Consider the following 489,514-nt stretch of genomic DNA (forward strand, 5'->3'; position numbering starts at 1 on the left):
CTCTGTCTAGCTTCCTACATTCTCAGTTTATATACTCTATGCTATCATTCTCTCTTTCCACAATACAAACATCTACCCTTTGTCCTGTGCAGTTTTCTCTCTCTCTCTCTCTCTCTCTCTCTCTCTCTCTCTCTCATTACCTTTATTTGTATTTTCTCCTTCCTCGCTGTCTAGGCATTGGGCATGTGCCTCTTCTTAGCCTGTGATTTTTGTCTTGGGACTGATGATAAATTATTTCCAGATTCAACCACGTAGCCCTGGTCCTACCCCAGTCCAGTCAGAAGTATGCTGGTGGGAATCAACCTGATCCTGGCCCATTCTTCTTCTCCATTTTCATTCTTAATCCCTCTCAGCAGATCTTCACAAGCAGTTTACTTATTGCTCATGTATCTTTAGGTCTTTGCCTTCCAAGCACTGTACAGAATACTTTGTGGTTCCTTTTTAGTCTGCCATTTCGTGGAGCAGTGAAGCGTGCTCAGAGAAATAATCAGCTGAACAGAGAAATCCACCTGTGGATTTATATCAGCTAAATACTAATAATTGATTTTGTTTGATTTGCCCATAATTTTAAAAGCTGCAATATAATATAATGAGAGACCACAGGTAATTTATCCTGTCATTTGTTTTGGCTAGATGGGGGTGGGGAAGTAATTGCTTACAATTTTGCCATTACACATTAAACTCTCTATAATAATTTTGTTTGGGGCTTGCTACCTGTTGACGTGTTTCAGCTGAACTGGCAGGCAATTGGAGTTGATTTAAATGAAAAGATTATTTAGCAAATCTATACTATGAAAAGAAACATTCACTTAATTGAAATGTATTTTTTCCTTCTATTACTAGATTCACCTAAACATTTACTCTTGACACCATCTGTTCATGATACTGAATAGGCAGTCCATGTAAGAGATATCAGTGGACCTAAAGAAGCCAGCTTATAGGTGTTAATTTATTAAACAGAGTGCAAAGCCCTTGGAAATGTCACTGCTTGGCACTGCCATATGGAATGCCAAAATTTCCAATGACTTTTCTTTATAAGTTATCTGAAAGGGGTTTGAGCAAGTAAGAGGTTATGCCAAAATGTCTCCAATGTATGGTCCTGTAATATATTGCAGCTTGAAGCCAATGATCCCTTAAGACTTGTATACAACTAATGCATGTTTTGATTGAATTTTGCATTTCCCATGTGTGGTAAGTTCTTCAAAATGTTTTTGATCACCTTTTTGTGCCATTAAACTTGTACAGAAAATGATTTTATGGCCATTTTCAAAGGGAGAAAGTTTAAAATGGAAACAGCCCACCCTTTCTGCCCTGTAGCTGTAGTTAGAATTGAGTAACTGTAGCAAAACAGCTGTAATTGGTGGTTGTAGTGTTAGAGGCGTTAGCTTGTTAGTGACTAGCTTTGGAGAGTAAATGCATGGTATTGTACATGACATTTCTTAAATAACTCATTTTAACCTCTGAAAAGAATATATTCTTCTTTGTAGTCCTTCTTCCTACCCCTCTTGCCCTCTCCCTCCCCCTGCTCCCAGGTGTCTTACGGTTGTAAATATCTGATTTGAGGCCCAATAATTCTTGCCAAGTAAAGTCAGCAAACAACGAACAAACCACAATGTGGGGAAAAGGCATTTCTCAACCATCTCTCAGCAGTTAATCGATCATTTCTCAAGGAACAACATTGTGATCAAAGACTCAACTTCTCTTTACATAAAACTCAGTGGCAAATTGGGGTTGTATTTGGCCGTTTGATTACATGTAATCCAAAGACAGTAGGTAGTGATGTTCCTTATCCCTACAGCAGTTTCGAGGTATTTGGAGAACTCAGAAGATCCTGCTTAACCAGTGACCAATAATAATTTGGAAAAAAAAAAAAAAAGGAAAAAAGGAGAGAAATACAACAGATATTTAATGATTTTAACCACATTTTTAGAATAGTTACAGCCAGATAAAAAAACAAGGGCTTGAGTTTAAATGCGTTACTATCAGTGTCCCAGGCAATGCCTAACCTACTCTGAGGCTGTGATTTAAAAGCAGTCTTTCAAAAGGCATTCTCCTTTTTGGTTTGCTGTCCCCACGTGGACTGGTAGGTTTAGTGAGGCCCCCATAAACCAGCTGGAGCAGACCCTTTTCATCTCCTTTGCCTGTAATATCCCTTTTCCCTCATCCCCTCTGCAATTCAATGAGGGCTTTCTTGGATCAGAGGACTGCAAGGTTGTCTAGAGAAGTTCACCATGTGTGTAAGGTGCTGTGAATTGTGAATGCTGAAGATTTGCAGCATTCAATACCGGGCAGCCAAAGAGCTGCTCTTGCAATCATTTTGGCTCTCAAGCTCTGTTCTTCATTGCATTCTCATTTCTGTGTACATTTGCAAGATGTGTGTAATGTCATTTTCCAAAAATAAAATTTGATTTCAATATTTCTGGCTGACATTCTCTCTCTCTCTTTTTTTTTTTAAATAAAACCATGACCCAATAATCATATAACCACAAAATGTCCAAGCTGGCAGGAAACTTAGACATTATTTTGTCCAACCTCTTAATTTTATAGATGAGGAAGCTGAGAATTAATGTGTGATAGAAACACCATTAATTATCAGTACAGCACATTTGCAACAAATGAGATCTCAAATCTCCCTCCAGAGTTTAGCAGGAATAATGTGACCCCTTTTTATGCATAAGATGCTTTGGCCAATGTCAGTCTGTGTCATCAGGTAGTGACTTCTAGTATCGTGTTTTCAGAGGCCCAAGAAAGACTCCATGTCTCCCAAAATACCTCTACCTGTTTCATGCAATTTCCTTAACAGTGTGGCTGTTCTTCCTCAATAGGCTGACAGTGCAGCTATTCTCTATGAGAGGAAACACATAGATGTATTTACCCTCAGACATAAATGACTGATTACGGAGTTTCCTCAGATCAGGTTTTAATGGGCTAGCAAACACAAAGCACTGGGTTTGGGAAGAGGTTGATGGAGAGGGAGGGAGAAAAGGACATAGAAAACAGGAGGCTGAGGCTGGGTGTGGTGGTTCACACCTGTAATCCCAGCACTTTGGGAGGCTGAGATGGGTGGATCACCTGAGGTCAGGAGTTCGAGACCAGCCTGGCCAATATGGTGAAACACTGTCTCTTCTAAAAATACAAAAATTTGCTGGGCATGGTGGCACATGCCTGTAATCCCAGCTACTTGGGGGGGCTGAGGCAGGAGAATCACTTGAACCAGGGAGGCAGAGGTTGTAGTGAGCCAAGATAGCACCACTGCACTCCAGCCTGCGTGACAGAGCAAGACTCTATCTCAGAAACAAACAAACAAACAAAAACCAGATGGCTGAGATTCTAGGAAACAGTTTGACCAACATCACAATTAGGTGAGGGCCAACTCTGCAGCTCCCAGCTGACCCATTTTTGGAGAAGCAATGATGCCAGTATCCCCTAGGCACTCCCAAGGACCAAGATGATTACTTATCCTTCATCTCAGCAGTATTTTACGAACTGGCTCCATGACCATCACTCTAGTGGAGACAAAGGAAGTAGATGGAAATGGGACATCTTGGTGTTTCTAATCCAAAGAGAGGCTGGATACAACAATCAGATGGCTAGACCTCTTGCTGACAGTTTTTAACCCCATTACCATCAGGTTCTCCTTGTCCCTGACTTCTCATGACGTCGTTTTCATCCACCTTGGTCTATCCTGAACTCCCCTGCAAGTAAACTCTTTCTAAAAGATCGTTTTGGTCACAAAAGGACAAATACTGTAGGATCTGCTCACATGAAGTATCTAATATATTGAAAATCATAGAAACAAAAAGTAGAAAAGTGGTTACCAAGGGTTTGGGGAGAGTAAAGGGAGAAGCAGTATTTAGTGGGTATAGAGTTTGTGTTACAGGATGGAAAAGTTCTAGAGATCTTTTGCATGTTGCACAACCATGAAAGTATACTTAAACAGAATTGAACTGTACACTTAAAAACAGTGAAGATGGTAAATTCAATGTTATGTCTTTCACTACAATTAAAAAAAAAAAAAATTCAATTGTCTCATTTCTTTGACCATGAAATCAAGTCCAACTCCACTTCATGGTTTTGATTAAGACATCTCTACAGCAGTATGTTCTAGGTACTCTGCCAATTGCTAGACTTTAGACCTAGGCCTCTAGGAGCTCCAGCCTAGTGAAGACAGGCCTGTAAATAAATGAGTCCAGTACAAAAAAACAAGTGCTACGAGAATACCAATGAAGGAATAACGATTGCTCCAGGAAGATGAAGTCCAGCAAAACTTCATGGAGCATTTGAGAACCGATTAAAAACTTTCCAGGTGGGCAGTGAGCACTCTAAATAGAGGCAATAGCATGAAAGGTGGCCCCCAAAGCAAGAGTCTCTCTGAAAACTAATGATCACCTGAGGCGGCTAAGTTAAAGAGTCAGCACACACAGTTCTGAGAGGAAAACAGAAGTGCAGTCATCTGGGAATGACACTTTGGGTGCTGTAGCTCAGTGGTTCCCAAATGCTGTAATAATGTTTTCACCAGACTATGGTACAAAGAGAAAACTAAGGACAATATAGTATGCTTTTTTTCATAGAAGTAAACGTATTCATTTAAATAACTATCTTTACAGATCATATACTTTTACTTTTGGTAAAAATGTTCGGCCTTATATGAAATTTTGGTCATGGTAGAAGATAGGTATTTGTTTTTGAATGTCCTAACTAGGCAAAGTTTAAAGTGACAAATCCTAGGAGGGGCCTCAAATAACATCTATATTCCTTTGTTTTCTTTTTTAATTCTCATGTTCTGTGAGGTCAATATGTTTAGCAAGCACTGGTTTAGACTACAAGAAATGGGGAAATCGAGAAACCACTATGGTTTGAGTCATAAGAAAAAAAGGTGTTTGACATTTGAAGGAAGTTCCCCCTGAAAGCATTCAGTTTTCTCTGCATCTGCCTTCTCTCCCCTCAGCTGTGCCCCTCCCCTTCCTCAGCCTCTCTTCCTTTGTCCTCCTTCAGTCCACACATCAGCATCACCTAGAAACTTGTCAGAAATGCACATCCTTGGCCACACACACCCCTGCCCCACACCACATACTGGATCAGAAACTCTGTGTGTGCCATTCAGTGATTCCTGTGTTAGCAAGCTCTTCAAGAGGCAGCTGAGACCCTCTCTAGTTTGAGACCCCTCTGCTCTTGCGAATTCCACTTCCTTTTCAGTGAGGACTCAGTGAGAATTTAAGCAGCATATGTGATCTCTGGCCATTTGGGTAAGAGTTTGTATCTCTCCCAGGAGAAAAACGAAAAAAAGACTCTAGAGACTGTTAATTTCAGTAAGGTCTCTATACATTTAGTTTCCGTAGAGAAAGCCGTTTCAAACTTGAGAAGAAACTTGCACCGGTAAAGACGTGCTGGAAAGGGTCTTCACAGCTGTTGCAAGCTGTCCAGATAGAGACAAAAGCAGATTAGAAATTAAGGCCAGAGCAGTGGTGGTAGAGAGGAGGAATAAGAGCAAGGAGTTGTCCATATAGGAGTGTCAGAATCTGAGGTACACATTGGATGTAGGGAGGAAATGGTAAGAAGAGAAAACCCTGACTTGAGCAACTTGGCCTGAGTTTTCCTGTTCCCAGACCTGGGCCTCTGCTCTGGACAGCCCAGTAGCTTCTCATGCACCTCCTCCTATGACTTCAGCTCTTGCTATGCAATGCTCATTCACACTTCACTCTTGCTGACAGAGTCTACCCTTCTTTCCCTGCCTAGAAAAATACCCTCTGAATGCCTTCCACATTCTCTCCACCTGTCTAAATCTCAGATGTCGCCAAAACCTACCAGCAATGGAACTTAGGGCATATTTATAAGAAAAACAAACCCAAACATGGAGAAAAACTGGCAACTTTCTATCCTGAACTTTTCAGGGCAGTCCTGATCTTATGTAACTTATGTAATTTTTTACCTTTTCCAAATAAAGGTGATTTGTTAAGCATATAACTATATGTAATTTAGTTTTTATGTCTTCCTAAAAAAAGGAATTTATATAAATACACTCACAAATCGGAAAACATCCATTTTCAGGCCAGGCATTCACATCGAGGGCTTGGAAAATAGGATTTCTTTCAGGGAGAGGCTTTCTCCAGGTTTCCTTGTCAAATTGTCTGGACCTCCTCTCCTGGATTCCCTTGTTACTGTGGGAATGGTGTTGCACCCGCTACTTCTAATATCCCCTTTTCAACACCCAAAAAGGTCTTTCAGATCATCTGATTACATCAAGTTTGAATGCTTCAGAGAGAGGCTTGAGTAAGCAGATGATTTCTCTTTGAATCCCAGAGGCTGTTGATTCTCTCCAATCAAGAAGACTTGGCTTGATTTGTTGCAATCCCTCTTCCTTTTCCCCACCGGCACAGCCCTGGGTGATTTAAAAAAAATATCTACCCCATAGAAGAGAGGGGTAACTCCCAGAATTCTAAATTAGGTATCATTATTTACTATCCTTGGTAATGAAAAAGTGCATATAGAATTGCAGAATGTCAAAGGTGGAAGGGCCTTTATAAACCACTTGTCTAACATTTCACAAACTTCTCCTGGGATGTGAATCACTTCAGATACTTGTTACAAATAAAACTTCTGGGACCCCATCCCAGTTCCACTTCATTAGAGTCTCCAGGAAACTGGCCTGGGAAGCTGCATGTTTAACGAGAGACTTAGTAAATCTTTCATCTGCGAAGCTTGCAGAGCTTCCTAAACTTTATTGTGGATAGACTCACCTGGGGATCTTGCTAAAATGCAGTCTGGTTTCGGAGATTTGGTGTGCGACTCAGATTCTGTGTTTTTGACAAGCTGCCTACTCGTACTCCATGCTCCTGGTGTGTGGACGACACTTTAAAATAACAAAACACAAATATCAAGTCCCTCATTGTTCAGAAAAAGAGTAAATGGAGGCCCAGGGAAAGAAAGGAAGTTTCCCACGTTCAGACCCTTGGTTAGAGGCAGAGATAGGCTTGCACTCCTGGGCCAGTGCTCTTTCCATATGGTCAGGCAGCCCATCACCAGCAGGCATTAAAAGCAGCCCAGCTGCAATGGTACTGTTTCCAATCAAAGGCTAATTGGAAAAAATGATGCCTCCTGAAAGGGAAGCAGCCCTGGCTTGTCTCAGTAATGAGTGGGCACACTGGAAGAAAAAAAAAAAAGACAAAGCAGGGGGAGGGTACAGAATTTATGTTTCATTTTAATTGAAGAAATGAGACTAAGTTCCCCTTACAAGAGGCCAGCAAGGGGTGGGGAGTGGGTAAGGTCATGAAATGTCCTCCTACCTCATTCAGGAGAAAATCCTAAACTAAACAAACAACATCCATCCCCTGAAGCCTCGAGGAAGTGCTATGTTGGAGGTGCTGTAAAGAGCTGAGAGATCCCAGAGGAGGGGCAGTGTAACTGCTAGGGTGGGGTGATGAAGCCTGCTAGATATTGGATTTGGTATAATAAAGCATTAATAATGACGAATGAGCTAAGAATTATCCTACCTAGAATAAATCTTTATTTTAATGCTCCCCTTCAAGCACAGGCTTCACTGAGGAGGTGAAACTTGAGCTGAGGCTTAAACAAGTTGGAGTTTGTTAGGGAAAGAGGGGAGGGGCAGAGGGGAAGAAGGAAAGACAGGGGCCTTCCAGCCAGAAAGACCATATGAACAAAGGTAAAGCGGTATGATCCATGCCCAACACATCTGGAGATCAGAAAGGCTTCCAGTGAGGTAAGAGCCTAAGACGTAGAGTATGGGGGAGTGAGTACATGCAGACGACATTGGAAAGGGAAAATGCGATTCATTTGTTTGACGGATGTGCAACATGCTATGTACCAGGTGCTGTGTTGGCTCTAGGAGATAAATAGACACGGTCCCTCACCTCATAGAGCTCCAAGTGTAGCTAAGGTAGACTGTAATTACACACAGCATGTCCACTGCTGTGACATGAGGAAGCACAAAATGGCCCCATGGCACACGTAATTCAACTTGAGGGATGTTAGGAAAGCCTTCCCAGAGGAAGTGACATATCAGCTGAACTTAAAGGTGAGTAAAAGGTGGCTGTTCCAGATTAGGGGAAGTGAACATGTGGAAAAAACAAGACCATTTGTAGAAGCCACTGAAAGCCATCCAATGTGGCTGAAGCATGGAGTAGAGGTGGTGAGAGATGACCGGAGAGAGGTAGACAGAGGCCACCACGAGGGGTCTTTGAGCCACATGAAGATATTTGAATTTCCCCCTGAAGAGCACTCAGAGAGTCGTTAAAGAGTTTTAAGCAGGGGAGTGTGATGAGCAGATAAAAGTTGTAAATAGATCACTCTTGTTGCAAACTTGTGGAGACTGGACCGGAGGGACACAAGAATAAGAGGTAAGGCATGCAATGGGGGCTGATGTCATGATCCAGGTGAGAACTGATAGCAGCTTGGACAAGGGTGGTGGCAGTATAATCAGGAAGGAGGTGACAAATTGGAGAAACTTTCAGGAGGTAGAATCAATAGAGTTCAGTGAAGTATGAAATCTGTGACAGGGTGATGGAAAAAAGTTTTAAGTTCTGCCTGGAGGGAAGTGAGTCAGAGGTTAGGAAGAACTCCAGGCCGGGAAGATCTGAAGGCCACTGAAAGATGTCACCAAGGGATGGACATTTGGAAGCCTCCTTCTTGGCAATGGCAGGCTCTCACAGAACCCGGGCTGTGAGGACGGAGATACTAGAAGTGAGAAACTGATGAGGGATGTCTTAGTTCATTTTTTGATGCTTACAACAGAATATCTTAAATTGGGTCGTTTATAAAGAAAAGGATTTTTTACAGTTTATGGAGGCTGGGAAGTCCAGGGTTGAAGGCTACATCTCATGAGAGCCTTCTTGCTAGTGGGGACTTTCTGCAGTGTCCCAAGGTGGAGGAAGGTATCACATGGCAAGGGGGCTGAGCATGTTAATGTGCTAGCTCGGGTCTCTCGACCTCTTTAATTTTTTTTTATTTTTAAACAGGGTCTTGTTCTGTTGCTCAGAGGCTGCAGCACAGTGATGCAATCACTGCACACTGCAACCTTGACTTCTCAAGCACAAGTGATTCTCTACCTCAGCCTTCCTAGTAGCTGGGACCACAGGTGAGCATTACTATGCCCAGCTACTTAAAAAAATTGTAGAGATGAGGTCTCACTATGTTGCCCAAACTGGTCTTGAACTCCTGGGCTCAAGGGATCTTCCTGCCTCAGCCTCCCAAGTGTTTGGATTACAGGTGTGAGTCACTGCATCTGACCTCTCTTTTCTTATAAAGCCATCAGTTCCCCACCCATGATAAACCATTAATCCATGAATGGATCAATCTATTCCTTAGGGCAGAGAACTCATTATCCAATCACCTCTTAAAGACCCTACCTCTCAATAGTGCCACATTGGGCATTAAATTTCAACATGAGTTTTAAAGGAAACATTCAAAACATAGCGGTGGGCTTCTCCTGTTCCTGCCCTTCAGTGCTGTGCTGCCTCTGAGTAGAATGGGCCTTGGCTGGGCATGCTTTGCTCTGGCTGAAACGTCCAGGCCCAGTGGAAGGACTTACCAATAGTTGAGCTCTCCTGTGGTGTGCCAGGTACCACACACACTTTCTCCTGAATAAACCTCACCAAACCCCAGCAGAATGGGGTGGGGTTATCCTGATGTTTTCAGAAAGGAAACGGGAGCTTGGAGAGGTGAAATGATCTGTCAACTATTGCAGAGCAAGAATGTTATGGTCAGATAGTCTTTTCATTAGACCAACTTGCCTCTGCAAAAATTTTGGTATATCTAAGTCCTGCCATTATGGCTCTCTTAAAATTAGAGTTTAGCCTCTTCCCTTGCTGGAACAGCAAAGGGGTTGCAACTAGATTTGAGACTGCCATCTGAAGATGCTGTCGTCTGTAAAGGTAGATTGCATAGGTATGGAGAAAGCAATAAAAAAGTTGTGGTTGTTAAAGATGTTACTTATAAAGTGGCCCATTCTCCGTAGAAGCAGCTGGGAGCTAATAGTGTAAAGACAAAGGGGTGCTCCAAAAGCTTTGGAGGGGCTCTGGAGGAGCATCCCCAGGAGGGCTGGAACTCAAGAACAGAGATTCCAAAGGACATGGAGAAATCATCTACTCTGGCCCCTGGTGTAGGAGCATCATTCTTGCCGGGTTTGTTGTTCATTTTAGCACATTTTTCTTGTCTTTAAAAATGTGAGCTGGTGTTGGTGTTTCCACTATACACAAAAAAGTAAGCATGAGAGATAATGTATATGATAATTAGTTTGATTTCGCTGATTTTACAATTCCACAGTGTATACACATTCAAAACATATTGTACACCATAAATATATACAATTCAACTTGTCTTTTGTCAATTAACAATATTTTAAATGGAGGCTAGAGCACCAGAAGACACAATCAACGCACTGAACAGGTAACCTATGGAATGAGAGAACTATTTACAAACCATATATGAGATAAGGGATTAATATCCAGAATATATAAACAATTCCGCAATCCAATAACAAAACAAATAATCTTATCAAAAGTGGGCAAACAACTTGAATAGACATTTCTCTAAAGAAGATACGCAAACGGCCAACAAGTACATAAAAAGATGTTCAGTATCACTAGTCTCCAGTAAAAGGCAAATCAAAACCAAAATGTGATATTAACTCTTATCTATTAGGAAAGCTACTATCATAAAAATTATTTGATAGCACAGTAGAGTGACTATAGTCAATAATAATTGTACATTTAAAAATAACTAAAAGAGTATAATTGGATCCTTTGTAATACAAAGGATAAGTGCTTGAGGAGATGGATACCTTATTTACCCTGATGTGATTATTATGCATTGCATGCCTCTATCAAAACATCTCATGTACCCCATAAATATATATACCTACTATGTACCCATAAAAACTAAAATTAAAAATTAAAAAAACAAAAAATAAGAAATGCTGACAAGCATATAGAGAAACTGGAGCCTTTGTGCACCGTTGGTGGGAATGTAAAATGGTGCAGCTGCTATGGAAAATAGTATGGTGGTTCCTCAAAAAATTAAAAATAGAATTGGCATACAATTCTGCGATCCCACTTCTGGGTATATGTCAAAAAGAATTCAAAGCAAGATCTCGAAGAGATATCTGTACAACCATGTTCATCACATTATTCACAATAGCCCAAAGGTGGAATCAACCCAAGTGTTTATTGGCAGATGAATGAATAAGCAAAATGTGATATTTACATACGATGGAATACTATTCAGCTTTTTAAAGGAAGGGACTTCTGACACATGTTACAACGGGGATGAAAGTTGAGGCCATTATGCTAAGTGAAATAAGCCTGTCACAAAAAGACAAATACTGTATGACTCTACATATATAAGGTGTTTAAAGTAGTAAAACTCAAGGAAACAGCAAGTAGAGTGGCGGTTACCAGAGGCTGAGGGGACGGGAAAACATGGAGTTATTTAATGAATACAGTGTTTCAGTTTTGCAAAATAAAAAAGTTCTGCAGATCTGTTTACAACAATGTCATTATCCTTAACATTACTGAACTGTATGCTTAAAAAGAGTTAAGACAGTAAATTTTATCTTATGTGTATTTTATCACCATTAAATAAAAAATTTGTTTTAAAATGTGGGCTAGGATAAATGCTCCTGGAAGTCCCTTTTCTCTCCAGAAACCTCAGGCCCCCTCTTCAGTTTTCCTGAGTTCTCCTTCTAAGCCTACTGCAGAAAGCTTTTTCAGTCAATGCAAAGAGTGAGAATAATTCTCTAACCAGGCTCCTTCAAACCTCCTTCCTCACTCCCTAGCCTGCAGAACCCCTCCTTCTTTGCTTATACCCAATGGATATTCTTAGTCTATTTTGCGTGTGTACATGGAATGTGCGTTGTCAGAGGTACTGGATGAAGGCTGTCAATGAGAAGGAGAAAGGTGTGGACAGCTTGTTCCAGCTCTGTAAGTTATAAGGAGCTCTGTGCTTGTCTGGCAATAGCATAGCTTTGTAGATTTTAGGCAAGCCTGTGCTTCCTCTGAAACATTCTTTCACTGCAGGTACAAAAACACAGTAAACCGCGATCCAAAAAAAACCTGTCCACTCGTGAATGGTGCTTTGTAAGCCAGTTAATGTATAACACTTTAGAAAGCTGGGCAGGGAACATGTTTGCTTTTCCAACAGGAACCACATCAGGGGTGTCAGATGCCAATAATCCTGGGATTCTGTGGTCATAGACTTTGAATCTGCAGCCAAACTTTGGCATCCAGACGTGGAGGCCAGTGATTTCCAACCTTTTCACCACCAAGGATCCCTTTTATTATTTTTCCCCTGTGGCCTCCACATTTGGAAAAATTTTTATCTAGCAAAGCTGCATTTATTATGGAATAATTCATTTTCCCAATTTTTTGCTCACTTGGGGCTTCTGATCCACATGAGCTAGCCACACCAAAGCTAATATAATTTCATTCAAAAGCAAAGAAACATGATACTGTACTTAGCTCTCTGTGGCTTTGTCTTGGCCGAATGTACAATTTCTATAATTTTTTTTAATATTGAAAAATAGCTTAAGGGCATCAGTTGCTGCCTTTAGAGACCCCCAGATTGAGACCTGCCCATACAAGGTAATGGGGCATTGACAGGATAACTGTCAGTTTAAGAAGCTCCAGGGTCCATGAACCACAAGTAGAACAGAATCTGTTGATCAGGATGCCTCCCTGTTTCATTTCAGTAACATTTCACCAACTTAAGTTTATTTCTCATCTGTAAAGGGGATGATGAAAAAAATGGTTCCCCAAACAAGAATAACAAATGTTTACCAAGCACCTAGGTAAACAATTTTTAGTCTTGTTTTGGGTACCATCTCTTTCATCATGGTACAGTGACAATACAACTCTCAGACACAGGGATCTGCCTCCCTCAAGGCTGATTCTTCCCAAATTTAAGGGATACTCCCTCTAGATCAGGGATCTTGTGTCAGAAGGTATGCACCTCTGCATACCACAGACCAGTGCAGGATGGTGCCTGACACTCAGCAAGTGCTAGTGAAATAAATGACAGTGAGTTCTAGGCCGAATGAACAGTTGAATTACTGGGAACAGAAACTAGACTGTGATGTGAGCTCCTTGAGGGGAGACAGCGTCTTATTTGTGTCTGTGTTTCCAGTGTCCACACAGTGTGGCCACTCAACAAGTGCCTGAGGGAATGAATAAATGAATGAGTCATTATCAAAGAGTTGGCTGGATACCTAGGGGTGACCCATAGACCAGTTATTACAGGCACACAGGTCAGAAACCACAGGTAGAACCTTTTCCTCACCGTTTATTTTTGTAAGTTGGCACCCAGAGGTTCTCTGTCTCTGGCTGATAGTTGGCCACTGTATCTCCTTCTGCAAGAGTCACTATAACTCCCTCTTTGCTTCCTACCTCACCACCCTCCCACCTTGCCATTGTTTGCATACATAAGTTCACACACACTAGTCCTATAAAAGAACATGGGTCAGAACCCTGGAACCCCATTTTGGAAAGGTTGCCAACCCCTACTCTAAAAGAAGCTCAGAAAGGCCTGAGAATGAAGGCAGCCTAGACATGTCTCTCTCTATGGTGTCACTGGATGCGATTTAAGCAGAGGCATTCCTGCAGTTGTTACACCCAGGCAAGTGTGGGGAATGAAACAGTTGTCTGTGACTGATTTAAACTGGTTTTTGACAACTGTGCCCTGGATTGAAGTGTCCCATCTGTTAATTTTAGTGTTCAAGGGAGCTGTGAACTTGGCTCCAATAGCAGCAGCTACAGTTCTGTGGGGTACTTGACAACTCAAGAAAAGTTTCTATCCCCAAACCAAATTGGGCATTTTCTCTGTATCTAAATGCTGTTTAATTAATACAATTATTTCTGGTAGGATCCTGGAATGCAGGAACAAGGTAGGGAGAATATGGAGGGGGCAGTGAGGGGAATGGAGGGAAGCCTCTTTTCAAATATTTAAGAAACAAGCAAGACTATCTTTATGCGAAGGTCATGAAAAGGTCCCCTTTTCAAATTCCTGTCCCTACCCTATCCTCACCCCGTCACCATCCCCCCTTTCTCTAAGCCTACAATCTCATGGCAACCCAGGATTTCAGCAAAAGCGTTGCAGGCTCCCATTCAAATTTGAACATTATTAAGACCTTATCAAACCATTAACATTTACTGTGAATTTGTCTAATCAGGTTTGTGCCGGTAACATGATGGAGCCCTAAGAAAAAGTGCTATGATTTGGATGGAGGAAGAAAAGAACTATTACTGAGAGAAGAAGATCCTTCCTAAAGAAGGTGGTTCTGGTCGAGACTCTGCCAGTGACAGAAAGCGAGGGCACTGTGTGCAGAAGGGCAAGATGGAACTATTGAAATCCAAAGAGAAGGGAGGGTGGAAAATGGAGGTGAAGGAACCCAAGGCACACAGTTTCACCATTGGTGGGCCAGTGCTCACCATTTCCATTTCAGAGGATGTAGGCATGAAAGAAGTTTCAATTATATTACCCACCCCCAGTGGCAGTCTTCCCAGCTGCCCCAATCAACTAATCCGCGACTGTCTCTACAGCTATATTTGTCTAGGCAGGCTCCTGTGTCTACACATACCAGCTTGCAGAACTCACGTAAACTCCTAACTCCTCTGCATTTAGACTCTATCCAGTCTCATCTCCCACTATTTGCCAATATGAACTCTGAAGCCCAACCCCACTAGCCTTCCTCACTGTTCTTCCCTCAAGACCATTCCAACACATACCACATTTCCTCCTGCTCAAGACCTTAAGATCTATTGATCACTCTACCTTATATCCCAAATACCTGCTTTGTCTCAAAGCACTACTATTCTTTCAGGCCCAGCTCAATTCTCTCCTATTCCACAAAGAGTTTCCTTTGGCAACCTTCCAGAGGAGCCTTTGTATCCGGGTAAAAATGTCATACCAATCTTGGAATTATTTGTGGATGTCCCATTCCAGAGAGTGTCCATGCTCTTCTGCATGGGGTATCTCAGGATTAGGAGCTTATAGAGAGGGAGAAAAGTAACGAAGGAAGGAAGGAAATAGCTCACTAAGAATATCTCCAGATCCCAAACTTGTGTCTGCCTAGCTAACCATGGCAGCATGGCACGAGGAAAGTAACCAGGCTTTGTCATCATCAGAAAACTTTGATATTAATCTGTTTTGCCCCCGAGACATCCATCTTACTATTGTGAAAGCTAAGAAAGACAATTTTACAGGAAGCACATTGTACATGATCAGTGCTTAGTTGAAATTAGCCGAATCAGAAGTGCGAAGGAAGAGTTGTTTCCTGTGCTTGGAATATCAGCTTATTTGGTGGCAGTGTGCCTGTGTTCATTCTCTAAACCTGTCACTCCCAGTGCTTTCCAGCAGTTCAAAACTTCCATCATTCTTTAACCCTTTCCCTTTGTTACATGCTTAAAGGAGCCAAGATTTATCCAGACATCAGGGTAGGAGCAATCCTCAGGGTGGGAGCAGACCTCCTATGCACATGAAGTGGGTGTCAGGTTTGCACCCTCTGGGGTTTGGTCTTCTCACTGTCTGGGGAATGTAGTGTGTTCCATTATCTTTTCCCACTCTCATCCCTTAGCTACTCCTCCCTACTCTTCACATTATCAAAGCCTTCAAGATCCAATTCAATTCTCTCATCTCATGAATCCTCTGCCCATGTTCTAACATTTGTAATACATCCTCCACATATTCACACTTAATTCTACTACAAACTGGGTTGTACAGAATGGGAATGTTTCACTTCTGTTTCTCTTGCTTCCCACAAGGAGAATGGAAGCATCTCAGAGCTAGGGACAATTATGCCATCTCTCTTTTCTGCATCCTTGCATTCCTTCAAGAAGTAAGCACTGTGCTAGGCACTAGGGATGCAGAGATCAACTCAACATAATCTCTGCTCTTAAAATGAGACAAACAACTCAAATAAAGATTTAAAAGGAGTGCTATGCCGTTTGAGGTTGCTGGCTGGGGGAGGGTATTCCAGGTAGAGAAAAGGGCATATAAAAAGGTCTGGAAAAAGAAAAAGGCATGCCATATTCTGGGGCTGATTAGAGTGCAGGGTAGTGGGGGCTTGAGCACATGGCAGGAAATAAGGATGGAAGGGGAGCGAGGCCACCTCTAAAGGGCCTGGAAGCAATGGAAAACCAAGGGAGGTTTCTCTATCAAAGCAGTTATCACAGTTTATATCAACTATTTGTCCACTTTTCAGTTTACCCTACAACAGTGATTCTTAACTGGGTGTGCTTTTGCCTACCAGGAGACATTGGCCATGCGTGTAGACATTTTTGGTTGTCACAACTTGGAAGAAAGAAGTTACTGCCTTCTAGGGGTACAGGCCAGAGATGTTGCTAAGCATTGTACAATGCACAGAACATCACCCACTCCCAACACACACAACAAAGAATTATTCAGTCCCCAGTGTCAACAGTATTGTGGTTAAGTAACCCTGTCCTACAAGAACACTATTTGTTCCTTGAAGGCAGGAACTGTATCTCCAAGGCTGAGCAGGTTCTTAGACATTGTGTGTACTTAAGTGATTAATAAATATCGAGGGAATGAAAGGGTGGCTGATGTAAGATCCTTTTCTGGGAAAAGCATGTGTCTAAATAAATACTGCTCTGTTTAGTTACCCTCTTTCTCAACACATGCCCTGTATGTCTATCTCTGCCTATTAGAATATAGCTTCATGAGGCAGAGACTCTAGCTTGTCCACTGTTGTCTCATTAGCAGTGAGGTGAATAGCTAGCAAATATTAGGTGCTCATGAATGTTTGTTGAATGAATGAATGATAGGCTTGACGGTTAAACCTGGGAAAGCCAGGGTTTCAAGTTCATAGGGCTTGCCCTTCCTCCCTGCTATGATGCAGAAAGGGGGGACTGACAGCCCTGAAGATCTTCTGTACTGAATTCCCCAAATCCATGGGGTGGCAGAGAGTGATCTCTTTTGGACCATGACTTCTAATTTTTAGATGTATAATTATGGTGGGTTTTGGTATGGATTTCTTTGAATTTATTCTGTTTCAGGTCACTAAGCTTCTTGAAGTTTTAGGTTTATGTTGTGACAAATTTGGAAAATTCATAGCCAGGACTTCTTCAAATATATTTTAGCCCTACACTTTTTACTCTCTACTTCCAGAACTCCAATGATACAAATATTAACACTTTTGTTATTATCTCACAGATCCCTGGGTCCCTGTCCATGTTTATTCAGTCTATTTTCTCTTTTTTCCACATTGGGTAAATGTTAATTAGCCTATCTTCAAGTTCACCGATTCTACCCTCATTATCTCTACCATTGGACCCATTCAGTGAGTATTTTTTGTTTCAGTTATTGTGTTTTAGGTGATATAATTTCCCTTTGGTTCTTGTTAACATTTTCTATTTCTTTGCTGAGATTTTCCACTTTTTCCTTTGTTTCCAGATAATTAGTAATTGCTTGTTGAAACCAACTAGCTCCACCTCACATCACCTTGTTTAGTCTCTGCTGCTTGCTGGTAGTGGAGACTCAGCTCACTGCTAAGCTGACACTACTCTGACGGGGGAACAAGAGCAGGAACTGTTTCTGCCAGACAGGGGATAGAATATCAGTTCTCCGCTCAGCCCCACTGAAACCCCAGAGGAGTGGTATGCAGTCGTGCCATTGATGTTTAGTTGGAATAGTGTGAGTATTGCCAAGAAAAGTTTTCTATTGTTAAGTAACCTTTTCCCCAGTCCTGTGGCTACAGTGAACAGGCTTTCCTTGAAACACTCTCTGTGCTTGTGGGAAGTTTCAGGCTGAAGTCTTCTACGACATCCTATCTGAGGTATATGGGAGGAAAAACAAAAACTCAGAGCATTCAAGTTTGTCTTGTTTCTCAGGTACTGAGGTGCTTAGGTTGTCTGCCTTCTTATTCCTACATTTCAGCCTTCCTATGCTTGTTCATTGTGTTATAGCCAGCATTTTTTAGTTGTAAAAGGGAGGACTGGGAGTGAGGGTGGGGACTGGGACTCCTCTATCTTGGCCAGAACTAAAAGTCTTGGCCATGCATTTTAACCTTACTTCTTATTTCAGGCCTCCAGATCAGGCCAGCTACCACCTGCTAGCAGAGGCTTAGGGATGCGTATGTAATGGTCAGACTGGTGGTCATTCTAAGATGTCTTACATTTCTACTCGCATGAGAGTTTTCATAGTGCTTTCATATCCATGACTATATTTGATCCTCATGACAATCCAATGAGAAAAGTGCTATTGTTATGATCTCCATTTCACAGATGAGGAAACTGACACACCCAGAAATTAATTATCTCAAGGGTGGCAAAGCTGGCATTTTAACCCAGGTCTCCAGGCTGTAATTTAGTGCTCCATCCATTGTACGCTATCTGAATGACCATCAGCCTGATTTGCTTCTCATCAGCCTGCCTTTTGACAATGGTCACTAGAGTTTTCCAGCATGCCTTCTGCCTCTGGGTTCTGCCTTCTCTTGCTCTATATCTGGTCTATGCAGCAGCAGTCAGCAGGGATTTACCAATGCCCAGAACCGTGACTACAAAGTGAATGAATCCCAAAGGGCCACTTGGGCCCCTGTCATCTCAGTCAATTCAGATTAGCGGGAAGGGGCTGGAAAGGGGATGATGGTCTGTGTTCTGCAGATGTTGCAACTGTGGGGATTTAGCAGAAATATTAACTTGGGCCAGGACCTGTGTAGCTGCATAGTATTCTGTGCTTGGTGGGGCCCCACACCTGGTTTAATATTCTTCAGTGGCTGTCTTGAAATTCCTAATACACTTTGAACAAGAGGCCCCACATTTGCATTTTGCACTAGGCCCAGCAAATTATGTAGCTGGTTCTAGCTGGGGCCCATTATAACTAGGCCTCTGGGAACAGAGTTTATTCTCTCAGCAAATAGCTGAGGAACCTGAAAAGTTATGGCCTTGAATGAAGGGCCCCCAAGCGTGAAATCTACTCCTTCAAATTTCACACCACACTCCCATTCCGTTGCACTCAGTCAGGCTCAGTGACCTGTGCTGTTCCCTGTGGAATGATTTCCCTGAGCTGGAAGTCCCACCACCTTGTTTCCAAGTCTTGGCTGAACTACTCAAATCTAAAAGACTATTGTAATGTCATCTTTCAAAAGGGACTTCTGTCAGATCAGAGAGAATACACTTGAGATATATATATATATATATATATATATATATATATAATATTTATTATAACATTATGTATTATAAATATTTTTATTTATTTGTTATATATATTCCCACTACATATTATCTCCTTTTTCACTGAATTTTTAAAAAGATTATTGTATATTCTCAGGCAGTTGTAAGAAATAGTACAGAAAGATTTTGTTTACCTTTTCTCAGCTTTCTCCAATAATATTTTGCAAAACTCTATCATAATATCAAAACTAGGATATTGACATTGATACAATTCATCAATCTTATTCCAAGTTCTCATTTTACTCATATTCATCTGTGTGTATATATTTAATTCTATATAAAATTTAAACACATTAGGTTCATGTATCTACCATCAGAGTCAAAATACTGAACAGTGCCATCGCCTCAAAGATCCTTCTTGGTATTGCCTTTTTATAACCAGACCCACCACCCTCCTGCGACACAGCTTCCCCCCAACCCCAAACCCTGGCAAATGCTAATCCATTTTCCACTTCTAAAACTAGGACATCTGGGCTATTTCCAGTTTTTGTCTATTATGAATATAACCTCTGTTTTTGAACATGTGTTCTTCTCAGGAATTCACAGCCACTTAAATGATTAATAAAGCAATATTTGTTAAGAAAAATCTTTGAGTCCCCTATTAGTCAATGGTTATTTTCAATTTAGGGGCAACATGGTCCAGGTGACAGCAGGAGGTCTTTAGAGTTGGAAGAATTGTTTTTTAGAAGCAGCGGCTTCACGATTTCCTTCTTGTGCAGCCTTAGCCTGGTTACTTAACATACCCCAAGCATCCAGCAGGTTCCCCACTCCGTTAACCAAGAAAAACACTGTCTCTGCTACAGGGTTGTTTCTCTGAAGATTAAGTGAGATAGCACAGGGAAACTTCCAGTACTTTGAGGCTTTCCATACCTGCTTAGTCTCCGCTTTTTTTGGTACCAATTGAAAAGAGAAGGAGAAGAAGGAGTCTAAGATAGTGAAAAGTCAGAATTATACATTTTTAGCATAGTTTTAATGCTCGAAAGTATGTATCATAAAGGAGAAAATGGACAGGAATGACCAGGACTTACAAGTAGTTTAATGAGGTTTCTAAAGAGCTCTAGGAGGGAACTGGGAAAACTGTTAACTAAGTCAAACAAGATCTTTCCCTATCCCCCACTGTCTCTCCCATCATGGAGGTGGCTTAATTAATTTAGCAGCTCTTTTTATTTCAAGATCTGGCTATAACAATCTACAGCCTCTCTTAGTCTGATTTTTCAAAAATCACAAATTAGTGGATGCCAGATGAATGACATATTATGGGGATTGAAAAATAGTCCTTTCCCTCCATGTTAGAAATTTTTCATATTTCTGTTTCTTCTAACCCTCTCCCTATCTTTATTTCACCCTGAGACTTAATTACAACTCAAGTCTACCTCCTCCCATTTTGTTTTAATTCTATAAGCTTTTCCAGCTCTCAAAGAGCTGTTTATGCATACATAGCTCTGACAAAGGGAAACTATAATACCATTCTTTCTGATTTCCACATTTAGGACAGTTTTACTTGGTTTTCTAAGCACGTGTGTGTGTGTGTGTGTGTGTGTGTGTGTGTGTGTGTGTACACGCGCTCATGTTTGTGATGGGCTCACTGCAGGTCTCTTGCTAATTTGCTACTGACTTCCATTCTGAGTATCTCTGAATTCCTTGCCAAGTATTTACTGCCCACTTACTTGGTGCCTGGCTCTGTGCTTCACACTGAGGGAAGTGTAGAAGTACAAAAACTAGAGCTGCTGTCCTCAAGGAGCCTGTAGTCTGAGGAAATCCAAACCTGTACATGAAACATTGGAGAATATTAACTAGAACCCTATGTGATATGATACTGATTCAAAGTGAAATAATTATTCAGAAAGAGTGGAGATGACTCAGGGAGGGAGAAGCCTTCATGGAGAAAGTAAGGTTGGAGAATCAAAAAATAAGCAAGACCTGGGTAGATGGAAGGGTGAGAAAGAACAGTCACAGTGGGGGCACTTCTTGAGTAAAACTGTGGTGATAGGGTTGAATCATGCTGCGACTCCAACCCCATTTAGAATGAGTACCTTATCTGTGGCTTTGTTCTTAGCTGTTGCCTCGCATTATTTGACTTCATCCCACATTGCACAATACTTCCTGACCTGTAAGTTTTGGATCACCTAAATTCCTGATTTCTTGCCTTATTGTCTGTCTGTGGCCTTGCTCACTCTCACCTGGTACCCTAGGCTCAATTCTCCAGGGCTGACCCTTTCTCAGCTACAATTTATGCCTAAGACTTGGATAACATCTGTATCTAAAGCATCACCCTCAACCCAGCCTTTTCCAGCCCTGAGCACCATCCCAGTGGTAGTTATGTTCCTGAGAGTTTTGTTCGGCCCCCAAAAATGGAACACAAAGGCCAGCTAGACTAGTGCCAAGTAGTGGTGAAACCAAGCTTTTGGTGGGGAAAGAGGTTTGATGACCAAGCAGAAGGGTATGGATTTGATATAGTCAAAGATCAGCAACCACTGTAACCATTTATTTCAATAACTAGGGACAGAGGTTTCCTTTGACTAATACTGAGAAACTGGAGCCCTTTTGTTGACAAGGCAAATGAGTTGCTTCCCCTGATTAAAAAAAGGTCTGCTGACTGCCCAGCGAAGCATATTTTTGTGTTAACCAGGCCAACAGAAAAGACATCCAACTTACCCCCTCCCAAAGTCCTGGTTGAACTCCACCCCACATTGGCCCAAGGCTATTTGGTTTGGAAGCTGACAGTCCATCCTCTTCCGTGGCTTCTGTTCACACTTACGCTGGCCTTGGGGGATTGCAAACTAAAAAGAGGCAAGGAGTATAGTTAGCTGACCAAAACCAAATGGCACTGCCCCACACAGCTGAGCCATACTATAGAAATGTACAGCACCCCCCTCCCCCGGCCCTGCCACCCACTTGGCTTACCAGCTGCAGTTGTCTTTTTTCTCCCCAGGAAACTAAGTTCTACAATCTAGGGAGGGAAAATGACCAATATAGGGGAAAATATTGGGCTGGGAATGAGGCTAGAGAAAGCCAAAGAACAGAATCCAAGACTTTGGTGAAAGCTGAGATGGAATTAACCAGAATCTATAGCATCTTGGAGAGAACAGTCACCCACTTGCTCCACAAATCCTAGACTACCATATCAAAAGCTTCCTTACCACTATCCCCACAAGCTTTTAAAACAGGTCATTTTAAGATAAGCAAAATGTGCCTTGTTACCCAGATAATGGAACAAAATAGTAGTACAGACCGAAAACTTCCACAAAGCAAATCCATGGCTGATTTTTAACTTATTGACGGTGAGATCATGTTTCTTATTATAGCCTGCCGTTATAATTCCAGCATCTAGCATAGTCTCTGGTATATAGTAGGAGCTCAGTAAATGCTTATTGAATGAATAAGTAAATCACTGTAATGATAACAATAACAGCAAGTAATATTTGTTGAGCATCAGTACTATGCCAGGCACTGCTCCAGGTATTTTATATGCATTAACTAGCTCATTTAATCTTCACAACAACCCTCTAAAATAAAACTATTTTTATTCCTATTTTGTAGAGCATGAAACCAAGGAGCAGAAGGACTGTGCCTTGCCTAGGATATAAAAGTAGCAAGCATCAGAGCATTAATAAACATTTATTAAGGGAAGGCAGGAAAACTCTGGCTATATCTTGTCCATTTGTGGCATCTTAGTGTTCATAATGACTAACCAAATAGACTATGAGGCATACCAAGGTAGCAATTCTTATCCTTTATTATTCATTGCTATTTACCCTGACTGGGATGCCATCCTCAGTCTCTTCCCTGATTCCTACCAACATATGCACACATCATTATTTTCTTCCTATTGGGATCCTACTCATTATTTAAGATACAGTTCAAATTTCACCTCTTTCATAAAGTCTGCCTTGACTACTCTTATTAAAAGAGATCTCTCCCATTTTGGAACTCATACAACACCCATGGGCCATACCACTCATTTGGTGTTTGAAATCATATAGCATTCTGGTTAAGAGCCAGTCTTCAGAGTCAAACAGAGCTTGATTTAAATCCCAGCTCTGCCAATTTGCTAGGTGTGTGGTTGTGGGCAAGTTACTTAACCTCTCCATCAAGGAGCATGATCTTTGAACTGGAAAGAGAATTAAAGCCCAAGATAGATGAGGAGATAATAACAGAGTACTTAGCTGCCTTCACTGAGTTTAAGTTTCCAGGCCCACACAAATTACATTTGAGGCTGCTGAGAGAATGTGCAGATGTGATCACAGAGCCAGTCTTGGTTACCTTTGAGAAATCGTGGCAAAGAGAAGACATGAGGGGTGCAAAGAGGCAAGCAAATATCCCAATTTTTAGTGAAGGTAGGTGGTGGTGGTGTAGTGTGCAAAATATAGATCCTGAAAACTCAAGACCAATGAGCACGGTGTTTACTCTTGGCAAAGTGTAGAATGCACTATTAAGTAGATCATTTATGAGGCTTTAGAAAGGGAGCGGAAATCACTAGGGGTAAGCATGCAATCACTAAAAGCAAGTCATGCCTAACTAAGTTCATTTCCTTTTTGAAAAGGGTATCTAAAAGGATAGATCACTGGGATAGCATAGCATAATGTATCTGGATTTCACCAACACATTTGAAAAAGTCTTATATCTTCATGAAGAAGATGGAAAAGTAGGAGCTGGGTGATAGCACAAGTTATATGGATGCTTCAAGTTAGAACAACCTTATCAAAAGGGGAGGGCTCTAAGGTTATGCTGCAGTATTCGATCCTGGACCCTCTCATTCAATATTTTCATCAGTCTGGCTGATCAAATATGCATATAAAACATTTATTGGTATAGAGCATGCATTCTCAGTGGGGGCTATATTGCCTCCAAGAGGGCAAAAATTGATTCTTGAAGAGTGAAATAAATTCTTTTTTACATGAAACACGGATATAGATACAGCAAATAAACAGATAGACAGCGTATCTGCAGTATTAAAATTTCATGGAGATTGGGAAAAAAATCTAAATTTTTACTAAATATCACACTCTTTAGAAGTGTGATAATGATAAAAAATGATTGAGAAACATTGCTATGGAGAATATGATATTGTATATGAGACTCAAAGAAATATCTTAAGGAGATAGATTGAAATAAGTAAGTCAATAGTTTTTGAGAATGAATACAAAGCCCAGCATCTAGGTAAAATTAAAAGTCAATTATACAAACATAGAATCAGGCACATAGTAGTAGTTTATGCAAAAAACAACAGAGGATTTCAACTAAGCTACGAGCTACACACTGAGTAGATTTATGCTCAAAAGAAAACTAGAGTGGCAAAAAGCCTGGAAACCGTGTCCTATGAGGCATAGTTTGAAATAACTGAGGATATTTATCCAAGAAGATGAAGAACTTGGGGTGACATGCTAGATATTTTAAAGGGCTGTCATTTGAAAGAGGAATTAGAAATTGTTTGTGTGAAGCTAATTTTTCCTCAACTGAAGGAAGACTCTTTTAACAATTAGGAAATGATCAAATGTGGAATAAGCTGTTTTGCAGAGAGGTGAGTTTCTCAGACTTTCAGGAGGATGTATTTGCACTGAGCAAAAGGATAGATACGGATTCTAAGGTTCCTTCTAATTCCCAGGTTCTGTGATTCCCTGCTAGGTTTATAATTACAAAGGTGGAAAAGGTGGCTAAAGAAGATAAGCCCAGACAAAACATTCTCCCTTGATTTCAAAACCAAAATTCCACAACATCAAAGGTATTTGCTGGAGGAATATCTCACTGTCTAGCTGACTTGGTTGCCAGTATTCAGAGCCATAATTCTTCTAGGCCCCTGTTTTCTTATGCCCTGCCTCTAGCTCAATTTCCATCTTGGCATAGAAGTTACAGAGGGAGTCATATGGAAATACCAAGGGGGATCTCAGAGACCAGAGTTACAGAAATGCTCAGAGTTGTTTTATGAAAATATTGGTATGGGCCCACTGAGTGGAGAGAGAACATGCTTCCTTTCCTTGTGGGGCTCTATGTTGCTCACTTGTTATCCCCAACCCTCTCCCCCTTATCTCTTAGATCTTCAACTAGCCAGAAGGAGGGTTTGTGCAGAAGGAGGGGCAGAAGATAGTAATTTCAGGTTCAAGGGTTGACAGTACACTCGTCAGGAAAGCTGAGGAATGAGATGAGGAGCAATGAAACGAACAAAACAACTTGAGAATCATGTTCCTGGAATTGTGTCCAAATGAATGTCTCAGGTTGAAGGGACCAGGATTTTAACTGTGATGCAGCACCGTATTTACATGGGTCTTGCTTTGCCTTTCAGAGCAAAAACAGTTATTTGCTCTCCTTTCACCTAACACTGCTGGGCAGACTCTCCGCACCCTGGTTGCTAGAAATTAGGGTTCTTAAAGCTGCCATGGAATCAAACTCCGTTCACTTTCCTCGTAACACTCCCTTCTCTCTGTCCTTGGCCAAATGTTACCTGTTGTTTCACAAAGTGACTTTTCTGCATTGCACCCCATTAGCTGCTCTTTCACTCTCAGTCACTTCCTGAAGTCCTCATCACCGTCACAGATCTGCCTACCAGGGCCATGTCTGCAGCGTAGCCCACATTAACTTTGCCAACACTTCACCATTTTTCTCTGCATGTCTTCTCTCCAGTAATGTTCATGTCTCTGATATTAACCCTGGGACAGAAACGTAAGAAATCTATCACAATTCTCCCTGAAAGTGCTATTTCTCCTTGAAGCCGAAAGAGCTTCCAAACGTGGCTTCCTGAGTTTTTCAGTTTGCTGGTGCGTGGGTCTGGAGTGGGCATCCCGTCTGCACATCTGGTAGAGGCGCTTTCCAGATTTTCCTCATGACTCAGGATCAGTTTCTGACTGCTGGGCGGGGCAAAGCCTCCTGAAGTTGCTGCAAGGCACCTCCCCCTGTGAGCAGAGCTTGGTACAGCCCAAATAGTTTTCAGGTTAAGAAAGCCAGAAGCTTTGTTCAGCCGCACTGACTGAACAGACTTTTGGTGGAGTTACCTGGCTAACTGCAGCAGCAGCAGCAGCAAAAGCAGCAGGGCTCCTGGGATAACTCAGGTGAGTAGAGAGGGAATTCACAAACTTATCCTGGAGTTTTATTTCCTGGATAACTTAGTGTCTAAGAAGGATGAAGAAACTTCAACTTTATAGTTAACCAAACTCCATAGCTGTATTTTATGGCTTGTCTGGATCAAATATGTGCCTGTTAATAGCAGTTTGGGAACTTCAAAAATAATGGAGTTTTTAGTTGGTTATTTTGAGGGGTGTGTGGGGTGATGATTGTGGTTTTCTGGCAATGAAACTTTTCTGGGGATATCAGGTAGGTTTCATGTGTGTGTGCGCACATGCATGCGTTCGCATGTGCTTGCCTTCTGCCACCCAAAATACCTGGTAAGTGAGGAAAAATCACAGGGGATGGTGTTAGAGGGGAGAAACATGGCTCCTGTCAGGGCTTCCTTCTAGCTTCTGCTGGCCCACAGCTGTGGCCAAATTATTGAAATGCAGGCAAAATCTTGGAGCCACACTCTGTGCAAAAGGCCTGTGAACTTTGGTAGGGGGGTGAGCAGGCTGTGCACTGTTGCACAGGAGGAAGAGGTGGGCAAGGCTATCTTAATTCCCTGTCTGCACAGCCAGTGGTCTTCCTGCCTCGGTGACAGGTTGATGATCTTGGCTTCTCCATTTTCAGCCTCTGGCCTGGTTTTGTTCCCCTCTGATTCCATCTTTGATTTAAACTTTAATTTGAAGATGGGGCTCCATCCTCCACCCCAAGCCAGCTACACTGTTCTAGGGTCTGCACTGGGCTACTTGATCAGAGCTGGCTATGGGTAGGGGACAGGAAAAAGGAGTGGTGCATTACAACGGAAACAATTGGTTATGAGGATTTGGAACTGTTAAGTTTGCTGAAAAGTACATAGAAAAACTCAACAAATTCTGCTGTCCTGACAATTACTTCCGGCTTTAGGATAAAGCATCCTGGCTTGTATTAATAGTGTCTTGAAATTCAGCTAATGCCTCATTTGCTAATCTTTATTGTGGAAGTAAGGACGCTTTATAGTCCGAAGTCATAAACAAACAAACAAAAAAAATTCTTTGTGAACTGCTAATTAACTCTTTCATTCCTCTGGAAATTTGTGTGTGTGTGAGCATGCTTATGTGCACGTTTGTGCCTGAGTGTGTTTGTGAGAATACTTTGTATTTGAATAGTGTTCTTTATTGTCCTTAGAATCCCTAGCAGTCTAGGGAAAAGTCTAAACACTTATATGGTCAGGAACAGGTTAAAAAGTAGGCCTTCCATGTCCTTGGGAGTTTTCAGTTCCTAAATTAAAAGCAGAAAAAGCCCCTTTGTGACTCCCGAACAGTGTTTCCTTGATTAGCCTTGATTGGAAATCATCTCACTTTCTGACAGCTTGCAATACAAAAACAACATTTCTAAGTGCATTATTGTGAGAAGAGGACAATATGAATTTTAAAAAGCATTGTCTTGCTTGAGGTATTCTGTCTTCATGTTTGCCCTTCTCCCCACCTTAAAACAAACTGTGGTAACAACAACAACAAACAGTCAGCGGTTCCCAGTTCTAGCGTGGGCTCTGTCACTAACTACGCAACCCTGGGCATATCCCTTTACCTTACAACAAAAGAAAGAAGTTGTACTAAGTGATTTCTAAAAGTATTTCCAACATAACATTCTATAAAAATCAGAATTTGATTCTTGAAAGGCTGGAAAAGTAGACATATAGGATCGGCTTATTCAACCAAAAAGGCAAGTCAGCCAAAAAAGGAGAGGTGAAATAGGGAGGAATAGAGAATGGTGGAGGGGCGATTTTATATGAGTCTTTTAATTGTTGGTGCACGTCTTATTTAAAGCATGTGATCAAATTTCATCAGTTTCCCCTAAAGACAGAAAAGAAATTTAATTTGCTAAAAACGAGTGCTTCCTAATACTACTGCCCTGCTTTAGCCTTATCTTTAACAATTAAAGAGCATGTTCACATACATAATTTCATTCCATTCTCCCAATAACACCCTGAAGTAGACAGGGAAGCTAACATATTCCCACTGTGCTATGGGGAAACTGAGGGACTGAGAAGTTATGTATATCAAATGGTGACATTATGGATTTGGTTCTGAACCTTGCGGCCACTTGCACTCTTTCTTATAATTTTGAATGGCTTTTTATTTATTGATAGAGTTATTGAGCAATGGAATTAAATAAAATTTTGTCCTTTTTTGTTTGTTTGTTTTACTTTGAGTGGCTTTGAACAGAGTCTTCTCTCTGAGCAGAGTAGGCTCATCCTATATAAGGCAGTGGGCTGGATCAGAGGATCTCTGTGGTCTCTTTTAGACCCAGAATATCTGGCCAGAAGTTTGAATCTGAACAGACATACATAAGTCCCGTGATTAAATGCGTGTCCATAGACGTAAGCTATGACTCTACCTGTGTACATATGAAAAGCACTATTCTCTGTATACCATGTGAATACTGAATTTGTATTACTTCTTCCTATCCAAGTCCCTTTTTTTTTATCACCATACCACCCCCGGTGGGGAGATAAGGGATGTGAATTGTGGGTAAAGTGGTGCCTACTTCAGGGCAGGGCAGAATTGGGTCTTCTGTATTCAATTTGTCTGAAAACTCTTATTGATTTTATCTTGATTCTTGCTCCAAGTACAGAACAGGGAGGAAACTGAGGAAAAGGAGAAATTAGCCAGGAACAATGCCTCAGCCATGCCCTTTCTCCCTTTCCCCATTAAGTTCCCTCATGGTCTCTCCCACTCACCTAAATCCAAAGTGGCTTGTGAAGTACAGACAGGATGTATTTTATCAGATTTTGTTTAGACCAAATTACGCTTTTTCCTCTAAGGCTAACCCACAGGTAAAGAAGCAAGAGATTTTGCTTTCAGAGCGTGCCTAGCTTCCTCAAGCTTTCCAGTCCAATGAGTAGAAAAAAAAATACCTCCCTCTTTTAACTGCAACGTTGTATTTTACGTGGCAGTCTCCCTCAACTTCCCATGGCAATTCTCCACTTTCTGCACTCTGGGCCCGCTCCTATCCCTTCCCTTGGCAAAGATGGTTTTCCTCATATTCTTTCTCAAAGTGGTGGGTCTGAATTAAAATAATATTGCCTAAGACCATTACCTCAGTGCTAAGCCCTACACTCTGCCTCACTCAACCACTCATTCCACTAGCCCTCAGTCCACGAGGTCCCTCTTCTTAAATGTCCACATTGTCTTTGTTAGCTGGAGGCTCTCCGTGGTTTATACTCAAATCCCTAGTTTTATACTCAAAGCCCTAACTTTAACTTGTCTCCTGACTTTCCTAATATGTGATCTTTAACTTAAGGGCTCTCCCCTCTTTATCGCCCAGGGGTCCAATAGAACAGAAAGCAGGGAGCATTCCTTTCTCCACACTCATCTGTTCCAACAGAGAAAGTTGTCTATGACAAACCCAAACTTAACAAATTTCTGGGTTTCCAAAAGTTTTCTGAGGGTTAAATGATGACCCCTCTGATGTAAGGGGTTCAGATTCTCCCATGATCATCAAACCATGAGAATAAAGAAACTTTTCAATAACTACCATGGCAATAAATTCTAGGCAGAATGCCTCAACGTTGGGTATCATGTTTACTTTGGAGGGTTTTCTCATTCGAACTAAAAAATTATTTCTCTAAGAAGGCAATTACCGAAAGAGGCAGTGTGGTGTGAAGGAAACCTGCACACTAAATCTGGCATTGCACAGAACCTGGGTTTGAGTTAGCACTGCCAGTTTCTAGCTGCTGCTTCGCTGAGCTACCATTTCTGCAGATACAAAATGAAGGACGCAGATAATCTCTTTAAACATGACTGCTATGATAAGAACCCAAACTAAAATGTAAATTTCTTGCAAACAAGAAATTGCGATACAAACATTAATTATCTACATAAGAGATTTATCTGTTCAACAAATATTTTCTGAACAATGTTTGTGTGCCCAGCTATGTGCCACGCAATGAGTGGGCTTAAGTGTAAATCTTACATTTATGGATCACTTTCTACTTATTCAAAATTACTTTCACACCAACCATCTCATTAGGTACACGTATGGTGTAAGAGGGGCAGGGTAGATAACCTCACTCTCCTGATGAGAAAATTGAGGCACAAAGAGAACCAAGTCACAGACCAAATGGATCACAGTTCTATTACCCAGTCATAAAAGAGGGTCACGCCGGGCGCAGTGGCTCAAGCCTGTAATCCCAGCACTTTGGGAGGCCGAGGCGGGTGGATCACGAGGTCGAGAGATCGAGACCATCCTGGTCAACAAGGTGAAACCCCGTCTCTACTAAAAATACAAAATATTAGCTGGGCATGGTGGCACGTGCCTGTAATCCCAGCTACTCGGGAGGCTGAGGCAGGAGAATTGCCTGAACCCAGGAGGCGGAGGTTGCGGTGAGCCGAGATCGCGCCATTGCACTCCAGCCTGGGTAACAAGAGCGAAACTCCGTCTCAAAAAAAAAAAAAAAAAAAAAAAAAGGGTCACTTCTCCTCTGCAAGTCCGAGAGGAATTGGGACTACATTTGTACTGTAGTGAAAGTTGCCTATTTATTCTTATTTATTGTGTGCCCTCAAAACACAGGCATCCCAACCCAAAAGGTATTCTGTCAAGCTGTAATCTATCCATATGAGCTGTACGTTCTGCCTCTGAAAGGGTCTACTGGGCTCACATGGGCTTTAAAAATTAAACCTGATTTTCTTTTCAATTGATGCTGCTTCTGCCTGTACACAGGCTCTCTTTGTAAAGGGATTCCTTTTTCAGGATCTTGCCTGCCTGGGCATTTGACTGAGTAGTAAGGAAGACCTTTGAAGGCACAACAGGAAATACTCATTTATCCAGAATGTCCAGGGACTAGGAGATTCTGGCAAACTAAATATTCTAATTGCCCCAGACTATTCCACATTTACAGTCCCCAGGCTCTGGTAATTCACCAAACCTTCTAGGGAAAGCAAGAGGCACAGTAGTGTTTGTTATAAGTTTGAGCACACAAGAAAATTGGGATCCATTTGCAACAGCCTCCAGAAAAAAGTCTGGGCAAACATTCAGGTTGGCTCTGATGCTGCATAACTAAAAATTATTATTGATACAATCCATGCTTTCAAATACAATGAAGTACACTTTAATATTTAAGACACGTGAGCAGACAAATCTGATGAAAAAAGGGACATCAGTATTTTGCAGTGCCCCATAGCTCTCCATTTTAAAAGCAATTGCCAATAAATAAGGCTATGAAAAAAATGTTGTTATTCTCAGCTTCTTTTCCTTAGATTCACAGAAAGGGTAAGTTTGTTGTACATAGATTGCAAATAACATTGTAATAACGTTGCAAACATTTAAATTAAAAATTGTTATGGTTTTCAAATGGGGAATCTTCTTTACCAGTGAAGCATTTCAATGTGATACTGAAAGGACATAAAATGAACTATTAGAGAGGTCTGATCAATATTTCACTTTTTATACAATAGTGACTGCCTCATAGATACACCACACAGATACTCTTTAAAGTGCTAACATAGTCTCCTTATTTTTTAGCAGACATTCTGAAGCTTAGGTTTCTTTGTTTCAACACTCCTGTAATCATAGAATATAGACAGTTATTTCTTAAATACATTTTGAAATAGTTGACACCATGTAAATTTCACAATCTCATTCTTATTTACTGTTGAATGCCAGGAGAGGATCATTAAAATCATTACAAATCTATCTTTGTGAATCAAGAAAAAGCTTTGAAAACCCTATTATCACCCCAAAGCTATTGAAAATCAAATCTGCCTTTCAAATTATCTTCCTAAAAACCAGTTGTTAAGGGCACTTGAGTGTGGGGCACTCTGATAGACATTGCTTGAAGAGCCACTATATTAATTCTTTGTTTAGCCATGTGAGGTTTTTCCCTCCTTTCTTGTTTTTTAAAGAAAAGAAAGCAGCAGTGTATTGCCATGGGATAAGAATCTATAGCACACCAAATTAGTGTAATTGAATTTCAGAGTCTGCCTTTTATCACAGGCAAAGGATTATACATTAGACTTTTAAGAATAAAGACCATACAATCTTTCTATCTTTCCTTGTCTTTGGAGGCCATCTGCTGAGCTGTTTTTTGCAGTAGCCTTCCTGGCCAATAATGAAAAATGCAAAGCTCTTTAAATGACAAGAGGGAAGGAATTGTGTAAAAAAGACTTGTTGGAATGGAAAGGGGCTGCTTTTCCCCTCATGCACAGTGTGTGACTCTCCAGGGCACCAACTTATTCTGACTATAGTAAAGTGATTTTCCCTTATCTTCAAGTTGTATTTTACCTTGAGCTACTGGTTTAAATGGAAGACTTCCCTTTAAATTATAATGACTTACATTTAACTCACAATCTTTACTTTTATTATGGATTTTTTCCCAATAAAATTAAGACCCACATCACTCCATTTGACAGATATAGAAAGTGAGACCCCAAAATGGTTAGGTGCCTTACCCAAGGCCCCATACTAATTGGTCGCCAAGTGTGGACCCTTCTTTCTTTGAAAATGGTGACGTTTCCTTTAAAGCCAAACTAGAATTACCTAGTTCTGGGAAGAAGTCACCGGGATGGTGGCTGTTTGTCTAATCTCAGGTAACCCCTAAAAGACCTGATAAATTCTTCCTTCAAAGACAACAATTTTCCTCATTCTAGGCATAGTTCAACACTATGGGTCCTCCTCTGAAGCTCTTCAAAAACCAGAAATACCAGGAACTGAAGCAAGAATGTACCAAAGACAGTAGACTTTTCTGTGATCCAACATTTCTTCCTGAGAATGATTCTCTGTTCTACAATCGACTGCTTCCTGGAAAGGTGGTATGGAAACGTCCCCAGGTAACTTTCTAATTTACATGTTCTGTCCCCTTGACGTCCTTCATCATACCTCCACTTGATCCACTGTTTCACTTATATGGCTTACTGTGTAGACCAATTTAGAAGTAAACTATCTTTCTTTCTTTCTTTTTCTTTCTTTTTTCTCTTTCTTTCTTTCTCTTTCACTTTATTGAAATATAATTAACAAATAAAAATTGTATATATTTATGGTGTGCAATGTGATGTTTTGATATACATATACATTGTGAAATAATTGCCACAATCAAGTTAATTAACGTAGTCATCACCTCACATAAAGAAAACTTTACAATGAAAGCTCCATGAATCTGTGCTCCTAACTCTAGCTTGGAGTTATGAATTTTAGTCAAATTTTGACAGATTTAGTAATTTAGAAAGAACAACAAAAAAAGATATGCTGTAACTTTTTGAGATTAGCTATCTAACCTTAAGCAAATTAACCTAAGCTCCATTCAAGGTGTTCTGTGTATCAATAGTTGTTTTATTTTTATAGGTAAGTAGTAATTTATGATACGGATATACCACAATTTGTTTCTTCATCTAGTCACCCACTAAAGGGCATTGGGGTTATTTCTGGTATTTTTTACTGTTACACATAAAGATGCTATGAGTATTTTTGCACAAAAAGAGAGAGACATGCCATCCTTATTTTCTTTTGGAAGTTCTTTTGAGTAAATAAGGTAACTCAAAAAACAACTACGTTCTTGCCTCCTTACTGAGTTACCTATCATAGCAATTTGAATATAATTTCAGACCAGTGAGGAGAAAAACTCCTTATACAGTGAACATAAATGACATGAATTTTGAAGGGAGAAGATGAATTTTGCATGGGGAAAAGAAGGCTTCTTTGCTGCTCTATGGATACCATCACCTGTATCATCCCATAACTGGACAAGTGGGCTTCAAGCAGAATTGCAGGTCTTTCACTATCTATTAGTAGTAGCTATTAATTGTTGTTATGGTTCTCTGTGCATTATCTGTATGTTGTTTCTCTAAAGGAAGTTTCAGAACCCTTTCACTAGCCCATGAGCAGGAGCTCAATATATAAAACGATAGGATGATGGAGTCTGTAGAACAAATAGCAACCATGCTATATCTAAAGCTTATAACTGAATAGAAGTATATTGTACCTAAGCTCCTTCTCAATGTAGGTGATGAGGTGTATAGGGCACAGAGGGATGCTCTGAAATGCAAGTTCTTGGACGTTTATAATATCCTGAAGACATTCAGGTCCTATTTCTGTGTACTATTATGGAACTATCTTGAGCATTACCTCAATGTTTGCCTCCTTCAGTGAGCAAACTATCACTTTTAGTTGCAATTTCCACAGCTTAAATTCCTAAATGGAGTTATGCCAAGTGCTACTTCAGTTGATGCGCATTGCTACCATGTGGTGTCAAGATACACCAGTTACATCAAGACTTGTTTTCTATGAAACTCAAAGGACATCTCCTAGTTTTTGCCTATAAAGAATGATAACAATCGAAAGTATGAGACTGGGAGAAGTTCTCTCCGTCTGAAGGAAAATTACACTCCTCGTGCCTTTCTGCATCTCCAGTTATTGACATTCCAGTGGATCACATTGCTGACCTGCAAAAAAATCTAAGAAATGAGCAGAATTTACTAACCAGTACAGTACTTTGGTATGTAGACAGGCTTTTTTTTTTTTCTTTTGCAAAAGTACATGGAGAAAATAGAGATACATTGTCTGGGAGCCACTCTTATGAATGGATGGTGATAAAACCACTCTAATGAATGGATGGTGATAAAGAGAGGGCATCCCTCTTTTCTGATGCCTGGATATGAAGGAAAGGATGCCAATAGGGCAAAAGTAGCTAAAAAGGAAACAAGAAATTAAGAGAAGTGTGTTGGGTAGGTGTCTTTTAAAACAAAATAGACTTGAACATATTTATAGGCTAAGGAGTAGATGGTAAAGAAGACGAGATTGAAGACAAAGAAGAGAAAAGAGATAATTGATAGGGGTTAGGTGGATGAGGTGGGAGGGGATCTTGTGGGTGGCAAAATTTGCAAGCCAACATGAAACCATTCTCCAGATGTGCACCAAGCAGACAGTGCTTCCTGTACTGGATGTCTTTAGACACACCCTTCCCCCTCTATCTTGGCTCAGTCCATGTCCTTTGCCTGCATCGTCCAAATTCTGTGGATTGAATCCTAGATGGATTAGCCAGGAAGGAAAAAGTCTTAACAACCATGGCATTTTGCCTCAGAGGCAAACAATACCCCTTCTAAGGTGAAAGAAAATCAGACAGAGAGGCTGAACAGTGGGGATGGGTAGGAAAAAGAATCAACAGTCATCACATGCCTACTATGGGCCGGATACTGTGTTTGAAGTGTTCTATGCATTATTTAACTTCACCCACATTTACCACCCTTATTTACTTCACCTTATATTGCCTGAGACCATGTGCTCCTGGCTTAGCAAAGTGGGGATGTTAAAAGTTACTTTGATGCAATTTGTTTTCCTAGTTTAAATAATAGCAGTAGATATATCCCCAAGCTAGAATTTGCATTCGGGTTTGACTGCAAAGCCTACATGACTTTTTCACTCTATCATGCTGTCATATCAGGGAGACAGAGTTGTTTGTGTCTCATGTTTTTACGAAAAAAGGTAGCTTCCCTCCAGTCAGTTCTTCACTGTATTGATACCACACTTCCATTAATTGATCCACACTCTCCTATTTGAGAGAATGGTGTTTGCTTAGTCTTATTCAGCCCAAAGGGAGAATCACTAGAGAAATATTTACTGAACAACTACTCTATGCCAGCCTTGGTGCAAGACACAGACATGGCCTGTGGTGAGGCACTCCCATTCCAGCTGGGGAGATGGATAGTGAGCTATCAAAGAGTTAAAAAAAATGAATGTTGAATGTATGAAATGCTATTTTCAGGCATATGGACAGTAAATCATGCAGAATTTTTGAAGTAGGAGAGATTACCATAGATTGGAAGGGTTGGGGAAGAGGCCTTTTGTGGGGAGTAGGAGGGAAAAAAAACAAGGTTCTGGACCACCATCTGAGCCTCCTCAAAAAGCTGTGGATTCCTTCCCAGCCAGAATGGAGGCCAAGCCTGTGGTCAAGAACCATGTCAGAATTCTCTGGCCTCCCATCAGGAAAGCTGAGAGACAGAGCTGGGCCTCTCTGAACTGGCTCAGGAAGACCAGATGAGTCGCTGGCCTCCCCCACCTCGTTGGCAAGGTTGAGATCCTGGTATGCAGGGAAGCTTACAGACATCTTGTCCCTTGGCATGCCATGTAGCTGCACACTTAATAGGGGCTGTTTTCTGAAGTTTCCAAAATGGCAGCAGCATGATTAACCTAATATTTTCTTTTTCCTTTCTCATGTTGAGGGCTTCTGCCTTCATCAGCCCCCATGCCTGTAAATACCACTGATAGTTGAACAAACTGACTCCCGTCAAGCTCTGCCCCACCCCCCATTCTGGGGCAGGATTGACTTTCCCTCCTTTCCACTTGCACTTCCTTGCTGTGCTTTAAGGAGCCTCTTTAAATGGCAGGAATTATGAGTGTTTTTGCATGTGTTCAATGCCAGATCATCTGCCCATACCCTCCAAAGTTCTTCTTATTTTCTCCAGCAGTCCATTGGCCCCAGCTCTCATCCTAGTTTTGTGAGTACAGATGTATGTTGCCTGAGACCATGTGCTCCTAGGCTTTCCTGTCCTCCTGGGGCTCAACATGTACAGTCTTCAAACATTATAAGGTCTAAGTTATACTGAGTTACAGTGTGATCATAAGACTGCAGGTAGGATTTTTAGGCTAAAATCTGCCTGCCAAATTCCCACAGAAAATCTCTTCCCCAGCTCCCTCCAGCCACTCTCCCCTCCTACCCTCCGCTGGCTTTTTTCCTTACCGACTTGTATCTACCTACAATAGTGTCTTAAAGACAGATACATCTAATCCGTGACTAAAAAGCAGCAAAACCTCATGGGAATTTGCACTGTCAGCTGTGAGGGGGAAAAGGGCGCCCGCACAAGGTCTTCTGTCAGCTCTCTTGTCAAGTTTTAAATTCAGCCTATGCTACCATTGCCGTTTCGCAGTCTTCCCTTCGAGAATACATTCCCCTGGGGTCATTTTACTACATTTTCTGGTTGGGAGTGGGAGGGTGATGAGGCTTGTATTAAATCTATCATGGTAGGAACAGAAGGGAAAGGCAGATGAGGGGAAACATTAGAAGCAGAATATACAGGCTTGGGTGGTAGATGGCATATGAGGGAATCATAAAGAAAGAAACACTTTTCTCTCTGTGCTAATAGAAATTTCCAGCCACCAGCTAAATGCAACACCTAGGTATGGTAGTTTTGGACTAGCCTGTTCATGAATTTCCTTTTATTCCTAGAGACTGTATCACCCCATGTGAGTAGTCCTAAGTGTTTTCCGCTGTTTACACAATTGAAGAGAGTTGAATAGGCCCATAGTCTTTCTCTCCAACTGTCCTATTTATTTTAAATTATGCGTTAACAAACTTTAATAGCTTTATCGAAGTGCAATTTATATACTGTGACACTCACCTGTTTTAAGTGTACAAAGCAATGATTTTTAGTAAATTTAAAGTTGTGCAAACATTACTACAACCCAATTGTAGAAGAATTGCATCACTTCAATAAAATCCCTTGTGCACATTTGCAGGGAGTAATCCCTCCACCCTACCCCCACCCCCTGCTGCAGGCCACCACTAATCTACTTTTGGTTTCTATCCAGAACTGCCTATTCTGTACATTTCACTTAAAATGGAATCATAAAAGTAACTGGCTTCTTTTTCTTAGCATAATGTTTTCAAGAGTCACCAATGTTGCAGCATGTATGAGTTTGTTCTTTCTTATTGCTGAACAGTATTTAATTGCATAGATATATAAATTATTCTCCAAAAAGTAGTTTGGGACCTATACCTTGAGTTTCCTAGCAGAATTCTGAAGGTTGAAGTGAGAAAATGGTGATACAGTGATTTGGTGGCCTAGTTTGGAAGTGGAAGCTGGGCCTAAGACCCTATTCTATTCTCCATGTTGAGTTTTCTTTGGATGGGTTAGTAAGGAAGAGAATATTTTACTGATAACAAAATCTTCATGCAGAATTAAAACTCCCCTGCAGAAAAAATGGACGCCTTGAGAGGCTTGTGCAATGTTGGTTCCTGAGCCTAAGTCCACCTACAAATGCTCCATCTGGAGGATGGTTCAATTTTCTAAGTAAAATAATGGCTACTTGGAGTAGTTCACAAAGCCCTCAGTTCCTGAATAGCAGTTCTGTGCAAATTACCCCTGAGCCTGCTGGGACTATTTAGACCCTGAACTTATTCATAATGTACCTACTACAGGGCTGGCCTCACTTGTAGGCGTCCACACCCCTACCCCCTCAGTAATGCATGATTGCACGTAGCACTTTTTAAAGTGTTTCCACTCTTCTGGCTGCTGGTTTCTGGGCAGCTTTTCATTTTACTGTGGTTCTTGAGGTTTACTCTGGACCTCAATGTTTATTGTCAGCAAATTTCACCTGTGTAAAAAAAAATGCTGAATTTGGATGTGGTAGGTGCAAAGGGAGTCACACAGAGTGCCTTGTGCAGGGTTACAGGACTTGTAATTGTATGCCCCCTCCTGCTCAGAGGTCTCTGAGAAGGAGGATGAAGTAAGGACAATGAGAAGTCCCTTAAGACTAAGCTAAGAGAACATACTTCCTAGAGAAGCTGCTTTGCTTAATGGAAGGTTTTGGCTCGGATGTGGGGTCATGTGGGGACCATTTCAGTTTTACTCTTGGTACTTAACTTCCCAGTTGTGTGTTTCTTCCTAAGAAATAATTTTGCTGTGATAAACAGCCCAGTTCAAGGATCATTGCAACTGTGCCAACACAGCTGGGAGCCATTAGGGGCTCAGCATCTCTCCTCACTCCTAAGCCACCCAAATATTGTGAATATGTGAGCTGTGACCTCTTCTCCAACCCCATTCCTACCACTCCAGCATGGCTCAATCTGAAATGTCCCATCTGCACTCTGCATCTCAGCTTTGAGTTACAAAAAAATTTCCCAAGTCTTACATCCTTAACCCCAGCAGGAAGATATCCAGTGTGTCCAAAACTAGGGGAAAAGTCAACAGTCATTTTGTTGTTTTCAAATTTGTCAACAAAAAGTCTGCTTGGCTGCTAGATTTACATTGGCTTCACCCTTTATCCATGTCTACTTTCTAGTCTTTTAATGCCTCATGTCCTTAAAGAGGTAGAAGGTATGGCTTAATAAAGGATTTATTCTCCACGTTTCATGTCACCATGCTTATATATAGTAAGAGTTTGATTCATATTTGGTGGATTTAATTGAGCAGATTAATGCCTATTGGTGATATTTATCCTGGAACCAAAAGCTAAGAGATAAGTAAATTTTCCAAAAGAGTGAAGAGTGTTTAGGTGGGTTTTAAGCAGAGGCATAAAACATTGGGATGAATGACTGAAAGAGGTGGTAGCATCTCTGTCCTGAGAAGCTGCACAATTTTATCCCATATGTGGTGTCCATTGTTGAGCCTAAAGGCACAGGGATGGATGGCTGAGATCTTAAGTTTCCTTCTCTAAACATATGTGGTTCTGAAAAATCAAAAACTTTAGATCTAGGTCTTCTGCTTACTATCTAGATGATCAGAGTGGCATGTTATTGCCTCTCTCTGAGGTCACTCCCTCAAGTGAAAAATAAAAAGCTTTACTAGTCTCCAAAATCCATTCCAGTTTTGACATTCTATGACTGTTAACTTGTCATGTTTTAAATCTATTATTAAATAGCCGTCATATATGAAGAGGGGTAAAGAATAATTGGAGAATGGGCCAGTTTATAAGAGGAAATGGAACATGGAGGGGGGTTCCCAAGTTTACATACTCTCATGAATTTAACACAGCTTTTAATATGTACATTATATGTAAACACATACATATATACATAGACACACACATATAATATATAATAATCATATCCATCTTGGGTTTACAAGAGAATAATTACCCCATTACTCAATTTGAATTCTGTTTATATGTCTTTTCACTCACTTATGTGACCCTTTATGTCTTCAATAGAAGTTCACATGCCAAAAGTGTTGACTAAGCCTAGATCCCTACTGTGAAATGAAAATCTTATGGAAATTTAAGACAGCATGATCTAACTCCAACCACTAACAACTCTATGTAAAGCTAGCAAATAATTTGCTTTACTAATCTAAAAGTGCACTTTTTCATATATCACTGTTCACTTTACTTTTCCATGCTAGAAACTATAATATGTATTATCTAGGTTCAAGTAATCATTTTATACTTTTGCATCTTGCTCCAAATAAAATGAAAACACTTGAACTGGGGAATAAGAACTGTGCTTAGTTTCATTTTAGAAATGGCAAAGAAACAATAATAAGAAAAAAAAACATCAGAGTTTAACTCACCCAACATACCTACTCTATGTTCAATAAGTGAAAACAAAGGCAGTTTGCAACCCATAAAAAATATTTTTTTAAGATAGAAAATTCTCCCAAAACAAAAAGTAGTTGTAGATACCAGACATGCATCTAAAAAAAAAAAAAAAAGCCTGAAAATCCAAAGCTGACAAGCCATCTAGCCATCTCCTTTTGGCAGAGGAATGCCCAATTAATCTTCAGCTTGGACTTGTCTTTGCCCAGAATTCCTATTTCTTTCCAGAGTTATTTTGGCTTTTAAAGAATATATGGAATGTTTCATTCTGTAGACCAGACCCTTCATCAAGGAGAATTATGTCCATTAAAAAATTGAGGTTTGAGGATCAGAAAAATATAGCTGTCTCTAATACTTTTTAAAAGGTTATATGTCTAGATTCCATTTGAGATAAAGATTTATTTCTGCTGGGTAAGCAGAATGTCAAGGCTCTGGCCAATGGCCTCCTCTTGAAGCTTTCTCCATCTAGTCAAGAATGTATTGGTATTTCCTGCCTTTGAACTCTGCAAGTGCTGATACTCTGCGTCACCCAATTATGTCTTCAACTATGTAGTGTCATGTATGCTGCTATGTCTTTGTCCATGCCTTTCTCTCTACCTGTTATGCCACCGTACTCCTCTCCACTGTAAGCACCACTGTGATTCCTATTCTGACTATGATCAGGAGAATTATGGGGATTCCTCCTTTAGACACAAAGTATGCTTTGAAAATGACTCTACTGTGTCCAATCACTTTGTGTTATAACTGTATTATTTGGCTGTCATTTTCCTACTCACAGTGGGAAAAGCACAGCTAATATGTCGGGGGGAAGACACACACATACATTTCAAACAAATACTGTCCCCACTCTGCCCAGATCCCCTCAGGACCTTCACTGGGAAGAGTGTCGGTTGAAGTGCTCCTGTGAGTGGATTATTACCACCAGCTATTAATGCTGCTGCCATCTATATTCATCCAAAAATGTAGAAAAATCTGGTTGCTATGGATACCACTGTTGCCTTTGACTTATGTTAGAAAAGGGCTTCCTATAAGGTCTCCTAATTGATTTTCTTAGAGGAGGAGATGAATTAATGTTCACCTTTATTAGACCTTGTCTCTTTAATACAACTTCCCTTTCAAGCACAGGTGCTTCCGAAAATCTCATCCTGACAAAATAGAATCAGAATGTAATGTGCTAATTCCTACCTAGTTTGTTTGTTTGTTTGTTTTTGCAAAGTTCACTTGTGTGGTGAAAACTCTCCCAAGCCCTAGTGATAGCTATGTCTAAGAGCCCTCACCACCACATGGCACCCAATCTCATCACATCCCCTCCTTTCCCCTCCTTTCATTTCTCCTGCTATTTCCCCGCATGGGGCTAGATAATCAACTGTTTTCTGGTTTTCTTTAGGATCCCCTCAGCCTTCCCTTCATCCCATCTATGGAAATCCTAGTCATTTTTCAACCTTAACCTTATCTCCTCTATGAAGTCTGTCCTGCCTAGTTCAGCTCACAGCGACTCTTGCAAAACTCTTCCCAGACTCTTGTATAACCAATTATTGTATCCATAGGACATCTGTGATGATCCCCATCTGATTGTGGGCAACATTAGCCACCACCAGCTGACCCAGGGGAGACTGGGACACAAGCCAATGGTTTCTGCATTTTCCTGTTTGGCTGTTCAAGAGTCTCACTGGACAAAGGTATTATCTCTTCTGTGGGACCTCATTCAGTTTCCACTTTCTTGTCTTCTTTAATAACTTTAGGAAAAAATCAGCTCATAACATTCTTAGATTGTTATATTTCTTGAAAGCAGAGGTATTAACTAGGTGACTTTCCTCCATTTCATTATAAGAAGTTTTACAAACACAGAGAAGTTGAAAGAATTTTATAGTGAACACCTACATATACCCACCTAGATTCTACAATTATCTTTTTTACTCTACTTGCTTTGTCATATATGCCCATTGATCTTTGGTTATCATTTGCCGTGCATTGACCCAGTATCTCTGCATACTTATATTCTCTGTACCTACTGGGGTATAAAGCCAGTGGAAGTTAGGAAGTCACTAATATATATTAGTAACAGAAAAGGTGAGAAAGAAGTTGGACTTTGAAAAGGTTCTGATAAATTATTAGTAGTACAAAAATTCCTTTAGTATTCAGGTAGAGTTCAAGGCAATGAAATGTTAACTTGACTTGGGACAACATTAAAACATTTTCCTCAAAAAGTAATTTTAAAATATTAATGTGTAGGTGTTATATAAAAAAGAATATCCTAAACATGATTTTATTCAAAATGCAAATGAAATCTATATTAAATAGAATGGATACAAAATCTCTAGAATGGATATTTAGGAAACAAACACAGTGGGCCTTGATTTTGATTGATTTTGCTTTTAAAAATGCCTTGCCTTTTAAACATTCAATCATGAATATGTTCATATAGTCCTCTTCTCAACATCCAGTTTATAGATTATTTGCCAAAAGCATTTAACCACTGACTGCTTGCCCCAGCCACCCTGTGTACTCCTGTGTGCATTTAGGCAGGCATGGTGATATCATCCTCAGCAAAACTGAACTGAGAAAGCAGAAGTTGTGACCAAAATGCCATACCTAGGATTTTCCAATCCAGACTCAAATCAGGTGTATATGGCATGCTTCCTGCTGCCATGTGGATTTACCAGGAGTAAATTTTAATTTCAGTTTCTGGATGTGGTCTGGGAGTAACACTTGATTAAATGTTCTTACATTTCTAGACAATTCCCAACCATAAGGAACAGGAATGGGACCCTCAAAAAACAGATAAATATGCTGGGATATTTCGCTTTCGTTTCTGGCATTTTGGAGAATGGACTGAAGTGGTGATTGATGACTTGTTGCCCACCATCAACGGAGATCTGGTCTTCTCTTTCTCTACTTCCATGAACGAGTTTTGGAATGCTCTGCTGGAAAAAGCTTATGCAAAGTAAGGAGGGGATTGACTAGTCTGCTGTCAGGGTACATGAGGAAAGGAAAGCCACATTTGTCTTTGGGAGCTCATTCCCTCCCAGCCCAACCCTGGAGTTTAAGTTGGGTAAGATATCAGTCAGAACCAAGGCATTGCTTTGCACTTGGGCTTGGCTCTCAGAAATCTTAGATGAGAGAGAAATCAGAGGTCCTTGCTTCCATTTAAACTTTTACCTGCTCCCAGGTACCCTTTCCTGCTGCTATCTGCAGCTTACATAGCATTATAAATTCAGTTTTTTCTTATCTAATATCTCCCCATAGAAAGAAGTTTCTGCATAGACTGTCCTTGATCAACATAGCCTAAGCCTAGAAATTTCTGAATATAATTTCAAAACATCTCTCATTTCATACCTAGAGAAAAGCCATCTGGTAAAGTCTAGGCAGGGAATGTTCTGATTCTTTAGAGTATGATGTTCTTGACCTGAAAAACAATTGTATAAAGATAACCTTGCATATTTGCCCTCAGGCTCCTAGGCTGTTATGAGGCCCTGGATGGTTTGACCATCACTGATATTATTGTGGACTTCACGGGCACATTGGCTGAAACTGTTGACATGCAGAAAGGAAGATACACTGAGCTTGTTGAGGAGAAGTACAAGCTGTTCGGAGAACTGTACAAAACATTTACCAAAGGTGGTCTGATCTGCTGTTCCATTGAGGTTTGTACTCATGAAAAACAACCACATTATATTCATTCCTGGCAGAAGAAATTACAAAATTTAGTAGGGAAAATCGCCCTTAACCTGAAGACCCATGAAAAAAACCTTAATGAGACTTGGAAAGCTAACATACACATTTTGTCCTTGACTGGAGGCTGAGGTGCTTTAACTTTTTAGCCTTTTGTACCGGACATTCCACATGGAACCAATGCAATCCAGGCTGATGTCAGTAGCCTCTGCTAAATTATTCCTCCTGTTTCTGCTTCTAGATCTTGAGGTGATGACTGCTTGCTCAATAAATGAATCTGCTCCACCTAAGTTTATGGCAGTTCATATTAGTGTACTACAGTGGACAGTTTGAATCTGACTTGTTTGTTATATTACATTCTTTATTTTTTTTCCTCTACTGTGTTTGTGTCAAGTTGGGTGTCTGGATGAAATTCCCATCTGTGTGAGAACTAGCTTCAATTCTACTGGGTTAATCCAATCAATGAAGAAAGGTAGCCAGGAGTGGGCGTCCCATTTCCTGTGCCTTATATCTCTTTCTTTGCTCTCAGTCTCCCAATCAGGAGGAGCAAGAAGTTGAAACGGATTGGGGTCTGCTGAAGGGCCATACCTATACCATGACTGATATTCGCAAAATTCGTCTGGGAGAGAGACTTGTGGAAGTCTTCAGTGCTGAGAAGCTGTATATGGTTCGCCTGAGAAACCCCTTGGGAAGACAGGAATGGAGTGGCCCCTGGAGTGAAATGTGAGTTGCATTCCACTTTCACAGCTGTTATCTCCAAAGCCCTGTAGTTCTCCCAGACCCATCCATCCAAGCTGCTAGTGAGCTGCTCTCAATGCTCAGTGACGTCTGTGGGTTGTTGTCAGGCATGGAGTCTGTGACCCAGCCACAGATGAAATAAAGCAGAACTGATCCTCGTGCATTCTGTTTCTCTGGCATCCTGCTTACTACAAGAAGTCAATAGCAAATACAATGGGTTTTTTTTTTTTTCTATTTGCTTTTAGTTCTGAAGAGTGGCAGCAACTGACTGCAGCAGATCGCAAGAACCTGGGGCTTGTTATGTCTGATGATGGAGAGTTTTGGTGAGGAGAGGTTTCTGTACCAAGGGAATTGGGGCTTCTACATGGAGCTACAGTGGTAAGTATTGAAGATTATCTTTATTTTTTTCCTGCACTCCTTCCATTCAGGATGAGCTTGGAGGAGTTTTGCCGCAACTTTCACAAACTGAATGTCTGCCGCAATGTGAACAACCCTATTTTTGGCCGAAAGGAGCTGGAATCAGTGTTGGGATGCTGGACTGTAGATGATGATCCCCTGATGAACCGCTCAGGAGGCTGCTATAACAACCGTGATACCTTCCTGCAGAATCCCCAGGTTTGAGTCAATTACTTTATTTGCCTCCAAGTTATCCAGTCAATAGGAATTCAGATCTCACTTTGGTCCTCTCAGGAGTATTTCTTTAGCATCAAGTCTTCTATTTGCAGCTATTGTGTAATATTCATCAACCAGGATCCCTAGGGATTGGCTCAGGTGCTTGTAAAACACAGCAGCCTTGGCAGCATTATCAAATCTGAATCACCTCCTCTGGCTGCCTCTCTTCTGGCCATATTGCCTGGTATGGCTCTTTGACAATCCCTGCTTCCCTGTGATGGTCCCACATTGGAGAAAGAAGATCTGCTTTGAGATGCTGTCTCGACTCTTCCTCATTTCTCTTTACTGCCCAGCTGTTCTCTGGGGTGCACATTTACTATCTTATTCATCTTTCTAATGAAAATGGCTATTCTGAACCCCATCATTATGCCTCCATTTTCTCAACTAGATCCAGGTCATTTTTCCCAGGATTTAAATCATTGCCCTGTCAATGGCTCCATCCCATCCATCTCCCATTATAGTGCTATTCCAGGTGACATAGCAGGGTCAGTTCCAAGTACACTCTGGAGTAAAAAATCCAAACATCCAAAGCCTGAATCTATAGTAACCTGAATGGTTTGAGTCTATAATAACCTGAATTCTTGTTTTCTATGGGTTACCTCATCAGCACATTTTGAGATGAAGTTTCATCATAATATAATAGAATATAATAACCTGAATTCTTGTTTTCTATGGGTTACCTCATCAGCACATTTCGAGATGAAGTTTCATCTCGAAATGTGCTGATGAGGTAACCCATAGAAAACAAGAATTCTGTCCATATTGCTGCCTCACTGCCCATGGACATGTCTTTTATTTCCATGGATCTCATTGGTCAGGCATTTAGGAGGATACCAAGACTACTGGATTGATTCACCTAACTCATACTGTTCTTCCACCCTTTCCATCTTAATGGTTCCTAAATAAAAGAAATGTCCTACCCTCCCCCCATACACCACCTCACCCCCATTTACAACTGTGGAAAGGTTTCAAATATTAGGCACATATACTAAGCTGGGGAAATAGCTTCACGCTATATGTATGTACAGCACTGAACTTAGGGGCCTTGGTTCTGGATCTGTTTTCCCTCCCTTCCCTTCCCCTCCCCGCTTCCTTTCCCTTCCCCTCCCCTCCCCTTCTCTTACCTTCCTTTCCTTCCCCCCTTCCTTCCTTCATTCTTTCCTTTTAGAGATGAGGTCTCCCTTTTTTGCCCAGGCTGGAGTGCACTGGCATAATCACAGTTCACTGCACCCTTGAATTCCTGGGCTCAAGGGATCCTTCTGCCTTAGCCTCCCAAGTAGCTGTTTTATGTTTCTTTCTGAAGGGAGAGAAGAATGGAGACAGAGACAGACAGAAAACTCTGATGTTTTTCAGTTTTATCTCCCAATAGCACCATGATTCCCCAGATAATGTTTGGAGAGTCTCTTACACAGGCTTCTAGCTTCCTTAAAGTGGCGGTAGCAAAACATCAATTCTCCAAGGAACTGGATCCAGCCCTTTCACAGGCCATATGTCTTACTGGCAATAGGCGGCTAGCCCAGGGTGATGCTGTAGTGTCAGGTTGAGTCAAATAAGAACCCTTTCTGTCTTTATGAATTCTAAACTCTTTCTATATATGGCATTTAAATACAAAGGAATAATAATAACAACAATAATAATAATGCAATAATTTACCAAGAACTTATTAGAACAAAGCATCTCCTCTTTGGCATCAAAGGCTAAGAATGAAGTAGTCCCTCAACTTATTCTGAATGGCATAGAAAGAAGCAAGTGTTAATGATTTACACTTAGCAAGTCTATGACTTCTCCAAGACCTTGTTGGCTGATCAATATCAAAGCCCAGAGAATAACTCAAGGCTCTACTTCCCAATGACAAGCTTTCTTCCCGGAAATTTAAGCTGGCTTATCTGAAATGGGAATGATAACTCACCTCCTTGGTGGCCTCTTTCCCTTAGTACATCTTCACCGTGCCTGAGGATGGGCACAAGGTCATTATGTCACTGCAGCAGAAGGACCTGCGCACTTACCGCCGAATGGGAAGACCTGACAACTACATCATCGGCTTTGAGCTCTTCAAGGTAAAAATGGGCATTTGGAGCAAAGAGAATGAAGACAGAGTTAAAATTATGATGAATTTAGGGGTAGGGGAAGAATGAAAGGCCTAGGGATAAAGAAGACAGAGGACACAAACGCCATGATTGGAGTAGAATTAAATATTTTACCCTATTTTATTTCCAGGTGGAGATGAACCGGAAATTTCGCCTCCACCACCTCTACATCCAGGAGCGTGCTGGGACTTCCACCTATATTGATACCCGCACAGTGTTTCTGAGCAAGTACCTGAAGAAGGGCAACTATGTGCTTGTCCCAACCATGTTCCAGCATGGTCGCACCAGCGAGTTTCTCCTAAGAATCTTCTCTGAAGTGCCTGTCCAGCTCAGGTTCAGTTTGCTTCACAAGCCCTCAAACTCCTGTTCTTTGCTTTACCTCCAATCCTAAATCCCTTCACCTGTCTCCCCTCTTCAGACATTCAAGGGGACAACTTGTTTAAATCAGACTCGATTCACTGAAATGGTGGTAAAAATATTTCTCAAAAAGGGATTGGGAGAAATTCCCCAGTGAAGGTCTGGACTTCGGAGCTCTGAGCTACCCTTGAAGAGGAACAGGCCTATAGTCTACGTTCTTCCACATCTATTTTATCTTCTGTTTTCTGGCCGATGCCCTCTCTTCTTGAGCAGCTGGCACTCCTCCCTGCTCTTCCATTATGATCTGAGTACTGGGTCACCAAAGCTACCTTTTCGTTCCATTCTTGCCTACTTTGATCTTTATCTCCTGGCCCTTAAAGAAAGGCGAAAGGAAAGCATGCTCAAAATATAAGCCATATCTGAGGAGGAATGGGCTAAGTCACACAATGTCTCATGCTTTTCAGCAATAATGTCTGCTTTGGTGGGCTTATTTCATCAAAGGATATTTATCATATGATGACAATATTTTATTTTTGATGTTCTAGGGAACTGACTCTGGACATGCCCAAAATGTCCTGCTGGAACCTGGCTCGTGGCTACCCAAAAGTAGTTACTCAGATCACTGTTCACAGTGCTGAGGACCTGGAGAAGAAGTATGCCAATGAAAGTAAGAATGGCAGGGATTCTGGGGAAGTGAAAATTCAGTTGCATTTATAGCACATAAATTAGAAAACCTGATCACAAATGATTTTCTCCAGTGATATTTTCAGTCTAGAGAAGTGGGATGGATGGCAACCATGGCAGAAGATGGGATGTCAACTTCACATAAGGCCTACATTAGATTCATTTTCATATTTCTATGTAAAATATGGAAAAGTAAAGGGAAGTGGGAACAAAAGTGTTGAATCTCATTCATTCTCGTGCTCAGGTGCTATGCTGAAAGTCCCAGAATTGGCATAGCGAGATACCTTCTTGCCTATCTAGAAAAGGAACTTTAATCACTGTGTTAAAACCATATGTCACTTTGTTCCAGCTGTAAACCCGTATTTGATCATTAAGTGTGGAAAGGAAGAAGTCCGTTCTCCTGTCCAGAAGAACACTGTTCATGCCATTTTTGACACCCAGGCCATTTTCTACAGAAGGACCACTGACATTCCTATTATAATACAGGTAAGAGTGTATACGGGGGTCCCCAGAAAGTCTCATATTCTGTACCAGATACTAGATTATTCCAAGAACCTTACATATGTTTAGGATGCAGAGCAAGAATTACCCTATTTTTGTGGTTTGTTTTATACTCAAAAACTCTTCTCACCAAGCATGGACCCTGACTTCCTTATTACAGTCCATCCTAAATCTCCTTTCTTTGACTTATTTCACTGTGGGCAAAAGTCCACATTTTCACCAGTACACGTGTTAACACACGTATCATAAAATCCCATGGAAGGAAGCATATGCCAGTTCAGAGGACCCTTACATGGTTAGGTCAGGATGGATCACTGTAGTCTGGCAGTTATTTGGACTCACTACACCTGACCAGCTGCCTTTAGGTCACCATCCCACAGATCAAGAACAACCTGGAGCTCTGTTTTCTGGCTTTTCATCTATATTTTTTTGAGGAATCCTCCCCTCAGCTGATGGGCTATCAGGAAATAACAGAATGGTTTCTTTGTTTTGAAACAAATCTTTTGAAGCTCAGCGTTAGGTCTGGACGTCACTGGGCAAAGGGTAATCTCACTGAGGGCTGCTCATCTTCTCTCCCTTCATTTGTTTTTCTAGGTCTGGAACAGCCGAAAATTCTGTGATCAGTTCTTGGGGCAGGTTACTCTGGATGCTGACCCCAGCGATTGCCGTGATCTGAAGTCTCTGTACCTGCGTAAGAAGGGTGGTCCCACTGCCAAAATCAAGCAAGGCCACATCAGTTTCAAAGTTATTTCCAGTGATGATCTCACTGAGCTCTAAATCTCCAGTCCCAGAGAATCCTGACAGAGCTTGCCACCCTTTTATTTTTCGTCAGGTGCCAGGTCTTAGTTAAGATGCGAAATCTTTAGAAAGAATGAGATTCACAATAATTAACTTTTCCTCTCTTCTAATAAGTTCCCCATACCTCCCAATCCAAGTAGCATCAGTAGCTACATAACCTATATACCTCCAGCAGCTGGACAGGGGGAGGTGACAGTCATATCTAGACATCATACATGTTTGCCAAGAAAGGATATTGGCAACGATCCTTTTAAAGGGGTGAGATTCAAGCAGGACAATAACAAGAGGCTGGACACCCTACAGATGTCTTTGATGTTTTCAGTTGTTTAATATATCTCCCCTGTAGGGCATGTTGAGGAAGGAGGAGGGCTGATCAAGGCCAAGCTGGTCTAGCCTGACATCCTAGCTCCTGACTGAACACTATAGACTTCCCAGCAGCATTTCACCCAGCAGCCAGAGCCAACTTTAAGTCCCCAACTGTTACAGCCAGCACTGCCACCACCGGCAACCACGACCACCACCACCACCACAACCACCACCATCACTCACCACCATCACCACCTCTGGAAAGTGTAGTGCTGCCCTAATCCAAGTCACCTCCCACAGTAAGTTTTACCTTCATGTTGAGAAAGCTTCCTAGGTGCTTAATCAAGAGCTGGAGTTCAATGAGTCCTAGACAGTGAGAAGGGCCTGAGCTTCAGCTCAGTGGAAACAAGCTGTGTGCCACAAGACGAAAAAGTGGAAGAAGCTGTGGTGGGAGACAAAGCCTCGGTCCCCCACCCATCCACACACACCTACACTCACACACGCGCACCTGGGCGCGCACGAACTACCGTTCAGGCAGTCAGTGGGCAAGAGGAAAGATGAGTAAGTACCACACACACCTAAAAGATGACAGGATTCATCCAGACGTAGTACAGCCAGTTTGGGGCCCCTGACTGCAATGTGAAACCTCTCGCTGCTGCTAGGTTTACAAACAAGCCCATTGTCCTGTGCCTCCTAATATCATTTGTACTGAAGACCCCATCTGGGGACTTGAGACTTTGGTCCCAGCCCAGATGCCTCAGACTTTTTTCTCACTTGGGATGCTTCACTCGCTGGGGGTGTTTGTTTGCCCTCTCATTTTTCAGTACTGCTACATAATTTTCTCTAGACTCAATTATTATGAAATGTTCTTCCCTTCATCCTGACCTATCAATGTTCTTCTCCTCCTTCAAGGCCCAGTATAAATGCCACCTTCTCCCTGAAGCCTTTCCTAATTCCACCCCAAGCCCCCACCTTCAACAATATTTCAATGCTTCTGCAATGATGAAAAAGAAATATAGTTGTAGTACTTAGCCTAGTCCAGCAAGCATTCATTTTTAGCTCGCTCATTTCTTATCATGTTTTTCAGTCTGTGTAACTTCTGCAGTGCCTTTACTACACTGCCTTACATAAAGCAAATCACAATAAAGTTCATATTAAATGCAGTGACCAGTCTTGACTTGAATTGATGGTATGGGATGGATGGCAAAATTGACCATCTGTTAAGATTTGTTTCAAAGCCACTGGAGGTGGGGGTTGGAGTACTTCATGAAATCTGAGCCCAGGTAAAAGTGTGATGGATTCAAAGGCCCTGGCTGCACTCTGATGGTACAGTTATTTGCATGGTAGGGTAGTTGGAAGAATGAAGAGTGGCCTTTATTTCACATTTAGGGACAGTTGGGTGTTATTCGGGGTTACTCAATTTTGAAAATCCTATTTGGGATTGGACAAGGCCAAAGGTACAGTAGCCAAATCTTTCAAGGACAGATGTCTCAACAAGACAAAATACCAACTCCCCTCTCTGAGCATCTTTCTTAGAGCCAAATGAATGTGTGAAGACTTCCCTCATTTGCTTATACAGTCTGCCATCTGTCCGTCTTAGAGTAGGTGATGGGGAAAACTCTTCTTATTTTTCCTCTTGACATAAAAAAGTGCCTAACTAGAGGAGGGATCTCCAAAGGAGTAGCTCAGGAGTACAGTTCTCAAGTACAGCCCTCACTGTCTGTCCTTATAACACTAACCCAGAACACACTAGAGATTTACATGTTGTAGATTTTTGTCAGATGTGAAATATCCCATGTAGATAATGTAATCATTCCATATGGTCACCAGATGGCACTATGATGTTACAATTAAGCTCAAAGATGCTACTGCTTTTTTTTCCAAGGATGATAATTTTTCCCCAGATAAAAAAGGGTAGAATACCCTCTCTCACCACTCTTATTCATAGTACTGGCAGTTCTGGCAGGGGCAATCAGGCAAGAGAAAGAAGTAAAGGGTATTCAAAGAGGAAGGGAGGATGTCAGATTGTCTCTGTTTGCAGATGACATGATTGTATATTTAGAAAACCCCATGATCTTAGCCCAAAAACTCTTTAAGCTGATAAGCAACTTCAGCAAAGTTTCAGGATACAAAATTAATGTGCAAAATTCACAAGCATTCCTATACACCAATAATAGACAAGCAGAGAGCCAAATCAGGAGTGAACTCCCTTTCACAATTGCTGAATAAAATCCGTAGGAATACAACTTAGAAGGTACATGAAAGACCTTTTTAAGGATAACGACAAACCACTGCTCAAGGAAATAAGAGAGGACACAAAGAAATGGAAAACAAAATCCATGCTCATGGATAGGAAGAAACAATATTGTGAAAATTTATAAATTTATAAAACAATATTGCCATAATTTATAAATTCAATGCTATTTACATCAAGCTACCATTAACTTTCTTCACAGAATTAGAAAAAAAAATAACTACTTTAAATTTCATATGGAACCAAAAAAGACCCTGTATAGCCAAGACAATCCTAAGCAAAAAGAACAAAGCTGGAGGCATCATGGTACCTGACTTCAAACTATAAACAAGGATACAGTAACCAAAACATCATGTTATTGGTACCAAAATAGATAAATAGGCTAATGGAAAAGAGCAGAGGCCTCAGAAGTAATACCACACATCTACAACCATCCGATCTTCGACAAACGCAAGCAATGGGGAAATGATTCCCTATTTAATAAATAGTGTTGGGAAAACAAGCTAGCCATATGCAGAAAGCTGAAACTGGATCCCTTCCTTATGATTTATACAAAAATTAACTCAAGATGTATTAAAGACTTAAACTTACAACCTAAAACCATAAAAACCCTAGAACAAAACATAGGCAATATCATTCAGGACATAAGCATGGGCAAAGACTTCATGACTAAAACACCAAAAGCAATGGCAACAAAAGCCAAAATTGACAAATGAGATCTAATTAAACTAAAGAGCTTCTGCACAGCAAAAGAACTATCATCAGAGAGAACAGGCACCATACAGAACGGGAGAAAATTTTTGCAATCTATCCATCTGACAAAGGTCTAATATGCAGAATCTACAAGGAACTTAAACAAATTTACAACAAACAAACAAACAATCCCATCAAAAAGTGGGAGAAGGATATGAACAGACACTTCTCAAAAGAAGACATTTATGAGACCAAAAAACATATGAAAAAAAGCTTATCATCCCTGGTCATTACAGAAATGCAAATCAAAACCACAACGAGACACCATCTCACATTAGTTAGAATGGCGATCATTAAAAAGTCAGGAAACAACAGATGCTGGCGAAGATGTGGAGAAATAGAAATTCTTTTACACTGTTGGTGGGAGTGTAAATCAATTCAACCATTGTAGAAGACAGTGTGGTGATTCCTCAAGGACCCTGAGCCAGAAATTCCATTTGACCCAGCAATGCCATTACTGGGTATATACACAAAGGATTGTAAATCATTCTACTATAAAGACACAGGCACATGTATGTTTACTGCAGCACTTTCTACAATAGCAAAGACTTGGAACCATGGAATACTATGGTTCTACTATGGAATACTATGCAGCCATACGCAAGAACATGTTCATGCCCTTTGCAGGGACATGCATGAAGCTGGAAACCATCATTCTCCGCAAACTAACACAAAACAGAAAACCGAACATCACACTTTCTCACTCGTAAGTGGGAGTTGAACAATGAGAACACATGGACAGAGGGAGGGGAACATCATGCACTGGGGCCTGTTGGGTGGTGGGGGGAAAGGGGAGGGAGAGCATTAGGACAAATACCTAATGCATGCAGTGCTTAAAACCTAGATGATGGGTTGATAGGTGCAGCAAACCACTATGGCACATTTATACCTATGTAAAAAACCTGCACATTCTGCACATGTATCCCAGAACTTAAAGTAAAATTTAAAAAACAATTTTAAAAGGGTAGAAAAGAAAAAGAACTAACATTTTGAATTATCTGCTGTGTGTCAAATTCCAAATTCAATGCTTTACATATGTGATCTCATTTTAGTGCCCATAAAAACCAAATGAAGTGCTGTTATTTTCCCTGGTTTTGAAAGATGAGAAATTTAAAGAAAAGAGAGGCAAAATAACTTGATCTTGGATGCTCAGCCACTAACAGATGGCTTTGGTATAATTGTTTTCATTTAACTCTGAAACTTTGGCATTTTCCATGGACATATGCCATCTGCCAGAAAGTAGTGACATCTAACCTTGGTACAGTGTGTATCCACAGCAGTGTACCAATAACTGTGTAGGAAACATACCAAATGCTTTTTCTCAGAATCTTTATCTCTAACTTACACTTCAGGCATGTATGTCATCTGTAGGTAGGCTTGGTCTTCCCAAAAGAAATCAGTGCAATTAAATATATATATATATATTTAATAATAAATAAATATATATATATATATATATATATATGTCTTTGATGCACACAACATAAATGAATCTCAAAGTAATTATGCTGGGTGAGAGAAGCCAGACAAAAAAGGATACATACTGCTTGATTTCATTCATATAAAATCTAGAAAATGTAAAGTACCCTATAGTGTCAGAAAACATATTATTGGTTGCCTGGGGCGGTGGAAAGGGAAGAGAAGAAAGGAATACAAAGGGGCCCAAGGAAACTTTTGGGGGTAATGACTATGCTCATTATCTAGAAACTGCTTGGTATCTTGATTGCTGTGTTGGTTAAATAACTGAATATGTTTTTTCAAAATTCAACTGAGTTTTACTGTAAATAAACATTTTTTAAGTGAAGCCTTATAACCACTTTACGATCCCCCACTGATCTTTTAAAGTTTACACATATCTATATCTAAATACACATACAAATACATATGTCTAAATACATTTAAAACTCCTCAAGTAAATGTTATAATTTGTGCTTTCAACAGTAGTACATATTTAAAAGAACTTGAGGAGAAAACTAGTTTTTAAAATATTTACTCAGATATTTACTATTTCTGTTTCTCTTTCTTCATTCCTGACATTCCAAAATTCTCTCTGGTGTCATTTATGCTCAGCCTGAAGAACTTTTTTTAGTATTTCTTTTAGAGCTGTCAATTAGTTCTCTTAGTTTTTCATCATCTAACAATGTCGGATTTCCCTGCATTCCTGAAGGATATTTTCACTGGATATAGAATTCTGGCTTGGCAGTTATCTTAATCCATCAATTTAAAGGCATTATTTCTCTGCTTTCTGCTCTCCATGGTTTCTGATGAGAAATTCACAGTATTCCAAATTACTGTTAACCATGTATATTGTGTATCATTTTTCTGTAGGTACTTCAAAGATGTTTCTTTCTTTGGTATTGTTTAGAAATCTGTCTAGAAATGATTTTCTTTAAGTTTACCCAGTTTGAAGTTCACTGATTTCTCGAATCTGTAAATTCATGCCTTTGATCAAACTTTGTGATGTTCTCTGCAATTATTTATGCAAAAATTACTTTCTGCACCAATTTCTTTTTCTGCTCTTTCTGGAACTTTAGTGATATAAACGTTAGACCTTTTGATATTGCACCAGAGATCTTTGAGGCACTGTCCAAATTTTTTTTCCATTTTTAGCTGCATAATTTTTTAATTCTAATTTTTAATTTTTAAAATGTGCATACAGTGAATTATGTCATGAAATAAGCACAAGGAAATATTAGACACCAAGAAGGTACAGCTCGTACCAGGGGTTGGGGAAAATTTTATGGAGGAGATGATACCTAGGCCAAATCATGATGCATGAGTACAAGTAACAAAATGAAGAAATGAGGGAACAACAGCCACAACACCTGAAAATACTGTGTGCAAATGTATGGACTTGAAGGAGAGTATGGAATGCTTGCAGGAAAAGTTTTCTGTAGTTGGAACAAATGGTGCCAACTCGGGAGCGATTGAAAGATGATATTGGAGAAATAATGGGAAAAATCATGCGAAGTCTTTCATTTCAGGATGAGGATTTTTGACATAATCAGTCCTAAAGACAAGTGGGAAACATAGAAAAAGTTTTTTAAAAATGTGAATGGAGCTGGGCACAATGACTCACACCTATAATTCCAGCACTTTGGGAGGCTGAGGTGGGAGGATTGCTTAAGGTCAGGAGTTTGAGACCAGTCTTGGCAACATAAGAAGACCCTGTCTCTACAAAAAATGTAAAAATTTACCAGGCATGGTGGCATGTGCCTGTAGTACTAGACACTCAAAAGGCTGAGGTGGGGGGATCACTTGAGCTGAGAAGTTTGGGCCTGTAGTGAGTAATGGTTGTGCCTGGACAACAGAGTGAGACCCTGGCTCTTAAAAAAAAAAAAAAAAGAAAAAGAAAAGAAAAGAAAAGAAAAGAAAACGTGTTTGGTCACATCCTTTGCTCATTTTTTAAATTGGATTGTTTTTTGCTTGTTGATTTGTTTAAGTTCCTTGTAAATTCTAGATATTAGACCTCTGTTTGATTCATAGTTTGGGAATATTGTCTCCAATTCTGTAAGCTGTTGTTTACTATGTTGATAATTTCTTTTGCTGTGCAGAGGCTCTTTCACTTAATTAAGTCTCACTTGTCAATTTTTGTTTTTCTTACAATTGCTTTTGGGTTTACCCATAAATAATTTGCTAACGCTGATGTCAGGAAGGTTATTTCTTAGGTTTTCTTCAAGGATTTTTATAGTTAGATGTCTTCTATTTAAATCTTCAGTTCAGCTTGAGTTAATTTTTGTATATGGTGAAAAGTAGGGATCCAGTTTCATTCTCCTGCATATGGCTAGCCAGCCAGTTGCCCTAACACCATTATTGAATAAGGAGTCTCTTCCTCATTGTTTATTTCCGTTAACTTGGTCAAAGATCAGATGGTTGTGGGTGTGTGGCTTTATTTCTGGGTTCTCTATTCCATTGCATTGGTCTATGTGTCTGTTTTTGTAATGGTACCGTGCTTTTTGGTTATTATACCCCTGTAGTATAGTTTGAAGTCAAGTTTTGTTATGTCTCTGGCTTCTTTCTTTTTACTTAAGACTGCTTTGGCTGTTTGAGCTCTTTTTTGTCCCATATGAATTTTATAATAGATTTTTAATTATGTGAAAAATGTCACTGGTATTTTGATAGGAATAACATTGAATCTGTAAATTGCTTTGGGCGGGAGGGCCATTTTAACAATATTGAGTCTTCCAGTTGAGGAACATAGGTTAGTTTTTATTCTTTGTGTCATCTGTGATTACTTTCAGCAGTGTTTTGTAGTTCTCCTTGTAGTGATGTTTCACCTCCTTGGATTAATGTATTCCTAGGTATTTCATTTTTTGGGTGTGGCTACTGTAAATGAGATTGTGTCTAGATTTGGTTATTAGCTATAACATTAGTGGTGTACAGAAGTGCTGCTGATTCTTGTACATTGATTTTGTATCCTGAAATTTTACTGAAGTTTTTTTATCAGCTCTAGGAAGCTTTCAGCAGAGTCTTTAGGGTTTTCTAGGTATAGAATCATATTGTCAGTGAGGAGAGATAGTTATTCTTCTTTTCCTATTTGGATGCCTTTTATTTATTTCTCTTGGCTTATTGCTTTGGCTAGGACTTCCAATACTATACAAGCAGCCAATAAACAGGAAAAAATGCTCATCATCAGTAATCATCAGAGAAATCACATCAATACCACAATGAGATCTCATCTCACGCCAGTCAGAATGGCTATTAATAAAATAAAATAAAAAAACAATAGATGCTGGTGAGGCAGTGAAGGAAAGAGAATGCTTATACTCTGTTGGTGGGAATGTAAATTAGTTTATCCACCAATAGCCAAAGCAATCCTAAGAAAAATGAATGAAACCAAAAGAATACAATTTGGGCCTTTCTTAAATAACTAAAAGTAGAACACCATTCAAATCAGCTGTCCTATTACTGGGTATATACCCAAAGGAAAGTAAGCCTTTCCATCAAAAATACACATTCTCTTATATGTTTATTGGAGCACTATTCACAATAGCATAAACATGGAATCAACATAGGTGTGCATCAACAGTGGATTGGATAAATAAAATATGGTGTATATGCACTATGGAATACTATAAAGCCATAAAAAAGAACAGCATCATGTCTTTTTTGCAGCAACACGGATGCAGTTGGAGACCATTATCCTAAGTGAATTAACACAGGAACAGAAAACCAAATACTGCATGTTTTCACTTGTAAGTGGGAGCTAAACATTGAGTATGCGTGGCCAAAAAAAAAGTAACAATACACACTGGGGACTATTAGAGGACAGAAGGAGGGAGGGGGTCATGGGATAAAAAAACCACCCATTGGTTACCATACTCAGTACCTGGGTGACAGGATCATTTGTACCCCAAACCTCAGCATCATGCACATATCCATGTAATAAACCTGCACATTTATCCCTTGAATCCAACATAAAAGTTGAAATAAAAAAGAAAAAGAAAAAGTTAAAGTGAAAGGAGTTTCCTTTTCTTCCTTTCACATCTCTGAATTTCTTCACAGTTTTATAAGGAACATGTGTTGTCTTTTATTATTATAGCTTTATTGAAATACAATCCATATACCATGTAATGCTCCAATTTAAAGTGCGAAATTCAGTGCTTTTTGGCATATTAACAGATGTGCAACCAACACCACAGTCAATTTAATAACAATTTTATCACCTCCAAAAAGGAATATTTTTTCCTTTGTCATGCTCTACTTCCTCCCAACCCGTTTTCTTCCTCACTAAGAAAATAATAATCTAATTTCTTCTCTATAGATTGGCCTATTCTAGACATTCTTGTAAATGGAATTATACAACATATAGACTTTTGTGTCTGTTGTCTTTCAGTTAGCAGAGTGTTTTCAAGATTTTTCCATACATACTAGCATAAGGCAGTATTTCATTTGTTTTTATTGCTAGATAATAGTCCATTGTATGAATATACCACATTTTATTTATTGATTCTCCAGTCGATGGAAATGGATTATTTTTACTTTTTGGCTATTATGAATAATGGTGCTATGAACATTCATGTGCATGTTTTTGTATGAACATGTGCTTTCAGTTCTCTTGGGTATATATCTAGGAGTGGAATTGCTAGATCCCATGGCAATTCTGTGTTTAACTGTTACAGTAACTGGAACTAGAATGTTATTTAAAATAGCTGCACAATTTTGCATTCCCTCCTGTAGTATATGAGGCTTTGAAATTCTCCACATCCTTGCCAATACTGATTATTAGCTGTTGCTTTTATTCTTCCATCTTGGTGTGAAATGATATCTCATAGTGTTTTTATTTTTTAAGATAAAATTATATTTATCTTATACATCATATTACATAACACGGTTTGATATACATATACATGGTGAAATGATTACTACAGTCGAGCAAATTAACATATCCATATCCTCTCATAGTCACTTTTTTGGTGACAGAAAACGAAATGAACTTTTAGAAAATTTTCAATATATAATATATTATTAATGCTTGTCATCATATTGTACATTAAATGTCTAGACTTATTTATTATGTTAAGTAAAATACACTAGAAACAGAAAGAAAAATACTGCATGATCTCACTTATATGTGAAATCTAAACAAGTCAAATGTGGGATTCAGTCAGGCTGGTGGGAAAAATTTTAGTTATAAGAGCCACAAACCCTCTTGGAAGATTCAAGGGGTTTGCATAAGCTCCATTAATAAATCTAGCTGAAGACAGCTAGAGCCTTTTTGCAGGAGCCAGAGAGATTAGGGCACAAATACAAAGGAATGTAGAGTACTTTATGTAGCTAGCTTGTTTACTCATGTGATCCTAAGACCAACCTTTGATTTACCAGGGGTGCTTAATTACTTTCTACTAGCGAAGTCCACAATGTCAATTAACCCCTAGTGGTGTTGACTGGAGCCTTTGTCAATTAAACTTTAATGAATAAACGCTGATCTCACTGGCTGGTGAGGGCCGGTGGTTGCAACTGTTCATAGCACTCTACAGGGAGTCTGTAAGCAGCCCAGACACTCAGTGGAACTGGTAAAGTATAATATCTGTGTCAGTGTACTTTATTCATCCACCGTTGAGTCAGGGTCTGCAGGACAGACCCCTGCAGGTGGTAACCCCAACAGCCAAACACCAAACACATAGAAACAGAGAGTAGAATGCTGGCTACAAGGGCTGAGGAGGTCGGGGAAATGTTGAAATATTGGTCAACGGGTATAAAGTTATAGCTATGTAGGATGAATATATATCATTGTGTTTTTGCTTTGTGTTTCTCGGATGACTAATAATGTTGAGCATGTATTTATGCCCTTATTAGAAATTTTTACATCTTACTCAGAAAGATGTCTATTCAGATCCTTTGCCCATTTTAAAAATGAGTTGTCCTTTTTAATTGAGTTGTAGATGTTATATATATATTCTGGATGTAAATATATATATATATATATATATATATATATATATATATTCTGGCAAATATTTTCTGCCATTTTCTGGGTTGGTCTTTCTATTTCTTGATAATGTCCTTTGATGCACAAACATTTTCAATTCTGATGTTGTCCAATTTATCTATTTGTTCTTTTGTTGCTTGTGGTATTGATGTAACAGCTTAAACCATTGCTTAATCCATTGTTTAAATCATTGTTTAATCTAGTGTTACAAATATTTATGCCTATGTATGCTCCTAAGAGATTTGTTGTTTTAGCTTTTACCTTAAGTACTTTAATCCATTTTGAGTTAATTTTTGTGTATGATGTACTGCAAGAATTCAAATTTGTTTCTTTGCGTGTAGAAATCATTGTGCAAATGGTTTATTTCATTTGTTTGAAAAGACCATTCTTTATCCATTGAATAGTGTTGGCACTCTTGTTGAAAACCAATGGGCCACAAATATGTGGATTTATTTTTGGATTTTCAGTTATATTCTATTATCTGTGTCCATCATATGCCACTACCATGCTGTTTTGATTGCTATGGTTTTGCAGTAAATTTTAAAACTAGAAAATGTGGGCCCTCCAACTGTGTCCTTATCTTTGAATAATTTTTGTTATTTTGGGTCAGCTTGTCAATTGTTATCAATTTCTGCAAAGAAGCCAGCTAGGATTTTGATAGGCATTGCATTGAATCTGTATATTAATTTGGGGAATATTGCCATCTTAACAATATTACAGGGCATTTAACTTATCAACATTAAAAGGAGCATAGGGTGTGTATTACTTTTTAGATAACAGTAAAACAGATATTGTTCAATTAGAAAATAATGTACTAGTCCCTTTTTAAGGCCTCCTTCTTAACAAGGGTCACATCTCCATCTTACATTGTTTCCAGATGGTCCTTCAAAGACAGAAACAAAGACCTTGCTGTGAGAACTGGTCAGTTCTAAAAGGGACAGCTTTGATCTTGAGAATTCTTGGTTATGCTGGCTCACTCTTCATGCAGTCTAAGTCTGGGTAAGGGAAGATGAAAACTCATTTATCAAGAGAGTATTATTTGCTAAGCCTTATGCCTTGCATTTTCCATTACATAGTCCCACTCACTCTTTGCAATAACCTTTTACGTGGGCATAACAATTCCAGTTTGCAGATGAGGAAGCAAAAGCCTGTGAAGGTTAAGAACTTGAACTTGCAGAGCTTTTAGGTGGCAGAGGTAGGATTTGAATCAAGGCTGGTCTCACTCCAGATACTGTTCCCATACTCTGAGACCACTCCCAATATAAAAACATCTGTTCAAACTTCTGTCCAGATCTGGCAGAGGAGCCTCATCTTTCTTTGGACTGTAGTAGCTGCTGAGTTGTTCCAAGATGCTCCTTCCAGATGTTGAGGTTAACAAGGAAAATCCAAAGTCTGTAACAGAGTGTGTATCCAAGCTGACTTGTGCCCTGGCACAGTTCATCTCTCCAGAGGAGCTCTGCTCAGAAAGAGGCATTTCCTCTTATTCCAGGGCAGGACACCGAGCCAAACCAAAAGTTTTATGCTTTGAATTTCAGTGGAGATCTCCTCTCCTAGTAAACCATTTGAGATGTAGCTCTCAGTGAAAATCTCAATGACGAAAACTCATTTTATTGCAAAATAATAGATCTTTGTGTGTTTAGCTCTAGTCTATTAGACAGTAATTTCCAAGAATGTTAAATATATCAAACCCATTCAAATAATTTACCAGTGACTGTGCCTTCCCGAGCAAGTTGGATAGAGATTGACCCACAACAACTGAAATAACAAATTCAAGCTCCATGGGACGGGGAGCATTGTGGGATTATTCTGTATGATGGGCAGTGGAAAAATACCTCCTCATCCTTCTCCTCATATGTTTGTGATTTTTCAGTCTCGGGACTAATTACATCATTGGGTTTATGTGCTTTTGTATAGAATTATCACACAGGAAGAGGTTGCAGTCAAAAACTACAGCCAATGTTCTTCACTATCTTTTTTCACTCCCTACTGGCTTATAGATCATCGATTTTGACTTTTTGATGTGATTTTCATAGGTGGTTCCTATATCTCTCCATGGATCTGTAAGTAGGGTTCATGTTTTAGCTTCATAAAGCATTAGACAAGCTTTTGTAACCAAGAGAACTTGGTAACTGAGGAAATAGTATGGGTGAATAAGATGAGGGGAAATTTAAGGATGATGCCTAGAATTCTGACTTGAGTGATGACAAAAGAGAGAATATGAGGAGAGGCTCTGATATGACAAATATAAAAGAACACATTCAGTTTGGGACAACTTGAGTATCGAGTGCATTTGAAACACAGTAGTGGAGATTTTGAGTAGATAGGTAGATTTACAATAAGTGTCTAGAGCTCAGAGTTAATAAATGTGGGCTTGAGATATTAATTTGGAAGTTATGATGAGGTGGGGGCTAGAGACATGGTTGTGAACAAAATACACCAGGAAAGAGTCCTTGGGAGCATCCACATATAAAGGATGGCTAGAAACAGGAATTTGAAAAGGAATTGGAGAAGTGGCAACCAGAAAGGTAGGAAAATGATCAGAAGAGATTGGTTGCAGAGCCAAAAGAAAACAGAATTTCAAGAAGAAAGGAACAGTCAACATTCATTCAGTCAACTAAGGTTTATTGAATGACTACTGTGTGCCTGGAGATGCCTTCATGGAACTAAAAAGGAAAAACGCCTGCTCTGGTAGAACTAACATTGAACTGGAAGAAGTCAAACAATACACATAATAAATAAATGAACAATAAAGTATGAAAGAAGTTGACAGATGTTGTGAGAAAAAGGACCAGGGAATGCAGATCAGGAGTTCCAGTCAGAGAAGTTCAGTTTAAATGAGGTGATCAGGATAGCACTCGCTGAAAAAGAGAAACTTGAACATAGACTTGAGGTGAAAGGTGAAGATGTGAATATCTGAGAGAAGGGTGTTTCATCAGAAGGAACAGCCACCATAGAGGCTCTGAGGTAAACACCTGCCTGATATGTTTGTGGAATAGCAAAGAACCATTCTGCATTGAGCAGAATCAGTGAAGGGAAGAATAGAAGGGAATGAAGTGAGAAGGTAAGAACGTGGTACACACAGTGGAGGGCCATGTATGATGTCATTACAAACACTTTGTCTTTACTCTGAGAGGAGTATGGAACCATTGAAGAGTTTTAATATATGTTGAATGCTGTGTTGAGATTATGGTTAGGTGTGCAAGTGTAGAAGCAATTGCAAAAATCCAACAGCAGTGAATATGGCTTGAATCAGATGGGTTGCAGTAAAGGTGGTAACAAACGGTCAAATTGCACATATATACAACAGCACGCACATACACTCATATTGCTTTTAAGTTTCAGCTTCATTGAAGTATAAATACAATAAAATTGCCTCATTTTAATTACAAAATTTAATTATGGGTCAATCAGATTTTATATGGATGCTATAATGTCTTCTGCAAAAACAAATGGAAATAGCTGGATTTTCCTCCCAGGAGTATTGTCTTATGGTTTTAAAAGTATTACACAATGGTTTGTGTAATATAAGAGGAAAAAATACTTGAGAACTATTAAAGAACTGGCTATTTCTGCCTAAGATGGATGAGGGCTTGACATACAAATGTGAGGCATGGGCTTGCTTTGCACAGGACAAGGCCTGGCCAATACAGAAAGCACAGCTGGATGCTATCCCCACAAGCAAGAGAGTGGTGTTAGTGAGAAAAGATTTCTTGCCTTTGGATATAGATGGGGAAAATTGGGATGCATGCTAATGGTGTCCACACATTACACTAAGCAGGGCCCACGTAGGCTTGTCCTGCTCGGGACCAGAAGGTCTCTAACAATGGGTATAGTGTTGTGGAAGAGCCACTTGTCTGCATTTGGATTGCTGGCCAAAGTTAACTTGGGGGAGTGGTTACTATTGAAGGTGTTCCAAATGACCATAAATTTTTTTAAAGGTGAATAATAATAATGGCTACTATTTATTGAGTATCTGCTGTATAGCAGGATAAGTATTACGATATGTTAACTATTTATTCTTCACAACCTCTGATGTATTTTTACACTGTTGTTAAAATGGGGGAAACTCATGCTTAGAGAGACATAAAATGCAGTTCTACCTCTGAAATCTAAACTCTTAATCCCATATTACTGTAAAAGGGATCTATAATTTCAGCGATTCCACTAACTTGACAGCATGTGATTGAGTCAAATTGAAGCAAGAGCAAAACAGGTGGTAGGGGAATCAGATTGAGCATTTTTGGTACTGGGCTACCACTCTACTGGGAATGATAATTTTACTCAATTTTATTTTTGGTGGGAAATCCCATTGACCAGAGACTTCCTCTAAAAGGGAGGAAGTAAGAGGTGTGGAGATTTAGGAAGCTGATAAAATATGTAGCTAAACCAATGTAGAAACGACTAAAAACATACAGGTTGGCCCCCAAGGTATTTTGCAACAACCTCAAATGATATAAACACTATTACATTGTTAGAGTATGATGATGGGAGCTGCATGGAGAGGTGCTGAGTTTCCACTGAATGATTGAGGGCCTCCCTGGGGAGTCCAAAATGGTTGTCTTGTTTATGGGGCAAGAAAAAAATGGGTGACCCTATCACAGTGGACCACAGTGTATAATCTAGCCAACAGGAAATTAAAGAAAAGTCACCAGGCCACCATCCATATGTTTGCCAGAAAAGTAAGTACCCCTCCAGAACTCCTTTAATTCTCACTTACAGGCTGGGGAGTCAAACTTGTACTTAACCTTGCTCCTGCAGCAGTGGGAACCACCTCAGCTGTAGCGAGGGACCATTACAATGATGAAGGACAACATGATTGGAAATCATGCATGACAGGGTGGGGTTGGTGGCTTCTTCAACTGCTATGCCATGATGGTTGGAGAAAAGCTGGTGGAAAACCTGAAGATCTGAAAAAGTGAGGTGTGCTCAGTTGGGTACATGGCATTTTACGAATCATTAAGCTTACAAATACGTGCTGAGCCTTACTTTTCCCACCAGAGGAACAGTGACTTCTAGAAGGTCATAGTGGGCACATTGGCCCAGCACAACTAACACTGCATCCTTTATGGTACAGATGTTAGTGAAAATAATATTAAGGCTTTAGTTTCTTTAGTAACATATAATGTTGCAGTTGATATACAATTTAAAAGAGTGGATAAGTTTGGTGTTAATAATCCTCAAAATTATACAGTTAATGAGTTAAAAATGATCAAGGAGTTCACCATGCAGCTAACAAAAAAGGGTTTCTTTGATCCTGGAATTGATGCCTTTGCTCCTCATATACACACTGAAGAAAGGAATATCCTAGATTATAGATGCTTATCCTGATATTATAGGCTATTTTGATATTAATCCACATGCCTACATCATTGGTTAAGAGATCAGTCCAAGTGGCATCCATGTAACTCTGCCATTGGGAGTTATCCTGCATGGATTTGAAAAGTTCATAAATGCTGCTTCTTGCATGAACTTTACGGTATTGTCTCCCAATGTGGGGGAATAAAACCTTTATCATTCAGGATTTGGTAATATGATCCGTCACACAATGAAGTAGGTTTATATCATTTTGATGCTAGATGTGTTGGTGTTGGTGAGATTGATGAAATCATATGGAATCCAGATAATGTTTACCCAAAGGAGTTAGAAAACTCTAAATTACCGACTGAGACCATTATTGTCTTTTCTACAGTTAAACCTTATGGTAGAAATATCCTGAAAGCAGATTATGATACATGCACTTCTGGTTAAGGTGAAAAACAGCTTACCAAGCACAATACATCCAAAATCAAAACAAAAATCACTGCTGAAAGCGGGATTGGACCAATAGTAGCAGGGATTAAGATCTTCGTTATGGGGAATAGATTGGTAATCCCCGTTTTCTACTGGAATGCTAGAGGAGTAACTATCTTATTTAAATACTTTAAAAATATCTGAATTATGTCAGCTACAAATATTTAAATATAAAAGGAATTTTAACTCCATTTACTACTGTCTGTTCAAGAAAGTTTAGGATAAAAATGTGGAAAGCCTAGTGGGGCTATTTATTTATTCCTACTGCAGGGTTTCAGTGTACAATGTAAAGAGTCTTATTTTATAACATTAGAACATGGCATAGCCCTCTCGTTTTGTAAAGCAAAGCAATTTGGCTTTGCATGTGGTAAAATTAAAATTTGTTTTTTATGAATTTTATTTTCCTGCAATACTATAGGCCGAGAAGCCAGTCAATTCATGTCCACAGGGAAGAACTTAAAAGTAATGATATTTGAATTCCCTGCATCCCCAGGGAGGAATCAAAAGTGGCTGAAGAGAAAGTGAGACATCCTATTAAGGTGGATGGGACTGGTGACAGGTGGAATTAATTTAGTAAGGAATTTCTTGATACCCATGTAACAGGTATTTGGAGGTATAAGTGGGCTGGGCCATGATACCCATCCTATCTCATTACCATGACCTCTGAAATGTCGTAAACAAAGATGCCATGCAGTCCATTGGTTTTCTTATTGCAAATATTGTTGAGATAGTTGTAATTACATTTAATTGTAAGAATGAAGAGAGATCATGTGTACTTTTTACCTGTTTACCCTCAGTGGTAATATAGCCTTGCTTCTTAATTTGAAGAAATGTTTATCTCTAGGAAATAGGACCAGGGTTCTCTAGGTAAAAGACTAAGGTACACATATAATAGGGCCACATTGCCAATTTCCTTTTTATCCCAAGGTCAGCTGCTTGAGAGAACATGTGTAAGTATGTATAAAGCAATGGCTATAGCAAAGACTTCAGATTAACCTCTACTGTAGGCAGCAGGCCTAGAATATGCAAAAGTTGACCTGACAAGCCCCAATAAAGGAGAGAGGAAAAACCAAGACCATATTTGCTCCCTGGTTCAGTGAGGTGCCAAAAACTGAAAAAGAACTATCAAGATAGGTCCAAAGATGTAGTGGAATAATTTTATTCCATGAGAAGGGTTTCTGCCATCAGGTATGGCAAACAAAAAAAAAAAAAAGTAATCAGCTGCAATATTGCAAAGTGGTTGAGTCATCTCAGTGGCCTACCCAGAGATCTGTCAGCATCAGGGACTGCTGTGTACATTGCAGATATAGGTAAGTAGAATGGCAAACACAGGAGAAGTTGTAGAGTGACACAGGTACAGGATTAGCAGAGGGAGGTGGTAGTAGTGGTGCTTCCCACAGGTACGTGGGAAGCCAGCAGATGCCACCCAAGTGCTTGGGGGCAAAGACCTCATGGGATGTGGAGAACAACTATAATCTGTGGGACATTTCAGGTATTAGCCCCTCTTCACTTCAGTAGGAGGTAAGGAACTTGGATAAGACTAGAATTCCAGCAATCATGCTTATAAGGCTGAGCTGTGGAATAATATATTTGTCATTATTTGGGCCCTGCTCCTCCAAATCATTGTGACAAAGGAAAATGCCTTCAAATTTTATTTTTTGATAGAAGATATTGGTAATTTGCTAACTTACAAACAGTATTTCTACTTTACTTAATAATAGGAAAATAGATGGAGCAAACCTGGCAAGAAAGGCTGGAAAGGTGTGAGGATTGTTAGCTAGTTAGCAGGAGCTTGTTAGTAAGAAGTCAATGCAGTAATTGTGCACATGGACAGTAGATAACTTGGCTAAATCCTAGCTACTGGAATTCTCATTCACTTGCCCACTCATATTTATAGAAAATGTCTTTTTGGCTTTCAATATGAAGAGTTTAAGTGAGAAAATTAAAGCTTGCATGTAAGTACAGTGAACTAGAAAACAACCAAATAACATTTGGTAAGATATGTAATCCATCTGTAGGGAATATAGTACCATTGTGTATGCACTTACACAAAAATACAAAATTATATACACATGCACTAGAAGGAGTACTATGTCCACTGCACAAGTAATACTAGTGGAACAAACGTCTAGTTTATCAAGGACACCAGTTTTGCTGGTGTCCTTGTCTTGAGTCTTGAGTCTTGAGGACTCAAAAGAGCCTCTGACAAACTGGTACGTCTAGCAGCTTTTAACAAGCTTTACTGGCATTTAGTCACATTTAAGAGTAATTTTTCAAAGAAAAGTTATCTTTAATAGAAATGTCTACAGTGTCTGATATGTCGCAGGCGCTCAATAAATGCTTTCTAATGCATGAGCACATTAGTGAATGAAGGTTTTCAGTAATGTTGGTTGGAATGCCTCCTGTGACCTCTGGACTTTGGTATCAGATATAAGACAAAACTAAACATTGTGCAGATGGTTTTGCATGCTCAGAATTTTCCAAGTGGAAAGATGATCAAAACAAATTATTTACTACAAGTGATTTCTTTTGGTGGGTTTTCTTCATCTACATTTGTGATCTATAAGGCTTTTGACCTGCATTGATTATACACATTTGTCTCTCTGAGCTACTCCATGTAAACATCAGATGGAGAATCTGTGTCTGAGTTATTTAGTAGCAGAATTTTCAGGGCATTTCCTGTATTGGTCACAAGGCTGGGCATTTCCCTGCCTCCAGACCTATGAGACAGTGATATACCCTCCAACGTGTGAAGTAGGTAAAATGGTCAATGCTAAGGGGGTGGATGGGAAGGTGACAGAAGACAGAAACACTAGCTCATTGATGTTTGTCATTTTTATTTGCAATACTTTAGGTCCAAGTTTCAAACTGCAATATTTTTACACTCAAGACACAGTCATGCACAATCCATATTTCAATTTTCTATTGCTTCAACCACATTTTAAAATAACAATATTGGAAACAAAAATCCTTAAGAAGATTGGATGCTGAGGCCAAAAGGATGGAACCATCAGCAGGTCTAGAAAAGAAATAACTTACTTAAAAATCAACAAACAAAAGACCATAAATACCTTTAATCCAAAGTTACAGAAGAATTTCACTACACATGGTTTACAGATAACACATTTCGACAAAAGTAATGCACAGCCAAATGAGATACGATTCTGATAAACAATGAAAATGTGGATCCTCAACTTGTTTTGCGTAGATGTCGTAAGTATAAACCCAGTAGACATCACTATCCTTGTGATCTGGCTCCTCCTGGCTGATATACTGAGATTTAAAACTCAATGCATTAATAGTTACATGATTCTGTGAAGATCTTATCATCAATAATCAATATAGTATTTGCAGGCCCATAAAGCACACCATACACAAGCACACACACTAAACTTGAATTTTGCACTCAGGGCTGGTTGGCACTCTGCTGTAGGCAGGGCATTGGGACCATCCACTAACTCCCAGTTTACCCTCTTTCCAGCAGTGTACTCATCACACAACTGGCCAATCACTGTGGGAGTTGTCATCAGAAATGCTATCGTTGGTTCCCAACAAATGAATTTGTCAACACTTCTGACTGCTAAGAGCATGTAATTACTTTTACATTTCTCTCTGCAACTTGTAAGTGTTTAGGTTTACTCTTAGTAGTCTCAGCCATTAAGATGCATGGGCTCTGCCATCTTGTGCCGCTTGAGAATTAAACTCTATAAAGCCCAGCACTAATTCACAGGAAAGGAGAAGCCCAAGTGCAGTTATATTCTAGCAAGTGTGACAGTGTATTTCTGTTGTAGTGGCAAATACTGGCTGCAGCTTAATGAAAACCAGACTTTACATACAGAGTGTATGGAAAATGAAAACTGGGAACAGTCAACAGAAAATGGACATTAAAACAAAAACAAAACGAAACAACTATGAATGAATTGAAAGGCTGCCACAAGTTTTATCAACATCCCCTATTATTATGAACTTCATTTGCTTGAGTTTTTAAAATCATCTTACACAGTTCTTTTCTTTAACTGCAACATAAGAGACTCAGGCTTGAGTATGTGATATTTGCCATCACTATAGCAGGTTGAATTTGCAAGGCAACCTATAATACAGTAGAATGTTAGAGCTTTTGGAAAGACCCTAAGGATCATCTAGTCCAATACACTTATTTTACAGATGAGGAAACAGTCATGGAAAGGATAAGTGACTTGCCCAAGGTCTCACAGCAATTAGTAATAAAGCTCATATTAGACTCCAGGGCTCCTTCTTCCTAGGCTAGTATTTATTCCACTACATCTGACTCATTCTCTATTATTGCTATTGATTTCCTCTTGGGTACTAAATATGGTGAACAGATGGATGCCTGCCTTATTGCTGGTATTACGGGATAGCATTTACCTGATGGCAGCTTCTAAAGGAGACTCTGATGACACTAACCAGTTTCTAAAAGTTTATCTTGCAAGTTCAACCCAATTAAGTGGCAGTAAATGCAACAAGTTATATAGAATACTTGTACACACAGGTGTGCACATGAAGGTGATATACCTCAGTTCCCACCTTTGCAGATTCAGTCGGACATTGCTTAATATTAAACACATTCCCAATGCATGTTGGTTTATATTCATTTGGTTACTTAAAGGAGTGTGGATCAGAAAAGGAATGAAAAAACCTAAAAGCTAACCAACAGAAAAATTATATCAGAAACAAACCTTTTATGAAAAATTCTTTCATAGGAGAAATATTTCCATTATTTCCAAGTTACCATCTATTTCCTTCCCAGTCCACATACAAATATATGTTGAGAATTGTGAGCTGAGTTCACTCCAAATCCCAGGCCTATTAAACTGTCAGTTTACAATGCTGAATTTCAGTCTTCTTGTTCAGAGCTCAGAGACTGGGAGATAGTTGCATTGTTGGTCATGCCTTTGTTAAACTGAATATTAAGTGCAAATAGGTCAGATGAAGACCAAGAGATTCCACCGGGAATGGCAGGGTTAAGACTCCCCTAAGTATTTTTGCAATGCAAAGGACCAATAAAAAGCCAGTGAGTGCTCCAGTTGAGGGTCTGCTTTTAGTGAAACTAAGTAACATATCTGAGGTGACTACCTCATTATTAAAGTTCTCACCTAAAATTTCTTTGGTGAGTGAGAAGGAAATTATTCTCCTTTGGTTAGATGGTCTCCCTTGCTCTTTAAAAATCACAACTACTGCATACAACCTATAATCAGGCAAAACAAAAGCACATCTCAAGTCAAAATTAACAGAACTATAACTGAATGCCAACAGGCAGAGATGGTCTTTCATGTTTGTTTAATGGTTTCAAAGGCAGCTTTAGTCTAACTTCTATTGAAATCAATGGGACTTGCCATCTTGGTTATTAAAAGAAGAATTCTACTTGCATGATATACAGTAATATCCTGTTGGACGAGAAGATGGTAGGAGCTGGGGATTTTCTCCTTCTATTCCTCCAAAATTCAACCTGAAAGTCTGTTAAAACGTTCTAGAAAGGCAGTATCTGCAACAGATGTTATTAAGGGGGCTAAAAATGGTCACCCCTTCAGTCTAAGGCAACCACAAAACAGACACCCAAATACCGTACCAAAGCAGAGGGCAGACAGCCTGTTTTAAAGCAGAAGAGTGTGTTTGGAGTTCTAATAGTGACATCTCCCTAGCTTTAACTTATTGATAATAGTCTCCTAAGAAAGCACATGCCATACCCGAGCGTGTGCCAACCTCAGCACCCAGGCAAGTATAAAGCCTATGGAATTATTGTAACTAGCAAATATCTGTGCCCTGCATGCTCTGGGCTCTGGCCAGAAGGCATCTGCTTCCGGCATCTTTTCTATATGTCTATAGTTCCCTTTCTGCTGTTTATTACAAAGCAATTATTGTAACATCAAAGAAAATTTTTAAATGAAAAAAAAATTTTTCACATAATTCCAAAACCCTAACACAACTGATTTCAATTATCCGTGTTCCCAGTCTTTGTCCATATGCATTTCTTTTTACATAGTTGTAATCCCTGTTTATGTTATTTAAAAGTGATATTATAGAATCAGAACTGGCAGCTTCATTAGAAACAAACAACCCATTAAGCAAAGGAATATAATTATTTACACGATCTTTGAGCTGAGAAATATCATTTATAGACAAACATCTCAAACTATCAAAACAGTTATACAGACAACAGGAAGCAATTTCATATTTCTTTTTCTTTTAGCAATGGAATGTGCTTCACCGGGGAGGGATAGATGTAAGGATCAGGTGGTTAAACTCAAACATTGAGGTGCAGTTCACAAGCCTGAAAGAAATCTGAATAACATAAAGAATAAATACTTGAGTTAAATTTTCTTACATGACTTGGCCATCCAGTAGCCAAAATGGAACATGGACGCACAAATATTTACAATGACACATACACGAGATCAGCAAGAACGAAGTCATTACCCAACATGGTGACGGATTTGAGAGGATTGTGTCATTCGACAATCTTCATGGGATTATGACAACGCACTGGATCCTTGCTAACAACATTAACGTTCTTTTCTTTCTTAAATAAATAATCTCTACTGTGCTTCTCACCCTTTCCTGACTTTCCCACTGCCCTATTCCTATCTCAGGACATTTTGGAATCAACATTCGAGGATGTGCCCTTGTTATCTCAGGGCACACTAGTAACATTAAAGATTTGGATAGACTCACCTGTGTCAAGATGAGCTAAAAAAATCTGGGGAAAGAGAATAAACTGTTAACAATCTGGAGTCCAAATTGCTCAATTGTACCAAATGTGAATCCTTCAGCATCATTGTGGCATGAGAAACAGCTTCTCTCTAATACTTATTAGAAATATTCACAACTCTCCAACACAAGGAAGGGGTTTTAGAAGCTGTTCTCATTTGAAAATTTACCTAAGTACAAATTTATAAAAGTAATGCCTCCTGGGATATATTATTATCAAATCTTGGTACAAAGTGGTAGCAAAGAAGTACTTCGCTCCTCGTTTTCAATATGCTAAACTAAAAGCGTAAAAGAGAAGCCATTTCTCTGCCTACAGTGATCTGAAGGATCACTGCTCCAAGTTCTCCAAAATAACAACAAAAAAGGCCCCAACGTATAAGGGATGCTAACTGATGAACAGGGCTTCCTAACCAGGTTTTGGGCTCTCTCCACTGGCAAGACATGGTCACCAATGTACTGGTTTTTATTTGCATCCCAGGATTTTATTGACTTTCCTGGCACTATGAGTGAAAAAACTTAAATGAAATCAAAATTAAGGCCTCTCTCTCATTAGAGCAGTGTAGCACTAAAAATTACAGTCCCAGATGCCTTTTTGCAAGGTATAACATAGTATGCTTCTAATTAATATTACCATTTCGTTTTCTTTCCACATTTGTTGTTTTATCCCAATGTGGACGTTTTCAAGGGGAGGAGGTCAAGCCCCTCCCAAATTTTACAGTCAAAGAAAACAATAGGGAAAATAGGAAACACACCGGTGGGGTCACCTCCTAAGCATAAAGATGTACACTAAATGTTTTGCTGAAACTCTAAAGAAAGTGCTTTCCTTTTAAGGAATGAATACATGGATGGTTAAATGGATAGATGTACCTTTGCGAAGAAGGAGAGAGGCCTAAGTAACTAATCTCTTTCCCCTTCTTGCTGAATGTTTATAGGTTCTGTTTAGATTCTTTGAATACTATAAATTAAGAAGCCTTCTATAACACAAATAGTTAGCTTTTCAAAGGCTTAGAGAAACAACTTTCTGTAATTTATAAAATTGTCAATACACTCAAAAGAGAAGCATATCCTTTTCTACACAGACACCCTCCAGATATTTTTCTGTTCTCAGAAGATTCAGGAAGTGCCAGCTGTTGAATTTTTAATTAATAGATGTATGGTAAAATAATAGTCAAGTTTTGTTATTTTCCTGAAGCCATAAAAGGAATTCCATTGGACTGACATTTCTTGAAATATGATTGTAAGTTAAAATTATTTTCCACTGAAGAGCATTTGAAGATCTTTATGAATATGCTTTTGATATTCAAAAGCCCAAATAATTAAGTATGAACATACCATATTCTGAAACAGAAACAGGTGATACATAGGGAAAATGGGAACGAGTACTTAGAGCCAAATATTGATTGGGATGTAGCTGTCACTGGCCTCCCATTTCTTACAGAGTTGAATGTTTACTATATCACTGTTCTCTAGATCTTTAAAAAACTTTTGTAAATGTTATAAATTTTCAAAATAAATAATTTGTGTTATAAGGAAATGTTGGTTAATGGAACTATTTCCTCCTGGTATGCCTATTTTACAGTGCATATGTTTTATAAGCACAAGAGAGGATTAATTTAGGTATCATTACCTTTGTTTACTCAATGTCCAACGAGGATTTCAGTATTCTACATTTATCTGGTTTTGGTTCTCAGAGAATGTCCCATCTTTGTTTAAATGTGGTTTCTCCTAATCAGGATTTCCTAGGTTCAGAACCTGAACTCACCTAGCAGGATGTCACAGTTTCAGTGTGTCCTTTTCCAGGTACTAAGAAGATTAACAACCTGGTTTATTCAACTAGCTTTTAAGCATGATTGTGAAAATGTGACAGGACTTCACCGTTTGAGCTTTATTTAGATATACACTTTTTAAAAGCCCTTCCTGAACACACATATTCCTCTCCACTTTTGGAAAATGTCTTAAAAGAAATCTTTTCCAACACAAATGCAGAAAAATAGGTACACAAACCAAGTCACCACTATAGAAGAAGAATAAAAAATTGCAACTCTATTAGGGCATGGACTTCCACATGTTCACACAGTACTTGCTCTTTTTTTTTGTTTACTTTTTAATTTTTTTTTTTTTTTTTGCGTTTTTGCTTTCTTTTTTTTAGAAAAACATTTTGACATCTTTTTTCCGGACATCTAATGACAATGCAAGTGAAAAACATCACATTGGGTAAGGAGTTTTGAAGGAGGTTCGAATGCAAGAGGGACTACTCTCTAACTTAAAAACAAACACAACACTATGAAGAGGGAGTGTGCATCTTTGAGAAAGCTTTTTCTTCAAAGTGAATGCACAAAATGAGGGGATTCACTACTGGCTCTTTCGCTTCACGGTGGAAGTGACTGCTTTATGGTCACTTCAACATTGCTGCCCTGTTTGGGCTGCGATTCAGGCTTACAAATAAATTACATAATCTGAGGGAGTAGGAAAAAGGCTTATAAGAAGTTTCTATTCATTTGAAAGATAAAGAACCCCCACCCCATTTGACTGTCTTTTTTTCCATCTTTCCTGCAGCAGAGTTTTATTTCAGTCTTACTCATGAGGGAGATGGTGAGGTGTAAGGCTTGCAGTCTTAGCGGCTGCTGTTCTTAATTGCTTCCTTTGCAGCGATAATCAGAGGAGTCAGACTGGAGAGAGGCTTGGCTAATTTTAAAAATGGATGCTGCAAAAGGAAGAAAAAAGAGGAATTATTGGAATTCATTCCTCCAACAAGTATATTACTTTACATTTTCAAGCAGCCCTTTTAAATTAAGATATATTTTGAACACCCAGTTAAATATCATTTAATTAAAAATGGTGCCAGCTTTTGTCCTTCAGATGTTTTTGTACTTCACTGTCATGAAATCTTCTGGAAGTTGACTGGCATAGTGAGAAACTCTAAGGGATCTCATAAAATCTCACTGTGTTTGCAACAGTCTGACTCTTTGATTTTCTTAAACTGATGAATTTATCTAGAGAAGCTGTCATTCTGGAAAAAGTGTCTTTAGTTAACCATTAAAGAACTGTATCCTGAAACCAGTGGCTTACTAACTGCTAAACCCAATAGCTGTGCCTCTACCATTTCTCTTTTTGCCCCCTGCAGTACTTAATAAAAGGGAATATCCCTTCCTTCTTTGAAATTTATTTGTTTATTTAGCCTTAGGAGCCTGTGACATTTCTACCATATTGGGTCTCTTCCATGCGCATGTGCACTGAATATTCCAGCTCCATTTTCTTCCCTGGTTTCACTTCCTCCTCCTGCCTTTTGCTCATGAGAACTTGGCTGTCATCATCTTCTTTTTCTAATTTAATTTCTTACAGATCTCATTCTCCTTCATGGTTTCAACCTACCATCTGCCTTGTGGAGATGACTCCTAAATCTATAGTGTGTGACCTGATCTCTTTCCTTAACTCTGGTCCTAGTTTTCCTGCTGGATATTTCCTATGGGATGTTCTTACGTCACCTTAAATTCAACATTTAAAATGTTACGTAACAGTCGCACAGACAGGGCAATCTTGTATAATGTAAGCTATAGGGGCTTTGAGTCAGAGCACTTAGGTTAAATCTGTTTATTAAAATGGTTAAATGAGGTAAGTGGCAGTCCCTTATAAGTTACATAGGGTCACGAAATGTTAGCTATTGTATTATCTTCCATCACTTGTCCTCTTTTGTCTTTCTCTTCTTTATGTTCTAAATGCAATAAGCTACCGGGTACTTTCTTTTCAACATCTCTTACATTTATCTCTTGCTTCTTTTTTTTTTTTTCTTTCTTTCTTTCTTTTTTTTTCTTTGAGACGGAGAGACGGAGTCCTGCTCTGTGGCTCAGGCTGGAGTGCAGTGGTGTGATCTTGGCTTACTGCAACATCTGCCTCCTGGGTTCAGGTGATTCTCCTGCCTCAGCCTCCTGGATAGCCAGGATCACAGGTGCATGCCACCATGCCCAACTAATTTTTGTATTTTTAGTAAAGACAGGGTTTCACCATGTTGGCTAGGCTGGTCTTGAACTCCTGATCTCAGGCAATCCAGCCACCTCAGCCTCCCCAAGTGTTGGGATTACAGATGTGAGCCACCACACCAGACTATCTCTTGCTTTTTCTAATTCAGTCCGAATCAACTTAATCCCAAACTATAATAACTCCCCTTTGGTCTCCCTGCCTCCATTTTTTCCTGTTGCTAATTCTTACTACATACTACCAGATTAATCTTCCTAATCAAAGCTGTCATTATGCTTGTCCCTCAGACATCTTCAATGTTTCCCCACTGCCTACAGCCCCAACTCTTAAGCCTGATATTCAAGGTCCAACACAGTTTTATCTCCTGTAGCTTCTTTACTTGCACTCTTTACTTCAGCTACACTTTCTAGATTCTGTTCCCATAGACTCTGTCCATATATCTTTGGTTATACTCTAACACTTCCATCTCAAATCCCTTCCCCTATTTTCTTCAACTTATCTAAAGCTGATCACTTCTTCAAGGCTCAACAGACCTCTTTCCTGTTTGCAGACATTTTCTGGTCACCCTAGCTTACAGAAGTATTTCTCTAATCAACCATGTCATTTACTATTTGAACAGCTTTTTGGTTTGAATGAATCACTAAACAGCTTTGCATTACCTTTTTCATGTGCTCAAGAAGATTGTGAACTTCTTAAATGAAGGAATTATGCCTTTTAATAGGTTTGTATCACTCACTGCACTTAACGCTTTATGAATAGAAATTGCTCAATAAATATCAATTGATGGACAGAGTCTTAGTCTTAGCTCATACAGAAAGACACACAAATATTCAAGACCTGTGTCTTTTCTCCAGCCTTCCAGTGGGGTGAATGTCATGCATCTCTCCCCTTTCTAATTTTGAAAATGGCAATAATAGGCTAGAGTCAGAGAATGGAGTTGCATGGACTCATGAAGATATACAGGTTATTGCTTACATTTATAAAATGAAAAGACGTGCTAAACTATTCAATTTAGACTCAAAATACTGTTTTGCATCAGTTATCTAACTGGTTCATATAAAAAAAGTATTGTTAGGGAATGAATTAACTAGATAATTGATTAAATGATCTATTTAGCTGGATATCCACATTAAAAGAACCTACATCTTCAATTATCCTTACAAGAAGACATAAGAGGAATGTTTATCAAAATGTGTATGTAGAGTGGTGGGAGGAATGAAAAGATATGAAAATGAAGCACTCAAAAGCTGACTTTTCATCTGTAATTTGAGGCTGGGTTAATTAGAGGATTAACAAAGGGCTATTTCAGATTTGACATTTTAGGACCCTATGATAACCTGTGAAATGCTTGCAGGTAGCAGAAAAGAGAAGATGTAGTCTCTTCAATTTCTCCAAATAGGTTTATCCCAGGTATGATCTGAGTTAGGGTGGGATATTTTTTGCCTGGGTGTGGCTCTGTCTCTAGAGGGAGTTCAGAAGCAACAGGAACACATTTTTCTTTCAGGAGGTAGGCTAGAACAATCTGTGGTTAATGTGTTGTATAACCAAGTGTTGCACCTTCTGTTTAATTGGCTTATGTGTTCAGAGTTACAAAGTCATTGTTCTTAGATGTTAAATGTCTTCACACATGTCCCTGAGAAACACTCCCCAGAAGTGAATCTATGTATATAATCCTGGGCATGTACTGCTTTATCAAATGAAGACTTTTTTATATAAATTGGTTTTTGTGTGATGTGTGGTGGAAAGTCAGATGATTCAGGGCTCATATCCCAGCTCTACCATTCAAGAGCTGTGAGCCTCAATTTTTACATCTATCAAATGCCTATCTTATAGAGTTGTTGTAAAAATGAAATAATTTATTGACATAATTTGGTACATAGTAAGTATTATTTCTCATCATATATACTAATCCCTGAGAGCCATGAAAAGGACAAATGGTTACAGAGGCACTCACCACTGGATGGTACTCACCCAGGCAAGCAGGTGCCTGCCAATTGGCATCACAAGCAAAGGGGCTTTGACCAGTAAAGCATTAGAGTAGCAAATGCCACGGAAATAATTGCATAGTTATGTAGAGAATTACCTCCGGCCAAGAGCACCTGCATACAACATCCAGGGGCACAAGTAAAGTTTAGAACAAAACACCAACACCAGAGGGTCACATTGTTTTTTTTTTTTTTTTTTTTCCTTGCAAAATAAGACTCCAGGAAGAACAAAAGAGATTTATAGGTTACACTGCCAACTTCTCAGAAGAAAGGCAACATGTCAATCAATCATGTATTAGATGCATGCCTATAGTTATGTGCCTGTGGTCTAAAATAAAATGGTAATAGCCTAACTCTAGACATCTCTTGACAGAGCTCTCTAACTGTCACACATTGAGATGGAAAAGCTCAATATAATGCCTCTCTTTGTAATTGTCCTAGTTTATTTTCACCTGCAAAAGCTCCTTGGCAGATCCTCGCCTATCCACATCCATCTCAAGACAGCGATTTAAAAAGTCACGGAATACAGCCGACAGTCTCTCAGGATTCTGGAGCTCTGGGGTTCCATTAGTGGCTATCAGATATAATGCCTGTAGAAAAAAATAGAAAAATCCATTCAGCACATACATATTAAGATCATGGGTTGGCACAGAAGTCACAAATCCGGTTTTTGCTGGTTTACATTCTGGGTCTTAATAATTCCACTTTAGAGAATGACACATATATTTCAAAGTTTCTGTAACATTTAGAAATGATTAATCTTGGTCGGGCGTGGTGGCTCATGACTGTAATCCTAGCACTTTGGGAGGTCAACGTGGGCAGATCACAAGGTCAAGAGATCGAGATCATCCTGGCCAACATGGTGAAAGCCCGTCTCTATTAAAAATAAAGAAAATTAGCTGAATGTGGCGTTATGGGCCTGTAGTCCCAGCTACTCAGGAGGCAGGAGAGTAGTTCAAGCAAGAGAATTGTGTGAACCTGGGAGGTCGAGGTTGCAGTGAGCAGAGATCACGCCACTGAACTCCAGCCTGGTGACAGAGCGAGACTCTCAAAAAAATAAATAAAAATAAAAACCTTGGCAGTAAAGAGATGACAGCGAAGTGTCCTACCTTCCAAAAACTTAAAAATAAGGTTATACAGTTGTCCTCTGAGAGTTAAGCCAGTAAAAATCTATATATAATGAATATGTGATTAAGTATCTAGGAAATTAAACCAAAGGATTGCCTATAAATCTGTTACTCTAAAGACTTGGGGAACACACAAACATCCATTCATTTTAACCTGAGTATAACCTTGGAAAAGTGCAATGGAAGGTAACTGTAAATTACTAAGTGCCTCTCTTGTTTGAAGAGTGTTTGTGTGTAGATGTGGAATGAAGAGAGTACATTATAGAATTAGGAAAGTACAAAGAACCAGAAGATGCCAGCGCCTGGATGAGAGGCAAGCTGTGGGCCCCAAGAACTCAAATACTTTTACGCTGTGGCAGCTGAATCCCTACTGATTTTAATTAGATTTCCCATGTAGGTACACCCACAAGGAGAGTAAATATGAAAAAAGTTGACAATGGTAGTCTTGGCACCTGACAATTGTCATGGTAAAATAGTAAGTTGCTAATAATTATATAGTTCTCTGAGAACTTTGTGGTATAAGGCCACCATTAAGAGACATCAAGTCATGATGTCCTGAGAGAATCAAGGTCTTTAATTTTTCAGAGAGTTGAACCCAGGACTATGATTAATTCACAAAGGTAAATCCATGTTTTGAATTTTCTTCTTCTTCTTCTTTTTTTTTTTTTTTTTTGAGATGGAGTCTCACTCTGTTGCCCAGGCTAGAGTGCAGTGGCACGATCTTGGCTGACTGCAACCGCCGCCTCCCAGATTTAAGTGATTCTCCCACCTTAGCCTCTGTAGCAGCTGGGATTACAGGCGCATGCCACTATGTTAGTAGAGACAGGTTTCAACATGTTGGCCAGTCTGGTATCAAACTCCTGACCTCAAATGATCCACCCATCTTGGCCTCCCGATTGGGTGGGATTATCGGTGTGCGCCACTAAGCCCAGCTGAAGGTTCTTAATACAAGAAAGCTGGCCATTCCTGATGCCTCCTCTAAACAAACAATTTAAGAACATTTAGTATGCACCAGATAATGTATTAGATACTGGAGACCTAAGGATGAATAAAATAGTGATCTTTCTTTGAAGGATCACACAATTTAGTGAGGAAGAGAGAAATATATAGAGCTACAACACAGTGAGCCAAGAGCTAATTAAGGAAACTAGAAAGCACTAAGTAAATACAAGGATTAAGCAGTTTACACCAGAGCTCAGAGAACGCTTCACAGAGGAGGTTGACATTTTAAAAGGGTATTGAAAAATAAGTAGGAGTTTGCTTGCAGGTACTGTCAGGGTTTTACCAGTCCATACAACAAACCCCCTAACTCTTATGAAGACATGTTTCCTGCAGAACTTGCCTGGGTTTTGCAGCAAATTATCATCCACTTTCCCCTTTCTCTACTCTTGCTTCTTTTATTATTATTATTATTATTGTTGTTATTGTTATTTCTATAAAAGTCCTTTTGCAGGGTAGTTTTCACCAGCTCTTGAAGACATCTCTTTTTTTTAGAAACTCCCACAGATGCACTTTAGAAAGGGTCAGGAACAACTGCTTAATCTAGTTGTTGTCAACTTTATAGCATGCATCGGAATCATCCAGAGGGTTTGTTAAAACATAGGTTCATGAGCCTCCTCTAGAGCTTCTGATTCAGTAAATATGGGGTTAGGGCAAGAATTTACATTCAAATAAGTGTCCTGTGAAGCTGAAGCTGCTGGTTCCAGGACAACACTTTAAGAACAATTACTTGGGTTTAATCCACCCAAGTAATTAAGCAATGGGCTAACCCAGAGGGTCCCAGACTTGTCTACACATTAGAGTCACTTGGGGACACTTAGAAAATCCCCATGCCCAGTTCTTACTCCCAGAAAAATTAAGTAAAAACCTCTTGGAGCAGAACTTAGGCGCCAATATTTTTAAGCTCTCCAGGTGATTTCAATTTCCAGCCAACAATGAGAAACCCTGGCTGAGAAACTGGAGCCCACTCCACACATAATAACTCAGAATCTCTGCATCGTATGTACACCAAACGTTAAGAGCCACAGAATTCCATAGGAGATTCTCTTGCATAGTGATGTATGAGAATTACAATGCCATATGCTTCTCTAGAGTGCACAGAAACATGTGGGTTTTCCTCCTAGTACTGTACACTTAAAAACCCACATGTAAATACATCCCTCACCCCTACGAAATGAATATCTTCCTTTCTTCCAACTCTCATTCCTTTGTAATTTTCAATACCTTTATTGATGAACAGGAAATGCAGGTGGCAGCTATTAGGACTCCCATGCCAAAATACAAGTCACTGACAAATCCAGTTTTGATCAAAAGGAGACGGGATGCTTTTGGGAAATCACTAATTGGGTTAAATCGAATAGTGCACAATCATAGCAGATATAGTCAATTAAGTTCAAACTGTTTTTGTTCTTGGATGATTAGTGCTTGAAGCACCTGTCCCCACAAATATTTTTATTCCTTAAAAGAAAATCAGTTAATACAAATTGCATTCACTGCCTCCTACTAAAACCCTTTTATTTCAGCTGGCTATAACATCTCCAACGTCACTGTTGCTTTTCTTCCTGCTCTGTAACCAAGCCTAGACCTAAGCAAACACACCTCTTTCCTCCCTTTCCCATACTCATTTCTGCTCTCTGTAGATCTGTATTCATGTTATACTGTTTCATTTTCTCACTTTTCTTTCACCATTCTTAGCTTAATACATTCTGTTCCACATAATTTTCTTCTTCTACATACACATCTTCTCTATCCAAGTCCTTCTCATCTCTCTTCAATCTATGCATAATTACCTAAGGAAATACATGGCCCTTTTCCCATTCCACTTATGAATCCAAAAAATTATCTTAGTAGTTTTTAAGCCTGAGTAGTGCCAGTGAGACAGTATATCAAGGGAGAAGAAAGCCCTGTAATTTGAAGGAAAGTCAGAAATAATGAGGAGCCAGTGCTACAAACTTCCATATTACTTCGAATAACCCTCATGTCCTCCTCAGAACTTCAACAAAACGTCTGGCTGTAGTTTTTGCTAGGGGGCGGGTCTGTTAGTAGGAGATGTTGATTGGTGTCCTAACAGCAGACTCCTGCCCTGGTTGATTAGCGTTGATCTGCTTATACTCCCTCAACCCTAAACAGGTATCAAATGCATGGTTACCTTTTGCCCAATACCATATCATAAATATTCTTTGATGTTTTAAAAATTCTTCATAAACATCATTTTAAGAGCTGCATAATAGTTCATCATGTGAATGCATCATAATTATTATTGGTGAACTGATTTTAAAAATGCATGCAGTAAGAAAAAGGTTGAAATGCCAATTTGTGAACACTGGTTCTCTCTGGATGGCAGGATTGTTGGTGACTTAATTGAAAAAATTTTTTTTTAAATTTTCCAAATTTTCTGCAATGAACATAGTTGCTTTTATTATTTTGAAAACCTCCAAAATATTATTTAGAAAATACAGTATTAAAACTGCAGTGTCCAATTACCACAAAAATCCTCATCTATGTCTCTTTGTCTTCCTAGGATTAAACCTGCTTTTCTTCAAGCCCTACCCTTTCAGGGAAACAAAGACCCAGACCATTTCTTTTGTGACTATTGTTTTCATTTTAATTGCAACAGTATTATTTCCAACTGATTTCCATTGCAAAAATCCACACTTTCAGTTACATATGGGCTAAACTGGCTTTTGTGGACTGGCCTGGGAAGCTAATTACTATGTATAACACCACTTCTATGGGAAAATGCACTCTGAGGTCCAAATAATTAACTTAAAAATGTACTTTTGGAACACATCCTGTGAGTAAGCTGGGGACTCTCTTAGTAAAAAAAGAAAATTGCTACCCACTGCCTTGCTAATGAGAGACAAATACAGTTGTAGCCAATACAACAATGACAGCAAAAAGGGTTTTACTAGCAAAGTCAAGTATTAGATGAATAAAGATTAAGGACAATAGATCCAGGCCTGAGTGATATAACATGTTGGTTTTATCTGAGCTAGTGAAAACTCAAAGAAAATAAGCTAGTTATTAGAAATTAGACTAGAGATTTCCCATATATTGGTTGGTTGCTTTTAATGTTAAGTAAGAAACCATATAATCATCTTTTACCCCTTCTTCCTCAGCCAACAATCTTTCCCTCTCTACACCCTTATTATAAATCGTCTACCACGTTCTGTTAACGAAGCCTTTAGAAATGTCTTTCATATCCACCCACTTCTCTCTATGCCTATTGTCTTTGCTTAAGGTCAGGTTTCTTTCAGATAGTTCCAAGGTTACAAAAACCTCCTAACTGGTTTTCCATTACTCAAGCCTTTTTATTCTTCAGTCCATCCTCCTTAACAATCTTATCTCATCACAGGTCTCATGTCATTCACTTCCCTGCTTTAAAATTTTTGGTTACTCTCCATGGTCCACAGATGTGGTTTTCAAATTGCGCTCTCCAAAATTCCTCTTAAGAGCAACTAAGAGGGTAAAGAAGAGAGAGGAGGAGAGATTCTAAGACTCTCCCCCAACACATACCTTTTTCTTTTATGAGACAAAGTCTTGCTCTGTCGCCAGGCTGGAGTGCAGTGGCGCAATCTTGGCTCACTGCAGTCTCTACCTCCTGGGTTTAAGCGATTATCCTGTCCCATCCTCCTGAGTAGCAGAGATTACAGGTGTGCACCACCACACCCAGATAATTTTTGTATTTTTAGTAGAGGTGGGGTTTCATCATATTGGCCAAGATGGTCTTGATCTCCTGACCTCATGATCTGCCCACCTCAGCCTCCCAAATTGTTGGGATTACAGGCATTAGCCACCATGCCTAGCCCACATACTTCTCTCAATCAATCAGAAAATGTGTCCATTTTTCTCCATTTGTTTATGCTTCCAAACAAGGATTCACTGGAATCGGAGAATCATTACAGTTGTTTGATAACCACTGATTCGCAGGACATAGTAAAGATTCTTTAGGAAGTCCTGTATGATTTGGCCCCTGCCCACCTTTCTAGTTCCAGTTTCCATCTGTTCTCTCACCCTAGGGCCCACCCCCCAACTCCTCTCCCACCCCACCACAAACATACACATTGGCTGAAGCTCACATACTACTCACACCAATTTGTTCATCATTCCCTGAACTGGAAATGCTTTGTTTTTCATCACTGCCTAAAATGCTATCCTCATCTCCGTTAAGTGCCTAGTAAAGTTGCTTTTCAAGCTTTGGTTAAAATGGCATCTCCTCTTTAAAGTCTTCTCCATCTCTCCCACGTAGGTACACATGGTGACCAACCACCCTGGTTTTCTGGAGACTATCCTGAGTTTTAGTACTGAAGGTTTTGTGTCCCTCAATCTCAAGCAAAACAGGATAGTTGGTCACTCTGCAGATGGAGTTAGCCATTTCCTTCTTTGAACTCCAACAGTTCTTGGTTTATGTGTATATTTTTACATTGTATTATGTCTGAATACTTATTTGTTTACAGGTCTGCCTTCCTGAATTGGGAGTTCCTACCATGGAAAGTAGGAACTGTGTAATAACCAGCTATGAATTTTGTGACAACGTGCTCAAAATAGGTGTTCAATAAATGCTTTTGTTGCTGAATGAAATAGCCAAAATGTGTAAATTTAACTGAGCTGAGACTATAACAGACTTATATACATAAGTATTAAAGCTCAGAACATAAAAGTCACTTATTAAAATCTAAGAATACATGCAGAAAATGAAAAATAACACCTTTTCTGAGCTGAACAGGACTGGCATGTGATAACTTCTGATGTCCCACTGTTCAGTGCGGGAGAAGGAAGAGAGCTGTATGAATAGCGTATATAAGGAGATGTCATCATCAAAGAGAGGGAAAGCCAGAAAAAAGACCACAACATGGCCAACGCAGAAAGATCCATAGAGAAAAGGAAGAAAACAAGTGTCCTCTGGAATTTGAAACATAGTTCAGAACATTATCTTCTCTGGCTGTTCTAGAACAGAGAAGGTAGTCTTGATTACTCTACTAGATCATTTAACAAAATCTGTTTCCTTCCTGAGGTGAGGCAATATAGGCTCCATAATCTATGGACCTTATTTATAATGTTAGAAATACAACCTTTGGCCAGAAAAATGGTGGCTTTCTTCCTTGTGATATACACATTACCTAGAAATTTCTGACGTTCTCGAATTCTTCATAGTAACTCTAAATATCTTGGTAATAAAACACAAACATCAAAGTTTTCACTAACACTGATGTGCAACTGAATTTACCTAAGTACTAAGAAAAAACTAGGTTAGTAAGTTGAAGGAATAATCCAATTTACCCTACTAACAATTTCCTCAGTTAAAAAAGATCAAAGCAGTCATCATAGAAGTTACCATATTTCTCCAAAGAAGTCCCCATACAATCCATATGTGCTCAATCAATTGTCATTAAGGCAGTTTTGCAACAGGACTAACCACTTAATTACAAAGCTTTAGTTCGTGACTTCAGTTCATTATAACACTTTATAAAGTTTAACTTAAAAGTTAGAAAACAAACCAGAGGACTTACATGGAAATGTGTTAGCAACCATGAGATGCCCCAGCACCAATATAAAGACTACAAAGAGGACAGGGTGTGGTACAAACATTTCTTTGTAGGCTGAATATTTGAGATGCAAAACACATTTCACCGTGGAAATCATATTAAATATATGGTATGAGAGAGCTCCAGCCTGGCCCCAAAAGTCTACTTAACATACAATGCAACTGAACTATAAGAGTAAAAGGGCTATTCATTGATATATCTGTATCTGTATAAATATTATATCCATGGAAAGTATTAATAAATAACGTTTATTGAATGATTACTATTAGCTTGTGCAATTAACAAACCTCTGACGTTTATTATAGACTATTTATAATAAATTTTATTTTGATCTCCAATTGAGAAGAAACTGAGGCTTGTGGAGATAAGAAGAACTTGCCCAATGTCACACAACTAGTAATGGGAAAATCAGTATTTGAATCCAGGGAATATGAGTCCAGAGTTAATGCTCTTCACCACTGCACAATACCACCTCTCACTGTTCCCAGTCTCTAGGATGGGAGTGCTCCTAGAAAAGGCAAACAAGAGCTCTTCAAGAAGTGAAGCATACTGTGCATAAGCTACTGGTTTAATTGATCCACTTCTGCCTCTACAGAGGAAATGGGCCCTCTTAAGGTCAGTCACTCTCTACCTGTTTGGAAGTGAGGAATAAAGGGCAGGTACTCACTCAGAGAGGTAGAGGAATTTCATACAGTATTATATATTGCCCAGTGGCTAGTACACACACACACACACACACACACACACACACACACACACACGCATGCACACATACACATACATCATTCCTCGGTATCCATGCGGGATTGGTTCCAGGAACCCCTTTAGATACCAACATCTAATGGATACTCAAGTTCCTCATATAAAATCTATGCACAGACTCCCGTATACTTTAAATCATCCCTGGATTATTTATGATACCTAATACCATGCAAATATCATGTAAATACAGCCATGCATTGCTTAATGATGGGGAATACATTCTGAGAAATGCATGATTAGGCAATTTCGTCGTTTTGTCAACATCATAGAGTGTACTTACACAAACCTAGATTGAATAGCCTAATACACACCTAGGCTCTATGGTACAGCCTATTGCTCCTAGGCTATAAATCTGTACAGCACGTGACTGTACTGAATACTGCAGGTGACTAATGCAGTGTGTTTGTGTATCTAAGCATAAAAAAAGCACTGTAAAAATATGATATAAAAGATAAACATGGTACAGCTGAGTAGAGCACTCACTATGAATGGAGCTTGCAGGACCACAAGTTGCTCAGGGTGAGCCTAGAATATTACTATACACTGCCATAGGCTTTATAAACACTATAAACTTAGGCTACACTAAATTTATTTAAAAATTTTCTTGCCTCAGTAATAAATTAAGCTTACTGAAAAAATTTTCATAAATTTATGTTTTTAAGTTTTTGACTCTTTTGCAACAGTTTAAAACACATTGTAGAGCTGTAGAAAAATATTTTCTTTTTAAATATCCTTATTCTATAAACATTTTCTATCTTAAAAATGTTTTCCTTTTATCATTTTAAACTTTTTTGTTAAAAACTAAGAAACAGGATGGGCGTGGTGGCTCATGCCTGTAATCCCAGCACTTTGGGAGGCCGAGGTGGGCAGATCACCTGAGGTCAGGCGTTCAAGATCAGTCTGGGTAACATGGCGAAACCTCATTTCTTTCTTTCTTTGACCTCAGGTGATCCACCCACCTCGGCCTTCCAAAGTGCTAGGATTACAGGCATGAGCCACCATGAGCTGGGTGTGGTGGCAGGTGCCTGCAATCTCAGCTACAATACCTTCTTTGCAAATGCCTCCTGAAGGACCTGCCTGAGGCACTTCTTGAGGAGTAGGTTTGCTTATAGCATCATCACTACAAACGCGTGAGTAATGCGTTGAATTAGGACATTATGTCATCATTAGGTGATAGAAAATTTTCAGCTCCATTATAATCTTATGGGACCACCACTATATATTCAGTCCATCACTCACAAAACATTGTTATGCACCACGTGACTGTAGTTGTCATACTGTATTGTTTAGAGAATAACTACAAGAAAAAAATGTCTGTCCATGTTTAGTACAAATGAAACCATCATTTTCAGAAATACTTTTGATTTGTGGTTGGTTGAATCCATGGGTGTCAAATATATACATATATATGTATTTCTGTATACACACACACACACACACACACACACATATATATATATATATATATATATGTTGAAGGTTTATATACAGCTGATTGTTGCCTGCAACTGACTCCTGCTGTGATTCTTTTGTCATTTTAGAATTTTCAACTAACTTTGAGTGCTTTATGAGAGACATTTGGCAACAACTGACTCAATACCTTATGAGTTAGTTTACTCATGACCTGGGATTTCAGAGGTTAAAAGCCAGAGTATATTGCTGCCTCTGATGTGTTTATGAATATCATGAAAGAGTCTGCCATTTCTTTCTAAGAAGAGAGTAAATGGGGCCAAATATACAAAAAGAAATCAACACATTATAATGAACATTATATTCCATACACGGGCTTACTCAACCTAACACTTCAGTGTGATAGCTGAATGAGCAATCTAGTCTCATTTAGCTTCCTACTTGTCTTGCATAGAAGTTCTCATTGGTCACCAAACTGTGACGGACATTTGTTATTGTTGTTTTGTTGTTTAATCCTTAAAAGGCCATTTAAAATGAATCTATTATAGATGTATCCCCTTATAGGTTGATAGTAAAAGGTATTTAGGTAGGGCTGACTCATTGGGTGTTAGCCTGGCCCAAATGTGCTCCTTTCAAGCACAGAGGACTGACCAATGCCATAAAATAAATTATTGATGACTCCGACAATACATGTGCTAATTCTCAGAACTAAAAATGCTTACTAAGAACTGCAAAGAGGGCTGCTTGTGTTTATGAAGCAACCCTGGGCACACAAAGCAGTACCCAAAATTTGGAATTATAGGGCATTTGGAAGTAGGGATGTGGGTAGGTACAAAGCTAGGAAAGGAGGGCAAGCGAAATGGTGCAAAAGACAGAGGAAAGAAGCTGTGAGAAGCAGAGGAAGCAAAACAAAAAATTAGGGCAAAAACGGGGGCCAAAGGCCAATGGGAGGAGAAGATTGCTGGTGGAGTGAGGGCAAAGAGACATGAAGAGAGATAATGGCTAGAAAATCTGGGAGACCAAGGGGGCCTGGATCCTAGGTCCCATTCTGCTCCATTTCTCCCAGTCCTTTTCCCACAAAACTTCTCACAATATTGTGTATACATGTAGATCAACTTCCTCACCTTCCCATTTTCTCTTTAACACACAACTAATTTCTAGTCCTACGGTACTATTTAACATTATACATTTGTTCATGTTTTATTTCAGAATATTAGTGCAGGAAGGAGCTAGCACTCTGATTCTTTCAGGCTTTTCCAAATTACCATATTAGGATTAAAACAGGCTGACTGTGATATGATCTGTGAAACATGCATTACTACCCACGTAAACTGATTTCAACTTCTATTTTTAAATGCAGTTAATCAGCTGAACAGGTCCATACATAATAATATACAATTCTTTTAATCATACTCCAGAGTGAGGAATCTTGTGCCCTTATAATAGCTTTATTACTGCAGTGTTCTTCACTGGCTTCTTCCCGAGATTATTAGAACAAAGTTACCAAATCTCATATAAAGTATGTTTCACATCAGGATCAAGTGTCTTTGCTTGATGGGGAAAGGAGATTTTTCAATTCTGTGGGATACAGATTTACTCCAGTGATGATGAGATAAATGTCTCTGAGCTGCTTTCTGAAGACCACTCCTTTGAAAGAGGAGACTCATAGAGACAACACACACTCCAACTATCACCCTTTCAGACTCACGAGTCTTTAGCCTTACTTAAGTAAATCTCATGTGACAGCCCAAGGTAGAAAAGGAATTTAAAAAGGAACTATTGTGGTGGAACCAAGAGCACTACCCAGGTGACCTCCCTCTTGGCTCCTTCAATATCCCCAAGGAACTCTATGGTATTTGAGGGCATTGTGTAGCCTACTGGTAAACAATAATCTAGTGAAATTCCACTCCAGATCAGCAAGAAGAAACCCGTACAAGGTCATGAAGTTCCTGACTGACAGACATGGGAATACAATTCACTCGTCAACCCTCATAATGTAAACATTTGGTAGAGACACTAGAAAGTTCCGTGTCTAGATCTCTCATAGTCATTGGCCCCTGCTAGATTAAAAAAAAAAAAAAAGTGCTGATGAACTTTGCCATCTGAGCAAGAGGCTAATTCTTTACAAAAAAACAAAGCAAAGGAAAGAAGAAAAGAAAGATACAGCAAAAGAAAAGAAAGAAAAAAGCTACAACAGAAAGGTCAGTTTGATTATTGGGATAATGTTAGAACTCTGGCCCTCCCAGCTACAAAGCTTACAGTGCCTTAATTGATTTAACTTTCCCTGCAGAATGTCTTATCTAAGATACCTCAGTATACTGTTTTATCAGAATGCAAAGGGTTATCTACCATGATGTTGGAACCTGGTTGGAAAAGGTATCAATTAAAATGACAATAAAGGTCAAAAATTAGCTTAATCATTTTAAAAAAACTCCAACTTTCTTTGTAAGTAATTTCTCATTGGCAAAAATACAGATTTTAAAAGCAATAGGATAAAACATGTGCATGGGCATTTCAGTGGGCAAATGCCTATCATCACACTCGGTGATTTATCTCTTTAGAATTCACTTTGATCTGGAGGGACTTAGCTATTTAGTTGTCAGTATGGTACCTATTAGGGCAATCAGTATATCCATCCTTGGTTTACTCCCAAGCCATGCTATAAGGATTCCGAGAAATGATAAGATAATAGTAGCATAATCTTTTATTCTCTCATTTTCTCTTGGTGGATTTTAGTTTGCTATGGAATCAGTTTCTCCTTTGGCCGTTTTCTGGGTCATAATTCATCAGTTTGAGATGTCTGCTTCTGAATTACATTCTAAATGAGACTTGCAGCTTTCCTATGGCTAAGTCCCATTTTCCTTTGCTGAATTCCTGACAACCAATGACTCTTAAGAGCTGTTTATCTTTTGACAGACGAACCCTGTTATTCTTCTGTAATTATTTTAGTTGTAGTGATCCCAACATCCCCCTCCTTTTAAGCATAGGTTTGCCCTCAAAACAGGAGTGTCAACAAACTATCAATAAACTTTGCTGTTCATTGTGGCTCATGGAAAAAGAAGGGAATATTCCCAGCTCTTCCTGAAATACATTCAAAACAATATTGACTGAGTGCTAGCTAAGTATGCTTGCTTCTCTGGCACTCAGGAAGTTTATGTCTGACTTTAATTCCAAATGAGCACGTGCCATCAAACCCAGACATTCCAATCCACAGCAAAGTCCCAGTGCCTGGAGGGATCTAGAAACAGTTTAGCCTTTACTTGCTTTTCAGTTACTAAAGATTCTCTTATTCTGCTTACCTCTCTTCTCTAGCCATACAAGCCAACTATAATTTCCCCGTTCCTACAATAAGAAATAAGAACAGCTAACATTTCCTGCCTTAAGTGCAGGAAAGGGGAGGTGGGAAGCCTACTAGTGTAGATAAGAAGTCTAAATTTAATTTCTGTCCTCCTCCGTTGCCATATAGGTAATGCATTCCTAATTATGAGTAGTCAGACTGATGGTTTTATTACACACCAATATATGCTAGGTACTCAGTCAGCAGCTAGGTACTCAGTTCATTTTAATAATGAACTCCATTTTCAGAAGAAGCAAAATTGCAAAAGAAAATAGCATATCATGGAGGCATATGCTGAACTAATGTCATTTCTTTTTGGATAGTGCTACTCAATTGGTAAATCAGAGAGTGACATAAAGCACATCAGGATTTCAATTAGGCTTTGGTAGTATTACTCATAAATATTTTAGACAAAATGGATAAATGTGAGTAGAATGATAGTGTTATCTTTTGGTTGGATGACCATGTTCAAAGAGGGCTGATGAAGAATTGTTGTCCAGGCTGGACAGTGTTCGATAAAGTGTTTGACACATTTATATTTGACCTTTTCCTGATTGCCATTTTCCCCTGAGGATGGAGCCCTAGAATCACTGGTTCTTAAAGCTCCACAGATGACTCCAATGTGCAACCAAAAAGATCCCCTGGTATAGGATCTGTGGTTCACATACTATACTACATATTGCTTTTAGCAGTAATACCAATAAATATCTTCCAGTGATCCAATTTTTGATACAGCTTCATAGATGTTTAAAGTAAGGGGTAGAAAGAGAACACTTAAAGTTTAACTTGGACAAAGATTTGGAAAATTACCATAAAATATGTGTCAAAGGGTCTAGTAGGGACTTCAAGTGGAGGTCATTGAGACATTTCACAAATAACAAATTCCTTCAAAACCTGTTGATAAGAATAGCCCCATTACATGTACAAGAAAAGTTAATAAAGGGGCACACTCTGGGTGCTGAGAAAATAGATCAAAGTTTTGTTTTACAAAAATGATTGTGTCTCCTTACTTAGAATCAGTTCATTATAATAACAGCTCTTTGAAATCTTCAGTTAACAAAAAAGTTAAGGATCAGCAGAACAGTAATACTTGATTTGTATATTCACAGGGAAAGTTAGATTTTTAATTCCAGTCACTTTGGAAAAGAGAAGGAGCAACGTACTTAATCATTGGAGGCTGAACTAAAACTGTCTATAGTTCACAGAACAACATGTCCAAGGCCAATTATGTTGAGTACAAAGACTTCAGGCAGTGGGGGGACAGTAAGAAGCTTTTGTTCTCTTCTCTTTGGAAGGGTACCAACCTCATAACATCGGTATAGTTAATAACGCTCTGATCTTTAAAAGGCATTTTAAGAACAAATTAGGTCAATTAGTACAGAAAAATTTACATTAAAGAATCTCAACCACTTTCTAACTAGGGGGAAAAATATTAATTCCTTGCATCAACAGTATGTTAATAAACAATATTCACAAAGGGTCTGCTCAGCTGGAACTGATACAACAAAGACACATAAAAACCCACAGTGAAACATAAACGACCTTGAAATGTATAGTCCCAGACTTCACCTCAAACTTCTTCTGTTCAGTGTTACCTCTCCATGGTAATTTTACTGAACTGTGCAAAACCCTCCACTCTTTGAGTAGATGGGGGATGCTACTCTCATGAAGGGTAAGTTCTTGGAAGAGTGCTGAATCCAACCTTCCTTCATGAGTGGGTATAAAAAAAAACAACACTCTAAACATCCTTTCTCTGTTTTCCTATCTTACTACTTTACTATTCATATGTAAATTTTCATATATATACATATTTCCTACAATGAACTGGATACTGTGCTAGGTGATTTGCATACATTATTCATTTAGTTTTCATGCTAACTCTGTAAGATCGATGTGGTCCTCATTTTACAGATAGGAAGCAGACTTAGAAAGGTTTTAAGTAACTTGCAGAAGGTCACAGAGCTTGCAGGTTTGAGAACCAGGACACATCCAGATCTGCCTGACTACAGGATCAAAATTTTTCACATCAACATGCCACCCTGTACTCTACCATTCTGTCTTTCTTCCACTTATTTCACTTCCTTCCTTATATTTGTTTCCACTTCAAAGCACAAAACAGTGGCTGGGTTGTAGTATTGGAAGGATCTTAAAGAAAGATTAATCTGGCAGTCTTTTATACTTCTCCTAAAGCTCTGGGTTATTTTCTATTTCCGCACATATGGCCTGGGCATCAGGATCCCAGAAAACGCTGCTCCCTATAGACTCATGTTAGATCTTTTTTCTCTCCAATCTCCCCATGGCTTCAGCAACTACATTTTTAAAATTCCAAATAAAGGCATATAGCCTGAGACATTGTGTTTCCTTCAAGAGAACATTAGGAAAGCTTAGTTGAAATTGAAACCAAAAAAAGTACTCCTGATACCTAGAAGAGACAGGATCAGAATAGGGCTAGCTCAGTATGGGCTTGTTGATTGATTAATTGAAGGCTAATCACACACACAGAGAGTAATGAGCAAAGTTAGAGTAAATCCTTATCAGTGGAATTCAACAGGGTGGTCTTTCTGACAGGTCTTTTTGTTGGAGACTTAATATAGGCTTCCTGAACCTTGTGGTTTGTTAATCTGCAAGTACTTGTTTAGACATAAGGCAGTGGAATCTAAGATACAAGCTGTTAATTATGAGTTCTAATCCCAGGCTAGAAGATGCCTATAAAGATTAAAAGTTGTTTCCTTTTTTCTAACAATTAGCAGCCTAGCTAAAGAGAGATCAGTTGTAATTGGGGAACTGAAGAAGGTAATAAATCCATTACCGAGACTAGTTGTTTTACAGAGCCATTTGTTTAATCCTTAAAATTTGCAGGTTGTAAATTACTCATTAGAAGGCAGAAAGCAAAATAGCCATAATCCGTTTAGTGCCTCCAAACTCCAAAGACTTAGGAGAGGAAATCCATGGAAACAAGAGGTCGGATGTGCTCTTTCACTACAAGTTCTTAATGGGCAAAGGTGGTTAAACAATAAGGAAAAGCCCATGTAATTATCCTGATGTGCTGGACCATAGGTCAGGGGTGGACTTGATTAAATCCATGGAGGGCTAACCCACAAACGGTGGGAAAATGCCCCTTCTTTTCCACTCAGCCCTGAAGGCAGCTAATCAATGTGCACATCTCATTTCCAGATTGTTTCATGAGAACAGAGCAATAGCCTATAGCACTCATTAGGGCATTCCCTCATATCTATTGTTTTCTAATTAGCACAGGTAATAAGACAAGAGGCCAAGTACCAGACAGGACTTAGGAGAAAGCCAGGAGGAAGTTGTCCTCCTCTCCATACATAGGGAATGCAGCTCTCAGCTACAAAATGTTCAACTGCAAAAACTACACAGTTTATAGGTCTCTTTACATGCATAGAAAGCCATATACATTTGGTTTGAATATGGATTTTACAAGCTTTATGTGAAAACACTTAATCATTTACTAAGAACAATGGGGTTTTTTTTGCATACGAAGGGTACAACTCAATTTTAGACTCCTAGTGGTCAATATTCAAGACGCCTATGATACTAGCACTGTGCATAAATTTTGAGAGTAGAATTTGAATCCGTGCATATTTTCTTTTTTTCAACAATGTGATGCCTGTTATATATACAAAACACAGCTTCTGTTAATAGTTCACTGTCGGGCTACATACAGCAAAACAGCTACGGCTCCCTTCTGCACTGAGCAAGCATTTCTTTCATACCTCTTTCATTTTCTCCAAATGAAAAGGAAACAGCGCACCTCTGAAATAAGATGGTAGGGTTAGGTTGTGAAATGGAGTTTTTCTCTTTGCAGGGATAACAAGACAACATGAAGATCCAATCTTTGATTTTGCAGCAGCAAAATGAGTTACCAAACACAAACTGTTTCCATTCATTTTCTACTTGACAATCTAATTATGTTTGTGATTTCACCAGGCTGGCATTATGTCTATCTCTGTGTTCCACTCAATACCCACCAGGCTGTTGTTAATCAATAAACCATTACTAATAAGGAAAATCCAATTTAAAAATTACAGCTGTTCTGGAAATGCATTTATGTGTTTTGTAAAGTAATTATAAAGCAAGTGTTTTTTAGATTGATCATTTAACCATGTCATGTAATAAAAATACTTTCTCCCCACATCTCACTTAAAAAAAAAAAAGCTACATGTATTTTACATTAGAAAGCTATACTGAGGAATCTTAAAGACCCTAGTCATTAAAAATACTATCAAAGCATGTTAGAAAAATGTTGGAAGTCCTAACCACAGAAATCAGGCAAGAGAAATAAACAACATCCAAACAGGAGGAGAAGAAATCAAACTATCTCTCTCCCCAGATGAGATGATTCTATACCTAGAAAACCCCATAGTCTCTGCCAAAAGGCTCCTAAATCTAACAAATGACTTTGGCAAAGTTTTAGGATACAAAATCAATGCTAAAAAACTTAGTAGCATTTCTATACACCAACAACGTCCAACTAAAAGCTAAATCAATAACACAATCCCATTCACAACCCTAAAAAATAAAATACCTAGGAGTACAGCTAACCAGGAAGGTGAAAGATCTCTACAGCAAGAACTACAAAACACTGATGAAAGAAATCAGAGATGATAAAAACAAATGGAAAAATATCCCACGCTCTTGGATAGAAAGAATCAGTATTTTTTAAATGGCCATGCTGCCCAAAACAATTTACAGATTCAATACCATTCATATCAAAATACCAATGACATTTTTCACAGAATTAGAAAAAAACTATTCTAAAATTCATGGGGAACCAAAAACACCCCAATAGCCAAAGCAATTCCAAGCAAAAATAACAAAGATGGAGGCATCAGACTACCCAACTTCAAACTATACGACAAGCCAAAGTAACTAAAATAGCATGATACTGGTACAAAAATAGACACATAGACGAATAGGACAGGCAAGAGAACCCAGAAATAAAGCCGCACACCCACAACCATCTGATTTTTGACCAAGTTGACAATAATAGACAAGGGGAAAAGACTACCTGGTCAATAAATGGTGCTGGGATAACTGATTAGCCATATACAGAAGATTGAAACTGGATCCTTTCCTTTTATCATATGCAAAAATCAACTCAAAATGGAATAAATACTTAAATGTAAAATCTAAAGCTATAAAAAAACCCTAGAAGAAAACCTAGGAAATACCATTCTAGACATGGGCCCTGGCAAAGATTTCATGATGAAGACTCCAAAAGCAATTGCAACAAAAACAAAAATTGACACATGGAACCTCATTTAACTGAAGAGCTTCTCACAGCAAAAGAAACAATCAACAGTGTAAACAGACAACCTACAGAATGGGAGAAAATATTTGCAAACTAAAATATCCAGCCTCTATAAGGAATTTAATTAACAAGCAAAAATCAAACAATCCCATTTAAAAAATGGGCAAAGGACATGAACAGACACTTCTCAAAAAAAGACATACATGTGCCCAACAAGCATATGAAAAAATGCTCCATATCACTAATCATTAGAGCAATGCAAGTCAAAACCACAATGAATACCATCTTACACCAGTTAGAATGATTATTATCAAAAAGTCAAAAAGTGGCCAGGTGTGGTGGCTCATGCCTGTAATCCCAGCAGTTTGGGAGGCCGAGGTGGGTGGATCACTTGAGGCCAGGAGTTTGAGACCAGCCTGGCCAACACAGTGAAGTTCCATCTTTACCAAAAATACAAAAAATTATCCATGCATGGTAGTGCACACCTGTAATCCCAACTACTTGGGAGGCTGAGGCATAAATTGCTTGAACCTAGGGGGTGGAGGTGGCAGTGAGCCAAGATCATGATCATGCCACTGCACTCCAGCCTGGGCAACACAGCAAGACTCTGTCTCAAAAAAAAAAGTCAAAAAATAACAGATACTGGTGAGGTTGAGGAGAAATGGGAATGTTTATACACTGCTGGAGGGAATGTAAATTAGTTCAGCCATTGTGAAAAGCAGTTTGGAGATTTCTCAAAGAACTTAGAACTATTATTCAGCTCAATAATCCCATTACTGGGTATATACCCAAAGGAATATAAATTGTCCTACAATAAAGACATACACACATGTATGTTCATCACAGCATTATTCACAGTAGCAAAGACATGGAGTTAATTTAGATGTCCATCAACAATGGATTGGATAATGCAAATGTGGAACATATACACCATGGAATACTATGCGGCCATAAAAAGAATGAAATAATGTCCTTTGCAGCAACATGGATGCAGCTGGAGACCATTACTAGAAGCAAATTAATGTGGAAACAGAAAACCAAATATTGCATGTTCACTCATAAGTGGGAGCTAAACATTGAGTACACATGGACTCAAAGAAGGGAACAATTGACACTGGGGCCTATTTGAGAGTGGAGGGTGGGAGGAGTCTGAGGATTTAAAAACTACCTATTGGGTACTACACTCATTACCTGGGAGATGAAATAATCTGTACACCAAACCCCCACAGCATGCAATTTACCCATGTAATAAATCTGCACATGTACCCACTGAACCTAAAATGAAAATTGGAAGGAAAAAAGAATTAACTGAAGAAAAGAAAAAAAAATGGGTAGTTAACACTATTTCCCCTAAAAAATTTTTAAAAAAAGGAAAGGAAAAGGAAAATTGTTGAGACATTGTAAAATAAACTTTAAAAAGCTTACAATAAATTTGAAAATTATAACTTGGTGCTTCTATGTTAATTGTCTCAGGAAAGAGCCCATTCTGGTCACTTTTTGTGGAAGCCAGAAATGATATTTGGCCTTTCCCCTTTCCTCGGAATAAAGTACCTGACTTCTCTTCTGACTTACCCTGAGTGGATTTTCATTAAGGTAAGGGGGTTCACCTTCCACCATTTCAATTGCCATAATTCCCAGAGACCAGATATCAACTTTTGGACCATAAGCTTTTCGAGTCACCACCTCAGGTGCCATCCAGTATGGGGTTCCCACCATAGTGCTTCGTTTACTTTGCTCAGGAGTGATCTGGGCACAGAACCCAAAGTCAGCTGCAGAGAAGAAAAGCCAGTTAAAATAAGTCCAAATTATTTTCCTTTTACAATACATCACTTCCAGATATGGCTGTACCTTCCTTTGTTACACACTGAGCTTCCACAACTGCTTAGCTCATATTCTTTTGTTAACTGACCTCTCAGCTGGTTCTGATTTTAAGAAGGTCTGAAATAATTGACTGATGTGATGTCATTTTTACTAGACTTCAGTCTAATTCCCTCTTCATCACTCTTTTCTCAAACTTACAGAATTTTTCAGTTTCCTAACTAGGTATTTGTGATTCATTCATTCTAGAAGTCACTAGAAATTCTGAAATATTAAATCCAAAATGTGTGGTCACAATATTCAGGAATACAGTGTTAGAAAAATTATTTACTTCAAACTGGGCTGTAACTGCTTTCAAATAAAACACTTTCAGTGACAATTATCTTCTTAAGATATACAATAAAAGAACAGAAATTCCCTGATATTCTAACACCATCTGAACCAAAATACCTACTCAATTTAACAGAGCCATCCATCCCGAGAAGAATATTGTCACTCTTTATATCTCTATGGATCACCTGGTTTGAGTGCAAGAAATCCAAAGCTTGCAGGCACTATTAAATCAGAAAAAAAAGTTCTAATTATATCACAAATAATTTTTTAATACTAAGTTTTATTTCTAGGTAAGTTTTGGGTAGGGGTATAACTTATACTGTCAAGTGACATTGATTACTGAATGCTTTAACAACACCACTTTGAAATCACATTACCATTTACATCAATTATGCCACTTAGCATTATACATGATAAGTATAATGGCTGCCATGTCAGACTAGGACATGAAGAGTGATAATGTGATAAACAGCAACAATTGTTAATACAGCCAAACTAACCAATTAATATCCTTTGGCCTGGTTATCTGGAGGATTCAGCTTTGTCTTATATAACTATGGTACGCTTCATTGTATATGGTATGATTTGATTCGGAAGTTCTGGAATGAAACCCAGGAGTCTTCACTTAAAACAAGTGCCCCAAACTATTTCTAACGGGTAGCCAGGTTTGGGAAACCACTCCTAGGCTATGAAGTAACTATAGGCACTTGTTTGGAAATGCCTTTGCAGTGTAATAATGGAAGATGGAAACCACAGGCTCAGGATAGGAAGTTTGATTTATTGCATGAATAGAAAGCATATATGTTTGGTGGATGTGTGGGGTGGGGGAAATGATAATGAGAGGAGAGCAAGGAAGAAGGAAGTTTAAGCGAATTTTATATATATATATATATATATATATATATATATATACACACACACACACATATATGGCGTATATATATACATATATATGGTGTATATATATACACACACATATATGGCATATATATATATACACACACATATATGGCATGCATATATATATATATATATATATATATGGCAAAGATTAGCTGATATCACTTAGTTTTGTTTCCCTGTCATTGGTTTTCAAGTTTCAGTGAGTCAGAGTTCCTACTTTTGTTGATAGAAAACCTCACTACAATACATGGGGTAGATTATAATGCCTAAGATGAGACTCCAATGAAGAGTGTGTGTTTTAATATTCAACAAAATAAATATAATAACGTATCTTTAATTTAGTTTGAAACCCCTCAGGGGTATGACACTTACTGGAAAAGAGACAGATCCTCAGGCCCACTGAGGGGGGGCTGTAAGGGATGTGTAGACTGTACTGTGAAAGCAACTGCTTTCTGGGCTGAGGGCAGACCTTGTTTAAACTGCCTTCTAAAAAATGATGAAGATATAATGTATTTTGCATGGCTCATATTACACATGCAGAATAAAATAAGTATCATGTAAAAACTTCCCTGAATTAGAAAGAAGTGCTAAGCCAATATCACTGTTTCCCATGTTCACAGAAACTACAGCATGTGGGCTTAGATATGACACTTTGCAAACGGCATAATGGAACTACAAATATCCACAAAAAGCAGCTAAGAAAAACAAGGGGCTCAGGAGGGTGATGCTGGGGAGTGCTATTAGGAACACAATTTAAATTGAAGTTGGCCTCTCCAATTGTTTTCAGTGGAAAAATTCTACTATTGTTACTTTGATGATATAAACATTCTGAATAATCAGAAATGAAGAACTGCCAATTTTGGCATTCTAATCAGTTAGAAATGCTCTATCTGCTTACCTCTCTGCAGACAGCTGCTATCTGTCCTTCATCCATACAGGTCTCCGTGACCACATCAGTCAGAGAGCCACCAGCCAAGTATTCCATGACTACCCATAGTTCATCACCCACTAAGTAGCTATAATAAGAAAAGAAAAGACTTTGCCTTATGACACTAAGAAACTGGGGACTCTAATATTCCCAGGCCTCAGTTCTGACAGAAGTTAACTGTAAGTTGTGCCATGCCCGTTATATTTGGGAAGGTACTGAGGGACATGCCCCAATCAAATATGGGGCCAAGGTTCATCAGAGCCCTATAGTTCAGGTAAAGAAAGCATGAGGTTATTCAAATCACCCAACATCATCTGAAGGCACTTTAGCAGTATAATCAGGTCTCTGAAACCCTGCTTAGCAAGAAAGATGAATTATAGGAAATGGAATGACCCCAATGTTTCCACCCTGCCCTAAGACCCATATCAATGTGAAGCAAGATTTTCTATCCAGTGGTGTTTAAAGTTTGGTGTCCATAAAATTCACCTGGGAAGGCTGTTAAAAATAAAAATTCACAGTCCTCATCTTATTATTTAACCTAATGTAGATGACGGGGGATGGGTGCAGCAAGCCACCATGGCATGTGTGTACCTATGTAACAATCCTGCACGATCTGCACATGTACCTCTGAACCTAAAGTATAGTAAAATAAATAAATAAATACACAAAAGTTTTAAAAAAGAATTCTGCATTTTTTACATGTGCAAATGTAATTTTTTTTTGTGCAAAATTACAAACACAGAATAACTTTAGGTTACTCTGCTGCAGATGGTTCCTAAATTACACTTTATGAGACACTGATGAAGACTGTAAAATTTGTGGCTGGGTGCAGTGGCTCATGTCTGTAATCCCAACACTTTGGGAGGCCAAGGAGGGTGGATCATCTGAGGCCAGGAGTTTGAGACCAGCCTGGCCAACATGGTGAAACCCTATCTCTACTAAAAATATAAAAAATTAGCCGGGCATGGTGGTGCATTCCTGTAATCCCAGCTACTTGGGAGGCTAAGGCAGGAGAATTGCCTGAACCCAGGAGGCAGAAGTTGCAGTGAGCTGAGATCGTGCCACTGCACTCCAGCCTGGGCAACAGCAAGATTTCATTTAAAAATAAAAATAAAAAAAATTTAAAAAAAAAAAAAAAGACTGAAATTTGACCCTTCTTTTTTCCTCCCACTTTTTCCTTCTTCCTTATCATTGGTCTACCTGGCCCAGAACACAGAAAACAGTATCTTAAGCTTATTGAAGTTGAAAATCTAGATTTCGTTTATTTGTATCCCCTCCAGAGAACACAGCACAGTGGTACTAAACAAATTCTTTCTGAAATTGAATGAGACAGATGTTAACCACAAGTGAAGAGTTAGTGTTGTCCTTACATATCTATTTATAACACACTGTTAATACCAATGATGAAAGAGATATTAATTACCTGGTTTAGGAAAAAGGTTTGAGATTAAAATCTGAATTCCCTAGACCTCACTGTCAGTTAATCACAAAGCACCCATTAAAGCCATTGTAGAGGGCCATTGTAGTCAGCCTTCTTCACTTAGACTCCCAGAAACTGTACTGGCTCCAAACACTTGATACAATGTTTAAAACACCACTGCTCCTTCCTATATGCAATAGTCTATTTTCTGCCAAAATGGAGCTATGATTCTCAACACGAAATTACACAAACTTCCTATGTTTGCAACCAAGATCATAAAATGTTTCTTCAAGTGTCTGATATGTGGACAGAGCTAAATGAGAACAAATTTAGCAACAGACCTAATGCTCTACAGTACTGTAGCATTTGAGAAATATTTGCAGAATGACTGTTAAATGAACGAATCCCAAATAGTTTTCCAAAAAAAAATGACGTCCCACAAAGAATACAAGTACACAATGAGACAAAACACTTACCTATCTAAATAATTAACAATATTAGGGTTCTTATTTTCCCTCATGACCAGAATTTCATTAATAATTAATTCCTTTTTGGGTTGCTGTTGAAGGTTCATCTGCTTTATGGCCACCTGAATGGCAATTAAAATACAAGAATAAATGACAGCCATTACAATAAACATGAATATTCATATTTTTGGGGACACAAAGTGAAACATACACATTCTTTATCTACTAAGCGCTTTGTGCCACAAACTCACACCCCCTCTTTTTTTGGTCAATCATGGGTAAACCACTAACTTCAGAGGCTCTGGGCACCAATGAAGTAAACTCCTTTCTCAACCCAGTGCTACATATTTTTTTTTTTTTAGGCAAAGTTACCATCAAAGAAGATACCTGATAAATATGAACAAAAGAAATAAAAATCAGGATTGAACGTTAGCACTTACCTCTTGTCCTGTTGCAATGTCTAGTGCTGTATAAACAGTACCTGATGCCCTGTGAAGGTGAATATTATCAAATGAATAAAGGATCAAGCTGTTACCAATATATTTTACTTGAAATAAAGTGTAATTATTTTCAGGGGAGGAAAATTAGCAAACTCAAAATATGAAGTAAAAAAAGGAGGAACACCTTTTAAAAAATTATTATTGTGATAAACAATAACACTTCACAGGAGATCTACCCTCTTAACAAATTTTTAAGTGTATAATATTGGAACAATCTTTTTATACAGTGGATGCACCTGAAACAATCACAATGTTATCACTTGTAGTGGGTTAAGAACTCCAGTCAGACTTTCTGGCACCAGTCTGAGTGCCATGTACTATGCAGTAATAAATTGAACAAAATGGCCTTGCTTCTTTTAGGAAACTCCTGGAATCTCCTGAATATTTCCTGAATCTTGTAATAGCCAACATTGCAGGCCTCTGATTAAACTAAAGAATAGTTTAGGAGAGAATATATCATCTTTTGCTTAGGCAAGTATAAATTAACCTTCACTTTTAATATAGAAATAGAATGGCTCTTTTCATATATTTCCAATTTTTAAGATTATCTTCATCGAAAGAATCAATCTCTCTGTGCTGTACTGTACCATAGCTACACGAAACAATAGCAACATGACTTTACTAATAAGCTCTTGTTTTCTTATTTTCACTAAATTTCTCAACAACTTCTACTATGAAGTCCCACTCCAACCCAATATTTTTTTTAAAATCTGTCATTTCTGGGTCTGGTGCAATAGCTTACTCCTGTAATCCCAAAACTTTGTGAGGCTGAGGCGGGAGGGTTGCTTGAGCCCAGGAGTCTGAGATCAGACTGGACATCATAGTGAGATCCAGTCTCTATGAAAAACTTAAAAATTAGCCAGGTGTGCTGGCACATGCCTGTAGTCCCTGCTACTCAGGAGGCTGAGATAGGAGGATGACTTGAGCCCAGGAGATTGAGGTTGCAGTGAGATGTGATTGTACCACTGCACTCCAGCAGTGGTATCTGGGTGATACAGCCAGACCATGTCTCAAAAAAAATTAATAATCTATTATTCCTTACATCTTAGTAGTACTGTTGCTTCCATTCTAACTTCAATTATGGAGTTCCCTTGCTTTGCAAATAGAAATTGTATAGTAAGCTGAATTCACAGTAACTTTCTATGAATCACAAATGTGTTCTAAACCACCTCCCACCACCATCCTCAAGAAAAAGAAAAAATAGTCACTTTTGCTTTTAGTGAATAAAGGAGTTAGAATAGAGCTCACTCCTGTGGTTGACTATGCATTGTAATGCTCCAGCATTGGTATGTAAACTTTCTGATAATTACTTCTCTCTTGTTCTCTATTTCACCCTTGCTGTTTTGTTTTCTGAGTCCAGAAATTATTTTCTTATGTCAGGTACTTCCTTGTAATTCTTTTCCCTTCTCTTCCCTTCTCTTTGGATTAGCCCAGATATTTCTCACAGGTCCAGGAAGTGTATATTACCTGGCTCTCAGGTAGTAAACTCGGTGTGTAGTATAAGGCATATCGGACTATTAGGGGAGATCTGAGTTCTCATATTTGCCCTAACATCATCAAGCTACGTCACGTTGGGCTAGCCACTTCCTTTCACTGAATTTCAGTCCCTTCACATGGAAAACAGGTACCACAAAAACAGTAGACATGTACTGAGCATGTTGTATATGTTAGACATTATGCTAAAAACTTTAGATAATTTATCTTATGTAATTCTTACCATATTTTTATAAGGCAGATTGTATTATTCCCATGTTATATATGATGAACTGAGGCTCAGAGAGGTTGAGTTACCTGCCCAAGTTTACACAGTTAACAACCCAAGTCTGTCTGACTCTCTTACCTCTAAAGTACAGGAAATAAGCTACTTCATTTCTAACATTCTTTAATTCGATACTACCCTCCTCCAGAGTGCTGCTTGGGTATCTAAATATCGATTGGAACTAGGCTGAAAAATCACACTTAATCAATAAGTGCCACCTAAACCAGGATTTGATAATTCTAGAAATTTCTTAGGCTTGAGGTTTATATCAAACAAATCATTTCCTCATTTCTGCAAATTTGAGATTCTGGGCTCAGAGCTCATAGTTAGTACCCAATAAATATTTGTTGAATGAACAAATTAATAAAAATCATTTAAAGCAAACATGCAATGGCAATATGACCTTTCCTTTCTGTGAAGAAAACATTTCCTCACTTAAATCTACATAAAGCACTTTGCTCTTGGAATAAGCAAACAGACATTTCTGACTTCAGAGCCCAGTATGTGATTTGCCCTTCTGAACTTATTTGAGTTCAAATAGATCACCTCAACTTGGTGTACATTTCAGCTGCTATTAGTCCTGAAAAACTACTTAAATCTAATTATAAAATATGATTTTAAAATGCCTTTTGACATACAGACAGCTAGCAAATACATGAAAAATGCTCCACATCAATAATCGTCACAGAAATGCAAATCAAAACCACAAAGAGACACCATCTCTCACCAGTCAGAATGGCAATTATTAAAGAGTCAAAAAAACAACAGATGTTGGCAAGGCTGCTGAGAAAAGAGAACACTTACACACTGCTGGAGGAAATGTAAATCAGGTTGGCCACTGTGGAAACCAGTTTGGAGAGTTCTCAAAGAACTTAAAATGGAACTACCATTTTGACCCAGCAATCCTATTACTTTATCCAAAAGACACATGCACTTGCATGTTCATTGCAGCACTATTCACAATAGCAGAGACATGGAATTAACCTACGAGCCAATCAATGGGTGGACTGGATAAAGAAAATTGTGATACATGTACATCATGGAATATTATGCAACCATAAAAAGCATGAGATCATGTCCTTTGCAGTAACATGGATGGAGGTGGAGGCCATTATTCTAAGTGAACTAAAGCGGGAATAGAAAACCAAATACCACATGTTCTCATCTAAGTGGGAGCTAAAATTGAGTACTCACGGACATAAAGATGGCAACAATAGGCATTGGGGGGACTACTAGAGGGAGAGGGAGAGAGGAGGGTAAGGGTTGAAAAACTAACTACTGGGTACTATGCTCACTCCTGGGTGATGGACTCATCCATACCCCAAACTTCAGCATTAGGCAATATACCCAGGTAACACACCTGCACATGTACTCCCTAAATCTAAAATAAAATTTAAATAAATAGACTGTTTAGTTTATTCCCATGTATTTAGGCCATGTGCATAATTGCTTTAGATACAAAAGAGTAAGACTATCTGCAAAATGAGATAATAGTACCTATTTCACAGGGCAGTGGAGAATCGCATGGCACAATCTATGTAATCATTTATCCCTGTGTCAGATTAGAGTTGATGCCTATGTGTTAATCGCTATTATCATCATTTGTTGTTGATGCTGTTGTTATTGGTTTCACAGCAGGGGATGACTGATACACTAAACGATTGGTTGGCCCTTCCCAACCTCCCAGCCAAAGCATCTTTGCTAATATCTGCCCCTATTTCCAAAAAGGACAGAAGCTGAGGTAAACTATTGGAATACTTTTTAGAAGCTCCACATCCTGGCCGGGCATGGTGGCTCACACCTGTAATCCAAGCACTTTGGAGGCCAAGGCGGGCGGATCACTTGAGGTCAGGAGTTCAAGACCAGCCTGACCAACGTGGTGAAACCCCGTCTTTAAAAATAAATAAATAAATAAATAAATAAATAAAAATAAGAAGAAAAAAAAAGAAGTTCCACATCCTTTCTCCCACCCAGGGAAGTGGTTTTACCCTTTTCTTTGAAAGTTGGAATGTCTTTATCAAATGGAACTGTATGAAAAAACCCTCAACATATTAAACAAATAAATTGGGAGCTGCCCCAGTTAAAGCTAGGGAAGGAGACCCAAAATGCCTGCCCAGGTGGCCTTTCCATTATTCAACACCCCTGTCCCCCAACCCCCAACCCCATTTCCACTGTCCTAAGGGCTAAAATTGTGATTGACTTGGAATACAATGGGGGTTTATGTTTAACATTTACAGAGCTTTACCTTTCACATTCTTGGGGTTTTGGTCCTCCAGCACCCTCAGCATTTCATTGTATTAAAATTGCTAGAGTTCTAGCCCTGAAATCTCAATATCCTGGGATTTATGGCATACAGGGTTACAAAATTGCTACAAATTCCTAATCCACAGAGGTTTAAAGATCCTGAAACACGAGAGCACCAGCTGCTTACTAAAAATGAGCCTTTCTCCTCCCCTGCCCTCTCCCCTTACTGCATATATCAATTATGTAATGTGTATATATATGAATTTCCCTATCCTGTACCCTGGTTCTCTTGTCATAAAACAGTAATATCCTCTCCTACCCCACTTACCAATCCCCTCAAACCAAACATGTTGTTAGGTGGTTGGAACTCCCTGTTCTGACCAATATTGGTTTGTACAACTTCTAGCCTTTGCACAATCTTCCACTCAAATGTACAAATTCAGGTACTAACCTGCAAATTAAAATTTAGTACCTTATCCCCAGCTATATCTTAGCAACCTCAACATTTTTCTGCACCCCAGTTCCGATGCTTTTCTATAGTCTAACAATTTAAAATTTAACAGATATAAATATGATTCTCTTCTTCAAGAGATCTCAGCTTCCTTCAACAGTCATCTATTAAAGCTCTCTCATTGTTCACTGCTGGGTTCAGAACAGTAGTTCTCACTCATATTCACTCAAACCTCCTCTGGTTCAAGTCCTACTAGTTCCTAGTTGTCAAATTCTGGTTAAGGAATTTAATTTCTTTGTGATTTAGGATTAAAGGAAAATTAACTGTATATAGTTCTGGAATATAGTGATTTCCCAATAAATATTAGCAATAATGATAATTATTATTTGGTTATTTCCTAATATATTCATTAAGTTCTCAAATTCTAGTATGTGAATCACAAGGAAGCTCTATAAGTGGGAGTTTTCAAAATATTTGATGTTTCAAAATTCCTAACAAAAAAATTAACAATTACCTGAGAACAAGTAATTCAAGTATCACATACACTTCCTTTTAGCTAGAATTCTGTCAACTTGTAATTATGTTAAATATCAAATGATGCTTAAAAGCTTCAATTAGCAGTTATATGTGTTTTTTGCTTAATAAAGTACAATAAACTATTAATAAATACAGTTCAACAATCAAAACTATAAACCTGAAGTTTATAATTTTTTATAAACTTCAGGTTTATAACTTTGTAAACCTGAAGTTTACAAAGACAAATAATTGAAGGAATCTTGAAGTTGGGAAGCACTCTTCTTACAATAATTGAAGTACAGTAGTGCATATTCCCAAAGAAGTACACATTACTACTATAATAATTGAATTACAGTAGTGTATATTCCCAATCTTCATGCCAACAGTGTTGCACTGATTTACAAAGATGAGCTTTGCAACGGCGTGGGGTATATCAAAATATCTCCATGCATGTATATACAAAATTAAACTTTAATTCACTTTAATTTTAAAAAGTCGGTGTCTTTTTTGGTTCCATCAGAACTTTAGTTTTTTCCCTAATTCTGTGAAGAAAGCCAATTGTAGCTTGATGAGGTTAGCATTGAATGTATAAGTTACTTTGGACAGTATGGCCATTTTTATGATATAGATTCTTCCTAAACATGAGCATAGAATGTTTTTCCTTTGTTTGTGTCCTCTCTTATTTCCTTGAGTAGTGGTTTGTAGTTCTCCTTGAAGACGTCTTTCATATCCCTTGTAAGCTGTACCCCTAGGTATTTTATTATCTTTGTAGCAATTGTGAATGGGAGTTCACTCACAATTTGGCTCTGTGTTTGTCTATTTTTGGTGTATAAGAATGCTTGTGATTCTTGCACATTAATTTTGTATCCCGAGACTTTGCTGAAGTTGCTTATCACCTTAAGGAGATTTTGGATTGAGATGATGGGGTTTTCTAAATACGAAATCATGTCATCTGCAAACACAGACCATTTGACATCCTCTCTTCCTCTTTGAATACCCTTTATTCTTTCTCTTGCCTGGCTGCCCTGGCCAGAACTTCCAATCCTACGTTGAATAGGAGTGGTGAGAGAGGGCATGCTTGTCTTGCACCAGTTTTCAAAGGGAATGTTTCCACCTTTTGCCCATTCAGTGTATTGGCTGTGGGTGTGTCATAAATACCTTTATTGTTTGAAATATGTTCTATCAATACCTAGTTTATTGAGAGTTTTTTAGCATCAGGGGGTGTTGAATTTAATCAAAGGCCTTTTCTCCATCTATTGAGATAATCATATGGTTTTGTCATCTGTTCTGTTTATGTGATGGATTACATTTATTGATTTCCATATGTTGAACCAGCTTTGTATCCAAGGGATGTAGCCAACTTGATAATGGTGGATAAGCTTTTTAATGTGCTGCTGGATTTGGTTTGCCGGCATTTTACTGGGGATTTTCGCATTGATGTCCATCAGTGATATTGGCCTGAAATCTTCTTTAGCCAAGACAATCCTAAGCCAAAAGAACAAAGCTGGAGGCATCACACTACCTGACTTCAAACAATACTACAAGGCTACAGTAACTAAAACAGCATAGTACTGGTACTAAAACAGATGTATAGACCAAAGATATATAGATGTATAGAACAGAGGCCTCAGAAATAATGCCAAACATCTACAACCATCTGGTCTTTGACAAACCTGACAAAAAGAAGCAATGGGGAAGGGATTCCCTATTTAATAAATAGTGTTGGGAAAACGGGCTAGCCACATGCAGAAAACTGAAACTGGATCCCTTCCTTACACCTTATACAAAAATTAACTCAAGATGGATTAAAGACTTCAACATAGACCTAAAACCATAAAAACCCTAGAAGAACACTTAGGCAATACCATTCAGGACATAGGTACGAGCAAAAATGCCATGACTAAAACACCAAAAGCAATGCCAACAAAAGCCAAAATTAATAAATGGGTTCTAATTAAACTAAAGAGCTTCTGCACAACAAAAGAAACTATCATCAGAGTGAACAGGCAACATTCAGAATGGGAGAAAAAATTTGCAATCTATCCATCTGACTAAGGGCTAATATCCAGAATCTACAGGGAACTTAAACAGATTTACAAGAAAAAAATGAACAATCCCATCAAAAAGTAGGTGAAGGATATGAACAGACACTTCGCAAAAGAAGACACTTATGCAGCCAAAAAACATGAAAAAAAGCTTATCATCACTGGTCATTAAAGAAATGTAAATAAAAATGGCAATGAGATGCCATCTCATGCCAGTTAGAATGGTGGTCATTAAAAGTCAGGAAATGGCTGGGCGCAGTGGTTCATACCTGTGATCCCAGAACCTTTGGAAGTTGAGGCAGGCGGATCATGAGGTCAGGAGTTTGAGAGCAGCCTGGCCAACATGGTGAAACCCTGTTTCTACCAAAGATACAAAAAATTAGCCAGGCATGATGGTGTGCACCTGTAATCCCAGCTACTTGGGTGCTTGAAGCAGGAGAATTGCTTGAACCTGGGAGGCAGAGGTTGCAGTGAGCCAAGATTACACCATTGTTCTCCAGCTTAGGTGACAGGGTGGGACTCAATCTCAAAAAAAAAAAAAAAAAAAAAAAAGGTCAGAAAACAACAGATGCTGGAGGAAATGTGGAGAAATAGGAACATTTTTGCACTTTTGGTGGGAGTGTAAATTAGTTCAATCATTGTGGAAGATAGTGTGGTGATTCCTCAAGGATCTAGATCCAGAAATAGCATTTGACCCAGCAATCCCATTACTAGGTATGTACCCAAAGGATTATAAATCATTCTACTATAAAAACATATGCACATGTGTGTTTTTTGCAGCACTATTCACAATAGTAAAGATTTGGATCCAACCCAAATGCCTATCAATGATAGACTAGATAAAGAAAATGTGGCACATATACACCACGAAATACTATGCAGCCATGAAAAAGGATGAGTTCATGTCCTTTGCAGGGACATGGATGAAGCTGAAAACTGTCATTCTCAGCAAACTAACACAGGTACAGAAAACCAAACATTATATGTTCTCACTTATAAGTGGGGGTTGAACAATGAGAACACATGGACACAGGGAGGGGAACATCACACACTGGGGCCTGTCAGCAGGTGCAGGGCTAGGGAAGGGAGAGCATTAGGAGAAATACCTAATGTAGATGACGAGTTGATGGGTGCAGCAAACCACCTATGTGTATACCTATGTAACAAACCTGCACATTCTGCACATGTATCCCAGAACTTAAAAAAAAAAAAAATTCAGTGTCATGTAGCACTTTAGGATGTAAGGATGTCAAAACTATCAAAGTTAGGGGTTAAAACTCCTAATTCTCTGGTATATTGGGGCTGGTGTTCTCAAACGGGCAACACTGCCAATTTGATTTTTATGCTAAACATTTAATTACATTGAGCCCTATTATCCCTCCACTGCAGTTATATTAAAGCCAGCTTCCTGTAGGAAGTACATTTTTTTTTATGATAGAGATTGTTTTTTATTTCAAATATCAGTCCCTCAGATAGCACAAAGTAATCATGCATTATCAGAACTCAAAGGAAAATAGAGAACATCCAGTTTAACTTTCTCATTACAGAAGAGAAATCTGAAGCCCAGAGAGCAGGAAGGACAGGCCCATAATAACAACAGATTTCTCAATCATTGGGACTCATCATCAATTAAAATGTGATAAGTACTGCTGGTTTCTTGGCATCACATTAGATGCTTTATCAACAGTCTCTCCCTGACATGGCCAAGCGCTTACTACTCAAATGGAAACACTGGCATCTAGCCTAAAGGGTCCAGAAAGAAACAAACAATCTAAAATTCTGGCTTTTCCTCATAAAGCAAGTCAGTTTCATTATCAGGAATCTTCACCAGGTTTTGATGTTTCCCACCAAGAGCCAATGTCAAGCCATGATCATAAGTAGCTGTAAAAGCAGCAACATGGTAGGACTAATAATTTATATACGTCACTTTGATTTCAGCATGGACACGGATTAGAGGAAAAGAAGGGCAAAGACGTGAGCCTAGGAATAAGCTCATAGACTGGGAGAAAACGAAAAGGGCAAGAGGTCCAGAGCAGGCGTCCCCAGACTTTTTACACAGGGGGTCAGTTCACTGTCCCTCAGACCGTTGGAGGGCCGCCACATACTGTGCTCCTTTCACTGACCACCAATGAAAGAGGTGCCCCTTCCTGAAGTGCGGCGGGGGGCCGGATAAATGGCCTCAGGGAGCCGCATGCGGCCTGCGGGGCGTAGTTTGGGGACGCCTGGCTAGAGGGCTCAATGAAGTACAGGAAGAGTCTGGTAGGAATAAGAATGAGGGAGCCAGAAAGATAGGCAAAATTCCTATTAAGGTTTTACAAGTATAAATCTGGTGCTAATGAGGTCAGAGTCAGGGATTAAAACCCATATAGGATCATTATTTGTTACATTTACTCCTATTGCTGCTGCTATAGAAAGGCTGTTTCACTTATTGAGCCATACTCTCTGCAGCTCTCTGTAAAGGAATGATCTCACTTAATATCTACCTTGTACAACTCTATGAGATAAATTGGATTGTCTTCACTGTACAAAGGAGAACACTGAAACTAAGAAATGGTAAGTAGGTTGCCCAAGGCTTCACAATCAGCAGCTGAGCTTAAAAATGCATTACTTTGTCTCCACAGCCCATGCTCTTCATCACCATTTCATGTTTTTCTATAGATTCTTAGCATTTTTACCTCAGTGCTAAGTGCAAGTGTGGTACTTCCCAAAGCTCGTGTTTGTACCCGTTATGCTAAGCTGCCTCCCCAAAATGTTTATCTTGCATTTAATTTTCTACTCACTTAGCCCACAAGCCATTTAGGTTGCCCCAGGACATGGTATGTTTTATTCCTTCGGTATAACCACACACAGGTGGTTGTTTCGTTTGCCGACTCAATTAAGATTGGTCATGCAGCTGCAAATGAACTGGGGTTGGTTTTTTGGAAGAGACTTTATCTTTTGCTGAGTATTTAAAAAGTTACTACTTGTAGGCTCCTATCTACATATTGTCTCACTATATTAATTACCATATAGTTGCTTATTGTCTAGATAGGATATTGTCTCACTAACTACTGTACAGTTACTTGTTTTGTTGAGAGATGTGTCGTTTAGGGCTCAGGAATGGTGTTACCATTACATGCAATAACTTTTCCAATGAGAGTTCTGGTGTTGTCCTTTGTGTAATTTACCTCTAAAAAATGCATCTCTAAATTTGAAAAATAAAATTATGTAAAAATCAAGTTATCTCAGTACTGCTCTAAGTATACAGAATGTAGCTGGGTCCAGATGGTATAGTCTTTAATTACTAAGATTATAAATCAGAACAGGGAATTTTCTGTTCTTTAGCTAGGGCAGGATTTTTCTCAGAGTATTCATGGTCATCTATTTTTAAATAGAACTGTAACACATTATGGGTGTGGGGCCAGGGAGCTCAGTGGGTTATAGTCCAGTGATGATGAGGCCACAATTACAAGGCTTAATCCCTGGAAAGGCCAGATAACTCTGGCTACTCACTCCAACATTAAGTCTAAGCAGCTGCTTCACAGTGTGTGCTATTGGTTTCAAGAGGGCCTGGACAGGAAAAGGGGGCAGGTGACTTAAAACAAGCTCATTACTATGGCTGGAAAAAACAACGAATGTGCATACTCTGCTAATGGTGTTTGATTGACTGGCATCATTCTTTACAAGGGATAGCACACAACATAGTGCACTTAAGAGCATTAAGTGGAACAAAGAGCATCTTCCATTGCTCCATAAACATTGTTCTTCACAAATGCTAATGTATTTCCAATCTCCTACATCACAAAGCCTTTTATAAAGCTCAGACTACATCTATTTAGCGCTTCATAGCAGTGTTCTACCTTGTGTGGCCCAAAATAGATCGGATGAAGAGGCAAATACTTTTGGAGTGGGTGGTCCTACCCAAAGAATCACTTCTATAAGCACACTAGACACCACTCTTACCCATAGTTTCCTGAACAACCACCACCCACCCCCCAAAAATGTAAGAGGTTTTATTCTCAGTACTCTGAGTTCTATGCTATACACTGCTTTGTCAGGTTCTCTAAACCACATTGTTATTCATCAGGTCTTTTAAGAAGTAAGTTTCAATGCTATTCATCTTCAATATGAGACTTTTATGTTAGAGTAAGAAGAAAGGGACTTCTCACTGAGCAGCAGAGATAAGTCTGAAAAATACCTAACAGTACATACTTAGTTTCTGAAGTCTTAAAACTAAAACTAATTTAGAGAGACAGGGACTGTGGGCTTGATTATACATGAACTAGTAGTAAAATTTGTTTGCAATTATTGATGAATTGAGCATATCATCATTCTACATAATGATATGATTGGCAAAGATCCAGAGGTTAGACAAAATTTCTTTGGCCAGATGCATATCTATGTGTAAGAGAAAAGTGATTTCAAGGAATGCTCTCGTTGTCACTTCCTTTCGAACATAGCTGGATAGCTAATCTAATATATGGAGAGATATAACATGTAATAAAGATACTTTGGTATCATAAAGACATGGACTACACTGGCTAATGAATTCTTCAGGATAGCCTTTTGTTTTGCCACGTGCTTTCTTGTTAGAGTTCCTTTCTTATTTATTTTCCTTTCAAAAAAATCAGTGTTTTTATTATAGTAATATAATCCCAAAGAAATGAATACAGCTGTGTTGACAAAGGTGTGGGCAAACCAGCACTCTCATACATTGTTGATGGTGTGTTAAACAAAAAACACCTCTACGGAGGGTAACTCAGAAAAAGAAAATGCACATATCCTTTTACATAACAATTCCACTGTTAGGAATTTATCCGAATGATAAATTTGTATAAAATGGCTTATTTGTAAGGATCTGCACAGAAGTCTTGTTTATAATAGCAAAACATCAAAAACAAATTAAATATCTATATCCATGGGGGCCTAGTTCAATAAATTATGGTATATCCAAACGAAACACTGTGTATCTGTTTAAAAGGTATAAGGTACAAATATAGAACCATCTCTAAAACACAGAAACATAATAGAAAAGTAGATATATAGTATGTTACCATTTGTGCTAAAAATATACCTACAACAAACACCCAGGCATGCACAGAAATGCACCATATATACCCAAATACAGGATAAGGATTTCCCCCCAATTTTTTCTCATTAAAATGGGGCTGTCTTATATTCAAATTCTTATAAAAATCTTTCATGTAATTGATACTTGTCCATATTCATTTATTTTTAACTATAAAATACAGTTCAGAAAGGACATATTAGGTTGATATCTTCTCAATTAATGCTGCTTTTGAACACTCATAGAGAGTGCCTGTCAGAATTACAAAGAAGGATGTGAATAAGCTCTTTCAGAGGTTATGACTGCATAACTGCAAATGCTGGATGTCATAAACAAGCTATTAAAAGACCTCTGTCAAAACTTAGCCAAAGATGGAATAGTTTGACCACCATAAACAATAATGAATGCAACTCAGTGAAACATATTGAACATATAAAATTTTAAGACTTTATAAAGATATTTAATAAAATTCCCCTACTAAAAAATCAAAATGCCCCTTATTGAACACTTTGGTTAAGTAACTCCGTGCTAATTCTTTACACTGAAATTTGGCAATTTAAAAATCAAGCATTTGGCCAGGCATGGTGGCTCTCACATGTAATCCCAGCCCACTCTGGGAGGCTGAGGTGGGTGGATAACTTGAGGTCAGGAGTTCAAGTCCAGCCTGGCCAACATGGTGAAATCCTGTCCCTACTAAAAATACAAAATTAGGTGGGCATGGTGACAAATGCTTGTAATCCCAGTTACTGGGGAGGCAGAGGCAGAAGAATCCCTTGAATCCTGGAGATGGAAGTTGCAGTGAGCTGAGATGGCGCCACTGCACTCCAGCTTAGGTGACAGAGTGAGACTCCATCTCAGGAAAAAAAAGAAAAAGAAAAACTTAAGCATTTATTTTGACTTTCCTATATGAACTGTATTTCAGGATAACCAGAGTCTTAGCTGATGAGGTAAAATTCTTTTTAACAAAAGCATTCTAGTTAAGAAGTGTGAAAAAAAATTACAGACTTAGAAAATCACTATTCTGTCCCTAATGAAATAATTTATTTGAACAAAAACCATCGATAGATGAAATCATTGGATGAAAAGCTGACGGAAAATTTTACATAGGTGGAGATAGACAGTCACCCATTGAATTTTCTGACCAATCTACTTATTACTAAACTATGGGACAATCAGATAGTGTGTGTATCCTGGTGTGGTGTGCAATATGAAACATACAGTACCACCTATGAAAAAATGTTACAAAAGTTGAACCTGAATCTAAGCCTCTACAGGTAACTTCCAATTATAGAAAATACAGGGAATCACGTGGCATGGTGGCTCATGCCTGTAATTCCAGCACTTTGGGAGGCTGAGGTGGGTGGATCACGAGGTCAAGAGATTGACACCATCCTGGTCAACATAGTGAAACCCCGTCTCTACTAAAAATACAAAAATTAGCTGGGCATGGTGGCGCAGCCTGTAGTCCCAGCTATTCGGGAGGCTGAAGTAGGAGAATTGCTTGAACCCAGGAGGCGGAGGTTGCCGTGAGCCGAGATGGCGCCATTGCACTCCAGCCTGGGTAATAAGAGCGAAACTCCGTCTCAAAAAAAAAAAAAAAAAAAAAAAAAGAAAAGAAAAGAAAATACAGGGAATAAAGGAGCAAGTTAAATGACAGCAAATGAAACTAACAGACAAATTCAGAAAGTGCCACATTTTACAAGACAACAACTAGTTTCTTCAACAAGATAATGATAGTGGAAAAAGAAAGGAGACTGTTTCAGGGTATATAGACATAATATACACAACAAATGCAATGTGTATATCTCCTTTGGATGTTGATTTGAACAAATTAATTATAAAAATAGCATTTTGTGACAAGTGGAGAATTCTGATTATAGACTGGGAGTTAAATGATATAAAGCAATTGTTAATTGTTTGTAGATGTTATAAGGGCATTGCGATTTTACTAAAAATTGTTGAAAAATGTTTAATCTGAGTGATAAAAATACAGAAGTTCCTGTGTTATGTTCCTACTTGTGTAAGTATGACAATTTGTAATAGAAATTTTTAAAAGTCATATAGTAAATAGTAGATACATGTTGTGAAAGCCTAAATATACATCTACAGGACAAGTTCAGAAAACAAAAATCTTAATGTTATATAAATGGATAATTGTGACTAGGAATAAATATCCAGGAACAGAATTCTATGTGGGTTCAAAGTCTCAATTATCTTAGATGGAAGTCAGGCAATATATTTGAATAACTGCTAAAGACTCAAAAATAATCTCTAGTGATTACAAAAAGAATGACACGTAAGGAGATTTTGAATTATACCATTCATAAAATATGAGAGTAGAAAAATATCTACAAAATAATAGTTTATAAAATATGTGGTTTTAAATATGTAAATGAAAGTAAATTAACAAATTAAACATCATAATAGACTTTCAACCATATATACATATATATATATATATATATATATATACACATTTAACAGTTCATATCTTATTATGTTATCTTATATTTCAGCGTATATGCTGGGGCAGTGATGCAGTCCTTAGAGACACCAAAGTGAATGAAACCTACAGTCTGAAATAAGTACTCGTTCAAACAAAACTTCCTATGACCCCTACTCATTAAATTCCTATACCCTCTAAAGCAGGTGTCCCCAAACTACGGCCGGCCCCTGGGCCGCATGCGGCCCCCTGAGGCCATCTATCTGGCCCCCCTGCCGCACTTCAGGAAGGGGCACCTCTTTCATTGGTGGTCAGTGAGAGGAGCACAGTATGTGGCGGCCCTCCAACGGTCTGAGGGACAGTGAACTGGCCCCCTGTATAAAAAGTTTGGGGACGCCTGTGCTAAAGTCACTCTCAAGTGTACCCTCCTCTAAGAATCCATCATACCCCCTCTTTGGCTGTAAATAATTTGTCCCTCCTCTCTGTCCACAGAGCTTTTTGTAATTTCATCACAATACTTAATATATTCTGTTCTATATGATAGCAAGATATGAATGTGCATTTCATCCCTAATAATAACTAGCATTTACTGAGCAATTAACTGTGTGTCATGTACTGTGCTAAGGACTTTAAATGCCTTCTCTTAGTTGTTTTTACAACCTTATGAGATGTGTGCATTCTACTTACTATGAATGAGAAAACTGATGGTTAAAGAAATTATTTATCTACAGCCCTGAGTTCAGAATCCTCTTTATTTTTCTTCAAGTTTTTCAAAAATTCTCCCTTTATTTCTCCACATTCCTCAAAGTTTGAAGCAATTTTACATGCCTAGACAAGCTACAATATAAGTGGTGAATACATGCTGACACAGATATAATCTGTAGGATTCAGAAAAACGAAAGACAGCAAAGGTCAACTAGGACCAGGGCAGCCAAAGAAGTATTCATGTGAGAGATGACAGTGAAGATGAGTGTGTAAATAAAATATAGGGGAAAGGTACATTATTGGGGGTAGGTGCTCATCTTATTTCTTGATACAACTCTTCTTTTCTCCCTGTCGAATACTCAGAGGGACAACAAATATAAAGGTCACTGTGAACTCCCAGAACCTGATTCTTAACTGTAACTCTAATGTAACTCTACATTACACATAGTAGGCACTCATTAAAGGTTCACTGATGTTAAAAAGTTACTTGTTAAACTGGATCCTCTGAGCTCCTTCCTCAAAAATATTTTTCTACTATAATGTTGAAAAGACAATATGAACCTGAAAGAGAAAAAAGGCCTGTTTTTCAGTGCATTCTCATTTAAGGAAAGTTCCTAACATGAATTCTAATACATTAATGAGAAATCTGAAGGCAGCTGCCAACGTTAGTAAATTCAGCCCTCTGTTACAAAGCTATTGCTTATTCAGGAATTACACAGGGTTGCCAATGATAGCCGCTGACTAAAAATAAATATTTGATTTTGTTGTCTCACTCTACCTCATTTATTAAACAATTTATTTTATACAAGTATTCTAGAAAGTGAAGATTCTCAAGTCTGTACCAGATATATTTCTGACAAACTCATGTTGTTGAGTTAATGATCCTTTTGGGGTACCTGACATTTTTTCTTTCTTTCTTTCTTTTTTTAACTTTGCATAAATTTGCTCAAAATGTCTGGATTTGGTGGCCAATTATAGAAGATTTTTCACAGCAAACCCAGTGAAACAATGTCATTTTTAGCCTTCAACTCACAGCTATGGCCTCAAATGATTAGACATGTGATTCTGAACTTGATTTATGGAAGATGGAGCCCAGTTCTCTGGCCCCAGGCCTGAATGCTGGGATGGCAGAAACCCACGCTGGAGAAAAATTTAGTTTACCAAGTAAATCAGGGTGATTAATGGAGAAGCTCTTCTCAAATCCAGCTCCTGAAAATGAATGAACTGTTGTGCTCTTTGGAGCTGAGAATAGAATACTGGAGCTGATTATCCCTAACACCAAATGATTATTGACAACGATTTTGAATGTCACTATAATGACGGGTAAGGCAAAAGCAATTAAAAACACAGATTTAATTTTAAAACTCTACATATTGAGAGTAGAGACTAGTTTATATAACTTAGGGCAGTAATTTATGGAAACATCAGCTGTAAGCCACTTAAATAAAAAGAAAGTTAATATTAAGTGGGATGTGGGTTTATTTGTTTTTGGTCCAGAAAGAAAGAAATGAATATTTTGCTTATTTGCCTTAACAATTAAGAATGAGAGAAAACAATCCGCTAAGATCAAAAAATAAAATTAGCAAATTAAATAAATGATAAAATCGTAGTAAATAGATTTAAGATAGTAGATTATATCTTAAATACATCTTGATTTTATATCATTCTGACCATTTGGGTTGTGGGGTGTGTGTGAAAACAGGCAGCAGAATGTGAGGCCAACATGCATGAAGAAGACAGACATCAGCACACACAAATACCCAGAGAATAAAGGAATCACATGTGGTGAGGCCGAGCAAGTCATTGTGAAAGGCAAAGATATAAAGACACGTTAAGGAAAAACAGGGAAAGACAGAAACAGGAGGAGCAAGATAGACATGTATATCCACATGCAAATACACAGGACTGAGGAAAGGGACAGCTAGAAAGACAAACATTTTCTTTTTTTTTTTTTTTTTAAAAATTACTTTAAGTTCTGGGTTACAGGTGAAGAAGGTGCAGGTTTGTTACATAGGTATACGTGTGCCATGGTGGTTTGCTGCACCTCTCAACTCGTCATCTAGGTTTTAACCCCTGCATGCAATTAGCTATTTGTCCTAATATTCTCACTTCCCTTACCCCCCACCTCCCGTCTGGCCCTTCCCGGGAGTATGCTGCTCCTCTCCATATCCATATGATCTCATTGTTCAATGCTCACTTATGAATAAGAAGATGCGGTGGAAAGACAAACATTTTCATTAGCTCAACAAATATTTATTGAGGCAAAAACAGAAACAGAAAGATAGATTTGGCAGACAACTTCGCAGTTCTTTGTAGCCAGCCAAAGTGAACCAGCTGTTGGCCATAACCGTACAAAATTGTTTTAGAGGGCCTACTAAGTGCACAAGCACTGTACTAAACACTAATGAAGACAAAAGTAGGAATAAAATAGCCTCCCTGCCCTTTAAGGACATTAAAAAGCCATGTTGGGCCTAGGAGTGAACTATCCACTACTTTATCATTCTTTAAAATGTTGAACTCGCTGGGAATTTAAAATAGACCTTTTGGCAGTGGTAAGCAGGATTTATGCTTTGATTTTTCATTTTAGATTATGAAGACTGTAGAAAGAGACTCAGAGATAGAAAACTTTCCTTTTCATCTTTAAAAGTCACAGGCATAAATAATAGCCAAGAGAGGAAATCTCTTTGTTACACAACATTGCTTGGTGGCCTGATTTTTGTTCTTGGCAAAATTAGTCTTGCTTTATTACCTAGTATCTGGGAGATACGTGAAACCATTTTGTATTTTTTTCCTTTTAAAATTCAGTGCTATTTTTAGCTCAGTTGGCTTTTATTTGAACAATCAAAACAAAATTATAACATTTCCCACTCTTCGAAAAACAACCACAGAAAACCACTTTACAAATTCCTAAACAAATAATTCCCAATTTAAGGCTACAACTAGAAATTACTGCCTATTAGAAATATAACATGAGCCATGAGCCATATTTTAAATTTCTTAGAGCTACATATTTAAAGGTTTTTAAAATGTTAATTTTCATAATATATTTTCTTTAATCCAATGCATGGCAAAATATCTCAACATGTAGTCAATAAAAAACGTATTAATTAGATATTTTATATTCTTTTTCACACTAAGATTTTGAAATCATGTGTACTTTATACTTACAGTACATCTCCATTTGGACTAGCCACATTTGAAGTGCTCAGTGGCCAAATGTGGTTACTGGCCACCATACTGGACAACAATGATTTGGAGTGCTACTTCTAAGTGGACTGAACATCCCTTCTCCTCTTGTTGTTAGCTCTACCAGAGACTCAACCAGATGAAAATAAAATCTAAAAGCCAACTTTTGTTTTCTGGGTCCCCTTAGTACATAACACTGTGTTTTTGCAACTTGCCTGGTGATATTTAACCTTTACGCATGGAGAAGGGGAGTTGAGGTTGACATACGGACTTGGGAAGGTATAGCTTTCTTATTTAAGTAAAACAAACAGTCCACCGGAGGTAGACAGGGAAAATTTCCAGTGGGAGATAATGGCTGTAGAAGCCAGCCCTGCTCTGCACTTGGGTGAATTGAGTAAGCTTGCTTCAAGGTTCTTCTGGTACCCTGTATTTTCCTGTCAAGCAGTTACCAGTGTAAACTGTAAGTTCCTTGAGGGCTCACACCATCATTACCCATCTCTGTCTCTCTAGCACTTAGCATAGTGCCCGTAACATAGTTGGTGTTCAAGAAATATCTGCTAAACAAATAAATGATTTCACATAAATTCAGTTTCTTATGTGCACTAGCCACATCCCAAGTGCCCCATAGCCACACGTAGTCAGTGGCTACCATGTTGGACAGCACAGATATAGAACATCTCTATCATCACAGTAAGTTCTGTTGCTTATCACTGTTTTAGAACAATGAGTAGAAATATTAATTTGACCCATTGGGTGACAGGGAGCTTCTAGAGATCACAAAACTATTCGTTTTTGTGAGCAAGTAAGAATACCAGTGATATTAAGTAACAAAGAAAGAAGCAAAAGCAATAATAGGTACATATTTTAGCCTGCTGAAAAGTTCAAATACAATGTCATTATGGTTTTGACTGGAAAAATAAACTTGGCCATACATTTTTTCCTGAGTTTCTTTCTCCCTTAGAGTCTTCTCATCTTGATTCTCACCAGGCACAATTTCTACGAGTGCCTCACCTACTCTCTAGCCCAAATGTATAATGAATGCTTTTCCTTATTTCCTGAGATATACTGGCAATTTCAAAAGAAACTTTAGTACAAAAGCTAGGGGGGATAAACAAATAAAATATAAAATTATGAAAAATAATCAAGCTTATATATGACATATTTTTTTTTAAACCTAAGTACTCCAGGAAAAGCAGTGAGGTTCTTAAACAAATTCTATCTTCTCTTACTCTAAATAATTAGATTCTAATGGCTGATGGGCTAGCACAATTTTGCAAGCATACTGGATGTAACCTTTTTTTTTTTTTTTTTGAGACGGAGTTTTACTCTTATTACCCAGGCTGGAGTGCAATGGCGCGATCTCGGCTCACTGCAACCTCCGCCCCCTGGGTTCAGGCAGTTCTCCTGCCTCAGCCTCCTGAGTAGCTGGGATTACAGGCATGCGCCACCATGCCCAGCTAATTTTTTGTATTTTTAGTAGAGACGGGGTTTCACCATGTTGACCAGGATGGTCTTGATCTCTTGACCTCGTGATCCACCCTCCTTGGCCTCCCAAAGTGCTGGGATTACAGGCGTGAGCCACCGTGCCCTATACTTGGACGTAACCCTTTATCTTCAGCCCCTTGACTTAGCCAGGAGAAGTCTGAGGTGCCTGTTGATTTCTGACATACAGTAGTTGGTATACCTGAATATACATCTTACTCCTCATTTAAGGATGTCCCTTAAGATTCCACTTTCCTTTAAATACAACTTCACACTGTTAAATATGCTGTTGCCTGCTCAGACTCACCTGCCTAGTTTCGCGTTGAGGCCTGAGAGACATGCATAATTACGGTTGACTTGCAGAACTGGTGACTTCTGCCTTCAGCTTTAGTGAATAATCTAATGCAATGGTTCCCATGTCTTGCCGATTATAAGGATTATCTGAGGAACTTTTGCAAAGTTCAGATCAAGCAACCCCACTCCAGACTTCTAAATCAAATCTTTGGCAGTGGAGCCTGGGAATCTTTATCTTTAACAAGTATAGTAACTGAAAATGATGCACTAGGTCTCATTTAGGGATTATTGTCTGTTTCCTCCATACTCAGACAACTCGGCCTACCTCCAGATCATTCCATAAGGACGTTCGCCACCCTCAGTTTGTCACTTTACATTCTGACAATAAAACAGGATCTTAATCATACCATCCATGTAGCTGAAGGGGAAAATGGGATAAAAGGGGTTTTTACATAAGCTAGAAATTTCCATAACACTACTGCTTTTTCTAGAGAAATCTGTTCGAATCTTTTAACTACATGGGATCGAAATGTCCCCACAGAAGTTACTGTCAGCCCACCAATAATGAAGATTTCAGCAGGATGTGCTCCTAGATTAATGAACAGTCAGCCTTCCAGCTGAAAGGTCAACACTGAGAATGCAAGACACAAATATAATCCAGGAAATAAGAAGCATAATTTACCAGAAACCCAAGCTCTTACTGAATTTTAATTTTAACGTATGTTGCTCATACACATCTTTTTATATTTCAAATAACAATCACTTACCCTTGACCAATTTTTTCAAATCTTGTGTATTTTTTCTTTGGGTCCCCAACACTCACAATGCTTCCTAAGAGACGGGTGGGGAGAGAAAGAGAGAGGAGGAGGTTTAGGAGAGAGGGAGAGACAGAGAGAAAGAGAGAGAGAGAAATGGAAATTGATTGACTGTTTTTTAAATTTAATAATGAAAATTAAGATGCCAGAGTCAGTGATAAATAAAACATTAGACAAATACTCCCATGTGACTTCTATAATTTATATGGAAAGATACTTTCTATTTATTAAAATAATGAATAGTTTTATATTAATTAAAGTAGTAATATAACCCATTTTTCTTATATTCTATAAAAAGTTCTCATGATATTATATATTAGGAGATTTAAAAAAACCACCTAAGACAGGGATGGAGCTGGAGGCTATAATCCTAAGCAAACTAATGCAAGAAAAGAAAACCAAATATTACATGTTGTCACTTATAAGTGGGAGCTAAACATTGAATACACGCAAGTGTAAAGATAGGAACAATAAACACTGGGGATCACTAGACAGGGGAAGATGGGGAGGAGGGCTGAAGAAATACCTATTGCCTACTATGCTTAATGCCTGGGTGAAGGCGTCATTAGAATTCCAAGCGTCAGCATCACACAATTTACCCATGTAACAAACCTGCATGTGTACCCACTGTAACAAAAGTTGAAGTTAAATAAAATACAAAAATGTTCTCAGCCTCACAATATTCCAGAAAATACACATTAAAACCAGAATGAGTTCACACTACAGACCTATCAGAGTGGCTAAAATTAAAAAGGTTGTCAATATCAAATGCTATCAATGATGTAGAGCAACTGGAACCCTTGTTCACTGATACTGGGTACATAAATTGGTATAATAGCTAAAAAAAAAAAAAACGTCTAAGAACTTATCCACACCATTTAGTAAAATCACTATCTTCTCTGAATTGAACTTAGGCACTATACTACATCTAATTCTGCAGGACAAATATCTATAGAGTAATTACTATGTACCTAGTACAGTGCTAAGGGTGGGGAATGGAAATGAGTCTAATGAAGAACAAAGTTTTGATTATAAAGTAATGATACCCATGTGTTTTAATTTAAAACTATTTCTGAACCTAGGACACTGCTAGTTCTCAGATTTACTGACATACGACTTACACAACGAAGTTCAACCACCTAGAGTATACAATTGAATGTTTTTAACATATTTATTGTGTTCTGTAAACGTCATCATGATCTAATTTTAGAATATTTTCATTATTCCAGAAAGAAACCTTGTACCTGTTACCTGTTAGCAGTTACTCCCATCCTCCTTTAGCTTCCCAAAACATACCTAGGCAATGACTAATCTACTTTCTGTTTCTACAGATTGCTCCAAATATTTCTTAGTAAGTTTATAAGCTACATAAGGAAACCATTAATTTATCATGTTTGGCTCTTTAAAAATATTAGTTTTGCTATTTCAAAAAATCCAATGCATCACTGAGAGGATGAATACTTGCTATCACTCAGAATAAATACCACAGAAGTAGCACTGACTCTTCAGTGCAGTGTTCAAAAAGGTCCAGAAAAAAGTTGGGGTTATAGAACCATCATGGGAATAAGGGTGCAGCTTTTCAAGGGTAGTACTTTAAAGGGCATCATTTATTTGGATGCCTCTGGCCTTCCTTTCTTTTTGGAAGCAAACATGTCAGTATTATTACCTTTGAGTTATATCTTACTAACACATGGTACAAAGAAGTGTTCAGTTGATAAGACGAGATTTTCACATATGAACTAATCAAGAGAAGATCTTAGCTTCCAGTTTCTAGTTGTCACTCTTATTCATCCTCTTCTCTCTATGCCCATGGCTGCTGCTACTGTTCAGGCCTTCAGTACCTCTTATCCAAACAATCGTGCCAGTCATAACCTACTTAGAGATTCTGCTTTCTCTAGTTCCTCTTACTCCATGCCTTTGGAAAAGGGAACAATATTATTCATAAAAATGAGACTGTCCTGGACAGACTAAGATGTACAATAATCCTCTATCAGAGTGATTTTGCTCCATTGGTCATAATTCCTCAAACACTCCTTTCCACTACAGGATTAAATCCAAAATCTGTATTTAGACAGAAAAGTCCCTTCACCATTCAGCATCACCTGACTTTTATCTAACCAGTCTAGCTTTATATTATTCTTCTTTTTCTCCACTGTTACTACTTTATATCTTTTTTTAATTTTAATTTTAATTTTTTATTTTTTTTATTGCATTTTAGGTTTTGGGGTACATGTGAAGAACATGCAATCACTGGTCATCAGAGAAATGCAAATCAAAACCACATTGAGATACCATCTCACACCAGTTAGAATGGCGATCATTAAAAAATCTGGAAACAACAGATGCTGGAGAGGATGTGGAGAAATAGGAACACTACTTTATATCTTAGTAATGCTATCACTATCTAGTGCAGGCGTCCCGAAACTACGGCCCCGCGGGCCGCATGCGGCCCCCTGAGGCCATTTATCCGGCCCCCTGCCGCACTTCAGGAAGGGGCACCTCTTTCTTTTTTTTTTTTCTTTTCTTTTTTTTTTTTTTTGAGACGGAGTTTCGCTCTTGTTACCCAGGCTGGAGTGCAATGGCGCGATCTCGGCTCACCGCAACCTCTGCCTCCCGGGTTCAAGCAATTCACCTGCCTCAGCCTCCTGAGTAGCTGGGATTACAGGCACGCGCCACCATGCCCAGCTAATCTTTTGTATCTTTAGTAGAGACGGGGTTTCACCATGTTGACCAGGTTGGTCTCGATCTCTCGACCTCGTGATCCGCCCGCCTCGGCCTCCCAAAGTGCTGGGATTACAGGCTTGAGCCACCGCGCCCAGCGGGGCACCTCTTTCATTGGTGGTCAGTGAGAGGAGCACAGTATGTGGCGGCCCTCCAACGGTCTGAGGGACAGTGAACTGGCCCCCTGTGTAAAAAGTTTAAGGACGCCTGCTCTAGTGCTTAGGTCTTTGCACATTGTGTTCCCCCTTTCCCTTTCCTATCTAACCCATGAATTCTTATTTATCATTTCAATAAAATCTCAAATTATCCAGCTTCTCTGATCCTTCTACTGAGATTTACATGCTGCTTCTTGGGGGCAGGAACTTTGTCTTTTCATCCCTGTAACTTTCGAGCCTAGAACAGTGGCTGATACTAAACAAATATTTGTTGATTATATGAATAAGAACAAGAAAATATGTATTCAAGTGCTCAGTTATGTGCCACAGATAATAAATACTTCATGAAAATTTACACAACAGTCTATTTTCTGGGCTAGTAGATAACTTAATTTAGACCTAACAATAGATAGTGTATCTTGGGAAAAATAATCAGTTCATTTCACTCATGGATTACTCATGAAGTTGTTGGTTTTTTTGTTTCTTTTGTTTTTGTTTTTGTAATGAAAGCACACTTTTCAATTAAGTTGAATAAGACTTCACTAATATATGGGTTGTTACATTACTTTTTCTTTTGTATTTCCAATGTCAGTCAGTAGTATGCCAATCCATCTATTCAGAAGCCTGAGTCAGAAATCTGTGAGTCATCATTGACTCTTACTTTGTCTCTTACTTTCACTTCCCACATGCAGTTGTCCACCAAGGGCCTATATCTTGGTGGACAAGATATCTCCTAGACACCTTTTGAATGTATCCCTTCTTCATTACTGCTGTTTTGGTTGGGGTCTCATCATCTTTTTCCTGGATCCTCCTAACTAGACTTCTGGTTTCTAGCTGCTGCCCTCTCTAGTCAAGGCTCTACATTTCATCAGGATCCTCTAAGTGCAGAGCTGATGATGTGATTCTCTGGTTCAGGATTACTTGATAGCTCCCTCATACCTACATACGAAAGCCAAAACTCCTTGGCAATGCAAGGTTCCTAATCTTGCTCCTGCTTCATTCTCTTCTCATATTTTACCACTTCCCCACTAGAACTTTATGCTCTGAGCATAACAAACTAATGGTAGCTCATGATCAGCACCTGCTTATTCCTACAACTCCAGTATCACCATCCACTGCCAATTCTTTATTTAAGTAACACTTAATAAGTCAGAGTTCCCAGACATAAACCTTGAAGTCTTCTTTCACGCATTCTCTGCCTGAAATGTCCTTCCCATATTTTCTCTGTGGCAAGTTCCTATTTATTCGTAAAAACTCAGCTTAGATGTTGCCTCTTCTCAAAAGGATTTTCTGATTAATTTGAATAATTAACAACTTCCCTTTTCTGTGTTACTAATGTATCTTCTATCTATCTATCTATCTATGTAGTCCTTGCTTTCTCTTTCTCTGTGCTTAATACTTCAGAGGTCTATATCTATCTATTTGGAACTTAGAATTGTAAGGATTAGAACTGAAGGGTTCCATAATCATCTGGCATCCATTCAGTGTTGTATCCATGGCTAGAAAAGTACATTATCTACATGATAGGAATTCCACAGTTCTTCCTGGTTCATTTAAGGTCTTGGTCACAGTGTAACACTTGTGCTGAATTACTCTGTGAAGTAAGCAGCCATCTGCATAGGTTCCTTTGTGTGTGCATGGTATTTGATATCATGGTATTTGATATCGCCTTTTAGACTATGTCTTAAGGACAGGAGCCATGTCTTATTCATCTCTGTATCTTCAGTGCCTCCTCACACAATGCTGTGTATAGAATATATTGAATACTCAATAAATATTTGCTGAATTAAAATAAAATACAATTAGTTATTTCCTTTTGTAAATGGTCCGTAGTTTAAGGCAAGGTTGGAGAATATATTTTACTTGAGCTATATCTATAGAATGCCACCAATTTAGCAATTTCTAAGTTGGTATTTTGTTTTTTAACTTGTCTAACAGATTTCCATATAACTGAGAGCCATCCTTATTCAAGTTAGCTATTAATGAGTAAGGGCCTGGACTTTTTTTTATTTTAATGAAATGATGATTTTGAAGTCACTTGAAACCATAATTTTATTAAGCAGTTTATAGTCTTCTAAAAAAGTTTTACTATTAAGTTGCAGAGCAAACTCGTTTCTTATAGAAAAAGCAAATAATCTTCAGCCCAAGCCACTTTCTGAATTATGACCCATTCCAATCGGTGGAGTTCAGTTAATGGGGCTTTATGGTAGTAAATTATTCAACCTTTATTTCCATGGCATGCAGGGGAAAAAAACTGGAAATAAATCTTTTCATGAGGATTACCAAAAGACAACCATTTTGATAAGCTGCTGAACTGAACTGCTATTCAAATAAAATGGCTTCTCCACATCCATTGCCCTTCACAGGAGAGTGTGTGCTGCCATCTACTGTTGTTAGGCAACTATACAAGAGACCTTGCTTACCATTTTCAATTACAAAACAAGATTTTAAAGTGATCTTTTCCATTAGTTATTATAATTTGTTTTTGCAAATTACAATAAAGAAAAAACACTGTGACACAATAAGGAGAATCTTTTTAAAATCAGCAAATCGAAATCAAAAGAATAAAAAAAGCAATACCAGAACAATTTCCTACCAGAACTTCCTAAATAAGAAAGAAACCATTCGTTTGAAAGTACAAGTTTTAAGAAATCACTAAATACTTGCATGTTCTTCCTATGTACCCCCAAACCTAAAATGCAATTAAAAAAATACTTGTAATTGAAAATAGCATTCATGATATGGGTTCAGTGACAGTGACAGAAAATCCTATCAATATATTTTCTGACATATTAAGCGAAGGTGAACTCCTGCCATTAAAAGATTATCCTTTTAGCATAATGAATATTTTTATTTCTGAGAAAAATGAAAATATTTCTCTAAATTAATACCAGTTCTATATGAGGGTGAATTAGGAAAAAGGGTTTTGAGTGAGGAATGCTGTGGAAGGTGAGAAACGAGGAATAGGTGATGGTGGGGCCCAGAGGAAGGAGGTTGAAGACAAATTTCCTGTATTACACAATTTTACTGACAGTCAATGGCTTTTAAAATTTGTCACTAAAATGTGGGGGTTTCTCTATTTTCAATCAGATCTGGACAGACCACAGTGAACAAGCCTGACTCAGGCTATTTGTCTGTGTAAAACTGAAAGATGATCTGTTCATTTCAGCCATTAATGATCTCTTGGTCTGGCTACCACAATCTATCTGCATTGGAAGATGAATAGCTCTGTGGTCTGCTCTGCCCACCTCTTAGTAACCAGAACACTGATGCTGAAGGTGAGGATGGTTTAGTAGAGGGTGCCATCTATTCTTCATCATGCTTATCAGGTCCACTCTACTATGGGATGTTGGCCACCTTTCTACCTCCCTGTTTCCCTTTTTCCTCTCTTTTACCTCTCAGTCTCTCAGCACAGCCTCCTCTACTCTTTTCCCAAGCTCCAATGATGCCCTTGAGTCCAAGACACTTGACGGCTTCTGCACAGTGATCATACATCTGGGATTATTAGACTTCAATCATTCTGTCCCACTGTAAAACCCATACCCCCATTTGTATGCTGAAAATTATGAGCACTCTCACTCTGTAAAAATAGCATAATAATTTTATATTACTGTTTACTGTGATAGATGTCTTATATACTTTAACTAATTTAGTCCTCACATAACCCCTATTATATAGGTACTATTATTATCTCTATCTTTCAGATAAAGAAACTGATGTTCAGACATGTTAGGTTACTTGACTAAAGACATACAGCTAGTATAAGTATATGACTGATACCCAGTGACGACTTATTTCAAAGCTTGACCCACTGTATTATCTTATTAAGGCTTCATACTCATGTAATAATAACTACCACTTATTGAGCACCTATGATGTGCTTGATACTGTTTCTGAGGTTTTTACATTATCATTATCCCCACTTTTTAAATGAGAAAATGGAGGACCCCCAAATTTAAATAACTGGCCCTAGGTGACACAACTAATAGCAATGGATCTATTATTTAAATGTAGATCCTTCTGGCTCTAATATCTGCTCTCTTAACCATAGGATGAACTCCCTAGGCTTGGTGGCTCCTGCCTGTAATCCCAGTATATTGGGAGGTTGAGGCAGGAGGACTGCTTGAGGTCAGGAGTTCAATACCAGTCTGGTCAACACAGCAAGGCCCCATCTGTACAAAAAAATAAAAAATTAGCTGGGCATGGTGGTGCACACCTAAAATTCTGCTACTTGGGAGGCTGAGGTGGATCGTTTGAGCCCACGAGGTCAAGGTTGCAGTGGCTATGATTGTCCCAGTACACTCCAACCTGGGTTACAGAGCCAGACTTGTCTCTAACAAAAATGTAGTTATGATTCTTATCTCCACAGATTAAAAGCTGAGGCTCAGAGGAGTTAAGTGACTTGTCTGAAGTTATCCTTAGACAAAGGTGTAATGGCAGAGAGAAGGCACAGAGAGTGTAATGGTGAAGCAGGAGCAAGAAAGTCTGACTTTTTAGACTTTGGACTATAGTTCACTGGATCTGCTTCATGAGAAGCACTGTTCCATTTCTCGGCAGGTTCGCTTTGCCAAAATCTACAAGTCCAATGAAAGGTTGGCAGTCACAGGTGGCCTTCTGGCTAGAGGGAAAATGATTCTTTCTATGCCCAAGCATGAAGTCCAGTACAGAAAAAACAAAACAAAACAAAACAAAACAAAACAAAAAACCAAACACATACTTCTTAATTAAAATGTAATCAAAGTTAGCTTCCCCTTCTTCACCACGTTGCTCAGTGTAGAGCAGAATAAACAACAAATAATAAGGGCACAGCTCTAGCACCAGTACAGTATACAAACAAAGCAAAATTTTGGCCCAATAAAATAATGCTTGTTTCTTTGTCAGCTAACTTAACAAAACTATACAAGCATTTTTGCTGTAATAAACCTATTGCAATTTCAAATGGATACCAAATAACAATCATTTTATTAGAGCAAGTTAGATTTTTAAAATCTAATATAATCACATAGGTCATGTCTACATATGCAAAATAAAGGAAAACATTGTGGCAATTGTCTGAATAATTGAAATTAAATTATCCAGGCAATTCTTTCATTTCATCCTTCCTTTTTACAAAAATATGCAGAAACAAAGTGGGTAGGTAATGGAAAATGTGAAAGCTTTGAAGGTAAACAGGTCTCAGTTCAAACTTCGGCTGTGCCACACATTGGTTTGGTGACTTGGTCACTTAAGCTTTTTAAAGCTTACTTCATTCACTGATCTCTAAACTGAGGATATTAAGATCAGCTGCAAGGAATTACTGTGAAAATAAACTATGATAATGTATGTAAAGTGGCCCATACAGAAGATGCCCAATAAATGAGAATTATTTCTGCTGTTATTACAGCAAATTGTTAGTATTAGTGCTAGTGGCATATTTACTCATGAATAGTAAAGTAAGTTAGCAAAAATCTAGCAATTGTAGTTCTGAGTGCTCACTGACAGCTGCAACTCCGACCTTTGCCTTTCCAAATGCTTCTAACTCAAATGTCTCAGTCTCAGCGCTGTTGACATTTTGGACTGAATAATTCTTTATTGTAAGGCAGGTGGAGGGTAGCTGTCCTGTGCACTGTAAGATGTTTAAAAGCATCCTTAGCCTCTACCCACTAGATGCTACTAGCAATCTGTGAATCATGACAATAAAAACACTCTCCACACATTGCTAAATGTCCTTTGGAGGGCAAAATCATCCTACAACCACCTCTGCAGAGCCTCCCTGTGGCCTGTAGTGGGAATTACTCTCTTGTTTTTCTGAGGTCTTTTTTTTTTAGTTGAAATGAGATTCTTTTATTCTCTAATTGTATCACACTATTAAATCGTATTTTCCAAAAAAGATTAAGTTTCTTGATGACAGGAAAGTTTCATTCTATTGTGTCCTCCAAAATTTCTTGTATAGAACAGGCAAATAGGAACTCAGGAAAGATGTATTTGTTTAAATATATTTTTTTTTGATTCATTCACTCAATAAGCATTTGTTGTAAGCCTTTATGTCATAGGCATGGACTAGGAGTTGGACATATAGGGAAAAAAAGACACAGTCCCTGTCCTTGAGAAGCTCACAATCTAGTGAAGAAGTCAAACTAATATGGTGTGATATGCTCTCCAATAAAAATGGTAAAGAAGAGAAGCCCTTAACTTGGACTGGGAGAGACAAGCAACAGTTTTCTGAGGAGGCAACTTTTGAGCTGAGTTTTGAAGGATGAGTAGGAGTTAGTCAAACTGGGGGTTGGGGGGCACTGATTGCTGATATCTAGCAATTTGTTAGATGCTTTTGTAGTATGATGCTTTATTTTTTGTAGTTTAATGAATACGCTTTACAAACCTTTAACTTTTCAGCAGAGAATATATATATATATATATATTTTTTATCTTCTTGACCCAGAAAAGTAACTAGAAGGTAAGTGTTTTATAAACTGGGGCAACAAGTGTGTACACACGAGCATGTACACACTAATTAAACTGTGGAAGGAACTACTAGCATTTGCTGGTTCTGTCTCTCCTGCCACATAGAAATGCTTCTGAATTAAGGGGAAAACTACATTATTTGTGGTTCTAAGTTTTGACTGACTGTTGGGCTTTGAGGTTGACATATTTATCATCACTGATTAGTTGAAGGTCCTTGGGTTATGATCGTAACATATTTTATCAGACTGTTCTATATCTTTTGCAGATATAATCTTAAAACTTGCTACTTAATTTGCCTTATCAAGTTTTCACCTCAATTGATTCCTTCAAGTAAAAATAGTTAACTCCTGTCAAATTAGGAATGGAAGGGAGGAAGTATCTGGCATATGCAGTGAGTCCCAAAGTTTTCATCTCATGATTTTGGGAAGCCTGAAGTTAATATAAGCAGATTAAAAGCTCCAAAGGATCAATTCCCATTTTAAATGGCTTATGAGAAACACTCCCATGAAGAAAATAATCATGACAAAACTACTCACTTAGTTTCTCTAAGATCTCCTCATCTGTCATCTTGGATTTTTTTCTTTGCCGATCTGTGTTTCTGTACAAAGTACTGGAATTGGCATTCTCAGCAGAGGGTGGTGTGACCTCTTTATTTGGTGCTGCTGGTGAAGCAATGGATTCAACCACAGAACGAGTGTAGATCTAAAAAAAACAAAACAAAAACAAAAACAAAAATTAAAACAGCAGGCCAAGGAAAGAGCATGGAGTCAAGGTATTGTCATATCAATGAATTATTTAAGTGGTATTTTCTTAAAAAGAAATAAAAAAAGGACTTTAAGTAGCTGAAAGTACAACACCCTTGAAAGATCATGGCAGCTAGTCTTTGGACATCCCTATACATGCCCTGCTAATTCTGATCTGGGGACCTCTGTTTATGCAATTCTTCCTATCTGGTTTACATAGCTTTCCTTCCTTATCTTAACTTCTCCAACAGTTTTATAATTTAGCAGTTATTTATCTGTTGTTTGTTATTATTCTCTAGTTGTTTAATGTGCTAATCTTATATCCTCAAACAATATCCTCAAAACCTTGGTTATATCTTATACTCTAGTTCTTAGAACATCAACGATGTTTAATAGGTACTAGTTGTTCAACTGTATTCTAACTCCATGACTATTTCAAAGGGCATTTGTTGACTCACTTGAAAATAGTCACTTGTGACTTACTGATTTTGTATGCTCTGGTCTTGGTGCAATAACTGGTGGGGGCTCATTGTCATCTTCTTCTTCCTCCTCTTCTTCATCTTCTTCTTCAGACACAGGAGGGGCCAATGGAGGTTCAGATGCTGTTTTTGTACTCTTGTGACAAAAACAAAGTTTAAAGACAAGTCATTAACTCCTCATTGCTTTTCTACAGAAATAAAACAAGGGAAATGAAATATTTGTGTAGCGATAGGAGGAAACTACATCTTTCACAAATGATCAGAATCATCAACAATTTGGTGGCCAGGACCTGCTCACCCGAATGCAATCTCTGAACTTATTCAGAGATTAATTCATGTCATGGTTTAAAGAACCATAAAGTCTAATAATTAAAAAAAATTGTTCATTGAATTCAAAAACAGTAGACTATTATTCACTTAATATAATAAAGTTCAATGTTTTTGAAACACATTAAAAATCAAATTAATTGTTCTTAGAGCCTTGAACCTATACTGGACAGATTATCAATTTATTGATCAACAGTTTGCCAACTGGAACGATTTTCTACCTGAGGATCAGAGCATGCATATGGATATGGTATTAATACAGCTCTGTAAATACTCACTAAGAACAAGCAAGCCAATAAACGTCTCTTCCCTGTCCAGCCTCCTGGAAAGAAGCACTCAGAGAGTAATAGACATGAAGATCTAAGGAATATTCATCCATATGAATAATTACTCAATAGTAACCATAATGTAAATGATAATTTGCAAGGTTTATAAACTGCAATAATACAACAATATTGTGGTAAAATAGTGACAATACCTAGGGTCAGTTCTTGATCATTCATGTTAATATAGTGTAAAATGATTCTGAAGTTGGATTTTGAAAGAACTATAGCCATAGGTCTTAAAGTGAGATTCCCAGATCAGCAACATTAGCATCATCAAAGAACTTGTTAGAAATGTAAATTTTCAGGCTCCATCCAGACCTATGAATCAGAAACGCTGGAAGTGGGGCTCAGCAATCTGTGTTATAACAGGCCTTCCAGGTGATCCTGATGCATGCTCAAGTTTAAAAACCATGAACTATGGCTTAGGTCTGCACTGCTTAATATGGCAGCAACTTGCCACATAAGGCTACAGAACAATTAAAATGTGGCTAGTCTGAATTGAGATGTGTTTCAAGTGTAAATTACATGCCAGATATTGTATACTTAATATTAAAAAATTGTAACATATTAGATTAATGCTTCTTAAATTGATTATATGTTGACATGCTGATATTTTGAATCTATTGGGCTAATAAATATATTACTAAAATTTATTTCACCTATTTTTTACCTTTAAATATGTGGTTACTAGAAAATTTGAAGTTACAAATATAGTTTACATTTCTGTTGGACATTGCTATTATAGGTGGTTTTTGTTTTGGTTTTATGTATTTATTTTGTTTTTGTTTATGCCGTTGGGTATACTGGCCTAACATATTCCAACAATAAATTTTCGTTCCTTGAGGACAAAGCTCCTGAGGCAGTTATAGGCAGCCCATTATATCAAACGACCTCAGTCGTGATTAAAAATTCAATGTTGCTTTTCTACATTCATGTATAAACCTATGGTGAAGTAATAAGGTGTAATCATAAATCTGATAGGAGCCAGAAAGAGTTATCGATTGTGAGAAGAAAGACAACACAGAATTTGTAAACACATATTTGAAAGAATATTTGATTGCTCTGATATAGATGCTAAGTGGTTTATAGATTGAAGTTTGTATGTTTACTGGACATCAGTTTATGCACCTAGATTTATTCTAATTTAGCCATAACTACTGGACTATTATTATATTGTATAGTCATGTCGATAGCAACATATGCTAATGACATTAATTTTCCAGATTAAAAAAAAAATCACTTTCTTCTTGCAAAACACTAATTCTTCAGGACACTTCAGTGGGCACAGGGAGAAATGGCCTTTGGGTTATTGAAATTTGCTTTGATATTATGTTCCAGAAAGTTTTGCCCTATATTATACCAGCTGGGTTCAGTAATATACCTAATCACTGACTCTTTGTAGAAAGGTGGAAGCTGAGTACTTTTTTATATGGAAAATGGTGCTATTTTATCCATATTAGGCAATATGAACCGTGCCCAGGGTTGATAAGTATTATGTGAGCCTATGAAAGTGTTTGACATCAGAAATAAAGCATCAGCTCCAAAAAGCCACAAGAAAACTATAAAGTCTAAATTAATGTCTAATTAAATGTCTGTTAATATAATAATGTGCCAACTCAACTAGTCACTTATATTTAGCATTTATAGAAATTTCATTATATTAAATATAAATTTTAGGTTAGAGTTTCTTATTTAGCAACAATTCTTGAGTATTTACAATGATTTAACAAGAAATTATACCTAACCACACATTCTAAAAGTTAGTTGTAAGTAAATAATTTCAAAATTATTATTTCAAAAATCATTTCAAAAATTTATAGCAAAAATATAAAGTGAAGTATGGGGGCCCCTTATTATGTTTGAAGTAATGCATGATGTGACCCCTACAAGTGAGAGTATATACAGTCTAGTAAGCTCTAAAAATGGCCCTAGAGGCAAAAAGAATGATTCAAGGTCTATTCTTCTTGGATCAACCCTTAAACTGGTACAAAGACCAATCAATGCCTACTGGGCAAGGGATAAACTTACACATCTTAAGTCTTAATACTTCACTAGATAAGATCCACTTGCAAGATTTCACTGACTGTTAACATTCATTACTATCTTCACTGCTAATTTCAAATAGAAATTCCCCAACTCCAAGGAATGACTTAAGGGACTATCAGAAAACCTGAAGGTTTTTATCCTCTGAAGGTTTGTGAGAAAAGAAAAAGACAGACATTTCTGTTTAGTTTGGACCAAACAGTATCCTGCCATATTGGTTGGTTGACTGGAAAGAATATGTGGCATTGAGGGGATAGTATGTTTTGAATTATGGTTGGGCCAGAGAGCATTAAATCCCCAGCAATCCACCAAGGATACAAGTCTTTGGTACTGAGAACTGAGATGATTACAGGCATGGGCCATCATGCCCAGCTAATTTTGTATTTTTATTAGAGATGGGGGTTTCTCCATGTTGGTCAGGCTGGTCTCGAACTCCCAACCTCAGGTGATCTGTCCATCTCAGCCTCCCAAAGTGCTGGGATTACAGGTGTGAGCCATAGCGCCCAGCCGGGAATGTAGTTCTTAAGCTAAGTTGGGTCCTGGGCTCTTAGGGTTTGATCTATCTCCCCAGAAAAAATACAGGTAGATACATGCTTTTACATAACTTCAACAGTTCATATATCTGAAGCCCACTTACAGACTCTAAGTTCTGAACGTTGCTCTAGAGACTACACCAGCTAGAGTAGCTACCTTAGGAAATTCCATTTTCTCTGAGCTTAATTTTTAAAGGTCAAAGAACTTAGAGGTAAGGACTTTGGAGGCTTTAGATAACATAAAATATTGTTTGGGGGCCACTTTTGGTGATTGTTTATGTAGATTTTAGGGTTCTATTCCAGATCTACTCTGGGAGTGGAGCCCTGGAATCTGCAATCTAACAGAATCCCCAGGAAATTCTGATACACATTGAAGTAAAAGAACTACTAAACTATGTTTAAAAAAAATTTAACCAGTACTGCAAATCACAAACGAGCAATCTGTCAACTGCACACCCAGTTTCTCTAGGCACAGATAATGGCATGTTCAATATGACAACACAATAATGACATATTATTGCTGTTACCTTCCACTTGGAATACTATCTTAGGATTCTATATATGTGATTTGTTTTCAACCATATCATAAACATGAAATTTTAAAATTAGCCTCAAACAGTGGGTCCCTGAACAGTATTTGAAATTGAATGTACTAATTTCAAAGATATTGAATGTCTAGAATGAGTTAAGATATTCACAAATAAGCAATAAAGAAGGTGTTATATGACTATGAGATTTATCCCTGAGTTCAATATTAATTACAGAATCATAAGTTTAAAACACTTAGAGAATACAATATTGCTTCTGTGTTAATTCTCACCCAGGCTACTAAACGATGCCAAAACTTGTAATCAGTTCAGGCTATGTCTACAAGGGATAATCAGTCCCATTAAATCAGATTCTGTAGATAGCCAGCTCTACTGGGAGTTTTTATGATGCAAAAAGACATACACATTACAAAGCGTACTCTCCTCTAGAACTATGAGGAAAATATAGGGTGCAGTTATCCATTCCTAAGGAGCTGAGTCCCACTGAAGTGACCCAAATAGAATATCAGGGTCCAATTCAGTTCATTCAATCAATAGAAACCTAGCCTTCATCAAGCAGTCAACCCATTCTCTTCACCTCAAAGTCCTGCCAGCCTTTCAAACTCAAACTGACCAATAAAGAACTCAGCATCTTCCCACAGAAATTGGTTTCTCCTGAAAGACAGTGTCATTATATTTTTACTCACCCAACTCAGTTTAAGCCTGTATTCATCTTTGACCTCACCCTTTCCTCCAACATCCAATTAATAATCTAAATATCTCTAGAATTTGAATGTAATCTCCCCATTCCTACTGTTACTATCTCATTTCTGGCTCTGATTACTTGGATGCTTGCAATATTGTCCCTACTTGTCTCTTTTCATCCAGTCTAACCTTTTGTCCTTAACTCATTCTAGATATTTGCTATCAGATTACTCTTCCCGAGGTAAAAGCGTTAATCACTTAACCTTCCTACTTCAAAAAACTTCAAAAGCTTCCCACTGGATACTGGAATAGCCAGATTCCTTGGAATACCATTTAAGAGCCTGTATGATTTGGTTCTACCTTAACCTTCAAGATTTATTTCCTGATTCCCTTTCTTGCATCCCAGTCTTCATTCAACCCCATATTCCTTGTTTCCCTGCTCTACTCACCAACATGCCCTTTCTTATGCTTTTGTTTGTTTGTTTTTGAGACAGAGTCTCAGTCTGTTGCCCAGGCTGGAGTGCAGTCACATGATCTCGACTCACTACAACCTCCACCTCCAGGGTTCAAGCGAGTCTTCTGCCTCAGCCTCCGAGTAGCTGGGATTACAGGTGCATGCCACCATGCCTGGCTAATTTTTGTATTTTCGTAGAGATGGGGTTTCACCATATTGGCCAGGCTGGTAACAAACTCCTGACCTCGTTACCCGCCTGCTTTGGCCTCCCAAAATGCTGAAATTACAGGCATGAACCACTGCACCCAGCCTATGCTTTTCTTTGTACTTAAAATGCCCTTCCCATCTCCAAAGATCCAAATCTCACCTGACCTTTAAGGTCTAGCTCAAATGCCAACTTTTTATGAAGCATTTTCTAATGTAACAATCAACAAATACATATCAAGTATCTATTTGGTATCACCCACTGAGCTTCAGCCCTTAGAGAAAAGGGCTTGCTTCCCTTTCCCTTCCCAGCTAAAAGCAATCTGTTTCTCTGAAATATAGCACATGGACATATTTTAAGATATGTAATACTATCCATATTGTTGGGTTTTTGTTTTCTTTTTTGAGACAATTTGCTCTGTCACCAGGCTAGAATGCAGTGACATGATTACAGCTCACTGCAGCCTCCACCTCCAGGGCTCAAGTGATCCTCCCACCTCAGCCTCCAAAGCAGTTGGGACTACAGCATGTTACAGAGGTTGGTCTTAAACCCCTGGGCTGAAGCAATCTGCCCACCTCGACCCCCAACAATGCTGGGATCACAGGCATGAGCCACTGTGCTTGATCATTATTCATATTGTATTGTACTTTTTTTTTTTTTTTTTGAGACAGAGTTTTGCTCTTGTTGCTCAGGCTGGAGTGCAATGGCACGATCTCGGCTCACCACAATCTCCACCTGCCGGGTTCAAGTGATTCTCTTGCCTCAGCCTCCGGAGTAGCTGGGATTACAGGCCTATGCCACCATGCCCAGCTAATTTTGCATTTTTAGTAGAGATGGAGTTTCTCAGGCTGGTGTATTGTAATTTTTTATGTTTATGTTTACCTTCCCCTACCAGTCTGAGATCCAAACTTCCTAGAGCTTAAAGGATACAGTTGGTAAATATATGCTAAATAAGTAAAAATCTATTTGTTTTATATCTAGACAGTGAGATTATTATTTTTTCTAACTTAATGGAATATTTTAGCCATTATATCAGCTTTGTTTTAATTCTACAAGCAAAACCAATAGAGCCAATTTCAAAAGAACAGTTAATATCTTAGGAGAAGACAAAAACCAATACACAGACTATCCTAGCAAGTTGGTGTTTCAAAAGCTGACCAACCTAAAAAATTAACTATTTTTTTTGCCAGAATACCCAGTCAAGATTACACAAGCATGATATTACTGAAATCAAAAGAGGTAAAATATGCATTGATCATGGAAGGTTGTCATTTTTGTTATTCCCATTTTCCTACTACCTCCCTACATGTTGTTTACCTACATGTTGTTTTCATTGTGGCTCAGGAAGCTGTCATAGCAAAGAAGGAGGAAGAGGGGAAATGACTAGTCAGATAAGAGGGCCATATTCTGTTCTGTTTTGGGGAATCTGAGCAAAGTGCAAGTACAAGCTTCATGTGCAAAGAGAGTGAGTTTTTCCTATTGCAGCCATGTAAAAATAATAGTTTACATATAATAAACACATATTGTGTGCCAGGTGCTATGCTAAGTACTTTCTATGCATTATCACATTTAATATTCACACAGGATCTAGGAGGTAAGTACTATTATTATTCCTTCTTATGGCTAAGGAAAGAAGCTCAGAGAAGCTAAGCTACTTTCCCAAAGTGACATACTTAGTAAATGGAGAAATTAGATTAAATATCTATGTCCAGAGTCTTCACTCTTTTTTTCATTTTATTTTTAATTGTAGTAAAATATATATAACATAAAATTTGCCATCTTAACCATTTTTAGGTATACATTTCAGTACTGTTGAGGGCACTGTTGTATAATCATCACTGCCATTCATCTCCAGAATTCTTTTCTCTCTTGCAAAACTGAAACTCTGTACCCATTAAACAACTCCCCACTTCCCCTCCCCCCAGCTCCTGGTAACTAGTATTCTACTTTCTGTCTCTATAAATTTGACTCCTCTAGGTACCTCATATAAGTGGAATCATATAGTATTTGGCCTTTTGTGATTGGCTTATTTCACTTAGCATAATGTCCTCATGGTTCATCCATGTTTTAATGTGTCAGAATTATCTTCTTTTTAAGGCTTCATAATGTTCTACTGTTTATATATACCATCTTCTGTTTAACCCTTCATCTGTTGGTGGAGACTCAGGTTGCTTCCACCATTTGCCTACTGTCAATATTGCTGCAATAAATATCAGTGTATAAATATCTCCTGGAGACCCTGTTTTCAATTATGGGTATACACCCAGAAGTGGAATAGATCATATGGTTAATACCATTTTTAATTTTTGAGAAACTGATATACTATTTCAGAGCCTTTACTCTTTACAACTAAAAAAGGTCTAGTGGGGTCATACTGGCTACCTAGGGTGATGTCAAGCAGACAAGCATTTGTCTGCTATAAAAGGAAGAAGAATCAGCTTGGTCATCAATTACTGTTTGAATAAATGGTTAACAGACTTTCAGTAATGTAAATTATTTCACCCCTAGAAAAGCAAATGGGGCAAGAAGTAATTTCTATCAGGACATCAAAATGAAAATCACAGAAAGGGAAGCCTTATCTGAGATTATTTTCTCTCTAATGTGCACAAATACTCTTTCAGAAACTATAGCACTTCCAACGAGTTGGTTACTTATTTTCCAGTCATTTTTCTGATAAAAACTATCTATGTGGCTTTGGCCGAAGTCACTTCCCTCACTGTACCTCAGTTTGTTGGAACAAGTGACATACAAAACGCATACTGTTAAAACCTTAGAGAAGCGATTTAGTTTCTCAAAACCTCAGTTTCCTCATCTGTAAAATGGGGACAATGGTAAGACTTAATTAGGCTGTAGGAAAGATTAAGTACATGTAAAAATAAAATTATCTTACAGTTTACATTGTAAGTGTACACTTTAGGTGTTCAGAGAAATTTCTATTAACATGATTATTATTCTCAAGGTTCTACATGTAAATCTTTAACACTGTCAATATAAAGGCCCTGTAAAAGAATGTTCCTAGTAGCTTTATTTGTAATAGCTAGCAACTGAAAATAGACTAGAGAGCCTTCAGAGTACGAATGGTTAAACAAACAATGGTACAATCATATTCTGGAATGCGCAGAGATAAAAAGGAACACAAATTACTGATATACCCAACAACTTGGGTGAATCGTAAAAGAATTAAACTGAGTACAAAAAGCCAATCCCCAAAAGTCACATGCTGTATTATTTCATTTACATGAAATATCCAGAAAGCCAAATCCATAAAGGCAGAATCCATGTTAGTTCTTGCCTATGACTAGGGTGGGGTGGGTAGAGTTAACTGTAAGCAGGTATGAAGGATTTTACTGGGGTAAAATCCATGTTTACATGTTCTAAAACGCAATTGTGCTGATGGTAGCACAGGTACATTTATCAAAACTCATTGAACTGTTTACCTGAAAATAGGTAAATTTTATATACCGAATTATACCTTAAAATTGTTTTTAAAAGACTCTATATCTAATAACTGGACCTGTGCAGTTACATTCTCTTAAATATCTGGAAACACCAATTATATGAAACAGTTTTCAATTTTTCACTTACCGAAGGATGGGCTGCTATGTATCCATGTGCACTTTTATCTGCAAAGTGAGATTACAGAGGTCATCTTTGTTTCATAAAGACTGTTTTATTTAGAGACCATACCAGAAAAATAAAAATGAAAAACTGCATGATTTTAACTAGAAGGACATGCTCCAATTTAGCATTAACTAGATATTATGACTAATGACATAGTTTTTCTTAAAATAGCTTACAACATTACATCCTCACCATATTCTCACCAGGTCATTTTACAGATATTAATGAAGGCCTTTAGTGAATCTCATTTATGTTCAAGAATGACAAGATTACCTACTCTTAACTGGTATGATTCTATACATTTATAGTAGTCCCCCTTATCTGAAGTTTCACTTTTTGTGCTTTCAGCTATCTGTGGTCAACTGTGGTCCAAGAATATTAAATCCAAAATCACTGAAATAACCAATTCATAAGTTTCAAAGTGCATGCCATTTCAAGTATGATAAAATCTCATGCCAGTCTGCCCCATTCCACCTGAGACATGAATAATCCCTTTGCCCACTGTACCCACTTTGTTTACACTACCAGCCTATTAGTCACTTAATAGCCAGTTTGGTTATCAGAACAACTGTGGAGATACCACAATGCTTGTAGTCAAGTACCCCTTATTTTACTTCCTAATAGCCCCAAAGAGCAAATGTAGTGATCCTGGCATATTGTTATAATTATTCTATTTTATTATTACTTATTGTTGTTTATCTCTTACTGTGCCTATTCATAACTTTATCATAGGTAAGTATGTACAGAAAAAAAAATAGTATACATAAGGTTCCATACTATCCATGGTTCCAGTCATCCACTGGAGGTCTTAGAACACATTCCACATGGGTAAGTGAGGAACTACTGTATATCTAGGATTTTTCCCACTTTCCTCTCTCCCTACCTCCTTTCCATTCTTTCCTTTCACCTTCCTGTGCTATCTCCATCTTCTCCTCCTCTTCTCCTCTGCTATTAGTCAGTCCCAACACCAGAGCATTCAGAAAACCTATGATAAGGTACACTCAGCTCAGTACAGTACAACTGTACAGTGGAGTTTTAATATAGTTGTCCGGATTTCATCTTTGTAAGTTGAGAGAAATCTGGCATATAAAACTAAGTGTTAAATAGCAATGGCTATTTGGAGTAAAGAACAAACTCTGAGACTCTAAAGTGTATTCGTGGTTACACTGAAATGATTTCTTGAATACATTTTCAGTTCTGGTTGCCTATGGTTCTAACTTGGAGCACAGCTCTTGATTTTCTCACATAAAACATTTTTTTGATGTGTCACCAGGATCTCTTATTTTATTCTATGTGGAAGCTTAAATATAGTAAAAAGTTTTCCTTGATGGCTTTCTTTTTAGGTTTTCAACATTGGATAACAGCAGTTAAGCAATCTTCTCATTTTAAAAAAGTCCAATTTAGCATGTAAATTGTCATAGGCATTCAAATTTGGGCTTTGATATTTGATATGGCCAAATCAGACACTCTTCCCCTTCCAAGGGTATCCTTGGATCATTCTCAAAGAAACTTAAAGGCTGCCTAATACTAAATCCAGTGCCAAGAGGTAGGGGCTCTTTATAGCTGGAATACTAATGATAATACTCCCTTCATCCTTTAGATGTTAAATAATAAGTTAATAAATTATTGTAGACAGAACTCAAGTCATCTATCTCAAAATGTGAAAGTATTATTTGGTATATACATTTCAGTTGCTGATATGGTTTGCCGGTGTCCCCATCCAAATCTCAACTTAAATTGTATCTCCCAGAATTCCCACGTTGTGGGAGAGACCCAGCAGGAGGTAATATAGTCATGGTGGCTGGTCTTTCCCGTGGCTATTCTCAAGGTAGTGAATAAGTCTCACAAGATCTGATGTGTTTATCACAGGTTTCTGCTTTTGATTCTTTCTCATTTTCTCTTGCTGCTGCCATATACAAAAAAGCTTTTTGCCTCCCACCATGATTCTGAGGCCCCCCTAGCCATATGGAACTGTACGTCCAATTAAACCTCTTTTTCTTCCCAGTCTTGGGTATATTTTTATCAGCCGCATGAAAATGGACTAATACACTAAATTGGTACCAGTAAAGTGGGGTGTTGCTAAAAAGATACTGAAAATGTGGAAGTGACCTTGGAATTGGGTAACAGGCAGAGACTGAAGCAGTGTGAAAGGGCTCAGAAGAAGACATAAAAATGTGGGGAAGTTTGGAACTTCACAGAGGCTTGTTGAATGACTTTGTCCAAAACGCTGATAGCAATATGGACAATAAAATTCAGACTGAGGTAGTCTCAGATGGTGATGAGGAGCTTGTTGGGAACTGGAGCAAAAGCAACTCTTGTTATGTTTTAGCAAAGAGACTGGTGGCATTTTGTCTCTGCCCTAGAGATTTGTGGAACTTTGAACTTCAGAGAGATTATTTAGGGCAGGCATCCCCGAACTACTACGGCCCGTGGGGCCGCATGCAGCCCCCTGAGGCCATTTATCCGCCCCCCCGCCCCCCGCCGCACTTCAGGGAGGGGCACCTCTTTCATTGATGGTCAGTGAGAGGAGCACAGTATGTGGCGGCCCTCCAAGGGTCTGAGGGACAGTGAACTGGCCCCCTGTGTAAAAAGTTTGGGGACGCCTGATTTAGGGTATCTGGTGGAAGATATTTCTAAGCAGCAAGGCATTCAAGAGGAAACTTGGGTGCTGTTAAAGCTATGCAGTTTTATAAGGCAAACAGAGCATACAAGTTTGGAAAATTTGCAGCCTCAATATGTGATAGAAAAGAATAACTTATTTTCTGGGGAGAAATTAAATTTGGCTGCAGAAATTTGCATAAGTAGCAAGGAGCCTAATGTCAATCTCAAAGACCATAAGAAAAATGTCTCCAGGCCATATCAGAACTTCGCAGCAGCCCTTCTCATGACAGGCCCAGAGGTCCAAGAGGAAAATATGATTTTGTGGACCAGGTCCAGGGTCCCCATGCTGTGTGCCGTCTAGAGACTTGGAGCCCTCTGTGCCAGCTGCTCCAGCTGTGTCTGAAAGGGATCAACATACAGCTCGAGCTGTGACTTCAGAGGGTGGAAGCCCCAAGCCTTGGCAGCTTCCACATGGTGTTGAGCTTGTGCATACCCAGAAGTCAAGAATTGAGGTTTGGGGACCTATGCCTTGATTTCAGAAGATGTATGGAAATGCCTAGATGCTCAGGCACTGCAGGGGTGGGGCCCTCATGGAGAACCTCTGTAAGGGCAGTGTAGAAGGAAAATGCAGGGTCAGAGCCCACACACGGTGTACCTACTGGGGCACTGCCCAGTGGAGTTGTGAGAAGAGGGCCACCATCCTCCAGACCCCAGAATGGTAGATTCACTGACAGCTTACACTGTGCACGTGGAAAAGCTGCAGACACTGAACAGCAGCCTGTAAAAGCAGCCTGGAAGGAGTCTGTACTCTGCAAAGTCACAGGGGCAGAGCTGCCCAAGACCATGGAAACTCACCTCTTGTGTTAGTTTGACCTAGATGTGAGTCCTACAGTCAAAGGAGATCACTTTAGAGCTTTAAGATTTGACTGCCCCACTGGATTTTGGACTTGCATGGGCCCTGTAACGCCTTTGTTTTGGCCAATTTCTCCCATGTGGAATGACTGTATTCACCCAATGCCTGTACCCCTATTGTATCTAGGAAGTAACTAGCTTCATTTTGATTTTACAGGCTCATAGGCAAAAGGGACTTGCTTTGTCTAAGATGAGACTTTGGACTATGGACTTCTGGATTAATGCTGAAGTAAATTAAGACTTTGGGGGACTGTTGGGAAGGAATGATTTGTTCTGAAATGTGAGGACACGAGATTTGGAGGGGCCAGGGGCAGAATGATATGGTTTTGCTGTGTCCCCACCCAAATATCAACTTGAACTGCATCTCCCAGAATTCCCACATGTTGTGGGAGGGACCCATGGGGAGCTAATTGAAACATGGGAGCCGGTCTTCCCCATGCTATTCTCATGATAGTGAATAAGTCTCATGAAATCTGATGGGTTTATCGGGGTTTTCCACTTTTGCTTCTTTCTCATATCCTCTTGCCGCTGACACGTAAGAAGTGCCTTTCTCCTCCCACCATGATTCTGAGGCCTCCCCAGCCACTTTGAACTGTAAGTCCAATTAAATCTCTTTTTCTTCCCAGTCTCAGATATGTCTTTACAGGCAGCATAAACACGGACTAGTACGGCTGCTTATAGTGCAAATTTGAACATCAAAGCTCCAAATAAAGGCTAAATCTACACACTAGCAAATGAGGTAAAGATTTGGCAAATAACATGGATATTTCGGTTTCTAAAAATAGTAAGACATAGTTTCCCCTTTTCAGTCTGATTTCGGGGTCTTATCAAAATAACCTGACACCAAAAAAATGTATGCTGTGTCATCATGGTACAAATCAATGAATCTGAGGGAGAAATTAAATTTCCAGAGACCACAGCTTCACGCATACAACTCTTACTTCATGAACATATCACAAGGCCTGATAAATGACTGTCTTTATGCCAGTAAAGAAACAACAATTGACTGTTAATTCAAGCTCAGAACTACAACTTCACTAAATAATTACCTTATTTGGATTCTAAAAATACTTGAGTTATATAATTTAGCATCAACCTCAAATTCCAACTCATTTTTGGTTTCCTTATGCTGACACCGTATGAAGGTACTAGAACTGACTTCAAATGTCCTACAGACATTTTGTTCTTAATGCAACACTCTGAGATTGTCCTACAGACATTTTGTTCTTAACATGATGCTCTTTACCTTTGATACCATAGACTTCCTCTTACCTCCTGATGTAAAGCTCATGTATTTCTGGTTGTTGACTGTTTCTTTGGAATCATAGAATTTGAGAACATCTAGAACAGCTTGTGGGTTCTTCTTCTGTTCTAATTTTGTTATGTTGGAGGTTTGGAGTAATCGTGCCCATTGCTCAGGAATTCCCTGTGGACAACCAAAGGGAAAGAATGGTAGCTCAGAACATTCTGCAGCAGCATTTTTATGTTCCAGTAAAGTTCTTCACCAAGAAGCCCATGCTACCTGTAGGATTACACTTGGGAAACTGAAGTTACATTCTAGATTTAAAGTTAGTAACTTAATAATGCAATCATTCTCTTCTCTAATTAAAACACATAGGTAAAACTAGGATCCAACTTAAAAAGGGTGGGTGGGAGTATGACTGTGATAGAAAAAAAAAAGCACATGAAAATCACCTCCATATTGACTCTGCTCATCCATGAAATGATGTTTACGGCTTAGCTTATTGTTTTTTTCTGGCGACTCAGGGCAGACATAGCAAGACTTCTCTCTAAATTTGTGCACAGCATAGTATAGTGCAGATCAGTGAGTTTTATGACTAGAATAACACAAGCTGTTCTGGTCATGTTGTAATCGGAATATATTTTGGAATAAAAGGAGTCTCACCTTTGGTCAGGTTATGCTTTGTGATTACAAAATGCAATTTTTGGGGTCTAGAGGTTTACTATAAAGGCAGATTGGGAGGAGACAAAAATAGAATTGTGGAGGAGCAAGAACCACTGAGATGCTAAACAGTAACATTAACGCTGCTTTGGGCATTTTCCCTGCAGCTTTCTTCAGGGCATGCGCTCCTTTTCCTCTCCTCTCTCTCTCCCTTCCTTCTCACTTCATTTGTAGGCCACATAGAACCTGGGGACTATGAAAACCACGCCAAAGCCTTGTAAGAATTTGTAATAATCTGAAGCATTTAGAGCAGAGAGGAGGGAGTATTTGGAAATCTAAACAAGGAGAATTGCAAAAATTCGAGGTTAGCTTTGGATTGTACATTCAACATTCTTTCCTACATGTTCAGCCTACAGATGTCCCAATTGCATAATTATCCAACCTCCAAGAGCAACTTGGAGAGATAAACAGATACACTATTCCTAAAGTGCATCCAGTCAATTTATGTGGCTTTGTCCTATGAAGTCTCGGCAAAACAATGTGTGACGTGGGCCTCCAGAGTTTGGGAATGACAACAAAAAAGTGAGATAAGCCAAGCAACAACTCTACTGCACACACATGAACCTGCTGCTGCAGTGCTATGACATCTCAAAGAAGCACTTTGATGCAAGCTTCTTTTGGGCCTGTGACGCACCTCTGGGAGCTTCCCTGGGCACATCTGTGAGCCATAGAGATCTGGCTGTAATGGACGTAAATAAAGAAAGAAAAGAAAGTTAAAACAGAATGTGGGACAACTTAGAAGGTGGGAGGAGATGAAACCAATGGGTCTGAATGGGGGGAGTCCCTTCTAAGGTGGGGCAGTTATGAAAATAGGGAGGTTTTAACTAAATCAGGGACAGGACAGGCTACAGGACAACAGATTTAAGAGAACAGAGAAAATGACAACGTTCCAAAGTTTGGATGCATTATTCCACTTTTGGCAAGACGCTTCCTCCATAAATATGTATTAATAAGAATTACCATTAAATGACTGGAAAAATTACTAAAAGGCAGAAACATGAATTTGGAGGCAAGAAGGATGGCATCATGAAAAGCTTTGACAATAATTTGTAAGTTGTTTTCATAATTGGGTGATCACAGGTAGCCAATGGCCATGTGATAAACTTACAAATTTCAGTTCCCAATTCTGGTTAACCAATTTTAGTTTCAGATTGAAAGTGTGTATGTGGCTAAAATTCAAAGGATGGCTGTATGGAAACATTGAATTTTATTCTCATCGATGTGATTCTTTTGCACTTTGTAGCTAACGTCATGGCTGGCTTAGAGAAAACTAGATAAAGAACATTCCCACATAGCCAGACTCTATGTTTTAAGTTTCTTAGATATTTAGACGAGGGAAAGGGAAACCATTCCATATAAACCATGTATAAATAATTTCCATTTTAGTGCTGCAGTTCTAAAATCCCACTTCCCACAAAATAAGACAAGATATAAGGTAACAGCTTTGCCTAAATAAAGATATCTCGAATGCTACAGAAACATGCTTGACCCAGCTGCCTTGATTTTGGATATATGTCCTTGATTTCTGGCATTTGGGGTTACTCCAAGCACAGTGAAACGACACTTTTACATGCATTTATCACGCAGCTAGATGCTAAAGCCTTAAGCCAAAAAATTGAACTCAGGAGCCCATGCACGATCCCAGTTCTGATTCTAAGTGCAATTAATAGCATTTGGTTAATACTATAATGGCCAAAGGAGTTATTAAGTGTTACAAATTGAGGTATGCATTGCACATAACCGCTAGAGCAGATGTTACTGGCATAATCATCACCATAGTCATTAGAATATTTGCAGTTATTATACATTCCCATGGCACTTCTAATCTTTTGTGATAAATAGTCTTATGATCACTAGACAGCAGGAAAAATGCTGTCAATAGCAGAAAATCTTCCAGACAACTATACTTACCACATGACTACACTGCTGACATAATTTTGACTACACTGCTGACATAATTTCTTTTTCTAAGTTGAGACAAACCCAATTATCAATAACGACATTTAAATTTGAATGTATGCCAAAAAGGCACATAGTCAGAAAGCCATCTCATTATGCCATGTTCAGGAACTAATCCCAAAAGTTAGACAGCTAATGAAGACCTAGGAGTTTGAGCATAAGAAGCAGGAGCACATATCAATGCCTGACTGTGTATACAATAACAACTAGATGTACATCAAGCTGGGGGTTGTCCAGTGTAGCCCAGGAGAATGGCAGCATGATATAACAGGCCAAGCATTTATCTTATCATAATAAATGATAATTTATATCACTCATACCATTTTTCCCTCTGATTGACTTGAAGCGACCGTCACAGGTCTAGAGGTCTGGAAAAGGGAGTTCTGAAGTATTTGGGACAAAAATGGCAATATAAAGGGTAAGGACTTGTAATCATTGAATACCAAAAATCTCACCTCCCAACCTACTTTTGGCTTCACGGTCCAAGTGTATGACCAGGTATACAAGGTCATATGGGCCAATTAGCCAGTGGGTAATCACCAAGTAACACACCAAATCAGTGTATAAATATTCAAAATAACAAGCCTTTGTAAGACAACTGGATTAGATAGTTGAGCAAATTGCACAAAATTCAACCTCAACAACTACGACAATCAAACTTAACAATATGATTCCCTCCCAACACACAATGAATTAGTGGTGCTATGACAATTAGGACCCAATTCTAAACCCTACCAATAAAAAGACTTTCTTAAAAGCTTGCTTTAATTTGGCATGTTTATACTTAATAAACATAATAATATAGTAAATGTAAATCACAGGTTAAAAAACGTACCAAAAAGGGCAGAATTTGGCATCTTTAAAAATAAGGTATGAACAAGTAGTTACAAAAGATTATCAAGATGACAATAAAGTACTTCCATTGTCCAAATTTAGCTTATGTCTTTCTATGTATTCAATGGATTCATAACAATGGATTACTTCCAAACAGCTATCTTATTTCAAATTGGGCATATTGTTAGAGGTGGGGAGAAGGGTATTTAGTTCATATGGTTTGGTTGTATCCAACTGTTTTTCATCACTGGAAAGATTGTTCATCACTTTGGGTTCTTTGGGTTCTAATTGACAGCAAAATGAAAATGCTTGGTGCTGCAGTCAGCAAGATGGTGGTGATTTACTTCCTTTCATTTCCATTCAGAACCCAGAAAGATAAATGAAAGAGCTAAAGGTAGAGATATTGTATCACAAGATGACAAGTAAATTTGAAAAGTAGAAAGAATAAAATATTGGAAAGCAACTAGAATGTCACATGAGATAACTGAATGAGAAAACTTCAACATCAGAAAACAAAAAGGAAGAAAAATGAAAAGAAAAATAGGGAATGACAACAATAAAACACAACGGTAGTTTAAATGAGGAAAAGCATAGAGAACATTAAAATGTCAAAGCTGGAAAAATTAAGTAATAAAAAGGGAATAGTTATTAGGCAAAACTTTTATAAAGTTTAAGGGATTTTCTTGTTTCGAGTGTCAGCAATAATAGTTATAATCTCTTTATAATTTTTTTAAAAATATAAAGTTTTTCAGGTTATACAAATTACTTTTTTCTGGTGGGGATGATGGTGGCGGTAGTGGTAATAGCAAGGTTGGAGTTCCTAAGTGTGGCTAAGAGAATATTCTGCAAATATAGTTAAGACTGATTCAGTCTCAAAGCCATTTGAGTAACGTCCCTGACTTTGATGATGAAATTGGTTAAATCTTACCTATCTCCACTTTATGTGTCAATATTTCTTAACGTTCTCCTCTGCTTGCTACCGAGAACGCAGAAATAATCAGCTCACACCACTGTACGAGGCCAAGGTGTTTACTGTTTCCATTTCCATTCTCATATCACTTACTTCCAGAATTGAAAAAATAAGATAATTTGACTGTCAATTCAGCAACATGGTTTGCTTCTCCACATAGATTCATTTGTTCCTTCTTTTTTTTCCACTTAATCATATAACACAGTCTACTTAGTATTATGTTATGAAACAAAAAACTCAACTACTTAATATGTAAATTTATCTCCGGTTTAACAGTCCAAGAATTGATGGTGATGGTTCTACCAAAGATTTTTTTTTTTAAATACATTCAAAATTACTCCTTAATCCAGAATTTACATTTTGATGGAGGTCATTGATAGTATGTAAAAAGGTAGTTGACCTTCCTGGGGACATATTTCTAGCCATAGCCACATCTTTTCCCTCATTGATCTAAAAAAAAAAAAAAAAAAAAAAAAGATGCAAGGTCTTTTTTAACAAAAGTATAAAATTTCCCAGCTCTGAGACCTTGGGCTATTTGAGCACTACAAATATTCAGCAAAATACTTGATCTACAGCTATGGTCTATCCAGACAATTCTTATTGGTATTTACTATGGATTACATGTCATCTCTAGAGAGAGAGGAGAAAGAGAGAGAGGAGAGAGAGTGCACAGAACAATTAAAACATACATGACATATCCATCAACATTTCTTCTTGAAATATGAGGTTTGTTTTTGAATGTCTACAAAATATACCTACTAATAATTGTAAAAATAGTCTATGTTCTTGAAATCAAAGGAAAAAACAGGCCAGTTCCATAGAGATTCTTGGTTAGTGTAGTTAGCTAATCTGGGTAATACAGGTTTTAATGTAAAGTCTGAATTATTCAGATGAATTATTTTCACTGGCCATGTTGAGTAGATGATTCTCTGATTCACTTCACATGATAAAAAAAAAAGCTCAGGTAGTGTCTCTCTGCCAGGAGTATATTTTCTGTGCCATGGTTAATGTTTTCAACGAAGTTGAGACTATACAGTGATCAAACTGTTTTAAAAGATGGACAGAATAATTTGGTCAATGTTGTTGCCATTCTCTATTTCCATCTATGATTGCCTAGGCAGTGTCCATCGTTTTTGGAACCATCAAAAATATTAAGTCTGACATTTTGGGATATGGCAATTCTTGCTTGAATCCTGTTTTCACAAAGGAATTCTTTCGTGGCTTACAAAACAAAACAAGGAGCTTACTTACAGTGAATTCCCCGGTGACTGCATCAAACCCCACATGAATCGTATGCTCAAAGTCTGAAGGAAGAGAGATCTCTGGACGCTCTTTCTCCTTCTTCTTATTGGCTAAAGGCAAAATGTTAACATGTATTTATTTGGGGTATAGTTTTGTAATCCACAAGTTGTACAATTAGGTTCATCAAAACAATTACAAAGTTGAAAGACAATTGATTCCAACACAGTTTCAACAATGCTTTACACCAGAAATTCCGATTATTTGCAGAAGTAGCTAAGAGTGTGATGACAAATGCTATAACCAAATAATTCAAAATTTCCAAAACCCATTTGAAACAAATTCCTCATTCAAACTGATTTATGTCCTTTACCAGTGTAATCAGGAGGTGTCTAGGGATATTGCATTTAACTGGCTTTGTTGAATCAAATACAACCGACTAAGGAAGAAATTCATTATACACAAGTCAAACTAAGGCATACTACTAGAAAGAAAGAAAAAAAAGCATTTCAGCTCTCTATAAAGGTTTTATGAATTGCTTCTACGTTAATGATAGCTAATAAGTGGTAGGTACTTATTTAACACATTTATGTTATTAATTATATCTTAATAGACTCTTCTATTAACAATACCACTGAAAATCAATGATGTTACAAGCCTTTATTATCATTTAAAATACTTAAATCATTTCCTATCCAGCACTTTGCTAGTAGAAAGCTACGAATTGCTGCTTTCCTTACTGAATTAATTTTATTTAGTTTTCAGAAACCTTGAAGCCATTCCTTGGTTTAGTTTTTCTAGGTTAGTCATTTTTCCATATTTCCATTACATTCTGTCATATTAGCCATTCAAAAATCATTGTCTCTCAAGTAACAGATTTTTATAGTTACATAATTATAAATACATGTATGAGTAGCTCATAATTTAAAAGCCTATAAAGATATAGTCACTGAATAAATTAAGTTGAGAACTATAGTCCATCTGGAAATAGCTCCCAGGAGGAAGTCACTGTGGAAACATTATAAAATGGCATCTAGTAGCTTCTGTAACACACTTATTAGCAGATCTGAGCATGTATCTCAGGTACGGCTGCATTTGACACTGAAAAAAATAGTACTCATCCTCCTAATACAGGGCAAGTCAACATGAACCAGGTTTACCCAGTTAAAACCAATCAACTTCAGAATTGCCAGGGTGGTCAATTTCGAACATTTCGGTTCAAACAGATGTTGCCTTGCCCTGGATTACAGATAACACTCAATCATATATGGATTACATGTTTTATGGGTTACCCATGATAAATTTCAAATTCAAAACTTTTCATGTTCAAAGGCTATTCTTACGGGTTCTTATATCATTCCACTCTCTCTCACTGTTGCTTATCTCCAGCCAGAGGACAGAGATATGGGGCAGAAATATGAAAACTGAAGTAGTGAGAGGGACTATACAGAATCAGGAAAGAAAGTATGGGAGCAGGGGGACAAGAGACACCCAAGGCCTTTGCTTGGCCATGGAGCACAGTTAGGAGTCATTTTGAAAAAAATATATATATATGCCATATAACTTACCCTCAGTACAGATTCCATTTTTACAGTGAGCCTCCTTTATTGATAAATATTATCCTAACTCAACAGTGAAGTTTAGAGCTTTTTGTTGGTACTCTTACTTCCCCCGTGTCTTTGTGGACTATAGCTACCATTTATACTTGTTCAACTACCATTTTTTACTTGTTCAGAAAGGTGCTCTGGTCTCATCACTCTATTGAAGTTATCCTAGCCACTCCTACAATCATTTTCTTGTTTTTTCTCTTTCATGATGTCCCATCCACACTAACCATGGCTAGCCACTTGTCTTTCTACTTCCTTGACAATGTGGCCTGGCATTCCTCCTTTCTGAGTGACCATTGTTTCTTTGCTTGTCATTGCTTTTGCCTTTGCTAGTACGGTTTTGGCCTTCTACAGTTCTTTATCTATACTCATTCCTTTTGGATTGCCTCCACTCCCACATACGAACTCACGTTAGGTAATTCTCTAATCTGTGGTTGGCAGAGGTAAAGCCACATATTGAGGGACCAAACACTGCATGTGATTTGAGAAGAAGGTTCTCTTTAAGTAAAAAAAAAATTACAAAATTACAAATACAAATATACCGGGGCCCCTCCCAGGGCTGTGGAAGGGTTCCAGGCAAGCAAGGAACTCTGATGGGACAATTTCATTCACTTCAGAGTAACTAGCTCTTGTTAACCTTTTTGGGGTCAATCTTCTGAAAAATCTGAAGCAAGCTATGGAATTTCTGCCCATAAAAATGCACTATACACATATACTTTCACAGGTTCATAATTTCCTTGGTCTCCGAGTTAAGAGCCCCTACCTTATTCTGTACCTCGAATCCTTATATCAACTTGAATTCATGGCCCCTCTTGCCAGCAAATAAACTGTCCCAATTTTTCTGTTAGTATTGGCAACACATTTGGAGCAAATTGACTAAACACTCCACTTGGGCTGAGTTATATGCAGAATTGGCTTAACGGCGTCTCCCTAAAAGGCCACCTGACTGCCAATCCCTTACCGGCCTAACTGTGCAATTTTCTTCACTCAGGGCTAAGCATAGCAAAGGCAGGAAGCCCAGGTTTGCTTCTCTTCCGGTGTTGCCTATCTCACTGAAATGATACCACTAACCACACAGATTAGAGAAGAAGCAAGGCCTTAGGCTCCTCCTCCTTTAGGCAGCTCTAAACAATGAAAAAAAATATGATCCCCCCTCTCCAATATTCAATTGAAACAGAAACAATGCTAAGGCAGAAACAATTATGGAAGTGCAAAAAGTTCTGATGTTCTTACAATGATTGAGTCTTTTTTTAAGCTATATGTCCAAAATTAAACTGTTTACACATTTTGGGTGCTTCTGATTTGCTAGATGCCATATAAAAATGGTTGCTCTGGCTTCTGGGTAAGTTAGCACTGGCCCAGCTGCCCAAACCAAAACTCTGGGAGTCATCTTTCACTCCTTCTTTATTTCTATGCTAATTGGTCACCAAGTTCTGTCTATTCTATCTCCTAAACCGGTCTTGAATCCATCTTCCTCTCTTCATCTCCACAAATTATTATCTTAGTTTAAGGCATCAGCATTTCTCACATACCCTCACTGCCTCCAATTTTACCCCCTTCCATTCATTTCTCTACTTTGTAGCTAGCTCACATTCTTGCCTTTAAGATGCTTAAATGTTGTCCCCTATTACCCATATGTTAAAAGTTCATGCTTCATAGCATGATATCCAAGGGCCTACATGATAATGTCCCTAGTTTACCTCTTTCTATTCTTGCCATGGGCCCCACTACTTATACACATGCAATGCTCCCTACACTGCCAGGTTTTCTCTTACCTCCAAGCTTTTACACATACCTAGGCCTGGAAAGTCTTACTTCTTATCCTCTCCCCAAAATTTACCTGGATCACTCCTATTAGTCCTTATTCTTAAATACTCACTCTTGGGCTTTTTCTCCTTTAGTAAGTCTTTTCCTATCTCCCCTCTGCAAACAAAGCTAAATGGCTGTCCTTTCATGCTCCCATAGAACATCTCAGTGTCTACTTTGAGCTTGGCACCATCAGAATAGGATTGTTATTTTTTACGTATCTACCTCTCTATCTAAAATTTGAGACACTTGACAATAAAGAATGTAATCTATTCATTTTCACATTCCCCAGCAACTAGCTTGAACCTGCACACTTAATAGCTATCATGAATGGGCCACTCACTATGTTCAAAGTAATTAGGACTATCTCATTTAATCTCCACAACAGTCTTATGAGGTATGTCTTATTATCTTACAGATGAGAAAAGTGAGACTTAATGGGGTTAAATTATACACCCAGGGTTACACAGCTGTCAAATATCAGAGCCAGGATTTGAACCTAGGCCCCCACTTTGTCTCCAGAACCAAAGTTTTCAACAGCTACATTATTTATTACACAGTGGCATTAAAAAAAAAAAAAAAACAACTCAACAGATTTGAGCTCTAGCTTTCATTAAGTGTTTAGCAATAAAATACACCCCAGATGGAATCCAGTTTTTATTTTTGCGTTTGTTTGTTTTTTTTTTTTTAAGATACACTAAAATGTCTGCATCTCCCTGCAAAATTCTGTGAGCACTGGTCATTTATCTTAAGGTTCAACCTGATCAGCTCTCTGGATTGATATCTGCAGAGAGCGGAAGTCCAAAAAAGTATCACTTTCTAAGTGTATCTCCCATATTCTATTGGAACTCAGAACAAGGCTACAAATTGCTGCCTGGACCACAAGTTGCAAACAGCATTTGGCCTTGAGATCTACTGGGAGTTATGGTTGTAATTCCTGGGGCCGGCTAATCTCTCCAGAATTTCTCATCCGAACTTCTTTCTCTATTCTGCTACCTTGTAAAGAATGAAAAGCCCCTCTAGTCATCTACCATCTTTTACATGCCCACCCCAGTGTTCTGCAGTTCTTTTACCACCAAGAGTTTGTCCTGTCAGGGACATTTTTTTCCTACATTTTCACTGCTTCCTTCACCTCTTGCCTTAGGTTTTCATACTTCACTATACATCATTTTCATCTGAGAACTTAAAAAAAAGAGAGATGCCAGAGTCCCACTCCTATCTCCAGTGATTTAGATTCAGTTAGTCTGGCGTAGCCCTAAGCATATTTTTTAAAGCTCTTCAGGTATTTCTGTTACGTAGCTGGGACTGAGAAAAATGACTCTAGACTCTGCTATCCAATGAGTATACCATTTCCATAGTTAAGACTGGTGGAGGATGCTCACCCTTTCTCATCCCAAGGCTGTAGGCCTGAGAGAATGGAGAAGGCAGGCTTCCTTTTTTTTTTACTCCAAATGATTTTACGTCAGCACTTCTAAACTTGCCTACAAAATCGTCTCTGAGATTATCACCACTTAGTTCTCCTGGCCAAGTGCATTGTTCTCCCTTGAGGTCTTTGGCTCCCAGACTTCCTTCCTACACTCTTATGCTGCAACCACTGTGTGAAACAGGATATAAATGTACACCTTCTTCATACCCTTTCCTTATGGATCCTTGATCTCTCTCAACTCTGATGAATTTTGCGCCCCTTCCACTTCTGCAATAATTACCACAGCCATCTTTTAAACCATTAGTTCTCAAGCAGGACTGTACATCAGAATAACCTGTAGAGTTCCATAAAATACCAATGTCTAGAGCAGGCGTCCCCAAACTACGGCCCACGGGCCGCATGCGGCCCCCTGAGGCCATTTATCCAGCCCCCCACCGCACTTCAGGAAGGGGCACCTCTTTCATTGGTGGTCAGTGAGAGAAGCACAGTATGTAGCAGCCCTCCAACGGTCTGAGGGACAGTGAACTGGCCCCCCGTGTAAAAAGTTTGGGGACGCCTGGTCTAGAGCCTACCAAGAACCTACTCTATCAGGATTTCTGGGGAGAGAGCCTGGGCAAATGATATTTTAAAACTCCAGAAATAATGTGCAGCCAGAGTGGAGAACCATAGTTGCCCCAGATCTTTTTATTATCCAGAATTACCCTTTCTCTGAAATACTCAATATTGTTATTTCATTATCTGAGCTCAGCTTCCCATCTAGCTAACCTCCTAATTGTTTGAAGTGCTTACTCCTATTTTACTTGTTCTTTGATCTCAATAAGACCTCCATTTCTAGAAGGTAATGGGGGAATATTAAAACACGGCAATAATAGCATATTTATGTTTCAAAATATTATTCTAGCTACTTCCATTTTCAGCCAATTTCTCTGCTCCCTTCTGGCTTAGACTCTGTGGTCCATGATGTAAATTGCCCTTATTCCTCTGCCCTGGAAAATTTCACTCTTTGACTTGTTATAATTGTCCTATGAAACCCTACCCTGATAGAATTCAACTACGAAGGCTCTCCACTTCTCCATCAAGGCTGACAAGGGTAGCTGGAAGAAAATCACATAGACACACAGAATGGTTGGTGCTTATCATAGTTGGGTCATTCATGGTGGTTGAGAATAATTTCCTGACCCCTTGCCAACCTCCTTTTCTAATCACCTCACCCAATAATCCAGAATTTCAGAACTCCAGTCTAACTTCTGCTCTACCCTCTCCTCCCTTACTTTTAGCATATGACCTTCCTTCTACTTCAATGAGAAAAGTGGAGAGACTCCTTTTTTTTTTCCAGTTGAAAATGCCTTTGATTTCACTTCCTGTCCCACCCTTATAAATTTATCTCCACCAGTAGCATCTCCTTCTCTTCTCCTACCTTACTGGAAGCAGATGCCACCCTCTATCTAAAGTGAACCTCTCCACCAATTATGCTTTATTTTTTTCTTGTATTCTCAATCTCTCCCTCTTGAGATCACTATTATCCTTAAAAATTAAAATACGTCTGCTACTTCATATCCTTCTCTAGCTGTTATAGTCCCAGCTTTTCCTTCTTTAGGTTAAACTTCTTGAAAAAGCAATCTAAATTTCCTTAGCTCTCGCTCTTCAAACCAGTATAATGACTCCCTGAAGTCACAAATTAATCTCCTCCTTGACCAGTGGCTACTTTTCAGTCCTTCCAAGTGTAGACCTCTCAGTCAAAACACATTGGTGACCATGAACTTCTTGAAGGTAACATTTCCCCATCTTCTTTCATACAACTCTTTTCTAGAGTCTATTTCTGCATTTCTCAGTTTTCTTTCTCAGCCTCATTTGTAGGAGTTTCTTTCTGCTAGCTCTTTAAATAGTAAGAGGAACATTAGGAGCTGTCCTAGGTCTTCATCCCTTCTCATCAACACACTTCTCCCTTGGGTCATCTCATTCACATGCATGATTTCAATCCCCATTGACACTAGTGATTCTCCATACTTACCTCCAGCCCTGACCGCTCCGTTGCACCCCAACCCCATGTAGTTAACTGACTATTGAACACTCCTATCTAGATGCCTCACAGACCCCTCAGACTAAATATTTTCAAAATTAAACTATCTAATTAACTAATCTAACTATTTTCCCCATCTAAAACAACAAGAATAACAACTATTCCTTGTTTCCTACCTCACCCTTCTCCAACTCTTCCTCTCACCATCTGATTAGTTGCCTAATTCTATGAATTCTCATTCCTAAGTTGGCCCTCTGCATTGTCGTCTATTATTCCTGTTACTGGCCCTTAAGCCAGGCCACTCTCATTTCTCACCTGTGTGATTCCAACAGACTGACTGCTCTCTGTCCCTCTCTTCCAATTCCTCCCGTGATAGAGTGATATTTTGAAACACAAATCTGATATCATTGCTCTGCTTTCATGTTCCCCCATGCCTTCAGAATCAAATTTAAAGCCCTTAGCATGGCATAGATAATCCCTCCAGGATCTAGTCCCCACTTACATCCATAGCTTCTTCTCCTACCTCTTCCCCACTCTAAGAGGACCAGCTTTTCTTAACTACTTGTATTTGTATTCATAGAAGCTCAACTAACAGCGTGTCACGCGTATTGCCTTAAAAATGATGCTCTTTCTACCTGGGATGTCACTCACTCCTTAATGGCTATCTCTATGACTCTTTTAAGACTCACCTCAGTTCAATAATCATCTCCTCCAGGAAGCCTCCCTTAATCACCCCTTCCTTCAGTCTTGAATAACTGCCCCTCCTCAGTTCTGACTCCTACATATTACACTTACCACACTAAATTCTAATCATTGAATAACTTACCTATGTCCCTGACTAGACCTTCAATCCTTTAATGCCAGGGACTGGGAATTTGTCACCTTTGTACCCCAGCATCTATCTGGCACAGCATCTGACTCTATGTTTACTAAATAAGCAAATGAACAAAAAAATGAATGAATGAACTTCATTATATGAAATGAGGTCCAGTATATGGGGACTATTTGTTGTTATGTGTTCACAGAAGAGGAGACAATGATCGATGTCTGCCAAGAAGTCCTAGAGGTGAGGAGTATATTTTAGAGTTGTTTTTGTAGTTGAAGTTGTTATTGGCGGCATTGTTGCTGTTTTCTCCCAACAGTGGGGATGATGCTGTACTCATTCAGGCACACCTCTTGCCAGGTACCACTTTGCGGCCAAAGGCATATATGGCAATGTAGCTAGGCATGATTCAAGGTAGATCAAAAAAAACAATTCTCCCCCCAAGATGAAATCCCTGGATGGTACTATGACTGCCTTCTGAAAGCAATTTAGAAAGCTGTTGCCTGAGTCTTCCTTGTTGTAGGAGTTCCATTTGTCATCTTCCCCTAAAATTTCTGGAAGTTTTGTTGGGCCTACTTAGTTTTCAGGAAAGTGAATTAAGTGAATTAACTACTCACTGAATGTTATATGATCATTTTCAGATTTATTTTCTAGAACACTTTCTATCTTCTTGGAAACACAGCATGTAGGAAAAGAGAAGGGATGACAGAAGAGAGATATATGGAAAAGCTTTCCTAAATAAATTTAGCCTAAAAGCACAAAACAATAATCAACTTTTTGAAAGCAATGGAAAGCATGCAAAATATTATGGTATATGTCATAATTTTAAAAGCAACATTTAAAGCCTTGTTTATACAGAAAGCTAAAAGCAAAATATCATATAAAGCCATTTTTAATTCAGAAATAATTTTTCTAAATAAAAATAAACACATAGTCTGGCTAATTCTATGAGGCAAGCATTTTACCACCCTGGCTCTAAAACACAACTTCCTCCTGCTACTGTCCCAGCTTCTTTTCCCTTGAATCAGTGAGTCATGTAGTGACAGGTTATGCTGGGTGATTCATTAGAAACTTAAGCAGTATTCTGAACTTGCAATCTAACTGGGAAAATAACCTTAATAAACAAGAAACAGCAACAGATAATACCAAAGAAAATTAGGTGCTAAGTTGGGCAGAATAGAGCAGCATGTCAAAAGAAAATATCACAGAAATCTGTGGTAGATAGTCAGGGCTTCCTGGAGGAGGTATGTCTTGAGAAACGGGCCTTAAAGACTGAGATGCAAGGGTAAGTTATCTCAAGTAGGAAGAACAGTAGAAGTAAAAGCTTGGAAGTAGGGATGTATATTGCATGTTGATGAGGAAATGAGAAGACACAATAAATAAGTACGGTGGAGCATTGGAAATCTGGAAGGGAAGAAAGATGAAATTGGAGGTAGTAATAAAAAAAGTGCTGAGAAAGGTTTTCGAGTAGATGAATGATACAATAAAAAAGAGGTGTGAAGACAGGCTAGGTAGCTGTGTGCTGCTAAGGTACATATGCCATTGTGGGAGCAGGCTTCCAGATGGTTGCTGTTTTCCTCAGGTTTGAAGAGGAGAATGAATAGTGGGAGTGGAATTGGAGGACCTGCCTACCACTGTTATCTGTTCCCTCTAAGATCACTTACTGGGAATGTCCCACAAACTCGAGGTGTGTGCTTGTGTGTGTGTGTGTGTGTGTGTGTGTGTGTGTGTGTGAGATTTCTGCAACTATGCTGAAGATGACCTGCAGATAGGGAACCTTGTCTCATATGTAGTATTCCTCACATTATTCAGCACAGAACTAGGCACATACAAAGTAGGCACAACTCTTTTCTGAGTAGTATATAAACAGTTAAAAACATGTTCCAGATTCTGTTATATCTAATTTTTAAACTGAGATAGCCAATAAATTAGATGTGCGCTCAAGGTCAGAATGCAGCCCATATTTGTGCATTGGCTGGATACACATATGTCTCTATCCTCTGGTCTTCCATTAAGTCCTTTGAGATAAAGGAAGCCTAATCAAACATTCTATTAGGAGACTTGTAGTGAAGTTGCTGGGGTCGAGGCCCTCCTGGGAGGTACACTTATCCCATAATCCTTAGCCTGACGCAAGAAGTCCTTCTCCTTTCCACCCTTTGTCCCCCTCACTCTGCCCAGGTGCAGTCTATATTCACTGTTATATATTCCTAAAGCCAAACAACTTTTGTAGACACAGGGACCGCTTTTGGCAGAAACAGTGGGGATGGCTAGGTTAGAGATGTCACATTTAAATGCCTATTTTTCATCTCAATATTCCTTAGCCTTGATCTGCGAAATCCATGTTGAAAGGATATAGAAGTATTATTAAAGGACCATCCGCCTGCTATGGGTGACATCCTGTATTTTCCTAACAAATGATCCTTAGTCACTCAGCTACTCTTTAGCTGTATGATAGATGCTTTTGGTGGTTCATTGATTTCTCTGTTTCTAAGAGGCTGTCAGTCAGTGCCCCAAACAGGTCATTTACAAAATGTTGCCATTGTGGCTTATAAGAATTAAAATGCCTTAGTGTCTACATAGCTACCAGGAAAGTGAATTAAGTACTGTGGTTGTTCCTTCATTTAAAAAATAATGCCATTTTTCTCCATCCTCTGATTTGTGGGTCACAGAGCACACAGTGCCATAACCCTCCTTAGGGATGTCTTCTGAAACCTTCCTTATACTTGGGTAACAGTAAGTACCTCAGAATAGTTCTTCCTATGACAGCAGCCTGCAGGTGTCATAGAGGCAGACACTCATTTGTGAGAGCAATAGTTCCAGAGGGACTGGTTTCTGCAAAGCAGGTTCTAATCCCTAAGACATCTGCTCTGTAAACAAATATCCTGTTTGAGGGCATATTACAAGAGGGGACCCACAGGAATTTCGTAACTTCTGAATTTATAAGAAGTACATTTCCCTTTACACAGGGAAAGATCAGTTCTTTCGTTTACACCTGATTTTTTTGGTATAAAGAATATAATTGTGTGGGCCTACAAATTTATTTTTTGCATTGGAAATATATGTAAGTACTACGTGGTAACTAACTACAATAGAAAGATAGGCATAAAAATAGATTTTATTGTTGGCGCTAAGTATTTAAAGCAACTGACAGTACATGGTGAATAAAAAATTTAAAAAGAAATTCCACAAAACAGACATATTTCTGGCTTAAACTTAGCATCTTGGGCAAATACGTATTGATACAGAGCAGAAAACGAAGGAGTTGATTAAGTTGGTAAGAGACCCAAATATCTTTTACATACTATATTATGAATGAATCTTAAGGGGAGAGATGATAGGTGACTCCTGTGTTCTATTTGAATAGTCCATATTTTTCTTTTTCACAAAAGCTAGTTACTTCCTATTAGCAAATTAGGCCCTTGGAGGAATAACTTGTCGGGGCAAAGGCACGACTACTGCCATAACCACTGAGCCACCTGGGTTCTACTTGCTTCTGTAAAAATCCCATTTTTGCATATTCCATTGGCTGAACCCTGTTTACAAAACAAGTTAGGTTACTCTCATTTTATGGCAACCAGTACAGTGTTCAACTACCAAGTTCTAGGTCTCCCTTGCTTTGCTATTAAGTAGTGGAGCGGCTTTGTGGAAGTCATTTAGCCTTTCTGAACTTCTGCCTTCCTCTGTAAAATGGGAATAATCCCTACCTTACCTCCATCATAGGAAGTTGGAAGAAGGTGACTGAGATGAGAGGTTTTGAACATTATAATATATCATCTTCTTAAAAAGATACTAAGTAACAGGGTGTCTATGTTTAGACCTAGCACTTCCATCTTATGAGTGACATCCTTGGAATTATAACTACTGAGAAAAGAGGATTAAACTGGGCCATTTTAAACATTCACTGCTCTTATTATAATATATTTTATTATATTAGCAAATCTCAGAAGCATATAGTTGGGAAGGCCCATTGTGGAAGATCCATTTTCCTGCTTCATGTAGAACTTGCTAAAGCCATGAGATATCCAATGAAAAATCTAGAAAACTTCACTCTTAGTAACTCATAGCATCCAGTTAGCCAATCTGGAATTTATGTCTAGTTCCATTCCCTCTGGTGGAATATTAAGCCCATTTTCTCCTGCTAGATCTTCAGTGGCTGTGGAAAACAGTATATGTCCTCCACAAATTAGCAGGCTTTAATGTATATAGATAAAAACTCAGTGTGGTACCTGATTCTGCAAGAGTGGCCATAAGCCCAATTCACAGGTCAGATGTTCCATGAGGATGATAGGATGTGGGAGGTAAAATGATAGTCACACGTGAACCCTTCTAGTCACCCCCACTCACACATGCAAACACCCAGCACCTTCAGTGGTATCATCTTCAAAAACATTCAGCAACAGTGATCATTCTAAGAAATCATTAGGAAGTTGCCTCTTACTCATCTCCTTCTAGGCAACACATACTGGTTCCACTTTCATTTGCATTCAATTGACATGTGCAACAATTTCGATGGGAAACATTTGAAAACAAAAAACAAAGTTTGAGGAGAAAAAGGAGGCCTCATTTGCTTTAAGGGGGAAAGCAACTTCATATCCCTTAGACTTGTCAATTTTCCTCTTCTTGCCACATTTCATTTTAAAGTGTATCATCAACCTTCATGTTTGATACAGCACTCTTCTGTCTTCCCCTTTTATTCCGTCCATCCTCTGTATCTTCTCTACCTCCTAATCTCCCTTTCAATCATTACTTCCTCTATTTATTTCTCCCTGTTGCTTCTTTACCTTAGTGTATACCTCTCCCAATACTACATTCCATACTTCTCTTGGATTTGACTCTCTGGTGGTTTTAGGGGGCTACCATATTTGTGCCCAGTTTCCCTTTTCATTGGCCTTAAAATGGAAGCACAGACCCTGGTAGATAGGGAGGGTGCGTCCTTATTTCACCTTCTTCCCATTTCAACACAGGCTTCCTAGTAGTAAAGAGTAGTATAAGAGACTCTTCTAATGGGGCATAGCACTGACCCTAGAGGACAAGCAAGATGCCATGTCCTTCAGGTTTCCAAAAGGGCAGGACAGTGATTTCCGAAGAGCACTCTTTGCTAAGCTAGATGGGCTACATTTGCCGAAACAAGAACGTAAGCACCATTCAGGATGTAGCAGTCTCTGATACCTGGCTTTCTGATAACAGAACCCTGAGTTAATTGAAACTCTTATACATTATTGGTGCAGTGATAATAACTTTGAGCTACTGCAAGATCCTAAAGGGTCTTCAGCATCACCAAAGAAAGATTGCATACTGTTATCACACTAAGTATATTTTATTGTGCATTAGTTAGATGAAAGTTAGTAATATGCATTGACCAAAACATCTGATTAACAAGACCATAAGGATAACTGAGAGTTTTCTTTAATATAATTGTTGTGTAGCAAGGATTCTTGCTGTGTAGGGTATATAGCAAATGACATACTCTAGGAATTAGAACAATATATATTCAATACAATAACAAAACTATATAGTACTTTAAAACCTTTTTCACATATATGAACATATTTAGAGCTTCAGCTTTCTAAAGAAATATTTAAACCTGTAAAGTACACACCAAAAAATAACCTAACCTACAAAACACCCAAAGCAAATGTTAGCATATCTCTATTATCGAGAATATCTTCTCACCATCATTTCTTTCAAAAATATGTGAAAAAGTTCTTTCTTTCCTTTTGAGTGGCAATTTTTAAAAGTCCCCTCATCTGAAATTCAAATATGTTTCAAAGTACACTACCATCTTCTTGAAGAAAAATGAAAGCCACTGCTGGCTTTTAGATGCTAGGAACATAATTTACCACATATTCCCTTTGTCCCGTTGCAAGGCAGTGTAATATAGTAGAATAAGCATAGGGTTTGGAGTTAGAGAGATTTGGGAGGTTTCTGGCTTCTGTCATTTGCTATGTAATTCCAGGTTGTCTAATTAAATGCTTTGAGCTTAAACTGCCCCATCTGTAAAAAGGGCATAATACAGAGTGGCTCTAAGGGTTAAATTAATACATGTAAAGTGCCTGGCACATAAGCTTGGCACCCAGTAACTAGTCAGTAAATTGTAGAACACTTTTTATTTGTCCTGATTTGATTTATATACAATTCCCTCTTATGCCTCCAGTAGGAAGGATCATCATATTCCCAGGTTCACCAGCTCCCAAATCTCTCTAGATTCCCCACAAATAAAATGCACATGAACTGTGCCCTCTAAAGACACAGCCCTTTACACAGCATTGCATATCCTCTGAAACACACCTAATGCTCAAGTGCAGCAGAAGACACAAGACATGTAAGCACACTTCAGTAGACACAGACATCACACAGAACATGTCACCTCTAAATGCAGCCTTGCAGCTTCACCTGCTTCTTTCCAATATGTTCTTCCAAGCTTCAAGTCCTTAATATTGATTATTTTTGGAGGGACTATGCAATTTTCAGAGTCCTGGCTGCATTCACTTGCCTCATGGTTTTTTCCTTAATGGTTTATTTATTAACGTATTTATAATATATTTATTTATTCATTTGTGTGTTTATTCTCCACCATGTTCCAAAATGGATGTCAGGTGGCTTACAAGAATACACAAAATACAACATGATAGCATAAATTCAAAGCAGATAAGAAAGTGAAAGGAAAAAACAAAAACAATAAAGATAGGAACACGAAATGGAGCCTGGCAGAAAGCTGATACAAAGTGAATACATACCGTAGAGTCCCATTACAAGTGCTATGCATGGACCAGACATTTGGCTCCAAGCTTTCTAGTAGCCAACAAAAGAGAAACCTGATCAGTCCCACACTTCACAGGGTCCATAAAACAAAAGCAATCCATATGGTTAGGATATCCCTTTCCTGGTCTAAATCCTGAAAACTTTTCTACAGTAAAGTCTAATAAAATGGTGGCAAACTGTACCTCCTAAATTGCTCTAACACCAAAATTCAGCTTTTGGAACAGTCACCAACAAAATAAATCCTCAATCTTAAAATTACATCTACTATTTCTTTTGTTTTCTTCTATCTATCTCTTGAAGTTCCCTTTAGTCAATGACATGTAGATATTAAAAGAACTTCTTCAAAAACAAACAACAAAAAAATCCTCTGATATCACCAAAGCAAATATTTTCAGTTAGGAAATAAAATTGACATTGTGAAATTATAATGGCCAAATTTGGAAAAACCCTCAAATATCCAACAAAAGAAAACGGTTAACTAAACCATGATGCCATCCTATGGTGAAATATTATACATCATCAAAAATAATATTTACAAATACTTTGTTAAATGTAGGAAAATATTCATGATAGAAATGTTAAGTATAAAAGCAACAAAACTGTATGCATTATAACCCTCTCCATGTGAAAATTATATATGTGCATATATAGTCATAGAAAATGTCTGGAAATAAATCCACCAAAACATCAACATTGCTTCTGGGATTTGTGATTACGGGTGATTTTCATTTTTTTTTCTATATGCTTATCTTTATTTTCCAAGTTTTTGACATTGATGAACAATTTATGATGAGAAAAACAGGTACTAAGAAGAAAAATACCAACTTAGTTACCTTCGGCTTATAAAATTATAGACAATTTTAATTTTCTTTTTAAATTTTCTATAATTGACATAAAACGTTCCAGTTAGGGAGGAAGTTACTAATTAAAAAAAAAAAAGAATAAAAGAATTCAAAAGTCTAGTTTTCTCAGTTGTTTGTCAACAAGGTCCAAAATACTACACATATAATGATATCATGGTTATTCAGCACTTCCTAATTTTACTTTTAATAGCCATCTGGTACTTAGAATTACACTCAATTATCACAAATATTGTGGTATTTGTGCCAGATATTAATATCCTCACTTAACAGGTGACGAAACTGAGAAACCAAGTGACTGGCCCAAAGTCACAATAATCAGTGGCAGAGCTGAGCATGAACCAAAGTCTCAAGAACCCAAGTCCAGTGCTCTTTCCATTAGTTCACGACTGACTGTGGTTAACCAGTTACCAAGAGACAGGAAGGAACACAGAAACAGTAATCCCTCCTTCCCTGTGAGTCAGGTTCCTGAACAACCCCCAAGATAAGAGAATGCAGCTGAGGAGATCATGATATTGGAAGGGGGAAAAATTGGGCAAAAATGAGGTCGCAAGTAAACTGTTGAAAATCCTCATAAATTCTTTTATGCAGGTAAACAATAACAACAGTACATTACATAAAAAGAATAATGAGTTTACATAGCTTAAATCAGTAAAAATGAGAGGCTTTATACAGTTGCCATTTAGATCCTGAGACGATTTCCAGAGGTGATGAGGATGTATCTAGCACTCATTCTGGTAGTGGCAAATGGGGGTAACAGAGAAGCAATGAACAGAAGTGGACTGTTAATTCGTTCAATTCATGGATGGCTATACTCTCAGAGTCAGTGCAGTTGAATCCTGAAGTTATAACAACTTGCTTGGGCTTTATCTCTATCAAGCAAGTGAATTTAAGTGGCCCTTCTAAAGATGCTTTCATCTTCTCAAGCCCTTTTTGAAGACACCTAAGCACTTCTGTATGGAGTTCAATTTAATCATTCAATCTTTGTCTGAAGGTAGCTTATTAGCTGTCCACTAAGAGTATTTATATGGTACTACTTGATAATTTAGGCTTTCCTGAGGTTTCTTTCTTCCCAATTTAGTGTTTTAAAAAGACTCTTAGCACCTTTAGAGGCTAATTAAATCAAACTTTGTCTGAAAGTGTTTTATCAGCTGTCCAGCAATAGTATTAAATGGCACATGATTTAAGTTCTATTGAAAATAGCTCCTGTCCAATATGATTATGTTTGAAGGCATCGTAGCACCTCTTTACAGAATTCTGCTACGCCACTCAAGCTTTGAACAGGCAATATTTGACACATAAAGATGCCAATTTTAATTACCTTCTAAGGGAAGTTTTAATCTTGTTCTAAAAATTTTGCTCCTGTTTCTGATAGCTGTGTTTATTTCCATAGCCTCCTAATTGTCTTCATCAACACTTGTCATAATAACCTCTGGAGTCAAGAAAGCTTCCTGAGGCTCATCCTCTAGCAGCATTAACTTGAATCGGTGTCAACAGGTTCAGATTCAACTTGCACCAGTGATTGCTCTTGTGCCAAATGTTCATCCTTATAGATAGGTTTCTTGTCTTTGGGAAGGATTGAGGAAAGATATTTTCCCTACCTCTATCCAAGTCTTCTCTCAGGTCACATTAACGACAGACTCTGTTATGCTATCTAATGCCTCTTTGGGAAGTTACAGCCCGAAAATCCATTAAAAAATCAACAGCCTAACCTTCCTTCAAGTTTGGTAATGCCATTAGTAATGGAATCTCATGTACTAGGATCTTTAGACAGTGGAAACTTCGTGAGATTTTGAACAAAGTTATATATTATTTTAGAATAAGCCTTCCTGAATGGCCAGATCACATACTGATCAAAAGGCTGAAGAATCTGAGACATGTGGCTAGTTACAAAGACACCCTTACCATTAAGATGCATATTAGCAAATGTACTTGAAGCACCAAATAGACCCAAGCATCAGTAGGACTTTAAATTCAAGCTATTTTTTTTTCCTTTTAAGTAGTCTTGAACGTCCACAAGAAAGTACTGTTCAAGCCATCCCTTAAAGAGAGGAGGATCCATCCAGGTTTTTCTGTTTGCTTGCCAGTACACTGGAAACTTGGCTCATTTATTTTCCCTGAGAGGGGTTGGGCACAGTTTTCTATAGAGCAGCAAGCGTTTCACTATGAGGCCACCTGAAGTACTGGCAAAAAAAAATGGAAATGTCAGCCTCTCTGATTTTGCTGACCTCAGCATTAGTGGGCTCTTGCTCTTCAGAAGTATTCAAAAGTTTTGAAAGCTTGACTGAGATTCTCAACAGCACTAAAGATTTCTGCAGGCATGTAATCTCCTTCTTCAACCACTTCCTGAAGTTATGGTTAATACAACAGGAACTAGTGGTTTGTTCTTTGGCACAACTCTCAAATAAGACCTGGTCTCCACGTTATGGTGCACATTAAATTCCTCAAACCATCCCTTCCTCCCAGCAAATTTTTTTTCTGGATTCATTTCAGTGTCTAAAAAACCTGTCTTTGAAAACTCCTCTTGCATGGTCACAGATCCCTTGAATGGAATGTGGTTCATTATTCTTTGGTTTATCTTCAATCCAGAGGTTTAACTTCAATTCCATATTTTCCATCCTTGGGTCATGAAGAACAAAGCATCTTTTAAGTTATGTAGGTGTACAAGAGGCAGTACTGGCCATACTAATAGTTTCAGCTTTCTTTATGGTACGAATTGCAGATTAACACTATGTAAGTGACCTACAAAGCTATTTATTTTACCTAGAAGAAGTAGATTGAGAATGTCCTGTTTCTCTTCTAAAGACATCACCCTTCTTGCCCTTCTGACAACTTTCTATGGTGTCATTGCCCTTGTACTTGCTTCATATCTGTAGAAGCCATGTTTCAGCTTTATGCTAATTAATGCAACCTGGAAGTTACTTACTAGAGATTTCATATCCCTGCATGTCTCAAAGCATTAGTATATGATATTTAAGCATCAAATGGTATTATAAACACCAGAAGGATAATTTATAATATATTGGTATGCTACTTAGTACACATGGGGCTGACTATCTTGGGGACAAGAGGTAGAAGAATTAGAATGGAAACAAATGACTCAGAAATGTCTTCCCACCTACGATATAGTCAGAGAGACAATATTGTGGCAACATAGACTGATTCCCATATACTGAATTCAAAATCTTCAGTAACCAAAACGGTATACAGAAGTAAATCCACCTATATCCAAATTTCCAAAAAGAACAACTTACAGTTAGGGATTATTGTAAATTCTACTCTATATTATCAGAAAGAAAGTCACTGTTGATATATTCGAGACAGTACTGTTGCTATGATTACCCTTGGCTTAACACTATGAATTTAATTTTATGTGAAAGGCAAATATAGTGTAAATGTATTTTCTGTCAGCCCACATTAAATCAATCAAACATTATTCTCTGACAAAATGCAACCTCTGAAGATGTAGATGAAAAGGTCAGGCAGGCCCTGAATAGTCAATGCTCAAGAAACAACTACTTAAGAAAGAAAGTGAAAATGAAAGAATAAACTAGCCCCTTTTCAATGCCCAGCCACTGATACTTTACTTTTATCCCCTCCTCCTGGGAAGATAGAGCGAAGCCTGGCTTTCTTATTCTTCTCTTCAGGGGCCATGGGAAGTGGTTTGGAGCTGTGGTTGAGTGCTGAAGAATCCCGGTTGTTACTATTCATCCTCAGTGGGGGAGCTGGGGGTTTCTCTTCATTATCCAGACCGTCAGACATTTTCTGTTACAACCAATTTCACAGCTCCTAAAGAAAAGGAGGGAAAAGACAGGAGTTGAAGGAGAAGAGGTCTAAAAACAACCTAGTAAATATGGGCATTCTAACATTGGTCTCATGTTTTCTGAGGTTTTTGTGTGGATCGTTTTTAGGGGTTTCTTTTCTGGAGGAAAGGAAGTTACCTCCCAAAAACCCTGATGCAATTTTCAAAAAAAGGAAAGTGAAGGCATTAATTAATGGCTTTTCAAATGTTATAAAAACACATAAGTCCCTTTGCTTTTCCCACACTGAAACTCTATTTTCTTTTCCCCACTCACAGTGTTTTAATGAACAATTTACAATCTTATTTTAAATTTCTATACTGATGATTGTTAAGGGTCAGGTGATCAGCTTCCTCAGCGTTTGAACTTGACACAGGTTTGGCTGTTGACTTTTAATGGCCCATAACAATGACTTGTTAGCTGCTTTAATATCGAGATGTCCTTGGTATTTATTTCTTACATGTGTGTACCTCATTTACAAAATGCACTCCCCTGCTTTTATGGTAATTAACTGAGAAACCATCCCACAGATCTGGAAGTTTCACAGAGTTGGAGTGTGCTGTTAGGGTAAATGTAAATGATGTTCCATATTCTCCCAAGCAGGCAGAAGATTAAGGTGGCAAATGTCAGAGGGCCAGTTCCCCAGGAGACACCATAGGCTTACTCCCTGCCACATTTTATGTCCTGGAAGGAGGAACAAGGGAGGTGACAGAAGTAGCTAGCTGTAAGATCCAGTCTGGGTTTTAGGAGCTCATTTGCTCTTAATTTCATTACTCTTTAGTATCTTGTGTTTCTGTCTGAGTGTATTCAGTTTTCATTCCAGGAGGATTTATTACCCAGGAGGATAAATAAACTGGAAAAGCATGGACTCCCCAAGGAAATGTTTGTCTCCAGGTGTTTTCCTACTCTAATTCAAGTTCTTCCATAAGGTCCTGACCCCAGCACAAGTCAAGTGTTAATAGTACCTTCCAAATGAATCCCCAGTTTGATTTCAAGGAAAACCAAATCCCTTTAAAACTGCATCTCTGTAAATGTATCAAGTATTCCCTGGTACTAATTTAGGAACATAACAACTCTCCAAACACGACTCAGCATATCACTTTGTTCCAACAGCATTTACTATCAACAAACCCAAGAACAACAAAAACAAAAGCAGGGGTCTAATCATTAACTTTGTGTTGTGCTGAAAACTTATCTATCAATACTTTCTAGACATTCAGTGGTTATAATGTGTTTATTAGGCTCAGTAATGCACTCTAAGTTACATCACGTTATGTAGAGAAGTTTAAAAAATTCATTTTGTTCTAAATTCTCTCAAATATATATACAGTCTGGAATTACTCAAGAATAGGTTATTATCAATTAATAGATTCACTGTCTGCACAGGTGATTGACAACAATTAGCTTAATCTTGATTTAAACAGGAGATCTCTTTTTGTTTTGCTTACCTGTCATGCCTTGCATTATCTTAATAAATTAAGACCAATTTTATTTTTAGTAATCACAATAGTGAAAATACTAAATAATAAATGGTTTTTCACTATTACCAACAATTTCATAAACCTCACATTTTCCTATTAAGGTCAAACTACAGAAAAAGGTACAATGAAAAAATAATTGTGATGTCAAGGATAAAGTATATTCATAGATACTACTGATACTAGCATACATATTTTAATTAGAATATGAGACCAGTGCTACCATTGTGGAAGACAGTGTGGCGATTCCTCAAGGACCTAAAAATAGAAATCCCATTTGACCCAGCAATCCCATTACTGGGTATATATCCAAAGGATTATAAATCATTCTACTACAAGGACACATGCACACGAATGTTCATTGCAGCACTGTCTACAATAGCAAAGACCTGGAACCAACCCAAATGCCCAACGATGATAGACTGGATAGGGAAAATGTGGTACATATACACCATGGAATATTACGCAGCCATCAAAAACGATGAGTTCACGTCCTTTGTAGGGACATGGATGAACCTGGAAACCATCATTCTCAGCAAACTGACACAAGAGCAGAAAATCAAACACCGTATATTCTCACTCATAGGTGGGTGTTGAACAATGAGAACACATGGACACAGGGAGGGGAGCACTACACACTGGGGTCCGTTGGGGGGAAATGGGGGAGGGGCGGGGGGGTGGGGAGGTGGGAAGAGATAGCATGGGGAGAAATGACAGATACAGGTGAGGGGACGGAAGGCAGCAAACCACACTGCCAAGTGTGTACCTATGCAACAATCTTGCATGTTCATCACATGTACCCCAAAACCTAAAATGCAATTAAAAAAAAAAAAAAAAAAGGCTATCAAGATCTGAAAAAAAAAAAAAAAAAGAATATGAGACCAGTGCTAATGTGTCTGCATTATCTTTTGCATTTTATTTTTGGTCCTTCTAAATTCACAGTTTCTCTAGAATTAAAATGAATTTGAGACTGACTTCACTAGTGGCATTATTCTGCATTAGACGGGTTCATGGTTTTAATTTAGTCACAGAGAAAATTTGCCACCAGACACAAGGCATTAGTTTTCTCCTTAACATTTCTGTGTTCAAAAACTATGAACAAATATGAAATGATTACTACATAAATATGTATACAGATATACAAAATCTAGCTTGGTAAAAATAATGAAATTTGAAAGTTACTGCTGAGAAACTGAGTATTTTAAAATAGAAATACCCAGAAGACAAACTTCCAAAAAGAGTGTCTCAGAGGGATAGAGAGCCACCATTTTCTGTATGATATATATTTTCTGATGACATATTTAACTTGAGATGACAGAAGTCAGGGAAATGGGCCACACCACCTCTTCAAAATGATATACGAAGCTGATATTGCATGATAAGACACGTAAGAGTCTGGGCCAGCCAGGGTTTCAGCACAACTACAGAATTTAAAATACTATGCTCCTTTGTTCTTGATAAATAGGTGTGGCTGACAACAGAGGGGCCTTTTTTGTTTCTAATGACTCCATCTGACCAGAGACAGGTAGATGCCCTGTTTCTTTTCAGGCTGCCTGACTACCCTGACCTTATTTGACACAAGTATAATGTAGGTTGGGAAGAAAGGAATACTTTCGATCTAAAACTCCAACTAAACTCTTCTATATTGAACTAAAAATCCTTGACCAAAAATTCAACAACACACATTTGCCATGGTCAGTATCACAGACATTCTGCAAAGGACTCAGCTTATGTGGCATACATTTCTATTGCCCGCTGAACTGGAAGTGTTGCAATGTCAGCCAACTCATCAGAGCATCATAAGAGGAGCTGGAATACACCTTTTACAAAGATGGAAGTGAAACTGAGGAGCCTATGTCCAATTCCACACTAGAAACTTAATAAAGCATAAACCAATCAATCTCTGTTTTCCTAGACAGTTCAGATATGGTTTTGTTTTAATTATCTTGATATCACTTTACTAACATAGTATTTTAAATTATCTTGATTCTTTACTAACCATTACAAGGCACAACCAATCATCCTATGCTAATGATTCCAGATAATCCTGACTTGGTGTTGAAAGAATAGCACAAGAGGTTCTTGGGAGTTTAACTCATCTTCAAAGCATGTGCCTTTAAGCACATTTTTAGAAGACCAATGAAGAAAGGGTAGGGATCTGCAAAGAATCCTTGCAGTTAAAGTATTTGTTTCACAAGTGGGAGGTATCTCCTACTATTCCACAAACATATTAAAAAAGGGATTTTATTATGTTATGTTTATAAACAACGCCAATCTACTTAGCCATGTGTTCCCCTGAGACAGCTTTCTATAAAGGATACTATTAATGGATTGCTGGTTCAATCTGCCTATGATGTCATTATTTCCAAGATCTTGAAAGAGACTATTTTATTTGGGGCGGCTGTAGGCTCTATTTCAAGAATTGTACAAAAGCACCATTATTCTCCAGGAACCCAATAAAAAAACTATTTTATCTTTAAAGTTCAACTGTTGTTGTTCATTTCTATAACAGGACAGAAACTTGTAAGTGAGTAGCACATTAGATATAGCCACAGGCTTTTCATTTTACTTTTAAAGGTTGGCCCTTAGCACTGTGGAGTTGACTTTAATGGATAACCAGCAACAGTTTGTACGTGTTCACAAATTGATTTCATACTTGACTACTAGGTTTTTCAGAGACAATTCAAATTGCTTTCGTGTATGGGGTATATTTTGTTTATTCAACCCTTAGGACTTAACGTGGTTTAGCAATGCTCTGTAATTACACCTGCAATTCATCAGCAATAAGACATAAGCCTCTTGTTTCATGATAAGCAAGGAGCCTAAATATCCTTTTTTCTTCAGAGTACTAGAAGAGATTACCTCTCTCTTTCCCTTTGTCTTTCTCTCTCCCTTTCTGCCCACTCCCCACACAAGTTTGAAGGCATGTACATACAGGGGTACACATGAACACATACAGAGGGTCCTTCATTAACCTGCCTTGACACAGAGCTATATTGCAAAGGATTTTAGAGAAAAAAACTATTACCAAGGTGCACGGCAACTATAAATTAAATGATTATAGATTATAAACAATTGTCATTAGTCTCTCATTCCTCCAAAATGCATTATTTTAACCAGTGAAGTGCCAAAATTGGACACTCAGGGAATGCTGGGTAGGCGAAAAAAGGAAAGCCACCAACTTGTGCAGATCCAGAAGTCAAGGGGAAAAATCGGTAATCAACTATACTCTAGCTAATGTGACTAAAATTCACACTATGGCCTATGTGTTGGTTTGAATACAACCAAAAATGCCAATTGTGTCCATTTACTACAAGTACTCTACCCAAGTATGTGAAGGACGAGAATCCAGAAATACTAGTTGTACAGCTTGCAGGACGATCTATTAAGCCATGAGCAACTGAAATAAATATTTTTTTTTATCAGATCACATACCGTCAGATAAATAGAAACAACTATATATCTGTATTATTGTCTGCTTTCAAAATAGACATAACTATTTATTTTCATATTTTCCCAATGAAAATTAACACTGCCCTCCTTTTAAAAATAAAAGCCCAGGTTAGCACATGTACAGTCATGATCTAACAAACCCAGAAGTAAATCTCCAAAAACACCAGCCACACAAGGCTATTATCACAAATCGGAGTACATCAAGGTTCTTTTATTCCCTTTTCATAGCAAAGGAGAGGATCAAACACAGGACTGAGCTGCTGACTAAGGGAAATTTCCAGCATCTGAAGATTTCTACTGATTTTTCAGACCTTAATGCCTATAACATGCTAAGATGCCAAAGCAAGCATTTACAGGGAAAAGAATGAACCAGAACCAGGTCTCCTAGCAACTCTGAACCCACACTACCATTCCCAAACTAGGTGGAAAAGGAACAGCCCAACCACTAACTATAGCCAACTGGATGGGCCCAAATCCATTTTTATCATCTCTTCTCAAATTGCACAGCCATTATCCAAGTCACTCCCTCATGAGATCATAAGTTCCTTGAGGGTAAGAGTCCCTCAGTCATAAATATACACTTATATACTACTACTACAATCTCTTGTTCCCAATAGACATTAAATACATGTATGAAGTAACAAAATGGAACTCTATACATTCTATGTATTTGTTACAGCTATGAGTTTTTCATAAAGTTGCATAAGCATATAGACCTAATTCTAGCAGGTCAGAGACAAGAAAGCATATTTGGAAATATCAGCACTAGTCTAACCGCCAAGTAGTTGGGCATTATTTCAAAGTCAGCTTCCAACTGATTATCAACACCTCATTTTAAAACATATGACTTTGTAATGTCCACAGGGCTTCCAGGTCTTGCTCTTCTTTGAACCTGACATCAATACTGTGAAGAAGAAAGTATCATCTCCATTTCTTACATGAGGAATTTACAAGCATTGAGTTTAAGTACTTGCCAAAGGTCACAAGTGAAAAAACTGAGAACAGTATCCAATCCCTCAGCTCCTGAACTGGTCAATTCCCGTCCCAGTACATCAATACAATGCATATCCAAGTAAATCCACAAATGCACACAGACTCTTCATATATACATCTTTATCCTCCTAGAATATTAATACAACTGGTCCACCCTTTTTCATTTCAACCCACTTCATGCTGGTACTTACTTATTTCAAATGGTTTTTCCCATTCACACAAGGCTAGGTAATTTACTGACAAAACTCCAACAGGTTTCGTTGACCAGTTGTACCAATTCTTAGATGGCCCGGTTTTGGAGCTTGCCTCTTCTGGGGCACTCAACAAGGGAGCTTTGCTATCAGAGACAGGGGTGTGCTGTTTCAGAGAGCCTCACTAGGGAGATACCATTACAGTGTGTAATGGAGGGAAGCCAATTCTAAGATCATTTGATCAGAAGGAGCTGAGCTACTTGTTAGGCAGGAGATCTGCAAAAGCAGCCAGACAAGCTAGAGAGGCACTAGCTCTTTTTACAGCTGCCTAGTTTCAATCTTAGATCATGTAAGAGATAGCTCACGCTGACATACACACAAGCACACTCACACAGCATACATTCATGTTCTCTCTCATACAAACAAGCCAATGAGGTCAGTTCTGCTGTAATGTTGTTTTTGGCTAATATTTTTATGAGTGACTTCCATTGTTTTCAGCAGGAACTTGACACTAATTGAGTACAAGAAGCCACCATATTGTAGTTGCGGATTTCATGGACAGGTTGCAAATAAGGAAGTTAACAGGTATAGTCCAGCATCCAGACTCCATATACTGCATAGAAGGAACAAATCATTCTTTTTCTTTTTTAAAATGTAGTTCTTTTTAGAATGACTTCTTAAGCTCCTAGACATATGCAGCACCATACTTTATTATTCATTGTATATGCTGCATGAGCTAATGTCCAGAAAATGCTAATGATTATCTGGCATGTACTTGTATTGGCAAACTGATGCATTATTACAGGTTTCAGCTTTCTATTTCCAATAATGATGCTTCCAAAAAGAGAAAATGAGATCTGTAAAGAATAGAGGTAGAAATATTTCAAGCATTAAAAAACCAAAAGTAATTACCCTAAAAGATGCCTCAAAGAAATTGGTGGAAAAAAGAAAAAGGAAGCAAAACCTAGTAAGAAAACATTTCCTAGTTCTCCAAGAACATAACATTATTGGAAGCATTTAGATGGAACAACTTAGATATAGACTAACATCCCAAGCAAGCAGGATATGGCAAACTAATGTTTTGAGTCTTCAGAGGCCTCATCGCTGTCTGTTACTATGCATGGATAAGAATTATACCCTTCATTGATCCACACCAGTGAAATATCAACAAATGCCCTCAAATTTAAGCTCAGAAATTCAATTCCTGAATTTCCTAGAGATTTCTGCATACCATAGAGGTACCTGAATGTTGCTTTTCAACCTGTGTGTCATGGCTCATCATCTTAGGTTCTTGCTCTATTCCCAGTTCCCCTGTACCCAAGTCAGCTTTCTACAGGGGAGGTGCCCATTTCACATCTGAAGAGAAGAGCTACCTGGGGCAATGGAGATTTGTTATTATTTCTAAACTAGGAACTCATATCAATTTAACAAATTCAGTTCACCAAAAACGTGACTTCTTGCTAGAACTGTAAGTTAAAGAATTTGAACTGGAGTAAAATGCAGCAACTCTTCCTCAAGTTTTTGCCCCTTGATCTAAGTTTACATGCCCATATTTTAAAAGAGTTGAGCATACATTTCAACATTTGAGAGCTATGTTTAGGAAGAGGAAACAACATCTATTAAAAGCAGGCTTTCCTAAAATACTGAAGGAAGAATGGAACATAACAAGACTTACTTTCTATCCATCCCACTTCACAATGGTAGGGGATAAACGTTCAGCTGACAAGGGCCTTACTTGTAGGAATTCCCCATCTTTAAGCCCACCAGACAAATGTTTTGCATTACAGAAAACTCACATGAGATGTTGAAAAGAAGATGATAATACACCCAAAGCAGTCTCTTTAAAAATTAAAAGAATGATCTGAAGAACAAACTCATGATTGAGTATGTTGATTTTTCCATGGCCTTTCTGTGCAGCTTACACAAGCTCATAATTTGCAAGTGGCTGAATGCTTATTACTTTACTACCTGGTTGCAGCTGCTGCTGTACACCTACAGAACATATGGCTCATCATTAGTTCATGCTAGAGTAGATGTCTACCCCAGCACAAGATCAGCTTTACTTCTCTAGTGTTCATACACATACAAAGCAAAGACTGCTATGTGCCTAAGTCTTTCTGTGGACCTGGGAAGCCCCCAAGCTGAGATCACAGGGCCCAGCCCTCATCACAAAGGAAGGAAGATAGGGTATTTGGGAGGAAAACTGCATATAAAATAGAACAGGGCTTGGTGCAAGGAGCTGAAATCAGCGGGCCTGAGGATAAATTGGCCAGTAGTTCTTGAATCATTCCTGTGAAGCCTGTACTGTAGCCTAGAGTACATTCTGACAAAAGCACTGGGCAGAGAGAAAGGGGAGGAAACTCAGGTGTTCATAATAAATGTATATGCCGCTGTATCAAATGACGCCCATCTTAGAGCATTCTTTATTCTTCAAGATTGAGTCTGATAAATTCCCTATGTCATAGCACTCCCAATTATGCCAGTCAATCACCAGCTGGTTTCGTGTTCTTCAGTAGATCACCTAGGCATGCTCTATACTCTTCTGCACAGCTTAATAATAAAGGTCTATAGGTCACACAGCTTCATAATGAGAGGAAACGAAAAGATCTTACGTCAGCCCAACATTCCTTTTTACAGGAAAATATACCAACTAATGCCTTCTCCTTGTTGATTTCTGGTTGACTTTCATTTCAAAAAATCCTGAGCCCCAAGCAGAGAGGTATCAATCTGAGGTGTCAGATAGTAACTCCAAGAACATATTACTGAGGCCCCTCAAATAACCCATCTGTGCAAGAATTCACTTACTCAAACCACAAATATTTACCAGTGCCTATGTGCTAGTCATCATACTAAGTAATGGGCGTAAGCAGATAAATAAGTGTCTAGCTCTGAATGAGGTTATAGGCTCCAGTAGTGAGTTTCATTCCTGGCCACACATTATATGTAAAATGTATGTCATATACAGACAAAAATAGAACTACAAAACAAGTAAGGATAAGTACATTGCAAAATGAGAAGTAAAATTTAAAAAAGAGGAGCTATAGCACTTCAGAAGAGGGCAAGACTCTCTTCACCTTATTTCTGTATTAGAAATCATACTACCACGTACAAGGAATGTGGTCGATATTGTTCCAGAGAACATAACTGCCTGGCCTTACATCCCCCGATCACCAACATTCATATGTACCAGGTATTATGTCAGGTATAGGGAGCTTACAAAGAGAGATGAATAAAGACAAATCTCTATCTTCAAAGAGCTTCTAGTCTAGTGAGGAATGCAGACATGCATATATACAATAAGAATAGAGTGTGATACAATCTAGGTGGGCACAAGATGCTTGGAAGGGACAGAGCAGGCAGGATAGCTAATATTCCCAGATGGGTCAGAGGATATAGCACTTGAGCAGGGTATGGAAGGATGAGCAGGAATTCAATAGGATTTGAAAGGTAGGAAGCAGTAGGTTGGTGTAAAGTATTATTATTCAACATTATATTTCAACCAATGAATACTTCAAGCATGCTAGATTAGTTTTCTTAGCCTTGGGCCCCTGTTTCTGCTGGGCTGAATGATATTGGTACTATATAAGTAAAAGAATACATCTCAAAACTCTGGAAGAAAATAATATGTGTAAGGCTTAAAAGAATTTTTAGAACTGTATCCATATATAAACAGAAGAGATCTCCTTGGGGAAATTTATTAGGCACAAAACACTCAGAAAAAGAAACCTACCTTCCATGTTACATTTAAGAACTACGTTGCATCTTGTTAGGTGGACTTAATTTGAGGGGTTGATTTTTCTTTAGTAGGTTTTTTATAAACCCAAAGTAATTGTTTCTGACAGGAAGAATGACCAATCCTAGCTCTACTTCTGGATTTTTCTGTGGTCCTGAGAAAATCATTAAACCTTCATAAGTTTATTCACCATTTACATAGTATTTATTATGTGCAAACGTAGGCATTGTATACTTTGAAAGGACCATGGAAGAAGGGTAGCTAATGATGCCTGGAGGGGTCAGAGGATATGGCACTTGAGCAGGGTATGAAAAGAAAGTAGGAGTTCACCAGGTTCTAGGGTGAATGATGAACAAAGTTGCTCCTGCCCTTGAAGAGACTTAAAATGTAATAGACGTCAGCCATGATATCTCAGTGCAAAGATGAGAAAAGGTTGCCATGGGAGGGCAGAGAGAGACTCCCAACAGCATGAAGGAGGAGGCTTCACAGGGGAAGTACACTTGAGTTGAATTAGGAAGAACAATTAACCACACCATTTTTCAGGTCAAGCAACAAGGTGTATTAAGGAGATCAGGGACAAAAAAGAGAAATGGAAAAAATAAGATCCACAGAGACAACATAAGAAGGGTTTAATATGCCTTTCTACAAGGGTTGGACTCCTCTTGTGTATATGAAGAGGTTTCAAGTAGTGAGACAGCATGATTAACTTTGAATTTCAGAACTATTACTCAGGTGACAATGTAGCAGATATCTACGGTTGAAGACTTAGGAAATGTTTTTCCTGTGGAGTCAGATGTTACAGGTAGCAACATGGAAATCATTTTGAAAACTGACAACACTAAGGTGATTGGTCAGAAGAGAGGAAGCACAAGCAGCATGGGAACTGGAAGACATGAGAAGAGAGATGTCAAGAGAGGTCTCTACAGTGGACATTGGCTAAAAATGGTAGAGGTGCTAGGCTTGATATGATTAACTGTTCTCAGCACCCCAAATGGAAATCGGTACAAATATATTTCTACGCCAAGAGGCCCAGAGGAGTATGGGAGGCCTAGTGGTTTTTGTAGGCTTTTTAGTTTACTTTGGGATTCCAAATAGAACTATGCCTCAGTTTCCATATTTGTGACATGAAAATAACCAAATACCTTAGAATGGGGATGAAAAACAACTACTGAAGTTAGCGTGCCGATAACAAATATGAATATATTGGAAGACCCTTGTATTAGCAATCATTAGACCACTTGTAATAATTGCACTCTAAAGAGAATAAGAACAAATTATTCTAATATTTTTGGCCAATACAACAGCACTTATTGTGACAAGTATCACGTTGGAGTCACCACCTGAGACCTCAATCATGTAGGAGTCACCACCTGAGATGTTGCTCACCACCTGCAGAGGTCTGTCCTGCAGACCCTGACTCAATGACAGATGAATGAATACACTCGCACGCACTAGTCTGAGTGGACTAGGGATGGTTGTTGGCTGCTTTCAGAAGATGACTGCAGCTAACCGACCCTCACTCCCTGTAACTGCTCACATTTATTCAGGGTAGATTTAACAACAGAGGTTCTAGGTCAACATGCTTGTGGATAATTAACATGGTTAAAATAGGGGTCTTACGAATGATAAAAGCTTTAGGTTCCAGGGGCCCAGAGTAAACACCATTAATGGGTAATTCCCCTTTGACTTCCCACAGAGGGCCATCCAGCGCAAAGTTTACATGAACAAACAAATTAGAGTAAAGACAGAGGAATGTGGGGTAAACAGACTTAACTGGGGAAGCTTTCATTTTCCCTATATTTTACCCTATGCTAACGTAATGAACTGGCTGCCTTCAGCCAGTTCCAATAAAACTTTTCTTTCAGCCTTCCAAAAGGTTTGCAAACCTAATATTTTGCCAGCCACCCTGAGTGAATTCCAACAATAAGTTTTCTATAAAATTCATCTGAATTTTTATCCAGACTAACAGCAAACATAATAATACTACAATATGCAAAGATGAGAGGATAAAACCAATGACACAATAGAAATATCAGTGAGAATTTAACTAGCACTATCTAGTGGGAGGCAATATCTAAGCATCTACCTTTGAGAAGTATAAACTACATAGCAAGTAATTAAAAAAACTGAAAACATCAATTCACATGTGGTGGAAAAACTGTCTCTCTCTCTCTATTCCTTACAATAGAGAGAGTACTATTACGAAAAATACAATTGTAGCAGTGGTTCTAACACATTCATTTAGTATTATGAAACTGTTCAATGGAGAGTCGGACATGTGGGATGAAGATATTACCAGCATGGGAATATACACAATTGCTCAGGAAGACTACAGAACGAGAAAGAGGATCAGACCAGATCTCTGTGGAACATGAACGTCTAGGGGCTGGAATACGAAGACCGACTAATGAGCTCTGAGAAAGATGGTCAAAGAGGTGGGAGAACTGATATGTTGTCACAGAAACCAAGAGAGGAGGGCTTCAAGATGAATGTTTGGCTCTGACGAAAATGTTACAGAGAGGCCAAAAGTGCTTCTGTCTTTCTGTCCTCCCATCCTCTCCCTAAAGTTTACTAAACTTGATGTCTTGTAATTCTCATGACAGAAAAATGGCCAAGTGGTACCACAGGTCTGTTAAAGTTTTTCCGTATGTTTTAAGAATTTCCAGACTTTGAACATTTGGTGTTACTGGAGCAGCAAGAGCAGAACCACTCAGTATTTATACCTCAAGATTTTCCTCTTGGTGGTGAATGGTACTACTATGGTGCTCAGTAGTGACACAGCTATGTTTGGAAAGGTAATGCTATGATGTTACATTTGTTTCACTCTTGAAACATTCTGGGCATTGCACAAGATACAAAGAGAAACACCTATGGTAGATAAACCGCAGCTCGCATTTAGATATTTTTGTCACAAGAAGGATTATGCTCAGTTCAAATTGCTCTTATTTGCTAACTTAAGCCCCCAAAAGCTTTTTCAAGTGAAGGTGCAAATATTCAATCTAGACTGGTGCATTCTCAGCCTAGCAATGTCACCCATGAGCTGCATGACATTGGGTGTATCTCTTTGCCCCTCTGAAGCTATTTCTTCACCCAGAAAAGATGATCACCTCACCAGTAGATTGTGAGGATCCCAGAATCCACATTTGGGAACTGCTTTGAAGTAATTTAAGACATTCTACAAATAGATGTTTACAGTTTATTCCACAGATTTCACAAGCCATAAAGAAAACCTCTATCATTTGCTGAAATCTTATGGCCCAGGTACTCTGCTAAAAGTTACTTATGTACAAGTTCACATAACTTGCATAACCCCATGAGATGTTATTATTACAGTATCTCCATTCTACACACGAAGACGCACACTCATTAAGTCACTTGACCAAGGTCACAGAACTAGTAAATGTAATAGTAAGATTATAGCATCCCATGTCTATGTGACATCAATGGCCATGCTCTTATTTCTGTTTCTTAAGTCATAAGTCACACAAAGTTTCATATTCAATTCCACAGTTATTCACAGCTTTTGCATGAACATGAATGTTCTTAGGGCTTTTGAGTAAGTAAACTGTGCTTCCACTGTGGTGTTTGGGACCAAAGCCTGAAAATAAGCAGACCTTCCACCCACAAAGCAACATTTCAACAATCAGAATCAAGGGCAGAAGAATGCCTATGATAAGAGAACAAATTGCTGGTTCCACCTGCATCAGTAATGTCTTCTACTCCCCACCCCCACAAGTTTGTGTACCGGCAAATAAAGGAGGCATCACCGAGGGGTTTACTGATTTCAAGAGGGGAAGCAGGACTAGAGGGGATAGCTAAATAAAGAGGAAACAGTACTCCAAGAAAAGCATGTCCTAAAGAGACACAGAAATTGAGGAAACCATGGACTAATCCTATTTTTCACTCATCGTTTTCTCTTTACTTGATCTTAGCCAAAAGGCCTGAGAAACAATGGGGATAATTTCTCAAACACAGCTAGAAAGTGTCCAAACTGGGATTCAAATGCTGGTCTGTCTGATACCAGAGCTGGTCCTCCTTATACCTCTATCGAAATGGAAGAATGGGTTATTAAACATTTTGAAAAGTATAAAATATCATATAAATGCAAAGGCGTAAACTTTCTCAGTGCTTCTCACTGAATTCAATCACATTTTGCCAGGTACATTTTTTTACTTTCTAATATTCAGCCAGTACAGCAAATTATATAAATTGTCTCTGGTGAATTTTGATGTAATGGCCAAAATTTTCCAAATGTAAAATTGCCCAGCTGTTTCCCTTAAGCCAGCAGTCCTCAACCTTTTTTGGCACCAGGTACTGGTTTTGTGGAAGACAATTTTTCCATGGACATGAGACAATGGGGTGGTTTGGGAATGAAACTGTTTCACCTCAGCTCATCAGGCTTAGATTCTCATAAGGAGTGCACAACTTAGTTCCCTTGCATGTGCAATTCACAATAGGGTTAATGCTCCTATGAGCATCTAATGCTGCTGCTGATCTGACAGGAGGTAGAGCTCAGGAAGTAATGCTTGCTAACCTACCACTCACCTCCTGCTGCCCAGTTTCTAACAGACTGCAGACCAGTACTGGTCTGTAGCCCAGGGGTTGGGAACCCCAATCTTAAGCTGTCTCCTGGAGGAGGTGGTGGTTAGATCTTAATTAAGTGCAATATTCCCACTAACGTCTGCAGATCACTCTTATTACTCTACTTTAGGCCCAGTAACAGAGTACTCTGTTTTACAATCTTCTGGGAATATGGCATAGCCCTGTGCTGAGCAAGCTATCTATAAGGAAGTTTACTTTGGGAAGTGACTTCTCTAAATTCTGACTGCTGTCCCCAGCTACTTGTGAACCATCAAGGTCTTTGGAGCCTACAGACGTCTCACTGGATTTCATGATAAAGATCCCTCCACCCCCAAGCTTCCAGACTGTTGCCTCATACTACTGGTTTCATGGCAACTTGATCTTTCCCACACAAATGAAAGTATCAGGAGGATATAGATGTGTCTTTCACCCATTTGAATCTCTGGGCCTAACACTGTGTGGGGCCCACAAACAATCCTCAATCTGGGCTGGTAAGGTCACTGCAATTCTGGGATTGAGGAAGAGAAGAAGAGACACACTGGGCCTGTAGTGATAAGATGTTGCTCTTAATTGAGTCTCAAAAGTAGCTTTTCAGGACCTAGCATTGTGCTAGGCATCAAAAATCCAAAACAAGCAAGATGATATAGTTTTTGCTATCAAAGACGTTCTCAATCTAATGGCCAGAGTTGGGATATTTTCCAGAGAATAGGCCCTTCCCTAAGGCATGCTACAACCTGTACCAAATGGCAGCTTAGTACTCATTTTTTCTGCTCCAGGGAGACTCCAGCAGGAGAAGCCATGTACTAGGGACACTCCTACAAGGCGATCATGTGTTTTCAAATCTGGTGGCACACCACTCTTGCACTAGGCTCCTGATCCATTGGTTCACTCCTGGGTTTTTGCTTCTTTATATCCACTTACAGGGAAACCTACAGTCTTTCTGAAGTGCAAGAAACTTCCTTCAGCTTGTCTTTATCCACGCCTACTGAAAAATCTCCTCTGGCAACTTGTTAGTAACAGCTGTTAAAATTTCAGTGGGGTCTACTATCGCACATGAACACTTACAGTACAAATTTACCTTATCATCCAGCTAGTTCATTACCCTTTCCTTTCCTTGAGTGCCATGTTCCAGGGTTAACAGGGTATTAGGCATACCTGGCTAGATTACAGGTGGAAGCAGGCCTGACCTTTCCATGTGTGTAACAGCAGCCAATTCCAGATCATAAATATAAAACCAGAGACATGCACTTTTGTGTATGAAACCATTAAGCGCACATAAAGAAACACATCCTTCACCTTCCTTTCACCACAGAAGAGAAATGAGGTAGCATAAACACAGTATCTAAACTCCAACCTGTGTTGCACAGGACTGGCTAACGCTGCATTACAGATGACCTCTGTAAAAAGAAAAAAAGTACGTGGAAAGGATAAAAAACAAACAAACCAAACAAACAAACAAACAAACAAACAAAAAACTTGATCTGTGGGTTTGAACCTTTTCTTTTTAATCCTAGACAGAAATTCTACTCCTTTCTGCTCTTAACAGATCTGTTTCTTGTTGACTTCCTCGATGAGACTAACATTTTTCCTTTGGCAACTGGTTGCCAATATAACCTTTCAGCAGGGGTGAGGAGAGCACTAGTGGCAAAGAAAGAAAGAAGAGAGTGACAACTAGTGAATATAAACTGTTGCTTGCAATTAGATGTATCCCAGTGTGTGTATGTGTGTGTGTGTGTGTGTGTGTGTGTGTGTGTGTGTGTCAGTGAGAAAGTATATAAATGCAGGGCTATTGGCATGAGGGGGGATGTTTAAGACTTTGGGAAAGCAACCCCATCAAAAAGTGGGCAAAGGATACGAACAGGCACTTTTCAAAAGAAGACATTTATGCGGCCAACAAACATATGAAAAAATGCTCATCATTACTGGTCACTAGAGAAATGCAAATCAAAACCACATTGAGATACCACCTCATGCCAGTTAGAATGGCAATCATTAAAAAATCTGGAGACAAGAGATGCTGGAGAGCATGTGGAGAAATAGAAACACTTCTACACCGTTCAACCATTGTGGAAGGCAGTGTGGCAATTCCTCAAGGATCTAGAAACAGAAATTCCATTTGACCCAGCAATCCCATTACTGGGTATATACCCAAAGGATTATAAATCATTGTATTATAAAGACACATGCACACGTATATTCATCATGGCACTGTTTACAATAGCAAAGACCTGGAACCAACCCAAACGGCCATCAAGGATAGACTGGATAAAGAAAATGCGGCACATATACACCACGGAATACTATGCAGCCATCAAAAAGGATGAGTTCATGTCCTTTGTGGGTACATGGATGAACCTGGAAACCATCATTCTCAGCAAACTGACACAAGAACAGAAAATCAAACACCACATGTTCTCACTCATAGGCGGGTGTTGAACAATGAGAGCATGTGGACACAGGTAGGGGGGCATCACACACTGGGGTCAGTTTGGCGGTGGGGGGCTAGGGGAGGGATAGCAGTGGGTGGGGAAATTGGGAAGGGATAAGATTAGCAGAAATGCCAGATGTAGGTGACGGGGGGCTGGAGGCAGCAGACCACCATGACATGCATATACCTATGTAACAATCCTACAAGATCTGCACATATACCCCAGAACTTAAAGTACAATAAAAAAAAATTAATTTTAAAAAGAGTCTGGGAAAGTATGGATGAGTGAGAGTGTGGGTTACTATCACTATATGTGAACCAGCGTGAATAGATGTGGGTCAATGTGATTATCTCAGTCGTAGCTCAGTGTCAACATGTCCATGTGAGAGTCTGAGTAAGAGTATATGGTGGATTGCAGGAGGGTGACTTCCTGAACAGGTGTGTTCATGTAAGTGTATTAACGTGAGAATGTGGCATGGTGTGAGTATGAGTCTATGTTGCCATATGTGGTATAAATAATTGCCTGTGTGAGGCACAGTCAACTGACTATTGCAATGTGAATTGTGTATGTCAGTGTGGTATGTTCTAGTGTGAACGCATGTCAGTGACTTTGCATGTCATTATATGTGCACTGGTGTGAATGTATGTAGCAATGTGAGAGAGGGCATGTCAGTATGAGAACAGAAGAGTGGGAATGTATAAGAATGTGAGTATGTGGCAAGTCTGACTGTGCCAGTGTGAAAATGTGTGATGTATGAGTGGGAGATGGTGTGTCAGAGGGTATACATGTTCATGTACACAAATGTGGAGGAGTATGATTGTGTGTCCATGGGAATAAGGGCGTGTATAATTTTAAGTGTGCAGTTGTGAATGGGAGCGAGTGAATATGTGAGAGTATAAGTACATGTTTATGTGAATTTGTGTGAGTACTGAGTATGAATGAGCATACGTATGTGTCACTCAATGTGAATATACTTGTGTGTGTAAGTGATTGTGTTTGAGTTTGAGAGGGTAGTGATGGTTGTCAATTAAAATAGCTGAGTTTATAAAAATGTGTGTGTGTGTGTGATTATATTTTAGAGTGTGTGCCTGCAAGTTTGGTATAGAATGTAATGATGTCTCCGTGTGAAGAAAGTGTGTGAGTGTGAATGTGTGTGTCAAAATATGTGTTTCTATGTATGAACATGATTACGTGTAAATGTGTCAGGGTAGGGAGATTGTTTTAGCTCTGTGTATACGAATGCAAGAGTGTATAATTCTAAGTGTAAAAGGGCAAGTGGGTAAGATGGTGCTTATGGTACGAGCAAATATGAACATGGATATATGAGCACGTATGTACATTTGTGTCCCTGTGATTGGTTTGTGACTCTGAGAATGAAACAGTGATGACATCAGTGCAAGTATACTGGAGTATATGAAATTGAGTATATGCATGGCTGTGAGTGTAAGAAATGGAGTGTGTGCAGGGGAAGTCAATGAGCAGGCAAGGGTAATTGTATCCTCTGTGTGGATATAAGTGTGAAAGTGTATGACTGTGTGTGAACCTGTAATATTAATAGCATAAAGGTGTGAGTGGCTATAAACATGAAGGTCGGGTACATGGTAAGTGCATTGTGTACATCAATATGAAAATGTGAATATGCAAATTTTGGTTTGTGGCAGTGTGAATGTACCTGAATGTAGCGTGTATGTAAATATGATTGTGTGTGAGAGTGAGGGGGTAAGAGTAATCATCACTTTGAATGACTCCAGTATGAAAAGTGAGTGAGCCCAGGAGATAATGTGACAGTGTGAATGTACAAGAGCATGGATGTGCTTATGAGAGTATGTATGTGTGTGCACGTGAACTAAAGAAACCAAAACAAGTTTGCATGGGATGCTGGGAAACTCTCTCCAGAAAGTCTCTTTCTTCCCAAAGCCACAGCATGTCTCCAGTTACAGGCAAGTTCTTTAGCTTCTCTCAGCCTCTATCTCCTCCTTGGTAAAACAATGATGATGATAATATCTAACTTGAGCTAGTATCACTTGTATAGTCAGAAACAGCAATCGCTATTAGAAAAAAAAAAATACCTACCTTGCAAGATTACCATAGGAGCAAATTGGTATGTGCCTAGCACAGAGCTGGCAACATTAGAAAATAAATACAAGTTATTATTGCATCTGTCACAGAACACCAAAGAGTGATCCAGGAGCTTCTCATTTTAGTCAGTCCTAGTCACCTTCTGTCCATCAAGGTCTATAGAGGATCCCCTACCAGAACATCGCTAGAAAGTTGAATGTATCGGTATCAACAAGGCTGTAATTTCATACCTTCATTTCCATGGCTGAAACTCTGGAGCTTCCCTTTCATAAGAAGGCATCACAGAAACACCTGCCACTGAGCTGGAGTTTTACCTTGTCTGTAGGTCCAATGTATGCTCAGTTTGAAAGGGAACTACATAGCTTATTCCTTGCTTGATTTTTGTTTAGTTTGTTTTTCTGGTTGGTTTATAAAAACATTTGGTTAGTTGTTTTTTGACTTGGGTAGTAGGAGAGATGCCTAAGCGGCTGACAGACGGACAGAAGACCAGACGTAGGGACAGCAAGCTACAAGCAGGTAGCTGGACTGCAGGGAATAGCAACAGAACACCAGATGGAGACGCTGACAGAAGAAGTTATGATGTTTGCCTGAAAGGCAAAGAGACAGAGAAGCGATCGGAGAGGCAGGCCATGAAACCTGAAAGAAGTGCAGAGGAAGAGAGAGAGGCCTAACTTGCAAAGCTGCTGGGGAACTGCTGAGCCCTTTTAAGGGAGACTAAAGATCTGTAAGATCCAGTCCCTGCCCTTGAAGAGCTTACAGTCTAGTTTTCCTGGTAAGACGAATACTGCAGAAACCATGCAAGAATTACCTAAGGCAGAAGGCAGCAAATGCCACACTGCATGCTACAGACTCAAGTGTCGTTGGAGACCTGCTGGAGGCAGCACATCCTGGTTTTGTGGGAAAGCAGAGAGAAGGTTCGGGAAGGTTTAAGCCAAGCCTGACAGGCCTAGAAGCATGGATGGAAGGGGTGGGGGTACGCTTCAAATAGGAAGGTAAAATTAAGGTTATGGGGCAGTAGAAATCACAGGAACTAATTGGCAAATTTGCAGCATGTGGCTAAAAAGCCACTCAGGCACCAGGAAAGAAGGGAAAAGAAAATGACAGCTTGATGGGAAGCATGTCAGTGTTACACTGAAGCTCTTCGATTCTGCCTGACATCTGCAAAGGACTTGCCAATGATTGTTACGTTTTTTCTCCTCCTCACCCCACAATGTAGGTCAAGGCTGTCATTCCCATATTACAGATGGGGTGGGAGGCAAGAGACTAAAGGCAGCTGTACTAGGCAAAATTCCCCAGAATGTAGGGGTCATGCCCTGAGGCCTAGCTCATGAGGTCCAGGCAGAGTCTTTGATATTGGGAGATCTGGTGGAAAGGCAGCATTTGCCTGTATTTGGAGATCCCTAACTCCCTGCAATGGACTCCATTACTCACCTCACAATGCCACTGCTGCAGGACTTCAGCACAGATGGGCACTGCCCATGAGAAGGGCCCAGGCTGACTTCAGCTCCTACGGACTCAGTGCTGGACACACCAGCTGCCACAAGATGCAAGGACTCAGCTGCTCTTTCTTGGGGGAAACCTGCCGAGAAAAGCATTTTCGGGGACAGGGAACCTCTTTCCCCACCTGCTACTGCTCCCTCATCCAACCCCCACCAAACATCATCGTACACACACAAATACAAATACACACACACACACTCTCTCTCTCTCTCTCTCTTAAGGGAATTTCAAAAATCCCTTAAGAAAGCTAGAAAATCAGAGAGCTAAGAAGTGTACTAAAGCATTGTTACATAGGATTCCAGAAAGGGCATAGAAGTGGGAGTCAGGAGATGGGAGTTGCAAGTTGAGAACTGCTGTTAGTCACCTCATCATTCTGGGCCTGCTTGCTATCAAGTGAAAAGACCTGCCTTAGTTGCCTTGGGTAAGTGTTGGGAAAACTAAATCAAATAAGACAGATTTGAAATATTTACATAGTTTGCATAATTATGGAGCAATGTGTATAATCACAGGAGGTGATAGAGTCCAGTGGACAAAAGGAAACTCAGAGACACTGGCCGGTGCAGGTTGGCTGTGTGAATGTGTGAGTTTCCTGATGTGGCACTGCATTCAGTTCAGTTCATTTCAACCCTCAACTCTAAGTCTCCATCTCCATTTCCATTCCCCTTTTCACTAACCTTTCACTGGAGAAGGGGAAAAAATGTCTGTCTCCCAGCAACAACACTCTGAGGTCTCCTAATTTGCTACCATCTCACAGGTGCTGAAGGCCACAGCCTCTGATCCTAATTAGTGCTCCCCTCTACCTTCTCCTCTCTACCAGGTAAGTCTTGACAACCTTCCCCAGGTTTCTTAGGATGAATATATACTGTTTACTGTTGTTGTTTGGTGATAATTTATTCTATTTTTCCAACAGAGATTTCCATGTCTAACCATGAAGGAGACAGTCTCTTTGGCCCCCCGCCCTTTCTGCCTTTTCGGGCAATCATTTGAGCCTCTCAAGGGAAAAGCTGATCTTCTCTTTGTAGGACCCCAAATTCTGAAATCCATCATTCTCTTCCTTCCCCCTTCTCCCAATGGTGTTTGTCCTCAAAGAAAAGCAGCAACTACATGCTAATTCTCAAGAAGGCATGATTCAGGCTAGCATCTATTTATTAGAGACCAGAATGAACAGGGTTGTAATCCAAAGAGATGGCTAGATTGATATCTAAAAAAGGAGTTTGCAAAATTGATGCCTTAAAGAGCCAAGAAAAGCCCCATAATCTGCAATTCCCCCTTCTGGAATAAAAAGTCCAAGCCATACTCTGGGTCTGCCTCTTGCTCTTGGGCAAGACTCCAAAGCATGTCTGTCCCCTAGCATCCCTGGCATTCCATGTGTGCTGCCCACATGCACACTCCAAGCAGCCTTTCCAAATCCCACCCACTGCGCCACTGAATGGTGTACTCGCCCCCTCCCTCCCTGCGTGAGCTCACGCTGCAAGATCTCACCCTGCAAGAGGGTGGGGTGAGGAGGAGAGGAGTGCGAGCTGCCAAAACTCCACAGAGGGGTGGGGCTCAAGGAGGGCATGGGAAGAATGGCCTCAAGAAGCCCCCCTGCCCATCCCTGGGGATGAAGGCAGACAGCAGAGGCAGCATCCACCCATTGGGGTAGGAAAGAGTACTAGAAGATGTTAGAGGAGGAGGAGACACCCCCAACCTGTTCTACCAACAACCTCCATGTTTTTGAGCAAGATCAAGAGCTTTCCTGAAGCCTACCTCCACCTCCACCTAGCCCCAATTGTAGCACCACTTTTTAACTCCATAACGGCCTGCCTCGATTCCACCATTTGCCCGGCTAGAGTTAGTTGCAGAATCAACTGACAGGACACGGTATTCCACCTGGGATCAACACTCCTCTCACCTGCCTCGGAGTGTGTTGTTTTGGGAGTGGGGCCAGGGGAGATGTCCTATGTGAGCACATGTGCATGCTGAGTCATGTGTACCTGTGCAGTTCCCTGTACCGTGCTGCATGTCTGGGTATGTGTGCTGTCATATCTACTATAATATGTATGTATTGAGTCTGCATCATATTGTTTATGTGTACAGTGCCCTGTTAATATCATGTTGTATATGTGATCATGTCCATAAGCTACTGTGTGAGTGCTATGAGGCTGTACTCTGTTGCATGTGAATTGCATCTCCTCCATGCTTTGTGTATGTGCGATGTGTCTCATTCGTATTGTGTCATATCTCTATGCCATGTTGTGTGTCTGTATAGTGTTGTGGGCATTTGTGTGCATGTATCCTGTTGTATGTCTGTACCGCCTTGTTGTGCAACTATGGTTCAGCCTCTTGTACCCAACACCCAACACCAACTCAACTCCACCCCCAGCCACCTTGCTGCATTCCAACTTCTTGGCAGAATCCCTGTCTGGGGACTAGGGCTGCCACCTTGGTGGTGGGAGTAGGTGGAAGAATGGACAACTACTCACTCTACCATAGAGGCTTCCCATGCCAAGTGTCTTGCTCAGCACTGAAGATGTCTAGGAAAGGAAGTTTGGAGCCTTTTTCAGGCCCAAAGGAAACAGCACTGAGGAGAAAGTTTGGGGGCGCTGACTCCCTCTGTAAATCCCAAGCACCATCCATAAATTGCAAGAGAAGCACTTGCAGGAAACAGTGGCTACCTGAGTTTCTCTGTCAGGCTAGTTGGAAAGAGTAAGAGCCTTCTCCACAGGGAGTTACAGCTGCACAAGGGCACTGGTGACCAGGCTGGGTCCCGGGATGCCCGGGGAGCTCTGTTAAAGTTGTCCCCAGTAAGGTCACTAGAGGGCACTGTTGTGTTAAGGATAGTGTTTCTTTTAGGGTACTGAATTCCACAAAGTCCCTGGGGCTCAAAGGGAGATGGGGAAGGACAGGAAGGAAAAGGATGTATGCCCTAAGCCAGGCCCTTCCTTCACCTTCATCCCAAAACTTTGTTTTGAGATTGGGTTAGGGCGTAAGGCCCGCTAGTGAATATAACACACACACACACACACACACACACACACAACTTTGCAGGGGCTTGGTTATAGGGTCCCTAGCAGATTATTAACTTGGACTTCTCTTTCCCCTCCTGTTCCCCATTCACTAGAAGTAAAAGTAAAGCCACACTGCTGAAAGAGATGAAATATATGTGGTTATGGGGTGCTTGTTTTGTATTTTTTTCTCCAAAACTGGAGAGCATAAAATAATGTGGGGTCATTTTTCTGATAGGTACTTCAGTGGACCTGTCTTCACTAACAAGAATAAATGGACCGGCTTCCCAAATGTCAGGACCACCTTAGAGAACACCTAGTGCCAACTCCATCATTTGAAAGACAAGGAAACTGAGGCCTAGAGAGGGGCAAACACATTGTCTGGGACCCCCAAACACAACAGGGGTCCTAGACTGTCAGTGTCTGGGACAGTGTGTTTGGGGGTCCCAGACCAGGCCCTAGCCTTCCAGAACACTTCACTTCTGACTCCCAGGGTTCATTCCACACCAGTTCCTGGTCCTTTGGCCCCTAAAAAAACCTTCACTTTTCAAATCCAGGCCCCTCCAACCTCAGAGAAAAACTCTGGCCTCCTTCTCCACCATGTGGGTTCCAAGGCCATCCTGTTCCCCTCTCAGCAATCAGGCCTCTCTGTGACCACACCTTTCTAACGATTTCCTCTTCCCACCAATAAATTGTTAATCTCTTTCCAGTTTTCAAGGTCCATCTCCCCATTACGTTTCCCAGACTCAGACCCAGCTGTAGCTGCACTGTTTGCTCCTCATTGCATCCCCTGGGTTTAACAGAGATTGCCCCAACCTGCAGATAATTGACCGAATGTGAAAATCAGACACAGATCTATTGCATTGATTAACATTTCCAATTAAACTCCCGGTTAGGCTGTGTGCATTAGTGACTCAAATAATCACCGCGTATGTAAATTCAAATGCCTTCCAAAGCCACTGAGCGCGGTAGGAAGCGCGGTGGGAAGCGACGCATATCTGGGAGGAAATGGAAACTGCCAGACCGGGAGGTTCATTTGGTTCTCCGATAACCCTAAATGAGATTTTAGTTGATCCGAAGCTTTAAGCATCACACCTGAAATGGAGGACTCGGGTCCTGCGAGTCGCTGCAGGCCCTTTCCTGCCCCCTGCCGGAGAAGCTGCGTAGTGCCGAGTTGGCAGATAAGTCCACCCCAGGCCCTGCAGAGGGAACCGCCTAGCCCCCGGCAGGCAGGGGTGGGGAGGGATGGGGCTGGGGGACGAGCAGCGGTGGGTTAAGCTATGCCCCAGATGCCTAGACTGCTGCACTTACCTTCCAGAGTACAGGCTGTCCACAGTTCCCTGCGCACCCAGGGTCCCCAGGGATCCTGAGAAGGAGTTTTTTTTTTTTTTTTTTTTTTTTTTTTTTTTTTTGTTTTTTTTTAAAGCAGGGGTCTCAAACCAGGTCATAGCCCACCTATGTAAAAGCAGTCAACCTACCTGTCTAGGGCAGATTGATAGCGCCCCCCACTCCCCTCTCCTTACCCAGGAGGAAAGAGCCAGTTGTTGAGGCTGCTGCTCACTGAGTTTCTTCTTATTCTCTTGGTTAAAGCTACTGGTTTCCGAAGGTGGGTTACATGGGTGGGAATGCTGTTGATTTTAAATATCTAGAAAATCCTTCTAATTCTTGGCTGAGCTGCAGCTGCCTCAACTACCAAAGCTTTCCTTTCTCACCAGGGAAATCAGGGCTTTGGGGTTCCTAGTAAGACCATGACTTTTCTTCTATTTCTCTCAAGTTTGTTCCTGCCTTCTTGCCTACTCCATCTGATGTGTAGGTCTGACTTTCTTTTTTTTTTGCCTTGGCCACCTTGTTTAACCTTAAATTAGTAGCTTAGTCTCTGACCTCATAATAGAGTCTCTGATGTCAGTACCTCCCTATCCATGCAGCTCTTTTTACTCTCATTTCGTTCACCTGGTATGTCCAAATACTCTCTCCCAAGACCTCACCAAACTTGTTTGCTCTATATACCATTTACCTCTGACCAGGAAGATCTGCAACCTGCGGGAATGGTTAGCTAGTCAGAATGTCCCTAGGGTCCTGTTTCCCCTAGCTTATAACCCTATTATTGCATGTGAAGCTCCTTTTCCTCTCAGGTCTCTCCTACAAGGCCCACTTGCCTGTCTGGAGGCTTCCGGGGCCAGCTCCTTGACATCCTAAGGACTCTGTAACCTCAGGATTCTCGGGTGTCAGCTCTCGCCCAGCCTACCTCCTACTGTCTTCCTATTTTGCTCCATGCATGGGGCTGGGAGATAACGAAATTTGTATCCAGAAACAGAGGTTTACACATGGCTCTCTCTCCAAGCCTCTGCCTGTTATTCATAACCATATCAAGCCCCTTTGCCCAAAGTTGCCCCTGATTGGAGGCCTCAAGTACCAAATCACAGATCTCGCCCCATTATAATTTTGCAAATGGCCCAGTGAAAACCGCACTGACCTTTACACCTTGCTCATCCCAGAACAGGGCCACGGTGCTGTCAGCAACAGGAATGGACCTCCTTCTGTTCCAATACCTCAGCCAGCCATACACTTGGCCTGGATTTGAGTCTGCAAAACCATGGGGGGAGCAAGACTAACATGGCTAAAGGCTTCCCTGCTGAAAGCCGTTTTTTAAAAATAGCACTGCAACCGCCCCCATCATGCTTCCCAAAGCCAAGGCACTCACCCTTCTCTCCTTTGCTTCTACAGACCAACAGCCCAGAACCCTCAAGCCTAGAATCTGGAACTGGATTCTGAAAGGTGGGACCAAAAAAAAAAAAAAAAAAAAAAAAAAAAAAAACAAGTGGGGCCTCTAGCTCCCTCCTTGCTTGAACCCCCTTTCCCACCATCCCCCACCTCACCCCACCCCTTAACCACCACCTAGGGAAGGAAAACCTGCCAGAGCAAGAATCTAAAATGTGCAGTTCACCCAAAAGTGCGGCAGTAATCTTGCCAGAGCCAGTTCACAAACTGAGGGCAATGCCCCCAGCGAGCTAAAGGGAACGGGGGAGAAGGAGAGGCAGTGGACCCAATGACCCCGCTCCCCAGACAAAGACAGGGCCAATCCAGGGACCCAGAGCTTTCTGGGGACGTTATTGCATCATTCCAGTCCCCACAGGAGAAAAGAGTCCCCCTGTCATTACCATCCCCCCACACCAAAAAAAGGGGAGGGGGATAAAGAAAAATAAAAGAGGGGAAGACACCGGTTTAAGAAAATCGTCACTTTTTCTGTTTGCTCGGGTGGGGGTGCGGGTTCTGCCGCGGACTCGGCCAGACCGTGGCCACACCCCCTCCCCTTCTCTAGGGGACTGCTGTCACAGCTACTGGGGTTGGGTAGGGGGCGGGGGGGGGGGCGAAAGGGAAGACTTACAGGCTGACGTAGCTTTCAAGGCGGATTTTGCCTCAAGTGGCCCAGGCCCCAGTAAACGAGTCTAGGGTTTGACCAAGCGAAGGAGCCCCGGCCCTCCGGGAACGGCCCTGACACACCCACTTGTCCGGCAAACCGGGATCTTGCAAACTGCTCGCTTGGTCTCAGGGCTCCGGGGAGCCACGTAGGAGACTCGAGGCTGGGACACAACCAGGACAGGAGCAGGGTCCGGAAAGGCAGAACATCTGCCCAGAAGCCTTAAAGCATTATCCAACAGCCACCCCCTCCCCCGCGCTAGCCCGGGTGCAGTTAGTCGCGGGATTTACCTGCCACGGATCCAGCCACCCCGTCAAGACCTTTCCTCTACCACCGAGCGCTCCAGCTGGCGGGGCTGGGGAGCCGCAGCCCCGCGGCCGCAGCCGCAGCCCCGGGCCCAGCCCGCTCCCCCTGGCTCTTCTCCCGCCCCCGCACACTGGCTCGAGGCGGGGAAAAGCTGCAGCCCCCAGTGCGAGATCCCAGACGGTTAGCTGGCACAGCTGCCCGCCCGCGGTAGAGCCCCTGCTCGGCAACCGCTCCCTAGCCCTTCTCTGCTATGACGTCACCCAAGCTCTGCACCTTACCTAGGCCAATCAGATGGTGAGCATAAAACTAAAATCGCCCTGAGTGGGCTACTGGGGACCAATCTTTTGTTTCCAGGCAGGAAGCTCCTGGGAGGGGGGGAAAAACTGAAGGGGAGGGAACACGGAGAGGGAAAGGGAAAGGAGATGGAAACTTCTACCCTGTCAGGGTTCTCTAGACAGAGGTGGGGCCATCAAAAAAGAGATGCACCTGACAGGATGGAGAGGAGGGGAGATTTCATGTATCTTCCTTAATTGCTCCCCTCAGGAAAATTGGGATTACAGATGAATTTTCAGGGGATGAAATCTGTCCAGCTACACGGGCACGCTTTATTCGGGGGGTGGGGATGGTTTCGATTTGGGACACCACCTGTCAGCCAAGCAGGTTAAACTGATGGACTCTCTTAAATAAACAAAACTAAGACAGGTAGATGTGGTGGTGGGATTCAAAGAGATGGCAGTCTAGATCGGGAAACTACTTTTCTGCATACGAAGCACACACATTCCAAAAAGCAAGGCATTATACAAAAAATAAAAATAACTCTACTTTAAGTGGCGATTAAATGTGATTCTCCCTGTTCATCCTTTCCCTTAAACCTTCAATGCTTTCTCTTGTGTTTAGGATATGGTTCGCATTTTTGCAGGTGTCCAATGCTTTCTAAAATTTAACTCTTAAAACCATGTCTTGCTAGTCCAAAATCCATACTCCCCATGATTTGGCTACATTATGTAAATTATGGTGAATCTTAGCAAGGAGACAATAAGTTGCCATAAAAACTCAAATAATACAATATAATAACGATATTCAAATTATAATGATGTAAAGTATGACTACAGAAAACGATCAGAAGAGAACATAAAATTGTAATAGTTGGATTGAAATAGTAGTATTATTAGTAATTTTTCTTTCTACTTTCAGATTTATTTTTATAAAGATAAACATATCCTCACATATTTAAGTGACCAAAATGGATCATGACCTTTTCCAGTGAATTTTGATTCAGTTTCTCCGTAGTGCCAACAAAATAAGTTTCAAGGCCAAGGGTGAATGAATATATCTGCCAAGTCCTTTTAGTTAAAGTCGTACAAAAGAGCAACAGATTCACCAGACATAACATCTCAAGCAGTTGGGGAAAGGAATGTCTCCTTTCGACTAATTCATTTTAAATTGTGATGATACAGGGAACTGAGAAAAACAACAGTGATCCACTCTATGGCAAAACAAGAAAGAGGGAGGCAAAGCCTAAGTAAACTCTGTAATCCAGACTATTTTAAAGGGTCACTGTGCATTTTATTTTCCTAAATTAAATATATATTAATGCATATATATTACATTAACATTGCAGAAAGTGGTAGAGCTGGGATTTTTATCTAAATGAGTCCAATGTCCATGATTTTTCTAATATGATACAGTATAGTACTGCTAAGAATTAAATGTGGTATTACGGGTTTTGTTAAAATACATACTTGCTTTAAAAGAAACAGACTAAGATTGGTGTTTTTTTAAAAAACGGGCATTTAAAAAATTCCTTTTTTGGTGTGTGTGGTGGTTGTCTTTAATGCAAAAACGTTCAACACCCTCACTCTCAAATCTTTGATTAATAGGTTGGAATCAGGAGGGTTCTACCTCCAGTGATTTCACAGATATCTTTTTAATTAACTTTGGAGTTAAAAAAAAAAAAAAAAAGCAACCACATACCATTGATTTTTTTTTTACACCATGGTAAAAATAATCTTTAAAATCACAAATAAAAGTGAATGTAATTTATTTAATGTTAACATCTCTGATTGTAAAATGCATTTATTTGGGTTAAACAAGAGTCTTTTTTAAGAAATAGAAAAATATAACTTGATTTTCCTGGCTAATGATTTAACTTGGGTCTTCTAGGCTATTGATTTAAATTGTAATTAGAAGGTATTTGATTTCACTCTAATCTTCCCATATACCTCAGCTATAATTCAGAGCTATTTATGCAGTCACCACACATTGTTACTTAAACGTTTCATATGTGTATTTCTTCTCTCCCTAGTGATTATAGAAAGTAGCATGGGGCCCAAATCCCCATGATTGACAAATTAAAGCATAGTGATGTCTAGAAAGAGGACTAGACTTAGGACCCAAGCCTAGGATCTTCCTGTGAAAGGGCAATAACCTGTGTTATTCTTGATACAAGAAAGCAATCTTAACGGGTAACATGGTTTGTTCTCCAAGAATATAGGGCAACTACATGGGAGCTCTCAGGGAAGGGATTCTAATAAGAAATATCTTAAAGATTTCAGCTGTGTAATTTTTCCCACTTAACTCATCATTTTTACCACTCAACTCACTGTTCTCTTGCTTGGGAGCTGTTTGATTTGAGGTTATTACAACACTACCATCAGAACCACTTGGCATGTGTATCCTACATCTCAAGTTACAAACCACTTTTCTGTCTCCCCATTTGATCCTCACAAAAACCACAACAGTTTACTATGGCAGTTATCATGATCTGCATTTCATAGATGAGAGAAGAGAGACTCAGGGGTTTGAAGTTACCTGTCCACTGCCTCACAAAGATGGGAAACCAGGTCTCCCACTCTCAGTTCTGTGTTCGTTCTGCTACCCTATATGGCCACTTGAGTTGTATTTCTTCTCTGAAACTCACCAACTCCACTAGCCCCTTGATTCACATGAGAAGTGAGAAGCATGAGAAGTCAACTAAAATGAGCATCTTCAAACTGTTTCAGTGGAATCCTGAATAAAGGAAACATTGCTCACTCTCATGTATAATTGATGGAAGTGTAAATGGCACAATCTTTTGGGAGCACAAGTGGGTAAGTCTTATGAAATTTAAAAATGCATATTCAGCTTGACCCAGCATTTCCAACTCAAGGAATTTGATTATGAATATACTCACAAAAACATGCCAAGAAATGTTGAAGTATGTTATGCTGAATATTATGTAACAATGACAAATATTACATAAAGGTAGCCTAAATGTCCCTCAATAAGGGAATCATTTTTTTTTGCCACTTTGTCAAAGTATGATTGCCATGTAAAAAGCTGTACATATTTAATGTACACAACTTTATGAGTTTGGGAGTAAGTATACACCTGTGGAACTATCACCACCATCCAAGCCATAAACATATCTATCACCTTCCCAAGTTTTCTCCTGACCAAATAAGGGAATCATTAAATAAATTATGATAGATATATATTTTGAAATATTATGTATCAGCTTTAAAAATCACGTATCTAGACCCCTATGTACTGAAATAGTAACACTCTTGACCCACTTTTAAGTGAAAAAATGCAGAACAGCCTGTGCATTATAATTTTATTTTTGTTTAAAAAAATTGGGTGTCCATGTGTGTTTAAACTGCTAAGAGGGTAACTCTGGGAATGAAAGAAGGGAGGAAAGAAAGGTGAGTATGTATATATGATGGGGGACATTAACTCTTTCCTTTATATACTTCTGTGTTGTTTGTATGTTTTTACAATAAGCATATACTATATTTTACTTGTAAGAAACATCATTAAAAGGGGAAATACACTCTCATTTTGGTTAAGACAAAAGCAAGCAAACCAACCCTGCTGTACTGAAAGAGGTCTGAATGCAGGGTCAGTGATTCAAGTGTAGCAATCAAGGCTATAGCTTGCCAGACTGAGCTGAGCCATACCTGGGCAGGCATTGAATGCAAAGCAGTAATGAATACACTGGGCAAAAGCAACTCAGATTTTCTTGCTCCCTTCCCACCCCTGCCCCTCAAGTCCTACAGCCAGAAGTTGCTCCCAGTAGTGGACTCTGGGTCTGTGTGGGTTTCAGTCTTCATGTCTTTTGCTGCAGCAGCTGCACTTAAAACAAAAAAAAATACACACACACACACACACACACACACACACACACACATACACACACACATGTCCCCATACTTTCTCTGAATATGAAAGATCCTGGTTTGGCAGCTGATGCACAGCATTGGCTAGGAACACAGTGCCTACTCCTTCTTCACTCAAGGCTGCTCGCTACAACCTGTCACCATTACTGCAGTCTGGTACAGTGGAGCCCCTTCCTTCCTGCCTCCCCACACCCATCACTGGGGTCTCAGGCTCTTCTGTGGCTGGCCACATTGTGCGTTACCTGCTGGTCAAAAAGCAAGGAGCGTCAGAGATGCCAAGAGATCTTGTCCTAGGTCTCTGAAAAATCAGAGTGAGGGAAAGAGGAAAGCCCATGGCTGGGAAATCACCATTCTCTTGGGTCTTCAGAGTTCTGGTCTGAAATCAGGAAACCCAGATTCTATTCCAGCCTCTGGAGAGGAAATCCCGAATAAGACTCAAATTTTGCTGTGCACTAGTTTTCTCTTCCGTCAAACTCACCTTGCCTGTCTCCTTGGATTGTTATATGGATACAACCACAGCTAATGGAACAAAAGTAGATTTAACAGATTTCTGAGCTATACATCTCCTTAATAGACTTGATGAGTTGCATTTACATATGCTCCCTAAATGGTGGCAGCTTGGGAATGAAGGGTTTCTCCTGACCTTCCTTCACTATAATTGTTCCCCGTTAGAGACCTGCCCTGTAAAACCTACAAGCTTTCTGAAGCCCCCAGCTTTTGCCCTCTTCCCTTCCACCAGGGAGTTAGTGAAGAAAAAAACAGAAGACAATTAAATCCAGGTGACTCTGGGTGAATTAATATGAGAATTAGAAAGTTCCTCTCCTCTGACTTCGTTTTAATTAGCCCTGCTTCCACCATGGTCCTACATATCAAACCACATTATTTAATTGAGCTGATGCTCTGTTTGATTTTTCTCCCAAGTGGATCACATTACACATTCCTTCCTCACATGCTCCCAATCACTGCACTACTGGAACCTAAGTCAACCTGCAGAGTGAATTGAATATGGAAAGTTGGTTTCATTGCTCTCCCCATTTTACTAAGAAAAAATAAAAAGAGAATGTGGAGAACAAAATCTAGGGAATAAAGAGTGAAGGAGGTAAATAGAAAAACAAATCTTATTTATATTTTTTTGGACCGGCCGGACTATATGACGTCATGTTTTCCCAGCTCACCTGTGATTGGCTGTTCAGTTCAGCATCTGCTGAGAGCTGAAGGCTGATTATTTGCTGGAGATACAGACCTTTCAGGGAAGCTTTGAATCATTGCTGGTTGTCGTGACAACCTGGGCAGTGTCTGCTCCTGATAGCCACATAATGAGGTTGTCAGGAACAGAAGTGCCCCCATCCCCACACCCAACCATCCGAAATGGTGAGCAATAGAACATTTCTCTCAGGAGGCAAGGGGAAAACAAATCACCAAAGGGCAAGTGGTGGAGATCATCTCAGACAATTTAAGTCAGCCAAATTCTGGAAACAGTCTTGAAGAGTTCCGTACCTACCCTCTCCACGTACCTCTTGAACCCATGTATTCACTGTAATTCAGAGACATGAGGAACAGGTGGTGAAAGGGTGAGGCAGTGCTGCAGCCCTCCAGTAAAGCTAAATAGAGGGAGGTGTGAGTAGAATGCCTAATTGACCGAGGCAAGGCACATTACCTCTCTTCAAAGAGTATCATCATGGGCATGGTCTGGGGGAAGGAGGGCCATGTGTCAAAGATGGTAGGGCATGGCCAAACCCAGTCACCAAAGCCCGACACAAAGAGAGATTAAGGGAGATTTGTTGTGTGCTTTTCTGCTTGCGACTTTCATTTCTCTGCGAATAAACACCTCACTCTATATTCTCATGGGGCTCCAGATGTTCTTGAGAGGGAATATCACTGGCATCTTTGTGATACATTAGTAATTCCTGGGACAGATTTATTGAGCACCTACTAAGTGAAAAACACATATCTAGGTGCTACAGAGGCTACATAGGTGAATCAAACTTGAACTATCTCCTCAAGAAACTTGGAATCTAGTTGGGAAGAGAAAATATACACCCAGGCAACTGTGGTACAAGACAGATACAGCAAGTACTACAAAGAAGTCCAAATTCTTTAATTTCAGAGAGAGGAGAATCACATCCAGCTGGTCACACACCAGCTCTAACTCATATTTCCAGGTTTTTCTTCCACCATCCCCACCTTATACTCTGAGGGTGAGCCCTACCAAACTTCCTCTGTTTCCTTGATGTGACTTGACTTTTCATACATGCCTGCTATTCCCTCTGCCTACCACAACTTTCTCCCTCCTACCCTACATGATGATATTGGACACATATTTTCAGACTCTACTCAAATGGCATCTTATTGATGAACACACTCATCCTACATTTATAATCCCAAAGGGATCTGTACCTGGTGGACATGGATGTTGACTAAGCCACTGATATCACTACTGTACTCAACATTCAAATCTAGAAGCATAAAAGAGAACACTGGCACAACGAATTTTGGGTTATTCATGGAAGAGCATAGATAAAGTAAGACTAATTTAGAAAAGTCTTATTTAGACAATCAGCACAAACCTGTTCTCCCATTAAACATCTTTCATAGTTTTCTTATTTTGAAGCAGTTTACGACTTACACAAAGTTACAAAAATAGTACAGAGTTCCCATTATCTTTCACTGAGTTTCCCCCAATATTTTGATATATTACATGGATTTTATTTTGCACAGCCACAGTACATTGTCAAATCCCTGGAAACCAACATTAGTATATGACTACTAACTCAAATACTGACTTTCTTTAGACTTGCCTGGTATTTACATACATTTTTCCATTAACTATTTTACCAGCTTGGCTGAAGAGGAGCAACGCTATTAATAGTTGATCTGAATGTCAATATTTTTATCAGGCTCATTCCTTTCTGAAAAGGACCAAATCCTGAAAGAGTCAAAACTTGCCCAGAACCGAAAGAGTGAAAGTCAGTTTGAGCTAAGAAAAAGCAACCCTGCCATTAATCAGACTGGGACAATGGACAGATAAAGCCAGCAGCAAAGTTAACAGAAAACACTGTCTCCCAAGGTCACACAGCAGTTGTAAAAGGCCACAACTACCCCTCCTCCTGTGAATGACTACTGCTTTCTTACCAGTGATGCCTTAAGCCTGCTTTGCTACTTTCATTTATTACAGGAGATACTCAGTTGTTAAACCACACAATAAATTTGAGTTTGTGGGACTACAGTCTTCTCTCTGATAGTCTTTGGCTAATTAAGCTTTACCATAACCAATGGTAACCAAGCCAGGGTTATCTAGAAAGCCCCTTGAATGATCAGAAGTTAGCCATATTTCCTGGAACCCACTTAGAGGCTCACAGTGTGACTAAAACGGGTATGATTTACATAACAGATGTCTAATGAACTCTCACCACATTGATGTGGGATTGCCCTATATCAAATTTAGTGGAATGGTACTGGATACAAGGACAAAAGCCATGAAGGGGATTATTACATAGACGTTCAGCATGCAGTCTCTGTAATTAAACCACTGGCCTTCAAATCCCAGATTCACTATTTTATAGTTTGGTAACCTTGGGCAACTTATTTAGTCCCTCTGAACCTCAGTTTCTGCATCTGTGAAATGAGGGTTCTAATAGCACCTTCTTCTTAGGGTAATTGGAAAGGTTAAATATAAATGAAAAATGCATGTAAAGTAGGAAAGCATTAGGGTAGTGGTTCTCCTTTTGGCTGCTCAAGGAACCACCTGGTGATTTTTATAAGATGCTAGTGCTTGGCTCCTACCCCTAGACTTCTAACTTAAATGGATAGCATGCATCTGGACACTAGGATTTAAAAAAAATCTCCTCATGCTCTAATCTCTTCAGATTCTGATGTGCAGCAAAATTTGGGAACCACTGTATTAGGGATTTTATTACTTAAGGACTATTTTTCTTCCACAGGCTTGTGGGTATTCTCTCTTGATCTCTCTCAGTGTCTGATGTCTCTGCGTGTCTGAAGAAGGCCAGGAAGCGGAATGGGGTGGTGGGGGGGGGGTGGTATTCTCAAGGAGAAGGCGTTAAATTTGATCTTCTTAGAGGCTTTACCCAGCTTTTTTTTTTTTTTTTTTTTCGATTCCTGTCCCGATTACCAGATGGTTCGTTCTGGTAGTGAATATATCCTTTTTCTTCTATGTCCACAGCAAAATGATGAAGACACTGAATATTTGGGTAAAACTGAAGCTGTATGCACCTTTTCTTCTGTTTTGCCCTCCCAAATGTAACTCAGTCACACTTCAAATTAAGTGGTCTCAAGTGTGAATTTACAAACAAAGTTAATATGTGCACACAGCATTGGCTGACCATGGAAGCTGTATTTGATAGATGCAGATCTCAATGTGCTGTTGTTCCATGTAACTAAGCACCTGTTGCACTTCATAATCAATTCTTTTTTTGCGATAATGCAGGAACTTCTTACAGTCAATGTTCTCTCATGTTCACTTGATATGGTCACTTGCAGGGGAAGGGAATTTGAAACAGCTTGCCCCTCCTACCCTTTTTAATCATCCAAGAGAATACATTCCCTACTCAGTAAATAAATATCAATTAACTGATGAATTTTAAAGGTCAGTAGAATAGAAGTTTACAATATGTTCATGATGATTTTAAAAAGTGGTTCACCACCTCCCTCCCACAGCAACCCCCGCCACACACACACACTTACTTGTTCATTCTGGCTGCTAATATGGAAAATTCAACGAATTCTGACATGCAAGGCTAAAGTTTACTGCCAAAAAGGAAAGGGGGCAGGTTGCTAGGCAAATTAATACTATAAACATAAAAAAGTGACAGCCTGCTAGGAGAGTATGCTAACACACATTTTTAAAGCGCCACTCGAAGTGCACTTTGCATTCAAATGACCAATATGCTAATTATAGTCCTTATCTATTTGTTTGAGGCCTTAAGAGTCTAGGCAGCTCAGAGCACAGAACCCAGGCAGCAGTTTGACTGCACGTTTTTAGAAATAATAATATGGCATTTCTTTAAACATATTTTCAAATTCAAGCTTCTTACAAATCAAGATTGGCCTTTCCCTCATTCAGAGAATTAGTGAGGCTTAACTGTGTTCACTATGGTGCCATCCCCCACAAACCCCTGCTAACAAAGGCTCTGACTCCTACTTTAACACAGCCTGTTGGGGCAGATTTCCATGGTAATTTACAGGTTCTGTTTTGAAAGACAGGGGGGTCTTTGTAAATGGGTTTGGTAGATGGCAGGGGGTGGGAGGGGTGTACTTTCTCACTAATCGTGAGATTGTCTTTGACCCTTTTTAAATTTTCACCACCCATGTAAGGTCAGAAAGAACTCTTAACTCAGATTTTTGCAATTTAAAGCAAACATACCCTAATTCTGTCCTTAAGAGAGGTAAAGAGACAGAACACCATTCTCCCTACATGCCGGTTAAAGTTATCAGACATCTATCACAACTATATTCAGGGTGGAGGACTGAGGATTTATCACTCTTCCCCCAACCCTAGGCTCTATTTGGATTTGCTTGGTAGGGGAGGGTGATGGTGAACATATCCTGTTCTATTTATATGACACAATATTCAAATTGCTTATTATCTCTTAAAGATTTGTGGTAAAATCTAAACTATCTAGAATCCCACTAACAGCAGCCTCAAAGAATTTTGTTTTTTTTTTTTGCTATATTGCACTTTGAAAAAAGCGCCCCGCCCACCACGAATGCATGTGCACATGCGTGAGCACACACACACACACACAGGCTGATACCACAGTCTTCTCTCTACAGTTTAAGTAATGACCCATGGACATAACTAACAGGCTTATTCTTTAAAATATTATGAAATGAGTTTTATTGTGTTCTTTCCCTTCTTGTATTCCAATCTTTCTTTCAAGGACTTCTTCCAAGTACCCCAAAGCCCAGTGAGCTACAGTCACTGTCCCTTTCCTTCCTGTATCTGGAAAGGTGGCAATCTGATTGACTTCTTTGCTGTATGGTCTTATCAATTTCATTATTGCTCCTTTTAGGTTCTGCGTATTTTAGGAGAACCTTTCTGGTGTGGGCAACAATGCTTGAATCAAAGGAATGAGTTGCAGAAGTGAAAATGTAGACACCATTGCAGGCGTTTTGGGAGTAGATAAAAGAGGGATATTTTGAAGAAGAAAAATTGTGAATCACACTGCTAAAGAGTCCTTCCCCCAACAAGGTTGGTTCTGATACCCACCACCTCCACAGTTCTCAGTCATTCACACCATCTTTTCGGTAATACACACCATGTTTTCAATGGCAGACTTCTGCGTTCATACATTAAGGCAAGACTTCATCAACTCCAAGAAGCTTAAAACAAAAATAAGCCTTTTGAGATAAACAGGAATTTATAATGTCTAACAGAGCTGCCGATACTCCAGTTAATTGCAGTCTGACCATATTAGGAATGAAGACCAGTCTCTGCCTCAGAGCATCTTTCTTTGAGCATCTTTCTTTGCTGCCATACATTTTTATATTTTTGATTTAAAAGGGTGGAGGTGACAGTGGTATTGGGGAGCAACTTCATGGCTAGGTTAGCCAAGCCCCTGGTATATCCCAGATTTTAAGCAGACTGGATAAATTAAATAACCTTTTTTTTTTTTTCACTTGGTAATTTTGACTGGCTATGATGTATTGCTTTAAAAATAAGGTGTCGCCGGGCGCGGTGGCTCAAGCCTGTAATCCCAGCACTTTGGGAGGCCGAGGTGGGTGGATCACGAGGTTGAGAGATCGAGACCATCCTGGTCAACATGGTGAAACCCCGTCTCTACTAAAAACACAAAAAATTAGCTGGGCATGGTGGCTCGTGCCTGTAATCCCAGCTACTCAGGAGGCTGAGGCAGGAGAATTGCCTGAACCCAGGAGGCGGAGGTTGCGGTGAGCCGAGATCGCGCCATTGCACTCCAGCCTGGGTAACAAGAGCGAAACTCCGTCTCAAAAAATAAAAAAAATAAGGTGTCTAGGAATGCTTGTGATTTTTGCACATTAATTTTGTATGCTGAGACTTTGCTGAAGTTGCTTATCATATTAGGGAGATTTTGAGCTGAGACAATGGAGTATTCTAAGTATACAATCTGTCATCTGCAAATAGAGACAATTTGACTTCCCTCTTTTCCTAATTGAATACCCTTTATTTCTTTTTCTTACCTGATTGCTGTGGCTAGAACTTCCAATACTATGTTGAATAGGAGTGGTGAGAGAGGGCATCCTTGTCTAGTGCCAGTTTTTAAAGGGAATGCTTCCAGTTTCTACCCATTCAGTATGATATTGGCTGTGGGTTTCTAGTAGATAGCTTTTATTATTTTGAGATACGTTCCATCGATTCCTAGTTTATTGAGAGTTTTTAGCATGAAGGCTGTTGAATTTTGTCGAAGGCCTTCTCTGTATCTATTGAGATAATCATGAGGTTTTTGTTTTTGGTTCTGTTTATGTTTATAGATTTGCATATGTTGAACCATCTTTGCATTCCCAGGATGGAGACTACTCAATCGTGATGGATAAGCATTGTGATGTGCTGTTACATTTGGTTTGCCAGTATTTTATTGAAGATTTTTACGTCAATGTTCATCATGGATATTGGCCTGAAGTTTTCTTTTTCAGTTGTGTCTCTGCATTCCTATGCACTAATAACAGAGAGCCAAATCATGAGTGAACTCTCATTCACAATCGCTACAAACAGAATAAAATACCAGGAATACAACTAACAAAAGACGTGAAGGACCTCTTCAAGAAGAACTACAAACCCCTGCTCAAGGAAATAAGAGAGGACACAAGCAGATGGAAAAACATTCCATGCTCATGGTTAGGAAGAATCAACATCATGAAAATGACCATACTGCCCAAATTAATTTATACATTCAATGCTATCCCCATCAAGCTATGATTGACCTTCTTCACAGAACTGGAAAAAGCCACCTTAAACTTCATATGGAACCAAAAAAGAGTCCACATAGCAAAGACAATTCTAAGCAAAAGGAACAAAGCTGGAGGCATCATGCTACCTGACTTCAAACTATACTAAAGGCTGCAGTACTCAAAACAGCATGGTACTGGTACCAAAACAGAGATATAGACCAAAGGAACAGAACATGGGCCTCAGAAGTAATGCCACACACTTACAACCATCTGGTATTTGGCAAACCTGACAAAAACAAGCAATGGGGAAAGGATTCCCTGTTTAACAAATGGTGTTGGAAAAACTGGCTAACCATGTGCAGAAAGCTGAAACTGGACCCATTCCTTATACCTTTAATCCATCTGGAGTAAAACAAATATTTACTCCAGATGGAATAAAGATTTAAACATAAGAGCTAACATCATAAATACCCTAGAAGAAAACCTAGGCAATACCATTCAGGACATAGGCACAGGCAAGGACTTCATGACTAAAACGCCAAAAGCAATAGCAGCAAAAGCCAAAATAGACAAATGGGATCTAATTAAACTTAAGAGCTTCTGCACAGCAAAAGAAATGTCATTAGAGTGAATTGGAAACCAACGGAATGGGCAAAAAATTTTGCAAGCTACCCATCTGACAAAGGGCTAATATCCAGAATCTACAAAGTACTAAAACAAATTTACAAGAAAAAAACAACCCCATAAAAAGTGGGTGAAGGATATGAAGAGGCACTTTTCAAAAGAAGATATTTATGTGGCCAAGAAACGTGAAAAAAACGCACATCATCACTGGTCATTAGAGAAATCCAAATCAAAACCACTTTGAGACACCATCTCACACCAGTTGTAATGGTGATCATTAAACAATCTGGAGACAACAGATGCTGGAGGGGATGTCGAGAAATAGGAATGCCTTTACACTGTTGGTGGGAGTGTAAATTCGTTCAACCATTGTGGAAGACAGTGTGAAAATTCCTCAAGGATCTAGAAATAGAAATACAATTTTACCCAGCAATCCCATTACAGGGTATATACCCAAAGAATTATAAATCATTCTATTATAAAGACACATGCACATGTATGTTTATTGCAGCACTGTTTATGAACAGCAAAGACCTGGAACCAACCCAAATGCCCATCAATGATAGAATGTATAAAGAAAATGTTGCACATATACACCATGGAATACTATGCAGCTATGAAAAAGATAAGTTCATGTCCTTCGCAGGGACATGGATGAATCTGGAAACCATCATTCTCAGCAAACTGACACAAGAACAGAAAACCAAACACTGCATGTTCTCACTCATAAGTAGGTGTTGAACAAAGAGAATACATGGACACAGAGAGGGGACTATCACACACTGGGGTCTGTTGGGGGATGGGGGGCTAGGGGAGCAATACAAGGGGGTGGGGTGGTTGGGGAGGGATAACATTAAGAGAAATGCCTTATGTAGGTGGGGGGGGATGGAAGCAGCAAACCACCATAGCATGTGTATAACTATGTAACAATCCTGCAAGATCTACACATGCACCCCAGAACTTAAAGTATAATTAAAACTATGTAATTAATAATCATAAAAAAAATGGTGTCATGTTTAAACAATCAAATTATCTTGTTTTTAAAATGACATCTAGGCCAGGCGTGGTGGCTTATGCTTGTAATCCCAGTATTTTGGGAGGCTGAGGCAGTCTGATCCCAAGGTCAGGAGTTCAAGACCATCCTGGCCAGTGTGGTGAAACCTTGTCTCTACTAAAAATACAAAAAGTAGCCGGGCATTGTGGCGGGCACCTGTACTCTCAGCTACTTGGGAGGCTGAGGCAGGAGAATTGCTGGAACCTGGGAGGTGGACCTTGCAGTGAGCTGAGATTGCACCACTGCACTCCAGTCTGGGAGACAGAGCGAGACTGTCTCAAAAATAAATAAAATAAAATAAAATAAAATAAAATAAAATAAAATAAAATGGCATCTAAAACCAACTCAGTACTTTACGATAAGTCTGATGCTTTCCAACCTCATTTGGAAAACCCGCCTGCACTAAAAAAAAATTAAAGTACATTGTCATCTAAGAAGATTCTCTCCCTGGCCCATTTTGAGAGCTGATAGCCCAAAGCTGTTTCTATATCAGCACGGAGACATGGACTAGGCCATTTACTCGGTAGGTCATTTGTAAAGCACCTATAAAAAGGGGTGGTCATTTTTCAAATAATTTACTGTACCAAATCACACACAAAAAAAGAAGGCACAAAAACAAAACATAAAACCCCACACATTGCCCTGAGTTGGAGAAGGGATAGTTTCAAAGTTTCCATATTAGAAAGAAAAATGTATTATAGAAAGACTTGGAGGCTGAATGACTCAGCTGTCAGACAATGTAGTTTAAAACTTCCCTGGTTGTGAACCATCGACAACCTTGACACCAGGACTTATCAGTTACTCTGCTTAACTAGAAAAAAACGAAACGGTGCCATCCATCCACATCACAGCAAAGGAGGCAGGACCTGAAGTAGCAATCTAGAGGAGTCAACAATATCAAATGCGTAGCTCAAGCTGAGTGTCGAATATGAAAATCAATAAGCACAGAAGATAATCAACCCATGTTTAAAGCCTCCTCACAATTATGGCTAAATGTTTATAGCCTGTGCTTATTTTATTCCGTTTAACAGTTACTACTTTCCTTAGAAAGCACAGAGAAAAGAAAATTCATTAAATCCAGTAAATCAGTAACCTGTTGAATATATAACATGTTCACATAAGAGTGATGTGGTGGCCGGGCGCGGTGGCTCAAGCCTGTAATCCCAGCACTTTGGGCAAGCCTAGGTGGGTGGATCACGAGGTTAAGAGATCGAGACCATCCTGGTCAACATGGTGAAACCCCGTCTCTACTAAAAATACAAAAAAATTAGCTGGGCATGGCAGCGCGTGCCTGTAATCCGAGCTACTCAGGAGGCTGGGGCAGAAGAATTGCCTGAACCCAGGAGGCAGAGGTTGCGGTGAGCCGAGATCGCGCCATTGCACTCCAGCCTGGGTAACAAGAGCGAAAATCCGTCTCAAAAAAAAAAAAAAAAAAAAAAGAGTGATGTGGTTTTGACCTAGTTTCAAGAGTGATGTGGTTTTGACCTAGTTTCCCTACAAATCAAGTCAAATAGCCCTGGGTCTTGCCCTCCAGATGCCTACAAAGATATCTAATACAGGAAGCAATAGAAATATGTGTGCAAGAAAAATAGGGCAAACATTGTATGACCCACTGTGGATATTTCATGAACACATTTGAATGGACCAGCCAGTCCATTCTCCAGCACATAATAGAGTTGTTGAATTCTATACCCCAAGAAATGCAAAGTAAGTTTTAATGTATGATTAATCAGGATGAGTAAATCTGCAAAATATATATATATAAATAATTTTGAAGCTGCCTTTATCCATAGCATGGTTGAAATAGTTGACTGTCCATAAATTAAATAAATAAGGTCAGTGCTTGCTGGCAAGGCCATGATCACTCTCTCTTCAATGCCTATCACTCTGCCAAGCATCAGGAGGCATACAGAATTTGGGAACCAAGTGAAAGACATGCTGTAGAAAGAAAAGAGTTTGTTCATGCAGTGGGGAAAACATAGAGCAATTGTAGGTACTGCCTGAGTGGAGAATCTCTCCCTTGCTTACTGTCAAGAGCATAGTCCTGCACCTTTCAAAATGAAACATTCAGAGACAATGCGTTATTTGCAGCAGTAGATCAAAGAGGCCACGAAGTAGCCGAGATGAAAATAGAGGAAGAAGGAAGGGCACAAACAAGAATATGATTCATCAGTTCAAATGTTTACAGCATATTTCAGGTGGTGAAGAAAAGGAGGAAATGTTCCACTTAAACAAGAGGTTAAAGAATAGAGAGGGTTTATATGAATAAAACTGGGAACAGAGAAAGGGACCAAAATCTAGTCTTGTCATAAATGAGAGAGGATATGGAATGAATAATGATTCGAGCCTCCTCAAGTGGAGCCTTTTTAAAGTCAACTTGCAGACAAATGAATAAACTAATTTAGGAGAGCAGCAAGTCATGAAGCCCTTATTAAAAATATCCATCAACCAGAATGAGGTAAGGGATTACTTAGGAAACATGAGCCAACTGAAACCAGTAGCCATGGTACACCAAATCTTACGAAGAAAAATACTTTCTGTACTGTATTCTGATTTATGGGAAAAAAGGGTAAATAACCATGACAAGAAAAACAAACAGGAAAACCACATTCATCTGGATCCAGCCAACCCAGTTTTGTAATAATCCTAGACCTAGGGTGGAATAAACTTACCTTTTGCATTTAATAACAAAAAACTGTTAGCCAAGCAAATTATTAGTGTTCATATCAGATGGTATTAAATCAGCTTGGGAGAGAATAATTTATTTTAAATATTTCTGTGGCATTAATTGGTATATAATAATCCATATCCTAATCATCATGTTTCATGAAATGAACAACCTTTTATTTTTGATCACCTATTATGTGTCAGGAAGCATGCTAGACATAGAAGAAACAAGGAACCATATCCATGCTCCTTGCCTTTAAGAGCTCACAGTCAGGGATCATGGAAGGGTGAGAAAAATATAGAGGAGTATATCATCAATTTAAAAAACATTACTAAATATCTATCATATGTCAGAAAAAATTCTAGATAGTTGACATATATAACTTGAATTTCCCTATGCTTAGCTAGCGCATGGGTACAAATGAATTCACCTTAATAGTGATAAATAAAACTGGTTTGTTTCAGCACAGTGAAGAACAACAGAAATCTTTCCTTTTTCCTGTTTTCCCCCAACCAATTACTATTACTTCTTTTTTTCTTTCCAAGTAACATCACAAAGATCAAATGGAGCAACTAAGCCCAATGAGAACTTGCAAGAATAAGCCCTTGTTTGTCCACCCTCACTGCACCCCAAAGGTCTTCTTTATAATTAGAACGTTTCCAAGACCCACTTGGGGTCAATATGACACTTAGCGATCTAATACTCAGAACCCTACAGAAGATATTTTGAAACTTTATAAAGTGTTAGGCCTCAAGTTTCCACAGGCCATACCTCACCTTGATTACAAATGAAATGACATGTACTTTAATAACTCAAATTTCACTGACTTGTATCCCCACCTGTGTAATAGAGGGTCTCAGTCCCCCTTAAGTTCTACCCAGTTATTTCTAATAGTTGTCCTTTCATGTTATTCTTCCACTCCCAATCGCTTCATGAATGTCAACTGCCAACAAATTCAATCAACAAATGTTACTTAGTCACAAGCAGTTGCTCAGTTACTTGGCATCTAGTGGGGACCACAACAGCCAAAAGTCTTTCTCTTCTTAAGAAACTTTCATTTTTTTTCATTTTATTTTCTTTGTAGTTTTCGTTGTGATTCCCTTTTTGCTTATTTTTGTCTTTAAAATGTATTTATCATTGAATTGATAAATAATTGCATATATTCTGTATAACATGATGTTTTGAAACACGTATACATTGTAGAGTGGTTAAACTGACCTAATTAACATATGCATTACCTCATACGCTTATCATTTTTTAATAGTAGGAACAGTTAAAAATCTGCTCTCTTAGCAATTTTCTTTCTTCTTTTTCCTTCAAATTCAGTCACATTTTCAGGCTCCATTTCTAATTCTAGTTCTCTTGCTATTGAGACCCTGTGACAGGGTGTCAATCTGTCACCCAGTTTGGAGTGCAGTGGTGCAATCACAGCTCACTGAAGTCTCAACCTCCCAACTTCAAGTGATCCTCTCACTTCTGCCTGTAGCTAGGAATATAGGCATGTGCCACCACAGCTGGCAAATTTCTGTATTTTTTGTAGAGACGGGGTTTCGCCATGTTTCCCAGGTTAGTCTCGAACTCCTAGGCTCAAGAGTTTGAACACTGAAGTGATCCACCCGTCTTGGATTCCCAAAGGGCTGGGATTACAGACATAAGACACTGTGCCTGGCCAGCAATTTTCAAGAATACAATATGTTCTTATTAACTACAGTCACCATATTGTTCAGTAGATCTCTTGAATTTATTCCTCCTAACTAACTGAAATTTTACATCCTTTGACCAGCATCTCCCCAGTCCTTTCTGCTCCTCCCCAGGTCCTGGTAACCACCATTCTAATTTCTGCTTCTGAGTTAAGCAACTTTTTAAGATTCCACATATAAGTAAGATCACGTAGCATTTGTCTTTCTGTTTCTGGCATCTTTCCTTTAATATAACATCCTCCAGGTTCATCCATGTTGTCAAAAATGACAGGAATACCTTCCTTTTAAGGCTGAATGGTATTCCATACTGTGTGTGTGTGTGTGTGTGTGTGTGTGTGTGTATATATATATATATATATATATATATATATATATATAAAACATTTTCTTTATCCAATCATTTATTGATGGACATGTAAGTTAATTTCATATATTGACTACTGTGAATAATGCTGCATATAATGGGAATGCAGCTATCTCCTCAACATATTTATTTCATTTCCTTTAAATATATGCCCAGTACTGGAATTGTTGGATCATATAGTGGTTCTAGTTCTAACTTTTTATGGAACTTCCATACTATTTCTCATAATAGTTATACAAATTTACATTCCTACCAACAGTGTAAAGGCATACTTTGGAGATATTGATGGTTTGGTTCCAGACCACTTCAATTAAAGCAAATATTGCAATGAAATGATTCATACAAATGTTTTAGATTCTCAGTGTTACATTTGCATAATACTAGTCTATTAAGAGTGCAATAGCATAATATCTAAAGAACAGCATACATAGCTTAATTTAAGAATACTTTATTGCTGAAAACAATGCTAACAATCATCTGAACCTTCAGTGACTCATAATCTTTTTGCTGATGGAGGGTCCTACCTGCATGTTGAGGGTTGCTGACTGATCAGGGTGGTGGTTACTATAGATTGGGGTGGCTGTGGCAATTTCTTAAAATAAGGTAACAGTGAGGTTTGTCATGTCAATGGGCTCTTCCTTTTGTGAAAGATTTATCTGTAGCATGAAATGCTGTCTGATAGCATTTTACCCACAGCAGAACTCTTTCAAAATTGAAGTCAATGATCTCAAACCCTGATGGCTTTATCAACTAAATTTATGTAATATCCCAAATCCTTTGTTATTTCAACAAATCTTCACAGCATCTTCACCAGGAGTACTTGCCATCTTGAGAAACCACTTTCTTTTCTCATCCAAAAGAACTAACTCCTCATTTGTTTAAGTTTTATCATGAGATTGAACAACTCATTCACATTATCAGGCTCTATTTCTAATTCTAGTTCTCTTGCTATTTCTACCACATCTGCAGTGACTTTCTCTGCTGAAGTTGTTAACCTCTCAAAGTCATCCAAGAGGGTTGGAATCAATTTCTTCCAAACTTCTGTTAATACTGATATTTTGATATCCTCTCATGAATCACAAATGTTCTTAATGGCATGGTGAATATTTTCTAGAAGGTTTTCAATTTACTTTGTCCAGACTTATCAGAAGAAATTACTATCCACGGCAGTTATAACCTTATGAAATGTATTTCTTAAACAATAAGACTTGAAGTCAAAATTTCTCATTGATTCATGAGCTGCAGAATAGATGTTGTGTTAGCAGGCATGAAAACATTAATCTCCTTGTACATCTCCATCAGAACATTTGAGTGACCAGGTGCATTGTCAGCAAGCAGTAATATGTTGAAAGGAATAATTTTCTCAAGAGTGGATCTCAACAACGGGCATAAAATATTCAGTAAATCATGCAGGAAACAGATGTGCTGTCATCCAGGCTTTGTTGTTTTATTTATAGAGCACAAGCAGAGTAGATTTAGCATAATTCTTAAGAGCCCAAGGATTTTCCGAATGACAAATGAACATTAACTTGAACTTAAAGTCATTGGCTGCATTAGCCTCTAACAAGACTCAGCCTATTCTTTGAATCTTTGAAGGCAGACATTGACTTCTCTAGCTATGAAAGTCTTAGATGGTATCTTCTCCCAATAGAAAGCTGTTTTATTATACTGAAAATCCATTGTTTAGTGTAGCCACCTTCATCAATTAACCTAGCTAGATCTTTTGGGTAACTTGATGCAGCTTCTCCTTCAGCACTTGCTGTTACACCTTGCGGTTTAATGTTATGGAGATGATGTTTTTCCTTAAACCTCATGCACTAATCACTGCTAGCTTCAAACTTCTCTGCATTTTACTAACCTCTCTCAGCCTTCATACAATTAAAGACAGTTAGGACTTGCTCTAGATTAGGCTTTGGCTAAAGGAAATGTTGTAGCTGGTTTAATCTTTTATCTAGATCACTCAAACTTTACCCATATTAGCAATAAATCTGGTTTGCTTTCTTATCTGCACATTTCCTCTTGGTGCTGCCATAGTAGAGGCTCTCTCTTGGGGAATCCGCTCCTGTAGCAGGCTTTTGCTTAGACACCCAGTTTTTCCTACACATCCTCTGAAACCTAGGTGGAAATCACCAAGCCTCCTTCACTCTTGCACTCAGTGTACCTGGAGATTTAAAGTCACATAGAAGCTGCCAAGGCTTACAGCTTGTGCCCTCTGAAGCAGTGGTCTGAGCTGTACCTATGGCCCTTTGAGCCACAGCTGGAGCTAGAGCAGCAGGGATGCAAGCAACAGCCTCCTGAGGTGTCACAGGGCATTGGCTTTCTGGGCCTGGCCCATGAAGCCATTCTTTACTCTTAGGACTCTGGGCCTATGTTGGGAGGAGCTGTCCCACAGACTTCTGAAATGCCTTCAAGGCCTTTTCCCTATTATATTAGACATTGGAACTTGGTTCCCTTTTAGTCATGATAATCTAAATTGCTCTACAGCCTGCTTGAATTCCACTCCTGAAAACACTTTTTCCTTCTTTGTGACATGGCTAGGCTGCAAGTTTTCCAATTTTTTTTTCTCCGCTTCCCTTTTAAATATGAGTTCCAACTTTAAGTCACTTCATTGCTCCTGTTTCTGATTGTGGGATGTTATAAGCTGCTTGGCCATCTCTTAAACACTTTACTGCTTAGAAATTCCCTTCACCAGATACCTGAAGTCATCACTCTTAGGTTCAAACACACCAGACCCCTAGGGCATGGACACAATTCAGCCAAATTCTTTGCTAGGGCATAACACAAATGATTCTTACTCTAGTTCCCAATAACTTCCTCATTTACACCTGAGACCTCATCAGCCTGGACTTCACTATCCACATCTCTATCAGCATTTTGGTCACAACCATTTAACCAGTCTCTAAGAAGTTCCAAAATTTCCCTAACTTTTCTGTCTTCTTCTGCAACCTTCACTTTTTCCATCTCGTATCTGTTACCCAGTTCCAAATCTGCTTCCACATTTTCAGGTATCTTTATAGCAACTCCTCAATATCAAATTTCTCTATTAAGCTGTTTTTGTATTGCTATAAAGGAATACCTGTGGCTGGGTAATTTATAAAGACAAGAGGTTTATCAGTTCGTGGTTCTGCAGGCTGTACAAGCATGACACCAACATCTGATCAGCTTCTGGGTGAAGGCTTCAGGAAGCTTATAATCATGTCAGAAGATGAATGGGGAACAGGCAAGAGTGAGAACAAGAGATCAAGGGAAGAGGTCTCAGACTCAAACAACCAGATCTCACATGAACTAACTGAGCAAGATCTCACTTATCACCAAAGGATTTGGGCTAAGCCATTCGTAAGGGATCATCCCCCATGATCCAATCACCTCCCAACAGGCCCACACCTCTAACACTAGGAATCACATTTCAACACGAGGCTTGGAGGGGACAAATATTCAAATCATATTACCTTCTAAACCTAATTTAGAGTTTTTACCATGAAAGAATGTTGAATTTTGTCAAATGCTTTTTCTGTGTCTATTAGAATTTTTGTCCTTTATTCTTTATTCTCACCAATTATGCAACACATTTGTTAATTTGTGTATGTTGAACCATTCTAGCATCTCAGAGATAAATCCCTTTTGATTATAACGAATGTTCTTTTTAATGTGCTGTTAAATTTAGTTTCCTAGAATTTTGTTGAAGATTTCTGTATCTATGTTCATCAGATATATTGACCTGTAGTTAGTTTTTTATTGTTGTTGTGTCTTTGCCAGTTTTTGGTATCAGGGTAATTCTGGCCTCATAAAATGAGTTTGGAAGTATTCCCTCTTCTTAGATTTTTTTGGAAGAGTTTTAGAAGAATTGGTATTAGTTATTTAAATGTTGGTGGAATTCAGCAGTGAAGGTGTCAGACCCTGAGAGTTTCCCTGTTGTGGGACTATTTATTTCTTATTCAATGTTTTCATTCACCATTAATCTGTTCAGATTTTCTATTCCTTCATGATTTAACATTTGTAGTTTGTATGTGTCTAATAATTTATCCTTTTTTCTAGGTTATCCAATTTGTTGGCATGTACTTGTTCATTGTAGGCTCTTATGATCATTTGTTTTTATGTAGTTATCGGTTGCAATGTGTTCTCTTTCATTTCTGATTTTCAGTCTTCTCTCCTTTGTTGTAGCCTAGCTAAACATTTGCCAATTTTGTATACATTTTCAAAAACCACTCCTACTTTCATTGATCTTTTCTATCGCCTTTCTATTCTCCATTTAATTATATCTGTGCTGATCTTTATTATTTCTTTTCTTCTAGTAACTTTGGGCCTAGTTTATTCTTTTTTTCTATTTCTCTGAAGTACAATCTTACATTATTTATTTAAAATCTTTTTTGATGTAGGCATTTGCTACTATCAACCTGCATTCCATAAGTTTTGATATGTTATGTATCTATTTGTACTGGACAGAGCTTGTATTTCTAATGAAAGATAGTGGTATCCCTCCAACCCAGTCCAGCTACTGATGGTACTGGTACCTCTGGACTGTGAGGGAGCATGGATTCTGAAGTGCTCCCAGCTATACATCCCTGAGGGGCCTAAATGGTGGTGCCCTCTCTTCTGGCAGCTTTGTCTGAAGCCACCAATGGGACCACCTGAAAGCGTAGGAATGCTCCTTTCGGTTCTGTGCTATCCTTTTGTCACCTGGACACTGAAACAACATTGCTTCTAACTCGTATCTCAGTGAGGCTCCTGTTAGAAAAACATCTTCAGCTTCTTACTGCAGCAACATCTGCCAACAACCCATTCCCACCACCCTAGCTCAGACTTTCAAACTTGGTTCCTGTCTCTGGAGAACAAACACCATCCTGTCCTATCAGATTGCCCTTCCATCCCTACAAAACCGGTTTCTGACACAGCACTCCTCTGCATAAAACCTTTTGCCTTCTGCAGATTATCTCAAGCAAATAAAGATATGGCGGTCTTCACATACCCAGATGTGTAGACTATCAATTCACTTTTAGCAGGACCCCTGACACACACAATGCATTTCATGTAATTCATAGAACAACCTCATGTGATCAAATACTAGTTTTCAGTCAATCATCAATAATTACAAACTCTAGAAAGCTTTGAAGACCAAACAGTTTTTCATAAGTTTGTTGCTAAAATTTACATGGTGACAAAACTTGTGAATTGACAAGAGGCTCTCTCAGTGTAACTATTCATAGGCTTCGTTGCAGATATATTGATGTGATTGATTACTGAGTTCTGTCCCACTGAAGGTGTTATAAAACATGCAGTATTTTTAAAATTAAAAACCCACAAAACTTGGATTATAAAACTTATTTGGCCCCCAAGGCTTTTGGATAAATGATTGGGAAATGATTTTTATAACAATCTTATAGATATGGAGACTGACATTCAGAGGCATTAGGAGACTTGAACAAGGACATAAAGGTAGGAAGTAGTGGAGACTGGAATAGAATCAAGGTCTTTCTTAATCCTAACCCCTTGACATTTCCAGTACACTGTAAAAGTTTGGCTGGGTAATTATGTATGAGAAAGGGTGAACAGATGGTTGCTGACATCAAAGGATAATTGAGACCAAGTAATCAGAGAACATCTAGAAATCTTGCCTTGAAAATTATGTGTATCTGTTAGTTAGCTACCTTGGTGACATAATTTATCACAATTTTACACTCAAAAGAAATTATTCTCTGGGAGTGTGTTTTAGTCCTGTATTTGGAAAACTGAGAAAGTAATGGAAAAACTCAGAGAGGATCCATTTCTAAAGGATTCTGTGATGTTTACCACTCTACTCTCTGGCCAGAACATGTGGACTTGAATTAGAAAACTTGAACAGTACTATCTGTTCAAGATAAACCACCTATGCGACCAAATAAGCCATGTTCTAGAAATGCGACAGCTTCATTGAATATTTCCAGTACTTTAATAACTATACTCATAAGAGTTGCTATTTTTGAGACTCTGCTAGAGATGAGAAGTTGCCATATAGTTTACATCATTTTACTTAAGAACCTTATAAGAAATCTGAAACAGAGAGATGATGATGAGGAGGAGGATAACAATAATAATAGTGTATTAGAGCCTTCCATGTGGTAGTCATTATGTGAACTAAATTCCATAGGTGCATTATCTCTATCCTCACAACAAACTCATTTTATATATATATACATGTATATATTACTAATATTCCATTAAAGATAAGGAAATTGAGGGACAGAATGCTTAAAGTGACATTTCCTAGGTAATACAGCTACTTATGTGGTCACTTTCACAGTGGAGAAGACGTTTGAATCCAGTTCTTTGTTTCCGAAGACCAAATATGGCCTCACTGAACTAGTCTTGTCAATGGTGTATGTGAAAATTCCCCCAACAGTTTTAGCATCTAGCTGAATGGTATAAGCATGGAATAGACTGACCCATTAGATGGGGCAGCTTATAGAAATTCTAGAGTCCAATACCTGATAAATACATGTGCGCTGTGAAATATCATTGGAAATAATATTTAAATACATCAAAGCATCGGGAAAATGACAGGCTGCATGTGAAAGAACAACATGCAGCTCAGGGAAGTATCGCTTCATTAAGGAATACAATTCTCTACAGTCAAACAGGAGTGTGTCAGATCTGCCCTCAGTTATGGGAGTCGGGATTGAAAATTCTCCCTACCAGGGGCAAAGCATACCTGATTGGGCTTTTTGGAGAGCATCATCAGATCAAAGCAGTGACCAAGACAGACTATGAAAAAGCGGGCTAAGTATTAACAGTGTCAGAGTCAAATGTAATGTTTTCAGGTGAAACTGAGACTACAGAATGGCATTGTTTTTGTGGACCTCAGTTGCCTCACCTATAAAATAGTGATTAAAGAAATATCATTCCCAGCTGAAGGAAGGGAACTACATCAGGTAGCCTCAAAATCCCTTCCAGCTCTAAGAGATCTATTAATGTGATTCATTTGAAAGAGGTATTCATGAAGTATAATGATGACTACAAGTACACAAAGGCCTTACCCTTAGTTTCAGATACTCTTGCAGTCAAAGAAGCAAAGAATCCTTCTCCCCCTGACCCCACTTCATCTTGAGCTGCGAAATTTTCCTGGTTGCAAAGGAACTGCAAATTCTTTCTACAGAAAATGTGATTCAGCCTTAGATAGATATCATGTCTCTCTTTGAGGCATGCCCTGGCCTAGACACATGACTAGAACTTTTTGAAATCACAGAGTACAGGTAACCTCACTGGACACATACACAGTTAAAGACTAACCTGCTTTGTCCATATAAATGACCAAATTCAGCTGTATTAAGATAGGGGGCGTCACAACAGCTGTGGGTTGGTGCGACTACCCTACCCTGGAATCTCAGCTGAAAGTCTGTTTTTGTTTGATTGTTTCAGGGTTACCTTGTATCCATATAGTACACAATCATTTTTTAATGTCTTGAATGGGTAGAAAAATTGACCATAAAAAAGAAAGAACTAATAGGTAATCTAATGCAATGCATACGGCTATCTGGCAGAAATGTTAGCAGAACACAATGTTAGGTAGCACTTTATTGTGCACTATCATTAATGATACAGAAGACAAAAAGAAAAAGACAGTCGGTCTCAGTCTGCAAAAGAGCCCAATTAAGGGTCATCAAGGAAGTAAGAACATGAAGAACAATGGATGTGTCACAAAAAGGAAACAGTGTGCTGGAGTCCACTTGGTGGGAGCAACACTATTCATATTAAACCACACTCTTCTCGGGATGTATGTGTGAGGTGGCAATAAAGGGATTGACAGTAGCAGTGGGAGGAGATGGAGACCATGAAAGCAGTCTGAAGGAGGCCCGTGTTCTGATATATGAGATACAGGCCTGTGTCACTAGGCAATGAGACTGTTTTTACAGATGAGGCACCAAGGGACATGAAGCATTCATCTAGACAGCTAAACAAAACAAATACGTATTTTGTTTTTATCTTCTTAATTCTATCTAAATATATGGTAACATACAAGGTAATATATAAATCATCCCCTTTGTTAGAAACACAGCAGGTTTGTAGAGCAAGAAGGCAGTGCACTTAACTAGAAGAAAAAGTAACCAGAACTCTTAGCCTCCATGAACAGATGGATTGTTGTTTCTCCAGGACGGGATTTTGAATATTCTGCTTCCTCGGTGTCACGCAACCTATGAGATACGCCCATAACCAGCTATCCAGAAACCAAAGGGTAGCTACGAACCAGTAGGATTAGGTGAGTCAACACAATGTGCCCTGACTGACAAAGAGGGCTCATAAGGCAAATACCTTCTTTCCAATCATGAAGAGGGGTCTGCAAGAAAGGGACTACATGTCTCTAAGTGGACCAACTGACTCCTGGGAACTGCCATTCAGTCTCATTTCTCATATCCTTAAATGCTCACACCCAGGTGGTGCTGAATATTAAAAACAACAACAACAACAACAACATCACACTGCCTTTAGATTGGAAAACAGACAGAGGCACACACTGGGACAGACTATTATCATTTGTATCGATTGAGAATACAGGCTCAGAAATCAGCCATGCAGGACTCGAATGTAATTAGAAATCGCCAGTAAAGCGATAACCGACTACCCTACTCCCATCACACAAACCTAACACAATGTGTATCTATAAATTAAGAATATAAACACACTTTTAGATAACTCTTGAATTAAAGATGAACTTAAAGTGATACTGCAAATGCTTTAGAAATCAAAGATGATTAGTAAAGTATATATCCAAATCTGTTTGATGCAGCTAAAGCAATATTTAGAGAAAAACATGGCCTTAAATTCATATATTAGAAATGACAAACAAATTAAAAGTAAATGAACTAAGCTATCAAGTCCAGGAGTTATATTTAAAAAGCAGCACAGTAAAATAAACCCATGGGTAGGGCACAGTGGCTCACGTCTGTAATTAGCACTTTGGGAGGCTGAGGCAGGCAGATTGCTTGAACCCAGGAGTTCAAGACTAGTCTGGGCAACATGGCAAAAACCCGTCTCTACCAAAAAATATACAAAAATTAGCCAGTGTGGTGGCACACGCCTGTGATCTCAGCTACTCAGTGGCTGAGGTGGGAGGATAGCTTGAACCCAGGAGACAGAGGTTGCAGTGAGCCATGACTGCACACTGCACTCCAGCCTGGACAAGAGCCAGACCCTGTCTCAAAAACTAAAATAAAAATAAAATAAGCTCATGGAAATTGGAGGGGAGAGATTAAGATAAAAACAGAAAACAGTTAAATAGAAAACAAATAAATTATAGTTTATCGATAAAACAGAATTGTTTTTAAGAGTCAAACTTTCATTAGGTACTAATATGAAAAAATGAAGAAGGTGAAAATAATATCATTAGGAAGCCAAATATGATCACAAATATAGGTACCAAGGTAATATTAAAAATAAAAGAATACTACATAAAATTTTAAACTAATATGTTTCAATGAGAAAATTTTTAGAAAAATAAAATTACTAAAATATACCCAATACAAAATAGAAAAATCATAGAAAAAAATAATAGAACAAATTGAAAGTCTGAACATTTTATGGGTGAGTAATTCCAAACCTTCAAATCACAGACTACTTTCATTTTATAGAAATAATTCCAGAGGGTACAACAAGATGGACTGCTCACCCAAATAAGACAGACAGAACACAAAAGAAAAAGAAATTTATAGATTAATCTTACTTATTAATATAAATATAAAAATTCTAGAGAAAATAGAATCTAGCAGCTCGTTAAAATGATGCACTACAACCAAGTAGAGTTTATCCAGGAATGTATGCATACTTCAACATTAGCAAATGTATTCAAGTAATTAACTATAGTTACAAACTAAACAGACAAATCACATAATCATCTCAACAGACGTTGAAAAAAATTTGGCAAAATTTTATGCCCATCCATGTTAAAAATCTGTAGCCAATAAAGATTAGAAGAGAGCTTCCTCAACAAACTTCGTGAAAATTATGAGGAGCTAATTTTGACCAAGGGCACAAGCTTTGGAGTCAGACTGCCTAAGCTGAGGTCTTGGTTCCATTGTATCCAAGATGTGTGATCTTGGAAAATTATTTAGTCTTTCTGAGCTTCACTTTTCTCATGCCCAAAAGATGAGAAAAATAATAGTACATTCCTCATAGTATTGTCGCAAGAATTAAATGATGTAAAATATATAAAGGCACTTACAAGAGTTTGGGCAATATAAAACACTCAATCAATCGGAATTATTATTGGTAGTTCTTATTAACAAAGTATTAAAATGAAAAACAAGATAAGGATGGCCACTATTACCACTTACTATTCAACGCTGTGATATCCTAACCAATGCAATAAGGTATAAAATAAATTTAAAAATAAGAGAATAAGGATTAAAAAGCAAGAGACAAAATTGCTGTTACTCACAAACAACATGGCTATATAAAAATCTGAGGTAGTCAATGGAGAAAATATTAGAACAAATATAAAAGTCCAAGAGGGTGTTTAGATGAAATATCAGACTACAAAAATCAGTACCTTTCCTACACATCAGCAACAACTTATTAGGGTACTTGATAGGAAAATAAATATCATTCGCAATAGCAACAGAAACTTAAAAATACTACTTATGAGACACTGAGCAAGTTATTTAACCTTTCTCAGCTTCAAATTTCTCCTATGTTAGATAGACAAGTTAATAGTACATATCACATAGGATTGTTAAAAGAATTGAATGATATAGTACAAAATATACACTCATTATATGGCAGCATTATTACAGTACAACTATTGTTATTGTTGATGTTTAAAAATTATCTACTCAATTTAGATAGCCACACAATAACAGTGGGGCACTTTATCACCCCACTGATAGCATTAGACTGATCATCAAGGTAGAAAACTAACAAATTCTGGACTTAAATTCAACACTTGACATATTGGACCTAATAGACATTTACAGAATACTCCACAATACTTATTGCATTAGTCAGGACATCACAGTGCTGAATAGTAAGTGGTAATAGTGGCCACCCTTACCTTATTTCTCATTTTAATATTTTGTCAATAAGGACTACCAATAACAATTCATCAACCACAAAATATATAGTCTTATCTGCACATGGAACATGCTCCAAGATAGACCACATGCTTTGCCATAGCAAGTGCCAATAAATTTTTTAAAAATCTAAATCAACCAACCATGCCTACAGACCACAGTGGAATAAATATAGAAATCAATGCCAAAATCTCTCAAAACCACATAATTACATGAAAATTAAATAACTTGCTTCTGAGTGATTTTGAAGTAAACAATAGAATTAAGGGAGAAATTAAAAGATTCTTTGAAGTAAATGAAAACAGAGACAAAACATATCAAAATCTCTGGGATGCAGCAAAAGCAGTGTTAAGAGGAATGTTTATAGTGCTAAACAATTACCTCAAAAAGTTAGAAAGATCTCAAATTAATGATCCTAAATCACACCTAGAGAAACTAGAAAAACAAAAACAAACTAACCTCAAACCTAGCAGAAGGAAATAAATAACTAAAATCAGAGCACAGTTGAATGAAATTGTGACACAAAAATCCATACAAGGAATAAACGAACCCAAAAGTTCATTATTTGAAAAAATAAACAAGGTAAATACACTGCTAGCTAGATTAAGAAAGAAAAAGATTCAAATGAGTATGATTAGAAATGACAAACGTGACATTACAACTGATTCCACAGAAATACAAAAGATCCTCAGAGATAACTACGAACACCTCTGTGCACACAAACTAGAAAATGTAGATTAAATTGATAAATTCCTGGCAATGCACAATCTTCCAAGATTGAGTCAGGAAGAAATTGAAACCCCGAAAAGATTAAGTTGAGAAACCGAATCAGCAATTCAAAACCTATAAACCGCAAAGAGCCCCTGACCAAATAGATTATCAGCCAAATTCCACCAGATAGCCAAAAAGCTGATACTAATTCTACTGAAAATACTTCAAAAAATTGAAGAGTAGAGACTCCTCCTTAACTCATTCTACCAAGCGAACATTACCTTGATACTCAAACCTGGCAAAGACAGAACAACAAAAAAGAAAACTACAGACCAATATCCCTAATGATCACAGACACAAAAATCTTCAATAAAATAGTAGCAAACCGAATCCAGCAGCACATCAAAAAGATAGTTCACTACATTTAAATAGGTTTCATTTCTGGCATGCAAAGTTGATTTGACATAAATCAATAAATGTGATTCATCACATGAACAGAATGAAAAACAAAAAACGTGATCATCTTAATAGTCGCAGAAAAAGTGTTTGGTAAAAATCCAACATTCCTTCATGTTAAAAAACCCACAACAAACTAGGCATCAAAGAAACATACCTCAAAATAATAAGCACCATCTATGGCAAACCCATAGCCAACATCATACTAAATGGACAAAGGCTGGAAGCCTTCCCCCTGAGAACTGAAAGAAAACAAGGATGTTCACTCTCACCACTCCTATTCAGCATAGTACTGGAAATCTCAGCCAGAGCAATTAGGCAAAAGAAAGAAATAAAAGGTATCCAAATAGAAAAATAAGTCAAACTACCTCTCTTCATGGACAATTCTATACCTTCATGATTCTATACCTAGAAAACCTTAAAGACTCCACCAAAAGCCTCCTGGAACCAATAAAGAGCTTCACTAAAGATTACAGATAGAAAATCAATCTACAAAAATCAATAGCATTTCTATATACCAATAGCATCCATACTGAGAGCCAAATCAAGAATATAGTCATACTTACAATAGCCACACACAAAAATAAATATCTAGGAATATACTTAACTAAGTAGGCGAAAGATCTCTACAAAGAAAACTGTAAAACTCTGCTGAAACAAATCATAGGTGACACAAATAGAATAATATTCCATGTTCATGTACTGGAAGAATCAATGTCATTAAAATAGCCATACTGCCTAAAGCAACCTACAGAGTCAACACTGTCCCTATCAAACTATCAATGTCATTTTTCACAAAATTAGAAATGTAAATTCTAAAATTCATATGGAACAACAACAACAAAAAAGCCCAAATATCCAAAGGAATCCTAAGTAAAAAGGATGAAGCCAGAGGCATCACATTACCTGACTTCAAACTATACTATAAGGCTATACTAACCAAAACTGCATGGTATAAAAACAGACACACAGACCAATGCAACAGAATAGAGAATAGAGAACCCAAAAATAAAGCTGCACACCTACAGCCATCTGATCATTGAAAACGTCAACAAAAATAAGCAATGGGGAAAGGACTCCCTATTCAATTAATGGTGTTGGGATAGCTTCCTAGCCACATAGAGAAGAATGAACCTAGATCTTTACCTTTTACCATATACAAAGATTAACACAAAATGTGAAGATTTAAATGGAAATCCTCAAACCGTAAGAATCCTAGAAGAAAATCTAGGAAACTCCATTGTGAACATTGGCCTTGGGAAATAATTTACAGCTAAGTCTTCAAATACAATTGCAATAACAACAAAAATTGACAAGGGGGATCTAATTATACTAAAGAGCTTCTACACAGCAAAGAAAACTATCAATAGAGTAAGCAGACAACCTACAGAATGGTAAAAAATATTTGCAAATTACATATCTGATAAAGGCCTAATATCCAGAATCTATAAGGAAGTTAAGTATTTCAGCAAGCAAAAATCAATTAACCCAATTAAAAAGTGGACAAAATACATGAACAGACACTTATCAAAAGAAGACATACAAGTGGCCAACAAACAGAAACAGTGCTCAGCATCACTAATCTCGGATAAATGCAAATCCAAACCACAGTAAGATACCATCTCACACCAGTCAGAATGGCTCTTATTAAAAAGTCAGACAACAGCAGATGCTTCTGAGAGTCTGGAAAAAAGGGAACACTTATACATTGCTGGTGGCAGTGTAAATTAGTTCAGCCACTGTGGAAAGCAGTCTTTAGATTTCTGAAAGAACTTAGAACTACCATTTGATCCAGCACTCCCTTTACTGGGTATATATCCAAAAGAAAAGAAATTGTTTTACCAAAAAGACATATGCACTTGTATGTTCATCACAGCACTATTCACAATAGCAAAGATGTGTAATCAACCAAGATGCCCATCAGTGGTGGATTGGATAAAAAAAATGTGGTACAGGCCAGACGCAGTGGTTCACGCCTGTAATCCCAGCACTTTGGGAGGCCAAGGTGGGCAAATCACGAGGTCAGGAGTTCGAGACCAGCCTGGCCAATATGGTGAAACACCATTTCTACTAAAAATACAAAAATTAGCCAGCCATGGTGGTGCACACCTGTAGTCCCAGCTACTTGGGAGGCTGAGGCAGGAGAATCGCTTGAACCTGGGAGGTGGAGGTTGCAGTGAGCCAAGATCACACCACTGCACTACAGCCTGGGCGACAGAGCAAGACTCTGTCTCAAAAACAAAAACAAAAAAGAAAAGAAAAGAAAATATGGTGCATATACACCATGGAATACTATGTAGCCATATAAAAGAATGAAATCATGTCCTTTGCAGCAACATGGATACAGCTGGAGGCCATTATTTAAGCGAATTAATTCAGAAACAGAAAAACAAATACCATATATTCTCACTTATAAGTGGGAGCTGAACATTAGGTACTCATGGATATAAAGATGGCAACAATAGACACTAGGGACTACTATAGGGGTAGGATGGGAGGGGCACAGGGTTGAACTATTTGGTACTATGCTCACTACCTGGGTGATGAGATCGAATGTACCCAGAACCTCAGCATAACACCATATACCCAAATAACAAAGCTGCACATGTACTTCTGAATCTAAAATAAAAGTTAAAATTCTTTAAAATAATACAAAATAAATAAATAAATAAAATGTTGTTTTCTTCCACAATGAGTCCTGTGGAAATTCACAGTATCCTCTTTCTTCAAGTAAGAAATTATTCATACAGGGTAGATGAATCATTGGTCTAAAGTGGGAGCATGTCAGAGTCCAAATTATACATAACACTTAGTTTCTCCTTTAAGCAATCAAGACAATCTGATGTTCATATTAGTAAATAAAATAGCATAGCTCAGGGTACATGAAGGGGTTTGTAGTCTAAATCAGTCCTGATTGCGATGTCCCCTTGCTAATAAAATCCCTGGGAAATCAGGATAATTTTGGAGTTATTCAGGGGTTGAATCAAGTTAAGAGTCCAGCTAATCTTGAGCAGTGGAGGTACTCATTGATTATTTCTCTTCAGCTGCCTCAATATTGAGGAATCTAGAGCTTCTTTCCATGTTTAAGGAGTTATTGTTTTTGTTTGTTTGTTTGCTTGCTTGTTTTGTTTTGTTTTTTTTTTTTTTTTTTTTTTTTGAGATAGACTCTCTGTCACCTAGGCTGGAATGCAGTGGCACAATCTCGGCTTACTGCAACCTTCTCCTCCAGGGTTCAAGCGATTCTACTACCTCAGCCTCCCAAGTAGCTGAGATTACAGGCGCCTCACACACAGCATGCAGCTAATTTTTGTACTTTTAGTAGAGATGGGGTTGCACCATGTTGGCTAGGCTGGTCTCGAAGGAGTCATTGCTTTTGCAATGAATGCCCAGTTTCATGTATCCCCTTCCCTATAACAAGAGGTGGTTGAATCCAAACATGGGGCTACTGAAGGTCTCTGTGGGGAATATTGGTTATCTTTAGTTAGGTTCAAATAACTTAGTATCTGCCTGCATGTCACTGGTGATAGATAGATATGGAATAAGAGAGAGGCTCTTCCCTGTCACTCTCTGAGCATTGTCACAATTTCATTCAGTACTGCATTTTAACACATAATATTTTGTGAACTCTTTTTTTTTTTTCTTTCTTGATATGGAGTCTCACTCTGTTGCCCAGGCTGGAGTGCAGTGGTGTGATCTCGAGTCACTGAAACCTCTGCTTCCTGGGTTCAAGTGATTCTCCTGCCTCAGCCTCCTGAGTAGCTGAGACTACAGGCACGTGCCATTGCGCCCGGCTAATTTTTTGTTTTTGTTTTTAGTAGACATGGGGTTTTACCATGTTAGCCAGGATTGTCTCAATCTCCTGACCTCGTGATCTGCCTGCTTCGGCCTTCCAAAGTGCTGCAATTACAGGAGTAAACCACCATGCCCAGCCTGTGAACTGTTAATATTGCTAGACTCTTTGCTAAGCATTTTATACATATCTCCTTTAATCGATGCAATAAATTTTGGGGTAGATACTATATTTGTCCTCTTTTGGCAGATAGAAAACTGAGGCACAGAGAGATTAGGTGATTTGACCCAACTCACACAGCAAGTGAGGGAAAGTGCTAGTATAAGAAAGCCAAGTCTGTGAATATTCAGTCCTACCACTTGACTACAATTGGACTAAGGAACACTTTGTCCAACTGCTTTTCGCCTAGTTTCCAAAAGTGTGGGAGACAGAGATTTTTTTTTTTTTGAGGAAAGCACCTCTTAAGCATTTGGCTTCAGCCACTGTTTTTTTCAGGCTAGAGTAAAAAGCAAGATATTTTTATTAGGTAACAGAATTTGAAGATGTCATGTGGCACTGCTGACAGTATGGCATGGAAAGGGGAAAGCTATTCAACTCTAGGTAGTGGCTTCCATAAAAACAGGATGACAATCTCCAAGGGAATGCTCTTTGTCTTCTGAGGCAGCAAAAAAAAAAAAAAAAAAAAAATTGAGGTAACTTCCTTACCTATGGCTCTACAATTTCATGGAGAGTTGGTAAGTGGAACGAATCACAGTCCTTTATCCTCGTCTGTTGCTAATTGGCTTGATAACCTAAGACAGGCAAGCAGGCAGGCAGGCAACAGTCTGTAGTAGAAATCTGATCTGCTGAGCCTGGATGCCCTCCAGGCCAGCCCTTTTTCCCTCCCTTCTCCCAAGCAAGATGCTACTTCCTGGTAAGGCTGAGGTTGTGTGATATACCCAGAGCCCTCTCCCTGGGAAATTTTCCCCTTCTAGAAGATTCTATGGATATCTGGCTTCAATTGGCAGATTTCATCTTTTCAGAGTTCAGTCCAACTGAGGCCAGTGCTCTTCAGCCCAGGGGTCCATGCTGCCTACAAATTCTTTTTTAATAAAGATGATATTTGGTCTCAAGCTTGTTGCTACCACACATAGTATACCATACATTCATGTTTAACAAATCTTCTGGTAAATTAGGACCAACTTATCTTCATAAACTTATCTACTAGAAACCTACAGCAAACATATTTTAATTGTGAAGATTTAGAAGCATTCTCATTAAAATGAAATAGAAGAAAGGGGTGATCATCAACAATTACTTACTATCCAATGATATTAGATATCCTAGCCAATACAATCAGAGAGGAAAAAATAGGTTTAAAAATGAAGTGACAAATTATTTAGACCTTTAGTACATTTCTAAAAGTAACAGGGAGCTCAGTGTAGTGACTCCTCATAGCTGTAATTCCAGCACTTTGGGAGGCCAAAATAGGAGGATCAGTTGAGCCGAGAAGTTGGAGTTTAGCCAAGACAAAATAGTGAGACCCTATCTCTACAAATAATTTTTTAAAAATTAAGTGGGTGTGATGGTGGGTGCCTGTAGTCCCAGCTACTTGGGAGACTGAGGCAGGTGGATCCCTTGAGCTCAAGAGGTCGAGGCTACAGTGAGCCATGATTGCGTGACTATATTCCAGTCTGGACAACAAAGCAAGACCCTGTCTTTAAAAAAATGAAGTGACTGAGTATAAGGTTCACAAAGCAAAATTAATAGTTTAATTTAATAACACCAGGATAATAACCAACTGGAAAACATAATAGAAAAGCAATCATCATTTATAATAGCAAAAATGCTGTGAAATAAATAAGAATGAATCTGACTGAGAAATGGTTAAATTTTGTATTAAGGAAACTACAAAAATGTACTGAACAACATGAAAAGGGACCTGTTTATGGATGGAAGACTCATTATGTTGAGGATATAAATTCTCACGAAAGTAATCTTATAAAATGAATGCAATGACAATCTAAATCACAAAAAAGATATTTCCTAAGATTTGACAAGCCAACTCTAAAATACAAAAGAAAAGTGAATGTACAAGAATAGCCAAGATAATTTTAAAAACATACAAGATACTTCCACTTACAGGTATCAAAGCATATTATATATGGTGTAATTAAAATATCTTTACATGACTAGACAAAAGTAAATCAATAAGGCATAATAAATAGTACTGATTCATGTGTATATGGGAATTTAATATATAATAAAAGTGGCATCTCAAGTCAATGAAAAACCTGACTAATACATTTTATCTGGACAATAAATAAAATTTATTTAAATAAGTTAAAAATCCATTTAAATAAGTAACATCCTTGTCTAAAATATACCATTTGCAAAAATAAATTTCAGATCAATTGAAGAAGTAAATTTTTATCTAGAATATAACAACAAACACTTACAAATCAATAAGACAAAGATGATCAACACAATAGCAAGATAGGCAAAAAAATAAAAACCAGCAGTTCACAGAATACAAAACCAAAATGGCCAATAGATCTAAAATCTATTCAATTTTACCAGTAATTAACCATGAGATCTCATCTTCATCTATCGATTTCCAAATTGTTTTTAAATCAAATACTGACAATAAAAATGTTAAATTTGACTTTACTCAAGGCATTATATGTAACTGTCAGGTTATGGTAAATACAAAGGAAAGAACATGTTAAATGATACCTTGATGAAACAATCAGACAAATCCAGGCTGCAATACAGTTTACAAGACAACCCGATGTCTTTAAAAGTCAATGCCCTGGGGTGGAAAAGGTGGGCATATTATTGTGTCATAGGAGTCTAAAGAGACATAACAAAATACACTGAGTTACACAGAAGATCAAGCTGATATAAGAAGAAATTATAAATCTGAATATACTTATATAAAAAGATTGAATTAACAATTAAAAATAAAAAAAAAAAACAGGACAAGAAGTCTTCACTGGTGAATTCTACAAAACATTTAAAGAAGAGTTAACACTACTCATTCACAAACTCCTCCAAAACTGGAAGAGGAGTGAACATTTGCTCACCCACCCTATGAGGTCCGTATATCACACTGATACCAAAACCAAAGACATCACAAGAAAAGAACACTATAGACCAATATCCCTTATAAATACAGATGCAAAAATCCTCAACCAAATAATAGAAAATTAAATCCTGCAGCTTATAAAAAGGAGCATACACTATGATCGAGTGGCATTAATTTCAGGAATATAAGATTGATTCAACATATGAAAATTAATTAATGTAACACATCACATTAGTTGAATAAAGGGGGAAACCCCACATTATCTCAATAGATACAGAAAAAGCATTTGGGAAAAAAAAAAAAAAAACCAATGTTTTCATGATTAAAAAAAAGTTCAACAAACAAGAGATAGAAGGAAACATTCTCAATCTGATAAAGCATACCTATGAAAAACCCACAGCTAACATCATACTTAGTAATGAAAGACTGAATGTTTCCCCTTATGATCAGAAACAAAACATGAATGTTTATTCTTACCACTCCTATTAAACATTGTACTGAGGTGTCTGACCATAGCAATTAGGCCAGAAAAGCAAATAAGGGGTATCCAGATTAAAAAGAAAGAAGTAAAACTATTTTTACTTCTATTAAAAAAGAAGTATTTCTATTCATAGATAACAAGATCTTGTAGATAGAAAATCTTAAGCAATTCACTAAAAAACTGTTAGAAGAAATAAACAAGTCAGCAAGTTTGCAGGATACAAGATTGCAGAAAAGCAATTATATTTCCATGCATTAGCAATGAACAATCAGAAAATGAAGTTTACAAACCACTTTCTTTTATAATAGTATCAAAAATAATAAAATACATGGAAATAATTTTAAGCAAAGGAGTGTAAGAGTTGTACACTAAAAGCAATGAAACATTGTTGGAAGAAATTAAAGAAGAACTAAATAAGTGAAAAGACATCCTATGTTCATGGATTGGAAGATGTAACATGAACATGGCAACACTCTTCAAATTGATTTATAGATTTGATGCAGTCCCCTCCAAAACTCCAATGGTCTTTTTTAACCAGATTCAGTGGCTCAAGTCTGTCATCCCAGCACTTTGGGACGTCAAATCAGGAGGCTCACTTAAGGCCAGGAGTTTAAGACCAGCCTGGACAACATAGTGAAACCCTGTTTCTACAAAAGAAAATACAAAAAAATAATTAGCCAGGCATGGTGTTACACACCTACAGTTCTTAATACTTGGGAGGCTGAGGTGGAAGGTCACTGGAACCTGGGAGTTCAAGGCTGCAGTGAACCACTGCACTCCAGCCTCAGTGACAAAGTGATACCCTGAATCAAAAACATAACCAACACACAAAAATCTCCAGCGGCCTTTTTTAAAAAAATGAGAAGTTGATTCTAAAATTCATATGGAAATACCAGGGCCTCATAATATTCAAACACTCTTGAAAAAGAACTGACTTGAAGACTCATACTTCCCAGTTTCAGAACTTACTACAAAGAGAGTCAATAAATGGCATAGGATAGACAGATACGTCAGTCAATGGAATAGAATTTGAGAGTCCAAGACTATTCCAAGGAAAAGAATGGTTTCTTCAACAATGGTACTGGGACAACTGAATACCCACATCCAAAAGAATAAATTTTTACCCCAGTGTTGTATATAAAATTTTACTCAAAATTGTTCAAATACCTAAATGTAATAGCTAAAACAACAAAACTCAGAAGAAAATGTAGGAATTAATCTTTTGTATTTGGACTAGGCAACATTTTCTTAAATATGATGCACAAAGTGCAAGCAACCAAAGAAAAAAACTAAAAAACTCAGTAAGTTGAATTACTTCTGAGTGTGTATCAAAAGGCACTATCAAGAAATGAAAAGACAACCCATAGAATGGAAGAAAATATTTGTAAATCATAAATCTGATGAAGCATTTTTTCTGGAATATATAATAAATACAACTGCACAATAAGAGAGATGACTCAATTAAAAATGGCAAATATCTGAATGAATATTCTTCCAATGAAGACATACAAATGGGGAAAAAGCACAAAAAGATATTCAACATCACTAATTATTAGGGAAATAAAAAGAAAAGAAAATACCAGCGTTGATGAGTATTTGGAGAGATTGTAACCCTCATACATTTCTGGTTGTAATGTAAATGGTGCAACCACTGCAGAAACAGTTTGACTGTTCTTCAAAATGTTAAACATAGAGTCACTACATAGTTGAGCAATTTCACTCCTAGGTATATATTCAAGTGACATGAAAACACATGTCCACAGAAAAACTTGTATAGGAATATTCATAGCAGAATTACTTATAAAAGCCAAAAATGAGAAAGAATCCAAATGTCCATCAAATGATGCATGAATAACCAAAATGTGGTATATCTATACCATGGAATATTATTTGGCTATTTAAAAAGGAAGTACTGATACATACTACAATGTGGATGAACCTTGAAGACATTATGGCTAAGCAACAGAAGCCAGAAATGAAAGGTCATATACTGTATGATTCCATTTATATGAATTGTTCAGAATAGGCAAATCCATAAAGGCAGAAAGTAGATTAGTGGTTGCTAGTGACTGGGAGTAGGGGAGAACAGGGAGTGACTGCTAATTGGGTACAAGGTTTCTTTATGGGGGGATAAAAATGTTCTGGAATTAGTGATGATTAGCACATCACTAGAATTAGCACAATCTAGTGAATATATTAAAAACCACTGAATTGTTCTATTTAAAATGGTGAATTTTTAGTATGTTAATAATATCTCCATTAAAAATTGCAATTAAACTTGACTGGATTCTGGCTGTCAAAACAAAACATTAAAAAAGACACTTGGTGACACCTGAGGAAATTTGAATGTGAACTGGATATTAAATGATATAAGGATTAGGAAATTATTGTTAATTTTTGTAGGTGTGATAAGATATTGTATGAAAATAACTTGCATTCATGTAGGAGAACGTCCTTATTTTTAGATGCTTGCTAAAATATTTAAGGGTCATCAATCATGATATTTACAACTTACATTGAAATGGTTCATCAAAAAAGACAGGCAGGTAGATAAAAGAGACATGGAACCTTAATTATTGAATCTAGGTGGTCATCATATGGATATTCATTGTAAACTACATTTTTTAATTTTTTTGACTTTTGAATCACGGCCATTCTTGAAGGAGCAAGGTGGTATCTCATCATGGTTTTAATTTGCATTTCCCTAATGATTAGTGAGGTTGAGCATTTTTTATGTTTGTTGGCCATTTGTACATCTCCTTTTGAGGAATGTCTGTTCATGTCCTTTGCCCACTTTTTGATGGGATTATTCTTTTTTTTTTTTTTTTTCTTGCAGATTGGTTTGAGTTTTAGATTCTGGATATTGGTCCTTTGTCAGATGTGTAGTTTTATGTTTGAAAGTTTTCAAAATAAAAGCTTGAAAATATGCATGCAAAGGATTGGGGAAACATGTATGTTTATACAATTTATTGGAATGTAAATACAGAAAGTCACTTGAGAGTACAATTTTGCAGTATTTATTAAAATCAAAAAAGGGGGGGCATTCACTATGACACAGAAATTTCCATTCTTAGTATCTACTCTAGAAAAACTCCAGTTCAATTACACAAGGAAGCAGAAACTAAGGCTTTCACTGAATCACTATGTGTAATAGCAAAACTTTGGAAACAACCCAAAAGTCCATTAAGAGGGGAATAATTACATAGAGTGATGACATATGCCATATTATGTAGCAATTTATGTAAATGAACTAGAGCTATATGTTTATGACAAGACCTTCAAAACAATGCCTAGTGAAAAATCAAGTTGCAAAATGTTATGTACTGTATAGCGTATATTTTTAAAAACATGCACAAATAGTACTCTGTATAGGTTCCTATATATGTACATGAACGTAAATTAAAAGGTCTTAATATATACATACCAAATGGATGACACCAAAAACCTGGGGCGGAGGAGACTGAGACAGAGTGTGATTATATCACATACAAGTCCAGAGGCCAATAGAAGGAATGTGATGAAAGGAGAGAATTGGGCAGAAAGGAGTTCAAGGGACATGAGGGACAATGAATTATAGTTTATGTTATGTCTAATGCGAAAGCTTGACAACAAACCTACACATGAGGAATTTTTGAAAGCAAATATTTGTCCTAATGTGGCAGAGCAAAAGTTGGGATAGCCGGAGGTATGGAAGATTTCGTCTACTTTATTTTTTTTGCCCAAGGCCTCCTCTGGTCCCTCCCAATCTGGCTGAACCTGAACCCTTCATTAGGGGACCAGTCTAAAATCGTAACAGCTGGCTTGGGGGCTTGCTTACTAGAAAAGAGGTTTTTGTTCCACAACCATTCTAGTCCCAGGAACAAAATCTCCATATGCTGATTCTCATACCGTAGGCCCAGTCTTTCAACAGCAGTCTTGCCTGGGGGCTGGTACTATCCTAGAAGTTTTCTAGATTTTCCCCTGACCTAAATGTGACTAGGGAGATCAACATTTTTATAACAACTAAATAATACAGCAGTGAATTGGGTGAGAGAGAAAGGGAATGACAAGGTCAAGGATGGGAGCAAAGGGAAAGAAGAAAGGGGCAGAAAGAAGAAGAGGAGGGAAAGGAAGAAGATGAATGTGAAGGATTGGGACCATATGCCTGGTCTGTTCATAGGCTGTTTCATGAAATGGAGGATGCTTCTGTAACTACAGTCATCTGAATAGCTCCTTCAAGATTCTGGTCTGCTCAGAATTTGTCTCAAGTTTTGCAGACTGATGTTTGCTCCCTGGTCTAGTTAGGGTTTCTTTCAGGCCATGAGGAATGGCCATTTATATGATTGTCTGGTCAGCGTTGATGGGCTGTTCTGTTTAGAGATTATCTCAGGCTGTGTGAAAAGAAGGTGCAGTCCTACTCCAGACAGTGTCCTGAGTGGTTTCACAGGTTTGATGTGGCTAGAGAACTTTTGGTGGGGAAGAAGGGATTTTGGACTCTACCCTGTTTAGAAGGTCCACTGAATTGTTGGAAATGGTATTACAGATCTTGGTTTCAAGTTTCACCAAATGCACTGTGAAGAGTTGGTGTGAGACCCACATTAGGAGCGGACACCCCATGTCTCAAGTGGACTCTTATCTGGTCATAGGTTGGTTGTTTCAGTTTGCAAGGACTAGTACTTCCTATGTGTACTCAGTCTTTTCAGTCATTTCCTTATTTTGAAGCAGTGTGCAATGGCCAGATCATGGATTGCCAAGGTATGGGAGCAGTAGGGAATGGCAGGTCAAATCAATAAATGAAGAGGAGGCATAGTTAAAACCTGTCACATGGTGTGCAGCATTGGTAAGTATTTGGAGAACTGATTCATTAAGAGCTCAACTGAGGTGCTGTCTACTCAGATGTTGCCTCAAGGCAAAGAGTTCATGTACATATAGGGAGTGGTAATGTGGTCTAGTGGTTGGTGTACAATGTGCACCAAGTGTTCAGAAATCCTCCCCAGTTTGGAAGAGATTTGCCAAGTGACATGTGCATATAATTATAGGACCTTTCCTATATTTGCTATTCAAAATATTTAACAGCAGATTCTGCATGGACACTGACCAATCAGTATAAATATTGAAACAGGATGCTGAAGCAGTATTATGCCTTCGGCTGTTAGATTATAAGTGGGCCCAGGGATCCTTAGGGAGGGTCAAGTGCTGTTGAGGTGATGGTGGATGCAGAGGGGGTCGAAGAGGAAGGGATCAGGGCAATGGCTCTTCATCAATAGATATAGAAGTATTTTAATATTTAACACCTGGTGTGACCTGACTGGTATATTCTGAATAGATATTGTTCCTGGTGGTAAGATTACTATTCCAGGAAACAGTTGGCTAATAGTATGAGGAATTTTGGATAATAACAGATGGCTGGCTCACAGTGTGTAGAGAAACAAAGAGGGCAAGGCCAAAATAGGGCTTTTTGGAAGCCCTAATTACTGAAAACATTTTGATGTCCACGTTCCTCTCTGTAATTCACATGGAAACAATTATAAGCCATACAACAGATGACAAAAAAATGCAACAAAGCTCTCATTTTTCTTATCTACTTCAGTTTCTTATATATCACATTTCTAACTCTTCTGAAAATCATTTGATTGGTGCCCTTGCAGTATTATTCTCTAACCACATCCTTATCTGGCCCTCTGGATAATGCAGCACTGATTAGGGGCACTGGAAAGTGGCTTCACTGGGCATATGGTGAGATGTGAATCCTGCTCTGGGAGACACTTGCCTTTCTGTGAGCAAAATGGCCATATAAGCTGTAGTGAAGGAAAAAGCTGGTGAGGCCAGCCTCACAGCAGAACCAGCTATTAGAATCTCTGGGCTGATTTTCTTGTGGGAAGTGGTGGCTGGTGGTGAGGACTGACATAATACACAGTGTGGCAGCATGGCAAGGCCTGCTTCATCACATTGAAGAGTTCAGTGAGAGCTCTAATATGAGCAAGGGTTGCCTCACTGAGTAAAGAGTTGCTGGGTAGGCCACAGAGGCCAGTATCCAGATTGCACCCAATTGCAAGGTGCACTCTGGTATAAAGCAGACTTGTCTCAGTGCGTATCACAGCTAATGTGTGATCTTAACAAGAGAGCTCTTACTCCACGAACAATTAGGATACACCTTCTCTTGTGAACAAAGGCTGCTTATTGGTGTTTGGAGAATGGGTAAGTGCCTGGAGGGTTGCTTTGGGGTATGGTGGTGTGAGCTTGGTCTAAGAAGGTGCTGTCTGGGCTCATGCTCTTCAATGGGCAAGGGCCCTGAGGGATGTGTCAAGGAAAGAGGAAAGAGCTCCTGGCTAGATGGGGGCTGTCCAGTGTGGTATGGCATAATCATGAGGGTCGTAGTTAGGCAGACAGCTACCCCACTGTATATAGACAGGTCTGAAGGTCTCTGTCTTGGCAAGATCCTGCCTAATGGTATGCAGTGTGTCAAAAGTGCCTGAGCCTAGACAGAATCTTTGAGCAAATCATAGCCGATTATAGCACATAAGGAGTCAGTCCTCTAGAAAGGTTGTCCATTGTTGGCTACTCACTGGCCTACAACTTTGTCATTCAATATCTGTTCCGATAAAGAGAGATAAATCTCTGGACAGTATTGAATACGTTCCTGGTATGTTAAGCTTAAATAACCTTGTGTCCTGGAAGACACCAAGCCTTCAATTCCCCCATTTGCACTGACACTAGTAGCTAGCTGACAAAAAACATTGGGAACCTCAAGCTTCAGAACCTTCTGTGGCCCCTACTTTCTTAGGCCCCTCCTAAGCCAGAGACGAGAACTCAGTCCTCAACCAGGGACAGCTCACTACATCAAGTTTACTTGGAGTCTACACCTGTCTATAATCTCAATTCCCTCCTGGAAGAAAAGATACAAGAAGGCCTGGCCTCAGAAACCTTTTACCTCAGTTACACAGGAGGTATGTTCCTGAATATGTCACAGATCTCAGAATGAACAGGTGAATCTAATAAAATTGTATGTATGAGATACTTGTGCTGTGCATCTATCAAAAGTTTCACAGTAAAATCTGCTGACTGTTCACCGTTTAATAACATAATATGGCTTATTATTTAATAACAGCACATGATACACCAATATATGCTGATTTTTTGTGCTTTTCTGATATGCTTAAAGGGTTTTGGCAGCTATTGAACCCATTATTTCATGAAAGAAGACAAAACATTTACAGTATTTTTCACTTCCATTGCTACTGCATCAGCTTAAGACTTGACACAATTGTGATTTATGTTAAAAGAGTCAAAGGAAGAAGACCTATTACAGTGTATTGGTTAATAGATGTGGTTCTGAGGTTTTGAAAAATCTTGCTTCAAATCCTGTCTCTATCACTCAGTAGCTGTATGACTCAGAGAATTTATTCACTACTCTGAGCCTCTGCTTTATCATTTATAAACTGGCAGTAACAGTAATTATACCCACCCCATGGGAATTGTTGTGGCAATTAAATGAAGTTGTGAGATGATGTGCATAAGGTGCTTAAGACAGTGTCTGTCACATAGTAAGCACTCAATAAATGTTAGTTGTCATTGTTATTAACACCATGAGGTAGAGGGACTAAAGAATGAAATGTTGACTACTACTTTTTATTATCTGTAACAAAAAAGTTCTTTTTAAGCTACACAGCTACATAAAACATTTTCTGGTGACTCTGGTCAGCATTCCAAGGTTTAACCTAAATGACTCATTCTGTTACTGACATATAGGTTGTTCTTCACCTCTGATGCTTGCCTGCTTCTTCAATTCTTGCCCTTTCTAACTTAATGTTAATTACCCCTTCCTCAGCAATTTCTAGAGATGGTGGGAGAAGCTGAGAGGGGGACTGGGAGTACATGGCTATGGTTTCTGAATTAGGTGGCATGAGCTAGGCTGAGGCAGGGCCAGGGATGGATAGTAGCTGCTATTCCCAAAGTCCTCCTCACAGGCCAAGTGGAAGCCTTGTTTACAGCTGTGGGATTACTTATTTTCCAGGCTTCCTGGTTTCTTACTTTACAATGACCTTGGAGATTATCAGAGTTAGTGGATTCACCATCTGCATGTTTTTGGAAGATCAACCATTCCCTTGAACTGGAGAGCTCTATTTTAGGGCCAATTTGAGATTTGGTCCTTAAAAAGGATATCTTCCTATCTGTTATTTATAATGGGTCTAGTGACAGGCTGAGAGGTACCTAATCATTTCACTTACATGTGAATTATCACCTTCCATTGCCCTCTTTACTTCTTTTCCATTTTCCAGGCAGCTCTAATTGCTTACACACACACACACACACACACACACACACACACGGAAACACACATTGTCCATAAGGCCTACTGATGCCACACTAAGGAGAGATCAGCATGCAGATGGAAATCTAAGATATCAGAGGCTCAGATTATATCAGCAAGCCAGTGATGGGGCAAGAAAATTGGGAGCTTGCTGGGAGCGGTGGCTCATGCCTGTAATCCCAGCACTTTGCGGGGGCCGAGGCGGGTAGATCACGAGGTCAAGGGATCGAGACCATCCCGGTCAACATGGTGAAACCCCGTCTCTACGAAAAATACAAAAAATTAGCTGGGCGTGGTGGCGCGTGCCTGTAATCCCAGCTACTCAGGAGGCTGAGGCAGGAGAATTGCCTGAATCCAGGAGGCGAAGGTTGCGGTGAGCCGAGATCACGTCATTGCACTCCAGCCTCGGTAATAAGAGCGAAACTCCATCTTGAAAAAACAAAAACAATAAAGCAAAAAAAAAAAAAAAAGAAAAGAAAAGAAAAAAGAAAGAAAGAAAGAGAAGAAAAAGAAAATTGGGAGCTTATGACAATTATTAGCTCAGGAGAAAAACATCTCGAAATGTTCAATACGGAAGGCCAGGTCTAGAGGAAAACGAAAATAAAGCAAATGGGCACAAGAGCAGTTCTAAAAAGCAATCTCTGTGGGGTTTTGGCTTATTGCCTGGACTGTTACACAAATTAAACTCCTTCAGTGAAAGCCAGGGAAAGGCTTCCACTAGACAAGCTGAGTTAATCAATAAAATTTCAAAGACTTGAAATTTCTATTGAGAAAAAAAAAATTCAACAAATATTTATTGTACAGTTACTATGTGCCAGGCATTTTTCTAAACCCTAAGGATACAGAGGTGAACAAGTCAAACAAAGTTACTGCTCCAATGGAGCATATTTTTTCCCCCAACAGGAGTTGAATCCTTTTACAGAACCCAAATTCAGACTGTTTTCTCTTGTTCAGAATACGACAGTCCACTCCGGCTACCCAAACCCACCCCTCTCTCTCCTGCTCAAGATCAAGGCCCAAGGCCTAGGAATAAGTGCTAGGTTCCTTTTCCTACAGCTATGAACCATTGAAGAGCCTGGGACCACTTGTCACGTTGTCTCCTGAGTCTCTATTTCACAACCTCCTCCTCTCCTGCCTGTCCTGTCCCATCAACAGGTTTGCCTTGTAGGGACTAGACATAGACACATGACAAATAAGCCCTACGATTAAAACCAAACAATCATTGTCTTGCCCTCATTAGGGAACTATGATACACTCTCTGCACAAGCATCGACACTGGCTGGTGCCAATCTGCCAACAGCAGCAGAACAATCAGTCTCTGATAGGCTCTTGGCTCCCACCAAGAGTTCAGGATGAAGCAAAGAAAAAGGGTAGAGTAACAATCTGAGATTGCTGCCAACAACTCCTTGTGAGCTTAAGAGCTGGGCCTAGAGGTCTAACAGCCTTAACCCAGTTATACTACTAACTCAGATGAGCTCCTTCATCTTGGCAATGTACAGGCTGGCAGTGAGTAAAAATTGTGAGAGCAGCTCTTCAACTGACAGCATTAGGGAGAAAGTCCGATTTACAAAAAAAAAAAAAAAAAAAAAAGCTTTACATATCAGGGTGAAATTTTTTATGTTGTTGCTGCTGACAGAAATGCTTCTGGTATTTAAGGGATCATACTGTGTATTTGCATTGAAAAAGCAAAATAGAAGTTATAACTTTCTTTATAGCTAGGCTTTTCCCCCTAAAAGACCACAAAGTCGTTCAGAGGCATTCTCAAATGCTCATCTTGATATTTGTCCCTGTTAGTTGTGAGAGGTATATATTAGGGGGCTAATGGCAGAAAGGATCATGGTGCTTCCTCACAGCTGATGCTTGAAACCCCCTACCTGGGAAAAAAATTCACAGAGTTATTCAAGAGAGGGAGTAAACTGTGGGACAATGCCTGTGGAAATTGGAAATTATTATAATCTACATCTCTAGTTACACTTCCTGGGAGCCAAGAAATGTAATAGACAGATCCCTTGAAATAAAGATTCCCTATCCCTTTCAATTGCTTTTTATTCTTCAAGGAATCCCACTCCTATTGCTTTGAACTTTCATGGCTATGCTGATGATGTACCCAATCTCTATCTTCTCTTCAGTCCTTCCTGTAGAATTCTAGACTCACGCTGAAACAGTCTCCCAGACACCTCAGAGGATGAGTAAAAATCAGCATGTTCTATACCAAATGTATCATTCTTCCCTCTCACCTACCAGCAATTTCCCCCCCAAATTTCCTGTTTTGTTCTAATGGCAAAAAACTATGAAATCATCATTAATCTCTTCTTTCTACCCCTACAATTTCCAATCACCAAGTTCCACTGATTTATTCCTTTCTTTTTTTGATTAATGAATGGATAATTACTTATTGCTTAATTGATTTGAGGTCCTGGTTTTGATACTCTTTACTAGAAATAGTGACCTAGGATATATTTTATGTATTAAATATCTTTAAATGAAATCTGGGTGGGATTAGTCTAATATTGATTTTTCTCCTTCATCTCACTTACTACTACCACCAATTTAATTAAAAGCTTTATTGCTTGTTGTCTGTATTACTGCAGTAACCACTCTGCTGCCAATTAATTTATGCAACATTCACTTAATATATATTTATTGTGTGGCTACTACATACCAGGTACTGTACTAGGCATGGGAGATACAACAGTGAATAGGACAGAATAGGTTCCTGCTCTAATGGTACTTACATTCTAGTGTGTGGGGATTGCGTAGTAAGCACATAAATAAGATGCTTTGACATAGATAAACACTATAAAGAAAAGAATAACACTGGCTGAAAAATTAGAATGTGATGGCAAGAAAGGGAGGCTACTTTACGTGGTGGAGAAAACTCTTTCTGAGGTGAGGTGACATCTATGCTGAAACCTAAAGGACAAGAAGAAGCCTGTCACATGTAAAGATGTAGGGGAAGAACATTCCAAGAAGAGAAAAGAGCAGTGCTGAGGCCCTAACTGGATTGTTAACAGAACAGAAAAGACAGACTAAAATATAGTGAGCAAGAGGGAGTGTGGCAGAAGATGAGGCTGTAGAGACATGCAGGGGCTAAATCCCGTCGGGCCCTTGTAAGCCATTGGAAGGAGTTTGGATTTTATTGTAAGTGTAACAGGAAGCTCTGCATGGTTGCAGGCAGATCAGTGACATGATGTGATTTCTGTCTTTAAAACCTGACTTTGAAGGTTCTGTGAAGAATTCCCTGTAGGCCCCATTATTAGTAGTAAAAATATAAAAAAGCAAGAGTAGAAGTGTGCAAGCCAGTTAGGAGACCATTGCAGTGGTCTAGGCAAAATATAGTGGTGGTTTGGGCCAGGTGGGAGCTGTGGCGATAGAGAACATGGATGGATTTTTATATGTTTTTGAGGGGGAGCCAATAGAACTTGTTAATAGATAGATGAAGAGGATGTGTTTGTTGGGAGAAAATAGGATCAAGAATGAGGATTAGGCTATTGTCTTGGACAAATGGTACCATTTACTTATAAGGGGAAGCCTGAAGCAGAAATAATTTGGCACAGATACGGGAACTGCACAGATCAAGAGGATGTTTTTGGCCATGATAAGAATGTGAGATGCTATTAGAACCATAAGTGGAGATGTTAGGTAGATAGGAGAGCATATGAGTTTGAAGCTCAGTGGAGAGGTGAGAGCTGAAGATATAAACATGAGCATCATCAGCATGCAGACATTTTTTAAAAGTATGGAACTGAACAAAATCACTTTAAATAAGGGTACTGACAAAGAGAACTGAGCCAGGGGGTGTGCCAGCAACCAGAGATGAGGTAGAGAAGAAATTGTCAACAAAGGAAACTGAGAAGGAATGGCTAGAGAGAGATGAGGGAAACTGGCAGAGTGTTGAGCTTGGAAAATCGAGAGAAGAGAGCATTGCAGAAAGAGGACTGTTGGATGTGACTCCATGGAGGTCATTAGTGACCTTGACAAGAATATTAGGGTACTGACAATAGTATACCTGGGGGTAGATGCTTGTCTAAAGCCAGTTGAGAAGAGACTGGTAAGTGAGGAACTGGAAACAATGAGTGTAGACTTTCTTTTTTTTATTCTAGAAGGTGTGCTATTAGGGCTATAGAGAAATAGAGAAAGAGTATGCAGTCAAAAAAGATTTTCATTTGTTTGGTTTTTGAAAGCAGCAGGCTGCCACTGCATATTTCTGGAGAAAGATTGATGATGCAGAAGAGAAAGATAGCATTGCAGGAGAAAAGTCCTTGAGGCGGCCGGAGGAGATGGCACTTCCTGCTGTCAGAGTGCCTTCCAAAAGGGAAGTTTGGATGATGCAATTCGCCTGCTCTAAAATTCCCCATGGCTTCCTAAATTCGCCCAGCTTGTAGCCTGGTATTTAAACCCAGCTCCAGCCAAACTTCCCATCCTCGTTATCCTTCAGGAAGACTCCTGTGTATATTCTATGCTGAAGCCAACACGAGCTACTTACTGGTCCCTTCATATCCTGAGTTCTCATCTGCAGGCTTCGCTGGTGCCCTTTGCCCTCAGTTCTACCTGTTGAAAGACGACTCATGCTTCAGTGCTTTCCATGACGCCCCCAGTAAGAAATGATTCTTTTCTTCTCTATCTCCTACAGTACTTTGTAATTCTTAAGGCTTGTGCAAAAACTACAACCATTGGCATTTATACAGTCTGCCCAATGGATAAAGGATATAAGTATGTTCTTATTTACTCTCATAACACCGTTCTGTCTTATGTTGAGTTTGGCTATATGTCTTATCTCCCCTACTTAATGATCAACTCTCTAAGGTTGAGGAATAGGCCCTAGTCCTGTTTGTCTCTCAGTAAATGCTGTAGAAGGATGCCATAACCCTGCATCTTACTCTCTATACAGATGTGTCTCACTTAATGCAGGAAACATGTTTCTAAAAAGTTAAGAGGCATTCTGAATTTACATAAATGAATCCTTTATGGCATTTACCTCAGAGGCCATCCAGTTCTACAGAGGCCTTTCTCTCATCCACTGGGAGTACTGAGCTCTCACCTCCTTACATAGCCAAGTGCTATGACCTCTGTGTGTTCTAGGGCAGGGTTATGTGTTATGCCTTAGCATGCAAATAGCTATGTACAATGTAACTGGACTTGCAACATTAACCAAGTGCTGTTGCATTAAGGATTACAACACTGAGAGAGTGCATGTGGGAAATACAGGGGCATAAAATATTCATAGTTACCTATCATTTGTCATAATAAACCATTCTTACACAGCATTTATCTTGTCCTAGTACTATTCTGAATGGTTTGCACATATTGTCTTATTTTTCCTTACAAAAACCCTGTGAACAGATACTATCCATATCCTCACATTATAGATGTGGAAACTAAGGCATATAGAGGTTAAATGACTTGTCTGAGGTTATGTAGGTAGTAAGTTGTTGGGCTGAGATTTGGAATCCTATACCCCATCTGTAGTCTGGTTCTTAACCACTATTCCATATTGCCTCACATGACATTTTGCAATATTTTGTACTTTGCTAAGCATTCTGAATCATTTGTATCCTCACAAGTATACATGGTAACTGCTTAGCAAAGACTATGTGGCCATTTTACAGGGGGGTAAACTGAAGCTTAGTAAAGGAAAATGACTTGTTTAAAGTCACACTCTTGTTTGACCATAGGCTCCTTAATCTTCATGGAATAAGCCCTCCCCTACACAACACCATCCCATCTATTGTAAAACAAACAACAACAACAACAAAAACCACAAGTCAGCCTCTCATCCTTTAGGGTTGAGCCTTTTGCCTTTTTTTTTTTCTTTCTTTCTTTTTTTCTTTTCTTTTTGAGAGGGAGCTTTGCTCATCTCCCAGGCTGGAGTGCAGTGGTGAGATCTCAGCTCACTGCAACCTCCACCCCCTGGGTTCAAGCAATTCTCCTGCCTCAGCTTCCCAAGTAGCTGGGATTACTAGCACCTGCCACCATGCCTGGCTAATTTTTGTATTTTTAGTAAAGACGGGGTTTCACCATGTTGGCCAGGCTGGTCTCAAACTCCTGACTTCAGGTGATCCACCCACCTCGGCCTCCGAAAGTGCTGGGATTACAGGCCTGAGCCACCATACCCACCTGTTTTGAGCCTTTTCTACCTTTCCTTTTGCTGACAGCAAATGAGTACAGTTAACATGTGTGAAGCATCCAGCACAGTGCTCAGGAAATAGTAAGCCCTCAGAAAATGACCTTACTTGCCTTTCCCAGCCTCAGTCCCCATACAGCTCTCTCTGCCTACCAGCAGTCGAGGATCTCGTCTGGCTCCCAGTTGAGCAGGTCAGCCAGGTGGCTCTTGTTAATAATAAGAGATGAGATTACAGAGTGAAACTTAGACCAGTAAATGAGAAGGCTAGCTTACCTGGGATTAGTGACATGGAAATGGTAGAAACAATAGCTCAGAAACAGGGTCAAATAGAGGTGATCAGTGTCAAAAACTGTCCAATGGAGCTCCAGATCAGCATCAACAATGCAGCTGAGGGTTGTTGACTGACCCACAGCTTAGCTTGTCCCTGGTCCGTGGAAACAGCAGGTGGGGTGGAGTGAAATCAGCCATGAAGGCAGTTGCCTAGAATTATGAGACCGTAACTTCCTAAAGAAGATAATGTCGCTCATGACAACAGAAGCTACTGCTGGAGGTGTATGACTGGGCAAGACATGCATCCTTTACTTAACAGAATAGAACCAACGTCTGTTTCATAAATCCAACTTTTTAATTGCCTTCCTTTATAAACTTTCCTATTAGCTTCCTTCTCCTTATCTTAGGAAAACAAACATCAGACGGTGAGTGCAATCACATCACATACAGGGAGATAGCAAGCTTAGTAAAATCTCTTATTTAAATGAAAAAAATAAAAACCATAACCATATGCTAAATTATCCACAATCCCTCTCAAATATCAATAGAAATGCTGTGCTCAAAGTGCCAGAAAATATAACTATTGAAAATAAAAATATGACATAATTCTGGCAATCTGGCAGTATCTGCCCATAACATAGTGGAAAGCATTAGCAGTGTGGCTCTGCCTTTCACTTGTGTCAAATCACCTTAGCAAGTTCAAATTGACATCCAAGGTAATTTTGTATATATTTTCGGCACCTTTCCCATTGCTTGCCCTTATTGGCCTTTTTCCAGATGGACACCTGTACCTGATTATACCTGTAGCATCTGTCGATGATACTTGGAAAGAATAGCTAACAGCACCTAAGCTTTGATATGGAAGTCAATTTCATTTGCGGAGGGGAGAAGAGAAGAAAAGATCTGGAGAGGTCTGTAACTGGGATGTCTGTCCATTGGGCTTCTCTTGCAGAAGCTGTGTATACCACTGTAAGCTTTCATGTCATAGGTCATGTAGCTGAAACTTTCATCTCCCAGCCATTTCTGAGTTTCTTATGCCAACCCCTCCCCTAAAAGACTCAGGTTCACAATCCGAATGATCCAGCTATTCAGCTTAGATGGGCAATTCCAAAATGTCAGGTTTTCTTGGAGTTTTTGTTCCACTAACCTGCTTAAACACATTCCAAGATCAACTTCTGGTAGTCACAGATGACAGCACAGATGGAAAAATTAACACTCATGTGTAAGAGCACTTCCAGAATGCTGCTTTGTAGCTTCTCCAAAGCTGCACCTGAGGGACAGCTACTACAAGATGGGAGACGAGGGTAAGTGGCAGAGGAGACCTTGTTGGTCATTCATGGTAATTAGGCCACCACAGTAGCCAAGAAGGCACCTGTGTATTTGCTGTTGGTCAGGCTCCACTGCCACATCCATCTCCTTGTTTCTTTTTTTTTTTTTTTAATTTTACTTTAAGTTCTGGGGTACATGTGCAAATCTTGCAGGATTATTGCATAGGTATACACATGTCATGGTGGTTTGCTGTTTCCATCCCCCCGTCACCTACATTAGGTATTTCTCCTAATATTATTCTTCCCCAATCTCCCCACCCACTGCTATCCCTCCCCTAGCCCCCCTCCCCCCAACAGACCCCAGCGTGTGATGCTCCCCTCCCTGTGTCCATGTGTTTTCATTGTTCAACACCCACCTATGAGTGAGAACATGCGGTGTTTGATTTTCTGTTCTTGTGTCAGTTTGCTGAGAATGATGGTTTCCAGATTCATCCATGTCCCTGCAAAGGACATGAAATCATCATTTTTTATAACTGCATAGTATTCCATGGTATATATGTGCCACATTTTCTTTATCCAATCTGTCATTGATGGGCATTTCAGTTGGTTCCAAGTCTTTGCTATTGTAAACAGTACCACAATGAACATACATGTCCATGTGTCTTTACAATAGAGTGATTTTTTGATCATTTGGGTATATACCCAGTAATGGGATTGCTGGGTCAAATGGTATTTCTATTTCTACATCCTTGAGCAATTGCCACACTGTCTTCCACAATGGTGGAACTGATTTACACTTCCACCAACAGCGTAAAAGTGTTCCCATTTCTCCACATCCTCTCCAGCATCTGTTGTCTCTTGATTTTTTAATGATGGCCATTCTAACTGGCATGACCATCTCCTTGTTTATAAAGCAACATCCAAGGAGTGACTGGGATTCTTGGGCAGAAAGGAAAGGAGAGAACTAGAAATCTTGACACCACTGCTTTGCAAAAGTTGCCAACTCTTTTTATAGGGGTTTCCTACAAAGACAAAATGAACAAAACAGGGTTTTCCCTTGGGAGAAGCCAGACTATAAAATGATGATGGAAGATGGGAGGAAAAGCATGAGCAACCAAAGGCCACAGTCCCAGGATTTGGCACAAGTAAGGAAAATAATACTTCTCCATCGTCTGAGACTGAGATGGCAACATGTGAAGCCTGGTTTCTCTTTCAGGCTCTGTCACTAATTCACTGTGTGGCTCTGGGCAAGTAACTTTGAGCAGTTTCCTCATCTATAAAATATGTATAGTTTTAGCCTCCCAGTCTACCTGCCTACTTCAAAGCACGATGAGAGAATTGCATGTGATATACTTTGAGTTTCTTATAATGGTTGAAGCCACTGAAAATCAGAAACATATGTTTTTTAAAAATCTTCTTAAAATCAGTAAAGAACCCCTAACAAGGTAGTATTGTTAGGCAAAAATGAAGTGACAGTGAGAACCTAAAGAGATGAGTTTAGGGCATCTTTCCATGCCAGAAAATTTTAACTTTAATATTGAAAGCCTTGTGGGTCAAGCGGGACAGCAATTATATCCCAGAGACAACAGAAGGTGAGAAGCCTGGTAGGAAATTCTCCACACAGAAAACTAGGGTCCCAAATGATTATACCTGGAGAATAAGGGTAGACCACATATGAATCTTGGAGAGCTACAGCCTGCATTTACACTGTCTAGAAAAACTTAATTAATAAACACAAATTTGCCCCAGACTAGCATTGCCTCAGGACTGTCACTAAAGCAAATACAAATTCTCACTCTGAAGAAACATAACTTTATTCTGGGCTTCAAATTGCTACTACAAATAGTTTTTCAAATACAACACCTAGCGTATGAAGATTACCAGAACACAAGGAAATAAGAGACCATGACCAGGAGCCTACAGAAAGAGCAAACAACAGAAGCAGACCCTCAAAGACTTCAGATGTTGGACATACCAGAGATAGACTACAAAATGATGTTTCTTGTGTTTGAAGAAATAGAGTTAGACTGTCCTACAGTTTTATATTATCCATGAGCAGGATAAAAGTATGATTTTAAAACTATGACATCCTCTACTTACAGCTTTTATTTTATTATTATTATTATTATTTTTGAGACAGGATCTCTTTCCATCACCCAGGCTGGAATGCAGTGGCACAATCATAACTCACTGCAGCCTCAATTCCTGGGCCCAGGCAATCCTCCTGCTTCAGCCTCCTGAATAGTTTGGACTATAGGTGTGTGCCATCACACCTGGCTAATCTTTTACCTTTTTTTGGTAGAGAAAGGATCTTGCTATGTTGCCCAAGATGGTCTCGAACTCCTGGGCTCAAGTGATCCTCCCTCCTCAGCCTCCCGAAGGCTCTGGGATTACAGGCATCAGCCACCATGCCTGGCCTTCAGGTTTTAATTCTTGATGTTTACCGATCTCTAGAGTCTGACTGTCCTGTGAGTGAAGTATGAGGTGGTCATGTGGCTGCTCATCTCAGCCCCCCCAAAAAACATGACTGATTCAAAAGAAATCAGAACATGGGGGGAAGGGACATAAAAAAGATCCAGCCTTGCCTTTATAGTTTAATTTGCTAAGACCTTGGAAGTGAGAAGATGAGAGTGTAGATGTAAGCACAGGAAGGGGCCTCGGCAGGGCCTGGGCAAGGGCAAAGCCAGGGCAAAATAAAAAATAAAGGACAGATATCAAAAATTTGGTTTTTGGATACTTGGCCATTCAATGAATTCATTTTTGAAGAACTGAATTTTGGTTAGTCTAAAACCGTTTGATATGTGGTTGCTCCATGCGGATTTTTCCTATCTCTTGTCCCAGGAACTTGGAGCACAGCACAAGGAAAGTAGGATGGCTAGCAGGGCTGGCCTCATGGGTGTACATCATAGCCTGTGCCATGGTACAGTCCTCATACTCTGAAGAGCCCCATGTTTGGTTTAATGCTTTACTCTCACTGTCTTGAAATTAACCATTTTAGCAAGAGGCCTCACATTTCTGCTTTTCACTGGGCCCTGAAAATGATGCAGCCTGTCCTGAGGGCTGCAGTGGTGAGTGGGTGGGCAGCAGCAGATAGTGTGGATAAGACCAATGGTCACTCACTAAGTTTTGCAACCTAATGGCTCATGAAGGCTCCAAGGCTAAGACTAAATGAATGTTCAGGTGTTGGGGTTCAGGGGCTCAGGGAGGCCCTTAACTCCCCTGAGGACGTTTCTCCAAGGTTCTTGGTCTCCTGCTGTCTCAAGAATGAGAGAGGGGACCAGGTGTACTCGCAAAGTAAATACCGGACCCCAAACAGTGTTGCAAAAAAGTGATTTTATTTAGGTAGGGAAAGAGGAAAAAATGGAGGAGAGGAGAGAGTGTGTGGAAGGGGACGCAAACATGGAGTCCAAAAGGGTGTGGAAGAAGGGGACCTTTAACCTGGGAGGAACCCCCACCTTCTCCAAGACCTCTGGCCAATGAAAGAAGTTCCTTTAAACTTCTGCTGGAGTGACCGACCTTTGGTTTTTCCCATGTTCATGAAAATTTAAACAAAGACAGTTAAATCTCCCAGATGGAGAGAGATGGGAGGGAGGCATGGCACTGGGAAGTTCTTGCCCCTAAAATTATGCCCCCTTGTGGACCCAGAAAGAGAACACCTTTCTTCACAGGGACACCATATGCAGCCCATTAGTGGAAGTGGCAATGGAGGTACAGATATCAATCAAGAACCATTTTAGGATTTCACACATCTATCGAGCGCTTACTATATACCAGGCAGTGCTTTAAACCCTGTGCATATATTGTTTAATTAATTTCTTTTTATGAGCAGGGCACTGTGGGAAAAACAGAAAGAGACTTTAAAAGTTTCCTTTTAAATATACAATCATGTAGTCTGCAAATAGAGACAATTTGACTTCCTCCCTTCCTAATTGAATATGCTTTATTTCTTTTTCTTGCCTGATTCCTCCGGCTAGAACTTCCAATACTATATTGAATAGGAGTGGTGAGAGAGGGCACCCTTGTCTAGTGCCAGATTTCAAAGGGAATGCTTCAGTTTTTGCCCATTCAGTATGATATTGGCTGTAGGATTGTCATAAATAGCTTTCATTGTTTTGAGATATGTTCCTTTGATACCTAGTTTATTGAGAGTTTTTAGCATAAAGGGCTGTGAATTTTGTCAAAGGCATCTATTGAGATAATCATGTGGTTTTTGTCTTTGGTTCTGTTTATGTGGTGGATTACGTTTAGACTTGCATATGTTGAACCAGCCTTGCATCCATGGGATGAAGCCTACTTAATCATGATGGATAAGCTTCCTGATGTGCTGTTGCAATCTGTTTGCCAGTATTTTATTGAAGATATCTGCATCTATGTTCATCATGGATATTGGACTAAAGTTTTCTTTTTTTATTGAGTCTCTGCCGGGTTTTGGTATCAGGATGATGTTGGTCTCATAAAATGATTTAGGAAGGATTCCCTCTATTTAGAAGACCCTATCGACTCAGCCCAAAATCTCCTGAAACTGATAAGCAACTTCAGCAAAATCTCAGGATACAAAATCAATGTGCAGACATCACAACCATTCCTATACACCAGGTGTCCCCAAACTTTTTACACAGGGGGCCAGTTCACTGTCCCTCAGACCGTTGGAGAGCCACCACTTACTGTGCTCCTCTCACTGACCACCAATGAAAGAGGTGCCCCTTCCTGAGGTGCAGCAGTTGTGGGGGAGGGCAGATAAACGGCCTCAGGGGGCCGCATGCAGCCTGCAGGCCGTAGTTTGGGGACGCCTGCTATACACCAATAACAGACTAACAGAGAGCCAATTCATGAGCGAACTCCCATTCACAATTGCTATAAACAGAATAAAATACCCCGGAATACAACTAACAGAGGATGTGAAGGACCTCTTGATGAACTACAAACCACTGCTCAAGGAAATAAGAGAGGACACAAACAGATGGAAAGACATTCCATGATCATGATTAGGAAGAATCAGTATTGTGAAAATGGACATACTGCCTAAAGTAATTTATAAATTCAATGCAATCCCCATCAAGCTTCCATTGACCTTCTTCACAGAACTGGAAAAAAAAACACCTTAAACCTCATATGGAACCAAAAGAGCTCACATAGCCAAGACAATCCTAAGCAAAAAGAACAAAGCAGGAGGCATCATGCTACCTGACTTCAAACTATACTACAAGGCTACACTAATCAAAACAATGTGGTACTGGTACCAAAACAGAGATATAGACCAATGGAACAGAACAGAAGCCACAGAAGCAACACCACACATCTACAACCATCAGATATTTGACAAACCTGACAAAAAGAAGCTATGGGAAAAGGATTCCCTGTTTAATAAATGGTGTTGGGAAAACTGGCTAGCCATGTGCAGAAAACAGAAACTGGAGCCCTTCCTGACACCTTACACTAAAATTAACTCCACATGGATGAAAGACTTAAATGTAAGACCTAACACCATAGAAACCCTAGAAGAAAACCTAGGCAAAACCATTCAGGACATAGGCATAGGCAAGGACTTCATGACTAAAACACCAAAAGCATTGGCAACAAAAGCCAAAATAGACAAATGAGACCCAATTAAACTCCAGAGCTTCTGTACAGCAAAAGAAGCAATCATTAGAGTGAACCAGCAACCAACAGAATGGGAAAAACATTTTGCAATCTACCCATCTGACAAAGGGCTAATATCCAGAATCTACAAATAACTAAAACAGATTTACAAGAAAAAACAAACAAACCCATCCAACAGTGGGCAAAGGATATGAACAGACACTTTTCAAAAGAACACATATATGAGGCCAACAAACATATGAAAAAATGCTCATCATCACTGGTCATTAGAGAAATGCAAATCAAAACCACACTGAGATACCATCTCATGCCAGTTAGAATGGCAATCATTAAAAAATCTGGAGACAACAGATGCTAGAGAGGATGTGGAGAAATGGGAACACTTTTACAGTGTTGGTGGGAGTTTAAATTAGTTCAACCATTGTGGAGGACAGTGTGGTGCTTCCTCAAGGACCTAGAAATAGAAATTCCATTTGACCCAGCAATCCCATTACTGGGTATATACCCAAAGGATTATGAATTGTTCTAATATAAAGATACATGCACACGTATGCTCATTGTGGCAATGTTTACAATAGCAAAGACCTGGAACCAACCCGAATGCCCATTGATGATAGACTGGACAAGGAAAATGTGGCACATATACACCATGAAATACTATGTAGCCATACAAAATGATGATTTCATGTCCTTTGTAGGGACATGGATGAATCTGGAAACCATCATGCTCAGCAAACTGACACAAGAACAGAAAATCAAACAATGCATGTTCTCACACATAGGCGGGTGTTGAACAATGAAAACACATGGACACAGGGAGGGGAGCATCACACACTGGAGTCTGCTAGGCAATGCTGGCAGAGGGACAGTGGCAGAGGGCGTGGGGAGGTTGAAGAGGTATAACACGGGGAGAAATGCCAGATGTCGGTTACAGGCGAATGGAGGCAACAAACCACATTGCCATGTATGAACCTATGCAACAATCCTGTATGATCTGCACATGTATCCCAGAACCTAAAGTACAATAAAAAATTAATTAATTTTGCTCTGCGGAAGCTGTGGAGTTTGATTAGTTTCCATTTGTCTATTTGGGCTTTTGTTGCCAATGCACAAGAAAAAAACAAACGAGCCCATTCAAAAGTGGGTGAAGGATATGAACAGACACTTTACAAAAGAAGGCATACCTGAGGCCAATAAATATATGAAAAAATGCTCATCATCACTGGTCATTAGAGAAATGCAAATCAAAACTACATTGAGATACCATCTCACACCAGTTAGAATGGTGATCATTAAAAAGTCTGGAGACAACAGATGCTGGAGAGGATGTGGAGAAATACGAACACTTTTACACTGTTGGTGGGAGTGTAAATTAGTTCAACCATTGTGGAAGACAGTGTGGCAATTCCTCAAGGACCTAAAATAGAAATCCCATTTGATGCAGCAATCCCGTTACTGGGTATATATCCAAAGGATTATAAATCGTTCTACTATAAGGACACATGAACACAAATGTTCATTGCAGCACAGTTTACAATAGCAAAGACCTGGAAGCAACCCAAATGCCCATCGATCATAGACTGGACAGGGAAAATGTGGCACATATATACCATGGAATACTAGGCAGCCATAAAAAACTATGAGTTTGTGTCCTTTGTAGGGACATGGATGAACCTGGAAACCATCATTCTCAGCAAACTGACACAAGAACAGAAAATCAAACACCGCATGTTCTCACTCATAGTTGGGTGTTGAAAAATGAGAACACATAGACACAGGGAGGGGAGCCTCACACACTGGGGTCTGTTGGGGGGAGATAGGGAAGGGAGATATAGTATGGGGAGAAATGCCAGATATAGGTGATTGGGAGGAAGGCAGCAAACCACACTGCCATGTGTGTACCTATGCAACAATCTTGTATGTTCTTCACATGTACCCCAAAACCTAAAATGCAATAAAAATAAATAAATTAATTTTAAAAAATTAATTAATTAGTTTTTTAAAAGTTTCCTTTTGGGGAGAAAGTTACTGTCTAGACAGAGACATCTATTTGTTGAATAGAGGCAAATATATATGAAGTAATAAATAAATAGATATGCAGTAATAAAGTGAAACACACAGACACATATATCCGGTAATAAAACAACTGAAAAGGCAGTGTGTGTTTAAGTGCCAAATGCATGACAGGTCTGAGCAGTAATGCAATCTTAATTCAGAGAATGGAATTCCACTGAGTCGGGGTAGTCCAAAAAAGTTTATTGAAGAAACTGAGACTTGAGACAGGTCTTGAAGGAAAGGCAAGTCCTGGATACATGGGCAGTGGTATCAGGAACTTCAAGCAAGGAGAACGTTATGGAAGAGACAGGGGAAGTAGAAATACCTGCAGTGTAATAGGGAGTGGAAGTAGGATGAGGTTGAACCGTATTGCTGAAGTAGAAGGCACAGGGGTAGAGTGAGGGAGGCAGCCGCAGCTTCTGAAAGGCCTGTGGCTGACCTCAAATGCGATGATTTGGACTTGATCTATAGCTACGGGGGAAAGGCGGCAAAGCTTTTGGGCAGGGGGTGGCACAATGAAGGAGTGTTTCGGGAAGCTAAATGCGGTGGCAAAGACAGGTGATACCCAGTGAAGCATCTCTACCCCGGGAGGGTTCAAACTGTCTTTAAAAGAATATGGCCAGCCCGGGTGTGGTGGCTCAAGCCTGTAATCCCAGCAATTTGGGAGGCCAAGGCGGGTGGATCACGAGGTCAAGAGATCGAGACCATCCTGGTCAACATGGTGAAACCCCGTCTCTACTAAAAATAGAAAACATTAGCTGGGCATGGTGGCGCGTGCCTGTAGTACCAGCTACTCAGGAGGCTGAGGCAGGAGAATTGCCTGAACCCAGGAGGCAGAGGTTTGGGTGAGCCGAGATCGCGCCATTGCACTCCAGCCTGGGTAACAAGAGCGAAACTCCATCTCAAAAAAAAAAAAAAGAAAAAGAATATGGCTAAATTGTGCCCCAAACACTCCCCCAGGATTGTCCCTGAGGACTACCAAGAGGGCAAAGTGAGAGCAGTTTTGCATCCCGAGCCCTCTCTTCTCCTCATCCCTTCCCAGCAAGGGCCTGTCTGGACCCCAGCTTTTGCCTCAGTGCCTACGCAAACACTAATAAGTGCCAAGGTGTTGCCATAGAAACCGTTGCTTCATTTCTCTCACAGAATGCTCTGCAGCCGCAAGGCTTCCTGCTTTGGGAATCTTTTAGCAAATATTTGAAGAAAGTGGCAAATGCGTCAGCCAGGAGTGTATGTGTTGAACTGGCTGCTGTGATGGGGCGGGTGGGGGGTGGAAGAAAGGAGCTAGCTATATCATGATACAGGGTCCACTGAGGAACTGACTCAGCTCTGGAGGCCACTGGAAAACAATTACATTTTAAAGCCACTGTGCCTTTAGTTAATAGGCTGGGTTCCTAACAATGCTTTACGCCATTTCACTACCACTGGATTATACCCTAGAGCCTGATAGTTTCAATCTCAACTACCCCCACCAAGGAAACCACCAGTGTTACTCTGAACTTCCCTCTGGTACAGCTTGTAATAATGGGCTAAAGACTGGTAGAATCACATGGAACACAAGAGGGCTGCAAGTTGCAGAGGAAAGCCCATAATGATAATAACTAGAAATAAATCTTTGTTCTGTGAAGGGCACTGTACTAAGCACTTTGTGGGGGTTTCCCCATTTAATTCAGACAACATCCTGCATGGTTGGTCCTATGAGCCTCAAGAGGCTAAGTGATTACCTAGACACTCACAGGGAATAGGTGGTCGAGCTGGGAGTGTGAACCATGATTTGTCATACATTCTTAACCACTCTGTCATACTGCTTTTCTTTTTCCTTTTTAAAACAATGGTGTTATTGGGAAATACACTATTCATTGAAAAGTGTATAAAAGGTATATGTGTGTGTGTGTGTGTGTGTGTGTGTGTGTTATATATATATATATATATTTCTAAGTTATATTTTTCCAGTAACTGATCCATTATGATGATGATGATTAAAATAGTTAATATTTACTGGGCACTTAGTTTTTGCCAAGAGTGCTAAGTGGTTTACTACATTCTGTATAACATAATTGTCACAACAACCCAGTGAATCAGGGGCTTTTATTCGCATCTCTAATTTAGAGAGGGGGAAATCAAATCTTGGTGAGATTAAGTAACTCATCCGGTGGAACTTGGCTAAGCCAGTACATGAACCCAGGTCTCTCCGATTCCAAGGCCATACTTGCAGTTGCTGAGTGGTATTCTCTCTGGAACTAGCAGGCAAACCTCCACCTTCCACTTCTCTGATGGTGTCTTGGAGACTTTTTATTTTTCTACATTTACTTTTCCTGGAGTGGTTAAAATATTCCAGGGCCTAAGCCCTTCTCTAATATGCAGGACATCTCCTGGATTCTCAGGGTTGGCAGGCTTGCCTCAGCCAAGACCCTAGGAATTATGTGCCTCACAGGACCCCTTCTGAGCTTGGGCCTCTGCTCCAGGGAGATTCCTTCACCTATGTGCTCACACCTTGCCTTGCCTTTCTGGCTTAGATTCCAGCCTAGGGAGGGGCTGGAAATACTGAAACTCCTCCAATCATTCAGTAGGCTGCATCTGTGTGGGCTGCAGTCTAGTCTGATTCTCCAAGTAAAAAATCATTTCTGCCCTAGTTCTTTCACTGTCCTTTGTCTACATGGTCTATTAAAGCATTAGCCCGGTCTGCTGAGCTTAGAGTAACTCCAGTACTCTCTCAGTCCACCACTGAGAAACCTCACCTGGAGGCAGACTTCTTCTGGTCTTTAGTGAGACTGACAGGTGGTGGAGGGTGGATGAATGGATGCTATTCTCTGCCCAAATAAAAGGCTAAAGTCAAATGGTAGGTGCAGGTACAACTAGGTCAGATATAAAACTGAGAAGCTGATGGCATTAGTTTTGTGACATAATTCCTCTCATTTAATAGCAACAGGGACCTCACAAATGAGGAGATGGTAAATCAGCAAGTGACATCTAGCACGTGAATGAAACAGTTTCACCAAAAGCCTCTTGTCAATCAAATTTGGCTAAGATCTGACAAAAAGGCATAACGTAAAACTGGCTTTCAAAGTAATAGCTGCTTTGTGGGCAAGGGAAGGGTGGCAGGTTTAAGCTGCCCTTCATACCTCTGAATTGCATTGATCAATTTTAAAATATCTTCCAAGAAAGCATAAGTGTAAATGAGGGTGAGAGTGGCAGAAGAGGAAAAAACTCTACTGAAAAGTTATGGCTTAAGTTGGCTGTAAGTCTGCCTTGCTACTGCCTAGCAAGGGTGACCTTGGATAGGAAGTCACGGAACTTTTGATGAGGAATTGATAAACAAGTTTATCTTTTCCAATCCTCTCTTGATGCTTGAATACATTTAATATCAGCAGCCTCTGCTGATGTCCTGAGAGTGAAAGGAAACTCACTAGCCATCAAAGAACTTCCTCCAATTCTTAATGAGCTCTTAATTTTACCTATTTTGTTATTGAAAACTCTTATATTGTGCTTTACATATGTCAGATACTGATCTAAGCAAATTATAAATATTAAAGATTTAATCTTCATAACAGTCCTATGATGTAGGTACTGTTATTATCCTTGTGTCACAGGTAAGAAAGCTAAGTGTCAGACAGGCTAAAATACCTGCCCAAGGTCAACATGGCTAGTAAATGATAGAGTCAGGAGTCTGACCTGGACAGTGTGGCTCCTGACACTATGCATTTAACCACTGCTCTGTGAAAAGCTCTTTTACTGGGGCAGAATCTGTCTATCTCCTTATAAACTGCACCCATTGATCTTAGTACTTACTCTTCCTGGAGTCCTATACACCATATTATACTTAACCTCAGAAAGGATTTTGACATGCTTGATGGCAAGGCAGATTAAAGTGCTGAAGCCATTGCTCCTGTAAGAATGGTGGGGCTGGTATCCCAGCCCAGGTAGGCAGCGGATGGTTGGGCACAAACTGTCAAAGTACCAGGTCCACAAAAGGAAAGGAACTCCTCGAAAGTCCCAGGGTGATCATAGAATTTGAACTTGAATCTATGTGTTGGGACTTCACGTTCAGTGCCCTTTATGTAATAGGCCCTGATACTAACCTCATCCTTGCCTCCTGCCCCAAACCCATAATTCATTATTATTTTGTTGATAATAATTGTAGCTACCATTAAATGAGTGCTTATTTATTCTGTGCCTGATGCTTTGCATACATTGCTTCACTTAACCCTCAGAATCAACCCTACCTTGTGAGTTTGAGGGTACTATCATCTTCATAAGTTGAAGTATACGGAGGTCATATAATTGGCCAACAGCCAAACAGCTAGTAATTGCAGAATTGGATTTGAACTCACATGTTTTAATCACTAAACCTGGGATTGTAATCACTATGTTGCAAGTCTCTCCATAATATTCACAAGAAACCTGGGGGATCTTATGAGACCCTTGTTGACAGGGAAAGTATTAGTGTTAAAGGTCTATGAATAGCTACAGATACCCTGTTCCTGATATCAGTTTTTTAAAAATATTAAAAATTAAGAGTTCAAGAGAAAAAAGAAAATTGTTTGCCTCCTAACTGAAGTGATGGGACATGAGGCTATAATTGATAATACATTCTTGGGGAGAGATTCATGCATGCTTTAATTTTACAACAAATATTTCATCAGCATGTACTATGTACCAGGTACTATATTAGGAATACAGTATGGCTTTACTGTCTGCCACTTGACGGATTCGGTTTAGTTTCTTGCTAGGGTTATGCTGAGTGTCTATAATTAAGTGGAAGACAAGATTTATGCCATTTCTGCCCAGAACTGAAACACTTGCTTTCCTTTAAGTGGTAAAAGCCACAATACCCAGGAAAGACCACTTTTTGAATGAAAAAGGGATGAAAAAAGATTTTAAAAGCCATTCACACCAACCCAAACAAATCCCAAAAGGAAATCCTCTCAATTTCAAAATATTTGTAGGGAGTCAGTAAGCTTAAAAAAAAATAGTCACTACAACATGAGAGAGGGTTGATGGCCTTCATATATACAGAGCTTACACATTTGTTAGGTAAAATTCTAAGACCTGGCTGGGTGCAGAGCCTCACGCCTGTAATTCCAGCACTTTGGGAGGCTGAGGCAAGTATATCATTTGAGGTCAGGAGTTCAAGATCAGCTTGGCTAACAGGGTCAAACCCCGTCTCTATTAAAAATACAAAAGATAGCCGGGAGTGTTGGTGCACACCTGTAATCCCAACTACTTGGGAGGCTGAGACAGGAGAAACACTTGAACCTGGGAGGTGGAGGTTGCAGTAAGCAGAGATCATGCTATTGCACTCCAGTCTGGGCAACAGAGTGAGACTATGTCTCAACAAGAAAAAAAAAATGCACCTAAGGCTCTAATGGTTAAATGGGCAAAAGAGTCAAACAACTTCTATAGGAGAATTTATGAGTGGCTAATGCATATGTAAAAATGGTTCAACTTTACCTAGTAATAAAACACATAAAAATGAATCAACAATCAGGTATAAATTCTACTCACCAAATAAGAGTTTTTTAATTAGAGGACTAAATGATGGCAAGGAGTCTCAAATGGGCACTCTCATGCATGGTTAGTAAAAATTGGACACGCTTTCTGTAAAGAAATTGGTAATAAGCTGATATGGTTTGGCTCTGTGTGACCACCCAAATCTCACCTTGTAATAATCCCCACATGTCAAGGGCAGAGCCAGGTAGAGATAATTGAATCACAGGGGGCAGTTTCCCCCATGCTGTTCTCATGAGAGTGAGTTCTCACAAGAAATGATGGATTTATAAGGGGCTTCTCCCTTTACCAGACTCTTATTCTCTCTCCTGCTGCACTGTGAAGAGGTGCCTTTCACCATGATTGTAAGTTTCTTAAGGCCTTCCCAGCCATGCAGAACTGTGAGTCAATTAAAACGCTTTTATTTATAAATTACCCAGTCTGAGATTTTTCTTCATAGCAGCATGAGAATGGCCTAATACAAAGCACACATTTAGACCATTTCTCACATAGTGGTTTGCTTTGGCCTTGTGTGACGAAACAGCTGTAGTTGGGACCACAAGCCTATCTACCTATTTAATAGATTCAGCACGCTATTTTGGACAGTTGAGCTTAGCCTTATGTAATTCTTAGTGTCTCAAGTGGACTGTGGTCTATGTTCAGCATGCCCCATGCACTCAGTACAGGTTCAGGAAATGGCTGCCTAGAGAATGATGAACTCATGGATTTGGCAATATACTGGGAAGCCAAGGTGCACATTTTACATTATATGGAAAACAAGAATGAGCTTTGGCATCAGGCTTTTCCATTGCTGGCCATTTAGCTTGTTTAACTTCCTGGAAGTTATTTACCTCTCTGTTTCAGTCTCCTGACCTGAAAATTAAGGCTAGTGTTGTCCATCTCTCAAGATGATCTTAGACTTTGGAGTAAGGCTTTGCCAATTCCAAACAGGCTAACCTTGAGAAGTCTACTTAAACTTTCTCTCTTCAATTTTTTCATCTATTTAATACTTCCCTCAAGGGCTGAAGCAAAGATGGAATGACATACGGTATGTACAGAACTTGACATGGTACCAACACAAAGTTAAGAAGAATAAATAAGAGGGGCTAAAACATAATACCTTGTAGTTGCACAGCACTTAAAATTCTATTTTGAAAGAATTTTCTTTCTATTCTCTTTCTCTATCTAGGAAAGCCTGGAAACATCCAGCTAATAATGTTTCACAGCCGTGACCACAGCCTCTGCCTGCTGGCACACCACACCACTTCCACCCTGTTTTCCTGCCAGGCACCATTCAGTCCCCAGCATGGCGTCAGCTACCCACAGTAAAGAACAACAGGTGGTTTGGAAAATTCCAGCCAACTGCTTACAACTCCCTCTGGGCATTGCAGTGGCTATTTAATAGTGAGCAAACTGAGGCTTAGAGATTTGGGTAAGTTCCTGCAGAGTGCAGGAGTTGAAACAAGAGGCAGAATCCTTCACTTCTGTTGACCACAAGTACATACATTAGCACACAGCACTGTTTGTGTTTCAGGTTGGCAGGGCAGATATTACCATTTCTATTCTTTTTTTTTTTTTGAGACAGTGTCTCCCTCTTTTACCAAGACTGGAGTGCAGTGGTGCAATCTCAGCTCACTGCAGCTTTGACTTCCTCGGTTTCAGTGATCCGTCCACCTCAGCCCCCCAAGTAGCTAAGACAACTCATGGACACCACCATGCCTGGTAAATTTTTGTATTTTTTGTAGAGATGGGGTTTCACCCTGTACCCCAGGCTTGTCTTGAACTCCTGAGCTCAAGGAATCTACTTACTCTAGCCTCCCAAAGTGCTGGGATTACAGGAATGAGCCACTGCACCCAGCCACCATTTCTATTAAAAGATGAGGAAGTGAGGGCCCAGAGAAGAGCAGACTTGCCTAAGGTCACATAGTTATCAGCAAAGGTGAAATTAGAATTTAGGTCTCTTCTCTGTTAGTCTGGTGGTCTTTCCATTACATTACAAGTCCTAACACATCTGTCAAGGTCAATTTCAAGGGGGTGCAGCATCTCAGACAGGATGTAGAGGTTGTCATGGGGAAAAGACCAAATGACTGGTGACAGGAAGCCCATACCTTGGCCCTTTTGTAATATACTCATCCCGACCTGGGGAATGACTGAAAAACTGAAACAGAAGCATCACTGTGTAATAAAGAGGTTGTCTAAAAAGCCAGCCAAAGAAGCTTATGTAAAAGCTAGATTTTATACATTGTCAGAAGGGGAGGAGCGAAGAAGCAATGACAATGTGGTCATTGAAGCATTTGGCCATAGTCTTGCTTATTGAAGGTGACCTCCATTTGCTCTCAGGCTCATCTTTTAAAAAATCTCCTCTGGGACTCTTTCTTTTCGGTTTCTCTATCTCTATCTCTCGTTGTTTTTGTTGTTGTTTTCCTCTCTCTTTCTTCAACCTAACCTCCCTCTCCCGAGGGAGCATCTCTCCTTTTGGGCATAGTTTAACTCTCCAAGCAGGTTACTGTGACTATCTCCCAGAGAATAAGCCATCCTTCAGTTTCATTCTCTAGCTGCCATCCTCATGGAGAACAAAATGCAGAAATAAAATAAATAAGGAGAAATTGATGGTAGGATTGTGCACACATAAACTTGTGTGTTTGTGTGTATGACAGGGAGAGGGGAGATAAGAGTTTGAAACTGAAACAGAGAGTACTCAGCTTTGCTGGGGTGATGGCACAGGAATGACCTGAGGGATGAGACAGTGGAATTCTTTTTTTAAAGTCTATGAGATAATGCCCCCTCACATAATTGCAAAACAATAATAATAAAAACAAAATTAATAAATCACGTTTATTGAACTCGTGTGCTAGTTACCTTGCTAAATGTTTTGTAAACATTATTTTATTTACTCCTCATAATTATGTGAGGTATGTATTATTCTCATTTTATAGATGGACAAATGAATCCGTGCAGTGATTAAGTAACTAGACCACAGTCATAGCTAATGTCAGAATGCAGATTGAACCCGTGCATTCAGTTCCAGAGCCTATATCTGGGACATTAAACTCCATTGTCTGGAATGGATGCATGGAGATGGACCAAAAATGAACATAATATTTACTAAAAGTTCCACAGAATACCTTTATACTTTTTATTTTGTTTCTACCCTATAGCAAGTATTATTAGTCCCCATCGAATAGTAAGGAAAATTGAGGTAAAAGAAAGTTAGGAAAATTGCTCAAGTTTCCACAGCTAGCTAATGGCAGAGCCAAATTTAGCAAAAATCCCTGACTCCCAGTCCAGTGCTCTTTCCATTATACCATTTATGTTTGATAGCTTCTGACATGGCTCCCAGTGATCCCTCCTCTAGTATTCACAGCCATGGAGCGTGCACTGGAAATACTGACTTGCTTCTAGGGAACAGACGACGGCAAAAGTAACAGGATGTCACTTCAGTGATTAGTTTACAAAAGACTGTTATGTCCGCTTTGTTGGCACTCTCTCTCCATTGCCTTTTTGGCTTGAACATATTGGTAAAGTAAACTGGCACACTGGAGAGGCCACATGGTGAGAATCCAAGGGTGGACTCTTGCCAACAGCCAGTGAAGAGTTGAGGCCCTCAGTCCAACAACCCACATGGAACTGAATCTTCCCAGCAACCATGAGTGAGCTTTAAAGCAGACTCTTCCCCATTTGAGTGTTGAGGTTGCTAGGTGTGCTCTGAATGAAGAGACAACCCGAACAGGCTTTGTGTGAGCAACAAGGCTGTTTATTCACCCAGGTGCACGCAGGCTGAGTCCAAAAAGAGAGTCGGTGAAAAGCAGTGGAGTAGGAGTTGATTTTATAGGTTTGGGGTAGGCAGTGGAAATTTACAGAAGTTTTAGTTCAGGGAAGTTTTTGCAAGCTGAGGGGGGTGTTGCTTGGGGGGTGTCAGAAGGTCCAGTGTCACCAGCTTGGGTTATCAGTTAAGGCAGGAACAATGGCAGAATGTTGCAAGGTTGGTTAATTAGGCACCACAAGAGCTAGCCATTCTTCTTCTGTGGTTTTCCTGTTACTTCAGAATTTCTGGCTCCAGGAGGGCTTTTGGAGGTGTACGTGTGGGTCACAGGGGCCACAATGGCCTGATCATGGTACAGCCCATGGTGCAGTCAGTTAAAAGGACCTTATAGAAGTGATTCCAGCCCTAACCAACGTCTTTATTGCAGCCTCGTGAGAGACCCTACAGCAGAGGGTTCAGCTAAGCTGTCTGGATTTCTAACCCACAAAAACTGTGAGATAACAAGTGTGTGCTGTTTGAAACCACTGAGTTTTGGGGTGATTTTTTATTTTCTAATATAGTAAAACACAGCCTGATTCTAGCCAGCAGCTTCACTGAATTTCGGCTTATTCACAGCAAAACAATTCCATGGCTCAGCCTTTGTGAGGATGAAGAGGAAAGACCTAGGTGAGCTTTGTAACTCCAAGAGAGAACTGTGAAGCTGAGGGTCACTTCTTGGCTTGTTTTGATGTTTTCTCTGCACTACAAGTCTAACAACCATGGCCTAAGACGGCACAGGTGGTTCTAGGACCTCTCACCCTCCATTGGTCACTGAGTCCAGCATTTCTCAGTTCTCAGCTTGTGTTCAAACCAAGTGGCTGGAAACATCAGGTGAGCTGCTCCTCTCTGTCAGCTTGGGAAAACCCCTTAAAATGCCCTTTAGGGGTTCCCACGGGCGCACCTAAGCCATCACACCAGGCTGTCTCCATCCTAGCAGCCATAGCTGCTCCTCAACCATAGTGCTATTTTGAAATTCCTAACTTAGTGTGGGCTGGAGTAAGTGAGGGGTTTTAACAGACTCCTTAAAAACAATTGGCCAAATGGGAATCACTTAACCACCATTGGCTAATTTTGTATTGGGGAATCGTCTTTAAAAAGCATGGGTGGCAGGCACCCCAGCCTCTCCTATAACTATATAGTTGGCTAGCTTAGCCAAGGGAGCTGCATTCCCAAATGCTGAGAAAAGTCTTATCAAGGGGGTCCACCTGAGTTTTTTCTTTGTCAGCTCGGATGTCTACAAAAATTAAAAACAAGCTAGGGCGAGTTCCATTTCACTGGATCAGCAGCGACAGCAAGGTGAGTGCAGTCAATGTGGGATTTTGCAGATCTGTACAGTGCCTGTGAGGCAAAGAGTTCCTGACCTTGATGCTTAGGCCTGTGTATTGTGAATACCTGTGTATGTGTTTGGATCTGCAGGGATGGAGAAGGAGGATGGAGAGGAAGGGCACAGCATATTTAGAAATGCAGGCTCCTCACAAACATGAGTGCTTGGGCAAGTAACACCTCTCACAGGAGTAGGTGATAGGTGGGAAGATTTAGTTTGTCACAGCTGTTTGTGGCACAGATGTGTAAAGGGCTATGGCCATAAAGAATGTGTGTGTGTGTGTGTGTGTGTGTGTGTGTGTGTTTTGCCCCTGTGTGTCCAGAGGAAGGGTGTAAATGGGTGAGCTCTACCAAGCTCTCTTTCACTCTATAGATTTGGGATGTTTCAGGGCCAGCATATTTAAATCTGCTGATAATAAATCAAGTCACAATGCAACTACGTATGTATATCACGTCTCAAATCCTCTGTGTGAGTCATTCGCTGATATGTATGCCCAAGTGTACCTTCCTGCCGGTTAGTAATGAGGGGAAAGAAGACAAGTACATGAGCATGGGAGACAGAAACTGACAATGAGCCTATGAAGAGCCCTTTAAGAAGAGGACAAGAAGGAAGATCTGGCTCATTAAGACCCTACCTCATTAGGGCCTGAGTTACTGGGAGCTGAACCAAACTACTTCATTTCCTTGACAATTGAGCCAATCTTCCTCCCTTCTCCCTTCACTTCAGTAATCAGGAGAAAGGGAAATGGAGCAAAATTGCCCCCACAGATGAAATTCACATGTCTTCCATGTTGCTTTTCTAATAAATGTCTGCAAGTGCCTGCCTAGTCTGTCCTCAGCATTGGACAATTTTCTTTCTGTTTTTCATTATCTTTATTTGATCTACACAAATACATTGTTCACAGGGGCATTCTGGGAAGAAGAATGGTTAAATACAATATTGTGAGCTACCCAAATCTCAATTTCTGACTGTCCGTAGAAATAACAGGAACAGTAGCTACAAGAAGAGCAACACATGGATTATCTTACACCCAGAGGTCTGGTGCCCTAAAGAATAAGGCTTGGCTGGAAACCAGAATTTTCACGTTACTTAAAAAAAAGAAAACAAAAAACTGTAGTTACACAAATGCAACCAAGATTTAATAGTCTTCAAGAGCATTGATCTAAGTATTTACAAGCTTGGGAAAGTTTCTGAATGAAAGCTGCCAACGTGGTATCCAAAAAGAAATGTGTTACTCCTTACTTTCTAGAACAAGCAATTATAAAAAATGCAATATAGAGCCTCTTAACCGTTTTTGTACTATGACCCCCTGATGAAACCTGTAAATCACTCTCAAAACAATATCTTTAAATGTGTAAAATTAAATACATAAGATTATAAGGAAACCAACAATATTGAAATAACTTTTTAAAGATTTGTGATGTAGTCATTTATGTGCTTCATTAACATATTAAACAACAAGGTACAGTAGTGGATCTCATAACTACTGTAATTTTGAAATAGTGATGCACACAAATGATATTCCAAGGTATCAGCCACAGCTGTAATGTTACAGGAAAGTATGATTTCTATTGGTGATAAAGTCACAACTACTGCGAATACTGTTGCTTGTTGCCTACATTGGTAATTAAGGGAAAAGCTAAGTTTCAGTTAGATATTAATAAAAAGACAAATCCAAGTTCATAGACCTACTGAATTCCATTCATGGGTCTCTAAATGGTTAAGTACTCTTGCACCTGAGAGGGAGAGAATGCAAAAGTTGAAAATGAGTTTCCGATAGTAATCCCTAAATAAGGCAATGTTCTGACCTCTGCTGAAAACTCAAAGTAGGCTGAGAAAGATGAAGACATTTATTGTGTTGGAGGCAAAAAAAAAACCAGCAAGTACACAATCACACGAATAACAATAAAGGAAAAGCTGCTCCAACCTCTGATTTGGTTCACCATATGTCTGGAAATCAGAACTGATTAAACCATAGATATTTAGTCACTACAGTCACTAAGCATGGTGATGGGTCAGCATCAACCAGAAAGGGTTAAAATGTATGTTACTTCTGTTTTCTACTCATAGAAGCCCCTGATTTGTCGGATTTTCTCTACAGGAGGAAGCCTAATCTTTTAGGATTGGTTTCCAGGGATTCCTAGTATCTCCCTTCTATACAAAACCTTCTCTGACCCTCTCTTGCTCATCACCCCTTGCTCTAGACTTGCCTAGCTCACTCTACCTACTTCCAATCTAGTACTCACTTATTGCATTCTAGTTCCTTGTTCCACATATCTATCTCTTGCACTAGACTGTGATCTCCCTAAAGATAGGAGCTATGTGAGGCAAATGTCTTGCAGTAGGTAATCAATTTGTATATGTTGCATGTATATGAAATGTCTTGTTTCCACTAAATCAGTCACTTCAGACAACTGGCTTTGACCACATCACTAGTTCATGATGCAATTTGATTGGGACAAGGGTGAGGGTGGGTTCTGTGGGTTAGTTGTTTACCAGTTTTCAGATTCTAAAACAGTGACGAGTATAGGTGACTACAAACTGACTTGTAATGTAGCTTAAACTTTCACAGTGAGAATTAACATCATCCGAATGTGTTGAAACTAAGCTAAATGCAGTATTTGCATCACTGTTAGGTACATTTAAAACCTAATGAAAGAAGTAGAAAATAACCAGGAAGTATTTCATGAATACTTGAACTCATACAATACCTGAACTTCAACAACAATCAGGAAACAAGCAGATAAAGCGGAGATCGTTTTTCCTTTTTCTCAGTCTAGCAATATTCCAGCCATCCTTCCATCTGGCTCCATCCATCCATCCAACATCCCTTCAACCATCCATCCATTCATCCACTATCCATACACCCAACATCCCTTCACCCATCCACCCACCCATCTATTTGGCCAGCATAAATAGAGAAGTTTCATCTTCTTGGAATCTTAAAGCCAAATAAAATCCACAATTAATGTAGTCTCTCATATGGAGTATCATGTGAAAATTATGGTGGCGAACATGGAAAATGGATCTTTTAACAATTGTTGAGTTGAACTAAGCAGCCCTTCTTTTAAGCTTCCTAGATCTTTTCAGTCCTGCCCTTCCTTCTCACTACACATTCTCAATAATTCTCATACATCAACTCTACCACTCTTCTACACAAAATTTCTCCTCAGTGAATATGGGTAAGAAAACTCAGAGATGAACCATGTTGCCTAGAAATATATTTAAAGAAAGAAAAATATATGTTATGAATGCATAAAATATATGTACTCATATATTTTATAATTTATTCCCATAAAAATACACAAATCTATTATAAAAAGTTAAAATTTATCAAAACTTATGCACACACAGACCATACATGGCATCATTCACAGTTGAGAGAAATGTAAACGGATGTAATGATGCAGTATTAAATCATGACTGCATAAAATTAATTGTAGTGCACACTGTACTGCTGTAATAATTTTGTAGCCAACCTCCTGTTGTTCTTGTAGTGAGCTCAAGTGTTGTGAATGTCCCTTAAAATGCCATGTGATGCTAATCATCTTCAAGTAAGCAGAGCCTCTCTCCAGTTAATTGCTGATCACAGTAAAAAGTGATCCTTGTGGTTCTTACGTGTTTTTCATCAAACATAGCGCAATGCCGTAAACCTTGAATAACACCGGGAGATACATACGAAGTGCCGTTAGTCATGCTGAAAGTGCTCCCAAGAAGCAGAGAAAAGGCAAGATGTTACAAGAGAAAGTTGATTGCAAGACGTTACAAGAGAAAGTTGATTGCTTGATATGTACTGTAGATTGAGGTCTGCAGCTGCAGTTGCCCACTATTTCAGACAGACGATTCATCTTGTAAACAGATGATGCAAACTTACAGTATTGGTAAATGCAGTACGGTACTGTAAATGTATTTTCTCTTCCTCATGACTTTCTTGATAACATTTTCTTTTCTCTGGCATACTTTATTGTACTTTATTGTGAAAATACAGCATATAATGCATGTAACATACAAAATACACGTTAACTGACTTTATGTTTCCAGTAAGGCTTCTGGTCAACAACAGGTTATTAGTAGTTAAGTTTTGGGGGACTGAAAAGTTATATGCTGATTTTTACTGTGTGGGGGCTTGGCAACCCTAACTCCCACATGGTTCAAGGGTCAACAACTGAAAATGCATCTTTGTCTATTATGTCGTAGCATTTCATACCCACATTCCTTGCAACATGTATGATGTTGTAGAGTTTTATCATTGCTAATAAGCTTCTCTTTTTTATTGGGATCTGCTCAAAGGTAGAGGCAATCATTTCTTTTTTTATCTATTATTTTATTTGTTTTCAAGACAGGGTCTTGCTCTGTTAGCAGGCTAAAATGCAGTAGCATGACCATAGCCCACTGCACCCTGTACTTCCTGGGCTCAATCAATCCTCTTGTCCAGCCTCTCAAATAGCTGGGATTACAGGAGTGCACCACTGTGGCCCAGCTAATTTTTTTAAAAGAAAAATTGTAGAGACAGGGTCTCTCTATGTTGTCCAGGCTGATCTTGAATTTGTGGCCTGAAGCAATCGTCTGAACCTTGGCCTCCCACAACGCTTGAATTACAGGCTGAGACTGTGTTTTAGAGGCAACACAGTGAATTTTGTGGTCTCAACAGAGAGCCTCACTTTCCTCATCTGTATAATGGAGATAATAACAGTAGCTTCCCCACAGGTGGTTGTGAGAATTAAATAATGTTTGTAAAGTACTTAGAACATGGCAAGTGCTTATTCAGTGTTTGCTCCTATTATTGCTTTTTATTTACCTTACCAACACAACTTGTATTAACAGATGTATCTAGCTGACTTCCATACTGGTTTAGTTCTACCAGAAAACAAGCTTCAATTTTTAATTGCTTTTTTTGTTGTTAAATTATTATTTTCTCCTTACACTAAAATTTCACCTTGGATTTCTAACACATTCTTTTTTCATTTTTGTAAAATATACATAAGATCAATTTACTATTTTAACCATTTTTACTTGTACAAATCTGTGGCAATAAATACATTCACATTTAAAAACATTTTTTAATTTCAATACTTTTTGGGGAACAGGTGTTGTTTACCTGAATACGTTCTTTAGCGGTGATTTCTGAGATTTTGGTGCACTCATCACCTGAGCAGTGTAAACTCTACCCAGTGACTAGTTTTTTATCCCTCACCCCCCTCCCACCCTTTCCCCCAAGTCCCCAAAGCTGAATGTATCATTCTTACGCATTTGTGTCCGCATAGCTTAGCTCCCACATATAAGAAAGAACATAGAACATTTGGTTTTCCATTCCTGAGTTATCCAGTTTGCTGTGAGTGCCGTTACTTCATTTCTTTTTATGGCTGAGTAGTATTCCATGGGGGATGTGTGTGTGTGTGTGTGTATATATATATATATATATATATATATGTATATATATGTATATGTATATAATGGGATATATATATATATATATATATCCCATTTCCTTTATCCACTTGTTGATTGATGGACATTTGGGGCTGGTTCCATATTTTTACAATTGCAAATTGTGCTGCTATAAACATGTGTGTGCAAGTATCTTTTTCGTATAATGACTCTTTTCCTCTGAGTAGATACCTGGTAGTGGGATTGCTGGATCAAATGGTAGATGTACTTTTACTTCTTTAAGGAATCTCCACACTGCTTTCCATAGTGGTTGTACTAGTTTACATTCCCATCAACAGTGTAAAAATGTTCTCTTTTCACTGCATTCATACCAGCATCTATTATTTTTTGATTTTTTGATTATGGCCATTCTTGCAGGACTGAGGTGGTATTACATTGTGGTTCTGATTTGCATTTCCCTGATAATTCGTCATGTTGATCATTTTTCCATATGCTTGATGGCCATTTATATATCTTCTTTTGACAATTGTCTATTCATGTCATTAGCCCACTTTTTGATGGGATTGTTTGTCTTTTACTTGCTGAATTCTGTGAGTTATTTGTAGATCCGGGATATTAGTCCTTTGTCAGATATATAGATTGGAAGATTTTCTCCCATTCTGTGGGTTGTCTCTAACCCTGCTGATTATTTCTTTTGCTGTGCAGAAGCTTTTAGTTTAATTAAGTCCCATCTATTTACATTGGTTTTTGTCGCATTTGCTTTTTTTTTTTTTTTTTTTTTTTGCTTTTGGGTTCATGGTCATGAAGTCTTTGCCTAAGCCAGTCTAGAAGGGTTTTTTTTTTGTTGTTTTTTTTTTTGTGATCTTCTAGATTGTTCATGGTTTCAGGTCTTAGATTTAAGTCTCTGATCCATCTTGAGTTAATTTTTGTATAAGGTGTGAGATGCGGATCCAGTTTCATTCTTCTACATGTTGCTTGGCAATTATCCCAGCACCATTTTTTATATAGGGTGTCCTTTTCCCACTTTATGGTTTTGTTTACTTTGTCAAAGATAAGTTGGCTCTAAGTATTTGGCTTTATTTCTGGGTTATCTTTTCTGTTTCTATGTGCCTTTTTCTTTTTCTGGAGACAGAGTCTTGCTCTGTCGCCCAGGCTGGAGTGCAGTGGTGTGATCTCAGCTTGCTGCAAGCTCCACATCCCAGGCTCAACTGATTCCTCTGCCTCAGCCACCCGAGTAGCTGGGACTACAGACTCTCATTACCATGCCTGGCTAATTTTTGTACTTTTAGTAGAGATGGGGTTTCACCATATTGACCAGGCGGGTCTTGCACTCGTAACCTCGTGATCTACCAACCTCAGTCTGTCAAAGTGCTGGGATTGCACCCAGCCTATGTGCATATTTTTATACCACTACCATGCTGTTGTGGTGACTATGGCTGTGTAGTATAGTTTGAAGCTGGATAATGCAATGCCTCCAGATTCGTTCTTTCTTCTTAGTTTTGCTTTGGCTACGTGGGCTCTTTTTTGCTTCCGTATGAATTTCAAGATTGTCTTTTCCTACTTCTGTGAAGAATGATGGTGATATTTTGATGGGAATTGCATTGAATTTGCAGACTGCTTTTGGCAGTATGTTCATTTTCACAATATTGACTCTACCTATCCATGAGCATGAGAAGTGTTTCCATTTGTGTTGCCCATGATTTCCTTCAGCAGTGTTTTGTAGTTTTCCTTGTAGGGATCTTTCACTTCCTTGGTTTGATTTATTCCTAAATATTTTTTTAATAGCTATTGGGAAGGGGGTTGAGTTCTTTATTTGATTCTCAGCTTGGTTACTGCCGGTGTATAGCAGAGATACTAATTTGTGCACATTAATTTTGTATCTTGAAACTTTGCTGAATTCATTTCCCAGTTCTAGGAGCTTTTTGGAAGAGTCTTCAGAATTTCTAGGTATACGATCATATTAGCAGCGAATAGGGACAGCTTGACTTCCTCTTAACCAATTTGGATACCCTTTATTTTTTTCTCTTGTCTGATTGCTCTGGCTAGGACATCCGATACTATGCTGAATAGAAGCGGTGAAAGTGGGCAGCCTTGTCTTTTTCCAGTTCTCAGGGGTAATGCTTTCAACTTTTCGCCATTCAGTATAATGTTAGCTATGTGTTTGTTGTAGATGGCTTTTATTACCTTTTTTTTTTCTTTTTCTTTTTTAAGACAGAGTCTTGCTCTGTTGCCACGCTGGAGTGCAGTGGCTTGATCCCGGCTCACTGCAGCTTTCGTTTTCCAGTTTCAAGCAATTCTCCTGCCTCAGCCTCCCGAGTAGCTGGGACGACAGGCACGCACCACCACGCCCAGCTAATTTTTTTGTACTTTTAGTAGAGATGGGGTTTAACCATGTTGGCAAGGATGGCCTCGATCCCTTGACCTCATGATCTGCCTGCCTCGGCCTCCCAAAGTGCTGGGATTACAGGCGTGAGCCACTGTGCCCGGCTGGCTTTTATTACCTTAATGTGTGTCCCTTCTATGCCAATTTTGCTAAGGGTTTTAATCATAAAGGGATGCTGGATTTGTCAAATGCTTTTTCTGTGTCTATTGAAATGATTATGTGATTTTTGTTTTAAATTCTGTTTATGTGGTATATCACTTTTATTGAGTTACACATATTAAACCATCCCTGCATCCCTCATATGAAACTCATTTGATCATGGTAGATTATCTTTTTGATATGCTGTTGGATTTGGTTTGCTAGTATTTTGTTGAGTACTTTTGCATCTATGTTCTTCAAGGATATTTGTCTGTAGTTTTCTTTTATTATTATGTCCTTTCCTGGTTTTGGTATTAAGGTATTATGCTGGCTTCATAGAATGATTTAGGGAGGATTCCCTCGTTTACTATCTTGTGGAATAGTATCAATAGGATTGGTGCCAATTCTTCTTTGAATGTCTGATAGAATTCAGCTGTGAATCTATTGGGTCCTGGAGTTTAGTTTTGTTGTTGTTGTTTTGGTTTTTTTTTTTTTTTTTTTTTTTTGAACCATTTTAATCTCACTGCTTGTTATTGGTCTGTTCGGAGATTCTGTATCTTCCTGGATACAGAATCTAGGAGGGTTGTATATTTCCAGGAATATATCCATTTCCTCTAGGTTTTCTAGTTTATGCAAGTAAAGGTGTTTATAGTAGCCTTGGATGAGCTTTTGTATTTCTGTGGTGTTGGTTATAATATCTCCCATTTTGTTTCTAATGAGCTTATTTGGATCTTCTTTCTTCTTTTCTGGGCTCATCTTGCTAATGATCTATCAATTTTTCTTTTCAAAGAGCCAGCTTTTTGTTTCATTTATCTTTTGTATTTTTTTTTGTTTCCATATCTTTTAGTTTTGCTCTGATTTTCGTCATTTCTTTGCTTCTGCTGGGTTTGGGTTTGGGTTGTTCTTGTTTCTCCAGTTCTGAGCCGTGATCTTAGATTTGTGCTCTTTCAGACTTTTTGATACAGGCATTTAATGCTACGAACTTTCTTCTTAGCACTAATTTTGCTGCATCCCAGAGGTTTTGATAGGTTATGTCATTATTATTGTCCATTTCAAATAATTTTTAAATTTTTATCTTGATTTCATTGTTGATCCAATGATCATTCAGGACTATGTTATTTAATTTCCATGTATTTGCATGGTTTTGAGGGTTCCTTTTGGAGTTGATTTCATATTTTATTTCACTATGGTTTGAGAGAGTACTTGATATAATTTGTTTTCTTAAATTTACTGAGACATGTTTTGTAACCTATCATATGGTATATCATGGAAAATGTTCCATGTGCTGATGAATAGAATGTATATTTTGCAGTTGTTGGGTAGAATGTTCTGTAAACATTTGTTAAGTCCATTTGTTGTAGGGTATAGTTTAGGTCCCTTGTTTCTTTGTTCTCTTTCAGTTTTGATGACCTGTCTAGTGCTATCAGTGGAATATTAAAGTCTTCCACTATTATTTTGTTGCTGTGTATCTCATTTCTTAAGTCTAGCAGTTATTTTATAAATTTGGGAGCTCAAGCTTTAGGTGCATATATATTTAAAATGGTGATGTTTTCCTGTTGGACTAGTCCTTTTATTATCATATAATGTCCCTCTGTGTTTTTTACCTGTTGTTGCTTTAAAGCAGGCGTCCCCAAACTTTTTTTTTTTTTTTTTTTTTGAGACGGAGTTTCGCTCTTGTTACCCAGGCTGGAGTGCAATGGCGCGATCTCGGCTCACCGCAACCTCCGCCTCCTGGGTTCAGGCAATTCTCCTGCCTCAGCCTCCTGAGTAGCTGGGATTACAGGCACATGCCACCATGCCCAGCTAATTTTTTATATTTTTAGTAGAGACGGGGTTTCACCATGTTGACCAGGATGGTCTCGATCGCTTGACCTCGTGATCCACCTGCCTCGGCCTCCCAAAGTGCTGGGATTACAGGCTTGAGCCACCGCGCCCGGCCCCCCAAACTTTTTACACAGGGGGCCAGTTCACTGTCCCTCAGACCGTTGGAGGGCCGCCACATACTGTGCTCCTCTCACTGACCACCAATGAAAGAGGTGCCCCTTCCTGAAGTGCAGCGGGGGGCCGGATAAATGGCCTCAGGGGACCGTATGCGACCCGCGGGCCGTAGTTTGGGGACGCCTGCTGTAAAGTTTGTTTTGTCTGATACAAGAATAGCTAATCTTGCTCACTTCTGGTGTCCATTGCATGGAATATCTTTTTCTACCCCTTTACCCTAAGTTTATTTGAGTCCTTATGTGTTAGGTGAGTCTCCTGAAGATAGCAGAAACTTGGTTGTTGAATTCTTATCCATCCTACCATTCTGTATCTTTTAAATGGAGCATTCAGGTCATTTATATTCAGTGTTAGTATTGAGATGTGTGGTGCTACTCTATTCATTCTGCTATTTGTTGCCTGAAATTTTAAAGTTTAATTTTTTTTTTATTGTTACATGGGTACTGTGAGATTTGTGCTTTAAGGAGGTTCTATTTTGGTGTATTTTGAGGATTTGTTTAAAGATTTAGAGATCTTTTTATAATTTCTTTTAACGCTGGCTTGGCTGACAATTGTTTTGTTGAAGGAGGCTAAAAATAGGTACCCAATCCCTTCTAGCTTGGAGGGTTTCTGCTGAAAAATCTGCTGTTAATTTGATTGGTTTTCCTTTATAAGTTACCTGATGCTTTTGCCTCACAGCTCTTAAGATTCTTTTGTTTGTCTTGACTTTAGATAACCTGATGACTATCTGCCTAGGTGATGATCTTTTTGTGATGAATTTCCCAGGTGTTCTTTGAGCGTCTTGTATTTGGATGTCTAGATCTCTAGTAAGGCTGGGGAAGTTTTCCTCAATTATTCCCTCAAATATGTTTTCCAAACTTTTAGCTTTCTCTTCTTCCTCTGGAGCACCAATTATTCTTAGGTTTGGATTTTTAACATAGTCTCAAACTCTGTGGAGGTTTAGTTTATTTTTAAAAAATTCTTTTTTCTTTGTCTTTGTCTTTGAAGGATTTGAAAGCCTTGTCTTCGAGATCTGAATTTCTTTCTTTTGCTTGTTTGATTCTATTATTGAGACTTTCCAGTGCATTTTGCATTTCTCTAAGTGTGTCCTTGATTTCCTGAGGCTGTGATTTTTATTAATCCATGCTATCTACTTCACTGAAGAATTTTCCGTTCATATCCTATGTCGTGTTTTTTATTTCTTTAAGTTGGACTTTACCTTTCTTTAGTGTCTCCTTGATTAGCTTAACAGTTGACCTTCTGAATTCTTTTTCTGGCAATGCAGGGATTTCATCTTGGTTTGGATCCATTGCTGGTGAGCTGGTATGATCTTTGGAGAGTGTTAAAGAACCTTGTTTTGTCATATTACCAGAATTGTTTTTCTGGTTCCTTCTCATGTCAGAAAGAATATCTGGGTTTCAATGGCTGCTATCCACATTGTTTTTTTCTCATGGGTGCTCCCTTAATGTGGTATTCTCCCCCTTTCTCTAGGAATGAGGCTTCTTGAGAATTGAGCTGTAGTGATTGTTTTTGCTCTTCTGTGTCTAGCCACTCAGCGGAACTATGGGGCTCCAGGCTGGTACTGGGGTGTGTCTGCAAAGAGTCTTGTGATGTAATCTGTCTTCAGGTCTTGAGGCCATGTATACCAGCAGCTGCTCTGGTGGAGGTAACAGGGGAGTGAAACGGACGCTGTGAGGGTCCTTGGTTGTGTTTTTGTTTAGTGGGCTGGTTTTGTGTTGGTTGGCCTTCTGCCAGGAGGTGCCTGTTTCAGGAGTGCATCAACTGTAGCCCTATAAGGAGGATGTGAACTTGCCCTAGGGACACCTGATTAAGTATTCAGGTGTCTCAGAAGGTGGGCAGAGCCATAGATCTCCTAAGAGATTATGATCTTTGTTTTCCACTACCAGGGTGGGTAGAGAAAGACCACCAGCTGGGGATAGGGATAGGCAAGTCTGAGCTCTGCCTCTCCTTTTGTAGTGTTTCCTGTGGCTACTGTTGGGGGGATGGGGGTGTGGTTCCCAGTCCAATGGAGTTATATACCCAGGGAGATTACAACTGCCTCTGATAAGTCATATAGGTCACCAGGGAAATGGCCGAAAGCCAGCAGTCACAGGCCTCACTCCTTTCCCACATAGCCCACAGTCCTAAAGGCCAGTCTCACTCCCACCATGCCCCCACAACAGAACCAAGTCTATTTCTAGGCAGTTGATGATCAGGGCTGAGGACTTGCTCCAGACCACAAGCCTCCCCACTGGCTGAGAAAGCAAACAGACACAGGTTTTCAACATCTCAGGGAATCTGCAATGGTGATCCAGTTCCTTCAAAGCATCTGTGGATTCTCTCAGCTTTCCTGATATGTTCCTGTGGGTAGTTCTTGGAGCAAAAGTTCATGATGAGACTCTCTATACACTGCTCTGTCTGTCTGAGTCTGAACTGCAAGCTAGTCCTGCCTTCTATGTGCCATCTTAATCTTCTCTCAGGTCTACATTCACATTGTTGTGCAACCATCATCACTATCTCCAGAACTTTTTCATCTTCCCCAACTGAAACTCCATACCATTAACCAAAAATTCCCCATTCTCCTCTCTTCTCAGCTCCTGGAAACCACCATTCTATTTTCTGATTGTATGGATGTGAGTACACTAAGTACCTTATGTAAGTGGAATCATACAGTATTTGATTTTAGTGTCTGGCTTATTACACTTAGCATAATGTCTTCAAATTTGATTCATTGCTGTAGAATGTCAGAATTTACTTCTTTTTAGAGGATGGGTAATATATATGTATATACAACATTTTATTTATTCATCTGTTGGTACACACTTGGGTTGCTTCTAACTTTTGGCAATTCTGAATAATGCTACAATGAACATGGATGTGTAACTATCTGCTGAAGTCCCTGCTTTCAATTCCTTTGGGTACATACCCAGAGGTAGAGCTGCTAGATCATATGGTAATTCTATTTTTAATTTTTAAAGTAATTATCATGCCATTTTCCATAGCAGCTGTACCAGTTTACATTCCCACCAGCAATGCACAAGAGTTCCCATTTCTCCACATCCTGGCTAACAATTGTTATTTTCTCTGTGTGTGTGTGTGCGTGCATGTGCGTGTGCGTGTGCGTGTGTGTGTGTGTGTGTATAAAATGGCCATCCTACAGGGTGTAAGGTGGTATCTCATTTGTTGTTTTGATTTGCCTTTCTCCAATGACTAGTGATGTCAAGCATCTTTTCATGTGCATATAGACCATTTGTATATCTTCTTCGGAGAAATGTAGATTTAAATCATTTGCCCTTTTTTTTGAGACTGGGTCTCACTCTGTCACCCAGGCTGGAGTGCAGTGGCACAACCACAGCTCACAGCAGCCTCAACTTCCCAGGCTCAATCAATTCTGCCACCTTAGTTTCCTAAGTAGCTGAGACAACAGGAGACATGCTCGGCTAATTTTTGTGTTTTCTTGTAGAGACAGTGTTTTGCCATGTTGCCCAGGCTGGTCTCAAACTCCTGGGATCAAGCTGTCTGCCTGCTTTGCCCACAAAGTGCTGGGATTACAGGTGAGAACCACCGTGCCTGGCCTTTGCACATTCTTATAATTAAATTTTGTTGTTGTTGTTGTTGAGTTATAATAGTTCTTTACAATTCTGGATATCAATCCCTTACCAGATATAGGATTTGTAAATACTTTCTCTTATTCTGTCGGTTGCCTTTTTATTCTGATATTGTCCTTTGATGCATAAGGTTTTTTAATTTAGTGACATCTAACTTATCCATTTTTTTGTTGCCCGTGCTTTTGATGTCATATGCAATAAATCATTGCCAAACCCAATTTCATGAAGCTTTTCCTCTATGTTTTATTCTCAGAGTTTTATAGTTTTAGCTATTATGGTTAGGTTTTTATCTATTTTGAATTAATTTATGTATATGGTGTAAGGTAAAGGTCCAACACCATTCTTCTGCATGTGGATATCCAGTTTTCCCAGCCACCATTTGTTAGAAAGATTGCCCTTTCCCTATTGAATGGATTTTGTACCCTTGTCAAAAATCATTTGACCATCTAAAGAGGGTTTACTTCTGCGCTCTCTTCTATTCCCTTTCTATATGTATCTGTCATTATGACAGTGTCACAATATTTTGATTATTGTAAGCTTTGTAGTATGTTTTGAAATCAGGAAGTATGAGTTCTCCAACTTTGTTCTTTTTCTTGATTGTTTTGCTCATTTGGGGTCCCTTGAGATTCCATAAAAATTTTAAGATGGATTTTTCTATTTCAGCAATAAAAGTCACTGGGGTTTTGACAATGATTGCAATGAATTTGTCGATCACTTTCGGTAGTGACATCTTAAATATGTTAAGTCTTTCAATCTAAGAGCGTGACATGTTTTTCCATTGATTTGTGCACTGTTTTCTACCACTGGATCTTCCAACAATTCTGCCCTCAGTGGACATCCCACTACCTCTGCCTTAGGTCAAATCTTCACATCAACTTATGTATGAGTTATAATACTTACTAGTGTCAAACCCTGGGCCAGGAGCTTGATATAACTTAATCCTTGCATAACCCTACGAGATTACTACAATTATTGTCCCCATTTTACAGATGAAGGACTTGAGGCAATGGTAACTTCCCCTGAGTTACACAGCTAATTAGTATCAGAGCCACATTACAAATCCAGAGAATGCTGGGCCCCCAAGTCTGAAATGCCCACTACTGTTATGATATGATACCCATATCTAATGAGCACACCATAAGGCTTCTCTAGCCAGAAGGAGCACGTAAAAAGAGAGTTGATAGGAATTTATTTCCTGGACTGCTTATCTTTTGTTTTGTTCTTTTGGAAGATAAAGTGATTACATCTCCAGTAAGTGAGTCCCTGTGGAACAAGGAAGCCAGCAAAGATTTCTTAAAGTAAGTAGAACTAGAGCTCGTCTTCAAAGGGCGAATGCAATTCAGACAGAAAGTGAGAACAATAGTGTGCATTTCAGGCTTGGGGGTTAGCATGCAAAAGTAACGAATGTCCCAGTTGTGTGGGGAAGACAGAGAGCAGACAGAATGGTTGAAGCAAAGGGTTCCTTTAAGGACACTTGGAAGTCTAATGGGAAAGGCAGGTTAGGACCAGGTTAGTGCAGTCTTGAATGCCAAGCAAAGGCATTTTAAACTTATGAGCAGGCCAGTGGCCTTCACACTATGTTCCCTGATCACCAAGGGTTCCCAGCAGCAAGGAGCCCAGAGCTTCCCTACTTTCTCACCCTCAACTTCTCGTTTCAACTACAGTGTGTCTACATATGTTTTAAGGCATGTATATTTTTATCTGCTTTACATTTTGGGATCCTAGCTACCTAACTTTTATTTTTACTGAAACAAAAGGGTGTCCCTGCTGATTGGAAACCAAAGAACAAACAGACAAATGAACAAATGGACTTTGAACATCACTGCAACAGGCAGTGGAAAGCCAATTATGGTTTTTGATCGGGGAAAAACATAAACAGACCTTTATTTTAGAAATATAATATTCCTAATAGAATATAGGGTAGACTAGAGGAAAAGACACTAAGTAGGGAGATCTGCTGGGCCTTCCCTGTTTAAGATGCAAGACCACTGGCAAGTGGGAGTGGTTAGGAAAAGGACAGATGTTTGAAACATTTCAAAGGATATACATACAACCTGGATAATGGATCACAAAACTGACACAAAGTGAAGAAGCAGGAAGTAGTCAAGGAATAAAATCTTCAAAGAGGACATTTCTGCTGATAAGGAAGATAGTTAGGGTCACAGAGACCATTCAAGTGTGCCTCAAGTCATTCTATGTTGGGTGAACTGAACTTCTGACTCCTCAGAAGAGAAAACTGGGCTCTATATGTTATTCTGGAAGAGAAAAAAAACTTAGGCATTTATCTCCAAGAGCGAGTCCAGCAAAAATAAAGGGGTGTTTTTCAAGATTATTCAGAGACCAGTTGTGGGATATTCCTGCCTGACAAAAAGAAATTCCATTGGGGGAGTCCTAAGGAAAAGTGGTAAGAAACAAGCTTAGATTGGAGAAATGTTCTCGTAAGCCTGTATTATCTGTGCAGAGCAATAACTATTTTAGACTGGGCTCCAACAAACTCAGAGTGGGAGCTGCATGGCAGCAACCAGATTTAATTCAATGGTCTCAAGAGCACCTAGTGCATTACTGGTGCTCAATCAGTGTTAAATCAGCCATGGAAAGAAGCATGGATCTGCACACCTGAAGTAAAACAGAAATTGAGTTAGGCCAAGTAAGACTCAAGGAGAGATCTAATAAGAAATGGAATTAGGGTCTCATGTTCTACCCGTCTTCCCCAACTGAGACAAACACTGGTTGGGGAATCCCTAATTTAAGGCTTAACTCTGATGCTAATTATGTATGTGACATTTGACAAGTCATTTACCTCTCCAGCCCTAATTATCTCTGTTGTCAAATGAGAAGAGTGATTCCTGTCATATTAGGATGCTGCGAGGGTGGAATTAGATTGTGAAATTGCTTTAAAAAGCGTAAAGTATCACATACAGCAAAGTATCTTGATACAGATATTTTATGCCTGGAAAGTGGCCTGTGAGCAGAATTTTTATAAATCAAACCACATATGAACATCTTAACAGGGCTGGGTACAGTGGCTCATGCCTCTAATCCCAACACTTTGGGAGGCTGAGGTGGGAGCATTACTTCAGCCCAGGAGTTTGAGACCAACCTGGGCAACATACTGAGACCCCACTTTTATAAACAAATTTAAAAAATTAGCTGGGTATTGTGGCACATGCCTGTGATTTCAGCTACTCAGTAGGCTAAGGTAGGAAAATTGCTTGAGCCAGGAAGGTCAAGGCTGCAGTGAGCCAAGATTATACTACCACACTCCAGCCTGGGTGACAGAGTGAAAGACCCTGTCTCAAAAAATACAAATAAAAATATAACATTTTAAGAGTTTGTTAAACAAATATGAGATAATTTTATAATGAACCCCCATACACCAACCATGATCTTGACACTTAAAAGCACTATTCAGCAATACTTTTGCAAAGGTAATTCCTTTAGTAAAGCAAATTGATGTTCTTCATCTTCTGTTAACTTGTGCTCACCTTACTATTCCAGCCTTTCCAACTCCTTTTTTATTGTCTTGCAAAGGAAAGCTTATCTGAGGGAGAATCAGAACATGTCTGCTGCCAACAAAATTTATTTTATTTGGTTTTCTCAATGTTGAGCCTAGGGTGATCATGGCTAGATAAGGCAGGAAAATAATTGGATTGCATCAGTGAAAAAAGGCATCAGGAGAATTTAGTCCAGTTAGATAAATTACAACCTACCATTTATGGGATCCCAGTGAAGAGAAGATCATATCCTTGGATGCCCACTTTTTACAACAGTCCTTTATGATGAGGTCATACATTGATTATTAGGAAGGCAAATGAAATCAACAATAAAGTTGAGGGAATAAGATGAGGGAATCAGAAAGCAATTTACGAATATCAGCCAAGCAGTCTTTCCATACGTAAATTAAAACCCTTTGATCCAGCAATCTTCCTCACCAACAGTGGTAAATATGTTTGGATGAATGAAGATTCTGCACTTTCCAAAGGAATGACTACAGTGTTCTAAACAACCCAAGTGCTTATCGATAAATGTACAGTTTAGTAAACCCTGGCATATTCATATTATGAAATATCATGTAGTCATTTGAAAGAATGAGCCAGATCTATAATTACAGATGTGCTAGGAGGTCTGTGATGTACTGTTAAGTGCAAAAGCCAAGCTGTAGAGAAACATATATCTCACAATCCCATTCTAGTACAAACAGCAAAATCCCCTATAGATGTCTTACATGCCTGAATACAAAGAAGGTTGTATGTGCACAAAGAAGGTTGTGGGAAGATTCAAACCCAGGCTGTTACTACTGCTTACACTGCAGAATAAAGGAGAACATCCTTGTGCATGGTTTCACTGAGGGCAATGAATACGTCGAAAATTTACAATTTCTCAAAATACTTAATAATTCTCTAAAAGAATGATATGTGGGATTTAAAAGACTGCTACCCTCTACTACTTCCTAGCCTTTCTGGTCCCCTGTCTTCCATGTCTACACAGAGGGATAATAAAAGTTATTTCTTGCTTAGAGACGTTTCATCTGCCTGCTTTGCTGCTAAACCACTTGCATGCCAGGGACGTGAAGTGTGGTGGAACAGGAGGACTAAGCTTCATCCTTTTCCCAACATTTCTGGGAAACACAAATAACCTACATTGGAAGTCAGACACAATCTTGTGGGGCAGCTGTGTTTCAAAATCATGCCTTCATTTCGAGGAATCAGGAAATTGGCAATCCCTGTGGACTAGGAGTCCCACTTGCCCAAACGAACTTCCCCTTCCTGCAGCCTCTCTCCTCTTTGGTATCCTGCCTAACCGCCCCCAGCCCCAAGAATAACAATTTGAATCACAAAAAATCACCATCTTTTCAGCACCCACTATGAGGCAAGCACTGTGCAAAGCATTATCAATGTATCACCTCCAGTTAATCAGCACCACAACCTCTGTTATAGGTAGGCTGTGATTTTTCAAAACTAGAACAGGCTGAAGACATCTTACAAGGCTTTCACTGGGATTATCCCGTCCCCAGATATCCCAAAAGTGTAGGATTTTTTTCCAGTGCTGTTCCAAGTACACTTTAAAGTCACAGATTAGGAGTTCAGAGAAATTAGTTAGTGTACCAGGCCATTTTTGCATTGTTGAAAAGAAATACCAGAGGCTGGGTAGTTTATAAAGAAAAGACGTTTAATTGGCTCACAGTTTTGCAGGCTATACTAGCATGGCACCAACATCTGCTTAGATTCTGGTGAGGGCCTTAGGAAACTTACAATCATCATTGAAGGTGAAGGGGGAGCAAGCATATCATATGGCGAGAGAGGGAGTAAGAGAGTCAGAGAAAAGGTGCTGCACACTTTTAAACAACCAGATCTTATGTGAAGTCAGAATGAGAACTTACTCATCACCAAGGGGATGGCGCTGATAGCCACTCACGAGGAATCTGCCCCAATGATCCACTCACCTCCCATCAGACCCCACCTCCAACACTGAGAATTATATTTCAACATGAGATTTGGAGGGGATACAGATCCAAACCATGTCAGCTAGTGCTTAAGAGTTCCCGCAGCCATGAAGAGTAGAAATGGGTGTGGCTTGCCTAGGATTCGATTTGGCCAGAAAAACTTGCAGCTTGCCAGGGTTATCAAAGAGCCTCAAAGAAGTTCTAATTCCCCAGCATGCAAGTGGGTGGTTCTCACACAATCCAAGGAAGCTACTCTTCGTGATGTCAATTCCTGACATTGGCATAGCACTTTACATTTTGCAAAAACATTCCCTGCGTGTTTTTATATTTTATGCTCATCAATCTGAGAGATGTAAGGCAGGAAAATTGCCACAATTATATAGACCAAGAAACAGTTTCAGATGGGTTAGGTGACTAGCATAAAGTTACAAAACTAGGAAGTTCATGAAAAAGGACTGAAGCCCAGCAGTGGATAAAGGAAAGTACTGTCTGTGGTTGCTGAACATTTTTTTTTTCCTATTAACTATCCATGGGGGGATTATGGGGCCACAAGATTACTCAGCAGTGTAAAGCATGGGTTTTGTCACTTGCTTACTATGTGGCCTTGGACAAATCAGCCACTGGCTCTGTGCCTGAGCTTCCTTATCTATAAAAGTAGATAGTAACAATCAATGCCTGGCCCCTACAGTCATTATAAGGATTCATTTATGAGATAACTCATGAAACACATTTAACACAGTTTTTGGCATGCAGGAACAATTCAGTACATATGCAGTATTATTCTTATTGTTTAATATATTTAAGATGTGGCTCTTGCTTATAGGTACAAGTATAAAACAGATTCTGTGAGGCTGTGGAGCCTACAAAGATTATTTTGCAATAGATGCTTTCATATGAAGCAAATTTACTCATAACAATGGGAAGCCCAAAGATAGAAGACATCATAACAAATAGGACTGTGATTCTCAGAGGTTTTAACTGATAATAAGCTTTCTCAGGTTGTCTGTTGCTCCTGGGGCCGCCAAAAGACTACGGTCAATGGGCAGCTGACATTGTGCTGTGCCTGCCTTTAGGTGTGCCGAGTCTGTTCTAACAAGAATTGGCCTCACCAGTCCCATTCTGCACTCTTCCAGTGCCATCTTTTGGACCTGGAATCTTTCCAGTGGGTCAACATCTTCACTTTTCCTAAAAGTACATGTAGCCGGGCGCGGTGGCTCAAGCCTGTAATCCCAGCATTTTGGGAGGCCGAGGCGGGTGGATCACGAGATTGAGAGATCGAGACCATCCTGGTCAACATGGTGAAACCCCGTCTCTACTCAAAATAGAAAAAATTAGCTGGGCATGGTGGCGCGTGCCTGTAATCCCAGCTACTCAGGAGGCTGAGGCAGGAGAATTGCCTGAACCCAGGAGGCGGAGGTTGTGGTGAGCCGAGATCGCACCATTGCACTCCAGCCTGGGTAACAAGAGCCAAACTCCGTCTCAAAAAAAAAAAAAAGTACATGTAAATCAGAGACACATATCCTGTTACCCCCAAAGATCAGGAGAGTGGGGGAGGAGAGAGAGAGTACAATTGAAAAAATGAGGAATGAGAAACAAAGTGGGGATGTGAAAAGATATGGAATAGTCACAAGAAGGGTGACAGAAGCCAATGAGCCTGGCCTTCCTCCGGATACAGCCAGTTTAAAGCGGTAATCAATTCAGAAGAGCTGTGGTTCTATAATACTGTGAATGTACCAAATGTCATTGAATTCTTCATTTTAAAATGACTAATTTTCTGTTATATGAATTTTACCTCAACATTAAAAAAAAAAAAAAAAAAAAAAAAACCTCAGGGGCTCTGAGCACCATGGTTCTAGAGAGAATTTTATGCAGACACTGGCCTTGGCCTGGGGTTCAAAGAGTCTTTTGTGGGCAATAAATGCCTATTTGTGTCTTTCCTGTAACTTGTCCTCTCAGTGCTGCCCACTTGTGTGTGTCCATATATGTGCGTGCATGATTTCTGAGACTAGCTCTTATGATCCTTGGTTGTAAACTTTTCTCAAATAATAACAGCAATTAAAACACTCAGCCCTTATTAAGCTCCCACTATGTGCCCAGCTTTAATCCTCACAGCAATCCCCAGAGGTAGGAATTATCACACCCATATTATATGTGAGAGAATGGAGACTTGGAGAAGATCCAGGAGTTGCTAGAAAGTAACCCAGCAAGTAAAGTGGACCTAGGCAGTGACGCTTCTGAAGGCTGTGCTTGCAGCATAGTGCTCTCCGCTTCATGCACTGAACACCTACTTACTGCCAGGTGTCATGGAGACACCAGAAACAATATAAAGACTAGGGCCTCTGCCCTCAGGGAAATGACAGTGAAGATTGGAGAGGGTTTACTTGTGGAAGCTGCAAAGTGTGCTTCACTGCTAAGTACCTTTCATAACACAAAGGTGCTCAGAGAAAAGCTGATATAACAATGACAATTATCATAATTCATGGTGGCTAAGCGCATTTATATGTGCATGACATGTGTTTTAACATGCCTGAACTCAATTATTCCTTACAGCAATCCTGTGATTTACATCCCAGCACCAGTGTCATTTAAGAATAAGGGAACCGGGCCGGGCCCGCTGGCTCAAGCCTGTAATCCCAGCACTTTGGGAGGCCGAGGCGGGTGCATCATGAGGTCAAGTGATCAAGACCATCTGATCAACATGGTGAAACCCCGTCTCTACTAAAAATACAAAAAACTAGCTGGGCGTGGTGGCGCGTGCCTGTAATCCCAGCTACTCAGGAGGCTGAGGCAGGAGAATTGCCTGAACCCAGGAGGTCGAGGTTGCAGTGAGCAGAGATTGTGCCACTGCACTCCAGCCTGGCGCCTGGCGACAGAGTGAGACTCTGTCTCAAAAAAAAAAAAAAAAAAAAAAAAAAAGAATAAGGGAACCAAGGCTCAGAGAGGTAAAACAAAGTAACTATCCAAGGTTGCACAACTAGCAAGTAGGACTAGAGTGGATTTGAACTACTCTTTGTCTACACATAGAAGAAACTCAATAACTGCCCATCAAGTGCATGACTATCTTCCATTTCTTGAGAACTTGCTGTGCTCGCTATCTGATTTAATACTCACAACTCTATGAAATAAGTACAATTATTGACCCTATTTCATAGATGAGGAACCCAAAGCTCAGAGATGTTAAATAACTTGCCCACATTCACACAGTTATTATGTGGTAAAGCTAGGATACTAATTCAGGGCTGACCAACTCCAAGACTTTTCTCATTTGTCTTCTAGAGCTTTTCTCTGGGGCTACATGCTCAGTAAAGCTCAATTGCCTTTTTCCGTGCATTCACATTAGTTGGCCTTGATTTGTATGTAAACAAGGGATATATTAACAACAGGATAGCCTCCAATTCAATGCATAGAAAGCACAATCACAACACACAGGCAGAGGGGAAAGGAGCTACCTTGAGGGGGAAATGGAAGAGCAAGGTTTGGGAAGTTCTGATGGAGGCACAGTCCACCAAGTGAAAGATATTTTGGCTTTCCACTTACAGTGGAAGCAAAAACTCAAAGCATGCCACAGCCAGCATGAAATAGGAATCTTTCTTGGAACTATATTTCTAAGAAATGTGTCCTCACCTAGAGAAGGCAGCTGGACCCAAGCAGCCCATACCCTGACACTTCATTAGAACTATGTTGTTCTCTGTAAGAGCCTCAGCTTGGCTCCAACTGCCACCCACTGGAAAGGGCTGCACTTTTCCCAGGACTTGTTTCATGAGCTTGCTTTTGAAGAGACCATTCATACCCTCTTCCCTTTGCTGCAAGCCTTTGTTTAAGCTTATCCTGCTGGGTGCTGCTTTCTGTTCTGTGGATCAGAGTGACTCCCACAGGGTAAGATAATGTGGTTTACAGGGAATTGCCATGGTCAAGGGGTCAAGACGATGGGCTGCCAATCCATAGAAACCTGCATGTCCACTCCACTTAGAGAACTTCTTTTGCAGTTCCAAAACACTTGTTTACTGACTGACAGATTTATGGTGGGGTAATTCAGTCCAAGAACTTTGCTACCCTGAGGATGGCTCATGGACTAGCCTCATTGATATCTCCAGGGAATCTATTAGAAATGCAGAATCTCAGCCAGGCATGCTAACTCGTGCCTGTAAACTCAACATTTTGTTTAGGAGGCCAAGGTGGGAGGATCATGTGATCCTGGAAAGCTGAGGCTGCAGTAAGCCATGATTACATGACTACGCTCCAGCAGAGGTAACAGAGGGAAATTGTGTTAAGAGAAAAAAGAAGGAAGGAAGGAAGGAAGGAAGGAAGGAAGGAAGGAAGGAAGGGAGGGAGGGAGGGAGGGAGGGAGGGAGGGAGGAAAAAAAAGAAAGAAAAGGAAAGGAAGAAAGGAAGAAAGAGAAAAAAAGGAAAGAAAAAGAAAAAGGAAATGCAGACTCTTGGGCCTCACTACAGACTTTCTGAATCAGAAACTAAGTTTTAACCAGGCCTCCAGGAGATGTGCATGAGCATTGAAGTGGAAGAAGCACTGATGTAGGAGACTGTCTCAGAAAGGCTTTCGCTTACACCTATCTATAGCAGGTCCCCATTCCGTCTATTTGACTCAACCCAGTGGTTTCCAAATTTGGTTGGGCTTTATTTCATCAGGGGATCTGTTTTATATTTTTAAAAAGTATATTTCAAAATAATTTTAAACCAACAGAAGAATTCATAAGAATAGTACCAAAAAAAAAACCAAAAAACTGTATATCCCTCACCCAGATTAACCAAATTGTTAGCATTTTGCCATATTTGCTTTATTCCTCTTTTACATTTCTGTGTTTTTCTTCCTAATTCATTTGAGTTTGTTGCAGCCATCATGGCTTTCACCCCTAAATACTTTAGTGCATATTTCCTCAGAAGGAGGACATCCTCTTACATAATCACAGCACCACAGTTACCAAGTTCAAGGATTTTAACACTGACATAATTATATTACCTAATATATGGTCATATTTAAATGTGGCTAATTGTCTCAATGATGTCTTTGTGGTGATTTAGTTTCCTGTCTGGGGAGCTTTTCAAAAGTACCAGTGCTGTGGCTGTAACTCCATAGCAATTAAGACAGAATATCTGAGGGAGGGTACTGTGCATATCATATATGTATATATATATATATATATATATATATATATATATATTTTTTTTTTTTTTTTTTTTTTTTGAGACGGAGTTTCGCTCTTGTTACCCAGGCTGGAGTGCAATGGTGTGATCTCGGCTCACCACAACCTCCGCCTCCTGGGTTCAGGCAATTCTCCTGCCTCAGCCTCCGGAGTAGCTGGGATTACAGGCACGCGCCACCATGCCCAGCTAATTTTTTGTATCTTTAGTAGAGACGGGGTTTCACCATGTTGACCAGGATGGTCTCGATCTCTTGACCTCGTGATCCACCCGCCTCGGCCTCCCAAAGTGCTGGGATTACAGGCTTGAGCCACTGCGCCCGGCCGCATATATATTTTTTAAAATTCTCCAAGAGATTCTAATATGCAGCCAGGGCTGAGAAATACTGTGCTATAGGCTTTTTCTGTGACCCCTGTCTATCACAAGGATAGGAATTCTTGTTGCAGGGTAAACCCTGGGTATAATTTTCTAGACCCCCATGTCTCCTTTAGTCTGAGTTCTGACATCATTCACGATCTATGAGATAACCTGCGCCATTCCTCACTGCTTTCTGATGCCACCTCACAAATGTAAACAAAACATTCATTTTTTCGTCCCATTTTTTCTTACAGCTGCTTAGCACAGTCCTTATGAAAAATGAAGCCTTGGAAATGTTATATCCTCTCCACAAAGCTAAGCCTGACAAGTTGAGTGCATCACCTAGAATTAGGGAAGAGCAAGGGCAGATGGTAGAAAAAGAACACCAGGGCCGGGCGCGGTGGCTCAAGCCTGTAATCCCAGCACTTTGGGAGGCCGAGGCGGGTGGATCACGAGGTCAAGAGATCGAGACCATCCTGGTCAACATGGTGAAACCCCGTCTCTACTAAAAATACAAAAAATTAGCTGGGCATGGTGGCGCGTGCCTGTAATCCCAGCTACTCAGGAGGCTGAGGCAGGAGAATTGCCTGAACCCAGGAGGCGGAGGTTGCGGTGAGCCGAGATCGCGCCATTGCACTCCAGCCTGGGTAACAAGAGCAAAAACTCCGGCTCAAAAAAAAAAAAGAAAAAGAAAAAGAAAAAGAACACCAGGGATATAGCAAATCAATTATCATGAGGGCCAAGTTTCTCTTCGGGCTTGCCACAAAGTTTCCCTAGCATTGGACAATTGCTTTCTCACAACTAGACTGTTCTCAAATTGTCTTGTCTTGGAAAGCAAGCTGCTGAGGTGAGCAGATGTAGCAAGCTGGGGCTGCACTGGACAAGAAGGAAATGTACAGATGGGTAGCGATTCAAACACCAGTCAGCTAATCCCAGGAGCCAGCAGGCTTTTGCATTTCCTGAAAGAATTTGGGTCAATGTAGCTGGTCAGTCTACTGGCTTCAATGTGTCTGTTCTGTTTCCATCGTTAGTGGATGAAGGGAAAGCCTGGAGGGTCCAAGGGGGAGCTGATAAAAAATTCCTGATATTCAGTCCGTTGGGTGCAGCACTGTTTCTCAAGCATTGAAGCAGCATTGCTGCCACCACCCTCCACACCCCCTCCCACCCAAACATCTGTTTGACTGCAGCCAAAGAAAGTGAGCATTCTTTACAAAGGGTCTGTTTGAGGAAATTGAGTCCAGATTTGTATGTGTTTGTGAATATCTTCTAGAAGAGAAGGGAAGGCAGAAAGGGGATCATTTGGCTTCAAAGTTGCTTGGCAAATGCTTGACAAATTGACTTGCTTTTAGTATATATTGATATTCTTTAATATTCGAGAGAACTAGCCAACTCAGATGGATTGCTTTAACAGATGCGTCTTCGCAGTTAGTCAATAACAAAATATTTGTGAGCTGTTAGTATCTTTCCTCTTCTCAGAAACTCAATAATGTGCCAAATGAGATCATTTCCTCTGACCTACAACTCGAGAACATTTTGAATTGAGTTCATTCTGATTAAGAACTAAAGAATACTCTAGTTATCACCAAAGCCCAAATGGAGGGCACTTGTATTCCTACACAACCATTAGAAAATTCCTTAATTGGAGCTCAGTGTGTACTGCTATTGCAATCTCTAATCATCTCTTTCACTGGAGGACTCCTTGTCTTATTACAGATTTTGGTGCCTGCCAGTAAAACAGAATGTGCTTAAATTGATCAAGTATGTGTGAATTGCACATATCCCAAATTTTCTTACAAAAAGGCCAGCTTTAGGAAGTGTTTTCATAGGATATAATATTTCATATAACTTCACTCAAGCTAACAAAGGATTGTCTTTCACAATTGAATGACAAAAAATGGCCGATGTTCTCTCCAACCATTAATTTTTATTCTCTAATTATTTAATAGACACACGTGTATATTTCAGGCTGTTAACCCGAAGTCAGGTTTATATGTGACAGTATAGTTCAGACAGGCACTCACTCAAATATCTCTCCTCTGAACCTGATTCTTTTGTCCCGTTCCTTTCAAATCACTTGTCACTGCCATAATTAAGATGAGTAGCTTCTTAACTCTCCCCATCCCGTGTCACTGTTCCCATTCATCCTCCTACTACGTATATCCCCTGCCTTTAGAATAAAAGTCCCAGATTCTTAGTTTGGCATTCGAAGTTCTCTCCACAGCCTAGTATCAAAGATTACCTCTACTACTCTCAGTCCTATTGCCAGTGCTCCAAGCAAATTTGCTGCTATATATGAAGAAAGCTTGCCAAACTGCCACGGAGCACTTACTACATGCTAGACACTGTGTTAGCTAGTTCATAGCATTATCTCATTTACTCTTTCCCCCAACCCAATATAACATACCACAGGAATGTTATATTATTCTCATTCTACAGGTAGGAAAACAGAAGCCAAGAGATGTTCAATAATTTGCCCAAAGTCAAGTGGCCAGAAAGTTGTGGAGTCAGTATTTTAAGCTAACCAGTCTCATTGCAGAGCATGTCCTCTCAACCTAGCCTGCCTAAACAGTTTTGTGGGTCGGGCGCGGTGGCTCACGCCTGTAATGCCAGCACTTTGGGAGGCCGAGGTGGGTGGATCATGAGGTCAAGAGATCGAGACCATCCTGATCAACATGGTGAAACCCCATCCCTACTAAAAATACAAAAAATTAGCTGGGCATGGTGGCGCGTGCCTGTAATCCCAGCTACTCAGGAGGCTGAGGCAGGAGAATTGCCTGAACCCAGGAGGCGGAGGTTGCGGTGAGCCGAGATCATGCCATTGCACTCCAGCCTGGGTAACAAGAGTGAAACTCTGTCTCAAAAAAAAAAAAAAAAAAAAAAAAAAAAAAAAAAAGTTTTGTGAAATTTGTTCTGCATTTTCATGCCTCCATATTTTTTCATGATATTCTTTTCTTTGGAAATAACCTCCCCTACTCTCCTTTGTCTGCTTGCTGAAATATTGCCTAGCTTAAAGGACACCTCCTCCATGAAGTCATCCCTGATCTGCCACAGCTAAAATTCATTCCTCCTGGCTCTGTATTCTTACAGCATTGGCTCTAACACTTACACTACTTTTTGTAATGGTAGTTACCTGTGTGAAAGTTTCCTTCTCCCTCCCGCCTCCAAGCTCTCCTAAAAGAAACCAAGCTCACTTTCACTATGGCCCTGTAATGCTGAAGCTGAGACAGTGCCACTCAGGGATGCCACTACTAAGCAGTGGTAGAATTGGACAATAAGTAGGTAATCTCTAAGCTCCCTCCAAATTTGGAGGTTCTATAATCCTGGTGGCAGTTTCCCTGAACTTCACCTTCAACAGCACCAATAAGAGTAGCTGCGATGTCTCTAGGGAACTGCTGAGCTGGCAAAACTAATTATCTTTGATGCAGATGCAGATCAACAAGAACTGGCTACACCTTCCCTCCCTCCCAGTCTCTGTGTATCTATTTGTCACTGTCATGTGTGTTTGAAGGTGACATTGTGCTGCAGGTGTGGCTCGAGGGCTGCAGTGCTTTCCATATTCCTTCGCTTTGAAGACTATCCTTTGTGCTGTATAAGTTGATGATCCACATGCATACTGATGTCTGCAGCACTCAGTGCTTTGCTTGTCAGTCTAGACCAGTGGGTTTCAAGCTTCAGCATACATTAGAAACTCCAAGAGGAGCTGTTACAGCACACATTGTGGGGCCCCAGCCCCAGTTGGTCCAGGGTAAGACCCAAGAATTGACACTTCTAATAGGTTCCCAGGTGATGTTGATGTTGCAGGTCCCTGGGCTACACTGAGAACCATTGCTCCAGACAATAGCTTCACTCAAAAGGAGATGCCTTCTCTCTGACTGCTGCCCACTGAATGTGAGGGGCCAGTGGGGTTGGGGCTGGAGGTTGAGCACCCGACTGGGAGCCTGAAGATCAGAGTTCTACTGCAGCTGCTGGCTCTAGAGAACCATGTGACCTTGGGCAAGTCTCAGCAGTGCTCTATCTTGTTAGTTTCCTTGCAGACACAAGGATGGGGTGAAGTGGGTAACTGCTATTCTGGGAAGTTCTAGAATTCAGAGTTTATCTGTTGCTCTTCATCCTAGCCCAGTCTTTCAAGTTGGGATGCCAGTTAGACCCTTAGCACCTCTTCAGGCATCCAAGTACACCACTCTGAGCCCCAGCTGACCCATGCTTAGGGGCCTTCTTCAACAGGTATCCCCAGGTATGGAACCCCAAAAGCAGAGCTGATGCCTTCCCTCTTGGAGACCTAAATCTGCCTTTTCAGAGCATGTTTGTGCTGCATGTCCTGTTTTAAATGGTACTTCAGCACAGACATAAGGACACAGAATTCCAGAGCCAATCTCCTGCATCTCCTGCATGTAATTTTGGTTCTAACTACTTACTGTGCAACCTTGGGTAAGTTATTTAACATCTCTTAGCCTCATTTACCCCAACTTTAAAATGGGGATAGCAACAGTAGCTACTTCATGGTGTTATTTGAGGAGTAAATGAAATAATACATGGCAAGGCATTTATTATAGTGTCTGGCACATAGTAAGTACTCAAAATGGTAGCTGTTGTTTCTAAAATAGAGGGTAATGGCCTCCTTCATAACACTAAACAAGTAAGGAACCAGAAAACACTATGGCTATAGATCTTTTAATTTCTTTAAACTTCATCATAGTAAATAATGATAATTATTATAGTAATACCTTATACATATGCAGTATTTTACACTTTTCAGAATACTAACCACTAAATCCTCTCAACCAACCTTTATAATGCCATAAGGACAAGGGAAGCACTCTTGTCTGGATTGGTCAAAGATGTTCCTAAAACAACATTGCTGTCACCAAGCCTCTCATGCATTAGGCTGGCTCTCCCTATGTGGATTTCTGCTTCTGCAAAGTTGGTGAAAAGGAAGCATGCTCAGTCAAATCTGCCAGCTGATGAACTCCTAGGAAACCCCACTGGTACCTGGCCTGTCTTTTGCCCGTATACATCAGACCGGGGGCTGCTTGCTAAGTGGCATCATTGCCTGCATACTGTTTAGTGCATGCATTACCAGGACCCAAACATCCAAGTGATGCTACCTGAATACGTTGAGAACTTTGATAATAAACATAAGCCAAACCAAAAGGATGTTCTGGATTTTCCATCATTTCCACTCATGAGTCCAAGAAAAATCAGCCCACCTGTTTGTGCAACCAATTATACTTCTCATGATTTTACACAGCACAAAATCAGGAAGATGTCACAGGCTGTGTTACCAGTGCCACACTCAGCATTAATTATAGTTCAGTGCTTGGAGAGGAATAAAGCACAGGAGACTCAGATACTTGTTATGGTGCTTAATAAGGATCCATTTACTCACTAGAAATTGGACAGGGATTCTAGACTTCAGCGATTGTACTTCCCTGCTCTTTCCTTCCTTCATGTTTCTGTCATCTGTGACTTGGTTGGAAACAGAGAACAACAGCAGGCCTTCCATGTGATGTCCTTTGTTTGACTTCCCTGACCTTTCCTCTGTGGTCAGTCTCTTTCTGACACCTTCAAGACCACAGAATGCGGCAAACTGATTTTACTCACTGGGCTTTAGCCACACTAGGCTTCTCGTGGTTCTTTAAACTGGGCAGGCCTTCCATGCCTTCAGGGCATTTGCATTTTCCTAGGACTAGTAGGCTCCACCTTGTGGCTCTTGCACTCTCTTCTTCAAAGGCTTTGTTCAAATGTCATCTCCATGAGGCCTTACAGGACCACACTACTTGAAAATTGCCCCTCTACTCCTTACTTCCCTTTCCTACTTTATTTGTCTCCATAACATCCATTGCCTGCTAATATAATATATAATATCCTGATTGTTTTATTTATTGTTTTTCTCTCTCCCTCCCTCCTTCTGTCACTCACTTCCAGCACTTAAGACTCAGGAGGGCAGGGCTAGTTTTAATATTTTTTTGAAATAATTTTAGACTTTCCAAGAAAATCGTAAACATAGCACAGAGAGTTACCATATATACCTTTCACCCAGCTTCCTGTAATCTTGCCACATTACATAATAATACTAAGATTAACGGATCCAGGAAATTAACATTGATACAATAAGATTAACTCATCTACAGATATTATTCACGTTTTCCCAGTTTGTCTACTAATGCCCTATTCCTGTTCTAGGATCCAATCCAGGATCTCATATTGTATTTAGTTGCTATGCCTCTTTAGCCTCCTCTAATCTATGATGCTTTCTCAATCTTTGTCTCTCATGACAATTTGACAAGTCCAGGCCAATTATTTTGTGGAGTTTCCCTTAATCAGGTTTTGTCTGCTTTTTTCTCATAGTTAGATTAAGGTAGTGGATTTTTCGGCAAGAATGCTGTGGAAGTGATGTTGTAGAGGACGGGAGCTTTTTAAAAAATTGGTCACTGCTATATCGCCCGTTGACTAGAATAGGACCTGACACATAGTAGGCACTCAGTACTTGTGAAGACACAAGGGGACCAAACCAACAGGCATCAATATTCCTTCTGGCAATGGAAAGATTACGTTCTGTAGGATATTAGGATTTTCGGGAATCTCTTGGTTTTGAAGAAGGGGAAGGTAAGTTGATTGGGTAGGGTAGGAGATCCCTACCAAAAAAAAAAACAAAACAATAACAGGCAAAGTAATTCAAGTAATATGTGCCCCAGTGAGCGGGAATATGGATATAACATTTGGATAATGAGATAGCATTTTTTTTAACATTTATTTATTTATTTATTTATTCTTGATACAGAGTCTCACTCTGTCACCCGGGTTGGAATGTAGTGATGTAATCTCAGTTCAATGCAGCCTCCGCCTCCAGGCTTCAAGCAATTCTCGTGCCTCAGCCTCCTGAGTACCTGGGATTACAGGTTCCTGCCACTGTGCCTGGCTAATTTTTGAATTTTTAATAGATACAGGGTTTCACCATGTTGATCAGGCTGGTCTCAAACTCCTGACCTCAAGTGATCCACCTGCCTCAGCCTCCCAAAGTGCTGTAATCATAGGCATGAGCCAATATACCCAGTCTTTTTTTTTTTTAACTTTTATAAAGGATAATATCACTACCACCACCACTTCCCCAATAAAACCCAATACCTTGCATGTATAAATAAGTGGCTGAGTCTACAGATCTTGAAGCAAGACTGCCTATATTCACAATCTGGTTCTGACTGATCCCTAAAGAACTCCACAAAGTAAAAGAAGCGTTCTTTCCTCAGTTCCAAAGGGTTTCTTTATCAAAAATTCCTGAGCACGTCCTATATGCCAGCCTGGAGTGGGGTCATGCCATCTTTCTAGCAATAGCTGAGTCATAGGCACCAGGTGAGAGCCCCACTGTGACAACCCATCACCTTAAATTGTGGCTATAGTGCAATGCAGCAGCTGAGATGAGGCAGGTGCCAAGGCTTCCAGTCACTGCATGGGCATGCATTTCCTCTTCTTAAACTTTTGTTTAGCTGCTCTTTGGCCTGTGTTACATGAGGTTATTAACTATACTCCAGCAAGCAAGAGCAGGCTGCTTTTGAGCAGGCTGCACTGCACATGCCAGTGCAGCATGTGTCTCACCTATGTCCCACACCACAGACAGACCAAGCCCAAAGAATGGTGACGACACAAAGGGGTGTCTCTTTTAGTGCACTCCTGACCTCTACAGTCTCATCTGGCTGCACCCTATTCTTACAGTCCAACAGCCTGTCTGCTCCCTGAAACAAGCGACTACAGAGATATAACATGCCCCCTCAGCAAAGGGAGTTGTGCCATGTCAACTTATCCTCAGGCTGTCTGGGCCTGGGATAAGTTTGGTATGCCAGGAGTGTGGCAGGAATGACTAGAACTAAAGCCGAGGTGCTACTCAATTCACTTGCCACTCTATCCTGCTAGTATTTCTTGTTCAACTCTTTGATATCCACTTTTGTTTATTTACTCACTCCTTCATTCATTTGATCATTCACAATTCAACAAAATTTCTTGAGTGCTTACTATGTGCTGGGCACTGTGGAAGGTGCTGGAGATGCACAAGATAAAGTCCCTGCTCTCAAGAAGCTTACATTCTAATGCAGGAGGCTGGATCTTTTCATTTGAATTTTTCTCCTATCTAAAAAAGTTAATAAACCCTCTCTAGACCCTAATTCCTCTTCCAGATACTGCTACTGCCCCATTTCTGTCCTCCTCATTTTACTAAAACCTTGAAGCATTTGTTTCTACTTATCTCCAAATTGTCTCCTTGAACTCACTCTAATCATTGCTCCGATCAAGACGACCACGGATCTTTATGTTACAAAATTTAACAGCCAGTTCTCAGTCCTCATCTTAACTTGAGCTATCTGCAGTGCTTGACATACTGACCAGTCTCTCTTTCTGGAATCACCTTCCAGTGGCTTTCAAGAACCACATTCTATTGGGTTTCTTTTAACCACTAATTATATTAACTATATTCTGGCTGCTTCTTTCCAGCCTTCTTTGCTTGTTGCACTTCAGCTAAACCTTTAGACACTGAAGTGGTTTAGGGCTCAGTCCTTGGACTTCTTTTTTCTACCTGAACTTATTATCTAGGTGATCATTCAGTTTTATGACTCCCAAAGTTCTGATACCAGTCCAGACCTCCCCTATAAACTCAAGCTTTATATATCCAACTCTCTATTTGACATCTCCAGCTTGGATGTCTAATGGGCACCTGTCTTAGTCCACTTGGGCTACTATAATGAAATCCCATAAACTGGACAGCATATAAACAATAGAAATGCATTTCTTGCAGTTCTAGAGGCTAGAGCATCCAAGATCAAGGTGCTGGTGGTACCTGGTGAGGGTCCGCTTTCTCATAGACCGCATCCTCTTGCTCTGTCCTCACTAGTGGAAGGAGTGAATGGTCACTCTCAGGCCTCTTTTATAAGGGCACTAATCCCTTCCGTTCATGGAGGCTCCACCCTGATGACCTAATCACCTTCCAAGGCTCTCACTACCCAAAACTATCACTTTGGGGGTTAGCATTTCAACACAGAAATTTTGGAGAGAACACAAATTTTCAGACCATAGCCACACATCAAACGTATCAAGTTGAAAACTAATCCCTTGATATTTCCCCCTAAAACCTACTTTTTCCACAGTTCTTCCTGTCTCAGGGTAAATAGCAGCTTCACTATTATAGATGCTTAGGCTAAAACCCATGGCATCATCCTTTACTGGATACTTTGTCTCATGTCCTTTATATAGGTCTGTCAGCAAATCCTATGTACTCCACTTCTCAAAACACATACAGGTTTTGACATGTATATGATATGACCATCAATTTCTCGATTGTCATATCACTACCATTTCTATCACCCTTCTTCAAGCCCCCATCATGTCTCACATGGATCATTACAGTAGTCTCCTGGCTGGTTCTTCTGCTTCCACTCTTTTCTCTCTTCAGTGTATTCTCAACATACCGTATATAGTAAGCCTACTAAAATCTAAGTCAGATTATATTACTTTATGCTCTATGATACCCCTTCTTACACAGTAAAAGACAAAGCTCTTACAATAACCTTCAAAGTTCCAAACACCTGCCCCCTGCATTAATTTCCTGAATTTATCACCTACTACCCTTCCCCTTGTCCTCGAATCTCCAGACACACTGGCCCTGTTGCTGTTCCTCAAACATATTAGGTATGATATGGTCTTAGGACCTTTGCACAGACTCTTCTCTGCCTTAAAAGTTCTCCAACCAAATAGCTGCAGATCTATAGCTGTCACTTCTTTCAGGTCTTTACTCAAGATCTATCTGTCAAGGTCACTCTGGCTAAAGTGTTTCTCCCCTCCAAAAAATTTATATCTCCATTGTCTGCTTTATTTTTCTCTCTAGCACTCATCATTCTTTAATATACTCTATGTCTTAATGTGCTTGGGCTGCCAAAACAAAATACTACCTACTGGGTGGCTTGAACAATAGACATTTATTCCCGACCATTCTGGAGGCTGGAAGTCCAAGATCAAGGTGTCAGAAAGGTAAGTTTCATTCTGAGGCCTCTTTTCTTGACTTATAGACAGCTCCCATCTCAATGGATGCTTATATGACTTCTTTGTGCATAGTGGGTGGTGGGGGGAAGAGAGAGATAGAGAGAGACAGGGAACGGACTCTTTGGTGTCTCTTCTTTTAAAGGCACTAATCTCATTAGACCAAGGCCCAACCCTCATGACCTCATCTAACCATAACTATGTCCCAAAAGCCACATCTTCAGATACCGTCACATTGCGCGTTGAGATTTCATCACAGGAATGTGGTGGGGAAGACACAACCATTTAACCTAGAACATTATATACATTTTACTATATATTTTATTCATCTTGTTTATTGTCTGCCTCCTCCACTAAAATTGAAGTTTCATAATGGTTGGGATTTGTGTTTAGTATGTCCACTATTTTAATCTCCATGTTCTGAGTAGTACCTGGCACACGTAGGGTCTTAATACATATTTACCAAATAAGCTGTTAAAATAAGTAAAATAATTACAGTTTGTGATAAGCACTAAGAAGGAAATAAACAAGTTGACAGAACAAAGGTTGTCCACGTCGGCTACACAATAAAATCACCTGAGGAGTATTTAGAAATACAGATAGCTGTGTTCCATTCCCAGAAATTCTGATTTACTTTATCTAGAAGGGGCCTGGCTATTGTTTTATTTTTAGTGCTCTCTGAGTGATTCTCAATATGAAGCAATCCCAAGAACCAATGAGTTTGAGAATAATGGGGACAACAACTTACTTGGGATAGTGTGTACAGGGAAGGCTTTTAATATTTTGCTGAGAAGGTATCATTGAAATGGAAACCTGAAAGACAAAAAGAAGCATGGGGAAGTTGGGGCTGGGGTGGGATTCAATTCTTGGTAGAGGTTCAGAACAAGAGTAAAGGCAGTGAAGCAGGGATGAGCTTTGTTTATCCTCAGAACAGAAGATCAGTGCAGGTGGTGAACAGTGGGCAAGGAGAAGAGAGGAACAGGATGAACGTGGAGAGATGCACAGGGACCAGATTATCCAGGGTCTTCTAGACCGTGGGAAGGAAATATGAATTTATACTACGTGCAATGGGAGCCATGGGAGGGTTTTGAGGAGGGAAATCATGTGATCTGATATTTGATTTTCTAAAGGTTGGTCTTGCTGCTGCGTGGAGGCATGAGTGAAAGCAGAAAAAAGCCTACAGTCCATTATGGTGGTATAAGAGGGACTTGATAGTGGTCTGGACTGGGCTGATGGCCTAATGCTGTTCCTTTTCATCTAGATAGCAGAAGCCTGAGAGTGGTACATGAATCTATTCTGCCCAGGTAAACTCATATGCAAGGCCATTGGTTTCTGAAAAACTTTCCAAAGCTAAGATTCTGTAGTTTGCTAATTCTGCGATCACTGGCTCAGGTGTTGGAATATGTATGCCATGACTTGCCCTAGAAAAAGGGCCCAGTTGATCAGTTAATGAGACTGGTGCTTTCTAACTAGAAAACAATCCAGTCAGAAAGGGGCTTAGACAAAGTGATGGCAGTATTCACTGATGACACCTGAATTTTAAAGGCCCCTACTAATCCCCAGCACTGGCTCTTTTATGCTTTCTAGGGGAGAAGGGTAAGAGGATGGAAGAGGAGAAACGCTATGCTCTTGAGAGAACTTATTAATTAAAGGAGGAGATTGAGACATGAACACAAATAGGAGTAACACAAGAGAGTAAGGTAAGTATTCAAAGGCAGATATGAATCCAATCAATAATTGTCGTCATTTATTTAATACCCATTTTAGGCCAAGCACTGTGTTGCATGCTTTACACATGTTCTCATTTAATTTTCACAACAGGGGAGTAGGTAATAGAATCACATACGGTAATTTTGATAATATTAACAAACAGTTGTTAAGCCAGGCACTGGGCTAGGTGTTTTCAAATATATAGGCATATCATCATTCCACTAGGCCCAGAAAGGGTAAATGACTTATCCACAAATCACAGAACGAGGTTCAACTGCCAAGCTCTGATATTCTTCAAATACAGGTTCAACTCCCAAACCCATGCTTTTAAAGTAGTCTGAGAATTCAGAGCAGATGGCTTCTCCCTTGTTCCGGGAGGTACATGTGTAAAGGGAGGAAGACCCTGTGGAGGAATGAAGGTGTGAAGATGAAAAAGGAGGTGATTATTCAGGGACCAGCAAGCAGCCTGCTTGGTCAGGGCTGAGGGGGTCTAACAAGGAATTGTGGTTCAATGGCAAGGCATTTCTCCTTCCCCTTTCTGCCTCTAACCGCTTCTCATGTGCCAAACAGCGGTTGCAGCCTCCTATCAAGCTTGTCTGCTCCTCAAAGCTTGATTTTTGGGTGCCTTGATCCCCTAAATAACCTTGGCAACCCAAAAAGCCTTAACCACAGTCAAAAGTAGGGCAAGTAGAGATTTTCAAACTCCTACCATAATGAGTAGTAATTTTGCCCCGTCATTAGTTCTTTCTTAAGTGGAAGCAGCCCTTTGACATTTAGGACATTGACAAGATCTGAAAAGGATGGGAAATATAGAGAAGGCAACAACCAGCATCTAGCACAACATCTCATCCAGCCAGCAAAGACCATTCAACATGTAATACTGCTCGTAATGGCAAAAATGTGCCAATGATCTAAATGCCCATCAATATGAGATCGATGAGATAAATTATGAAACATCCAAAGAAAAGAACACTATATCATTGTTTAAAAGAAGGAGCTAAAACTGTAATTTCTTACGAGAAGAGATGTTTCCAAAGGATTGTAAGTGAAAAGGGCAGGTCATGTAACAGTCTCTATATCATGATCCCAGTTAAATCCTAGATCTGGGCTTATGTATGTATAAAACTGTCAACCACAGTTACCTGGTACAGTGTTGGTGCACAGAATTACAGAGGAAATTTCCCTTCGTATGCTTATGTATGCTGTTGACCTTTACAACAAGCCGATATCACCTTATAATTGGAAAAACAGTACTAGAATTTCCATTTTGCAAAACAAAAAAGCCCTATCTTAGATCACCTTCATCCATGCTGTCTTTTTCGATGACAACATATCTTGGATTCAGCCGTGCATTTGAATTTGTCTCATAACTTCCTCATGAGTGAACTAAGATAATATAGTAACATATTGACCAAGTTATAATACAGTTAAATGGCTTGGCAATCCAGCAGAAGGTTTCCAGAGAAGGGCCATAAGGCTTTTTCATTTGTATTAATTACTTAGGTGATACAAAAAAAATGTACTTACTGTGTTTGAAGATGACCCAAACCTGGTAAGGATATCGGAATATGTTGAAGAACAAAATTGAGATTCAAAATGAGCTGCGATGGGCTGGAATATTGGGCTAAAATTAAAAAGGTGAAATATAAGTGAGATAAAGAAAAAAATAATTAATTCAAATTTTAAAAGTCCATTTTGTGAGGCCAAAATAGGGGAAGCATGGCTTCACAGCAACTCACATCAAACAAATAAACAAACTACAGAAGATCAAGGGGTTTGAATTGACCCACAAGCACAATTCAAGCCAACAGTTTAATGTACCTAAATTATTTAGTTGCTAAAAATGGAGCACAATATTATATTGCATTAATTAAAGCACAGTTTCTAGATCCTAGAATATAATCGTCGCACTGTAACCTTCTCTGTTTCCTCCTGGAGTCTCTTGTTCAATTCCAGACACCACATTTTAAGAGGGTCACTAAGAAAGCGGAACACTTCCAGAAGAGGGTCGCAAGATTGACAAAAGAAAACCATTTTATAATACGAGTGGCCCTTGAAGAAAGAAGAGACAATAGGGTCTGTAAAAGAGAAACATTGGGGGATATATAGGATATGCACCTGCCTTCAAATCTCAAGTGTTTCCCTGTGGAAGACAGGCACTTATTCTGGGTTGCTCAGGTGATAGAACTAGGACTACTGCCACCCAGTGGTGAAAAGGAGGCAGATTTTCAGTAAACGCATCAAAAGGCTGACCTTGAGAAGGTCCTGCAAGAAGAGGCTGAGCAAGCTGATAAGGCAGTGGCGATTTTAGCTGAGGCTGAATGAACAGATTCCCAGTGGCAGAATTGCACTGAGTCCCTTTCAGCGCTAAGAGGTTACATCTTTTTCCCCTGTTCTCCGTGCCATCAATTCCTCTCTGTGTCCCCCTCAGGATCAATAAGCCCACTCTCTGCAGTCCACAGAGTGGTAAGGAGATCTCTGCAGGAACTGTGGGAATTGGTGCCTCTTGTTTATTATTGCTCAGGGTCTATGGGGGCAAACCCCACTACTTATAGGAGGGTCAAATGGCTGATACAAGTCAGGTCATGTCCTTCACTGAACAACCTCCTCCATGGCTTTCCGTCTCACTCCCTGGAAATGGTAGTCAATGCCCTAAATGAGCTGGTCCTTGTGACCAGCTGGTCCTTGTGACCAGCTCTCACCTCCCATCTCATTACTCTGCCCTTTCTTCACTCCACTGCTGCAACATGGGCTTCTTGGCAGCTTCGTAAGTGCCAGGTATCCTCCTGATTCAAAGACTTTGCTCTTGCTGCTCTCTCTGCTCGAAATGCTCTTCTCTGAGATACGTACATGACCCACTCCCTCACCTCCTTTAGGGAGGGATTCAAAAGATTACCTTCTTGGTGAGGCCTACCCTGATCACCATAGAAAAGTATAGGCCCTGCATGGTTCACCTTCCAAATCTCCCCCAACACTCCTGACCATTTTACAACTCCTTATCACCCATGTGAAGGGTTTTCTCCATAGTACTTAATATCACATGCACATGACACAATATTTTATATATTTTTTGTTTTCCATACTCCCTATATTGGGCTATAAAGTCCCGAAATAGAAGAATCATGCCTGTCCTGTTTTTATTTTGTCATATCTCAGCTTCTAGAACACTGGCTAGCACACAGTAGTTATTTGATGAGTGTTTAAGGAAATACCTGCTACATCCCAGATCCATGCCATCTTCTGCAGTCTTGATTTTCTCAACAAAAGATCTTTCAAATTTAAGAACTGAGTCCCAGAATAATAATAACATGTGTCTTGTAGTAAGATTTGGCATCATTGCCTATTTTTCTCTATTTCCTCATTTTTTAGTTATGCATTCATATTACCTTAATCACCAACTGGCCATAATAACTGTAGCAGCTAACATCTATTGAATGCTTATCATGTAGCAGGCATGGTGATACTTTGCTTGGATTAACTAATTGAATTCTCACAATAGCCCTTTTCAGTTGGCACTACTATTGTTCCCATTTTAAAGACCAAAAACTAAGAAACGAGGAGGAGATATGACTCAACCAAGGCTACGCAACTAATATAAGACAGATTCCAAAGCCCTGTTATTGCCTCCTAACTTCAGTATAAAATGAAAACTGGTGATGATGATGATAGCTAACATTACATGTATCAGATGCTATGCTAAATGTTTAACACACATCATGTCATTTGAAGCTGAGAAAAGCCCTATGAGGCAGAAATAATTATTATGATCCTTTTATAGTATTAGGCTCTCCTGTAATGTAATTAACCAAACCTGTGCCCACACTTGACCTCTACCGTGGTTCTTTCTTTCCTTTTCTCCCTTTTCTTCCTTCCTGCTTTCTTTCTTGCCTTCTTTCTTTTCTTTTCTTTCTTTCCTTCCTTCCTTCCTTTCTTTCCCTTCCTCCCTTCCTCTCTTCCTTCCTTCCTTCCTTTCTCTCTCTCTTCTTTCTTTCTTTCCTTCTTTCCTTTCTTTCTCTCTTTCTCTCTTTCTTTCTTTCTTTCCTTTCCTTTCCTTTTTCCTTTCCTTTCTTTCTTCTTACAGGGTCTGGCTCTGTCACCCAGACTGGAGTGCAGCACTGTGATCTCAGCAGCTCAAGGTAACCTCTGCCTGTAAGGTTCAAGCAATCCTCCCAGATCTGCCTCTTGAGTACCTGGGACTACAGACCTGCACCACCACACCTGGCTAATTTTTGTGTTTTTTGTAGAGATGACGTTTTCCCATGTTGCCCATGGCTGGTCTACAACTCCTGGGCTGAAGCAATACACCTCCCTGAGCCTCCCAAATTGCTGGGGGTTACAGACATGAACCACCACACCTGGCCCCACTTTGGCTTCATAGCAAGCATCCTCTGACTCTCCCTTTTGCGTTTCAGGACAGTGAAAAAAGTGGAGAAGCAATAATCTTCCAGTCACTACTTGAACCCTCCACTCCATGTAGATTAGACCTCCAGCATATGTTATGATCTTATTTGTGCTGTTGCTCCTGTCGGGAAGAATGCCCTTTTTTTTTTAAACTCCTGTCAGCCCTAGCCTGCCAATTTTTTTTTCCAAAGCTTAGTTTAAATGCAACCCTCTCCAGGAATTCTTCTACGGTCACCCCTTTCTACCACAATTTATTTCTCTCATTCTACAGTCAATACATCTCCTTCAGCCCTGGTCTCTAGCTTTGCAGAGCTGGCTTTTTCCACTCAGGTATGTCCCTTCTTCTCAGGTAGACTATGAGCTCACGGAAGCAGCTGTGCCTATGTTCCTTGGCATGCCCTGAATAAATGGTATGTTTACTGTCACATAGTAGGTGTGTAATCATTATTCTGCTGATTTAATGATACTATACCCTCATCGTTGTAAAATGGTTTTCTCTTTTCAAGGTGCTCTTATACATATTGTCTCACTGTAGCCCCACAGCAGCTCAGAGACACATGAGAGACAGATCTTATTTTTCTCATTTTTACAGTCAAGGAAATTGAGGGCCACGGAGGCTAAATAAGTTGTCTCAGGTCACACATCTGAGAATTGAGCCCAGCTGTCTGGACTTTGAGCCCCTGATTTCTTGTATTAGACCACACTGACTCTATGACTCTACCGGAAGGCGCCACTGGCTGGGAGCAATGCTAATAACATTTCTATAAAGACCTCCTTGATTCTATCACTGGAGCAAAAGCAATAAAGAGCGCCAAGAGGCAATATCCTCAGTTGAGATTGGGAAGGCAAGTAAATTCATACACTCTGGTGAGAAGTGTCTGGGGATTATCAGATGGATGGTGATGCCTCTGTTATTTTCTTTAGGAGGAGGGAACTGAGAACTGAAAGTTGTCCTCTCTACAGGGCAGATAAACTCAATCCTCAGCAGAAGGGAGGCAGCCTAATAGCCAGCATGGTGAATATGACACAGCAACTAGGAGGCAAGAAATCTGCGTTCAAGATCCAGTTCTGCTACAAGCTAGCTGTGTGATCATGCGGAAGATACCTAACCTTTCTGAAGCTGTACTTCCTCATTAGAAGCTGCCAATTTACAAGGCTTCGCATAGCACCAGCATTCTACAAATCTATGACACAGATCACAGTAGGGTGAGCCTTGGGCTGTATCTGGATCACAGACATATTTTCTTTGGTGCAAATAGTGTTTAAATGTTCTATGAACTGATAACCAACATTGGAAAATTAGAAGATTTACATGAATATTCAGATGTCTAAGCTCTCTAGAAAAGTTAAAATATGTGGCAACATTAAAAATTAGAAAGCTTCACATAAAATTTGATTTTCAATCTCTCTAGGAAAAAAGATCTGGGTACATGGGATTATTTTTGTCATCTGTTTATTACTTGAAATATACTGTCTTAGGTTGTATGGTAAGTACCATTAGGAAAACACAAAGTCAGATAGGAGATCAAGAATTCTGAAATAGTAAGAGTGGTAGGATCCTGCAAGGCCTAGAGTGTTACAGAGAGTAGACACAGAAGGCCTCACTGGCAAAGTGATCACATTCCCACAGGACCATAATGAACTGGAACCCAGAAGTAGCTGCTTCCTTTAGATAGAGCATGTGGATGAAAGGTTAGGGATGCTAATATCTTCAACATATCAAGTCGGGACTCAAAAGATGCTGCAGGTTGTTGTGACTGGAATCATCATTTTAAGCTTATTATTTGATTTTACACAGTCAACAAAAGAGTTTCAATGGTAAAATCAATATCAAAGTCTGGGAGATGGAAAGGAGGAGCAGTTGTCTGGACAAGAGCCTTCACTAACCAAGAGCAGCCAAACATCCCAATAAACCCGGATGCATTTTCTGTCTAATGGGGTCAGTGCAATTAGCCTGATACCTGTAGCCACCTCCCTAACTTGCCCTTACATCTCAGGCCAGGGCCATTACATGGTATTAGAACTGATTCTAGTTAGAGAACCACCAACTCTGTTGATCCAAGAATAGCATGCGAGAGAGATGGGGAGACAGGAGAAATGGATCCTACTCCATTCTCTTGTTGGTCATTTCTTGTCTTATCTGGGACTTGACAGATTGTCTGGATGCCAGTTTCTCCAAGTAAGAAATGAGTATTTCAAACAATTTTTTCCAATGTCAAGATATCTACAGTGAGGGTATTGCTTCATAAAATGTCTGTGTGTATATACATACACACACAAAAAAACTATGTATATAAAGCTATATTATAAATGATATATATGTCTATATATTTTAAATTATGTGTAATTATAAATATTTTATAACTCCATAATTATCCTTACTGTGTGCAGTGTACCCTGTTATTTCCCATTCCATTTGTGCATTCGTGTGTGTGTGTGTGTGTGTGTGTGTGTGGTTAATGCTGGTCACTATCCATTAAATTGATTTTCTGAGCAGTGGGTAACAATTGGCAGCTTAAACAACAGTGCTCTACACCAGTAGTTTCCAAATTGGACCCTGGGAGTCCTTCTTAAACACATACTCTTGTTCTACATTCCAAACCTGTGGAATCAGAATTTCTTTAGGTTAAGGCCCAGGAATCTGTATGTTTTAACAAGGACTAGCTGTGCGTGCACTGACATGAAGGAATCACATGTATTCTCAGCACACAGATGCAAATAACATCAAAAAGAATTATTATCGAATGCATACTCCTCACCAGTGCTTTGGCATAAGAGCTTTTCATTCATTATCTCACTTAAATTCCCACTATAACCCAACGTTAGAGATGAGGAAACTGAAGCTCAGCGTTTCAATAAGTGGCTGGAAGATATAACCGGGGAGATTAAGGAAGGAGCACGGCTATGATTCATGAGGGGTCTGCTTCAGCCCAGTGTTCACTTCTTTCTGCAGCTTCCGCAGCCTTGGACCTATCCTAGAATATTCTATACCAATTCAAATTCCAGATCGGATGCCAAAATTCTAGGTCAACCACCAGAGGCAAAGAGCAGACATAAAACAATGACAAAAAAAGATTTGTACTATTATCAGGTTTTTACTGTTTCCAAAGCATATTGTGGGTCTATTTTCTCTACATTTATACCTTTCAATTATTCTGTGAAGCATGAGGGGCAAATGAAAAAACAGAGACCCAAAGAGGGGAAGCAGCTTACTCCAGGTGTCACAGCAAGTTCACAGCCAAGCTGCCACACTGTGACTCATTCTGGTAGGCTCTAATACTGCACTTGGGCCGGCTTTCTCCAGGGCTCATAGCTCCAACACATTTCAGATCTAGTTCCATTTCAGGGAGAAGAGGAAGGGATGGCTTGTTTTCTGCCTCCCTCCCCATAGGATTTACCATCAAATTCAGAAATGAACACAGTTTCCATACATAATGCCTGAGGGACAGGGTTCCCCGACTTCCTCAGGACTGTGTTGAGAACTGCCTGCGTTTCTATTTTTGCCATGCAATTTGTAAAAAGCTTTGCACTGTGCTTCAAAGAAAAATAATGGATTCCATGATGAAAAGAAAAAGCTCCATCCCTCCCGCAGAGGTTAAATGCCACCAGCCACTAGTGAAACAGCCTTGGGAAGTCTCTGCTGAGCAAAATGTTGAGAGCCCACAGAAAGCACAGATAGTGGACTGGACCAATCTTTGCCAACGACAGAAAGGGTCTGAAAGGATGAATGGCCCTTTTAGCCTTGTTGACCGAGACCCTCCCTCTGTTGAGAACATCCCTGTGTTTCTGCCATAGACAGTGGTGTTGTTTGCAGTGTGTATATGTTTATGTGACAAATTACTAGTTATTCATCAAACACTGTATTGATTCTAACATTTTTCACCCCTTTCCCTTTGGAATACGGATCTTTCCATCGCTCCCCTTAATGGCTCCTGAGGCAAACCTGTCACTCGTGCAACACATGAACGGACACACACACACACACACACACGCACACGCACACTTGGTGAAAATGAAAGCAAGACTCCTTTCTCTTGGCCTCAGTCTCCCTATCTAGAAAGTGTGAATGAGTTGAGCCAGATACTCTATTAGGTTCCTTCTCTGGTTCTAGGATTCTGATAACGTAAGTGGGGAAAGCCCTAAATATAGTTCATGAATTTGTGATTCGGACTCTGAGCATGAAGGGGTAAACTGGCCTCAAATTGTGTTTTCAATGGTTGTCTTTTGTTAAAAGGAATCATAAAGTTAGATAAAGAACAACAATTCCTGCTATGCCCATGAGCATGCTAACATGTTAACAACGAGGATTACACTGTATCTTCCCTCTCGTTTTATTTTCCATTCTCTTTATGCATAGTCAGGGCTGCAAAGACTGCCTAGTCAGTTGTCTCTTCCCCCCATGTCAATTTCTTTTCTCATGTGAAGGTGGAAGATACAATCCAGCCCCGTAATAGCTAAGGTTTTAGGCCCTAAGAGCTTCAAACTAATGCCATTCTCACCTCAGAGGAAGTGCTTCATGTGATGTCAGAAAGATTCCAAGAGGTGTTAATTTGCTTTCTGGCTGCAACTCCCTTTTAGTTTGGTGAGGCTGGCTTAGGATTTGATGGTTTTATAGATTTCAATATCAAGAAAATATAGGATATCTCAGCTTTTAAATTTATATTGTCAATCATTGAAGTGGCTTCTACCCTGTGGGGACACTAACTAGACTTTCACTCACTGCTGCTTGCCAAATGTAGTACATGGCTCCTTCATACCTGCTCCTCAGGGCTGGATTCAAGATGATGAGATTGCAGAGAAGGCAGGGAGGTAGGAGGATAATCCTAGGGTGGTTTGGAAAAGATATCAGCGGAGATGAGACTGTTCTTACTCTCACACAACACAGCAGAAAGCTTTGAATCAAACTGCCTATGTCTGAATCCAAGTCATTGAATCACCTTGGTTTCAGTTTGTTCATTATCAAATGGGGATAAATTCTGTACTAGGAAATACCTTATAAGTTTACTGTGGAGATTAAATAAGAAAAAAAGCCTAGAGCAATGCCAAGCACATGCTAATATCTCAGTAACTCCTGGTAATACTGATTATTATTCTTCCTGACTGAACAGGTCTTGCAACTTTCTAATGTTTAACAACCTTCCATTTTCTGGCCATCTCATTTCACCAGAGGATCTCAAAGCACACTAGAGATGGGGCTGAGCTGAAGTTCATCTTAGAGCCACTGGGTGGGACGGGGAGCAAAACTGCCCACTTTTCTGTTCATTTATTTATTCACTTAGCAAATACTTATTGACCACCTATTAAGTGCCAGAAACTGTGCTAGGTGACGAAGACATAAAGATGAACAAGACATAGTCCCTGCTTAACAGAGTTAACACTCTAGAAGCAGGGAGGTAGAAGGAAGCGGGAGGCAGATAAACAATAAATACAGTGATTAAGACAGGAATGTGCTTGGTGAACTCCAGGGACAGAACGTCACTGTGGATGGAGTTGGGGGCAGTCATGAGAGGGAGGGTGATATGAGATGAGGTTGCAGAGGAAGACAAAAGGCCAGGTCATTCAAGCTTTGTAGGCCATCTGAGGAGTTTCGTCTTTATCCTAAAAATGTTAGAATATAAATGGAAGGCTTTTGGCAAAGGATCAACATACTCAAGTGTTTGTTAAAGTAGTTGGGTTTGTTTGTTTGTTTGTTTGTTTTTTGTTTTGTTTTGTTTTTTGAGACAGGGTCTAGCTCTGGCTCCCAGGCTGGAGTGCAGTGGCACTATCTCAGCTCACTGCAGCCTTGATCTTCCAGGCTTAAGCAGTCCTCCTACCTTAGCCTCCTGAGTAGCTGGACTACAGGTGTGCACCAACATCCCCAGCTAATTTTTGTATTTTTAGTAGAGATGGGATTTCACTACATGGTCCAACCTGGTCTCAAACTGCTGGGCTCCAGCGATCTGCCCGCCTTGACCTCCCAAAGTGCTGGAATTACAGTCGTGAGCCCTTGTAACCAGCCTGTTTGTTAAAGTTCTTAATGACTGTTTCATAGAATAGAGGTTGGTCGGAGTTGAGATTTGTGGGGGCAAAGCTGCCACTATCTGATACAGTGTCTGTGTGAATCACAAAAAAATACACCCCTTCCTCAATTTAAAAATGACAACAAAAAATTATGTTCGTCTTTTCTTGTGCAACCTAAACAAATTTAAGTCCTGCCCAAGAAAGTTTGCCAGAGTTGTGGCGGGCAGCAGCCTGGGTTGTGAGCACCCACATTATTCCTCTCACTCATGCATTTCTTGTCACTGGAATAGATGCACCATCAACAACACTTTGTACCCCACTGTTCTATCCGCTCTCCAGATGAGGCAGCTGGAGGTGGGAGGAATGGGATTTCAGCCTGTGAGAGCAATGGGTAGTGGAGAGAGAGGTAAACTCAGGGGACACCCAGGGCTTGGGTAGCATAGAGTCCACTTGTGTGTGCCACGGAGTGTGTGCATTTATGGATGTATGAGTGTGTGTGATTGTGCTTTCCTGAGTCTATGCAAGGTCTCCTGGTACAGTTTTAAGTAGGAACAGACTCTCTTCCGCTGTTCTCAGACTTAGAGCCAAGAAGCCCAGAATGTCTGCACCCATCTGCACAATGTTATGTAAGTATATATGTGTCTGTGATATAAATGGCACACCCATAGCTATGGTGCCCTTGTGTAGTATACAACATGAACATCCATACATGGCAGCCCTGACAATAAGAGTGGAAGCAAGTAGATCATTTAGGAGACTGTTGCAGTGGTTTGGGAAAGAGATGATGGTGGCTCACACTAGCTAATGGCTGGGGAGGTGGTGAAAAGTGATGAAATTCAAGAAACATTTTGAAGGTAAATGAACAGGATTTGCTGACGGCTAGGATGTGATGTGTAAGGGAACAAGAAGAACTCAGGATAACCACCAAGAGTTTGACTTAAGCAACCAGGTGAGTGGTAGTTCCGTTTACTGAGTGGGGTTGACTGGAAGAGAATGTATTTGAGAAAAACATCACAAATTCTGCTTCGGGCATCTCGTACCAACTCCAGCTGCCCATCTATGGTGGCAGATCAATCAGTCTCTGTATCTAAAGCCTTTCCTCTCTGCGAATCTCAAAGCACTTTATGTGAGGGGACTCTGGAAAATTGGTAATCCCTGATCCTTATCCTCACCTCAGCAGTTTTCTCTCTGTACCTCCTTTGATTTGAGAGGAAATAATAATTTTACTTTGTACTTTGTTCCTACCAGTTTCTCAAGATCTCTCTCTCTCTCTCTCTCTCTCTCTCTCTCTCTCTCTCTCTTTCTCTCTCTCTCTCTCCATTTTCAAATGTCTTTTTCTAAGAATGCTTTTTGTCAAAACCCCAAAACCTTTCTCTTTGGGGAATACACCTTTAATAAAAGACAGGGATTCTCCATCTGCCACTACCAGGCGGCCCAGAGCACTGACATTCCATCCAAACCCTCTCCTCAAAAGCAGAAAAAGGTACCTGGAGCATGGAACATAGCCAAGTGAGCTGAGAAAATGAGCCAAGTGCTGAGAAATTAAAGAAAGTAATGCTGACTAGGGGAAAAAATGAATAAATCGGGAAATCTTAAGGTCATTGTGATCTCTTTGATTGCATTAACATCTAATAGCAGAGGACTGCAGATTGATGACTACTTCAACAGGAGGGATCAAATGTAAGCTATGAGTGTGGTGCCCAGAGCTGCATCTTCTGTAGGGGAAGTCAGTGCCATCAGGTGAAACTAAATCTCCTCACTGCAGGCACATTGCCTCATAACCGACTGCCACTCTAGACATGCATCAGGCAGCCTAGGTACCAAGAAACTTTCACAAATGCAAATCACCCCCTTGTGCACAGTGCCCATCACTCTTTAGATCAAGAAACTTTCATAAATGCAAATCCTCCCCTTGTGCACAGTGCCCATCACTCTTTAGATCAAGAAACGTTCATAAATGCAAATCCTCCCCTTGTGCACAGTGCCCATCACTCTTCCCTTTAGGTCACGCCCTCCCACTTCCTCCAGTGTTTCTCAGAATGGCCTAGGAAAGACTTCAGAGGAATGAATCATCACTGATGATCTAGATGAGTCTTGGGTTTGTTCTTGCGCCATCAGCCCCAGTTCCAACTCTCCCTTCCTAGAGCTCCTTGTGCTTACCTCTTCATCTGCCCATATTGACAGAAGAAGAAAAAAGTTCACCCCTTTCAGTAACAGATTGTGGACCTGTCCTCCATAAGCAAAAGATAGCATGCTATGGTCACCTTGCCATTCCCACCAGCAAAAAATAACAAAAACAACAACAAAAACAAAAAGACAGTGACGACAGTGACCTGAATTGTCAGGGGTCTTTTTGGGAGAAGGCTGCCTCATGCAGACAAGCACATGAAAGGAAACAGCAGTAACATTCGTAGCCCCAATTTCTTCACCTCCACCTATGTGCCAGGCGATGAGCTAAGTGCTTTATATTTAGTCCTCACCACAAGGCAGGTATGATTAATGTCACCATTTCATAGCTGAAAAAAAAAAAGAAAAAGAAAAAAGAAAAGCAGAGGCTCAGAGAGGTTTAGGCACTTGTTCAGGGTCACAGAGCCAGGCATGAGCTAAGCCAGGATTTAAACCTAAATCCGTCTGTCTTCAGTACAAGTGCTCACAACCAACTTGGTTTGCAGGAGTGGACCCAAATATATCGTTCTATTTTCAGCCTCTTTCTTCCCTTTACAAAAGGTATTCCAAACACATCGAAAACCATGGTGATGCCTTCGAAACCTCTGGCTCCAGCCCTGACCTATTAAGCTTTAATCCTTAACCAATTCCTTTCCGCTAGATGGTTCCCTTTCACTCATGCCCTCTGTTCACTCAAGCTCAGAATTCCTAAAACATATATATTTTTTCTCCCACCCAGCTCTCCCTTTATTTGCCTCTTTCTGCCAGCATTATACCAATTTCTAGGCTCCCAACTTCAGAATCATCTCCAGCTCTTCTCTCTCTGTCCATATCTAGTCAGGGAAAACACCTTATTGTGGCAATTTTCTCTCCGTAATGTCTCCAGAATCTACCCTTTTTTCCTACTTCAAATTCTTCTTACACACCATTGGCCTCACTTTTAAAGAACACACAAATTTATTTTCATACGGTTTCTGTGGATCAGAAGTCCAGGCACAGTACGCCCGCATCTTCTGCTTAGGGCAGGCGTCCCCAAACTTTTTACACAGGGGGCCAGTTCACCGTCCCTCAGACCAGGGCCACCACGTACTGTGCTCCTCTCACTGACCACCAATGAAAGAGGTGCCCCTTCCTGAAGTGCGGCGGGGGGCAGGATAAATGGCCTCAGGGGGCTGCATGCGGCCCGCGGGCCGTAGTTCGGGGACGCCTGGCTTAGTCTTATTGTGTTGAAATCTAGCTGTCAGCCAGGGTTGTGATTTTCATCTGAAGCTCCATTAGTAAAAGTGTAAATGTATAGTATAAGGAATTTCCATATACCCTTCACTCAGATTCCCAAAATGTTAACATTTGGCAACATTTTATTTATCCTTTTCTCTTTTTCTACACACACACACACACACACACACACACACACACAATTTTTTTCCCAATCATTTGAGAGTAAGATGGAGATCATGCCCCTTTATCCTTAAATACTTTAATGCATGTTCCTACAAATCAAGAACATTCTCTTATATAACCACAAGACAATTATCAAAATCAGGAAATTAATATTCACACAACATTATGATCTAATCTAAAAACCTCTTTCAAATGTCACCAATTGTCCCAATGCCATCCTTTAGAACAAAAGAACAAAAATTATTTGGTAAAGGACCCAAAGATGGATAAATTCTTAAGTTTAGTTTCCGTATCTTTAGTCTCCTTTAATTGGAAACAGTTTCTCAGTTTCTCTTATCTTTCACGACCTTGATAATTTTGAAGAATATACTAGCCTCTGATTTTTGCTGTACCTCACCTCACTGTAGTGTTGGAGCTCAGAAAACAGTACCCTAAAATGAAGGCCTCAGAAGCAAATATTATTCCCTGGCTTTCTCCTGCCCTCTTGTCTCTCAGTCCCATCCTCACTGGAGGCTAGCCACAGAAACTAGAATCTCTTTTCCCTAAGATGAGTCATAGAAACCAGGCCCCTTCTCCCCAAATCCAGCAATGAAACCTAAAAATATTACTTTAACTTTCCTTCTATCTTTCTGTGTTATGAACTAACCACAAAGAAATGATCTGACCTACCTTGTTTGACTGCAGGTCATAAGATCTCCACTCCAGAGAGGTTCATGCCCCACACCTAGACGGAAGAAATGCATGCTCAGAGAGGCCTAGAAGAATCTAGACAGAGAGGCTTTGCTGTGTTTCCCCACTCAGTCTATTGCATTAGATTATACTCATTTTGTCTAATCATATTTCTACATGGGTGGCCATACTGTTTTGACTTGAGCATAAAATGGACAATTTCCCCTGTATCTTTGGGTCTTCATTCTGAAGGCTCCCATGTACACACATGTCAAATAAATTTGTATCCCTTTTCTTCTATCCATCTGCCTTTTGTGAGTTTATTTTTCAGGAAAACTTCAGAATGCCAAGGGGAAAGCTCTCCCTTCACCCTACAATAGACAGGAGAGCAGAATATTCCCTGACTTCTCAACTACAGAATCACAGAATTTGGAATGGACCTTTAAATGAACTACTCCATTGGGTCCCAAATTGTTGCCATGTACCCCTCGATATTTTTGTTATACCATTTACCCAACATTTTTCTTTGAATTATATAATTACTGTGGCAGGCAAAATTTTAACTATGACCCCCTCAATGGCCCTTGCTCCCCTCTGAGTGTGGGTGGAACCTATCAACATGGTGAGAAATTACTCCAATGATTATGTTACATTATATGGCAGAACAGATGATCTGAGTGGGTGTAATCTCATCATATGAACTCTTTTTTTTTTTTTTTTTTTTTTTTTTTGAGACAGAGTTTCGCCCTTGTTACCCAGGCTGGAGTGCAATGGCGCGATCTCGGCTCACCGCAACCTCCGCCTCCTGGGTTCAGGCAATTCTCCTGCCTCAGCCTCCTGAGTAGCTGGGATTACAGGCACGCGCCACCATGCCCAGCTAATTTTTTGTATTTTTAGTAGAGACGGGGTTTCACTATGTTGACCAGGATGGTCTTGATCTCTTGACCTTGTGATCCACCCGCCTCGGCCTCCCAAAGTGCTGGGATTACAGGCTTGAGCCACCGCGCCCGGCGCATATGAACTCTTTAATAACACAGTTTTCTCTGGCTGATAAGCAGAAGAGGACGTCAGAGAGATTTGAGGAATGAGAAGATTTTGACATGCCAGGTTACTAGTTGATGGCTTTGAGGATGTAGTGGGTCACTAAGAAGGAATTCAAGTGGCTTCTAGGAGCAGAATGTGACTGCTGACAGTCAGCAAGGAAATGGGGACTTCAGACCTACAACCCAAAGAAACTGAATTCTGCATACACTTGATTGAGTTTGGAAGTAGATTCATCCACAGAACCTCCAGATAAAAGTCTAGGCAGCTGACACTTCAAACAAAAAGACTTGTCAAATCTTCCAGGACCTCTAACCTACAGAATGGAATGAAAATGAAGATGTAACATACCAAAATGTGTGGGACACTGCTAAAGCAGTGCTGAGAGGGAAATTTACAGCACTCAATGCATATATTAGAAAAGAGGAAAAGTCTTGAATCAGTAATCAAGTTCTCACCTCAAGAAACTGGAAAATGAAAAACAATGTAAACTTAAAGTGAGCAGAAGGAAGAAAATAATAAATATTTGAGTAAAAATCAGTGAAGTTGAAAAGAGAAAAGCAATAAAGAAAATGAATAAAATAACAGCTGGTTTCTGAAAATATCAAGAAAATTGACTAAATTGATCGGGCAAGATTGATAAAGAAAAAGAAGACACAAATTACCAACGTCTGAATGAACATATCACTGCAGGCCCTATAAACATTATAAGGATAAAAGAAAGTAGTACAAGCAATTCTATATACATTAATTTGACAATGTAGATGAAAAGGATCATTCTTTGAAATGCATAAACTATCACAAATCACCCAATATAAAACAGATATTTGAATAGACCTATAACTGTTGAGAAAACCTGGATTTATAATTTCAAAGCCCCCCCAACAGGGTTTTCAAGATCCAAAGTTTTCATGGAGGAATTCTACCAAATATTCAAAGAAGAATTAACACTAATTCTCTACAGTGTCTTTCAGAAAGTGGAAGGGAAGAAAGAACACTCTCCAATTCACTTTTGCAGCTAGTATTCTTTGATACCAAAATCAGACAAAGACAGTACAAAAGAAAAAAAGAGAAAGAGAGACGGAAAGAAGGAAGGAAGGAAAGTGAAAGAAAGAAAGAAAAGAAAGAAAGAAAGAGAAAGAGAAAGGAAGGGAGAAAGAGAGAGAGAAGAAAGAGAAAATAAGTACAAAGCAATATCCTTTATGTATATAGGTTCAAAAATTCTTAACAAAATATTAACAAATATAATTCAGCATTATTTGAAAAGAATTATACATCATGACCAACTAGGGTTTATTCCATGGATGTAAAGTTAGCTCAGTATTACAGTCAATCATTGTAATCCACCATATCAACAGGCTAAATAAGAAAAATATGTAATCTCATCAATTGATGCAAGAAAGCAATTGATAAAATCTAACACTCATTCCTGACAATAAAAAACTAAACCAAACCCATCTCTCAGAAAACTAGGAGTAGAGGGGGGACTTCCCTAAAACAACAAAAAGAAACAAAAACAAAAACAAAAATTAGCTAGCCAATTGATACCAATAATAAATAAAAAAGGATTACACAACCATAACCTACTGGGATTAATCCCAGGAATTCAAAGTTCTTTTAACATCTAAAAAGAAAAATTAATGCAATATGCTACTTCAGTACAATAAAGGACAAAGCCACATGATCATTTCAGTAGACACAGGGGGAAAACATTTTACAAAATACCTACCCTTTTATGATAAAGCACTCAACAAGCTACAGATAGGAAGGAACTTCCTCAACATGATAAAGAGTATCTATGAAAAACCCACAGTTAATATCATAATTAACAGTGAAAGAATGAAAGATTTCCCCCTAAGATTAGGAACAAGATAGATATCCACCTTTGTCATTTCTATTCAACATTGTATGGGAGGTTCTAGCCAGGCCAATTATGTAAGAAAATGAAGTAAAAGCCATCCTGATTGGAAAGAAAGAATTAAAATCATCTCTAATTGCAGATGACATGATCAGTGTCCAGAAAATCTTGAGGAAACCACTAAAAATAATTAGAACTAATAAACAAGTGCAATAGGGTTGCTTATTGCTACTGTGTACAAATAAAGTTGATATTTTATAATACAAAATATCATTTTTATTTGTACACAGTAGCAATAAGCAAACCAAAAGTGAAATTAAGAAATTGATTCCATTTACAATAGCATCAAAAAATAAAATATTTAGGAATAAAGTTAACAAAATAAATAGAAAACTTATAAAATGAAAAATACAAAACATTGTTGAAAGACATTAAAGAAAACCTAAGTAAATGAAAAGATATTCCATGTCCTTGGATTGGTAGACTTAATAAGATGGCAAAACTTCAAATTTATCTGTAGATTCAACACAATCCTATAAAAACTCCAGCTGCATTTTTAAAATAGTAATTGGCAAGCTGATCCTAAAATTTTTACAGTATTCTATGTGGAAATGCAAGATAACCCAAACAGTTAAAACAATCTTGGAAAAGAACAACAAAGTTGGAGGACTAATACTTTCCAATATTAAAACTTACTACAAAGCTACAGTAATCAAGAGAGTGTAGTACTGTCATCATATATATATGATACATATATATACACACATATATATATTTCAATAGACACAGAGTATATATATATATATATATATATATATATATACTCTGTCTCTTTATATATATGTATTGCAATAGACACAGAGAATATATGTATATGTATATATGTATGTATGTATATATATATATATATATGGAGAGAGAGAGAGAGAGAGAGAGAGAGAGAGAGAGAGTGCAATGGAATAGAATCTAGGGTCTACAAATGTACTATCACACTTAGGGCCACTTGATTTTCAACAAGGGTGCCAAGAAGTTTTAATAGGAAAAAAAAAATCTTTTCAACTAATGGTGCTGGGACAACTGTATATCCACATACAAAATAATGAAGTTGTACTCCTACATCATGCCATATAATAAATTAACTCAAAATGGATAAAATGATGTAAATGTACAAGATAAAACTAGAAAATTCTTAGAAGAAAACATAGGTATGAATTTTAGTGATCTTGAATTAGGCAATAGTTTTTTTTTTATATCTGACACTAAAAGCATAATCAAGAAAAGAAAAAATAAACTACTGGACATTATTACAATTAAAGACATTTGTACTTTAAAGGACAGCATCAAGAAAGTGAAAAGACAACCCACAGAATGGGACAAAATATTTGAAAGTCATATATGTGATAAGGGACTTGTATCTAAAATCTAAGGAACACTTATAACTCAATAATAAAAAGAAAATATGGCAGCCAACAAATGGAAACAATGCAAATATTCAGCTGATGAATGAATAAACAAATTATGATATGTGCATCCCATGGCATATTATTCAGCAATAAAAATAACTGAAGTAGTAGTAAGTGTTACAACATGGATGAACCTTGAAAACATTATGCTGAGTGAAAGAAGCCAGTCACAAAAGGCTGCATATTGTATTACTCCATTTATATGAAATGTCCAGAATAGAAAAATCTATAGAGACAAAAGGGAGACTAGTGGTTGTTTAGGGCCAGGGAAGATGGTGTGTTGGGTGGTGATAGCTAAGTGGTATGTGGTTTATTTTGGAACCAATGAATTAAATTGATTGTGGTGATGAATGCAAAATTCCGTGAATATACCCAAGGTCTTGAATCTTGTACTTTAAATGGGTGAATTGTACGGTATATGAATTATATCTCAAGCTGACTTTTAAAAAATAAAGCTAAACCTAACATCACAATGGTGAAAGTCTGAATGCTTTTCTCTCAAGATTGAGAATGAAGCAATGATTTCTACTCTCATCACTGCTATTTGAGATAGTACTATGCAGTGCAATAAAACAAGAAAGGGAATAAAAATCTTAGAGATCCCAAAGGGAAGAATAAAATTATCTCTATTTACAGGTGGCATGATCATCTACACAGGATAATATATTAATGAATCTATAAAAAATGAGCCTTGGTCTAGCAATGGAGTTTAAGTTTGCAGGATACAATATCATCATACAAAAACCAATTGTATTTATTTTATTTTATTTTTTAGTTCAGTTTAAGTTCTGGAATATATGTGCTGAATGTACAGGTTTGTTACATAGGTATACATATGTCATGGTGGTTTGTTGCATCTATGAACCCGTCATCTAGGTTTTAAGCCCTGCATGCGTTAGGTATTTGTTCCAATGCTCTCCCTCCCCTTTCCCTCCACTCTCCACAGTCCCCGGTGTGTGATGTTCCCCTCCCTATGTGTGTTCTCATTGTTCAACTCCCACTTATGAGTGAGGACATGTAGTGTTTGGTTTTCTGTTCTTGTGTTAGTTTGCTAAGGATGATGGTTTCCAGCTTCATCCATGTCCCTGCAAAAGACGTGAACTCATTCTTTTTTATGGCTACACTAAAGAGTTTCTACTCAGCAAAAGAAATTATTATCAGAGTGAACAGGTAACCTGCAGAATGGTAGGAAATTTTTGCAATCTATCCATATGACAAAGGTCTAATATCCAGAGTCTACAAGGAACTTAAACAAATTAACAAGAGAAAAACAACCCTATCAAAAAGTGGGCAAAGGATATGAACACTTCTCAAAATAAGACATTTATGCCACCAACAAACATGAAAAAAGCTCATCATCACTGGTCATTAGAGAAATGTATTTCTATATGCTAGTAATGAACATGTGAAAACCAAAATTAAAAATACAAGAGCACTTACAATCACTCAAGAAATGAAGTATTTAGGTGTAAACGTAAAAAAATCTATACAGGACTTGTATGCTGAGAAGTAAAAGACAATGATGAAAGAAATCAAAGACCTAAATAAATAAATAGACCTCATGGATTAGAAAACTCGATATAGTAAAAATGACAATTCTTCCAAAATTGATATACACATTTCATACAATTCCTATAGAAATCCCAGCAAGCTTTTGGCTATAGGCAATATTATTCTGCAATATATTTGCAAAGACCTAGCATAGCAAAAACAATTTTGAAAGGTAAGAATAAAGCAAGAGTAATTGCTTTATCCAATATTAACTTTTACTACAAAACTACAGTAATCAAGAAAGCATTGCATTGGTGGAAGGATAGACACACAGGTCAATGGAACAGAACAGGTAACTCAGAAATAGACTCACACAAATATGCCCACCTGATTTTTGACAAAAGTGCAAAAAGAATTCCGTGTAAGGGCCAGGCGCAGTGGCCCAGCACTTTGGGAGGTCGAGGTTGGCAGATCACCTGAAGTCGGGAGTTTGAGACCAGCCTGGCCAACATGGTGAAAGCCTGTCTCTACTAAAAATAAAAAAAAAAAACAAAACAAAAAAAACAAAAAAATAGCCGGGTCTGGTTGTAGACACCTGTAATCCTAGCTACTCTGAAGGGGAGCATCACTTAAACCCGGTAGGCAAAGTTTGCAGTGAGCTGAGATCACGCCATTACACTCCAGCCTGGGAAACAGAGTGAGACTCTGTAAAAAAAAAAAAAAAAAAAAAAAAAAAAAAAAAAAAAAAAAAAAAAAAAAAAAAGACAGTGAGACAATTGCCTTTTGACAAGTGATGCTGTAGCAATTGAACATCCATAGGCAAAATAATGACCAAAATCTCATACCTCACACAAAATTAACTCAACATAGATCACAGATTTAAATGTAAAGTATAAAACTATAAACTTTTAGAAGGGAACATAAGGAAAAAGCCTTAGAAACTCAGGGCTGGTAAAGAGTTCTTAGGCATAAGACAAGAAGTATAATCCCGGAAAGAAAAACGAATAAATCAGACATAAAAGTTAAAAAACTTTGCTCCATGAAAGACCCTGTTACCAGAATGAAAAGAAAAGCTGAAGACTGAAAAAAATATATTTGCAAATCATATATCTAACAAAGGACTAGTATCTATAATATATTTTTAAAAACTCAAACTCAGTGGTGAAAACCATAAAATCCAATTAGAAAATGAGCAAAAGACATGAACAGACATTTCACTGAAGAGGATATATAGATGGCAAATAAGCACATGAGAAGATGTTCAATATCATTAGCCATTAAGAGAATGCAAATTAAAACCGCAAGATATCATTAACTGTGATACCTGTTAGATTGGCTGAAGTAAAAAATTTGTGATACCACCAAATGTTGGCAATGACATAGAGAAATTGGGACACTCATGCATTGCTCCTGAAAATGCAAAATGCTATAGCCACTCTGGAAGACAGTTCAGCAATTTCTTATAAAATGAAACATGCACTTACCTTATGACCCAGCAATCAGACTCCTGGACACTTATTCTAGAGATGAAAGCTTTTGTCCACACAAAAACCTGTACATGATTGTTCATGGCAGCTGGATTTGTAAAGCCCAAAATTGGAAGCAAGAAAAAATGTCCTGGATTTGGTGAATGGTTAAACAAACTCTGGCATATCCATACCATGAAATGTTATGCGGCAATAAAAAGGAATTAATTACTAGTATATGCAAAAACCTGGGTGGATCTCCAGGGCATATCGTGAGTAAAAATAGCTAGTCTCAAAAAGTCACATAATATATTGTTTCACTTGTATCATACTCTTGAAATGACAAAACTATAGAGATAGAGAATAGATTAGTAGTTGCCAGGGAAAAGCAATGTTGAAGGGAGGAAAATGGATGTAACTATTTAGGATGTGACAAGGGAGATCTAGGCTGGTAGAACAGTTCTGTATCTTGACTGTGCTGTTGGACACACAAAACCACACGAGATGAACTGACATGGAACTAGACACAAACATTGTGCCAATGTCATTGCCCTGGTTTGATATTACATGATGGTTATGTAGATGTAACCATTGAGGGAAACTGGGTGAAGAGTACGCAGGGACCCCTTTGTAACATCTTGGCAACTTCCTGTGAATCTGTAATTACTTAAAAGTGAAATGTTTTGAAAACTGTGGCTCACAGATACATTTTACTTCGCTGGTAGTTCCTTGACATTGAAAAAAACCTTAATTGTTGAAAGATTTTACATAAATACCTGGATCTCTATTGTCTCTTAAAAATTCATAAGACATGGAAATGTGGGCCCAAATTCCCAGGCTTCCCACTGTTCTTTTCCGTGGGAATTGATCTCTTCCAACCCAGCACAGTCCTCACCCAGGCCCCTGCAAACATTAAGCTACTAGCCTGGTCCCCAAAGGCATTTGAGTTTGCAGCCCCTAGTTATGCCTTTGTCCCCAACCCTGTGCCCACCTACACCCTTTTACCCATCTAAACACAGCCATACCCCAAACAAGAATCCGGCACATGACACCTCAGCACTGAACCCCTCCAGCGCACTGAATATACTATCTTTCTCTTTCCTGTTGTCAGCTCTGTCCCGCTGCATTCATTAGTCTCTGATCTGTTTGCTTTTGTCCCCTTGGCCCTGTTCTGGTTTTTGCCCGTATGGCAAGTTTGTAGGATGTTAACTCTACCACTGGGTTCCTGAACTATGGTCAGGGACACATGGTATTTTAAGTGGACACACCACAGGTCAGGGCTCTCCACTCCTACCTATTTGTCTGGGCAGGAAGATCAGATACTTTCAGAGCTGTCTGGGAGCTGAACATGTGCCTCAAAGCTCTCTGTGGTCCTGTTGAGTAGTCTAGCATTCCCTTGCACACAGAGAATATACTTTTGCAACACAGACGGGACAACAATTATTGCTCATTAGTACACGGCATTCTTGGGGGCAGGATCCATCCCTCACACCGGCAGTACAGACATATCCTATCCCTGCTTCTTCCTTTTCCTTAGATCTTGTTATAATTACAAAAAAAAAATTATATTCATTTAGAATTATGGAAAAAATACAGAAAATTTAAAGCAGCAAAGTAATTTACAGCTTTACTACCTACAAATGATTACTGTTAACATTTCGGAATACTTCCTTCCAGTCATACACACACACACACACACATATATATACATATATATATTTATATTTGTATGTACACACTTCAAAATGATGTTACACTGTATTTTGTAGGCTGCTTTTCTCACATAATTGTATGTTATAGACATATTTCCTTTTCATTTTTTTTTCTTTTTTTTTTTTTTTGAAACAGAGTTTCGCTCTTGTTACCCAGGCTGGAGTGCAATGGCACGATCTCGGCTCACCGCAACCTCCGCCTCCTGGGTTCAGGCAATTCTCCTGCCTCAGCCTCCTGAGTAGCTGGGATCATATTTCCTTTTCAATAAACATTTTTCTAAAACTGCAGTCAAAATCTATTTAAGATTAGGTTTGAATAGGAGTCTTGACTTTTTTTTTTCTTGTTTTCTTTTTAGAAGTATCTCCTTCCCACCCCTGATTTCTCTCTCTCTCTCTCTCTCTCTCTCTCTCTGTTCTTGATCTCTCTCTCTCTCTCTCTCTCTCTCTCTCTCTCTCTCTCTCTCTCTCCTTTCTCTCCTACCTCCTCACTCCTTTTTTCACTCCCTCCCTTTCTTTCACATAATAAGTGAATCAAATTCACAGGCTAAAGGTTATGGGGAAGCAATGGGCCTGAAGAGGCAGTAGAATGAAGAGGAGGCAGTTTGGTGGGTAGAGAAGAAAAGCTGCTTTGGGAATCAAAAGTGCTCTGCTAAGCCAAGTGGCAGAATGAATTGTCCTACCCTCCTTTGTGTGTGAATGAATGGAGCTGGAGCCCTGGGGCCAAGAAAGACTATTACTCTTTCCACTATGAAGATGCCAGCTGTGGAAACCCATATTTGTATTGAAAAAATATACATTCCTTTTTTAGGTGACACATATTTAGTTATTCATTGAAACAGTGAGGCCAAATCAGTTTAGTGAATCATAAGCACCCTCATTTAGTAAGGATTTATGTGTGCCAGGCACTGTGCTCACTCTTACTTTAAGTTTGTGCAGTAAAGCGTCGTGCATAAGACGTGGGCTCTGAAGCAGACTGCTGGGTTTGATTCTCAGCTGTACTGCTTACCAGATTTGTGATCTTGAGTGAATTACTTAACTCCTTTGATCCTCAGTTTCCACATCTATAAAATGGGGATAATAAGAGTCCCTCTCATAGGATCATTTTAAGGATTTAGTGAATTACAGTGTGTAAAGTACTTAGAAGACTGCCTAGTTCTTCACAGTAGGTGCTGTCAGCGTTAGCTTTCATTATTATTAATAATAAATCCTCACAATAGTCCCTGAGGGAAGTACTGTTGTTATTCTTCTATGAGAGGTGACAAAACGGAAGCTTGAATAAATTGAATGATTGCCTAAGCTCATGCTTGCTGCTAGTGAATGATCAAATTAAAACCCGTATCAGACTGCCTCACCCTGGAGCTGGTCTTAACTGCTATGGGTTCCCATCCTTTTTGGGAACAGAAGCTAATTTCCTGGTTCCCAAAGCCTGGTGCTGAGGCTGAGCAAAGCAGGAAGGGGACAATGAGAGCCAGCTGCCCTTCTCTTTCCCTTGGCCACTGCAGCAGACCTTAGACCAAGGGAAGACTAGGGACAAAAGCACCTGACCAGAGAAGGGGAGCCTGGGGAGATCTCAATAGATTTTGAGCTCCTGCTTGGGTACTGTGGGCTTAAGCTCCCAAACTTTCTGACTCTCAGACACTTTGACCTGTTTCAGAAGAACTGCTTACCTGGGTCTGATTTTCTCTTTCCCATTTGCAATGCAAACCCACCTCCCTGAGCCCCACATGGCCTTCAAGGCAGTCAGACTCACTGTGGCCAGAAAAAGACAGCTGTCTTGAGGCTGGCCCCTTTGTTTGGGAGAAGCTGGAATATCAGCAGTAATCCCCGATTCACAGTGATAATCAGCTCGCTGTCTGGACGGTCAGGACTGAGCAAAATAACAAGTGGGGCTGCACCTGTTCTGGGGGTCTGGCACTGGTAAAGCAAGCTGCTATGAATGGCCCAAGCACCCACACAAGCAGCAGCTGCTGCCTGGAATCAGAGCTTTGTTAGCATAAGAATGGAGCCTGCCACGCCAGCCAGCCAGCCAGCCAGCCAGCCAGCCAGCCAGCCAGCCAGCCAGCCTGCCAGCTAGCTTCCTTCTCCCCCTCCTCCCCATCTTGCCTCAGAACACCAAATGGGCCACCCTCATTGTGGGCAGACTGGACTTGCGTTTCTCTTCTCAACTGCGCTGATCCATTTTTCATTTGTGAGGGAAAGAACATTTTCAGTTCTTAAGACATGGCCCAGGTAGAGGAAGATTCTGTAAATCTACTCACTACTCACAATGTTCTCATTCTAGGACAAGGGGAGCACAGTACACAACTCAAGAGGCACACTGCACGCAGACTACAATGGGAACAGGGCTCCCTGGGGATATGCAGTGCACAGTCTGTGCAGCCCTGCTCCATGGGCAAATATAAGCCAGAGTATTTCCATATAAAGGTCTCTTGTCTCTTGCCACTCAAAGTGTGGTCCATGGACCTGCTACATCAAGCAGCATCTGGACGCTTGTTAGAAATGCAGACGCTCAGGCTCCACCCCAGATGTACGGGGTCAGCAAATTGAATTTAGCAAGACCTCCTGGTGATTCATACGTGAGTTAGACTTTGAGATATACTGGGCTGGAAAACGTGGTCTTGGACCTCACGTTTTCTGATACTTGAAAATGCTTGAACTTTTGAATCAGAAAAACTGTGGCTCAAACCTTAGTGTCAATGATTACTTGGGGTGTGACTGCAATCAAGTCACTTAACCTTCTTGAACTCAGTTTTCTCAGTTGTAAAAGGGCAAAAATAATAGTAATGATAGGTTCGTTGTGGGGATAACTAACAAAAATGTATATGAAAGTGACTAGCATGCAGTTTGGCATGTGGTCATGTTTCAGTGAATAGCTCTTATTATTATTTTTCTTCCCGGTAAACAACACTACCTTGCTAACTTCAGATGATTTGGATGTTGACTTGCCCAGGTGTACCAGGAAAGCTCTTTTACTTCTCCTCACGCTCTATGGGAACTTAAAGCAGTAAATTTAATTAATTATAACATCTCACACTCATACAGCACTTTGAACTTTTGGAAGCATTTTCATAGCAATTATCTCCTAGCATCAGACTCAAGGTATCAGAACTGAAAATAATCCTAGAGATCATTTGGTTCAACATCATTCTGTGTTCAAATGAGAATTGTTCAATGACTTGCCCAAGGTCATACAGAAAGTTGAGCTGCACTGTCAGCACTAGAACCTGATAAAAACCTAATTTTCAATCCAGTGCTTTTACTTGCAAGCAGTTTTAATAAAGACTATTTGCTTAGGGAGCAATGACACCAGAGGCTCAGGTCAGTCAAGCCTGGGCATGGCGATAAACTCACTCACCATGAACATTCTCAGAACTGTACAAATTAAGGCGATTTTATAGTATGGGCCTGGGAACCACCAGATTTATCAATGGCAAATTTCCCTTTTTATAGGTAAGAGTGTGCATTTTCCCCTTTCCTGGATGCAGATGAAAAGCCTAAAGCCTGAGAGTAATCACAGTTTGGAAGAGTAAATGAGGTCACCTAAGCTGCCCTGAGAACAAAGAGCTCACTGGGAATTAGTTCCCATGGGGACCACAGCATGAGTACTGGACAGGATGTCTTAAGGTTCTCCCAGTTCTTATAAAGGCAACGGAGTTTCATTTCATGAAGTAAACATGTAACAATCTTTAATCCAATGGAATATTCTGCAGCTTTTAAACAGACTCTTCAATCACTTAGGAGTATATTAGACATATATTAAGTACAAAATGCAAATTATAGAACTGCATGCAATTTCATATCTTGCACTGACCAGGGATAGTGCCTGCCTCAAGACTATGGCTGTTCTTTGGGCAGAGGTCTGAATTTCATGTATATAACAGGCACTAGCAATCCCGAAAGGCAGAGAAAGGGCCTTACGACACACAAAGGGTTACATCAAGTGTGAGAGGCCTCTTTCTGGGCCTTGCAATCAAATGAACACATCTGGAGGGGACACAGTTCCTGGACACAAGGCTTATGAAGCTTTTACATTCTTGATGCCAGAGATACCCTTCTGTTCCTGATAAATACTGAGCTTGTTAGTTATGAAGGGTAACATCAATGGCATTCAAATTTTTCTTTTAGCTGTAGAATTTTCACTCTAATGGAAAATATCTTCAGAAACCAGGATGATAAACAGATATAAAGCACAGCTGTCCTGCTTAAATTAGAGGCTTGGCCCTGTTATGTGGCCTGCTCAGCCTGCTGCCCCCAACTTCACTCCAAAACACACACAGGGATGCATGAAGTATAATTTGAACACCACTGCTATAAGTCCCTGGGAGTCATTAATGATTAATGGCATAGGAGCAAGTAAATAACATGGTAAGTTTGCCATGTAGAAAGATTATTCAACTTTGCATTCAACTGGAATGAGGCTGTTATAATGCCAGGAAATTCAGTTAGGAAGATATTGTAGTGGTCCAGATGAGAGATGATGAGAATCTAGAGATGTGGCAGTCAAGATGCAAAGGAGCAAATAGATAACAAAGATTTTAGAGGTAGCCTTGGGAGGATTGGTAATTGTGGAGGGTGAGGGAGATGAAGGAGGAATCTTGGATGACTACACTTTTTGATTTGGTGGAGTATTTATAAAACATCAAGTGAAATTTGAGACACATTGACTTTGAGATTCCCGTGGCAGTTCCAGGCAGAGACAGTCCATAGGCAGTCTGATAAACAAATCTAGGGTTCAGGAGAGAGATCCGTGATGGGGTAATATATCTGGGAGTCATGAGCTGGTGATAGTTAAAGCCAAAGGCATGGATAACATTGCTGAGAAAAAATGTGAAGTAGTAACAAGAGATTCTCATATTTTTCCAAACTCATATTTCAAATCTGGGACAAGGAAGAAGAACTCAAAAAGCTGCCAGAGTAGGAGGTAAATCAAGAAAGAATACTCTCAAAGAATCAATGAAAGAGCAGATTTTCAGGAAGACAGGCAGTATAAAGTTAATGACTCAGAAACACCAAGTAGAAAATCACCAAACACGAAAACGACTGAGAACTGTTTATTAGATCTATGACTTTGGAAATCACTGGTGTCCACAGCAAAAATGTGTTTCATGAAAGCAGAAACCAAATTCCAGTGGACTTAAAAAGTGAATGGAAGGTGACAGAATGGGGGTTAGCTAGGCAGATTCCTTTTGTCAAGACGCTTGGCTGTGAAAAGAAGAGACATGGGGCAGTAGCTAGAGTTGAAGAGAAGGTCTTTAAAGACAAAAGAGATTGTAGATATTTTGAAAAGAGCCAGTGGTAAGATGTTGAAGATCTACAAGAATGAGGAAAGCTTTGGAAGTGCCACAGGAGACAACAGTATAAAACTGGCTACAGATACGCCTAGGTTTGAGATAGAAGGGCAGGAACTTGAGGCCCTAAAAGCCACTATTTTCTCTATGAAATGGAAAAAAGAAGTCCCCTTCTAGGAGAGACAGAGACAGAAGTGAGGTTGAAGTCTAGAGAAGGGTGGTACAGGTTGGTTTAACATAATAGAAAGGGGATATGTAGCTTACTAAGGTCACTTAGTAAGATTTCCAAGCAGTTTACAGGGAGCAGCTGAGATTTGGTTTTCTGCTCAGATGCCAATATATAGAAAATGAAGAGGCAGATGCTGGATTAGTCCAGACGTTCTCAATCTGGTTGCTCATCACAATCACTTGGGAGGCATTAAAATACCTATATCCAGACCCCAACCTAAACCAAAGAAATCAGGTATCGGTCTTTTTTTTTTTTTTTTAATATATTTTATTGCAATTTAGGTTCTGGGGGACATGTACAGAACATGCAGGATTGTTGCATAGGTTCATTCATGGCAGTGTGATTTGCTGCCTCCATTCCCGTCACCTATATCTGGCATTTCTCCCCATGTTATCCCTCCCCAACTCCCTACCTACTGCTGTCCCTCCCCTTGTCCCCAACAACAGACCCCAGTATGTGATGCTCCCCTCCCTGTGTCCATGCATTCTCATTGTTAAACACCCACCTACGAGTGAGAACATGCAGTGTTTGATTTTCTGTTCTTGTGTCAGTTTGCTGAGAATGATGGTTTCCAGATTCATCCACGTCCCTACAAAGGACACAAACTCATCGTTTTTTATGGCTGCATAGCATTCCATGGTGTATATGTGCCACATTTTCCTTGTCCAGTCTATCATCGATGGGCACTTAGGTTGGTTCCAGGTCTTTGCTATGGTAAACAGTGCTGCAATGAACATACGTGTGCATGCATCTTTATAATAGAACAATATATAATCCTTTGGATATATACCAAGTAATGGAACTGTTGGGTCAAACAGAATTTTTATTTCTAGGTCCTTGAAGAATTGCCACACTGTCTTCCACAATGATTGAACTAATTTACACTCCCACCAACAGTGTAAAAGTGTTTCTATTTATCCACAGCCTCTCCAGCATCTGTTGTCTCCAGATATTTTAATGATCACCATTCTAACTGGCATGAGATAGTACCTCAATGTGGTTTTGATTTGCATTTCCCTAATGACCAGTGATGATGAGCATTTTTTCATATGTTTGTTGGCCTCATATATGCCTTCTTTTGAAAAATGTCTGTTCATATCCTTCACCCACTTTCGAATGGGTTTGTTTGTTTTTTCTTGTAAATCTGTTTTAGTTCTTTGTAGATTCTGAATATAAGCCCTTTGTCAGATGGGTAGATTGCAAAATTTTTTTCCCATTTTTTTGGTTGCTGGTTCACTCTAATGATTATTCCTTTTGCTATACAGAAGCTCTGGAGTTTAATTAGATCCCCTTTGTCTATTCTGACTTTTGTTGCCAATGCTTTTGGTGTTTTAGTCATGAAGTCCTTGCCTATGCCCATGTCCTGAATGGTTTTGCCTAGGTTTTCTTCTATGGTTTTTATAGTGTTAGGTTTTATGTTTAAGTCTTTAATCCATCTGGAGTTAATTTTAGTGTAAGGTGTCAGGAAGGGGTCCAATTTCTGCTTTTTGCACATGTCTAGCCAGTTTATCCAACATCATTTATTAAACAGGGAATCCTTTCCCCATTGCTTGTTTTTGTCAGGTTTGTCAAAGATAAGATGGTTGTAGATGTATGGTGTTGCCTCTGAGGCCTCTGTTCTGTTTCCTTGGTCTATATCTCTGTTTTGATACCAGTACCATGCTGTTTTGATTACTGTAGCCTTGTAGTATTGTTTCAAGTCAGGTGGCGTGATGTCTCCTGCTTTGTTCTTTTTGCTTAGGATTGTCTTGGCTATGTGGGCTGTCTTTTGGTTCCATATGAAATTTAAGGTGGTTTTTTCCAGTTCTGTGAAGAGGGTCATTGGTAGTTTGATGTTAGCATTGAATCTATAAATTACTTTGGGCAATATGGCCATTTTCACAATATTGATTCTTCCTAACCATGAGCATGGAATATTTTTCAATCTGTTTGTGTCCTCTCTTATTTCCTTGAGCAGTGGTTAGCAGTTCTCCTTGCAGAGGTCCTTTACATCCTTTGTTAGTTGTATTCCTAGGTATTTTATTCTCTTTGTAGCAATTGTGAATGGGAGTTTGCTCTTGATTTGGCTCTGTTAGTCTGTTATTGGTGTATAGAAATGAGTGTGATTTCTGCACATTGATTTTGTATCCTGAGACTTTGTTGAATTTGCTTATCAGTTTCAGGAGATTTGGGGCTGAGATGATGGGGTCTTCTAAATATACAATCATGTAGTATGCAAATAGAGATAATTTGACTTCCTCCTTTCCTAATTGAATACACTTTATTTTTATTTCTTTCCTAATTGCTCTGGCTAGAACTTCCAATACTATATTGAATAGGAGTGGTAAGATATTGGCTGTGGGTTTGTTGTAAATAGCTTTTATTATTTTGAGATATGTTCCACTGATACCTAGTTTCTTAAGAGTTTTTAGCATAAAGCGCTGCTGAATTTTGTCGAAGGCCTTCTCTGCATCTATTGAGAAAATCATGTGGTTTTTGTCTTTGTTTCTGTTTATATGGTGGATTAAGTTTAGAGACTTGCATGTGTTGAACCAGCCTTGCATCCCTGGGATGAAGCCTACTTGATTGTGATAGATAAGGTTTTTAACGTGCTGTTGCAATCGGTTTGCCAGTATTTTATGAAGATTTTTGCATCTACATTCATCATGGATATTGGCCTGAGGTTTTCTTTTCTTGATGAGTCTCTGCTGGGTTTTGGTATCAGGATGATGTTGGTCTCATAAAATGATTTCAGAAGGATTCCCTCTTTTTGGATTTTTTTTTTGGTATCAGTATGTTTCTAAGCATCGCAGGTTATTCTCATGTGCAGATAGAATCAAGGTCCACTAGAATGATCTATGGTTTGTGTTTAGCTAAACCACTATAATATAGAGTTATCCAGGAAAAAAAAAATTACACATGAGAATGGCTGGAAAAGATGCACTATGGAATTTAGGAGGGAGAGGGAAGCCGGGAGGGCTAACATCCTAGAAGTCCTCTGTAGAATCAAAAGATGAGAGATTTAGATGAAATGAAAGAGAAAGTATAATTAGAATGAAGGAGCTGGATATATAAGCTCTCTCAATTAAAATACTAGAGTATAAGATTTCAGCGGTAGAACAGTTTGGGGACAAAATCCAGGATCTTGCAATGGGTACAGGTTGTCAAAGTGGAACAGGGATGAAAGTGAGTGGAGATAAGTGATATCAAGGAAACTTCAAATAAATGTCAGACCCTATGCCATTCCCTACCCAGAACACTCCCCTTCAGTGGCTTATCATCTCATTCAAAGTAAGAGCCGGTGGCCTTGAAATTTCCTGTAAGGCCTGGTACAACCTGTCTCCACGTTACCTCCTGGACCTCACCTTCTAACTCAGCATAAGCTAGACTTGCCTCCTCACAGCCAGGTACACTCCTGTCTCAGGACATTAGTACTTGCTGTTCTCTATGTTTATAATGCTTTCCCTCAAGATATTTGCAAGGGCAGCTCAGTGAAGGCTATCCTTATTGAAATTTATTATTTTATATTTAAAAGTGATCCCTCTCTCCCAGCATTCCCTCATCATCCTCTGCTTAAATTTTTCCAAAATGCTGATTACCATTTATTTGCCTACAGATTAGCTGATTGTCTCCCTCACTGCCACCTTCCTGATAGTAAGCCTCTTGAGGCAAGAATTTTGTCCATTTGTTCACGGCTCCATACCTAGCACTTATTCACAACAGTGCCTGGTACATAGGCATTCCATAAATATTTGTCAAAGTAATAAAGGAATCATAAATTCAGAATGTTGGATCAATTGTCAACAAGGGCACTAAAGTCCTCCAGGAGAAAAGAAGGACTAAGATTGGAAAGGAAACTGATAAACCAAATATTAAACATTTAGAAAAACTATGGGTGCATGAGGAAGACAAGAATTGACAAAAGAAAGAGTTGGCAGTATAGATGCCATGACAGTTCCAGGGAGCATTGATGTCATTTTATTTAATTTTATTTTTAAACCAATTTATTTTTTTAAGAGAAACAATGAATTTAGTTGCATTTAATTTTGTTATCTGTTGGCTTTTTTCTTTCTTTTTCAGGATGAACATGAAAGACCTAAAAATAGTTCTGGGGAAATAGGAGAGTGTGGCTATTGCCCCTCAGCTCTGTAGAATGTGCAACCCAGGAGAATGAGTGGCTTACACTTGATTACCTTCAAGAGAACTGATGTATCAGTTAAGGCAAGCAGGTATCAGTGGTGTGAATACCTGATGGCACATTAGCATCATCTGGAGTAGCTCTAAAAATTATGGAAACCCAGGTCCCTCTTCAGGCCAAATGAATCAGAATCTCTAGTGATGGGGTCCAGGTTTCAGTACGTATTAAAAAGCTCCCCAGGTGACGCTAACATGTAGTCAGCACTGTGATGTGCTGAGGTAGTTTATACTAAATAAGGGTGAAGGACCAAGGGAGTTTGTTGATATGCAACATAGATCTCAAAGGATACAGACTGAAAACCTGAGAGAGAGGATAGGTTGTAAAGAGAAAGCACAAACATGTATGAGGATGAAAATACCCAGGAGAGGAAAGGAACTTACAGTTGGGGTAGTTGCAGTGGATGGCACAAATGGAGAGGCATTATGGGGAATTAAGATGTCTCAAAACACTGAGTAGATCCTTTTGGGAGGAAATTATTGAAGTGAAGTTGTCCCTGAGTTAAAGCGAACAGCCCGAACAACTCAGGCTTTTAGGCTACTTCTAGTCTTCTGCTCTGCCAATCCTGAGCTAGCCTACACACTCCCATGAAACCATTCTTCTGTGACTCCATAGCCTGTACTGCACTGCTGAAGGATGCTATGCAGAGCAAATTTAGGTATGCCTTATGTATCATGCTCACATGGCAGGAGTTATTCAAAAGGTGATTAATAATTGAATGAAGTTCAGAGTCAATATCAAGGAATATGTGCCATCGAGTGTCTGACATTTATTTTTTTTAAAAGTGTAATCCAGAGTCATGTCCCATGGCTTGACAAGAAAAGTAAAGTTGAAAGAGAAATGAACCTCTTTCTTGAGTTAATCAATCAGTCAGCATTTAATACATCAGATCTTGTGTGCCTTGGGGGATACAGAGATGAGTAAGACAAAGCCACTGTCCTCAAGGATCTTAAAACCTACCTAGGGAGAAAACAAATGCACTCACGTTAACTATCATCAAAACAAGGTAACATCGTTTATATGCTGAATGAGCATTTTAGACTGAATATGGCACAGGATGAGAGCTCAACTCAATCTGCTTCAGGATACTTCCCCGTGTCCATAAATGGACACCATCTATCACATGATTCAAGCCAAAAACATGGAAGTCTTCCTCAACTCCTCTCTCCTCTTTGTCCCCATAGCCAGCCTAGTAGCGAGCCCTTTTGAAACATACACTGTGTTTGCTCTTCTCTTCATGGCCACTGTCGCCTCTAGTCCAGGCCACCACCATCTCTCTTCCTGGACTACTGTGATGGCCTCCTGGCTTGCCCCTCTTTCTATTCTTGCCACTCTTAAGTGCCGTTTTATACAGTGGCCAGAGGGATATTGTAAAACTATGAATTACATTACCCTAATTATACCCTTAAACACTTCAGTGGCTTCCCTCTGCTCTTGGCCTAAAAAGGGAACTCATTACCATGGCCTGCAAGGCTCTGCATGATGTCCAACCTCATGGAGCATCACTTTCTCCCAGCTCACTCTCTTTTAGTCACTTGAATGTGGAAAGCGCCCACCTCAGGGTGTCTGCATGATTTGCTCTCTCTGCGTGAAATACTCTTTGTTAATAGTTGAATTCATCTTTCAGGCCCCAGGATAGATGTCATTTCCCCCAGAAAGGCCTTTCTTCATGCTCCCCCACCATCTCAAAGAAGTCTTCCCTGCTATTGTCTGTCATATACTGTACTTTTCCTTCGCAGCACATACTATAATTTATAATTATATATGTCTCAGTTTATTTGTTTAATGTTTGTCTCCTCCATTAGCCCATAAGCTTCACGAGGGTAGGGATTATGTTTGTTTTACTCAAATAATATTCCAAATGTCTAGCACAGTACCTAGTGTATAGTAAGGAATCAACATGTGTCATAGGGATGAAAGGATGAATGAAGAAAGAAAGAAAAGAAAGAAGTGGCATGGTCTGAGAAGGATTTTTAGAGAAGACCAAGTGGGAAAACACTGCAATAAAGGCATGCAAATTTGTGTGAAAGATGTGTTCTGGGAATGGGAATAGCTCAGTGTGGCTGGAGTATGGGGTCGTTGTTTAGCAAATACTATAAACAATGTATTCTATAGTCATTAATAGTGATAGAGTTGAAAGCCTAAAACTCCAGGCTAAGAAACATGACCTTTATTTGGTAACTTCCATCAAGTCTCTACTGTAGCCTGATCCCAGATATCCCCAAAACAACCCAGGGTAAGAAACATGCACCACGCCTTCTCCTATCACCAGCCATGTCCAGGGTCCCTGCAAGATTCCGAATGAGCAATGTCTACTGTACCCAAGCACACAGTGAGAAAGTGGAAAGAACTGGTGATGAAGGACTTGTAAAAGTACATGCAAAGTCCTCTTGGGTCATGCAACCTTTCTGAATATTCCATAAGTATCAGGGTTCTCATCCAGCCCTTTACAACCAGAGGGCTAGAAATGTCTCTATTATTGCCAATTATTATTAGCAATATCTCTATTAGTAATAATTAATATTTCTATTAGTAATATTAGATATCTAATTAATATTAGACATAAAAATATTATTAGAAATATCTTTACTAATAATAGATGTCTATTATTAGTAATAGAGATATTTCTAGCCCTCTGGTTGTAAAGGGCTGGATAATCTTCACAAGGTTATGAAGATTACATGAGAAAAAATATATGAGTCAGTTAGCATAGTACCTAGCACATGGTAAGCACTCAATATATATTAACTGCTATTATAATTCCCCCTCTGGAAAGCAGGCATAATAGTGCCTGCCTCACAGGGTTTTTGTGACAATTAAATGAGATAATACATGTAAATGCTTAGCATAGCACCTAGGACATAATAAGCACACAGTAAGTGTTAGCTATAATTATCATTATTCATAGAAGTAAAAGTAGCAGGAACAATGATATGATATAGTTCAGGTCAGAAACCATGAAGGCATGAACTAAGGCAGAGACATTGGGGAATCCAATGACGTTGTAATTTCCCGGAAATGGTCACTTTGGGGGCCCGGAGATTTGGATTAATGTATAGAGAAAGGCCCAGTGATCAGTATGCAGCCATTGGTGGGTAGAGCAGATTGCTTCATCACCAGGCTGAGCTACGTGATATCGTGAGAGGTGGCCCTCCACAAAGCAGGCCCTGTCACCAGAGCTCAATTCCCAGCCCTATTGATCCGGTAGGAATTGTCACTATGGCAGCATCTGGTTGCCTTACTCAACATATTATTTGCGGAGGAGACGAAGGGCTCTCTGACCATTTGTCTTGGAGGAATGTATGGCTGGTGGAGCTGACAGGGGAGATGTGGGGAGGGCAAAACAGAACTTTGTGCTGCATGGGGACAGGTTCCCGTGGGAGTCATAAAGCAGGGTCTGCTTTGTTCCCATTTTTGTCATTGTGTGAACCATTTTCAAGCTCAAGGAATCAGCTGCTTTCCATAAGCAGGCCCTGTGCAGTGTTTTGCAAGAAGCCCCTTCAGCCTTGGGGCCTCCCCATGCAAAATGGCCATTTCATCTACTTACCCCAAACAAGGGAAAATGGTGATAATAGTACATCACAGGCACCAGAAATATTTCCTGGGGTGGGAGCTAGGCCCATAGGTGCCTATGGCTGAAGGAAATAGAAAAGAAGGGACCAAAGGACTCACAAGGTCTCTGAGGATGGCAACTGACTGATAATAGCAATAGTTTATTGAGCACTTCTGTGTACCAGGTGGTGTACTGATAACTTTGCAGGAATTATTTATTCCTCAAGAAATCCTAAAACGTAGCTACTATTATTATCCCCATTACACAAGTGAAGAAACAGAGGTTTAGAGAGGCTAAATGACTGTCCAAAGTACCTGAGGCAGGATTCAAACGTCTTCATGCATTCAGAACACTAATAGTTGACAAATAAACACTATCTATTGGACAGACACAGATTATCTCTTTGATTCCTCACCACAACTCTGTGAGGTAAGTACTAATACTCCTTTTTCTTTTACAGAGCCAAGGCAGTTAGGTGGTTAAGAAACTTTCCAAGACCACACAGCTAGCAGAAAGCAGAACAGAGATTAAACTTAAGCAAGTGATCTTTGAACCCTTACCCTACCCTCTCTTTTGCTCCAAAACAGCTCTTTTGCCAGGGAAAACATGAAGACATTCACAGTCATATATCTTGGACCTCTTTTCTTTCAAAGTAGTCTGTTTTCAGTGAACTGATTGCTCCAAGTTTTCCACAGAGAAAGGAGAATTAGAATCATTGCAGATGGAAGAACTGAGGCCTAAAGAGGCAGAGTAACTTATCTGGCACTAGACATGGAACAGACAATTGAGGACTTGCAAGACTGTAGTTTCTTGGTTTCTCCGTTTCTTTTCTTTTTAATCAAGAGACAAGAGTGTCACTCTGTTGCCCAGGCTGGAGGGTAGTGGCACAATCATAGCTCACTGAAGCCTCAAACTCCCGGGCTCAAGTGATCCTCCCACCTTAGCCTCCCTATTAGCTAAGGTGCACTACAGGTGTGCACCCCCATGCCCGGCTGGTCCTTAGTTTCTTGATGCCTATTGACTATCATGACTGAAAATGGCAGTAGAGAGGACGGATACTGCAGAAAATCAGTGCAAGTCCTCCCTCGAGGGCTCCAATTGGAAGGGAATTTTTAGAGAAATTATAGCCAATAGGAGATCTTTCTAGGAAAGAGCCATGGAAAAGAAAACAAATGGTCTGTTTTTGTGCAGTGATGTTAAATTGCTCAATGCCCTATACTATAGTCAACTTAAAAAGTTGGGCTACTTCAAAAAGGGCATTAGGTTAGGGTTTAAGGATGGACTTGGTCCCATGTGTATAGTCTGGAAATTGCAGTGTATGCTTTGGTTATGTTCATGAGTTGGAATCGTATCAATCCTAGTTCAATGAGTCTGTATTGGTGGATGCCAAATACCCTTTGCTGCATGCTACAAGTTTGATCATGAGAATCAGACAGGAAGAACTCGAGTGAGCTGGAAACCCAATAATCTAAGCCAACAACACTGTTGTTCATGTTTTTCTGGGCCTTCCCCCTAGTTATCTTCCCCCACCAAGGCCCCCGTTAGCTGAAAACATCCAGGAAGCCACTCCCTACTTCCCAGAGGTCCTCTCTACCCTTGGCATTACTCTCCTGATGGGAGTAGGAGGAGGAAAACAAAAAGTATGTTCCACATTCCCATGATTTCTGAAGCTAACAATAGTCATGAGGATTTCAGGAATTTCTCTCTCAATGACAGTATTTAGAGATTTAATCAGTTGTCAATTCATAAGAATCAAAACTAATCTCCGAGCCCCACCCCTACAATGATACATAATAACTCCGGCAACATTGTGTTGCCATTAAAATGAACCTCCCCTTTTCTTCCAGGTGTTTATTGTTACTTCAAGGCTCATACTTGTCACACCCAAGAAGATCTGTTGCCTCATACATTCCCTTTGGTGTAACAGAGTCTTATTTCCATGGGGAGCCCTTAATAGTAGAATACTCTGTTTAACCATTCAGACCCCTAGACCATACACAGACAGACTCACTTTGCTGCTTACCATCTAAGTGAACTTGTGCAAATCACTTAGCCACTTAGCTGCTCTGAGCCTTAGTTCCCTCCTCTGTAAAATGGAATGCTAACAGTATTAACCTAATAGAGTTGTGGAGAAAATTAAATGAGACAACACATGCAAAGAGCAGTGCAATCCCTGAGCATTTAATAAATGGAAGCTATATATAAAAAGAAACACTTGCTGTCTCTGAAAGTTTGCTTTAGAGAAGCATTTCCCTAGCTCCAACTACTCCCATAATGAAGTGAAGAGCTGAAAGTTGGAGCAGGAGGAAATAGTGGGACAAATGGGTGTACATTAGTGCTGACTCCTTTCCTTTTGGCATTTAGAAGGTGGGATGGTATCAAGAGAGTGCCTATGGCTGAAGGAAAGAGGATCAGTGAGATCAAGGGGAAATGGGAGAAACTCACTGCAACACTGTGAGCTTAATGAAGGGAAGAGGAACAAAAGTTGAAAAAGTCCAAGAGGGAATAAAAGTTTGAAATGAGATTCAAAGGAAAGCCTGGGCCAAAACAATCTAACAGTTATGGAAATCACTGTGTCCTCTCTCAGTAATGCGTCTCCTCAAGGTATTGTGCCAAAGACCTGAAATAGACTCATTACTGAATGACTGGTCAGTTTGTTCCTCCAAACTCGCTCTTCTGACACAGAACACTGTGCTCTTCATTCACCTCTGCAAAAACCAGCCCCAGGGAGCTAGGCCAAAAGCTAGCCTCCCCAAGTGCAGTTTCATATCATAGATTTCTAAGCGAGAGCTCCTAGGTGACCTGGACTTCCCCACTTTGGAAAATGATTTCATTCCCTCAAGCCAGAAAACACCAGGAGATCTTGCTTCCTGAAAGTTGCCTCTGGAGGGTGTTCCAGTCTCCCCAAATCACCTAAAAAGCTAGTTAACAAATAGATTTCCTGAGTCTATTCTTGGAGTTTGAGATTCAACTGGTTGAGGTGGGGCCTTCAAAATATGTTTCAAAAGTGCCCCCAAGTGATTCTGTCACAAAGCAAGCTTTGACTTTGGAGATGAGAATATCTTGTTTAAGTTGAAGGAATTACAATAGGGATCATCGATTCCTAACGATGCCCTCATTTTATATGTCAGAAACCTGAGTCTCAGAGACATTTAAGCACTAGTTCAGGGTCACACGGCTAATTAATAACAAAACCAGAACTTGAACCCTGGACTTCTGCCTCCCAATTTACTGTAAGCTCCATTTACCAACTTTCTTTGCTTCTTTGTTAATGAAGTTTTTATTTTTGGATTAAGTACAGACACAGACAACCCCTCCCAGTTCTAATCAGAGGTTTAAAAAAAAAAAGTTACCTTTTCAGAATAATTCATTAGAAAAGAAAAACTTGAGAATCCCCAATTCTACTGGAAGCACCAAGCATAGTTTTAAAAAGAAAGAAGACCTTTCCTCTTATAACTGTCAAAGAGTATAAATGTATCGTATGACTTATGCATAGAAACTGTATTTGTGGCTATGATGTTTCAGTTTTAAATTATTTGGTAATTTAAAAGAGAAACCCTAACTTTAAAACAGGATATTCACCAGCATAACAACTAAAACCACTTTTTTCAAGGCAGCAAAATTTAATAATTATATTATCTGGCCATCAGTTCCTCTGTGAACTATGCTTACTGTAGTCCAAATCCTTAAAAGGGAGAAAAATAGACAAATATTAGATACAATCTAAAGCCATTTGCCAAATACCAAGATTTTGAGGTAAGTGGAAAGCGACAACTCGTAACTGTCAGTTGTTCAAGTAATCTAAATTCTTCCTTTGGGGACAATAACCTACCCATCTTCTGACAGCTCAAAAGCATCTCTGGGGTGAGCTGTGTCAGTACCACACTAGGTAAAGTAAATACTGGTAAGGAAAAGGGCATTATTAAATCTATTAAATTAGGAAGCTTTACTTCAAAGGCACCTACATACATCCCTAGAGGAGAGAAGTTGCCAAATCTTTAGCTAGCAAGTATTAGGAGGTATGTCAGGATCCCTTTCCAGCAGTGTCCAACACTTGGAGCATTTCTCCCTCCCAGATGTGTTCTCTATCTGTAAAATGGGTAAGCAACAACTATGACCACTTTTTCCTGTTCCCTAATCGCCCTGCCACCTCCAAAGGATTTTAGGTTACTGCTGTGCTCTTCAGACAAGAAAACATTTGTAAGCTGCGTAAACTACCACTCAGATTTTCATCTTCGAATCCACAGACCCTACCCTTGGCCTAAAGCACACATCAAAATGCCCTTGACCATAGTTGGATACTGGCAGAAAACAGGCACAAGAAGATGAAGCAAGCCCAGGCAGAATGAGAGGAAAAGCTATACCTGTACCTGTCTGCCACTATTCCCTTTGCAGAGGGTGACATCACTGTTTATTTCTGTTCGAATAACTTCTCACGGGAGGACGTCAAACTCGTCCTCTTTGCAGGCAGCCAAGTTAGATAGAAACTGATTCCTACTCACCACTCGGCCTTCAGAAAGTTCTGGAACCACTCTGGCTGACCTCAGAGATCAGTGAAGATGCAGCAGTAGCTTTTTTTCCAAGTATCTTAAGATGAGATATAGCTCTAAAGTTAGATCATCATTGCCTGCTGTTGTGGATGCTGCCAGCAGAGATGACCCTAAGTGGTCATTTGTTTCACAGTGAATTTAGAGGGATTTGATGTTGGAAAATGCTTTCGACACAGTTCTAGTTGGAAATTAATTAAAGAGCATGTTTGCTTAAATAATTGAAGGTGAAACAGGTATTACAGGTGCTCTATGTGCAGTGAGGTATTTCTGCTCCGAGCCTATCCTGTTGTCAAATATAAATCTCAGCCCAGGATTTGATTTAAGAACCAAAACCTGAATTACCAGAAGACATCAGAAGGAGGGAAAAATGTACTTGTATACACTGTAGTTGGAGTGTAACTAACTTGCCAGAAACGTTTTAGAAAGCAATTTGGCAATATCCAGAAAAATATTAATTGAACAAATCTAATTGTAGGAATTTATCTTAAGGAAATAATGAACCAACAGTATATAACATAGTGCAAGGATATCCAATTGTAGCATTGTTTGCTTATAAAGGAATACATTGAAAATTGTGATTTTAAAAAATCATAAACATTTCTGTACAGTAAAAGACATCCAAATCAAACGTAAAAGAAAAATGATAAACTGCTGAATATATTTGCAATATAGAGAACAGTTAAATAATTACTATCCAAAATATTTAGAGATCCTCGTTATCAGAAGCAGAAAGAACAACTCAAAAAAAAAAAAAGAAAAAACAGACAAAGGATATGAAATGGCAACACAGAAGAAATACAAATGGCCAAAAAACACGTGAAAATATGTTCAACCTCACTAATACTCAAAGAAATGCAAAGAGAAAAGATTTTTTTCTAGTCTTCACATTGTCTAAGATTAAAAAGATCAATAATATCTGAAATTGGTGAGGAAGACTGTCGATAAATGGCCATTATTGATGGGAAGGTAAATTGTGATAGCCTTTCTGGGAAGCAGTTTGGCAGGCTCTATTAAAATCAAAGATGTGCAAACCAAACTCTGAACCAGCAACTTCACTACTTTGAATTTATATGACAAAATTGCTCACAGTGGTATGCAGAGATGTATGTACAAAAAGGTACATTGCGCCAATATTTAATAATGTAAACATAATCAGAAATAATGTAAAAATTCATCAACAAAGGTTGGATTAAAGAGATTATATTACAATCATATAGTAGAATATTATACAGTTATTTATAAGAAAAAAATACAGAGGGAGGGGAACATCACACACTGGGACCTGTCTCGGGTGGGGAGCAAGGGGAAGGAGAGCATTAAGACAAATACCTAATGCATGCAGGGTTTAAAACCTAGATAACAGGTTCATAGGTGCAGCAAGCCACCATGGCACATGTTTACCTATGTAACAAACCTGCACGTTCTGTACATGTATCCCAGAATGTAAAGTAAAATAATAATTTTAAAAAAGAATGAAATAACTAGATATATACTGGCAAAAACATCTTCAGACATATAGTTCAGTAAAAAGCATTCTGTAGAACAGCACATGGTCACATCTTTGATTATTTTATGTACACATATATATATATATGAATATTCATAAAAACATGCACAACGTGATACATATCAACCTGTGAACATGGTGGGGGATCAGCGTTGGAGAGTCAAGGAACATTCTACATCATATCTCTATTTTTGTAAGCAAGAATGAGATGTGTTCTTTTGATAATAAAAATGCTTTTGTAAACAAGAAGAAAGGCATGCTGTGGCACTCCCCCACAATGTCCAGCCCCAGCTCCCAGCCTTTAAATGTGTCCTTTTCAAGGACACAGTGTTCCAGAATCTAAGACAACTTCTAATACCCAAAGCCCTCCGTTTTTGGTGTTTAGAGGTTTCATTAGAGTAAGAAAGCTAGAGAGAAGTGAAAGAGTTGTCTCATTCTTTGGGAAGAGTTTTCATTTCATTTAAATATGGCATGATTGCCACCCTTTCTGGACTGACCCCTCCCCAGTCCTCCCAAATTTCCCACCAGTCTTCCTATCTAGCTTCCCCACGTTCTTTCATAAGGTTGAAGGAAGGGGGCATGGCTAGCTCATTTCAAGTCCTTTTCTATTTTTATCTGAAATTCAGAATTCAATTCCATTCTTTTATCCATAAGAAATTCTACTTTATTCCCTTTTCCCTATTTGGCACAAAGCTCATTCCAGCATGCCCATTTCCCTCCTAGTTAAGATTGACAATTCCACCTCTGGGAATCTTTCACATGTAAGGAGCTTCTACCAGTGACCCTAGGCTGTGTACCAATACCAATAGCAAACAGAGCAGGAGCTCTGGACCTACAAGACCCTGAAATTACATGCACTTGTCTGTGGATGAGAGGCCTTCTCTGGGGAGTGCATCAGTAGCTTTCATGACTTTCAAGGGGATCCTTGGCACCAAAAAATGATTATTAATCAATCACCAACGTAAAAAGGATTAGGATGATCAAATCATCCACTATGAATCTAGGGCAGACCAGCCAGTCTTCAGGTTAACAACCGGATGTTTGGCTTGGTGAATCAGACAACTATACACTCAAGAGGAATGAAGAGGGAAACAGAGAAGCATGGTCTTTTAGGGCTTCACCAGAAACCTATCCCTCCACTAAAACTGCCATGTGAGAGCCCACACTGCTCAGAACTGGACATGACCTCCAAGTCCCACCAAATGAGCCAACCCTCACTCCACTGAACTACACAGCTAAGTCAAATAGAAAAACACTAGGAGGCAGAAGATCTGAGTTTCAGCTCTTAGAATAACTTCTGTTCTGTCATGTGGTAGCTGTGTGACCTTGGGCAACTCATTTCACTTCTTCCAACCTCATTTTCCACATCCAAACAGAAGGTTTACAACAGAGGAACTTCCATAGGCATGTGTAGCTCTACCATTTTATGAATGTCCCCTACTGAACAAGCATCTCCACTACACTCTCCAGAACAAAGAATAACTTCACTCTGGCTTTACAGCATCACACAGTCTTAAAGTCACACAGTTCTCTCTTGTGGCTAACAGAAATTCTTCCAATTATGACTGAAGCTTGCTGCTTTCATGCAGAGAAGAGCTAATTTGAGTACAGAGCACTCTAGAACCAGTAACGCCAATGCCTTGACATCGGTCTCTACCCCAAACCCAGTTCGCAATGATTATCAACCATTAAGTCTCAAGAGCTCCATTCTCCTTTCAAGGCAGTTGGTAAAGAATAAAAAAAGGTTAAATAACAGTCAAGGGATCCAAGAAGGGTCAATAGTCACATGAATTCTATTTCCTTTACCTTTAAATTGCCTTAAAGACAGCCTCAACTTCCCATTGACAAAATGGACCCTCTTAAAACTGTTGTTCAAGAAGCATCTCCTGCAAACAGGACTCCAGCCAAGATTGGGTGTTGGGGCCACTGGAGAGAAACCCTGCACCAGCTAGCTTCCAACATGGCCCTTTACAACTACTTCTGAAAGACCATTATTCTGAAGGATAAAAGCAACTTTCCAACTAAACTTAATTCCTAACTCCAGGGTTCTCTAGTTAGCAGTATATGTTCAGACTGATGGACTTTTTCTAAAGGCTGTACTGATGATACCTCTGGACCAGAAAATTAAAGGCCATGCTGAAATTTTCAGAATGTCAAAGGAAATAAACCCAGAGAACTGAGTCAGCCAAGGTTGAATGAGGATAGGTCTCTGCAGTCCAAGCAGAGCAGAGAAATGGGGCAGTCTGCCCAATAAGTCAGCAGAAAGACAGAATTTGGGCCTGAATTATCAGGATAATTGCCTTAATTCTTCACTTCTCTTTCATAATAATAACCTTGAGTTTACATAGAGCCTTTCTTCTAAGCAGCTCAAAATACTTACAGAGTTATTATCTTAGTTGTCATCACACCATCACATTCAGTGAGAGTGATGATTATTATCCGCCTCATTTTACAGAGTGGGGAAGGAAGGAAAGCCTGGAGGGGTAAAGCGAGTCATCCAAGCTTGCTCAGCAAGATGCCTACAGCTTCTGAACTCAGAACTCAGCAGAGAATGCTCTTGCCCAAAGAATGTTTCTCTCAACACCAGTAGAGCCAAATGCTTGTTGGAACACCAGGCTCTGTGGGCAATTCCATCTGAGAAATGCTGCATATTTTATACTTCGGGAGAGTCACAATATTAATTAGCCTAGTAAAGACTTTTAGAAGCCCTGCAGTAAACAAACCTGTTTATGTTTAAATAAGAATTTCCAAAATTTAACGTGACCACAAAACTGTGTGTTCGTGTGTGTGTTGGGTGAGGGTGGTGTGACCTACTAACATTCTATGGAATTAGTCTTCTTTGGAACCTACATCAAAAAACACTGGTCTAGTAACTAGACAGGTCTGAGCATCAACACAGCTGACAGATCAATTCCATTCCAGCCCAAGCTTTGGAGAATGTATCTTAGAGATATTGCCTGATACCTTCTGATAGTGACAGCCAGTGAACAAAGGACCTTTATGTGCCCAAAGTACCCTAGGCCATCAACTCCTCTGCAGCAAGGCATTGTCCAGACTAGGAAACAAGTCGATTCAAGCTCATCCACTTCGGGAATTCCTTTCATTAAAACCCAGGGCTATTTTTGGTCTTCGTTTAAGGGGAGAGGTGCTCCCGACGCTGAACCATGTTTTCAAAACCCACACTCTTAACTAGCAGAATGTTGTGCCCACCAGGCACTTCCACTAGAAATAATCAGTCTCTTAATCTCACTCCCATTGCCATTTATCAGCCTATGAATTCAATCAGCACCAACACAATAAAACAGGAGACTCAGAATGTGCCCCCCTTCTGGATTAATTGCATGAATATTAGAGCAGTCATTATTATATATCCATTTTAAAACTAACATACAGCACAGAAATCTTGGGCCATTATTAATTACCAGTGACACTACTAAAAGTACCTAAAATGTAAAAATCCCTCAAGATCCTGTTCAGGTTAACTTTTATTTTATATACAATTTGAATCATAAAAGATCACAGCCAATGGATTTAACATTCATTACTAGCATTTTCATATTTTCTTTTAGTATTTATTAAAAATACACAGAATGAGAGGAAATTCCTGCATTGAAGTTGGTAAATTTTTGCACAAAAAGTAAATGTAATGCAGGTGTATTGGTCTTTATCCATTCATTGACTACTGGAAAAATTCCGTTAATGGATTTTTTTGTTAATAAAAAATCACTGTAAAGGTCAGAGAGGCACTGTTAGTTAACATAATCTGATTACGAATCCATTTGTAAAGCAGCAAATTCTGCAATGTGAATATTGTCCATTTAGTTCATTTGCCTTGCAATCTCACATTTACATATATCAAATTTGCTTAAAGCAAAACACACTAATATTAATAAATGAACCAGATGTTTCTTAAGATAGAGATGTGTTGTGATCTTTATTTATCTCCAATACTGGCTTTTTTTTTTTTTTTGGATGGGCTACCAATCATCATTCCAAACCAGAGAGACCTATTCTAAGTTTATTGAGAATTTGGCAGTCATATCTCTAAGGACTCCCTGCAGTCTCACTTAACTATGACCTCTCTACTTGCATACATGCCATTCTTTCAACTTAGGATACCATTTTCCACTTAGCAACCTGATGAATTAGGTCTTTCAGACTCAACTGAAATGTCACCTTGCCCATGAAGCCTTTCTTGATCATAACCGCCATCCCCAACCAAGCATACCTCCCTCGTGCTCCCACAATACCCTGCTGCCCCTTGTCGTACTCTAATTGTCTGTTTACACACTCTATCTTGCCTACCAGACTGTGCACTCCCTGTGAGCTGAGATGATGTTTTATTCATTTCTATATTTTCAATACTTAACATTACTAACACACAGAAGGTATGCAAAAAATGTCCAGTGTTTGATTAATCAGTATCTTTAACTGTATTATTTTTGGACCCTGAAAAACAGTGCTTTATTAAAACTGCAAATAAAAATGTCAAAGAGAAGGTTTAGCAATTTTGTTCATTTTTACTGATCTCTTCTTTCTTTGATTAAAAAAATGGCCATACTAGTTCATACCTTATCATTCAAGAAAGAAAAAAAAAACCACCTCTTTATCAAATTGTGACTAACACATAGGTGTATTTAGTTTGTTCTTTAGTTCAAACATAGAACTACATCCTAGCACAGCACTAACTTCACTGTAGTAAGCAAGACCTGAAGATATTAGGATCCACTAATTAAAATGGGTGTGAGAAGGCACTGCAGGGATCACTGTAAGAGCTTTGGATCCTCATTGGCTGAGAGAGGAAAACCTGCTAAGAAAGTTGGGCATCTTTGGGAGAACAATAACGATATCCAGTAGGGCTTGGTCAACCTGGCTCAAAATTCTGCATCCAGAAAGTCATAAGCAAAAGTCCCAGCTGGGGGGATTTCCATCACTTTGAAACCATCATTATCCTTCTAATGTGGGCAGAACAGGTTGGACCTGATCCACCTGCGTGTTGCTGCAGTCTGGCTTGGCATGGGATGAGACCCAAGGACATGTAATGCCAAAAGTAGCCCAGCCCCATGGCGCAGACACACACACGCGCAAACACACACGCACACCACTCCGACTCGCACTCACTGAATTCCACACAAAATTCACGCCATCTCCACGACACACACCATTGCATTCCTGTGTGCATACAGGGAGTGCCCTCTCACATTCTCTCACTTCCCTAGTCGGCCCGACCCACACCCCACATTGCTGGAGGACAGCAGCCTACCCTGGAGCTGGAAGCTGATGAGGACTGGTTTTGTTGTATATAACAAAGCCCCAGGCACCCAGGTGCCCTGCTGGATCATCTCCATCCATCTCTCCCCGCCCCCATTCCTGAGCTCCCTGAACAAGAGAAAGCTCAGCCCGGGGAAGTGGATGCAGGAGTGGGGACGCAAAGAAAGAGAGCTTTAGAGGTGGGCGGGGGCAGGAGTCCGGGCAGCTTCAGTGCTCTCTCGCCATGAACCAAAAAGGACGGCGAACTGGTAAAGGGAACCAGCTTTCGCCCTCCATCTATTCATACAGCAAGACTGAAAACTGAGAAATAATCTACCCTTTCGCCCGCCCCATGCCCTCCCAGAGGCTGTTGGAGCCACAAGAGCTCTAGCAGCCCGCAACAAAGCGCCTCCCCCCCGCCCCCTGCACAGACCTGTTCCAGCCTCTTCTTCGTCAGAGCGAAGAAGACCCGCAGCCGAGGGTTTTGCCCTTCGCCGCTGGGCAGAAGCAGGGGATGGGAGGAAGAGCAGGAACTGGGGGAGCAAGGAGGACGAGAGGGGATAGATCACAGCCGCAGCGGCGGTGGCGGCGGCGGAGGTAGGAGGAGGAAGAGGAGAAGGAGGCTGCGTCTGCGTTGGTGGCAGCTGCTGAGGATGCTCTGGCGAGAGGCAGGGCTGGGTGCGAGGGGTGCGGACTCACGTGCGCCCCGTGGCTCAGGGATGCGCGCGCGTCTGGGTGTGTGAGAGCATCTGGGTGTATTTTGACTGTGATTATTCCAATTACGACCTAGACTGGGAACTTGTGGTTCCTGCAGCCAGGCGGAAGTGAAACCCTTCCAGTCTCTCAAGCCTGACTGTGCGGGTCTGGGGAATGGGGGCTGGGGGAAGCGAGGGCGGGGAGAAGGTGCCCGTATCCCTTCCTTCAATCTTCTTTCTCGGCACTGGTAGCTTGCATCCACACCTATCTCTGGAAACCCTATAGCCAAGGAGAAAAGAAAGAGACCAAGGACGGTTACCATCACCGTCACATTGTATTGAGGAAGCACTCACGCTGCGCTGGGCACTGTCTGGACTAGTCAGAAGACAATTTCTGTTCTCACTGGGATTGACATTTACAAGTTGGAGTGCCTATAACTTCATACAGAATTTACATTCTACCCTTTCTCCTGTATTTCTTTCCATTGCAATATCTCTGTCCCTGTAACCAAGTGGCATAAAATAAATTCTGTACTTTTTAGTCAGTTTACCCAATCAACATTATTCAGGTCCCTGACTTCACTGGTATCAAGGGGTCACCTAATGCTCTCGTCATTTTTCCTCTAGAAGTGGGGTACTCAGTTTAGATGAGGACTAAGGCTGGTTTATTGGAGATCAGAGGGTTGAAGGTCATCACGGATCTAGTTGGAGATCCAGTTTGGACCTGCACCCCAAAAGCTAACACTATAAGGGTGCAGGTCCATTGTCAGGGACATAAACTTCCCCCATGATTCAACCATTGGTGTTTGGAGCCCTGATGAAAATCTCCTTCCTACTCTTGATCTTTTCAGCATGGCATTTTGCTTCATCTTGCCTAATGGTTCATGCTTGTTGAGCACTTTCAGATTTACAAAGAGCTTTCTAATAACAACTTTCCTACCATAGCATCTCTGTAAATTAGGCATGGAAGATATCATTATTCCTATGGTACAGATAAGAAGCTAGAGTTCAGTAAGATTAAATGGATGTGTATACAATTACATGCTAATAAGTGGCAGATCCAGAACTGATCCAGGCCTTTGGATTCCCAGGCCAAAGCTCCTTTTTAAAATTATATCTTGGAAAGAAACTTCAGATTAATCTATTTATCCCTATGTTGGAAGTAATGGTTTAGTGAAAGAAGTTGAAATTACTAACTAAGAGTTAAAAGTATTTTCAGTTAAATCGATATATTCAGATGCAATCCATAAATCAGTATACAAAAAAGAATTAGCCACTTTTAGGCCTCAGACCCCAACCAGCACACATAAGTGTTCCTTTGATTCTGATACCAGCTACTGCAAGAAAAGTTTGAAATGAAGTTGCAGAAAGGACAATAAGAAAAGAGTCTGAGTTTCCCAGGGTGATAGGCTTATAAACGATTCCCCCACAAGCTAGATCTGCCTCCTCTAAGTCATGAGAATGAATCATTGTTTGCCACCCAGTGAGGAAACCTATCTTCTACACACCAGCCTAGGCAGTCCCAAGCATGTGGATATCAAACAAGAGAGGCAGGTTAGTGCAGTGGGCAAAAGCTAGACTCTGGATACAGACAGCCGTAGCTGGAAAACCTTGGAAGATGACCCAATATCAATGGCTTCCTCTGTAAAATGGGGGTAGAGGTGTGAGAACAAAATGGAGTGATATAAGTGCTTGAGATACAGCAAGGCTCAGTAAAACAATAAATGTTATTATTAGACAAAAGTAAAACAACAACTTCATTAATGAATCTTTCTCCATTAAAGGCAGAAATGTTTTTTACAAATAGTATCCTAACACTGAGGGAAGGCAGAGGAAGAGATAGTTTTTCTCCAGGATAGGAGGGATAAAATGCTGGTGACAGAAGATACGCATGATAAAGTAAAGATGAGAGATTTTCTACAATATTGAGCACCAACATGGAACTTAGAAGAGAACAGGACCAGAACAGGATGATGAAGAGATGACACAGGATTGGGTGATAGATTGTGACCCAGATTCTTGCCACTCATGGTTACTGTGATTGAATGGGAGGATATGCCTGCTGATGGCTCTGCAACAGTGTACATGTTTTACTTAAAGGGGTGTTTTGGTTCTTTTAAACAAATGTCTGTTGATCAAAATATCTAATAAAGAACTCCATTCAGAATCTATCAAAAGTACCTGAATCTGATACTCAGCCAGGGACTCCCTGTTCCAATCTGCTACCAAATAGGATCTAGTCTTATTTGAGCCTTGCCAAGCACAGAGACGTTGAGTCATAACAATGCTCAGAGCCAAGCTGCAGAAAAATTGTGAAGGAGGTGAAATCTGTTTCTGATACCTTTCCAGTCTCTGTGTTGCACCCTTTCCTTCCCACTTCTAACTTCTGGACATCAAAATCTCTACTTTCTAAGCCAGGGAAAGAGCAATGTGAGTAATGCATTCACAAAGAAGTGCCTTTACATGCTTTTCTTCTGAAAAGAAAGACTAACAGGAGGAGACAATGCTAAACTCAACAAAATGAATGGATCACTAATGACAGAAGTTCAGGCATTGTGGGTGATCGAAATGCTTTGAGTGTCCTCAAATCATATTTGGCATGAGACTCTCCAAAAACCAGACTTTGGGAATTATAATTCATGACACAACAGAAATCAAGAACATTTAGAGGCATCAGTTACTCCAATCCAACCCCTTTGTTTTGCAAGTGATTACAAAGGCTCAGAAAAGATAAGTGACTTTCCCAGGAGCACATAGCTCCAGAGAAGAGAGCCATGGCTTGAATTACAAGCACAGAGCTTTTTCCACCACACTGTGCTGCTCCATTGGCCAGGAAGAAAGCTAGGAACAATTGCTTAGAAACTGATATTTGAGACATTTTTTCAGGTATATAGGAATTACATGAAAACAAATACAGAAGTGAGGAAGGAAGGTGCAATCCTCTTTTTGCTTCTTTCGGCGTTCTCCTCACAAGTTATTTTTTTTCCTAGTGGCTTCATCCTGAGGCCACTTTAAGCAAGATTGACATGAAGAATGGTCTTTGTTATGCTAAGCAGCTATAATTGGAAATAATATTAGAGATACGAGAGTTAACTGAGGGTAGACAGAGTCTAGATCACTCCTTGAATCTGAAATTTTAGAATGAATGCCTGTTATGAGTAGATTATAATAAACCTTTTTTCAAAACAGAGAGAACAAGAAAAGACTCTAGTCAGTGAAAGTTTCCAGTTTTTTGGAGTCCTACCAATTAAGGCTTTATTGTAATCTCAAAACACAGAAAGGATTTAAAGTAATCTGATCTTTATAAAATGAAATAAAAAACCCAACTCTATTTAAATTTGCTTTGCTTTCTTTTACCTTCATGTTTTCTGTCTAAGCTGTTGACAGTTATTTGGGAGTAGAAAATTCCCACAAGATTTATTAACTAGTCTCTTCTATACATGTTTGAAATGTTCCATAACACAAATGTGAAAAAAGACATGGTTCCTGTTCTCTAAGTACTGGAAGAAACTCAGAATTCTATTGATCATGAGTACTTCTCTGTGTAAATTAGTATAACTTTCCTGGAGAACTTCGATGTTTTCTGAAATTGTAAATAAATAAATAAATAAATAAATAAATAAATAAATAAATGTGGAAAAAAAGTTTCCCCAAGCAATCTCCTGAATTTCTCAATTGGAAAAATAATTTGAAGCCCTGTTTTCCCCTTTTGATTAGATAATTTATTTTTACAGACAATTCCTTTGATTGTTTCAGGACCCAGTTTATTGATCTACAAAATGGGGTAATAATTTTTAAGCACATGTCTCTCTGCAAACTACAAAAAGTTGAAGCCTTGTAGAAAGAGTGCTATATAACCCATGGTTTTCAGATTTATATGCTGAAGGTGAGACATGGTGAGTGTGGGTGGTATGAGTTGGTCCCTTTGAAAGATAAATTACGAAGAAAATGAAATACAATCAATTTTAGACTTCCTAAAGTATTCATGTTAAAATCACAAGAGTAATCAACAAAACATACACATAAAATATGTAACTTTGAAATAAGTAGAGGGAAAATTGAATAAAAAATGAAACAAAGCTTAATTTAAAAAAAGTCAAGAAAATAAGAGTAGGAAAATGAAGCAGAAAATGGGACAAATAAAAAACACATATGAAGAGGGCAGGAATAAATCCAAATAGATTAGTAATTGCTATACATCTAAATGGACGAAATACATCAATTAAAATGTCAAGGATTATCAGAGCCAATAAAAGAACAACATTGCTTTAGTCAGTTTTCATTTTGCTATAAAGTAATAACCGGTGCTGGGTAATTTTTAAAGAAAATCAGTTTATGTGGCTCACAATTTTCCAGGATGTACAGGAAGCAAGTTGCCAGCACTTGCTTCTGGTAAGGGCCTCCAGCTGCTTCCACACATGACAGGAGCAGGTGTGTGCAAAGATCACATGGTGAGTGAGGGGAGATGCCAGGTTCTTTTTAAGTACCAGCTCTAACAAGAACTAATAGAGTGAAAATTCACTTATTACTGTGAGGATGGCACCAAGCCATTCATGAGGGATCCACCCCCATGACCCAAACACCTCCCACTAGGCCCAACACTGTTACACTGGGAATTAAATTTTAACATGTGATTTAGAGGGGACAAACATGCCATATCCAAACTATAGCTTTCCAACCTTGCCCCCACCAAATCTCATGTCCTTCTAACATACAAAATACAATCATACCATCATAATAGTCTTAACTTGTTTCAGCACCATCTAAAAAGTCCAAAGCCCAAAGTCTCATCTGAGACTCGAAGTAAGTTTCTTATAGCTGTAAGCTTCTAAAATCAAAAACAAATTATTTACTTTCAAGATACAATGGTTAAATAGACATTGGGACACTGCCTTTCCAAAAGGAAGAAACTGGCCAAAAGAAAGAAGTAACAGACCCCATGCAAGTATGAAACTCAGCATAGCAGACATAAATCTTATAGCTCCAAAATAATCACCTTTGACACTATGTCTCACATCCTGGGTATAGTAGTGCAAGGGCTCCTGAGGCCTTAAGCAGCCCTGCCCCTATAGCTTTGCTGGGCATAGCCCACATGGTTGCTCTCATGGGTTGCGGTCTGGTACGTGAAACTTGTCCGGGCTAGAATGATTCACTACCTGTGGCTCTATAATTCTGAGGTCTGGAGGGAAGCAGCCCTGTTCCCACAGCTCCATTGGCACTGCCCTGGTGGATACTCTCTGCGACAGCTCTGTCCCTGCAATAGGTTCTTGCCTGCACTCCCAGGCTTTCTAATACATCCTTTAAAATCTAGGTGGAAGCTGCCAAGCCTCCATGGCTCTAGCATTCTGTGCACCTGCAGACCTGGCACCATATAGATGCTGCCAAGGCTTACATCTTGCACCCTTCAGAATGATGTCCCAAGCAGTACCTGGGACTCTTTGAGCCTTGACTGGAGCTGGAGGGATGGGGATGCAGGGAAGCAGCACTCGTAGCCTGTTCCCTGAAATCGTTCTTTCCTTCTAGGCCTCTTGGCCTGTGATGGAAGGAGAGGCTTCAAAGATTTCTGAAATATTTTGGGGTCCTTTTTTCCATTGTTCCAACTATTAGCATCCAACTTTATTTTATCTGTGCTAACCTCTCTAGTTAGTTGTTGCCCACAGTACCTTTTTAAGTGGATTTCTCTGCTTAAAAATCCCTATTCTTCTCTATCACATAGCCAGGCTGTAAATTTTCCAGATTTTTATGCCTTGCTTCCCTGTTAATTATTAATTACACCTTTAGGATATTATTTTGCTACCACACCTGATCGTAAGTTATTAAAAACAGTCACACTACTTCTTGAATTCCTTGCTGTTTAGAAATTTCTACCACCAGAAACCCTAGATCATCATTCTTAAGTATGGTCTTCCAAGAAGCCCTAGGGCATGGACACAATACAGCCAGGTTATTTGCTATAGCATACAAGGGTGGTTTTTGCACCAATTCCCAATAAGTCTTCTTTCCATCTGAGACCTCCTCTGCATGGCCTTTACTATGTGTTTCTTTATTTTATTTTATTTTTTATTATTTTTTTTTTTTAGAGATAGGGTTTCACTCTGTCACCCAGGCTGTGTGTAGTGGAGCCATCATGGCTCACTGAAGTCTTGAATTTCTGGGCTCAGGCAATCCTTCCACCTCAGTCTCTAAATTAGGTGGGACTACAGGCATGCCCAGCTAATTTATTATTATTATTTTTTTGTAGATACAGAGTTTTGTTATATTGGCCAGGCTGGTCTAGAACTCCTGGCCTCAAGTAATCCTCCCCTCAGCCTCCCAAAGCGCTGCGATTACAGGTGCGTGTCACTGCTCCCAGCCTACTGCCTATATTTCTCTCAACATTTTGTGCACAATCAATTAAACAATCTCTAAGAAGTCCCAAACTTTCCTTTACCTTCCTATCTTCTTCTGAGCCCTCCAAACTCTGCCAACCTTTGCCTATTACCCAGCTCTAAGGCTGCTTCTACATTTTTAGATATTTTTATAACACCTCATTCTCAGTACCAGTTTTTGGTCTTAGTCTGTCTTTGTGCTGCTGTAAATGAATGCCTGAGACTGGATAATTTACAAAGAAAAGAGTTTTGTTTGGCTCAAAGTTCTTCAGGCTGTACAAATAGCATGGCGCCAGCCTCTGCTTCTGGTGAGGGCCTCTGGCTGCTTCCACTCATGACAGAAGGCAAAAGGAAGCTGATATGTGCAGGGATTGCATGATGAGAGAGAGAAAGCAAGAGAGAGAAGTGTGATGGAGACGCCAGGTTCTTTTAAAGAACTAGCTCTCATGGGAACTAATGGAGTGAGAACTCAGTAATTACCAGGATTCATGAGGGATTTGCCCCTATAACCTAAAAACCTCCCACTAGGTCCCACCTCCCAACGCTGACACACTGGGGATTAAATTTTAACATGAGATTTAGAGGGCAAATACATCATAATCCAAACTATAGCAAACATCTAGTTGTATATAATTTATAAGATAAAAACCTTCATTTATATTTCAATGTAAGGAAACAGAAAGACTGAATGTCAAAGAATCAAAAAAATTACTACTAGGCAAAAACTAACCAAAAGAAAGCTGAAATAGCTATTTTAATATCAGATTTTAAAATTTAAGGTGAATGGATAATGAGATAGAATAATATCATAAAGGAAAAAGTAAATCAACCAGTAAAATATAGAAATTCTAAATGTGTAATCTCCTATTAACATATTATAATGATTGCTTATAATTTTATGTTGCCTCGGAATCAACTCCTGGGTGAGTTTTCCCTGGAATTCCTGGCGGAACACAAGGTTGTGCTCCCAGCACCAAAGTGATGGTCAGGCAGGCAAAAACTGGACACAGGTCAGACAATAGCCATAGGGGCATCTGCCAGTATAAACAAGTTTCCCTGTGAGGGACCCCCTGTTCATAGGTTGAACAATTACGTATTAAGCCTTCCACCAGGTTCAAAACATATCCCCTGAAAGGCATGCTGTAAACACCCATGTCCAGCTCTTCACTTCCCTCTGGAGCAGGGCTGCTAGCCACTATGGCACTGGACCCTCAATTTAGCTGAAGACTCTCAAAACAATTTTTTAATAAAATTTGACAAATTAGCAAGGAGGAATTAGTAAACTCTGTATCACAGTGGGGGATTTTAACACATCTTTCTTAATAACTGATGAATCAAGCATAAAAATATTGGTACTCCAGAACTTAAAGGATAATTAAAAAAAGAAAGAAAGAAAAGAAAAAAGTAGACAAAAAAAGAAAAAAAAATTAATGAAACGAATCCTATTGGCAAAACTACAAGAACACTAGCTGTTTTAATGAAAAGTAAATACTTGTAATACATAAATGTAAAAAAAAATTGGTAAAGATATAAAAGATTTGAACAGCATCATTAATAAGCTAGGATAATAGACACATATACACAATTTTCAAGCATATCTGGAACATACGTAAATTTTTTTTAAACGTTAGCTAAACAAATTTCAAAGACTGATAACATATCACACCACTTTCTCTAATTACAATTAGCTTATAAATCAGTCTAAATATATGACTACAAAAATTCCATTTATGGCAATTTAAAACTATTATAAAATTTAGGGGTAAAAATCATAATGAACATTAGATTTGGAACTGAGTACTTAGAACTGAAAGATAATGAAAATACTACGTATCAAAACTGATGGGATTAGCCAAAGTGATGTTAAAGGGAAAATGAATAGACTTAAAAGCTTTCACACATGAAGGAAGGCTCCGAATTAATTAGCCAAATAATTTATTTGATAAATTAAAGAAGGAATATCAGAATAATCCTCGAGAAACACAGGAAGGAAATAATAAAGATATGAATACAAGTGAATGAAATATAAAACAAATGTATAATAACGTCTACTAAGCCAAGAGTTGTTTCTTTGAAATAACTAATAAAATAGAACAACTTCTAGCAAGATCAATCAAGGGGAAAAAAAGACATAGAGTACAAATATACTTTGGAATAAAAAGTGTGAAATAATTACAGATGCTGCAAATATTAAAAAGATAATATGAAAAACTGTATGTTAATACATTTGAAAACCTGGACTTAAAATTGGACACATTCTTTCAAAAAATAAAATTTGCTAAAAGGAAATTTCTAGCAAGGTCAATCAAGGGGAAAAAAAAGACAGCACAAATATACATTTTGGAATAAAAAGTAGGAAATAATTACAGATGCTGCAAAGATTTAAAAAATATAAAAAACTATGTCAATACATTTGAAATTTTGAACTTAAAATTGGATACATTCTTAGAAAAAAAATGAAATTTACTAGGAACAACATAAGAATAGAGAGTTTAAAAAGTCTTCTAATCATAAAGAAAAAATATTAATCAATACTTAAAATTGCTCCCACAAAGAAAACACCAAATACGTACTTGAGAAGTTAGTTCTTCTGACAACTCCATGAAAATATTGTTCCAATATTAGCTAAACTCTTCCAGAGAAAAGGATATTAGTAAGGTTATTTTGGTAACAAAACCTGACCAGTACTATAAAAGAGAAGGATATTACAAGTCAGACTCACTCATGATTATAGATGTAAAAATGATAAACAAAACACTAGCAAAGTAAGTTCAGTGATGTATAAAAAGATAATAAGCATTTACCAAGCTGGGTTTATTCCTGGAAAGCAAGGTTATTTTGGAGAATTAAGATAATTCATCATATTACCAGATTAAAGAAAAAAGCAAAAACTCACAATCATCTTAATAATATGGGAGACATTCAATAATATCAAACATTAATTTGTGATTTCAACAAACAGCCTCTTAGCTATCTAGGAGTAGAAGTGGCTTTCTTACAACTGATAGAGAGCATCATATCAGTAACTACAGTAGACATCATACTAGGGAAATACTGAAACTATTATTTCCTTTAAGATCAAAACATGACAAAGATATCTGGTATCACAAGTCCTGTTCAGCATTATTCTGGAGATTCCAACCAGTGATATGAGACAAAAAAAAATTAGAGAAGAGAAATAAATGATAAATGTTAATTATCTGAAGCTTGTGCATTATATTTTATAACAGTTATACCTCAATAAGGCAGTGAAAGAAAACTTTCTGCCTTCAGCCTTACATATTTAAACTGACACTCCAATATTGAGGTATAAGTGACCCTAATACAAGGAGACCACGGCCCAGGCACTCCTACCTATGTGCCCCCCTTTCTGGGAAAATGGCCCCCGTGGAGGTTGAAGTGAATTACTCAGTGTATGTGTTAGTCTGTTTTGCATTGCCATAATGGAGTACAGGAGACTGGGTAATTTATAAAGAAATGAGGTTTAATTGGCTTATGGTACTGCAGGCTGTACAGAAAACATAGTGCTGGCATTGGCTCTGCTTCTGGTGAGGCCTCAGGAAGCTTTCAATCATGATGGAAGGCAAAGAGGAAGATGGCATATCACATGTTGAAAGCAGGAGCAAGAGTGAGAGGTGGCAGGTGCTATAGTGTTTTTTGTTTTTGTTTGTTTTTTTTTTGTTTTGTTTGTTTTGTTTTGTTTTGTTTTGTTTTGTTTTTGATGAGTTTCACTCTTGTTGCCCAGGCTGGAGTGCAATGGTGCAATCTCAGCTCACTGCAACCTCCACCTCCCAGGTACAAGGGATTCTCCTTCCTCAGCCTCCCAAGTAGCTGGGTTTACAGTTGCTCACCACAACGCCCAACTAAATTTTCATTTTTAGTAGAGATAGGGTTTTGCCATGTTAGCCAGGATGGTCTCGGACCCTTGACCTCAGATGATCCACACGCCTCGGCCTCCCAAAGTGCTGGGCATGAGCCATCGCACCCGGCCTTGTACACTTTTTTAAACAACCATATCTTACATGAATTCAGAGTGAGAACTTATTCATTATTGCAAGGACAGCACCAAGACATTCATGACCGATCCAACCTCATGTCCCAAACACCTCTGACCAGGCTACAACTCCAACATTGGGGATTACATTTCAACATGAAATTTAGAGGGGATAAACATCCAAATTTTATCAGTGTAGGAACAGGAACTGCTGACAATCAAGGCTGTCTTTGAAGCATGAAGGTTTCTGTACCTGTAATGAAATAGCGCAACCTGTGTATCATCTTACTGTTGAAGCAAAGCTGCAAGCTCAGTTTTGCCAGATGAAATGGCACTGTGCTAGTAAAGGTAGAGTTTTCACATCCACTGTGTCTCATTGAGGAGATGTTCAATCATGTAAGGCTGGATGCAGCCAAGGCTTCAACCCAAGAGGTCCTCTGGCCTGTGACCTCTACTGTCATTAAGGTCAGGTCCACCTGACAGAGGAAATGGAAATGGACAGCAGGCAAATGCCTCTATGCTGGAACACTGGCTAAGGGGCCAGAATATTCTAATGTAAGGGAAATAGAAGGGCCAATGCTAATGATACAATGGCATTATGTCCTGGTAGGAGCATTGACTCTGCTACAGTGGCCTATTCAAAATCTTGAACAAAGAATGCAGGGACTCATGGTGGCCCCATATCTGTCACAATGGCACTTAGTATACAAGCACTTGGAGCACTTGTACTCTGATCAAGAATAGATCTACAAGGATCAACAAATTAATATACCCATTATCCACCCTCAAACACACCCTTGATACCATTGCTATGGATTCATTACAAGTCTATTCCCTGTTTCATGATTGTAACACTATGTTTGTTGTAGAGAATACCCTTACCAGAAAGCTATTGCAACTGGCAGCATAGCATAATGATTAAGGGAATGGCCTTTGGAGCCAGACAGCAGATGCTTGAATCTCAGCTCTCTCCTTTATCAGATGTGATCTGGTGTAAGCCCCTTAACTTTCTGAAACCTCATTTCCTATGAATATACTAAAAACTCTTGATTTGCGCATTTTAAATTTGTGATTGCATGTTGTGTACATTATATCTTAATAAAGTTGTAAATGTATATATGGAATAAAAAGAAAATGCCCCTTCACAATCGTCTATGCCCACCTTCCTCTTCTTTTTGTAGGAAGTCTGATATGTGTCATTCTAGACCATACATATATACATATATATATATATATATATATATATAACTTTAGACTCTGTGGTACATGTGCACATCATACAGAATTGTTGCATACGTACATACATGGCAATGTGGTTTGCTGCCTCCATCCCCCTGTGACCCATAACTGGCATTTCTCCCCATGTTATCCCTCCCCAACTCCCTACCTGCTGCTGTCCCTTCCCTAGTCCCCCTCAACAGACCCCAGTGTGTGATGCTCCCCTCTCTGTGTCCATGTGTTCTCACTGCTAAACACCTGCCTATGAGTGAGAACATGCAGTGTTTGGTTTTCTGTTCTTGTGTCAGTTTGCTGAGAATGATGGTTTCCAGATTCATTTATGTCCCTACAAAGGACATGAACTCATCGTTTTTTTATGGCTGTATAGTATTCCATGGTGTATATGTGCCACATTTTCCTTGTCCATTCTATCATCGATGGGCATTTGGGTTGGTTCCAAGTCTTTGCTATTGTAAACAGTGCCGCAGTGAACATACATGTGCATGTGTCTTTATAAAAGAATAATTTAGAATCCTTTGGATATATACCAAATAATGGAATTGTTGGGTCAAATGGAATTTCTATTTCTAGATCCTTGAGTAATTGCCACACTGTCTTCCACAATGGTTGAACTAATTTACACTCCCACCAACAGTTTAAAAGTGTTCCTATTTCTCCACATCCTCTTCAGCATCTGTTGTCTCCAGATTTTTTAACGATCACCATTCTAACTAGCATGAGATGGTATCTCAATGTGGTTTTGATTTGCATTTCTCTAACGACCAGTGAGGATGAGCATTTCTTCATATGTTTGTTGGCCTCATATATGCCTTCTTTTGAAAAGTGTCTGTTCATATCCTTCACCCACTTTTGAATGGGTTTGTTTGCTTTTTTTTCTTGTAAATCTGTTTTAGCTCTTTGTAGATTCTGGATATTAGCCCTTTGTCAGATGGGTAGATTACAAAATGTTTTTCCCATTCTGTTGGTTGCTGATTCACTCTAATGATTATTCCTTTTGCTATACAGAAGCTCTGGAGTTTAATTAGATCCCACTTGTCTATTTTGGCTTTTGTTGCCAATGCTTTTGGTGTTTTAGTCATGAAATCCTTGCCTATGCCTATGTCCTGAATGGTTTTGTCTAGGTTTTCTTCTAGGGTTTTTATGGTGTTAGGATTTATGTTTAAGTCTTTCATCCATGTGGACTTAATTTTAGTGTAAGGTGTCAGGAAGGGGTCTAGTTTCTGTTTTCTGCACATGGCTAGCCAGTTTTCCCAACACCATTTATTAAACAGGAAATACTTTCCCTGATGCTTGTTTTTGTCAGATTGGTCAAAGATCAGATGTTTGAAAATGTGTGGCATTGCCTCTGAGGCCTCTGTTCTGTTCCAGTGGTCTATATATCTGTTTTGGTACCAGTGCCAAGCTGTTTTGATTACTGTAGCCTTGTAGTATAGTTTGAAGTCAGGTAGTATGATGCCTCCACCTTTGTTATTTTTGCTTAGGATTGTCTTGGCTTGGCTATGCGGGTTCTGTTTTGGTTCCATATGAAGTTTAAGGTGTTTTTTTCCAGTTCTGTGAAGAGAGTCATTGGTAGCTTGATGGGGATAGCATTGAATCTATAAATCACTTTGGGCAGTATGGCCATTTTCATAAGCAAGGTGGGTAACCCGACCTTTCTCTCTGCCTGCCCTTATGAATTTTTTCCTTCATTTCAACCCTGGTGAGTCTGACAGTTATGAGCCTTGGGGTTCCTCTTCTTGAGGAATAGCTTTGTGTTTTTCTCTGTATTTCCTGGACTTAAATGTTGGCCTGCCTTGCTAGGTTAGGGAAGTTCTCCTGGATAATATCCTGAAGGGTGTTTTCCAGCTTGGATTCATTCTCTTCGTCACATTCAGGTACACCTATCAAACGTAGATTAGGTCTTTTCACATAGTCCCATATTTCTTGGAGGTTTTGTTCATTTCTTTTCACTCTTTTTTCTCTAATCTTGCCTTCTCATTTTATTTGATTGAGTTGATCTTCAATCTCTGATATCCTTTCTTCTGCTTGGTTGATTCAGCTATTGAAACTTGTGTATACTTCGTGAAGTTCTCTTGCTTTTTCAGCTCAATCAGGTCATTTATATTCTTCTCTAAGCTGTTTATTCTTGTTAGCATTTTATCAGACCTTTTTTCAAGGTTCTTAGTTTCTTTGCACTGGGTTAGACTATGTTCTTTTAGCTCAGAGAAGTTTGTTATCACCTACCTTGTGAAGCCTCTTTCTTTCAATTCATTAGACTCATTCTCCATCCAGCTTTGTTCCCTTCCTGGTGTGGAGTTGTGATTCCTTGGAGGAGGAGACGCATTCTGGTTTTTGGTGTTTTCATCCTTTTTGTGCATCCATCTTTGTGGATTTATCTACCTTTGGTCTTTGTAGTTGGTGACTTTCAAATGGGGTCTCTGAGTGGATGTCCTTTTTGTTGATGTTGAAGTTATTTATTTCTGTTTTCTAGTTTTCCTTCTAACCATCAGGCCCCTCTGCTGTAGGCCTGCTGGAGGTCCACTCCAGACCCTGTTTGTCTGGGGATCACCTACGGGGCCTGAAGAACAGTAAGGGTTGCTGCCAGTTTCTTCTCCTGTTATCTTTGTCCCAGAAAGGTACCTGCCAGATGTCAGCCTGAGCTCTCCTTTATGAGGTGTCTTTTTGGATATACAGGACAGGGGTCAGGGAGCTGCTTGAGGATACAGTCTGTCCCTTATAGGAACTCAAGTGCTGAGCTGGGAGCTCTGTTGTTCATTTCAGAGCTTCTGGGCTGGTATGTTTAAGTCTGCTGCAGTGGAACTCATAAATGCCTTTTATCATGGGTGCTCTGTCCTGGGAAGGTGGGGCTTTATTTATAAGTTCCTGACATGCTGCTGCCTTTTTTCAGAGATGCCCTGCCCAGCAAGGTGGTAGTCTAGCCACAGTCTGCCAGCAGAGGCGTTACTGAGCTGCTGTGGGCTCTGTCCAGCTACTGTGTGAACTTCCTGTTAGAACTGCCTCAGTAATGGTGATCTGCCTCAGTAATGGCAGACTTCCTCAGTAATGGTGGGCTGCCTTGGTAAAGGTGGATTGCCTCAGTAATGGTGGACTGCCTCGCTAATGGTGGACTGCCCCAGCGATGGCTCACACCCTTCCCCACACCAAGCTGGACTGTCCTGGGTCCAGCTGTGCTTGCTGTGAAACTCTCAATCCAGAAAATTTCAGATTGCTGGTCTTTGGAGGGGGGAGGAAACTCACTGAGCTGGATCACCTGGCTCCCTGTTTTAGCACCCTTTTTTTTTTTTCAGTTGACTGGGAGACTCTGTATCCCAGGTGTTCCAGGTGCCTGTTGAAACAGCTGCCCAGATTTGTGTGTTTTTGTGTGGAGACCCACAGTACTGGCTGAAACAGTCGTGCTGGAAACTCGTGGTGCTTTTCAGCCCAGGAATCTCCTGGTCTGTGGGCAGTAAAAATTCATTTGGAAATGCAGTGATCACCCAACTCTGCATTCTTCTCACTGGGAACTGCACTCCAGAGCTGTTCCTATTCGGCCATCTTGGCTGGAAGCCCTAGGTCATTTAAATAAGTTTCATACATATGTATAACTATACAAATAAATGATTTTACTTTGCCTTAGGATAACATTGTGTATTTGTTCTGCAACATTCTTTGTTAGTCTACCTATGAAGCTCAGAATTCTTTTCATGTCAGGGCACATAGCTCTCATTCATTTTAGCTACTCTGTTATCGTTCAATGTTATATGGATGATGCTGGATTAATCATAGTTTAATCACCACTTTTCTACTTGTGGACACATAGATTGTGTTTGCTTTTGCTGTCACAAACAATGTTTCAATAAACATCTGTGTCCATGCCTATTTGTGCACAAGGGCAGATTCTTTTCCAAGAAAAATACAGTATTTACAAAGGGCATGCTGTATTGAAGAATAAAGTATATTTACACTGTTTTTATTTTGTTAAATTGCTCTTCAAAAGGGCATCTCAGATTACATACCAGCGAACAACTTATACAAGTACAAATTGCTCCTCACCCATTGGCCATTTTTAGTTGAATTATTTGTTTTCTTATTATAGAGATTTGAGAATTTTTTTATATATTCTGGACACACGTCATTCCTCAGATGTATTATTTGCAAAGATTTTTTTCCCAGTCATTCTCTGAAGAATGTTTTTTGAAGAGTTGAATTTTAAATATCAATGACTAATGTATTAATTTATTCTATTATAGATTATGCTTCTGACATTGTATCCAAAAATTCTCACTAACTCAAGGTCACAAAAATTTTCTCCTATGTTTTCTTTTAGAAATCTTACAGATTAAGATTTTACATTTAGGTTTGTTATCCACTTTAATTTTTGAATATATTTTGATGTATGAATTGAAGTTCATGTTTTTGCATGTGAATATCCAATTGTTTCAGCACTGTTTGTTAAAAAAATTGCTGTTCTTTCTCCACTACATTGGCTTTGCAAAAAATCAGTAATCTATATATGTGTGGGTCTGTGGGTCTGTATCTGGACTTTCTATTGTGTTCCATTGACCTATTTATCTAACTACCTTTCTTTCTTTTCCATTCTTTCTTTCTTTTGTTCTTTCTTTTTCTCTTTCTTTCTTCTTTCTTTTTTTTTTTTTTGAGACAGTGTCTTGCTCTGTTGCCCAGGCTGGAGTGCAGTGGCATGATCACAGCTCACTGCAAACTTGAACACCTGTGCTCAAACAATGCTCCCACCTTACCCTCTTGAGTAGCTGGAACCATGGGTGTGTGCCACAGTGCTCAGTTAATTTTTAAATTTTTGTAGAAATGGAGTCTTGTTATGTTGCTCAGGTTGGTCTTAAACTACTGGCTTCAGACTACCTCAGCCTTCCAAAATGCTGGGATTACAGGTGTGAGCCACCATGCCTGGAAGATCTATTTATCTTCATACCAATACTATATTGCTTTGATTATCATAACTTAATAATAAGTCTTGAAATCAGACAGGGATAGCCCTCTAACTTTTTTCTTTTTCAAAGGTGTCTGGCTGCACTGTGTCCTTGAAACTTCTGTGTGAATTTTAGAAACAGCTTGGCAGTTTCCATAAAAAAGCTTGTGGAGATTTTGATCAGAATTGCATTTCATATGCAGATCAATTTGAAAAAAGCTGGAACCTTAACAATATTGAAACTTCAAACTGATGAAGATGGTATACTCTAGTTTTTCTTCACAATGTTTTGTAGTTTTCAGTGTACAAGTCTTTTCTATCTTTTGTCAGATTTATCTCTAAGCATTTCATATTTTTGTGTAACTATAAATAGTATCTTTATTTTGCTTTGTTTTGTATAACTTTTATTTCAGGTTCAGGAGTACATGTGCAGGTTTGTTATTTAGGGAAATTACATGTCACCAGGGTTTGGTGTATAAACTATTTCATCACCCATGTGATAAGCATAGTACCCAATAGGTAGTTTTTCAGTCCTCACCCTCCTCCCCTTCTCCATCTCCAAGTAGGCCCCAGTGTCTGTTGTTCCCTACTTTATGTCCATTATTACTCAGTGTGTAGCTCCCACTTACGCATGAGAACATTCAGTATTTGGTTTTCTATTCCTGTATTAGCTTGCTTAGGATAAATGGTCTTCAGCTCCATCTATGTTGCTGCAAAGGACATAATCTCATTATTTTTAATGGCTGGATAGTATTCCATGATGTATATGTACCACCTTTTCTTTATCCAGTCTAACATTGATGCGTATGCAGGTTAATTCCATGTGTTTGCTATTGTGAGTGACGTTGCTATGAATATATACATATGTGTTTTTATGGTAGAATGACTTACATTCTTTTGGGTATATACCCAGTAGTAGGACTGCTGGATCAACTGGTAATTCTGTTTTAAGTTCTTTGAGAAATTGCCAATCTGCTTTCCATGGACACTGAACTAATTTACATTCCCACCAGCAGTGTATACGAGTTCCTTTTTTTGGCTGGGTACAGTGGCTCATGCCTGTAATTCCAGCACCTTGGGAGGCCAAGGTGGGTGGATTACCTGAGGTCAGGAGTTTGAGATCAGCCTGGCCAATATGGCAAAACTCTGTCTCTACAAAACATACAGAAACTGGCCTGGCATGGTGGTGCATGCCTGTAATCCCAGCTACTTGGGAAACTGACGCAGTAGAATCACTTGAATCCAGGAGGCGGAGGTTGCAGTGAGCCAAGATCACGTGCCACTGCACTCCAGCCTGGACAAAAGAATGAGACTCTGTCAAAAAAAAAAACAAAAGGAAAAAAAATTCCTTGTTCTCCCCACCTTTCCACCATCTGTTACTTTTTTACTTTTTAGTAGTAGCCATTGTGACTGGCGTGAGATGGTATCTCATTGTGGTTTTGATATGCATTTCTCTAATAGTTTGTGATGTTGAAAATTTTAAAATACGTTAGCCATGTGTAATATCTTCATTTGAAAAGTTTCTTTGTCTGCTTTTTAATGGCGTTGGTTTTTGCTTGTAAATTTGTTTAAGTTCTTTATAGATTCTGGATATTAGAATCCAGAATGCACAGTTTGCAAATACTTTCTCTTATTCTGTAGGTTGTTTGTTTACTCTGTTGATAGTTTCTTTTGTTGTGCAGAAGCTCTCTAGAGTAATTAGGTCTCATTTGTCAATTTTTGTTATTGTTGCAATTGCTTTTGGCATCTTCATCATGAAATCTTTGCCAGTCCCTGTGACCAGAATAGTATTTCCTAGGTTATCATCCAGGGTTTTTATAGTTTTAGGTTTTACATTTAAGTCTTCAATCCATCTAGAGTTGATTTTTGTGTATGAGGTAAGAAAGAATACAGTTTCAATCTTCTGCATATGTCTAGCCAGTTATCCTCGCACCAATTTTTAACAGATAGTCCTTTCGCCTTTGCTTGTTTTTGCAAACTTTGTCAAAAATCATATGGTTGTAGGCATGCAACCTTATTTCTGGGGTCTTTATTTTGTTCTATTGGTCAGTGTGTCTGTTTTTATACCAATACCATGCTGTTTTGGTTATTATAGCCTTGTGAAGTTTGAAGTCAGGTAATGTGATGCCTCCAGCTTTATTCTTTTTGCTTAGGATTGCTTTGGCTATTTGGGCTCTTTTTGTCCATATAAATTTTAAAATAGATTTTTTTCTAATTCTGTAAATAATGTCATCGTTAGTTTGACAGGAATCTGTAAATTGCTTTGGGCAGTATGGCTATTTTAACAATATTGATTCTTGCTATTCATGAGCATGGAATGTTTTTTCATTTGTTTCTGTCATCTCTGGTTTCTTGTAGTACTGTTTTGTAATTCTCATTGTAAAGATCTTTCCCCTCCTTGCTTAGCTGTATTAGGTATTTTATTCTTTTTATAGTTATTGTGAATGGGATTTCATGATTGATTTGGTTCTCAGCTCAGATATTTTTGGTGTGTAGGAATGATACTGATTTTTGTACATTGATTTTGTCTCCTGAAACTTTGCTGAAGTTGTTTATTAGATTAAGGAACTTTTGGGCAGAGACTATGGGGTTTTGTACGTATAGAATTTTTTTGTCTGCAAACAGGGATAGTGTGACTTCCTCTCTTCCTATTTGGATGCCTTTTATTTATTTCTCTTGCCTGATTGCTCTGGCCAGGACTTTCAGTACCACCTTGAATAGCAATGATGAGAGAGAGAATCCATGAAGGGAAATGCTTCCAGCTTTTACCCATTCAGTGTGATATTGGCTAAGTGTTTGTCATAGATGGCTCTTACTATTTTGAAGTAGGTTTTGTCAATGCTTGGTTTGTTCAGAGTTTTTAACACCAAGAGATGTTTAATTTTATCAAAAGCCTTTTCTGTATCTATTGAGATGACCATATAGTTTTGTTTTCAGGTCTGTTTGTGTGATAAATTGCATTAATCATTTTTGTATGTTGAGGCAACCTTGCATCCCTAAACCTTCTTGATTTTGGTGGATTTGCTTTTATAAATGGCATCTTTTAAAATTTCATTTTCTGATTGACATACTTGATTTTTCTGTGTTTATTCTGTATCTGGCAATATTGTTAAACTCATTCATTCTAGTAGCTTTTCTGTAAATTCTATCAAATTTTCTAAGTAGACAACATAATTTCTGAATAAAAATAGTTTTATTTCTCTTTATTTCCAAATCTGGAATATATTTTTTTGCCTAATTGCACTGTCCAGAAACACCAGTGTAATACTGTTTAGAAGTGAAAACAGACATCCTTGCCTTGGAAGGGAAAAGTCATTCAGTCTTTCATCATTATATATGATGTCAGATGCAGGTTTTTAGATACACTCTATCAGGTTGAAGAAATTAACATCTATTCCTGGCTTTCTGAGACTTTATTTATTTATTTGTCTTTTTTTTTTTTTCCTTTTTATGGAGAATGGGGTCTTGCCATATTGCCCAGGCAGGATGTTGGGTTTTGACTAATGTTCTCTCTTCATCTATTGGGTCATATGGGTTTTTTCCTTTAGTTTGTTAATATGGTGAATTACATTTATTTTAAAATGTTCTATCAACCCTGCATTCCTGGAATAAGTTCCACTTGGCAATGATGTTTATGCTTTTAATATATTGTTGGATTTATTTTGCAAACATTCTGTTTAGACATTTTCTATTAATATTCATGAAGAATAGTAGTTGGTAGTTTTCTTATTTTGCAATAGATTTTCTTTGGTTTGGGGATGAGGCTAATACTGGCTTCATAAAATAAGTTGGGAAATATTCCCTCCCATTCCATTTTCTTGAAGAAAACTTGTGGTAGATTTGGTATTATTTCTTTAAGAATTTGTTAGTGTTTGCCAATGAAGGCATCTGGGCCTAAAGCTACATTTGTGGGAAGATTTTAAGCTACAAATTCAATCTATTTAATAAATATATATCTATTCTGATTATCCATTTCTTCTTTTTTTAAACTTTTATTTTAGGTTTGGTGGTACATGTGAAGGTTTGTTACATAGGTAGACTCATGTCATGGGCATTTGTTGTACACATTATCTCATCACCCAGGAATTAAGCTCAGTACTCAATAGATATCTTTTCTGCTCCTCTCCCTCCTCCCACCCTCCATCCTCAAGTAGACCCCAGTGTCTGTGGTTTCCTTCTTTGTGTTCATAAGTTCTCATCATTTAGCTCCCACTTATAAGTGAGAACATCTGGTATTTAGTTTTCTGTTCCTGCATTAGTTTACTGAGGATAATGGCCTCCAGCTCCATCCATGTTCCCACAAATGACATGATTGTATTCTCTTTTATAGCTGGATAGTATTCCATGGTGTATATTTGATTCTACTAAAAGGAGCTTTGATAGTTTGTGTCTTTCAAGAAGTTTGACCATTTTATCTAAATTGTTGAATATATTGAAACAAAGTTATTCATATTATTCCCTTAGTAGCCTTTTAATAACAGTAGAATCTGTAGTGCTGTCTCCTTTCTCATTCTTGATATTGGAAATTTGTGTTCTCTTTCTTCTTTTTCCTCATTAGTCTGGCTAGAGGTTTATCAATTTCTTTGATCTCAAAGGCCCAGCTTTGGTTTCATTATTTTCCACTGTTGTTTTCCTGTTTCCCTTAATATTGACTTACACTTCAACCTTCTTTGTTTTTTTTCTTCTGAGTACTTGGGTGTAATTTGCTCTTCATTGCTCTAGTTTTTTAAGTCAAAGGGCGAAGTCATTGATTTAAGATCTTTCTAAACTACTTCTAGCTACATACCATAAATTCTGATATGCTGTGTTCTCATTTTCACTCATTTCGAAGTATTTTCTAACTTCCTTTTTGATATCTTCTTTGATTCATAGGTTATTTAGAAGTGTGTTGTTTCATTTTCAGGTATTTGGAAAATTTTCTGATATTTGTTATTAAATTCAAATTTATTTCCATTGTGCTCAAAGAATATACCTTATATCACTTGAATCCTTTTATATTTATTGAGACTCACTGTATGTCCAAGAATATGATGTATCTTGATAAATGTTCCACATATACTTGAGAAGAATATGTCATCTGCTGTTGTCAGGTAGTTGTTCAAATCTCTTATATTTTTGCTGTATAATTTCTGTCTACTTGTTCTATTAACTATTGAGAGAAAAATATTGAGATTTCCAACTATAATGTGGATTTGTCTATTTCTTTTTGCAGTTCTATCAGTTTTGTTCATGTGTTTTTAAGGTATTTTATTAGAGGCATAAATATTTAGGGTTGTCATGTCCTCTTGAAGAATTGAGTCCTTTATCATTATGAAGTGAAGTTCTTGTTTTTTTTTTTTCTTTTTTTAAAATTATACTCTAAGTTCTGGGACACATATGCAGAAGATGCAGGTTTGTTACATAGATATACATGTGCCATGGTGGTTTGCTCCACGAATCAACCTGGAAGTGACATTCTTTATCACTGTAATATTCTTTGATTTGAAGTGAACTTGGTCTGACATTAATACTATGTCAGCTTTTTTTGGGCTAGTGTTAGCATGGTATGTCTTAATTCATTCTTTTACTTTTAACCTATTTATGTCTTCATATTTAAAATGTTTATAAAGTTGAAGGCAACATAAACTTGTGTCTTGCTTTTTTTTTCGAATCTGAGAATCTATGCTTGTTTATTAGGAAGATTAAACTATTTATTTCTAAATGTGATTATTTATATGGTTAGTTTTTAACATATCATGTTATTTGTTTTTGCCTCATCTCTTCTTTTCTCCCCTTTTCCTCTTTTTCCATCATCTTTTGGATTAATTGTGCATTTCTTATGATCACATTTTGTCTCCTTTGTTGATTTATTAGCTATAACTTTTGTTTTGTTATTTTAGAAACCTTTATACTTCTTCTTTACAGAGAGTCTGCTATATTGCCAAGGCTGATCTCAGACTCCTGGGTTCAAGTGATCTTCCCATCTCAGCTTCCTGAGTAGCTGGGATGCCTGAAGAAAACAGTTCTTCAGTTATTACAATCCACCTGCAAGTGAGTTTATACCACTTCACATATAAGAACCTAAAATAATATAATTCTATGCTTCTCCTCCAATCCTTTATGCTATTATTGTCATATATTTTATTTTTACATAACTTATAAACCCCAAAAATCATTGTTATTGTATTTGTTTAAAGACTTGGTTATCCTGTAAACATATTTAAGTACTATGAAAAAAAAGTAAATATTTACACAGGTAGTTATCATTTCCAGTATTCTTCATTCCTCTGTGTAGATCCACGTTTCAATCTGGTGTCTTTTCTTCTGCTTGAAAGACATCGTTTAACATTTCTTATAGTTCAGGATTGCTAGTGGTGATTCTTTCAAACTTTAATATATCTAAAAATGACTTTCCTTTTTAAAATATATTTTCTCTGGTTATAGAACACTAGGCTGACTGCTCTTTTCTTTTAGTATTTTAAATATATTGTTCAATTCTCTTTTCACAAGTACCATTTCTAAAGACAAATCTACTGTCATCTTTATCTTTGTTTCTCATTATACAACTTGTCTGTTTTCTTTGACTGGTCTTAAGATTTTTTTCTTTGTTACCGGCTTTGATAAATTTGATTAGGATGTGGTTTGGTGTTGTTTTCTTCATGTTTCTTGTGTTTGGGTTTTCTGAGCTTCTTAACTCTGTGGGTTTATGGTTTTTATCGTTAGAAATTTTTCAAGAATTGTTTCCTCAAATATGCTTTGGCCCCTTCTTGTCCTTCTTTGGGGACTCCAAGTACTCATACATGCTGCTTGAAGTTATTTTTCCCTATGTGTTTTATTTTGAACAGTTTTCATTGCTATATTTTATAGTTTACTAATCGTTTCTCCTGAAATATCTAATCTGCTGTACATTCTATTTAGTACATTTCTGATCTCACACATTTTCATTTCCTTCTCTGAAGCTCTGAGTCATTGTCAAAAATCTCCCATGTCTTTACTTACTGTTTTGAACATAAGTACTACAGTTAAAGTAACTGGCTTAATGTTTTTGTTGATTCTAATATCTGTGTCAGTTCTGAATTGGTTTTCAATTGGTTTATTTTTCTCTCTATTAATGGCTGAATAATATTATCTTTTATAAATGTACTATAATTTATTTAGCCAGACCAGTATTGCAGACATTTTATTCTACCCAGTCTTTTACTAAGACAATTAATGTTGCAATAGTCATCCTCACATTTATGCCTTTCTGTAAATATATCAACAAGATAAATTTCTGAGGTTGAGTCACTGGGTCAGAGAGTATGTGCAGTTTATAAAACATTTATTTATTATTTATTTATTTAAACTCTAGGTTTAGTATTTACTCTGGCCCCATTAACTAGACTTGGCCCATTCATCAAAGTAATAACTGAAACAGGTATAAACACTAGCCTCTTTCACTAGGCCTCTGCTTTTAGTGTTCATTCAGATACCACTGTTTTGTTTATCCACTCTGACCTGCTCAATGATATTCCTCCTGCCATTCTTGCCATTCCTGGTTCTCCCCATATGGTACTGCCCTCAACTTCTGTCTTGCATGTCTACCCATTTTAGATAGATTTTTCCTTTGGACAAAATTGTACTGTTTCTTCCTTCAAGTTCTATGAGCAAGGACTGCAGAAAGAAGCACATCCTGTTTCCCATCCCTGACTTTTGAGACTATCTGGGCTACCCTCCTTCCTATCCTTACATTATGGGAAAGGTATCAAACAGTATTTTAGAGGACAACTTTCTCTTTGGGCATAGCTATTTATTGGCTACTAGGATGAAGCTCTGGTCACTGTACTAGCACATGTTCTAGCTTGATAGAGAGTCAGCTTTGGGCCCCATATGCCGTTATATATAAAGATATTCAACTATCTCTCACCATGGAATCAAAGGAAGATGCTTTTATTGGTCTTTCTTGTCCCCTGAATGTCTAGAGGCATGGGTTAGTGAGGCTTATATCTCTTGCAAGTTAAGAAACTACTTGGTCTCTTAACTAATCTGAGAAGTATATTTGGTGGCCTAACTTGTCATATGGGAACCAATGCATTTTGTCTCTCACTTGAGGACAGGATAGATTCAGTAGCCTTAAGCAGCATGGTAGACCAAACTCTGGTCAAGGGAATCCATTCACTTTGTACCCATCACCATGTGAACAACAATTACCAATTGGTGTTTCGAATTGAAAGACCTATGATTCTCAAGATCACCTCCATACATAAGCATATAGGAGGGTGTAGCTGGACACTGATGCTCATCACACACTTCCCAACCATCGCTGATCCTTAACCTTGCTTTCCTAAAATCTGAAGATTTAGCTATTGATACAGTGAAGAAATACTGATAGGTCAGATATAGCAAAGATTGGTGGCAGATGGGGTGGATTGGCATAGAGGAATTAACTGGAGTCAGAAACCCAAGGTGTTGATAACATTCATTACTGTTAAGTGCTCCATATAATGGTTTATGTTTGTGCATGTGTGTATGTATGATTGTCTCCCATGCTGATGTTCTCTCAAGGACCCAGAATTATTCAGTATACTTCATGTGTTATGATCTTCAGCATTCTGGTGGCCTACAACTCTTATGCCCAACACTGCATGGCAGAGTGTGGAAAACAGTGGGTGGAGAAGCCATAATTATATTAAGTCTTTCTGGCTGATGAATGAGATAAATTGTGAAAGGAATCAGTTACAGATGGTTTCTGACTTAGGATGGTTTCACTTAATGATTCTTTTACTTTACAATGATGCAAAAGTAATATGCATTCAGAAGAAACTGTACTTTGAGTTTTTAATTTTGATATTTTCCTGGACTAATAATATGCTGAGCTGTAGCTCCTAGTAAGTCATGCAATCACGAAGGTAAACAACTGATATCTGATAGCTTCCTGAAGAACACTATGCTTACTAAACCATCAATAAATGTCAGTGTTCCCATATTTTCTATCAGCTATTCTCAAGCCTCATCAGAAGAGAGACAAATTGATGACCCTGTCACTGATCTCCATCATTCATCAATTAATTTTAATTCAATGCTTCAAACATTATCCAGGTTCAGTGTGTTTTCAGCTATGTACATTAGTGGTATGTACCCACACAAATACTCTGTTTTTCACTTTCAGTACAGTATTCAATATATTACAAATATAATAAAAAATCAAATCAAATATAATAAAATATAATAAAATATCAATCAAATATAATAAAATATCAAATATAATAAAATATCAAATATTTTATTATAAGATAGGCTTTGTGTTAGATGATTTTGTACAACTGTAGGCTAATTTAAGTGTTCTGAGGAAGTTTAAGGTAGACAAGTTGGCTAGGCACAGCGGATCATGCCTATAATCCAGCACTTTGGGAGGCTGAGGCAGGCAGATTGCTTGAGCCCAGGAGTTAGAGACCAGCCTGGGCAACATGGAAAAATTGTCTCTACCAAAAAAAAAAAAAATACAATAATTAATCAGGCATCGTGGTGCACACTTGTAGTCCCAGCTATCCAGAGGGGCTGAGGCAGGAGGATTGATTAAATCTGGGAGGTCAAGGCTGCAGTGAGCTAAGGTCGCACCTCTGCACTCCAGCCTGAGTGACAGAGCCAGATTTTTTTTTTTTAAAGGAAAGGTAGGCAAGAATAAGCTCTGATGTTTGTAGGTTATATATATTAAATATGTATTTGACTTAAGATATGTTCAATTTACAATGGTTTTATCGGGAAGCAACCCCATTGTAAGGTGATGAACATCTGTATAGTAAGAAGGGGAAAACAGTGTGTTATTAGCAAAAAGTGAAATAGGAGACTTACTCCTCAGGTGAGTACTTGGTTGATATCTCCAATCTGACCTTTGTGTCTACTAGTGGTAGCTGGTTGACAAATAGATACTAACGTGAAGGACCTTGAATAGTGCCCTCCAAAATCAGAATGATGATTGCAGGCAATAATCAGAAATCACATAGCTGGATAATTTGGTACCAGACGATTATTTTGATAAACAAAATAACCACAGTTTGAGTAGATAGGCTGAGTATACAATGAATGATACATTTTTTCGAGACATCTGCCACTGCCAGGATTGTGTGGAGTTATTAAAAGGGAATATACTAGAAATAGTTTACTATGAGATGGTATCCTAAAGGTGTTTGGTGATCTGAAGTGGATATGGAAGGCTCTTGGATCTACTTATTTACTCCCTGACTTGGAAGCAGCTATCATAAATGATGACTCATTAGAGATGTCGTGTCAGAGGTGGAGCCACTACTAAAAAGACCATGTTCAAGGTTTTGACTTGAATTCTCTGATCCCACAGTGGCAAGCATGGTGGGATCAGAGAATTATTTGTGTTTACGCCTTTCCAGCTGGGGAATACAAGAATCCACTCTCATATTGTAGGCAACTCTGACATTCTAAGCCTCTCAGGGCTGTCATTGCATGGGTCTGGATCTCATCCAAGTGCTGCTACAAGTAGGCATCCATTTGCAGCCTGCTCTGGATTGTACCTGCAAGTTGTAGAGTTCAGTAATGTAGGACTTAAAGAGATCTGAATCCAAAACCCAGCTCTTCAACATTAGGTAAGTCACTTAATCTATGTAAACATTTGATTCCTAATCTCTAAAATAGAGATCACAATAGTACTAATCTCAAAGGATTATGATGAAGATTTAAATGAAACAATAAGTGTCAAGTGTTTATCCTTGTACTTAAGAGTATAGGATTAATGTTATTATTTTACTTGGTGCTATATAACCTAGAAGGTCTCCTGCAGAATCTAGAAGAGTGTGTCTGCCTCCATATCTCCCCCTTACTGAAGTTTTTCTGAGATAGTGTTGAATTTCTTCTTCCAGACAGTTGGAACTCTACAACATTGGATTTAGACTGGAATATACTGCCACAGAAACCTGCATTGGTGAAGAGACAGGGCAGAGCTGGACTGCTGTCTGCAGAGGGTAGAACAGAGGTGGACAATCCAAGAGGCAAAATTCTGGGGAGAAATTGAAACCAAAGCAAACAATTAAATCTAAATGTCAGTCCAAATGGGCTAGGTAGAGCAAGAGAATTTATAATCCAGGCAACAGAGCAGGAAGTAGGAAAATTACTTAAAAACTAGAAACGGTTTAGTTACAACTTCACTCCAATATATACAAATTGAGTTGCCCTGAGGGAGTTATTTAAACCTGGTTTGAATTCTGGCTCAGCCACTTCCTTAGCTGACAATTTGGATGAATTGCTAAACTTTTTGTTCCACAGTTTCCGCATCTATAAAAATGGAGATTAAAAAGAACCGATAGATAACAGGGTATTTGTGAAAATTAAGTGTAGCAATCTCTATAAAATGCTTTGTATAGTGTCTAGCACACATTAAGTCCTCTATGAATGTTAGTTGTTTTTGTTAAAAAGAAAATAGAGGAGGGGCCTAGGAGTATTCCTTGAGCTATGTAGCATACACACAAATAAATTTTATAGGATGCCTTCGACCACAGCATAAAAAGAGACATTAGAAAGGGCATTTACTCAGCTTGTAAAGGCAGACAATCCTCCTACCTGTCCTGAAGCCTGAAGTATAATCAATGACAGATGGAAATAGTTCAAAATGTGGCCTATTACATCCACAATGGAGAGGATGAACTGCTCAGAGAAGATGACCCTCTTCATCTTAGAAAGCTGAGCTATTGGATCTCTTAGCTGCTCTAGTCTATTGGAGTCTGTGACTACTAGTAATGGGTACTAGATTCCCTTGAAGTAACATCTCTGCATTTCTAGGTTAGCCTTGGTGTCCAGTGACCTCTATGCGTACACAAACACAGGCAGGGATATTTCCTTCTCAGGGAAACAGGCACAGAAAATGACAGTGATGTAGCCATGACCCTCAAGTTAGGTAGGCTTCTATAGTTATTTTTGGTGGCATTGGTTTCAGTGCTGTGGGGTTATCTAGGCCTAAGAGGCAAGGATAAAAAGTGACTGTAGCTGCTAGGAGGATAAACTATGATGTGAACAAAATAAATCATTTTTTCCCTCTTGATAATGTCTGCCTGGAGGTTAGTAAGTATGGTGATATAGGGTGGAAAGTAGCAGGGATGCTCCATAAACATCAGATATCAACAGACCACTCTGATTGACCTGGGGTTCCCAATCTGATATGGCCAGTACTTTATCAGGCAACATAGATATATATTGGGTGGCCATGCCTTGGTTCAAGAAAGCCACCTGTGGGCTTTTCAATGTCTGCCCAAAGGTAGTCCTGCTTCAAATGGCTCAGAAATGCCTGGACTTGGGGGTTATGTGAGGTCAGATCATGGGAATAAATTAGGATATACTCCAAGTAGATTACAAACCTATTGTCCACAAGGTTGTATAAGATCAGAGGTCAGCAAACTATGGCTCCCAGACCCAAATCAAGCCATTAATCTGTTTTTGTTTGGCTCACAAGTTAAGCATGGTTTTAACTGATTAAATCATTGCAACCAATTTAATGATAAGGAATACTAAGTTTGAAGCCCAATTAAATGAAATGTCGTTCCCCAAAAAATCCACTTTTATCATCAGTAGACTCATAGATTCTACTAGGTCATTATTCTTTTTGGAATTGTATTGATAAAAATATGCAGAAATTTGTTTTCTTTATTATTATATAGGCAGCTGCATAATACCCTTGTGTTTGTTCTTAGTCTGCAAAGCCTAAAATATTTACTATCCGGCCATTCATAGAAGAAACAGTTTGTTTCAGATAATAATAGAAGTAATACTAGCTAACATTAATTAAGTGTTTGCTGTATGCTTAGGTATTATTCTAGAAGTTCACATGATGATCATATTTATGCCTTACAGTAATCGTATTTGTCATTATTACAATTATCTATATTTTATAGTTGTTAAAATGACAGCACAGACAATTAAGTAGTCTCCCCAAGGATGCAAAGCTGGGAAGTGGTGGAACCGGGATTTGAATCCACAGTCTACTCTGGAATCCATGCTGTCAACTACCGAGCTGTATGCATGAGGGATCAGGCATCACGTAGGCCCAAAAGCTGAATAGCACGTTCAGACTGGTCGAGGTCCATGTGGAAAGTCAGCTTCCATTTTTTGCTCTGTCAAAGTTGTAGGCCTATCAGAGGTCAGCCCCGTGTTCTGAGAGGTCAGCAATCAAAGGAGTAAGCATATTGCAGCTACAGAAATCCCAGCAGGGATATAGCATCCTGTTTTGTTTTCTTCTGTTTATTTTATTTATTTATTTATTTATTTATTTATTTATTTATTTATTTGAGACAGAGTCTTGCCCTGTCGCCAGGTGCCAGGCTGGAGTGCAGTGGCATGATCTCGGCTCACTGCAACCTCCGCCTCCTGGGTTCAAGCAATTCTCCTGTCTCAGCCCCCTGAGTAGCCCTCGCAAGAAGTATCAGGGCTTTTGTGAGGGAGTTTGGGGTGTGGTGAATTCCTCCTACAAATTAGCTTCTGCAAATGTTCAGAAAGCCTAGATGTTGGGTTCTAATGGATACATGCTCGCAGAAAAATTAGCCTTGAGTACTGGAATGATCTAATGATCTCCCAACCACATTCATGAGAAGGCTGCAGCCATTTTTCCTCTATGCTCCAGAATAGCTCTTGGCCCAGGTGTTCAGGCAACAGATGAGTTAGGCTCTACAGGATATAAACAACCCTGGCAGCAGAATGCAGAGGTAAAGCAGAGAATATGGATTTTCCAAGTAATAAAAGTGGGATAAGGAGTTGTGTGGCATGTAATTTTTCAATCAGAAGATGCCAAGGACCAAGAAGAATTCTCCTTGAGAAGCTAAATTAGGAGAGAGTAAAACCTCTGGCCTAAGAAATTTGAGGTTGTCTTGGCCTATTCTTGTTGTTAGAGATAACCTGATTAAATAGCAAGAAAGAGTTTGGGGGAATGGAGCTCTTATGGTGAAAGAAGACTTCTATAAGTCTTTTCCATAATGGGTTTTAACATTCATTAGTCAGAAATATACAACTTAAGGCTGCAAAGGCTACTGCCGTAGAGCTTAGTAGCATATTCAAGGCCCTAAACACAACTAGCATGGCCTTCTGGCCTCACTTCCAAACCAGCTGTCTTTAGCACGGCCCTAGAGCCACACTTGAGTACTAGTAGGGAAAGACCCAACTGCCCTGCGTCACTGTTGTGGACTGTCTTGCTTTACTCAGGGCCACAACACAACCATAGTAACAATAATGACAGAAAACAATATAGCACTTAGTGTATTCCCTACACTGTTTTAAGTTGTGTGCGTTTATGTATGTGACATCACCACCTCGCAAGACTGACTCATTGCCTCTCTGTCTCAAGGGCCCACCGGCAGCAGCCACCACTTTGCTGTTCATCCTGAAATCTGTCTCCACAGGCTCACTTGGTACAGATTTGGAACAAGACGCACTGGCATTTGAGTACTGGCTTTACTGACTTTTGGCAACTTACTTAAACTCTCTAAGCCTCAGTTACTTCAGCTTTAAAATGGAGATAACAATAGTTCTTACTTCTTAAGCTTGTTGTAAAGACTAAAGTTAATCTATCTAAAGCACACAAAACAGTGCCTAGTAAATCATAAGTTCTCAACACATTAGCTCTTATTATTACAGTACATGAAATACTGTGTGTGTTTGTCAGTTTTGCATTGCTATGAAGAAATACCCAAGACTAGGTAATTTATAAAGAAAAGAGGTTTACTTTGGTTTGCAGTTCTGAAGGCTGTACAGCAGTATGATGCTGGTATCTGCTCCCTGATAAGGGCGTTAGGAAGCTTCCAATCATGGCAGAGGACAAAGGAGGAGCTAGCCTATCACATGGTGAGAGAGCAAACAAGATAGAGGGGGAAGACGGTCCAGGCTGTTTTAAACAACCACCTCTCACATGAACTACTAGACTGAGAACTTAGTCATTACTATGAGGATGGCACTAAGCCATTTATAAGGGATCTATCCCCATAACCCAAACATCTTCCACTAGGCCCTACCTCCAGCATTGGAGATCACATTTCAACATGAGATTTGGAGAGGACAAACATCCAAACTACATCACTGTTTTCAATTTAAATACTGCTTAACTACTTGAATGTATTGCTTACTTGACTCTAAGTAGTGGTGTGCTGATAAATGCTTAGAATCAGCTTTCCTGGGAAAGGAAAAAAAAGCCCTGATTTGTAGTGTTTAGTGATTTATGTGGAATAAACACTCCCACCATGACAAATTTCAGGTTATCAGCATGGCATCACTGAAGCAGAGATGGGAAGGAATGTTTCTGTAAGTAACTTGAAGGTGTAACCCTGGTTTTAGCACTGAAAGCTTTAACACTCAAAGTGCCACATTTCAAGCAAACTGGGTTAGTTGGTCACCCTAGGCCAATTCTAGTTATTCAAGTAGTAGATCCAGTCCACAGCACAGTGCCTGGCATAGAGTAGCTCTTCAAGAAATGTTTATAAATTGGATGATTAATAGGCATTTTATAAGATACAGAAAAATCTTGACTCCTGCTCTGGCTAACTTCCACTGGCCCAGGGTATAGATTAGGCGCAGGCATCCCCAAACTTTTTACACAGGGGCCAGTTCACTGTCCCTCAGACCGTTGGAGGGCCGCCACATACTGTGCTCCTCTCACTGACCACCAGTGAAAGAGGTGCCCCTTCCTGAAGTGCAGCGGGGGGCCGGATAAATGGCCTCAGGGGGCCGCATGCGGCCCACGGGCCGTAGTTTGGGGACGCCTGGATTAGGGCTTCAGATATGAGCTGTGCTGCTTAATAGCTGTGTAAAATGACAAGACTGCTCTGAGCCACAGTTTACTTACCTATAAAATCAGCATGGAAATACTCACCTTTTGGGGATACTGGAAGGGTTAAATGAGGTTGGGAGTGGGAAAGTGCCAAGGACATTTCCTGATTCATAGTAATTGCACAGTAAATCCTAATTAACAAACAGCTCCCACTCAGGCTTTATAGTTGGTGATTTCTTTGATTTTTCCGGTTTCTTTTGACCCACTGTATTTGAATTTTAAAAAATACAACAACACAGAGTAGGGTCAGGACTGGAGTCAGGCAGCAAGCTGAAAGGCCTGTGATAGCATTTCTTGTGGGAGTCCAAACCTCACATGGGTTTGGCAGAGTGGATAATATCTAGAATCATCTGAGAGACCTCCCAAACTCCAGGGGCATTTGTGGACACACACAACTCCCATCTCCCAATGGCTGCTAACTTTATTTGGGAAAATCGGTCTTAAAGGGCAACACCTTAAAATTTATAAACCTGTATCTTACATTAAAAAATTAAAAACTGAAAAAAGATTAAGGGCTTGTGGAAATAAACCATGGGATCCAGGAATGCAGAGGAGAGAGAAAGGGAAAGGAAAAATGAAAAGTAGCCAAAGATACACTTCTCACCTAACTCTCAGTTTTGCTGAAAGCTAGTCCTGTTGACACAAATAGAGAGCTTTCATTTTTCAGTAAGGAATACTTTTCTGAAGAGCAAAAGGGAAAAAATCCTCAACTCTCCAGAGTTAGCAGACTGTGCAGCTGAAATAAGATCCGACATGTGACTCAGACCCAACCTAGGAGAACATCTGGAAATCAGTTTGCCACCCTTTCTTTGCTAGAGTAAATGCGTATCTAGTGAGGAACCTCCTGCCTAGAAGGAGAAGAGTGAGGCTTCTACCAAGCCAAGTGACAATCGCATCTCTCCTAGTGCTGAAGGAAGGCTGTTATTGAATCTTCCTCGCCCCACCACCTGCCATATGGCATGTGTTAACTGAAGTGAGAGAAAGTCTTGTTTGAGGCTGTGACACAGAGTTCTCCCTAGCCTCTGCCTGTCAGTTCCTGGGTTCTCCTGGGATGAAAGTATACCATCCTTTGTAAATGTGGTAATGCCTCATTATGTGATGTTTGAAGAAATTGCAGGGAAATGAAAACAGCTAGCATTTAGCAAGGGCTTACTCTATGTCAGTCACTTGATATGTTGTAATATTTCATTCTCACAACAACCCTGGGAAACTTTATCCCCATTGTGCAGAGGAGGAAAATGAGGTTCAGTGAATGATAAAGTAATGAGCCCAAGCTTATACAGATAGAGAGCAGGCAGTGGATGTGAGGTTTGAACACTGACCAGTAATACTGTAGAGTCTAGCCATGTTATTTTTATGCCATTCATCCCCACCATATAAACCTAGCGAGCACTTCTCTATGTGCTTTCCGGAAGCCTGGCCCTACCCTTCATATCTGATGCTAATAATGTGCCCTCCTGGGCACAGAAGAAAACTTAACATTCTTAAGCTTCTTTCTGAAGTATCATAAATGGTTAAAAATAAGGCTGGGAAAGTCCCAGCATCCGCACTTTTGGCTATAGGCTAGCCAGGGCCAACACAGATAGATGTGCATTTCTTACATTCCACAAATGCACCCAGCCAAGTTGGAAGAGGGAACACATTGGCATAACAACAAAACCTTTGTTACCCTTGCCAGGTTAATAGAAAAAAGGCCAGTTTGTAGTTTGCCCACCTAGAAGGGAGTATTTTTGTCATACGCAAAAGATGTTCTGTGGACCAGCTTGAAAACAGAAGCAACTTATTGACATGCTAATATTCACTGTGTCAAAACAACGTCCTAGTGGTGGAAAGCCTGCCTTTGAGAACCGTAAGTATGCACTCCAACCTTCCTCTGCACAGCAGCCTCATGCTCTTCCTAGCACTGGCCCTGAACAATGTGATCATCTATCTCCAGGCAGGACGTCCACCAGCACATATGGCATCATTGGCTGAATTACAAAAGGCACCCCTCACGCAGCAATCCAAAAAAAAAAAAAAAAAAAAAGCAGACCCACTGGGAAGACAAACTAGGGGAAACACACCCCTTCTTCAGGGTTCATGCAGTGAGCCAGAACACAGCTTGGAAAATGAGGTTGAAGAATGGATTTCAGCTCTCACTTGCCCTCACAACAGGTGCTCTGAGGAGAAGACAACCTATATAATCTTCTGCATATTCTGCTCCAGACTGACCTCTCCCAATCCACATGAGTCTCTTCTCTTTTTGACTTCCAAGAACAGGTAATGTATTTGAGATTTAGAAAAAGAGATTATTTTGAAATCTGCCCTGGATTACTCCCCAGTTAAACAATAAGGCTTTTGAGAGCAGGATTGATCAGGTGTCTATTTCAGTATTCCTCATTGCAACTGGTGCTGATCTGGGTGTCTAGGACCCAGTCAGTAGTTACTGAGGAACAGTGAGTTGTGATCTTGCAGTGGGGGATGAAAGAATTATTTGTGCTCAGAAAGGGTGCTGCATTTACATTAAAAAACATCCTGCTCATACCTTATTCACCTCACCTTGCTGTCTAGTCTCTTTGTATATCCTACATCTCCTTACTACATAGGGAACAAAATAATCCTCATTTAATGGCAAATTCTCCCTGGGAACTACACAGGCTACAATTTGGGCCAGCTCTTACAAAGTCATCTTTACTCTCTTTTGTTATTCTCTTTGGAGCCCAGGGATGAGTGATTGGCATTTTGCTGATATCCAAAGAAGCCCCAGACTTCCAGGGCCTGTGTAACTCATCCACTCCTGCATGCGCTCACTGTAGTAGGAAACACAGGCTGCTGTCTATAAAACAGGAAAATGCCATAGAGAAATGAATACTCCTGAGAATAGCAAGGTTCATATCTTGAAACAACATTCTCAAGCTCTGAGGAAATCTATATTAATCAGTTGAAATGGAAGGCCATTTTATTTCACAGTCAGACTGTGGTCAATAGCTGGAAGGATTTTCAAACAATGAATTTTAAACACTGAATTAAGTACCCAAGTGCTAGAGGATAATGGGATATATTGTTCCGTGGAGGAGAAAGGACCATATAGTGTTCTTGGGTGTTTAAATAACTGTTGAGGAAAGAAGAAAGCCCAAATCTCCTTTACTCTTAATCTAGGTTGAGATTCCTTCTTCCTTGGAACTTTTTAAAATTGTGATAAAATACATATTATGTGAAGTATACTATCTTAAGCATTTTAAGTGTATAGTTCAATAGTATTAAGTACATTCACATTGTTGTGCAACCAATTTCTAGAACTCCTTTCATCTTACAAAATAGATATTCTGTACACATTAAACAACTCCCCATTCTCCCCTCCTTCTAGCTACTGGCAACATCATCCTACTTCCCATCTCTATGAATTTGACTACTCTAAGTACCTTATATGAAAGGAACCATATACTGTACTTTCTTGGGTTTTTATACACACAATAGAGACTACTTCTTACTTTCTAGATGTAACACCCAAATTTGAGTCATATAGTATCCTTTTGGCCTGCACCTTACTGCTAACAAATTCTGCATGTAAGCAGCCCTTCTTCTCCTTCTCCTCCTCCTTTCTTCTTCCTTTGTTATTATACTGTAAGTTCTGTGATACGTGTGCAGAACATGCAGTTTTGTTACATAGGTGTATATGTACCATGGTGGTTTGCTGCACCCATCAACCCGTTATCTACATTAGATATTTCTCCTAATGCTAGCCCTCCTCTAGTCCCCCACCCCTCAACAGGCCCTGTTATGTGATGTTCCCTTCCTTGTGTCCATGTGTTCTCATTGTTCAACTCCTATTTATGAGTGAGAATGTGTGGTGTTTGGTTTTCTGTTCCTGTGTTAGTTTACTGAGAATTATGTTTCCAGCATCATCCATGTCCCTGCAAAGGACATGAACGCATCCTTTTTTATGGCTGCATAGTATTCCATGGTGTATATGTGCCACATTTTCTTTAGTCTATCATTGATGGGAATTTGGGTTGGTTCCAAGTCTTTGCTATTGTGAATAATGCTACAATAAATATACATGTGCATTTGCCTTTATGGTAGAATGATTTATAATCCTTTGGGTATATACCCAGTAATGCGATTGCTGGGTCAAATGGTATTTCTGGTTCTAGATCCTTAAGGAATCGCCACACTGTCTTCCACAGTGGTTAAACTAATTCACACTCTCACCAACAGTGTAAAAGTGTTCCTATTTCTCCACATCCTGTCCAATATCTCTTGTTTCCTGACTTTTTTTAAATGATCTCAATTCTAACTGGTGTGAGATGGTATCTCATTGTGGTTTTGATTGGTATTTATCTATTGACCAGTGATGATGAGCTTTTTTACGTGTGTTTGTTGGCTGCATAAATGTCTTCTTTTCAGAAATGTCTGTTCATATCCTTTTCCCACTTATTGATGGGTTGTTTGTTTTTTTTCCTAAATTTGTTTAGGTTCTTTGTGGATTCTGGATATTAGCCATTTGTCAGGTGGATAGATGGCAAATTTTTTCTCCCACTCTGTAGGTTGCCTGTTCACTCTGATGATAGTTTATTTTGCTGTACAGAAGCTCTTTAGTTTAATTAGAGTCCATTTGTCAATTTTGGTTTTTGTTGCCATTCCTTTTGGTGTTTTAGTCATGAAGTGTTTGCCCATGTCTATGTCCTGAATGGTATTGTCTAGGTTTTCTTCTAGAGTTTTTGTGGTTTTAGGCCTTATATTTAAGTCTCTAATCTATCTTGAGTTAATTTCTGTATAAGGTTTAAGGAAGGGGTCCAGTTTCAGTTTTCTGCAAATGGCTACTCAGTTTTTCCAACACCATTTTTTAAATCGGGAATCCTTTCCCCATTGCTTGTTTTTGTCAGGTTTGTCAAAGATCAGATGGTTGTAGATGTGTGGCATTATTTCTGAGGACTTTGTTCTGTTTCATTGGTCTATGTATCTGTTTGGGTGCCACTACCATGTCATTTGGTTACTGTACCCTCGTAATATACTTTAAAGTTAGGTAGCATGCTGCCTCCAGCTTTGTTCTTTTACTTATGATTGTCTTGGCTGTACAGGCTCTTTTTTGGTTCCATATGAAATTTAAAGTAGTTTGTTCTAATTATGTGAAGAAAGTCAATGACAACTTGATGGGAATAGCATTGAATCTATAAATTACTTTGGGCAGTACAGCCATTTTCATGATATTGATTCTTCCTATCCATGAGCATGGAATGTTTTTCCACTTGTTTGTGTCTCCTCTTATTTCTTTGAGCAGTGGTTTGTAGTTATCCTTGAAGAGATTCTTCACATTCCTTGTAATTTGTGTTCTTAGGTATTTTATTCTCTTTGTAGCCATTGCAAATGGGTGTTCACTCATGATTTGGCTCTCTGTTTGTCTATTTTTGGTGTATAAAAATGCTTGTGATGTTTTCACGTTTATTTTGTATCCTGATACATTGCTGAAGTTGCTTATCAGCTTATGGAGATTTTGGGCTGAAACGATGGGGTTTCATAAATATACAATCATGTCATCTGCAAACAGAGGCAACTTGACTCCCTTTTTTCCTAATTGAATATCCTTCATTTCTTTCTCTTGCCTGGTTGCCCTAGACAGAACTTCAAATACTATGTTGCATAGGAGTGGTAAGAGAGGGCATCCTTGTCGTGTGCTGGTTTTTGAAGGGAATGCGTCCAGCTTTTGCCCATTCAGTATGTTATTGGCTGCAGTTTGCCATAAATAGCTCTTTTTATTTTGAGATACATTTCATCGATACCTAGTTTATTGAGAGTTTTTAGCATCAAGAGGTGTTGAAATTTATCAAAGGCCTTTTTTGATTCTATTTAGATAATCATGTGTTTTTTTGTCATTGGTTCTGTTTATGTGATGGATTACATTTATTGATTTTAGTATGTTGAACCAGCCTTGCATCCCAGGGATGAAGCCAACTTGATCGTGGTGGATAAGCCTTTTGATGTGCTGCTCGATCTGGTTTGCCAGTATTTTATTGAGGATTTTCGCACCAATGTTCATCTGAGATATTGGCCTGAAATTTTCATTTTTAGTTGTGTCTCTGCCAGGTTTTGGTATCAGGATGATGCTGGCCTCATACAATGAGTTAGGGAGAACTCCCTCTTTTTCTATTACTTGAAATAGTTTCAGAAGGAATGGTACCAGCTCCTCTTTGTACATCTGGTAGAATTTGGCTGTGAATCTGTATGGTCCTGGGCTTTTTTTGGTTGGTAGGCTATTAATTACTGCCTCAATTTCAGAACCTGTTATTGGTCTATTCAGGGATTCGGTTTCTTCCACATTTAGTCTTGGGAGGGTATATGTGTCCAGGAATTTAAACATTTCTTCTAGATTTTCTAATTTATTTACATAGAGGTGTTTATAGTATTCTCTGATGATATTTTGTAAGCAGAGTTTGCAATCCTAGTCTCTGATAAAACAGACTTTAAACCAACAAATATCAAAAAAGGCAAAGAAAGGCATTACATAATAGTAAAGAAATCAATGCAACAAGAAGAGCTAACTTTCCTAAATATATATGCACTTAATGCAGGAGTACCCAGATTCATAAAGCAAGTTCTTAGAGACCCACAAAGAGACTTAGACTCCTACACAATAATAGTGGAAGACTTTAACACTGCACTGTCAATATTAGATAGATCAATGAGACAGAAATTAACAAGGATTTTCAGGACTTAAACTCAGCTCTGGATCAAGCAGACCTGATAGACATCTACAGAACTCTCCATCCCAAAACAACAGAATATACATTCTTCTCAGCACCATATCACACTTACTCTAAAATTGACTACATAATTGGAAGTAAAACACTCCTCAGCAAATGCAAAATAATGAAAATTATAACTTTGGGTGATTCGTGGGTCTCTGTTGTAACTATATATAGTCTTTCTGAGGAATTTCATTCACTTTCATTAGATTTATATGTTAAAGACCCCAAAATGCATATTTTCTAGCTGAGGTCTCTCTCCTATATTCTACACAAGTATATTCAACTGTCTACTTGACATCTGCATTGCTTGGATGTCTCCTAAGAGCTTTAACTCAACATATCCAAACTAAACTTGCCATCCCTATAATCTGCTCTTGCTTCAGCATTTGCTAGATTAGTGAGTGGCTACTACCATTCACTCAACTGCCTAAGCAAAAACTTAGGACCATCCTTGATTCTTACCTATCTAACACCCCTACAATCTACTTAATCATTGATGCCTATAGATCATATCTTCTATCTTCTAAATCTAATGCCTACCTGCATCATTAAAGAATGGTGACACAAAGGAAAGCATAATCCACTCTGCATAGGAAGTAGGCATAAAGAGTCTCACAGAGAAGATGCTTCTGCCAAGAATTGAAGATTAAGAACACATTAGGCGAACAGGTGACCACATCATTCCAGGCAGGCAAAGCAACTTTTGCAAAGGTACATAGAGAGGAAACACAATTTGGGTGGCAGAGGGACATCAAAAAGTTCAGTGTTACTGGAGCATAGAGCTAAATTTATAAAATATAAAGAAAAAGGTGACAATGGACAGGTCATGGAAGGCTTTGTACACTAAGTGCTGGAGTCACATTTTGCAAAGGAGCAATAATTAAAAGTTGTATATAGCCATAGTTCAAATTGTGACTCCAGATTTCTGGAAGCTGTGTGCAGTGTGAGTAGAAAGGGTTCACCGTGATGTTAACACTCAGTAAATAAAGACATCTTGCATGCCTGCATTTTTCACTGCCCATATTGTAAACGGCTTATCCATGACCTGTCTTAATGTTTCACTTCCGAACTTGTTCCTCATTTCCTTGGCTCCAAACTCCTTGTATTATCTTCTATTTAGAACATTGCACCTTGTCCTTAAGCCTGATGGCTGGTATCATCCCTTAGGCACTTGCTTAAACTTCCTGAGTAGGATTAGAACTCGCACTTGTTGAAACCCACCCCCAACCAAATACGCACACAGGAATTTTGGAGTAATCTGACTGAGGTGCCCACCAAGTGGTTGATAACTACAAACACCAAATCCAAGGATCAAAGTTAGGATTGAAGCAGGTGTACAGAGCAAGGGTTTTATAATTAGACTGAGATGAGATTAAGAAGAAACGTTGGTTGAAACATGATCAGAAGTGGAGGGATAGTGATTAAAGATTGCTGCAGTTTTTGGTAATTGAGCCTTGATTTTATAGTCTGGCTGGCAATTCGAATGTGAGTGAGTTGGGTTAGTTGAAAAGTCAGAGCCAAGGTAATTAAACTCTTCTCACTCTTTCCTACAACCAAACCCCCTTGCCAATAATGATGAGGGCTTCCTTGTGTGTACCTTGCAGAAGGTGAGTACCTACAGTATTTCTCCTGGCCCCCTTTGTCTCTTGTCTTCCTTCTGTACAACCCTTGAACCCTTGAAGTTATCCATTCACTGTCTTCCCACTTGTACATAAAGGCAAGCCACAAACTCCTGCTAGTCTACCTAGAAATCACTCTTTAATCCTACTTACTCATCTTGAAGCTTGTCCTTGTTCTGATTCCATCAACGCTCAGTTCTGAACTTTTGTTGTAACTGCTGTCTTGATTTCTGCTCAGCACTGAGCCTGGTCTCTCTGGCATTAAAACTTCAACTCTTCCCAGTGGATGTTGGCTTATCTGCCTCTCCAGTTCTTGGGACTAGATTAGCTATGATATGAACATTCCCCTTTCACTTTAGTCCTGCACTATCAAACCCAATCCTGGCCAAATGAATGACTAGCGTCTTAGCTGGACCAGGCACAGATTGTCTCCCCATTCCACTTCCCAAAAAAGAAGGATTTGAGTAAAAATCCTTCCTTGAAGGCCCAGTTACAGCTTGTGGGATCAATAAGATTCTATTATTTTGAGATGTTAGGACTATGGATGTGTGTTGGGGGGGGAGGATTATTGTGGGGGAGGAAGGGAAGCTTCACAAGCAAGACATATAAGGGAAATGTAGAAGGTAGAGTGAGTGTGCACAAACTGATAAAGACCAAATGCCACAATAATATGGTCTGGCTCTGTGTCCCCATCCAAATCGCATCTTGAATTGTAATTTGAATTGTAATCCCCATGTGTTGGGGGAGAGACTTCTTGGAAGGTGATTATGGAGTTGGTTCTCCCATGCTGTTCTCATGATAGTGAGTTTTCATGAGATTTGGTGGTTTTATAAGAAGCTTTTCCTTGCTTCATTCTGCACTTCTCTCTCCTGATGCCATGTAAAGAACACATCTGCTTCCCCTTCTGCCATGATTGTAAGTTTCCTGAGGCCTCACCAGCCATGTGGAACTGTGAGCCAATTAAACCTCTTTCCTTTATAAGTTGCCCAGTTTCAGGCAGTTCTTTATAGAAGCATGAGAATGGACTGGTACTATTGTGGAAATTCGAGCCAAGAAGAACAGAGAAATGAAGAGACACAGGAGAATCTCTTTATTGGAGCTTTGGTTGACAGTGTCCTCACTGCCCATAATGGCTGCCAGCCCTGAACAAAGATAACGTATTGCTTTTATACAATTTGAGGCAGGAAAACAAGGCAGGAAACAGGTTTCAGAAAAAGACAGTTAATCAAGTTTTACAACCTTGGGCTTCGTGGTTATTTGACTTTATAACCTTGCAGCTGAGATAGGAGTTTGTAAGATTGAGGACACCCAAGGAGACCAGAAAAACAGGAATTGCAGAAGTATGTGCAGGCTCCATACCTAAAGATATGCTCTGGTGATCTTATCTAAGTAGAGGGTGGTTATGCTAGGTCTGCTTTACCTCTGCTTTCTCGAAATACACGTTTTATGATTAACCTAGAATGTGGGCTGTGAGATAAGTTTGCTGCTGCAGTTAGTTGGGCTAAGCTGGGAGGGGTTACTTATTTTTGCTTACTATGATTTTTCTTTGGCCTAGTCCTAAAGTTTATTATTTATTCTAAATTAATATCTATTCTAATTTTCATTTTTCTCCTCAGTACAGTAAATTGGTACTGCAGAGAGTGGGGTGCTGCTATAAAGATACCTGGATATGTGGAAGTGACTTCAGAACTGGGTAACAGGCAGAGGTTGGAAGAGTTTGGAGGACTCTCAAGAAGACAGGAACATGTGGGAAAATTTGGAACTTCTAGCAATTTTTTGAACATTTTTGATCCAAAATGCTGATAGTAATATGGACAATGGAGTCCAGGCTGAGGTAGCTCATATCGAGATGAGGAACATGTCAGGAACTGAAATAAAAGTGACTCTTGCTACACTTTAGCAAACAGAATGGCAGTATTTTACCACTGCCCCAGAGATCTGCAGAACTGTGAGCTTGAGAGAGATGATTTAGAGTATCTGGTGGAAGAAATGTCTAAGCAGCAAAGCATTCAAGAAGTGACTAAGGTCCTTTTAAAAGCATTCAGTTTTATGCATTCACAAAGATATGGTTTGGAATTGGAATTTCCGTTTAAAAGGAACACAGAGCATAAAAGTTGAGAAAATTTATAGCCTGACAATATGATGGAAAACAAAAACCCATTTTCTGAGGAGAAATTAAAGCCAGCTACAGAAATTTACATAAGAAATGAAGACTCAAATGTTAATCACCAAGGCAATGGGGAAAATGTCTCCAGGACATGTCAGAGGTCTTTATGGAAGCACCTCCCATCATAGGCCTGGGGACCTAGGAAGAAAAAATGGTTTCATGGGTGGGGCCCAGAGCCTTGCTTCTTTGTGTCCTGCATTCCAGCCATGGCTAAAAGAGGCCAAAATACAGCTCAGGCTATTTTGGGTGGAAGCCCCAAGCCTTGGCAGCTTACACATGGTGTTGGGCCTGTGGGTGCACAAAAGTCAAGAATTGAGGCTGGGTGCGGTGGCTCATGCCTGTAATCCCTGCACTTTGGGAGGCTGAGGCAGGTGGACTGCCTAGGTCAGGAGTTCATGACCAGCCTGGCCAACATGATGAAACCCTGTCTCTACTAAAAATACAAACAATTAGCCAGGGATGGTGGTGGGTGCCTGTAATCCCAACTACTCAGGAGGCTGAGGCAGGAGAATTGCTTGAACAATCTGGGAGGTAGAGGTTGCAGTGAGCCGAGATCACACCACTGCACTCCAGCCTGGGCAACAAGAGTGAAACTCTGTCTCAAAAAAAAAAAAAAAAAAAAAAAAAAGAGGTTTGGGGTTTGGGAACCTCTTCCTAGATTTCAGAGAATGTATGGAAATGCCTGGATGTTCAGACAGATGTTTGCTGCAAGAATGGAGCCCTCATGAAGAACCTCTGCTAGGGCAGTGCAGAAGGGAAATGTGGGGTTGGAATCCCCACACAGAGTGCCCACTGGGCACTGCCTAGTGGAGCTGTGAGAAGAGGGTCACTATCCTTTTGAGCCCAGAATGGTAGATCCACCCACAACTTGCACTGTGTGCCCGGAAAAGCCAAAGACACTCAATTCCAGTCCATGAAGGCAGCCAGCAGGGAGGCTGCATCCTGCAAAGCCACAATATTGGAGTTACAAAAGGCTGTGGGAGCCCACATCTTGTATCAGTGTGACCTGGATGTGAGACATGGAGTGGAAGGAGATTATTTCAGGGTTTTAAGATTTAATTACTGCTTCATTGGATTTTAAACTTTCATGGGGCTTGTAGCTCCTTTGTTTTGGCCAATTTCTCCCATTTGGAAAACATGTATTTACCCTACGCCTGTAAATACAATATTTACAGGCGTAGGGTAAATACATGTTTTCCAAAGACGGTAAATACAAAGACCACAGATGGATAAATTTATAACGAAGGGAAGAAAACAGCCAAAAAAGGCTGAGAATACCCAAGATCAGAACGCCTCTCCCTCAGCGGGGGATCACAGTTCCTCATCAGCAACGGAACAAGGCTTGATGGAGAACGAGTGTGTTCCAATTACAGAAGCAGGCTTCAAAATGTGGATAATGAGAAACTTCTGTGAATTAAAAGAACTTGTTTTAACCCAATCTAAAGTAACTAAGAACTTTGAAAAAAGATTTGACGAAATGTTAACAAGAATACACAATTTAGAGAGGAATATAAGTGAAATGATGGAGCTGAAAAACACAATAGGAGAACTTCGTGAAGTATGCACAAGTTTTAACAGCCGAATTGATCAAGCAGAAGAAAGGATATCAGAGGTCGAAGACCAACTCAATGAAATAAAACAAGAAGACAAGATTAGAGAAAAAAGGATAAAAAGGAATGAGCAAAGTCTCCAAGAAATATGGGACTATGTGAAAAGACCTAATCTACTCTTGATAGGTGTACCTGAATGTGACGAAGAGAATGAATTCAAGCTGGAAAATACGCTTCAGGACATTATTCAGGAAATTTTTCCCAGCCTAGTAAGGCAGGATAATATTCAACTCCAGGTAATACAGAGAACACCACAGAGATATTCCTCAAGAAGAGCAACCCCAAGGCACATAATCATCAGATTCACCAGGGTTGAAATGAAGGAGAAAATACTAAGGGCAGCCAGAGAGAAAGGTCAGGTTACCCACAAAGGGAAGCCTATCAGACTTACAGCAGATCTCTCAGCAGAAACCCTACAAGCCAGGAGAGAGTGAGGGCCAATATTCAACATCCTTAAAGAAAAGAACTTTCAACCCAGAATTTCACATCCAGCCAAACTAAGCTTCACAAGTGAAGGAAAAATAAAGTTTTTTGTGAATAAGCAAGCACTCAGAGATTTCATCACCACCAGGCCTGCTTTACAAGAGCTTCTGAAAGAACCATTACACATAGAAAGGAACAAAAAGTATCAGCCTTTCTAAAAAAATTATCAAAAAGAGCATCAATATAATGAAGAATTTACATCAACTAATGGACAAAATAGCCAGCTAATATTAAATGGCAGTATTACACTCACATATATTATTATTAATTCTAAATTTAAATTGACTAAATCCCCCAATCCAAAGACAGACAGGCAATTTGAATAAAAAACTAAAACCCATCAGTATGCTGCATCCAGACCCATCTCACATTCAAGGATACACAAAGACTCAAAACAAGGGATGGAGAAAGATTTACCAATCAAACAGAGAGCTAAAATAAATAAATAAAAAGCAGAAGTTACAATTAAGCAACAAAGATCAAAAGAAGCAAAGAAGGACATTATATAATGATAAAAGGATCAATGCAACAACAAGAAGAGTTAAAGATCCTAAATATATACGCACCCAATACAGGAATACGCAGACATACAAGACTTATAGAGAGACTTAGACTCCCACATAATAATAGTGGGAGACTTCAACATTAATATTAGACATATCAATGAGACAGAAAATTAACAGCGATATCCAGGACTTGAACTCAGATCTGGAACAAGTAAATGTAATTAACATTTATAGAACTCTCCACTTTAAATATACAAAATATACACTCTTATCAGTACCACATCATATCAACTTAGAAGTTTAAACAAAATCTTGGTTGGCTCCTTGTTTGTTATTCTGTTCCCTGATTTTCTTTTATATCTCCATTATTAAGGACAATTATAGGCATACCCATATTTAGATTGCATTCTAGCCCGGGCAATAAAGCAATACCCCCACCCTCTCTCCCTCTTCCTCTTTCTCTTTCTTCCTCTTCTTTATTCTTTTTCTTATTAAATAAATAAATAAATAAATAAATAAAGGAAGACACCAGAGCAGCTGCAGGGATTGGAAAGGGTTACACTGAGGAAGAAATATTATGCCAAAGCAGGGGATTCTAGATCTTAATAATAAGAAGGACTACAGTTTACTGATTCTGGCAGGTACTCTACAAGAAGGATCACATGCCATCCTCAGGCTCTGCTATAGACCGGGTCTTATCTCCATTGTACAGACTATGAAACTGAGGCTCAGAGATGCTAAGTGACTTATCTCTGGGGGTCCCAACTGAGGTTAAGTGGCAGAACCCTGATTCAAATCCAGGTCAGCTCAGCTCCAGAGCTCACGCTTCTGGCCATGCCCCTCTACTAACACTCGATTTAATGGGATGCTCTGTGCATCTTTCAAGGAAGGGACAGTATGGACATGGCAGCGATGGTAGAGGTGAGGTTGTTGGTGGGGTGTGGTGAGAAAGACTGAGCTGGGTCCCTCAGGTTCTGAGAGCTAATCACGCCTCCCCTCGATCTTCTTGGCAAAAAAATAAATAAATAAATTACCCAGTCTCGTAAAATTAGCTGGGTGTGGTTGTGGGCACCTGTAATCTCAACTACTCAGGAGGCTGAGGCAGGAGAATGGCTCAGGTATTTCTTCATTGTAGCATAAGAACAGACTAATACACAGGGTGTTGGTTAACTTAACAATACTGTATGCATATGCTACAGTTTATTTTGACACTTATTAGTAGACATTGTAGTTATTTCCCATTTGGGGCTCTTATAAATAAAGCTGCTATCAACATTCATGTACAAGTATTTGTATGGATATATCTTTTTTACTCTTCTTAGATAAATACTTATTAGTGAAATTATGGTCAATTGGTATACATATGTTTAACTTTATTAAAAACTACCAAACTTCTTTATAAAATGGCTATACTATTTACATCCCTACCAGGAATGTATGAGAATTTCACTTGCTCCACATCCTTATCAACATTTGGTATTATCAGTCTTTTTAGTTTTAACCATTCTGGTGGGTGTAAAGTGACATCTCAATGTTGATTTAATTTGTGTGTCTCTTAGGACAAATAATTTTGAGCACTTTTTCATATGTTTACCTGCCAATTGTATTTTTGTTATAGTGCTCATTAAACTCTTTGCTTATTTTTAAATTGGATTATTTGTCTTCTTATTTAAGTTGTAAATATTCTTTTTATATTCAAAATAGCATTCCTTTGTCAGATATGCATTTATATTGCAAATTTTTCCTCCAGGATACAGTGTGTCTTTTCATTTCCTTAACAGCATGTTTTGAAGAGCAAAAGCTTTTAATTTTCTTGAAGCCCAATCTATTAATGTGCTATTTTATGATTATGCTTTTGATTTTATTGATTGTTAAAACTGAATTTCAGTTTTCAATTGCAATGTTTTCTTCTCTGTTCTCCGTTATTTCCTTTTTCCTAATTACTTTTGTTTAATTTTTCCCCATTTTTTAGTTTTGATTTAAAAATTTGCTTTTCTTCCTAAATAGGCATTTAGAACTTTAAATTGTTCCCTTAAGTACCACTTTAGTGGCACCCCACAGATTCTAATCTGTTGTGATTTCATTCTCTTTTTTTCATATTTATTTGTTTGTTGGTATTAGTTAACAAATAAAAATTGTATGCATTTATTGTGTTCAGCATCATATTTTGATATATGTACATATTGTGGAATGGCTAAATCAAGCTATTTAATATATGCATTACCTCACATATTTATCATATTTATCATTTTTTTGTGATGAGAAAGCTTAAAATGGACTTTTTACAATTTTCAAATATACAATATATGTTATTGATTGTAGTCACCATGATGTACAATAGATCTTATGAACTTACTCATCTCTTCTAACTGAAATGTCGTGTCCTTCGTTTGACATCTCCCAATCACCCACCTCTCAGCCTCTGGCAACCATCGTTTTACTCTGTATTTATATTATACTTTTTTACACTTCACATGTAAGTGAGATCATATGGTGTCTGTGTTTTCATTTTCATTCAGTAAAACTACTTTCTTTTTTCCTTTTTGAATTCCTACTTTTTTTTTTTAGCCATGGGTTATTTTGAAGCATTTTATTTCATTTTCTTTGAGATTTTCCAGAGAACTTTCTGTTACTGATTTTTAATTTAATTTCATTGTGATCAGAGAACATACTTTGTGTAAACTTGAATCATTTCCAATCTACTGGCACTTGCTTTATGGCCCAGAGAGGTTTTTAAAAATAGGGTTCACATTATATTTCTTTATCTGCCCTTTTACTTTTATATGATGATATGATTAGGTTGAATTCTATCATCTTGCTATTTGTTTTCTATTTGTCTCATTTTTTTTTGTTCTTTTTTCTCCTTTATTTCTTTCTGGTTTTGATTTAATTGTATGGTTTTTAGTGATTCTACTTTGTTTGTTGGCTCACTGGTTATAATTCTTTGTTTCGTTAGCTTAATATTTGTTTCAGGACTTATAAAGTATTAGCTCATAGCAGTCTACATTCAAATGATACCACCTCACATATAAGAACCTTACAATAGTATACTATCATTTCTCTCTGTTTTGCCTTCATGCTATTTTTATCACACACCTTACACATATGTTGTAAAAACCTACAACATATTGTTACTTTAATATACCATTATTTTATATAAACACTTCATTATATTTTAAAGCAATTTAAATGATTTTAGGATATTCATATATTTACCCATCTGGTAACCATTTGCAGTGCTTTCCATTCCTTTCTGTGCATCTGTATTTCCATCTGGTGTCACCCATTTTTGAAAGATAATTTTGCTTGACATAGAATTCTAGATAATTTTAAATTGACAGGTTTTATTCTTTCAGTGTTGTAAAAATATTGTTCTACTCTTCTCTCTGACATTGTTCCCAAGAATATCTACCATCATTCTTGTCCTGCTTCCTCGATACATTATCCATCTTTTACATTTGGCTGCTTTTAAGATTTTCTCTTTGTCATTGGTAGTGAGAAAGTTAATAATGATGTGTCCTAGTACCGTTTTTCTCTTGTCTCTTGTGCATGTGGTACCCTGTGCTGCTTTGGTTTGTAGTATACAGTTTTTATCAAATTTGGGAAAGTTTTGGCCATCATTTCTTCAAATATTTTCCCTGCTCACCTTCCTTCTTTCTTCCTCCTCAGGGACTCCAATTACTTATGATTTAAAATGTATGAAGTTGTCTGATAGCTCACTGAGGCTCTTTTTATTTTTTTATTCTATTTTTCTCTCTGTGTTGCACTTTGGATAATTTCCATTGCTATGTCTTCAACGTTAAGTTCACTGATGGTTTCTTTTGCAATATCAAATCTGTCATTTATCATTTAATGTATTTTTATCATGTACATTGTAGTTTTCATGTCTAAAAGTAATATTTATGTCTTTTCTATATATTTCATGTTTCTACTTAGCTTTTTGAACACATGGAATACAGTTATAATATTTGTTTTTGTGTTTTCCTCTGCTAATTCTAATATACGTGTCAGTTCTCAGTCAGTTTATGAGGTAAAACACCCGGCACCCTATACACTGGGAATTCCTGCAAATATTCTGGTTCTTTCTTCCTGGGTGTAGCTGCTATTTGGAAACAGTTTGATTTTTCCAGTCTCTTCTATTATTTGCTAGGTGAGTCTGGAGCAGTGCTCAGTCTAGGGCTAATTATTCTCCACTACTGAGGCTAGACCTTCCTGAGTATTCTACCCAATGTCCCATGAATTATGAATATTTTCCACTCTGGCTAGTAGGAAAAAGCATGGTTCCTGGCACCATATGCTTTCTACTCTTTTTGGACACTTTTCACTAATTATTCCCCCAGGCCTTGGGCGATTTCCTTACCAGGATGTGCTGCTCAGTACTCTGCTACATTATTAGGAAGGACTCTCCTATCCTGGGGATATTGATTGGTGTGATCTCTCCTCTCTCTTATTATTTTCTGGGTATCCTAGCTATCTTGGTTTCCTGGACTTTCAGCTTCATCTCTTCAGCTCAGGAATTCTACCAGATTCTGCCTGATTCTCTTTCCATGCCATGTCCTAGAAACTTTCTCAAAACATTAAGCCAGGTGAATTATAAGGATTATCTTATTTATTTCTCATATCTCAAGGATCAACATCTTTTAGTGTGTAGTATCTGGTGTCTTAAAAACTTTTTTTTTCTTTTTTTGTAAGACCTAAAACTATAAAAAACCCTAGAAGAAAACTTAGGCAATACCTTTCAGGACATAGGCATGGGCAAAGACTTTATTACTAAAACACCAAAAGGAATGGTAACAAAAGCCAAAATTGGCAAATGAAAACCAGGTAAACTAAAGAGCTTCTGCACAGCAAAAGAAACTATAATCAGAGTAAACAGGCAACCTACAGAAGGGGAGAAAAATTTTGTAATCTATCCATCTGACAAAGGGTAATATCCAGAATCTACCAAGAACTTAAAAATTTACAAGAAAAAAACAACCCTATCAAAAAGTTGGCAAATGATATGAACAGACATGTCTCAAAAGAAAATATGGTACATATACACCATGGAATAGTACACAACCATAAAACTGGAATGAAATCATGTTATTTGCCACAACTTGGGTGGAGCTGGAGACCATTATCCAAAGTGAATTAATGCAGGAAGAAAGAAAAACAAATACATGTTCTCACTTTTATGTGGGTGCTAAACATTAAGTACTCATGTGTATAAAGAAGAGAACAACAGATCCCAGGACCTTCTTGAAGATGGAGTGTGGGTGGGAGGGTGAAGATTAAAAAATTACCTATCAGGTACTATGTTTATTACCTAGGTGACAAAAAGTCTGTACACCAATCACCATGATGCACAATTTACCCACATAACAAATCTTCACATTTACCCCATGAACCTAAAATAAAAGTTGGAAAGAGAAAAGCTATTGATAGGTGAAGACCTAGTATTGCCATTTTATTAATTTTTTTCTGTTTTGTAGTTATTTTGTTCCTCTCTTGCTTTCATTGATATTTAATAATTTTTAGTACTGATTTGCTTTGACTCTGTTTTATTCATCTTTTGAGTATTCATTATAAGCTTTTTTTCTTTGTGGTTAGCTCAAGGCCTGCATAAAGTGTCTTATATTTATAGTTATTTTAAGTGGATAAAAATTTAACGTCAATAACATTCAAAAACTCTACTCTTTTACTCATCACAATTTTGTGATTTTAAGTTAGAGTTTGCTTCTTTTTACATTGAATATCCATTAAAAATTGTTTTATTTGTAAACTTTTGTATTATAGTTAAAAGTTATTTATGCACCACCATTACAGTGCTACATTATTCAGTATTTGTCTATATATTTACCCTTACCAGTGAAATGTATGCTTTCATATGCTTTTGCATTGCTGTTTAGTATATTTTCTTTTTTTTTTTCAATTTGGAGAACCCCCTAAGCATTTCTTTTAAGGCAGTCTAATGGTGATAAACTCCCTCAGTTTTTGTTTGTGTGGTAAAGACTATCTTGTCTTCATTTTTGAAAGATAAATTTGCTTATATAGTATTCTTGGTTGGCAGTTTGTTCATTCACTATTTTGAATATATCATGCTACTCTCTCCCCATATACAAGTTTTACTGATGGTCTTAGGCAGTTTTCCCTTATATGTTATGTCACTTTTCTCTTGTTGCTTTCAAAATTCTTTTTGTCCTTGACTTTTGAGAATTGATTTTAATATGTCTCCATGTAGTACTCTTTTTGTTGATCTTTTTTGAGATGCTTTATGCTTCATGAATCTGGATGCCTATTTCCCTTTCAAGATTTGGGAAGTTTGCAGTCATTATTTCTTTAAATAAATTTTCTCTTCTTTCTCTCTCTCTAATCTTCTAAAAATTCCATAACATGAATATTGGCTTGCTTGATGGTTGGCCCATAAGTCCCATAAGCTTTCTTCACTCTTTCATTTTTTTCTTTCTTCTTCTCTGACTGGATAATGTTAAATGACTTGTTTTCAAGTTCATAGATTCTCCTGCTTGATTCAATCTACTTTCTAATGCATTTTCATTTCACTCATTGTATTCGTCAGCTCCAGAATTTCTGTTGTTTTTATATGATTTCAATCTCTTTTTTGAATGTCTCAATTTCTTCATATATTGCTTACCTGATTTTGTTAATTTTCCCATCTGTATTTTCATATACTTTACTGAGCTTCTATGCAAACAATTATTTTAAATTCTTTCTTAGGCAATTTATAGATCTCCATTTGGGAGGATTAGTTACTCAAAACTTATTGTATTTCTTTGGTGGTGTTATGTTTCCATTGTTGTTTGTGTTCCTTATAATCTTGTGTTGATATCTGCACATTTGAAAAAGCAGTCACCTCTTTCAGACTTCATGATCAACCTTCAGTGGGAAAAGACTTTCACCAACAGGTGGGTGCAAGAGCAGGAGCTAGGTACAATGCAGTGAGTCTAGCTTCAGAAGGAAACAGTGGCATAAATTCCAGACAACTCTGTCAGTTGAAGTCAGTGCTGGCAAAGACAACAGAGATACTTGGCAGTGAAAGATGTGTGTGTCCATGATGGTGGGAAGATCTGCTAGAGTCCTTGCGAGGGAAGACTGCTGGGGTGCTCCTGCTTTTTTTTCTCATCAACATTCATTATGACCAAGGTGATCCCTCTTGGTACCACAGTATTGAGCACAGCTGTGTGTGTATCAGCAGCACCACCAAGACCTGGGGGAATGAGTGTATGTATGGCAGTGACCATGCCATGGTTCAGGGAATGGGTGTGCACACAGTGGTGCTATAGCAGGGAAAGGGTGTCACAGCTCCAGTCACAGGGCTGCACAGTGGCATGAATTTCAAGCAGCTCCATCAGCTTGAATAAGCATTGTCAAAGACTGTTGGAGTCCTTGTTGGTGAAGACTGCCTGGGTCTTCCTGCTCTTCTTTTCTTCCACAAGATGAAGTCACAGCTGAAGGAATCCCTCTTTGCACCAAGCTATGCTGTGCTGGGGCATAGGCTGATGCACGTAATACACTTCCTATACTTTTCTATGCCACCATCGTTTATTTTTGTGTTCCACTAGTTTGCTGCAGCTTGTTCATTTTACTCCAGAGTTTTGCCAGAGATATTTTCATCAGTGAGTAGTTTTTAATCATTACTGGAGGGAAGGGGATGCAGGCTGGGACCTCTTAGTCTCCCATTTTGCTGATGTCACTCCTAGGGGATAATTCTGGTGATTAAGAACACCATTATTCAAGTAGCATATTACTGCCTTTGCATTAATACCCCAGTTGTATCAAATATTGCTACCAAAATCATCGAGGGAATTTTCTATTTTCAAGAATGTGATATCCATTGATGTCTCATAAGAAAGTCATATTTGCATCCCTGCTTTGGAGAGTACTGTCAAATGTACTCCACATTTGCATCTGCCTGTCATCATCTGTAGATGGATGGTATGGTGGATCCTTTAAATGGACTTTTGGACTTGGAAACATCCCTCTGTGCTACACCTCTTATGTACAGTAAATACATTTTTTGCCAATCTAGTCTAGTGAAATTCACACAGAGTCAGCCACTGCACTCCTCCAAGAGATACAATCACATCCAGAGCAATCAGTTTTTCAGTTTTCTATTTAGTATTTCAATTATTCCAATGGCTAACCAGAACCTAAAGGATAGCCAGGCCAATCAACAGAGGCTGGCAAGGTTGCAAAGAAAAAGGAATACTTATACACCATTGGTGGCAGTGTAAATTAATTCAGACATTGTGGAAGACTGTGTGGTGATTCCTCAAAGACCTAAAGACAGAAATACTATTCGATATAGCAGTCACATTACTGGGTATATACCCAAAGAAATACAAATCATTCTATTATAAAGACACATGCACACATATGTTCATTTCAGCACTGTTCACAATAGAGAAGACATGTAATCAACCTAAATGCCCATCAATTATAGGTTGTATAAAGAAAATGTCATACCTATATACCATGGAATACTATGCAGCCATAAAAAAAATGAGATCATGTCCTTAGCAGGGACATGAATGGAACTAGAGGTCATTTTCTTTAGCAAACTAACACAAGAACAGAAAACAAACTACCACATGTTCTCATTTATGAATGGGAGCTAAATGATGAGAACACATGGATTCATAGAGTGGAACAGCACACACTGGAGCCTTTCAGAGGGTGGAAGTTAAAGAGTGGGAGGAGGGAGAAAATCAGGAAAAATAACTACTGGGTACTAGGCTTAACACCTGGATGATGAAATAATCTATACAAACTAACTAATTTAATCCTCACATTAACCCTAAAACGGGTACTATTATATACTCATTCTAAAGATGAGGACATGTGGCATAAAAATATTAAGTAACTTGCCTAAGTTCACACAGCCAATAAGCAGCAGAATCAAGACGCTGACCCAAGCAATCTGCCTCTAGATCTCATTTTCTTAACCACTACATTATGTTGCCTACTAACACAAAAATGTGGGCACGTCTCCTGCTATGGCTCAATAGTACATCCCTCACAGGAGCCAACATGTGTTTAACAATTCCATCTGGGATGATCTTTTCTGAGCAATGGATTTCTATAATGCTAGTGATTTTCAGTTCTTGGCATGGGGCTGGAATGAAATGATTTTCTTCACATACACAGTTCTGAGATGATCTCAAGGGTACAGATTCCAAGCCCCTGAGAATTGCAAAAAAATTGGCAGACCTATTAATGGTTCACCTGTATTTTCCACTGCAGCCGTTGACATTACCCCTCTAACTCATACTAAAATCAGCTCCCTGCACACATCACTCATTGTCAACTGTCGAGTGCATATTTCCAAAGGCTGAGAAAGCACCTGTGCCTGTTTTCCAAAAGGGCTGGTCCAGTCATGTGTACTAGAGCTAGCTTGTTCTGACTCATGAGAGCTAAATGTTAAATTTTTTAAAAATGTTATGAACTCATTATGAAACACAGCAATCATTAAAAATTAAATAGTATAAACTTCATACTAAATAAATTATATAGAAAACAAAGGTAATACTGAAAATTTATCACTTGTTAGCTATTTTATTATATTTTGTTATCATTATCTATACTGTTGATGTTATTTATGGCTATTTTCTATGTAGAGTGGAAATAGTATATAATGGTATACTACTGCATATCTCTTCCCAACTCCATATTTAGTGACACCATGTTGGCAGCTTGAAGCATGATGGTTTGAACTATGCTGGGGATACTTATACCATGAAAATTAGCAAACGCTACGAATCAGGGCTTTTCCTTTTGAAGAGCTGATAGTTAAACATTTGCCATGACACCATAGCCCCTGTGTTCTGACTTACAGTGGCACTGCCCTCTTCCATCAAGAACACATTGAGGCCAACAGCATAGAATATACAGGCCCAGGTGCTATCAAATGTGAACTCACAGTAGAAAATGGGCTTCTATCTTTAGAAAAAGGCATTGAAGTCCCCATCTCCCAACACAAAGCCTCACTGATCTGAGATGACATAGTGATACCAGGCAGTCCACAAATGTCTACCCGCTTCCTTTTATTTATCAGTCACTGTTTTAGGTGCTGGTAATTTAGCTTGGAAAAAAAAAAAAAAAAACAGACAGAAATCCCCACGTTTACAAGGTTTTCATTCTGGTTGTGGTGGAGAAGATAGAAAATAAATAAATATGAAAATATAAATAACATGATTTCATGTAGTCATGGAACAGACATAGTGTGGGGACAGCTATTTTAGATTGAGTGACCAGGAAAGGCCTCTCTGATAGAGTGACATTTAAGTTGAAATTTGAATGATGAGAAGGAGGCTTTTATGTGACAATCTGGAGGAAATTGTTTCAAGCAGAAGGAACAGCAAGTGTTCCCACTATCGCAGAAAGGGAAGGTATGAGGTTCATGTTCATAGTATGACAAATCTATACCTGGCCTTGTTGGTAGGGTAACAGCTAAAAGACCGGCCTTGGGAATCTACCTCTGGTCAATAACAGGCCAGAGTGTAGGAGGCAAATACAGAAAAATCCTAGGATCCTCTACCTATCAGAAGGAGTCTAGAAGGGAATAGTGTCTACTATATTATTGTCTATTTTAATGCTTCTAAAAATACCATTACAGTGGTCATGGGAATTGGATAAAAATCCACTGAAGTCATCTGCATTCTAGCATAGTTGTTACTCCAGGCCCTATTCCCAGCTCATTCCCTCAGGGTACACAACCTCTCTTGCTGATCTCATTCTATGTCTATCTCCTTCAAAATCGTACCTTCACCCCCACTCTTGGTTTAGACCTGTGTGGATTAGCAACTTGATTTTCGATGCTCCTTATGGCTCTGATCAGGAATTTCCTTAGGACAGTGCTCCAAATAACTTCCCCTGGACTGCATTCAGTTCAGTAATAACAGTAAAAAGAAGAAAAGTAGGAGGAGAAGGAGATAAAACATTTATGGAGCTGTTACTAGGTATTAGACGTTGTGCTTAGCATTTTATGTTTATCTTATTTACTCCTTGAGAAACTCAATGAAATACTTACTATCATTATTCCCATTTAATAACTAAGAAATGTGAGACTAAGGTTAAGTGAATTGCCAAGAACACACTGGTAGACAGAGACACAGATTCCAATCCAGATTCATTTGACTCTAGAGCCCATGCTCTTAACCATACTCTGTCCTTGCTATATGCCTAGCCAGACTTGCAGCATAAGAGGGGAATCAGACATATCATGGCCAACTTTAATATGCACCCCTTCTAAATGTGGCCAGTACGGTCATACCCAGAGTCATGGGCACTGAATACAAGGCTGCTGCTGAGTCCCTGAATGAAGAGAAATTCTTCCAGATTTGGCTCCCTTCAAAAGCAAATCTTCTGCCTTGCCCCATTTTCTGACTACCTTTGTATTTTGGGTTCTAGCTTTCATCAAGACCCATTCATGTTTAGTACTTGATAATGCTAGAGAATACCATTTCCAGTTACTAGCTGTAGGCTAAACCTTCCTAAAACAGAGGTGAGAAGCATTATGGCCCCAGCATCTAGCCTAGGAATATGAGATGACTCTCACACACGTTCATGGGTACCATAATCTGCCCTGCAGAAACCGCTAGAACAAGAGACTTTATGTAGCATCCTCCAGACACCCATTGAGGATGGGGACTATGCTTGTAGTACAGTTGGTCTGCACTATTTCTTCGTGTACCTAGAGGCTGGCTGCCATCTCCACATTCTGTAAATTAATGACCCAGACCTCCAGCTGCCCTGTGAGGGCATAACAATGACAGAAACTCTCTGATGGGCAATCTCATATAAATGTGAATAGGGGAGCACATTAAAAGTCATGTTCCAACTTTTATCAAATGTGATGAAATCTTTTATAAAATACAAATCAGATCATGCCACTACTCTGCTTAAATCTTTCAATAGCTCATCCTCGTTTACAGGGAATTGTCCAAATGAGTTAACACAGCTCCCAAGGGCCTTATGACAGTGGCTTTTAAATGTTGTGCACCAGGATCAACAGCAAAACCTACATTTTATTTACTCTTTATATTTCCCCTTGGTCAACAAGGTTTTTGGTACTAGAAGCCTACAACTTCAAGCTACTTTCTCAAAAATCCATGTTCTTCCCTTTATAATGTCCACCCTTCTCCTGGGCCCTGTGCCATCTGTCAATGATGGGCCCAGATCCCAGCAGTAATTTTGCTCAGGAAAGCAGACCTGCCTGTGAAGCTAAGGTACCTTTCTGGTACCCATATCCACATCAAAGCCAAAGACCTAGACCTTCTATAAATACAGGGCAACTGGCACTATATAGCTTGATGGTTAAGCACGGAAGTTTTGAAGTCAATTACACCAAAGTTCAAATCCTAGCTCAGCCTCTCATTAGCTGTGTGACACTCTTCCTTATTAGCTCTATAACACTCTCTGCCTCAATTTCCTTCTCTAAAATGGAGATGATAATAATTATTTTATCTATCTCATAAGGTTGCTATGAGAATTATATGAAACAATGTACACAAATCTCTCAGGGTCTTACCAGTTATCTAGCTTGGTTCTCTAATGCTTGCAGATAAGGGTCCAGGTGCTGCAGTCAGACAGGCCTGGATTCAGATTCTATGTCTTCCATTTGTTAGTTGTGTAACTTTTAGCCAACTAACCTCTGAGATCTTTTATTTACCCATTAAATCAAGGTACTAAAGAGGTGTTGGGGAGGTTAAATAAGCATAGAAATATGCTTATCCTAGTTTCTGGCACATAATACATGCTTAATAAATGCTAGCTATTTTTATAATTGTAATAATCATTATTATTAACATGGTGATGATGATGATGATGTGTTGAGAGAGTCATCAATTCCTCCACCTCTATCAAAGAAGACACAATGCTCTGCTTATTTTTATTTTTTATTATGGTAACACACACAAAAAATGTTTACCAAATTAGCTATTTGAAAGCCTACCATCAGTGACACTAACTGCAATGACAATATTGTGCAGCCATACCACTACCTAGTCCCATAACATTTTCATCACACCAAATAGAAACTCCATACATATTAAACAATCATTTTCCATCCTCCCTCCTCCACCTCCTGGCTAATGCTAATCTGTTTTCTGTCTTCATGGACTTGCTTATTTTTGATATTTCACATAAATGAAATAATAAATCATACAATATGTGGCTTTCGTGAGTAACTTCTTTCAATTAAAATAATATTTTAAAGTGTCATCCATGTTGTAGCATGGATCTGCACTTCATTCCTTTTCATGGTGAAATAATATTTTATTGTATGAATATGTCATAATTTGCTTATTCATCTGCTGATGGACATTTGGGTCATTTTCACCTTGTTGCTATGGTGAATGGTGCTTTTACGACCATTTGTGTGCACATATGTGTTATAGTATCTACTTTCAATTTTGGGGGGTACATACGTATGGATGGAATTGCTGGGTCACATGGCAATTCCATATTAAACTTATTTAGGAAATTATTCGAAACTGTTTTCAAAAGTGGTTGCACTATTTTACACTCTCTCCAGCAATGAATGAGGATTCCAGTTTTTCATATCCTCACCAACAATTTTTGTTTTCTGTTTTATTATATTACAGTCAAGTAGTAAGTATGAAGTGGTATCTCATTGCAGTTTTGATTTATATGTCCTTAATAACACCATTGAACAACTTTTCATGTGCTTTTTTGGCCATTTGCATATCTTCTTCTGAGAAATGTCTATGCAAATTGTTTGTATGTTTTATTTAATGCGTCGTTTGCCTTTTATTGTTGAGTTGTTAGAATTCTTTATATATTCTAGATAAAAGGACCTTATCAGATACATGATTTACAAATACTTTTTCCTAGTCTGTAGTATGTCTTTTCACTCTATTTATAGTGTGCTTTGATGTACAAAAAGTTTCTAATTTTGATAAAGTCCTGTTTGTCCATTTTTTTCTTTCATTGCTTATGCTTTTGTTGTTATAGCTAAGAAACCATTGCCAAATTCAGGGACATGAAGGATTCATGTTCACTATGTTTTCTAAGAGTTTTATGATTGTAGCTCTTATATTTAGGTCTTAGATCCATTTTGAGTTAATTTTGATATATGGTATAAGATAAAGATCCAGCTTCATTATTTTGCATGTGGATATCTGGTTGTCCCAGTACCATTTGTAAAGAGACTATTATTTCTCTATTGAATGATATTGACATCTTTATAAAAAATTAATTGACCATAGATGGAGGAGTTTATTTCTGGGCTCTCAATTCTATTCCACTGATCTATATGTCTGTCTTTTTGCCAGTATCACTCTGTTTTGATTACTCTATCTTGCAATACATTTTGAAATCAGGAGTGTGAATCCTCCAACTTTGTACTTTTTTTTTCAAGATTTATGAGCTATTTGAGGTTACTTACAATTCCATGTGAATTAGGATCAGCTTTTATATTTGTGCAAAAAAAGACTGTTGAGATTTTGATAGGGATTGCACTGAATCTGTATATCACTTTGGGGAGTATTGCCATCTAACAATATTAAGCCTTCTATTACACGAACACAGAATGTCTTTCGATTTATTTAGATCTCCTTTAATTTTCTGCAACAAGTCTTGTGGTTTGCAGAGTGTAAGTCTCACTCTTGGTTAAATTTATTCCTAAGCATTTAATCTTTTTTGATATTTCTGTAAATAGAATTGTTTTTTAAACTTCCTTTTACATTGTTCATTGCCAATATACACAAATTCAATACATACTTGAAGAAAAATATCTCAAAGCTTGGCCTCTTCCAGGACTACCTTGATTTAAAAAATGTTATCTATAATCTCATCTGTGGTAGGAAAGTCAAGAAGTAGAAAATAGCCTACAAAAATCTCCCAGCTAATCTGAATACACTACCCTGCCCTTTGGCCTTCGTAATACCCAGTCATTCTCCACTAACAACCAGTGTTCTACACCATTACCTGGACAGAGGTTTATTGTCTAGCTGGATGACATTCTCAACTATCCATCCTTCAGACCAACTATGAGAGGTATTCATTTAAAAGCCGTGATGTCTAACTCTTGAGCCAAGAGTTATTCAGCCAAAGTGTTCCCCTGATGTCAGGGGTCAAGTTACATGTGTTAGCCTTGCTAGACTTGCACCCACTTACAACAATCTAAGCCATCTAGTCATTCCTTGGAAATTCTTGGGTATTAACCAAGGTTAAATACTTAATTCTTCAATGTGACTGCCTAGCTAACCAAACTCATCACTCAGGAGGGAAATGAATCTGTAAATGTATCTGTATCCTGACCTTTTGTATACACTGTCCTATTCTGACTATTTTTTTCATCACCTGAACCTAGGCAGACAAAACCAATGCTTTTTGCATTGCAGTGGGAGCCATCCTGTTACAGAAGAACTTAGTGACTTCCACCTCTATACTTATTTCTCTAAGAAGTTTCTTCTGGAATCAGTGCTGTCTGACCACCAAGGCCACCTCATATTGTTCTGATCTCAGACCACTGCAAACCATAGCATAAAAGGTAAAGTCATAAAATCACCCTACACCAGATCAGTCATTTTACTTTTTTCAGCTCATATTCATGATCACCAGCTGTACCTCCAAGTTGTTGCTTATTTTGGTCATGTGCTACTTGCTACTCCATTTCGAACTGTTCGCAGTCTAATTCCAGAAGACTGATGACAACATCTGGCATAAAAACTAGATTTTAGAGCAGGATTTCTCAACTGAAGCAGTATCGACATTTGAGCCAGAAATTTTTTTTTATGTAGAGGACTGTCGTGCGGATTGTAGGATATATACCTGCAGCCCTGCCCTTTACCCACTAGATTCCAGTAGCACTCTTCCCTCCCATTTGTGACAACCACAAATGCCCCAAGGCATTCCCAAATGTGTCCTGTATTTAAGCGCACTGCTGGTTGAAAGCTACTATGTTAGAGGAGTACCTCTTTTGCTACATCTCCTTTCAAAACACAGCCAATCTACTTGTCTCAGCACAGCAGAGATACACTAAAATCACTGCAGTCCATTTCTCAAAACAGCTTCTTTCTCTGCAGCCAGAGTTTCCACTGCTATTCTTCCAAACTCACTGGAGCCAGATGATCTTTATAGGAACTAGAGGCACTCCAAAACAACTTCACTTTTTAATGTCTTGTTAGAAGGAGAATGCCAATTAGTACTAAACCACCAGGAAGGACATCTGAATGGGCCACAACAGATGGTTAATTTTCATTCACTATTCTCTACACATTTATTCTAGAACCTTGAAGGTTACTACTGGGGACTCTGAGGTGGCAGAAGTTGCCAACTCAAAGCTCTTCCAGCTCAAGCAGACCTTCTCTATGCACAGCCAACCAGTCTTGCCTTACTGCTAGCATCACAGCGAGAAGTCAACAACCCAAGTTGAAAAATATGAGTTTACTGTGCAAGTGGTGCTTGGTTCAAGGAAAACTCTAACTAACTATTGGCACCCAGGAAGTTGTAAAGGCCTCAGAAACAATCAAACAACCTGAATGATGCCCTTGAGGTTGTGCAGTACACAGCATGCCATAACAGTTTGCAGAGGCACATTTTAATTTCTGGAATCCTCCCAGACACTTTAGAACGTTCCACTAGGCAAGCCTCCAAGGAAAATGTCTCATTCCACTTGGAGCCTGCAAAGAAGGAATGGTGTTCTTTACACATTAGTCCATTTAACTGCCCCTAGCATGCCTGTGCCAGAAGCCCTGGTAAGTAATCCAACGCAAGCCAATTCCTCCAATGCTTTGGCCTGCCTTTCACCTGCATCAAATATCACACAATGGCCTTCCTGGTCCTACTTATATTTCCGCTCTTACCATTTGGTCATCACACTCCAGCCACAGTGGTCTCCTTTCTGTTCTTGACCATGCCAAGCTCTTTTCTTGCCTGTAGGCCTTTGCCCTTGCTGTTCGCTACCAGAGATACTCTTTCTCCACACACTTGGTTTCTAACTCCTATTTATCCATAAGGTCTCAGCTTAAAGACTACTTCCTTAGAGCCTAACCCTAACCCCGCAGTTGAAATCATTATTTCCTTCTATACCCTTCCTCCAGTATACTGCCTCTAGCTCCGTCTACTTTTTACTCTAATGCATCACACTCAGTCAGGTTTTTCTTTACTGTCTTTTTCACTAGACTTAACCCCGTGAAGATGGTGATGGTGTTAATTTTGTTCACCATTGATTGTCCTCAGTGCCTAGCACAGTGCCTGACACATGATATGCACTCCGAAAATATTTGTCAAATAAATGAATGTGTACAAGTTGAAGTATCTTCCTTGTGAGACATAGATTAAATTATTTTGAACATTTCATTTTGAAGAGATCAGCTGTCAATCTGTACTTCATTTGATTCCAGCACCTTTTCCATGGCTAATTTAATCTAAGATGATTAAGCTTTTTGATGAAACACAAATTGGATCATGTCATTACCTTATTTAAAATCCTTCAATAGCTTGCCATGGCCTACGGGAAAATGTCCAAAAGTATTAGCAGGGCTGACAAAGCTCTCTTTGACAGTGTGTTTCGAACTTTTTTGGCTGTTACCCACAGTACAAAATACATTTTACGTTGCAACTCAGTACTCATCTATATAAATATGTATTTACAGAGCTGAAAACAACTTTTACAAAAGAACTTTTACCCTTTCTATATGCAATGCATTAAATTTTCTATTCTATTATAGTCCATATCATTTAACAAATTTTTTGTCATAACTCACTGAATTTGTTTCACATTGCAATGAGTTTCAAGCTGCAATTTGAAAAGCACTGCTCTATGATTTGACCTCCATTTCCAGTCCCTCCAACAGTGCTGATGGCCTCCTGGGCCGTTATTCTCACCTTTATTCATATTGCTCCCACTATCTGTAAAAGAGCTGGTTTTTCAAGACTCAGTTCAACACTTAATAAAGTTGCCTGGCCTCTCTAAGAAGAAGTGATCACTCTCACTTCTGGGTCTGCCCGACTCCCCTCGTCAGCACCCCATAACTGTGTCCTTTATCAGAGCCCTTAACATAGTGTGCTATATGTGGTTACTTATGTAGTTCCTCTTCACCACCAAGTAGGCATATAAACACATTGAGCATCAGAAAGTTCTTAGTCCATTCATGCCTGGCAAACACCTTAAGTAGCTCTTGGAGATCATTAGGTACCTTCGTTCTGAATTCCATTCATCAACCCTCACTACACTGTTAATGAACCACTCATGAAAAAGACAGATTTGGTTTGGGTTTCAGTGGAAAACCTTAATGAGTTCTCACACGTTGCTACAATGGAAAATGGATTCCTATAACTTTTCTTCCATTATTAAATGTTTACTCTTGGGCTTAGTATTCTTCCCCAGGTAGGTAGGAGCTGGAGAGGGAATGTGATAGATCCAAATGATCGTGTCCTGGGGGCTCTGGTTGGATGCTACAATTGGCTCAGGTTTACCAGGTCAGTACCATTCTGACTCTGGACACTCTTGGTTTGAGTTTCATTATTTCCCTTTGTGGTTGAAATTCGTACTTAATTTGCTTTGCTTGACCCTCTGTATTTCATAATTTGAACTCTTTGCTTTGGCTCGTTAATGTTTCTATCTTGGGTTGAGGAAGACAGATGTACTCTGCTTCTCATGTCTCCAACCATAGCACTGGCTCACTTGACTAGCACTCCTAGGCTGGACTTACCTTAGCCCCCTGACAGAGAAGTTCACTAATACAAAAATGGCTAAGACCCAGTCCCTGTCCTCATAAAACATACAGTTTATAGACTGCATTGAGTGGCTAGAACTTTCCTTAATCCAACATATCTGCTTTCAGTTGGTCTTACCTAGTTCTAAACTCTTGTCACTCATGGGTTCTGGGCTTCTAGACCTCAAGCTACCTCAGCTTTTTGTTACAAACTGTGACTACATATCACCCAATGTGACCACAGAGTCCACTTACCAGGCAGTGCAGTTTTCCAGAGAGCTCCTTGAAACAGAGATGGGTGAGCTCCCACTGCGCTTCCCTCTGTCTGGGGTCTACACTCTTTCTAGGATATTATACTCCTCCTTTATAAGATATTATAGCATCCTGGCAACCACCAATATATGGTCTCATAATATTTGAAGAAAAACCATGAATGAGACTCTCTGCCTTCCCTTTCCAAATCGTAGTACTTTTTTACAAAAAAGGAGAGAATAAGGTTGAGGATGTGCTGAAATGCCGAGAATATCAAAGCAGTAATAATAAAGGATCATGAAGTTTTTGCTCAGGCCCAGAGTTTCATAATACCTCAGGGGACTGAATATTCATAATCCTGAACCTAAGGAAGAGAACATGATACTCCCTAAATCAGGAAGGAAATGAATGAAAGTCAGACTTTTAGATCTTTACAGGTTTAAACTAATGATTCCCTTTGGCATATGCATTGCCTCATTGACATATCCACACCTTACGAATGGCATCATTCACAAGACTGAAACTGATATGTTTCTTCAAAAACATATTAACATACCCCCAAGATCTGGTATCCCTTAAGGCGCTGATTTAGACAGTTCTGGAGTGACTACAGAAGAGCCACCACACACAACAGACAATATGGCACAATTACACACACACACCATAGATGAATACTAATCTCTATTCTGTTGGCTCTTAAATTTGTATCTCCAGACATAATTTTGACTGTCTACTTGACTCTACTTGGATATCTAATGAGTATCTCAAATTTAACATGTCTATAAATGAACTCTATCTCTACCTCAAAAAACCTTGCCCTCTCATGGTCTTTCCAGTATCAATGAATGGCAATTTCACTCTTCAAGTTGCTCAGTTGAAAAAAACTTGATTCAACCTTGATTCTTCTCTTTCTCACTCCACATGCAATGTGTCAGCAAACCCTTTCTGCTTTGCCTTCAAAACACATATCCAGAACCCAACTGCTTTTCACCACTGCTACTGTTTCCACTACAGCCTAATCCTCTATCACCCTTTAAAGAAAAAAGAACACAAGACTTATTGACATACAATCCAGATTCCACGCAATTCATCTATTCAAAGTGTATACTGAACGCTTTTTAGTATATTCAGAGTTTTGCAACAATAACCAAAATCAATTTTAGAACATTTTTATCACCTCCCAAAAGAAGCCCTGTACCCTTTAAGTTATTTTTATTGATAGAATAAAATAAAACATGATTGTAAATGTTTTGGAGTACCTGTGATATTCTGATAAATGTATACAATATGTAAGGATCAAATCAGGGTACTTGAGATATTCATCACCTCAAATATTTATCTTTTCTTTATGTTGGAAACATAATTCCTTGCTTCTAGGTATTTTGAAACATACAATAAATTGTTGCTACCTATAATTTCCCTGTTTTCTGTCAAATACTAGAACTTATTTATTTGATGTAACTGTATTTTTATACCCATTAACCAACTTCTCTTCATCTTCTCCTCCCACCTACCTTTCTAGCCTCCAGTAACCACCATCTTATTCTCTACATCCATGAGATCCACTTTTTTAACTTCCAAAAATAAGTGAGAACATGCAATATATATCTTCCTGTGCCTGGCTTATTTCATTTAATACAATAACCTCCAGTTCCATATATGTTGCTGCAAATGACAGGATTTCATTTTTTTGGTTGAATTTTCATTGTATGTGTGTGTGTGTGTGTGTGTGTGTGTGTGTGTGTGTGTATATATATATATATATATTTTCTTTATCCATTCATCCATTCATGGACACTTAGGTTGATTTCATGTCTTGGCTCTTGTGAATAATGCTGCAATAAACATGGAAATGCAGACATCTCTTCAACATACTTATTTTGTTTCTTTTGAATATATGCCCAGCAGTGGGTTTACTGGATTATATGATAGCTCTATTTTTAGTTTTTTATAGAACCTCCATACTATTTTAAACAATAGCTGTGCTACTTTACTTACCCATCAGTAGTGTTTGAGCATTCCCCTTTCTCTGCATCATCACAAGCATTTGTCATTTTTTGCTTGTGTCTTTTTCATAGCGGCCATTCTAACTGTAGTGAGATGATATCTCATTGTGGTTTTGACTTGCATTTCCCTGATGATTTATGATGTTGGACATTTTTTTCATATAACTGTTGGCAATGTGTCTTCTTTTCAGAAATGTCTATTCGGCTCTTTTACCTGTTTTTGAATTGGATTACTTGGAGAGGTTTTTTGTTGTTGTTGCTATTGAGTTGTTTAGTTCCTTACATATTCTGGTTATTAATTCTTTATTGGGTGGATAGTTTGAAATATTTTCTCCCACTCTGTAGGTTGTCTCTCCACTTTATTAATTGTTTCACTTGCTATGCAGAGGCTTTTAACTTGACATAATCTCGTTTGTCTCTTTTTGCTTTTGTTGCCTGTGCTTTTGATGTCTTACCCCAAAATGTTTCCACAGATCAAAGTCCTTCCTGTAGCACTTCTCCAATGTTTTCTTTCAGTATTTTTCATAATGTCAGGTCTTAAATTTAAGTCTTCAATGCATTTTGAGTTGGTTTTTGTGTATGGTAAAAGATGGGGATCTAGTTTCATTATTCTGCATATGAATATCTCATTTTCCTAGCACCATTTATTAAAGAGATAGTTTTTTCCTCAATGTATGTTCTTGGCAGCTTTGTTAAAAATGAGTTGGCTGCATATAGATTTATTTCTGGGTTCTCCATTCTGTTCCATTGGTCCATGTGTCTCTCTTTACGCCAGTACTATGCTGTTTTGGTGACTGTAGCTTTGCAGTATAATTTTTAGTCAGATAGTGTGATGCCTCCAGCTTTGTTCTTTTTGCTCAAGATTGCTTTAGCTATTTACGGACTTTTGTGGCTCCATATGAATTTTAGGATTTTTTTTCTATTTTTCTGAAGACCGCCTTTGGTATTTGGATAGAGATCACATTGGGTCTATATATTGCTTTGAATAATAATTCTTCAAATTTATGAGCATGGGATATCTTCCCAATTTTTTAGCTTCTTCAATTTCTTTCATTGCTGTTTTATGGTTTTCCTTGTAAAGATATTCCACCTCTTAAAACCTTATATCCTTTAGCTATCACCCACCTAGTTGCCCATTCTCTCCACCTCCCCAGTTTTAAACAAACACTAATTTACCCTTTCTCTCTATAGCTTTGGCTTTTCTGGAACAGCCATATAAATGGAGTTATACACTATGTGGTCTTTGTGACTGTTTTCTTTAATTCAGCAAAATGCTTTTAAGATTCATTGATGTCATAACATAGATCAGTACTCTACTTTCTATGGCCAAATAATATCTCTTGCATGCATATGTTACATTTTGTTTGTCCATTTTTAGCGGATGGACATTAGGGTTATTTCCACTTTTTGTCTAGTATGAATAATGCTGCCATGAACATTCATTTACAAGTTTTTACGTGGACACACATTTTTATTTATCTTGGGTATATGCTTTGGAGTAGAAGCTCTGGGTCATACATGATAACTGTTAAATTTAACCACAGTTTTCCAACTCCGTCATCTTTTGCTTGAATTATTTCAATTAATTCCTAACCATTCTTCCTACTTCTGACTATGCCTCCCTATGGTTTATTCTTACATAGTGGCTGGGACAACGCTGCTATAATGTAAGACAGATGTCATATCTCAGTCTCGCTTAGAGTAAGATATAAAGTCCTAGAAGCTCTGTATGATCTAGTCCCTCAATTACCTCTCTGACTTTATTTCCTTTTACTGTCCCCTGCATTTGCTCCATTGCAATCACAAAGGCCACTTTCCTACTCCTCTAGTGCACCAAGTCCGCTGCCAACTCAGAGATTTTGCACTTGCTTAAATACCTTTCTCTTCTATATCTGCATGGCTGCTCCATCTCTTACCTCAGGGTTTTGCTCAAATGTCACCTGCTTAATGAGATCTTTCCTGGCCACCTTATTTTCACTTCCTCCCCTCCAAACACGTGATATTGCCACTTGTCTGCTTTTTTCCCCTTGGCACTTATAATTATCTTATATACTATATAATATACTTTGCTTACTTATGTACTTTATTGTGTGCCTTCTTCATTAGAGTAAAAGTTCTATGAGAGCAGATATTTTTATTGGTCTTATTCATGTTCCCTATTGTATGCCCAATACCCAGACCATGTCTTTCCCATATTATTGTCTCAACAAATACTTGAATGGATAAATGAATGAATGAATGGGTGAGTGAATAAATAGTTACAAGTATGAGCTTTGGAGTCAGATAAGCCTAGTTTCAAATCTCCGCTTTGTCACTTCGTAACAGTGTGACCTTGGGCAAGCTTCCCTGAGCCTCAATTTCTTGCATGACTCACAGGGCTGATGTAAGAATTTTAATGAGATAATCTATGTAAAGTCCTTAGTATAGTTCTTGGCATATAGAAAGTATAAGTGACATAAAAATAATTAATATAAAATATTTTTAAATGCATACTTGAAAACACAGAGGATGAATTCCTAAGTCATGTCCTGGCTTAGACATGACATCCTCAGATGTAATCTGGCAAGATTCTTAAACGAGCAAATGAATCACAGAGATTGCTGAGGGCGATGTGGTATCACCTGGGAATCTTGTCCATTTGCCCCTCTGAATGAGCTCGCTCGCGCTCTCTCTCTCTCTCTCTCTCTCTCTCTCTCTCTCTCTCTCTCTCTCTCTCCAGGTTCTCTCTCTGTGGCCCAGGCTACACTGCAGTGGTGCAATAATGGCTTGCTGCAGCCTCAACCTTCTAAGCTCAAATGATTTTCCCACCTCAGCCTGTCAAGTAGCTGGGACCACAAGGTCTCCCTATGTTGCCCAGGCTAGTCTCAAACTCCTGGGAGCAAGCAGTCCTCCTATGGCAGCCTCCCAAAGTGCTAGGATTACAGATGTGAGCCACCATGCCTGACTTGAATGATCTCTTTAGGAAAAGATGAAGCTTCCTCTGACTCTAGCTGTTTGAGGCGTATTCGCCTTCACTAAAATCCTTGTAACTCTGACCTGGCTTATTCATGATTCATGGAGATAGGCACTTCCACTATTACCATAGTGACCATCCTGTCACAAGAGGGTACCTGAAAAAGATCTGCCCAAAAAAATTGTGAGGGTAAGCTTGCTGGAATCTCACCAATAGGTAACAGTAACTGACTTTCATACCCAGCAGCAATCAGTAGGGAATAAAAGTGAATTCCAATCACACAGACTCAGAACCATTATGATGTGGCATCCAATGGATGGGATGTAGGAATAGTGATACCTTAGTGCAGAGACTCTCAAACTTCAGCTTGCATCAGAATCACATGGAGGTCTTGTAAAAACATATATTGACTGGTCTACTCCTGAAATTTTTATTTCAGTAGGTGTATTAGCCCATTTTCATGCTGCTGATAAAAGCCTCTTCAATTAAGACTGGACAATTTATAAAAGAAAGAGGTTTATTGGACTTATAGTTTCACATGGCTGGATGGAAAGGGGGAACAAGTCACATCTTACATGGATGGCAGCAGGCAAAAAGAGAGGGCTCGTGCAGAGAAACTCCTGTTTTTAAAACCAGTGGATCTTGTGAAACCCATTCACTGTCACGAGAACAGCACAAGAAAGACATGCCTCCATGATTCAGTCATCTCCCACTGGATCCCTCCCACAACATGTAGGAACTTTGAAAGCTACAAGATGAATTTTGGGTGGGGACACAGAGCCAAACCATAGCAGAAGGTCTAGGGTGGGGCCCAAGAACTCACATTTCTAACAAGTTTGCAGGTGATACTGATGCTGCTAGGCAGTTGTAGGGGCACACTTTGAGAACTACTGCTGTAGTACAACCACATAATCATCCCTGAGCCTAAAAATCTGAATCAGTAGGTTTGGGCCCAGTCCAGGAATCTCCATTTCAAGCAAACACTTTAAGTAATTCTGATGCAAGTGTTCTATGGACTGAGCACAATTTGTGATGCCTGCTATGGATGTCCAGACCCTATCTATCTCTGAAGATGATGACTGAGTATGTTCTGGGTGGCACCTGAGAATTCATGTGTCCAATAAGCCCCCAAGTGGTTCTGATGCACATTAAAGTTTGAAAGTCATGGTTATTTCCTGTCGTCATTTAGCTATACTTCTTAAACAGCTATTACAAACAGCTTCTTGCAAGGCACAGCTGGGAGATGTAAAGAAGGGTTGTCCACATTAGCAAGTGAGAATTTGCACAGAAAAAGCCTTAAAAGAAACTTTTTGCCAAGTAAGGACCACTGTGCAGGTAGGGGTAAAGGGAGGGGATGAAGAGGCCAGTTAAGTAGCTGCAAGGTTCAAGCAAGGTTTGCAAGGGAGGTCAGCTTTTGGTTGCTTGGGCAAGAACTTCTCTGACAGCAGTATATGCAGGCAGACTCCTCCTTATCCTTCAAGATCCTGCTCAGAAGCATCTAATGCCTGGAAGTGACTTGGGAAGCTTCCGTAGAGCCAGTTCAAAGTTGCTCATTGGACAATTCCTTACAGAAAAGTCGCAGGATTGAGAGGAACTTCAGACATCATGCACTCAACCTTCCCCTTGTGGAATTATGGATGTGGAACATTGAGTCCCAGAGACAGGATTGGACTTAATTAAAGCCTACACCATTTCCAGAAAGGAGATCCTGCTCATAATGTAAAAACAATAGCTAGGAATTTTTGCTAGGCATTTTGTATACATTATCTCCTGCAATAACCACAATCCCATTAACTAAGCACTATTATTATTATTGCCTCTCACATCTTACCCTGCACTCTGAGATATAGAGAGGCTTTTGCACCTGAGTGTAGGTGTGCACTTGAATAGAGGTTGCTACAAAGGCAGTGAGCTGAGTAAAGCAGTAGCCACGTGAACAATATCAGCTCCCTGATTGGGAAGAGCAGTAAATTCCAACCACCTACCAACTGTGTTTGGGGAGGAGGATTGGTGATTATTTCAAGACAGGAGACTAGGGAGAAAAGGACAAAAGGTGGTTGCTTATCAAATAACTGTACATGTGCAGTAAAGAAGGGGTCAGTTACCCACAGAAAGGAGGCTTTTCTTCTGCCCACAAGCAGGAAAAAGGTAGTCATGTAATTGAGCCCATGCAATTGGAACAGAGTTGTATACAGAGGATCCTGGGATCCAACCAGCAAGTTAGCAGTGACAAATGTCAGGGGTGGGAGCTTCCACACAGCTAGGGAGTGACTGGACTGGGATTTGAGCTTAGGTCTATCTGAAACAGAAGACTTCTTTTAATTTTACATCAATGGGTCTCACAATTTAGAGTGCCTTTGAATGACCTGGGAAGCTAGTTATAAGTACAGGTCCCTAAGCCCCACCCACAGAAATTCTATCCAAAAGGTTTTGAGTGGAGTCCAGAGATCTTAAAATAGGCCCTGTAGGAGAGGATGATGCAGCTGGTTCACTGGCCATAATCTGAGATACACTATCTTGGACATTCTAACAGATCAACACCATTCTAAGGCCACAAAACAGTGGTCATTGTCAACATCTTTATAAATATGATCCGCATCTTCCCCTACACCCAGATGTCTTTAGCCCTAGTCACTACCTTTATCAAAAGGGTGCTGCACCTCAGAGTCTTTAGAACAAAGTGGTTTGATCCATGGTCCCATTTATGGCCTTTTCCTTCTAAACACAAGAGCATAAGTGATCACTGATGACCTATAATTACTAACAGCCCATTAGTATTTCTTGAATTTTGTAATTCACACATGGTAAAACAAATAATTCAAGAAGTTCAAAAAAGCACAAAATTAATTGTGGAGACTTCTTTCTCACTCCCCACCCTCTAAAGAAAACCAACATCAACAATATTTTGTGTATCTTTCCTTTTGTTTTTTATTTATCAACTCCTGACTTTGGACACCATGCTTCAGACCTACCCGTTTTCCATCCACAGGTCCAAAGAGTTAACACCGAATGCACCCTATATATCTACCAGTCTCTTTATATGTATTGTCTCATTTAATCCTCACAACAACTCAATGAAGTCAGATAGTATTATTATTCTCATTCTATAGATAAGGAAACTGAGGCTCAGGGAGGATAAGTAATTTGCCCGAATTCACAGAGAACACAGGACAGAGCTAAAACTTAACTTACTCTGTGTCCAGAGCCTATACTTTTAACCAGTCAGCTCTGTTTTTTGCAGAATATAATAATAACAGCTAATATATATTAAATTTATACTACGTGCCAGCCACTTTTCTAAGTACTTTACTTACATTGCCAAATTTCAGCCTTTTGAGTTGGGTATTATTCTTATCCCCATTTAACAGAAAATGAAGCAGAAGCACAGAGAGATTAAATAATTTGTTCAAGATCACACAGCTGGTAACAAGCAGAGCTGTAATATAAAGCTGGGCAGTGTGGCTTCAGTGCCTGCATGCGTACCCACAATGGCATGTGACCTCCATAGGCAGAAGGGTCACATAAATAAGAGTTTAGAGGTTTAAGATTTCAAAACTGCCTAATTCATGCATGGATGCTCCTGGTGTCCCCTGTCCAACGCATCCCATGTCAGCAACTTTGACACCTCCTGGATGTTTTCCTGCATCCCCAGACTCCCTCACCCTGAACCTTTGGAGCCAGCTTTCCCTGCTTACGCCAGACACACCAGCTGATCCATAATGGCAAACTACCATGACCCATCACTCATCAGGATAATTACCCTGTAGACTGTTCTGCTCCTACCTCTGCCTATGGCCTTCTAGCTTTTTAGCCTCTTGATTGACTTCCTGTGCAACCTCTGGACCTTAAACTTGAATTTCAGAGTGATTCTTTCCAGTAGCCCACCTTTATTTTTCTCCAGTGGAAACTGACTTGGCTGGAACAAGCCTCATCCCCCAGCTTTTTCTCTTCTTCCCAGGTGGGTTAGCCGGTCTCTGAACCCCATGGGGTGGAGAGTCAAACAGGTTGATCCCAGCCCATGCTTTGCAGGGTAGTCACCTGCTGTTCCAGGGAAAGAAAAGGGAGATTTATCTTGGCAGGTGCTCATCCTGGCAGCTAAGTTAGCCACAAAGAGGCCAGAACTGCTCCTTTGTGGGTGTTGATACCTCAGGGTATAGCTGCCAAAGGATCTCTAGCTCTGCCTCTGCGCCACCCTCTGGAGAAAAGAGGAAGTGACTCCAGAAAAGTGAAATCCAAAGCTGCTGCAGACTTCGGCACTTGGTGCAGGAGCCCGCACAGGGGAGTTTTAAAAAATGGGAAGGATGGGCCGGGCGCGGTGGCTCAAGCCTGTAATCCCAGCACTTTGGGAGGCCGAGGCGGGTGGATCACAAGGTCGAGAGATCGAGACCAACCTGGTCAACATGGTGAAACCCCGTCTCTACTAAAAATACAAAAAATTAGCTGGGCATGGTGGTGCATGCCTATAATCCCAGCTACTCAGGAGGCTGAGGCAGGAGAATTGCCTGAACCCAGGAGGCGGAGGTTGCGGTGAGCCGGGATCGCGCCATTGCACTCCAGCCTGGGTAACAAGAGCGAGACTCCGTCTCAAAAAAAAAAAAAAAAAAAAAAAAAAAAAAAAAAAAAAAAAAAAAAATGGGAAGGATGGCTCTCTAGCAGATGGTTGGTTTCCTTTCAGGGTGTTCCGTGGGGTTTTTGATCACCGTCTTCTAAGAACCTTCCAAGAGGGTAGCCCAGATTGCAATCTGTAGCCTCCTTTCACAGAGGTGCTCTAAGGCAGGAGCTTAACCTGGCCTTCACAGATGGGGTTCATCCACAGCAGGGATCTGAGAACTTGGATGCAGAAAACATACCTTTGTCTTTACTAACCTCTAACTTCAGTTTCCTTAAATTCAATATATCATGTCTTAACAATTACAAACATAAGCAACAACCCACAGTGGTATCAGCAGTACCTGTGATTCTCATCAATGTAAGCCACTGATGGTTACATATCACATTAAAACCGCTGCATTCCAGCATCTTCTAATACTGCTTATGCCCATGACAACTTTGAAATAGCAGTAGTAGAGACCTGCCACTAGATCTTGTTACTTAATGTGTGATAACTCTATCACAAGTCCATTTTTAATATTTTGACAACTGCATTTCGGTGTAATAGGTTTCCTTTTTATGCCTATGTATTTTGTTCTAAGCACTTAAAAACATGATTCTGAGAAGGGGTTCTGTTGGCTTCACAGGCTGGCCAAACAGCTCCATGACACCTAAAAGTCAAGAACCCTAATTCTTTTGAATTCTGTCTAGCTTGGCCCTAGAAACTGAAAGGGGTAGATCCGAGCTGAGGGCCTATGTTTGGAAGCCTTGGTGGAGAAGGAGCTGTAGGAGGTGGAGGAGCAGAGGAAAAGGTCAGAGGAACAAGGACTGATTGCTAAAACTGCAAGCAGAACAGAACAGCCACTTAGGTATGAGGCTGACCTCACCATTGCCAAAGGAACCCACACTCCCTTTACTTCCCCGCCCCACGGTTAAAAAAAAAAAATATGAAGCTAGAACAGCTGGCTCTGTAGCTGGTAAAAAAAACTCATTCCCCACTGCACAGCATATGCCACAAGATGGCGCAATTGTATGAGTTGGTGGCCAGGAGGGGCCTTCCAAAGAGTATCAGAACTGTATCAGAATAGTAACATAGTCACTACAGAATTTTCAGGATTCATTGTCAAAGCCCAATTAGGACTTTCAGAGGCCCTGAAGTACTGAAAAGACCATGGCATTCCCACTCACGTGTAATTCAAAAGAAAAGTAAAACTAAACTGTAATGACTTTGCTGAAATTCCAGTAACTTATTTCTAGATTTCCTGATTGCAAAACTCTGGATAAGGTCTTTGAAGTTAAACTTTTTCTCAGACCCTAATTTCCTGGGGCTTTAAGTGTTTAGTCTGTCTGTCTATCAAGAAGCCCAGCACTATCTGCTAGTAAGAGAGGAACCAAGCCAGATCTTGCTCTGGACTCCAACTGAGCCCAAGGCCCCACCCTCGGCTGAGTCACAGTGTGTTGGACCCTAGTGAAACCCAGGACATCTGGTAACTACCTCCAGGCTCGTGGTAGATGAATGGCCTTTGGACAGCTCAGTGGACCCCACCGCAGCCAGTTCACATGGCCCAAACCAGCCCTCCCATGAGTAAATACCATCCTGTGATTTGGAAAATTAATAACAATTGCGGTATACAAAATGGTTCACATACAGCGTTATGCACATGTTCTGGTCAGATATAATGTCACCTAGGAACCCTAATTCTCAGCTTCTCCTTGCTCTTTGGTCCCTGGCGTCTTCTGAAATGACAAAGCCAAACTCCTACCATCCTCTGGGCATCTGCAGTTTACACATCTGAGGATTTTCTTAGCTGTTGCCTACACAAGCATTGCTGCATAAATTTATGCTAGGCTTCATCAGACTTTGATTTCTCTAGCAGGGACCCAATACTCTTTGTAAGAAGAAAAATCAAGAATTCTAACTCTGTCAGTGTCCATTCTATGACAATATGGAACCCTTTCTAACTCTGGTAATTCCCAATCACTTAGATGAACCCCCAGGGAACCCAGGGCAGAGTAAAATTAGATATTCAGGCCTTCAACACCCCGATCAGATTCAGGAGGGTAACCAGAAAATGCCATCCTTTTAGACCTACCCCGGACAGTTCCTGCAGCTTGTAATAGGTCTGGTAATAGGTCTGAATTCTCATCCTTTGAAGCAGCTGATGAGCCAAAACCTAGTATCAGGGTTTCATTTTTACTGGTTCTTTCCTCAATCAAGTCCTTAGTTCAGCCATCCCTGGACCTACTACAGCAGTATTAACACTGGTAAATAATAAGCATATTAAAAACAGAAAGTTCGTTGGCAGTTCTTTCTATGTGCCCAGGGCATCTGCATGAAGTCAGACAAAAAAGAAATTCACTTCTTACCTAAAGAAGGGATTCCGAGGTGAATGCTGGGAAGATGGCCGCCTAAGAACAGCTCAGGACTTCAGCTCCCAGTGAAAGTGCAGAGGGTGAGTGGACGCCGCATTTCCAGACGAACTCTTATTGCCCACAGACCAGGAGATACCCAGGCAGAGGGGTCGCCAGCGTCGCAGTCCCAGCCGGTGCGGCTGTTTTGGCCCCCGCGGGGCTGATTCCGCCCGCGCGGCTGCTGTGACCACTCCCTGTTGCTGCGGTTCTCCATACAAAAGCCACTGGTCTGGGAGCCCTCTTAGCTGGCGAGCAGAGCCTTGAGACGGCAGAGTTGCCCATTCATCTGAAATAGCGAGTCAGGCCAGGAGATTCCTAGGCAAAAAATCCGCCAGGAGCCGGCGCCGCGGTTCGAGCCGACTCAGTGAGTCGCAGCACGGGAGATCCCGGCGCCTTTTCAACAAGCGACCGGAACGCGGGGTCGTTCAACTTAAAAGACTCTGAGTCAGGGAGCCAGGTGATCAGGCTGGGTTGGTCCCACCCCTCCACCCCCAACAACAACGAAAACAAAAACAGTAACTGGAAACCCTCTGGGTTGAGCCCTTCAAACCAAGCACAGCTGAACTGGGACGGTCTGGCTCGGTGGCGGAGGCGCTTCCGCCATTACTGAGACTCTCCGCTAGGGAGGCAGGCCGCCGTTGCCGAGGCAACCCGCCGTTGCCGAGGCAACCTGCCACAACAGAGAGAGTCCACCATAACAGAGGCGGGGCCACCATTGCCGAGACAGTTCTAACTATGCCCATATAAACAGGACTGCAGGGAAGAGCTCAGGGCAGCTGGGCGGAGCCCACAGCAGCTCAGCAAAGCCCCTGCGGGCAGGCAGTGGCTAGGCGTGCTGCTAGCTGGGCGGGTCAGACCTGAAAGAAAAATCAAAAAAGGCAGTAGTGCAACGGAAACTCATAAAGCTCCAACTCCCTGGGACAGAGCACCTGGGAACAAAAAGTGCTTTATGAGCCCAGCTGCAGCAGACCTAAACATACCTGCCCAGCAGCTCTGAACGAACAACGGAGCTCACAACTCAGGACTTAAGCCCCAATAAAAGATAGACTGTCTCCTCAAGTAGCTCCCTGACCCCCATAGATCCAAAGACTCACCTCATAAAGGAGAGAACGGACTGACAGTAGGCGAGCATCCTTCTGGGACAAAGATAGTGGAAAAGGAAACTGGTAGCAACCCTTACTGTTCTGCAGCTGCTGCAGGTGACCCCCAGGCAAGCAGGGCCTGGAGAGGACCTCAGCAGTCCTACAGCAGAAGGGCCAGACTGTTAGAAGGAAAGCTTAAAAAAAAAAAAAAAAGAAGAAGAAGAAGAAGAAGTAACTTCAGCATCCACGAACTAGAAGCTCAGTCAGAGACCCAATCTGAAAGACAGTAATTACAAAGACAACAGGTGGATAAACCCACAAAAATGAGAAGAAACCAGCGCAAAAAGGATGAAAACTCCCGAAACCAGAACACCTCTCCTCCTAAAAGGGATCACAACTCCTCACCAGCAAGGGAACCAGACCAGATGGAGAAGGAGGGTGATGAAATGACAGAATCAGACTTCAGAAAGTGGGTAGTAAGAAACTACAGTGAGCTAAAAGAACATGTTCTAACCCAACGCAAAGAAAATAGGAACCTTGAAAAAAGATTGGACGAAATGCTAACGAGAATGGACAGCATAGAGAGGAATATAAGTGAATTGATGGAGCTGAATAATGCAACACGAGAACTTCGTGAAGCATGCACAAGCTTCACAGCCAAATTGACCAAGCAGAAAAAAGGATATCAGAGGTCGAAGATCAACTCAATGAAATAAAAAGAGAAGGCAAAAACAGAGAAAAAAGCGCAAAAAGGAATGAACAAAATCTTCAAGAAATGTGGGACTATGTGAAAAGACCTAATCTACGTCTGATAGGTGTACCTGAATGTGATGAAGAGAATGAATCCAAGCCGGAAAATACTCTTCAGGATATTATCCAGGAAAACTTCCCCAACCTAGCAAGGCAGACCAATATTCAAATCCAGGAAATACAGAGAACACCACAAAGATATTCCTCAAGAAGAGCAACCCCAAGGCACATAATCGTCAGATTCACCAGGGTTGAAATGAAAGAGAAAATGCTAAGGGCAGCCAGAGAGAAAGGTCGGGTTACCCACAAAGGGAAGCCCATTAGACTCACAGCAGATCTCTCAGCAGAAACCCTACAAGCCAGAAGAGATTGGGGGCCAATATTCAACATCCTTAAAGAAAAGAACTTTCAACCCAGAATCTCCTAACCAGCCAAACTAAGCTTCATAAGTGAAGGAAAAATAAAATCCTTTGTGAACAAGCAAGCACTCAGAGATTTCAGCACCACCAAACCTGCCCTACAAGAACTCCTGAAAGAGGCTCTACACTTAAAAAAGAACAACCAGTACCAGCCACTCCAAGAACACACCAAACGGTAAAAGAGCATCAACACAATCAAGAAGCTGCATCAACCAACCAACAAAACAGCCAGGTAGCATCAAAATGACAGCAACAAATTCACACATAACAATACTATCCCTAAATGTCAATGGACTAAATGCCCCAATCAAAAGACACAGACTGGCAAATTGGATACAAAGCCAAAACCCATCAGTGTGCTGTATCCAGGAAACCCATCTTACATGCAAGGATACACAAAGGCTCAAAATAAAGGGATGGAGGAAGATCTACCAAGCAAATGGAGAGCAAAAAAAAAAAAAAAAAGCAGGAGTTGCAATTCTCATCTCTGATAAAATAGACTTTAAAGCAACAAAGATCAAAAGAGACAAAGAAGGACATTACATAATGGTAAAAGGATCACTGCAACAAGAAGAGCTAACGATCCTAAATATATACACACCCAATACAGGAGCACCCAGATACATAAGGCAAGTTCTTAATGACTTACAAAGAGACTTAGACTCCCACACAATAATAGTGGGAGACTTTAACACCCCATTGTCAATATTAGACAGATCAACCAGACACAAAATCAACAAGGATATCCAGGACCTGAACTCAGACCTGGAACAAGCAAACCTAATAGACATTTACAGAACTCTCCAACCCAAATCCACAGAATATACATTCTTCTCAGCACCACATCACACCTACTCTAAAATTGACCACATAATTGGCAATAAATCACTCCTCAGCAAATGCAAAAGAACAGAAATCATAACAAACAGTCTCTCAGACCACAGTGCAATCGAGTTAGAACTCAGAATGCAGAAACTAACTCAGAACCGCACAGCTTTATGGAAACTGAACAACTTGCTCTTGAATGTTGACTGGATAAACAATGAAATGAAGGCAGAAATAAAGATGTTCTTCGAAACCAATGAGAACGAAGACACAACATACCAGAATCTCTGGGACACATTTAAAGCAGTCTCTAGAGGAAAATATATAGCAATGAGTGCCCACATGAGAAGAAAGGAGAGATCTAAAATTGACACCCTATCATCAAAATTGAAAGAGCTAGAAGAGCAAGATCAAAAAAACTCAAAACCTAGCAGAAGACAGGAAATAACTAAGATCAGAGCAGAACTGAAGGAATTAGAGACACAAAAAACTCTTCAAAAAATCAATAAATCCAGGAGCTGGTTTTTTGAAAAGATCAATAAAATAGACAGACCACTAGCCAGATTAATAAAAAAGAAAAGAGAGAATAACCAAATTGATACAATAAAAAACGATAAAGGGGATATCACCACAGATTCCACAGAAATCCAAACCATCATCAGAGATTATTACAAACAACTCTACGCACATAAACTAGTAAACCTGGAAGAAATGGATAAATTCCTGGACACCTGCATCCTCCCAAGCCTAAACCTGGAAGAAGCCGAAACCCTGAATAGACCAATAACATGGTCTGAAGTAGAGGCAGCAATAAAGAGCCTACCACCCCAAAAAAGCCCAGGTCCAGATGGGTTCACAGCTGAATTCTACCAGACATACAAAGAGGAGCTGATACCATTCCTTCTGAAACTATTTCAGACAATCCAAAAAGAGGGAATCCTTCCCAAATCATTTTACGAGACAAACATCATCCTGATACCAAAACCCGGCAGAGACTCAACAAGAAAAGAAAATTTCAGGCCAATATCCATGATGAACATAGATGCAAAAATCTTCAATAAAATACTGGCAAACCGATTGCAACAGCATATCAAAAAGCTCATCCACCATGATCAAGTAGGATTCATCCCGGGGATGCAAGGCTGGTTCAACATACGCAAGTCCATAAACGTAATTCACCACATAAACAGAACCAAAGACAAAAACCACATGATTATCTCAATTGATGCAGAGAAGGCCTTTGACAAAATTCAACAACCCTTTATGCTAAAAACCCTCAATAAACTAGGTATTGATGGAACGTATCTCAAAACAATAAAAGCTATTTACGACAAACCAACAGCCAATATCATACTGAATGGGCAAAAACTGGAAGCAATTCCTTTGAAATCTGGCACTAGACAAGGATGCCCTCTCTCACCACTCCTATTCAATATAGTACTGGAAGTTCTAGCCAGAGCAATCAGGCAAGAAAAAGAAATAAAGGGTATCCAAATTGGAAAGGAGGAAATCAAATTGTCTCTATTTGCAGATGACATGATTGTATATCTGGAAGACCCCATCATCTCAGCCCAAAATCTCCTGAAACTGATAAACAACTTCAGCAAAGTCTCAGGATACAAAATCAACGTGCAAAAATCACAAGCATTCCTATACACCAGTAATAGACTTCAAGAGAGCCAAATCAAGAACGAACTGCCATTCACAATTGCTACAAAGAGAATAAAGTACCTAGGAATACAACTAACAAGGAACGTAAAGGACCTCTTCAAGGAGAACTACAAGCCATTGCTCAACGAAATAAGAGAGGATACAAACAGATGGAGAAACATTCCATGTTCACGGTTAGGAAGAATCAACATTGTGAAAATGGCCATACTGCCCAAAGTAATTTACAGATTCAACGCTATTCCCATCAAGCTACCAATGACCTTCTTCACAGAACTGAAAAAAAAACACCTTAAACTTCATATGGAACCAAAAGAGAGCCCTCATAGCCAAGTCAATTCTAAGCAAAAAGAACAAAGCAGGAGGCATCACACTACCGGACTTCAAACTATACTACAAGGCTACAGTAATCAAAACAGCATGGTACTGGTACCAAAACAGAGATATAGACCAATGGAACAGAACAGAGGCCTCAGAGGAAATACAACATACCCACAACCATCTGATCTTCGACAAACCTGACAAAAACAAGCAATGGGGAAAGGACTCCCTGTTTAATAAATGGTGTTGGGAAAACTGGCTAGCCATGTGCAGAAAGCAGAAACAGGACCCCTTCCTGACACCTTACACCAAAATTAACTCCAGATGGATTAAAGACTTAAACATCAGACCTAACACCATAAAAACCCTAGAAGAAAATCTAGGCAAAACCATTCAGGACATAGGTGTAGGCAAGGACTTCATGACCAAAACGCCAAAAGCAATGGCAACAAAAGCCAAAATAGACAAATGGGACCTAATCAAACTCCACAGTTTCTGCACGGCAAAAGAAACAGTCAGTAGAGTGAATCGGCAACCAACAGAATGGGAAAAAATTTTTGCAGTCTACCCATCTGACAAGGGGCTGATATCCAGAATTTACAAAGAACTAAAGCAGATCTACAAGAAAAAAACAAACAAGCCCATTCAAAAATGGGCGAAGGATATGAACAGATACTTTACAAAAGAAGACATACAGGAGGCCAACAAACATATGAAAAAATGCTCATCATCACTGGTCATCAGAGAAATGCAAATCAAAACCACATTGAAATATCATCTCACACCAGTTAGAATGGCGATCATTAAAAAATCTGGAAACAACAGATGCTGGAGAGGATGTGGAGAAATAGGAACACTTTTACACTGTTGGTGGGAATGTAAATTAATTCAACCATTGTGGAAGACAGTGTGGCGATTCCTCAAGGACCTAAAAATAGAAATCCCATTTGACCCAGCAATCCCATTACTGGGTATATATCCAAAGGATTATAAATCATTCTACTACAAGGACACGTGCACACGAATGTTCACTGCAGCACTGTTTACAATAGCAAAGACCTGGAACCAACCCAAATGCCCAACGATGATAGACTGGATAGGGAAAATGTGGTACATATACACCATGGAATATTACGCAGCCATCAAAAACGATGAGTTCACATCCTTTGTAGGGACATGGATGAACCTGGAAACCATCATTCTCAGCAAACTGACACAAGAGCAGAAAATCAAACACCGTATATTCTCACTCATAGGCGGGTGTTGAACAATGAGAACACACGGACACAGGGAGGGGAGCACTACACACTGGGGTCCGTTGGGGGGAAATGGCGGAGAGATGGGGGGTGGGGAGGTGGGAAGAGATAGCATGGGGAGAAATGACAGATACAGGAGGTGAGGGGACGGAAGGCAGCAAACCACACTGCCATGTGTGTACCTATGCAACAATCTTGCATGTTCTTCACATGTACCCCAAAACCTAAAATGCAATAAAAAAAAAAGGAAAAAAAAAAAAAAAAGAAGAGATTCCTCTGAACACTTAAGGATATGCAGCAATTCCTGCATTCTGTTGGGCACTACTTAGTTTTCTAGACTCGCCATTTCACTGCTGCCAAGGGTCAGGAAGCAACAAAACAAAACAAAACGATTCATTTGGGATGGAGAACACACTAGAGAGGGTTCTAGCCTTCTGTCATGCAAACCTATTTTTTAAAAAAGATTGCCTGTAGGAGGGCTGAAGTTGGTAGGGGGGTGACAAAGGTGACTTCTAGCCCAATCCAGCCAGGTGGCTGCCCCTGCCCGATGTAGGCCGCCATTACCCATCAGGAATGCCCAGCCCAGACCCACCTTGTTTATGGCCTAGGTGCAGTCTACTTCCTTGCAGCTCTGTATTTAACTTTATCTTACATTTTTAAAAATACTTTACCAAATACTTTTCATGCTTCTATGTGCTCGACACCATTCTAGATCTTTTACATGTAATAAATTATTCAATCCTTACAACAACTTCCCGACATAGGTACTATTTTTATTTCCATTTAGAAGTAAGGAAACTGAGGCACAGAGAGGTAAAGTAACTTGCCCAAGGTCAAACAAGTGATAAGCAGTACAGTCAGAATTCAGGCCTAGGAAGCCTGACTCCACATTCCATGGGCTTAATCACTTGACACTGGTTGCTTGCTTGGCAACAACTTCCAACCTTTCTGCAGTCTTCAGTATCTGAATACCACCCTTCTCTCCAGCTTCCTCACCCCAGCTGCCTCACAACCTCTTTGCTTGCATACCTCATCCAGACTCGAAACATAGCTGAATCTACAGGTTTGAGGATCCTTCTCCATATCCCACCCACTGTCCAGTCTCCATCCTTGGGTTCTTCCAGGCTAGCCCTGGATGAACATCAGGCCCTGAATCTATTTCCCCTTGAGAGTTTATGTCTGTACCTGTCTAATGCCATGGTTCTGTATGCATGTGAACGTGTATAAGGTAGAGATGTGTATACAAGGAAGGTGCGAAGCATTTAACGGACAAGACGATGCTAGACGTCCTCAATGTGCTAGACAGTCCCACACGGTGAAGAATGTCCCATATTCTGTCCAAATTTTGAATGTCACCTCAGACCCAGTTATTCATGTAGGTTAAAAAAATAGATAACTGTGTCGAGACCAGCTTGACCAACATGGAGAAAGCCCATCTCTATTAAAAATACAAAATTAGCCAGGCATGGTGGCACATGCCTGTAATACCAGCTACTGAGGAGGTTGAGGCAGGAGAATCACTTAAACCTAGAAGTGGAGGTTGCAGGGAGCCGAGATGGTGCCATTGCACTCCAGCCTGGGCAACAAGAGCGAAACTCTGCCTCGAGAAACAATAATAATAATCAGCTGTGCCTAGAAAAGAACTCTGCTTTATACATAAACACAAAGTATTTTTTGCACAGCTTTATTTCAGTATATGCTGAAATTTCCAGGAATACAGCTACTATGTAAGTTGAGGGAAAACTGTGCTTTGTTTTGTTTGGAACTCTCCCAAGAGTTGTTCAACATTTTGGAAGGTCATGCTGCCAACAACAATGCTAATCATAATTGAGTCAGTAATGCAATGCCCCTGCATGCGCCTGCATTTGTAGTGTTTGAGTTCATGCTGTTTCTGCACGTAGGTGCAAGCTTCTACCTGTTACCCTAGGTCTTCTAGCATGGTGTGGCCTGAATCTTTGCAGATGGAAATTCATTACTTATTACCAACAATTTCCTTTTATTTCTCCTTCACACTAGTTGGATTTCTCTGTCTCTCCGCGCCCCCCCCACCATACGTATATACATACAAACAAATACACAAATATATAAAATTATATGTGTAGCAGATACATTACCTTGTCTATGAGTTTCTCTTCCTCATTTTAGGATAGTAAAGGGGATGTAGCAAAGTATTTGTCAAAAATTAGGAGACTTACTAAATTGCCCTCCACTGCTTTCAGTGCTTTACATACCAGTCTCAATTCATCCTCACAGACCTTCACAGAACCTGAATGAGATGAGTATTATTTCACTCTTATCTTGAAGATGAAGAGGTGCATAGAGGTCAAGTAACTTGCCTAAGGCCACACAGCTAGTAAGTGATAGACAAGTAATCTGAACTTAAACCTGTTTGACTCTAAATGCAGTACAAATTCAGCTGCTTTCAGTGTGGCAAATTATATCTACTGTTTCTTATTCGTGTTAGAACAGGCTTAGGATGATTCTCAGGGCAGTGTATTCCAAAAGTCTTTGAGGTTCCTACAAAAAGCATAGACACTCCCACCCTCTGAAAACACTCATGCATACATTTGGATATGTTTGTTTAACATATACATAGCCAATCAATGACCTGAGTCCAATTTAATGGTGTCTTATTCCTTAATTGCTTATTGTGTCCAATTAGATTGCATAATGCCAAAGCATATCTGTGCCAGCCATATTTTCATTTGAAAAAATAAGGTATATAATCTGACACTAGTGTTACAATGGGAACAAATGAGTTCCATCTGGACTGTCCTGTACAACTCCCACACCAGTAACTAGCCAGATTATTAGGACTTGGTGGCTAACAAATGAGATTCTTAGGCCTTTACTTCCCTCCATTAATACGATCTATTGCATGGAATGTACACCACATACTTATATGCCTATTCAGAGAAACTAGCCATTTATCTTTCTCTATGTAAATGAAAGCTCAGTGGTTTTCTCCAGGCTTCCATGGAGAACTACAGCTCATTCTCAAGCATATCTAAATTCTATCACTAGATGGCAGTGTTCCCTAAACTTTTAACGGAGTAGTAGGCCAGCTTTGTTTAATGCCATTTTTATCCTGAGTCATAGGTCAAATTAACCATCTTTCCTGACACCAGAAAAATGTCCAGATGTTTTCTATGCTGAGATTTCACGAAAGGTAACTTGTCTGTGGCAACTTGTTGACATTTAAAAAATAACCGTAAACCTGTTCCAGTACAGCTGGGTCGCCTCATTTTAGCTCAAATACTCATTAAGTCCATATTGTGTTGAAAACAGAGAGCTAGGTGCTGGGGCTACAGAGGTGAAGCCAAAAGGGCCTGACTCTCTTAAGAAAGGCACAATCTAGTTGGAGAGACTGATGCACAAACAAAAAGTTATATAACAATATCATAATGCTGTCATAGGGTAAGCACAGAATGGGGCACTCAACTCAATTTGGAGATTCAGGAATCTAGAGCTGGTGACACTAAGAGCTGAATTTTTTAAAATTTATTTTTATTTGTATAAATGTAAGGGACACAAGGGCAGTTTTGTTACATTGATATGTTAAATAGTGGTGAGGTCTGGGCTTTTAGTATATCCACCTAAATAGTTATACTATAACGATAATAATGATAATAACGTATGTTTTCACGATTATTTTCTCATACCCCACCCCCTCCCACCCTCCTACCTTTCTTGAGTCTCAAATGTCTATCATTCCACACTCTATGTCCATGTATACCCATTATTTAGCTCCCACTTAGGAGTGAGAACATGTGATATTTGACTTTCTCTTTCTGAATTGTTTTACTTAAGATAATGGCCTCCAGTTCCAACCATGTTGTGGCAAAAGACATGATTTCATTCTTTTTGATGGCTCAACACTATTCCATTGTGTGTATATACCACATTTTCTTTATACAGTCGTCCATTTATGGACACTTAGGTTGATTCCAAAGCTTGGTGAATAGTGCTGCAATAAGCATAGGAGTGCAGATATCTCTGCTATATACTGATTTCCATTCCTCTGGATATATACCCACTAGTGGGATTGCTATGTCACATGGTAGTTCTATTTTTAGTTTTCTGAGAAATCTCCATACTGTTTTCCACAGAGGGTGAACTAATTTACATTCCCACCAACAGTGTGTAAGCATCCTCTTTCGTCCACATCCTTGCCAACATTTTTTTTTTTTCTGTCTTTTAAGTAATAGCCATTCTGAGTGGTGTAAAATGATATCTCATTGTGGTTTTGATTTGCATTTCTCTGATGACTAGTGATGATGACCATTTTTTCATATGCTTGTTGGCGACACGTATGTCTTCTTTTGTCAAGTATCTGCTCATGTCCTTTCCCATTTTTAATGGGGACATTTGGTTTTCTGTTGTTTTTGTTAAGTTGTATGAGCTTCTTGTAAATTCTAGACATTAGTCCCTTGTCAGTTGCATGGTTTGCAAATGTTTTCTCCCATTCTGCAGGTTGTCTCTTTACTCTGTTGATTATTTCTTTTGCTGTACACAAGCTTTTTAAAGTCCTATTTGCTTATTTTTTATTGTTGATGCTTGTGGTTTTGAGGTCTTAGTCATAAATTCCTTGCCTATACCAATGTACAGAAGACTTTTTTTCTAGGTTTTCTTCTAGGATTTTTATAGTATCAGGTCTTACATTCAAGTCTTTTATCCATCGTGAGTTGGTTTTTTTATATGGTGAGAGACAGGGGTTCAGTTTCATTCTTCTGCATATAGCAATTCAAGTTTCCCAGCACCATTTATTGAAAAAGATGTCCATTGCATTACCTGACTTCAAATTATACTACAAGTCTATAGTAACCAAAATTGCATGGTGCTGGTATAAAAATAGACACACAGATCAAAGGAATAGTATAGAGAACCCAGGAATAAAGCCATATATCTACGTAACTTTGACAAAGTAGATCAAAACATAAACTCAGGCAAAAGAATCTTTAAGAGTGGGCCACCATTAGCTAGGGAATAATTAGGAATGAGGAAGCATATTTCAGGTAGATGAAACAGACTAAGCAGAAAGGCTAGCAACAGTGTACTGTGTGCTGGAAAACTAGGTAGAAGATGTTGGGCATAATGAGCAAACACAGTACGAAGTGTGGAGGTAGATAGAAGTCAGGTCAAGGAATGCAATAATAATGATATAACCAGGAAACAATACATAAAACTATCTGCTTCTCCCAACTCTACTAAAAGCATCATCACTTTGACTTGAGATGAAATGATTCCATCATTTCTCACAACCACATGGTGTAGTTCAAAATAACATTTACCTTTATTACTAACTCCTGGGAACTATAATAAAATCTTCATGCATTGCCTTTTGAAATATCAGCAACTACTCTGAGATGAGTATGATTACATTATTGTCATTTTCATTTTACAGATAAGGAAACCTACTTTCAGAGAGGTTAAGTAACTTGCACACAATCACACAGCTAACAAGTGACAGAGCCAGGAATTGAATAGAAGCATATATGAGATACAAAGTAGAGGAGGGAGGGAATCACTAATAATACTAGTGGCAATGGGGTTGAGAATGACAAAGTAGATTTTCTAGAGGTAATGCCTGGGCTGGCTTTACTAAATTGCTAACAATAGTAAAAACACAACATTTCTGAATATGTGCTATGTGCTAAACTCTGTACTGAATATTTTATAAGTATTACCTTCGCTGGGCACAAAGGCTCATGCCTGTAATCCCAGCACTTTGGGAGGCCAAGATGGGAAGATTGCTTGAGCCCAGGAAGTTACGGCTGCATGAGGCTTGAGTCCCGTGATCGCACCACTGCACTCCAGCCTGGGGGACAGAATAAGACCCCGTCCAAAATAAAAGAAAAAAGAATCGAAACGGCAGAAGTTGCCTTATCCCCCTCGCAGGGCATGCGATGGGGCTGTGGCTCGCTTTCTCGGTTGTCCTGCCACTCAAACCTCTAGGAGGAGCATGCCCACGGGCAGACTGTGGTGCTCTGACTCCATAGCAGTGTCTAGTGGTGAATGTTTACAGCTAAAACCCCAGTGGGCTTCTTTGACAGTGTGCTAGTGTGTTCTTTCAGGTTTTTTTTGTTTTTTTTTTTTTTTTTTTTTTTGAGACAGAGTACCACTCTTTCGCCCAGGATGGAGTGCAGTGGCACCATCTCCACTCACCGCAACCTCTACTTCCTAGGTTCAAATGATTCTCCTTCCTCAGCCTCCCAAGTAGCTGGGAATACAGGTGTGCACCACCATGCCTGGCTAATTTTTGTATTTTTTTGTAGAGATGAGGGTTTCACCATGTTGACCAGTTGGTCTCCAACTCCTGTCCTCAAGTGATCTACCCGCCTTGGCCTCCCAAAGTTCTGGGTTTACAGGCATGAGCCAGTTTTACCCATTGTAGGCCGCTTGTGTTTATCAACGCAGTGAGACCCTCTGCCTTATCACAAGGACAGAGGGCTTTCTGTATCTCAGGGTTCTTGCTTTAGTATACTGGAAAAATCGGATCACACATAGGCTTGGAGGATGAGCACAAGGTTTTTTTTTTTATTGAGTTGTTGTAGTTCTCAGTGAGGTGGATGGGGAGACCAGAAGGGAGATGGAGTGGGAAGGTGGTTTTCCCCGGGTGATGGCCTGCAAGTGTGCTCTTCCCCTAGTGTGTTCCCCTTGACGTCCAGCTGCTTGTGTCTTCTTCTGCCTGTGTGTTCCTCTCAATGTCCAGCCACTTGTGTGCCCTTCCCACTAGGGTCTTGGGGTTTTTAAGGCACAAGGTGGGGGCATGGCAGGCCAGGGTGGTCTTGGGAAATGAAACATTTGGACATAAAAACAGAAATGCCTGTACTCACCCAGTTCCATGGGCAGAAGCCCGGGGTGGAACCCTAGCCAGGGACCTTTCCTTCTCTAGCCAGCACTTCCCTTCCCACCTCATGTATCAGTATTATCTCTTTTAATCTTTACAACAACCTTGTGAGGAAGGAACTATTATTACCCCCATTTTACAGATTAGGACACCGAGGCACAGAACAGGTAACCAACTTGCCAAAGGTGGAATGGCTAGCAATTGGCAGAGCCCAGATTTGAATCCAGGTAGTTTGGCACAGGCACCAGGAGGACTTGAGTAGGGGCATTTTAGGCAGAGGAAACAGCAGGAAAGGGGCATGAACCAGCATGAATAATTGAAAACACACCAAACTTGGAATCACTGAACTGTAAAGTGGGGATAACAGAGGTCAGGATTGTGAGGCTGGAACAGTACCTAGGAGCCATATTGTGAAGGACCTCAGATGGCCTGCTCTGAGCTTGGGCTTGACATGCTAAGAACAAGAGGCAGGAAGGACAAGAGAGTCTTAGGCAGGAACAGGCCTAATCCTATTGGTGTGATGATAGTCTTTCCTTCCCCAACTCCCTCAGGTAACAGACTCATTCTGCCACACAGAAATCACAGCCAACCACATTCTTTATCTAAATGTGCATAATTGCACTTCTTGCTGCTACATTTTTAGATATTCTCTAAAGACAGTTATACTGGAAGACAATGATTCTCATGTTGAAGTTTCTGGGCTAGCAGCATCAGAGCCAGCTGAATATGCAGTTCTTTCAGTCCTATCCGTACCTACGGAATCAGAAACCCTGGAGGTAGGATCTGACAACATGTGCTTTAAAATCCTCCAAGACCGGGTGCTATGGCTCACACTTTTAATTCCTGCACTTTGGGAATCTGAAGTGGGTGGATCACAAGATCAAGAGTTCAAGACCATCCTAGCCAACATGGTGAAAACCTTGTCTCTATTGAAAATACAAAAATTAGCTGGGCATGATGGCATGCACCTATAGTCCCAGCTACTCAGGAGGCTGAGGCAGAAGAATCACTTGAACCCGGAAGGCAGAGGTCGCAGTGAGCTGAGATCATGCGACTGCACTCCAGCCTGGCAACAGAGCAAGACTCCATTTAAAAAAAAAAAAAAAAAAAAAATACTCCAGGTGATTCTGAGGCACCTAACATATGAAGACCACTGTTTTCCATTGTTACTTCAATATTGCATGTGCATCTGATTTCCTTTCTCAACTCCTTGAGGTAAGGAATCATGTCTTCTGTTTTATAATCCTGCCTGCCACCCTAAATTTCTGCTCCCTGACATGAATAGCTATGCATATCTCAGCTCTGCTACTGTATATAAATCTCTTATTCTTTCTATGCTTCAGTCCAACAGTCTGTGAAATGGGAATCATAATACTGACTTCATTCAGGCTTTATATTAAGAGTTAATACAAGAAAAGTTATCAAGCCAGTTCTTGATTCATATTAAGTGCTCAATTTTATACAGATGCTCCTTGACTTACAATTGGGTTAAATCCTATTAAGTCCATCATAAGTTGAGGAGTGCACTGAATGCCTGGCACCTTTGCACTATCCTTAAGTTGAAAAATCATAGGTTGAACCATCCTAAGTCAGGAACCATGTGTATATCATTAGTTATTTGTACCTAGCATTCAATAAATAAACAATAATTGATTAATAATTAAGAGTAGATTTAGACAACGAAAGGAGAGAATTAGAAAAGGCAGGATGGGAGAGCAGGCCAGAGAAAATGAGAAAAGAAAACCTGTTTTAGATTCAGCTAGCCCTAAAGGGCTGTCGCAGCAAACCAGGAGTCTAGCTTTGCAGGGAGTCAGAGAAGGAGAAGGAGGGAGAGGGGAAAGAGGCAGAAATATGCCCATTTATCTCCACAATAGGTAAATCCACAGAAACAGAAGGTAGATTAGTGGTTGCTAGCGGGGTGGTAGGTGGGAATAGAGTTTGACTGCTAATGGGCATGGGAATTTTGGGGGGAGAGTGAAAATGCTCTTGAATTACATAGGATGATTGCACAACCCTGTGAATATACTCAAAACCACTGAGTTCTATCCTTCAAAGGATAAATTTTATGCTATATGAATTCTGTCTCAAAAAAACAAACAAAAACACCCGTAGAAAACAAATGGGCCTGGTCAATCTGGAAGGAGAATTCAAAACCTTATTCTTTTTCTTCCATTAAGCCCCAGGAAACGACGCACAGAGCAGGTGCAGAATTGAGACCAGGAAAAAAAGACAGTCTTGTGGCTGGAATTTGCTCTAATTTATTTGCTTCCCACATAGGGGCAACGAACTCATTTCCTGTGTAATTATTTCTAAAGACATAAAGTCTGACATTTTCATTAAGACCCACCATATCAATGGCATAAAATTAAATTCCAGGAGAGAGTGACACAACCTGATTGTAATAAAAGTGCAATCCAAGACTGGCACACAACGGAGAATCTCACAAACATGTGTGTCACATGCTTGAGGTCAACATGGGTGAAAATGTCAACCTTTTATTTCTAAGTCCTCAGTCAACATAATCTAGCCAAATAGTCCTGGCAGATCTAATTACATACCCTAAGGGCCCAAACCACTTAATTTTCCCTCCAAGCTTTTAGAGTTTCCAAGAAAATCGTTTGATGATTATTTCACTGAGTGATAAAAACAGACTTATGCCTTTATAATACAGGGTGGATGAATCAGGACTTGGGGATTTTTCAGGTTTAAATATATGCTCCAGTGTTAATTGGGGGGGAGCACTTTATTTTATTAAAAATAGTCTAAACATATCTGCTTTATAGACATGGTGTGACAAGATTGCTTACTGCCAAGACAGTTCTACCAGGAAAAGTCCAAGACGGGAAGCAAAATGAAGAAGCACGAATCAAATAAAGGCAAGAGAGAGGACCTGCAGCCTAGTAGTTAGAGTCAAGGATGCCACATGCCACACGCCGAACTTCATTAGACCTTAAATCCTCAACCAAATTAAGGATATGAATCTATATAGTGTAATGATTGAGGATGTGAATTTCAGAATTAGGCTTCTTGAGTTCAAATATTGACTCTATTCTCTGCTCTCCTCACTTCCCCTAAGATATTAGTCTATTATTTCCTTCATAGCACTTTCTACAATCTTTATTGTTATGATCTGACTCCTGCTAGATTATAAATTCTATGAATAAGACAAAGGCCAATATAGTAGGTACTCAATAAATGTTTGTAGAGTTTCACAGAACCCTTACCTTTCTGTCCTTGGGCAACTTGCCTCCCTACATCTCGGTTTATTTTTTATCTGCTAATTGGGGATGGTTGTAGTACCCACATAATAAAATCGTTGACAGGAATCTATATAAAAGTATAGTGCCTGGTACCTAGCAAGTGCTTAAAAAAATGCTATCTATTATAAAGGAGAATTTCTAGATAAGCACCATGCTTGGAACAGGCAACTCAATAGGCTGGAGTCCTTTCTTTAACAACGACATTTCTGCTTTTAAAACAAGCAAATCTAGCAAGAATGTTAATACATAAATTCTGGGTCATGGATAATTTGTGGTTTATGTATTATTCTCTGTATTTTTATGTTTCATGTTTTTCAAACATAGTCTGATGTCTTTGATGCTTTTCCTATAGATAGGAAGAGTATCTGTCCTCTCCTGCTGAATTTTGGAAAGTTCACTTGTAACACCTACAAAGTCGTGGGAGGGACACTTTGTGTCAGTTTTGAGGCCAGGTCAAAAAAGACGATTTCTGTTTCCTCCTTGCTTGCTGGGAACACTTATGCTTGGAGCCCTGAGCCATTATGATAGAAGTGTGATCACCCTGAAGCCACTGGACAGTGAGGAAGCCAGTGTTGTAAAGAGGCAACATGTAGACAATTGAGTTAGCATTTCTAATATTTGAGAATCCTCCCAGCCCAGGCATCAGATATAAGAGTGAACAAGAGACTTCAGATGATTTTAGACCTTGGCCATCAATTCACCCCCAGCCTTCAAGTTTCCCAGTAGAGACAACAGACACCACGGAACAGAAACAGCTCTCTTCATCATGTACTTTCTAAATTCCTGACCTGAGGAATCTATGAGCATAATGAAATCATGGTTGTTTTAGGCTGTGAAATTGGATGATCATTTGTAATAGTATGCTTGAAATATTTCATAATTTAAAAGAAAGATCATTAAAAGGACCAGTCCTCGTCTTATGAGGCCACCCCCAATTCAGCTCTGGGTCATTGGAGCAAAAGCTGGGATGTGTTTCAAGAGTAAGTAAGCACATCATGATGCCATCTAAAGGGTACTAAATCTCTAAAATACATCACTCCCTTCTAAGGTCTAGAATGCTCCCAATCAATATTTCTTTGAGATAGTTTATCTGTGAGAGCCCACTATTAAGAAATATTTATAAATAATTCCCCAAAAGGCACAGAGGTGGGAGACAAGGAAGGAGATAATTTGACCTAGGCTTCTTATTCACTAAGGGCTTTAACTTTCAGCTTCTGAAGTTATTACCAGATGAGATTCTCTATATGCAGAGAAAAATGACACAACAGAAAGAAGATATTTGTCATATAGCTTTAAGCTTCTGTCTTCGTGAAAAATTAAACTCTGTACATTATAGAGGTTTAGTCTTTATAGAGGTTTAGTCTGAGCCAGTATGAGGGAACATGGCCCTGGGAACAATTTCAAGAGGTCTTGAGAAAGTGAGCACAAGGTGGTCAGGTTACGGTTTAGTTTTATACATTTTAGGGACATAGATGTTACAGTCAAGACATAAATCAACACATGTAAGGTATACATTGGTTCAGCCCAGAAAGGTATACTATCTCAAAGCCCAGGGTTGGGGGAGGAGGAGCTACATTTATAGGTGGAATCAAATATTTTCTGACTGGCAATTGGTTGGAAGAGCTAAGCTTTGTCTAAAGACTTGAAATTAGTAGAAAGAAATGCTTGAGTTAATATAAGGGAGGCTGTGAAGGCTGAGGTTCCTGTCATGTAGATGAAACCTTGTAGGCAGTAGCCTTCAGAAAGAATAGATGGTAAATATTTGGTTTTGGACTTAAAGAGTGTCAGACATTTAGTTCATCTCATTTCTATCAAGGAAAGGCCTAGAAAGGGAAGGCCTAGCTTCATTAATGGAGATTCTCTACAGATGCAAATTTGTCCCACAAAACACAGCTTTGCAGGGCTATTTTAAAAATATCAAAAAAACATCCATTTTGGGGTAAAATATTTTTTTTTTCCCTTCAGGGCCTGCTATCTATCATGTGATGCCATACCATAGTCAGCTTGAAATTTGGTATCTTATTATCACAAGTAATCTGTTTTGTCAGTTTTATGATCTCTATTTTAATGTTAATGCTAGTCAGTTGTGCCTAACCTCCAAAAGGGAGAAGATATAATGAATTAGGTCAGACCTTCCTTCTTGTCAGGGCCAGCAATTCCATTTTTCAGGTTTCTCTGAGGTTCCCTTGGGCAAGAGGAGGTGGTTCATTCAGTTGGGGGGCTTATGATCTTATTTTTGTTTGACAGTCTCATTATCAGACCCACTACCTGTCCTGCACAGTGAATTTTTTTTTTAACCTGACAATTATCTTGTGACTACTACAATTATATTGTAGAACATTGCCATCTGCGGTGAAATATTTAAATTAGAATTAGCCTATAGATTATGAGTGACTCACAGTCATCAGCCAAACCCCTAAGTGGCAAAATGGTCTCTGATATATCAAAAATCCTGTGACATTATTTAGCTGCAAAGATTCAGAACATTCGATTCCGTCAAAAAATATGTTGCTCATGAATGCTTTGTGAGAAGATTGAAACAAATTAATGCGTTGTCTTTTTAAAATTAAAAGTGTGATTTTGTTCCACATAACGTTGAAAATATGGCACAATCTAAGTAACCTATTTGGCATTTAAGATATATATGTACAGAGAGTCTTAATACCTAGAAATGGCCTCTTTGTATCTGGCTTTCTGAGAAGCCCCAGGGGACACTAAAAAGCTGTCATTTTGGAGGGACATCAGGAATGAAGTTTAATAGTGGAGTTTTAGACAGAAATTATCTTGGAAATCTTTTCTAGCCATGAAGACTGGTGAGTGACCAGAAAAAGGCCCCTGGGGGGCTAATGTGCAGCTCATCAGGAGGAGGAAGAGGAAGAACTAGAGTCTTGTATCAAATAGTGTTCTCTGAAAGTTTTGCTTCGTATCCCCAGAAGAAAGGGTCCAGGGGACTGAGACTGACTGGCTCAGCCTTTTCTGAAGGTGGATGTCTTGATGCAAAATTGAAATCCCATCTGTGTTTGGACAGAGTAGATGGCTACTGCTCTATTGCACAGGTTCCTGTCTGATCCCAGGAAAGAGTGTGTGCCACACTGAGGCCTATCCATTCCTTTCAACATTAAGCCAGCCTCAAAACCTCCCTAATCCACTAGGCAGTGCCAGCCATCAGAGGGCTTCACACAGCCTGCTGTTAGGGCCCCAGAGACTGCCCAGAGCATCACCACCAGGCAGCTGCTGTTGCTGCTGCTACCACCTTGTGTCCTGTGAGGAAGAGCAATTGCTTCCTGAGAGAAGGGCTCCATCTTTCAATGAGAGAGAGCTCTCCCTAATATCCCACCTAACCTCTTCCTGGCAACCAGCCTTGCCTAGGGTCTTCCAAGGATTCCTGGGTGGGGGCTGTCTTTGTTCTCTGCTGCTATAACAGAATAGCAGCAAAGTCAGCTACCACGGACTAACTTAGAATGAACAGAAATGTATTTGGCTCATGGTAACGAAGGTCAGGAAATCCAAGAGCAAGGCATCAGCACCTGGTGAGAGCCTTCATGCTATGGCATAACATGATAGAAAAGCAGCAAGCATGTGAAGAGGGAATAAAACTTAATATTTTTATCAAAAGTCTACTCCTGCAATAAATAACCCGCTCTCATGATAATGAACCCACTCCTGTGGTAAGAACACCAATCCATTCATGAGGGCAGAACCCTCATTATCTAAATCACCTCTTAAAGGCCCCAACTCCTAATACTGTCATAATGGCAATTAAATTTTAACATGAGTTTTAGAGGGGAAATTCAAACCATAGCAGGGGCTACCTCTGCTCTGTGCCCTCCTTTCCCTCTTATCTGTGTCCTTCTTCCTTTCATTTCTCTCTTCTCTTCCCTGCATCTTTTTTCTTCCTCCCATCTTTTTCCTTTCTTCTGATCTCGTCCCCTTTTTCCCTATCTTATTGTTACCCCGCTATCTCTTGAGCTCTCCACAGACCCCTCCTCATTCCTTTTTGTATTGCCCTTTATTTGATCTGGAGTTCTAGAATTATACGATATGAGTATACATGATATTAAACAACTTCTTATTGCCAGATTCTGAAATAGGTGTAGAATGGGTAAGAGGAAGTGAAAGTTATAAATCTAAAGATTGTTCCTTATAAGGCAAGAGAAGAGCAAGAAGCTTGCATCCTTACTTCTAACTTTTCAGGCCCTAGAATAGCAAGCTCAATACTTGCTATATTAGGGGAGACAGAGGGGAGGCTGAGAATTCCCCTCTGTCTAAGGCAGTGAGATCACTAGGAGCCCTTTGGTATTGTTTATTATGAAATATTAAAGACATACTAATGGTATATGTATCTTTTTGTTTAATCACCACCCAGACTAAGAAAATTGATTACTACCAGTGCAGCTGGAGCCCCCATGTGCCTCTGTGATCACAACGCCTCCTTCTACTCCAAAGATTACTTTCATCTTAAATTAGGAAATTGTAATTCCGTGGGTTTCTTTATTCTTTTACTACATATGTATGTAGCAGCAGGAGCCCTTTTAAGGGCTTTGCCAACTTCCTAGTAGCAGACTTGCACCATTTTGGCAGATGTAACAGAAAGAGGAGGTTTTGATGATTCTTTGAGGGCAGATAGCTTTCAGCTTCATGCACAGCCTAGATCCTGTAGGCTGTCAACAGTTAGCAGTTCAGAATGTAATGGTTAAAAACATGGACTCTGCAACCACACTGACTGGGTCTGAATTTCAGCACTGCACTGCCTGCCTATGCAACCTTGTAACGTCTTTAGAATAAATAGTGCCTGGTACAGTCAGTGCTCCATAAATGGAAACTGGATTGGTAGTAGTGAAGGGCATTTGCTAGATACTGAAGTGGAAGGCTTCTCACTTTGACATCAACAAAGAGAGACTTCAGCTAGATACTGAGTGGCCCCTGGGACTCCACATGGGAGGAGCAGTTTCATGGATCTGAGTGAAACTGACCCAGAGGAAGAGTAGTTGAGACCTTGCCCTAATTAGCGCCTCATAATTAGTGCCTTATAAGATGTTTGGATCTTGTAACAGAATTTCCGGAGACTCCAAGATTTCTCCTAAGAGCACATGCCTGATAAGGGCTTGGAGATTGTGCTATGAAAAATTGTGCTGTGACAGTGTCTATGCAATGATAACAAGCTTTCATCTGCTATGGCCCCCACCCCCCACCCCCTAACACATGCATGGAAAAAAAGACCAATCACAAATAACAACAAAAAATAAAAACAAATAATGGATTCACCCTAGTTTGTTGCTGTTGACTCTGAGGTTTGATTCTGGGATCCTGGGAGTATGGTGGTGCCGCTGATGTACGTGGAAGAGGTGATGCAGGGAAGCAATTTCGAATGGAAGAAGACTAAGTTTAGATATATTGAGTTAAAAATGATGACAGACTACATACATGCAAATGCTCTCTAAGCAGCCCTCTAAAGTAAAAGGCAATTGTTCCATTTGTTGATTGAGAAAAACGTGAAAAGCAACAGTTTTTCAGTTTTATTTTATATCAATTGGTCTTGCTAGGGCTCGAGAATCTGGATTTTAATACTATTTTAAGTGACTCGGCTCCTGGTGGTCTTTGCACAAAGCACACTAGTAAAATTTCTGATACATGCTGTGAAAAAGGGAGTTTTATATGGGGAAAATGGTAGGCTCCAAGGATGACGCAAAGGGAAAGGGGTCAAAGAACAATCTGGCCAGCTCCTCAAATGTTTGCTGAGGAGTAGCCCTGACCAACCAGGCCTTTGGTTGATTAAGTGGAACAAGCCCTTCCTTCCATTCCAATTCTGTCCTCCCTACCCTGACTATGTAATAAATCATATCTCTCCTTGCATTGTTATCTTATCATCTCATATTTGTTTATTGGCATCTAGTTTGGGGATATGGGGAGGAATCAGAACTGAGGCATAGGGAAGTATTTAGTGTATTGGCATAGGGCAATTAGGATGGAGATGAAGGTAGGGGCTCTGAGTTTTTCATCGAGGTTGCACAGTACAATTTGAATTGAACTTGCTACTTTGAGAAACAACAATGTCGGCCACGAGGCGACAAGTGAGACCAGTGTTGTAGATGTATATTTCCGAGTTATTATATATATATGATAAGTTATACCTCAACCACACAAAATGAAATGATTTGGAAACTATATTGTTTGTCAGTATAGACAAGTGATCTGTCTAATTCAGACTGTCCATTAATGACTGCATGAACTCATAATTGCCAGTTAACCATCTCACTGTGGGCTCTTGTAAACACAGTTCCAGTTACCACTTGAAAAAGAGCAAGTGAAAAGTTAAGAGATCCAGATAAAGCAAGCTGTGTTTGAAGAGCCATAGCAATGAAGATTGCGATGAGACTATAAAATCAAGGAAACACTTGGCTAAGAGAGGCATAGATTGGGAGAGGACAGCTTGAAGCTGTTTAAATTTCTGGAGGGACCAATAAAAACCAACTGATTCCTCCTTTTCTCTATAATGAAACCAATGGCAAATACAAACAAAACAAGTAAAACGGATTATGTTTTCCTGTATTGCCACTCCTCTGTGGAAGTCACTACTATGGAAGCCGTAAATGGAAATGTCTGGAACATACTTTAAAAGTGGACAGGCTCAATTCAGTTCTAATCACATTTGCATCTTTGGCTCAAGTAAAGGATAATTCATTTTCACATTTCAAGTTCCAAGCCTATAACTTGGTGAGGCAGGGGAGAGGGGAGCTTCAGGAAAGAATGTTGTCTTCTGAGAAGAGCAGCCTACAATTAACATGCACTGTGGGTTTTCTTTAGCTGGCTTGGGTTTGTGTACAGGAGTCTGAATCCGTTTTGCTCTCACTTCTCTTGGAGCCTTTTTTAGCTTTGTAGAATTCATGATTCATAGAATCACGGTAATGGTACTGTGATTCTTCAGAGTTGGAAGCATCCTTAAAGAAGACCTTGTTCAATCCTGTCATTTTTCAGGTGGGATTCAGAGCCAGGAAATGACTTTCTTAAGGTCTCAAACCTAGTTATGTGCATGGACAGAAGCTGAAATGTAGTCAAACTAGTTACTTGGTGTGGAACAGGTAAAATGCTCAGAGGCTTGTCTGAATTGACTCTTTTAGTGGTTCTCAACACTGGCTGCAGGAGTGGTATACAAAATATTTAATAACGGGTACAGTACTGGGTACTGATTAATTAGAATGGAATCTGGCTAATTGCTGAAACATTGTGCTGGAGGACTCCTTCAAGACCAGATATTTACTCTTTAGTTACTGATTATGGGAAAGTCTTGGGGTTCTGAGCTGGAGGAGATGAGGTTTCATGGCACTTGGGACTCAGGGCATTTACCAATTTACTTGAAAGTATCTGTCAATATTTTCACAACTTGTATGGCTATACCAGTGCATCCTGACTGAATTATCTACCTTCCTTGGCATCACACTAGAATCATTTGGGAAGCCTTTAAAAAAATCAGTGCCTGGGTAATTTTAATGTGTGGCCAGGAATGAGAAGCACTGGACTAGATATACTGCCATTGTGGAGACCTATTTTCTTTTGAGAATCACTTAGAACCATCACTCAGGGACATAAGTAAGATAAGAACAAGTGACCAAGCCAGTTGGACTTCCTCTAAGGCCATTGGACTTAATCTTGGTTCTAAATAAGCGTATCATGACTTGTCTGGGAAGGTGTTCATAACAACACCTGGTACCAATAGCTATACAAATTATCTTTGCAATAAACCAAAGTTAGCATATTTAGTCTGGATATAAGGTAGGACAGAAACCCCATACAGGGTCATCTTTAACTCTACAAGCCAGGATGGATACCTTTGTGTGTCCAATGCAATTGTCTTTGTACTGTGAGCTTGTATCTCTGAAAGTGATGGGCCTAGAAGCCAATTCTTTTTAGTGGGAGCCAGGGAAGGGTTTTAGAACTTGAAATGGAAGTTTCCATCAGATGGAGCAGGCGTCCCCAGACTATGGCCCGTGGGCCGCATGCGGCCCCCTGAGGCCATTTATCCGGCCCCCCGCCGCACTTCAGGAAGGGGCACCTCTTTCATTGGTGGTCAGTGAGAGGAGCCCAGTATGTGGCGGCCCTCCAATGGTCTGAGGGACAGTGAACTGGCCCTCTGTGTAAAAAGTTTGGGTACGCCTGATGGAGCATGTCCCTTGAAAAGGTCCAGCAAACAAGCTGACTACATTCCTTATCAGAGGACAGTCTGAAATGAACTTAGTGATGGTGATGGGAGTCATGGGTGTATATGGGTGGTAAGATATAACCTGGAAACAAAACAGGAGGGGGAAGTTCAGATACTAAATATGAGTGAGCATGGAGAAATGAGACACAGAAAGAGACGTGGGGAGATCCTGGGTACTTCTGCATGAATCACCACAATCATCATTTTCTCCAACATTTTTACCCAAGATTTTCAAACATACAGAAAAATTGAAAGACTTTCACAGTTAACGTCAATATACCCAACACCTAGCTTCTAAAATTTACATTTTCTTGTACTTTGCATTGTCACAAACTTAATTTCTCTATCCCACTATCCATTCATCAATCTATATTATTATTTTCATACATGCCAAAGTAAATTGCAGACAGTAATACACTTCTCCCGAAATGCTTCAGCGTGCATATCATTAACTAAAGTTCAGAATTTGTTTATGGTACTTTTTCTTTTGAAGTCAAATTTACATAAAATGAGATACATAAATCTTAATTGAACCACCAGTGAGTTATGACAAATAGATACAAATGTGTACCAAAACCCCTTTCAGGATATAAAACATTATAATGACTTCAGAAAGTTTCTCATGCCCCTTTTCAGTCAGCCCCCCATCCTTATCTCTGCCTCGGGCAACCACAGTTTTTTTTTTTTTTTTTTTAACCATCGATTAATTTTGCTTGTTCTAGAAGTTTACATAAATGAAATCATACAGTTAATAATACTCCTTTATGTAAGGATTCTTTCATTCTGCATAATATTTTTAAAATTCATCCATGCTGTTGCATGTATCAATAATTCATTTCTTTTTATTGCTAAATAGTATTTAATTGTATGTCTATACCAGTGTTTTACCATTCATGTGTTAATGAACACATGAGCTATTTCCAGTTTGGAAGTATTACGAATAAAGTTTCCATGAATATGTAATTTTTTTGTATGGACAAGTGTTTTATCTATTTTGGGCAAATACCTAGAAATAGTGTTTTTAGATAATAAGGTTGTTATATATTCACATTTATAACTAACTGCTGGACATTTTTCCAAAGTTATTATACCATTTTAAACTCCCAGCAAAAATGTATGCAAATTCTTGTTGCTCTGCATCCTTTCCGCCACTCGGGGTTGTCTGTTTAATTTTAGCTGTTCTTCTGGGTATGTCCTGGTATCCTAGTATGATTTTAATTTGCAGTTCTCTGATGTCTAATGATGTTGACTGCAGAGTCATGTGCTTATGGGTCATTCACATATATTTTGTGAAGATTCTGTTTAAAAATTTTGCCTGTTTTGATTAGGTTATTTGTCTTTACATATTCTGAATACCAGTTCTTTCTCTGATTTGTGATACTTTCTCTTAGAATGTGGCTTGTCCATTCATTTTCTTAATGGTGTATTTTGATAAAAAATGGTTTTTAATTTTGATGATGTTTAATGTATCAATTTTTATTATATGATTATTTCTGTGTCCTAAGAAACTTTTGTCTACTCTCAGTTCAGAGAGATATGCTTCTGTATTTTCTAGAATTTTTATGGCTTAAGTTTTATCATTATGTATGTAATCCTATACAAATTAATTTTTCGTATGGTGTTATGGTCTGAATATTTATGTTCTCCCCCAAATTAATATGTTGAAATTAAGATCCCCTAGTGATGCTATTTGGTGGAGGGTCTACTGGGAACTAATAAGGTCATGAGAATGGAACCCTCATGAATAGGATTAGTTTCCCTAAAAAAGAGGCCTAAAGGAGATTGTTCACTTTTTCCACCATGTGAGGACACAGCGAAAAGACAGCCATCTATGAACCAGACAGTGGGCCATACCAGACACCAAATTTGTCAGTGCCTTGATCCTGGAATTTCCAGCGTCCAGAACTATAAGAAATAAGTTTTGGTTGTTTATAAGCTAACTAGTCTATGGTATTTTGTTATAGCAGCTCAAATGGACTAAGATATGTAGTTTGAGGTAAAGATTAAGTTTCTATTTGTATATCCAGTTTTCCAGCACCATTTGTTGACAAGTCTTTACTTTTCTTTTTGAATTGTTTTAGCATCTTTGTCAAAAATCAGATGACTATATAAGTGTGTGTCTATTTCTAGACTCTATATTTTGTTCCATTGCTTTGTCAGTCCTTATATCAGTGATATATGGTCTTGATTACAGTAGTTTTATAATAAATATTAAAGTCAGGTATAGTAATTTTCTGATCTTTTTGGCAAGTTTTTACTGTTAATAAAATTGGCTTTATTTTGTTAAAGTGGTATTTGAAAGAAGCATTTTATTTGAATTTTAGTAGTTTTGGGGGGACAGGTGGTTTTTAGTCACATGGATAAGTTCTTTGGTGGTGATTTTCTACATTTAGGTGCACCTATCACCCTAGCAGTGTACACTATACCCAATATGTAGTCTTTTATCCATCATCCCCCTCCTACCTCTCTCCTCGAGTACCCAAAGTCTGTTACATCATTCTTATGCTTTCATATCCTCACAGCTTAGTTCCCACTCACAAGTGAGAACATACGATATTTGGTTTTCTATTCCTGAGATTTTTTTTTTTTTAAGATTGCTTTGGCTATCTAGGTCCCTTGTATTTCCAAATAGATTTTAGAATTCATTTTTACATTTCTACGAAAGAACCAGATGGGATTATGTTTGGCATGTGGTTGAATCCCTAGGCCAGTGTGGGGAAATGAACATCTTAAGACGAATCTTTCAATATACAAGCATAGTATTTCCATCCCTTTATTTAGAGCTTTAATTTTTCTTAATTAAGCTTCGAGCTTTTTCAGTTTAGAGGTCTTGGCACATCTTTTGTTAAATTTATTCCTAAGTAGTTTATGTTTTTTTAAGCTTTTACAAATGGAATTGATTTCTCAATGTCACTTTCCAATCAGTTGCTAGTATAAAAAATGCAATTGATTTGTTATACTAACATTGTACTATGTAATTTTGTTAATTAACTTATTAGTTCCAGTAGTTATTTTAAATTCTTTAGGATTTTCTATGTAAGCAATCATGTCATCTGCAAATTGTTCCTTTCTCATATTTATGCCTTTAATTTTGTTTGCTTGCTTTATTGCAATGGCTAGAACCTCCAAAACAATGTTGATTAAAAGTGGTCAAAACATGTAATATTTAACCATTAAGTATGGTGTTAGATGTATATTTTTCATAGATACCCTTTAGCAGATTGAGGAAGTGTCCTTCTATTCCTAGTTCATTTGGAATTTTAATCATAAGTGCTGATTATGTCATGACTCTTCAGCATATTTGGATGTGATTATATGATCTTTCCCTCTGTGCTGTTAATATGGTGAATTATATTGATTGATTTTCAAATGTTATGTAAACCTTGAATTCCTAGGATAAACCTTGCTTGATCCTACTGTATTACACTGTTTCTATATTGCTAGGATTGTATCTGTTAATACTGTGTTAAGGAGATTTGCACTTGTGCTCATGAGACACTGGTCTATACATTTCTTTTAATATCTTTACCAGATTTTGGTGTTGGCATTATGCTGTCCTCAAAAAATGAACTGAAACATGTTTCTTTGTTTTCTAATTTCTGTCTAAATTTGTGTTAAGATTGGCATTGTTTATTCATTACATGTTTGACTGACTTCATTAGTGAAACAATTCAGGCATAGAATTTTTATTCAGGAAAAGCTTTTAATAATAAACTCAATTTCTTTAAAAGATATGGTGCTGTTTATAATTGGTAAGTTGTATTTTAAAGTAATTTTTCTATTTCATCTACATTATTAAATTTATTGGCTTAACATTCTTCATAATAATCCCTTAATAATATACTTTTGTGTTTACAGATTGTTAATGGTAACCCTGCTTTCGTTTCTGATGTTGTTGATTTATATTTTCTGATTTCTTTCCTTGATAAGTCTTATTAGGGGGTTATAAAATTTATTAATCTTTGTGAAGAATACATTTTTGGTTTTATTATTTTTCTCTATTGCTGGTTCCTTAGAGTGGAAATTTATATTATTGATTTTGGACCTTTCTTCTTTTCTACTATAATTGTTTAATGCTATTAATTTCCTTCAATGTATAGCTTAAACTGCATCTCATTAATTTTGACAGGTTGCATTTTTACTATCACTCAGTTTCAAATGTTCTCTAATGTTCCTTGTGATTTGATCCATGGATTATTTAGAAATGTGTTACTTAATTTCCAAACATTTTTTGTTTATCCAGATATCTGATTATTAATTTATAATTTAATTCCATCATGGTCAGAAAACAGACTTTGTATCATATCTGCATTAATTTCCTAGTGCTGCCGTAACAAAATATTACAAAATGGTTGACTTTAAAAAGAGAAGTGTATTGTCTCACAATTCTGGATGCTTGAAGTCCAAAGTCCAGATGTAGCTAGGGCCGCATTCCCTCTGTAACCCATAGGGGAGAATCCTCCCTTGCCCTTCCTAGCTGCTGGTGGTTTGCTGGAAATCCTTGGTGGTCCTTTGCTTGCAGCTGCCACACTTCAATCTCTGCTTCTGTCACCACACAGCATTTTTCCCTCACGTGTTTATGTCTCTGCATATTTTATTCTCTTCTTATAAGGATACCACTATCATCTATATGTTATAGCTGTTACATAAATCAGATCTATATACATGTTAAACTTCACACAATAATGCTACAGTCTTTGCTTTAAACAGTTATATGTGTTTCAAGGAAATTAAGAGGAAAAATGTTTTTATATTTGCTAGATATCTACCATTTCTGGTAACCTTCATTCATTTCTGAAGATTCTGGTTTTCAATCTAATATAATTTCCCCTTTAGCCTGATGTATTAGGCCATTCTTGCATGGCTAAAAATAAATACCTGAGACCAGGTAAATTATACAAAAATGGGTTTAATTGGCTCATTGTTCTGCACACTATACAGGAAGTATAGTGGCAGCTGCTTCTGGGGAGGCATCAGGAATCTTCCAATCATGCCAAAAGCCAAAAAGGGTCATAGGCACATCACATGGCAAAAGTAGGAGCAAGAGAGAGGCAGTGGGTGGAGGTAAGTGCCACACACTTTTAAACTACCAGATCTCATGTGAATTCAGAGCAAGATCTTACTTATCAAGAAGGAGATGACCCAAGCTATTCATGAGGGATCTGCCCCCATGATCCAAATACCTCCCACCAGGCCTTACCAGCAACATTGAGGGTTACAATTCAATATGAGATTTGGTGGGGACATGCATTCAAACTATATCACCTGAATAACTCTATCATTTCTTAAAGTACAGATCTGCTGGAGAAAATGTCTATTTGTTGTCTTCTGTGTAAAACTATTTTTATTTTACTTTCATTCTTGATGGATAATTTCTCTGGATATAAAAAATCTAGGTTAAGGGAGTTTCCCCCCAGAAAGATATTATTCCACTGTATCCCATTATATTATTTTCTGTACTGCAGTTTCTTCTAATTCCAACATCTAAAGTATTTCTAGATTATCTGAAACATTGTTCCACTATATAACGTATTATTTTCTCTGGTTGTCTTGGGTTGTGTTCAAGATTTTCTCTTTATCTTTGGTTTTCATCAGTTTGACTAGACACGGTTTTCATGGTATTTATTTTGTTCACTGAGATTCCTGAATCGGTAGATGCATATATTTCACCAAATTTGGGACATTTTCAGCCATTATTCCTTCAAAAAGGTTTTTTTTTTTTTTTTTTTTTTTTTTTTTTTTTTTTTTTCCTGCTTCAATTTCTCTCTCCTTTCCTTTTGGAACTCAAATTAAATATAAGTTAGAACTTTGATATTGTCCCATTTGTCTCTGAATATTTATTTCTCTACTTTTTTTGTCAAATTGGATAATTTCTATGGCTCTGTCTGCAAGTTCATAGACTTTTCCATTGTCATCTACACTTTATAGACCATTTAGATTTCTTAAAATTTTAGATATTTTATTTTTCAGGTTTAGAATTTTTACCTGTTCCCTTTTTGTGGTTTCTATTTCTCTTGGGAATCGCTGAGATTCCCAATCTTTACACTGATTGTAAGCATATTTCCTTCATTAGGCTTAGTTACAATAGCTACTTAAAAATCGTTGTCTGCTAATTCCAACATGAGTCATTTCAGAGATGGTCTTTAGGAATGTTCTTCTCTTGAGAATGGGTCATATTCTCCTGCTGTTTAATGCATATATCACATAGTTTTGGGTAGCATCCTGGACTTCATGAATATTGCATTGTGGAAACTCTGGATAATATTATATTTCTCTGATGAATGTTAATATTGTTATTTTAGCTGGAAACTGCAAACTGACTGATCTAATGTCAGATCAATTATTTTACCTTTAGCTGAACTGCTTCGAGTCTTCTCTGTACCTATAGCGTTCGAAGGTCAAACAGAGAGCAGAGAGTTGGGAAGAATTTATTCAGAGAATTTGTGCTTCCTCTTCTTCGTCACTTTCCTTTCTGATAATTCCTCCTCCCTTCCCAGCAGCTTTGGTTGGCCCAAACTCTATCTTTTCACTACTCAATCTAGACAAAGCTGCCAGCTGTCTATCAGAGCATTAGTTGCTTCTATGGCACAGATTAGGGCCTACCCCCAGGCAAGAAACTATGAAAGAGGAGACTTAAATCCTTTGCCATTCTCTTTGATCAAGTGGTGACTCTCCTCCAGAATCTGCCTGCTTTCTGTTGTTTTCCAATCTCTTTCTTAATTGAGTGGCTTTTAGAATTCTGTCTTGATTTTATATTTTATCTTTAGAAGGGTTGGTCCAATATGAGCTTACTTTTTTTCCTCTTTTGTGAATAAGACCATAAAGAACATCCTGGTACACTCCGCTTTTGTGCATAGAAGAGCATTCCTCTCAAAATAAATACATAGAAGTAGACTTGCTGCACCAGAATATATGTACATTTCAGTTTTGTATGTCCTATGAAATAAAGCAAATGACTAATTGAGAAACAGTCTGATTCTATCAATTCTGCTACCCTTGAGAGCAAGGATTCTTAAGGAGATATAGATGTAAGGTAGAAAAGTTTAATAAAATCCTATGTCATCCTGAGTATAAATCGGAATATCAGTACTATTCATATGGTATTGTACTTAAAAGACATAACAACTAACCCAGTAGTAATAAGCATTTTTAGAGCTCAGATAGTGGTCTTAAAATATTTGATGTGGAAAATAAGTTTTCTTGGAGAAACAGCTTATTAAGTTTCTCTCAGTGGCCTGCAAGGCCTAGCATGATCTGATCCCATACTTGTCCTTATCCCCCACAACTTCCCCCTGTCCCACTCCTCTCCTGCCACACCAATCACCCTATTTAATATTGCAAATCATTCCTTGACTCTAGCACTTTTAATCTGCCTCACACTTCTCATGTTTATTTTTTTCCTTAGCACTTAATATCTTCTAACATACCTATGTATGTATGTATACATCAATACATATTTCATATCTCTCTATCTATCTATCTGTCTACCTATCTTATGGTATCATCCAAGTGTTGCCAAAGTAGTCTGCACTAACATACCATCCCAATTCTCAGTGACTTAGAACAACAATCATTTGTTCTCAATCACGTATCTCTGGATTGACTGAGAGTTGGCTCCAAGCTGCTATTTGTATCTAATCTTCCTCCACTTGTTGTTTATCTTCCTTGGACAAGCAGGCTACCAGAGACATATCTTTCTCAAGCTTATGGCAGAAGCACACAAAAGCAAGCCCAAATGTACAATCACATTTTAAACTTTTGTACACATCACCTCTACCAATATTCCATTGGCTAAAGCAAGTCTTATGATCAAAACAAACATAATGGGATAATATATAATAACATACTCAGTCTCTGGTAAAAGAAACTATACAGTCACATGGCAATACATATAGATAGAAGGAAGATGAACATTCCGAGACAAAAATTAAATCAACCACACTTATTATTGTTTATTTTCTGTCTTTCTTAATTAGAATATGCATTCTACAAAGAATTGTTCTGTCACTGATACATTCCAAGGACCTAGAACAGTACCTGACACCTAACAGGTGCTCATTAAATATTTCTTGAATTAATATGTGAATGAAGTATTTGTGTAAGAATTAATTGATCCCTCCTGTTTGCTTCCACAGCACATGGTTTAGACTTCTTAGGTGACACTCAGTGCATCAGGCCTTGCTTATGGTTTCCTCAGGAGACACTGTGTACCTAATAGTACATTCATACTCTCGGCAGGAAGAGAGAAAGGGAAGAGCCCTCAAGCCTCATCCCCCTACTCTGAAGCCTGAGAATGCACTGTAGTTTGAGTGGGCATGGCCTACTGCTCTACCCCATATGCCAGGCGTCCCCAGACTTTTTACACAGGAGGCCAGTTCACTGTCCCTCAGACCGTTGGAGGGCCGCCACATACTGTGCTCCTCTCACTGACCACCAATGAAAGAGGTGCCCCTTCCTGAAGTGCGGCGGGGGGCTGGGTAAATGGCCTCGGGGGGACGCATGCCGTAGTTTGGGGACGCCTGCCATATGCAGTGTTCTGCTTGCAATGACAAGTGAAAAGCAAAGGCCATGCAGGCAGCCTGCTGGGCACTTCTGACTCAAAAATAATAACTAAAATCATGATGTGAAATCAAAGGAACAAAAAATGCAGAATTGTTCTTTCCAACTAAGCAAAAATTATCTGTGTCATCTCTCATCCCTGACAAATTCCATGTCAGGCTAGCTGTCACACTGTCACACTAGCAAGGGTCTGGAACAATTTCCTATAAGATATTAATGACTGATAATGCCATATTGTTTTACCTCCTTTACAACACCATACCCTGAAGATCTACGAGGTGAGACAGAAGCCAGATGTGGGCAGATGGCTTTTCTAGTGCTCCCTGAGTCGTCTTGCAGAGGGCCTGGTCAATATCAATACTTTTACACACACACACACACACACACACACACACACACACACACACATCAGTATTCCTGGGTCCTCAATCACAGCATTCTGATTTAATTGGTCTGGGCATTACAATTTTAAAAAGCAATGCTCCCAAAGTAATTACAATATGCAGCAAAGCTTGAGAATCACTGCACATAGCTCAAAACAACTGCCACAAACTAGTAAAGACCCAGGGGATGGGAGCACTAAGAAATTTCTCTCTGCTGGAACTTCTCTAATAAGTGTAAAAACATTGTTATCTCTCCCATCTTTAAGTCAAAACTTCTTCCTGACTCTACATCCCCTCCTCCGGCTACAACTATATTTTCTTTTCCCTTTATAGAAAAACTTCAGAATAGGATTGTCTACACTCTGAGCCCCACCCCCATTTCTTTCCTCCTACACTCTCTTGAACCTGCTCTAATAAGATGGTGACTTCTACCACTCCTCCAGAATTTCTCATTTAAGGCCAGTTGTAACATCTGTATTGTAAAATCCAAAGATTACTTTCCAGTTCTCATCCTAATTGATCCATCAGTGCTCTTTCACTGCTTATCACTCCTCCATGAAATACTTTCTTCACTTGTTTTCTAGGCTGCTATACTCACTTCTTTGTCCTTTCCCTCTATGACCATTCTTCTCAGTCATTTTTGCTGGTTTCACCTCACCTTCCTAATCACTAAATGTTAGAGTAACCAGGGCTCAGTCCTAGTACCTCCTCTCTTCTTTATCTACACTCATTCCTTAGAGGATCTCTTCCTGGGTCTTAATTATATATACCATCAATACAGTGGTGACTCCAACTACCTATTTGAAATTCACACTTATATGTCAGTTAGGTATCATAAATTTAACATGTTTAAAACTCTATTCCTGGTCTTCTTCCCCTAAACCTGCTCCTACTATAATCTTTTTCATCTCAATAAGTGGCAAATCTTTATTGCTTTTTATTAAGATCCAAAACCTTGTAGCTATACCTCACATCTGACCTATTGAAAACTGTCAACTCCACCTTCAAATTTTATTGAAAATCTGACATCTTCTCATCATGTGCACTATGCCATTCTGGCCCAAGTCACCATCTTATCTTGCATGGATTGTTACAATGATTTTCGAACTGATGTTTCTGCTTCTGTTCTGGCCCACCTTAAACCTGTTCTCAACAGAAAAGCAAGGGAATCCTACTAAAACAATCAATCAGATGACACTCCTTTGCTCAAAATCCCCTAACAGTTCACCTTGTCCCTCAGAGTTAAAACCAACATCTTACTGACGACCAACCTTCAAAGCCCTACATCATCTGGCCCTGTTTCCTCTCTGACCTTATCTCCCTCACTCTATCTTCTCCAACCACACTGGTCTCCTTGCTGTTGCTTGCCATCAGGCACTGTTCTACCTTAGGACCTTTGCACCTGTTGTTTTTTCTTCTTAGAACACTTGAGTACCAGATATCCATGTAGCTCACTTCCATAACCCCTTAAAATGTCACCTTCTCTGTGAGTTCACCCTATCCCATAATTGCAAATTCCATTCCCACCCTCATTGTATACATTTGCTCTCTGTTTGAACTAACATAGTATACATTACAATGTACCACAGTATATACTTTTCTTATTTACCTTGTCTTTTACCTGTCTCCTCTACTCTTACCCAAATGTATGCTCTGTGAAGGCAGAGATTTTTTTGCCATTCTTTTCTATTTTTTTAACCAATGGTCCACAGTGTCTATAACAATGTTTGGCAAAAAGGTGGTGTCTGACAAGTATTTGTCAAAAGAATGAAAGAAGAAAAGAAAGTAGAAGATATATTTTTATTGATACAAATTCTTTATATCATTCTTTATTTAACAAACTAGCTCCAACATAGAATCTCTTTTTTTTTTTTTGGTAGGGGGATCAAGGTAGTTATCACAGTGGTTAAAGGCATGGGTGCTGGAGTGTGGCAGTCTCCATTTATAAGCTGTATAACTTTGGGCAAGCCACTTAGCTTTCCTGAGCCTCAGTTTCCTAACGGGACATGTGAGACTCAAGCAAGACAATTCAGCAAATGGTCAGCTTATCTACAAAATGGGTCAAAGCATACACTACAAGTATGAGAAACAAAATGGTAAAATAGTCAAGTTGGCTCAAAAATATTAGGACCAGCCAGGCACAGTGGCTCATGCATGTAATCCCAACACTTTGAGAGGCTGAGGCAGGAAGATTGCTTGAGGCCAGAAGTTCAAGACCAGCCTGGACAAGAAAGCAAGATCAATTTCTACAAAAAATTTAAAAAACTAGCCAGATGTGGTGGCACATGCCTCAGTCTCCCCAGCTATCTCTCCTCCTGAGGTAGGAGGATCACTTAAGCCGGAAGTTTGAAGTTACTCTAAGCTATGATCATGCCACTGTACTCCAGCCTGGGTAACAGAGCAAGACTCTGTCACAGTAACAACCAAATAACAAGCAAACAAACAAACCACAACGGGACCATGGACCTTAACTTAGATGCATAGGTTGAATGAATTTCTACCCTAACTTGAAATAGCTCTACCAATTGATTCATCAGAAGCCAAGTTTAGTTCATACGTGAAATGAATAATCCAGAAAATTTAGTTGTGATCCGGATTCAAATCTTAGTTTCATATCACCTTGAGCGAGTTACTTAACCTTTTTGAGATTTAATTTCATCTTCTGTAAAACAGGAATAAAAACAGCACCCTGCCTCATACGATTGTTGTGAGAAGTAAATGAGATAAAGCACACTTAGCTAAGTGCATGGCACATATTATTATTATAATTATTGTTATTTCAATAGCCCTCATTCAAGTACATCAGCATTCTAATGCCTAATACCTAATAAATATTAGATGCTACATTGCTACATAAGTAGTTACTTAATATATGAAAGTTTTCAAATTTGAGCCAAATCAATCTGCTTATTAACACATACCTGGGGATCATCAGCAGAATTTTGTTCTTTGTCACTTACGGACTGTAACGTAGACACCAACTATACCTTTCAGGACTATCAGTGAGCAGGCAAATGGTAAGGATGGCAGCATTTTCATTTATGCTTCGGAAGCAACTGAAAAAATATTTAATTTTTAACATTTCAGGAAGAGATGAGACAAAGAAAATACAGAGGAAAAATCAAATGTTTTTCTATAATAAGAATTTGTCAATTAACCTGAAAACTATCTAACATCAAACATATGTTGGTAAGGGAAGCAGGGAGGTGCAGTCTATTTTCTGTAGGAATTCTTAGTGGCCTAGTCTCCTTGATGAGTTAATATCCAACTGGTACAACAATATGAAAATTGATATAAAATTGCTTCTAAGACTTCCCTTGTGATGCCCAAACAACTAGAATATTTAGTAAATACAATGAAAAAGTCGCCTAGAACTCTGTCTGGTTTCACATGGTCAAAACATCTAGTTGATTTAATTTTGTATTTCTTAGCCAGTTACTTGGGTGACAGGTAGACATAGCCCAAATTTTCTTTTCTTTTTTCTTTTTCTTTTTTTTTTTTTTAGTCTGATACCTTACTTTTGGCATAGAAACATCTGAGCCTCTGTAGGTTACAACTAATTTGACACTGAAGTACAAAGAACAAAGAAAAGCTAGAGACATTTTGAGTGAAACTAAAAATATCAACCTTGGACTTTAAGAATACTTCTCCTTTTACCTAGCTTTACTGAGATGTAAGTGACAAAGAAGAATTGTATATATTTAAGGTTTGTCATGTGATGTTTTGATATATGTAGACATTGTGAAATATGATTACCACAATCAAGCTAATTATCATATCCATCACCTCATATAGTTAATGGGTTTTTGTAATGAGAACACTTAAGATCTTTCTTAGCAAATTTCAAGTATACATTACTTTTAACTATAGTTACCATGCTGTATATTAGGTCCCCAGAACTTATACACTTTGAGCAAAGTTTATACACTTTGAGCAAAATACCCCACCTGTCATTTACAACACAGATGAACCTAGAGAATAGTTCTTGATAGAAAATCAGCAAAACATTATTTTCCAAATAATCACATTCTTATTTTTTTAAGTGTACACTGCATGTGAGTAGCTCTTTGCCCTCTTTTCCTCAAAGGAGATTTCATATCTCATTTGCTCCTTAAAAAATCCCTTAAGATGAATAAAGTAAAACTCTACTTCCATTTTTATAGAAGAGAAAACAGGTAGCGAACACTCACAAAGAAACTATAAAATATGATAAATAATGTGCTGTAGGAATTTTCAAATTCACTAATCAGTGAAGTGGTTCAAACCAGAGAACTGGTTAGTGATTGAGTTTAGGTGAGAACTCAGGTTTCCTACCTATTGATCTAAAACTTCTTCCAATAATCATGGTACCTCCTTATGATGTGACTGCTTTACACATTTTCTTGAACCTATCTATCATGCTGATCCTCATGAAAACAAATTATTTCAAGGAAACTATCCAAAACTATTTGACTCCCTTAAAAGTCTCCTTAAGTTGGGCACAGTGGCTCATGCCTGTAATCCTAGCACTTTGGGAGGCTGAGGTGGCTGGATCACTTGAGCCCAGGAGTTCGAGACCAGCCTGGGCAACACGGCAAAACTCCATCTCTACAGAATATACAAAAATTAGCCAGGCATGGTGGTGTGTGCCTGTGGTCCTAGCTATTCAGGAGGTTGAGGTGGGAAGATCACCTGAGTCAGACCCTTTTTCAAGAAAAAAAAAGTCTCCTTAAATCAAAACTTACTTTTCTTCCTAGCCTCCCACCACCTTTCCTTTCTATCTTAGTTTGTTTTGTGTTGCCAAAACAGAATATCTGAGATTGAGTAATTTTAAAAGAAAATAAGTATATTAGCTCAGGGTTCTACAGCCTGGGAAGTACAAGAAGCATGGACCAACCAACATCTGCTTGGCTTCTGCTGAGGGCCTTTGTACTGAGTCAAAACGAGGCCCACCATCAAAGGGAAAGCAGACACTTGTGAAGAGGCAAAACCCAAAGGACTCCTGGCTTTATAACAACCCATTCTCACAGGAACTAATCCATTTCCATTAAAACTAACTCAATCTCACTAGAGTGAGAACTTACTCCCTACTGAATATGGCACCAAACCATTCTTGAGGGATCTAAACCCTTGACCCAAACACCTCCCACTAGGCCCTACCTCCCAACACCACCACATTGGCGATCAAATTTCAACAGGAGTTTTGGTGGGAATAGATTCAAATCATAGCACGCCCTACTCTGATCCCCACAGACACTCACAAAGAAACTACAAAATCTAACAAATAATGTGCATTAGGAATTTAAGGGCCTTCCCTCTAATGTCTACTTTGTTGGTTCTTCCCACTTAACATATCATTTCCTAAATGCTATGTCATATTCTGGGTGGAATCCTGGAACACAGAGAAAGGGCGTTAGCAGAAAAACTGGTGAAATCTGAATAAAGACTGGAGTTTAGTTAGTAGTAATGTACAAATATTAATGTCTTAATTTTGACAAATATACTTTAATTATATAAAATGTTAACATTAAGGGTCACTGGTTGATAGGTACATGGAAACTCTGTTATTTGCAACTTTTCTGTAAATAAAAAATTATTTCAAAATAAACATTTATTAAAATAAAATTGCAAGGCCAGGCACGGGGGTGGGTCATGCTTTGTAATCCCAGCACTTTGGGAGGCTGAGGCAGGTAGATCACTTGAGGTCAGGAGTTTGAGACAAGCCTGGCCAATATGGTGAAACCCTGTTTCTACCAAAAGTACAAAAATCAGTCAGGCATGATCGTGCACGCATGTAGTCCCAACTACTCGGGAGGCTGAGGCAGGAGAATCACTTGAACCCGGGAGGCAGAGGTTGCAGTAAGCTGCGACTGCATCACTGCAGTCCAGCCTGAGCCACACAGCAAGTCTCAGTCTCAAAGAAGAACTAAAAGTTAAAATAAAATTGCAAAGTAACAGCAACTTTGAAATTAACTTTTAGTATATCTCACCAGAACATATGTATTTTTTTTTAGAGTTTTACTCTTGTATTTTTTAAATTTCACACTCTCATTATAAGACTATTACATGCATCATACATTGGGGTCTGCTGGGGGGGCAAGAGAGGGACAGTGGTGGGATGGAGAAGTCAGGGAGGGATAATGTGGGGAAAAATGTCAGATGTCGGTGACGGGGGGATGGAGGCAGCAAACCACATTGCCACGTGTGTACCTATGCAACAATCCTTCATGATCTGCACATGTACCCCAGAACCTGAAGTACAATAAAAAAAGGAAAAAGAAAAAAGAATAAAAAGGTTATTCGTGGAAAAAAAGAAAAAAAAAAAAAAAAGACTATTACATGGTGAGTCTGGAGATTAGCATGAAGATGGAAGCCCAGTGCATGAGCTCCCTTTAAAACTGGGATCTCAAATGAATCTTTTTTTTCAATTGTTCTTTGGGCTCTGGGGTACATGTGCACATCCTGCATCCTGCAGGATTGCTGCATTGGTACATACATACCTTGGTGGTTTGCTGTCTCCATCCCCCTCGCCTCCCACCACCCATCACCTACTTCAGGCATTTCTCCTGGTGTTATCCCTTCCCATCCTCCCTGCCCACCTGCTGTCCCTCCCCTCTCCTCCCCTCCCCTCACCCCACCTAGCCCACTGAATATTGTTCTCTTCCCTGTGTTTATGTGTTCTCATTGTTCATCACCTGCCTATGAGTGAAAACATGTGGTGTTTGGTTTTCTGTTCTTGTGTCACTTTGCTGACAGTGATGCTTTCTAGATTCATCCATGTCTCTACAAAGGACATGAACTCATCATTTTTTATGGCTGCATAGTATTCCATGGTGTATATGTGCCACATTTTCTTTGTCCAGTCTATCAGAATTTCTTATCATTATCAGCATATTTTTACTTTCTTCTCTACTTTTTTTGTAACTCCCATGTTAGTGGGAATGGGCACGGTGAATGAAGAAAAAATACTTTCCCAAAATACTTTTCAACCAATTGCCCCCTTAAAACACCTATCACAGTTGCCAGTAAATGCCTCTAAGAGTGCTAAGGACACAACACCGGTCTGAAAATTAAGCCTTGTATTGCCCTTGGAAGAGTAAGAGTTAAGAAGCAGCAGCTGGCTGCCCTTTGGCTAAAGTTAACACAGTATCTGTCAGGTACCTTCCCTCCCCCAACCAGCTACCTGATCTTTTCCCTAAATCAAGGTTCATAAGCCACAGGCTGAGGAATTAAAAGGAAAGAAGGTCCTCAAAGCCAACTGCGTATTTCAATAATTTTGTAAACCATATAAACCACCTCCCTTCCTCTTATAAACATACTTCTCACCCAGAATCTCCAGTAAAATTATTCATTTTCAGCATTTTGCCTCTAAGTGGCTCTTGTCAGTATCATTAGGTACTTAATCGTGACAGAAAAATGAAAATATCTTAGGAAATCTAGAATCAAATTGTGTTGGCACTAATGATAGTATAATTTTACTAGACTCAATGTTCTTTAGTAAATGGGGAGATAATCTAAAACATGACGAAAGGATGCTAATGGTAATGTTGAGCCAGAAATCACATTCTTTCCTAAACTTTCTCCACCCCACCTATCCTGTTTTCTGAGCAGAACTATCAGGAGACAGGGGAGGAGAAATAGGCTAACTGATAAACTACATTTTTATTACAAAGCTGATGCTCCTGCAAAACAAATCATTTTGGCGATGGTCTTTCAGTACCTGAGTTCGGTAGCCAGCAGCCATACCTACTTCTTTTTCCGTCTCAGACAACTCCTTTTTACCAAGGAATATGATTGGCCTTTGAGTTAGAGGGGGATAATTTTTGGTATATTAAACCAATGTGTGTTTTCATTCCAGGTGTTTCCTGTCACTCCTTATCATTTTCCCCATTCAGGCAGCTTTACTGTAAAGGATCCATTGCCTCAGAATAGGACCATCAGAGTATAAACAATGAGGCTAACAAACATCACGTGTTCTCACTTTTTTGTGAGAGCTAAAAATCAAAACAGGCCAGGCGTGGTGGTTCAGGTCTGTAATCCCAGCACTTTTGGAGGCCCAGGTGGGTGGATCACCTCAGGTCAGGAGTTCAAGACCAGCCTGGGCAACATGGTGAAACCCTGTCTCTATTAAAAATACAAATTAGCCAGGTGTGGTGGCACGTGCCTGTAATCCCAGCTTCTCGGGAGTCTGAGGCAGGAGAATCACTTGAGCGTGGGAAGTGGAGGTTGCAGTGAGCTGAGATTGCCCTGTTGAACTACAGCCTGGACGACAGAGTGAGACTCCATCTGAAAAATAAATAAATAAACAAAAACAAAAATAAAAACAATTGCACTCAGGCATAGAGAGTAGAAAGATGGTTACCAGAGGCTGGGAAGGGTAGTGGGAGGTGGGAGGAAGGTGGGGATGGTTAACGGGTACAGAAAACATAGAAAGAATAAACAAGACCCACTGTTTGATAACACAATAGGGGCACTATAGTCAATAACAACCTAATTGTACATTTTAAAATAACTTAAAGAATGTAATTGGATTGTTTGTAACATGAAGGATAAATAAATGCTTGAGGGGATGGATACCCCATTCTCCATGATGTACTTGTTTCACATTGCATGCCTGTATCAAAACATCTACTGTACCCCATAAATATATACACCGTGTACCCACAAAAATAAAAATAAGTTTATTGTTGTCTTTTGAAGTTCAACTGAAACAAACCAAATGTCAATCAATCTGAGCCTAGATGAATAAGCTGTTATATCCTCACAAGACAGAATATCATACAGCTGTCAAAATGAGTGATCTAGAGTTACACACAACAATGTTGATGAAGTTAATGATATGATTATAGGTGAAAAAATGAAGTCCCCAAAGGTAAGATATGATACCTCTTTAATAGAATTAAACACAAAAAGTAACTTTTAATTTTTAAAAACTACCATGATTTTAAAAAGTTAAAAATTATTTTTTATAACACATTTGGATGCAATAAAATGATATGGAAAAGAAAAGAGAATGATGAGCATGGAATTCAGGATAATTGAGGTAGCGGGTAGTAGGGAAATGCAGGGATATGATAGGGGGTAGAACATATGATTAGGTGTAGGTTACTGTTAAGGTTCTAACTTTCTAGCTTTTGTTTTGAAAGGGGTATATTATGACTATTGAAAATAAATAACTAGTTAAAGCAAAAAGAGCCATGTATGAAACGATGATAAGGGTGTATCTTAAAACAAGGATTATGACTAATACACTTCTGTGCAACCAAGGATCAATTTTTAAATAATTAATAAAAAATTCGTAGCAGAGATAATTATATAAGAGCAACAGGATTTTGTTCTTGTTTTTGTTTGAGACAGTGTCTTGCTCTGTCACCCAGGTTGGAGTGCAGTCGTGCCATCTTGGCTCACTGCAGCCTTGACTTCCTAGGCTCAAGCAATCCTCCTGCCTCAGCCTCCCAAGCAGCTGGGACTACAAGTGAACATCACCATGCCTGGCTAATTTTTAAAAATTTTTGTAGAAGAAAATAAAAGTCACTTTTATATGAAGTGTAATGCAGAGGATATTAGCTGCATCTGGTACATTTGAAGTCCAAAGAAGCCCATATGAGAGTTACAGTTATAGATTATTGAAGCTAAAAGAAATGTGTATGTTTTGTCATATTTCCCAGGCTGACAGCAGCAGGTTTTGAGTTTCCTTATCCCTTATCCTGAGACTGGTCAGAAACAGTGGATGTGGGGAGAAAAGCCTTCCTTACCCGCACAGCAATATAAAAATCTTCCAAATGGGAGAGTCAGAGAGACAGTGAGGAAGTTGTTAGTGTATTGGGTCAGCACAGCGAGCCATGAGCAAGGGTCCTATGTCTGTCACTTCACTGGGAAAAGTTCTGGGGGCAGGAGGAACCATGGTCTTCCCAACTAGTTATGGAACTCAAGAGGAGACAAGTCCTGTGGCAGAGAACAAAGGACAATGCAACAGTGATCCACTTGAATCCTCAGCCACGGACCAGATGAGATGTGCCACATACAAGCAGTTGCCAGCATCCCCAGCCCCCACATCACCTCGGAAACTAGGAAACTAGGAAATCTCAGAACTTGGGCACAGCTGTAGAGAAAGCGAAGGAGCCTGAAATGACCAGGAAAAACTAAGATGCAGGGTCTACTACTGGCCTGAAGGAAGATGTGGTATTCTTGCACAACTGAACTTTTCCAATCAAGCCCTTTGGTTATCTGGGAATAAAAGGTATGGAGGAAAAGCAGACAGCTTTTTTGCCTTTGCCCCATAACTAGCTGTGTGATCTCTGGTAAATCTCTAGGTTTCGGTCTCATTTACATAAAATAAGGGTGACAGTTAGAGCTCAGGTCAAACTCTGACCCTGCCAGTACTCATTGTGTGACCTCAGGCACATCTCTTTTCTTCTTTAGTTCTGTTTCCTCAGTTGTAATACAAGGGAAATAAATAGATGAACTCTACGTATTTCCTTTAGCTCCAATAATCTATAATTGTAATTCTTATGTGGGCTTCTTTGGACCTCAAATGTTCTAGATGCAGTTAATAGTCTCTGGGTCACTATGAATATAAAGGTAAATCTTATTTTCTTCTAAAAACTTTATAGCCAAATTGGGTTTATAGAGGATCATTTAACCAAATCTGCAGCCTGATAGCCAAAAACAGCTGAGACATTAATATTGAACCATGAATAACCAGCAGGACTCCTCTGCAGAGCTAACTGCAGTCAATTTTTGTTATTTTTCTAAATATTAGTGGCTTGGCTGTCTCTGAGAACAGTTTCTAGGGTCATGAATATAATCAAAAAACCCTTTTCTAATCCAAACACAAAAGAGAGAAGGTGGGTGCATTTTTAGGGGTCTGTGTTTAATTTTTGGCCCCCAATTTTATTTATTTGCCTGTGAAACACCATAGAGATGGGGAAGTAGGGAGAATGAAACATGGTGGGAACAAGTCTGGTGAGCTAGAAATCTGGGAACAGAGGAACAAGGGGACTCATTATTAGAGTAGTGTGGAGACAAGAAAAATAGTGGTAGTGGTGCACACCAAGATGTGTAGACACATGGGCTGTGGTCTCAAACACATGGAGATACAAACAGGTGGGATAGAGAGGGGTTAAGAGCACAAGTCAAGATTCAGACACACGTGGTTTTCAGTCCTGGCTCTATCCCTTACTGGCTGTGGGACCTTCCTCAATTTATAAAAGATGGGATAACATTAATAGTACCTATCTTTAAACTATTGTTATGAGGCCTAAATAAAATAATACATGTACAAGTACTTACCATGACCAATACACAGTAAATACCTAACAAATGGTAGACTTCTGATGAATAACAATAAGCTCAATTTCGTAGACTCCCAAATCTAGAAGGAATCCCTGAGATCATTTTACTCAGTCATTTCCTTGCATAGATGAAGAAGCCGAGATTCAGAGAGGTAAATGGACTTTTCTCAGGGCACAAAGCTAGCTAATAACACCACCAGTACTAGGATCTGGGTCCCCTGAAGTCTGTTTCTAATATCTTTCCACTCCACATCACATACTAATATACTTTGGCAGAATTGTGATTACGGTCACTTTAGCCCTTTTCTTTTTCTACTCTTTCTTTCCCCATTCTAGTGACTACTACTAAACCCTGAGTAATCCCTATTGGGGTAGATCTCTATCCCTAGGAGCCAGCCTATCCTTAGGGAAGATCGTAGCAGAGAAGAGTGGCTACAGCTGCTTCTTCAACAGCCAGAGCTGCCTTCTTCGGTGTACATTCACTTTGTGCCAGGCCTTGTACCTAGGATGTCTGCAGCAAGTACCCACTGCCCTTAGGAATGAAAAAAGATTGTTGTTGTTTCTCTTATGAAAGTCACATGTTGTTTTTTCTTTCAATAAATGTCTCTTCCTCACCACCATCAGCAATGATGATATCATGTTGTGATGTACTTAGGGTGATATCCAAAATAGTTAACTTCTAGTCTAGCATGGGCAATAACTAACTAGAAAAGATGTCAGAAGGCCCGTGGATCAAAGGCTTGAAGGCCTTCTGCCACCTTAGCCAATAGCCCTTTAGTTATGGATCGTGTGAAGAATCCAAGGGTCCCCAGGGAGGGTCAATAGCCATGAAGACTGCAGGGGACACTTGGGGAGGCTTGTGGAAGCAGCAATTCACCCAGTGGCAAGGAAGTATTTTGATGTTTTAACAATGGTACAATTGCACTATAGTGTACTGTGAAGTACTCAGTACACTTGGATGTACTCAGGTAAGGTTTTAGGCCTGAGGCTAACAAAGGAAAGTAGCCAGAGCTGGGCCTGGCCCTCTAGAAACTCACATGTTAGACAACTCTGCCCACACCAAGGTTCTAAGACAACTGGGCAGAAGTGTGAAACTGGTAAGCAAGCAATGTACAGCACCTCATGACTCCCAAGGTTAAGAATGCTTCTTGGCTGCCACTGCTTATGTCTTCAAGGACTGCAACTGGCAAACAGCTCAGGAGCAGTTTAGATATGGTACTTAGTACTTTTACACTAAGTCTCATTGTTTTGCAATGGATAGATCTGATGTTGTTCAGAATAAGAACTGAAGGGAAAGTCTCTGATCTGTGGGGACATCAGATCATCTTTCTTAACAGACATCATCTTTTTTAACCCAGACACTTCGCCATATAGTCACTTCCATTCTTGTCTCATGTGGTAAAGTATTCCAAGAAACCACACAAGTACCGAATCTCAGCAATGACTCTCCAGAGGCATATTTAGCCAATGTTATTTAGAAAAAAAGTAGAGCTTGTCAAATGGGCTGCATAAAGATGATAATTAAATTAAACAAAATTAATCCCAAGAACTACTATTAGGGGATTGGCTGATTACATAGGTACTAAGATCCACTAACTACCATTTTCCCTGCTGGACTCAAAAATGACATTTTTGTAACGTATGAATAAATAGTAAGAGCAACACAGGCCTGTCCACAGAAGGAACTCTTCTTTACAAGTACTAAAACTCGGGAGGCAGGACAGTCTCTGGGGGTGTGCACTTTGGCCTGATAGCCTCCCTCCTGAATGCTCCTTGCTGTGCTGTGCCACAAGTAATCAAGCTTTCTAGGTTTTAGTTAATTTCAGGACCCCAATAAATTGGTTTGTGCTGGCATTAGTCCAGCCCTGATAATTTCACAGCCGTGTGCTTGGAAACTGCTGCAAGTTTGCACAGGACTTAGCAAGCAGGGAGCTGGGGGGAGAAAGCATAAAAGGAACTCTTGTTTGGCTTAAGTTCCATTAATATTGCAGAGAGCTGAACTCCAAGTGACAGAAAAACATGGTTTAGCACATGGACTTTGTAGCTGGGAATGGGTTTCTCTGTGTTCCTTCAACTCTCCCTCCCCTTCAACTCACGGTGGATTTGAAAACAATAAAATTAAATAAACCCAAACCCTTTAGTTTGACATTTCTCTTTGTCTGATTGTTCTCAAGTTTTTGTCTCTGATTTCACAAGAGTCCCTTGAGGAATAAGCAGTGGAGCCCATAATCTAGTAAAAGGTTCTTTGGGTTTAGGCATTTTATTTTTAGAGATATGATTCTTTGAGGGTTTTTTTTTAATTTCAGGCAGCTTTTATGACTTGAGAGGTTACCAGGAAAATTCAGAGACAGCAATAGGAGGTGTCTCTAATGAGGATAAAAGTTTGGGGCTGCCTGTATAAATTAGCTGCAGTGGAGAATAACCCCATCTACTAAGTCTTGCAGTCTCTTAGATGCACAGCTCTGGCTCTGACACTTGGTTTCCAGAAAGTCCTGTAGCCAGAGAAACACGTGGAAAGGGTCAATGAGTTCAGTGAATGGACACTTGGAATAGAATTTTACCATTTTATCATGAAAGACTGCTAGAGCTTGAAGGAGTCTACGAGATCATGAAGTTCCAGTCTCACATTTTACAGAGGGGAAAACTGAGGCCCACAGGAAGCAGGAGGTTGGGATATGACCTATCCAAGGAAGAGACAGAACTAGAGCCAAGAGTCTTAACCCGCAGTTCAATAATTCTTCCAGATTCTGATGCTGCTTTTCTTGTGGCAAGAACATTATATTTTCTCTAATATGAAAAGGGGGAAAACAGATTTGGACACTTGGTTATAGGGCCAATGTGAGAGTGACTGTTTAGATTTTCAGATTTTCTTGGCAAAACTCCCTGGACGTGCAGATTCTCTGCTAGGTTTTTAAATCATCCAAACACAGAGAAAACTGGAGATGAGTGTTTGACTATGTCTACATGATGCCTAAACAGACAGTTGATTCAGTCAAAAAATATTATTCATGTTGCTGGTTTGGCAACAAAACCAATTGGTGGACTGAATCTTTTGCTTTTTAACTCCTGAGAGGCAGTGCGAGGTAGAAGAAATAAGCCCCAGACTGGCTGTCGGAAAACCTGGCTTCCAGGCTTGGTTGTGCCACTTATCCTCTCTGGGCCTCAGTATTTTTCTCTGTGAATTAATCAGATTTGGACTAAGTGGTCTCTAAGAAGCTTTAGAGTTTTCACCTTCTAGGGCAATATTCTATGCACAGTCACTTTCCGGTACGGGATAGGACAGAATAGTGTCCCTGCTTGTGGTCTTTGCCATATGTATATGAGGTCACAGCCCTACAGTTCCAGTGTGAGAAGAGATTTCTGGATGTGATTCACAGCTATTTCAATCTCTCTCTGAACTTAGCTTTTAAATGGGTAGTTTCCTGCTCTCCTCAGTCCCTTCTCTTAGTCTCCTTCCCATAAGGAGAAAAAGGGGACAGTATTCAGTTGACAGGAATAACTCAGCAGTACTGTTAGGGGTCCCGTACTGTGTCTTCTGACCTCGTCAAGCTAGTGCTGACCCTTCAATAGCCTATACTTCCCTCTCAGACCACCCTATCCCCAAAGACTAGGTAATTGACCTGTGGGATTTTTAAAAAGACAGAGAGAACAAGGAAGTAGTGTTGCTCTAAAGACAGGTTCCATGTCAAGTGTTGAATGTTACTTTTTCTGGTTGATTTCTGACTCTTGGCCTATGAATAAGATCTCCTGGCTCATGCGTCTGACTATTCCATTAACTTGATGAAGCTTTTTGAGCAAGTTCAAGCCAGTAGTGTTCTGGAGCCAGCTCTCACCAGTTTGTGAGAAGCCATTGTACACAGCTTTTACCAACTTCACATTAAGTGACAACACATTGTTAGTTTGAAATTGGCCATGTTGGGGATATTTACAGAATAAAAGTTGGAAATTGCTATAAATCAGAGTTTTTGTTTTCCTCCCTAAAAAGCCACTTCTCAAACAGTTATCACCGTACATAATGGTTCAAATTCAAACATCTCTAGGGATTGTGAAAGTAATGTGAATGAGTAAAACATGCCTGAGGGTAACGAAAGGGACACAATAGGGAGTAGTGGGGATTGTGGCAGTTGGCAAGCACATATGCTGTCTAAAACCAGCGGCGACTACTCTATTCCAGTCTGTGTTATCATGGAGAGATGTCAGCCCAGTGTTCCCAGCAAATCTACTTTTTAAGAGAAACTTGAATCAAAGTCTTTTATGTAAAATCTCCCAATAATAAAAAACAAAGATTGTTTAGAAGCAATTCAAATTTTGAAAAAAATACGTGAGCAGGCTCTCCTCAGTACTTGGGTCAGCAGTTTGTCATCTTTGCTTTATGGAATCTCTGGTTCCTGCTATGACTCCCAATATAATTATTGGTTATAGCTCTAAAGCTGAGTTGTGGCATCTTTCCTAATGAGAAACAAATTTTCTTTCCTTGAGAACTAAAAGAATAGGCAATGTGGATCTGAGATATCCAGGTATCTTCTTATTATTCTACTCTGACTTGACTCTTGTTTTCTAGTCCATGTGATATGAAGCTAGAGAAGAGCCAACTAGCCCCAAATCTGCATGTAACATTGTATGATAGTCTCCAGCCGCCAGGACAACAGCTAGTGTCTGTGCACCTGTGTGCGAGGACAGAATAATTTCCATCTTGGCATTAGTTTCTTTAGTGCTCCTGTCGAAGGGATGTTGGCACTCTACTCTCCAACTTACTCCCTGCCTTGAAGCATAGGGTGGGAAATTGGGTTAATTATTGGTTTTCTCTTCCTGCTTTTATCCCCACTCTCTTCTAAAGACAAACTGAAGCTTGACTAGCTAGTAAAGAAATGTACTGAATGTGAAGTAGCTTTCACATTTGGACTAAGTGGATTGAAGCAAGGAGGGGACAGTAACAATAGAACACATGGACACAGGGAGGGGAGCACTACACAGGGGGGTTGTTGGGGGTAAATGGGGAAGGGACACTATATTCCACATATATTAGGCACTCCACATATATTAGGCCCTTGAATTGTCACAGTTACCTTGTCATCATCCCCTTTTTACATACTATAAGGAAACAAGCTCAGAAAGGCTATATGACTTTTTGGGATTCCAGTTCCAAAGTCTTGGTTGTCTAGGTTCTTCGTGGATCACGTTACTTCCCTGAGGAGAGCTAGGATGCTTTGGTTAAGACAATGAAACATTGATTTGTATTGCTGCTGCTAAAAAATAATAATAAATCAATCTGCTGCCTAGCTCTAGTAATAAAAGTGAAAAATCTGGGAAGTTCATTGCGGTTCTAGAGAACTGTGGGTGTTTTGGGATCCTATAGTAAGCTATCTAGGTAAATGCAATTTGGTAAAGTGAATAAACATTCTACAGGAATAGAGCTTCTAGAGAGGCAGTTTCTTTTTTTTATTGCATTTTAGGTTTGGGGGGTTACATGTGAAGAATATGCAAGATTGTTGCATAGGTATACATATGGCAGTGTGATTTGCTGCCTTCCTCCCCTTCACCTATATCTGGCATTTCTCCCCATGCTATCTCTCCCCAACGACCCACCCCCCACTCTCCCTCCCCTATTTCCCCCCACAGACCCCAGTGTGTGATGCCCCCCTCCCTGTGTCCATGTGTTCTCATTGTTCAACACCCATCTATGAGGGAGAACACGTGGTGTTTGATTTTCTGTTCTTGTGTCAGTTTGCTGAGAATGATGGTTTCCAGGTTCATCCATATCCCTACAAAGGACACGAACTCAATCGTTTTTGATGGCTGTGTAATATTCCACAGTGTATATGTGCCACATTTTCCCTGTCCAGTCTATCATCTATGGTTATTTGAGTTGGTTCCAGGTCTTTGCTATTGTAAACTGTGCTGCAATGAACATTCGTGTGCATGTGTCCTTATGGTAGAACGATTTATAATCCTTTGGATATATACCCAGTAATGGGATTGTTGGGTCAAATGGAATTTCTATTTCTAGGTTCTTGAGGAATCGCCACACTGTCTTCCACAATGGTTGAACTAATTTACACTCCCACCAACAATGTAAAAGTGTTCCTATTTCTCCACATCCTCTCTGGCATCTGTTGTCTCCAGATTTTTTAATGATTGCCATTCTAACTGGCGTGAGATGGTATCTCAATGCAGTTTTGATTTACATTTTAGAGAGGCAGTTTCTATTCTACCATATTGCATTTTTTATGCATAGCAGAACACTTGAACATATTATGTCTCCAATTTTTCATGACATCTTTGATTAACGAGTTTTTTTTTTCTTTCTTTTTTTTTTTTTTTTGAGACAGAGTTTCGCTCTTGTTACCTAGGCTGGAGTGCAATGGCGCGATCTCGGCTCACCGCAACCTCCGCCTCCTGGGTTCAGGCAATTCTGCTGCCTCAGCCTCCTGAGTAGCTGGGATTACAGGCACGTGCCACCATGCCCAGCTAATTTTTTGTATTTTTAGTAGAGACGGGGTTTCACTATGTTGACCGGGATGGTCTCGATCTCTTGACCTTGTGATCTACCCGCCTCGGCCTCCCAAAGTGCTGGGATTACAGGCTTGAGCCACCGCGCCCGGCCGATTAACGAGTTTTTAACACCTTTCTATAACGGCTTGGAAATGCAGTTAAACTATGTGAAACAAATCTTCAGTTAGAAGTAGTGTATTTTATGCTCTTCCCATGTGATCCATTAATGGTGATGGTGAGGCACACTATAATTCTGGATCAAGAAAGTCACTCCTTTCATCCTTTAGGTAGTTAATATAATCCTGTATACTATGATGAGTTTATCTTGATTTTAACAAATAAATATGTTCCTGAAATTTTCTGTAAGCTAAATCTTGCTTTTAAAATGGCTGTTATTATAAATCTGGAGATGCACTTCTTTGGGAAAAGAATCACTTAAAATCCTTCCAAAAATATCTTAAAATCACTTAAGAAAATTATTTCTATAAGATAATATTCTGATATAACACAAAGCACAAATAAAAAATAATGTGGGTTATTTTTGTTTGCTACAATAACTTAAAGGCATAAATAGAAAAGACACCTTGACTTACAAGAATACATTAAACTAAAGAGAATCTGCTTCTCTTAATTCTACCTTTAAGAATCTATAATCTACTCTCGCTATTTACTTATTTGGTTTTCATAAAGTTCTAGGAAACAGAATTGTTTTCACTGGTGCTAACAGACAGTATTAAGGGTTATGCTGCAAAAATGAGCAACACATCACTTTTGTTAAGATTTCATTAGCCAAAGCAAATGGAATGACCATGCTTAATTTCAGAAAGGGAGGAAGAGTAAAATCCTACCATGAGCTCAAAAGGAGGAAAGTTGGAAATATTAGATGAACCACACCAATTCTTTTTTCTAGCAGTTTCTAGAAATGGCTAGCAGGAAGAAAATACAACAGAGAAAAAAATTCAGTAACAAACAAGAACATATACAAATAACCAAGAGGCTCATTAGAAAATAGCTGAATAATCAATCCTAAAGGGTCTTTAAGAGAGATTCTATTAGTAGTCGACAGGAAGGAGGGAGAGGGAGAGAGGAAAAGATGGATGTGATTATTAAAGTGTAATACAGGGTATCCTTGTGGTAATGGCACTCTTCTGTATTTTACTATGGTGGTGGTCACATGTAAGAAAATTGCACAGAATTATAAACACAAGCAAAGGACTGCATATGAAACTGGTGAAATCAGAATAAGGTGAATGGATAGTATCAATGTCAGTGTTCTGGTTGTGACATTGTACAATAGTCATGAATGATGTTATCATTGGGAAAACTGGATGATGGGTTTTTGAGATCCCTCTAAATAATTTCTTACAACTGCATGTAAATCTACCATTATCTCAAAATAAAACTTTTAAAAAAATGAGTATGATATTATCTATACTCTCATCCCTGGTTAATAAATAGAGAAAATAAAGAAAGCATGAAGGTAATCATTACTTAACTTTGTGTAGAACCTGGTATGATGTCTAGATTAGGACTCACCCAAATGGGAGTTCCTAATTCAGAAATCAAGATTGGAACTAATACAAAATACAAGGATGATTAACATTTACATTAATGGAAAACCTTTCAGAGAATTCCAGTAGCCCCATATACAGTTGCCTACAATTGCATAAGAGATCCTAAGCAAGTTCAATAGAATCAACTCAATAGAACCAATTGAGAATAATTGCTTGCTTTAAGCCACTAGGTTTTGGGATGGTTTGTTATGCAGTAATTAGAATTCTACACCAAGCAAGGGGAGTGAGTGGTTGTAGCCAAATAGATGAGCTTTTAAATCCCAGTGAGTCTATTTATTTTAAATGCTAGAATTTCTGTTTGTCTCAGACTATCCCTTGAAACTCATTTTCCAGAATACTCTGTAAGCATGTTGGAAGTCATGATGGAAGTTGGATAATGCATGCACAAGGGAAACTGAACAACCAACTCTTATCCTTGAAGAACTCATAGTCTAGTAAGACAAAACATCACTGCATTAAATGGCATGAGAACAGTTATAAGGCAACAAATCAGCAAGTTCAAACCAATATACTACAGCACAAATTGAATGCATGTGGCAATGTATGGGACCCAGGCAGCAGGACGGAGCTAGACATTTAGGGCCTGAAGGCAGCATTGCAGAAAGGGTCCCCTTTCCTTTGTTAACAGTGAACTAAACATCTCCAGCAATGCAGAGGCTAGTTGGATAATATTAACACTTCTGAAAAAGAAAAAGGAGGTAAAGCCCAGGGACAATTATTCTTGTTTTAATTTTTCTTTGTTCTCTGTTCCTGATAAGTGGGTTTTTTTTTGTTTTGTTTTGTTTTTTTTTAGCAAGCCACAATTTCTCTGAGCATCAATTTCTTTATCTATGGACCAGAGATAACAACCAGAGAGTAGTAGGTTGAAAGTCAGGGAATCTGGATTGGAAGCTCAAATTTGTCATTTACTAGCTGTGTGATCTTAGATACATAATCATCTTCCCCAATTCAGTTTCTTCTTCTGTGAAAGGATGAGGTTAAGCTTAATGTTTCGGAAGTTCCCCACCAACTCTAACACTTCAGACCACAAATAGTTCAGTTGGTTGTGAGGGTTTAAAACATAATGTTGATGTATGTGAAAACACTCTGTAAGCCATAAAGTGCTATACAGATGTTAAAAATATCGATATTTATCTCGTTCATGGAGAAAAAAAAGCCCTGCAGTTCTCCAAATTCAGGGGCTTAACATATTGTCTGTCGAGGCACCACCTTCCCGGACCTTAGACATTTCTGACAATTGTTTGTATCACTCGTCGAATAAACACAAATTTGGAGTAGTTTGTCTCAGGTCCACCAAGGCATCAGCAGTGCCATTGTGATTTCGAGGTTGAGCTCTTGGCCCAATTTAGAGGCTTGACGACTTGCTAAAAAAAAAAAAAAAAAAAAAAAAAAGGTGGTGGGTATGGCGGTTCGCACCAAGTTTTCTTCGACACTTAACAGTTAGAAGGGGCCCTTTCCATGAAGCTTGGGAGCCCTGTTTTTAAGAGAAAGTGGATTTCTAATCCCTGACCCTACACATCCATCTCCACCCCACCTTTAAGGACACCAAACCAAAGCTTTGTCACTCTACTAGCCACCCACTGTGTGGATCTGGGAAACGCCCTGAAATGATAAGCAGCGTGCTAGGTAGGGCGTGATTTGCGAGGCCAGTTCATTCTATGTCCAGGGCACAAGCTCAGGACCAGACCAGGTGCACCCCTCGGAAAGGCCGTGGTGCCCGAAGAGAGCAGGTATGGTCTTCCAGGCAGGAAGTCGGAGGGTAGTCGTGTCTTCAGGGCGTGTGCGAATGGTGGGAAGCTCCTAGGTGCAACCAGTGCAGAGGGGGAGGAGGGACCGTTGGAGCTGTGCGGTCCCTTTAAGACCCCAACGCTTGCCTAGCCAAAGGAGGGGGGTGCAGTGGGGGCGCTGCG

At 39.3% G+C, this 489,514-nt stretch overlaps 2 protein-coding genes across 14 annotated transcripts; one reads left to right on the forward strand and one right to left on the reverse strand.

Moving 5' to 3' along the window:
• The first annotated feature begins 26,124 nt into the window (after positions 1–26,124).
• Positions 26,125–51,501, forward strand: CAPN6 (calpain 6). Its single transcript, XM_003935849.3, has 13 exons — positions 26,125–26,242; positions 32,870–33,049; positions 42,071–42,202; positions 43,259–43,467; positions 43,975–44,167; positions 44,725–44,918; positions 45,179–45,256; positions 45,362–45,548; positions 47,540–47,662; positions 47,823–48,025; positions 48,595–48,716; positions 49,083–49,219; positions 49,829–51,501. Exons 2-13 carry the CDS (start codon positions 32,885–32,887, stop codon positions 50,009–50,011), a joined length of 1,926 nt encoding a protein of 641 aa, XP_003935898.1. The 5' UTR covers positions 26,125–26,242; positions 32,870–32,884; the 3' UTR covers positions 50,012–51,501.
• Positions 51,502–69,387: 17,886 nt separating this feature from the next.
• On the reverse strand, positions 69,388–358,421 carry PAK3 (p21 (RAC1) activated kinase 3). Of its 13 annotated transcripts, none has more exons than XM_074391887.1 (20): positions 358,116–358,421; positions 324,101–324,155; positions 322,198–322,380; positions 310,991–311,087; positions 173,715–173,916; positions 154,836–154,936; positions 150,456–150,500; positions 149,131–149,284; positions 144,310–144,347; positions 135,609–135,740; positions 134,919–135,084; positions 125,018–125,081; positions 104,019–104,067; positions 103,588–103,700; positions 101,662–101,779; positions 99,982–100,081; positions 99,282–99,478; positions 79,706–79,843; positions 79,240–79,367; positions 75,910–75,997 (listed from the first exon to the last, which is right to left on the reverse strand). In XM_074391887.1, exons 5-19 carry the CDS (start codon positions 173,887–173,889, stop codon positions 79,269–79,271), a joined length of 1,689 nt encoding a protein of 562 aa, XP_074247988.1. In that variant the 5' UTR covers positions 173,890–173,916; positions 310,991–311,087; positions 322,198–322,380; positions 324,101–324,155; positions 358,116–358,421; the 3' UTR covers positions 75,910–75,997; positions 79,240–79,268. The 13 variants fall into 13 exon arrangements, with proteins under 13 accessions (XP_074247994.1, XP_074247995.1, XP_074247988.1 ...); XM_074391884.1 differs by lacking the exons at positions 310,991–311,087; positions 322,198–322,380; positions 324,101–324,155; positions 358,116–358,421 and adding exons at positions 194,296–194,443; positions 199,825–199,934; positions 200,053–200,119; positions 201,060–201,492; XM_074391886.1 differs by lacking the exon at positions 322,198–322,380.
• Between the last annotated feature and the right edge of the window lie 131,093 nt (positions 358,422–489,514).

This window comes from Saimiri boliviensis, chromosome X (assembly GCF_048565385.1).
Source record: "Saimiri boliviensis isolate mSaiBol1 chromosome X, mSaiBol1.pri, whole genome shotgun sequence".
In the NCBI taxonomy this organism is placed as follows: Eukaryota; Metazoa; Chordata; class Mammalia; order Primates; family Cebidae; genus Saimiri; species Saimiri boliviensis.

Bases quoted from the DNA above. Each gene is read 5' to 3' on its own strand.
- CAPN6 (XM_003935849.3), top strand. From the start codon at position 32,885: ATGGGTCCTCCTCTGAAGCTCTTCAAAAACCAGAAATACCAGGAACTG. The intron at 33,050-42,070 runs GTAACTTTCTAA...TTGTATCCATAG, and splicing joins TGGTATGGAAACGTCCCCAG to GACATCTGTGATGATCCCCA. The intron at 47,663-47,822 runs GTAAAAATGGGC...TTTTATTTCCAG, and splicing joins TCGGCTTTGAGCTCTTCAAG to GTGGAGATGAACCGGAAATT.
- PAK3 (XM_074391891.1), bottom strand. From the start codon at position 173,889: ATGTCTGACGGTCTGGATAATGAAGAGAAACCCCCAGCTCCCCCACTG. The intron at 135,085-135,608 runs GTAAGTCACAAG...TGTTTTTTTTAG, and splicing joins GACCAGAGCATACAAAATCA to ATCTACACTCGTTCTGTGGT. The intron at 79,844-99,281 runs GTAAGTCAGAAG...TTTTTTCTACAG, and splicing joins TTAATGAAAATCCACTCAGG to GCATTATATCTGATAGCCAC.